At 39.3% G+C, this 481,914-nt stretch overlaps 34 protein-coding genes, 2 long non-coding RNA genes and 2 other non-coding genes across 87 annotated transcripts; 16 read left to right on the plus strand and 22 right to left on the minus strand.

Annotated features, from left to right (window-relative positions):
• The first annotated feature begins 31,943 nt into the window (after window positions 1-31,943).
• On the plus strand, window positions 31,944-48,185 carry tmem170b (transmembrane protein 170B). The gene is made up of 3 exons (XM_077548249.1): window positions 31,944-32,567; window positions 40,702-40,872; window positions 43,257-48,185. The coding sequence occupies exons 1-3, from the start codon at window positions 32,408-32,410 to the stop codon at window positions 43,385-43,387; spliced, it is 462 nt and encodes a 153-aa protein (XP_077404375.1). The 5' UTR covers window positions 31,944-32,407; the 3' UTR covers window positions 43,388-48,185.
• Window positions 48,186-55,320: 7,135 nt separating this feature from the next.
• On the plus strand, window positions 55,321-61,752 carry LOC144037647 (uncharacterized). Its single transcript, XR_013288980.1, has 6 exons — window positions 55,321-55,505; window positions 55,593-55,729; window positions 55,968-56,083; window positions 56,250-56,292; window positions 56,983-57,128; window positions 60,985-61,752. It is a non-coding gene; the product is annotated as an uncharacterized LOC144037647 (long non-coding RNA).
• A 1,497-nt stretch (window positions 61,753-63,249) lies between these two features.
• Window positions 63,250-123,668, plus strand: hivep1 (HIVEP zinc finger 1). 5 transcript variants are annotated; one of them, XM_077548438.1, is made up of 9 exons: window positions 63,250-63,274; window positions 68,931-69,068; window positions 109,242-109,295; window positions 111,179-116,829; window positions 116,912-117,045; window positions 117,647-117,822; window positions 119,018-119,119; window positions 119,531-120,036; window positions 122,112-123,668. In XM_077548438.1, exons 2-9 carry the CDS (start codon window positions 69,029-69,031, stop codon window positions 123,057-123,059), a joined length of 7,611 nt encoding a protein of 2,536 aa, XP_077404564.1. In that variant the 5' UTR covers window positions 63,250-63,274; window positions 68,931-69,028; the 3' UTR covers window positions 123,060-123,668. The 5 variants fall into 5 exon arrangements, with proteins under 5 accessions (XP_077404564.1, XP_077404561.1, XP_077404562.1 ...); XM_077548435.1 differs by lacking the exon at window positions 63,250-63,274 and adding an exon at window positions 66,904-67,103; XM_077548436.1 differs by lacking the exon at window positions 63,250-63,274 and adding an exon at window positions 67,110-67,415.
• Window positions 123,669-124,844: 1,176 nt separating this feature from the next.
• LOC144036942 (uncharacterized) lies at window positions 124,845-128,141 on the plus strand. Of its 8 annotated transcripts, XR_013288760.1 has the most exons (8): window positions 124,845-124,920; window positions 124,989-125,096; window positions 125,296-125,351; window positions 126,948-127,077; window positions 127,137-127,219; window positions 127,289-127,370; window positions 127,439-127,531; window positions 127,630-128,141. It is a non-coding gene; the product is annotated as an uncharacterized LOC144036942 (long non-coding RNA). The 8 variants fall into 8 exon arrangements; XR_013288758.1 differs by lacking the exon at window positions 124,845-124,920 and having other exon boundaries at window positions 124,927-125,096; window positions 127,436-127,531; XR_013288759.1 differs by lacking the exon at window positions 124,845-124,920 and having other exon boundaries at window positions 124,927-125,096; window positions 127,463-127,531.
• Window positions 128,142-130,253: 2,112 nt separating this feature from the next.
• LOC144036950 (uncharacterized) lies at window positions 130,254-135,489 on the minus strand. 3 transcript variants are annotated; one of them, XM_077547972.1, is made up of 10 exons: window positions 134,534-135,480; window positions 134,428-134,462; window positions 134,206-134,290; window positions 133,968-134,069; window positions 133,732-133,803; window positions 133,365-133,417; window positions 131,920-132,013; window positions 131,394-131,479; window positions 130,983-131,057; window positions 130,254-130,498 (listed from the first exon to the last, which is right to left on the minus strand). In XM_077547972.1, exons 3-7 carry the CDS (start codon window positions 134,241-134,243, stop codon window positions 131,964-131,966), a joined length of 315 nt encoding a protein of 104 aa, XP_077404098.1. In that variant the 5' UTR covers window positions 134,244-134,290; window positions 134,428-134,462; window positions 134,534-135,480; the 3' UTR covers window positions 130,254-130,498; window positions 130,983-131,057; window positions 131,394-131,479; window positions 131,920-131,963. The 3 variants fall into 3 exon arrangements, with proteins under 3 accessions (XP_077404098.1, XP_077404100.1, XP_077404099.1); XM_077547974.1 differs by lacking the exon at window positions 134,428-134,462 and having other exon boundaries at window positions 134,534-135,489; XM_077547973.1 differs by having other exon boundaries at window positions 134,428-135,485.
• Window positions 135,490-137,510: 2,021 nt separating this feature from the next.
• Window positions 137,511-140,356, plus strand: edn1 (endothelin 1). The gene is made up of 5 exons (XM_077547971.1): window positions 137,511-137,733; window positions 137,863-138,004; window positions 138,315-138,473; window positions 138,711-138,779; window positions 139,949-140,356. Exons 1-5 carry the CDS (start codon window positions 137,673-137,675, stop codon window positions 140,073-140,075), a joined length of 558 nt encoding a protein of 185 aa, XP_077404097.1. The 5' UTR covers window positions 137,511-137,672; the 3' UTR covers window positions 140,076-140,356.
• On the minus strand, window positions 139,497-263,917 carry myo1g (myosin IG). Of its 13 annotated transcripts, XM_077547956.1 has the most exons (39): window positions 263,779-263,917; window positions 251,790-252,171; window positions 238,587-238,717; window positions 230,700-230,726; window positions 230,481-230,592; window positions 230,272-230,354; window positions 228,505-229,649; window positions 226,557-226,765; window positions 226,382-226,475; window positions 225,945-226,110; window positions 224,887-224,940; window positions 224,656-224,751; window positions 224,470-224,586; window positions 224,188-224,394; window positions 223,974-224,119; window positions 223,767-223,881; window positions 223,490-223,660; window positions 223,036-223,106; window positions 218,950-219,024; window positions 218,698-218,830; window positions 216,624-216,790; window positions 216,204-216,411; window positions 215,299-215,522; window positions 215,073-215,217; window positions 211,250-211,354; window positions 210,561-210,674; window positions 208,914-209,071; window positions 192,407-193,572; window positions 192,186-192,267; window positions 187,255-187,452; window positions 186,742-186,856; window positions 185,222-185,367; window positions 182,177-182,382; window positions 175,461-175,616; window positions 168,703-168,756; window positions 167,990-168,181; window positions 165,814-165,986; window positions 148,956-149,141; window positions 139,497-140,193 (listed from the first exon to the last, which is right to left on the minus strand). In XM_077547956.1, the coding sequence occupies exons 7-28, from the start codon at window positions 228,753-228,755 to the stop codon at window positions 193,410-193,412; spliced, it is 3,189 nt and encodes a 1,062-aa protein (XP_077404082.1). In that variant the 5' UTR covers window positions 228,756-229,649; window positions 230,272-230,354; window positions 230,481-230,592; window positions 230,700-230,726; window positions 238,587-238,717; window positions 251,790-252,171; window positions 263,779-263,917; the 3' UTR covers window positions 139,497-140,193; window positions 148,956-149,141; window positions 165,814-165,986; window positions 167,990-168,181; window positions 168,703-168,756; window positions 175,461-175,616; window positions 182,177-182,382; window positions 185,222-185,367; window positions 186,742-186,856; window positions 187,255-187,452; window positions 192,186-192,267; window positions 192,407-193,409. The 13 variants fall into 13 exon arrangements, with proteins under 13 accessions (XP_077404082.1, XP_077404083.1, XP_077404080.1 ...); XM_077547957.1 differs by lacking the exon at window positions 230,481-230,592 and having other exon boundaries at window positions 251,800-252,171; XM_077547954.1 differs by lacking the exon at window positions 230,481-230,592.
• On the plus strand, window positions 177,892-187,170 carry LOC144036948 (cyclin-dependent kinase 5 activator 1). Of its 2 annotated transcripts, none has more exons than XM_077547970.1 (2): window positions 177,892-178,355; window positions 180,027-187,170. In XM_077547970.1, exon 2 carries the CDS (start codon window positions 180,071-180,073, stop codon window positions 181,055-181,057), a length of 987 nt encoding a protein of 328 aa, XP_077404096.1. In that variant the 5' UTR covers window positions 177,892-178,355; window positions 180,027-180,070; the 3' UTR covers window positions 181,058-187,170. The 2 variants fall into 2 exon arrangements, with proteins under 2 accessions (XP_077404096.1, XP_077404095.1); XM_077547969.1 differs by having other exon boundaries at window positions 180,033-187,170.
• LOC144037868 (small nucleolar RNA SNORA9) lies at window positions 230,079-230,213 on the minus strand. Its single transcript, XR_013289102.1, has one exon. It is a non-coding gene; the product is annotated as a small nucleolar RNA SNORA9 (small nucleolar RNA).
• On the minus strand, window positions 230,464-230,598 carry LOC144037867 (small nucleolar RNA SNORA9). Its single transcript, XR_013289101.1, has one exon. It is a non-coding gene; the product is annotated as a small nucleolar RNA SNORA9 (small nucleolar RNA).
• On the plus strand, window positions 256,638-269,163 carry LOC144036946 (serine/threonine-protein kinase Sgk1). 2 transcript variants are annotated; one of them, XM_077547967.1, is made up of 13 exons: window positions 256,638-256,796; window positions 263,848-263,923; window positions 264,567-264,642; window positions 264,720-264,760; window positions 264,839-264,896; window positions 264,975-265,058; window positions 265,209-265,340; window positions 265,423-265,535; window positions 265,649-265,772; window positions 265,861-265,956; window positions 266,038-266,193; window positions 266,278-266,367; window positions 267,507-269,163. In XM_077547967.1, exons 1-13 carry the CDS (start codon window positions 256,769-256,771, stop codon window positions 267,669-267,671), a joined length of 1,239 nt encoding a protein of 412 aa, XP_077404093.1. In that variant the 5' UTR covers window positions 256,638-256,768; the 3' UTR covers window positions 267,672-269,163. The 2 variants fall into 2 exon arrangements, with proteins under 2 accessions (XP_077404093.1, XP_077404090.1); XM_077547964.1 differs by lacking the exon at window positions 256,638-256,796 and adding an exon at window positions 262,877-263,100.
• Window positions 269,164-270,307: 1,144 nt separating this feature from the next.
• On the plus strand, window positions 270,308-280,177 carry eya3 (EYA transcriptional coactivator and phosphatase 3). Of its 2 annotated transcripts, XM_077547962.1 has the most exons (19): window positions 270,308-270,454; window positions 272,298-272,397; window positions 272,801-272,850; window positions 272,935-273,023; window positions 273,086-273,148; window positions 273,827-273,881; window positions 273,957-274,066; window positions 274,321-274,458; window positions 274,619-274,704; window positions 274,785-274,962; window positions 275,056-275,225; window positions 275,321-275,404; window positions 275,469-275,558; window positions 276,119-276,177; window positions 276,267-276,427; window positions 277,036-277,150; window positions 277,277-277,398; window positions 277,533-277,633; window positions 278,551-280,177. In XM_077547962.1, exons 2-19 carry the CDS (start codon window positions 272,374-272,376, stop codon window positions 278,629-278,631), a joined length of 1,776 nt encoding a protein of 591 aa, XP_077404088.1. In that variant the 5' UTR covers window positions 270,308-270,454; window positions 272,298-272,373; the 3' UTR covers window positions 278,632-280,177. The 2 variants fall into 2 exon arrangements, with proteins under 2 accessions (XP_077404088.1, XP_077404089.1); XM_077547963.1 differs by lacking the exon at window positions 274,321-274,458.
• LOC144036947 (XK-related protein 8-like) lies at window positions 280,030-285,253 on the minus strand. Its single transcript, XM_077547968.1, has 3 exons — window positions 284,898-285,253; window positions 283,540-283,733; window positions 280,030-282,551 (listed from the first exon to the last, which is right to left on the minus strand). Exons 1-3 carry the CDS (start codon window positions 285,194-285,196, stop codon window positions 281,791-281,793), a joined length of 1,254 nt encoding a protein of 417 aa, XP_077404094.1. The 5' UTR covers window positions 285,197-285,253; the 3' UTR covers window positions 280,030-281,790.
• A 2,561-nt stretch (window positions 285,254-287,814) lies between these two features.
• Window positions 287,815-293,329, minus strand: xkr8.3 (XK related 8, tandem duplicate 3). The gene is made up of 3 exons (XM_077548246.1): window positions 292,760-293,329; window positions 291,514-291,701; window positions 287,815-289,530 (listed from the first exon to the last, which is right to left on the minus strand). The coding sequence occupies exons 1-3, from the start codon at window positions 293,083-293,085 to the stop codon at window positions 288,830-288,832; spliced, it is 1,215 nt and encodes a 404-aa protein (XP_077404372.1). The 5' UTR covers window positions 293,086-293,329; the 3' UTR covers window positions 287,815-288,829.
• A 1,639-nt stretch (window positions 293,330-294,968) lies between these two features.
• srsf4 (serine and arginine rich splicing factor 4) lies at window positions 294,969-298,682 on the plus strand. The gene is made up of 6 exons (XM_077548247.1): window positions 294,969-295,189; window positions 295,594-295,763; window positions 297,174-297,283; window positions 297,357-297,571; window positions 297,661-297,738; window positions 297,892-298,682. The coding sequence occupies exons 1-6, from the start codon at window positions 295,083-295,085 to the stop codon at window positions 298,355-298,357; spliced, it is 1,146 nt and encodes a 381-aa protein (XP_077404373.1). The 5' UTR covers window positions 294,969-295,082; the 3' UTR covers window positions 298,358-298,682.
• Window positions 298,683-298,756: 74 nt separating this feature from the next.
• On the minus strand, window positions 298,757-304,089 carry msto1 (misato mitochondrial distribution and morphology regulator 1). Its single transcript, XM_077548245.1, has 14 exons — window positions 303,895-304,089; window positions 303,405-303,534; window positions 303,254-303,323; window positions 303,101-303,176; window positions 302,919-302,976; window positions 302,699-302,849; window positions 300,930-301,044; window positions 300,617-300,751; window positions 300,387-300,539; window positions 300,140-300,271; window positions 299,894-300,075; window positions 299,722-299,826; window positions 299,520-299,632; window positions 298,757-299,446 (listed from the first exon to the last, which is right to left on the minus strand). The coding sequence occupies exons 1-14, from the start codon at window positions 303,976-303,978 to the stop codon at window positions 299,184-299,186; spliced, it is 1,767 nt and encodes a 588-aa protein (XP_077404371.1). The 5' UTR covers window positions 303,979-304,089; the 3' UTR covers window positions 298,757-299,183.
• Window positions 304,090-304,698: 609 nt separating this feature from the next.
• apoea (apolipoprotein Ea) lies at window positions 304,699-306,419 on the minus strand. Of its 2 annotated transcripts, XM_077549035.1 has the most exons (5): window positions 306,412-306,419; window positions 306,275-306,337; window positions 306,052-306,193; window positions 305,692-305,979; window positions 304,699-305,005 (listed from the first exon to the last, which is right to left on the minus strand). In XM_077549035.1, the coding sequence occupies exons 2-5, from the start codon at window positions 306,315-306,317 to the stop codon at window positions 304,699-304,701; spliced, it is 780 nt and encodes a 259-aa protein (XP_077405161.1). In that variant the 5' UTR covers window positions 306,318-306,337; window positions 306,412-306,419. The 2 variants fall into 2 exon arrangements, with proteins under 2 accessions (XP_077405161.1, XP_077405160.1); XM_077549034.1 differs by having other exon boundaries at window positions 306,275-306,416.
• A 1,632-nt stretch (window positions 306,420-308,051) lies between these two features.
• On the minus strand, window positions 308,052-310,882 carry apoa4a (apolipoprotein A-IV a). The gene is made up of 3 exons (XM_077549069.1): window positions 310,636-310,882; window positions 309,826-309,976; window positions 308,052-308,622 (listed from the first exon to the last, which is right to left on the minus strand). Exons 1-3 carry the CDS (start codon window positions 310,715-310,717, stop codon window positions 308,052-308,054), a joined length of 804 nt encoding a protein of 267 aa, XP_077405195.1. The 5' UTR covers window positions 310,718-310,882.
• Window positions 310,883-311,591: 709 nt separating this feature from the next.
• tomm40l (translocase of outer mitochondrial membrane 40 homolog, like) lies at window positions 311,592-316,331 on the minus strand. The gene is made up of 10 exons (XM_077548506.1): window positions 316,255-316,331; window positions 315,517-315,731; window positions 315,382-315,449; window positions 315,171-315,263; window positions 314,888-314,989; window positions 314,702-314,807; window positions 314,509-314,631; window positions 312,802-312,878; window positions 312,621-312,723; window positions 311,592-312,541 (listed from the first exon to the last, which is right to left on the minus strand). The coding sequence occupies exons 2-10, from the start codon at window positions 315,728-315,730 to the stop codon at window positions 312,402-312,404; spliced, it is 1,026 nt and encodes a 341-aa protein (XP_077404632.1). The 5' UTR covers window position 315,731; window positions 316,255-316,331; the 3' UTR covers window positions 311,592-312,401.
• Window positions 316,332-316,879: 548 nt separating this feature from the next.
• LOC144037213 (putative ATP-dependent RNA helicase ddx6) lies at window positions 316,880-326,792 on the minus strand. The gene is made up of 13 exons (XM_077548505.1): window positions 326,634-326,792; window positions 325,128-326,157; window positions 324,944-325,048; window positions 324,070-324,199; window positions 323,832-323,978; window positions 322,812-322,906; window positions 322,585-322,707; window positions 321,306-321,434; window positions 321,036-321,152; window positions 320,832-320,895; window positions 320,647-320,748; window positions 320,271-320,508; window positions 316,880-319,815 (listed from the first exon to the last, which is right to left on the minus strand). The coding sequence occupies exons 2-12, from the start codon at window positions 325,368-325,370 to the stop codon at window positions 320,294-320,296; spliced, it is 1,470 nt and encodes a 489-aa protein (XP_077404631.1). The 5' UTR covers window positions 325,371-326,157; window positions 326,634-326,792; the 3' UTR covers window positions 316,880-319,815; window positions 320,271-320,293.
• Window positions 326,793-327,372: 580 nt separating this feature from the next.
• Window positions 327,373-335,547, minus strand: lipea (lipase, hormone-sensitive a). Of its 2 annotated transcripts, none has more exons than XM_077549536.1 (11): window positions 335,453-335,547; window positions 333,761-334,011; window positions 332,176-332,460; window positions 331,969-332,059; window positions 331,737-331,882; window positions 331,437-331,622; window positions 331,178-331,330; window positions 329,830-329,974; window positions 329,401-329,628; window positions 328,751-329,133; window positions 327,373-328,125 (listed from the first exon to the last, which is right to left on the minus strand). In XM_077549536.1, the coding sequence occupies exons 1-11, from the start codon at window positions 335,466-335,468 to the stop codon at window positions 327,895-327,897; spliced, it is 2,115 nt and encodes a 704-aa protein (XP_077405662.1). In that variant the 5' UTR covers window positions 335,469-335,547; the 3' UTR covers window positions 327,373-327,894. The 2 variants fall into 2 exon arrangements, with proteins under 2 accessions (XP_077405662.1, XP_077405663.1); XM_077549537.1 differs by lacking the exon at window positions 335,453-335,547 and adding an exon at window positions 335,146-335,161.
• Window positions 335,548-340,167: 4,620 nt separating this feature from the next.
• Window positions 340,168-355,205, plus strand: LOC144037633 (sodium/hydrogen exchanger 3-like). 3 transcript variants are annotated; one of them, XM_077549236.1, is made up of 16 exons: window positions 340,168-340,627; window positions 347,929-348,231; window positions 349,476-349,636; window positions 350,135-350,213; window positions 350,289-350,466; window positions 350,559-350,779; window positions 350,866-351,068; window positions 351,159-351,248; window positions 351,730-351,800; window positions 351,882-352,011; window positions 352,089-352,234; window positions 352,347-352,470; window positions 352,552-352,725; window positions 353,941-353,995; window positions 354,083-354,169; window positions 354,241-355,205. In XM_077549236.1, the coding sequence occupies exons 1-16, from the start codon at window positions 340,312-340,314 to the stop codon at window positions 354,552-354,554; spliced, it is 2,652 nt and encodes an 883-aa protein (XP_077405362.1). In that variant the 5' UTR covers window positions 340,168-340,311; the 3' UTR covers window positions 354,555-355,205. The 3 variants fall into 3 exon arrangements, with proteins under 3 accessions (XP_077405362.1, XP_077405363.1, XP_077405364.1); XM_077549237.1 differs by lacking the exon at window positions 340,168-340,627 and adding an exon at window positions 343,001-343,097; XM_077549238.1 differs by lacking the exon at window positions 340,168-340,627 and adding an exon at window positions 346,860-347,117.
• A 1,056-nt stretch (window positions 355,206-356,261) lies between these two features.
• Window positions 356,262-364,070, plus strand: LOC144036940 (sodium/hydrogen exchanger 3-like). Of its 4 annotated transcripts, none has more exons than XM_077547942.1 (16): window positions 356,262-356,723; window positions 356,909-357,211; window positions 357,628-357,788; window positions 358,323-358,398; window positions 358,503-358,680; window positions 359,630-359,853; window positions 359,947-360,149; window positions 360,224-360,313; window positions 360,397-360,467; window positions 360,541-360,670; window positions 361,715-361,848; window positions 361,982-362,105; window positions 362,451-362,621; window positions 362,939-362,975; window positions 363,043-363,129; window positions 363,353-364,070. In XM_077547942.1, the coding sequence occupies exons 1-16, from the start codon at window positions 356,492-356,494 to the stop codon at window positions 363,634-363,636; spliced, it is 2,505 nt and encodes an 834-aa protein (XP_077404068.1). In that variant the 5' UTR covers window positions 356,262-356,491; the 3' UTR covers window positions 363,637-364,070. The 4 variants fall into 4 exon arrangements, with proteins under 4 accessions (XP_077404068.1, XP_077404070.1, XP_077404069.1 ...); XM_077547944.1 differs by having other exon boundaries at window positions 361,985-362,105; XM_077547943.1 differs by having other exon boundaries at window positions 359,633-359,853.
• A 10-nt stretch (window positions 364,071-364,080) lies between these two features.
• Window positions 364,081-368,442, minus strand: olah (oleoyl-ACP hydrolase). Its single transcript, XM_077547946.1, has 7 exons — window positions 368,294-368,442; window positions 367,055-367,259; window positions 366,301-366,439; window positions 366,101-366,200; window positions 365,716-365,885; window positions 365,531-365,613; window positions 364,081-364,832 (listed from the first exon to the last, which is right to left on the minus strand). Exons 2-7 carry the CDS (start codon window positions 367,182-367,184, stop codon window positions 364,690-364,692), a joined length of 765 nt encoding a protein of 254 aa, XP_077404072.1. The 5' UTR covers window positions 367,185-367,259; window positions 368,294-368,442; the 3' UTR covers window positions 364,081-364,689.
• On the plus strand, window positions 368,338-379,754 carry ago3b (argonaute RISC catalytic component 3b). 5 transcript variants are annotated; one of them, XM_077547936.1, is made up of 19 exons: window positions 368,338-368,486; window positions 370,771-370,942; window positions 371,030-371,150; window positions 371,253-371,461; window positions 371,546-371,682; window positions 372,315-372,449; window positions 372,556-372,643; window positions 372,723-372,870; window positions 373,389-373,508; window positions 373,584-373,727; window positions 374,899-375,059; window positions 375,134-375,318; window positions 375,393-375,552; window positions 375,653-375,743; window positions 375,839-376,033; window positions 376,096-376,230; window positions 376,304-376,405; window positions 377,041-377,240; window positions 377,624-379,754. In XM_077547936.1, the coding sequence occupies exons 1-19, from the start codon at window positions 368,468-368,470 to the stop codon at window positions 377,730-377,732; spliced, it is 2,631 nt and encodes an 876-aa protein (XP_077404062.1). In that variant the 5' UTR covers window positions 368,338-368,467; the 3' UTR covers window positions 377,733-379,754. The 5 variants fall into 5 exon arrangements, with proteins under 5 accessions (XP_077404062.1, XP_077404066.1, XP_077404063.1 ...); XM_077547940.1 differs by having other exon boundaries at window positions 374,926-375,059; XM_077547937.1 differs by having other exon boundaries at window positions 373,584-373,706.
• Window positions 379,755-380,476: 722 nt separating this feature from the next.
• LOC144037270 (lamin-A-like) lies at window positions 380,477-412,380 on the plus strand. 3 transcript variants are annotated; one of them, XM_077548625.1, is made up of 15 exons: window positions 380,477-380,517; window positions 381,174-381,247; window positions 405,153-405,356; window positions 405,419-405,775; window positions 407,146-407,302; window positions 407,379-407,504; window positions 407,602-407,772; window positions 407,857-407,982; window positions 408,955-409,175; window positions 409,250-409,523; window positions 410,858-410,965; window positions 411,045-411,164; window positions 411,497-411,553; window positions 411,738-411,938; window positions 412,015-412,380. In XM_077548625.1, exons 4-15 carry the CDS (start codon window positions 405,438-405,440, stop codon window positions 412,048-412,050), a joined length of 1,935 nt encoding a protein of 644 aa, XP_077404751.1. In that variant the 5' UTR covers window positions 380,477-380,517; window positions 381,174-381,247; window positions 405,153-405,356; window positions 405,419-405,437; the 3' UTR covers window positions 412,051-412,380. The 3 variants fall into 3 exon arrangements, with proteins under 3 accessions (XP_077404751.1, XP_077404750.1, XP_077404752.1); XM_077548624.1 differs by lacking the exons at window positions 380,477-380,517; window positions 381,174-381,247 and adding an exon at window positions 403,481-403,574 and having other exon boundaries at window positions 404,650-405,356; XM_077548626.1 differs by lacking the exons at window positions 380,477-380,517; window positions 381,174-381,247 and adding an exon at window positions 403,481-403,574 and having other exon boundaries at window positions 404,650-405,356; window positions 411,741-411,938.
• On the minus strand, window positions 382,991-384,878 carry LOC144037562 (free fatty acid receptor 3-like). Its single transcript, XM_077549127.1, is given in 3 exon segments — window positions 382,991-383,724; window positions 383,727-383,883; window positions 384,861-384,878. Coding segments are annotated over 3 exon segments (909 nt in total).
• On the minus strand, window positions 388,041-389,072 carry LOC144037564 (free fatty acid receptor 3). Its single transcript, XM_077549129.1, has one exon. It carries the CDS (start codon window positions 389,040-389,042, stop codon window positions 388,041-388,043), a length of 1,002 nt encoding a protein of 333 aa, XP_077405255.1. The 5' UTR covers window positions 389,043-389,072.
• Window positions 390,297-396,585, minus strand: tekt2 (tektin 2 (testicular)). The gene is made up of 10 exons (XM_077548627.1): window positions 396,374-396,585; window positions 394,670-394,829; window positions 394,425-394,550; window positions 393,701-393,906; window positions 393,480-393,623; window positions 393,294-393,408; window positions 393,106-393,213; window positions 392,889-393,032; window positions 392,735-392,814; window positions 390,297-391,858 (listed from the first exon to the last, which is right to left on the minus strand). Exons 1-10 carry the CDS (start codon window positions 396,382-396,384, stop codon window positions 391,657-391,659), a joined length of 1,296 nt encoding a protein of 431 aa, XP_077404753.1. The 5' UTR covers window positions 396,385-396,585; the 3' UTR covers window positions 390,297-391,656.
• usf2 (upstream transcription factor 2, c-fos interacting) lies at window positions 396,744-403,443 on the minus strand. 2 transcript variants are annotated; one of them, XM_077548628.1, is made up of 11 exons: window positions 403,299-403,443; window positions 402,499-402,542; window positions 402,176-402,279; window positions 401,961-402,068; window positions 401,535-401,697; window positions 401,330-401,417; window positions 401,055-401,099; window positions 400,519-400,577; window positions 400,230-400,321; window positions 397,903-398,031; window positions 396,744-397,657 (listed from the first exon to the last, which is right to left on the minus strand). In XM_077548628.1, exons 1-11 carry the CDS (start codon window positions 403,334-403,336, stop codon window positions 397,568-397,570), a joined length of 960 nt encoding a protein of 319 aa, XP_077404754.1. In that variant the 5' UTR covers window positions 403,337-403,443; the 3' UTR covers window positions 396,744-397,567. The 2 variants fall into 2 exon arrangements, with proteins under 2 accessions (XP_077404754.1, XP_077404755.1); XM_077548629.1 differs by lacking the exon at window positions 401,055-401,099.
• A 196-nt stretch (window positions 412,381-412,576) lies between the features above and the next one.
• On the plus strand, window positions 412,577-415,134 carry naxe (NAD(P)HX epimerase). Of its 2 annotated transcripts, none has more exons than XM_077548053.1 (7): window positions 412,577-412,724; window positions 413,463-413,646; window positions 413,720-413,828; window positions 413,900-414,010; window positions 414,089-414,199; window positions 414,269-414,416; window positions 414,495-415,134. In XM_077548053.1, the coding sequence occupies exons 2-7, from the start codon at window positions 413,474-413,476 to the stop codon at window positions 414,692-414,694; spliced, it is 852 nt and encodes a 283-aa protein (XP_077404179.1). In that variant the 5' UTR covers window positions 412,577-412,724; window positions 413,463-413,473; the 3' UTR covers window positions 414,695-415,134. The 2 variants fall into 2 exon arrangements, with proteins under 2 accessions (XP_077404179.1, XP_077404181.1); XM_077548055.1 differs by having other exon boundaries at window positions 412,581-412,655.
• Window positions 414,891-419,261, minus strand: LOC144036992 (sodium channel regulatory subunit beta-1-like). The gene is made up of 6 exons (XM_077548057.1): window positions 417,771-419,261; window positions 417,512-417,678; window positions 416,326-416,563; window positions 416,075-416,216; window positions 415,423-415,497; window positions 414,891-415,282 (listed from the first exon to the last, which is right to left on the minus strand). The coding sequence occupies exons 1-5, from the start codon at window positions 417,817-417,819 to the stop codon at window positions 415,428-415,430; spliced, it is 666 nt and encodes a 221-aa protein (XP_077404183.1). The 5' UTR covers window positions 417,820-419,261; the 3' UTR covers window positions 414,891-415,282; window positions 415,423-415,427.
• A 294-nt stretch (window positions 419,262-419,555) lies between these two features.
• Window positions 419,556-424,261, minus strand: LOC144036991 (sodium channel regulatory subunit beta-1-like). Its single transcript, XM_077548056.1, has 6 exons — window positions 422,975-424,261; window positions 422,722-422,888; window positions 421,768-422,005; window positions 421,514-421,655; window positions 420,865-420,939; window positions 419,556-420,591 (listed from the first exon to the last, which is right to left on the minus strand). The coding sequence occupies exons 1-5, from the start codon at window positions 423,021-423,023 to the stop codon at window positions 420,870-420,872; spliced, it is 666 nt and encodes a 221-aa protein (XP_077404182.1). The 5' UTR covers window positions 423,024-424,261; the 3' UTR covers window positions 419,556-420,591; window positions 420,865-420,869.
• Window positions 419,871-430,109, plus strand: zbtb22a (zinc finger and BTB domain containing 22a). Of its 3 annotated transcripts, none has more exons than XM_077548052.1 (6): window positions 419,871-420,019; window positions 420,108-420,209; window positions 425,514-425,620; window positions 426,250-426,468; window positions 426,537-427,263; window positions 428,433-430,109. In XM_077548052.1, the coding sequence occupies exons 4-6, from the start codon at window positions 426,262-426,264 to the stop codon at window positions 429,479-429,481; spliced, it is 1,983 nt and encodes a 660-aa protein (XP_077404178.1). In that variant the 5' UTR covers window positions 419,871-420,019; window positions 420,108-420,209; window positions 425,514-425,620; window positions 426,250-426,261; the 3' UTR covers window positions 429,482-430,109. The 3 variants fall into 3 exon arrangements, with proteins under 3 accessions (XP_077404178.1, XP_077404176.1, XP_077404177.1); XM_077548050.1 differs by having other exon boundaries at window positions 419,877-420,019; window positions 426,329-426,468; XM_077548051.1 differs by lacking the exons at window positions 419,871-420,019; window positions 420,108-420,209 and having other exon boundaries at window positions 425,214-425,620.
• Window positions 430,110-431,187: 1,078 nt separating this feature from the next.
• On the minus strand, window positions 431,188-435,547 carry LOC144037783 (myelin basic protein-like). 4 transcript variants are annotated; one of them, XM_077549557.1, is made up of 7 exons: window positions 435,153-435,547; window positions 434,885-434,980; window positions 434,547-434,573; window positions 434,328-434,348; window positions 432,941-433,024; window positions 432,803-432,823; window positions 431,188-432,254 (listed from the first exon to the last, which is right to left on the minus strand). In XM_077549557.1, the coding sequence occupies exons 1-7, from the start codon at window positions 435,530-435,532 to the stop codon at window positions 432,086-432,088; spliced, it is 798 nt and encodes a 265-aa protein (XP_077405683.1). In that variant the 5' UTR covers window positions 435,533-435,547; the 3' UTR covers window positions 431,188-432,085. The 4 variants fall into 4 exon arrangements, with proteins under 4 accessions (XP_077405683.1, XP_077405684.1, XP_077405685.1 ...); XM_077549558.1 differs by lacking the exon at window positions 434,328-434,348; XM_077549559.1 differs by lacking the exon at window positions 432,803-432,823 and having other exon boundaries at window positions 435,153-435,374.
• Window positions 435,548-438,529: 2,982 nt separating this feature from the next.
• Window positions 438,530-444,765, minus strand: LOC144037547 (catenin beta-1-like). Its single transcript, XM_077549109.1, has 17 exons — window positions 444,516-444,765; window positions 443,535-443,584; window positions 442,851-443,060; window positions 442,523-442,773; window positions 442,218-442,456; window positions 441,944-442,145; window positions 441,662-441,806; window positions 441,443-441,546; window positions 441,236-441,370; window positions 440,936-441,139; window positions 440,695-440,853; window positions 440,426-440,545; window positions 440,184-440,334; window positions 439,989-440,110; window positions 439,858-439,918; window positions 439,535-439,730; window positions 438,530-439,428 (listed from the first exon to the last, which is right to left on the minus strand). The coding sequence occupies exons 2-16, from the start codon at window positions 443,545-443,547 to the stop codon at window positions 439,540-439,542; spliced, it is 2,307 nt and encodes a 768-aa protein (XP_077405235.1). The 5' UTR covers window positions 443,548-443,584; window positions 444,516-444,765; the 3' UTR covers window positions 438,530-439,428; window positions 439,535-439,539.
• A 429-nt stretch (window positions 444,766-445,194) lies between these two features.
• Window positions 445,195-452,664, minus strand: dync1li1 (dynein, cytoplasmic 1, light intermediate chain 1). Its single transcript, XM_077549112.1, is given in 14 exon segments — window positions 445,195-446,244; window positions 446,246-446,336; window positions 447,975-448,097; window positions 448,166-448,253; window positions 448,335-448,379; window positions 448,465-448,524; window positions 448,775-448,886; window positions 449,038-449,173; window positions 449,372-449,465; window positions 449,633-449,787; window positions 450,808-451,038; window positions 451,119-451,235; window positions 452,032-452,105; window positions 452,350-452,664. Coding segments are annotated over 14 exon segments (1,605 nt in total). The 5' UTR covers window positions 452,448-452,664; the 3' UTR covers window positions 445,195-446,063.
• A 1,262-nt stretch (window positions 452,665-453,926) lies between these two features.
• On the plus strand, window positions 453,927-481,394 carry cpne4b (copine IVb). Of its 2 annotated transcripts, XM_077549111.1 has the most exons (17): window positions 453,927-454,408; window positions 456,661-456,721; window positions 458,739-458,929; window positions 460,404-460,583; window positions 464,636-464,707; window positions 464,899-464,973; window positions 465,358-465,441; window positions 465,545-465,634; window positions 468,124-468,222; window positions 470,084-470,164; window positions 470,410-470,469; window positions 470,581-470,714; window positions 470,860-470,914; window positions 471,034-471,085; window positions 473,730-473,863; window positions 474,890-475,126; window positions 480,588-481,394. In XM_077549111.1, the coding sequence occupies exons 3-17, from the start codon at window positions 458,759-458,761 to the stop codon at window positions 480,717-480,719; spliced, it is 1,656 nt and encodes a 551-aa protein (XP_077405237.1). In that variant the 5' UTR covers window positions 453,927-454,408; window positions 456,661-456,721; window positions 458,739-458,758; the 3' UTR covers window positions 480,720-481,394. The 2 variants fall into 2 exon arrangements, with proteins under 2 accessions (XP_077405237.1, XP_077405236.1); XM_077549110.1 differs by lacking the exon at window positions 456,661-456,721.
• The last annotated feature ends 520 nt before the right edge of the window (window positions 481,395-481,914 follow it).

Below are 481,914 nucleotides of genomic sequence, written 5' to 3' on the forward strand. Positions count from 1 at the left end.
AAGTTACTTCATGTTAAAGATTAGACGGCTCTTAATATGAAAAGGAAATGCACCGAGCTGTCAACGTCTTACAAAAGCAATTATGCCATCTAGTGGCAGGAAAATGACCAGCACAAATCAACACACTCGTTTTTTTACAGTACAGTAAATATTTCTCATTTTAACTTAATTTTATGAATTGTTATGAAATTACTGTATCAATAACTAAAAGACGCAGCCATATCTCTATTAGGTTAACATTCCCCCCCCACCCACACTTTTATGTTAACAAGAATATGAAAACGTATTTTATTGTACATTTGGAACAGATATAAATTTGCGATTAATCGTGAGTTAACTATTGAAGTCAAAATTGTAATTGCTTGACACCCCTAAATTAATTTTATTATTTATATATATTTTTAATTAATTAGTAATCACAATTTTATTCCAAAATGTTGGAGTTGGAATGGGCCTATAAAAGGTACAGTACAGTACATTCATGTGCCTTTAAGAGGCAGGGTAGTGTGGGACGTCTTGACTGCAGGAGTGTTAGCTGTGGTAGACAGCAGGTATTACGTATGTTATTGTTGTTTTTGTGTTTTACTTTTCTTACCGGCTTCAATACATGGCTAAAAAATGTATAGTAGTATTTCATTGTACATTTTATTGTACGTTTAGAACAGATATAAAATTTGTGATTAATCGTGAGTTAATTATAGAAGTCATGCGATTCATTACGATTACATTTTTTAATCGCCTGACACCCCTAGTACTGGCAGATACTGGCAAGAACCCTCTAAAATCCAAATGTTTTTGCCAGGCTTTTGTGTGGCAGTTTCATGAGTTTTCGCTGACGTTTAGAACTTTATAGACCCTCAAAAACAGCATAATTTTTTTTGGTCAACAGCGCATCGCTTGTGACAAAATATAATGCTTCAATAACTTTTCATCTTAAATGGCTTAGGATGAAGCACCCAAAGTTAGAAGACGATTGGATACATTTTCTAGGAGGAGTTTGTTAAAATATGACCTCTGTAAAAGGTCAAAAATGGCGCCAAATTCCAAGGTAAAGTAAACATGTTGGACTTCCTGTTAGGTTTAGTTTATGACTCTAGAATACTTTTTACAGCTCTTGGCCTAATCTCTCTCTCTCTTTTCTGGCCTAATCTTAAGATATTGATTTTTATGACAAGTCAGATATGTGTGCAAAGTTTCATGAGTTTAGATCCCCAAAAATAGCATCATGTTACTCTGCAACAGCGCATAATCACGGCAACACTGTGCAACTAAATAAAAAGATTTCAATAGCCCTTCATTTTAACCATTCTTAAATGAAACACATGAAAAATGATGGGTGATGGGAACTGCACTAGAAATATTCTGTGCATCATGTCCTAACCGTTCCTTATATAAAGTTTTTGATTGATATTTCATGTAACAAAAAGCTCGGATCATAAAACCAATCCAAAATCTCCAAAATGCAAATAATATTTGACATTTTCCCAGGGCATGTAATTTGTGACAAATGCATCAAAGTAAAATGAATACAGACTTTGGGTAGTTGCAATTCAATGTTGTCATATTGCTATAAACAATGAATGCTATGAACTGCTTAGCAATTAAATTTTCTGACCACAAACTCTGATATAAACCAGATGAGCCGTAAATTGTCTCGTTTGTGACATTGGAAATAATACTTACTCGATGATTGGCCTACTTTTTGTTGTTGTTAAGATTTACATAGAAACATCTTATCCATTCAGTTTAAAAATTGATGTAATCTGCAAAGTCATATAGTGATGTCCTCTATTCCTCCATATAGTCCAAATCGTGCCAAAGACTAGTCTGTGTGTGTGTGTGTGTGTGATGCATCCAGCACATTTGGACTGCTAGTTTCTACTCGAGCTGTCCAAGGCACTGAAACAAAGCACAGAGAGAAAACATTGTGGTTTTGGCTTTGCTCCGCTGGTTATTTATGGTGAGTATCCATCCATCCTTTTGTGCTCTGTGGGCAGTGACGACGCGGGAGGGAATTCTTGGAAGGGAACGTTATAAATAACGCTGAAATTACCTCAAATGTTCGGTAAGCGGCAATGAAGACTGGCAGGGCCTTCGCACGGTGAAATAGAGCCTAAATATGAAAAAAAAAAAAAAAACACAAAGAAAACAAGCACATGAAAAAAAAATTGGTGCCAGGTCCCTGTGCCAAGTGACCTACTTTTAACGACTTCAAACTGCACTAACGTCAAGCCTCCCCTCCCCTGCCACCTATCCATCACTTTTCATTCTCATGCTGGTTTTACCCCCCTGTGGTCATACCTGCACATCTCAGTATAAATCCAAAGACAGTAAAAGCCAATAACTCAGAGAGCAAATACATGGAATTGAAAAAAAAACAAAACACTGGCTTTAACAGCTCCCTTTCTATTGAGAAGCCTTTTTGCCAAAATAGTGTGCATTTGTAGGGATTGTTGTCCACTAAGCCAGCATAACCTTTGTGGTTTCAGAAGAGAGAGCTCATAATGTATAGGCATCTTCAAATGGCAGACTGTGGTCTGGATCCGGACCAAGTCAAGTATGTACGTTTTTTTGTTAGCATTGTCACAAACTGTATACGCATCTATGGTTGCCTAGTTTTGATCATGTGACCATAATGAGCCAGACAAACCATTTCTTTACTGGAAGAGATTTGCAAGATTGATGCAATGGTATGGCTGGTTTATAAATTCATTCAAAAAGCAGAGTTTTTAAAAATGAATGGACAGACACATGCCACTGATTGTTTTTTATTTGTATTTTATTTTGAACGCTAGCTCAAAACTGTTAAGTGAACACGTAGTGTTGTAGTCTAGTCCACACCAACCGAGACCAAGACATTATCGAGATTCGTGACTAGAAAGTATCAAGACCGGGACAGGACCAAGACTTTTAGAAGACGAGCCCGAGACTGAACATATCAAAGAAAAATGACACACAAAAACATAACAAAATGACACCTTTTTTCATTACGTTATCAACAAAAACTAATTTTACTGTTATTTTTTAAATAGTACAATGAAACAAATCTCAAATTTGTATCAAGACTGGGACAAGACCAAGACTTTTGGAAGTCGAGACTAGACTAACATATCAATGAAAAATTACATAAAATGAAATTACATCTTTTTTTCATTACATTTTAAACAAAAAACAATTCCGCTGTTATTTTTTAAATAATACGGTGAAACAAATCTAAAATCTAAGCAAATTTGTATCAAGACTGGGACAAGACCTCAAGACCTTTGAAAGTCGAGACCGAAACAAGCCCAAGACTGAACATATCAAAGAAAAATTACACACAAAAAGAACAAAATGACATTTTTTTTTTATCATTACATTTTCAACAAAAAACAATTCTGCAATGTTATTTTTTATTAATAGTACAATGCAACAAATCTTAAATCTAAGCAAATTTGTTGTTTCATTTCTTCCACAAATTATGCAATCATACAACTGATAAATGTAATTTTACAAAGTAAAATTTGAAAGAAAAAGTCAGGAATAATGCTTAATGTTTTCTTTTCAGCAAGCTTCTGAAATAAAAAATAAAACACTTAAAATAATTTAATTTAACTCATTCACTGCCATGGATGACTATAGACGTCATTTGAACTATTTCTATTAGTTTAACATTTTTTCCACTTTTGTTAACAAGAGTAGGAAAACCTTGAATTTTTTTTATTGTACATTTAGAACAGATATAAAATTAGTGATTAATTGTGAGTTAACTAGTGAAGTAATGCGATTAATTATGATCACAAATTTTAATCGCCTGATGCCCCAAATTTTTAACAATGTTTTCCTTTTTTTCTTTTTATTTATTCATTGCCATTGACGTCTATAGACGTCAAAAATTCATTTGAACTATTTCTATTAGCTTAACATTGTTTTCCACTTTTGTTAACAAGAGTATGAAAACCTAGATTTTTTTTTTAATTGTACATTTGGAACAGATATAGAATTTGATTAATCGTAAATTAACTAGTGAAGTCATGCGATTAATCGCCTGTCGCCCCTAATTCTTAATAATCTTTTTTTTTAATGAATTCATGGGAGTGAATGAGTTAATTAAGTACTGGCCTCGGCAGCTCTTGATTAAAAATTCGCCCTATCTGAGACCGATGCGAGGAACAATTCCTTTGATTCTGAGACAAGACCAACAAGCTTGAAAAGTACTCTCTACGTCATGTCTTGTTCAGACAAATAAAGATTCAAAGGGAACCAAAAATGTCAAGTAAACCCCTGATTGACTTACGAGGATTTGTGTCCAATGACTTTTGTTGAAACGGCAGACCATTCCAACCCTTGTTTGGTTCTTTGCGTTCTTGTTGGTACACTGAAAATAGGTTTCTGTTTCTCTTCTGTTTCGGCTGAGATGAATCCAAGTGGGACGGAACAAGTGGTTTCTTAATGTACTCATAGCTGGGTGTAGTCTGGCCTGGCACTTTGCTCAACACAACAAATCCAATTGTGGCCGAGTCGCAGCGCCCTAATTGCGCTCCGGTCGTCGTTGTCAGAACACGAAGCTCCGCCAGGGATCTGTGGCTGAAAACTAAAACGAGCACTGGGCTTGCATCTGGATTTGGGGTTGGACATGGGTGAATAGGAGACACGGTGAGAAAAGGGACAAGTCTTTTTTTTCTTCTTAGGTGATCCATCCCAAAGCCTTGCTAAAATGTGTATGTCATCAGTTATCAGCAGTGTCAGTTTAACCAGCAGCAACGTTTCAGTTTTTACTTCCTGGTAGGCTGCAACGTCAGCACTTCCAAATATGGGCACGCTGGGAAGCGGTAATTTTGTGTTGCCGTGCGACTCTTTACCATTGAGCAAGTGCAGTGTGAAAAGGGCTTTACTCTCAACAGCTTCCTATAAGGCTCATAATATCCAGATTCCGTCTTTTAGTGTCCTTAGTGTCTCGTGTCATCCTGGTTATTCAGTTGGCTGTCAAACAGTAACATGCAAACCTAAAAAAATAAATAAATAAAAAAGCCCTCCATGTGTAACACTTTAAAGGGCCGGGAGCTAAATTTGGTTCCCTAAATTTGATGTTAAAATTGAACACAGTGGAACAATCAAATTCATTTTCGGTGGGAGCCATATTGCCATTACGGTTTCTTGCCCGTCACTACAGTGAAAACAATATAAAGGGAGCTTGTGTGAATGCACTTAAAAAAAACAAAACAGAAGAAGAAGCAAGCAAGGACCTCAAACGTCCGTTTTGTGACACACGTATGCGTCAAACCTGCCAACTTGTGGTCAGCACTTTCTGCTCTCCAACGTTTCTATCCCAGCGAAGTGTCAGGCCGCTGCCGCATATGCAGATGTTAGCTGCAGCTGTTCAGATTTATGCGCAGGGCTGCTCCAGTAACAGCTGTGCTTTCCGCACAGTCAAATCAAATGAATGTTTGTGCTCTTGAATTTGTTTCCTCAGCAAAGTTATTAACATGTGGAAGAAAAAAAAGAATCTAATTTGCAGTTTTATCACTCAATCACAATGCTATTGTAATCAGTTATCTTTAATTATCCATAATGAGATGCAACGTTTTTGTTCATTGTTCCTACATGGTTCATCAAATATTTATTGAAGCAACAATTATATACAATTATTAGATTAATTTAGATTAGGAATCACCTCCTTTTATTATGTTTGTGTTACAATACAAAAAAGTAAACAAAATCACACTCATGAATTTTTTTTGCCACCACTTGATAATAACACTTCAGTTTATATAAACTAAATAAAGGTTCTTTCTAGAATGTTCAGCAGGTATGTCCAAACTCCATTTTACAGCCATTTGCGTTTCGAGCAAGTAAACATTTGAAAAGCCAAAAGAGAAGACAGCAGATGAACATCCCATCATGCTTTAAACGACCATTTGTTTTGTCTGCTGAGCGCATTTGCAGGGAGGAATGTTTGGTGGTGTTTGTATTAGTTGTTGGCTTGAGAAGGGTTTGCTGTAAATCTTTTATTTCAAGTTGGAGACGCAGCAAAGGAACTGTACATAGATATACTGTACTATGTAGCAGTGGTGGGAGTTTGCCACATTTGAACCGAACTGCAACAGTCGAAACAAACTTTGGACAGTTTTCATAAACCATCCCACCCCTACTTTCGTTACTTAGCTGGACTTACATGTTGACGTTCACAGTTTTTATTGGTATCAAACCAGTCTTTGCATTGCTAGCTAAACTGGGATGCTAGCTTAACTGACTCGTTTGTAGGGACGAATGAAGTTAGATGTCACGTATTCATTCATCCGTGAATTCAAATTGAATGACATTTGGAGCTGCTTCCATCGCTGTTGATGTTAAAGTGCCCACGTCACACTAGCAAGTAGTTTACAGTTTAGTTTAAATTTGTATTTGATTTTGTTGTTAACTGTGTGATCACAATTTTACACGTGAAGCACTTTGTGAACCTTATGTCTGTGAATTCCGCTTTAATAAATGAAACTTACTTACTTACTTGCTCATGACGGATTTTATGCTGACAGCATCTGCAGCATGAAATAGATAAATATGAGAGCAGAACGTTTTTATTTATTGATTGACATTTAAATCTATTTATATATTTATTTCTAAAGTAATTTTTTAATATTTATTTTATTTGTTTATTTGTTTTTATTTTTATTTTTTATTTTGGGTTGTTTTTATTGCCACTTATATTTATTTTTGGGTTTAATTTTTGAATTATATTTTTGATATTTTTTTGTATTTTCACTTTTATTTATTTATTTAGCTATTTATTTATCTATTTTGGCAGTTTTGGTGCTCCACATGTAAGCGCTGAAGGTTCATAAATGTGCATTCAAGGGTTGTTTTTTGTTTAAAATCAGGAATGGCAACACAAATGGCATTAGATGTCATTATGAAAGCCACACAGACAGGTGAGCTATGTTATCATCACAGTTGAGCTAACTGACAGAAACCTTAAATAAGCCTCATGTTTGTTACGTGTTTAAATTGACAACAGAAAGAAATACACAATATGGAGACTGGTTTGAGACCATTAAAATTGATTGTGAATGAGGACTGTAATATAAATGCAGTGCTCTGACAAATGTTCCTCTATAGCACAATACAACTACCCTGCGTTTGCCCCACTGATTCCGAACACATTTTCCCTATTTATTTTCCTATTTATCTTCCTGGGGCGAAAGCACTTTCACGGGAGCTGGTCCCTGAACAGAGGGCAGGAATTAAAAAAAAGAAAAAAAGAGGTCACGTTACCACCTCTGGCTGCTGCAGGCGATCCAGCTCTACTTCTGACCTGATATAACCTGCCTGCCTGCATCAAGCTCTCCTGAGTCCCCCCCCCCCCCCCCCCCCTACTCGTCCCTCCCTTTCTCAGCTTCTGCTCCGATCCGCCCGCATCCAGCAACAACCACGTCCTTAGACCTCACTGCATGTCAATATAAACAAACCTACAGCGTTGAAAGCCTGGGGCAGGGGTGCTCAAGTTCGGTCCTGGAGAGCCCCTATCCAGCCTGGTTTCCATGTTCCCCTCCATTAACACACCTGATTCATGATCAGGATCGTTATCGGGCTTCTGGAAAGCTTGCTGATTAGCTGATCATTAGATTCAGCTGTGCTGCAGGAGGGAAACGTGGAATACAGGCTGGATAGGGGCTCTCGAGGACCAAACTTGAGCACCCCTGGCCCGGGGAATGCCGTTATACTCTTAGGAAGACAAAAGATGTTTGTTTGTGACCGTTAAAACACTTAATGAAGTAGCATCCAAAATTGCTAGCTGTTTAGGTTTGAATTTATTATTATTATTATTTATTCATACTCATCGAATCATACAGATTTCTTGCTCATATATGCCATACATACTGTCCCTTAGCCACATGTAGAAACTTTATTTTATTTTATCTTACGTTTTATTTCTCTGCATCATACTACACAATAAGTCCCGTGTCCTATTTCTTTTGTTTTTTTTGTTTGCGTAGGGTGAAGGCAGCTATATTTCATTCTGACAGCCCAATGGATGCGTGGTACAGTAATACCACCACACATACAATACAAACTTCTTTTTAGGGATTACACAGTACAGGATGTTGTTGATTCTAAACAATGGGGGTTAACCTTTCACTCTCCTGGTTCACTTTATCTAGTGAATGAACACACAAGCAATTTGAGCTCTTTTATTTACATGTCAATGACTCAATTGAGGAAATTCAGAGAGGAAAAACAGTTGGATTTTTTTTTTAGGGGGGGTGGGTGGGGTCACACAAAGGACTATTTAGCAGAAGAAATATGAGATACAATACTACGTAAAATAAGATACCGAGCTTGAGTTTTTAGTTACACGATTAATAACTCATATTTCTGGCTCAAAGTGTTTTGTCACAGTATATCACACACCCTCTGTTTGCTTGTCATTTGTCGTCAAGGATTTTGCTGAACATGTTCACAGACATTATATGTCCAGGCAAGTCATCGTCCGTCCGTCCGTCCGTCTTCTTCCGCTTATCCGGGGTCGGGTCGCGGGGGCAGCAGCTTTAGCAGGGAAGCCCAGACTTCCCTCTCCCCAGCCACTTCAGCCAGCTCATCCGACGGGACCCCAAGGCGTTCCCAGGACAGCCGAGAGACATAGTCTCTCCAGCGTGTCCTGGGTCGTCCCCGGGGCCTCCTGCCGGTAGGACATGCCCGGAACACCTCCCCAGGGAGGCGTCCAGGAGGCATCCGAACCAGATGCCCGAGCCACCTCAACTGGTTCCTCTCAACGTGGAGGAGCAGCGACTCGACGCTGAGTCCCTCTCGGATGACCGAGCTTCTCACCCTATCTCTAAGGGAGAGCCCGGCTACCCTGCGGAGGAAACTCATTTCGGCCGCTTGTATCCGGGATCTTGTTCTTTCGGTCACGACCCACAGCTCGTGACCATAGGTGAGGGTAGGAACGTAGATCGACCGGTAAATCGAGAGCTTCGCCTTTCGGCTCAGCTCCTTCTTCACCACAACGGACCGATACAGCGTCCGCATCACTGCAGACGCTGCACCGATCCGCCTGTCGATCTCCCGCTCTAACCTACCCTCACTCGTGAACAAGACCCCAAGATACTTGAACTCCTTCACTTGGGGCAGGACCTCCTCCCCGACCCGGAGAGGGCACTCCACCCTTTTCCGACTGAGGACCATGGTCTCGGATTTGGAGGTGCTGATCCTCATCCCAACCGCTTCACACTCGGCTGCGAACCGCTCCAGTGAGAGCTGGAGGTCACGGCTTGAAGAAGCCAACAGCACCACATCATCTGCAAAAAGCAGAGATGCAATGCTGAGGCCACCAAACCAGACCCCCTCAACGCCTCGGCTACGCCTAGAAATTCTGTCCATAAAAGTTATGAACAGAATCGGTGACAAAGGGCAACCTTGGCGGAGTCCAACCCTCACCGGAAACAAATTCGACTTACTGCCGGCAATGCGGACCAGACTCTGACATCGGTCGTACAGGGACCGAATGGCCCGTATCAGGGGGCTCGGTAACCCATACTCCCGAAGCACCCCCCACAGAACTCCCCGAGGTACACGGTCAAACGCCTTCTCCAAGTCCACAAAGCACATGTGGACTGGTTGGGCGAATTCCCACGCACCCTCGAGGATCCTGCTGAGGGTGTAGAGCTGGTCCACTGTTCCACGGCCGGGACGAAAACCACACTGCTCCTCCTGGATCCGAGATTCGACCTCCCGACGGACCCTCCTCTCCAGCACCCCTGAATAGACCTTACCTGGGAGGCTGAGGAGTGTGATCCCTCTAAAGTTGGAACACACCCTCCGGTCCCCCTTCTTAAAAAGGGGAACCACCACCCCGGTCTGCCAATCCAGAGGCACCGTCCCCGATGTCCACGCGATGCTGCAGAGACGTGTCAACCACGACAGCCCCACAACATCCAGAGCCTTCAGGAACTCCGGGCGGATCTCATCCACCCCCGAGGCCCTGCCACCGAGAAGCTTTCCAACCACCTCGGCGACTTCGACCACTGAGATAGGGGAGCCCACTTCAGAGTCCCCAGACCCTGCTTCCTCAAAGGAAGGCGTGTTGGTGGAATTGAGGAGGTCTTCGAAGTACTCTCCCCACCGGTTCACGACGTCCCGAGTCGAGGTCAACAGCACTCCGTCTCCACTATACACAGTGTTAACGGTGCACTGCTTTCCTCTCCTGAGACGCCGGATGGTGGACCAGAATTTCCTCGAAGCCGTCCGGAAGTCGTTTTCCATGGCCTCACCGAAGTCCACTCCAGGCAAGTCATGCACACTCTAAAAACAGTTGGGTCAAAAACAGTGTTTTTCTCGTTACAAACAAAAAAAATACTAACTAGTTAGAGTACTAGTTACTACTTAAACAAAAAATAATGCATTACTATTAAAAGTAACCCTAAAATAACTTTTTTTTTAAGAACATACACTGTTCCTTTATGCTCAACTAATGTAAATTAATGAGCGTATTTCTTTGTTGAAAAACTTGTCTTGAGCTCGCCTTGACTTTGTAAACAGGAAGTAGTACAGTACACAGCAGCCATCCATTCATTTTTTGATTCTGAACCGCTTATCATCACGAGTGTCGCACAATTAAATTATTAAATAAAATAATTGATCAAGTAACTAATGCACCGTATTGTAACTGTAACTGAGTTAATGTATTTAAAAAAGTAATGCGTTAGAGTATTAGTTATTGTAAAAAGTAAATAAGTTACAGTAACACGTTACTATTTTGTGAGGGCCTGTTAATTGTTGCTTCCACCTTTTAGTTACACAATAGACATAATGTTAAATTACGTTTGAAAGGCAAATTACAAAACCCCAAATGTGAACTTGTAGATGTCATTTGATTCAACCGCCTGTCTGCAAGTTGAGGCCAAAAATGTAAGACGTCCCTAAAAAAAATAAAAGTAGAACTGTTTCCCGTCTGCTTGGCACATCTCAGCGCATTAAATCCCAAGTTGCAAGCAAAAGAGAAGCGGGTCAAGGCAGCTGCTTCCGAACCAGACGATCCCCGTTAGCAAAGCGCTGCCAGACTGAATCTGAACCCCCCGCCCACCCCAACCCCCACCCTCCGGCTTGAAAACCTCAAACCCTTTTCCACTCCTGCCACAATTGAGTCGGACCTCTGATGTTTGAGCTCCAATGTCTTCTAAACCTGTTCTCCAACTTGTCACAGCGCTGAGGAAAAATCAATGAAATATTAGTCTGAGCTTCAACAGAGGAGCCGGTTGAGTGTTTGGAATCCCGCAGGGATTCATACTCACCCCCCTTGCAGTTGTTATGTCTCATTTCATCAAAACACCCAAACAGATGATGCTTTGTTTTTCCGACTGCCTTTTCACTTACTGATTCTTGTATTCCTTCTCCCATTGCGTTCCAATTACTTTTTTGGCCCATCATTGTGAAAATGATAATATTTCATTTTCAAGCCAGGCTTGAAATTAATGTCTTTTCAAGCACACAGAGACACTTCCTGCTTCCCTGCGTGCACACTGTAGCTGACTGACAGCAACCTGAGTGAAACATAATTAGACGGCCTCATACAACAATGCAACTAGAGTATAATTAGATGGTACGATAAAGCGGCGGCCTTCAAATCCTCATTTTTACCAACCTGATTCATTTTCATTAATTCATTGTCGGAAATGTCTTTGTGTATTTTGAAAACCCTTGTGCAAATACAATTTTATTTATTATTAACACATGAAACAAAGAGAAGTAGTCAAAGTTTAAAAGCTGGAAGGAAGCAGGAACTGTTTCACACCTTTGTTAAAAGATAAAAAGACTTTAAGTAAGCCATTATCAATCTTGTTAAAAATTAATCAGCCAGTCGTTTCAATATCATTGTGGATACACAAGAACTCTCGTTTTTGTTCCTGTTTTTCATTTTATTTTATTTTCAAGGCCTAGAGGTGTTTTTTATCCACATATTTACTGTAATTTTGACTTTACATTGCATTAGCATATGATGGTGATAGACTATGCTTGTGTTTACAAAAAACAGGTCGTTGTCATAGCAACAAGACTCCATCGGGAACCAAGGACTGCCTGTAATATACCTAATGTGATTGATGGAAACGTAACCCCTCAATGTCTATCTGGTTTGAGATGTGAATATTTGGCTAAAAAGAAGCAGTAACAAAGATCTGAATGCAATTTCCTCACAGGAAAGTTTGATTCATTAACACACGCAAATCAGTTTATTTTGACGCTGCCAGTCAGTAATGCTCTTTGAGTCATTGTGGTCATTGATGACTCATTTGGTCCTACATAAAGTCAAAATCAATGCGACGGATGGAAAGTATGAATTCAAACCCCAATATACTTTTTATTTTGTATATTCGGACTAGGATGGCACGCAGGCCGAACACTACTGATTTGGATCAGCATCATATAGTAGACCCTAAGATGGGGTCTTTGTTGTTTGAAAACGTTTGAAGATTATTTACTGTAAAACAGACTTATAAATTAAACATATTTAGACACCAAAATGTTCAACTCAACTTTATAATTTATTTTGACAAACGTTTGCTAACTTAATGCTAACACATAATGCAAAACACCATAGACTGGCTGACTGAAATTAGCATCGATGTCACAGGCTACATTAGCATGTAACCCGCATTTCTGTTGAAAATCCACAAAATTTAATGAGAGTCAATACAAAGATCTGTTGTAAATCTAAAAGCTTTTAATGCTCATTTTATATTAATACTGGAGCTTTTGAACCATGCAGATGCACCAGAAAAAAAGTTTCTTGTGAGTATAGACAGTAGCAGTTGCTATATAGCCTTTTGGCTAATGCTTGTTTTCAAATCAAGGTTACATGACGTTGGCATACTTGTGACACCTCTTCACCCGTTCAGGTCATTTTGTAAACAGAGAGTTTGTTTCGGGGTAAACCAGATGTTGACTGATGTGTTTTGTTTTTAAACCTGGTACATTTTAATCATCCACATGCTTAGCTGACCTCTACTTTACTTTTAAATTAATTACATTATAAGATGACTGCATCTTTAAAAACAAATGTAATTTTCCATGACTTTCTTCCTTTTTTTTTTCTGGCTACACAAAACACGCAGGCATTGTGCTGTGTTTTGGAGTTGTGAAACAAAACTTGCCAAGACTTGTTATGCAGCATCCTGCTGCCAATTGCAAAAATAACACCTCAGCATGGGGTCAAGCATAATTAATTGAGACCTGTCAAAATTGTTGCCCGTTCAATGTGAATTATTATTTTTACTTCCATTTTGCAATGTGAGTCTTTCCTATTTTCTCTTCTTCTCTTTTGTAAATTATAATGTTCTGTGTGTTGTTTCCTGAAGAACACATTCAAAGTAGGCCTAATAGCACCTTTTGATCTTTTTTTTTTTTTTTTTTTTTTTAATTTAATTTAATTTTTTTTATTATTTTTTTTTTTCCCTAGCACCTTTTGATCTAATTGCGATATGTTAGGGTCACCAACATGTTGGCCAAGGATCACGAGTAGCCCACTGGCCTGGTCTAAAAACAGCTCATCGTGGGACATTGTGATTTTATAGGAAATCTGTTTGCCACAATCAACATAATGTTTTTTGATGAGACCTACCATGAGAATTTGCGAATCATCTGTTAAAACAATACATTCTCTGATACCACACCAAAATGGACTGGTTTTGGATAGATCTAAAAATGATACAGAAAATATAACCGGGGGTGTGAAGAGTTTAACAAATGACACAAAGCAAGTGGATTAAAAAAAAGATGAGCTTCCGCCATGTTACCACCTCTTCAGGCTGGATTGAGGAGAGAGGGGTATCTGGTTTCCATGCAGTGTTTCATGCATGACAGAATATACTACAGTGTGTTGAGCCTCTGTGGGAAAGCAGAGAACAAAATGCAGGAACCTCACCCACAGTTGAATGCAACCTGAGAGGCCTCCACTTAAAGCACAACAGATATCAGGTATTCTCCCACCTTGTTAAAAAAGTCCTCAGGGACTAGTGTGGGGATACAATAAGTGAAGTGACATGGGACAGGGACGACTGTGAGCAACATGGCTTTATGTCTTTGTAATGAATCTCATTTGTAGCAGTTGACTTAAGTTTTAGTCAAATCCTTCTGCCCTTGCTGTGAACAGTAGCAGAGAAACCAGACAAACATATCAGAGTGTAGCCTACACTGGCCGGCATATCAAAGTTACCCTTTTCAGTTAAAATTAATTTACTTTAACCGTAAAGATCCCGCGCCGTAGCCTAGCTAACAGTGGAGCCTGGGATTTTGTTTTTTCTTTGGTTCACTTTTAAAGTGGAAGTCAACCTTAAACATTTATTGATGTCATGTGTGACCCAGATATTTTTGATTAATATTACATTGGTGGAATATGAGTTATGGAGCAAAATCCAGACGTTTTTATCCATCTCAGGGGGCGCCCATTTTGCCACTTGCTGTTGGTATCAACCAATCACAACTCAGCTTCAGAAAACAGGTGAGCTGTGATTGGTCGTTGCCTGAGACCTGAGCATTTCTGATGTCATCTTCAGTCGACAGCAAGTGGCAAAATGGCCACCCCCTGATATTGATAAAAACAGCTGGATTTTGCTTCATAACTCATATTCCACTAACGCAATATTAACCAGAATACCATATTTAGACTAGTGGGGCTGCATAGAGCATATTATTGTCCAAAAAAACGTTTTTTTGGGTTGACTTTCCCTTTAAATACATCCCTGTTTTGTTGTACTAGCCTGTAGTCTGTACTAGCTGGCGCTAAGCTAGTTTGTCTCTATGTTTTTTGCTAGGACAGCGTGAGAAGCTAACAGCAAGGTGTTATGCAGTCAAATATTCCCAATGTCATGACTGTAAGCCGCACGGATCTATATAATTAGCTGGTTAGCTGGACAAATATTCCTAAACACGTGCACACAACTATTTCTGACCGTCCGCTCAAATGTAGAACATCTGCATGCATAGGCTACGTAGCTTCAGCGCATGTGCAAACCTCACATGGAAGGGAAACGGGACATCTCATCTTAAATATCAACTCGTAACAAAATATCCCGTGACTCATTCTGACTAAAATGGGAAAATTCTGATTCGGCGTTCATTTTCAGTGGCCAATTAGCTACTCAATTTGAAAGACCGTCCATCCAACCAAACAAACATTTTCTATACCTATCTGAGCTGGTCACCAGGAAAGAACAATACAGTATCAGATTTGTTGAAAAAGCTTGTTGTGTGTGGCATTTGTAGACCCTTTTCATCATTTCTCAGTGAATATCAAATTAATCGTCATCCCTCCATCATGTTTTCTTTTTTTCATCTAAGAAACTCTGGGCGCTAATTAGCGAACCTCCAGGCTTCTCATTTTGTCATAGTTATTTTTTCTCGGACAGGTTGTAGCTGCGAAGACAAATTCCATGTGTGTTTACTTGGCCAATAAATCGGATTCTGATGACAAAAAGGCATATGCACTAGTTGTCTCTTTTCAAAATAGTGTTGCAAAATTTTGTGGACAATGTGCTCACCTTGAACAACATGTGGCGTCACTCATGAAAATATATGGCGTTCAATTGGACTAACTTTGCTGTGAAAATCACACCTCACTGCAGAATGTTTACCACCAAACACCTCATGCCCTGTCACCTTTGACCTATGCACTCAACACGTATCCCACAGCAGACCTCTGGGTATCATTCATCGAATGACTGACGGTACGACATGTTGTTGATGGTTCAACAAACATATGATTAGTCACGCCTGCCTCCAGTGTAGAATTCTATCAGCAAACGTAACATGCATCAGGCTGCGCTTTGCATTGTTGATGATAAGTAGGCAATAGCTGCCAATGGACTTTTCATTAAAATTCTGGTTAGTTATCATTTCTTCTTGTATCCGCTCTGGTATTGACAAGAGCGACAGCAGTCACCGCCATCTTAGTTGTGTGACTGCCACTTTCTGCTGCAGACATGACACATGTGCAGTTAATCACATGGCAAATACCGGCCAGAATTTCACAGATGATTTAATGTGTCTAGGCCCATTCATTCATCAGGGATTGGCACCGAGCGGGGTTGTGCTTGGAAGCAGGCTGAGGCTAAACAAGATGGTGTGTTAGAGAGAGGAATATTCACGGTCAGAGCACAGAGCAAAAGATGATTGCTCATCAACTCGAGCTCATCTTGGTGTTTTGTTTGATCCCAACTGTGCTTAATCCTGCATGAGCTAAACATCATCACCTTCAGTGCTTTCGGTGCGGCTGAACTGACGGAACAGTTGTTGACCATTAAGACCACCCACAGGGTTGTGTCATCACCAGGCCGGGAGAGGATCATCGCACTAAAAAAAAAAAGTAAACAAATAAATATGCAGACATTGATTTGTGACTGCAAGTTTCCGTTTAAAAAAATGTTCATTTGTTGTATCCAGCTTGTTGGCATGTAACATTTCCGACTGCTAACATTAGCAAATAATAGTTTTCAAAATTGAGTATGGCTTTGTCATGATCCTTTTTATGACTTGTGACTCCATTTCAGGACCCTTATTGGGTAACTTAAAGTAACAATGAACATTTTACAGCTTATTGTAAGAAAGTAGATAAATGTGACAGACAGTCAATAATTAAACATATTACATTTTAATTTTTAACATCGATAAAAATTAACAAGTACAATGCCTAAAATTTAATCAAAAATTATATACAAATATAATATAAAAATACAAACAACAACAATAATGTATATTACACATACTGTGGTTAAACCTGTCAGAGCAACACACACACTTTTTTAAAGACCATCAGAGTGACTACCTTTTAAAGGATCAATTTGTAATATTTGTTGTACACTCTAAAAAGAGAATTGTTGAATCAACTTAAGTTTAAAAAGAAAAAGGTTGACCAACGTAATTGAATGACAGTAATTTCTGGACTATATGCCGCTGCTTTTTTCACTTGCATTCGACCCTGCGGCTAATACAAAGGTGCGGCTTATCCATCAGATCACAAGGGGGGGCACACGATAAAGGAAGCGCAAGATCGTCAGGCAGAGCAAACCAAAGACCATTTGTGCCCTCATTATAGAAAAGAAAAGTAGTGGGAACCCGGTGCGGTAACATTAAAACACCTGCGGCTTACAGTCGGGTGCGGCTTATATGTGTAACAAACTCGAGTATTCCCCAAATTTAGCTAGCGCGGCTTATAGTCCAGAAATTACTGTACTTGAAATGGTAACACACAATTGAATTAAGTTGATATATTAAGTTTAATGAACTCAATTAATTAAATTGAATGACCTAATAATATTTAAATTTAATGACTTCATAAATAATTAAATTAATTAAATTTAATGACCTCAGAATTAATTGATCTTAATATATTAACTTGGATTAACATAATTCAATTGAATGTTACCACTTGAAGTAATTCAATTAAATTTGTTCAACAATTCTCTATTTAGAGTGTAGTAGTGGTAGTATCAAACCCGTATATTTTCACCAATGCAAAAAGATCTGCAGAAAAATAGCAAGACTTCCTGCCAAAATGAAAAGAAAAAATTAATTTAGCCAGAAACATGACGTACGTATTAGCTTAAGTAGGCCCCATTAAATAATGTCACAGGCCCCATTTAACCCCCGGGCTGTGAGTTTGACACCAATACTGTAGCCATGCGCCACCATAAAACCCCCAAATATGTGATAATCAGCACATCTTAATGACAGAACCAGCTTCCCCAACTTGATAAGAACTCACAGTATTGAATCCGGTGACCTCATTTCAGTCATCCTGCGAAGAGATGTATTGATAGTGTTAAGCTCCGCCAGGACTGCGGGACCAAGCAGGACAGGAAGCAAACGAGTCCCGGAGACCGAGCGTCTCCGTCTGACCTCAGCGACTGTCTGTAGCGCCACCTGAAAAAGCAAAAGCTGACCTGAGCCTGTCCAAACACCAGCAAACGTACATCTCTGTCATCAGCTCACAAATATTGACACACCCTGACACTTTTTCCTCCCACAATTACATCTATAGTGATAAAAAATATATAACATTCTATAATCATGGTAAAGAGCACAAACAACATTCTTTGTACTTTTATACTAATTATCATTGTAATTGTTTGTCATTGATTGATGAGGATGTAATTAATATTTTATCATTGATACCTGAATAACAGATTAATACATTTCTATACATATTAATCCTAAATAGCAGAATCCATTAAGTCATAATGAGTTTTTGGTAGTTATAAAGTAATTTACAAGTGAAGATTTTTGATAAATGGAATGTTTCATTTAAGTTTCTTAATTATGTTTTTAAAAATGAATTCTTTATTTCTAATGAATTAAAACAGAATCCCACATGTCCTGAATGGATTTAGAATACAACATATTGAATAAATTAATAGTTTAATGGACATATAGTTGTAATAACAGTCATTAAAGTAACCACTATGGAACTCAAATATATTATAATTTAGCCTCTTTAGATACCACACACCACCGAGAATAATGATGAGGAAGTTTTTTATAATTATAGTTACCGGTAATTCTTCCACTGTTCTCAAAATGCATAATGCCAATTATTGGTTTGAGGAAGTGTGTATGCTCTTCAGTTTCACGCCGCTCTGTAGGACAACCTTCATCTCAGGCTCCCAGTAGCCGGCAGTTTACTTTAGCAAAGACTTGTTAATGACTTGAACTTTCCTCTGAGAGTAAACAGTACTGTAATTCCTCCTGGGAGAAGCTCAACACACAAATGGTTTATTATTTCACATTCGCTTCCCTCCTTCCCTTGGCCAAATACAGACTATATTATTATTATTCTCCTTTCATGTTGATGGTCACAGTGCAAATAATTCCATATTTGGTTTCACAGATGGCAGGATTATAACATGCAAATGAGCTCACTCTAGGAAGATATGAAGGAAAAATATGTTTGTTGAGTGTTTTTTTTCTCTCTGTGTTGGTAATTATTTTGGTGAGACAGATGGAGCGAGCGGGGAAGAGTTCCAGAGTAAACTAATGAATATATGTATTACAACAAAACGGGATTTTTTTTTTGAGGATTTTCAGGAAAAAAATCTAATGACTACTGCTAGTACTGTTAATAATGATAATGATGGACACCGCATGCCTGTAAGGCAGGAGAACCTTGTGATTGTAATGGAAATTTTAATGCAGTGTATGTATTCATCATATATATATTCTTATTACAAACAGTGGATTTAAAAAGTCTACACACCCATGTTCTAATGTCAGTTTTTTGCGACAAAAAAACCCAACCAAGCTTAACTCATTTGCTCCCATAAACGTATAAAAACGTTCTATTTTAAATGTGTGCGTCCCAAAGACGTATTTATACGTTTTATGTTTGTCTCTTTTTAATGCTAGAGCATACAGAAGGCTTTGATGCAGCCTCTGAACTGAAACGGGACACTTGAATAATGGTAGTTATTACAAAAACGGCCAGCAGGTGGCAGCAGAGTATAAGAGATCAACCAGGGCCATATTTGAAACAAGCTGATTTCCGCACAGTTCTAAACAGATTTGTGAATAATGATGAAACTTAGCTATATTCTAATGCTAATTGCTGCAACATGGAAATATACTTTTTTTTCCTGATGAAAAAAGAGACTCTTATCTTTCTTTTGGTAGGCATGTTTTTATAGCAATAAAACACAATATTCTGTGGGCCTTGCAAAATAAGTCAAAATCCAGTAAAACAGCCGGGACCGAAGGGGGTTACTTCAGTGAAAATGACTGGGAGTGAATGAGTTAATCATTTCAAAACCTCATCCACCATTAATGTGTCAGGAAAAGTCTACCAGAACATCTGAACTCTAAATGATGACAGGTATGCGCTCATTCTCATTTAACATGAGTTTTAATGTGATTAAGAACAAATCCACATCAATACTTATAAGAGGGTGTACACACTTATTTGTACTTCCCCTCTTGAAAAATTTAACAGGGGTGTGTAGACTTCTTACACCTACTGTACGTTTTAACTGCTTTTCCAACCAACCATCCCTCCATTGTCCACTGCATGCCAAACATTAAAGCCCTTTTCACACTGCACTCAATGTAAAGGAGTCGCACGGCAATGCAAATTTACCGGCTTCCTTGAGCCCATATTTGGAAGTCATGACAACCTACCAGGACCTAAAAACTGAGATTTTTGCTGATAGTTAGACCAAGCCTCGACAAGATATTATCATTCATTGTTACAAATAAAAGCCCTGGCCACAATTAAAATGGCATCTAACTAACAAACTATTTTATTAATCTATATAAAAAAAAAATCTGATTTTTAAACATTTTTTATGTAGCCATAATCCACACTAGGCCTGCCGTGATTAGCGAGACACATTTGGACCTCTGGCGGCTTGGCTTTATGACATACACGCACCCATGCACAATTGATGATTGAAACAGGAAGTGACACGCTAATGACCGCAAAATGAAATCGAGTTGGAGCCTGCCTCAGGATAGCGAGGGGGGATGATGGACGTGCATGCAGCCGGCTTGGCGGTGACGCACATCACCTGCTCATTGCACGCGTAAACGGACGGACAGCTAATGAGGCCTGTTTCTAATCAACAAGACGGAAGGGATGGAGGGGACGCGACTGCTGCCTCGTCTGCTCGCTGGATCAATAAGATGAATAAATGAATCCACCATTCCTCTTCCAAAAAAAAACACAGCCTGCATCACATGCATGTTTGAGGCTTCGCTGCATGTTTATCTGATCACTTTTCCCGCTGCCAGGACCACAAGGGACTGGAGTGGCTTGCCGTGTCCACTTGAATTTTTCCAAGGGGCCTCACTGGTGGAAGTGCTGCGGCTTGGGAAGTAGGAGTGTCATGGAGCAAATGCGCTGCCTGGCCACTGAACCATGAGGATGGATTCTTGTGTGGATGGGAGGGACGGAGGACGACATTTATGATGGGAAGCCTGTAATTATGTGGGCATCTGCCAGATAGCTACTGCACTGGAGTTATATTCACCGTGAAGACTGCAATGCTCGGGTTTCCTTTTCATTTACGTCGACAAGTCGGAGGTGTTTATCATTCGTTATTATCCAATTTTAGTATTTTTCCAGACATTCTTTCAGGCCTGCGCCAAGGCGTATATACATGACATAAACAAACGGATCAAGGTACACTTCATCCTGTATTTTTTTAACACTCCATCTTTTTCAACAATTGTATGCAGGGGCGGTTCTAGCTTGAGTAGCATCTTGTGCTAGAGCCCCCCCCACACACACACACACACACCGTCCCAACTTCTATTATAATTTTACTTTTCCATCTAATTCAATGTTGTTTGAAGTGGAAAAAAAGAAAAACAAGCAGTCAATGCAAAATCTTGGCAAGAGGCTGATAAAAAAAGAGACACAATACTAATAAATATTACATGAGCAGTTATTGATGACTTCAAGTTGGAAACTCCATCCCCCCTTTAACTAATTTGCTCCCTAAAACATATAAATACATTATATTTTAAATATTACCATTCTACCAAAGACGCATTTATACGTGTTTTTTTTATTTCTTTATGCTAGATGCATACAGAAGGCTTTGATGCAGTCTCTGAACTGAAGAGAATGCATGAAGCAATGGTAGTTATTACAAAAAAACGGCCAGCAGGTGGTAGCAGAGTATAAGAGATCAATCAGGGCAATGTTGCAAAAAGCTCTTTCCCCCACTCTTTTAAACAGATCTGTGAATAATGATGTAACTTAGCTATATTCTAATGCTAATTTCTGCAAAACGGAAACTGCTAGAAATATACTTTTCTTTTCCTGATGAAAGAAGAGACTCTAATCTTTCTTTTGGTAGGTTCCATGTTTTTATAGTTGAAATAGACAAAACGGGACAAATCGGCAGGTGTACATAACATGGGATATAACTTGACAATTTACACATCACAAGGCTAATGCTGTTAAGCTAGCAACATTTAAGCAGCTAACTCCTGTTGAGACCTATTCACACTACTTCCGGTGCACTACTTAGCATACTGACGCTAACGTTACGATCGCAAGCTTTTCCTGCAAGCTTTTTTTTGTTGTTGTCGTTTAAACAAACTCTTTGTGACTATATTGTGCTTTTTTTACGTTTTATATTTGTACGGACAAGGTTTAATATAGTTATAGTGGTCTTGTTTCTAGTTATGTGTTATTTCTACTTTTGTTATTAAATTATTGCGTCTTGGTGACACCCTTGGCAACAAAGGTAGAGCAGTCACTCAATATAATATGATGGCCGACCAGCATGAAAAAACACAAACACACTTTGTTTGCTGATTTCAAAACAGATTCAGAAATTAATCATGTGCAGGCTCAGCCCGATGCCTGAACCACAAGGACACCACCCGGTTGTCCGGATTGCCCACTCCAGGCCTTCACTCTTTCACTTCCTAATCTTTCCTTTTCTTTCAATTTTGCGCACCAGGTGGTTTTGACCTTTTCCTCTCTATTTCTCATCATGTCCCATTGAACCCCCTCATCCATCATTTCTTCTCGCATCTCTTCCACAAAGGGTGTCTCCACAAGGTGGCGCAAATACAAAATGGCAATGATTCGCATGCCATGATGCCAAAAGTAAAGATTTAAATTCTGGCTCAGGCATCTATAGGTACTTTTAATAGATACAAAGGATCTGTTAGCGAGCAGCAGGTAATACAGCTGGAAGAGGCAGCCAACCTTACCAGGTCTCCCTTCCACCTCATTTAAAGCTTCACCGCCGAACTGTGACCCATCGAGTCGCTGGACCTTAAACCCGAGCGACTCGACCCACCGCGTGCATCCAAATAAAGGGCAAAGAGAGCATCTGTTGTGCATCTGATCGCTCATAAAATATTCAGGCCGTGTTCAAAGAGGAGCAGAAGCCACAATATTCATTGGAGGAAGTTATTTTTGACTGACGGCGGATGTGATTGGACAGTTTTGGCCACGGGGAATGTTGTGAAGCAGATTGCAAATGTTTGGTTCATTTTAATATGCATCACATTTAAATGATAGTTTGATGTCATTAATCATTTCAGTTACACATTTACAACAAAGCACCACCTGGATGGTCACTTTTCCTGTTGTCCCAAACGGTTTTTAATCATTAATAGCTCTTCTTCCCGCTTCATTCTTGCTTGAGCAAGATCTCATCTCACCTGAAATGAAAGTGTGCGCTGGCCCCACACTCCTGTTTTGATGAAACTGCCCAGGCATGAAAGTGAGGCCGATCAGAGGGTCTGTAAAGGCAATTGGCTCATTCGCAGGAATATTTCACTTGCCAGTGTAGCTGTTTAAATGCTCATAGTAAATCTAGATAACATTATATTGAATGGATGTCCATTTAATGGTTTGATTGAGTTCACCACAAATCAAGATGCTGTACATGTCTACTTGGCGCCAAGAAATACATTTTGATCACTTTCCATCGCACGAGCCGGGTTGTAATTCATCTCTGTATACACTCATCAACCACAAAATTAACCACCCTCTCAGCTAATGAGATCTCATTCTTGAGCTCATTTTTGATTGACAAATCATTTGGACCACCTCCAGAATGACATCACTGCTTGACTGGCAGCATGACTCACGCGATAATGAAAGTGAATTCAAACTGTTGCCTTATAGAACAAATATTTGCCCCAAAGTCAGATATTACACAAACTACGAACATTTCTACACTCCCATTGTGTACTGTATGTGTCATTTACGCCCAAAACTTTCATCCATTTTCCAGAAAGAGCACACAGGAAGTGTGAAGGAGGCGTTCACGGCCGGCTTCCCCTGTGACCTTATCAGCGACGACTGCATCAGGTCAGTGACTCCGTCTGTCACAGCCTAGCATCTGTCACATAATCAAGATAAACACCGGCTCGGCCTCGTGCCTGCCGTGGATTTTTTTCCACTCCCCAAAAATTATCTTATGATTTGAAGTTAGCCTAAAACATTTTTGAAGTATATACTTTTTGATTTCCCCCAAAAATTAAACCAAAAAAATTTGTGGAGAAAATGTTAGTGTGTACGTAATTTCCCACAACAGGAACAAGTTCACTCCCCTGGTGGCGCAATGTTTACAAGTTGCTAGTGTTTTACACTTTGAGTCCTGAGGATGCATTGCACTGACTGCCAAAAACGATCAACTATTTAGTTAATTTGTTACGCTCAGCTTCAAAAAAACAGGTGAGCTGTAGTTGGTCGTTACCTGAGCACTGGGCAACTGTGATGTCATCTTCAGTCGGCAGCAAGTGGCAAAATGGCCGCCTGCCGAGATGGATAAAAATGGGTGGATTTTGCTGCTTAACTCACATTCCACAAATGAAATATTCATCATAAAATTGTGTTTAGAGACAAGTTGGGGAGCATAGAAAATATTATTGTAAATAATATTTTTGGATTGATTCCCATTAGGCAGCAAAATCCATCTCATCTCAGAGGGCGGCCATTTTGCCACTTGCTGCTGAGTGAATATGATATCACAATTTCTCAGGTAATGACCAGTTGCGGCTCACCTGTTTTCTGAATGTCCAGGGTGTCCGGGCTCTCCCTAAGAGATAGGGTGAGAAGTTTGATAGTCCGGGAGGCACTCAGGTTCGAGCTGCTACTCATCTGCATTGAGAGGAGCCAGTTGAGGTGGCTCGAGCATCTGGTTCGGATGCCTCCTGGACGCCTCCCTGGAGAGGTGTTCTGGGCATGTCCCACCGGCGGGAGGCCCCGGGAACGACCCAGGACACGCTGGAGAGACTATGTCTCCCGGCTGGCCTGGGAACGCCTTGGGATCCTGTCGGAAGAGCTGGTCGAAGTGGCTGGGGAGAGGGAAGTCTGGGCTAAATGAGTTATTGCACTCAATGTTGTTCTTGAATGGTAATTTTAGCACATTTACCTATAAACTGTATAATCAAAAACTAAATATATTAAGACTAAGAGTATATCTGGTTAAGAAGTGTGTGGTCCTATTCTTCTCCAAAGAAAAAAATTATGGCCCCCTCCAGTTTAAGCTGCCCATCCCATATCTGCAGTATACTGTATGTCGAATTTTGAATGGGGCTATTGTGGTGACTAACTTCCCTGTAACTTACACCCCTAAAGTGATAAATATTGAATGTGCAAGGTACAAAAGCGATGAACGCGTGATAGTTCCAGACTCAGTGCGAATAGATCCTAGACACTGATAGGCCTGCTGGGACTGGATGGTTTGGATTGCTTACCAGAATCCTCCGAACGTGCCGGGAACTTTTTTGTGGAAAGTTTGGCTGTTGCTTTTAAGCTTTATCAGCATCACCTTCATACCGCCAGAATCTGTTTCTTTCCTTTCGCTCTGCTGCTCCAGACAAGTTGCAGCGACTCTGGGAGGGATGCAAGCCTCATGGGGAGGGTCAAGTTCTAATAATTGAAGATTCAGATTGTTGGACTGTTTCATGGTATGAATTTAGTGGCTACATCGAGAATCTACGGAACTTGTAGTATCAGTTTCAATATTCCTTGTTTCCCGCTGTCGCTCTTATTAGGTTGTACCTGCACTTGAAATGTGGATATATTGTTTCCATAACATTCATTAATCATAATAAAAACATCCTCAAGTTTTTCATGTTCTGTAATCATAACGGAACTTTTCTGTAATCATAACGTATTCTAAGAGCACACTAGCATATCAAAGTGTTATTCAAATTCATGCGAAGTAAAAAGGTCATCAAATAAAAAGTTAATTACAAAGAAAGTTACATTTTGTAGACCCCACCAGCAATGACTTACTCTTCGCCGTGAACAAATCTTAGCCCTGGGGTGACGTTTCCTTAATAAGAGACCAAATACGCCCCCTGGGAACATCATGAAGCAACTTGTCCTCTTTGTAGTGATTCACCACTAAATAGTTCTAACCAGAAGTCAAGAGGACCTGTCTTGCGTTGGAATTACGTTGCCTAAAGCAACACGGAGCTCAATCTGGTTTTCCCACAGTTCAAAAACGACATCAGCAATCACTCGACATGATTTTGGATGTAACCCTTCAAAGAGACAAGACCCCTGTAATCAGATAACGTTTGAGTCAATGGCAACCAAGTTCATTACATACCCCAAGTCTGACAAGCGTGGAGTTCCGAGGCATTGATTTAATCTGTTTGTGAGCAACATTACGCACAACTTAACCAATTTCTGTTGAAATTACCACGTAGGCTGATGGTGCAACGCTGGACAAAATTTCCATATAAGATTTTTGAATTTTTTATGGAGTCATACGGAAGAATAACCCCTGCACATATTCTTCGTCATACTGTCCATGAATGTAGGGGGCAATCTATCAAACCTGCACACTTTTACGCGTCATAGGAGGAACTTGTTCTCTCTTTTTGTCATTTGAGTCAGAATTCAATACAAATAGTCCCTATTCTGTCATGCTCCATTCTGACTAATAGGGAAAAAAAAGTCCCTAACTGTCTTCCTGTTTTCTTTTGTGTTTCAATCACAAAGACCACAAGACCATATTTTTTTTAAAAAAAAAATTTAATGTTATGGCTCCCTTGTGAAATCATCCTCCATGAGATAAGATTTGGTTAGACTTAATTGATGAAATGGTGGGGAAATTGGCTGGTTACGACTTCAAAAGACGGTGTATAATAATGAAAAATCTGCATTCTCAATAAGCCAAATGACAGCTAAAGTTACTTACAAAAATTAAGAACAGCAACATTGTATTACCCAAGAGAAGATACACAAGATGCCACGAATAACACGAAAATGCAAGTAGTTGACTAAAAAGGTTTGCTATGGTCTATAGATACCACAAGATGGTGCCTAAGTACTACTTGGAAAAGTAAAACTCCTCAACTCACTTCAACATAATTCCTTGGTACCAGAATGCCACAAAATGGCTAGGTGATTTCTGTCAGCGAATAATGTAGGTTAGATTTTTAAAAAAAGAAAAAAAAAGTTATTGAATTATTGCACAGAAGAATAACCTCCTCTGTGATTTTCCATGAAGCTTACCGGTACCTTGCACATAAACAAATGAACAAACAAACAAACAAACAAACTTGTTGTTATTTGAATTACAATGTGACCATTCCCTCTAGCCAAAAATGCTAATTGGTAGCCCTCTTGTCTCGTAAATGTTCTGCACGCTAGCTAGCATGCAAACAAAGGCAGACAAACAGCTAACACAATTTTGTTCACTTTTCGAACAGTTCACCATTGGCCTTCCACATTTTTGTCCGGTAGATCACTAAATTCTTGCGCCATGTTGTTTTTGTGAAAGACGTCAAGTACAGACACTGGAAAGTGGAATGAATACGCATTTGAAAGGTTGGATTGTGTCATGGGGTTGTTTTTGCCAAACCTGTGACGTCTGTCTGTTTTTCATGTGGAGGCAGTGAAAGATCAAACCCTCTTTTGTTCACCTGAAGTAACGTGTTCCACCGAATATGCGTTTGTGGTTCGTATTACGATTGTGACCACCTGCTTTTAGAAAGCTAGCGCAGGTGAGGCGCCGTTACACTCACAGCACCTTATTATCCTCGCAAAGGGGCTTTCCAGAGCATTGAGCTTTAAAAAGGACTGAGGTTAAGTTTTTTTTTTGTTTGTTTTGACAGAACATGGTAGTATATTCTGTTGTAAAATAGACTTATAAATAGCCATTTGTAGTAGCAGTAGCAGCAATAGCAGTAGCAGTAGTAGCATGGCTAACTGTTACCTAAACTAGTAATCAGAGGTGTACAAAGGACAAAAAGAAATGATTAACTTTTTTTTAACTTGAATTCAATTTCAATTTAATCCAATCAGAAGCGGGAAACTAGGCTCAAATCAGGCCCATTTTTTTATTACTATTTTTACTTTGCTATGTTAGCATAAAATGAATGGTCACTCTTTACTAGGCAGCCTTTATAACTGTGCCTCCCCAACAAAACAAAAGGTAAAAAAAACAAGACATCAACATGTCCTGGGAACTTCACGTCACTATAATAATCATAAGCATTTCAACAAGTGCCACTCTTGGTTTTGTATCCATATTTTTCATGTCACTTTTATGTCCATCACTGGCCAATTTAAACATGGTGGTCACAGTGTTTGTTTAGAGCAGTACAAATCCATCCCAATAAAATGTATTCTTTAGTCTGGCCTAGTGGAGTGTTGGCACGCAAGCACCAGTTTTCCTGCTCGGAATTTAATGTGTGGTTGAAAATAGAAACGTGAAGTAGTGGTGCTAATGGGCTGCCATGCTGAATTTGGAACAAAATGGTGGGAAACGTAAAGTGTAGAAATTGAAAAGTCTATCAGTCAGTCTTTGCCCATTGACAGACACTATTCCTATAACATGTAATTAGCAAATAGTAGCATTTAGCATTTCTAATTTTATGGAATACATACTGTATATAATAAATGTGATTCTTATGACCTATAACATTTACACATTAATGGCGTCGTAAGAAGGCTAGCAAGCTTCAAATTCTGTTGTATGCTGCAGTCTTTTGTAGTCTTTGTCTTCATCCGGTATGTTAGACCAAATATAGATAAAAAGACAAAAAAAAAGGCCGGAGCCGCTGGTTCATGATTGGACGTCTCAGTCTGGGGGCAAATTGTTTACACCTTGAGTCACCACTCAACCGGTTGGGTCCTGTTGAAGTACTCTTGACTTTGACAAAGATGTCAGCCAGATCAGGGGGCTTCTTCACTGGTTACTCACCTAGGTCAAGGCCATCTGCCTAGGGGTGGGAGGGGCGACAAAAGAGAGACAAAACACATGCTGGGAGACTGATTGGCAGGGGTAAAAAAACAGCAGGAGATGAAGGTTGAAGGGGGAAGCGTCTCAACTTACGGGTTCCGTTACATTGATGTAAAAGCACAATAGGCTCGATATAAAACCCCAGTGCATGAAAAGTTCAGAAGGTTGCATGTCAACACATAACCTTGAGCCCTACAGTGACGTCTCAAGATGCTGCCAAAACCCCCATCTGAAAAAAAATATATATATACAATGCCTCTTGTAAAAATGAGGAATCACAAATGACCTCACCTTTAAATGCAGACTGACATTAAATGTGACAAAGCCTCAAATGATAATATACAAAATTTGCAGGCACGTGCCTCCTTTTGTGAAATAGGAAATGAAATGGGGACTGATTACAGACAATGTGCAAACTGCAAACTGTTATTTTGTCCTGCTCGCTACAGTAGGTAACCAGGCAATGAAACGTGGGGAAAGTACGCCACCTGCTGCCCAATGCTCCATCAGCACTTCTTGATTTGTTATGCCAACTGGAATTTAATTTTAAAAGGGGAAACTTTACCTGACATTTACGACTGCTTATTCAGCAACCCTCATTGATTAGCTGTCTGACCTATTTCTATTTTTAACTTTATTTTATTATGCAGTCAGGAGCTCATTAAGTCTGCACGGCACTTGATGTATTAATTGCTTGTTTTCCTTGAGCTGAAAGAAATTCCGTGGGGGATATCAAAAAAGCTTAATTATATACAAAATAAACATCCATGCAGCACTTGTTTTTGCTACCAGGTTTTACGAGTTGAACTCAAATATTGTTCGCAAATCTGTCTAAATGTGTTAGTGAGCACTTTTACTTTGCCGAGATAATCTATGCATCAATTTTGGAAGTTGTTACTGTTATGCCATATGTTAGCCCAATAAGATGATTTCCAAAGTCATTCTATCTCACAATTATTGCAGTATTTGATCCATTTGATGATGATGTTCCATGTTGTTTCCTATATTTAAAGCCTTTTAAAACTCCTGACTGATACCTGAAAAATAAGATCTCTTTCATGCTGTGGAAGCTCTTCGTGGATAATGGATTGTGCTTTAATATGTGACTACCAAAACGTCAGGAAACGACGCCTAGAACATCCGAACTTCATTTGGGGTTTATCAGAGGCACTTTAAATGGTGGCAGGTTTGTGCAGCAGAAACCCATACATGAGTTTGAATGTGATTTTTATTCTGAAAACACATCTCTAGTTACAAGACGGTCGATCTGCAACCTGCTCTAAAATTACTTGTTACATACCTCTTTTTGTGAAGAAAAAAAAATGCTGATTACAGATGTTGTGCTATTAGGATTTCATTCTAATGACGTCATAGCCATAATTACTGCAGTAGGCTACCACGCTAATTACATGATAATGCCACGTCACAGCGTGACAAATCACAGCGTGATTGGTCAACTGCTGGTCAGATGATATATGAACGCCATCTTGCTACCCTGTTGAAGCCGAGTTGGCCAAACTCTCTCTATATACGGCTCTGTGCAACGTGAGGTGAAGCCGCCACCTGCTGGCCAATCCTCAACTCGTTCAGGTATAAAAACTGCTTGTTTTCAGCAACCATCATTGATTGGATGCGTGGCCAATTTCTAATGTAACCTTTACTTTATCATGCAGTCAGGACCTCATTAAATGTGTGCATTATTTGATGTGTTGTTAGCTTGTTTTGCTCGAGCTAAAAGAAAGTCCCTGGAGGACATTGAAAGAGCTCAATTATGCACTGAATAACTTCAAGGAATGATCGATGCAGTGAGAGGGTAGGTTGAATCTTAAGAAGGCAAATCTTTTGGAACAAAATTCAAAACCCATACTTCAAAACTGTCAAGCACACGTGCATACCTAGAAGTCTAACTAGAGCAATTAAATTAAATATTACGCAGACAAAAAAACAATTACAACTGACAACCACATCAACAACATTAAAATTCATTATTTAATGGTGCAGTGTTCAAATATTCTGACAACATTGGTCACTAATGTGAAGATTCATTTCTTGTAAGATGTTTTCCCCTTGACATCAAGTAGGACAAATATGCTCTGGTGAACAAATATGGTGAAGAAGTCGAGCTTCGATGGGAAACAAAGGTTGACATTTGCTTTGTAATCATTGCAGGCAATAAATCTTTGCTTTACACACAAACGTAATATTATGTACAGGGCAAAAAAAAAATGCTGGTTTTAGCTAAAATGTGGTACAGCCAGTGCTGTGCTACTGTGCCAACTGAATCTGCCTAGTGCCTTCAGAATCACTAGTGCTAGCCACTAGTTTAACTGAAACTATATTAGCCATCCTCTAATTGGTTGGCCAGAGTAAGCTAAGTTTGATATCTGCACACATTAATAAGCGTATACATTTACTAAGCAGTATCTATGGTATGATATTCATTTGTTCATTCTCTGAGCAACTTATGCATAGGCCTATAACAATTCCAAACATCCGGGCATTTCTGATATTTGTGAAAACAAACAGTGTATTATATTGCTTTTGCCTGTGACTAGCGTACAAACCAGGCAGACTGTTACCGTAGTCAAAAGACATTTCATCACATTTTGAAATTAAAATAATCCTTACGAATCAATTTACAACAATCTAAAGCCCAACGCTTTTCAGTGAGCGGAGAGCGTCCTTTCACCGAGTAAGACTGCCATTTTTACTTGTGATGTATCATTGGAATTGTCCATAATTTATTTCCTTTAAATGTATTATTGGCATTTAGTATTTTTGTCATTATTAGATCGATAATTATTGTGAAGTTGATCTGCCTCAGATCTTTCTTTACACGTGGCACAATTGCGTTCTGTTTATAGCATTTTGTGTAGGAGCCTTTTGATAGTGGTGGTATTACAGCCAAAACATTTCAGTCACTCGCTTTAACAATGCTTTCTTAAAATTATTATTAATTCTGAAAAACGGTTTCCACTTGACTTTAGAACCATGGAGAGCTCCCTCAAATTTATCCTCGTCATGGACAACGCCCCGGAAGTAGCCTCCTGCTTTTCCACTTCTTCATTCGCAACATAAAACGTAAAATAAACATTAGGATTCAAATGATGCGCGATGTACTTGAATAATCTTTGTTATTGATTATTTATTTATTATAAAAATAAAAATAAAAAATAAGCAGCAAAGAAAGTAAAAGTGCTATTTTCTGATTGGCTGAGTTTTCTAGTCAGGAGAGGTCGCGCCGGCCGGTTGTTACGCACACGCGTTAGCACGTTGCTTTGATTGATAGCTAGCTAAAATAAAGTCAAGCTAGTAAGTGACTTAAGTGTAACTACTAGAGTTACATTAATGACCTTTCTTCCGTTCTTTAGTTTGAAATATGTCAACGTAATATGCGTCTCTCTCTTTATTTATTTATTTAAAGAAGAAGAAAAACGGGGCGCCTGTCCCTTTAAGGGTTATGTAGCTGGGCTAGTCAATGTAGGACTAGCGACCGTGCGCGTTCCTGTCTGAGCTCCGGCTGCCATCCCCATCATGGCCTCGACACCGCCGCCGACTCCGCCGCAACCGAGGATGAAGCGACCAGCCAGCGGCCCTTCCCTTCCCGACGCGGAGACGGACGCGAAGCCGAAGCAGAGGCACCGGTAGAGGCGAGGCGAGCCGCGCCGGGGAGAGCCGCCTCACTCACAGCCAATGCCACCCCGGTCTCCCCCATGCCTTCGCTTAAAGCCAAGTACGGCTACTCGATAAAGAAGGGTACGAACCCGGGTGGTGTCAGAAACATGTCAACAAACAGGGATTATTCCGTTAATCTATCGGTGCAGCAAGTGCTGAGTCTTTGGGTGCAAGGGACGACGTTGCAGCACTTCACAGGTATGCAAAGGTGCCGTCCGTTATTCAGATGTGGACGCTGGAGTGTCACTCAAAGCGGAATAAAGCGTTGTAACGTGATATTTGTGCTCACATGCTGACCCACTACCACGCATTACTACCAGAGGGGAATGAATGACACCTCGAGTCAGGCAGCGGGATACATGAGAAATGTCATTGCTGGTTAATTTGTATTTTTGTGACGTGGGTGCACCCTTGTGTGAATTGAACGATGATGGATCCCTCCTTTGTCTAGCTTGCCATTAGCGAGAAGGATTTAAAAATCGATGCCTTTTTCAGTCGTCAGTGCTTTTGTGTGCTTTAATACAAATTCTGGTGTATTACTATCAAACAATGTCATGAGAAATTTCAAAACATAAAACTGGAAATGGTGAACATACTCTGGACAGTAGTAGGGATTAGAAAGTGTATTTATTTTTTAACTTTACCTGTACAAGTAGGTTTCATCAAATGTAATGAATTTCATATAAATCAAAATGAATATTTTTTCACTAAAGATTTACTAGCGATATACCGATTATCAGCACCGCTATTCAGCATTTTAGACTAACTTCGGCATCGACCTTGAAAAAACAAACAAAAAAACTATCCGACAGCTGTTAATAGATCATTTAAAACTATGTTAACTTGAAGGAACAATTAATTGAATTCTCAGTAAACTTTATAAGAGATGCTGCTGACCGTGGGAAGTCTATGCACCTTCTCTTTTTGTTTGAAATTAAAAAACTAAGATAACAAAATGAAAATAGAAAAAACATTATTTTGACATTTTGGAAAACTTTATTTACTGTAGAAAACATTTTTTTAAGACTCCTTGAACTTTTTGTTAACATTTTAAAAATATTGTCTAAGATAAAAAAACAAAAACTTCTGAAAAGTTGCTCAATAAATATATTTTTTAAAACGTTTTGACCAATTTAAGAGTTGTAGATTGTATTTTTTTATTATTTTTTTTGGCATCAATATTTCCCTTTTTAGTGAAGGTAAATATCAGCCTCATTGACTACTAATAATCGGTATCAGCCCTGAAAAAGTATTTAGTCTATCTTTAATATTTCCACTTTCAGGTTCACAACGGAACATTTTATGAGACTTTTATGGTTTAGGTTTTAAGAGGTCAAATCTGAAATCTGTATACAAACATACTTTACATTATTTTACATTACTTTCTACAGAACTTGTCCTCACAGGGGTTGTGCCTGAGCTCGAGCCAATCATAGCGGACGTATTTTGTATTTTCTGTTTTTCAATTAAACTAACATAACAAGAATGTTTTTCCAATTTGGGATTAAGGCGTAATATGTGTAACATGATATTTGTGCTCGCATGGTTACAGTCAAGCACATATGACTACTATAGGTAAATTAATGATTTCTCAAGTCACTGGGTTTCGTGACATGGGTGCGCACACTGTGTGAACTAAACGATGTGTATCTGCCTTTGTCTAGCTTGCCACCCGTGAGAATGAAAAATCGATTTCTTTGTGAAATCTGATACACGTTAATAGCCATGTAGTGGAAGAGTATTTATTTGTTCTTCCTGTCACTATATGTTGCTTAGACAAGCAGATACAATATGTAAAGTCAACTTAAATAGTTTACAGCACACTATTGTGCCATGACACATTGGTTGGGAATCACCAGATTTTACAATATGAAAACAAAACTGGGAAATGTACAGGTATTAGTTTGAGCATTTGCTTGCTTACAAATTGTATTCAGGAAATGAGGATTATTCTATCATAAACAATTCAGCAAACTTCTCTGAGCAGAAAATGAAAAGACAGAGTCACCGAACATGTAGTCATTTCCGATTGCGATTGAGCCGCTCGCTTTGCATCCTGCGTGTTGAGCAACGTGTCGGACACGAGCGAAAAAGAGGTAGTTGGTGGCGCTGAGTCAGCAGAAAGCTTGAGCGCATGCAGAGCCGCGTGGAAGCCGAGGCGCAGCGTAGAGAGCGGCAATGAGAAGGCTGTAGAATACTGCCACCCGATCTGCCGCCATGCCGAGCCAACCAGGTGAAAAATGACCTACTGAGACATGAAATGGGGTCACAGGGAGAATGCGTGTGCAGGAAAACGGCAGCAATGCACTCACTGGTACACCTGCGCAATGTAATAAGATCCAATACAAGAGATAGAGGCCTTTACTAAGATAACAGTTTTGTGTTGATAGCTTCTGACAGCTCTTCGAGTGGATGTCCTCATGTATTTGTGTACTTACTGATAAGTGGTATAACTATAGTCCACATCTTGAGTCACTTTGCTTTTTTATGTTATGTACTGTATAAATACACAATTGCTACTTTTGCACTTTTATTGAGCATCTTTTTACCTTAACTATGACTGGTATGAATAATCAACATAATCAAAGTCTTGCAAAAATATTGTTTGGTGTGATAGTATTCCTGTCTTTGGTTCAACCCATCCACCAAAATGATAGAATAAATAGCCGTTCTGGAATAAAATATGTAACACATCCAGAAAGGGTGTGGTGCTTATGCCTGATTCATTTTAGTTCAATAGTAGGAAAAAATTAATAATAAAATTGACCAAAACCACGTCTGTTACGGGAGGAATCCGTAATATGAGACGGGCAGAAAGTTACCATTTTTGGGTGCTTTCCTTGGAACTACTTTGAGGAAAGGGTCGTTCCATGCCATGTCACCCCAGGGTTTATTCTGTGTACAAAATTCAGAGGCGGCCACCTCCAGCCTGAGCTACTGATATTGCTCAACAGAGCACTCCAGCTGTGTTGATTGAGCTTGGCAGGAACGCATTTTAATTGCAGTCCATTATGGAGGTTTTATATCAACAGCAGACCGGAAAGACCAAAAAAGAAACTGATCATGGAGAAACCGTTGCGCACGCTCATTTCCTGGTTGCAAGGCAGAGGTGGCGCGCTCCAGCCATCGACAAAGTCATAAAAACACAGTATATACAATAAATATAATAGTGTTTTACAACAACGCTGAACTATATTTACAATTTAATTAGGGATGCACCGAAATGAAAATGTTTGTCTGAAACCGAAAACCGAAACGCCGGAAAAAAAATTGGGCCAGTTTTTTACTATCATTGCATTTCTTCTTTTCCTTTTGGCTTTTCCTATCAGGGGTCGCCACAGTGAATCAGTTGCCTCCATCTAACCCTGTCCTCTGCATCCTCTGCTCTCACACCAAATACCTTCATGTCCTCTTTAACTACATCCATAAACCTCCTCTTTGGTCTTCCTCTAGACCTCCTGCCTGGCATTTGGAAACTCATTATCTCTCCTCTGGACATGTCCAAACCCATCCATCCTTCCATTTTCTTAACCACTTGTCCTCACAAGGGTTGCAGGGGGCTGCTGGAGCCTATCCCAGCTGGCTTCGGGCAGTAGGCGGGGTACACCCTCAACTGGTTGTCAGCCAATTGCAACATGTCTAAACCATCTCAGTCTATCATTGCATTTATTATAATTAATTAAAATTATAATATTTATTTAGCACTGGCATAAAAAAAAGCACAATATAAATTGAAATGTGCCCACACCGCAGACATGTAGGCGGACACTCACTCCCGTGTTTGGTGTTTAATTCAAACAGACACTTGCTTGTAGCATTATTTTTGTGTGTGTGTGTGCTTGCGTTGTGTTGTACCACAACATCCTCTTTCGGCTATATCTTTTCGGCTTGAATGTTATTTCGGTGGCCGAAGATTCGGTGCATCACAAAATGTAATATGTACTAGTGGATGATTTTTTAAAAATGATTGTAGTTAAAAAATGGCAAAAATTAATGACAACTTTGTCTCAAATTTCTAGTCCCTGATCGTAAAATGGCTGCAGGAGGGCGGCCGATAATGGTATAGGTCACCGCCACGAGTATCGATACCTTAAAATAAGACTGGTATTGCCACCAATACCGATACCTGGTCTCGGTAGTCACCCATCATAGTCAGAGTGATACCACCTCTGCCTCAATTTTAACCAGGAAAAACCCTGCATCTGAAAAATTTAATCAAGCAGATCTTGATTTTAATAAAACTTTTTTTTTTTTATCAGGAGAGCTCAGTATTGTTCATTCGATTTGACATCATCATTGCTCTCCTTTTTAAAAAAAATAAAAAAAAAATAAAAAATAAATAAAAAAGTTTTTTTTTCTTTCTTTTTTCTTTTTTCTTTTTCTTTTTTTAAATATATATACATATATATACACATATACATATATATATATATATATATATATATATTTTTTTTTTTGTATGTGGGTGAGCATCGGCGTGTGCGTGCGTGCGTGTGTGTATTCATCAGTTCAAAGCCCATTAAAAAAAAAATCCCATACTAATAATATAATATAATAATAAATTGCCAAATGCAGAAACATCAATGTAAGTTATCACGATGTGATGGCTCTCGCTAACAGACAGAATTAAGTAACCAGAATTAGGTTAAAAAATTCTATATACGTAGACCATGTTTCTATAAATTTTGATATTTGGTTTTTATTTGAGGCAGATATTTTTTCCATTAAAATGTGATTTATGAGGAGGCTAGACCATTGGTCGATATTCAGAGTTTGTTTATTTTTCCAGTTAACAAGAATTGTTTTTTTTAGCGATAGTAAGTGCTACAAGTGTAGATTGAAATTGTTTATGTGGTAAGTCAGTTGTTGTTAGGTCCCCTAGCAAACACAAGTTTGGAGATAAAGGTATCCTACAGTCCAAAATAGCGGAAAGTTTTTCTAAGACATCCAGTCCAGAAATACATAACCGGAGTACATAACCATAAAGCATGAACATAAGTGTCTGTAGTGTTTTGTAAACATTGGAGACAAATGTCGGAGTCTGAGAGTCCCATTTTCTTCATCATATATTGAGTAATTTATGTTCTGTGAATAATTTTATATTGGATAAGTTGTAAATTTGTGTGTTTTGTCATTTTAAATGCGTTTTCACAAACTTGAATCCAAAAGTCAGATTCCGGTGCTATAGACAAGTCTGTCTCCCATTTCGAGATGGGTAAAGACATTTTATCAGTATATGAAAGTAACTTATATATTTTTGAAAGTTTTTTTTTTGTTGTCGGAGAAAGCTTGTTAATATCTTTAGCTAAAACAGGCGGTTGGAGCGTACCCCGAAGTGTTGGAATTTTTTTCTTTATCATATTTTTAACTTGTAGATAATGTAAAAAATTTCCGTTTTTTATATTGTATTTTTGGAGCAAGGATGTATATGATATAAACATATTATCTGAGAAGAGATGGTGGAGATGTGTAATTCCTTTCTGCTCCCACACACCTAAATAAAACGGTTGGTTGTTAAGTTGAAAGTCGGGGTTATGCCATAGGGGAGAAAGTCCACAGGGCTTCACTTGGGCTTTTGTCAATTCTAATGCCTTCCACCAGGCAGTCACAGTGGCGGAAATCATTGGGTTTTTAAAACAATTATGACGCTTAATCGATGTTGTAATAAAGAGTAAATCTCGAAGTCTGAGGTTATTACAATCCTTTTTAATAAAACTTGGTGTACTTGTTGATAGTTATGGCACAACACAAAATCTAAAATTTGAAGTCAATCGGAGCAGGTGTTTTGGAGCTACGGCCCACCGAATTTGACTATTTTGGGCTAAAAGGAGCGTGGCCGGCCACCTTCTTTCGAATCCTTGTAGCTCAAGAACTATTGTGTCAGTCTTAACAATACAGGTATTGTTGGAAAGGGAACCAACAAGGATTCCAAATAATATGCAACCATTGGGAAGATTGGTGCATATTTTAGTGACCTTTTGACATTTTTGACTACTATCAACAAGTACAGCAGGTTTCATGAAAATCAAAATCTGCTTGGTTATACCCACTGGGTGATTTGGCATGGAATGACCTGTGCCATGCAGAATAAGTATCAAGTAGAACATGAAAATTGGGACTTATAAACTTGTGTATGAGATAGTGTCCTTATTTTTCAAATATATTTTTTGGGTTTTAATTTAAGCCATTGTGAACTTGTTGACCGTCGAGGTACAAGCAGGTGCGTTTCATCCAATACAGTTTAAAATATATTTTACTTGGATACAATAGTAAATGCATTTTGCGTGAATAGTATATTTGAAACTGTGATTAATAATGCTGTACTTGACATTTAGGTAACGCCCATTTTATACACAGATACCACTTAATTGTCATATCAGAGCTATAATATTATCTGCCTCGCCTTTTATACAGATCCCAACCCATCATTTTATGTGCGACAATGTCAACAACATATGAAGCACTTGTCAGATGATTTCTTTCAAAGCAACTGGGCGGGGGGGGAGTGTGAAATTTCACACACCTGGATTACACACTCCAAAAGCAGAATATCTGCCCCATACACATCCTTGAAAAATAATTGACTTTGTGCTCATTAATTCACCTGAAACCTGTTAAAAATCCCATAGCCTTCACCTTAACCGGATACTTCAGAGTCGTGAAGTTGTCAGGAGACCAGAGGAAGGATCAAAGAACATACAGATGAAACAAAGTGAATTCCAGCAGCAACCAGACAAAGAATCTTTCGCCAACCCGAGAAACATCTACATTTCAACAAATTTGGGGGACCCCAAGAGACCAGAGGAAAGACTAAAGAAAGGAAGGAAGGATAGATGAAGCAGAGTGAGATCCACAAACACCAGAGTTTGCATTTCTCAAAGGGTGTATCCACCCATGGCTGGCCACGGGGAAGAGGCCAACAGCAGTCGAGGTGATTGTGGTCCTGCTCCGCCTATGGTTCCTCTCACTCTCAAAAAGAGCTCAGTGTAAATCCCGCCAGGCTTAATTGGGCGACAGATGCTCTGCCTGTGCAACCAGATCGAGTTGAGGGATCCCAATGGAGCATGACAGAATGTCTCTCTATGCATCTGATTTGTATTTGTATTTGTTCTCTCCGTCCCGTCTCGGACGTTGGCCTCCTCCCTGGCTGAGTGGTTGGCTTTAACAGCCACAGATTTAACAGCGCGTGCTGTCACACGGGACAAAAGAGCCACTGTGTATCTGTGCAGGCACATCTCTCGATCAATAAATAGACGCAAGCACTCAGGAAGTTAGGTTAAACGGATATAAAAAAAATTGCCCTTTGGGCTTGAGCTCTGGAACCCTAATTATTACCGTTGCTAATGCTTCTAAATTTAAATCTACTACTGCTTTTTTCCCCCTCTTTTTTTTTTTTACAGTGCAAAATGCTAATCATAAATCAAGAATGGCACAAAACAGCATTATTTTTTACAAGACCTCATTTTGTGCAATTTTTTTTCACAGAAATCAACTCACACAATATTTTAATTATATTGAGGTACTACGTTTGTCATACATATCATTTCAAATCCGCAAAGAAAAATATTAGGCAGTATAAAACTCAGTGTAAGTGCAACAAAGCTGCGTTTGCCTTCTAGTGGTGAATGGTGATATTACAACCCAGCAAAAGTGACACATTTATTTCAGAAGGCCTTTTAAAATTTGATGTGTTTTCTGTTTTGTTGACAGTGCATAGTGATCACAAAAATGCACTTTTTAACTTGTATTTTTTGTTTTTGCTTGACACTAACACTTTGAGATTTCTTTGAACATGTAAAGTGCATTACAAATGCAATTTATTCTTATTATGCAAATTATAGTCAATACATAGTTGCAGTTTGGCACTCGTAACTTAGTGTTTTTGTGTTGTTGTTTTTTCAATAATTTTGCAATATTTTCTTTTTTCCCCTGTGATTTTTTTAACCAATTTACAAAAACTGTATTTTCTAGCATTTTCTGGGGAATTTTCTGGGTTTGTAAAAAAGTAAACAAAAATCCCTCCACAATGTCATCTTTTTTGCGGGGGGAGTGAAAATGAATCAAAAAGCCACTCAGATTGTGGTCGGGTCCACCAGTTGCCCAACCAACCCTGTTCTCAAAAAACGAAACAAAACATGAATTTGCTCACTCAGCTGAAGTTTGATGAGACATCCCTCTGACTTCATGTAGTATTGCGAATCATCAGCAATGACTCAAATTTTGTTGACATTTTCCAGAAAATTTTGGCTGAGCTCATGGTAGTTCCATTTTGGCTATTGTACTTTTTGGACTCATGGCTAATCCTCCATGTTTTGTCTACCTCCCCTGCCAGAGATGTGGTACTGGGTGTTCCTCTGGTGTCTCTTCTCCTCACTGTTCGTCCACGGGGCGGTGGGGCTGCTCATGTTCGTCATGCTGCAGCGTCACAAGAGGGGTCGCCTCATCACCGTTGTGCTGGTCAGCGTGGGCTTCCTGGCCTCCCTCTCCGGAGGCGTCATCACCAGTAAGTTGTTGTTTCATGTATTGTTTTCTGTGCTTGTTCATCTTTTTTTGTTTTTTGTTTTTGTATGAGCTCAGCAGTGTTCAGCCTGGTGATGACAGCTTCGGGTATTTGCCTGCTTAGGTCAGCTACAGGTGGAGCTGACAAGGACAGAAGCAGCTGTTTGTGATTGTAATTGAGTTTTTAGACAGCCCAAGCCTTTTTTGTGTGTGGGTGATTTAAAGCTTTAGAATGAATAAATCCACGCTTTTAGCTCATTACACGATCTGAGTTAAATGAAATTGTTAATATGTAGTCTGACATGACCTTTTATACAATCTAACGACTTTTGTGGTGTTATTGGAGACTCTGAGACTCCAGAGCGCAGGACTTTGACCATAAATGGCACTTGGTAATGCAGCCATTTTGTCACTCAGGCAGCAATTCATCATCTGTCAAATGCCATTTTTTAGAGCTGGGTATTGATTTTAATTCCGTCAATCGATTCTATTTTGATTCTCAAGAGTTTTTTTATTCGATTCGAGTCATTTAATCCGATATTGATTAATTATAGAACATGAACTCATTCACTGCCATTGACGGCTATAGATGTCAAAAATTAATTTGAAGTATTTCTATTAGTTTCACATTTTTCCGCACTTTTGTTAACAAGAGTATGAATACCTAGAATTTGTTGTTATTGTATTAGAACAGATATAAAATTTGTGATTAATCGTGAGTTAACTAGTGCAGTCATGCAGTCTGTTCTAAATGTACAAAAAATAATAATTCGAACCTTTCATACTGTTGTTAACAAAAATGGAAAAAAATGTTAAACTAATAGAAATAGTTCAAATTAATTTTTGACGTCTATTGCTGTCAATGGCAGTGAATGAGTTAATTCTTCTCAAATATCAAGGGCACACTTAAATTTATGTAAACAGTAAATTTCAAGAAAACGGTAAGATACTAAAAAATGTGGCCTTTAGAATTCTATTTTCTCTTGAATTTATGTGAAAAAGAGATTAATAGATCAATCGATATCTGGCTCGAAAAGGAAAATGAATTTGATATCAATTATTCGATTATTATTTCTTTTAACCCAGCTGTAGACATTTTCTCAATTAGTATGTTGATGTGGCGCATTCAGTAGCCATCTCACATGACACATATACTCCCCATGTCAACGATTTAGCTGAGCAAGCTAGCACTTAAATTGACCTCATTAACACACTTTAATTTGACCATAAGTTTACTATCGTTGTCATAGTTTGTAATAGTATTGTAGTGCACGTCCACTGAAAAGTTACCATATTACGATATCTTTTATTTGCTATTCCCGTTCAGCTAAATCTAATAGTAGTTGTTCACCGATCGAATCACTCCCTGTCGCTGATTCAAGCTCGTCTCCTAAAATAGACAAGACAATATATTATTAATGTTTCGCAATAAGGAAGCGCTGACCATTGACTGTCTGCACCCTCACTTACCCTCGATGTGCACATACATACATTAAGCAGAACATCAAATAGAAAAAGTTCGCAAAGTAGAGGTTGCGTATGCATAACAGCAGGCTGGATCCCCCCTAAAGGTTCACCCTATTTCGGATGTTCTTTTCGTGATGAGTAGACGGCAGACAAATCTCCCAATTGCAACTTCTTGGCCAGAATTCCAGAAGGGACAACATATGTTTGGCACAAACACAACACACACTTTACAGTGAAGCATGGTGTTAGCAGCATTATGCTTCAGGGCTGTTTTTGTTCAGCTGAATTTGGGCATTAGTCGTCAAGCTGGAGGGCGTTATGAGCAGTCAGTTACAAATACCCGTCTGTAAACACAAAATCTTCAGGGTTCAGCAAGGAAGCAAAAAATGTCAGTAAAAAGCCTACTAAAACATCTGAACTTTATTTGGGGATCATTAGAAGTACTTTAAATGGTAGGTGTGTGCGGAATGTTAATTCTGAACACAGATATGAGGGTGTGCACACTTATGCAACCACATTATCACAATTATTTTTCGCTCCCCTTATGTTTTTTTTTTAATTGAGTTACATATTATGTGTCACACAATGAAAATATTTTGATATGTTTTACATCACCAAACCTGGAATTTGAACAGGGGTGTGTAGACTTTTATTTTTTTTTTATCCACTGTCTGTTCCCTTGAAGTGATTTTTAGGCAACAAAGTCATTGAGCTTGTATCAACAGGACCTCCAATCGTCAGAATTTCCAACAAACAATTGACTAAGGCGATTTTGCTCGAAAAGAAAAATTTATTTGATAGCGACTATTCTATTTTTTATTCTTAAACGCAGCGCTACAATTGACTAATCGGTTCTGATCACCGTCTGCCACTATCTGTGTTTAATTGGTCCGTGCTTGCGGCATCTCTTCTTGCCATCAGGCGCAGCGATAGCGGGCGTGTACCGCGTGGCAGGAAAGGACATGGCACCGCTGGAGGCGCTGCTTCTCGGTGTCGGCCAGACCAGCCTCTCCGTCGTCATAGCCTTCTCACGCATCCTGGCCACGCTATGAAATGAAGGTAATCCTCGAAGGACACAGACGTTAGGAATGGCAGCCAATCGGACACTCAAAATGGTGTCTGGACTTTTGGGACTGGGTCCAAAAGTCTCCAATCTGTTACTGCCACAAATTGCAAATTCAGAGGGAACTCAGTCGAGCGCAATGCAACGCCCGCCATCCTCATCTTCTGGACTGGAAGCCATTTTGAGGCTGTTTCCAGAGGTAACTTTTGTGCCAATCGTCTTCTCTGGGATGTCCCGCATGCCTTTAGGGGACACTGACCCTTGAAGGGTATTCCTATTTGGGATACATGGGAATTTTTTCAAGCATCAGAACTACTGTGGGTCTCTTTAGACTCTGCTTGAGAACAAAAGTTGAGCACCGATGACCCAAAAACTATCAGCTAACAGTATTAATAATCACACCAAGGTTGTTGGGTTTTTTTTGCCACAGTGCACAGATTGTCATTATCATTCCTTTTCCATACACAACTTCTATGCTGCATTATCCAATTGCAGCTATCAGGAAAGCAGAGATGGGAAAAGTACTGACATTCTCTACTTGAGTAAAAGTACAAGTACTTGAGTGAAGTGCAATTTCTGCAGAAATGCTGAAAGCTGAATGCTAAGCTGAATGCTTATGAAGAAAATTGAAAGATCAATTATGTGGAAAATGACAAAGTATGAATTGTAGTTGAAAGATAAATGAATAAAAAGAAGACTTGAACTGTAATCTGTTGAAGGTGGGATTGCTGCCCTAGAAGAATCTGTGGCATTGTATGCAATTGTAGTGAATGTTGAGGTATGAAGCTGAAAGCTTGCGTTGTTTTTGAATTTTGAATATACTGTAGAACAAAAAAAAACGTAATAATGACGAATGACATCAAAAGAAATGGATGTGAAATAATTTGACAATGATTAGTATTCAATATCGCATTTGTACTGCTTTTCAGCATTCACACAAAAACAACCTTTGTAAAAGTAAAAGTGCTCACTCAAATAATTACTCAAGTAAAAGTAAAAAAGTACAGGCTCAGGAAAGTACTAAGTACTGAGAAAAACTACTCAAGTACAGTAACAAAGTATTTGTACTTCTTTACTTCCCATCTGTGCAGAAAAGAGAGGTGTGAATTCAGCAAACATGAACAAGTGTCAGTGCCAAAAACTGCTTGACGATTGTCTGCTCTTCGTTTTCACAGTGCAGCCATTACTACGGGATTAATGCTCATTTCAATTATTTTTATTCTCAAGGTAAACTGTTAAGGTGACACAAATTGGATGAAATGGCTTTTGGCAGGATTTATTCGCATCCTCGAGCAATGGAAACAAAAAAGTTAGAAACTTTCTATGGCACGTCTCAAACTCTGGTCCTCGAAGGGCCAAAGTCCTGCATGTTTAAGATGTTTCTCTCCTCCAACACACCTGATTCAAATCATCAGCTCATCAGCAAACTGCATGAGCCTGATAATGATCCTGATCATTTGAATCAGGTGTGTTGGAGGAGGGAAACATATACAACAGGGGTCACAAATCCAGATCTAATGGGTCCCTATCCTGCATGTTTTAGATCAGGGGTGCCCAAGTCCGTTCCTCGCGAGCCCCTATTCAACCATGTATCCCTCCTCCAACACACTTGAATCAAATGATCAGCAAGCTTTGCAGAAGCCTGATAACGATCCAGATTTGACTTGAGCACCCATTTTAGATGTTCCCCTTCCTCCAACACACCTGATTCAGATGTTCAACTCATCAGCAAGGTTTTCAAAAGCCTGGTAATTTGAATCAGGTGTGATGGACGAGGTAAATATCTAAAACATGCAGGAATCCAGCCCTCGAGGACAGGAGTTTGACACCTGTGTTATGTGGGAATTAGTGGGAACCAACAATTTACAAAATTGAAGGTTGGTTAACAGAATATTTGCAGAATTCCACATCTTGGACATTTTTAATTTACCAGGCATTTTCTACCCCTTTACCACTCTGGATGCATTCATTTATTATTAAGTTTGACAGTCAGCTGCTAAAATTCAACCTGACTGAGAGTACCTAATTTGTTTGAGAGTCATAATTTTACGCTCCTTCTGCTGCTGTCCTCTCTAGTTTTTAGTGTCCTTTTAAAAACGTGTGCCCCTTAAGTTTGAAAGGTTTGATTTGTCAAATCCAAACAAGCTAGCTCATCACATGTGACTCCAGACCCATAGGGAGCAGTGTGATCCTACAGCACTGTCAAAGAAACAGGCTAACTTCCTTAGCATTAGCTGGAATGAGATAAAAAAAAAAATCCACATTTGAAGCCAAGCCAGCTGCACGGCTTCTTGCTGCGCTTCTTGACGAGAAAAAGTGGTTTCAAGGTAGATAACTCGACGCTAGCATTGTTCAGGCGATTTCAAATCGACTCTTTAAAGCGGAAGTCAACCTTAAAACATTTCTTAACAATAATATATTATATGTGACCCCACTAGTCTAAACATGACATTCTGATTAATATTACATTTGTGAAATCTATGAGTAATGAAGCGAAATCCAGCCTTTTTTTTTTTTTTTTAAATCCATTTCCGGCGGGCGGCCATTTTTGCTTTCGACTGAAGATGACATCACAGTCGCTCAGGGCTCAGGCAACGACCAATCACAGATCACCAGTTTTCTGAAGCTGAGCTGTGATTGGTTCTTACCTGAGACCTGAGCAACTGTTATATCATTATCACTCGACAGCAAGTGGCAAAATGGCCGCCTCCTGATTTTGCTGCTTAACTCGTATTCCACTAACACAATTTTAACCAAAATACTGTATTTAGACTAGTGGGGCTGCATAGAGCATATTAGTGATGGGAAAATGAAGCCTCATGAAGCACTTGTGATATTTTTTGACTCCTCTAGATGGCACTATTGGTTTAAAAAGGCAGTGGAAATGTAATACATTTTCATTGCACTAGCCTTTGTATTTGAACCAAGAGCACCATCTAGAGGAGTAAAAAAATAGTAAAAGTGCTTCATGAGGCTTCATGAGGCTTCATTTTCCCATCTCTAGAGCATATTATCCAGATTTTGGAGGGGTTGACTTCCCTTTTAACTTTGCCTTTTGCACTGAATTTACTCTTGCCTTGTTTTAGCGTGGTTTGACGATGCGACTGGGGCGTGGCACATTACAACGAAATGGGTTATAACATCCTTTTTTTTGGGACTGCTTGAAATACTTTCTTGAATGATTCTGTTTTAGCTCAAACAGGCGATACACCAGTTTTTGTCACTGGATTAAAAAAAAAATTATATATATATATATATATATATATATATATATATATATATATGGAAAGTTTTCTGGTTTTCTAATTAAGTGCATGCGGGCCCAAAATTCAAACAGCACATGGCGCCAAACCCAAAAGTAGGAAGTAGAAGGGTATTTATGCCAAAGTATCACTGATATACTAGCTTTATTTATCTTGTCTCAATTTAGTGATGTAACATTTTTTTTGAATGAGTTGCTGCTTCAAGATTGCTAGTAACATGCCATGACTGCTATGAATCGGTATTTTCAGGTTTTTGTGTGTGTGCCTTTCTCAAGGTAAACACCACATTTTCAGATACATGAGTTATGTAATTGACATGCTCACCTTCACTACCATTTTTGTACACAAGGGGGCATCAGCGCACTGAAAAAGAGCTGTGAAGCGTGGCGATGACAAATGATACATTTTCTCACTTATTGTTTGCCATGATTTAGAACTAGAATTGGAAAGCCACCCAAAATTCGCAATTCCCTCTTTTTCAGGGACCAATGTTGAGGGGTGTGTGCAAATTTTCTCATGATTATGATTTTTAAAGGTGCTGATGCTGTGTGTGTGATTACTACTAACAACAGTATACTTATATATATATATGCTGTGGTTTAGTCCTAAGAGGGTAATAGTGGTTTTAAAGGGTGCCCTAAAGCAATGTTTCTTAGCCTTTAATAAGTCAAGGGCAAGGCACATATTTTAGTACATTAGAAAAATCTCACTGTATACTACTACTACACAAATATGCCACAAAAAGTCTATTTACTGATATACTAATGATGATCTCGTTTTAGTGTGAACTTTTTAAATGCAAAGTTGCCATCTAGTGGCCACTACATGTCTCTGGCATAATAATAATAATAATCAATAATAATCAATGATGATAATGATAATGATTTTTGGACCAATTAACCCAACCAAATCAACTTGATGGTCTCTCGTGAGCACAGTGGTTGGGAAACATTGGAGGCTGCAGAGTTACATAACGTGTTTGTTTTTGTGGCAAAGGTGCGAGCCAAAGCTTTCATCCTGAGCTGGATGTAGAAGAGTGTGATGTTGACACATAGTTTTATGATAATAGCACACACATTGCATTCGCACTGTGCCATTAGCAAATAGCAGTTTTGAAACACAGTAGCAGTCGTGTGTTTGTGTGTACTGCAATATCTAAGGAGACACCCAGAAACAATAAATGGGCTGCCCGATGCCCATCTCTGTTATTCCCCTCTGTTTTACATCATGGTAGAAAATGCCACCCAGATGCCACATTAGCCCGTCCCCATGAGACGAGCACCCCTCATTGCCTGCCGTGATTGCATGTGCTAACGTGTGAATGGACTACGGACAACCTTAGCAAGAGATGATGTTGTCCAAAACCCAAAGTGTCACTTGTAGATAATGTATCATATGTTAATTTTTTTTTTTTTTAAGGTTTTGTACCAGCCAAACAGCTGATATTTATAACAATGGCTTATTTATGTACAAATTGTAAATACCAACTGTCAGTTGAAATAAAAATCTTTTTCGAATACAAAACAGTGTGGAGTGTTGTTTTATTTACCAGCCATACTCTCAAGTGTGCTATTATTAGTACTTTGGTGCCTTGGATGCACGTGACCGGTTTTGAGATTTTGGCACAATGCTTCAAGCTGTTTATTGCCTTTCACAACAGTTGAAGTTACCTGTCAAACCAAACAAAACAAAGTGTTGCGTATTGTTTATTTATAACCACACAGCTTTGACTCAAGGCGTCCATTTAACCAAATGCTAATTATTCTGCCTACATGTTACATTCTATTGTATCGTGTCATTACTCTATGTTTTGATTAAGTAAAGTGCAACATCAGAGTGCAAAGGCTTTGGTTTTATATATATTCTCTTCTAGTTCCATGATTGGGTCGATATGCCTCGGGAGCTTTTAACACGTTTAATATACGTAAATTAATTAAGCAAATTTGATTGATGCGTTCCATTAACGCAACCTCAGCATTGCAGTATATACAAAAGCAACTGAAGCACTCTGAGGCTTCCTCCAAGGTACGTTTAAAAAAAAGTTTCTTAGATGCTACAATCCACCCACTAAGTTAGATTGCTTTTTTTTAATGTAACTTTACATCAGAGGGTCATAAAAACAAATGCCCGCTGGTGCTATTAGTTGCTACAACACTCCAGTCTTCTTACTTTCTGAATCCTTCAACCTCTACTTGTCTTTCTTTGCCATCCATCCTTCCGACTGTCTCATTTAGATTTATCTAATCACATCCACTGTCTTTTTTTGGTCTGAAACCTTACATGTGATACTTGGTTTTCCTGTGCCACTTTCAAGTTTGTTTAGTGGTTTATTGTCAATGTGTATACATCATGTATTTCGTTTGGTTAACATTTGGGAAAATTCATTTCCACCCAGAATGTGCTTCGTTTCCGATACTTTCATTAGCCATGTGCAGGGCTGGACCGGCCATCTGGTATTCAGGGCAGATGCCTGGTGGGCCAGCGACTTTTTGGGTGCCAATGTGGTGCTGTTTATTTTCCGCCATTTTACCCCAAGAGACTAGTCCACAATTGAGAGGAAGCAGCACATCAATCAATTTACAATCGGGATGTTCGATATGTTTTAGACCGACACGATATGATACTCAAATCTTCAGTTCTTACCGATGCCAAGGGCCGTCACCATTAGTACTTATGATACATAAAATTTCCCCCAAAAACCCAATGACAGATAATAATAAAAAAAAAAAAAACTTTATATCCCAACTACAGCAAATTTCCTTAAAATTTAATACAATTAATGGCCATTATATTTTTTCAATTTGCTCATAAAAGTTATTTTGCATAGAGCACACAATAAAATTAATTATTTGTTTTTTGGAATAAATAAAATAAGCAAATAATCCAGTGGCCAGAAATAAAAAGTCCCAATCAAAATGTGTGGTTGTACAACTTCTTTTTAAAGAACACAAAATAGGGCTTCAAATAATTTTGTCATATCTACCATGTTAAGAATTCCCCAAACTGTTTAGTGTGTGATGTTTAATTATATCTTGTTTTGAAATCCATGCTTTTAATTTGGAAGGCTGCTCTGTATTTCCGTTTACTGTTTGACGTTCACCGTCCATTACAAATATAATGTAGTATGTATGAAAGCTATAATTACCGTCTGGGGCCGTAAACGGCACCGCTCTATTTTTAGCACCGCAGCTCAACGATGTCAACAATGCAATTAAGTACTCACTTACGTGAGCTAGAAGTGTTACCTCATAAGGAGACACACAGGAAACGAACGAGATGGAAAAAAACTTTTGCCCCCCCGTCCCCCCCCCCCCAGTCTTTCTGGGCCAAAAAAACATTTACACTCACATTCACATTTAATCTTCAGTTAATGTAACATGTTTTTGTAAAGTGGCAGGAAGGTGGTCAGCTCTTGGTTGGCGGCCCTGTGGCAGACGTGCAGAGCCGTGAACCCAACGACCCTCGACCCCATGGCATCTAATTTAGCTCTTCGTGCCCACCCGCCCCAAAGCAGACCATTTTTAGACAAAATGAAAAGTGGTGCTTTGTCTTTGTCGGGCGGGAGGAAATTGACTGTTTCCATTTGGTGGCATGAGACTTTTAAAAGTCCAATACGTGATCGGCATTGTAATGACAGACCGACTTGGCCTCCCCTTCCCCTCCCTAAACATTGTGATTGCACCCCAGACTCCATGGCTGAACTAAACACAATTCCCAACCACACACAATTGTTTTGTAACTTTTGACATTTTGTTGCTATTCCAGCAGCGGGGTGAGCTTTCTTAGACAGGATGTGATTTACCCCCCCCCCCCCTTTTTTTTTTTTTCTACGACACCCAAACCTTCCGCAATGCGACGCGATGACATTAGCACTGAGAAGCTGGCGAGGATTTGAATGAATGCGATGGAATTTAATCAGCACGGCTGAGGATTTATTAGAACAAAGGTCTCAAGTTGTTTTTTTGTTATTTTGGTCTTTAACCCGTGCGACTGGACGTCTGGCTTGCATTCAAACGATGCTGGCAGTAGTTTAATAATCAGCGAGTGAGAAAAGCTGAGCACAACTGATAAGGGGTCAATGGCCACTATATGAGGACAGGAAGTGTTTCAAAAGAGGCCTTGTTGCTTTGGTATTTATGATCTGCGTCCTTTAACTGACGTTAAATCACTTTCGTTTCAGAATTTTTTTGGTGTGTTTATGCAAACTAAACGTACCACTTTATTTTAGATCAATTAGTTTGTTTTTGTTGTGGGTACTATGTTTATTTGTGTGTGTGTGTGTGTGCGCGCGCGTGTGTGCACGTGCGTGTGTGTGTGTGCGCGTGCATGTGTGTGTGTGTCTGAAGAGTTTTTATTTGGTATGTGTGAGTAAGAGGATTTTTGTAGATTTTTTTTATTTTATGGGTATGATTTGTATTGGTGTGTCATATTTTGGGGTATGTGTGAGAATTTTTTGTGAGTGAGAGAAAACTTGTGTTTGTGAGTTTTTTTGTGAGAATGAGAGGATTTTTGTTGATTTTTTAAAATTTTGTGGGAATGATATGTATTGGTGTGTCATATTTTTTGGTATGTGTGAGAGTTTTATGTGAGAGAGCAAACTTGAGTGTGAGTTTTTTTGGGGTGAGAATGAGAGGATTTTGTATTTGTTTTGGGTACAATGTTTATCAGTGTGTTAAGAGTTTTTATTTGGTACGTGTTTTTTTTTTTGTAAGTGTGAGAGTTTAATGTGAGAGAAGTTGTGTTTTTGTGCTAGAGAACATGAGAAAAGATGTACACTATACTCCAAAGTTACAGTATGTGAAATAAGAAGACTTGAGTATCACTTGTTATCGAAGTAATACGTCTGTGACAAATAGAAATGTGACCAAATTAGATTTTAATTTGAGTTTTTTTTTGTCTTTTCATCTGACTAATAACAGTAGTTACCTTGTGTTGACACTTGTTTGACAGTTAAGAATGTTGAAATGTTACTGAAACCATTTTCTAAAGGTTTCACAATGGCCACACTTTGAACTCAGAACAGATGATTTTTATTTCCATTATGTCTCAGGGGGAAAATGTTTTGCAACCTGATCAAATTGGCGTTGAACCAGCGTCCTGCAACGGATTATGTTCCACCTTAGAGGCGCGCATTATTTTTTTTATAGCTTCAACACTTGGCTTTTACTTCTTAGAAACATATACCTGTACATTTTTTGGGGAAGCGGGAAATGAACAAACATTTCCATGAAATCCAAGAATTACCCCTTATGGAACCAACAGGTGGAAGTCACGGGCCTCATAGCCGCTTTGCATATTCAAATGATAATGTAAAGGAGCTACATTTGATAGTATCACCCCCTCTTACTGACCGCTGGGCCACTCGCTGCTATTGTCTTATTGTTTCCGCCGCAGGAAATACTCAAAAGTTTAGCGTGAGTGCAGACAAGAGGACTGCATGCCTGCTTTGTAAAAAAACACCCCTTCAACAATGACTGGAAGCGGGCCAAGTCTTTTGACCCAGCAGATCATTTCACATTATTGACCTTGCCTTTGTGCTCTGTGGTTTGACTCCAGTCGCTCAACATGGACAAGACAAACAGTCCACCAGGCCAATCTCCATCTGAGACCCGGCCCGCTGTCAGAGCAGCGCCGGCTGTCTGGATCTCACTCTGATCTCTGTGTCTGGGTTTACTTAGGGAGAAAACCTCCGTCCAGACCTCCTGGGATGGAATATCCTACACATTTTCCAGCAGTGACAACAAAACAATGAAATCGGAGTCGAGCCGGAGAAGGGCGATCAAATAAAGGCCAAACACGCATGACCTTGTTTTTCATTGCTCCAAATTTAGATCAGACAATTTTGGTCTTTTGAGGAGATTTTTCAGTGACCCGGTCATTGAACCTGGTGGATGAATGAAAAGTGGTTATAAAAAGTCTACACACCCTTTGTTCAATAGGGGTTCTTGTGTGCAATGTGAATCAGCCGGGTACAAAATTCTCACATGAACTCAAATACCCACCTGATATCAAATCACTTATTGTATTTTTAATATTGATGAATACTGACTTACCACATAAACAATTTCAATCTACACTTGTAGCCCTTACTATCGCAAAAAAAACAATTCTTGTTAACTGGAAAAATAAACAAACTCTGAATATCGACCAATGGTCTAACCTCCTCATGAATCACATTTTAATGGAAAAAATATCTGCCTCAAATAAAAAACAAATATCAAAATTGATAGAAACATGGTGTACGTATATACAATTTTTTAACCTAATTCTGGTTACTTAATTCTGTCTGTTAGCGAGAGCCACCACATCGTGATAACTTACATTGATGTTTCTGCATTTGGCAATTTATTATTATATTATATTATTAGTATGGGATTTTTTTTAATAGGTTTTAGGTGAACTAATGAATACACACACACTCGCACGCACGCACACACACACACGCACATACACATAATCACCCACAATCAAAAAAAAAAAAAAATATATATATATATATATATTAAAAAAAAAAAAGGAGAGCAATGATGACATGTCAAATCGAATGAACAATACTGAGCTCTCCAGAAAAAAATAAATAATAATAATAATAATAATATTGATGAATAAAGGCAAATAGTGGACTCAGGCCAAGTTTTGCAGCAGTTAACAAGCTATTTGCGTATCCTGGAGCGCAATCAGATCAGCTTCCCATGCTCATTTCTGCCTATCAAAATCTGGATCCTGCCGGGAAAAATAACCTCCATTGTTGTGTCACAACACCCCCCCATGCCTGTCCTCGCTGCACTAACAATGACAGATTCTGGCAGCCAAATAGGTTCCTCCTTCATCAATGACTAGCGAGTAACCAAGGACTATTGTCTTGAGCTGCAATCGCGTGCAAAGAGAGTGCAGGTGATAATAATAATAAAAAAAAGGATGAGACCGGAAGCAGACCTAAAAGGAGACCACCTGTCAATCGCAGAGTTGAAATTGAGACAGTCGCATTTATATCTACAGACAGGGATGTCGTCAGGGAATTGGAGCCCTTGAAAAAATATCACTTTGGTCCCTGTCAGTCATGAGTCACTGAGCCTTCAAATCGTCACCACTTTTCTACCCTTCACGACACCCGTACCTGCAAGTACCAAATAATCCAGTGGTGGACACGACAAGAAAAACAGACCTGACCTACATTTACAATCTAAATTCTTATTTGTTCCATGAAATTGTGTTTATTCATTACCAACAGTTTATTCTCTTCATTTCGTAGTGTTTCTTTTGGCTGCACTACTTCCAGTTTGTCAGCAGTTTATCCAATCAAATTTCAGCCTCTGTTGCCATGTCAATCTTTGTTTGTTTTTTCTTTGACATGTCCTTCATTTTAATAGTTCAGTAAAATAACAAATTAAAACAGACAAAAGAAACAGACATTCCAGTTCAGTTATATTGATTACAAAGATGACACATTAAAATAACTTTTGAGTAAATTAATTAATGCCATAAAATCTATTTTTTTAAACATTTTTTTCTTAAATAGTTAGAAGCCATACAGACATTAAAAACAATATCTCCATGATAAGCCGGTTAACGTTTAAACTAGAGCTGTCAAACGATTAAATTAATCAAATCGTAAAATTTTGATTAATCACGATTAATCGCTTAATCAAAAAAAGGCTTTTTTAATCCAAAAATGTTGCCCGCCACATTTGAAGAGCACCTGTTCTTTCAACATTTGACGTTATGAGGACGTCTTCAACATTTTTTGATCCACTGCACACTCATCCTCGTCTTTTTCTAATCAGTTAATTAAATACGTAATTTAAAATGGATTTTTTTTGTTTGTTTAGATAGTTTGACATGAACAAATATTCTGAATGTCATCGGCAAACATTTACTGCTTAAACACAACCTGTGCTACCTTTAACGTAGCCATCCGCTGTCAAGCTAAAGCATCATCTGCGGTCAAAATTAATAGTGCGATTAATCTGCGTTAATACATGATTAATGCGATAATTTTTTGTGATTAATTAGTTAATGCTTTAACTTTGGCAGCATTAGTTTAAACACACTCAATTTTGTCATTGGTTACAGCTCAGGTTTCCTTTAAGTATGACTATGCATTCACTTTTCTTTTTAAAAATTATTATTATTAAAAAATAATTTACAACATAACATATAAACTCGCGAAAAAACAACTAGGAGGTGTGGTAAGGAATTACAAAATTTTGCCTTATGTATATGAAATGAAAAAAGAAAAAGCGTAATATATGATTTTTCTTTATTTATATATTTTCAGTTTCAAAAACCAAAAAGGATATCCTTGGGCTCAATCGCTGTACATTGACTAGTCTAGTAGTATTATTGGAAATAAACTCTTTAAAACATCACTCCAAAATTGAGTCGAAACAGAGCAGTGACAAAATAAATGAATTATGGTTTCAGGTTCGAAACCACTGCCAAAATACACATATTTAATTAACCATCTGTGGGGACAGGGATTTTGCCACTTACTGTCGACTTAAAATGACATCACAGTTGCGTGGGCTCAGGGAACGACCAATCACAGCTCACCTGTTGTCTGAAGCTGAGCTGTGATTGGCTGGTACCTGAGCGACTGGGGTGTCATTTTCAGTCGACAGCAAGTAGCAAACTGGCTGCTCCCTTAGATAACGCAATATTAATGGCAATGCCGTTTTTAGACCATGGGGGCACATACAACATGTTGTAAAGGTTAATATTCGGTTTACTTTCACTTTTAGAGGTAAATGAAGTTGTTGAAGTCCCCACTAAAGCCCCATGTACCAGCCAAACATGTTTTGTTTTTGTACTGTGGAAAGAATTGTGAGCAACGCCAACCAGATGGTAGGATATCATTAACACAGCATTGTTGTGGACTATTGAAACTGAAGCGTTTTTTAATTTGTTGTTGTTCTCTCTAAAATCCACAAGAGGTCAGCATCTCCTCTCTAATCGAGGCCACTGGCAGTCCACCTCAAGCGGGGAAACCCCACAGCGATTCAGCCTCGAGCAAGTACAGGACAGAGACGCCATCACTCACTTTGACAGTCAATATCCTTTGCAAGCAGGTGATGATCTCCTCTAAATCGAGACATTAGTCACATATTCACCTGAGGCACTGAGGGTGTCACGGTCTGCTCTCATCTGGAGCTCCACAGCACTGTGACACAAACTGGATAATCCGGAGATAAAAGTGATGACTTGCTGCTGTTTAAATAGATTTTAGAGCTAAAAACATGCGTTTTTTTTGTGTGACCCCTTTCATATTTCAAACTTGCATTTTCTGAAATACTTTTTGTGTTTAAGGTCATGGTGGGATGACAGCTGATCACAAGGCATTTATCTGATCAGCGTTGTGAGAATTGATATCAGGCCGAGAGAATGAAGGAAGGAGGAACCGCTGCATATTGCACTCTTTCACGGTTGGTTGTTCAAAACATTACTTTACCCACAATTTAAAACTGTTCTGAGGTGTCCACACAGACCCTGGTGATCAAAAATGATAGCACACATTATATAGATCGTATTTCTTGTGTTGCTGTTTTTTTTTCTTTTTTTTTTCTTTCTTTTCTTGTGTTGCTGTTTTAGGGGTTGGCCCTCTCCGTTCGTCTTTCATACTTCTGGACCAATGGTCAGTCCGGCTTTAGCTGCCAAAGGACTTCATTCTGTGGAAGCGTGAAACTGCCAATGTTCAGTAAACATTTTGGACTGGCGAGTACAATTGAACGCAAGTTTATAAATTCGAATGTACTCGCAATTACATTCGAACATACTCATGACATGAGCACGTTTGAATGTATTTGTGTAGGCTAAATGCTACAAACATAGCATATTTTCCCATAGGAAAAATGCCAAACCTAAATCATGCACTGTCTTCAGACATAGGAATAATAAATCATAAAATATATGAATAAACAATGGTTTTGACTTCATTTTCAAACGTATTAGTATAATGTGGCCTAATATCCCTTGCGCATGCACAATACCTCGTGGCTTTGTGGGAAAATTTGCTATGTTTGTACCATTTAGCCTACAAGTACGTTTGAACGTACCCGCCAGTCAAAAATGTTCACATTGGCAATTCCACGCTTCCGTAACATTCACTAACAAATGTGTTGATGTACTTTTCAGTTCATTTCAATGTACGTATAAACAAAATCCCCTTCATGACACGGCCATTTTGTCTCACCACCTTGTCTACGTTATTGGATCCAAATTCCTTTTAATCGGGCTCATGATTTGTAATCTGCGGAAGCAACGCAACTATTTCTCAGTAATGCATCAAAACTTATTGGGTTATTTTTGACCCAACTGTTTTTAGAGTGCAGACCTGAGGAAAAAGAAGGAAAGTGGAGGAAAATGAGGACTACCTGATCTCGCTCTACAGGATGAGCGATTTGCTGCTACAATGGGAAACTCTAGCAGATGTGGACGGAAAAAGTGATGACAGTCATCTCTCACTGCCAGGTAATTAAATCTCTTGCAATGAATCTGTGAAGATGGCTGTTTCATGTCATATCACATACATGCTCATGTTTTGTATTGTAGCACAAGTGTTAATATAGAATATTCTAAATAATGTATACGAATGGCAGAGAAGTGTCCGTTTTATGGTTATTTTAACTCAGCATTTTATGAATGATTGTAGTTCTAATATGCTGTGCATCTTGGGTAAAAGATGCGGTCTGATGAGATCCGAAATTTGCTCGCAGTAAGAGCACAATCACAGATTTGTGCGTCAGGTACTACTAATTGCTATGATATAAATATACTCTCAATAACTAAAAGTACTGTGAATACCGAATGCTAGCACGCACGCTAACTTTTCAGTCTGTACTTGTCAAACTTTGGTAAAAACAGAGAAATGTCCTTTGTCTCTAGAATAAATTGCTTTCCCCTTAGTTCCCTTCCTGGTGAAACGAGGCTTCCATTTCCCTTTCAAGGGATGAAAGTACCACGATTCTGCGATAAGAATCTTCGATCTAAGTCACAGAGGGTGGCGCAGACGCATTTTAACATTGCAGCGATAAGGCTGGCCTTGTGTCAAAGCCCAGATAGCATCACGCCGCATGCAGCGAGTTGTCCACTACTTTAAAGTCACAGGTCCAAAAGATTTCCTCCTTTGTGCACTCTGCCGCGCTCTTATGTAATGTGTTTGTGTCAGTTGTAACTGTGAGGCGTCTGGGGCTTTCTTGATCCAGATGAGTTGTGATATAAAAAAAGCTTCTTGTTCATCAATAATGGATTCACAGTGAACACGTCAAAACCCGACATACTACACCAGAACAGTTATATAACGCTTGGATGTCAGGCTAAATGCTACGGAAAGGCACATTGGCCCTTTTTTTAAAACGGGGGGAGACAATGACGGCTCTCTCGAAGCACCCCACCCTCTGCAGACCTGGCGGCCCCCGATCTCGACGTCCCTGCCCTGACATTTTGATGGAGCACACAGAGGTCTGTGGCGGTAACAAGCCACCGCTGAGATGTCGCCGCTCATTTGAGCACGGCAGCCGTCCCGCCGCTTTCAGTGAACCAGGTGATGGATACGGGCACTTTCATCTCAGCCATTACTTTCAGTCTGCTGGCTGGCAATGGTGACCTTTCCTCAAATGTTGCTTTGGAAGTACGTAACGCTTAGCTAAGTTGGTGTGAGCAGGAATGTGACAATGATGGCTGGCAGAGTCCACAGGTTGCTGAGCACCGATTAACAGCACTTAAGGCAAGTGTAGTGTTATGTAATAAAACTTAATAGCGTGTTCCTTGCTAAATAGTGGTCGAATGTTTGAGCCCCAGCTACATCGCGGGTATTAAAGCTATTGTTTTAATAGGTTTTTACAACAATATCTTCATGCTAGCTTTAGACCGGACACATAATATCACATCACGCCACATCTCAATAGTAGGGGCATCTCCTCTTTCATCAAAAAATGCCGTGTCATTCTAGCGTTAGCTTAAATTAGCATGGCTTGTAACTTAAGTACGTTAGCGACAATTACTACCAGGTTCGGACCAGATCGGGTTTAAGCAGAGAAGTAGAGGGGCCTCACCTGCTCGGACAAAAAAAAAAAGTTCGGACATCGCTAGTTAATCTGGTGTTGCGTGGTTATGTTATTGGGTTAGCTGCTAAATGCTATCTTGGTTGACAGTTCAACAGCTGTTCACAAGACAATACACTTACCATATACTTTCTTGCTCAGAGTTTTTGGCTCAGTTCCGGCTGGCTGTTGTATACCACTCACACACCACAATTGTTACTCATGATGTCCCACTTAATATATGTTTTTTTTGTGTGTGTGTGACAATGCAACATGATTATGATGTGTGTAGGTTGTAGAGTACACTGAAAAACATGCACATAAAAAAATAGCAAGTTGTAAATAATAGAGTATTGACTTTTTGGTAGTTGAATGAATGCTAAATTTCAATATAAGTAAAAAAAAAAAAAATAAATAAATAATAATAAAATATGTATATATTTTTCCCCAAAATCACCCAAAAATCACTTTCAACTCATCTCACAGCACAGGACAATCACTCTGGATTATCTTTCCGAGACATCTTAGTCTAGACTTCTTGAACCCTTGATCAAAAGGGAAAATACTCACATTTGGGCTAAATGTCCGACTAAGTCTACTTTCACTCATTTATGATGACGCAGCTCATTTAAAAAATGATCACTTATTGCTGAACGAATATTACAGCAGGACAAAACCTTCCCATCTATTTCTCTGCTGTGCGTGGAGATCTTTGCCCTGATTTTGCACAAATTCTGCCCATGAACTCATTGATCAATGCATATATGGACGGCCTGTTATATAGTGTATATAAATTAGGCATCATCTAAAGTTGTAAAGCAACTTTTCACATCGGTGAAAGTCTTTTATGTTTTCTTCCCAGAGATAGGATGTGTGTGTGGGTGTCAAGATAGTGGGGTAAAAATAAAGAGCAAACAGAATGAGTCACCCTTCCCTCAATCCCAGTCTGGTTATAAATAAATCCACGTCGACACGCGCACATGCATACGCTTCCACACGCGTGGCTGACATTACATAAGCCTGCGTGGGAAGTGTGACGCGAGGCATGTATAATTCATGGATGTGGGGCTGAACTCAGGGGTAGGTCTTGTACCAAAGAGAGCCCCCGAATGCATCACTTATTTTTGGCGGGATTTCCATCACACTTCTGGAGAGTGTGATTTGAGTGTTAAATCAGTTAGGTGGAGTGGGGAAGTGTGAGGTGAGAGGTCGCTCCGAAACTTCGCAGCACTGAGTTGTTGGCAGATGACATGACGTGAGTGATGTTCTGACTTTAAAATTATTTCAAAGATGGGGTTACAAGCCCATCTTTGAAATATGGAATATGGATGAAGCAGCAAAATTCACCTTTAAAAAAAAAATCTATCTCAGGGGGCAGCCATTTTGCTATTTTCTGACATCACAGTTGCTCATCAGGTAACGACCAATCACGGCTCAACTATTGAGTGTCACATGACAAAACTCAGAAAACAGGTGAGACGTGATTGGTTGTTACCTTAACACTGCACTGAGCAACCGTGATGTTATTTTCAGTCGACAGCAATTGGCAAAATGGCCGCCCCCTGAGATGGATAAAAATGGGAATAAATCAGCAAAATGCACCCGTTTTCATCCATCTCATGGGGCAGACATTTTGCCACTTACTGTCGACTGAAAATCACATTGCAGTTATCAGGGCTCAAGTAACGACCAGTCACGGCTCACCTGGCTTCTGAGTTTGAACATGTGATCTTCGCAAGCTGAGCCGTGATTGGTTGTTACCTGAGCCATTGCGATGTCATTTTCGTCAACAACAAATGGCAAAAATGGCCTCACCATAAGATAAATAAATTGTGGATTTTTGTTGCTTTATTATTCCTATTCCACAAATGAAATAACTAATGGGGGCGCATAGAACAAATTATTTTATTGTAAATAACATTTTGAAATTGACTTTCACTTTAATGTATTAATGTTGGCAGAAGAAAATTTGCTGGCCAAGTAATAGTTATCAGTTGCAATGTATTTTTTTTTAATCTATAATGTGCTCAGAAATAAAAACAAAATAACTATCATGAAAGTGCTAAAGTTCCACTCTATGACTATTTTGCTAATTAAAGACACTTAGGAAAAGAGAGAATCTGGAGCAAGTCCATGGTCAGGTGCAATATATTCCTCTTTTGTCCACAGGGGGCGCAAAAGTCTTTAGAATTAATTTGCTGTGTATTGTGTGATGGTCATCGGCACAAATATTATGAATAATTCCACAAAGGTCTAAAACTGAGTTGTTTGTGTTTGGTTTGCAGCACACAAGAACGGTGAGCCATGCACACTGAGACATGCAACGGAATGCATTGCGCCCAGGAGGCTCCTTCTGCAGGCTGGCCTCAGGTCTCTCTCTTCTCTCAGCCTCGGGCTGTGCACTGCCATGATGTTCCCCAGAGCCTGAGCACATGGGGACAAGAGAAGGTTATTAAGTGCTGCATGTAACTCATAAATCAGCTGATGGATGAAGCAGCAGGGGAGCTGCTTCCGACTCCTCCTCTCCTCTCCTCTACTCCCCGACTAATACGGTATTTTTCCAACAAACCCAGTGGGTTTTTTTTCTCTCTCTCTCGCCCTCCCTCCTCCTATTTTCTTTTTCCAGTTGAAGGTCTTAAAGTAGAAACAATGCAGCTGATGGGATTTTTCCTTGTGTTTTTCCCCTTCCTGCAAATGTTTTCCAGGCTTTTAAAATGTAAACAAGCAAAAAGAGTTGTTCTTTTATGAAGGCATCGCTTTACATTAATTAATGGTCTGGGTTTAAACTCTCTGGATGCATCATTAGGTACACCCACAGAATCCAACACAAGAGCTATATTAAAAACTCTCACTGGCTAGTGGCTATATATTTCACTTTTTAAGTGTATTTTTTTTTAATTTATGAGAATAAAGCGTAATTGCACATCCACTACAGTAGGTGGCAGTGGCACGCTCGTTAGACAGTCTGCAAGGAGTTTTAGCTTTTCTTCTTTTTGGGGGTTGTATGGCAAACAAAAAACAAAAAAATTAAGAGCTAATTTAAACCTATGGGGAAAGAGTCACTACAGAAATAGCATTTCATCACATTGTGTTATGTTGACTTTTATACTAATTAATCAAATCTGAGTTGCTATTTTATTATCACTATGCATTTTTTAAACGCATCTCTCAGCTAGTTAAAACTCCAAAACATCAGGACCATCGCTGCACATTTGTCTTTTAGACACATTAAATGCAACATTTTTTCCCCAATAGAACTCAAATGATTTCCTTTTTGCTCCTTCCACTCATCTGAAAATGGCGTGCCAACAGGCTCTTGTCATATAAGCATTTTCCCTTATTAGCAAAGCCAGGCCTTCCCAAAAGCAGGAATTTTCCTCCCTGCGGTCACGTCACTGGAAATGTTGACACTAAACCAGGCTGCTCCCCCCCAAAAAAAATAAAAACACTCTCCTGCTTGAGGAGCAATTCCAGCCTCTTCTCCCTCGCCCTTCATCCCGTTCTGTGATGACGATGATAACGATGATGAGATATCATCAGTTTCATCTCACAAATGCATATGCAGCTTCATTCCTGAATGGCAGCAAAGTCTAAAAAATGTAAACTGTTGTGCATTGATTTTAGATTGTAAATGGACCCTATATGTTTGAATCTGAGTGTGAATGGTTCGTTTATTGCCTGGCAATTAGCTGGTGACCACCCGTGACCCTAATGAGGCCAAGTGCCATTGAAAAATGAATGGGTAGATGTGGGTCAACTGGGGACACTGACATAAAGCCAAAGGAATAGCTTTTTTTCCGAAAAGCATACTTTGAATGTCTGGAATGAACCACTTTGGTAAAATGGGATTACCTCAGCTCCATTTTTTCCGAGAAATACTGCATTTAAGGTTGGCATTGGGGAAAAAGTAATTTTCTTTGTGCTGGGTACTAGATTCTTCCACTTGGTGCAGTCAGTAAAGTGCTTCCATTTCTGTTCCGCTCATTCAACCCCAAATACCACATTGAGTACTGGACAATGGCTGAAGATGCTCTTAAGTGCAATAGGATCGAGTAGCTTCAGATGTTTCATTTGTCTACTTTGTTGAGACAGTTTTGACGTTCAACCAAGACCATCTCGTTGAAAGAAAAACATTTCTTGAGAGTTAACTATTTTTTAAATTAATCATAAATAAGAATTGGCTATATGGTGTATTGTGTAATTTTAAAGATCTATACATCCTAATACAGCATTTTTCCCCTTAAAATTACATGAAATTAATGGCAATTTTCCCTTCTTCGAATGTCTAGTTCCTGATTGTACAATGGCCACAAGAGGGTATCCAATACTGGTATCGGCCGCCGTTGCGAGTACCGATACCATGAAATAAGAGTTTATTTTCTATAAAGCTCCCCAGCCATGTAGAATGCACTGATGCCTGAGCGTCAATGTGTGTGCGTTTGAGGGGTTTGACACGAGGGAGGAGTCTCGAGCATTACCAAGGCAACAGCCTCAGTTATGTAACGTCATATGGTGTTGTGAAAACAAGGCATCCAGCAACGTGTTCCTCACAGCATGGATGAAAACGAAAAATTGGTAAGTTTCAGTGTTGCTCTTCTCGTTAGTTAGCACAATCATTTTTTATCTATACAAATTGCATGAAAAACAGTTGACGTAGCCTCACTAATCCACGATCATAATCAGAAATATCACCAGTGGTTAGGCTTTTTTTTATTACGGGGATTTGTGGCTGTTGAATACTGTCTTTGAGTGGTCACTTTCAATAAATATCTATTTCTGAGTTTAAAAAAAACAACCAAAAACGAATTATAATGAACATTACATACATGAAAATGATCACATTCCCTCCACACAAGAGGCTGTTTGTTGTGCTGGGCAGCTGCGCTTATGTTCTCTACGATATTATTAGCATGAGTGTCAGTCACTCACTGTGATGCAACAGAGAAAGTCCCCCGTCTTCACACTTAATATATTATTACATTGACAACAGGCTTAATCAAGTTTGTACGACGGCGTATTAGTACGTCAAAAAAAAAAAAAAATCAGTGTGGGGGCAATATTCCGAGAAAAAAAAACATTCAAATTTGCCACTTTATAAAGTCACACTTTATAAATTTGCAAGAAAAAAAAACTCGTACGAGAAATACACGTAGCGTACTACTCGAATGTTTGTTAAAATTTGTCCATTTTAGTTTCCAGAGTTATTATTTACACATTCATACATTTGAGGTATTTTTTTGTACAAATATTAAGTTGATGTGTCAAATCTGCTGCTTTCCGTCATTCACTTACATTTACCTAAAGTATGCTAGCTTCTGATTGGTTCGTGTTAGTCAGCTAAACAGGAAGGGATCAGGAAGTGTTGTTGCTCTAGCTGCCGTGTATGACGAGTAAAGTTTAAATTAAGAATGAATCCGTCTCCATCCTGCCTTTTCATTTTATAAACAGTGTCCTATTAACCACCAACGAATCCTCACATTAGACTATAGCTACACGACGTGTATTTGGCGCAAGTTTCGGATGTTTTTCTCACTTTATAAAGTGGCAAGTTTGCGAGTTTTTTTCTCTGAATATTGCCACTGCCCTCTAAAAAATATATATTTATACGTGGCCCTGATTTGCTGTCAAAAGTTTAGTAGTTTTTGAGTTAATAAAATATTTTTCAAGTTTGTACTGTACTGTACTGCAAGGAAAATATGTGAACCACCAGGCAAAAAAAGAAAGTGGCCTACCGAATATGCAATATGAATTCACATGTATAACGGAACATATGGTGTGCCACAGGGTTTAATTCTGGGGCCTCTGCTGTTTTGATTGTATGTGATGCCCTTGAATTCCATCTTAAGAAAACAGTGGCGGTTGTAGTATTTTTTTCCCTGCATATTGCACTCTTCTATCTTGCTTGCAGTGCTTTTCTTTCAGCACTGAACATGATAAATACATCTCCGTTATGATGTGGGCGTGCAGACAGCATGAAGGAGGGGGGATAAACCCCCCCCACATTTTCCATAACTGACAAACTCTGCAACAGCCGTTGTCGTATTAGATGATGATATTTGATCGTATTGGAGGTAGACCGAGTCATTGACGCCCCTCATTAGGACTTACATAATAAAATCAGCATCCATGTTTAGAACTCACAGTACAAAGACAACCTTGTTCCAATGCTTGGGGGAAGGAAAAAAAAAGTTTCTCCATTCAAATGAGCTATTTCAAGTCGACGTAGCCGAAGCAGGTGAGTCATAAAGTGCAAAGTGAGCCAGAAGTCCCACTCTGCAGTCTGCAGGAAGCCTGTAATGCGACAGTGGGTGGCTGTCACACAATCACTTATTAATGGTAATGCTTTACTGCAGTACTCTTGCTTTGCGTTTGTATTGCTCACACCTAGAGTATGAAAAATAACAATTAAAGTTTCAAAGTTTCTTTATTTTAATAACAGTGTCTAATAGTGTTACATGTAGCCCATCCGAAGTGTTTTTGATTTATAAATGCAAAACAGCCACTTTAGTAAGGATGTGTGTGTCTGCCTAAATGAAAGAATGGTGCCCGGGTTAAATCTTTTTACTATATATACACCCATTTCACAAGAGCCCATACTGTTCAGCAAAAAATAGCCTGACCTTTACAGTTCTGTGATGTGTCATAGCCAGGCCAACTCATGGTGGGCATAAAGCAAAGAATACGGGCAGAGGATGAAAATAAAAACATTACGTCATGACGCTGAAGGGGGCCGGCACGGTGATCCAGTGTTTAGTCCTGGACTGGACTCGCTTTCTATTTGGGGGGTTTGTGTGGATGAAATAGAGTTTGCATGTTAGCCCTGGCCTCCTATTGTCTGCTAGGAGTCTAATTAGGAGTCCAAGGTTATGGCGTGTCTTATATGAGGTCATGGTTAGGAGGTCTACAGTTTGAATCTTGACGTTCCAAAAACTTGCATTTTAGGATAGATCTCTAAATTGCTGATTGGTGTGAATGTTTGTCTATATGTGCCCTGTGACATGTTGGCAACCAGTCCAGGTTGTGTACCTCTTACCAGGATGGTATCTAGCTCACCTGTGACCTTAAAGCATGTATGTCACTGAGCAGTGAACCCTGAGGATGTACGCACGAAGCGAATATAGTTTTTGGGTCACGGTTAGTTTGAGGTTGCACACAGTTCTTCTTGCCACAAAGAAATTTGACGTGGCTGAACTTACTGATATATTTTCATAGGAGACAATAGTTTTGGAACCTGATCACCGGTATGCTTGCATAACATCATGGAGTACAATATAAGAGTTTTATCAAACCCAGTTTTGACTGACAGGGGTGTCACTCGTTTTCATTGCCAGCCACGTCATTGTTCCTCAGAGGCAGCGGGGCCGTTATGACTGTGAAAACCATACAAATATATTAATCTCATAAATGTACAACTATAGTTTGATTTATGTTTCCGTAAGAACGGATTTGGTGAAGAAAATGCTTGTAATATCTGATTAAAGTGAATAAAAATGCAATATTGGCACAGATTTTCTACCAAATTTAAATCTGCGCTACCTGGGTAGGTAGGTCACGTCTGTCTTGATACATAGATCACTTTTATCGATAGAGCACATTTATCCATAGGCAGCACATGTTTTGATAGAAAGCACATTTAGCAATAGATCTATCTATCTATCTATCTATCGATCTATCTGCTTTAAAATCCTAAGGATATCATACAAAGGCACAGACGTTGACTTAAAAAAAATCCATCCGAAATGCACTCGTTCGATGCCATGCCTTTAAATACGCAAAGCAAATGGCGGAAGCACACCTAAACAACTCGGGCGAACCAATGCTAATTTGTTTTCTTTCATCATAAAGCGCTATTATTCGACGCGAGTGCTTGTTGTACGAGCAAGTACAAACAGCTCCTTCGGGCAATCCAGGCAGAAAGGCCCGCTGTTGTGTCCCTGCTGCGGGTTAGTGCAAGGGAAAGCCCGGGCGGTGGTGGCGGAGGGGCACAACGTGACCTGACAACAAGGAACCTCCGGGAAAACCGTCAATCCTAAACTATGCGCCGAGGAGAGAGAGGATGAGGCTCCGTCAAGGGGGTGTACGTACAACGACATGTCACTGCTGCTCTATACTTTCACGAAATTCACGCGCTTTCATGGTTGATGTTTAATGTTTTATATGTCTTTTTCGCATTCAAGACGGATAAGAAACACGGGTGAGCATTAGGTTCGGTGAGTAAGTTCAAGTCACGGGCGCTGCGTCCATCGCAAACCTCCCGCTGGCTCTGGAGAACACCCCGTGGCTGGGAGGCGGAGACGGGACCCCCGGTGACGTCAGTGGGCCTGTCTGTTTCCTGCAATAGAAAGTGAGGGAGAAGGTGAAGGCAGGAATCCGGAGCTGAAGCACCTATTTCGTCTCTTTAAAGGTGCGTTATACCTATATTTGCTAAACAACAACTCGTGAGTATAAATAAACCAACTCGGGGCGCGCTTGTTTTGTTTTCATGCGTGTGTTTCCCCTAGTGTGAGACGCTTCCCCGGGTTGATTTTTATTTTTTACTCTGGGCCACTTTACCCTGAAAGCTGCTTTTATTCGTGGTCTCGTCATGCGTGACACCGACATAAAAGTTCACGTGGAAGCCAGGCTGTCCGCGGTGTCCCGGACGACACGACGGGTGGCGCGTGGTTGACCACTACGGCAACTTAACTCTTCATTGTGTTGTTTTCCCCTATTGTAGGTAAGGTCCTAGCTATTTTCCCTCATCTGCGTGCATGTGCTCGGCTGCCGATGCCGATGTTGAGCAAAATGTGCATGCGCACGGGGGGTTTGTTGTCTGAAGGGAAGTGTTCCATTTAGCTGTTGCAGAGACAGCGAGGGGTTTTCCCTGGCTCCTCCCTCTCTTGCAGGGCGTTCACGTGTTGCAACAAAATATGCGTTTTCCTCATGCATCGCCTTGGCTCGCCTCATCCCATGCCGGATTGAGCAAAAAAAGAAGAAAAAAAACTGTTCACAACTCTCTTTGAAACGTGGATCGTCTTCAAATTGACACGCACGCTCATCCATCGCAGTGCGCACATTTGCACATGCTTATTTTACATAATGGCTCTAATGGGACCACGGTTGTGCGTAGATATGCCTCATTAGTCAGGTGTTTTCCAACCAGAAGCGTTGGGGCATCGCAGGTTGCCGTGATGGTGTTTTTCTCGGGTTAACATCGGGGTGTTTCCTCAAACAACACGCACGGAGGAGAGAGAGAGAGAGAGAGAGAGAGAGAGAGAGAGAGAGAGAGAGAGAGAGAGAGAGAGGGTAAGACAGGCTCGCAGACAGACAGACTGACGCGTGCAAGTCTCTCCTCCGCCTCGTCAGCGTCGTCGAACCTGCTCTGGAGAATCCCAAGAGTGCATCCAGGTGAGAGGCTCGTCGTGTGGCATGCATGCTGGCGGCACTTGTAAATAAACGTGGATGTATGCAGGCAGATGATGCAGCCAACAGTGCTGTTCTCATGCGATGATGTCATTGCTCTAGCGCCACATGTAGCAAGTGTATAGAGAAAAAGCATCCACTTGTAGTAAGTGTTATGTAATAACGGCGGAGGGCAAACAAAGGATGGTGCAGGTGTTGATATGCCTCAGCCAGACTTGATAGGGATGATGCAAGGGAAAGAAAGCAGCAACATGCCATTTATTATTATTTTCAACAATGTGATCTCTAAAAAAAATTCTTGATCGTTCTTATGTAGGCATCATATTTTGCAGCTATAATGGGCCTAATGTACATTTTTACAGAACATTTTGTCTTACATCCATATATGTCCTAAATTTGAATTTGCACCAACCCTTACCCCTTTTATGTAACTTACTTTTCCAATGGTTTCAAGTTGTATTGCTTTTTTGTCCTGTGAACTTAAACGGGGCCACGCATGTGATGACGGTTGTCCTCTGTGTCACCCTGAGCATCCGTTGCTGGAGCACATAGAGCTTTTATTGTTCGCATCGTTCACCAGTGAAGAGCAGCAATCGCAGTCAGGCTTTTCCCCCTCGAAACTCAGTGGCAGGTTGCATCTGATGCAGATACGAGGTGGTATACTCGCACCACACAGGACCTCTGAGAGGCCGGTGCACCTGTTTGAGGATGAACCTCAATCAGCAGCTCTGTCCTAGATGAGCACACAGCTGCCCAATGACAGAATACAAGGCCAGCATAGTGTGGAGTTTCTGCGCAACTCATTCGGACTCGTGTGTTTTTGTTGTAGATGTATGCAGATGCCTCCGACACAGGTCACAGCTCCTCTCAAGGTCCGACAATAGCGCCCGGTTTTCCCAAGATGCACCTGTGAACTAAAGAGAAAAGATGCCGCGTACCAAGCAGAACAACCCCAAAAATCTGAAAGGTGAGTTTGCGCCATTGGGAATATCAAAAATGTTTAGTCTCTTCCTTGTGGAGCAGTCTACATGAAATCATCATACACTTAAAAGGGAAGTCCACCCCCAAATTATCTTTACAATAACATGTTCTTTGGCTCCACTACTATTATTAACTCATTCACTGCCATTGACGCCTATAAATGTCAAAAAATCATTTTAACTATTTCTTATTTTAACATTTTTTTCCACTTTTGTTAACAAGAGTATGAAAACCTAGATTTTTTTTTAATAATATTTTTTTTGGGGGGGGGGGTTGCTAAAAATTAGGGGCGTCAGGCGATTAAAATTTTTAATTGTAATTAATCGCATGAGTTCAATAGTTAACTCACAATTAATCACAAATTAAATGTACAATACATTTTTTCTAGGTTTTCATACTTTTGTTAACAGAAGTGGAAAAAAATGTTAAACTAATAGAAATAGTTTAAATGAATTGTTGACATCTATAGCCGTCAATGGCAGTGAATGAGTTAACATGGTATTTGATTAATATTGAGTTTGTGGAATATGAGTTAAGCAGCAAAATCCACCCGTTTTTATCTGTTTCGGGGAAGCTGCTTAATTCATATTCCACAACAGGAGAATCTACCTGCTTTTATCCTCTTAAGTGGGCGGCCATTTTGCCTCTTGATGTCGACTGAAAATGACATCACAGTTGCTCAGGGAATGACAAATCGCAGCTCAGTTTGTGCACGTCACATGACCAAACTCAGAAATGGGTGAGTCGTGATTGGTTGTTGCCTGAGCCCCGAGCAACTGTGTAGTGGCAAAATGGCCGCCTCCCTGAGCTGGATAGAAACGGGTGGATTTGGCTACTTTTCAAATTCCAAACGTATAGTAATCAGAATCCTGTGTTTAGGCTAGTGGGGCTACATGGAACATTTTTTTTTTTTTTTGTTGACTTCCCCTTTAAAATCATCTCTCTGTATTTGATATGTAACATGGAGTAGTTCTACACCTCTGTAAATAGTGAAAAAACTGACAGTGTCTGTCAAAAATTTATTTTGGGAAAAAAAGTCATATTTTTAGTACATGTGTAAGTGTGTCTGATGCTGGGCCATTATTGTAGTCATTTAACTAATTCAAACTCAAAAACGTATGAATACATTTTTTATATTTTGTCCTGCACTACCAAAAACATATTTATACGTTTTTTTTGTTGTTTTTTTTTATGCTAGAGCATATAGAAGGCTTTGATACAGCTTCTGATATGAAGAGGTGGCTTAAAGCAATGATAGTTATTACAAAAAAACGCCAGCAGGTGGCAGCAGAGTATAAAAGATCAGCTTGGGCCATGTTGCAATAAGCTCTTTTTCCAGTGTTTTCAACAGGTTTGTGAATAATGATGAAACTTAGCTATATTCTAATGCTAACTGCTGCAAAACGGAAACAGATACAAATATACTAATCTTTCTTTTGGTAGGTTCCAAGTTTTTACAGCAATAGAACATAGAGTATTCTGTGGACCTTAGAAAATAAGTCAAAATCCAGTAAAACAGCCGGAAGCGAAGGGGGTTGCTTCAGTGAAAATGGCTGGGAGTGAATGAGTCAAACGTGTTACTAAAACACTCAGCCATTTTTTAAAACTATTTGGTTCAACATTTAAGGGAAAGAGCTAATGAAAATGAATATTAATCACCTTGATAATATCCAATAACTTACTTTTTTAACTTGTGCACTTTTTAAAATTTATTGTAATCTCTCAAGAGGAAATTTAATACCCGCTCTGCTGTATACCAATTTTAAATGCGAACCGTGGATAAGCTTTTGACATAGTGGCATAGCATGGTGGACTCGTGGCTTGCACATCTGCCTCACAATTGGGAGTTTTGGGGTTTGATTCGAATTGCCCTTTGTGGAATTGTTCTCCTCTTGCTTGTTTGGGATTTTTTTTCTGGTAAACTGTCCCCTCAAATCCCCTTTTTTTTTTAAACAATTGATTGATTTGGGCCTTTTTCTTTGTTGTTTGGTTGCTGTGTTGTTTGACTCTCTGCCTCAGCATCTTTTTTTGCTTCTTGTCATACTTCACTTTAGTGCGCTATACCTTAATTAGATGTCACTGTCTTCAGATCCACACCCTTCTGGTTGTTATTGTTACGCAACAATGTATTCTGAATTTGAGTCTTATAATTCCATGCTACAGCCTGCAGCAGCATCAGCAGCATCATGCACGATAGATATGGCTGATGGAGCATATGGAAGCCTCAGCATCTCACCACCCATTGGCTGAAAGGGCTTGTGTGTTATGTTGTGAACTGACAGATTCACGTGTCAACAGACGTTTGCTGTTCACAGATCTGGGAGTTGGTAGCGTTGCATGCTCGGTGTGAAAGTATGCATCGTCGCCATTTTCAACAGTTGATCTGCAAGGCAAATTTCTCCGACGAGATGCCTCTGAGCACCTCTTGTTGATTTGTCATATAAACAGACTGTCAAACAATGGAAATTATTATATAATGTAGCGCTGCACAAGACAAAGGAATCAGCAGCCAACTTGTACTTGATGTTATTTTAATGTGCGCTTGTCCTGTGTTTCTAATGAGGGAGGCGGTGGCACTGCAGCTGCTGCAGTGTCTTGTATTTTTTGCATTTGGTGGTGATTCATCTGGACTGGCAAAGATGTTTGTTTGACGGTAATTTGAACAAGATGGAACCCCCACATTCAGAAACTGAAGAATGTTTTATACTTTTTTCCCACTTATTTTTTTGCAGTCGGGAAAAAAAAAATGTCAGCAAGTTTGAAGATGGAAATCCAACAATTCTGGGAACACCCTTGTTTACTTCCTCCCCATCTAATAGCGGAGACATTTCTTTCTGTCTTGTTACTTCTTTTTAATTTGCATCACAGGCTCCCATTTTCATCCATTCGAGGGCCTTACATTTATTAAGCAGGGAATGCTGATGCAGAGGCACGCTGTCACATCCATAAACTCATCTGTGGAAAATGTCTTTTCCTGGAAACTCTCAGAATCCTTCTCACACTCCTACGCTAGCCATCACATGATTCTGTCCCCATGTTTGAAAAATAAACTGACCTTTATTTCCACCAATATAACAATGAACACTAGAACGTCACCATACAAAAAGTCATTTTGAGGGAGCAGGTTGGCTGGTGTAAAACAACCACTGGCTTTCTCATCTGAAATCTACCTGGATTGTTTTTATTTCGACAAAAATGCAAAGACCTATTAATAATATGTCCAAGGCTCGACATAAGCTGTTTCACATCGCTGTTTGTGAGGAAACGTGCATTTTTTTTTGCCTCATCAAAACACATTGAATAGCAACAATGTGGAACATGGTTAGCGAGGAAGTTGACCTTTCTGACGAGTGTTTAGTTTATAGCTGTTGAAGTGTCAACCAAGATAGCAATTAGCAGCCGAAGTAATAACACAACCACCGAGCACCAGATTGTCTAATGATGTTCAGACTTTTTTTTTTCTTTCTCTTTGAGCAGAAGGAGGAGCCCTCCTTCTTCTCTGCTCAAAGCCAGTCCGCTCTAAACCTGGCTGTAATTGTTGCCAATGTACATAAGCTACAAGCCATGCTAATTACAAAGATAACCGAGGAATTACACGGTTAACACCGGAATTAAAGGAATTAAAATTAATTCAATGCCAAGGAGTTATTTATATGTTTTTTCAAAGTCCAGACATTTAGTCCCAGCCCAGGTACATATTTTTATTATTATTATTATTATTATTATTATTATTATTATTATTATTATTATTATTATTATTATTATTATTATTATTATTACTATTATGTGTAAAGTCATAACTTTTGGCTGGAACCACGTTAAAGCCATCCAAGCTTGCACAGCAAAATAAAGCAAATTGATAAATATCTATTTTAGACTGTTGAGAGAAAACTCAACAGTACTCGCTGAACTAAACCGGGAATCAATTACTGTACGGTATGCCCTTTGTCAGCCCTCGCAGGTGTGACCTAATAGTATAAATACAGTGTTCATAATATTAGTAATGTTACTTGTTTTAGCGATAGAGTACTCAGTTTTGAGGTTTTCATGAAAAAAAATGTTTTCAAAATTACAATATAGTTGATCTTGTTAAAGATAGAAAGTTGTTGCTTCCAGTCAAGAAAAAACAGTTTTCTGCTGATAAAACAATTGTTCATTTATTATATTGCTATATTTTTCAGGTCTTGGGATTAACCTGAAAATAAAATAGAATTAAATAAATAAATTGCTCCACAAAATTAGAAAATTGTGCCTTAAATTGAAGTAATTGATTCACAGAACTGCTTTTCAGAGAAACCAAAATAGAGACTTGATGTCCATATAAGGGCAAAAGAATACTAAAAAGAAAAAAAAGTGTCTCTTAAGGGAAGCAAAAATAAATAAAAAATACTCCCAACTTATTTTACAATGAAACCAACATGCAACTAAAAGTGACATGATTTGCTGATAAGTTGCAGCAGCTGTATTGTTCAGACCATATTTGTTGCACCCTTTTTCCGGGTATATATAAATCGCTGCCTCCCGTCGCGTCTCAGCAGCCACGACTTTCAGTATACTGATGATTCCTAGTTATAGGACAAGTCCTGCTGTGTTTGAGGGCTGCTAAGTTGTTTCATAAACCACAGGGGGTTGCAATCGCCCAGACCACATAAATTAAAGTTGCACTTGTATGAAAAGCAATCATCTTATGAAACTTCTTTCCTATTGGAACCAATCTGCTGCTGATCCGCATCACTGGCAAAGTTATGCAACAGCTGCTCTTTTCGTTTCATTAGACAATAACTTCTGGCTACTGTGTGTGTTGTTTTGAGTTGTTTAGAGCCACTGTAAACTGTAATCTTACAAGAAAACAGTCAGGAATATAAAGTAAATAGAAGCAATAAAAAGTTCTTCATTTGGGTAATAAATGTGTTTGATAGATGAGGCCCATTTTGCTGTGGTGATGTTTAAATCCCTTTTAAGATGATCTGGAAACGGTTTCTTACAGTTTGGGTAGAAACATGCACAAGTTGCCCGCCGAAGTCATTTATTTTCTGACTACTTTTGCTCTTATTTTTATTATTTAACAAATTCAAATCGAAAAAGTACATGGTGTAAAAACATATATTTCAATGCAGCATTTCACATTCTTTTGTTGACATATAGCAGGCCATTTGTCCTGCACAAGATTTACGTAGATCGTGCATTTTGAGTTACTGACCTGTGCACAGTTGGCAGATTGGATGGAACCTTGTGTCTGTTGTTTTTGATTAATCCTCTGGTTACTTCAGCAGAGCATTCCCGGGCTATATTTCTGACCGAATCATAATAAACGATCAGACACTGTAAACACCAGCATGGCGGGAATTGTCTACCGAGTTTGACTACTGTGCATTCTTAGGCTTGTTTTTCTTTCCTAAGGAAGGAAAATCGTAGTCACAGGCGACGAAGGAATCATTAACAATCAGCAGCGAGTTTAGAGATTCATTCAGGGAACAGCTGGACAATACAAAGATGTGCAGAGGGGAAATAGCAAGGGTTGTTTCACAATTGAATCTCTTCTTATGACTTATTGTTTCTGGTGTAGATACAGTATTCATTTATTTTGATGACAATGAAGGTATGCCTCAAATAGAGATTTTAGTGCTTTTTTTTGTGTGCAGAGTGAGTCATTCTAACACTGACTTTAGTGGGGGAAAAAAAGTTTTTTGTTTTTTTTTAAATTACGATTTCCTACCAAATTTGCATGTGAGCATTTAAAACAATTTTACAAGCCAATAAGCAGATGTAACAGAACACAATTTTCACAGCAGCTAAATGTTATTATCCATGTTCCCTCCGGTGTGTATTTTTCCTCTATGACGTACTTTGCGGGTAACAATGTAGAAATTTCGGAACTCCTGCAGCCCTCTCTCCCTTCTTGTGTTTACTTTTGTCAAACAGCTGGTCTCTAAGCAGCTCAAGCCAAACACCCAGTGGTTTCCCCCCTCAGCCAGACTATCTCTCTTTCTCTCTCTGTGGACATTAGCAGCAACACTTAGCTCATGGCTGGCAGGCAAATATTAAGTGGGTGAACACAACAAACATTCCCCAAAAAATCCCGTTTATTTAAAGAGACAAATTCTGCTAAATTACAACAACATTAGCATGCGTGGCTCTGAATATGTGCCGTGTGTTGCAACGCTCCAAGTTTTTTGACCTGTTGGGCAATGATTTCAACAGCTACAAAATATCATTATTGTGGATTTGTGATAGTAGTTTGCAGTGGATTAGAGTAGAAGTAAGTTCTACACAACTGCTAACTACAACCATAATTTTAGACCTGTTACATTATTTCTCTGAGAGTATCAAACAAAACTGTACAATATCAGCTTTGTAAAAAAAAAAAAAACACACACACAAAAACGTAGATGCACTTGTATAAAGGTCTTTCTGCAGATATGACTTTTTATTGTTTATTGTATTTTTTTTGAATTTTATTTTATTTTTTATTAAATGTTTTATTTTATTTTTTTGACCGCTGTTGGAAAAGAAGAAGTACTCTTTTAGTTTAATTATTATTTTTTCATTTTTTAATGAAGTCTTAATTTCTCATTTCAAAAGCCAAATAGAACCACTTAGAGCATGCCCCCAACATTTTTGCCCCAACATCCCCTTTGTTTGGGAGCACAGAGCGCTACCAGTGAGCTAAAATTCTGATCCGTTGTCACAGCTCAGCCCCTTATTTGAACGCTTATTTGGATGATGGGTTGACGTGCAATATTCTTCGCTATATGTTAGTTTATTATCAACTGCACTGCGTGATTTTGAAAGGGCCTTCCAATTACTATATTTGATTTGACAAATGTAGCAACGCGCGAGTACCGATACCAGGTATTGGGCCGATACAGGCCTTATTTCAAGGTGTCGGTACTCGCGAAGGTGTTTTACAATCAAGAAGTAAAAATTTGAAAAATAGAAAATTGCCATTATTATTATGCAATTTTAAGGATAATGCTGTATAAGTACTCAAGAAATTGAAGAAATAGCAAATAGATTGGTATTGAACATCCCTAGGCAAATGTATTTATTGGATTGCAAGCATTTCTTTTATTCACAATTTAACTTGTGCCTGCCTTCCAACTAAGAGCAGACAGTGTAGTTGACAAAGGATTCATGTAAAATTGGTTCGAGGTATGTGATTCTAAAAAGAGCAGACACCTCAGGTCACATTCTGACTTCATCCTGCGACCCAAATGTCGTTGAGGATGTGGTTCAGGTCAGCCTGGGTGGTCAGTCTTTTTCCGGAACTGCTGAAGAGGAGCAGTCATGAATGCTCTTTTCATTCTGGAAAGTCTAATTCTGGATCTGTCCCATCCTCGGTGGCTGTTGTCACAAAAGGTGGATTGAGACAGTACAAGTAGTGTAGTAGTCGACATTTTGACTTCCTTGATGCTGCTTTAACCTTCAAACATCAACTTTGTGGTGTTTTTCATTCGTCCAAGTGCCCTGAAAATGCATGCAGACTTTTCAGCAAGGCCATTGTTTATGGAACGAAATGTGCATTCCGCTTGTCGTATAAAAAGCTCCTCCAGCCCAACAGGGCTGCCCCCAGCTTTAGCAGGGAGCGTGCTCTCGTGATGAATGCCCAACAACTGCTGTGAAAGGGGCTCTTATTTAACTAGGCGGAAAATGTTCGCACTGTAAAGCCAAACGCACACAGACGCCGGAGAATATTTATGGAGATAAATTGTGTCTAACCTTACTAATCTGATAACGGTTAATGTAATCATGAATGCTTTCCGTAGGTGCAACAATATTGGGGGGAAAATGCAGATTTTGATCTATAAGGTTCTGGATCAGTAATTTTGCTGTTAATGATTAACTTTTTGCTGACCGTGGCTACATAGAAAGTTACATTAACTCCGGTGGACCTATGCGTGCTGCAGGAGAATTTGGTGCGCTCAGTAGTCGACTTTTGACTGTTGTGATCACGTGATTTCTTCATTATTATAATCCCTTCATAGTATGTCGAGAAAATGTGTGCAATGTATAACATAACATATGGAGTTCCACAGGGTTTAATTCTGGGGCCTTTGCTGTTTTTATCTCAAGAAAATATTGGTGGTTGTTTTCAAGTGCACTATAAATATAGAGTTGAGTTGAGTGATGGGAGTCGGCATTCTACTGCATGATTTGCAATGCCAAGTTGAAATTAAAGGAACACTTACTGTGAGAGCCAGATACCATGAAAAGGCTACTCTCCTTGTTCACCAGTAAACCCAATACCTATGTCTTGAATTAAAAAAAATAAAAAAAAAGTTATTATTTTGTAGTTCAATAAAGAGAGGTTTGGTGAATGTGCATTAGGGATGTAACGATAGCGGCAATATCGTGATATCGCGATATTAAAATTGCTACAATATCGTCGTCGTCATGTCACGATATTAAAAGTAGCGCATCCGTTAAATATGTGAGGTTATATTCCATTTGTGCAGTTCTAGCACCCTCTGGTGGTTAGTTTATTAGTGCAATTTGATTTTAATTAGGAATGTTTAGGCCACTTTATCACTCCTCTAAATCAGTCATACCAGCAAATATTTTTCAACAATGCCGTCAAAAACATTTGGCCCGCTTCAGCCAAACACAACATTGTGAACTACATAGACCATGATGCTTTGCGCCGCTGAGCCAATAGAAGCATATGACAACATGACCAATCCTACCTCCCCGTCACTGTTGTTATTATGTACACAAACACAATATTGTGCTCCCCCCCTCCCCCCAATATGAGCTTTTGTTAATTTTAATTTAATTAATTAATCTATTTACAATATCGTGAGTTTTTACATCATTATTGTGAGCTTTTTTTTGTATCGCCAAACTCCCCGCAATATGTGAGGTTCATATCGGGATAGTTATCGTGTCGTGATTTTTGGATATCGTTACATCCCTAATGTGCATAGGAAACTGGTAAGTTTCAGTACCTCCAACAAGGTTAAGAATCGCTTTTCTAACATAAAAATGGCCTGACAGTTTGGTGAGATAAGTGCCCTTTAACCCCTCTAAGAAGGTCAGCCAGGTTTTTCTCTGTCTCGTGCATTGACTCTGCCGTGTATCAAAGGCCACTGGGAAAGAGACAAACTTTAGACATTCAAGTAAGTAAACAAACATTTGGCTTATGTAAATGTCCTTAGCTAGCAGGGACGAGAAAGAGTTAACCGCCAGGCCTTGTTAAATGGATTTTTACATGTTGTGTCATGCTCAGGAAGCCAAACCAGTGTTTCCGTACGGGCCCTTCAAATTACAGTGTGTGAATGCAGCAAGATTCACACAAAGGGAAGTTCTCTCCCAGAGGCAGGAATAAATCTGGGTTTTAGCAACAGTAACTACAACAGACGGGCAGAAACTAGTTTGGGGAAGTCTGCGCCGAGCGGAGGTATAAAAGCTTTCACTTTGCCAGAGACGCAGAGCGAGGCTGGAATTTACACGGCCATACTTTGAGTACATGGTGGAAAAATGGAAGGCTGCTGCTCACTTTGCCATTCTGAAATGTGGGTTAATGTTTTCTCCTTCTTATTAATGGAACTGAAGCACTTTGCAGTCACTATTCAGTGCGCTACCTTTAAATGGCACATTGGCTCATAAACTTCAGACGCTTGAACATCATCCATTTTTGATGAAGGGAATTGTGGTTATTTCAGAACAGCTTTAGATCAAAAAAATCCGCCCCTTAGTCCCTCTTTTTGTGAATTAATTTTTGTGATTTGCAAATGGGAGTTACCCACGAGCCCTGAGGGTAACTTGGCGATGCAGGTGAATGAGAGCACCTCCCTCACACCTGGTGACATCTGGTTTCGAGGAAACTAATTAGTTCACTTTTCTTTCTGGCACATATTTCGAATCGCTGAACAAGTTGTCATTCCTTTTAGCTTGATCACTTAACTGTTTGTACGTACCAGTCACAACACTAGGCTATATTCAAAATATGTTCTTTTCAGAAGTTATTATTTTAGAGGTATGTGTATGTATTGATTTACTAATAGGTTATACTAATCAACTCTCTCTATGATCAATGATGTACAATCCTACACCACTGTAAACTATACCTACAAATATACAGTAAATACTTTTTCAATCTTAAAGGGATACTTGACTAATTGAGCCATTTTCAGCAATAAAAAGTTAGTATTTTGTCCAGAATGAATTTGATAACTACATTATTTTTTTTGTATACAATTAGTACCTTTAAAAACGAAATTTTCCACTTGCTGTCGACTGAAGATGACCACCTGTGCTGAGGAAGTAGGTAACGTCGGCCAATCATGGCTCACCTGTTTTCTGGGTTTGGTGATGTCATGTTCAGTCGACAGCAAGTGGAAAAAAATAGTTTTGAAAAGTATTAATTCTACATGATTAAATAAGGAAGTTATCAAATTCATTCCGGACAAAATATTAACTTTTTACAGCTGAAAAAAATTTGTGAAGTATCCCTTTAATTCCTCTTTGAAAGTGCATCTCAAAACTGTTTTTTTTTTAAATATAGGCAGATTTTTTAATGTACTGTTTTAAACGAGAGATATACCGATCGTTCGGTTCAATTATTTGTGCCGATATTCAGCATTTTGACTAATATCGGCATCTGCCTTAAAAAAAGAAAAGAAAAGAGGGCCGATACGATAGCAATTTAAAACTGTGGGAAAATATCTATTTAATTTTCATTTAACTTTATAAGAGATGCTGCTGACCCTGGAAACTCTGTCTGTTTTTAAAATTAAAACTAAGATAACTGAAACTTTAACATTTCAGATATTTTGAAAAGTTTCTTTACTGGAGAAAGTAATAGGGAGCTATTCATTTGTTTAACTTAGCATTTAATTTTTTAAGACCTGCTGATGATTTTAGGAGTTCTCTGAACTTTTTTTTTTAGAATTTTAAAACAAAGATGTCTATTGTCTAAGATTTAAAAGAAAAAAAAAAAGTTCAATAAACATATTCTCAAAGACATTTCACCAAAATTAAGAATTTGAGTTTGTACTTTTTTAAATGCTAATATTTTCCCTTTCCGAAAAAGTGAATATCGGTTATCGGCCTCCTTGACTACTAATAATCAGTATCAGCCCTGTAAAAAAAAAAAAAAAATTTATATATATATATAATATATATATAAATAAATTATATAATATAATATATATAATATATATAATATAAATATAAAAATATATATAATATATAATATTATATTATATATAATATAATATATAATATAATATATAATATATAAATATATATATATAAATATATAATATATATTAATATAAAATAATATATATATAATATATATATATATATAATATATATATCGGTCTGGCTCTACTTTAAAAAGCTATTTCCTTATATTCTGCCTATAAATAACAATGGTTAGCTCTTATTTATTCATCACTGCTCTGTGGTCAACCACTTATTTGAGATCGCTAATAATTCTGTTGAGTGTACCACATGATGCCTCAGATCAAACCACTAATGTCAAAATACCCTTTCATTATTATGTTTCATTGTGACGGTTAGTCACATGACCTACAATTTCTGTTAAATTGTGAATCCCTCACCATTTTCCAACGCCTGCTACGTTTCCTCTGCACAAACTACCGCGCATTTATTGTTATTAAACTCTGACTAATATCGACGCCAAACCACATTTCTGCTTGGGCACATAAGGTATTGCATATGTGATAAGTTGTGTGTTGTTGTCGATTTTGTTGCATTATTCAAGTAGAGTGAGTTTGTCCTCTCAGGCATGAATGTAGTGAGATGACCTGTCAGGTCAGTGTGTGCGTGCGCGCGCTTGTGTGTGTCCTTGGCTTCCTCGTGGGTGAGTAACAAAGCGCCGCAGCCCAGTCAGTCAAATTATTAGGCTTAAACTTTTCAAAGTGAAGCATTAGTGAAGGGCTCAAGGCGAGCCGAGTCAAATTGGAGCTAACGAACGGTGACCTTCTCATTCTCGTTAGTCTCGTATGCCCGAGTTTGCGCACGCACGCGCCTTCTCCCACCCCAGGTGAGCTGCTCCCGCCTGGCGAGCCACTTCCTGGAAACTCGGTTGAGCCGCATCGATGTTGGCAAGTCGGAAAGGTGAGCGCTGGCGTAGGAGTTGGGATGATGAGGGGAAAATCGAGTCGGGAGCCAAACAGGATTTGTCCGCGCTGACGTCAGCAAAGAGGCCGAGAGTTAGTGGAAGAAAATCTCCCCGCGGTGCGATGCCGGGACTGGATGTCGCATTATTTGGAGATGTGTGCATGACGCGTTGAGAGGGTGGAGGGCTCGAACACACTCGCGCTCATACTGTATGTCATCTCCAAAGAAATACTCTTATAAAAACTTTAGATTAACTTTTTAGATTGATGTTGCTGAATGCAGGTGGTCATTTTTTATGACTGAGGGGAAAATGTGAGGTGAGTTGAGGTAAAAAAAATAATAAAAAAAAAAGCAGTCAGGCTAGCGCCGGAAACCCTTAAAAGGGTGATTGTGTGGGGGCGCTTTTCTGTGTGTGTGTGTGTGTGTGCGTGTGTGTGTGTGTGTGTACCGAGCTGGCATTGCTTAATGGCTTGCACAAGCAAAGCCCAATGAAGGGGTTGCCAGGGAAACAGGAGCAGCATGAGTCTCGGGCTGCAGGTGCTGTTCCTTGTGTCCTACTGCTGGAACCTCCTACGAGTTGGGGGGGGGCGAGAGTGAGGGTTTTAAAAGACGAGTGAAGGGCATTGTGGGGAAAAAGTGCGACGAGATCAAATGATTTCCAGGGAAGTGTGGGAATATTGTAGCCGGAATGCAGCATGAAAATGTGGTGAATGTTTGAGGAGATGTGCACACAGAATTTTCATTTGATGATGCGTTGTGGTGCCAAAGCTAACTGTCAGAATTTCAGGCAACAAAACAACAATACCGTCGATTCAAGACACAGTGGCTGGCACAGAGCGGTGCAGTGAGGTCTGGGCTTTGACCCAGGCTGCTCTGTAACAATCGCTCAATGTGTCCATGTCAGTTTAGATCGGAGGGGAAAACCACCTTATTCCCGCTCTATCCTGGCAGTGGGAGTGACAAGATGTACATTCAGACATTCCCTACTTGGTTTACATGCCTTGATGGGAATCTCCTGTTTTCTGTATATGTTGATTTTCATGATACACAGCTAGAAATATTATAAATTAGACATTTGCAATTTCTGGAGAAATCGCGAGTGAAAGCTGAAATGCTGAGAGAAAAAATTTGGAAGCATGTGAAATGATAATGAATGAAATGGATGCTTTTTGTCAAATGTGTAAAATGTGTTTATGGAAATGAATGAGAATAAGCCTGTATCCCACTTAAGGGCGACGGTTTGTGTTATCGAATGTTGATTTCTCGTCAGGGTTCGTTCAAGTTTGCTGAACAATTTTTCTTGTCGCAAGGAACATGTTTCAAAGTTTACTTGTGACAAGAAAAACGATTTCAACACAACGCGATCATTTGGCGAACACTCGCAAATGCTCGCCCCTGAGTAAGATACAGACTTAAGGATTTGGAATATGCATGATGTGAATCTGATGTTTATGTCTGTTATGTTGAATGTCCCATTGGAAATGAATGGGGGATTTTTTGTTGAAAATGTAGAATTCTGAGAAAACTGTGAATTTTTGGAATGAGGAAATTAATACCCCCCATGATGATATTTTTTTAAATATGTTGAAATTGGAATTATGTGAATCGGTTGAATTATGTGGAAGAAGATGTATGTAAAAAAAAAAAAAAAAAGTAGGAGGAATAAAAACTGAATAATGTGTGTATGAAGGCTATTATTTTCCTGACTGGAGCGAGGTGCCCTTGAGGCTAACCTTTATAATGAATTTCAAATAGTGAGACATTAAACTTTCATGAAATTATAAATGTGAGCATGTCTGTCATCAGAAGACCTCGATTAGAAGAGGCGGGTGTTGTGCTACTAGATGTTTAGTGCAGGTGTGCAGACAAAGCAAACCGTTTGCTGAGTGCTGCCTTTAAGGTCAGGTTGTGGGCTGTATTTATCAACACTGAAACTTGCTATGTCTCTGTTGAGTATGATGTCTGGCATCATTCCTGCAAGCAGTAGCCAATCAGAGCCTGGGCGTGTGGTTTGTGCTACTTCAGAGTTACATGCAATGGGAGGTGATGAACTTTCAGGTCTTATGGGAAATGAAGCTGTTCCACATCAAGTAATTTTTTTTAAAAAATACAAAAAATGATTGTCAATTTGCTTTGGCAGAGGACAATTGTATAGTTTATCATATCACTTGGCTGCCTCTCTCAGGTGTTCATTTGATATCTTCCCACTCTTGAAATGCTTGGTGATCTATGGAGTGTGAAGGCGCTCAGTGGAGGCATCTTAAGAAGGTTATGCATTTAGGAGCACAACATGTAGTTTGAAATGATTACAGAAAATTGCAGTAAGGCTTTTTACACAGTGTGATGGGAGGAAAAGTGCACTGTTTTTGTTGATATGAAAACTATCGAGACAATAGCTGTTTATTGTGGTACCACTAACGTCACGTCTGCTATTTCCAGCAGCTGCAATTATAATGTTATGCTAAAATAACAGCTTGGTATTTGGTAAAACAATACATGGCGCTTCAATCCTGCTACAGCTGTTGTCTGATGAAATAAAATTGTCATTCTTTTAGAATCTGATAGCTTTGGGTTACCTGGAGGGAATTGGTTCAAATGTATTGGATTAACAACATGTAATCATGTTATGTCAAATAGCAGCTTCAAAATGTTTTGTCAGTCGCTAAGTGATTGTATAAAGCGTACAAATTGAATGGACTGCCGTCTGTGTCGGAGCTTGCCAAGAGGAAGGAATGAATAAAAGACAGAATGTCCAAACTTTGGAATCATTTCACACTTTGAAAAAAGAAGATAAAGCGAATTGCCTACAAAAAAATTGAGGTAACAAACACATCTACACTCGCTAACACAAGGTGTTGTTAGCTAATTTCATATAGCCTGCCACCGCTAGAACGTATTTTAATGGCCTCACACGGAGTTAAGGATAGACACAGCTGCTAGTGCACTTTCAATCGCTTTATTGAACTAATTGTAACAAGTTAAACACGTAATAAGCAAATTCATACATGAGCCGCTGCTGGCGCACAGTCAACACGCGGACTGGCTAATGGTTAGCCCACGAACAGCTAGCTGCTAACCTGTGCGCCAACAGCCAACTCTCCTCTATTATTTGCTGACTCCCACGTTGACTAGATCACCACTATGCCATTTCAAAAAATAAATAAATAAATCCAAAGAAAATAAGCTGACCATGGCAAGAAATCACCAGACATTTTTATTAACACTCAAACGATTCTACTACATTTTACTCTTTACAAATCAAGTCATGAATGTGCTCTGCTTTGTCACTTATTATCTGGATGTTCTTCACTGATATTCTCTGCGATATTGAACAATTTCCTTAGTTATTTAGAGCAGGATGTAGAATAATGGAGCTGAACTCTACACAGGGACTGTCTTTTAGGTACTGGCTGGTCTCTTATCAGAAAGCTCCATCTTAGGAAAAAAAAATGCACGAGGCCCCTGCATGTCCATTCACAAACTCTGCTGTGATTATTTCCTCTCTCTTTGTGTCGGCTCGCTGCCATCAGAAGGAAATCTGTTGTTTCGTCTGTGCGATCGGTGTGTTATTGACTGAGCGAGGAGGCGGAGGAGTGGGAGGTGGTGAATGTGTGTGTGCCTCCAAGGGTCGGTATTAGTGGAAATTCTGGAAAATGATCGGAGGGTTGGGGTTGTCCAGACCTAGCTGAATCTAACAGGTCGATAGTGGACCACCGAAAGCCCCCAAGAGCATATAAATTACCAGGATTGCAGAGTGGGGTCAGTGAGGTCGGGTCAATATTTTAAAGACGTACTCGCAGTAAACGCAGTCGCATTTAGAGCGGGGTCAAAAGTCGTCACCTTAGCCATTCAGGAGTGGCGACAGCCGTGATGGTAGCCAGTCAGGTGGGGTAACTTGATGCATTGTCTGATGAAGTCTTTACGATGGGAAACTTGTGCTCTTTCCCCTTTGCCTGGTATAGTGATCACACCATGCCAAAAGGTGGCAAATCCAGGTCCAGAAAGTAAAAACCCTGCCACGGTTTGGCTTTAGCCCCAGAGGTGCTAGCTAGCTAGCTCCTTAGCAGGTAACCGAGCACCCGGGGAGCTTGCTGGTGAGCTCGCTAGCTAGCACCTCTGGGGCTAAAGTGAAACCGTGGCAGGGTTTTTTACTTTCTGAACCTGGATTTGCCACCCCTTTCAATTTTCGTTTTAAAAACTTACTGTACAACTTTTGGCACCATGAAGTTGTTTTGTCATACACATACAGGAGACAGACCAATTGCAGTTCTCCACCATTTGCTTACCGTGTCAGATTCCTCTTTGTTGGATTCCTTGGCCAGTTACACTGCAGCTTTCACAATCACTATCAGATAGCGCTTTACCATAGCCAACCGACTTATTTCAAGTCATCTATCTGGCACGTTGGCTGATAGTAGAACCTGCAAATAAAGCACGCAGCGAGCAACACAGAGCTTCTGCAACCATGTGTAAAGAGAAATGCCTCCCACCTCTGTCAACAGCAAAGCAAAAAGAGTCCATGCGGGGGAACGGAAGGGGGTGGATGGCGGGGATGAAGGGGATGCGGCGTCCAAGGCGAATGCTGTCAGACAAAGGGGCTGTTTACACAAACATTGTTTTTAACTGAAAACCGGTAATACCTAATATCTTGCAAAGTGCGATTGAGGTTTGAAGGTAATGTAACTTATGCAAAAAAAACAGGAATACAAAACTAATTTTAAGAGTAAGTAGTGTTTTGCTCCCTGGGGAGGTGTTCCGGGCATGTCCTACCAGCGGGAGGCCCCGGGGACGACCCAGGACACGCTGGAGAGACTACGTCTCTCGGCTGGCCTGGGAACGCCTTGGGATCCTGTCGGAGGAGCTGGCTGAAGTGGCTGGGGAGAGGGAAGTCTGGGCTTCCCTGCTAAAGCTGCTGCCCCCGCGGAACGGAAGTAGTGTTTTATCGTTTTTTTCTTGCCCCCGAACCGTCAACCAAATTAACTCATTCCCTGCTGTTGACGGCTATACTGTAGACGTCAAAAATTCATTTGAACAATTTCTATTAGTTTAACATTTTTTTCCACTTTTGTTAACAAGAGTATGAAAACCTAAAATTTTTTTAATTGTACATTTAGAACAGATATAACATTTGTGATTAATCGTGAGTTAACTAGTGAAGTCATGCGATTAATTACGATTAAAAAAAATTAATCGCCTGCCTAATTTTTAATAATCTTTTCTTTTTTTTAAATCGCGTCAGGCGATTAATTTTTTTAATTGTAATTAATTGCATGATTTCAATAGTTAAGTCACGATTAAACACAAATTTTATATCTGTTCTAAATGTACAATATTTTTTTTCTAGGTTTTCATACTCTTGTTAACAAAAGTGGAAAAACTAATAGAAATAGTTCAAATGAATTTTTGACGTCTATAGCCGTCAATGGCAGTGAATGAGTCAACAGTAAGCGTTTTGACACCGTGGTACACAAAACCGACCAAAGAAAATGAAATCTTTAGAGAAATGTGTTGACTGAAGTAAAAAGTTAGAGGAGGAGGAGGAGGAGATGGTGGGGAAAATGGTAGGGGGTGGCAAAGTGGTGCCCGCCTGCTGGCAAGGCTTAGTCCAATTGCATAACATTGGTCTCTCCCTTTAGCTGCTGTCTCCATGGCAAGAGATGGTACGAACGAGGGGGAAAGGCTCTTGGGGATTGAAAGTTGCAATTTGTCCCGGAAGTAATGACTTCTGACACACACACTAAAAGTTGTTTGTAAATAGTAAACAACTCTTTCCATTTGAAAGGAATGGGCCCAGGATTACATGACATCATTACATGTCTACTTTACTACTTTATTTAACCAATAAAACGGATTGCTTTGGAAAAGGGACCTTCCCAGACGTATTGGAACAATTAAACCGAAGCGCTTATGCATGCTTCGACTTGATGATATTTGCTTAATTGTCAAGGTGTTTTTATTGCTCATTTTACTGTTGTCATATTGTTTATACTTCTTCTTTCAGACCAATACCAGTTCGAGTACTCAGCTCTTTATTTATTGATTTTAGTTATTTAATTATAATATATTTTTTTGTAAATTTAATGTATTTATTTATTGTATGCATACTGTGTGATTTATTTTTTTATATATAAAATTTTACATAAAATGTCAGTGACATAATTTTAAAGAAAGCCCCATATACGGTATTCCAATATAGCATTTTCACTAAAGTTAAAAGATGAGAAGAAAACTAGTCTGGGAGGCTTCCAAAAGGCTGACGACAACAATGAAGGAGCTGCAGGAGTTGCTGGCAAGTGCTGGAAATTTTGAACATGTGACAGCAATCTCCTGCCGTCTTCATCTGTCTGGCCTACGGGGTTCGGTTGTCAACATGGAAGCCTCGTCTTACAAATAAAAACACTTTAGCCTAACTATGTGTTACAAAAACATCCCTGGAATCTTACAAGCATGTTGGAAAATTTGAACGTGGGACTTTTGGCCTTCTTTTGATTTTTTTTTTTTCCCCTTGGCACAAGGTTGAGACACCTTGGCAATCATTGGCTGCAGGTGATCACGCTCGGTTGCTTGGCTGCAGGGAATGTGGTGTGTTATGTAGTCGACTTGTGGCTGTTGTGATGGTACGTCATCTGATTTCTTAATTATTGTAATCCCTTAATGCTAACTATGTCGAGCAAAAAAAGAAAGTGGTCGTGCGAATATGTGCAATATGAATTCACAAGTATAATGAAACATATGGCGTTCCACAGGGTTCAATTCTGGGGCCTCTGCAGTTTTCATTGTCTATGATTAAAGAAAAAAAAAAGGGGGTTCGGTGAATGCGCACAGGAAACTGATGGGGTTAAGAACCACTGTTGTAAGGTTAAATTTGATGGTGGAAAAAGTTGTGATTTATTTTTTTTTAATATGACATAATCCTTCCTTGCATTTAGTCAGCAGTGTGTTGACTTTTTTATCCACTGTAAATGTGCTGCTTCCAAACCTCACAGTCATAAAAAATGCTGTCCTGTGTTGATGTGGAGGCGGTCCGTTCCACCTCCTACTCTCTGTCTGACTCTTTAGATCATTTGTCTTTCACTTTCTTCCTCTAATTCTTTCTTGTATTAGTCCCAACGCGCTCATTGCGGTGGCCCCCGGCATTCAAGTGGGATCAATGCGCGGGGATAGATGAGTATTTATAGCCTGTGCGAGGGCGTGGGAGGTTGTGGGCAACAAGTAGGTTAGTGGCTAATCTGATGTTGACAGTGGGTGAGAGCCAGTTATTCATATAGCGAAATTAGATTTTATTTTTAGAACCTCCATCCTGCATCATCTGTTCTCAGATTGGGGAAGTCTGCACATCGGCAGGCAGGGCTTTCCCTCATTTTTGGGAAGTGATTTGAAAGAAGAAAAAAAAGGAAAAAGGGTCGAGGAGGCAGAAGAGGAGAGGAGAGTAGGAGGGGGGTGAGAAGGAACACAAAGGCAGACAGGGAGGAGAAAAGTGCGCTTGCTATCCTGACAGTAGGCAGAAGTGAGGAGTGAGATCTCAGCTCAGACGCACAGCTGCGTATTAGCGAGCGTTTGTCTCCCGTGGCAGACGGCATCCACGCCGCTCATCTCGCGACTCTGTCGTGGCATTTTTTCCTGAAGTTACTTTCGTTTGAACCGTTCTTGCCGGAAGAAATGTTGGAGATGATTGGTCCAGGAAGTGGTGAGGAATGTCAGGTGTTGACCCCGTGAGCACGTTGGACGCTGGGAGGCAAAGCCAGACAGCTGCCAGGCGCTCGCTCTCCAAGAGACGCCAGACTTCTTTGCTACGCGTCACACAGGCAAGCGACAACAGGTATCGCGGGGAACTTCTCGGTGTGTGTTTAGTCATCAGTTTGTCTTGTGTTCCGTTTTTCCAGCACGTTGTCGTTGTTATTTCTTTTTAAATAATGCACATTGTACTTTTTAATGATTGTTCAAAAATGTTGATTGAATGGTGATGAACTATCTACTATATTTTTAGTATTGATTAGTCAATAGATTTTTTTCCCCACCGAATAACCGGATAATCAAATCAAATTTATTTTGCATTAGTGTATTATAAATAGGGGTGTACCGATGAAACGTATTTACTTCCGATACTATACCGATATTGCAACGTAGAGTACTGTCCCATACCGTTATCGATCCAATATCAGCAGGAATGATACATGCTTTTATTGAATTTTGTTTTTGTTTTTTTTTATTAAATGTAGGAAGATATGGATTTTGGATGTAGACTGATACAGTTTTTTTTTGGGCTGATATCAGACCGGTATTTGATCTCAATATCCGGTTGGGACAACCCTAATTACAAAACATTTTTTTCGTGATAGTTTATTTACCAATTACTGTTTACTTGGTATTGTTTAATGAGTTTTTAAAAACTTGACAATTGAGCAACATTACTCGAGAGGGATTGATATACTTTTCAAAAATGGATTCAATTCCTGTTGCTGTTGTTGTTTTCCTACGTAAAAGCAAAAGTCTTATTGTTATTGAAACTAGGGTGACCAAATGTCCTCTTTTTCTCAGACGTGTCCACTTTTTTTTACATCCTGTCCGGATGTCTGTTTAGTATTTTAATTGAATTTTCTTTTTATAAACTAAAGAAAATGTCCGCTTTTCATTGCGTGGCAAATGGGAGGCGGAGTGCACCCGTTACCGCAACTTCTAGCCTGCGGACTGCTCTCAAGTCGATCGCTAGGGTTGTAGGCAGACAACTAAGGTGGGTTGCGTGTGCAAAACTTTAGCTCACTGGTAAAGATCAATACAGAGGGTGCGGGTTCAATCCTCACTCGCCCCATATAAAAAATAAAAATGAAGTCCGCAGAAGAGAAACAAGGTTGGGCTTACAGCAATGTGTCATTATTTATTCATTTGTCAAGTAAGTCTTCAAAAGAGTGCTTTTTGTTTTATTTTTGACCCATACAGAGGAGACCTACGTTCTGCATTTTATGGCATCTTTGAGTAAACTTTGAGTGTGATTGAAGTATTTCCAGGCCCAGCCGAGTGTCCTGTTTTTTGGAAATGAAAATAATGGTCACCCTAATTAAAACATTTCATGAATGACTACAGAAATCAAAGAATAATTACTGTTGAGAGGGTGAAATTGGAGGATTCATTAATTTGGTAATCGATTAGTTGTGTAGTAATCTATTACAGTAATTTCTGGCCTATAAGGCGCACCTGACTAAGCTGTGTTAGCTACATTTAGGGAATGCTTGAGTTTGTTACACACATAAGCCGCACCTGACTGTAAGCTGCAGGTGTTTTAATGTTACCGCACCGGGTTCCCGATACTTCCTTTTCCATAATGAGGGTGCAAATTGTCTCGCTCTCGTTCTATCTCTCCTCTTCTATTTGGGCTCACTTGGTTTGATTTGCTCTACCTGACGCTCCTGAGCTTTCTTTATATTGCGCCCCCTTGTGATCTGATGGATAAGCCGCACCTTTGTATAAGCCGCGGGGTCGAACGCAAGTGAAAAAAGTAGCGGCTTATTGTCCAGAAACGACTGTATTTTCGGTGCCTTTCCCACTCCATCATGTTGCAGCTTTTATGATTATTAGTTATTTTTATCAACATTTGTACTTATTCTTTAGATGTTTGTTTTCCACTTCAGTTCATCGGCGTCAAGTATTTGAAACCAAACGGAATCAAAAGTGTATCAGGAAATGTCAAAAGTTGATGAAGCGTTTTCTCTTCTTGAGAAAAGATGACATTCACCAGACAGGAAATGGCCCCTCCTTCCTCGTCCTTCCTCTTGCCTCATATCCCCCCCCCCCTGGTAGCAATAATGTCAGCCGTCGGGCTGACGGCTACAACCGCTCGCCAACCCGCCTCAGTCTCTGCGCCGTGTTCCCCGTCCCGGGCCAGGCAGATGCAGCTGACGTATGACGTGAGCGGGAGGACGGGATAAGCCCCGTGCACGGCGGCGGCTGGAGATGAGCTGTCGGCGTTATGCAACAGCTCGGCCCAGAGCTAGAGCAGATCCCAACTTAGACACTTGTGACTTCTTCCCTACTCCGTGAGCTCATCGCTTAGCATCTCCCTGCTGGGTGGCTTAATATAAGAATAGTTGTAGATGTACAGGGTTTCCCCGGGTTATTAAAAGTCATTAAATGTAGTGTTCCTGTCACCAATGTCCAACATGAAACACTAATGCTACCTAGGGGTAGAAAAATTACCCCAGCACAGATCTATGTTTCACAATTTTTTTCAACTGTAACTTCATGAGTTAATGTACTTAATATAAAAAAACACAAAATTGTATTTGGTAACCATATTTGTTCACTTTTATGTTATGTAACAAGGCTATGAAAAACTTGAAAAATATATATATGTACATTTTTGAACAGATATAACGCTTAATCACGAGTTTACTATGGATATCATGCAATTAATTACGATAAATGTCATTGACTGACAGCCCTAATATATAAACAGTATATGGATATATGCATATATCTATGTATATACGTGTGTGTTGTTTTCACTTTTGAAAAAATTATGTTACAATATTGCATTAATTGATTTCTTTGCTGACCGCTGCTGGTTGCTAAATTGGCACCATTAACTGACACTGTTATCGGATTCCCCCTAAATTATTCATTAATTAAAAGCCCTCATCGTGGTTGTGTCAAAATTGATTTTCTGAAAAAGAGCGGAGGAGTGGGAGGGAAATGAAGACAGCGAGGGAACGCCATGTCTCCCTCTGTTTGACGACGCCGTTGTGTAACGTTACCTCATGCCCACTGGCAACGGCAGAGTAGCTGCGGCAAGTGGCGCGAAGGTGGGCGGGAACTTCATCACTGAGGAAGATAAGCAAAGGTCAACATTGGCTTTTTAACAAAAAATGTTTTACTACCTCTGCCCTTAGTAGAATAACGCTCCCAAATCGATATATATACTGTATATGTATATATATATATATATATATATATATATATATATATATATATATATATATATATATATATAAATGAACTAGCAAAGCAGATGGAGCTTGTGTGATGGCATCCCCAGAGATGTAAACCAGTGGGGTTCTTTCAGGAAAACCTGGCGTGAGTCTACTGAGCCGCCTGCGGGTCTCTGTAGACATGATGACAGCAACACTGTCATGATACATAGGATAGACTGGAGGCGAGCCAGCTAACCATGTATGGCGATAACATTACTATCAGATGGGTTTTTAAAGGATGTTTGTCCATATGTTCAGAAAATATTTCCTCTCTAGTTCTATTTGATTTTAAGAGGAAAAAAATGGTGATGTAATGGTGATGTCATCGGGCTTGTTGAGCGTTGAAGCTATAATCGGTAACATTAACTTATGTTACAAAACCGATGGAGTTAATGCATAACAGAGGGGTGAAGTATGCTCAGAGCGTAGGATTTTCCAGTCGATTCAAGCCATACTAATTAATTTATACGAGGAATGAGCGGGTAGCGATAGCAGGTAGCGGTATCGGGCCAATATCGACCTTATTTCTTGGCATTGCGACTTGTGGGTGTTTTATGATCAAGAACTAAAAATGAGAAGAATAGAAAATTGCCATTCATTTGAGGTAATTTTAAGGAAAGATGCTATGTTGGGATGTATTGGTTATTCTTTCAAATTATCTGTCATAGTTTTTGGGGGGAGAGGGCTTATATAGGGCTGAAACGAATGATTATTTCAGTAATTGATTAATTTGTCGATTGATAAATGAAAAGGATTTTAAAATTTCCAGCCTTTAAAAAAACAAATTATGACTGAGTTACTGGTGACATGTTTTTTTTTTTTGGGGGGGGGGGGGGTATTTTATGTAAGGCCGCGACGATTATTTCAGTAAACTGTCGATTTATTTATTTGTTTCTTGATTAATCAATGAATCTGATTTTAAAAACTAACAATTTCCATCCTTGTTTTTTTAAAGCGGGATATTATAAACATTAATTAATTGATGCATTTACTGGTTTGGTCTGTAGCATGAGGAAAAGAGGCACACATGTAGAACATTGCTTTCCAAAGTAAAAGCAATTGTTTTATTTCGGTTCAAAACAATGATTATCAGTCCGCTTTTCATGCAGGACTACAGAAATCGGAGTATTTTACTGTTAAGGTTCAATCCCAATATATATATATATATATATATACAGTATATATCTATATATATATATACAGTATGTATATATATATATATATATATATATAAAATGCATCGGCTTTTCTATCTAATCAGATACTCATAGACGCTTTACAATGTAACGGATACATTATTCATGCTGTGGCTACTTAAGTACAACATCCTTAATTAATACTATTTTAAGTATTACACTTTGGACATTTCACAGTGATATCTAACTAATCAAATGAGGATATATGTTTGCTTCAAGCTGTTTTTTTTTTTAAGTCTCAAATGTCTTTTCAGCAGACCGAAGGAGAGGAAATAAAGGACATTTGCTTCATTGAAATCTTAGCGGGGTTTTGCTGTTGACGTGTGTAACACGTTTCCGTGCACCACACTTGTAGCCATCGTAACAACCTTGATTAACATCTTCGGTCTTCCCCCGAGGGCAAGTAGCAGGAGGCAACCAATGGACCCAAAGTTTGATGGTTGAGAGAGTCTCATTTTGTAATCTAAACACTGGAGAGGAGGAGTAGGAGGAGGAAGTGGGGCGGGGTGGTGGGCATGGAGGGCTGCGGAGGTGGTTTGGGGAGAAGCAGAAGCCAAAATACAGCAGATGAACCTGAGCAGGATCTGACGTCTGTTTTGTAACTTGATCAATGACCTGGCAACATTTAGATCCTTATTTCCTGCGTAGCCTCATTACCTTGTCTTATTCTCACCGCCTCTGAGCCTCATAAGCCCCCGATCTAATTAAGAGTTCTCTCGCTCTAGCCGAAATAGTCGCTTTCTTCCATTGCGTGGATGGCACTGCAATTAGATTCCCAGATCGGAGGTGTGTCTGTCAACCGGAGAATATCCTTGACCAAAAATGTGCTTGTTGGATTGTACCAGTACACGGTTACGTGACGGCTTCGGGATTATACATCTGCCAATGACAAATTACCATCATCAACTACTGGCCATGGGTTGCCAGGTTTCAAAATGCGCTTTGAGATTTTATTTCTCAATTAAGACTCAGGTCCAATAGACAAATGAGATGCATTAAGGGTTTTGCAACCATTTGAACATTTTGGTTTTGATGGATTGTTGATTAGTTATGCAAAAGCTCCAAAATTTAAGGCGACCATATTTTGATTTGAAAAAAAAGAGGACACTAGGCCTGGCCTCAAGATTAGGGCTGTCACTAATCGAATCCTTTAAAAATCGATTATTCTAGCCATTATTCCATTGAATAATTTTATTTATTGATTTATATAATCAACTAAGGTTAAGCATGAGTTGAATTGAGTGGACATCACTACTCGTTATTTATTATCTTCTGTACATATGCATTATTAAACACTATCAAAATTAGCCTGTGCTAAACCTTTAGCAATCTCGATTAGCATTAGTGCGCTAGTGACTACATTTAAGGTAAACAAACCACCATTTAGTTCACACATGCATCATTATACATGAGCTGAACTCAATAGATGTAACTATGAATAATTTGTCTTCTGTGAATAAGCATTAAAAACAAAAAATTTGCCCATGCTAAATAGTTAGCAATCGCGATTAGCATTAGCGTGCTTGTGATGACCATTTAAGGTAAACAAAGTTCGCACATACATCATTATATCAACATTACACACGTAATCGTGTCTTAAAAGTCGCTTACCGACGATGTTTTAGCAACATCCCATAAATAAACAAGTGGAGCTACTTGTTAGCTACAATTAGCTCCTTAGCTTCCTGTCCACAGCGTGTGTGTCTGCAAAAAAGGTCAGTGTAGAAACATGGACGGCAGCGCAAACATGGTTGCGGCGGATTTTCGAGGCAGACATTTTCACTCAACCTATTTTTAAAGTCGACTTGTCCAACTTTTTTCCCCCCGGCCCTGCTTGAGAGAGAGTAAACTTTGAGAATCATTTACTAAAGAAGTCAATAAATTTGTTCAGGAGCACAGCTTAAGACCCTTTTATTGTAAACTGAGTCACCGTTTGTTTGTAATTTCTATTTGCCAACAAAAACGTTGTGTTCTTGCTTTGACTAACGTAATTACAGAGCCAAATTTTGCTCCTGACATTTTTCCGCTAACACGGATTTCCTAGCAATGATGCAGCAAAACAGCCATGTTGTTTTGAAGCCGGCCTGAGAAAATGTTTCTCAACGTCTTCTGCGGGCTGCTTGTGAAAGCCGCACAATTTCACATAATGACTAATCTTAAAATAAAGCAAAGGCTTCTTCCTCTCTTTTTTTTGGATTTGCTCAGCATAGTTGTGGGAGTTCAAGCGTGGAGGTCACTGACTGACTTGAGCAACACCAGTTCACTAAAGTACTCAGATGGGTGGAAAGATCCCAGCAGTGGATCCAATTTGTTTCTGACAGGTTGTACTTGGCTACTAAACTTGACACGCAAAGCAAAAACCCGAAATATCGACCTTGTGCTTTACCTTTTAAAAGCTAATGGCGAGCCATTCCGAAATGACCTAATGGGCTTTTCCGTTGGTATTTTCAGTCAATCTTTCCACCCTGATTTGCATTTCCATTAGCAGTTTAGACACGGGAAGCCGTGCCAAGTTGTTTTCAGGACAGACCCTTCTGAAGTTGGGCCAAAGCACACTCGAAGAAGCTGCTGTGTCGTCTCGCCTACTTTGGGCTGCCCTCGCTGCTTTCCCTTTTTCTTCAAGCCACGATTTGTTGACAGAGAGAATTTTCAGTTAAAAACGCTCTAGTTCTACACCTCAGTGAAGGTGTACCTAATGAAGTGGCCACATATTTAATAGAGGCGTGGCAAAAAATCATTCTCAAATTCTCATTTACTTTACTACAATTCATAAAAGCGCTGTTCATGACATGTTGTGCATGACTTGACCACTAGGGGCAGTGTGGTTACATGCATTGAGATACACGCTTGTAGCCACATTAAAGAGTAGCATAGAACAAAAAAAGTGAGTAATGTTAATCCGCTTCTCTGTATAATTTTTTTTGTATGAATAGCCCTTCTTATGAGTACCGGTAGTAAAAGTGACACGAGTAGCGCGCTAATTAGCGTTAGTGAGTCAATGGCACTTTCTATTGCGCATTAGCCTTGAGCTAGCTACATTTGATAAACAAGCTAAACAAAGTGGGTTTGCATTTAACTGTGTGTAATTCTCTTTGTTCCGTGTGATTAGTTTTACAGTTAACCGGCAACATTGGACTCTTTTTGATGGATTTTTTGCTCTCTCCCAAAGTCTCATTCTGCCTTGCAAAGCAGACTGGAGTAGATCATGACAAAATCGTTTGGAATCGAAAATGGATTCTGAATTGAATTGCAGACCCAAAAATTAGAAACGAATCAAATCATGACATGGTAAAAGATTCCCACCCCTAATACATCTGACTTTTCAAGCCAGTGGTGGTAAAAAACAGTTTGGTCAAACGTAACCCAATTATGGATCAAAAGTGGACCGACCCACTATATGGGTCAATTTGACGCAACTTTCTTGGTTGTTTTATACAAAATGACCCAATTTTTTTGACCCAAGTAAAGGATCTGACCAATATTTATGAGTTGTTTTACATTAAAAGACCCATTTCTTGACTCCAAGTTGGATCAAATTGACCCAAGTAGAGGATCGGTCCATTTGGACCCATATTGTTTTTTTTTTTTTGGGGGGGGGGGCAACTGTTTTTAGAGCGTGTACAATTTGAATTCACATCTAGAGCGGAACGTATGGTGTTCCACAGGGTTCAATTCTGGGGCCTCTGCTGTTTTCTCTCTACCTATGTATTGAAATTGAACAAAAAAAAACATTTAATTTTTCAAGAAAAGAACGGTTTTGTGAATGTGCATAGGAAACTGGTGAGGTTAGAAGATTTTTCAAAGGAAGCAGAATCGGTTTTAGGTCTGACAAGAAGCATAAAAAGTGGGCACTTAACACCCAGAACTACTAAGTCAATCATAAAAAGGGAAGAGAAAAAACAGCAAGCCGTCCTCTTCTCTGTGAGTAAGCTGTTGGGCAACCAGCAGTTGGCAGGGAACATTAAGTCCCGCCCCCTTCAGGACAAACAAGACGAGAGGGAGACCAAGCGAAGGATCCCCTGGAGGGTGCCAAAGCCGGTTTAAGTGACGTCACCTGCCTTGCTATGCTCAAGCAGTCCCTCCTCCCTCATTCCAATCCCTCCCTCCCTCCCCTTTTTCACCTCACGCACCTCCTCCTCTCTTCCTGGGCCTTACAGGAATTCCCCTCCTCGTCACATTATATTGAGGAAACCGCTGGCAACGCCCCAAAACCGCGGCAGCGCTCCAGCTGATAGGGCGGAAACACAGCTGTGACTGTTTTGACAGAGAAGCATGTATGTTGCTGACTTTTCTTGGTCACGAACAAAAGGAGGCACTGATTGTTTATTTCCATGAAACGTGAATCGAGTACGCGGTAAGAAATGAACATTTTGTCCTGTTTGTAAAGCGCATACAGTTGGCCGTGTGTGGTGCGCAAGGTTAAATATACTGCACGTCGTCGCTTTTCTTCGGCTTTGATTCACTCTTCAATGTACAGGTGTCATGTCGTAGCGTTAGCTCGACTCACTCAAAGTCAAACGCTCGCTGTGGTGACACTTTTACCAGCGGCAAAGTGTTCAAGTTTGCTGCAGCCTTGCATGCTTTTAAATGAATGGGTTCACTTTTGCTCTTTTGAAGGATCCTGACAGTCATTGTAGTGCAGTCACTATCGAGTCGATTATTTAATGATCGGATCCATTTTTATTTTGCATTCATCTCTTACTTGTCAATTAATCTTGACAGCTTTAATTCACAGCTTGCGTAGGCATGGATAGGAACTGTAGTTTGCGCTGTTGATTACAGACAATTTTAATCCTTGTGTTTATATTTCCTTAATCTCTGTTTTAAAATGTTATTGTGCGTTTAATGCAACAGGGAGAGAGCATCAATTTGTTTCTGAATTGGAGTTTACCTGAAATCCAAATCAACAGAGGCAGACAAACTGACTGGCATTACCTAATGGTATTCCTTTAGACTATTAGGGAAAATAAATAAATAAGCAACACCATCAACATGAACGAAAAGCTAATCTTCTATAGAGTTGCAGCAATTAATCGATTATCAAATTAATCGATAATTATGTTGATAATGGATGAATCATTTAGATGTTTTTTTTTTTAATTTAAAATAGTTCAAATGCTCAGAATCAGAAAATATTCTCCGATACTCTAGAAGTGGAACAAATAATTAATTGACAACTAATCAATAATCAAATTAATCAATAATAAATTTTGATAGTGGATGAATCATTTTGATGTTGTTGTTGTTGTTGTTTTTTTAATTGTCCAAATGCTTAGAATGTCAGCTCCTCAACAGTCTATATTCTCCCATTTGTCATCAATTGCTTTAACTTTAGAAAACAATGATTAACATTTTTGCCTAATTTCCTCACATTATAGAATATTATAATATTAATCGAAAAATAATTGACACATGAATTAATTACTGAAATAATCGCTACATCTCCTGTATTTAGGAGTACATTGCAACTTGTACACTGCCATTGACGTCAAAAATGAAATATTAATACTACAGTATTTCTATTAGTTTGACTTTTTTTTACCTTTTGCTAACAAAAGTATGAAAACCTAGAATTGTTTTTATTGTACATTTAGAACAGATATAAAATTTGTGATTAATCGTGAGTTAACTAGTGAAGTCATGTGATTAATTACAATTAAAAAATGTAATTGTCTGATGCCCCTAGTTTTTAATCATCTTTTCTTTTCTTTTTAAATTATGGGGATCAGGCGATTAAATATTTTAATTGTAAAAAATCACATGACTTCACTAGTTAACTCACAATTAATCACACCCCAAAAAAAATCCTAGGTTTTCATACTTTTGTTAACAAAAGTGGAAAAAAATAGTTCAAAAGAATGTTTGACATCTATAGCTGTCAATGGCAGTGAATGAGTTAATGTACAATGTTTGAACTATTTCATGACAAATTCAATTGCGTGCTGGACGAGCTTTTAGTGACGATGCGAGACATTTTTCAAACCTGGTCCGACATGACAACACAGCCTCCCCCCATCCCTTGGCTTACGTACAAAGCTGACTGTACGTGCACAATTTGTTTTCACACTTCGACACACTGACACATGCTTCCTGTCAACGCAGCGCTCGGCGACACTCACTGAGCTCAGCGAAGGGGAATCGCCAATGTCTTGTGCTATTATGTGTCACTGAGCACAACCTAGAGGGAACTTGAGATTCTGACCGGATGGGGTTTGACGCACGGCTCCGTTTTAGGTTCATTTTCGAAAGTGTTGCAAAGGAGGAAGTAGTTGTTTGTGCACAGTTTCATCTCTTACCTAAAACCAAACACAAAAAGTAACTTTTCCGTTCATTTAGAGATGAATGCTGTGATGATGATCTCAATTGTCTCGTGTAGATTTTTATGTAACATTAGCAAATCCGTTAAGGTAGCTTGTGTTTCGGAGTCTTGCTCTGCTTGGTTGCGTCCATATTTTGATGTGTTAAATAGCTGTAGTCAAAAGGATACGAGAAGTTCTATTCAGCCGCGGTACTCTCTCCCCGCGCCATTAAGCTCTCTGTACACAAACGGGCATCTTCCCACCCGGTAGTTTTCTCGTTATATCAATTTTTCACAAGGGTGCCCACGCAGAACCCATAATCAGTGGCCGCCAGTCTGCTGCTCCTGCCACCTACAGCTTCCTGCGGGGGCAGCAGCACTGTACATACAGTGGATATAAAAAGTCTACACACCCCTGTTCAAAAGGCAGGTTTTTATGATGAAGAAAAAAGAAAAAAAAGACACCGAGATGAATCATTTCAAACCTTTTTTTTTCCCACTGTTGGTCTGTTACCCGGTAAGGAAAACATGTTTTATAAAGGGGAGTGAAAGCAAAAAAACTGAGAATGTGGTTGCGTAAGTGTGCACATCCTCTTATAAATGTGAACCTGGTTGTGTTCAAAACTAACCAATTATGTTCAAACTCAAACACACCTGCCACAATTTTAAGTGTTTCTGATGATAAAACGACTACTGTGTCCTGAAACCCGGGGCAGCATATACAATGAAAACAGCAGAGGCCCTGGAATTGAACCATGCGGAACACCATAAAATCCATCATACATGTTAATTCATATTGCACATAGTCGTCCAACCACCTTCTTTTTTTGCTCGACAATAGTTAGTGGCATTTGAGTCTGGTATGTGTCTTGACCTCCGCCGAACCCTTGGGTTGAATCAAACCAAGGTTAAGAGCCACCGATGTATAATATCTAGTGCTGTCACTATCAAATCTTTCTTAAATATATGAATGATTATAATGTATACACATTTTTTGTTAATCCACTAAGTTTGATTTTAAGTTTAATTGAGTGGATATAAGTACTCGTAATGTATTGTCTTCTCCACATATGCATTATTATCTGTGGTAGATGTTTAGCAATCACGATTAGCATTAGCGCGCTAGCAATTACCACTTAAGGTAAACAAACACTACTACTACATTACACATCTAATAGTGTCTTAAAAGTCATTTCATGTCAATAACTTCCTGTTGCTGTCTTCTTCTGGGCATGTTTAGTGAATGACTGCCCTCTACTGGTTAAGTGATGAACACCTAAAACCAAGTGGCAGGTTATATTTTGGAATAATTTACAGCCCAAGTGGTTTTTAGGAATCAGAACTTCCTTTTCTGTGTTTTGGGGAAGCAGAATGTGCTGTATTGTCTTTAATAAAAAAAACAAAAACAAACAAACACTAAGTGCTAAGTCAGTGAAAGTTTTTAAGCAAACAGATAACATCCGTCATTTGGCCACTAACAGAAGAAATAAAGATCAGATCACAGCTGCCATTGCAATACTGCTTGTGCCTGCAAAAAAAAAGTCAGTGTATAAAACATGGACGGCCCAAATATGGTTCCGGCAGAGCTTCGAGGCAAAAACCTTTAGTTGACCTATTTTTAAAGTCGACTTATCCGACTTGGTTAGTAATATCTAATATATAACTATATAATATATAACTTCTTACATAATGAAAAAGCTCCAGCCCAAAACTCATCCTTCAAATAATCCTACAGTGGCACTTTCAGTGGCCAACACACGACTTGATGAAGTCATCTCCAAAAAGATGACACACACACACACACACAGAGTCTTTTATGCCTTAATCGTCCCGTCACTCCTTTTGTGTCTCGTAGATTAGACAGAGCGAGTCATTTCCAGCTCCCAACCGAGATAATGTGAAAAATTCCAAGATCCGCCGACTGATGATGATGATGAACTGGAGCGTAATGGGACACTCCCGCTCTGGTCGGGGATTCCTTAGCTCGCCGTCATTGTCGTGGAGGGAGGAGAAGACTTCATCAGTCTTATGCTCCACTCTTGGATTGATTTACGACCCTTGCGAGTGTGGGGGAGTCGCTCTCTTTTTCTTTTATTACAGGCATGTCTGCGAAGATTAAGAATTTGTCTTTAGCTGAAGGAAACTGTTATGGCTACTTATTGCATGGGTCAGCAGCTGAGGGCTGCGAAAATGCCGGGTCTTTTCCACACGCTACAGGAAGAAACTAAGATACGATCAGCAGACTTCCTTTCAAGTTGGCAAAGAATTTTGTAACACTCGCACAACAGCAGGCTGGTGGAGTTTGTATTGTCGTAGAATGAATACAATCAACCTATATGGCCATTAATTAATGAATTTTTATTTATATATATATATATATATATATATACTGTGTATATATATATATATATATACTGTGTATATATATATATATATATATATATACTGTGTATATATATATATATATACTGTGTATATATATATATATATATATATATATACTGTATATATATACTGTATATATATATATATATATATACTGTATATATATATATATATGTATATATATATATACTGTATATATATATATATATATATATGTAAATAATTGTTTTAAATAAATACCTAAAAAATAACAAACATTTTTTTCCCACATAGAAAAGTATATAAAATATAAATAATATAAATATAGACTCAAATTAACCTGGGTTTGATTCAACCCAAGGGTTCGGTGAATCAGTCCCAAGGGTTCGGCGGAGGTCAAGACACACTCCCGACTCAAATGCCATTAACTGTTGTCGAGCAAAAAAATAAAAAATGGTCGTACGAAAATGTGCAATATGATTTCACACGTATAACAAAACTTAAAGGTGTTCCACAAGGTTCAATTCTAGGGCCCCTGCTGTTTTCACTGTATCTGCTGCCCCTGAGTTCCATTTTAAGAAAACAGTGGTTGTTTTAGTGCTCTATAGATTAGGGATAGATCAAATATTGGTCGGGCCGATTATCGGCGCCGATATTCAGCATTTTGACGAAACTCGGCCTTGGCTATTTTGAAGAATCATTTGGCCGATAATAGATCAGTTAATTTGAAATTTTCAGAGATGCTGCTGACCCCGGGTACTCTCAGCACCTTCTGTTTTAGTTTGAAATTATAATAATAGGATAAGTAAAAATGTAATACTTCAGATATGTAGTAATTTTGTAATACTTTATTTACTGTTGTATACAATTGTTCAAGTTTTTATTTAACTTTTGAAAACATGCTACTGGCCCTGGGAGATCCCGGAAATTTTTGTTAGATTTTTTAAAACAAAGATGTCTATTGAGTAAGATTTTTTTTGGACTCCAATATTTTAATATTTAAAATTCCCCAAAAATTAAGAGCTGGAGTTTTTAATTTGTCAAATTTTGATGCCAATCTTTTCCCTTTTAGTGAAAATGAAGATCGGTTATCGGCGTCCTTGACTAGCAATCGGTATCGTCCCTGAAAAAAATCATATTGGCCTATCTCTACTGCAAATCTAGCTGAGTGACGAACTCCATGTTTTGCAAGTCCAAGTTGAGCAATTCTTGCCATCGAGCAAAACTAAAGGCGCACCTGCAGAGGTGCATCTCAGACTCTTCCTGCCATGTCTGATTGTGTCGGCAAATGCCCTTGACTGTTCAAAGAATGCGGCGTCTGCGAGAGGAGCGTGTGCCGCATGTGTGTGTATTTTGCACAAAGCCGGCCGGGCGTGTGCAGAATGCTGGCGAAGGTGCTCGAGTTACATAATCCCCCTTCCGCGCCGTGACAAGGAAGAAAGGGGCAGCTGCCGGCTACCATCTCGTCATCTTCATGCTGCTTCTTTTCTCTTCCTCTGTAGAATTTGGATGCTCCGTCGGGTATCCTGTCCGGAGATCTCCTCCATCCTTATTTTTGAACCGCAACTTGTGTCGCACATCAACAATTGCCTTTCGCCTTTGACTCGTCCTTTACCTTTTGCGCACCGGCCATCTGCTCACAGTCTCTGTTTCAAGTGTACAGGCCGATATGCGGGTGTGGTGTTGCGCATGCTAATGATATCGCAAGCTCACAGATGCTGTTGTATCAAAACAACTACAGCGAGTATCTTTGATGCTAGCAGGGAAAGCAGCAGCTTGACGGAGAAAAGCCGGCGGTGCGGCGTGATACGAGTAAATATTGTGCATATGGAGTCTTTGCGCCGCCTTGAAAAGCTGCCACTATGTAGCTGATGGCGTCCATTTGGCGTGGCCAGGCCAACGGTGCAGGCAAAATTGTGTATCATAAGGGCCGGGAGACGGGGAGGCTTGTTGGACCCGGTGGTTAGTTGTTGGCCTGCGGGCTGAGGCGAGCAGTGCCAAGAGATGCAGTTGTGCTGCTAACAGGGTGAGGTGGACGTTTCCCCGTATTACCTCTGCCAAGGAGGTCATGTTGTCATTGTTGTTTTTTGTTGACACCATTACATAAAAACAACTACAAAAGACTTAAAACGTCGTAAGAGGGAGACTTTTCTTTATTTCTATCCAGAGGACTATGACTAAAATAATTAAAGCAACTGACTGTTTTTGCTGTATTGTATTCTTAACCTCTTCTTGATGGTTAAACTAATTAAAAGAGAAGTCAAGCCAAAATATATACATATATATTTTTATAATCTGTTCTATATGCCCTCACTAGTGTAATCATGATATTCTGAGTAATATTGTGTTTGCAAAATATGAGTTAAACAGCAACATCCAGCTCAGGGGACGGCCATTTTTTAACGACCAATAAGAGCTCACCTGTTTTCTGAAACTGGGCCGTGATTGGTTGTGATGTCATTTTCAGTTGACAGCAGGAGTAAAATAGCTGCCAACTTATGTTGCTACTTTTACTGAATTTGTTTTCCCCCTTAAAACACTACTATGGCTCTTTTCTAGACTATATCATCACAGTATTTTGACTCATAATAGGAATGTATCTTAAAATTGCCACAATATGGTCATATTATAAGCAGCGTATCTGTTAAAAAGGCGCCGTATTCCGTAGTTTAATTTTAATTAGGAATGTTTTGGCCACTGCAGCGATTGTCACTCCATTTAATCCGTCATACCAGCAAATATTTTTCAATACAGGTATTTCAAACAACTTTTCCATTCATATGACAGTGCCTGATTTGGATTTCCCGCCTACTCCACAAAGACAATCTTAATCAGAATACGGTGTTTCGACTAGCGGGGCTGTAAAGAAACATTTTCCGCTCCGATATATCTGCAGCCCCATCTAGCCGCAACCAAAATGTAGTAGATAACACCAGATAAACATTAGGATTCAAGCCTGCATCTGCATGAGGACCTCAGTCTTCTTTGGGGCGCTACTAATCCCATTTCCCCCTCATCCCAGTCAGCACAGCGCAGTCACGTAGGGGGGCGGCTGAGCGCGAGGTATTCAAGATGTGCTGTTGTCATGACAGCACCCAAAAAGGAGGCAGACTCCCTTGCTCGCAATCTTTTGCATCCGCCAGGCAACCAACCAACCTCTCTGGCCCACAACAGCCAAATCATCGCTGAGCTTTCATGATGCGTGATTCAAAACCTTCCACCTTAAGACGTCTATGATTTCTAGTGTAGTCAAGGCCAAATGTTCTTTACAATAAGTCCGATGCACCCCTGCTAGTCTAAACATGGCACTCTGATTAATATTGCGTTTGTGGAATATGAATTAAGCAGCCAAATCCACATGAATCTAAGCGGGCGGCCATTTTGTCACTTGGCGTCGGCTGAAAATGACATCACAGTTGCTCAGGTTTCAGGTTGCAACCACTACAATCACGGCTCAGCTTGTGAATGTCGCATGACCAAACTCAGAAAACAGGTGAGCCGTGATTGGTCGTAACCTGAGCAACTCTGATGTCATTTTTAGTCGACAGCAAGTCTCACCCCCCCCCCCCCCCGATGTATAAAAACAAATTGATTTTCCAGAGCCAGAAAAGTGTTTAATTGTGGTCTCTTGAGCTGTAAACATTAGATTTTACTGTATTGGCTCGTATAAAATGTTGTCATCTTAACCAAAGGATAGACCTTGTCATTCCCTGAACAGTTTTATTGTAATTGGGGCATGAGATTAGTCGCTTGTTCTCACCCTACCAAAAATTGTGGATGCTTTCCACTCCTTGCTCTGTTTTTCATTACAGGCAACCTACAAAACGAATGTCCTCCTTTTTTTTATCGTTTTCTTGTGGCTACATGCTTTGCAGACGGCAAGACAAACGTCCCAAAGCCCCTGTAGTGAAATATTTGACCATCATGACGACCACTCCAGCAAACCCAAGCGCAGATAATGAGGGAAACTTGAACCGTATAATCATTCCCTGCTGTCTTAATAACTTGGCCTGCGTGTGTGGAATATTTTGTCCTTATTAAGGGTGAGGGATGAAGGGACCGCAGCCTTGTCCCTTTCTACTCATTGTTTCCTGCATTGTGAGCATGACTTCATGGGTGTCGTTCGGCATGAGGGGTCTTGTTTGTGGTTAGTTATGTAAGGAGTGCAGTTTTGATTCACACACAAGCGCTAATGCCATGTTTTGCCAGTGTGGTCAAATAAGTAATAAGGCAAGCTGTAGTGTTTTCAACAAAGATGTTGGTGACACCAAGATAAACTACAAATGAAGACCCTGGAGTGTAGTTGCATCGTGTCTTCATAAGCATGTGGTGAAAATTGTAAATACAAAAATAAAGTCAATCGCTACACACACACTGTAACAGCAATACAAAAAAAACAACCAAAGTGCATCGATTACGTTACGATAATAAATCGACGAAAATAAGCATTAATATCCATGCTAGTAAGCATAAAGTATAACAAAATGAAACCAAGGGCATTTCTGCCTGATAATTCAAAGTGGATGGCACTGGATTAGCGTTTAGGCTCTGCTCCTGCGTTTTTCCTGTCGCGAAAGAGAGCGCCCGGAAGTACGTCATCGGAAACAGGAAGTGTGTTAAACGATAATATTTTTTCTTTAAACATAAAAAAAATGGTCAATTACCAACAATCCAAACAATTAACAAACCTTCGTTAATAACAGACATATTAGTAACATTATCATTTCAAGCAATGAACTTTTTATATGGAAAAGACCATGAAGGCAACAACACAAGCTGTTCAAACAATAAAGCGCCAAATCATCTAACCGCTATCCAAGAAAGGATTACGTTAGCATCGTTGTTTACTTGAGGAAACCTTGCAGCCTGCTAGCGATTAACCCGAGAGAAGATAAACTGCAGGACTCGCCGCTTTGCGGGAACACCAATGCGGTGGAGAGCGAATCCAAAATCTCCGTTGAACATACTAATATATTCTGTCTTTGATAGACACTCTCAACAAATGCGCTGCCCTCTGTTGCTGTATTTATGCTGGCAGGGAGCCTTTGTTTTGCTCCACAGCAGCTCTGGATGGGAACACATTATGTAATTTGTGGCGTGTGCCCGGGATAGAAGGAGCGCGGCGGAGAAGGGTGTGACTTGTAACACACACAATGACATAATCCACTGACCTCTTGCACCAGCCGCTCATGTCCTGCTCGGTGGATTCCCGGCATGGGATTACTGTGATTTTGGCAACCGCAGAAGAACATCCTTTTTCGCCCTCCAATAACATTTGTGCGGTCTCAAACGAAATTGCTGCAATTGGTCCTCGAGGACTTGTCTCGAACCATGATGTCATATATAAAGCAGAAAATCCGTGATGGATTTATTTTTCCATTCAGTTTCATGGTCATAGGAGGAAAGCGCATACTGTTTGCCTATTATTTGAATGAGTAGCATGGACATTGGTAAAATAGAGTATTAACATTCACGAGCTGAAATTTGCTTTGTTCCTGCAAAGAGACACCAATGACAACGTTTAGTAAATGTAACATTTAACCGGCCAATCGCAGGGCACGTGATTCTTAGGCTCCCACTAGTGGTATGCGGAAGTATTACTAAATAATAGGTTCAAACTGTGTATAATGTTACCGTGGCTTTTTGAGCCCAGTTCCGTTGTATTTAACCTTGCATTTGAGTTTATAGAATTGTTTTCAAGCATGTATTTAGGCACTATTTTTGTTAAAGTACAGTTATTGATTTGTTTGATTTATAAATCAATTTTGAACATGCACTGAAATAAGAATACACAGTAACTAGTGAAAAGTGGGGAAAATAAGAAAAAATAAACCCATAAGATTCACAAGAGTTCAGTCCGATTACGTTTCAACCCCCCCCCCCCCCCCTTCTTAAATATTAAGGACATGATTAAAAACTCCACAAACATAAAATTCCAAATAAAATTTAGCGGAGGCAGTAACTACTTAAATTATTTTGCTTATTAATGAAAATAACATGTGCAGGTAATCACTTCAGTGTTACACAAAAATTGACATCAGCAAGGATGAGATGAAAATATTTTCATAATTCAAATTCAACAATTGTAAATATAAATAAAAAAGATTCTGAATTGACTTAAAGTGCAATAAGTCAGGTCTTTCATAAATGTAAGAAAATACATTGTGTGAACAGTAAATTTCAAGTAAACAGTAAAAAAAAAAAAAGGGCCTTTAAAAATCTATTTTTCTATGAAATTATGGGGGAAAAAGATAGTAAAATAACCGATTCATTGTTTTATGAATTCATATTAGGCTGTAAAAGAAAATCAATTAGATATTGATTATTCAAATGTTTTATCAATTTATATCAGTGTTTAAGAATATTCATATCTCCCTATACATAAAACAAAACACAAAGTAATTTACAATACATTGTTGCATAATGCCATATTAATCTACCAATATGTAGTTATCCATAGTATTTTAATTTTCAATTCATACCCCAACAATATTTTCATTTTACTAACTAATAGTGTTTACTGTTTGTTAACTTTTAGTGTTAACGTCAACTGTGTTAGTGTTAACTGTGTTAGATGGGCTTTCATTAATAATACATACACTTTTTTTTTTCAACTGTGGTGCCAAGTCCTCTATAAATAAAAGTGAGTTTAGTTTTCAGAATAAAGCCTCTGCCTTGTTTTTGATGAAAACTACACACAAATACAGATATCGACAAACAACTTTTCACACTTCAATTCACACCTTTGGGCTATTTGTACCTTCAATTAAGCCAACATGCATGTTTTGGGATGTGGGAGGACACTGCAGTAGCTGGGGAAACCCCACGTAAGCATATTTGATTGAAACATGTTTCTAAATTCCAATTTCACGGGCTTTTAGTAGCCCACGTCCTGTCTCCGCCAGCTGCCTGTGAAAGTGAAGCGCACTCTGGTTCACCATCTGATTTTAGAGTTTGAAACGGCATCCTATACGTAACGCATATTCACATGATTTTCAAAATGGGCCGTATGGGCTGCATTACGCAAGCACGCTGCCTCAATGATGGCAGTAGTTTCCATTATGGAACGGTGCACTCTCCCGCCGGCTATGGAAGAATATCTGTTTTTCATTTAATCGGCCGTGTGGGAGGAATCCCCAGGAACGTTACTTTCATTCTGCCATCCATTCACAGTTGCGTACAGTATGTGGGCATATGCACGCCGGCGCTCTCCGTGTGCTGAAAATGTATCTTTTCTTGCCTTGCAGATAAAATCCAAGAGGCCCAGAAAGAGCTTAAAGAACCGACAAGCTCAAGGAAAGGTAAGAGAGATTTTTTTTTTTTAATTGTTATATCAAATAAATACACCCGCACTCTGTGTTATGTGTGTTTTTTTTGTTTTTTTTTCAAATGTCCCAGATTTAACTGGTGGATGTTACCTGACCAACTGTTGAGTCATAGTTCTCAGGAAAAAAAAATAAAAAAATCCAACTCACCAGCAGGTCATTAGAGCATTGATTGAATTATCGTTCTTAATGAGATTGAGAACAGCTCGTGCGGAGGAGTTAAATGGACAAGATGACAATAACGAGGTGTATTTTTGTCCCTGCGTGCCCGTCAAATGGTGACAACACTCCATTTTATGACATGCACTTTTGTGCATGACTTTTACAATAACCTGATTTAAAAACCTTGTATAGCCAGTCGGTTGACTCAGTCGCTTAGCATTGGGTGCATCAGTATTAAATCAACATGTATTTAGGCTGGCCTATTTTCAAAAGAAGAGGTTTTTTTTTTTGTATGCGATGCTTCAAAGGCTTAAGCTTTGCGTGGATAATGGATTAGCAAGGCCAGGGCGTTCCTCCGTCTAATTATGCCAAATACCCTGGAGGAGCCGTGACCTTGGGAAATACCTTTGCAAGGCGGGAAACTGTGACAGGTCACTCGCTATTAGGTTTATGTAACATATCCTGAGTCACTTTTTCAAAGCCAACAAGTGATGAAAAATGGTCCGCCATGAGGATTGGTACGGGTGTGCCTCTTGTCATCATTTCAACAAGAGAGGTCTATGCTGAAGGAGAATTAAGTGGGGCTTGAAAACAGCATTGGGACAGAAATGATGAAGTGAAGGTTTAAAATGCAGCTACAAGCTTTTTGACTTTGTGACTTTTAACATGAAATGTGAAACATGTGAGGATGTTCCCCTTTTTGTTTTTACATCAACTTTATAATTAACAGAAAATCATAAAATAAACTCCCATTGGACTCACTTTATGATGATGGCTGATTTTATGTTTTAATGAAAGGTTATGAATTATTGTGTGTCGTCCGTAATGTATAGCGTAGTAGTTCACTCGGCTGAGTTTCACTGAGCCAGTGTCTGATAGTGTGAATGTGATTGAGTGGAAACTACGGAAGCACGGAACCGACGCTGTGGACGAAACATTTTTGACTACCAATTACTTTTGAACATACTTGAAAATATGTTTAAATGTATTTGCTAAAAACTTAGCATTCCCCCATTGCTATGCCATTGTGTATTGACTTGCACATGCTAAAAGTAAAAAACAAACAAAAAATAGCATTAGGCCTTTATTGTGTGGTTTTTTTTTTATGATTTATGTTTGCGGTGCATGATTTGCATTTTGCATTTTTTCCCATAGTGCCACAGTGTTGTATTGACTAGATTTTTTTTTTAGCATTAGGCCTACATTATACCAATACATTCAAAAATTAAGTCAACATTATTTATTAGTATTTTTTAAGATTTATTATGTCTGCAGTGCATGATTTGCGTTTGTTTGTTTGTTTTTTAGCATTTCGACAACACAATACCAATACATTAAAAAACAAAGTAAATATTATTTATTAATAATTTTTAGGGTTTATTATGGCTGCAGTGCATGATTTCTTTTCAGAATTTTTCCCCTTAATGTGCAAGACAAAGGCTTTTAAGCATTTAGCCTACAAATACATTCAAATGGATTTGCAAATATGTTCAAACATACTTGCAAATATGTTGGAACGTACGTGCCAGTCAAAAATGTTTACTCTGCACTTCTGTAGTCTTGGTTGTAGTTTTAGTTTGCATAAAGGCTGGCCTATAGAAAATGTATAGATGAATGGAAAATTGTGTTTTATTTTGCCAAATGACCACAGATATTGAAAATGTGTTCCTTTAATATCGTTTCCTGTTCATCCCCAGGTATATCTGAAAGCAGTCGACAAAATGAAGATAACATCAAAGGCCTGAAGAGGAAGAAGGTTGTTGCAGAGAACAAGCAAAAGAAAATTCCAAAATCGCCAGTGAAGAAACCACCGCAGTTGAAAACTCCTGAAACTGTCGAAGAAGGAACCCCCAAAGAAAATACACCCGCTTCCGCCAGCCCTTCCCATAATCCTTCGACATCACTGAGTGAGAAAAGAGAGCCACAGGATGATCAACCTGTTGAACCATCCCCCGACAAAGGGGAATCGGTCACTGACCATGAAAGGCTAAAGCGAGAAGACAACAAATCAACGCCACCATCACACAGACCGACCAATGATGAGGAAGAGGGTTCTCTAAAAGCAGTACAACCCAAGGACGGTAAAACCCAAGACCGCAGCTTTGACAAGGATCCTTACCACACCAGTGCTCCCCTTGATGTCCTACTGAAGGCGATGGAGCCTGACATGCTTACGCTTACCGAGAGGAAGACCTTCCAAGTCGCAGCTGCTCCAAAACCGACTTGTACCCTTCAAGCTCAAGCCGCGGGCGAATTGTCAAACATGCCGGCTGTTAACATCGGTCTCCATACTCAAACGTCTCCTATGCCGACGTATTATATTGACAAACAGGGTCATTTCATTGGCATTGCTGCACCGTTGCAGGACAGCGTACAGGCATCTACACAGGGTGACCCTTTGCAGTCGTTATCGTTTGCGAATCAACATTTTATTCCCGTCGTATCTAATCCGGAGAAGTCGAGGCTTCACATGAGTTTTAATGCCGGACTGTCCACTATAACTCATGCGCCGGCTCCCTCGGGCTCAAGTGCTTTGCCAAAAAGCCAACCCCCAATTCTGCAAACCTGCCAGTCGCTCTCGGCAAGCGTGCCCAGCACCATTCAGGTCCCAGTTACACCTGGAAACAACCACGTTCAGATTACAACTGTGATGAATTTTGGGTCCGAGCAGGTTCCCAAGGAGCAAAAGCCCAAGAAGCCAGGAAAATATGTTTGTGAATACTGCAACCGGGCATGCGCAAAACCCAGTGTGCTGCTCAAGCATATCAGGTCTCACACGGGAGAAAGACCGTACCCCTGCGTAACTTGCGGATTTTCCTTCAAAACCAAGAGCAACTTGTACAAGCATAAGAAATCACACGCTCATGCCATAAAACTTGGTCTCATCGCACGCTCTGAATCGGGAGGTCCGCCGCTATCGCAAGATTCCGACAAAGCCCTCGGAACGCATTCAGAGGTGGAGGAGAGCGGAGACAGCGACGACGACGGAAGTACCGTCGACCTGGATCCGGACTCATCGCAAAGCAGCGCGGCAGCTTTGTCAGAGAATAGCACCCAGAGCGCCGGTACAACTCGAGCAAACTACGGAGAAATGGACTCGACGGCTGTTTTCGACTCAATGAAACCAGCTCTTGCTCAAAGAGGCCAGGAGCCCAAAGTGACAGCCATGCTACCAAAAGTTGTCGTGTACCCAGTTAATGTTTCACCCCTGAGGGCAGACAGCCCTCGAGTTACCGGCGCCGCACCCGAACAAGCTGCTTCGCAACGGCAACGAGAGTTTCCAAATGTTAATTTGAGAGCTAACGTCACGGTTTTGTCATCTCTGAAAGAGGTCGTCGGTACAAGTCCCTCACTTGATACCATGAGTGAAGATGAAGACCAACAGTCCAAGTCACCACTTTTAAGTGGGCACGGTCAGCTTCAGAGGCAACAAGCAACAGACTTTTCTCAACAGCAACAAGCTAAGTGTCTACTTAGCCCTCGTAGTTTGGGAAGTACGGATTCCGGCTACTTCTCTCGCTCTGAAAGTGCCGACCAAGCCATGAGTCCACCTAGTCCGTTTGTAAAGATAACGCCGCCGGCCGAAATTGACGTATCCAGAAAGGATAGTCCTAATGTCCCTCCTGTTATTTCTCCAGTCATGCATGTAGCAGCGGAGCAGAGGTCACAAGCAAAAGAGGGACAGATGCGCCCCCCGTTGGAGACAAAAGCCCTTTCTCTCGAAGAAAGAATCTCAAAGCTGATATCAGATAATGAGGCGGTGGTGGACAACAAGCAATTGGATAGTGTTAAACCCAGGCGGACATCTCTGTCCAGGAGAGGTAGCATAGACTCTCCGAAATCCTACATATTTAAAGATTCCTTTCAGTTTGACCTTAAACCAATCGGAAGAAGGTCAAGCTCGAGTTCGGACATCCCCAAGTCCCCGTTCACTCCCACAGACAAATCAAAGCCAGTTTTTCTTCTCTCCGTCCCTTCTCAATACCCCCCAATGGAATGTTTGCCGATAACGAGGAGTAACTCTATGCCTACTACGCCGGGGCACTCGGCTCATCCGCTCAATTTTCACCACCCGCCCCACCCTTTGCGAATTTGTCATTCATTCGATGAGAAAAGTTCAGTCGGCGATGATGTATTTTCATCCGCACCGTCGACCCCCAACCCGGCCATACATTCTCGGACCTTGGTCAGACAAGCCGCGGTGGAGGATTTTTCCACCGGCGACGGGCACAGACTTCCTACCGTTCGCTCTATGGACGACGCATACCACGGTGCAAATAATGGCACGGAGCACGTGCAAAGGAGTCGATCTTTTGAACACAGTCAAGAAAGACAAAGAAAACTTCATCAAAATAAAGGCACAATGTACGAGTGCGAAACATGTCGAAACCGGTACAGAAAGTTAGAGAACTTTGAAACGCACAAGAAATTTTACTGCTCAGAACTTCACGGGCCAAAGAACAAACCTCTTGCTGTTAAAGAAACAGATCAAGACGTGTTTCACGTCAACACGCAAACAAATTTAGTTCCTAGGTCCACATGTGGCCCCGGAATCACGGAACAACAGACATCATTCAGAAAGAGAAGGAAAATGAAAAGTGTCGGAGATGAGGACGATCAATCGCCAACTGACACGAACCCACCTTGTTCAGTGAGTTTTGATTCGTGCCAGTTGCCAGCAGCCTTCGGAAACCAAACTTTTCCCCGGCATACTGTAATGGTCGATACACAACCCAAAAACAACCAGCCAAAGCTACCTCAAATTCAACTCGTAGCACGGGGCGCAAGCGCTTCGGATTCAAGACTGTCGCCAATTCGAGAGACTCAGATCAGCAGCTCTGCTAAAACAGAAATGCAGAGGCAAAGCAGCGGTACTTCAGTCATCAGACACACCAACTCCCTCAGCAGACCAAGTTCATTTGAGACCGAATCTACGGATAGGAGTTCTCCGCTGGACAGTAGAGAAAAAGACCCCCCGAAATCCAAAGCCGATGTAACAGCAGCTGACATCTACCGTGAAAAGTTACCAAAGCAGACTACGCGAGCTGATTCCAGGAATCAAAGAATGGAGCAATGCGCCGACGGTACCGCGGCAGTCACCGGAGAAACTTCTACACCTGCCCAACAATGTCGTCTGGTTCGCCAAAATAACATCCAGGTTCCTGAAATTTTGGTCACCGAAGAGCCCGACAGAGAACACGAAACGCAGCCTTCCGAGCAGACGGAAAAGCCGACGGATCAATTCAGCTGGCCACAAAGAAGCGAGAGTTTGTCCAAGCTCCCGGCAGAGAAACTTCCACCAAAAAAGAAACGAATCCGCCTTGCCCAAATGGACCACTCGTCAGGCGAATCGAGCTTGGAGTCGAGCCTCTCGCGAAGCCTGAGCAGAGACAGTACTCTGTCGCACTGTTCCAGCATTTCAACATCTTTCGACAGAGAAGAACCGTCAAGATCAGAAAGTCCTTCAGGAGGCGAGTGCGTCAGCAGAATTCCAGAAGGTCAACCGAAAGTCTTCAGCACACTTGGCGTACCGGGAGCGATGAGGCGCGCGGCGTCCGAACAGATCACTTGTACTCAACCATCGGTGGAAATTTCGTGCGACTACCGTAGCAAGTCTTTTGACTGCGCCAACGCCTCGCCCAGAAGAGGTCAATCGCCAATCGGTCATCCGAAAAGTGGACCAAACACCCAAGGTGCCCAAGTTCCACTTATTGAACGGAGGCGGGGGCCACTAGTTCGCCAAATGTCTCTAAAGATCTGCCCGGATAATCAACAGTCTGTTCGGAAAGCTTCCATAAATCTTGACAAAGCTGCAATTACAAATATCAACCAAAACAGGTCCCAAATGCAAATAGTCAACAGATTTACTCCGGCCCAGCCTATCGTCATCCAGTCTGGAGAATTACCCCCACAAAGAAATGAACAAATGGTCCAAAGTATTCATCTGGGGAGCCCAACGCAGCAGCCTCAAGTCTATGGCCTTCCTCACCCATGGCATCAAACATCCAGAGTTCAATTATGCCAAAGGGTTCAACCCGTGAGCCAGATTGTTGTCGGATGTGATAATGCCCTAAACAAGCCAGCTGACATGGGAGACAGTAAAAGCCTTGTTCCCAAATACCAATTGCAATATCCTACTCAGAGGCCAAGTCCAACATTTCCAGACGTACTCCAAAATGTCTATCCCAATCAACCCGGTCATTATTCAGAAGTTGGGGAAAAGTCTGTTGTTTTGGCTGTTGAAAAGCAAAGAGACTCAAACATTCAGATCCGGTCAGGTGGTATTCCGTTGCCACAGATCCTGATAACCCATGAGCAGATGCACAACACTCCCTCAGTCTCCGGCAAAAGTCCTCATCCGACTCCTCATTTTGTAGATACTGAAACTCATACTTCAAAAAAGGATTGGACTCCAAGTGTCAGTCTTTATATTAAAACCAGCGAAAAGCCGTCATCTCTGGGTTCTTTACACTGCGCGCAGAAACTGGCATCGGTGACGCTTTGCCCGCAACAGGAGCCAATCGCTTCGAGTAAAAGAATGCTGTCACCCGCCAACAGCTTGGACATCTACATGGAAAAGCATCAGAAACGCGCCAAGGACGAAAACGGCGTGGCCTGCCTAACTGATGGCAGATCACTCAATTACCTGAATTCCACTTTGTCCGAAGTGACCAGGCAGAGGAAACTAACGCTCGTCAGGCAGGTGTGTACAACGGAACCGGTAGACAGTCCAATCGAGACAGAGTCCCCTCCTTCGCCTCATGTGAAAACAGACACCGAGAAGGATCTCGACGACGTCAAGCCAATGTCACCTGACGGCACCGGTCTGGAAAAAGACACAAGAACGGTTATTCCCAAAGAGACTCATCCCGTTCTAAATGCGACTTTGCCCGATCGGCAGGCTGCCTCCATGCCAGCCAGTCACTCCCCGAAGCCTCAAGCGAAAGTTGAAGAACACCGGTGGAATCCCGTCAAATCGCCCATAAGACCGCCAAGTTTCCACGGCGGTCACGTGAAACTGCCCACATCGGTTTCCGCGGCGAACATAAAAGACAGTCATCGGCTGTCTTTCCCCAGCCTGAAGACAACGACCACTTTCACGTGGTGCTTCTTGATGAGGAGGAAACCACTTCACACCCTGCAGACCGACCTGAAAACGTCAGCGTATGCCGTTTGGGCCGTCAACCCAAACAATCCAAACCCACTGGGCTTGCCCACAAAGGTGGTCATGTCTCTCCTCGACTCCAAACAGAGCTCAAAGAAAATCCTCTACACCTCGGCTATAAAAACGTCTGGAAAATCAGATATCTTGTCTTACTCTGGCAAGCTGAAAGATGTCATGCCAAGGGTAAGATTTTTTTTTTTTAACTACATTGTTTGGTTGGAACAAATAAATGTATAACAATAAAAACAACGCCATACCATTACAGGTGCCGGTGACCCAGAAGACCAGATCAGTGGAAAGCAGAAGTAAAGCGCAAACAGAAAGTCATTCCAGCAATGAGTCGGATAAGGAGCTGGTGCCAAAAACAGAGCCAAGACGGATCAAAATCTTTGATGGCGGGTAAGGTTTTGTGCTATTGTTCAACTGTACAGGGTCACTCACTCCATGCCAAATCTCCCAGTGGGTCTAACTAAACAGATTTAGATTTGAATAAAACTCGGTGTAGTTGTGGATAGTGATAGCACAACGCAAAATCTCCAAATTTAGGTCAATGTGAGCAAAAGATTGGGAGCTATGGCCCGCAGAATTTTGACATTTTGTGCAAAAAGCGACACGACTGCCTTCCTTTGAACCCTTATATCTCAGGAACTACTTGATCAATCTTGACAAAACATGTATTGTTGGAAAGAGAATTCAACAAGGATTGTAGTTCCGCAATCATTTAGAAGATTGGTGCATATGTATTGTTTTGACCTTGAAAGTGACCTTGTGGATCAAGATAGTAAATCAGTGGGGGGTATCCCCCAAACCCCTGCTCCGATTGACACCAAATTTTAGATGTAGTGTTCTGCCAACACTATGAACATGTTCACCAAGTTTCATAAATAAATAAAAAAAAACCGACCTCTTTTGGGGTGATTTTGCATGGAACAACCTTACAACATATTTGTCTTTGGAGGTCATGTTGCGATACATTTTATCTCATGTTGCAACCCCACAGATACAAATCAAATGAAGAGTATGTTTATGTACGTGGGCGAGGGCGCGGTAAATACATCTGTGAGGAATGTGGGATCCGCTGTAAGAAGCCCAGCATGTTGCGCAAGCACATTCGCACCCACTCTGATGTCCGGCCATATCACTGCATCCACTGCAACTTCTCCTTCAAGACCAAAGGTGAGAGCTTGAGTTTTTTTCCAGTCAAAATGTGTTATATGCAGTCAGGTTTTTAAAAATATGACATTATAATACTTATGATGTCTGGGCTGACATTATAGCATTACATATACAATACAGGTAAGGATTCAACTTAAGTCAACTGTGTGGTACTCTGCTGTTGTTCCATACGGAGGACCAAAAAAGCCCAAATAAATAAATAAAAGAGACATTTGAAAAGGATATAACAAATATAAATCAAAAATTAAATAACAAAAATATAAATGAGAATAATAGTAACTCTATATATAAAGGGGGAAAAACTTTCAAAATATAAATCTAAAAATAAATGTGTAAATATAAAGATAGTAATAATTAGGGGTGGGAATCTTTGAATGTGTCACGATTCATTTCCGATTTTTGAGTCTGATTCAGAATCGATTTTCGATTGAGAACGATTTTTGATTCAATCTATAGATGTGCAAGGAATTGTAATCTACTCCAGTCTGACCCGCTAATGCTAATTAGCGTGCTACTTGCGGCACTTTTATCACTCAAAAGAACGGCTCCACGCTGAAAAAAACAACAAAAAACTTTTATTGGAATAACTTGATTGTGACTTTTTCCTTCTACTCTCTAATGTGGCTACAACTTAGCATTGTATTAGACCGCATGGAACCACACTGCCCCTCAGTGGCCAAACCGGGTAAAACATGAACAGCGCTCCAAATAAAGGCGCTCCAAATAAAGGCAGACAAAGGCAAGGCAAAAAATAAAAATAAAAATATAAAATAATAAGAAAGAAAAAATAATTTAAATGAAATTGATTTTTAAAACATTTAAAATAGATTCTGAATCATACTAAATGATAAATGATATTTAAATTTCACTTATTATTTTCACTTTTCTTCATTTTTAATTTTGGCATTTTTGGTCCTCCGCACTTCCATTCATCCGTTCTCGTATTAAAAAACGAGGTTTCAGCCTCCCTTAAATAAAGATAGTGTGATTCACCATTCGTTATCAAACTCGCCCCCTTCCCACGCAACACTGCGGAACAGTACTTTGTCAGAACAACCCACGTTCATTTAAAAATGTCTTTATCAGTTACTCACCCTTTACATGCAGCTTGCCCAGAGATTGGCGCCTTACGTAAGTCTATCCTATCATACAGTTCAAGCGCTACCCACCCATAACACCTTTCTGCTCCTTGCAGGAAATCTCACCAAGCATATGAAGTCCAAGGCACACAGTAAGAAATGCATGGAGATGGGGGTGCCAAATGGACTCTCCGAAGATCAAGATGCAGAGGATTCAGGTATATTTTAAAAAACAACAACAAAAAAGTTGTCCGCGTGGTGCCGTGCTGCTTTGTCATTGAGCTTTGCCGCGGTCTAATTAGACATTCTAAAAGCGGCTTCATCCTCTGTTAACTCCAAGTGCATGTGGGCGGCAAGCACAACATTTACAAAGAGGAAATTGCTGCGTCTAATTTTAGAAGGAAAAAAAAGAGGAGACAAGCTGCCTGAAAGCATTCTATGGTCCCAGCCTCTTAGAGCATATTTGTTTTTCCACCTCTGCAAGTACTGGAGCTTAGAGGTGCGCGATGGTCCGAGGGGAGAACCCCACCGCCGCTGATTGATTCTCTTCCGAGCGCATTCCGCGAAAATAAACCAACGAGGGAATATCACCTGATTCAGTCTAACAAACATACTTTTTGGATCTACAGGAGACCGCAGTCAAGTGAGCAGCGCCGACCGCCAAGATTCAGACGGCGACGACTCGGACGGCGCCGACGAGGAAGAGAACGACGACAACGACGACGATGAAGAGGACAGCCAAGCCGAGTCCGGCCTGTCCACGAACCCTTCCGTGTCGGCCAGCCCGCAGCACATCCCCTCAAAAGAGACGGAAGTCCCTCCGAGCGCCCTCCTGGCGCAAATGTCAATCAGCTCCCTAGCGCAGCCGCCGCCTCCCGAACCCCACGCGTCAGACTCTGTCCTCATCATGAACCCTTTGCCGCTGAGTCAGCAGTACTCAATGTCTGGCTACTGCCCGAGCTCAACGCCCATTTGTAGCTCTCTGGTCGCCGCAACGGACTCCAATTTCTCCGACACGGAGTCAGTGCACATGATGAGTCCGGTATCGCCATGCAGGCAGATGTCCATCGACTATCCAGACTGCGATGGCCCACTAAGCCCCCCCGTGACAGGGACGGGCTTTAGACCATGCCAGGTGAGAGCCTTGTATCCAAATGGACTATCTAGAAACCCTTTCAACATGATATCATGCATACTTCCGGGCGGACTGCACCACAAGTCAAGAAAACCTTAAAAGCAATTAAATAATATATAGCATAAAATGACTTAAGCTAATGCTAAATGCTATCTCGGTTGACAAGCTCAACAGCTGTAAACAAGGCAATTATCGGAATTTTATTTTTTTCTTGTCCCACATTGAAAGAATGAAAACATGCCTGAGCTAGCATTAGCATTAGCCTGTAGGATTACATTTCCCATGATTCTTAGACAGAAAAGCAGGAAGTAGTTTGAGTTCTGGTATGACGAGACCCACCAGTGATTAGATGCGGAGGAAAACGTGAAAACAAATAGGAAGGGAACCAAACAGTGAAAATAATTATCTATGGACGTATCGTATGAATCACTCTGACAGCCACCGTATGTAACGTGCGCCAAATAATTGGCCATGGATGCATGGAACATTGGACAAAACAATAAGCAAGGGTTATATGGAGGACCAAAAAAAAGCTATGTAAAAAAATGAAATAATTAAAGTAAAAATTTAAATGGATATAAAAATATAAATCCAAAAATGAATAATAAAAAATACATTTAAATGGAAAATAGAAATGAAAACAAAAAAACATATAAAAAAATAAATATATATATATATATATATATATATATATATATAGATATATATAGATATATATACGTAAAAAATAAACATGTAAAAATAAATACAAACAAAAAATGAGACTTGAAAGCGAATATATAAATAGAAATAAATAATCAATCTAAATAAAAAGGCTTTGCGGTCCTATTTATTTATGTATTTAACGCTGCAGAAGCTAATTTCATACATACCTGAGAGAACATAATGCCTTTTACAAACCCCATGAGGAAGGATTTTTGTATTAAAGTAAATTGATAAAAATCTCAATATTTTGGTATAATCTATTGGCGCAAGCCCAACCGCAAGTTTTTGTCACCGTTTTTCAGTTCAAGGCAATGGTATGAATTCGCTTTACGCCACTGGAAGTCCCCTGGCGTCCATTATGCAAACATTATGAAAAGATTTGTGCCCTTACTTTGAATCAAATACATTGTAACCTCTTTTCCACCAAAGCACTTCCAGCTAGTTTTATTTTTCCATTGTGTGGTTTGGAATGGTAAACCCTGATCACGCTTCAGTTTCGACCACAAGGTGTGTAGGCGGGATGCCAATAGATACCTCAGCTATGTCAACAGAGTGACACAAACCCAAACAGCTTAGCGTCATTTCTTTCCACCATAATCTTGCCGTTTTCCACACTGCGTATCCCTTCGAGGCAACCACTACACTGCCGGTGGCGCTTCACTTGGAAGGATTTCACGGTGGTCAGTTTCAGAGATATCGAGAGAGGCCATGCGAAAATAAATCATTTTTATTCAATCTGTACTTTGGACATGTTCTCTTGTGCCTGTCAAGAAATAAGAGACTCATTAAACATCACTTTAAGGGTGGGGAAAAAGACGAGCTTCTCCAAATAAGAGGCCAAACAAGAAAAAAAAAATGAAATCGAAATCTGTTGCAATAATATGTCTGAAGGGGGGGGGGGATTAAATAAAAAAAAATAGTAAAAGAAAATCCTTAAATCATGCAATAATTTGCCCAAAAATAAAATAAAATAAAATAAATAGATGAACATAATTTAAACATGGCGTAATAATGTGTCTGAAAGGGAAAAAATAAGAAAAAGTATTTTTGTTTATATAATGTAAAATATGTTGGCATAATGTGTCTGAAAAAGGAAAAAGTAAATACAAAAGAAATCTGTTGAACTGAAATGTCCGGAAGGTTTAAAAAAAAAAAAAATACAAATCTGGTAAAAATATGGCTGAAAGAAAATAATTAAATAAATAAATAAACACATATAATCTTTTGTAATAAAATGCCAAAAAGGGAAAAATTTAAAAATAAATAAATTACACATATACACATATATTAAATAAATGTTATTTTATGTTTTGTGGGAACCACAAATCACAAATATTTTATATAATGTATTCTCTTTATTTTCTCAATAGGCTCCGTCTTCTGCCACTTATCCTTTGGTGAAAAGCGACTACGGCCTCCCAGTTGACCAAAGCACACAGACGTCCACTTCACAAAGTCCTTTGCACGCCCCCCTACAAGGTCTTTCCCAACCCCTGAGAACGGAGACCCAGACTCACCTGTTCAGTCACCTTCCTCTGCACTCCCAGCAACCTTTCCGCTCACCTTACAGTCTGGTTCCCGTCGGGGGCATCCAACTGGTGCCCGCCGGACTGGCGGCTTATTCCACCTTTGTGCCAATTCAGGCCGGCCCCGTTCAGCTCACCATCCCGGCCGTGAGCGTCATCCACAGAAACGCCAGCCCGCCGGCGGCCCCCAACTCTTCGCCCCGGCCGGATCACGCGCAGTCCCAGCCGCCCGTGATCCAGGAACCGATCGGCGGCGTGGTGCCCTGCTTCCCCGTAGGTCAAGCGCAGGGTCAGGCGGTGCAGCCGGTCGGTTTGGAGACACTCAGCCTAATGGGCCTGACCAACGCGGGGCTAGCGTCCAGCCAAGGCGTGGCCTTGCAGGTTTTGGCGGCGAGTCCCGCCCCCCAAAGCTGCGCCAGCACCCAGACGCACATGCCGGGCCTGCAGATAGTCAACATCGCCCTCCCCGCCATCATCCCCTCTCTAAGCCCAACCCGGAGTCCTCTACCACGGTCGCCCGACGCTCTCGGAGCGCAATCATCTCAAACGGGGCGTCCCCCTCCCGCACCCGCCTCTTTGCCAGCCAGCGCCATCGCAGGACTGAATTCAGGCATCACGCAGACTTTAGACAAGGTGGAAAGGGAGAAATCCTCACCAAGTCTGGCGCGCAGCGCGGCGTCCCCCAAGCGAGGTTCGGAGAGAGCAGCGCAAGCGCCCAGCTGGCAGAAAGTCATTGACGACTACAACGAGGTTTCCAGCGACGATGAAGACAGACTGGTTATCGCCACCTGAAAACAAACCCCCAGCCAAAAGCTCTCCTTTGTTGATTTTCTATGTCATTATAGTCACTTTAAGACTGAAAACACTTCTTCAGGGGTTTGCTTGTGTACAAATCACCCTTGAAAGTGCACAAGCTGACCTTCACATTGTACGTGCAATCATACGGCAATTATAATGATGACCAATCATTGTATTTTTTATTTTTGTCAGCTGCAGAAAAAGCTTTTGTACATGTTGTATAGACGATTGTGCCTTTATGGAGTTTCTTGTTTAGGAACGTGTACATAATCCCATATAAATCCAGTAGTTGCTTGTTTTTATGTATATACACACCGCACACCAAGTTAGAAGCGGCAAAACAATGGAGGATCTCACTTTTTTTCCCTTGATCATTTGTCATGCGTAAATTTTTTGAAATTATTGTCGTACTGGTATTATGTACATTTCTATGGATAATGAGGCGATGTTTATGTGTACAAATGTTGTGTTCAACTATTTATTATAATCCATCCAGTGCCCATTCTGACCTTTTGGTCCATCGGTATGTGCGTTATGGTAGCTTTACTTTGCTGTATCAATAATCTGAACTGTATGAGTAAAGATTTGTTTACAAACACTCAATCGGTTTGCCAGCGTGTACCTCGCATCTGGGACAAAGTCAGCCGGGATGGCCTCTGTCTCACCCGCGACCCTAATCAGGACAAGAGTAATATTCCAAGCTTGCAGTCAGCATTTCAGGTACGTCCTAACAACATCTCCACTATCCAGAAATACATAAATATGCTGAATAACTGTAGAATAATCACAAATTGCTGGAAAATCCTTCCTTTTGGAGAACGAGGTCTTAAAATACCCACAATAATGGCAGAAGCAAAGTCATTCAGCACAAACAACTGCACAATCCTAAATAGGCTCAGTAGCTAAACACAATGATTAGCATGTTACGCAAAACTGCATTTCCCCAATGTGCCACCAGTGTGATATTCATTGCTATTTATAAGTTATTGCACAACCCCGTGCTCCTCTCACCCAATAAAACACTTAATTTAGACTCTCCATTTGTTAATCCAATGAATGGCACTCGATGGAATCTGAAATTGTTTTTAGTTTTACTCCAGCCACTGTAGTCAAACACTACAGTGGCTGGAGTCGAGGTCGAGGGCTCTCCCGAGGACCGGGAGCAAGCATGGCAATGCGGACCGAATGAGGAAAATCTTGTCCTTGTGTCAAGCATCTTTGCAGTGATAAGCAAACGCCGAAGCCCATTCACAAGGTGAGTCATACATCTACTCGGAGGCCCCCGTCACACCAAGCCCCCCACCCCCACCCCCCAGCGCAGCCAAACGGCGAAGGGAAAGCGAACAGAGACATCTACAGGTCAATACTGGTACCGCTCAAGCTTTGCATTGAATTTGCATCAACTCATGAAGTCCCAAGTAAACATACGACTATGAGTGGCCAAGCACCCCCGTGCCGGCAAATCGTAGTTTTGCTGCTCAACTTAATTCCCGAACACGGTGCGTGTCTAAATTGGTCATTGCATATAAAGTTTTGGAAAAGGCATAAAAAAAAAGAATAACGACACGCTATGTAATGGAAGTTTCAAAATAGCAAACACCCAAATGCAATTCAAATTGATTCTCGTTAGTTGTCCAGCTGGAACGGCGCCCCCTCATAAAAAAAAACAACAATAAATACTATATAGAGACGTGAAGTGCAATCCACGACCATCATCAGTTCCTCTGTGATGTACTTTGGAAAAACAACATTTTTCCGCGGTAAGACCTCGCCAGACCACCGGGTGGCGCTAGTGCGCAAAGTAGATTAGCGTTTGAGCAGGCCAGGTGCGGCAAATCAAGACGGCGACTGTCAGGTGAGCACGCGAGCAAATGTTTGTCGTGCTGCACGTTGTCATGTCTTACTAGGATATTTTGCTTGCAGCAAGATTTGCACACCCGAGGGACACGCACGACAGCGCTTGAGGTCGAGGGAGGACTCAGTCATATTGCTCAACTCGATGGTTTTTTCCCCTCCCTTCTGCGGTTCAAGGTAATAATGGACACAAGTTAAAGTCATTTTTAGCAACTTGCCTTAGACTGAACGGCCATACTTCGCACACCCCGGCATCGGGACATGTTGAGTATGGCCATTCTTCAAAAAACAAGCAAGCACATGGCGTGCCTTACCAAATAGTTTTTCATAGGCGGTTTAATAATCTCCCATGTGTAATTTATTCTCCCATTTGAAGACTTGCAGGCAAGGCGGCGGAGCCGAGCGGCAGGCACCAGGAACCACCGGACGAGGGTAAACCGTTTCAAACATTTTGTTAAAGCTGTGTGTTTATCAAGGCCAACAACAAAAGGCTGCTAAAACAGGAACCAAACTCCTAGATAATTGCAAAGCAAGAATATCAACAGAATCCCCTCCCCAGCAATACGTCTCGTTGTGGACTGACCCAGCAGTTCCTGGAATAAGGGTTCAAATGAAGACCATGTATATTAGCAATGTGCCATTTACAGAGTAGAGAAATCACCAGAATTGTCCAATCCTGCCAAACTGGCCCCAACCCTTCCCCACAAACTGTCAAATAAAGAGATAAAAGCTGTAGCAGAGATGAACCTTACCATATTAACTCATCCACCACCACCGACGGCTGTAGACGGTCAAAAAGCAGCGCAACTATTTTTATTACGCTACGTCTTTTTTTCCCATTCTAGCCAACAAGAGAACGAAAACCCAGATTAGCTCAGTACGTTTAAAGCAGACACAAAATCTGCAATGAACCGCGAGTTAACCAGTGAAGTCATGTGAATAATTAAGACCACAAATTAGAATCGTTGGATGCCCCCACATTTTCAATAACCCCCCCCCCCCCCCCAAAAATAAAAATAGAGTAATATTTTTTAATGAAGGGTGTCGGGCGATCACATCATTTAAACGTAATCAACTACATTGGTTCACTAGGCAATTTACGATTAATCATAAATGTCATATCTGCCCTAACACACAAAGAAATTGAGTTAACAAAAGTGGGAGAAAACTTTAAACCAGAAAAATAATATTTTTAAACACTGAATACAATAGAACAAATCTGAATAAAATAATCAATTGCATTTTTAATAAAAAAATTTAAACGGTAAAGAGACTTTATGAACCCATCCACTGCCACTGACAGCTATAGACGGCCAAAAATCACTGCAACTATTTTTATTAGCGCAACATGTTTTTTCCATAGTAGCCAACAAGAGTATCAAAACCCAGATTAGTTTAGCACATTTAGAGCAGACACAAAACCCGCGATGAATTGTGAGCTAACCAGTGAAGCTATACGATTAATTAAGACCACAAAGTAGAATTGCCAGACACCCCCAAATCTCCAATAACCTCCACTAAAAAAAACAACAACAAACAAACAAAAAAAAAAAATCATTAGAATTCCCAACAATGCCATTTAAAAGAAATAAAAATGTTTAATTAGGGGTGTCGGGCGATTACAATTTCTAAACGTAATGAACCGCATGACTTCACTAGGCAACTCACGAATAATCATAAATTTCATATCTGCCCTAACACACAAAGAAATGTAAAGATTTTTATACTTGAGTTAACAAAAGTGGGAGAAAACTTTAAACCAGAAATAGCCCAAATGAATGAACAGATGTGTAGAATCAGCTGCTCTCAGGCACCCACTTGGTTTTTCACCAGGCCGAGCCTAAAATCAGCTTCTGATTGGCCAGCTCAAGTCAGCTGAGTGAGGGTCAGGAAGCGCTGTTATGACGAGCAAAGTTTAAGAAGAATTACGCCAGCACCCTGCCAACAAAGAAACCCCCACGCCGCATAGCCCCCCCCCCCCCCCTCATTGAACCATATACATGTGTTGTAATTTAACTTTTTGTGCAGCAGGCGGCAGTGGGCACCTGAACGTCGCTGGCAAGCCGCCAGCAAACGACCGGAGGTGTTTAGAAGACAGGTGCGCACAAGGCTTCACCCAATGCAGCGCAGGTGCGGCAAGATGGCGACCGCCAGCTAAGTGAGCAGGCCAGAAAATGTTTGTGGCACGTCCCAGTTTCCCATGATGACTTGTTGCAGGAGTGCAACATTTGAGCACAATGTCACAGTTGACTTCAGCTTGCCCCGCATGCACGGCGGAAGAGTCTGAGACAGAAGGCCAGGTAATACAAGTGTGTACACACACACAGGGCCTGGAATAGTCCCAAACCCTTTTTTCTTGCTCTTCCCAGTGCTGACTTCCCTCAACTTGCGGGAAGGGCGGAGACGCACCAGGAGCCACCAGCCCAGGGCAACAATGCGACATGGACACAGGTACTTGGGGTAATGAGGGGGTTGCAAACTGCCTTCTGATGGAGTGTTTTGTCATTCACACAAAGCAGTCCTGATGGCTTTCCTGGATGCAGATTGTGTCCACCTGTGTGTGAAATCTCCACCAACCCAAGACACACCTGGGAGTCTCCGTCTCTGCACAGGTTAGCCTTTATTAGATGTGATAGTGTGGTTGCGTAGACCCCCCCCAAAAATTGTTTTCAAATACATGTAACTAATGGAATGTGGTTATGTTTTGCAGGGTGGAAGAGCAACAATGGTGAGAAGCCTTGGTGCTGCAACCTATAGTATGTCAAATGTCTTTGGGTAGTACATTCTCCAAGTGGTGCTTTTGGTTGCAGCCTGTCATTTGCTAATAATGAATAAATGATCTATTTAGAAGCCAACAATAGCATCAAATACTACATCAAGCAGCCTGTAATAGTTATGTCGTGGTGGTGTATGAAGTCCACCTGGATAACTCATCAACTTTGTTTCCCACAAAAGGAACCAGCAGGCCATAACAATTGAAAGTTTTTGCAATAAATGTCAGTCTTCCACCTGCATAAGTATTTGTAGTTACTCCCATCAAATCATTTTTTGGAGATGTCTCAATTACAGGCTGGAAGAGCAGTAATGTGAAACTTTTCAAAGTTAGTTGCTAGTGTAGATTTTTTTACTGCAATGGCTAAGTGGAATTCCTTTTGAATGTATTGTTACATGTAACTTGGTTGAGTGCCCATAATAAAGTAAACATTGAAATGTATATCCAAACTTTTCAGCACATCTTTATTCAGAGTTGCACAATCATGTCAAATTGCATGCAAAGTAATACCATTTTGTACAGTGAAGATGTTAGCTGTGACAAATCACTTCAACTTTACTGGCCAGCTGAGAAACTCATCACGACTGTCTTCACTCCCCAAATGCGGCTGCTTTCCTGTGGTAGAAACAAATACAACGGCCATTAATCATTTGCAGAGTTACCCCTTGTCTTTAAACATTCATGACTCATTGTGCAATACCGACAGCTTTACTACACGCTCAGTCACGTCTAAGCTTACCTCTGCAGTCACTTTTCGCAGGTAAGAGAAGAGCTTTCGCTTGTCTGGACCAATCTGATGGGGCAATGCTGGAGGGTGTCTGACACCTGCACACAGCCCAAAACAAAAACATGTATTAGCCATCTAAAACTATAAAATGGATGCTAATAATTGTGAAATATCAGCCCATTGCGATGGATACTCCCTTGTGCAAATGCTAAAGTCAATATAGTGAATGTCATTAATCAGATATTTGACTCATTTAGCCACTTCAGGCAGTAATATTATTTCTTCCATTTACAATCCACATTTTGCCAACTGCAGAGGACATTGTACGTGGTGACCAAACCCAGACAACTAATGAGACCTGCAGTCAAGTGCAAAAATTTTTGGAAAAAAGAAAGTAATATTTGTACAGCTACGGCTGTTCTAAAGCGTTATATAACGATGACTTGGAAAAATAATGAAGTTATCTAATTTATTCCTGATTAAATGTCTAAATGAGTTAATTTTTGCTTTAACCATCTTTGCACCCCCCCCCCAATGTATGAAGCATGTACATTATCCAATGTGCAAGATAGTTAATGGGTACGTAGTGAAGACCTTGCCACCGTCTATCATTAATATTTGCAAAGACAGACAACATTAAACTATAGGAATTGCATTCAATTCAACCTTTATTGGACTGTAGTAACACAACAGCTCAAATATAATTTCCCTGAATTTTCAAGGAATTTCACAGCCACCACAAGTCCATCAGCATTATTTAACTATTTTTTTTTTTTTAAATAAAAGGGAATGAAGCCTCCTACCCGAGCAGTGAAGGTTCAGGCCCAGATGAAGCTCAGCGCTTTGCCACCTCACCTGGAGAAAAGCAGGTCCAATTATTTATCCGGTGTACACACATGATCAAACATTCTAATGACTAATATTAAAGACATAGGACAAGATACATTCTTATTATCAGTGTCTCACTGTTCTACAATTTTCTAAATGTATGAAACTAAATACATACAGTGAAGCCCAAAATGATTCATACCCCCGGCTATTTTCCATTTGAAGTTTCTGGTATTAAAGAGCTATTCTTACCTGGATTGGACAGAACATGGGTGTGTCTCCCAGAAGATATGTTGTACAAGATCACTGTGGACATGCATATTTCTCAGCTTGATTGCTTTTTAACTAAAAAGTTGTGGCGTAAATTATTCATACCTGTGGCAAACTGTCTAATTCTATAAAAAATAAAAAAAAAAATAAGTTTTTACCATTTCCAAAATGTTCTAAAGCATCCTTTTAAGGAAAAGCTGTTGAAGTCTATTCGAGGTAAAATACAGAAACTGTCTGGACACACTGAGGGCCTGCTTTTGTGCAATGTGGCTGCTCACAAAAGAACGATAAACCCAAGTCCAATTATTTTCTAATTCCGCAACTTCGGTGCTTAAACTGCAAGACATTCTGCACTAAGAACAATTTCAAAGGAAATGGCTGAAAGCCAAATGTCACACCTTTGCTGGCCAAGGGGCGTTAGTAAGCCAGGTGAAAAACTAGTCAAGGATCCAATTGGTCAAGGTGGCCTCTGCTGAGGTCTCAAGGCAGACGGTCCAACTGACAGCACACTGCTGGTTCCATGCTCACTGACCAGATAAGACAACTTCTCCAGAAAAAGCACTCAAAATAACACTTGGCCTTCACCAATTGTCATCTTGATCAATTTTAGGATCAGATGCAACAGGACATTTTTTGGCCACCATTATGTGTCCTGTATTTGGCAATGAAAAAATAAAAAATAAAAAAAGGGGAGGGGCAGCCTTCAACCGGGAAAAACACCATAGCCACTGTCAAATATGGGAGTGGGATTTTTATTTGTGCCCCTGGCCCAAGGTAACTAATCACAGTTAAACAAAGAATAAATGATACTCAATATTTCACAACAAAATAAACAGTAGGCAGTCTGTGGTGAAATTTGGTCTTGGGTTTCAGCGTGACAAAATCCCAAAACGCAGCCAACGTGGTTTAGAAATTGTTCACGAATGGAAATCTTAACATTTTGCAGTGGTCTACACATTCCAGACAAGTTCGGTGGAGAATCTGTGGAGAGAACGAAAGATCAGGGTCATGACAACAAAACATTGCAACTTTAAAAAGACGGAGCTCATCACTAAAGACTAATTATCCGAGATATGCTAAAAGCTCTTCAGCAACTATTAGGATGTTTTATTTGCTGTAACGATATGCATGTAAGCCGATTGAAAAAGCCTCTAACTCAATTCAGCTTGCTCGTTCTTTTGGCATCTTCTCGCCAAGATAATGGTTTGCTCAGAAAAATTAGGAAGTGGCGGTAAGGCTTGCGTAGTGTGCGTGCTTCTAAATGCATGGCTTTCAGCTGCATTCTATGCTATAGCAACATCTAGCGGTCACTTGCTACACTGTGCCTTTACAAGTTGCTAAGAGATGACAATCGCATTCATTCGCTCCTGGCTTGCTACGAGCATCATATTGCATTCTGGGTACCTGAACAAATTATTACTATTACTACATTTTAAAGATTCAAAGAAGCTAAAATTGAACTCACGGTTTTTAGATTTATCGTAGAGCCCTGGGAGCTGGAAAGTGGCTGGCAGGGTAGGAAGATTAGTTTGGTGCTGATCTGCAACATATCACAGGAACCAATTACAGTAGTAGTAACAGATCACAGCAACAAAATAAAACCTATTCCTCATTTACTCCGCAACTAGGCAGCAGTCCAACTAGCAAAGAGTTAGCTGGTTGCTAGGCTAGCGAGCTCAGCTAGGTTAGCCTAGCCAAGCTCCATTCCCCATGTGGCGATGGGTGGAAAGGCACCGCTGACCAACTGGCAAAACAGGCCAGCCGCAAGAGGAGAGAGGCCAGTCGCCTCTCCTCTTGTCAGCGATGCCTTTCCACCCGTCAACACAGGGAATGGAAGGAAGGTTTTATTTATTTTTGTCGTGTGAACTAGTGTTACCTGGTCTCATGTTTCAGCCGGCTCATCCGTAAGGTAAAACTAAACGCAGATTAGTTTGGTGCTGGTTCTTGATCGACCCATTTGCCCTGCAAAATAGATTACAGGAAACAAATTACAGTAGTAGTAACACAAGATCACAGCAACAAAATAAAACCCCATTTACTCTGCAACTAGGCGGCAGTCTAGCTAGCCAGGAGGCTAGCTAGCTGGTTAACATGCTAGCTTAGCTATCTTAGCCATGCTAGCCTAGCAGGCTTAGCTTAGCAAGCTAGCTAGCCTAGCAAGCTAGCTAGCCAAACTAGCTTAGCAGGCTAACTAGCAAAGCTAGCTTAGCTCCATTCCCCGTGTGCCGACGGGTGGAAAGGCACCGCTGACCGACTGGCAAACAAGCCAGCCGCAAAAAAAAAAAACGCGACTGGCCTGCTTGCCAGCCGGCCAGCGATGCCTTTCCACCCGTCAACACAGGGAATGGAGTCAGGACTAATGTAGGAAAGGAAGTTTGTTTTGTCGTGTGAACTTGTGCTACCTGGTCTCGTGTCTCATCTGGGGTTCATCATCCACAATGTAAAACTAAATCCAGATTTGTTTGGTGGCGGTCCCTTCTTGAGCCACCATCTGCCCTGCAACACAGATCACAGGAACAAAATCTCACTTTTTTTTTATAATTACACAGACAACATACTTTAGAAGAGTGCCAAATTTCACACATCTTTTTTATTTTATAAAAAAAAAAAGCCACTGTATCATATTCTACACTACATACACAAGTAACTGAAATTAAGATTAACTAATCAAATGCGTTTGTTAAAAGGGTAAATTTTTGCACTAATTATTAAATACAATTGGCAAATGTTGCTGTGCTTTCTGTGTTTAAAAAAACAACAACCGTTTAAATATTCTCCCTAAAATATACTAATCAGGTACGGTATATGCATGAATTACAGTTGTGTTCTAAATTATTCAACCCCTCTGCAGTTAAGTGTTTTAGCAGGTTTAACACTTTTTTTTTTTATCTGACCAAATAACTCGTCAAATACACCAATGCAACTTAAAATGCACTATACCAAGAAATGTCCTTAGTGATTTCCTCAAACAAAATTAGTCAAACCCTTAAAAATTTACTTGTTACAGCTGTTTTTAATCAGGTGTTGAGAACACTGAACTTTGGTGGTCAAAAAATTATGCTAATGTAAATGAAATAATTGCATACTTTTGTCAGGAAATCAAATGCAACATTTATTGGTAGGTTACAAAAAACATGGCTGTAATTTAGGTTGCATTGGGTCAATTTACAAGTCCTTGTTTGATCAGATTAGAAACAATTATAATTTTTTACTTGCTAAAACACGTCACTGCAATGTGTACATTTGTCTAACCATTGTTTAGGAATTTATCATACAGGTATAGCTCATTGATGAGATTAGCTGTATGTTTATTAAGTGGCTTTTTTTAATGTATGTTCACAAGCATGCAATGTGATGGCTTGACAAGTGACTCTTACTGTATATCTATGCTTTTTAAAAAAAAAATTATAATAATTTGGACTAGTCATTTTATACAAATAAACTACTCATAAGAGGTAGGACGACATACGTTCTTGTACTTCTTGCTACTCCTTTTGAACACGTAAACAGGACTTTACAACTATGACATCTATTCAACTTGTAATGTGTTTATATGTTCAACATAGCATTCAATCAAGTACAATAGTGACAGATTCTAAAAATACCAACTAAACATTCTACTTTTGAAATGTTATATACACGCCATATTACTGCTTTGGGCTGAATACTTAACACGTCCCAATCTTGGGATGTGCCGAGTATGGCCTATAGCCAAAAACTAATCGACTAATGACCTCTGGGTTTTATTTCTACACCATACTTTTAAAAATGTAATTATTGTGCGCATACTTTTACTTATCTTTTCATCCCCCCGCCCCTCAAAAAAACTTGTATACGCACTCATTACCTTGGTCCAGAATCCTCTTGGCACCGCTCACCAAATCTGGTAACTCCACAAACCTGAAACACACGCGCACACAAAAAAAAAGGGTGGGGGTGTGGGGTAGTTGTTTCTCAAATAATACGCTGCACACTTTCCATTGCCATTCTCACCCGAGAACAAGCCACTCTAGATCCAGCCAACTCAACTATAAACCATCAAGCCATTTAGGCCTCAACCAGCAGCTCTCTGAACCCTTTTTAAACCTGCCCTCATTTCAATTCAACCTTTCTAGCGTAGCACACACTTGGCATCCAGAACCAAAGTCAACCAAAGGCACACACCAGAGATCAACACTCTGCCCCCTTCTGTTGACACGCTCCCCACACCGTACTTTTGTGTGTCGCTTGATCCTTGACTTGTGGAACTGTTCTTTTGCCTCATCCCATTTGGCTCCTCTTCCAGCCTGCAAAACGCAAATGCAAGATTAATAGTGTGCCGCAGCTTCATTTTTATATTTCACTCTAATTGTACTCATTACACAAAGCAATATAATGTTCACAAGTTTAAAAAAAAAAAAAAGGAAAATGAATGAATGGTAAGATGAAAGAAACATGACAACTGCAATACCTCCGATTTGAGGGAAAACGACATTTCTGACCCCGGCAGCAGATCCGTGTCATTTCATCAAATGCCTCCCACCTGACCATCTCAGCATGTCCTGTAAAAATTCTAGGAAAAAAATACTACATTAGATCTTTTGTCAATATTTTTCTCATGACAAATCATTGAATATAGGGTACTTTAGATGTTTCTTCTAATTATACTCTGAAAAGCCATTTTAAACAGCAATATCTGGAGGACTCACCTGGAGCCTTCGAATTTTCTACTGCATCTGTTACTCATAGCCTCCAGACATGGAACGTCATTGCAGTGATGTAGTTAAATATAACCTAGAACGGAAGGTACAGCATTAAAAAAAAAAACACACACCAAAAACATTTGAAATACCGAAGAGAGAATGAAACTAATAACACTATAAATCTAGCAAACGCCAAACGGAGTAAATTGTGACGTGCTGTGCTCAAACCTCAAACGCCGTCGTGTGCCTCAAGTGCGAAAATCCTGCAATAAACATAATATCGTCGTGGAAAAACGACAACAAAACACAAACAAACATTTGCTGGTGTACTCACTTAGCTGACTGTCGCCATTTCGCCGCACCTGTGAACTGCACTTAATGAGTGCCCTTGTGCACACCTGTCTCACATATAACCTGCAGGGCTGACCACCAAACGTCAATCAAAGCCAACCTTCTTCTTCTGCTTGTTGAATGGTGCTTTGCACACTAGCGCCACCTGGTCATGATGACTGATTTGGTTTACCACGGAAATGGTTGCTTTTCAAAGTGAATCACAGGAACGAAAGGCCTTGGATTTTGGATTGCATTACTCTGCATGGAGCTCCTCTGCTATTTTTTATGCAACGCAGCGTTCTCGGCCGCTCCACATTTTCACCTTGCTCAGTCGGGTATGGCTGCTTAGATCATGGGCAAATATCATATTCTTTTTGCTACGTGGAAACACTTTAAACTCTCCTTTTAAGGATTTATTGCTGATACTAAATTGTTGTTTTTTTGTATACAATATATGATGTGCAAGAATCCCCAATTTAGTTTATTTTTATATTCTTTTTTTGTGTGTGCGCGTTGTTGCCATGTTCAGGCGTTGCACCCTCTACAAGTGTATGTTTATAGAAATGTTTAATAAAGTGGAGGGAAAAAATCCTGAAGACCAAATCGTCTTTATCCACCACGCTGTCGCCATCTCCTGGTCAGTATGAGAAATGCTGTCTGTAATCCAAAACAAATTAACAAGCTTTTTTTTCTTTCGTTTGCGCCTCGTGCGCTATCCCATTTTCGTTTTAGAAATAAACATTGAGAATTAAACTGTTAAATTAGTGTTTTCCTTACTCGTTCCAGACAACGAACCGGAAAATCAAGCTGTATTTTTTTGGTTTTGTTGCTCTTTTTATCTTATAACGGACCTCGAATGAGTCGTTTTGCTATTTTTAATATCTGTTTCCAAACGTAATATAAATTGACCAAAAGAGAACAGACCCGAACACACACGGAAGTCCACGTCAGGATTCTCTCGTCAACTATCATCGCGATGACAACTTTTCATCTCGTCATTTTGACTTTTCATTTGTTGTTTTTTCATGCTAGGCGACCCTAATACGCCATCGTAAGAATCAGTAGAGTTGGCAGATGTAATAAGCAGTGTAATTCTTTTTTTAAATTAGTTTAATTTTAAATACAGTATAATGTTTTAGCAATATGAATGGACTGTTTCCTTAACCAATCAAAAACCAGCCCCTTAGTAACGTCAACATTTTTCCCGATTTCTGATTGGTTGGTTTTAACAAGCCAACTAGCAGAAATGCATCTATACATCTGATAATGATCATCAGCATCTCTGCTGAGCAATAGTATAATGTATTTTTTGATATGTTTGTTTTTTTGGGTACGTTTTTAGATATAAATTCTCAACTGCTCCCAGTTTTGTACATGGCACACTTGTGTGCTGTTATATGTGTTTTTGTTTAGTATTGTTGATTTGATTTTTATAATAGCGATGTGGTGTGGATTAAGTTGGGTAAACACTACTAAACGCCCAGATACCAAATGCACAGCCATCCACCGTCACCTATACAGTATATCATAAATGGCACATCTAAGTTGAATAATAAAGTCAAAAATCCCAGCCTAGCCTTCCTGTTCCTTATGCTAATGAGTGTTTTGGATTCCCCAATGTACCCCCTGTACATTTGTTCATAAACTCTGAGTAGTAGATAGCGATACCTTCAGTTGTATTGGCCCTACTGAGTTTCTATCCTCTCTCCGCTTCACAAGGGCTTGTTATTCACCCTGTCGCACCTCTATTATAGATGTAGCCAAGGAACATTAATAAAGGAAAGGACTAAGAGGAATTTCTGTTAGTCCTCATTAAAATGAATAGGCCTCACTGTCCCAATGCTTTAGTTTGATAGAGCAGCTCCTACCAGTGCCATAAACTATTCCACTATCCAGTGGAAACTGAACGCCAACCTCTGATTAGAGGCCCCGAATCTTCACCCTGTCAAGATACTTGACACACAACTTTCCCCATTGTGAGCGCATCCACATAAACTGTATACACACAAGCCAGGTCAATTTTCCACTCTTACCATCTCGTATTTCCTCCACGTGTGGGTTGGGTAAATACATTACGCCTCTCCATTCTATTTCTGTCTTCTCTTTGCAACGGCTGGTGAGGTCATTTGTTAGATTCACAGGCACGCTGATAAGTAAATGGCTCGTCACAGAAGTAGTTACCACAGATATATTTATGTATGTCGCGCAAGACTTTTTGGAACTTTTTCTATGAGGGGTGAAATTACACTGAAAAGAAAAGGGTTGTCGTGTGCCGCAGCAATTTTGACCCTGGGAAAAAAATTGTGTTAATTGTACCATGTAGATTGTACCATGAGTGATAGAAACAACACTAGAAAATCTTTTCCTTTTTTTTTTCCACTTCTAAGAACATGGATTTTCAAATCTTATGCTATAGTCAGCCATACTGAAATTGGATGAATAAATAAATACACTTTTTCATACTCATTCAGTATTAGTAATATAAGTAAAAGGGGAAACAAGGTATTGAGTTCCTTATTAGGCTGTAGCTGTGCTATTTTAGTTAGTTAATTGGCACATTGAAAAAAATGTTAATGCTCCAAATAACTCACTGCATTTGTCATTAAAAAATATTTAATAAGAAAATTTTAAAAAGTCTTCCCCCCATAAATGAGTGACGCATAGTTATTTATTATTATTACTTACTTACTTACTTACTAAATATGTTTACATTACAAAAGTCTAAAGTCCCGTTGTACGGACTAACAAGTGCAGGCACTTTACTGCCACCTAGTGGCGCATTAGTGCAAGCGGCCCCTGGAGGCGTCTCGCAGGAATGTCAAGTCGCAGTAATTTCTCCCTCCGCCTTCTTTATCAGTTCACAGACAACATTTGTCTGGGTGGAAGCCAGAGGACACAACTCTGCGGAGGAGGAGGAGGAGGAGGAGGAGGAGGAGGAGGAGGAGGAGGAGGTGTTGAAGTCCTATAAAAACTGAGAGTGAACATGTGGGGCCACATTCACGAGCAGCAACAAAAACGTGTGTTCAGCTCTTAGGACGCTCACACATATTGATGCAAAGGACCGGCACTCGTTAATAATTTTCGGACCTTTGCTTTCACTTGGAATATCATCTTTTAAACGTCTTCTTTCATCTGAAGTGATGGATATTTACATTTTACTTTCCGTCTTGTCCGTGATGCACTCCTGGATTTTAAGCACAGGTAAGAAACATAAATGAAACTTCTTTATTTTTTAATTTCTGCTAAATGGTGTGATATTTAAAAAAAATATACATATATACATATATATAAAACTACTTGTTTCAATAATGTATTTATTTGTAATTCCAGCGTTCTCTGCGCCTGTTGAAGCGTCACCAACCGTCTCCCAAGTGCGCCACGTGCGCAAAAAGCGCTGCTCGTGCGCCACTTTCTTGGACAAGGAGTGCGTCTATTTCTGCCACTTGGACATCATATGGGTCAACACGCCTGAGTAAGTGTCTCCGTTTAAAGAAAAATACCCCCCAAAAAGTAGAACGACTAATATATATACATATCTAGGATGGAAAATGAAGAGATCTGTTTTTTCTGATTTTGCTATATTGGAAAAAGTTTGAGTAAAAATTCTAAATAGCACAATTACTTGCAGAAAATAAATAAATGATCTACATACACAATACAGTACAGTATACACATTTCTCCAAAAAGGATACAATGAGTCCCCAACCTTGAATTCAAGTCAAGGTGATGACTGCCGTGTGTTACCTTGATCTAAACTCTCTCTCAATTGTCCTTTCTTTCAGGCGCGTCGTCTCTTATGGCTTGGGCAATGCCCCCAGGAAAAGGCGTTCGGTGCCAGTCGCCACGGCAACCCAGACCAGTGGCTTCCGGTGCCAGTGCCTGCATCAGGGAGACCTCACCTGCACTGACTTCTGCCAGAGGCTGGACAACAGCAACCTCAGGTGGGTGATTAGCATCTGATAGGACAACTTGTTAACATCATACCTGACCGCATATGGTATCATAACCTGTATTTAGCTGTGTAACGAATGCCTGTATTTACTGTAAGCATGCAGTAAATTGGTGGAAAAATCCCATAAACATGTACTGGCACGTTTCATTTTGTGTTTGAGTGCTTAAATGCTCTTAAATAGGGGATATAATTGTAAGTCATCATGTCTTGTTCTTGTTGCTTGCAGGGATGAAACATCAGCAAACAGTGAAATCTTTTCTGATGAGGGTCTCAAGATGGGGACTGACATGAGCAGGTGAGGGAAAATAAAACTCCAAATTTATCTCATGTTTTAGTATTAGGCAAGCAGACTAACCGACTCGAGACTCTGGACAAGTAATGAATCATCTCTTTTAGTTGGTAAAAGTAAAAAAAATACATATATATATATATATATACACACATTATACAGGTATAAAAATCCTGAAATATAGGCCTACTCTAAGTAAAAAAACAAACAAATTTTAAATATTTTTTGCTGTCAGTCAGACTTTTTTTTTTTTTTACAGTGCAGCTGCGCCAACTTAAATGGAAATGTTCTACTTTTTAGTTTAAATTAACTTTAACTTCCAAGAGCCCTCACTGTACACTGGCCAACGGCAGGACCCAGGGTAGTTTTTTTTTCTTGGCCTATGGTAAAAAAAAATCCTAAATTGGATGTTGGAAGAAAAAAAATTGTAACAAGCATATTTTCACACATAGAAAAGTATATAAAATAATAATTGAAAACCAATATATATATATATATATATATATATATATATATATATATATATATAAAAATATACAATAACATAAATACATTTGTAAATGAATACCTAAAAAATAACAAACATATTTTCCCCACATAGAAATAGTTTATTAAATATAAATAATATAAAATATAAATATATAAAAATATTTACAGTATAAATAAAAATACTTTGCTATGCCCCATAAGAAAGTTAAATAAAAAAAGAATATTTCTACCAGCAGTTATTCCCAACCTTTATTGAGCCAATGCACATAAATGTCACTAAAGTCGATACACATGTCACTTATTCATTTAGTCTTATCACTATAAGTGACTAGCATAGAGAGATGAACAAGGATACATGAAGAATTTTCTGACCAATTAGGTGAAATTTGATGATTTTCTGCTACTCTCTTGCTCTCATGTAGCCACTGACTTCAATATTAATAAACACAATTTATAGCAAGCACATTGTTATTTGTTATTGATTTTGTGACAGCAAAAATGAGGCAATTATTCCTTAAAGTTCGTGTCTGCTCATAATGGGACAATAACGATTCCCGCGTCTTCTTTTCGACATTTGGCATTTTAGGTCCTACGTGACTAACAGCTCACCCGTCCTCCTGTTTCAAAAACATTTTCCGTAAGCTGACTGTCTGACGTCTAATTGCTGTCTCCGTCTTTGTGTGCAGAATGAACAATCAGAGAAGGGCGCCGCCTCACTTGCTCAGAGCCGTGACCAAAACGCAGCAGCTTCTCAAGAAGTGGGCGCCACGCCACAGGGTGAGAACGCGGCGGGCTGAGAGGACGACCCCCTAAAGATGACTTTGGAAAGGTTTCATAACCTTCAGTGTAGCGCGCAGTACCTCAGGGATGCTACGTGGAGCCCTTATAAGACCGACGACCACCTCGATGCTGGCGACGTGACCACCTACATCTTGATTGCATCCCAAGCAGGGAGAGGAAACACAGACAAGGAGATGAGATCCAAAGAGATACGTTGAAGACAATAACTTTTTTTTTTTTTTTTACAGTTTAACTACTTCATCATCACGTGTGCACTTCAGAACATTTAGTAGCATTTCAATACTTTTTTTTTTTACATCAAACACCCACTGCCATCTATGGATTGTTATAATTCCAAAAAACTTGGATGCCTACAGTTTGTAGTCTGGATTACGCCATTCTGGCTGAACCACTTGCTGTCTCTGTAGCTCATGGGAATTATAATTTAATGGTTCTCTCAAAAAAAAAAAGTATTTTGTTCCTTACATGTTGTCATATTTATTAACATATTTTTCCTTTATTCGACAGCCATATTGGTTATGCATTAAGTTTGTCATTTCTATGAAATGTTTTGATTTCAAGATGCCAAATTCTGGCTAATTATTTTAATAAATTTGTACGTTTATTTAAAATATGAGTCAAGTCGTGTTTGTTTTATAATCATTTTATCAATACAATACAGCAACAGAAATGTGCAAGTACCGTAAACTGATAACTGTTAGACAAAACTGTGCAATACTTCCATTTTTTTAATTGCATAAATTAGATCCCATTCATATTTTAATTGCAAACTATTGTGATATTGAAAAAAAAAATCCTTAAGGGCATACATACTACACTGACAGGGATTTTATGGTCTCCAAATAAACGAAAGACAATCAAATGATGTTGTTGACCATCAAGCCACTTTCAGATATCATGTTGACACTTGCCTTATTAAACTTGTAAACATGGAACCTTTGCACTGCTACTGAATCAAAACAAGACCTAACCTAACGTGCTGCAGCCTGCAATCTTTGACACGGACTTCTTAATGAACTTCTGTCCCCATCGAAATGCAATCGTCGACACGGGGGCAATATACAATTGCCTGGTATATTTATTAAATTAAAAGTGATAAATGTCAAAGTGCAGCCCTGGGAAGAAAGTTTGGACAGCCTTGATCTACCCCAAGAGACTCGATTCTGCCCCAAATGATTAACTTTCTCACCTCTCTGACTTTTGCATCAACCACCTGCTGAGACGTGACTCATCAAAACATGAGTCACACTTACGGTATTCTGCTTTCTCTGTCTGGCTACGAGAATCCCGGGTCCGATGATGACGGCAGATAAGCGCAATTGGCAGCCGCGGTGCTCCAATCGCCCTTTAAACACATTCTTGCATCTTTTATTTCCCCTGAATGAATCTCAACCTCCTCCTTGCACTTTGACAGTTCTATTGGATTCCATTTGCGTGCACGATTAAGCAATTTCGCAATCAGTTGCTGACACTCATTTGATCGCTTTGATTTCTCCGTGTTGGGAATTGACTGCTTCGCTTTCTGTTTACATCTTTTTTTATAATATGTAATCATCTGCAGAGGTTGGAAATAAATAATAAACCTGTTTTGACAGTCAAAAGTGCAGATATCTAATTCTCTAAAATGCTAGAAATTTATTTAAAGATAGATTGGACAATTTCATTGAAAAACACAATCTGGAGAACTAATAGACCCCCCCCCCCCCCACACACACACACACACAAATTGTATGTATTGCATGTGGGAAATAAAAGCCAATTAACTACAACCATATTATTCAGTTATTTGAGCTAGCTGCAAAGAAACAGGCAACTGTTTTTTGCTAATAAATCTGAGATCAGAGACATTATATGTGGAGTACCACAGGGGTCAATCTTAGGTCCAGAATTATTTATATTATACATCAATGACATATGTAGAGTATCAAAGGTGTTTTGATATCACATAGGCATGTATTTAAATGAGTTATTTTGAGAATCATGTCTCTCGCTGATACACATTGCACACAAGCCGCATATATTTGAACTGGGGTGTGTAGACTTTTTATTAACTTTGTAGCTTCCAGTCTCCTCCTTTGTTTACATTTAGTAATGTTTTCTTAATTGTGTAAATAATTTCAGTGACGAGTGCATTTTTTTATGTCCTGTTTTGTAAGTATTTCTATTTTGTTACTTCCAATGTTGAAAAAACAACCCCCCCAAAAGTGGATTAATTAATTAATTTAATTTAATTAATTAACATTACTGAAATGCTATTTTGCCAGTATTCTTTACGTTTGAGGACGGCACCATCTGTTGCATCAGTCCTCCAGATTCGCTCTTATTTGCGTGCAGTGTGGTGAATGTCATACAAGTTGCTCTTGGGTTGACTTCAAAGGGCGGTGCGACTAAATTCGCTCCCATCACTCATCGCTAAATTGTTTGAACTGGCAGCAGGCAGCAACCCAGTGCAAATTGGTGGAAAACTTTTAACTCTGCAGGCCGTGTGGCAAACGTATTCTAATTAGACGTGCTGTGCCTGGGGCTGCTAGCAATAAATATTGTTACTGTTTCTGTGTGTAAAGGCCAATTACATCAACGGCACTAATGGCAAAGTATCCGGATAAACCCGGTTCTTGTTTGCAAAACAGTCGTAGACATGTCTGAAGCAGAGTCAGTCAGGATGGGAAGTTATATAAGAGAAATTATTTATTTTATGAGCCATTTAAACAGTAAAATAAAATATGTAATTCATGACAATTTTGAACACTCGGACCTGCGTTATAAATCCAGTCTTAGAATCACTTTTATCACCCGTACACTACTGATGTAATGTAAAATTAACGTTATTAAAGCATAATATAAATATTTTTATATATATATTTTCGCCATTGTGGGTGTGAACACAGCCAAAGCAGATCCTTTAGATCACCCTTGGCGACTGTTATGTCTTGGAATGAGGCTTAGTAAATACAGTAATAACAGGGACAGCCCTATCATTGTTAGTGAAAAAATGCTAGTAAAGACAGGTAGTAAAATAATTACATGGAGTCCGCAGTTTATGACAGCGCAAGAACACGTTCTTCACACGTGACATGGCGGACAGTTTTTCCTAGAAGCGTAGAAATGCTTTCCGTAGAAATATTTACTGTAATTGTGATTTGACTGCTGTGTTAGCATAGCTTAGCGATAGCATATTTCAACTTGTGTAAAAGTGGGAGCTTTTAAAAATAAATGACTTATCTTTTATTTGGAGCATTTTGAAAGGCTTGAATGTTATCACTTGGAGTATAAATGCAACTTTCAGGGCATTTAAACAAGCTCTCACATAAAAATACTATTAGCATTTTTATGGCATAATAATTCAGACTGTTAAAACTGTTAGTCGCTTTGGTCTTCATCCTTCATTTCCTAGAAAGAAGACAATCTATGCTACACTTTTTTTGTATTCATGTTTGTCTGCAGTTTCTGAAGTTTCTTTCAAAGTATATACTGTACACTAAACAGTTTAACATTATGTAGCACTAGTAACCCTTGATGATTGGGTAGTTTCCCATCGTCGTAAGCTACACACGTTAGCGAGCCTAAAGTAACTTGAAAATTCGTCATTAAAAAAATCCACACTGGGACTGATTATTTCACCAACGCTACAATAATTTCTCGTCACCTTACGTTACCCTTAAATACATTGTTTACGGATTATTTCCGGTAGCATGCGGCAAGAGTCTCCTTAACTTTCACTTAAGCCCATGCTAGCTTTAATAGCTAGCTAGACATGACATAAAAAACAATTAGTGTTTTATGATATATAATTAAACTACTAAAATAATTATTTGTTTTCATTTTTACAAAATTATAATTCACTGAAGTGTACCTGTACTGTACGAAAGTCTCCTTGTAATGCAAGAATCAAATAAAGTAACATGTTATCCTTTTGACATTATCATCGTTCTATTTAAAACACAATTACATGGCCTTTAATCCATGAGTCAGCTTTGCTCTAAAAAAGCTTTCAGCCCTGCGAGAGACTCGCCGCACCAACATCCCTCCTTGCGTAACACACTTGCACTCCACGTGCACGCGAGCCAGGGCCGGCGAGGCGGCGACACAACACAATGGCAGTCGCCCTCTGAACTATTCACTTCAATGCAAGCGACTCCCCAGGGACGCTAGCTTTTGACACAAGTCATTAGTCTATTGAATAGCGTGCGAGCTAGCATAATAGCTGCGAGGAATCTCCACCGCTCGGCAGGAATTCTGCAGCTACAATAGAATGGGAACATCGGGGCGGGGCGGATGGGCCTCGGCTTCTGACGAGCACGCCTCGTTCTCCATTCCGCACACATCAATACACTACTCACAAAAAGTGAGTGATATGGAGCTTTTGGTGTGAACTTTCTGCCAGTGTGACATCACGTGGCAACAAATAATGATGGGAATGCGAACGGGCGTCTGTCGGCGCCCCGCCTGCCCATAATCCCCGCGTGCCAACAACCGAGTGTCTCCCTACCTGCAAAACATGACAGGAATATCCCCTCGCATACTTGAACGGATGCTGTACTGACAGACGCGAGCGAATGCGAGACGCTTCACATCTGCTCAACTTGGCCTGACTAAGAAGCGAGTAAGAAGGAGTGAAGGAGCTTTCACCTGTTGGCTCATATGAATGAGGGAACGTGTGTTGGGAATGCTTGGAATGGTACACATTATTTCATGAACCCTTTGCCCAAATTTAGTTCAGAAATGCCAGAAATGATAAATAAACTTTCTCCACAGAGCCTACATGTATACATTTGAGGCGCATTACATAGTTAGTTTATACATTTGGACCAGACTTGTTGACTTCAAGCTGTTCCCCCCTCTGGGGCATGTTCATTGGAACAATATGCATTCATTCCGCAGCTTTACATTACATTTGTAAGAAAGCTTTCACAATGGAATGCATCATGTTCAACATTTAAATGAAAAGCTATTAACTGATGTTTGACCTTGTTTCAAGTTATACCTCTGTTAGTAGCATTTTTGTGCTGTTTTTTTTAAATTATTATTATTAATAATTAAAACCGGAAAAAATGGCCGACTGTTTATCTAAGTGTCAGCCGAAGTTCATATTTGTTATAAATGCTATACATTCAGACATACATTCATGAATAAAGTTTAGAACTAGAGAATGCTCTCTCCCCAGAAGAAAAAAAAAAAAGAACTAGAGAATGCTATTTCTGAGAAATTGAGTGTGAAGACTCAGAAAGTGAATGAAAAATTGTGGAAAACATCGAATGATTGTGCAATCATATTCAATGACTTGGAATGAGCGGAACAGTTTAAAATTTGAATCGTTGAAATTGGTCAAAAAATGCTGATATTAGAGGAGAAAAATAAAATAAATCAATTTTGTTGGCTTTTCTTTAGATTTTTTTTTTGGGGGGGGGGTAGTGGTAGCTTCAAGATTAACAGTTTAAAGTTGGGATAGTTTTAATCTATAAATTACAGGAGAACAAAATAAAAATCTTTATTGTTTGCTTTTTGCTTTTTTTTTGGGGGGGGGGGTTGTTGTTGGTATAAGATGAACAGTTTAGAGTTGGAATGGTTTGAATCGGTCAAAAAATGTGGAGATTAAAAAATTTTTTACATAACATCCTGGTACTGGGACATGTTGAGTATGGCCATTCAGCCAAAAACAAATCAACATCTGACCGGGATGGAACGAAAGGATTAGCAAGACTAGCAAACAAAGTAGACTCTCCAATCAAATAAGCAAATGACACTCTACAATTAGTTTCTGATGCTTCTGCTGTGTGGATTCTGTACCAAGCGACCGACAAGATCTGAGATGAACGCTGATTTGTCACTGTGGAGGATTCTGCATCAAATGTGGGTGGCCTGACTCAGTGGGTAGAGTGGCTGTCTTGCAACCCTGAGGTTGTGGGTTTGATCACTTGATGAATCCCCTCATCCGCACCTGTCTCCAATTGACCTGACATCCACCAATCAAAGTCAACATTTTCTTTTTGTTGTTGCGTTTTGCACACTAGCGCCACCCGGTGGCCTGTCATGATGACTGCTTTGGCTTCTTTTTATTTTTACTTTCCTTACTTTCCTTCTAATTTCCATTGAGTTGAACAGGTTATAGGTCAGATTAGTGGTGGACAAAAGTTTTAATTTATCTTGGTCAAATTGTCTCTTTTATGTCACAAAAACCTGACTTTTCAACACGGATTTGTGGACTTTTTGTATCCACGGTACCGTTAGTGATGCATATGTTTTAATGATTATAATTGCTCCAAATATTCAAGGGAATGAGCAAAGTGTTACGCATAGTCTTGCTATTCCAACTATTGACTTTGTCGCCGGGTTATTTAAAAAATGTTACATTGCTTGGTATGTCTCATTGCAAAAATAAAGTCTTGGGATGAAAATGGCCATTTGGGCCTTTGCACCTAATAAATCTAGCGTATTGTCACACTATCAGACTAAATATTAAGACAAGCGTTCAAACCTTGGGGTTCTCGGGGCAAAATGAATGAGGACACGGTCTTAAAAGTGGCACGCAGTTACAGTATGCATCAAGAGCCGTTCGAGTGCTTTTTGCTCTGCTCTCTTTTGTCGACTGTTTGTTTACATTGCCAGCGATGCTTTTTCTGTCTTTCTCTTTTATACTGTATATACACATATCTCTCGTGAAGGACGCACAAAGGTAAATATTGATGGACACCACAGGTGTGTGTAAAGCATTTTAAAGTGATGGAAAATGATTTTGTGTCAGTCACTGTTGAAAGGGAAAACGGTTGTGAAGCTGGGTAAGCTGCTCTCTTGCTTGTAAGACTGTATTTGAAAAAACAAAGCAACAACATTAAAATGTAACAATGTGGATTTCATAACAGAAAATGTCTACTCTGGTGTCAACTCATCCTCACACAGCATCAAGTGTACGTGTGTGTGTGTGCGTGTGCGTGCGCGTGCGCGTGCGTGTGTGTGAGCGTGGGCTATGTGTTGTTGTTTTGATAGGAAGGCTGCCAACTGATAAACGTGTGTTGGATTCATTGTGTCAGGTCTTTTCATACGCCATCAGGGTTCTCTGTGGCACAAGCCTGTCATTGTGTGCGGAAATGCCTCCACGATTGTTCATGTTGGGGCCTGGAAATTTACATTCTTCACTACTGTCAACATGGGGGTAACAAAAAAACAGTGGTTTAAACGCTGCTTGATATTATGTTATCTTATTAAATCATCTTTTAATCTGTTTCAAGTAGTGACTGCTAAAACTAGACCAGGGGTCTGCAACCTGCGGCTCTGGAGCCACACGTGGCTCTTCAGTCCCTCTCCTGTGGCTCCCTGTGGATCGCTAAAAAATTAGAAGAAATTATTTTTTGTACATTTTTATTTAAAGCAACACTAAAGAACTTTCAGTTTACGTTGATTATGGCGGCGCCATATGGACAAAAGCAGTAATGTTATACCTGAAGGAAGACCTCATTTCCCATGAGGGCAAGTTCCTAAGTGCTACTTTGAATTTTTAGATTAAATATTCTTTAAATTAATTAATTAATTAGATTTAAAATACAAAACAAATAATTAAAGATTTTTAAAAAAGTCAAACTTTGTAAATTAGCAAAACAGAGAGACAAAAGGTAGATAAAAAACTTTTTTTTAAATGCCCAAAAAGTGACCATAAAAGAAAGGAAGAGGAGATCAGAAAATTATCATATAATGTACACAAAATTGCTAAATGGAAAAAAAGGCAGAAAAATTATTTTTTTAAATGCAGGAAAGAAAATGTTCAAAAAGTCACGATAAATTGTCCAAAAACCAAAGAAGAAATGCAGAAGTTTACCATACAATATCTTTTGATTTGCCAAAAAGGTCAGAACATTCTTTTTAAAAATAATACAGAAAAGTAAATGTTCAAAAATGTTACTATAAAATGTCTAATAACAAAAGAAGGAATCGCCCAAACAATTATGTACACGAAATGTACACAAAATTGCCTAAAATGTTAGAAAATTGATAGCAAAAAAGGCAGAATGTTTAAATGTTTAAAAAAAATAGCCATAAAAAAAATCCCAAAACAGAAGATTAAAGGTAGAAGAAAATGAATCTCAAAGTATTGGATGCTGCATATTTTCAGTTAAGTTAGCTCTTATACAGCTCATTTTAGCTCAGCAAATTAGACTTAAACACAAACACACAGTTTTGTTCAGCACAATGTTCAAATGTTATGTGGCTCCAGACAGATTTTTTTGGGTCATTTATTTGCCCTAAAATGGCTCTTTTGACAGTAAAGGTTGCTGACCCCTTAACTAGACCAATCAGATTACATAAGACTGATATTTAGGCTTGTCATTACTGTGGTCATTTATCTATTTTTATGATGGATCAATGCAGTTCAGTAGCAGGTCAGAGATTTACAGTAATCCCTTACAGTAATAAGGGTGCGAAAATTATATCGGAAGTGTCCTTGAACACCCATGAAGTAGGTTATGTGACATGAAACGCTACAAACAAATTTGACGTGGCTTTTCAACACGCCACCTGAACTGAACCTGAGCATGTAAATATGTTGGCATGAAAGGGTTTTAAAAAAGAAGAGAGGAAAAAAAAGGAGCAAAGTAGCAGGGAGCTGGTTAGAGGGCACAAATATTTGATCCAGGCGTTAACAGCCTACACTACGCCACTGCATGCAGGGACACGTTGTTGAGTATGGTTCCTTCTCTAATTAAAGGCTGCACAAACACTTATCATTTTACATAATGGGATTTCAAAAGTCAAACTAGACCTTGATAAAGGAAATAGTAAATGACATCAAAATAGACGTGGTTGATGTGCGACGGGTGACCGCGAGCGGTGCTTCCTGTTGTGTCGCTGATAAGATTACGGTATTAGTCATTGTCATTTGCTCTGTTGATGGAACATTACCTTTTCTTTTCTTGGTCTTTTTGCCGCACATTCCACACATATTTCCATTCAGACCCATTTCCTTATGGCGGGCGTCTGTCGCCACAGAGCCCCCCTGCATGCCCCCACGCAATGCTGATTAGCATGTGGAAAATGTGAACAGTGACGATTGTAGTCTGAGGTCCCGTCGCGTCATTAGGGATTCGCCTCCATGCGTGGGGAGAAGACAAAAAGAGTTAGATGTTGGAAGTTAACACATCTATTAGAAACTCTATTAGAACATCTATAAACACTAAGTTCTGTCCTTCACCTGGTACTGTACACCTGCATGATCTTCCCCCCCTCCCAAGCTGTTCTGTTTGACAATATAATTGTGTAATGATTAAGTGGAAAATAAAAAAGAATCTTGTAAATGTGACACACCACACAGAACAGAGAAAAGTTTCGTTAACAACCCTGTTAAATTCGAATGATTAAAAATAATTAATTTAAAGTTCTTTTAATGCCACCATTTTTTTTATGTGCGATTAATGACCGCCCCCTCACTTGGAAAGCCTGTACTCGGTTAATTCCAGTCACAACACAGCATACACGTCCACGTCAAAATTTAGCAGTATTAATAATTGTGGAGACTGGGGTCAAGTTGTAGCTTACAATTTTAAAAATGTGCAGATAAAAGTTTCTTCATGTTAAAGATTAGATAGCTCTTAATATGAAAAGAAAAATGCAGAGCTGTAACCAAAGTCTTACAAATGCAATTATGGCATCTAGTGGCATTAAAAATTAAGTTAAATTACACTCATTTTTTACAGTACAGTACAACTTTTTAATTTTAACTCAATTTTATGAATTACTATGAAATTACTGTATCAATAACTAAAAGATGCAGCCATATTTCTATTAAGTCAACATTTCCCCCACGTTTACATAATTATGAAAACTTAAGAGAAAAAAATTATTGTACATTATATTGTAACTATTGAAGTCATGCGATTAATTACGATTACAACATTTTAATCGCCTGATGCCACTAATGTATTTATTTTTAAATCGGCAAGTGCACTAAATGTGTGAAACTATGTCATTTATGCATAACGTTATGCGTAATGCGAGTGCAGTGTAAAAGGGTGTAGACATCGCTATATGTTCGAGATGCTAAAAATCATCAGCCTAAAGCTTCCAGTGGCTGGAATATAATGCAACATGTTATTGAGGAGCTTTTCCACACAACGAGGCGCTAGAAAACGGCCAAAGTGTAGATTGAACATTGCAATTGCCCTGATGTGAATGAAGGTGCTTAAGTTCTCACATAGTGGGGGACCCCAAGTGCGTGTTCAAACCCAGAATCTCTTTTTATCCTAAATGAGACTTAAACAGTATTTTTGCTGATAAACGCCATTTGGAGCAGTGAATGCATTCTTGTTTCAAAATGTTTAGTTGTGTGTCTCAAGGCTGAAAATTGTCCAACTAGAAATCTTGCACGTTGGCATGTCATAACAAGCAATGACTACTACTTCCAGATAAACCTGCACACACACACACACACGCACACACACACACACACACACACAGAAGTTTACGCGTCATGTTATCACCCCATCTTATCCGATCAGTCAGCTATTTTACTGTGCCCGAGACGGCGTACGTTGCAACTCTGCTACTCCGCTAATGTCGCTTTGCCCTGTCCCCTCTGGCTCGCTGCTTGGCTGCTATCTCCGGCAAACATAACAAGATTGCGAGCACCTGCTGCATACAGGAGGGAGAAACAAAAGTGCAACTCTGTCAACTGTTAGTGATTCAGCTGACAATACACCGTCACACACGTGTAACCCAAACAAGGGTCACCCAAAGTGAACCTTGAACGACTTATTTTACAGTACGTCACAAAATAGTTTCTCCTATAGCAGTTGGTGGGTTATGTAACATTGGTTGCATACTGGGTGCAATTAAAGTACATTTAAGGAGTTATTTTTGCACACTATAATTGCAATACATTCCCTGTTATTTTCTCTTTTTTTTTTTTAAATGCTTTGTAATAACGGCATTTATTTGCCATGGTATCACAAAATGTTTTTATTTGTTGTTTTTAATGGTTCTATATGGCAGGATGGGGTGGGGGGAACCCCTACACTGTCTGTGACACGTGAATATTTCAAGCTACAACCTGACTATCATCATCACGTGCAGTAGTGCACATGTAGCTAAAACACTTTTGAACGTCAAACATAAATCATGTCTTTTTAATTTACATTACCAGCAGGTTAATGGTGCGGAACACGCAACATGACAAAAACATGTTTTATGTTGGGTGCACTTTACAACATATGTGGCATGTTATGCTAATCACATCATAAGCTAGCAGACTTTCAAAGGCCAGCTTCCATATTTTGGTGCTTAAATATGTTCAATAAATATATTTAACTCTCTTTTGTTTTTGTATGGGTCAGTTTTAACATCTGAAAGTGACAAACAAAAAGCTTGAAGCAAGCACATTTTGCCACTTATTGAATGGAATTGAGTGAATCAACAAGTTGTCTTCTTTTCGTTCCAACGAGGCTAGGCTACGCTAGGCTAGGTTAAGAAGGCGCGCACACGTCAAGAATCATGTGCACGCAAGGTACACTTAAGGCCCAGGTGCACACATCAGTTGGTTGCCATTGGCGCTTGAGTTAATGTTATGCTAATCACATCAAATGTGTTAGCATTAAGATAGCAGTAGGCCAGTTTATATGGTTTGGTTGAACATTTTGGTACAGGTATTTAAACATGTTCAATACGTATATTTAATTCCGGACAAAACATCTTGAAGCAAGCACATTTTGCCACGTAGCTGGAGAACTGCGAGTCTTCTTTATGCTATAGAGGCTAGGCTAGGTTAGGCTAGGATAGGCAGGCGCATGCGTAATGAATCTTAAGCGCACGCAACATATTTAAGGCACAGGTGCACAAATCAGTTGGTTGTCATTGGAGCTCACGTTTATTTTATGCTAATCACATGTTAGCGTCACGCTAGCAGACTTTCGTAGGCCAGTTTATACGGCTTGTTTTAATATTTTCAAAAAGCATATTTAATTAGCTTTTATGTGGGGTTCTTTTCCCCAGCAAACATAATCTGAGTGACAAAACCAGCTCGAAGCAAGCACATTTTGCCACATATGTGGAGAACTGCGAGTCTTCTTTATGCTATAGAGCAGAGGTGGGCATCGAGGGCCGCAGTCCTGCAGGTTTTGCGTGTTGCCCTTCTCCAACACAGCTGATATATGATCAGCTCATCAGCAAGCTCTGCATAAGCCTGATAACGATCCTGTTGATTGGAATCAGCTTGTGTTGGAAGTGAGAAACCTACAAAACCTGCAGGACTCCGGCCCTCGAGGACCGAGATTGCCCACCTCTGCTATAGAGGCTAGGCTAGGTTAGGCTAGGCTAGGCTAGGCAGGGGCATGCGTAAAGAATCTTAAGCGCACGCAACATATTTAAGGCACAGGTGCACAAATCAGTTGGTTGTCATTGGAGCTCATGTTTATTTTATGCTAATCACATGTTAGCGTCACGCTAGCAGACTTTCGTAGGCCAGTTTATACGGCTTGTTTTAATATTTTCAAAAAGCATATTTAATTAGCTTTTATGTGGGGTTCTTTTCCCCAGCAAACATAATCTGAGTGACAAAACCAGCTCGAAGCAAGCACATTTTGCCACGTATGTGGAGAACTGCGCAAGTCTGAAGTTATAGGATAGTCTTTTTTGACAGCGCGAGTCAGGTGCCTAGCAATATTTCAAGAAGAGTGTTTTAATGAGTTCAACTGCGTTTTAATGGGTTTCAATGTGTTTAACGCATTGGGCAAAGGTACACAGGAAGCACACGCGTTTCAAACAGTTTCAGTATCTAACCGGGCTTTTCTAACCACTTAGGCCTCTGATGACTTTCACCCTCCATTTGTTCGACACTGCCGAAAATTATGGCTAGTGGGAAACTTCCCATGACGTCAGCAGATGTGCTTGAAAAAAAAAGAAAAAAGTGAAGATGCCAAGAGTCGCGTGCCGGCCTTTGTGGTTCTTATCTGCCGTGGTCTCTGACGTACGCATCAATCCTCTACGCACGCTGAGCTCAGCATCTGACAGCTGCATCATGCACAAGCTTCTACTGTACCACCTGCACACGCGCAGATGTTACAGTAACTCTTTGCAGGTGTGACCCCAACTCCAGTATGCTCTTTGACATGACGCGGGATGCTGATATTGGAATTAGAAGGGGCTATCGTTATGTTGTCTCAAATAGAAAAACAACATAAGCATCATGCTTGTTTGGGCGCAGTCTGAGAATTAAATATTTGATGTGCACTGGATCGCGCTAACATTATTCCCTTTGGCGGAGATATGAATTGAGACTGTTTACTCGTCGGCTTGTAAACACTGAGCGCCATGTTCCATAATAATGAAGTGTTTCTATGGTTCTAGCATACACAAATCATTCATATAATCTGCTTTAAGAAAAATACTTACCATTTCTATAGTAAATGTTGTACTGTTGTTAAATCGTGCTGGCTGAATAGAGGAAGAAGTGAAGGGAAAAAAAATTGACTGCTATGCTTACTGCTAAGAGCATGCTTTAAGTTTCCATTCACTGACTGAATTTTATTGATTCTATTGATTTAATATTAGAGGTGTCAGGCGATTATTTTTTTAAAATCATAATTAATCGCATGACTTCAATAGTTAACTCACGATTAGTCACACATTTTATGTCGGTTCCATATGAACAATAAAATGTATAAAAAAATATATTTTTCAGAATTTTTAATAGAGGCAGTAGCATGCATTCTTTGTTATTTTTTAGGTGTCAGGTGATTAAAAATTGTAATCATAATTAATCACATGACTCCAATAGTTTACTCACGATTAATCGCAAATATGTTTTAAATGTACAATTAAATGTACAATAAAATATTTTCTTTTTAAAGTTTTCATACTCTTATTAACATAAAAGTGTATAGAAATAAATGTTAAGCTAATAGAAATATGGCTGCATCTTTTAGTCATTGATACAGTAATTTCATAATAATTCATAAAAATTAGCTAAAATTAAATAGATGTACTGTACGGTAAAAACCGAGTGTGATATTGATTTGTGTTGAGGTCGTATTTCTGCATAATTGCATTTGCAACACAGCTCAGTGCATTTTTTTTCATAAGAGCTATCTAATCTTTAACATGAAGTAACTTGTGAAATTCTGCACATTTTTTAAATTAGAGGTGTTAAATGAACCTTAAATGAACTCAAAATTAACACATTTAGACACCCCTACTTAATATATCAATCTAACAATTTTATAAACTGATCTAATACTTTTGATAGTCGTTCAGGCAAAGGCTTTCAAAGTTAAAAGTATTAGTATCCAACATTGACTTTTGTTTATTATTTTTTGCATTCTTTAAGCATGAAAGAGGGTTGCAAGAGAATGGAGGGAATTAAATGGCCCCGTGACACATTTATCAAAGCGTCGCTCAGTATTTATTTAGCCCAGCGCATCCTGCCCATTGCTCCCGATTGCTGGTGTTGTATCCTTTACATTCTGCCGCGTGACCCAAGTCAGGGCTTTTTATCTGGTTAGCAAAACACTAACATGCATTCTGCTGTATTGCAGACATCCCAGCCGATTCATGTAAATATCCCCCTTGTGCTCATTTGCCACAAAGGCACAGATAGGACGCTGGCTTTGTGTGTGTGTGTGTGAGGCCAAAGGTCACATCACTTTCCACACGCTCCTAGTCTCGTTGACCCTTTTATCTTCCTGAGGAACTGCGCTGTGAGGATGACAGCAACATGACTGAACAGCAGCTTTTTTTTCTCTTTTTTTTTTTTTACCGGAGGGGCCAAAAACATGTCGTGATTTATCTTGGCAGCTTGTTTGTTATTCTTAACAAGACATTAGGTGACCGTGGAGAGGGCAATGTTCCTCTTTAGCGGAAACGTACTTCCAGTTGCTGGAATGCGGTTGGCGTAGTTAATGTGAGGTGATCTCCATTTTTTATTTTTTTATACAAGTACATGAATCTTGTAGAAAGGCTAACAAAGGGACAATGAATAAGTCTTATTCTAATTCCACAGAACAGTGAGAGTGCCCCTATGTTATGTATGGTAAGCAGTTCCCTGGTAGCACGTGCTGGAAGACTCAAAATCCACGATTTCCATCTGGACATTTGCTATCTTCAATTTTCTAACACACTTATCCGCATTCTTCATCTGGACCTGATGTCTGTGTCAACTGCCTGGTGTCTCCCTTTTCTTTTTACATGGCCTCCATCCAGAAGTGAGCTTTGGAAAGGCATTGGTAACTAAGCATGAGATATTTGAAAAGTGTGTTGGTGTCACCTCCAGTTGGCGGAAGGTGCCCGACACGCTCTTAATTCTTGACCCGTCCATCACGCAACCCCTGGGCGACATGTTCAGAGATCAAAGTTGGCCACAAAGGTCGTAGGGTTCAGCCAAATCCAGCAAAGACGCTTCTGAAACAACACAAATGATCTTGCACACTGGTCGCACTATGTAAAATTCTTCCTTATGGAGTTTTTATGAGGCTAACGGCATGCACAGTGTCTCGTCTGACAATGAGATCATCCATTCATCTCAAATATGAGGAAACAGCTCATTGGCTTTTCTGTCACGCTAATCCCAAAGCCAGTGGCCTGCGCACATACAACTCAAAACACTCAACTGCTCCATTAGCTCTGTGCCGCAAGCGTCGACAGACAACTAATCCCTAAAGCTCAATGCAGGTATAGTCGGTAAACTGACTTTGTGTTTTGAGCAAAATAAAAGCATTCATTGAGTTCGGCTCGGACTGATCAAGATGGGTGCCAGGCCCCACTTTCAAATCTGAAAATCTTCTGAGGCTCAATAAAACTTCTACACATGAGGCTCATCAGTATTCGCTAATATCAAGCTATCAAAATGAGAATAAGTCTATGTGAGCATAAGAATGCTAATTAATAATTGGTACAATTTATCTGTTCTGAATTCAAATGTAAACACACAATTTTATCAATCAACAATAATAACTAGAGCTCCAAGCTGCTATAAAGTAGGGGGTGCTACAGACCCCTTTTTTTTTTGTACTCGTGTATGGCTACTTTCAAATAGCAGATTTTTCGTTCAATATTAAATGAGACCATTTACATACTATACATATAGCAGCCTCACAAATATAATGTGTATATATATATATTTTGCCTAATAGCACATAGTATATCAAAATGCTCCTAACTTTTGATCTGAAAGGGCTGATAATGATAACATAGCATTTACACTACCCATTCTTTTGTCATAACCTGCCTACAATATCAATTCTTTGACACTTTTACTCGACTAACATTGCTAAAATATGTGCATGTGTGTGGCTTTTGCCTCTTGCAGGCTGATTTGCGCAACAGCATACATCTGTCTGTCTGTTGTCTGTGATTGATGGCGACTGTTTATGACGCCAACAAAGGCAACTCGTAAAATTCTGTTACGACATGTTTAATCATTTTATAATAAGTGTGTGTGGGGGGAGGGGACTGAGGTTCTGGGTTCAAATATCGGCTCTGGCCTTCTAGTGTGAAGTTTGCATGTTCTTCCAATGCTTCCTAACACATTCCAAAAATATAAATATTTTTTGAGATGTAATGAAATAGATAGCTAGAATACGAGTGATCCATTACGCCTCAATTGTGAACCATTACTATTTTTTTCTTTTACATTACAGCTAAGTATATTTGCCACTGTACTGTCTCAGCTTTGTTCGGACAGTCAGCTAATCTCATCTTCAACATCACGACTCTGAAGACGTTGCTCTGGTCCACAGGTAATGACGAAGAAAAGGGTGAAAATGTAATAACAGTATGAGGCGGTATCACTTTTCACTTACAAAGTAGATATTAACATAAAAAGACTTTAAATGTACAGATTATACGAATTACTTATTCACGAAAGGACTAAACAAACATGACTTCAACCTAATGACACTAGGCTAACGCAATTAGCGAGTGCTAGCATAAAGTTAAACGCTTATATAAACGTTGCCAACTAAACAGCTTTTCAAATAATAATGCCACAGAAATGTGGATAAAGAACAATACTAAGTTATACATACCCACGATGCTACCATAGGCATTAGATGTATGTGGATTGTGCTGGATTGGACTGTTTCTCACACTGACGAGCTAGCTCCTAAACTTTCTGTTTCCATGATGCAATTTCTGGTTTGATGACGTCACTTCCTGTTGCAAACGTTTTTTTTTTTTTTACAATGAAATCAAGAGTTATGTCGTAAAATAATATTTTTAACTATTTATAGAATTATTAATGTTATTTTAATCTACCTTAATTGAAAATACTTTAACTTTAAACCACAAACAGAACAGTTACAGTCAAGAGTGTGAATCTCTGTGTGGAATTTGCATGTTCTCGCTGTGCTTACGTCAAATGACAAATATCAACATGAAACACCAAACAGAGGCTTAAGAAAAATCATGTTGCAACTGGTGTTGTACACAGGGAAGATCAGTATCACTTTTGAAAGTAGGCCAAAAGTTGAGACGTTTGATGTCCACTTCTACTTTCTGAGAAAACAAACGTAAGAATGGAAAAGACAGGATTGTTGCTCTGTAATGAAATGAAAGTTGAATAAGAGGTCAGAAATGAAGTAGTAAACAGGATAGAACTGGACCCTTGCAGCTTGTGGGGTCTGTCCAGCGCAGGAGGCACCTGGTATCATTCATTCAGCACCAAACCAGTGAACAGAATTCTTCGCCTCATACTGCTGTATTCCACTTCACTCGTCTCTGCAGGTGATGGACCTCCCAGAATTCCGAGGGAGGGGGGGGGGGGGATCCATGAAATGTGGTTTTAGATGACTGACTCAGGTGACAAATGAGAATGGAATTGCCCATCTTGAGTACTGAACACATTTTTATTATTAGTTCAACTTCCCGTCACAGGTGGCATGTTGGACACGGCTGTGATTGACTCGTACAAGTGACTGCATCGCTAACTGCAGTTTAATGTTTCACAGACAAGCCGGGAGGGCTCCGGTGGAAGCACACAATGACATAACTAGAGTTGCGTGCTATCTGGGCCGCCGTAGTCTCCTTTGGGAAGATTACTCGTACAGTAAGTATGCTCGCAGGCACCTGTGATGAATTGTAAAACAGTAAATTCCTCTCATGAATGTTCCCTAGATCCCCCAAGTTCAGACACCAACGGTCACATCGGTCTTTGTTCTCCATCCACCACACAAGAAGATTTTCTTTCAGAAAGCTGATGATCTTTAGGCACTGTGATTTCATATATGACACCATATCAATGTCTCAATGCATAAGGAGTTGATTGTGAAATGAGCAGCTCAGTTTGGCGCTTCTCCAAAAATGCTACTGGCTTATCTGTATAATAAAAAGATGGGAGTGGATTGGATATCAATCTATGCCTGGTTCTTATTTCATTAAGCCATAAGATTGTTCTTGTATCTCATATTGCATAGCATATTATTGCTGCGTACTAGATTGTAAAGATTGAACAATAAGGGTTCCAGGATTGACCCCTGTGGAACTCCACAGGTCACAGCCATTTGGTTAGAGAGTTATTTTCAACAATTTTGTCTAGTACTTGAACAAGATGACCGAGAATGTCTATTTAGACGTGGTGGTTTAGTGGCACAGAACATGTGATTGTAGATCAAGAGGCCCCTGGTTTGAATCAAAGTGCCCCATGGCATGTACTGTATTTGTTGGTGATGGTAGCTTTGGGACAATAAGGGTCAAAGACTGCTTTAAACTAGGGGTGTCGGGCGATTTTTAATCGGAATTAATCGCATGACTTCTAAAGTTTACTCACGTTTAATTGCTGTTCTAAATGTATGAAACGTACATTAAAAATCTTTTTTTATACTCTTGTTAACATAAATGTGGGGGACATGTTAAACTAATAGAAATATGGCTGCATCTTTTAGTCATTGATACAGTAATTTCATAATAATGCATATAATTGAGTTAAAATTACAAAGATGCACTGTACAGTAAAAAAAAACAAGTGTGATATTTGTTTGTGTTGAGGTAATTTTCTGCCACTAGATGGCATTATTGCATTTGTAAAACGTTGGTAATAGCTCAGTCCATTTTTCTTTTCGTATTAAGAGCTATTTTTTAACAGGAAGTAACTTAAAGCTCATTTTAAAATGGTAAAATACAACTTGACCCCAGTCTCCACAATTAAATGCATTTTTATTAAATGTATTACTCCTAAACATTGACGTGGATGTGTCTGCTGCGTTGCGACTGGAATTCGCCCACTAAAGGCTTTCCTTGCGGTCATTAATCCCGCGTTAAAGAAATTAGTGCCGTTAAAGGAACTTTAAATCAACTCAAAATGATCGCACTCATTTTGACACCCCGATTGTGTAAAGTCTGGATTTAAGAAGGGATATTAGGGAAAATTTACTTTTTAATTGCTTTACACAAATATTCAAGTCTCAGGGAGTGATGAGCTAATTTACATATTAACTCAGTTTCTCCACCCATGACTTGGCAGCTAGGCTGGGCAAAGTTCCAGAGATACTTTCAAAAGACAGCAACTACACAACACTGTAAGCAGAGCTGCACAGAGTTGTGCTGGATGCGCAGATTAACTTCAAACTCAAATTCGCAAATCTCTCACTTTTACTACTAGAGTTTGTGTACTTGTTTGTCCAGCTCAGGAATTCGTGTGATGTTGGGGGCTCATGCGACATTTCTGAGCCGCCAGGTCATTGCTTGTTTAGGATCAGCACTCCTGTGTGTGCGTGTAACTGCAGGACGCCGCTGCTCGGTGTCAGGGTGAGACCAGAGAGGCACCACCTGGAAGTACTTCTCCACAGGTTAAAGGTCAATGCCTTTGGACCTGACTGACAACGTCTGTACGCCAACAAAGTGTAATCAGAGAAAAGTTTGGGTTCAAAGGAACAAAAGGAAAACATAACACTGCCTTGCCCTGTCATGTCATTTTTCTCAATTCTTTTAATTTACTTGTTTACTGGGGGGGGGGGGGGCTCTATACGATATATCTTATTTGTCAATTATTCTGGGTTCAAATATAATATGGAACGGTTTACAGCCCATATTTTAAAATGAGTTTGATCATTCAGCCCTGACATATTTCCAAGAAGCCACTCTTTCCTTCCGTGATTTCCAAAATCTCACTAAATTCCCAAACATGGCTGATAAACCAGCCGATGTCAACGTGTAAAGTCTTTCTACTTGAAAGAGGTCAAGACGCTTTTCAAGCCTAAATCAAGAAGACCCGAGCATCAACACGTCTTTAAGAACGCAAGTCCTGATTGAACCAAGGTCAGCCAAGCAGCATGGCAGCTATTTAGTCTATTCGGCCTCATAACATCCACGGGGGGCTCTCCGGCTTCATGTCTGCGCTTATCAAGGCATGCCAGACATTCTCCTCCACGCGTGTTTGTGTGCGATTGAAAGTGGCGCGCTTGTGTGCGTGGAAATGTTTGTGTGTGCATGCTCCAACCTGAGCGCAGACGTGAGCATAAACATGTGAATTCAACTCCTCGAAATTCCAAACACTTGTAGTGCCCGCGAAGCAAAACAACGGGATGGTTTCCTGTTTTGTTCTCGGGCCCTTTTGAAAGAAGAGACTCCCCTCTTTCCAGCGTCCACCTAAACACACCCACCTCCTTGGAAAGTTGAAAGAAGCTGAAAAACGCTTCCCAAATAATCATTAAGTAGTTTTCCATTTTAGATTAGACACTCACAGCTTTTGTTTCTTATCTTTGGTTTCAATGAGCAACTTAGCTAAATTCCAATAACATGCAGCATTGCTTCCTGTTGTTCACTCCAAAACTTTCCAAAGAGCAAGTGGTGCTGAAATGAGACTGGAAGTGTACACGGGAAGTGTTTTGTAATATTTCTACTATTTCATGTATTTTAAATCTGTTGTTATCTTTTGTTGTGCAGCAGTTTCCCAAAATCATATTTGGTTCTTTGTATATCACTAATAAGCTATTAGACCAGATGTCTGCAACTTGCGGATCTGGAGCCACATGTGGCTCTTTAGTCCCTCTTCTGTGGCTCCCTGAGGATCTCGAAAAAAAAAATGGGCAGAATTTTTTATTTGTATTTTTTAGATAAAATATTCTTTAAATTGAATGAAAAAAATGGATAGCAAAATATTAAAAAAATATATATATATCAAGGATCCATATTTTTAATTTGTCAGAAAAAGATAGACGAAAGGTAGATGAAAACGTTTTTTCAATACCTAAAAATTGCCAAAAGGTGACCATAAAATGTCCAAAGAAGAAAAGGAAAAGCAGAATATTTGCATTAAAAATGTCCATTAGATTGCCAAAAAATGCCATTCAAATGAATGAAAAAGGCAGAAAACAAAATGTTCAAAAAATCATCATAAAATGTCCAAAAACAAAAAGAAATCCCAGAAATTACCATAAAATGGCCCCAAAATGTCAGAAAATTTATAGCAAAAAAAAGGCAGAAAAAAATGTCCAAAAGTGAAGAGAGCCAGAAAAATACCATGTGTCCATAAATTGCCAAATAAATGTCAAACATTTGACAGAAAGGCAGAGAAAAAACAGCAAATGTATTTATTTTTTTAATTCCAAAAGAAAATGAAGCTCTACGAATTGGATGCTGCATATTTTTGTGTTGTGGTGCAGCACTAATTAGCTATTGGGCCCTCAGTATATTACACTAATACTAACACTGTTTCGTTCATCGCAATGTTCAAATGTTTTGCAGCTCCGGACAAATTTTGGGTTATTTATTTGGCTCTTTTGCCAGGAAAGATTGCTGACCCCTGAAATGGACTCTAAAATGAATGGGTGTGATTTTTGACTCTTTAAATTGGTTTTACAAAGTTAGCCAATATTAAACACTTCTCAATATGGGGCAGTGAAAATATACACCGCTGTAATATGCAACCATTATAATACTGTACCATTTTATTGATGTTGATTAGTTAATTTGTTTGCAAAGTCAACGTAACTCAGTTCTGTGTAACTTCATAGAAGCATGTCACGCGAGCCAAGGACAAAGCCAACAAATTCCGGTGTCGATCCAGATAAAGGTACGCATTGATGATTTGTTTCCAACCGCTATGACGTAAATGGAAGATTAGAATAAGAATAAGGAAGGCGCCTGCTATAACATAAAACTGTAATTTTATGAGTGTTATAGTTCACTAGGGCAGATTTGACTTATAACAGGTAATGTATTAGGGCTCTCATTAGGCTGTGGTTGGTTTGTGCATTTCGCAATCGCTTCTAGTTCAACAACAGGAACATTTCTTGATCGATTTCATGAAAACGTTAACATTTCCAGTAACAGCTCAGAACATGAACCTGACATTTTTGAGGAATCTTCACCGTAAATAAACCGAAGAGAGGAGGTGAGCCAAGCAGGGAGGGAGGCAGACGACATTATGGCAACAGCTGATTGTTCTCAGAGTCAAAACAACACACGCTCAAGCCGCTGTGGAATGGCATTGTAATAACAAACAATCCTTATTTTTTGCCATCGGGGCTTGTACAATCTGAATTGCCAGCCAGTGGAAAAGGCAGGAGTGAGGCGGCAGCCGGCATAGGCCGCGCATAAGAGCCGGAGCGCGGAGGGACCGCAATAACAGGAACCGCACAGTGGCCCCTGCAGCACAGCAGATAAGAACTCGTCTCAATGTGGAACCAAAGGGTCGTAAGTTGCCTCATAAAAATACCGGTAATGAATAAACCTAATAATAACCGACCAATGTAAACTCACATGTCTAATGGAGTCTCTAAACTCAACACGTACTGTTATTTCCCAAGTGTGTATCAAACTGCTGCCCCTTTACAGTAAACGAGTCATTAAAGGGGAAGTTCTACGCAGCCCCGCTACTCTAAATGCGATTGTGGTTAATATTGCGTTTGCCATTTGCTGTCGAGTGAAAATGACATCACACAGTTGCTCAAGACTCAGGTAACAACCAATCACAGCTCCGATTCAGAAAACAGGTGAGCGGTGATTGGTCGTTGCCTGAGCCCTGAGCACCTGTGATGTCATCTTCAGTCGACAGCGGCAAAATGGCCGCCCCCTGACATGGATTCAAAACGGCTGGATTTTGCTGCATAACTCATATTACACAAATATAATATTAATCATAATCTCATGTTTAAAATAGTGAGGTCACATATAACATATTATTGTCAAGAAATGTTTACGGTTGACCCCTGCATAAACTTACTTATTTTGTTCCACAACACACAAGCGCATTATAACACTCGCCGCTCTTGCTAATTGACAACGATTTTGCCCTTTTCAAAGTCTTCACACAGCTTTGATGTCATGGAAAACATATGACAACAACTCCTGGAATGCAATCTCATGTTAAATCCTTTGACGTGAACGCCCTCACACACACACACACGCAAGAAACGGGTCTTACGAATGTAAAGGAAATTGCGCACAACTGTGGGTCCACTTGTAATTATAGCCAACCATCTTTCGAGCCTCTGCGTGGAAAATATTGTGAGAAAAATAAAAAAATATATCTCTGTCAAACATCCATTGCGTTGCGTAATTAAAGAAGCTTTGTTGTTTATCATAATGCACGCTGGTATGCTCCGCTGTTGCTGGCGCAAGTCCAACAGCACTGAAAAGCAAAATGAATCTTCTCAAACATGCTTGTGGTTTTCACAAACTTGCACTCTAAGGACTTTTAATCATCACAAACGTAGATGAATTGTTTTCAATGCTGATAAAAGCTTTTACATAATAAGCCGACTAGTGACTGAAGCGCTGACAAAAAACAATTAACAAATATAATACGGCGACCAATTAGATTGCTGTAAAGTTCATTTGAATAATGATTTCAGTTCAATTCAGTCCATATTGTAAAGAACACACAACGTGACCATCCAACAGCTCAAAGAGCTTTTTTTTTAAATCCTTAAGACCATAAAATCACTCTGCCGTGTCATTTGAGGGAATTCGATCTCTGTGAACTTTGATGCCCCGAGGACTTTGCTTTATGAGCCAAAGCAACATTCCCACCACTCCTTTACGAGGAGTTCCCCAGCAATCACAACAACAAACCTGTTCCGTGGAACTCACTAAAAGGAGCAGGGCTGTCTCTGAAGAGAAAATAAATCGTAAAAATGAAAACCCTGTATAAATAGCGCGTTGACTAAGAAAATACAAAGTTCTTACGAAGCAAACAACGTCATGTTAAGTATTTTCCTCGGTAGATTGAATTCCAACACGCACGTGCTCTCCTTTTAGCCAATCAAAGTGACTACGACGGTTGCTATGGACACAACCAAGCACACTCGCTAACGTGTTGCAGGTGATTCGCCAACTTCCTGGTCCTCCAGTTTTCACTTCCTCCAAACGCTTAATTGGATATTGTATAACTCAGATGGCAAAAAGTAGTTTGGCTGTTTAATGAGAAACTTCGCATTAAACTAGACAAAGTGCAATTTCTGCAGAAATTGTGTGGGAATGCTAAGATTTGAATGCATGTGCTTAGGAAGTCAATTGAAAGATACATTATGTGACAATTACAAATGTTTACTTGTAGTTAAATGAAAAAATAATAAAAAGAAAACTTGAACTGCAATCTGTCTAACGTAGGATATGATCATTTCAGAGAAATTATAATCCATTTCCTGATATGAGAGCCAGTTGGTATCGGACCGGTCCAAGCGGGTTTTGAACCCAGGTTCTCCGTGGAGGGAGACAATTGCTCTAAGCACTGACCTTACTTGCTGAAAGCTAACATGCATGTAATCATTTCAGTGAAATTATAATACATTTCCTGATCTGTTGGTATCGAACCATCGAATGCACTAAAATGTGGTCCAAGCGGGGTTTGAACCCAGGTTCTCCACCATGGATATATTGGCAATGTGCAGTCGGAGGTGGGATTCAAACCTGCAACCTACTGGTTACTGGACAATGGACTTTACCAACTGCGAGATTGAGCAGTAACAGGCACCTGGCAATGATGATCAGTTCGGTATGCATGGAAGTGGGTGTGGAAAGTAGTACTTAGAAAAAGTTCAATGTCAGTCCCATAGAAAATGAATGGGGAAAAGTTGATATCAGTTGAATCGAAAAATATATACCCCGGGAGGCGTGAATTTTTGAAGCAAGTTAATATTATGTGGGAGTTGTTTGACGGCAAAAAAAAAAGTGTGGAGAATAAAAATCACAATAACAAAAGCATTCTCACATATGATAATTAAAGCTTAAAATATTAGATCACTTTTTAGTGGTTATAAATGATACGTCTTGATGCTTTTCATATTAATGATGTATTTGTAACGTTACACAAAAAATGTTACATAACGACATTTACTGACAAATGTACTGACTTGGAGACAAATCCGGGACTGTTTTGTTGAATGCAATGCTGGTATTCTTGCAAGAGACCAATTAAGTGAAATTGGATCGTTTCCCGCGGCACACCTGACGATCTCTCACGGCACACTACTGTCACGGCACAGTGCTTAACCAATCACTGCATCATATATATCTAATACAAGAATGGTTTGAGTACTAAGTGAATTTTTCTTACCTTATTTTCTACTTATACCGCAACAAACTGAAACCATTACAAAACTATTTAAAAACTCAAATGAGTTCAAGCTTCTTCTTCTTTTTTTTCTTTTTTTTTTTTTAACTTTGTGCAAAGAATCTCCTAATAGTTTACCTCGGTTGTTTTGGCTGAGTTCACTTCTCAGGATGAGGGCAATTGCAGTAGTCATAAAAATAAATGCACTGTCGGTGTCGATCTGAAGGTAATAGTGCTATTATGTGTTTTGTCAACAAGCCAGGCAACCAAGGCAACACGCTTTACCGGCTCCTGTGCAGCATCTGCAGCTACCGACTTCTGAGCATCTGGAACCAGCAGTTGTGACGTTTTCAGCGATGACGTGGGGTGAAAAATGCCATTCTTCAGGATATGATGGTGGCACGTTGAGCTTTTGTTAATCATTATCTTGGTCTGGGAAATAAATACTCCTCTTGGCCCTGCAGAGAAATACATTCACAGTTGAGGTATGTTTAAGTAGAAGTTCATATGGTACACATTATTGGATTAGATTAGATTATTAGATTGTGGTTTGCTTGTTGTAAAACCTCAAATCTCAGTTCAAGACCTGCAAGCATGCGAGCGTGATGTGACGTTGTAAACGGCTTGAATTACATGTCTGGATTAATAGAGGCAATGGCATGCATTTTATTTTATTTTTGGGTTTAAATTAAAAAAATAATCGTAATTAATCGCAAGACTTCAATAGTTAACTCACGATTAATCGCAAATACGTCTTTTATATCTGTTGTAAATGTACAACAAAATGTACAATAAAATATATTTTTTAAGTTTTCATACATAAAACATTAACATTAACATTAACGTTAACATAAAAGGGGGGGGATAAAATAAAAGAAATATGGCTGCATCTTTTAGTCACTGATACAGTAATTTCATAATTCATAAAAATTTGTTGAAATTTTAAAAGATGTATTGTACTGTAATAAACGAGTGTGATATTGATTTGTGTTGGTCATTTTTCTGGCACTAGATGGCATACTTGCATTTGTAAAACGTTGCATTATTCTTTTCATATTAAGAGCTATCTAATCTTTAACATCAAGTAACAGTTTTAAATTTGTATTTTACAATTTTCAAAGTTGACCCCAGTCTCCACAAATATATGCATTGTTATTAAATTTATTGCTGTCTGCGTCTGCTGCGTTGCGACTGGAATTCAGCCAGTACTGGCTTTCCAGGTGAGGGACGGTCATTAAACGCATGTTAAAAATATGTTTTTTTAATTAACAAACAATTTAACGCACTAATTTATTATTATTATTATTATTATCTATTATTTTTATTATTATTTAAAAATTTTATATACATTAGCCCTGCAATTGGCTCATGACCTACCCATATGTGCCCCTCGCCCATAATGAGGACAAATGCTATAGATAATGGATGGAGACGTTATATTAATATTACTTGAGTGACTGTAATTATTAATCAAGTACCATAAATTACCATAGATTACTATGAACAGATAATATTCATTTGTGTAAAAAATCATGAGCACACCCACAATGGCACAGACATCCTAGTCCAATATTGTATACATTTGATCTTATTGAAGTACGAACAAAATTAGTTGTTGAAAATAAATCTCTCTAGCTAAATGTCTATGACCTGTGGGGTTCCCCAGGGGTAAATCCTGGGCCCCTTATTGTTCAATCTTTACATGCTTCCATTTGGGCGGCTAGTACGCAGCAATAATATGCTCTCATTTGGCCAGCTAGCTAGTTGTGCTACCACAACAATGCCGATTTTGCTGGGAAAGCTCCCACCCCATGACATCATAATTTTGTTCACACGAAGAAGGACTGACAGCCGCTGACACGAAGCAGCATTCCCGTACACGATGCCCCGCAGTGGAAGGCATTTGGAAGATCACAGCATATTTAAGTGACGTTTGATGCGCTTTGAAGAGCAAAGAGCGAAGAAGCAAGACACCTACGGAAAGTTTTGTTGATCACTATCAAAGTACTGACCAACGTTTATAGCCTAAATTCGAATATTTGTTCCATGAATTTGGGAAAATGGATGGACGGCCATTTGTGTTGCAGCTTTGTAAAACTGTTGACAATTGTTTGGGGTTGGTCACATGGGGGTTAGCTGGATAATAATCGGCATCCGGCGTGACATCTGATATCCAAAGGCTGTGAAATCTAACAAGAATGACAAAATAGGGGATTGGTCACATAGAAACCAAACACCCTCATCTTTAAATGTGCGTATTTTTCCACTGAATAACTGATTCACGTCCAAGGAATGTTCGGTCAGAGATGCAATGCGATTGAGTAAACTATTCATTTTTTCATGTCCCACTTAGGTGAAGGATGTCACATTCCCAAATAAGGGTCTGGGCATTCCTGCTAACCTCCATGTTTACTGGTTTTGGCAAATGAGTCAACCGCGGCAGGGGGTGAGGCAGTATCACCTTTTGGATGCATGATGTCATCGTCGGGCACCATCTCGTTTGTCCATCTTGGTACATTCTGAGTGGTTACTGATCCGCATTCCATGAGACTTTGCAACATTCCTCCTTTTCTTCCAACCATCCATTTTCTGTAGCACTTGTCCTTATTGGGGTCACAGGTGAGCTGATTACCTTGGACTGGTCAATCGCAGCCTCAAATTAATACATCAGTTGAATTAGTGCACTTGCTCAACCACTATTAAAATCACACAACTAAACCCCTCAACTCTCTCCCTCTGATTGATTTCCTGCACAATCATCAGACTAAACAAACAAAACAGAAATTTCATCCAAAATTCATTGACTTGATTCTCGTAACAAAACTGAATTTTTACGAACATTCCACCAAATCAGCACCGTTTGTTTTGTTGTAACTCGAAATAAATGTCATTTTCTAATCTTTAAATCTGATCTGACACTAAAGTGAACTCATAATCTATTGGATCAGATCAGGCAACTTTGTCATTGTTTTATTGTACTGAAACTCCTCTTTGGAGATTTTTGAGACTCATTGCATTTGTGCTAGTAGCATGTTAGCATTGCGCACTTGACAATATGTATTTTAAAGATAAACAAATAATACAAAATAAAGATAACAGGACTGTGTCAAGATTTTAACCTACCAGTTAAAGTTAAAGTATCATTAAATATACAAAAAAGAAGATTAAACTTACTTCCCATGGCCTGCAGGGATCTTCATGATGCAACTTCATGTGTAACCATGTGACCTGTGGAACAATAAATACAAAGGTAATTTTTATTTAAGTGTGAATTTAAACTAATTATTTTCTAAAGAAAACAGACTTAAAGTATAATTATCTCGATATTTTATTACATTTATTTTTATTTTTTTCCTTTTCAGTCATTCGCATCTTTCCTGGAAATCAGTTAAATATATGTGTATAATTCCGCTAACTAGCAACCAAACAAAACAGACTTACTTGTCAAAAGTAATAAAGTCCTCCAACCATTTAAAGACACATGTTACAACCTGCTCAACATTTCATTAAACAGCTCTTCTTTCAGTTTGTATTTGTACTGCTTTATGGCCTCTTATGAGTCCTGCTTCAGATTTTGCACAAAAGAAAACCTGCTTGAACAATGCGGAGTGGAAGCCAGGATTACTCTGCGGAAGCTGCCAACAAACAAACAAGACGTTAAAATGTGAAAATGACCCAACGTCTCAAAAACAGGAGGCAGCTGGACGTTTCAATAAGTGTGCGACAACACATTAGAATGCAAGCACAGCTACCGTAGGATGTTTTTGCACGAATCGCGCACACATTAGCTAATTGATCCCCACGTAATCTCTCTTTGTGTCTCCTGCCAGGTCTTTGCACTCCGTGCCAGCATTACCGGTTTGTGCGCACGGCAAGTTACAGTGTGTTCATGTCACCGTGGCAACGAGGCCGATTTGAGCCAGCGCCATTGGCAGGAAGTGCTGCGTGGACAACAGGATGTGCCCTGGCTCCGCTGTCGAGGGTCGAAGAATTCTAGGAAGTTATTGTACTTGGTGGAATGGGCTCAAGAATGCTAGATGTCTGTCTTTTTTTTTTTTCTTCCTTTTTTCGGCCCGAGTCATATCACGTTGGAGGCGACGGGCTTTGATGATAATGTGACCCTGTTCGATGCATGCGAGGCTGTTTGTGCTCACCCACTTCCACATTCCCCTTGACAGTATGAAAATGCCATTGATGGAAGAAAAAAACAGCCTCAGCACATTCAGTCCACAGACACAAACATGAGGTCACGTCCGCAGCAAGGATATGTGGACACAACAGATGGAAACGGAAATAGATTTATAATTTATATAGGCATGAGTGAGTCCTATAATGTTTCATTTTATTATTATTCTATTTTTATTATTAATATTTGTTGCATTAATGTTTTTTTGTTTTTTGTTTTTTTTTTACAAATGTGGGTTAATTACATTGAATTTATTAAGTTGATTTATTTTAAATAATTACATGAACAAATATTTGTACAGTATAATAAACAGTTTTACATAATTATACAGTATAATTATACAGACGCCCTCACAAAAAGATTATACTGTACTTTTCTAGGGATGCCACAGGAGGGCAATAAAGAGCTAATTTGTTTTAAATGAGGCTCCTCAACTCATTTCAACATTTCCCTAGTACCAGTTAGGACCAGTTTTGTTTTGTTTTTGTTTTTTGGGGAAAGGGCATTTAATCAACCAATCACTTAATTGATTGTGTTTAATAATAATAATAATAAATACTGTTGGACACTATCAAAATGGCCCATTCATCCTTTGATTTCTCTTTATGCACCTCGAAGGAAAACTTTTGGACAGTTGGACACCCCTGCTTCCTAGTAAGTTGACCTAAAATCATCTTTCATTACATTAATTAAACAAACACAATTTTATTAATTAACTTTTACTACCGCAAAACTATTTGTTCTAAGTCAAACAGAAAATGTGTTAGTTTAATTAATTATGCACCAAAGATTGAGCATCTCTGTCCTCAATTCCCCTAATGCAAACCATATCGACAAAATTTTAAAAATTATGTTTTTTTTTAAATTAAATAAAAATAAAATTATAAAAATAAAAACAAAAGTAGTTATAATAATTATAATAATTTGTATGTTGACAAAAATTTATAGCGGGAACGTTTTGCTTCTCAGACAGTTTCCATTTGTCATACATATTTTACAGTTATCATTACTGTTGCTCCTTTTAGGGATGTAACGATATTCAAACATCACGACCCGATATTATCATGATGTGAAGATCACGATACAATAATTATCACGATATTGTGGGGAGGCTGACGATAAAAAAAGGTCACAATTTTGTAAAAAAATTAGCGCATACGAACAACCCCCACCCCCCACCCTCCCAGAATATCGTGCTTTTGTACATTAAAACAATGCATACAAACAACATTTAATATTGAGGCACTTACTTGCTAATGCACGCACACATCGAGTTCCCCCACATATTAACTCGGTTCACAAGCATATTACTTTTCCCTTCATCTAACCATTAGCGTGGATTTTAAACATAAAAGGGCCAAAACATGCCTTTTGAAAATTAAATTGCACAAATGGAAATCAACCTGACTTTTTTTTTTAACAGATGTGATGCTTTTAATATCGTGACATGACGACAACGATATATTGTGGCAGTTTTAATATCGCGATATCACGATATTGCCGTTATCGTTACATCCCTATTGCTTAGATTTACAATCGATGAAGCGGTAACATGCTCAGTGCACACACACGGACCATTGCCCCGAGCTCTTAATCTGCCCTCGTCTCTCCAGTCTGTGCCTCTATTCACACTTTTCCTGCAGACACTTGATGCATCCGGTGGCCTGACATTCTTTACTCGGGCTGTCTTTTTGCTCAGCGGTCCACTAATTGTCCGCCTGCCCCCCCCAGCAGCCCCGCCAGTGTCCTGCATGTTTCCTCCGTGACAGGCCTTCTCCCTGACGCGTGGATGGAGCTGTCTTCCCGAGGGTCAGGGAGCAGCGGGGTCATAGGTTAACACCACGGGCGGCGCTTTAACAACAAATAAGTTGTCCCCAAAGCAGGGGCTGAAAGGATTCTCTCTCTGGAACTATAAATCCCATCACACCCTATAAACATCTAATGTTGTGTTTTGTTACTTTAACAGCATCCATTAGCCCAAGCTAAGGTTGTTTATATGTCATCTTTATGGGTATAAATCATGCCTGGAAGTTTCTACTCAGTGCAGACAGTAAAATGCAAGCAATGAGGTGAAACGTATTGAGCTAATGGGGGTGAGGATCAGTAGGCTGATCCCCGGGCCGGATCAAATGTTTGCCGTGTGTTGACAGCTATATTCTGCCTGTGGGATCAGGATGTGTGTTTGTGTGACTAAAGGTGTAGAGAACACCCACTGATGATATGTTCTTCAATGGGGGGGTTAACAGGTTTGACCCTGTCACCCCCCACAACCCCCAAGTCAAAGAGAGAGGCTGTGTTTGAATGTCCACCGTTATCCCGTTATAGATTAAGTACACCAATACTCAAAGTTTTATAAAAGCTACAACTAAGTTAAATTTGGAAGTTGGTGTAACTTTGTATGCTTTTATGAGTCATTTGTCATAATTTTGATGTATCTTTTGAGTATGCAAAACTTATTAGTAGTAACTCAAGAACATTTTGCTATTTCGTGATTAAATCTTGTTTCTATTTTGTCAAACAAGGCAATATTTACGAAAAAATTAATGTATACAGCACATACTAAAAATACAACTTAATGTCAAAGTGCTTTAGTAGATAAGTAATCACCCCCCCAAAAAAAAAAAGAATAAATAAAGTAAATAAATCACTACTGGTCTAGCAATAGTAGACTACTAGCTGAATTTCTTTCATTCTGATTCGTCGCATATCACGTGACCACCACGGCACATACGGTACTCGTCATGAGTCATGACACACCGGCGCATTAAAATGCCAGAATATTTATTGTAAATAAAAAAAACAACAACATTTATTTTAAACTGTGTTTTATTTATTTTGTTGTATATATTTTAAATCAAGTCATCTCTCGCCGGTCGCTTCCGCCATTTTGTTTTCTTACTTTTATGCATTTTGTAGTCCATGTTATTAATCTAACCTGTTGAGTGAGCATCCATCGACCATCTACTTTTCCAAGTGCATTGTGGGTAATTTTGAGTGCGGTAAATACAGGTACACCACAAAAATAAACATATTGTTAAATTGTTCCACACTCTAATAATACAAATTATTGGCCACTAGATGACACAATTGCTCATTTTAAAATTAGTTTAAAGCAAAATTATATTTAAAAAAATAAACAAATTGGAGTTTATTTGAGTTCATTGTATCATTTACATAATCATCAACAATATTATACACTGTACCTGCCACTTTGGACCAATTCTATAAATATCCTTGTAGCATACTTGGACTACATTCACATAATGACATGCAACATCAGATTTAAGGGTATTCTTCTTGAATGCATGCTCTTTGTATTTGCTTTCACCTTGATGATTTGTTTAAATTATTAATAGGAGTGTATGTGAATAGTGCAGCTGTAACAATTTAATTTAATTTCCCTCATCTGCGGTATCTATGACATTATACATTAAATGTTATGGACAATGCATGTTTAAATGCAATCCGGAAGCAGTAAATGGAGTAGCAAAAATGCATCTAGGATATTGTTTCAAAATATTTAAAGGGCATATTTGCATGCTACTGCCTTAGCAGCTCACCTGAATATGTTCAGAATTCGGTAAAGCATTCGCATACCAGCCATGTTTTTAGGCTTATTGTATGTCAAAACTAAGTAAAATTAAAATTTAAAAAAAGTTTCTGATGCACATGTAGAACCAACAGCGACCAAAAAGCATAGCAACCCTCATGAGCTTCACCACATGCATTGAGCGTCCTCTACTGGAGAGTACTTGAACTGTACCTCGCAACAATGCAATGACTTTAGATTCCACTAGAGGGCAGTATTGCTGCATGAATGATGAAACAAACCAGACAAGGAGCGTTTTGGCTCATTCAAAAATAAACTGATGGGCCATGTTGTACCTGGGCTCCATTAGAGATTAACTCGACGTAACTCAATTAACTCCATCTCTTAATAGCCCCACCATCGTGATCGTGTCATAATGGAAAGCATCATAACTATACAAAAATTAAAATTTAACCAAAAATGTGATCAGTTCAGAATCTATACTTATCTAATACATGACAACTTATAATAATATATCATACACAGCGGTGGTGCTGATAGTATTAGCGTGTGCAGATCGCAACAGACATGTTTGCTCATAGAAACCTTGGCTTGCTCCGAACAACCAATCAGAGGACAGAAAAATGCAGACATCGTTTTAGTCTAGCAGCTAGCTAGCCATTTTTAAATCTGGTTAAAAAGACAATTAGTGATTCCTTGCGCCATCAGGTTGTGAACTAGTAATTCATTCATAATTTAAAAAAAAAAAAAAGACTATTTATGTCAAGTGTGCAAAACATTTTTTGTAGCCTATCGCATAAATGTGTGTGTGTGTGTGTGTGTGTGTGTGTGTGTGTGTGTGTATATTTATATATAAAATCGTAAATCTAGTAATCACTAATTATTTTTAGATGGCTGTAGTCTCACTTTACAAGAAGCTGTCATGCTTCGCCGCCTGCAGTTGGTCGTCACTGTTTTTTTAAACTAGCTTCTACCGCTAGCCACGTTTGTTAGCTGCTTTGGCTAAATCCGGCTTGCTCTCTGGGCTTCATACCGGCTCCAAGTCGCCTTCGCTTGCCGAGATGCTCGAGGTAGGCTTGCTGAGTGTGGTCTCTCTGAGCCACCATAGTGTGCGTGCTACGGTGCATGCATTTCAGCTGCATTGTATGCTTATAGCGACATCTAGTGGTCACTTTTCACACAGGGCCCCATTGTAAATATTGTTGGGAAACGAATTTCATGGTACAAATATGAAAATGTTGATTGTAAATGTAGGTCAGGCTGCCCACCACTTCCAAGAATAATACTACGATACTTTGAATTCATGTGGTAGGGCCCAAAGTGATGTTTTTTTTTTTTTTCAAAAAAAGTGTAATTTGTCATAATTTAATATTGCTTTGTTTGTCAAACAAACATGATCATTGTGTATTTACAAACTGTGGAATTTTATTTATTTATTTATTTCATGTGCCTGATCTGTGAACTCGAATGTGAAACTGGGGCAAACAGCAACTCCGTCTTGTTGATTTCCCCCCTCACTCCTGAACAGGAATGACAATTGTCCCAAGTTCACGAACATCACGCGGCACAGACACACTCAGTTACTGTTTTTTATCGAGTCATCACCACGGCCTAGAAATGTTTAGCACACAAATATGACTTTCTTATTGATCTTAAGTTCATGATTGACTGTGGTTCTTCGTCCTCACTAGTACGTGACATTAAAGAACTTCTAATGGAATATAAACCCAGCAGGGCTCTGAAGTCTGCAGACTCGGCTCAATTAGTGGAGCCTAGAATTCAAAGTAAACATGGTGAAGCAGCAGCTGGATGTTATGCTGCACACACACAGATTAAATTGCCAACAGATGTGAAGTCAGTCAAATGTTGTACTTTTAAATGTGCTGTATAAATAAAGCTGTCTTCTCTTGCTTAGTACGAAAATTCAGCATACTAGTTGAACAACTGCGCAATGTGTGACATATTTCCACACTGCACTTGTACTATTAGTAATATCATATACTAGTTCATGTCTATCACTTTACTAGTAGCACACAGATGTCAACTAGTGCACTTGTTTTGATAGCCAATTGCTTGAATTTCGCTGCTTTTCACACATCTTAAAAAGGAGATTAGAGGGACAGATGAGTCTGGCAGGGCAGACATGTCACTTTGTGAACCCGCCTGACTTCCCCAACCTCAATTTATTCTCCTCACCTTGAAGCCCCCGGGTCTCCATCCCTTCCACTCCTTCTGATCTTCTGGCTTTGATGCGTCCTTGTGATGCTGAATCATTTTCGTGTCTTTTTTTTTTCTTTCTCTGGCTTTCTTTGTTCCGGGAACTGAGGATGACTTCATGTTCATGTTCTGCCTCTGTAAATAAAACAGAAAAACGGAAAGGGAAGAAAAATGAACAGGACATTTTGTTTGAGAGCTGAAAGCTTCAAATGCTGTTAAGTGTTCACTTGAGGGAGACAGTTTTGGCGTACTCACAAATGTGTTTACAATGAAGATAATGTGCATGTAGGTAGTAGGTAAGTAGAAAGTAGAACACTGGACATCATGCTTGTGTGCTTCTGTGACATGATTGCAGACATAAAATGACGCAAAGCTGATTGATGGATTCCACTCACCATATTAGTATTTTAATGGTTGTAATGTAGAGCAAGGAACTAGGAACTCATTAAAAAATGAAATGGTCAAAACAATATTTGGCAAAGAAAATATACATTTTGAATTTTTATGTTGGACGAAATTACACTGCCATCTAAATAACATACTCATCCACATTTCTGGTCTGTTATCATTAAACATTTAATTGGTAATTAGATGACAAAAAGCATCACGAGACTTTACTCGTTTGGCTCGTGCATGAGTGCGTGCGTGTATCCTTCTTTAGTGGATAACAACAGTTCTTTTCATGGCAGTCAGTGTATCCGGGTCAGCTGGGCAGGAGATGTCGAGTCCTGCAGCTGTGTGTGTGCGCGTGTGTGTAGCTAGAGAAAGTACAAATCGAGTAATGTGATGCATTGGGCTTGTGTACTACTGCTGATTTGACTTCACACAGGCTTAAACGTTTGCAATCTATAAAGTATAAGAAAAGAACAAACAACACTGATGATTCGGCTGTTTTGAATAATAAATGTTTTCGCCCCACTTTGATTCTGTTTTGAGTTTTTGTCTATTTCGCAGCAGACCTGTCAACTTAACATCCAATAGTTGTCTGTAAAATCTGTTTACGTTGCTTTTTGGCTGCCCACATACTCTTCTTATCACCGCTTCCCCATCACGACTTGATTGCTGTGTTTTTTTTTCTTGAGCTTCCTACAGTTCTGCCTCCCCCTGGGAAAACAAGATGCAAGGTTTTATTGCCCCCCTTCCCATCTCATGCGGTTCTCATACAACTGCGCTACTGTCAAGAGGAATGAACTGATTACTAAAAAATGTTTAATTTTAGCTTCAGAATCTAATCTGTAGTTGTTTTTGAAAATACTGTAAATTGTTATGTTTAAAGGTGGACGCTTTGATACAGTACTGGATAACATTAGAGTGTGCACGTGTTGTGACTGTTAGTCGCAAGGCCATTCTGAAATGATATTAATCTTAAATTCACATCATCTAACCACTTAAGACAAAACTGAGAAAGTTGGTTTGTTGATACTTTGTTTTCCTCATGACACATCTGCTCCTTTTTCACCTGACAATTCGTAGCAGCAACTCGACCTACAGTATAACACAGACTTATCAGAAGACTATTATGTAATATTATCTGAACTACAAAAGGATTAGTTGCCAGCATGTATTTGCAATTAGTTAGCAAATAGTTATTGATACATGCAACAGTGCATGTGTACATACAAAATTATGTACCTAATATTGTAGCTGGTTAGTGTATGTCTTAATATCAGTTTCACATATTCCATCTTACATCACTAAACATTATTTCATTTCTTGAATGTCTATTCTAATTACTTATGAATGATACAATTTAAAAAAATAAGAATTTGAATAGAAAAGAGAGCTTCGTCCCCATCTAGTGGTCCATTTTAGTTATCGCAATGTTTCAATGGGCGACGTTATCATCGACGTATCCGCCATTTTGTAGGAGGCGGTCGACAACGCAAGATGTGTTCTTTCACGATGTTTCTTAAAGTTGTTGACTAAATTGAAATATGGTGAAGCATTTCTATGTTAGGCGGTGCAACAATACCTACCGCAATCGCGAAAGGAGAAAAGTTGGCAATGGTCTGCGTTTCATTCACACACAAAATAACTTAAGGCAGCCATCTTGCTTTTAACCCTTGACCCTAGCAAGGAGTGCACACCTGTACTTAGTAAAATAAAAACGACCACAATATGATCATTTAAGTCTTCAACAACACGAGACAACTACAACAAAGAAGGTACAACTTCAATTAAATGTTTTTATTTCAAATATAATTTTCGTTTTGTAACGCATTGGTTGTGTCTACAATCTAGTGTATTAAGAGGTAGTCCGAGTACAGGTGCCAAATGGACGGTAGCCATTGGGAAACACCAAATTAGAGTTTATGGGTTTGACCGTGCGTGCGCTGCAGCTGACTGACCTCAGTACAGTTTGGTCTGTGGTATGAGTCGGGGGGCGGGGCTACGAGCCGCTGTGTGTGCCCACTGGCTGCGAGGAGCGGACTAATATGCCCGAGAGCTCGCACAGTAGGTCCGTCTGCCAGGAGCGGGGCTAGTGGGACCCTCACCGCTCCGTTTGGGGATGCCGATCTGGAGGAAGCGAATTTTTACTGATCGAATGAGACACGCGTGAAAGCAGCAGACACTGTGGAGGTCTTCAAACATGGAGACGCTTACGGAAAGACATTTCATCGCAATATTTCCACGCGTGTATCTCGGGTGGCTTTAAGGCGCACAGAGAGGAGGATGACAACCGCATCCCGTCCGCATGGCCAAGGCGCTGTTGCATCTGTGAAGAGCGGCTCAAAGCTTCAACAAGAGTGACTTTGGTGCCTGTCCTCTGTGTGCCGGGGTGGGAGAAAAAAAACACTCTTCATTAACTATAGTGCGTTTGCATCTGCGCGGACTGCGACACAACTGGCTTTGTGTAGTCTACGATACTCGCAGGTGAGCATCTTTGAATTGTTGGTTGAGGAGTGGAACTGATTATTTTTGTTGTAAACTGTTTTGATTTGATTGATTTGTGGCAAGCCAATATAAACTTGTCGTACATTTTAGAGAGAGCTAGAGAGAGCCAGACTGATAATTTACTAATGAGCTATATTATCTTCTAATGCAGTGTGCTCATTTGACGAGAGGTAATGTCACAATAGTACCAATACTATATTATACTCTACTAAATATCACTATTCTACCTTCTAGGCTGTACATGAGATGATACCATAACTACTTACTATAAGCTCGTCATATGACAATAATATACAGCAAAAAAAAAAATTATATTAGGGGATTCAATACCACTTTTTCCAGACCAATAGTAGTACAAGTACTTAATTTGTGAATGGACACCGATACTACTGTACTAATACTTTTTATACATAAGATTTCCCCCCAAAAAACATATGGGAAAAAAAAGACATACTTTAAAAAAATATATCCCAATATAGTATTTTTTACTTAAAATGGCTTGAAATTAATGGCAATTTTCTGTTCTGCTCATTTCTAATTTGTAGTTCCTGATCGTAAAACTTCTACAATCGGCTTTGAAATCAATACCTGGAAATAAGGCCAGTTATCATCCTGATACTGATACATGGTATTGGTAGTCACCCATCCCTAATTGATATAATGTTGGAACTTGTGACCAAATGTGTGTGAGAGAGAGAGAGAGAGAGAGAGAGAGAGAGAGAGAGAGAGAGAGAGAGAGAGAGAGAGAGAGGGAGGGAGGGGGGTTGGGGGGGTTCATGATAGAATATTTGATTTTTAATTTTATTTTATGATAGAGTTTAACAGTAGGGATGTAACAATATCCAAACATCACGATACGATATCACAATATGAAGCTCACGATACTATAATTATCACGATATTGTGGGGAGGTTGGCGAAAAATGTCACAATATTGTAAAAAAATTAGATCATACTAAAAAAACAAAACACAATATTGTGCTTTTGTACATAATAGCAATGCATATAAACAACCTACAATCTCTAATAACACTTAATATTGAGGCTAATGAGTTGAGTTCCTCCACATATTGACTGGCTTCGCAAGCATATTACGTTTCCCTTTATCTGACCATTAGCGTGGATTTTAAACATAGAAGGGCCAAAACATGCCTTGTGAAAATTAAACGGCACTAAAAAAACTACCCACCGGAGGGTGCTACAACTGCACAAATGGAATTAAACCTGACTTTTTCAAACAGATGTGCTGCTATTGATATCGTGACATGATGACGACGATATTGTGGCAGTTTTAAATTACTATTGCGATATCACGATATTGCCGTTATCATTATATCCCTATTTAACAGTACATATCAAAGCTCCGTCAACAAGCGCCTCCAGTTGTGCACAGTCTAGTGTTAATCAACACTAAAGGCCAGAAAATTTTCCAAATTCTTAACACTCCGTTGACAGTGACAATTGTTATGCCTGATATTATCTCAACAAATACAACACAATACTGAATATCCCAAGATTTCGTCTGTGTCTTATCAGCATCTTTGAAACGGACGACAAGTGCTGAAATGCATTGTTGTCGATTTTCTTGCTTTGAGTGCCTTAAATATTGCAGAAACTGTGCTCACATTCTGATTTTGTTTTTTTTTTGGAGTTGCAGTTTTCCGGTCATTCATTGAAGACATCCTCATCCTCATCATGGGGACGGTACTGTCCCTGTCACCCGGCCCACGCAAGCCGGGCTACTACGAAAACCGACCCGGCTCGTTAAGCCATTACCCGAGCCTGAGCAGCCGATCCCTCAACAGTCAGAAAGAGCGCGGCTTGAAGAGAGGCCAGTCCATCTTCCTGCCGGTGCTCACGTGGAAACGACTGGTGGCCTCCACCAAGAAGAAAGGCAACTCCAAGAAAGGCCCCAACGGTCCCGTTGGCCTCGTTGACCCGCTCAACAACAACAACAACATCAACATTTACCAAAAGGATCCCGTGCTGCATCTCAACTACGAGAATGTGAGGAAGTCTCTGTCGTGTGCCAACTTGACCAGCTACGAGGTCCCGGCGGGACTGGGCCTGGGGCTGGGGTACGGCCTGGGACTGGGTCAGGGGTACGGCTGCGTGAAACCGCAGCAGCTTTCCTCGGTGAAGAAAGCTCCGCAGGGGACGCTGAGCACGTCCCCGAAGCGCGTCATCGTCCAGGCGTCCACCAGCGAGCTGCTGCGCTGCTTGGGCGAGTTCCTGTGCTGTCGCTGCTACCGCCTCAAGCACCTGTCGCCGTCCGACCCCGTTCTGTGGCTGAGGGCCGTGGATCGCTCGCTCCTGCTGCAGGGCTGGCAGGACCAGGCCTTCGTCACGCCCGCCAACGTGGTCTTCGTCTACATGCTGTGTCGAGACGTGGTGGACGGCGACCTGGTGGCGTCGGAGCACGAGTTGCAGGCCATCCTGCTCACGTGCCTCTATTTGTCCTACTCCTACATGGGCAACGAGATTTCCTATCCGCTCAAGCCGTTCCTGGTGGAGGCGGGGAAAGATGCGTTCTGGGACCGATGCCTCGCCATCATCAACGCCACCAGCGGCAAGATGCTGCGGATCAACGCCGACCCGCACTTTTTCACGCAAGTGTTCGCAGAGCTGAAAAGCGAAGGGGGGTGCGTTCCGCAAGATTATAGTCGGGTTCTGGATCGGTGAGAGGAGTTTCGAACGCACCCTCTCGGGTTTTTTCGGACAAACACATCTGCTGCCATATGTATTTATTTCATTATGACATCTTTTATGTTGGTTGCCAATTCATGGATAGACATTGGAAATTTAGATCGAAATGTTCAGGGCTGAACGATTATGAAAAATAATCTGATTGCGATTTTTCCCACCCGGATATTGTGATTCAATACACGATAATTTTTCAAGATACTCTTCAGATTTTTTTTTTTTCAAACAACCAAGCAATAAATTAATCTGTATTAAAATAGACAATATGAGATTCGTTATACACATTTTTGGGGTTTTATAGTTGAGACTTGCACTAAAATACAAGTAAATGAGCATAACAATGGCATGCATTTATTTAAATTAGGGATGTTGAATACCACTTTTTTGGACCAATGCCACTAGTACGCTTGACACATAAAATGTTTACCCCCAAAAAAACAATGACAAATAATTTTAAAGGAAGACTTATAGATCCCAATATTAGGTATGGGTGAGTAACGATACCAGGTATCGGTATCAGACTGATACACTGACTTATTTTAAGGTATCAAAATTAGAAATTAGACAAATAGAAAAATCCGCATTCATTTTATGCTATATGAATAATGCTACATTGGGATATTATCGCTGCTATGTGAAAAACACTTATGTCCCTTTTCCCCCCATTTTTTTTTTTTAATTTTTAAGTTTTTGTGATTCTGCATTCAGTTTCATCCCAAAAACATTTAAAAAAAATAATGGACAAGTGTTTTCCCATCTAGCAGCGATGATATGTAGGTCTTTCTTTAAAATGATCGGTCATTGTTTTATTGGGGGGAAATTTTATGTATGAAAAGTAGTAGTGGTATTGGTGCTTGGTATCGGTATTTTTCTTAAAATTGCATGAAATTAATGGCAATTTTCGATTCTTCAAATTTCTAATTTCTAGTTTTTATATATATATATATACACACACATACACATTTGAACATAGTTAAATTGTTCAGCCCTTAAAAACAAAAACAAAAAAAAACATTTAAGTTGCACAACTTCCTCGCCCCGCTTTTGCTGAATCAACCACGGGCGGCTAATAATTGGAGTCCCATTTGTGTTGCTTACCCATAAAATCTGCTTGCGTTTACTTGAATTCAGGAGCCATTTGCTCCACCTGTCCCTCCAAACCTCGCGCAGCATGTGTCGCCGGGCTCCAGTTGTCTCAGCTGCCTCTCGGGATCCCTCAGCATCTTCTCTTTGAATGTGATCAATCAGCACGCGCGGCTCAGACTGGAGGACGCCGATCTCTCTGGATTTCCGGTGGTCGTAACCTAAAGATCCAAGCAGATTGGATTGACATTTTCATCAGCCTGAATCATAAAATGTGGCACAGATAGTTTCATAGGACTACAGTTGGATATTGTGGGAGAAATGGACCCAGACTGAAGGAAACAGCTGCATGTCGGCGCCGCGCGAGTGTGCGTTCAGGCTTTTGTGGGTCACCTGGCCTGAGGGGACAGTTGCCTATTTTTACTCGCATCAAATTTACCAGCGAGCTTTTCAGTGTTCTCGTGGTCGTAGTAGTGTCATGGCCGCATGTGTGACCGAGTTTCGCCGTGGCCAGCCGCCAGGGTCATCAGCTGTTTAGCCCGTCCAGTGCTCCCCTGCTTCTTGTTGACAGGCCGCCGCAGCCCGCGTATTAATTAGATTAGCCGATTACGACAGCCCCGCCCCCGTCCCTCAAGACCTCTGCCCCTTCTTGCCCACTCAATAACCCCCGCCGAGCCCGGCTGCTAATCCAGGCCGTGCTGGACGGCGAGCTTTTAAATGCCCCGTCATGTGATCTTGACTGGGAATAAAAGCGTGACACACGCGCACCGTTCCCCGAATTTGGCTCAGCGTGTAATGAGCGCATTCTCATCCGTCATCCACAGGCTTCTTAAAACTGCGAGTTCATTAGTCTGAATGTGAATTATTCCCTGGGATGAACCGTTGGCACTTGTGCTCTACTGACTTTAATCCTTAATGTGCATATTAAACACGGCCGTGCTGCACTGGTATATCATTTAGATGGCTCCTTTTCAGTGTTATTTGAAACTTTAAATACATTACAAATATGCTAATATATATAATTTGTACTTTGCAAAAATATTGGGCCACCTATAAAATGTCAACTGTCAATACAAGTGGGGAAAAAATCATTTAGAAGAGAGCCATATAATGTATAAACACAAATACACTACAAACTGTAGAATATGATATACATATTTTTCCAGAATATTACATTACTATAAAATGGAGGAAAAAAAGATCTATAAAAAATGATCATGTACAGTATCCCTCACGAAGGTGATATGCAAATATGTTCGAACATACTTGGAAATACTTTGTTACTAAGTATGCATATGAACAAGTCAATACCCCGTGGCATTATGGGAAAAAAAAAAGAAAGAAATCATACACTGCTGACATATTAAATCATAAAAACTACAAATAAACAATGTTTAATTACGTCATTTTCAAACATATTGTTATAATGTAGGCCAGGTGTTTAAAAAAAAAAACTTTTTAGCATTTAGCCTACAAGTACATTTGCGCATTCTTGCAAATATGCATATCATTATTATATAAATATTATATTATTATAAGATATAAATTATTATACAAATATGTTTGAATATATTTAAATAAGTTTGAACGTATTTGCCAGTCAAAAATGTTTACGCCAGTCCATATTCATGCTCTGACTAAAATAGTGAGAGACACTTTTATTCAGATCGTACTAAAAGATTTTTTAAAAAATATATATTTTTACAGAATCCTATTGATGGTTAAAACACTACGTGCTGACAGAGCTAGGCGGTGACCTACTATTTATGCACAATACTGTTTTCCACTCAGACATTGCCGCTCCCCCAAAGTCATATGACAAGATACAACATTTGACCTTAACACACATAACCAAACATTGTGGCGCACGTCCCCTCAGTGGGTAATCCAGCACTAATCCTCCGGCCCAATCAGATAGAGAGGGAGCGAGGGATGACGAGATGAGGGGGGGCGGGGGGTTGGAATACAGTTCGGAATCCACTGAGATTTTGATGTCACACTAGCGCTGCAGTTTTTGACCCCCGGCTCAGCCTTCAAATCCTCGTCTAACAAAGTGAAGGCCGCATCGGCCCAAAACTGCCTATTCCGAGCCCCGCTGGAGTCGAGAGCGCCCGCCCGCCCGCCTCTGCGCACGCCCGAGGGGGCTCGCATGAGTCACACCAGTCAAGCAGATACGAGTGAATGCGTGATTCACAAGCAGAAAGAGAGGCGCCTTTTCTCGGCCTTCGAATGGCAGCCATTTTGGGCTCATTGTTGCTTCTGCACCCCCTCGCTTGCGCGGTTTTGACAAGGACACTTGTGTGTCGCCTCGCACACACTCAGCTGTTCATTAGATGTGACGCCCCAACCCCGCCAGCTATCGTCAGGACGAGGAAGGGCAGAATTGTTGGCACGAGGTCTGTCATATTTGTTTTTATTTAATGAGCGCGTAGGACAAACTTAAAAGGTTATATCGCCACTTTTCAAGGAAATCAGAGCATGACATGCAGTGTGACTTCTTTAATTATCCTAATTGACTTCACTAGCTTGTTCTTAGGTGCAGGATGTGATTCGTTAGTGAGCCACGCTAACATCCTTTTTTGGAGCCAGCAGAAGTGGCAAATCCAAGTCTAGAAAGTAAAAACCCTACCACAGTTTGGCTTTAGCCCCAGGTGCTAGCTAGCGAGCACCCTAGCTAGCTCCCCGTGTGGTCAGTTACCTGCTAGGGGCAAAAGCCAAACTGTGACAAGGTTTTTACTTTCTGGACCTGGGTTTGCCAACACAAAAGAATACAGGAATCGGTACTCTTGTGGCCGTTTTCGATCAGGAACTAGAAATTAGAATAGAAAATTGCTGTTAATGTCATGCAATTTTAAGGAAAATTCGATATGCTATATCTTCAATATGATCTGTCATTGCTTCTTTTGTGGGTTGGATTTTTTTTGTATCAAAACTCCTAGTGGTATCAGTACTTAGTATCGGTTTATACTCAAGACTACTTGTACTGGTATCGCTCTAGGGGTTAAGTGTTATCAAACATCCCTGATTTGAACAAAATGGCAACTGTCCCCTCTTTAGTACCTCTGTCCAATCAGTACCCGAGCTGGATCCTGCAGCTGCTCCTCCAATCGTTCCTCGGAGCGGAGCGGCTTCCAAGCCAATTAACTGGCATCGCAGCTGGAGCTCTAATTCACTTCATCCAATCAAAGGCCTCCTTTGAGATCTACCTGTGGGACAGCAAGCACACGATGCCTGTGGTATCTCTGTGGCATCATGACAACTTTATGGTTGCTTGGAACTGAAATTTGTGTCTGTGGAGACGACTTGAGATACAGAGACCAAAACAAAACAAAAAAACAATAGCAATGAAGACTCTCTCGTGCACATACAGTACAGTTAAAACCCAAAGTGGGTCATTCCATGGCCAACTGCAATGTTAAAGTGCATAATATTCTGGCTGGCAATTAACATCAGTCAGTGTTATAAGACTGTAAATTGTGTTAGAGGTATTCATAAAGTATTTGGCTTTGTCATATTTTTCCTTTTATTTTGAAAAAAATTGGACTTGGATTTTGATGGGGCAGAAAATGATCAATAATAAAAATCCTATTCGCCAATAAAACCATTTCAACTTAAATAGTAGAGCTAGGATATCAATAATAATGGTCACAAAACTGGTCACAATTGGTTTTCTAATGGAGGAAATTTCTACTTTAAACTGAAGGTGTTATAAGGAAAATATTCTGTCTTACTCTTCACTCGTGTTTAGGAACTAGCTGCTAACTGTAGCTAACAGTTTCTCCAATAAAGACCAGGAAGCCTCTTGCTGTTTTGGCAATTTACTGGATGAAACTGGAAAACGGTAACATACAGAACATTACAATAATGTTATGTAAAGTTTGAAACAATATAGATTTGCATCATTTACTAAAATTAGCTGCAAACCCAACAAAATCGTTTTTAGCCGTTACCGTAATGCTAGTTTACATGGGCGCTACCATGGAAATGCTATGCTAACTAGCGCCTAGTAACTTGCGTCACAATGGAACTAGTTCCTAAAACACTAGTGAAGACAGAATAGAAAATATAAATAAGTGTTGAGTTGCCACAGCTCTGTGAGTTGTGTTAAATTATTGGATGGTGCTGCTGCAGGTTAGCATGATCGCCTTAACATGGTGACTGATGTAAATATGATGTGTGTTAAAAAAAATACAATAAAAATATCAAGTTCGAAGAGAAAAAAAAATAGGATAAAGTAATAGTGTTGTGTCGTAGAACGCATGCTGGCTGGTAGTTTAGAAATGTACTGTATTTTTTATTACCTGTTCATGTTTTGCTTTTTATACATAATGAATTCTTGTTTTAATAGTTTGTTGGTCATTTAAAAAAAAAAAAACGTTTTTAATAAGCATATTGTCAACATCCATTCTGACTTTTAAGTGGCAACATGCTTTGAAACACTGGAAACAAAAAGATTTGACACTTATTTGTTAGAGCTCATAAAATAGAAAAGTATGTGATTTCTTCTGGCAAAATTATTACTTTTAACAACCTCACATGACTTGAAATTGAGGTTTTTATCATTGTTTTATGTTGCAAACCTCTCTGGCCCCCGTTAGCAAATTGATCAATGGATTTTCCCATCAATGCAGCAGATGGTGACACAAAGATGGCCATTGTACTCGGTGGTGTTTGTCTCAGGCAGCTCCAGGCAGCCTGCGTACACACAGATTGTTTCACAGTTTCGTTTATGGCGGCACATGGGGCAACAGTGGGCAGATATAATATAATATAATATAACTCAAATTTCAAATCTCCCCTTCCAGCCGAGTCGCTCTGGGTTCCCATGGTTACCTTTCTCTAACACAAAGCAGCACATTAACTTGAATGAACTTTCATAAAGTCACTAAAAGTGTGTCACTCTAATAGCAACAAGAAAACTTGAAGACAAAACATGCATTTGTTTTTCTTTTTCATGATGACAATGTTTACTATGTGGATTATTTAATAAAGTATGGAGCTGAAATACACATCTGCTGTCATTATTACTTTATTGCATCTACAACTACCTTTTCTACAATTCATGTGAGACATAAAATAGCTTGAAGGCCCACCTCACAATGTCCCGGGGTGCAGATGGCCTTTTAGCTTCCTGTGAGGAGGGCTGTGCTCCATCTGAGGCTGTCTGTGGAGTCAATCCACCCCCATGCTGCAACCACAGGTGGAAGTGTTGCCTGGCTCGCAAGTGCCGCGGAGGTGTGTGCGCAGCTTCCAAGCGTGAGGGAACCCTGCAGAGCTCAGAGGCCATTTACCTGACATGAAAAAAGGGACACCAGTGGAGCAGTGTGGTTTTATGAGCCCATTTAGCACTATAGTGAGCAGAGGGGTGCCTGCAACACTGTCCGCCTATCTTCATATTTCACATTTAACCATATTTGCAGTTGTGTGCTGGTGTCTTTCGCACAATAGTCTAACATGCTTTGAGAAACGGTCTCCAATTATGCTCATTAGTGGTTGGCACGTGTAGATTGAAAGTATACACATATCTTCTTAATCTGCTGCTGTTTAGCAAAATCTATTAAGTATTAAAGGTATTATTTGATTACTATATTAAATGTAATCTTTGCGTGTTCGAAATAATTGAAAAATGAGATCTGATGAAGAAGCTTCTTTTGCAAAAGATTTATTTTAGGAGCTCCTAAAAGACACAAGACATGCTTACATTCAAAGGTGATGTTAAGCCTCGAGTGTGTCAATATGAAAACACACAGTCGCTTTATAGATGAAAAAAGCATACTCCTCCTCTGAGGCTGGACAAAGGGTTAGTAATTATAATAGACAGACAAGTGATTTACTGACATGTTTACTCCAGTTCCGTCCAAAGCCGGAAATATATGATTAGACAGGTACTACCATGCGACCTAGACTTCCTCAGACCCACAGTGTTATCACCATGAGAACTTGAGAACATGCCTCCCATGTGCATTCCTATCTCACCAGCTGGAAGGGAGTGAAAAGTGTTATTCATTACAATACAGTTAATATGTCCAATATATTTCGCACAAACATTATCACAATTATATGGCATCTATATACTATAAGTAGATTCATAAACAGTAAAAATATGCATAGAAAATGTTAAATGTCTGCAGTATTTATTTAAAAAATAAAAAAAAGAGTTTGAAAAGTATTTTCACATCGTTGTGAGAATGTGACACATCAGCCATTTTGTGTCCACTTACTAAGCAACAATTAGGCAGGCTATTCAGCAACAAAAAAGCAACTCGACAATAGTCAAATTGTTCAAATTGGTATCCTACTTTACATTATACTTTGTAGTAGCACTTTGCTGGCTGACATTAGCAGCTAATGGCTAGCAGCTAGCACATAAGTAGTGTAACCAGCCACCTGGCTAGCAGCTAGCCGCTAATGGTTAGCCGCTCGTACCTAGCTAGCCTAACAAGCCAACTAGCTGCCAGATATCTGCTCATCGCTAATACCTTCCAGTACTAGCATGTAGCTGCCAAACCAGCCACCTAGCAAGCTGATGGGTGTGAGCTAGGCACTTTAAAGACCGAGGCCAGTGCAATGAAAATATTTCCACTGCATCCGACTTTAAACCAAGAGGAGTAAAAATAAAAAATAAATAGCAAGTGCTTCATGTAGCTTCATCCGTTCACACATCACCAGTAAAAACAGTCAGGTTTGCCTTAAACAGCACCCCTTAGCTAACTCTTGCTAGGAAAGCTATATGGACATGAACAACGCCCTGCCAACAGTTAGAGAAACCTTGGAAATGGAAATAATTTAAAGTTTATATACCGGTATGTGTGGTGTCTGCATCGTATACAATAACACAAATGACACAAATGAACACCTCTGTGCTGCCCCTGGTCTGAAAAAAAAGAGAAAAAAGCTTACTCGGCAAAACGCAATAGATCTGCCAGGTGTTTGCTGATATCGGGAAATTATTATGGAAGTGACATTAATAATTAGTTTGCGGTGGTCAACATGCTGAGAGGGCAGCGAGGGATGACGCCATATGGGCCGTGGATGGACATAAGGTCAGTGGCGAAGGAGGGGCCGACCCACTCGGAGGCCAGAGAGGTGAGGCAGACGAGGCCGAGATGCTTTGATGAAAAATTAAATAAAGGGCAGACAGGATGAAGAGGTCTGCCGCAGATGGCTGCCACCCTATTTGACTTCAGTGCAGCTTTTTTTGTGTCCTCCAAGGGCACAAATCACCCGGCTCTGCCTCCTTGTGTCACAACTTTTGGTGCTTCTGTTCTGAGGCTGCTTTCAGAGGCCTCGGTTGCTCTTCACTGACTTTTACGAGCCCGCTGGGATCACGCAATGTTGCAAACGATGCTTCCTAGAAAAGGATTATGGGCGGCAAGTGGTTTGGATCTGGTAGCCAGATGTACTGTTCAAAGTCGGCCATGCCTGTTTATGTCTCAACATTTGAATTCAACAACAGCCAAGTTCACCTTTTATGTCTCTCTTGTCTAATGTAACAAACCTCCATTTGTTTTGTCCATGGAACCGGTTCCGCCAATTCAACCGCAAGAATATATTCATTGGTCACACATGGTGGTAAACAATTAAAAAAAGTGTTTCGCATGAATTTGAGTTTGAGGAAAATGTCATTAGTTTGTTAAAATTGAAAAGAAAGTTGTTGGGAGTCTACTTCTGTTATTTGTTACCACCAACTATATCGAAATTATTGACTTATGAAAACAAGTCAGGGCCCATTGTTTGAAAACTAATACGAATCCACAACAAGAACATTTGTGAGGGAACAAGAGATCTTAGTGAAGAAGCTCCGTACCAATTAGCCCCCATTTGATGATTTAATTAGTGAAGGGGAATCTGACATATTAAGTTGATAAAACTAATTGGAGTGGGGGAATGAACATTCTGACGTCATAATGGTCATATCATGTGCTTTGAAATAATCCGATTACAATTACCGTAAACAAAAGATGCTTTATTTTTCTAATTTATTAAAATGGTGACGTGAATTTTAGTAATTTTACGTCTACAGCAGGAATTCATGGAAAAGTTTATTAGAACTATATATATATATATAAAAAAAATGTGGCGGCAGGGTTATAATAGTTTGGGGTTTTTAATAATTTTTCTTTCATTTTTACTTTTGTTTGTTAGTTTTAGTTGGTATTTAAAGCTGTTTTTTTGTTGTTATTTTTATTTTATTTTTAAATGCTTTGGTTTAGATTAGTTTATTAGTTTTCTGATACAGTATATTTAGGGAGCGTAATATGGGGAGGAAAGTCACTAAATATTGTGTTAATAAAGTAAATGAAAATGTGTTTTCAATTTTAGATACAGCTATTTTGTTAGTTTTCATTAATAATAAAAAATAATAATAATATAATAATAATAATATAACAAATATTTAAAATACAAGAAAATATAATATAAATAATGCAAACAATATAGTTAAAAAATAGTTAACAATACAAATGTGTACAGATGGCCAGGTTAACTTGGTAGTTAGACCAGCTCGTCATAAAACCACACCTTCTAATTCCTCAAATATTAATTATACATTGAAATAATGACATTACAACCCTTTGGTATCTCAAATATGTCCAGATTAGTAAACATCCAGGCTGTTGGCATGTTGTTTTAGAGGGAGCCAAGCGAATAGCAATCTGCCCCTCATGTTACTGTAATCTCTAACATGTGACTTCCCCTCGGTTCTGATAATGGAGAGATGCAGGAAAAACCTGCTGGGCTCTCCGAAGCAGTGGTGGGTCTGCCCTGAGAGGATTTAGGGGCAAAAAAAAACACAGCTCTGGGACACATATTATTCTAAATCCTCTCCAACTCATTACAAAATCCTAGCTGCGCGGCTCTTAATCCCGAAAGAGAAGCAGAGCAGGTGCCAGCCCCTCTGTAATGGAATTGCATGGCGCTTTAAGAGATTGCGTCAACAATCAGCCAGGCCTGATCAATTAGATTAGAGCTAGACGACTCGCATTTGTATAAAGTGACAAGGCAAAGAAGCGTCCATTCAACCATTTCTTTTGCCACTTGTCTTCATTAAGCGCAACTAGAGTCTGTCACGGCGGATTTCAAAGTTCAGATAAAGAAAAATAAACTATTCCAAGGGCCAGATTGTACGCAATGTCAGTGGATGTGTTGCACGTAATTACTGAAATTGCACTAGGATTCCAAATAGCGGAAAATAAATTTCATGTTTACTCACGCTAACAAGATCGGGCACTGTTGGCAATAGGTGTAAAAGTGGTGATGTAATATAGAACTTTTGGAACAGCATCACAAGTGCAAAAATAAAGTCTGAAGTGATGGAATTGGAAGTGTTAGTGGACGCCAACAACCACATAAAGTTGAACTCATCCCGGAGGGCACATCTTGCGTAACATTGAGCTCAAAACATAAGTACAGAAGCATCTGGGAGAGAGCAGCACCAGCAAATGAAAACTAAAATATGGCATGACTCCTTCTTGTGACTGGCTCCAAACGAAACCTCATTCAGAAGCTACGTAACTGTTTTGCCGCAATAGACAATATGTGCATTCCAATTTTTGCCTCCGGCAAAATGTTTACAAAAGCAGAAAAAGACAAATGCAAATTCAGCCATCTTATGTTTGATCAATCACAATTCGTAGGCGAAATTAAACAAGCAAAATGACGTGTGCGCTGCCATTTTGCGGATTTGTCAAACCTGGATGATTGCAGTTGTTCATTTTGGGAGAGATTTTGAAGAATACGTCAATAATTTCCTGTTTTCCAGACTTTAACATTTCAACATGGGGTACACTTTCTCGCGGGCCATTACGGCTTCCCTTAGGGCCGCATTTGGCCCCCGGGGCCTTGAGTTTGATACCTCAAAGCTTTATTGAAAATGAATGGATGGAGAATAATCGTCTCCTTATTGCATTTGCAGAAGTTGAGAATCCATCAAGGTTAGAATTTGCTGCTGGTATATTAAAATTCGATGGCATTGGTGAAGGTGTGCCGTTGCACATTTGATTCTATACAAGGAAGTAAAACTCACCATTAAACACAGAGACGTTCCTCCACGTAATGTGACAGGATCTCTGTGAGGAATCTGATGTGAAGCTGAGTGGCAACTGCTGCTGTGAACGGGAGGAGAGAACGAAAATGGTCAAAAAACCATCAGCATATAACGCTTATTAATCATGAATGGAAGGGATTTGCTTGAATAAACACATCATTCGTTAATCATATATTTTGCATTAATGATTAAGGGATTACATCACAACAACAATCCGGTGCTTCATAAATGGGATGCGCTGAGCTCCAGTGGAATCTGATTGGCGGTGCTTCACGGAAGAACAGATGAGCTGTCCGTCAAAATATGAACCTGTGGGGGAGCAACTTACACATTATGGTGAATTGATTGGCAAACGCAACCTGCAGGCTGCTTTCGTGTCCTGCTGACAAGAAGAGACGTCTTAACTTCCCCTCAAGTCGTTCACACATTCATGCCATCGAAAAGACATTGAGGTCACGTGCGCCGACACACTCAAGTCACACAGACGTGAGGACCGTTAGTCTCTCAAGGTGTGAATTGATGTTAAAAGTGTGTGGGAAAGGATGTCAGGAGGGTTTTGCGCAATGCTGATAAGTGGGTAAGAGTCCAATTAAGCCCCTTCTGGCGTTAGTAGGCATGAATACACCCCAGACTGTCAAGAACGCCTCACTGGCCTCAGTAAATCACAATTGCAAACTGACAAAATTCATTTGACTTTTACGCTTGCGTGACATGTTGATAGCAAGGATTCCTGCGCCAAAACGTCTGCAACAATTCTGATCTAATCCTGAGGACACCAAAGGGACAAGACAGGAAATAACTCTAGCGTCATTTGGTCCCGTTTTTTTTTTTTGCAGCCGGCGAGCGAGATTGCATGTTTTCAACGGACGCTTTGGATTAAAGATAAATCCAACTGTTTTTCCTCCCGCCTAAACACCAGGATATTGTTTGTAACTGAGAAGATTGCATACAGGAAAGCACAAAACATGACGTCAGTGCATTTCAGAAAAACAAATATTTGTTTAGATGCAATGGAGAATTATTTATTACTGAACATCCTAACACACAACAGCTGAAATAATTTATTCCCTTAAACGTGACACTTATTTATGTTACCAAGAAGCATTCACAGTTCCAATAGTTTCTAAAAAAATCTTTGCGGCCATAAAAAAAAAAAAAATTGTAAAAATCTTTGAAAGCTTCTGATTGGCCGAAGTGACTGCCTCACTTGGCCGGGACCAGTAGAATGAAACCATCTTTACTCTTCTTGAAATCAGGGTTAGCTTGGCCCTCTTTGGTTTCCACGGTAACAGTCTTTGGCTTGCCGCGCATGTGTAGCCGGATGCTGGACGGGCACACCTTCACAGCTAACGCTGTTTTTCTTACACTGAAACACAAAAGACATTAATGTTATTCAACTTCTGCCCCTGGAAAGTCACCAGATTTCATGAGAATTATTATTATTATGTCTTCTTTTTTGGGGGGAGGGGGGATTTTATGTATCAAAGCACTAGTGGTAATGTAGTATTTGGTAATGTATCAGTGACTACACAAGTCAGAAAAAAGTGATATTGAACATTCTTATTTGATACGGCATTTTAGCACAAATCGAAAATTGGAAATCAAATCTATACTGATATCCACTCACTAAATTTCCTCATAAGACTTTTGATGAATGGATTTTCAAATTTATACAAAGAGGAAGGAAAGCTTGTAGGGTCTTGTAATAAATAATGCCTCATATATCTATCTATATATATATATTTTTTTTTTTTTGGGGTGGTGTACTTAATGGCGTGGCCAGTAATTAGATTAGCACAACGTAAAGACTGGCATGTTATTTGAGGAGCATCCAATGTTAATATATTGATTTATCGCCAACATTCTATTTTCTGCTCATCAGACAGCTGGCCTTGTCTTAACAGTCAGCTAAAGATGATCCAGGAAACACCAGCTTCCTCTTGGCCTTCGGGCACAGTCCCACCCACTCCTGTGGCAGACACAAGCTGGCACAACACATAAAAAAAAACTCAGCCTCAATAGCATCCCTATCCAAAAGAATTCTCTACTGTATCCCTCAACATCCCAGTGAAGGCCTGCCGGACTCACAGTGCACGCTTGCTGTGCTTATTATTAGGCTTGTATGTCATGAAATGTTCCTTTTTCCAACAGTGGCCGCACTTCATTTGAACCCGAGTCGAAAAGTCTCTGAAGTAGATGCCGACCAGCTATTTGTGGACACTTTTGAATGTTGCTAATGTGACTGATGAAACAGGATTGGCTCATGGAAACAGGCCAGATTGGCAATTGAGCCCCTTTCTCCTGAGAAAAGCTTAGACGGAAGCTGCAATTTTGAAAAGGTAAATTATGATTAAAAGACTGGAAGATTACATAATATTTACTTGCTATGGAATAGTTTTGGCCATGAGTGCACCAGTTGAGTACATATTGACAGCAAAAGAGCAAAAGGGAATGGAGAAATTTCACTAAAAACGAACAATTGACAGCAAAAGGGAAAGAATGAACAAAATTAACTTATCTTTAGGTTGACATTGATTTGTAAGATAAGTAGTTCCTGGTGAGACTGATTTTCTGTGAAATTGTTCTGTCCCGTTTTTATTTTATTTTAAAAATAACGACGTACTTATCATGCTCAAAGATGTATCATATAAAATATACCTCTAGTTGTCACTTTCTGTAGGCATAAAAAGCAAGATTACAGTAGATGGCATTCAGTAATTCTCAACAAAAAGTAGGCTTCCGGTTTTGTTCTTCTTCTTTCAATTTGACTCCGACTCAAACTAAATCCGCGTGCTGGCATCTAGCGGTTGAGAATGGAAGAGCACCCAAGACAAACAAAAGTTAGACCAAAGCAGCTATTGGCTGTACGAAAAAAAAATCTTCTGAAATACACTCAGGCAATACAAATCTAAAAAAAAAAAAAAATGTATTCATATAAAAATATAAACAACAATACACATACTAAAGACTAATTGCAAAATCCATGTAATTATACACTCAGGCAATACAAAAAAAATGTATTCATATAAAAATATAAACAACAACACACATACTAAAGACTAATTTCAAAATCCATGTAATTATTTGGCACTGTGGAAAAGGATATGTGTAAAAATAGCCCAATGACATTGGACTGCATTTGTCAAAGCGATGTCACCATTCAGTCTCAGTCACACAAACAGGTGTTGCCTTACATTCTACGTTCTTCCGTTGACCCCTCAACAACGTCAAACTCCACCGACCGAACCCCCAAAAACCAACTGTCCTACGTTGCACCCACACATGCTCACACTGGGTGACCTCAGCAGGAGTTTCCTGTTGGGTCGTCCGAGAGCCAATAAGAGCCTAAATACAGCTTCCACTTTTAGATCCTCCATGTTTTTCGCAGCAAAACCTCCCCCTTGTGATTGGTCACGTCATGCGTAATTCCTTGTTAGAAGTGCGTAAACACCAACGACAAGTCAAACTGTTTGCTTAGTGTGAACGCCGCAGTTGGTCGGTCTGACGTACACGTTTACACATTTAACTGTAGGTGTTGGGAATGGTGCTGAAAATAATAACTCAATTCTATCCGTGAAGAAGCATCCTCGGCTCATGTGAGGAGCCGAGAGGCAGTTCACGCGCAAAACACCCAATTGGCAGCTCATCAAATGTAATTCATTGAGAACTCATGTGCTACAATGTGACTGTTGTGTTTGAGAGGCACTGAATCATAGTTAACGAGCATTCGAAACAACTCCTTGGAAAATTATCGGAGGCCCCCCGAGTAAATCAAATGCATTTCATATACAGTAAATATAATTTCAAGCGTATTCGCTCATTCACTTTAACTGGATTCTTTGCTTGGATTGATTCTGTCATTATTTATTTTCTGTGCACTCTTTTTACTCAAATTGTATATACTGTGTATTGTCGATGTTTATCTACAGTTTACTGTGTTCTAAAATTTTGATTTTTATTATTATTAATCATTCACTCCCAGTCATTTTCACTGAAGCAACCCCCTTCGCTCCCGGCTGATTTACTGTATTTTGGATGTTTTTGCAAGGCCCACAGAATATTCGGTTCTATTGCGATAAAAACAAAAGAAAGATGAGAGTATCTTCTTTCATCAGAAAAAAAGTATATTTCTATCTGTTTCTGTTTCACAGCAATTAGCTTGAGAATATAGCTAAGTGTCATAATTATTCACAAATCTGTTTAAAACAGTGTTTCTGTTTAAAAAAAAAAACAGCTTGTTGATCTCTTATACTCTGCTGCCACCTGCTGGCCGTTACCATAGCTTCAAACATTCACTTCAGTTCAGAGGCTGCATCAAAGCCTTGTGTATGCGCTAGCATAAATAAAAATAATAATAAACAAACAGAAAAAACGTATAAATACCTCTTTGGGAGCATGGTAATATTTAAAATAGAACATATTTATACATTTTTGGGAACAAATAAATTAAGCACTAATACTAATCCTTTCATATTTCTTACCTGACATTGAGATGTCCTTTACAGCTACTTAATTCAGTTTAAGGCCTTACAAAAACACATATGTATAGAAAAGTTCTTGCATAATGCATTTTTTTTTTAATTTGACAGCATTTTTGGCTGGTCCAACGAAAAAACATATTTCCGATATTTTTTTCTCCTCAAGTTTTGGATAAAATGCAAAAAATGAAAATCATGAGATCGGTAAAATCTCAAATTTAGGGAGACTATATAAAACAGTTTTTATTATATTATATTTTTATTACATTATTCTATATATAATAATATATTATATCGTTTGATTATTATTAGAGCTGTCATACGATTACATTTTTAAGCAGATTAATCACATCTTTTAAATTTTGATTATTCATGATTAATCGCTTAATAAAAAAGGCTTTTTTTAAACATTTTTTTTCCCACCAAATTTGAAGAGCACCATTTATGTGTTAATTCTTTTGACATTTAATGTTATGAGGACGTCTTCAACATTTTTTTGGATCCACTGTACACCCTTACTTGCATAATTTAAAATGAAAAAAAAAATGACCCCGATATTTTTGACATGAACAAATATTCTAAATGTGATACGCAAACATTTATTAAATGCTTTACTTTAATGCATGTAAAATTAATAGTGTAATTATAGTGCGTTGATTCATGATTAATGCGCAAATTTTTTGGTGATTCATTAATCAGTTAACGCTTTAACTTTGACAGCACTAATTATTATTTTATTATTTATTATATTTATTTTTTAATACATTAAAATGCATAAAATTAAATGTTTTTAAATATATATATTTTTACTTTTAATCCTGCATTTAATAAATAGCTAAAAAGTGCATTGGGGATTGTGGCTCTCCTTTCCCACAGCGAGGGCATTAAAGGAAGTGTACTGTAAAATGTACTGTACATGCTTTGCACCGAACCGAGTCTGAAGAGTTGCTCTAAGGATTATGTATAAAAACATGACCTGCACTGAGCCGAACAGTCCACATTCAGCAGCTGAATAATTTATCGCCCCGTAGACAGCATTGAAGACAGATTTGGGGTGCAGGAAGAGCTCCCGCCGCCCCGAGCCCCCGGACCTCCTGCTGCCACCGGCTCCGCCCCTTCATCTCAGCTTCCCGTCTCCATCCTTCTCCCCGTCACTGCCTCTGAGATGCTAATGCTAATGCAAGGTGAATCTGTGCCTCTGGTGCCTTCATTATGGAGGGAGGAATCACTCGCTGTTTTATTAGCGTCCGGGCTGCGTATGTGTGGCAAAGCGTAGCCAGCGAGCATGATGCGGTTATTAATGCCGTCTGCCCGATTATGGCACAACCGGATCAACATCGAGCTTCATGCAGAGTCGCTCCCAGGGAATAATATGCTGATAAAATCAAAGTGATAAACCTTTCTTTTTTTTCCTTTTCATCCACCCACTCAAATATTTTTTTTTCTAAGGAGAGCTCAGTATTGTTCATTCGATTTGACATCATCATTGCTCTCCTTTTTTAAAAAAAAAATAAAATAATTTTTTTTCTCTTTTTTTTATTATTTTTTTTATTTTTAATATATATACATATATATATATATATATATATATATACACATATATATATATATATATATATACATATATATATATATATATATATATATATATATACACATATATATATATATATATATATATATATTTTTTTTTTTGTATGTGGGTGAGTATGTGTATGTGCGTGTGTGTGTGCGTGCGTCCACTCAAATTAATGGCCTTCGAGAGAGGCAAAAGGAAAGGGGTTTGTTTTGAGTTCTCAACTCAAAACGCAGCCATTACTAGCTAAACGCCTGGCAACAAAAGTGAGTACACCCCATAAGTGAAAGTGCCCCATGTGCCTTTTCTTCAGTGTTTAATTGTGGGAATGTTGAAAGCATTCAACATTGATAGCTTTCAGCATCAGATGACACTTTTCGATATAAATACGCCATAAGCCATGATTTTGAACAAGACAAGTTTGGTCAGGGGTTAGACTAATGGGTTCAAACCCCGCCTGGACAACTTAAGTACAAATGCAATATTGAATACTAATCATTGTCAAATTATTTCACATACATTACTTTTGAAGTCATTATTAAGTTTTGTTTCTAGATCATTGGTTTGAGCAATTGCCTGCCACAGCGAAAGACCTGGGTTCAAACCCCGCTTTGACGACTCTTCAGCTAGTGCAGACCGTTAAACAGGAAGGCGATGGTTCGAATCCCACCTTAGACAGATTGCAGTTCAAGTGTTCTTTTTATTCATTTATCTTTCAACTACAATTAATACTTTGTCATTTTCACATAATTGACCTTTTCATGTACTTCATAAGCATTCAGCATTCCCACGCAATTTCTACAGAAATTGCACTCAGTCTAGTTATAATAAAAAATCTGCAGTAGGGGTAATTTTTTCAATCATCATTAATTGCATGACTTCAATAATTTCCTCACGATGAATCGCAAATTAATCACACATTTTATAACTGTTCTAAATGTACAATAAAATAAAATGTATATTTTTTCCTCCCCACTTTTTCATACTCTTGTAAACATAAAAGTAGAGAAATATGTTAACCTTTTAGTTCATTGATACAATAATTTCATAGTAATTCATAGTTATTTGAAGTTCAAGTTAAAAAGATGTGCTGTAAAAAAAACGGATTGAGGGTGAGACATCGATTTGTGTGGAGTACATCTTTCTGCCAGTAGATGGCATACGCGATTCATGTTGGACATTGATGACAGCACAGTGCAAAAATCAAGTGGTGCAAAACACGAGTGACGTTAAAGGAACTTTAAAATAACTCGATATCAACATCCCTAATCTGAAGAAATGTGAGGTGTGCTCACTTTTGTTGTATATTGTTCACAGGTGTCTGAATGAGCCGAATGAGCAAGAGACACGCTTTTCGTGTCACAGCCTGTCAGATTAATAAGCGGACCTTCTGACTTTTCCTCTTAACGATCCCTCTGACAACATCACACAAACCGAAGACAGTTCTAGAACATTCTGACAGAATGCTCCAGTGCGACGGGTCAGAAGGTCGGGTCTCATCATCGCGCCACCTTTTTCCTCGACTCCATCAATCCTTCTGTCAACTTGTGCTGCTGATGCCCTCCTGCCCTCTTTTTTTCCCACCCCAAACTTTATGCTTCATTCAGTGTCACCCTTCTTGAGGTGTAATTGGGTCCCGGGAGGAGGAAGTGTCATAAAACTGACAGCGCGAAGCAGGTCAGGCCTTGAAGCGTCACAACAAAAGAGCCCAAACAAAAAGTGGATACTTTCCTTTGATTCGGTTGAAAACAAAATTTAAAAAAAATTATTTCTTTTATAGTCATTTTTCTGAGCAGTTAGAAGCCCACTTGGCAATAAAAGGCTGAAATGCAATCAATTTAAATGGATGGTTTTAATCCCACTAAACCATCGCCAGGGCAACGGCAGCATTTACGTCCACAGGAGAACCGGACTATTCGAGCGACCCGACGAGCATTGGCGTCATCGCACGCATTATCGGCAACTTCTTCAATTATAATAAGCGCCGCTGCTGTCAGAAACAGTTGGGTTATTTCAACCGGTTGACCTCCCCCCCCACCACCACTTGAGTCTTCTCAGGGGGCATTCTGGGAAAAAATAATACAAAATGAGTCATGCGTTATCAACAGTGGAGCAAACTGCGACCGCTGACGTGTTTGATTCATTTTCATTTTCATGCTCTGAATGCTTAACAGTTCCGTGAATAACATCAAGCGTGATGTGTTCCTTGTGGCTGATAAATTGTGAAGACTCAAATCGAACAGGACGTTTTAGGAGCCCGCTTTGGATGACACCAAATTGAAGAGAGGGCAGCACGGTGGTGAGTAGTCAGCAAGTTTTGCAGAATTTCATTCTTTCAAAATGAAGTTTTTGCAGGCTGAAGTGTCAACATTTGAGGCAGACGTGACAGCACTGAGTTAAATAAATGAGGTAAATGTGTCATGTGACTGCCTGGCTCAATTTGATTGGTGGAATGGAGTCTAATGGCGGTAGTGGTAAGATTAGCTTAATGTAATGGAGTAAAAAGTAGTGTTTGGTAACAGAAATACTCAAGTAATAGTAAAAAGTATCTGTCAATAGAACTAATCTGGTAAGTAGCTTACAATTGATGTAAAAAGTTACTTAACTCATTCACTGCCATTGACGGCCATAGACGTCAAAAATTCATTTGAACTATTTTTATTCGTTTAACATTTTTTCCCACTTTTATTAACAAGAGTATGAAAACCTAGAATTTTTTTATTGCACATTTAGAACAGATATAAAATTTGTTATTAATCGTGAGTTAACTAGTGAAGTCATGCGATTAATTACAATTTAAAAAATTTGTCACCTGACGCCAATAATTTTTAATAATCTTTTTTTTAAATTGTGAGTTAACTAGTGAAGTCATGCGATTAATTACAACTTAAAAAATTTGTCACCTGACGCCAATAATTTTTAATAATCTTTTTTTTTTAATTGTGAGTTAACTAGTGAAGTCATGCGATTAATTACAATTAAAAAATGTAATTACCTGACGCCCCTAATTTTTAATAATCTTTTCTTGATTTTTTTTTAAAGATTAAAAATAAGAAAAGATTATTAAAAATGAGGGGCATCAGGCAATTAAAATGCGCACGATTTTATATCTTTTCTAAATATATATATATTTTTTTAAATCTAGGTTTTCATACTCTTGTTAACAAAGTGGGGAAAAAAAGGTAATTTATAGAAATAGTTCAAATGAATTTTTGACGTCTATATCCGTCAATGGCAGTGAATGAGTTAAGTAATTGTAATTGAGTAAATGTAGTGCATTACTACCCATCTCTGTTCACATGCGTGAAATGTTAGTCAATCTGTTCCCAATAAGTTAAAAGCTTACCCTGCTTATTGCTGAAAGTCAAACCACGACGCTAATGAGGAAAAGCACTACACGAATATTTATGGACACCATTGAGGTATTCAAAACATAAAGACTGACATTTAGGCTACATCTAAACTAGTTTGTTTTGATCCACTTTATGTGCTCGTGTGTTCACTTTCTGTGCGGGACTGCTGCCAGTTGGGTCAGCCTTCACTTGGTCAACACGTCATCGTTGTACCAGTTTGTTTGTTTGTCCTGCTTTGGTCTGAGGTCGATTTAGATTTGGTGCATGACTGCTGCTCAAATGCACAAAGAGCTTCTTTCAAATAGAAATTGTTTTGAAGTCAGTAGCCAAAAAGGCTTCAAGATGTCTGGGACACTATTTTATTGAAGAATTTTCACTTTTATTCCACTACATTTATTAACTAAAATGTAGATTTTACTCCAATTTTATTGGTTAAGTATTATGTGAATCCCTAGTTACAATTAGAGCTGTGGTTCTTATTAACCACGTTTCCTATGCGTATTCACTAAACTTTTTTGAAAAATATATAATTTTTTCCCTCAAATTTAATAGGTATCGGGTTTGCTGGTGAACAAAATGAACAAGGGGAACTAGCCTATTCTCCATTTGAGCTATCAAAATGAATCGATAAGAAATCGATTATCAAATTAATCGACAACCATTTTAACTCATTCACTGCCATTGATGGCTATAGATGTCAAAAATGCATTTTAACAATTTCTATTAATTTACAATTTTTTCCCACTTTTGTTAACAAGAGTATGAAAACATAAAATTGTTTTGATTGTATTAGAACAGATATAAAATTTGTGATTAATCGTGAGTTAACTAGTGAAGTCATGCGATTAATCACGATTAAAAATGGTAATCGCCTGACGCCCCTAATTTTTAATTATCTTTTCTTTAAAAAAAAAAAAAAAAGATTTTTTTTTTTTAAATAAAAGATTATAAAAAATGAGGGGTTTCAGGTGATTACATTTTTCAATCGTAATTAATCGCATGACTTCACTAGTTAACTGACGTTTAATCACAAATGTTATATCTGTTCTAAATGTACAAAAAAAATCTAGGTTTTCATCCTCTTGTTAACAAAAGTGGAAAAAAATGTTAAACTAATAGAAATAGTTACAATGAATTTATGACGTCTATAGCCGTCAATGGCAGTGAATGAGTTAATAATCGAGTAATCGTTTTGAGCCAAAGAAGATTGATTATCTTCTGTGTTTAATCAAAATAAGATATCTACAAACATCTGTTTTTACTTTGGAAAACAATGACCAAACCGGTAAAACATCAATCCCCTTTTTTTAAATCACTATATAAATATGAAATACCATCTAAACACCAATCACTGGTTAATAAATGGTTTTGTAATACACTTTAATGTAAAAGTAGAACAAATTCGATTAATCGATTGAACAATCGATAGATGAATCGATTCTAGAAAATATTCTATATTGACAGCACTATTCTCCATGTATTTTAAGGGAGTAAAGTGAGGAAGCTCATTCGCTCAATGCAGCTGTGTCCAAACTATGGCCCGGGAGCCATTTGTGGCCCGCCAACCATTTTTTAAAGGCCCGTGTAGCATATAATAAAAACTATATTTATAGCCTACAGTTGATGGAGACTGCCACTACTAGTATTTAATTCATTTCATATTCTGTAGAGCTTTTCTATATATGAACTATTTACAAGTAAAATTGGAACATTTATGTTCCTATCGCTGTGGTGAATAACTGGTAAGCAAAATTCTTTCGAATTGTGAACCTATTACATTAATTAATTAACTGCTTTAAAAATGGTCTTGTTTTGCTTCGGAATATAAAGATGGGATTTGGCTGCTGTTTGGTACAGGGGTGACTCTAATCGAATGGGATAAAGGGCCGGGCCACCCCTAATATTTCGATTTTTTTTTTGCCTCATCTCATTTTACGATATCTTTTTTTCAAAGTAACTGTAATATATACAATATAAAATTGCTTGACTGATTTTGGTGTATTTAATAAATGAAATTTGTGGCCCTCAGAGGAAAAAGTTTAGACATCCCTGGCTCAGTAGGAAAGATCCAGCCTCGCTCAATGTTTCATTTTGTGCTGCGGCGGCCACAGATGCCGGCACCACATGACCCACCAGGTTGACGGGAGCCGAGCAAGAAATAGGTCAGTGTCTCCACACTATTTACTTCCACCTGGGTTAAAAGCCGTTGCTATAGTTACTCGCCATATGATCCAAACCGCATTACCCCTGATCCTAATCCAAATCAAAAGTTGGAACCAGCAGAAGATATCGAGGGCGATTAAAAGTGGGATTCCGGGGGCGATCTAAGCGATGAGAGGGCAGAACCCCAGCAGCCTCTGAAGTTGGGCCAGACAGACGAACACATCGAGGACAACCACTGAGGGAGAAAAAGCAGAGGAGGAGGCGGGGGGGGGGAGCAGAAACAGACGACGCTATTTCAGGACTAGGATAACGCCACTCACGGCCGAAAAAGTTCATTGGAAACGGCCGCGTTTTGCTCACGTCCGCTTCTAAGTGACTGCACATGAGCTGCGGGTCGGCCAACGAGGTCAGACATCAACAAGTCGGCCAGAGACCAAAGCTAAAGTTAAACCACATTACGGGACTGCTCGCATATGCTCAGAGGTACGATCCTGCGTCTCAGCGCCACAGCAAAGGGAGGGAGGGGTGACCCAGAAGACGGTGATGAATTTAAACCCATCAAGGCTCTTTCCATATTCATAAATGATAATTCAGAAAATGAGAGACGTAGCTCGGGGAAAGAAAGACTACGAGACACTCCACTGCAGAGTTGCAAATCGGCACGCCGGAAAAGTTGACGTGATGACTAAAATCCCCGAATCACCTTTTAAAACAACGAACCCGAGCTTGTCTACTAGGCTGGGACAGATCATACCCTAAATCCCGCCTTGAGCCCACTCGTACTCCCCCCAGCTGTCCCAGCAGATGGTCCACAAGTTCGACCCACTACGCTCCCCCCCATCAACACAATACACACCACTTCTTTGCAAGTATACAGACCAACACAGATATTAGTCACACTGCAAAAAATACAATCCTAAGTAAGATATCATTTCTTAAATTGAACCTAAATTGGCTTATTTTGAATTGACGAGCCAAAAAACGGTATCGGAACAACACTAATTTTAAGAAAGTAGTTCTATTTATTACAGCTTGAAAAATTACTTGTTTTTAGTCTGAAAATACTATTTTCAAGACCGCAGTGGTTGATATGGGGCTAGTATTATTTTCTTATTTTTCAAAATCTTACAGGTCAATTTGAGTAAAAATCTTTTATTCTGTTGGCACATAATTTTGCTTATTTGAATAAAATAATTTTCTTATTTTACCATATTTTTTTTCTTAAATTTTCTACAGTCCATTTTGCAGTGCATGCTCTAAACGGAAAAAGTACTTACAATTGGTTGTACTCTAAAATGTATTACTTTTCTGCCTTTTACATTTAAATTGATAATATTTCTTTCTGGCTTCAATGCAAATCAAGAAGATAAACTTCTTGACAAGGAACACTTTATTTATTTATTTATATTAACATGCCCCTGTTTAGATTTTTTTTTTTTTAGGTCAAAAGAGTTGGGTCAAAAGTAACCCAATTATGGATCAAAAATGGACCGATCCACGTTATGGTTTTTAAATTTGACCCAACTTTTTGGGTTGTTTTACACTAAAAGACCCATTTCTTGACTCAAAGTTGGGTCAAACTGACCCAAGTAGATGATCGGTCCATTTTTGACCCATAGTTGGGCTACTCTTACTTCCAATTCCCTCTGGGTGTCATCTTCTGAAAAGAAAAAAAACTGGGATGGGCAACAATCTGAGAAGCTCCTACATTATTAATTTTTTTTACGACAACCCCCCGCCCCAAAAAGAAAAGTATTATGCACATACACACATTTTGTCCATATTTAACTCATTCATTCGCAGCCATTTTCACTGAAGAAACCCCCTTCGCTCCCGGCTGTTTTACTGGATTATGACTGATTTTGCAAGGCCCACAGAATATTGTGTTCTACTGCTACGAAAACATGGAAAGATTTGAGTCTCTTCTTTCATCAGGAAAAGAAAAGTATATTTGTATCTGTTTCCGTCATTATTCACAAAACTGTTGAAAACACTGGCAAAAAGAGTTTGTTGTAACATGGCCCCTGGCTGATCTCTTATACTCTGCTGCCAACTGCTGGACGTTTTTTGTAATAACTACCATTGCTTTAAGCGACCTCTTCGGGTCAGAAGCCGCATCGAAGCCTTCTGTATGTCCTAGCATTAAAAAAAAAAAAGTGAAGGACAAAGTATTAAAAAAAAACGTATTTATACGTTTCTGGCTTGAACGAGTTAAAATAGTATTTTTGTCATACATAAGTTAGGATGTGCATGGCATCAAAGTTCCCCACCCCTGCCATAAAAGATAGCTGGATCTTTTGAAGGTGTTTAATTTTTGTGGAAATCCTGTCAAAATGTACCCTATGGTTAAATTTAGTATGGAATGTACCTAGAGCAGAAGCGCTATTTCTAATAGTGCGCTGACATTCTGGGCCGCGGTGATAAGAGAATGGAGGTGATGGGAAGAGAAAGCCAGAGACAGACAGAAAGAGGTGATAGGATGCGCGCTGTGGGGGCACGTACAGGGAAGATTGACAGACGACGTGAGGGGGGAACGCGTTTCGCGGAGGGAACATGACGCACTTTGAAATCACATTTTAGCATGTGCTTAAAATCATGTCGTCGCTGACCCAGTTTTAAACGCAGTCAACAGCATAAACTTATATATTTTATCCAGTTCATATTAGAGAAAGAGAACCCCCCCCCCCCCCTTTAGGCCATTCCCCAAAATCCCAATGACATGCATGTGACTTGCATATTCCAATATGTCATTTCCTGAGAGAGGCGAGCGCAGGAGTGTGTCATTCTTTTACGCCGCCAACTCTCCCCTGACTTTGTTTCATAAGTTTCCTTTTGCTGAGCAGCCACATGAAGGGTCACAACCTTTCTTCATTCACCCCAGATGGTGCCACAAAGGCAAAAGAGATGGAGTGTGGGGGAGGGGGGGGGTGTCACGTACTCCCAATGGGTGCCTCCGCAGCACCGCAAAGAGCAACGCAGCTGTCGCGTTGATCGCAAGCGAACAAAAACACACAATCATCTCAAACTAATAAAAGTGCCGGGCCTCGCAAACTGCCCTCCAGACAAAAAAAAAAAAAAAAAAGACATAAAAAGTCAAATAACATGGACACGGGGGAGTCTGTATCGTTTATGTTGCGATGATAACGGCGTGCGAGCGGTTCTCTCGCCGGCGCTGGAGGCCAAGCAATCAAACGCACGCTGCATTATTTCGAAGCGCTAACAGCGTGCGCGGTGTGAAAACATGCAGGGCGCATCTTCCACATGAATGTGGGTCGCCTTGTAATCACATCTATAAACAACATTCACATTTCCAGCGATGGATGTGATGAACGTCAGCGGTAATTCACAACAGGTGCGCACACACGGACTATGACACCATGACGGTGATGAATGCCAAGAATATGATTTGTGACATTAATAGACTTTTTTTTTTTTTTATTGGTTGAGAGGCCTTTGAATGGTTAGAGAGGAAACTATTTGAGTAAAAGGTTCACAATGTATCATCAGTCGGTGTTGCTTCAAAAATCTTTTTAAATAAAAGCAACTTTTTCAATTCAATTCAACAACTGCATGTGCACATGAGGTTAATTAGAATGAAATACTTTATTTAAGGAGAGGAGCGTCCTTGGATTATCTCCTATAGGTGTCAAACTCCGGTGCTGGAGGGCCGTAGTCCTGCAGGTTTTGGATGTTTCCGTTCTCCAACACAGCTGATAAATGATCAGCTCATCAGCAAGCTCTGCATAAGCCTGATAATGATCCTGCTGATTGGAATCAGCTTGTGTTGGAAGAGGGAAACCGCCAAAACCTGCTATAGGGTTTACTCTATCTCAGATGACTTTAGGTGAAAGGCGGACTAAAGTTTTTTGAAGTCTCATCTTAAGACCCACTTTTAATGTATTTCTTTTTTTTCTTATACTTGTATTTTTTATTGACTGTTTTTTTGTGTTTTTTTTTTTTTTATAAAATTACAAATGTATTTCTTTCTTTTTTTATTTTACTTATATTTTAGTATTTTATTGACTTTATTTATAGTTGGTTTTCCTCGATTAAATTTGTACGATAGTGTGTGGATCTTAATGTGCAGCACTTTGGAAACACATAAAATTAAAATGTGCTATAGAAATAAAGTGGATTGGATTGGTCAACAATTCCCACTCAAATTCATACCATCACTGAGTGGATATTGAAAGTAAAGCGAGTGAATATAGTAGTGAATAGATATGATCAGTGGGTCATTAAAAAAATCAGAATAACATTTTAGATAAATTAAAACGCTAATTGAAGTAAATGCAGTCCAGGATGTGCCCCCCCCCCCACCCACCACCACCATTTGTCTAAAAATACAAAATATATTCGGGATGTTCACACGTTTTTCAAGTCTACAAATATATCCACGATTTTTCACGTGCTTTTCAGATCCACAAATCTATCTATGATTTTCACATTTTTGAGATCTATAAATAACAACCAAAATTGTCACATTTTTCTGATCCACAAATACAGCATATCCATGGTCCAGATCCACAAATCAGATTCAGATCTACAAATACATCCGCAAACGTTACGCAGCTTCAAGATATTCACATACACAGATTCCAAACATTCCCGCGGGGAAAGGCCACGTGCATTTTTGAAACCTGTGTGTGTTAACATCTTGAAACTAAATAAATGCAAGTGATCCGCAAACGCACATTCAGCATATTGTCAAGCAGACTTGAATATTTACAAATTATAACTCATGATAAATGCAAAGCTGCCTGAATGGTAACAATCAATCCATAATAGAAAACGGATGGACGGATTATTCGTACTTAACATTGTATGCTTCAGTGAACAGATGGTGCTACTCAGATGCTAACTTCTTTTAACACACCAAGCCATTTCCCCATATGTATAATGGTGATTGCAAATACTGAATGAATATGTCTCTAGGCACTAATAAAGCTGTCTTATTACATAAATGTCCGTTCAAATGACCTCAGTACAATGAGCCACCTAATCCATTTATTTATTCGTCCCATTTAGGGCCCCTCATTCTTTTTTTTTTTCTTTGTTCATTCGGTAATTTTACCGATTTGACATGTCATCATCATTGCTCTTTTTTTTTTCCATTCATTCAAAAAGTATCACTGACCGTGTGAAGTGGTCCGCCAATGTTCCCACCAGCTCGCCCACGCGGTCCTGGTTGGGACAGAGTTCCCCACATTGAAGACACAGTAGAACGTCGTCCTGTGAGGATATGTGCAGCGCCACCATCTGGTCAACGCCGCTAGTCACGCTCAGTCCTGTTAGCTGTGAATATAAACATATAGTCGTGGTTTGACTGGATTTTCATTGCCCGCCGCAGCTAATAAACATCTTATGAAGCCTTGTGAACTTTTCATGAACTGTTTCCATAAGCAATTTTTCCCAATAATGGGGTCAGCTGTGAAGAGATTGATGTTCCTGCCCTGTCAAACCTTTAAATTATTTACTACTTCTTGTTAACTACCCGGCACTGCTTGGTTGCTGCTTCTCTCAGCATTTTAATTGCTCACATGCACCACAAGCAAGATTGACACAGATTCAAATCTATGGGTTTAAAAAATGCCAAGGATTATTACATTATTTTTATTTTATTTATTTATTTTTCTGGACTTTTTTTAATTTAATTTAACCGATTTGACATGTCATCATCATTGCTCTCTCTTTTTTATTTATTTATAAATTTAAAAAAAAAAGATTATTACATTATATGGCATAGTATATGGTCGGGATGAGAATAATGTGATGGATAAAATCAACAGAATATACTGAGAAAAATATTGCCTACGCTTTGAGGACGCTATTGGTGGCTTCGAGCAAGCCACATTCATTTGCAGTCTGTACGCAGAGGAGGGAGCATCTCCAAAAGTTCCCAGTAAAACTACAAAAAGTCGCTAGCTTTGTTGTCATCACTTAAAAAAAAAATAGTAGTTGCTAAATATAGCAACACTGAGGAATCACTCCAGGTCCTAGCTCTGCCCCGGTCGTCAAGGTAACAAAAGCAGGACTGCATTTGCCTGACACAAAAACAGTGGATGCAAACTGTGCTATAATTATTAATCACTTGTGTATTTTGACCAAAGAAAATCCGATTTTTGGAATTGTGGAGTGAAAAAAATGTCTCTTGACTCAAACAACTGTCAACAATCTGTTGTTATCAACAACATCCACATTTCCTGCATGTCCAGCATGTAGTGGTTTTCGAGGGCAAGATAGAGAGAGCAAGATAAAGTGCTGAAAACATGCCAGAGGTTAAACAGCATCATTAGGCAGCAGCAGCAGCACTAGAGCGGCTAAAGATAGCCGCCATTAGACATCGCTGCTCATACTGAGGGTTAGGAGTCGTATCCCGGTCAGACACTAAGAGAATAAACGACTTGAAGAAAAGTAGACCGCTGCTCTGTCATGCCGGAAAGTCATCGCGATGTCTGACAGGAATATAAAGGGCTCGTGTCAAAGGTCAAGGTCAAAACATGGTGATGTGAATGAGTCGGACGGTTTTCAGTCTATTTGTCAGTGCATAAAGATGGCACAGTTGATTTACAAATTTAATGAATGGATCTTATTGTTTTCTACCCTGATACAGTTATTTATAAAAAAAAATTGTGATGTGCTGTTGATAGCAGGTGTGCTTACTCATTTGAACCAAGAAGCAAATTTATCTTCCTTTGCCACTTCCAATATGGCAACTCAGTACTCAAATCAGTGTCTATATATACTGTATATATATCACACATTGTGGAATGTTCATACTTACAGTGTCCAAGGGAGTTTTCTTTAGAACTTTGTACTGTTTCTTTGGCTCTAATTTGTAGAAGCACTTGTCCGTGACCAGCAAACCACGGTCGGTGCTTTTGTTGAACCTATTCACCTAAAGGAAGAGCACACACGCAAGGGTTATAGACCACAATTTGAGATTTTTTTAGTATCACTTCCCAGCTATCAGATGTTCAAGAATCAGATCATTTAACAAAAAAATGGAAAATGCACAAAACAAATCTTGTGAATATAATAATTTCAAGCAGCACCTCGATTTACGGTGGCTGCGCTCTCCATTGTCCTTGATACGGAAAATGCGGCCGTTATCATCCACTGGGAGATGATAAGAGCAAATTCAGCAAAATAATAAGCAGGGCTTCAGCTGACTGCACTTGCTGCTATGACTTTCAGGGTGTGTTTGATTGTTCTTCCTTCTCTTTTTATGCTATTGTTTTGGAGAGTTGAGAATATGAAATGTGCAAAATGTTGTGTTCTAACATAAACATGCTGCTAATGCACTCCAATCTACATCTAAATAGGTTATACCATACTTCACTGTGTGCATAGTCATTTGTTTTTGTTTTTTTACTAGAGAAAGAAACATACTTTTCTTTTTTCCCCTGCATTGACAGTAAAAAAAAAAAAAAAATCTTTGAATCATTTGCATGCATTTCCCATGTGATTCACCTTCCTACAGAAGCCCGAGAAGAGGACTTGACTGTACTCGTCTTTGTTCCGCAGCTCCCGGGAGAAGCGAGCGAAGCCGGAACTGGATTGAGGGCAGTCTCGCACCTGCACAAATCAAAGACTTGTATTATTGTGAGAAAGCAGCTGATGCTAGTGCACGGACCGTACAGGTTTTCATTTCAATAGCTGCTTGTGGGACGCGTATATGACATGCAGTCTAAATTAAAGTGCTGTTAAATTGTCCTATTCAGAGTGGCTTTCATAACCGCAAACATCAGCAGCTGACACCCCCCCCCCCCCCGATGATGCTCATGCAGCCGGGTTGGTAATTCTGGCGAGAGTCTTTAGATAGTAATGGGGGATTTTATTACCTCTATCACTGCAGTGTGGTTATTGTCAGCCAATTATATTATTTTTTTAGATGATACAATTGTCATTCTGTTGGGTTTGGAGAGTTGATGCTACACGATAGCAACACGACACTTTATTCGATGCAGTGAGGTGCCAAATAGGCACACAAAAAAAAAACATTCACATCTTATACTCATCAAAAAAATTCTCATTGAAACAAACAAACAAAAAACTCTCACATTCACACAAAAACTCTCACACGAAAACTTCTCGCACAGTATTAAAATCTCACACTCACACAAAAAACACTCCCGCTTACACAAAACCATCACACGCAACCCAAAAACTCAAGCACAACAAAATAAACACACATAAAATGCTCTCGCACACAAAAAAGAACCAAGTTGCACCAAAAAACAACAATCAACCAAAAAATAACTAATTTACACAAAAAACTCACACATAATCACACCAAAAGAAAGAAAGAAAGAAGCCTCAGTGACACTGCCCCCCCCCCACCCCAAAAAAAACTCATTCAAAAAAAATTATCTTACATACGTTTAAAAAAAAAAAAACGTCACACACAAAAAAATCACAGTCCAGGAAACTCACACACTAAAACTCATACTCACCAAACATCACAAATAATCACACCTAAAAAATGCTCGCAACTGTAAAAAACTCATGCCAAAAAAATTTCATACCAAGAATCCTCTCACACTTCCAAGCACAAAAAAACTTTTCACATAAACAAAACAAAAAAAAGCATTGCCACATAAAAAAGTCACAAAAACACCTCTCACGTGCACACCCAACAACAAAACTTATTTTTCTCTTAAGTCAAAATTGTCTGTGTGAGAGTCAAATATTTTGTGCGAAAAGAAGCTCAAAACAGAAATAAGAAGTCTCCAATGCTAATTGGCTCTGGCGTGCAATAATTCCTTTTTGGGTTTTTTGTTTTAGCTGTATCAAAAAATGAATCGCCAATTTTGAGTTGTAGTTTGCAGCGCAGTTCAACTGCACTGTATAAAACCTTATTTATTTATTTTAAATCTTTTGTAGTTTTGGATAATAGACATACCTAGTATTGGCAGGCAAATTTTCTGCCCAATTTCGGAAAAAAATCCGAAAAATATATAATGTATTACAGGTACATCAATACACAACAACAGACAACTGCAAACATGAGACAAAAAGCCCTTGATGAATAAATTATGCCTGCTTGACATCAGCAAAATAGTTGAAAACAAGATTTTGGAAAGTCTGCCCTTTAAACACAAAAAAAAAAAAAACCTTGAGTCTTTCCACAATAATAATCCACTTATATCAGGAGAATTATTTGTCCTACTGAATGCAATCAACTGCTTGTGACTCAGAACTTTTGCCCTACTTCTTAGTTTTCCTCTCTGTGTACTAGTTCTGTCACCAGGCATACACTGTATGACACGCATTATGTAGGTCTTTGTAGAATTAAGTCCAATCACGTGAAGACGGCGGCCTAAACGAGACTTTGGAGTCACGAGCCGTCACAAACACATGGGAGGAGTGACTCAGGATTGTGCTCACGCTCCCTGAAGGCGTCTCGGGAAAAGCCAGTGGCCGGCAAACAAGCTCAGATTAGTTACTAAAAGAACAGAGTGGGGGATTCATTTTAGGGGGGGGGGGGGGGGCACCGTGCTCACAAGTGCCTCAGTCACATTGTTTGCTTGATAGTTGTCACATGTGCTCCATGTACATTCATAACAGATTATTGCCGAGTCTAACAACACAACAAGACATTTAAGGTTGCATTTAGCATGCAAAGCTCACGTGCAAAAAAAATAAAAAATAAAAAGTGTGAACATTAGGAAATAAAAGGCAATTGATTTTCACAGTCTCTATTTTTAAAGTCACATGGATGTGAGCAGGATACAGTAAAAAGGATTGTGGTGTGGGGATTTTTTTTTTTTTTAAACATTTCAAGAAAACTGTGATCCAAGAGCAGTGATTCTCAAAATGTGCTACGCGTAGCATTAGTGGTACACAGGCTCCCTCTAGTGGTACGTAAAAGAATCATTGCAGAAGTAAGTACAGTTCAGTTGTATTTAATCTTTGAGATACATTTGCAGTGAAGTCAAGTTTCATTTTTCTTTATAATAATATCTTCTATGTACCCCTGGTACTCCAAACACAGCATTATGGTTAATTTTATGTTTGTGGAATTACGAATCAAGCCGCAAAATGCATTTGTTTTTTATCCATCTCAGGGGGCGGCCATTTTGTCACTTGCTGTCAAACGAAAATGACAGCACAGGTAACGATCATGACTCACCTGTATGGTCGTGTGACACTCGCCAGGTGAGCCCTAAGGCACTGTGACGTAATTTTCGGTCGATAGCAAGTGGCAAAATGGCCGCTCCCTGAGATGGATTTTGCTACTTCATTCATATCCTACAAACACAGTATTGTCATACTTGTGTTGAGACTATTGGGGCCACACAAAATATATTGTTGTAAATACATTTTTGGACTTGACTTCCCTTTAATGGGGTTGTTAGATGCAATCCAGTTCAAATGAATCATTTCAGGACTATATGGCTTGCAGTAATATTAAACGTACTTTTTAGTGATTAAAAAAAGTCTTGTTTTTTACGGACACTGAGGCCTACTAGAGTACTGTCTTTCAATATTGGTCATCAGAACACTACATGGAGAGTTTTTTGTTTTTTTTAAGGAGAAGTCAACCTTAAACATTACTTGACAATGTTATCTGTGACCTCACTAGTCTAAACATGACATTCTGATTAACTCATTCACTGCCATTGACGGCGAAAGACGTCCAAAATTCATTTGACCTATTTCTATTAGTTTAACATATTTTTTCCACTTTTGTTAACAAGAGTGTGAAAACCTAGATTTTTTTTTTTTAGGTTTTTATACTCTTATTAACAAAAGTGTAAAACTAATAGAAATAGTTAAAAAATAAGTTTTGACGTCTATAGCCGTCAATGGCTTTGTGAAATTTGAGTTATGCAACAAAACCCAGCCGTTTTTATCCATCTCAGGGGGCAGCCATTTTGCCACTTGCTGTCGACTGAAGATGACATCACAGTTGCTCAGGGCTCAGGCAACGGCCAATCACAGCTCACCTGTTTTCTGAAGCTGAGCAGTGATTGGTTGTTACCTGAAATCTGAGCAACTGTGATGTCATCTTCAGTCGACAGCAAGTGGCAAAATGGCCGCCTTAACTCATATTCCACTAACGCAATAATAACCAGAATACCGTATTAAGACTAAGTGGGGCTGCATAGAATGTATTATTGTCAAGAATTTTTGGGGGAGTTGACTTTCCATTTAAGGGGGTACTGGATTGGTGAAGTGAGGCTAAATCCAAAATTCTAATGTTTTAACTCTGCAAACTTTCTTAGTTGCACCTTTTGTTTTTCCTCAAGAAAACCAGCTGACTAGGCATGCTTGAGTGTGTGATCCTTACATTGGCCAGATAGTCTCTCTCCCAGGCTCTACTGCAGCCCCAGTCTTTTCTCTCCCCGCCAAGATTAGTCAGAGCGGCGACTTTGGCTCGAATCTCAAGCATGTCTGACGGCGGGATTTTCTTCACCATCTGTCTTGCCCACCACCTGAAAACAAGATAAATTGGTGCTGATTTTGAAATAGCCCAATTCAGACAGTAAAGAGAAAGGCCCTTCCAGCGTTCTGACCTGCGATGCAGCATGACTGTGATGGCGTGAAACTGGTTGAGGGTGGCAGGTGGACTCGGCCACTCAACGCTCTTTCCATAGTCGGCCATGTTCCTCACATTGGCGAACCGCTGCTCCACTTCCCGGAAGTGGGCCTTGACCTTGTAACGCTTAAAGCAGCCCATGATGGTGTAAATGGCCCTCATCCGCCGGCACCTCATACGAGCAAGAGCGCCCCGCCATACCTACGTGAATTTTTAAACACGAGAGACAGTTAGTGCCTCGCTGAGCTTTGTGGCATGTGAGCCGTGTGCTCCAAATCCGGAACAAGACTTCTCTGTAGACTCATCCAACTAGGTCATTAGCGAAAGAAAGGAGATGGTAATTTCATTGTAAGTAATTGACTTTTATGTAACTGCGTTCCGCATCTCATTAATTATCCCCATTACTGCTATAGAGAAATAGGATTCAAGCAGGCAGATACATTTCATCTAAACATGACTCCTGCACAGGTTCCACTTTAAAAAGCCAAATTACTACTTTGTAGTGGACGATAAATAGGGATGTCTGGAACATATAATAAAATCAGGCATTAAATGGACGGTCAGACCAATACAGTTTAACTTAAAACATACAGAAAGTTCTGACAGTCAAGCATTTATATGACGCAAATGCAACCAGGGGCGGAGCTACACGGTGGCCAGGGGTGGCCATGGCCAACCCATGTCACTCTTTGGCCACCCCATACCTAAGGGATTTTTATAGATAATTATTATTAATGTTATTAATTTATTTTTTATTGTTTTATATCATTTTTATTTTAGGTATTTTTTATTTATTAAATTAGATTTTATTTATTTATTATAAAATCACAATGGCCACCCCAATGAAATTTTTCTGGCTACGCTCATGAATGCTACGAATACCTTTTGTAAGAAAAGCACCAGGATGGGGATGAGGGCGGCTCGCTCCTGTTCCAACGTGAAGAGAGATCGAGGCGTTCGCACGAAAAGCTTGGTGTGGCCGTACGCCACGTCGTCCTGGAAACCGTGCTGTTTGACGATGGCCTCCACCGCCTCCCGGTCGGAATCCATCAGGTGGTTGGGCCAAGTGTACTCGCAAGTCATTTTATACCTGAGGGAAAGTGACATTGTTCGGGAACCTTTATTATTATTGCTTGCGATTGTTTAAAAATACATGGGAAGAGGACCATGAAAAATAATTGCATATTAAATTGCAGTCACAAAATTGAGACAAAACCCTTGCAATTATTTTTTTTCCAAAAGTGTTCAGCCCTACCTAGCATAGATATGAGTCACTCTTGCATCATCCTGCATCTCTCTTACCTCTGTAAGAAGCGAGCGTAGGGCTGCCTGTAGGCAAAACCCGCCCTGCGAACCATGACGTTCTCTAGGAGGCCCAGGTAGGCCACCTGATGTTGGCAGCGAGCATCATCAAACAGCAACGGGGACTTCAACTCATTTGGTTTTATGCATCTCACGTAGTATGGCTCCTGCAGACAAAGGCGGCTGCTTAGTTGTTTACGGTTCAATTATATCGGTCGTGAAATATCAGTCATGTTAAGTCAACTTAATGCGTCATTAAACGCACAGAACGGAAGGAGGCAGTTTCAATCAGTATGCGACTCTTTCTCTTTAGAATTTTGACTAATTAATTATTTTATTGTAGGCTACAGAAAGAAATGATGAAGTGGCATGCTTGTCATAGTTTGACATTGTTACTTAACAACATATTTGTTCTCTGCTGACTGGCTGTTCAGAATAATGTAATTTTGCTGCCTAATAGTGGGGAGTCCGCTCACAGCAGGTATTAAAGAAAAAATAAATAAAATAATAATAATAATTCTACAAATAGACATAAGGCTATCTGTAATTACCGGTTATTATAATTTACACACTATAATGTAAAATATATAATATAATTTTAACTCTGTTGCTAACCAAAACAGCAGCACCACAAACTTAGGTTAAAGCATTTATTCATTTTTGCTCCATAATTATTTCCTACATTTATTAGATTTTTAATTTTTTAGTACATATTTCATTTTCATTTCAACCATTTATTTCATTCATTTGTAAAACATAAAACAATATTCTTCATTGTTGAATGAAAAGGAGCAGAAAGAAGACAAGCCATGCCACGATTGATAATATTCAAACCACACCATCATTTTTTGATCTACTATTCCTTTTATTTTATTGTGCAAATGTACATACAGTATTTACTGACAGTTTTTTTTCTTTATTTGATTACTTTCTTATTAGAGTTATTTTGTGTGATTTGATTCGATTGTCTTGTCAATCACCTCTGAAGCAATTTGACAAATGCACTTTCCAAATGAAGTGCGATTGATGGACACTGATTGTTAACTGTGATTGACAGACATGTGTAAACGTGACCTCTGGAAATGCAAAGCAGCTGAAGCTAACATATCGGTTTATTAAAAGCCTGTTTTAAGTGCGGTGGAGTAGCAGACGAATGCCTTCACATCAACACGGCTCTCCAAGGGACGCAATGACTCGTTATGGAGTAGCTATGCTCCCTCTATGTAGAAACAAAGTGGGCACTCAACAGTGAAATCAGTGATGCTATTGCATGGTTAAGCCATGTTTCATTTAAATTCTACAGTTTCTATTCTTTTTTTTTTTAAGGGTGGATTGATGGTACGACGACTGCTTGTTGGCTTCGCTCCCATTTCTTAACCCTGGAGAACTCACAGGGTCAAATTTGGCCCCTATAAATTCTGCTACTCAAATAACAAAGACCTTTTTTTTTGTTTTACAAATTTAACTTCACAAGTCCAGAGTGCCACTTCTGACCCCTGCATGGGGGCATCTAGTGGATGAATACTGCACTTACATGAGCCAGAGTGGTGGTGACAAGATGGCTAAAATGCAACAAATAAAACAAAAAAATTATATTGTTCAATGTAGCTGTGTATTTGATTGATTAGTTTCTTAAATTTTAAATAGTTTACTGACAGTTTTTGTTATTCAGATTTTTCGAAATGATACCCCTTAAATCCCAAAGGGTCAAATTTCGCCCTAATCCTAAATTAGGGAATAAATTGAAAAAACATATATTTTGGTGTTCAGTGAACTTATAGCAGTCATTTAATGTATAATTCATAATTTTCCAAAGAAGAAAAGGGTTCTTGGGTTCTCCAGGGTTAAAGGTCATATATGGATAACCTGACTTGCTTATATTCTCATATTTGGGTCTCTGGAGTGTCTGCCCATCCATCAAGTGTGAAATTAAACAACCAAGTCATTTTTTGTGACCTGGCTATATGTCAGTATTGAAGAAAGCCAATTAGCATACAACAGCTAAGGAAAAACAGAAAAACTAAAGTGAGGCATGTATTTTTTACAGTGTGGGAGGAAACTGTAGTAGTACTACCTTGCATGCCAGTTTATCCACTAACGCCACAATGGAGTTTTTGAAGAGGGTGGCTGCTGTAAGCGGTCTCTTGGTGACCTCTGTGATGCCGAGTTGACCATCAGGCCACATCTCCTTCATCACTGGGTTGGAGCTTCGAAAAAAAGGGTGATAAAAAGTTGTTCAAATAGGAGAGCTGAGGCCTGATATACTAACAGGGTCAAGAGGAATCTTGGCCCAGTTACTGAAGAGCCGCGATTGCGTTTTTGGCACCTGTTGTACATGAGGCGCTTGAAATCTTGGAAAAGCAGATCTCGGTTTTTGTCCAAAAAGCCCTCGACGGAATATCTGTAATAGGCAGTGAGGGAGAGAGGGAGCGTTAGAAGGACTTCATGGCTAAAAGTAGTTCAGATGGATGTGGGTGGTAGAGCTAAAGAGTATTTAGACAAGAAACAAGATGATAAAATTAAAAGAAGTGAGACAGAGTAACACAGATTACACATAAAGTCACATCATTACCTAGTGAGGGATTTCACTCTTTGGTGCCAACTGACTCAAGAGGATTACAGCAAACGCTGCTGTGCAAATTTACAAAAAAGGAGTACAACTCACGCTTGGAGTGGCACACAAAAAAAAAAGAGCGAACCATCTACAATTTAATCCTTCTGCTCCCTGCGAAATGTTTGGGTGTCTTTCTGAGTATCAGAGGTCACGATGTCACTACATAACACACGTTACATAAAATGTTCATCTGCAGGGAAAAGCCAGCTGTAGTGAATGCGAAGTTTGCTTCTCTCATTAACAACTCTGAAGTGAGAACGCTCTGTAATGCAAATGATGAAAAAAATAAACAAACATCGGCAGCAGCTGCATACCTCCCACACACAATAAAGGTTTGTTTCAACCAAGCTGTTCAGTCCACATTTGAAGGCGTATCTATTGCAAACAGTCTCAAGTTATACAACCTGAAATTCTCAATTCATAGATTCATCTTATGTGGAACTTATCCTCAGCTATCTGCTGAAAAACTCACCATTTCACAGTTTTTGGACTCTTTCTGGAATGCCCTAAAGGGTCAAGATGCAACAAGAACAACGTGTAATTGCACATCTATTCCACTAGGTGGCAAATCTTAACTTCAGCATATTGATGCACTTCAAATCTTCTCTGATAGACTAAAAAATACGTGTTAATAGAGTTATTATTTCTTCTTCTTCTTCTTTTGTTTTCTTTATTAAGAAGGATGCAATATTATGCAGATCTGTACATACTTTTTTATAGACAAATGATACTATATATAACCGTGGCGAAGAGTTGGGGGGCACGAAATATTTTCCGCTTCCTAATCACCACATGAAGAAGCAAAAAAAGAGCATGAATCCTAACTGTCTCAACTATTTTAATTTAAAATAAATAAATAAATAAATAAAGTTATGCCAACATGGAATCTTTTTATATGGCTACAAGTCAAGCAAAACAAATTAAGTGATTTTACAGAATATCAGTTTTGACAAAATAAGAGGGCGTGAACAAATTTACTATTTTAATAAATCAGTTAAATAACCTGTAATTAATAAAATAAAATGTCAGAAATTCAACTTAGTGCTGTTACAAAAAAACAACAAAGATTTTCTTAAATAGTCAATGAATCAATTTTGCACAGTGCCACATTATGACGATTTATTAAAAAAAAAATAATATATCATTTATAATAAATCAACTAATGTTAAAAACACAAGTTAAAATATAATAATATTGTCTTGCTCTATTAAGCAATAGGAATTACTGTAAGTACTGAGTCTAATAATAAAATAGGAATTCTCTTTAAGTGGATGGATGTTTAAGTCATTCAATTACAATTACTGTGTGTAAAATGTTCAATGTATGATATTCAGTAATGTAAATGCTTGGACCACACTGTTAAATAGGGCGGAGCTTTACACTGGCTGGTCAAATCGTGAATCACCAGTTCTGTGTCTGCACGGAATTTTATGAATGCTATGGGACCAAAACTAAACACTACACATTGTGACTACAGCCTGGTAATTAAATAAAAAGCGTGCAGCTTATCTAGTCATTTGTGTGGCATATTTAGTGTGCGGCTGTGCCATCTGGCCTAAACTCCCCGTGGTGGAAATGCACCATTTATTTATAATGTGAAACTGAACTGAACTTGGTGGCAATGTGGCATAAGAATATGCAAACATGACATCATCTTAGTAAAAATGTCTTTACTTTGCAGTTACTTTGAAAAGGTTATGGGGGGACAGATTTCCTGTTTGCTTTCCAACGAGCGTATAGAGGAGAAGAAGCAGTCAAAACACATAAGAACAAGTCGTGGCATTCACTTGAAAGGACAGGTAGACTGTAGAGGACATGCAGAGATAAGGTCAGATGCTCTCCGGAGATGAGATGACGGCTTAAGCTAAGGAAAGTGAAGGTCAAGGTCGCGACAAAGCGAGGAGGAGCATGAGAGGATGAGAATCAGCCGACGTGAGATTTTATTCAACATGAGAAATTGTACTTGAGATATAAGGTTAATTTGCTGGCATCACAAAACACTTGTGTCTCAAATCAGTGTTTCCCATTCAAATGAATGGAAATGTCATTAATCCGTTCCACTCTTCCCCTTCCTAAATTAAAGAGTTGTATTTACGCTGCATTAATTGAATGGCGATTGTGCTGCTTTTTCTGGCGTTCCCAAGGGCAGTACAAGTCAGACAGACAGCTATACTGTTCAGTGAGACGACTCAACACTTCTCTTAGCTCGTCAGTACGGCACCAATATTAGCTGTTCTACGCAGAGGATAAAGACTATATGACTGTGAGTACTGTCATAATGCATCTCTGCACCATTTATGGTGTTTCTTAAAAGGGAAGTCAAGTTTTTAAAAAATGTTTTTTTGTTTATTTACACATTCTTGAAGAAAAAAAATATACCGGTATATTAAAGCAAAAATATATCATGTGAATGTGAGGTATAAACGCATTACAATAATATGTTCTGTGCAGCCCCACTAGTCTAAACGTGGTACTTAAAATTGATTAATATTGCGTTTGTGGGAAATGAATTAAACAAATCCACCTGTTTTGATCCATCTGGGGGGGCGGCCATTTTGCAAAAGGGATGTCATTTTCCACAAACACTATATTAATCAGAGTGCTGTGTTTACACTAGTGAAGGCGCATAGAACATATTATGGTAAAGAAATGTTTGACTTGATTTCTCCTTTAAAGCATTAAAGCACTGAAACACAAATGCTATTCAGTGTTAGCATTCAGCTAGCAGGCGGAAAAGCTAACTTAGCTATGCAGTTGTTATAAGTGCACAAGGTGTAACGTTTTTATTTTAAAGGAGGAGCAAAGGATTCGTCAGGTAAACGTTGAGGTATTGCAGAGGGAATAAAAGAGGTTGATTGAAAATAAAGTGAAGTAGGTCAAAGCTTGTTTGTGTTTAGAGGAAGCTGGGGTGGATGGGTATTTTTTTTTTTCCAAGGGTGGTGGGAGGTATATTTAGACAGAGTAAAGCTTGACACAGGTGAGATGAGATGAGATGAGATGGAGGTTGAGCAGCACCAGCTCGGAGGAGTGACATCTCATGGGGAGTGACCTGGACTTGGCCCTGACACTTCCCATTCGTGGCCGACGGAGACAGAGATCCATCACACGCGCGCACACGCATGCACAAACGCACACTCATACACACTCCATTTTGCCATAATTATGCTACAATCTGTAATTTACTCAGATTGTCTGCACGAAAATATATAATAAAGCTACATTAGTGTTCCTTGATTACTGCTATTGTTCACAAGCTATTGTCACACCGGTCGTCTCCTTCACTCCCCATCCCCGTTCTCATCCTCCCCCTTCCTGATGTGCTCACTAGATATATTAATGTCCTTCCCCTCTCAAGATTGAGGGCAGTCCACGTGAGCAGTGTGAATCCTCTGAAACCAAATCCACGGTCGCACTGACGGCCAAAGGCCCCATCTGGCCTCGGTGACATTTAGCATCAGTGAACCCATTAAAGAAGTGGAGCAGTGAAAGATAGGGAGGGAGATCTGTGGTCATTGTGAATTGTACATTTAGATACGGTCAGTGCTCCATTTAGTAAATGGACACAGCTGGAAAGAAGTGTCGCCTTTAATTGATGCGAAAATGCTGTTTTTAGTCTCTTTTTCTTTCAAACTGTGCACAAACAGTAATAACACCACTGAAATGGTTCTGCTGCAAATGTCCTAAACCGACCTCTTAATAGGATCATATGGATTATGCTCCTGAACTCTTTGCCTCTTTTTTTTCAGCCCGGGCCCAAAACACAAGACCATTACACACACTTCGAAATGGGCAACTCACGTGACGTCTCCAGCATAATGGCGGATTCGGAAGTGCTTCTGGAAGTCCATGGTTTTGTCAGTAGGGGCGAGCTACAAATGTAAAGGCGAAGTGTTAGTTATAAGATGATGGTAGTCAAATACAATTTATTCACCCAATGTAAAACATCTAAAGGTTGAGGCAGATCATGTTTGTTTTTTTCTTAGTCCAAATTGAAAGCAGAAGAGTAGAGAAACTCTGCTCTCTAGTGGCAGAAACTCAAACTGCGTTTATGTGGACTGATGTGTTGTCCAGGATTGTACTTAATTTTAACTGCAATTAAAAAAAAACTATAATAAAAATACTAAACTATTATCACTCTGGTTTAATATTTGTTACGATCCAAGCCCCCCCTCCCCCCCAAAAAAAAATGGAGGAGGAGGAATAAAAGAAGAAGAAAAAAAGGGATCCCAACCATTTCAGGTAATGTTCTCACCTTTCTGGAGGTGTAGTGAGGATGTTGCGCCAGTTTGATGTCCATGCTGTCAAGGCACACGGTGTCTGTGACTTTCCCAACAGTGAGACAAGCTTCATCCAAAATGGAGATGATCCCTTTGTGCTGCTGCTCCACCAGATCTACGATGATTTGGTTGTTGAAGTAGTCAATCTGTGCACCAATAGGAATAATGAAGTATTGCATCATCAGTAACAGTACATAAAAAGACATTGTCGGTGTAATTCCACACTATAAATGTTGATTTTATTTTGCTTACATGTTGCCACTGGATACCCTCTCGATTATATTCGGCTTGTTCCTGCTGAAGAATCAGCTCGATGAAAAGTTGCTGAAGCTTTTCGTTGCAGTAGTTGATGCAAAATTGCTCGAAACTGGCCAAAAAAATAAAACAATAAAATAAAAACATCCCAGGAACATCAACATCAGTTATCATTTTCTATTGGGAGAGCTGAAATACTCCAACCTGTTGTTTTCAAATATCTCAAATCCATAAATATCCAGCACACCAATGACTGTATTTTTCCCATGAAGCACTGGGTTGTAGTCTTTGACCTCAATGACGTCATTTATGCGGCCTACAATCCACCCAAAAAGTCTCTCATAGAGAGCCTGCATTGAGAAAGTGGCAGGTTAATTGAAGGGGACAGCAAATAGCATGAGAGATAATTATGACGCACTTTGCTAAAAGCATCCCGCCCAAAGCAGGCTTCCTCCTCCGTGTGGCCCTTCTCAATGACCTCGCCGCCCCCGGTGGCCACAGTGCGGTACAGCAAGGTCTTGATGGCACTGTCGGCGTCCGTGCCGATCAACTCTGCGATGTGCTTCATGGCTTCAAAGTCCAAAATTTCAACACTCTCACCATCACTCCCAAACTGGACATTACCCTAAAGCAACACAGCGGTTCAAATAGCATTCCATTGAACTAATGTTACGGCAAATACTGTTCACCAGAAACGTACAAGATGCAAGATGGAAGCGAGAATTTGATGAATGGACTGAATTTCTGTTTTAGAGAAGCCAATCACTTCCAATGCATGAACGACAGCTTTGTGGCTTGAGTGATCATTGTTGCAGGTCTACGGAAAGAGAAATACAAAAAGTTAATACATATAACAGTGACAAAATGACAAATGGAAGAAACTCACAGTGGCTGCCGCTCCTTCTTTAGTGTACACATAAACACTTGGATCTTTTTGTAGGTGAAACAAGGCTATAGTTTCATTCGATTCTCCTTGTAAAAGCTGTGAAAGCACAACGAACCAAACGAAATCTGAATCCGTTCATACACTGTTAATGGGATTCATTACATTTGCTTCAATTTGAACAGCTGAGTTAACATGAATCGTTAGCAAGCGACAGTGCAGATGAGACTTTACCTGGTAAAATGAATGGAAGTTCCTCTCCCCTTGTTGCTGATGAACCACCCTGGACTTGTGTAGTTAATCCAAAAAGAGGAGAGGAAAAAAACACATATTAATGTTTACAACAGATGTGGAAAATAGTTACTAGCTAGCTTCAGCTAAAACAAAAAAAGAAGTAGTTTCTAGCTAGCTGGAGCTAGCTAGTAACTATTTTCCACATCATAGACCGATTATCGGCCAGGACAATTATCAGTGCCCATATTTGGTAACTACCGTTTGGACTACCGTAAAATCAGCATCTGCCTTTTTTTTTCTTTTTCTTTTTTAAATCTGACAGTAGATAAATCTGGTATCTCTCTGTGCGGCGAATGTTTGCAAATTTAGTGAATTTTGGGTTTTCGTCACAGTTCGCAAAAGGTTGCGAAGCTCTTCACAGAAAGTTTTTATTTGCCAATTTTTTTTTTTTTTTTTTTTTAAACATGTGCCAACAATTTTTCACTCTTTGCGAACATCTTTTAAAACATTTTACAAACTGACGAAAAACTAAAATTTGCTATGTTCGCAAGCATTCGTCTCTCAGAGAGATGCCAGCTTAAGAGACCAATTTCAAACTGGGTTAATTTCATGGCACTTTTTTTTTTATGTACGTATTTATTAAAATTTTATAAGCAATGCTGCTGACGCTGGAGACTCCCTGTACTTTTTTGCTTTTGTTAAAATTAAAATAAGTTAACATTTCAGTTATGTTAAAATTTAGGAAAACGTTATTTACTATAGAAAAGTATTTACTTTTTTGTTTGAATTTTAAACCAAAGATTTCCCTTTTCCGTATATTTAAATGAAAAGAAAAACCATAAACATGTTGAAAATGTGAAAAGTTCTTTTAACAAACTTATTAAATTGAATTTCAACAAAGTTGACTAAAGTGACCCAGAAAAGGGAAACAGGTGAATCAGTAATACTGTCTATTTAGTTCTAACTCTTCCAAGAAACCCCATGAAACATTCATGTGGTTCACAAGAAACAAAACATCATTAGCATAAATGCCTAAGCAAAACTATACTTGCTCTCACCTTCTCCAGCAAGTAGTTGTTGATGTGCCCCCCCATGGGATCGCCATTGAAATTGAAGTTGATGTCCATGTACTTGCCGAAGCGGCTGGAGTTGTCGTTCCGATTCGTCTTGGCGTTCCCGAAAGCCTCCAGAACACAGTTGGACTTGAGCAGCACGTTTTTCACGCTGATTGATTCCAAGGGGGGGCATAAACCAAGGGAAGGTCAGTGAATGGAGACATCAAGAATGTTTTGAATGTGAATTCAATAAATGGGGGCTAATTAATGACTCTTCCAAGAGTGTGAATTTCTATTACTTGAAGGCAATCAAACATGACAGCATCGGAAGGCAGGAAGTAAGATGAGAGGGTCACACTAATTTTGAAGATAACTGATACTGTTACGTTTTAATTTATTTATATTTGATTTTTTTTTTAAACAAGCCGATCTCTACTTACCTTTCGACGTCCGCCCTCTGACTTGGGTTTGTGATGGCTGCAATGTACTGCATGATGTATTTACTAGCCTCGGTTTTCCCTGCACCACTTTCACCTAAACGGCACAAATATTTTCCCAATACTTGAAACTGCACTCTTCAGTAAGACGAGCTCACTTATTTACAACGGAACCAACCTGATATGACGATGCAAGTGTCTTTGGCTCGTCTTTTCATGGCCTTGTAGGCGGCGTCGGACACTGCGTAGAGGTGAGGCGGGTTTTCGTACAGCTCGCGACCACGGTATGCGCCGATTGCGTCTTTCCCGTAGATGTCCATCTGTTTGTATGGGTTCACGGAGACGACCACGTCTCCGATGTAGGTGTAGATTCGACCCTTTTCAAACCTGTCCATCAAAACCTTGCATTATGATTTATTATGTCTCTGTGTATAGAGACGTAGGTATTGTTAGAAGACTATCTTTGTCTTCCGCGTGTTCGTTGTTGTTCGGGTAGAGAGAATGTTGATTTTCTGAATACAGACCGGAGATCGGTGAACAGGTCCTTCGAAGGATTTACTTTACAGAATATTCTGGACACAAGCAAGTTTACAGACAAATGGCTGCAGTTCCTCTCGTCTCCTACTCACATCATTCTTATACTATCTTGAAACCCCCCCCAGGAAACAGCCCCAAGTCTTGAGTTCAATACACATGATGACAGCCGGAAGAAAACAGCCCCCAGCCCTGACTGGCCCATTGATGTGGAAACAGATGAGGCCCCCTCCCCAGACCTCATTCAATACACTCACCAAGCTCTACTGAGGAAATTAAAACAGTTATGACTAAATCTAAACAGTTATAACTAAATCTGAGCAGAAGACCCTCAACAGTATAATACAAAAATGTGCCCCCTTGTCGTATCCCATTATTTTATTTTATTTTATAAATTGCTAAAGTTCTGTTTCTATACTTTTGTTCAACAGTCCCTCTTTGTATGTAAAGCTACAGAATGCTAATAGCTGTAGCCTGAGGGCTATTACAGGTAGTTTGTGCTCATTTCCCCCACGTCATTTGAATCCTGGCAGGGAGAGGTTGAACGCAACAGTCATGCAGAGCTGCCAGGAAATGGCACAACTGTGAGTAGTCACTGAAAGCAGGAAATGAAACTTCTCAAAGTCTTGTTAGATCTATTGGCGGGTTAGTTGAGTTGAAAAGGGTGAAAGGGCAGTGATCGTTGCCATTTTACTGGTGTTTTTAATCTTGAATTGTTGCTGTCTGGGATGAGAGTGTCGTACCTCCAGTTAGAAAAATGGATTGCTTCTTTTGCATTTACATCCTTTTGCATTTGTTAAGTTTTTTTTAAAGTTAAAAGATTCTAGTTTGAAGATTATTTTGAACCATGGGAATGTTTTAAGTGACATTTGTATTTGCCTTGTATTTTCTGTTAATTTACTGAAGTACTAGCAGTGAATGTTTTAGTGTTAAAAAAAAAAGTTAAGTATTCTTTTTTTTTTTTAAATAAAATGACAAACACTTGGAGGGGGGGGGGGGCAACAGACCCTTGAATTGCTTCTGATGGGGGGAAAAACAACTTTGTTACCTTTCGCTTTCACCCCCCAAAAAAAAATAAATAAATGTACTCTATTCAGTGACAGAAAATGAAAACAAAATGTAACCTGACCATGGTTAAATATTGATGGGATCTCGTTCACACTATTTGCTTGATATAGTTGACCCTAAAAATGATGGTTAGTTTTAAACAATGTAATCAAAAGAGAAATGCTTTTTTAAACATTCAAACATGATCTTAAAACACACTAAACGAGATCGGGCGTTATCAGGGTAGTATGGCCGTAAGCCCACACGCACGCACATACATATACTCACCCACATACAAAATTAAAAAAAATAAATAAAATAGAGAGCAATGATGATGACATGTCAAATCGGTAAAATTACCGAATGAACAATACTGAGCTCTCCAGAAAAAAACTAAAAGAAAAATAAAAGAAAAGAAAAAAGCTAAAAAGAAAAAGAAAACACACTGAACATGTAAAAGTTATTATTTCATCCATTAACAGCGCAATGGAAAATGTCAAATTCGTAGCTACCAGCTTCCTCTTCCTCAGTGTGAAAGCACTTACCTCAACTTGAGATTCTCCATAAACTGATCCATGGTCACCTCATCCAGAAGCACAAAGTCTGACTTCCCAAACTCGAGGCCCTCCATCTCTGCCATCCTTTTGCTCAGATTCAGCAAATAAGAGCAGAAGACAGACGGACGTATAGGGAACAGAAAGTGACGGGAGGAAAAAAAGAGAAGTATGGCTGACTTTAGAGTAGACGGTGAGTGATGGAGGCGTGGTTGCGCTTTACTTGTGCCGAGCAGCAGCATGTCATCCTGTCAAAAACACAACTGTGTGAGTATAAATAGTGGGTTGCTATCTTTGAAGATGAACACAACTTCTGCATCCTCCTCTACGCTTTCTCTCTTTCACCCCAATTGAGAGCAGTTAGTGCCTTAACTGGTGCAAGATGGTTTCTTAACATCCGTACAAAGAAACTCATTGACTTTTTATGAAAGAGTTGAAAGTAGTTTAAATAATAAGAGACAGACAAACGCACTCGAGTGGCGCTTTCCTCAGAACTGTGACCAAGCGAGTCTTGGCAGGAAACCTGTCCAAAATTAGCAAGCTTACAAAAAAATAACAACATCTTACAGCATACCAAACAGAATTAACACAAACTCTATATGCCTACAGTGGATTAAAAAAAAAAAAAAAAGTCAACACACCCCTGTTCAAATGGCATTTTTTATTCATTTCAAAACTTTTTCCACCTTTAATGTGACTAATAACCTGTACAAATCAAGTAGAAAAATAATCTTTTAGAGAGAGCAAGTAAACACATGGATAATAGTTACACAAGTGTGCACAGCTCAATCATCATAATTCATGGTTAATTATTTATATTCAAGAGACATTATCACTTACCGAACAGCTGATTCTACATCCTGGTTTGAACAAGAGTGGGGGAAAATTGAGGAAAAGTTTGCACTACAAAACAAACCACGCGTTAGTTTAAAATAAAACACCTTTTAATTAAAAGTCTCTTTCACAACTTCACACAAATTATGTACTGTAACCTCCTTAGAATTTAAATATTTACAAATTGTTGATCAGTTTTATTAACCGTGGTAACAGTTAAGCTTCTTGACAACTTGCACCGACGACCGCTTGCCATCCAAGCAACAAAGCTATTTGATGTGCTGGCCCTTTTACACCCTTTTCTGAAAATAGAAAAAAAAAACAGTGGGGTGGGGGAGTCCGGAAAAAAACTGTGTAAATATAATTAATGTGTATATGCAGTAAAAATGCATTATTTTTTTATTTTCAAACCTGTTAAGAAATACATGAGTAAGATTATACAAAGCAGACTTTGCTTGAACTTACGTACGTGCCTGTAGTTAGCATTTATCTAGTAAATAAAAATAAAATAAATAAAGTAACTACATTCTTGAAAGCAAGCTATGGAATGTTGCTGATTCACTACTTTGCACCTGCCACTAGAGGGCACAATAGGACATTACTAATATCCATTAAGGACTCGATTAAGATTGTGTCTTCACAATGAGAATGGTTTCCATTTTATTGACTTATGCAGTACTATAACTAATCTATTGTCACAAACTGAAGAAGGAAGTTGTCAGGGAATAAAACTATGTAGGAGGTTTACCTATAACCCCGCTATGGTATCTTCATAGCGGGGCCTCAAACAGCCCCACATCATTCTAGCAGACTTTTAAGGAAAGAACAGAACCAATGCAGATTCAGTCTCAAAAGAAGGTCTGCGGCAATAATTTCGTTAAGATAAAAAACAACACAATACTTCATGTCTTGGCAAATACCAACCTGAATTTTGTACATTTTGGCCAAGTTCGACACAAGTTCCACAGCTCAGTTTGGAGGTGCAAACATGGCAAGCCTTGTAAATCCTGGAAAATTATTGTACTTTATTAAATCAGGTGAACATTAATGTGAACGTTAGTCTGACAGTGCAGTATTCAGGCACAACTTTAAACAGGTTAGTTAGTACTGTGTAGTGCTTGTTGGAGGTTTACCTATAACCCTGCTATGTAGTTCCACAGCAGGGCCTCAAACAGCCTCCACATCTCTCTAGCAGACTTTTAAGTTAAGAACAGAACCAATGCAGATTCAGTCTTGATGCAAGGTCTGCAGACATTTTTTTAAATGAAAAAAACCCCGCAATTTCAACACCGGTAGTAACTTAAACAAACCACACGATACTGCAATGCATTCATACAAGGAAAGTGTCTTACCATTCCATGTTGTCGTCTGCTTCATATCTGTCAGAGTGGAACAATATACAACAACACAAATAGTTAGAAAAATTGAAAAGTCATAGCCATGTTTTTAGATGTCAGCAAGACCCGTACAAATAAACAACAAAAACTATCTATAACAACAACAATACAACCACAACTCACACGCCTTAATTTAGTTAGTACTTATGAAAGTAATAGAACCTAAAAGATTAAATAATTTAAGAAAGATGACACTGGATTCGTAAACAAAACGTGTCCTCGCTGTTGTGTATGGTGAACGAAGTGAACGTTCGGATTAGCCGGATGTGACGTATGACAATGTATGATAATTGTTCTGCCACCAGGGGGCAGTAAAACAACACGGATGGGTCGTAAATTGTTCTGCTCGATTTACGACAGGATTGCGTACCCAAATTGGAACACTATTGCTTACATAGTATTAGATCACATAGGTACAGGAAATATTTGTCTGGGGAAAAAACACTTCTAGAGAATTAATTCAAAACAACAAATAAAAAACAGTAAGAATGGCGGTAACTGAACGCGACTACATATTCATACTTAAACTCAAAATGTCGTCCTGTACAGTACAATGAGGAAGATATTTGGAAAATTTCCACAATACAATAAATGTAAACCCTAAATGAAGTAAGCAACCAAATGCAATCTTTTTTCTTTTTCTTTTTTTATACATGAAGCAATGGTCAGGGTCAGCAAGGTGCTTTCAGTTGGCCTTGGCACAATCTGAGGCACTGACCTACTTTTTCCACCTAAATTCTACTATTTGTTCCATAAAATCGTATTACTTTGTTCCCAACAACCTATTCTCTTCATTTTTGCAGTGTTTGCTCACAAAGCAAAGTGTAAATCCGCATGAAATCAAAGAAGTCTTGAGCTATGGAATTTTCATCGTCTTGAATGATGTCAGAATTATATTTTGTATGATGCTATCGAGAAGATTTACGTAGCTTGATTATTATCTGTGTGACCAAAGGTTGAAATGCTACTGTTTTCAAAAAACACAAATTATATTATGTAGGTAGGCCGTGGTGGACAATTCCTATGTAGGAGTGCTTTCATAATGCAATGGGCAGCCGCTGCTGGTGGGAGTTGGCAGCTGTGGAGCGCCCTCCTCGCCAATACTCGTGGTCCGTGACTCACACTGTATTGTTGAGCCACAATAAAGGCCATAGAGAAGCAGACAGCATTGTTTCCCAACAGCGACAATAACTACTTGTTCAGCTGACATTCATTGCATTTTAGAATAACATCCGAAATTGACAACCCACGTCTGTTTGCATAAAACAAGTAACCAAAGGTCATCAAGCGGGCGTGATGTTCTCAGTACTCGCGTGACAAATACGGTATGTCCTGAGAACATGTCATTATTCATTCAACGAGTCATGACAGGTATTTACTGTAAGGGCCTCAAAATACAATAACTCACTGAGTTTGCTTCGTTCTCTGTCACATTCCACCAAAGCGAAGACTTAAGAATGAGTTATGCAATTTGATGTAAATCATTTGCAGTAGTCGGCACTGCATGTGGAAAATGCCTTGATGTAAATACATGCAAGTAGACGTGTGAAGTCAGCTGCTAAAAGGTTCCACTTGTGATTTCTAAACTAGAAAGATGGGCCATGCATGGCATCCACAATTTTAAATAAATATATATATTTTTTTAAACTACAACATGTGTATCTCTACAATAAAAGACCAGATTTTTAAGATAACTGGCCTTTGGTTCAGATTTCAGGGATAATGAGCACATAATCCTTTTCACCTGATCCCTGCCCATAAGAATGAGGTGGAAAATTCCTCCACCTTCAAGTTGTGTGCACGAAGCCTCAAAATATTTATGATCATCTCGTCCAGCTTCACACAACTTTATCAGTTCAGTATCATCTTTAACTCATTCACTGCTATTGACAGCTATAGTCGTCAAAAAATCATTTCAACTATTTATATTTGTTTAGCATTGCTTTTCCATTTTTGTTAACAAGAGTATGAAAACCTAGATTTTTTTTGGTACATTTAGAACAGATATTTGTGATTAATCGTGAGTTAAGTAGTGAAGTCATGCGATTAATTACGATTACAAATTTTAATCACCTGATGCTCCTAAATATTAATAATCTTTTCTTTAAAAAAAAAAAATATATATATATTTATATTTATTTTTTTATTTTTAATATTCATTTTTTTTAAAAGAAAAGATTATTAAAAATTAGGGGCGTCAGGCGATCAAATTTTTTAATCGTAATTAATTGCATGACTTCACTAGTTAACTCACGATTAATCACACATTTTATATCTGTTCTAATACAAAAAACAAATTCTAGGTTTTCATACTCTTAACAAAAGTGGAAAAAAAATTTAACTAATAGAAATAGTTCAAATGAATTTTTGACGTCTATAGTTGTCAATGGCAGTGAATGAGTTCATGTTTGTTAGGCAAACGCATAATATTGACAAGAACATTTTGGACCCTTAAAGTAGAGGAAAATGCACCTGATGGCTCTGCTCAATGACCACAACATTAGGTACACCACAATATTATGCGATCCAACGCAAGCAGCATAAAAATATGCATTACTGTTCATTTCCTGTGCAGTACTGCAAACTAAAACCGCAGGGGCGGCACGTGCATCTACAATTTCAATTAACAGGATGGATCCTAATGCTAAGATGTTTCCAGAAGATGATTTCCCCAGCAAGCTTAGTGAGTCAGCTTCTTAATTCGGCACAGCGCAGGATGTTCTCGGTCTCAGACTGCTCATATCGTGCAGTCAAATCTCATTCCAATTTGTCCTTACGAACCATGTGGCACCATGGAGGAGTTTTCGATTTTTTTTTTTTATCATTAACTTAAAATGTATTATCATACAGTTTGGCTTGTCATGTGACAGGTGTAGGATAGTGATATCTAAGGGAGGCTAATTCGACTTTTTGGGAACTTCACATTACAGAGTCATCAACTTTAAATAACCTTTACTCTCAGTATTACTCAGCAAAATGTTCTACTTTGACTTTTACATGCTTCGTTGGGATTTCCCAATCTAAAGTCCTGGAATTTTTTCTTTACCCGTATTTTTTTTTGGGGGGGGGGGGGGGGGGTGGGGGGGTTGGACAACTCCTTCAGGAAATGTTTTGTTCTTATGCAAACAAAATGGAACATGCTGCGCTATAAAGTAATAAAAGCGCTTTTATGATGAACTATCAGACTAATCAAACATCTTTCACAAACGCTCACAGATTGCTTTATATTCACGTTTGACGGCTTTTTCCACTTTGGCCTGCATTTAGTGTTTAAAAGAAGAAAATCTGAGATTCAGTGTTGCTGCGGTTGGTTTTTTTCCACCTCGTGTGCAAGCGAAATTGATTTGGAACATTGTGACATTTGTCTCAATGCAGGTCACACGGAACATTGCAGGCACAAGTACGAGTATGTGGAAAGATCCTGAGGTCACAGCAAGCTCTTATCTACATACAAAAAACTCAATTAATGAGTTACATCATCTGCTCCCATACTGATAAACCAAAGCAATACTTTCATTTGTCTATTTTAAGTGTCACGATATTGAAACTAAACCAAGTTAGGACTAAATTAAATATTTCAAAAATAATACGTGACGCAATTTTTCATGTAGGGTTTGGTTGTCCAACTGAGCTAATTGTATGTAATCTTTCACAAAATGCATTATGAATTTATTTATTTTTTATTATTTTTTACACACTCACGCGCACGCCTCACACACACACGCACATACTCACCCACATACAAAATAAAAAAAAAAATTTAAAAAATAAATAAAATTTAATTAAATAAAAAAAAATAATAATAATAATAATTTTGTTTAAAAAAAAGAGAGAGCAATGATGATGACATGTCAAATCGGTAAAATTACCGAATGAACAATACTGAGCTCTCCAGAAAAATAAAAATAAAAATACAAATAAAAAATTCAAATGTATTATGAATTTAAACTGTAAGAGAAAGAGCAGGAGCAATAAAAGGGGAAAAACCTTTACTGTTCCAATGACTGCAAATCTATTAGACAGGCAGTAATTATGAGGTAGATATGAGGAGGCAGGAGGGTCACGTAACATGGGGGAGGGTCCGGGACAGAACATGCTGATCTCCAGCCGTGGTCATAATTGGTCGTCTGTTTCCCGGCCTACCTGTGGGTGTTGTTGGGACTTTGGCCACTGTGTAACCACTCGATCTCCTGCTATGAATAAAGCCATTTGGGCTTTAATACTGCCCATATCTACGCAGGGGCTCGACTGGGAAAATCAATTAATTGTAGTTAATGGTCAGAGAGAGAGAATTTTCCACTGATGGATTTAATCCTTTTACAGTATACGCATTGTAGTGGCAGCTGTGGGGTGAGAGGGTTCTCGTGCGTTCTTTCGCCAAGTAGCCACATTGAAATGCTCTAGATTGGCAGTTTGCTAACCTTTAACGTCAAGTACCGCCTAATAAATTATTTAGCGCTCCAAGTACTTTTTCAAAAATATAAAGAGTATATTATTTTAATATTGTTGGAAACTTCCATTACATTATGCACGTTTTGAGCTTTGACACTGCATTTTTTTTTTTTTTTTTACTGTGATATGAACACAATATTCTGATTAATATTGCATTTGTGGAATAAGAACAAAGCAGTAAAATCCACCGATTGTAATCGATTTCAAGGGGCGGCCATTTTGCCACTTGTTGTCAACTGAAAATGACACCACAGTTGCTCAGGGCTCAGGTAACAACCAATCACGGCTCACCTGTTCTTGGAAGCTGAGCTATGATTGGTCGTTACGTGAGGCCTGAGCAACTGTGATGTCATTTTCAGTCAGCAGCAAGTGACAAAATGGCCGCCCCCTGAGATGGGTAAAAAATGGCTGGATTTTGTTGCTTAACTCCTATTCCACAAACGCAATATTAATATACAACATATTATTGTAAAGAAACTTTATGGGTTTACTTCCTTTACAAATATAGTAAAATTGTATTGATTTGAGTCAGAATCCCCCCCCAATTTTTTTATTAATACATTAAAGTATTGGAGAATTTTGAGCATGGTTAAATTGACCATATTAATCAGTGGTCAATATAACCACAAGAATAGTTTTAAAAGTAATTTCCTCACGTTGTGAGTTCAATGGTCTGCGATCTGCAACCAAATAAAATGCATTTCTACATGTCACTACAGACTAATCATCCTATAATGGTAAAGATATATATATCAAATATTATGCAACATAATCTAATAAAATGACCCAGATCTGAGAAAAGAATATTTTCATCTGAGGACACATCCTCATTCAATACATTACAATTCAATTGACTAATCTAACTAGCTGAAAATGTGATTATCTGACATGTTTCCTCATCAGTGAACTTGGTGATTAGAGGGCTAATTTTGAAGAGACGACCAAAGCTGCACTAAGATGCCTTTAAGTCTATTATCCGAAGCCTAAATCACATGGAATTAACTTTTAAGTCTAACTGAGCTTAAACACTCCTGAACATTCTTCCCAGTTACGGTTCTATAGTTGAAAGGAAATTCACCGTTTGTTCTACTGTTTGAGCCGTTGATGGAGTAATTAATTTTATTATTTAGTTGGTAAATCATTTCTAGTTGAATACGTTTTGTAGAAACTTTATTTGAACGTACGCCGCCATTGTTACTTACGTCGCAACGCATTATTGAGAGAGAGTGAGTGTTCTTGCAGTGCAAATCAAAACAATCGACATGTTAAATGATTACTTCTGTCATATTATATGAAAACCAAAAATATTTGTAAAATATTTATTTTTTAATATTTAATAGAGAAAGACTTTTTTCGTGTTTTTTGCGTTACATTTAAGTGAGAAATTGTGTTTTGAAAGAAACCCCGACTGTAAGGACAAGTTGGCTCTATATTATTTATTTGGTTGTTAATAACATAACTATGAGATTCATTTCTCAAAAATCTTTTCCAGTTTAATACATTTTGTAGAAACTTTATTTGGACGTACGCCGCCATTGTTATTTATAATAAAGAAAGCAAGGTAAGCCTCGTAGCGTTCCTAAAGAAACAACATGCGATTGGGAGAGTCACCCTCCCCCACCCCGACGCATTCAAGAGTTTTGATCGTCCCTTTAGGAACGCTACGGAGGCTTACCTTGCTTTCTGTATTGACGTTTCACATTGCTCGGCAGAGAGCCAGCCGCCATTCTACGTCGCTACGCACTGAAATGCGTTGCGACGTAAATAACAATGGCGGCGTACGTCCAAATAAAGTTTCTACAAAATATATTAAATTGGAAATTCTTTTTGAGAAATGAAATGGGTTTCTTTTAAAACACAATTTCTCAGGTAAATGTAACGGAAAAAACATGGATAAAGTCTTTCTCTATTAAATATTAAAAAATAAATATTTTACAAATATTTTTGGTTTTGATATAATATTACAGAAGTATTCATTTAACATGTCGATTGTTTTGATTTGCACTGCAAGAACACTCAAAAATATTTCATTGACAGTGATGCAAGAGCTCAAAAACAAGGTGTCGTCTCTTGGGGAACTTGGCTCCCTCGGGGGTTCTCTCAACAGCGGACGAGTAACAAAAGCGAATAACACCAGATGTCCGAAGTTATCGCCGGCGAAGATCTGCTATAATTAGACCTCAAACATAGTTGTAAGCGGCCAAGTTCAATATAGCAAGTGTGCGGGGAGTGATTTGTGACATAGGAATTCTACCTTTAGGCACGTCACTGATTGCTCCGTGCGCACACCTGACGCATTTGTCCTGACTAAATAAGTCTCCGCCAGTTACATTTTTGTCTGTTAAGAATGCTCTCCAGAAAAAAAAAAAAAAAAAAAGAATGATCAAATCTGAAAATGTTGGAGGCTCCGCCCCCCCCTGCTACACCAAATGTATTACTTCTGAGGGGTCAAGGACATTTAAATCCCGCTGCACAAGTGAAACCTAATAAATGACTTTCAACAGGATGTGGATAGAATAAATCCTGATCTGAGAATACACCAGTGCTGTGCTGCCATACATCCTTCTTTCATTCATCCTCTTGCTCTTTCATTCATGAAGTCAGATTAAGCAGACTGTTAAATCCCACCTGCGCTTGCGTCATCGCTCCCCTGCTACACTTTATCTGCTGTTTAAGCTCCGTGGTGAAGAGGATTGTTTTTTTTTTTCTCGTAAATGATGGTTTTGTTGGAGAATTACTGCACAGAATCATGCACTGACACTAAAGTAATCCCAATTGCGCACACAAAGACGCATAATCCATTGTTTTGCCCCCCATCTGATGAGAGTCAGAATATTGATATCGACAAAATGGCTGGGCCACACCTTAATATTCCGAAAATGCGCACATTATTTCTGAACCTTGACACCTCGATGTTTTATGTTGAATATCACTGAGTATTCCCAAGGGGGGGGGGGGGGGGGGGTCAGTCTCATTATATAACTGTCTTGCAGGATGTTAGCATAAGTCGTCTCATGTGGCCTGCTCAGGAATGCATGTGGATAAAGTCTTGAGTACAAAATGCAAGTGTGCAGAGAATTCACACTGACTGCTGACGCACACCATGCATGTCAGCAGCTTGGTAAATACACACACATCGCTTTTTAAGTCATATGATTGTGGAACGTGAGGTGGTCCAGACCAGCAATCACTCTCCGCGAGTCTCATGATTCAGCTCAGAGCATCCACTCTGGTGATCAAATTAGCGAACGTGATCGTGAAGGCACGTGTAGCTCGGTGTTTTTGATTTAAGATATTGTTGTTCTTTTTTAATGGCCCTTTTCTTGTATGCTGTTAGTCTTTGTTCTTCTATGCACTGGCTTGAAAATTGGTTCTTGAGACATTGCTCACCTTTTGTAGATTTTCCTAACTAAAAGGTTGAGGTTAGGAATTTGTGCATGTCGGTCAAGTTCATCCACACCAGGGATCTGCAACTTGAAGCTCTGGAGCCACATGTGTCTCCTGTGGTTCCCTGTGGATCTCTAAATAAAAAGAAAAGAAAAAAAGAAAAGAAAGAGATGAAATAGTCTTTAAATGAATTAATGGTTTAGATAAAAAATGAAAAAGAAAATATCTTAAAAAGACAGACAAAAAATTACTTAAAATGTAAAAAAAAAGGAAGAGGAAACGTAGAAAATTACCATAAAATGTCCCACAAAAATTGCCAAAATATCTGAAAAATGATAGCAAAAGGTAGAAAAAAAGTGTTTAAAAAAATGGACATAAAATATATATTTTTAAAGGAATAAAAGAGGCAGAAAAGTACCACAATGTGTCCATGAAGTTGCAAAAATGTCCAAAGAATTTAATTAAAAAGGCAGACAAAATGTTCAAAGTAGCCATAAAATATCCTAAAAGAAAAAAATAATTACCATGAAATGTCCACAAAATTGCCAAAAGTATCAGAAAATTTATAGCAAAAAAGGCAGGAAAGGGAAAAAAAAAAAAAGCAAAGAAGATAAAATTGTCTTTAAATGAATTAATAATTTAGATTTTTTTTTTTAAATTGGAAATATTCAAAAAAGAGAGACAAAAGGTAGCTGACAAAGTTTTAAAAATTTCTTAAAATGTCCAAAAAGGAAGAAGAAATGTAGAAAATTACCATAAAATGTCACCAAAAAAATGCCAAAATCAGATTTTGAGATGTTATTTAAAAGCCTATTTACAGGTCAGGTCATCTTTCACACTAACAAGTAACACCCTTTTATTTTCCAGAGAGAGCAGAGAGTGCAATATGCAACCGATGGTAGCACTCCAACTTGAAAGGCTCTGCAGCAACATAAGGTGAAAGCTGAGGTCTGATCTTCATGCTTTGATCAGCCAACTGCTTAAATCAACCAGCTGTTTGCTGTGGAGTCACGAGCTCAGGCTGTATGCCAACTTCCTTCATTTCTTGAACGCTCATGAAGGTCATTAGGAAGAAAAAAATTTGTGTATAAAAATATAGCGATGTCCAAATAGTCTACAAACTTGCCTCTAGCAACATTTTTGGACTATCTATGAAAAGCCATTTGAAGATTGGTTCGATATCCCATGAGTGCATTGAAATGTCCCTCTACACTCACACATTACATCTACTACTAAAGCACTACCAGTTCATTTTATGTCACCATTAGCGCTAGTTGCATTACAAACTCTTCTAAATCCCATTAGATTTTCACCCAAAATACATTCATGCATTTTTTTTTAATGTCCTGTATGCTGAGTGTTTTTTTTCCAGCTCTCACACTGTGCCCCCCTCCCTCCAAATATAGAAGCATAGTTTGTTTACCATAGCTGCTTTTTTCCCCTTCCCTGTTTAGAAATTGGGGCACTGCCTGGCGACCCGTCAGTCCTCTCACTCCTGTCCTCCTCCTGTCATGTGCCACTGTCTCCAATAAAATTTATTGTGCATTGCATTCCCAAAATCGATTTCCGTCTACAACTCAAACCATGCCAGTGATATATCCTTTTTTGTTTTGAAAAATGATGATTCATTTTGCTGCGGTGTGCGAGCACAGGCTGTGTAAATCCTCCAGCTGGAGTAAGATTAGAGTGGAGTCACTTATCGAGTTCAAGTCAGGATTCCAACTTGCCAAGCATTTATTAAAAGAGGATTAGGCCTCTGTTGTTGAGAGGGCATGCTTTAGGTTCACTTTGACACATATATGGGAGTAACCTAGTTGGCATAACTAGTATTTTAAAGCTATTAACATGCATGCATGTTCTCCAACCGGCAGTTACAAAAGTAATGCGTCAACTCGGTGACACCCTGCTCTTACTTTCGAAACACTGAGAGGTAAGTTAATTGACACTGTGAACGAGCAAATATTTACTGCATGAGCACGCATGTGCTAATAATCAGGTCACAAGAAGTAAACAAAGCGAAGTTACATTCTCATACAGATGCATCAGTAATTATTCTGTGGTTGAAAACATTGCCACATGCACTGCAGTGACCTATTTCCACCTGTGTCTATGAAACAGAGAAAAGAAAAGCTGTTCTCCACGGGAAAGACACAGTGGAAAATTCCTCCTCCGTTGGCCAAACAAACAGCGTGGGTGCTCACAAGACGCCTGGACAAACTTGGCATTGTTTGGAATGAGAGGTGCCTTTTTCTCAGGAATCCCTGAGCTACGAGAAAGCAGAAGGGCTTGTAAAAACCAGTCAGCGCAACAATAGCCACGCTAGTCATCTAAGCCAGCATTTTGCCTTGTTTTTAATGGTTCTTCAGAAGTAACGTCTTAAGTTTATGAACCTTGTGCATGGCAAGTTTATGACTGATATGTATTAAACTGGTGAGCCTTCTACCATGAGGTTTCACATTTGACCTACAACGGACAAAGTATGACATGATATGATAAATTTTATGCTTCAACTTTGGGGTTAACTTAAAAAAAAAGAACTATTAAGTTAGATTTGCCATTCCAATAAACATATTAAGTGTATTTGGAGCAGCATTTTGTCAAAATATCCCAGTAATATATTATTTTCACTGTGCAGTACACAAAAACAGCAGTGAGACTCATTTTGCAGGGGATGGTTTGAAATTGAGCCCCCTCATGAGTGGAACATCAGAAATGTATTAATGTTGAGTTTAAATGGCCTAACAGCTTTAAATTTCAAATTAAATTAAATTAAAATTTGTAATTAAACGTATTTATTTACTTATTTATCTAATGATTTATTTATTTATATTAAAATTGAATACAATTTGTAATTAAACGTATTTATTTACTTATTTATCTAATTATTTATTTATTTATATTCATAAAAAATAAAATAAAATTAAAATAAAATTTTATTTCACAAAACAACTGGAAAAATAATCTTACTCAGTTCAGTTCAACGTTTACTAACCAGGTCAAAATGTAATTAAATGTATTTATTTATTTATTGTATGTAGTGATTTACTTTACTGTACTTGATTTACTAAACTAATTTTTTTTTAAATTTAATTACAATTTTATTTCACAAGACAACTGGAAAAAAGAATCTTAGTCAAGTTCAACATTTATTAATCAGGTCAAAATGTAATTAAATGTATTTATTTATTTATTTTTATTAACATTTTATTCAAATTTTATTTCACAAGACAACTGGAAAAATATTCTTCCGTAATTACGCAGCGTCTGTAATGTAAGATTTTATAAAAAAAATTATTTCACAACACAATTGTAAAAATATTCTTACTCAGTCAAGTTCAACATTTACTAATCAGGTCAAAATAGACATTTTTCATAGTGCAAGTTAAGTATTAAAACATTCAGATTGAACAAGCTTCATTTCAATTTTAAGGCGTAAAGGCTTGCCTGTGACCTCGGTTAAAAGAACCGGTAACATAATTTGCATGTATTTTGCAAGAATGCCTTTGTTGATTCTATTCGCACACCCAAGCTTCAAGACGTACTTCATCACCTTCCTGACTATTTTTATTATGTGAAGCCCCAAAACCTTTGCCATTGCCAAATGTTTAGTGATTGGGTCTTCAAGCGACCTGTTGCGAATTTTGCCGAACTCTGATGTCACAATCTGGCCAATTTACATAATAATACTGGATTTTCCACCCATGTCTCGCCTGGCCATAAAATGAGCAATTATGAAGCCATGCGAAAAAACACCGAAACATCAAATATCAGTAAGACACCTAAGAATTGTTTTAAAAGGTGAAAAAAAAAATTGCCTGCACACACAATATATAACCTATACGATTTTACCGACAGAATAATGCTATCGATCTAGATTGTTGACATGCGTCATTGTTGACACTCCCAAGTTGTCGGCTTTTAAATGACTCTGTTGACCTTGTGGCGGAATGCTCATGACTTCCTGCTAACATCACCAAATGTAAACCAGTTATGGCGTGACATGCATTTATTTTTATCGATAAATGACCGTGGTCAGTGAAACGGGGCACAAGCACTTAGCTAAAATGTACTAATGGAAATCATGCCAGAGCACTTGACCCGTTATATTGCTTACAAATAATTCAATTACTTGGCTGAAGCTGTTACATAAGAAGTCAACTGTACACTGAAACTGGGGTTGTATAACATGGACATGAGGTGATATTTAACCATGAGGGTGCCTGTGGTCAAGCTTGTCCCGCGTTGCACTCCAGCTGAGCCACCTTTGATTTATTTATTTTTTTTGCTCGATTAAAAAATGCAAATCTAACAATGTCCCCAATCAGATGTTTATGAATAGCTCACATGATCTATCCACTAAATAGACAACTTGCACATAATTTCAAAACTTTCCGTTCAATCTTCACGTCATCATGCTCCGCTCGTCATCAACAGAGGATTTCGGAAGTGATAGCAAAATGTTGCTTATTATCGTATCGTCCGTCCTGCCAGTGAATCAGATTTGGCGCCCGTCGAGCAGACAATCTGGTCCCACATCACCTCCCACGAGCTGCCACGCATCACAAATGATGACTTCTTTTGGGTGTTTCTGCTCAAACTGAAGATAAGGAAGTAAACTCATTCCAAGGGGATTGACAATAATTAGATTTAATGACGTGGCTTTAAATTGTGCAAGTGTACTTTATGGCAAAAGTACTTTTCATAACCATCCCTTTTTGCACTACTAATGTTACATTTTGTGAGAGAAGCCCAGTTCCACATGAGGTAAGTAATTACGTACCAAGTATTTTTGGGCTAGTTTTATATACAGGGCACAATTAAATTACCTCCATTATCTCTGACCCAATCTGAACTTTGAGAAAAGAAGCAATGCATTAAGATAAATTATCTCATTTGCTGCCATTGACGGTTAGAAACGTAAAAAAAAAATCATTGTAACTATTTATATTAACTTTTTTTTCTACTTTTGTTAACTAGAGTATGAAAACCTAGATTTTTTTTAATTGTACATTTAGAACAGATATAAAATGTGTGATTAATCGTGAGTTAACTATTGAAGTCATGCGATTAATAAGAATTTTAAAAAAAAATTGGCAAATTTTTAATTGTAATTAATCGCATGATTTCACTAGTTAACTCACGATTAATCACAAATTTTATATATATTCTAAATGTAAAATATATATTTTTTTCTAGGTTTTCATACTCTTAACAGAAGTGGGGGGGGAAATGTTGAACTAATAGAAATAGCTCAAATTAATTTTTGACGTTTATAGCCGTCAATGGCAGTGAATGAGTTAATAAGGTGGATATTTTAAAAAATAAACAAGATAATTCATTTCAAAACGTTTTTCTCCATTAATGTGTATCTTGTACAACTCAATTGATTAAAAAAAAAAAACTCCAATAATGTGGTTGCACAAGTGTGCACACCCTCTCATCCTCTTCACTGGGATGTGTTCAAAATTCATCAAAAACATTCAAATTCATGATAAATTAAAGTGAGAGAGCACTTGCCACCATTTAAAATGCTCCTGATTAAATCCAAATACATTTGAGCTGTTCTAGTAGGCTTTTCCTGACATTTCGAGGTCTTCTGCTAATACTGACTGCTATTTTGAACTGTTCATCATTCCTGCAACCTTTTTCTAAATTCACACTAAATAAATACAGCCCAAAAGCTTGATGCTGCCACCACAATGCATCACTGTACAGTAGGTATGATGTTCTTTTGTGTTTGCATCAGGCAGACATTTTGGAATAATGGCCAAAAAGTTCTACCTTGGTTTCAATGGAATGTAAATTTCATGATATGAAAATCAACTTCTTCTCTTACCCTGTTTTGACACCCGGCGTAGAAAGTAATTAGAACAATCAAGAAAACCACACAAGTGATGTTAAATGTTAATTTTAGAATATGCTTCGGGACGCTTAGGGCTGAACCACGGGCCCCAAATGGCCCCCAGGCACCACTGTTTTGGCCTGATCTTTTTTTCTGTATAATACAGATTCCACCAGTCTATTCAGTTCAATGTGGACTTAATCAAAAGTAAAAGTGTCAGCTGGAGATATTTGCAGGCACAAATTTAAATTTGCAGGACCAATTCACATCCTTCTTACAACCTTCCACTGTACTTTCAGTCATGCTCCAGTAACATTAACCCCAATAATGACTTTGTGCAAGAGAATAGTTCACTTCTTATACAACCCCATCTACATTAAGAAAAGAATGAGCTGAACGTAAGCCAAGGGTCTCTGACATAAAAGTAGAACCTCCCTTGTGGTTGTGAGGAGTTCAAATTCTTCACTGAGTGCAGCACCTCAGGCAAGCTGACAAGAGTATCCTCAATCAAGTACGTACGCAGCCATGCATTAACACGTTTCAAAGAAACTGCAGGGCTTTCATTTGTCACAAGATTTTCGGTTCTCCGAGCAGACATTTTAGTTTATGTAAGAGCTCCAGCAATCAGACTGAACTCTTGTTAACAAAAGTGGGTAAAAATGTTAAACTAATAGAAATAGTTCAAATGAATTTTTGACGTCTATAGCCGTCAATGGCAGTGAATGAGTTAAAGTTGGTTGTGAACACTCCCGCAGTGTAAAACTACCAACATCGGGACTAACCTGTCACCGCATGGAGTTGCGTTGCGCACCGCCCAAGATTTACATGGTGTAAGTATGACACGTAGTGCAGTCTAACCTACAGTTTGCGCCGTTGTGAGCATGAACACAGATGACAGTCTATATGCGTAGCTGGAAAATTATATAAAGATTTTTAATCACATTTGCAATAATAGCACAATAAAATGCTTCTGTCTGTTTACTTCTCCTGATGTTGACCTGTTTTTTTATGTGCAAATAGCGTAATAATGGATCTTGGCTCGGAGTCTTGTCCAAATGAGCATCAGTCATACAGTATTTGTTGACATTACTGTTAGCAAAGTCAACTTTTGTTTAAACATCTTACCTGAACTTTTCCTGGATGAAGAACATGAAAAGTTTTTTTTTGTAGTAAATACAACTCATGGATCTTCCTGCACATGCTGGATTTGTTGAACCTCATGAGACACGCTGTGCGCTTTCACGTGCACTCACAAGACTAACTGACTTTGTTTCATGAGGCAGGAATGCAGGAGGTCAGAGACGCTGATAAGGTCACCTACAGGCGCCTTTTTTCCTCTCAAATGAATGATGCGGGAAGTGCTTTACTCGGCGGGATTGTCCTCACACTATCCCCAAGACTCCAAGAGCATTCAAACGTTACAAAATGTTCCATTCTAACATGATGACAGGATTACAACAAAGGACTACATGACTTTCCTTAGGGACTTGAGGGACGGAATTGTTGCGACGTTAAGAAGCTATTGCAGTCAAAAATGGTGGATATTGGGGCTGGTTTCCTTCCTGAGCAAGACACTTAACTCTCCAACTGCATGCATGTGATTTGATTAGCAATGCGTGTACTTCTAAATATGAGAATGCAAATTTCACGTCTCTGTAAAATGAAAAGAAATACAGTACATCTTACTTCTGTGACCTGGTAAATTGCATGGTGCTTCGTCTAGTACAGGGGTCAGCAACCTTTCTTATCAAAAGAGACATTTTAGGCCAAATAACCCCAAAAAAAAGTTTGGAGCCACAAAACCTTTGAACATTGTAATAAACAAAATAATCTAATCTACTGAGGGCCCAAGAGTTAATTTAGAGGTGCACCAGAACAGAAAACATCTAATATTTTTAGATTCATTTTCTTCTACCTTATGTCTTATTTTTTATTTTTTTAAATAATTTATCAGACTTAATTTTTCATGCGTTTTTAAACTTCTATGCCTTTCTGTCGAATTTCTGACATTTTTTAGCAATTTTATGTACATGTGGTAATTTTCTACCTCTTTTCTTCCTTTTTAGACATTTTATGGCTGTTTTTGACTTTTTTTCTTTTTACTTTTTTGTATTAATTTTCTGACATTTTTTGGGCAATTTTGAGGACATTTTATGGTCATTTTGGGGATTTCTTTTGTTTTTGGACATTTTATACCAGAAGTTACTTTTTGAAAGTTTTTTTTTTGCCTTTTTAAAAATGTTATTTCTGACTTTTTGTTGCCATTTTGTGTACATTACATGGTAATTTTAACTTTTTTCATCTCCCTTTCGTTAGTTTTTTTGACAGAACTTACAAATTTGGACTGACTTTTTAAAAAATATTTAAATATTCATGTTTTTATCTAAATTGTTACTTAATTCAAAGAATATTTAATGTAAAAATTTCAAATAAATATGTAAAACTATATATATATATTTTTTACCAATTGTAAAGAAGAAGGACTAGAGAGCCACATGTGGCTCCAGCGCCGCAAGTTGCAGACCCCTGGTCTAGTATCATTCTTATACCTACACAACTAAATGAGCCATGAAAATAAATTGCTATCTAAATCTTAAAGTCTCCAGTGGCTAAAACATATCTCACCAGGTCATTGTTGGCCCTTTTTTCCACACTGTGACAATGAGGCGCTCTCAAGGCGTGCAAGGCCCTGACTGTCACATCGGACTTAAAAAAAAAAAGCATCATTCTTATGCTTTTCTTTACGTGACATGCACACACTCACAGCCAACAACGAGGCACTCTAAAGCAGCCACACCAATGGATTATCTGAAGTAGGGGTAGGTATAGCAAGGAAGGTCACTAGATGGGCAATCATCGACATTAACAATAATCTAGTGAAATGAAAATCTAGTAAAACATTACTGTACATATATATATATATATTTTTTTTTTTATATATACAAACATTGCCAGCAGACACGAAAGACCTTAAAATCAAACCCTAAAGAGCTGTAAATCGCCTAACCCAGAAGTCCCAGAATACTTCCCTCCCTGGTTTTGAGATACAAGCCTCCTTTTGCATTTTTTGCTTTGACTTGTGAGGAAAATTATTAAATATGAGTGGCGCTTTATGTTGGGAAAAACTCAAGTCACTTCACTACAATCAGTAGTTTGACAGATAGTGGGCAATTGCCGCTGCCATTTGAAGTTCACTGTCAAACTAATCATAAAATAAAGCCAATTACACATTGAGTATTTCAAACAACCATATAACTTTGTCCTTAAGTATGCTAGCTTCATTCTTACACATACCAGGGCATGCCATAGCCAGGCTAATGAATTGCTATGTGGTGCTGTTGGAATCCTTTAAGCAACAGATATTTGAACACAGAACAGCACAGACAATATAGCAATACTTATAGACACATATTCTTTATCCTCTGCAAAGAATGACTAATATTACTGCATCTTGTCGTACAGTTGTTTTGCGTCACCAGAAAGAGCTACAATGAATTCATCATGCTGGACTGTTTAATTTTTTACATTCTTAATTATTAGTAAGTTATTAGTATGTTTTAGTAAGTACAGTATTACAGAGTACTATTTAAAATAAAAACTCGGGTGCATCTGGGTACGAGGCTATAAACTTATCTGCACAGTCATGGAGTTAAAAACAGGCAATTCTCCCGCAGCGGCTGCACCTGCAGCTCTGAGCTGGACCCTCCCCCCACCACACCCCCACCCCTACAGGCTTCTTTCTCATTTCTGGTCGTTACATAATCGACTTCTCCATCAAACCAGTTAAACCAGGAAAGCTAGACAAAATTCATGACCTTCAAAATGTTTCACTTTTAGCCTTTGTAAACAAGTCATGCCTAGTAAAAGCTTCTTTTTTTATGCAAATGATGAGCTGTATAACCAAGTACTTGCATAGACCACAGTTTATATGGGTATTAAAAAAAATCCCCATCTTTATTTATTCCTGTCACTTGTATAAGCCATTGCAAGGTCTGTATGTTTTTAATTTCTCTCTCTTGTACACAAACACACATTCTGAATGTTGCCATCAGAACAGCACCTACTCCTCTTTTCTCATGTACACAACACGTCATGGCTGACAGTCTCGTTAATTAATCATCGTGCGCTTGGCTCAGGATGATGTAATACTCGTCCTCTATCTCACTTCAGCTCACTAATGCCCAAAGACAGTGATGTCATATCATAGCCCTGTCCAGAGGATATAGAACTGTACGTATTGTGGATTAAAACTCTCCGCGTTTGTAGGACTAGGTCAAGTTTAACTCATTCACTGCAAAAAGATTATTAAAAATTGGGGGCAAGAGGCGATCATTTTTTTAAAATTGTAATTAATCGCATGACTTCACAAGTTAACTCACGATTAATCACAAATTCTATATGTGTTATAAAAGTACCAAATAAATTAAAAAATTCTAGGTTTTCATACTCTTGTTAACAAAAGTGGGGGGGGGAAATAAACTAATAGAAATAGTTAAAATGAATTTTGACGTTTATAGCCGTCAATGGCAGTGAATGAATTAAAAAAACATAATTAAAAATTCGTCAGGCGATTAAAGTTTTTAATCGTAATTAATCTCATGACTTCACTAGTTAACTCGCGATTAATCACAAATTTCATATCTGTTCTAAATGTACAATAAAAAAAAATCCTAGGTTTTAAGCAAACCGAACAATTTGCTCAGCAATCAGCTGGGTGTGAGGAGGTCACCTAAAATGAATTTGAATAGAAAAAGAAACATCTTACTGAGAAAAAAAAATGCATAGCAATGTAAAAGTATCCATCAAAATCTCCTTTCGGCTGATTTTTTGGCCTTTTATATGCGCTGAGTTTTGCTCAATGTGCACATTATACCCAGAAGACCTCCCCCCCTCCCCACAGTAATGCTTCCATTAGGTAAGATTAGTGGTTGTATAACTTTTCAGGCACCAACCCTTCGGATGATACATGTTAATGAGATATTTAAACTCACACACACACACAAGACCTCCTTGAGTGTGCGCTTTACCCCTTGGCTTATACAATAAGCTTTCATCAAGATTAGGCAGATGGTGATATTACATAAAATGGTGACTTTTATTAGCGATGACCTTTGTGATCATCGGGGTGATGCAACGCCAGTCATTTCTTACAATTAGTACATTTCTGTGAATGACGCGGGCATGCGTGGGCTATTTTAGTGCAATACATTTTCCATCCTGCTCTGTCCTTGGGGGCAGACTGGCCGGATACCCTACAATAGTCCACCCTAAGTGCGCGCCCTCATTATTGTCAGAAAGGAAGTGACCCCATTTGTACAACTGATCTAAATGCTTTGGTTTCTGTCCTCCCTCACTACATTCAGCATTAACCATCACCTTCTAGGGTGATGTCGGCACTTGTCGAAATCAACTGACAAAAGCCCTGAACAGACTATTAGAGTGTTATTTCAACTACGAGAACACTACTCTTAAAGAATAAACACGGTGGCCAATTCCGTTATATTCACTGTCGACTTTAAATATAAGACATCAAAAGATGAATGCGAGACAAGCCGATTAAGATTTCAGTTTTCATTCATTCACTTCTGGATCGGATCTTAAGGTTTGTATCATTTGGAACGAAACACAGCAGACAGCGGTTAATCCTAAAATAGATTTAAGTGAACTTTACAACTGTATCAAGGCTGTGACTCATTGACATCATCAGACTTTTGTGTTCTCCTTTTGTGATGATTTGTCAAGCTTTGGACCGGGTCAGGGCGGGCCGCGCAGTTGAAAGAATAACTTTTTTTTTTTACTGTACTTCCGCTAAATTGATTAGCCAGGACTTAAAAATATTTTATTTTGTTAAGTGACCGGATTCTCTCTGTTTACGACGGACTCTTGACGCATGTCAAGATGCTAATTATCTCAGTCGCGTAGCGCTGATGCTAATCGTCAAGTTAGCAAAATTAATCAAAAACAGACAAATATGGAAAGTTTCCGGTCCAAACTGGTCTGTGGTGGAAAAAAGGTTGGGGACCACTGCTCTATAGGGTTTAAGTCTTGAGAATGAATTTTATCACCTAAAAAATTCCACTTGTTGCCTTTGGTCAAACGGTTTGGATGCATCTTTCTTTTAAATGGCAAACAAAATGCATTTTGTAGGCTTAATTTTGCAGCTGCTATCATGTGTTGCAACTAGGTGTGTCAGGCGATGAATTTTTTTTATCGTAATTAATCGCATGACTTCAATAGTTAACTCACGATTAATCGCAAATTTGATCTGTTGTAAATGTACAATAAAATATTTTTTCCTAAGTTTTCATACTCTTGTTAACATAAAAGTGGGGCAAAAAATGTTAAACTAATACAAATATAGCTGCATGTTTTAAATTATATTTTATAATAATTCATAAAATTTAGTTAAAATTAAAAATATGTACTGTACAGTAAAAAAAAGTGTGATATTGATTTGTGTTGGTCATTTTTCAAGTGCATTTTATTTTCATATTAAGAGCTATCCAATCTTTAACATGAAGGAACTTGTGAAATTCTGCACATTTTTTAAATTGTAAAATACAACTTGACCCCAGTCTCTACAAATATATGCATTTTTATTAAATTTATTACTCCTAAACTTTGACTTGGATGCGTCTGCTGCGTTGTGACTGGAATACAGGCTTTCCAAGTAAGGTCATTACTCACGCATAAAAAAAAAAAAACAACTAGTGGCATTAAAGAAACTTTCAATTTGCTCAAAATGAACGCACTAATTTTGACACCCCTAGTTACAACAATTAGTGAGCCCATCTCAGAAGTCATTTAAGCCCAAAACATTACCGCCACTGGGTTTCACAGATGAACTTGCATTTTGGGGGGGAAATAAGCAGATACTTTCTTTTTCCTACCCTAAATTTTTCGCTTTAAAATTTCAGGATTTATTAAGAAACCTCCTCCCAGTAGTATCATGTACTGATTCTATTTTTAAGCTAGTAAATGATAAACCCCTCCAAGTCTAATGGGCAACTATTCAAATTCATCCTTGTAAAAAAGTACGGAAAGGCATTAAGCAAAAAAAAAAAATATATATATATATATATATATATATATATATATATATATATATATATATATATATATATATATATATATATATATATAAAGGGCATTTCTTCATGGAAAACACTTTTCGTCATGACACCACCGAAAGGCAGCTGTCAAAATTCCACGGGAACAAATATCTCCGACTTTGACGGCCGCACACCTGACGCATCTATATCCATCTTGACTGGCTTGCTAATCAGGTTAAAGATAGCTGCTGGCGAGCTGGGGATGTTCGCTTGGTGACACGCTGTACAGACGGCATGAACTCAATCCCTCACCTCCACTTGCCTGCTCGCTCCTGCGCAACACAGACGCAGTCTTTGTCCCTCCTTAACACCCCAGTGGTCTCGGAAGGATTACTTGGTTGAAGACCATAGAGAGGGAGGAGACACGTGAACACATATTAGGTGGAGGTACACTTTTGCAGTTTGCGGGTCAGAGTCGAGCGCAAGGTATTTTCAGTATGCTGTTAGAAATAAAAAGGAACTCAGTCTCTCCTTTGGTCTCTTGAGGTCTCCCTGATTTGTTGGAATTTAGATGTTTCTGGGGTTGGTGAAGGACTCTGGTTGGTGGCCCGGTGGGTGGTGTCTGGTTGGTGCTGGATTTCACTTTCCTTTCTTTGGTCCTTCCTCTGGTCTCCTGATGGCCTCACGACTCTGGCTGGAAGTGTTCGGTTTAGGTGAACGGTATGGGATTTTTTAATAGGTTTTAAGTGAACTAATGCATACACACTCACACGCACACACATACAAAAATATATATATAATTAAAAAAATAATAATAATAAAAAAGAGAGAGCAATGATGATGACATGTCAAATCGGTAAAATTACCGAATGAACAATACTGAGCTCTCCAGAAAAAAAAATAATTGTTTACTTTTTTTCATATATATTATTTTAACTCATCCTCTCTGAGAGTAACAGCTTATGTTTTGTAAACTTTGTAGAAGGGCAAAATAAAAGATGAGATCGTGTATATTTTTCTGACTTTTGTTTCTATCTTTTTTAACGGTGACTACTGCATTCCATTTCAGGCCAAGGAAGGAACACATTCAGTTTTGATGATCTGATTAAAGGTGTTGACGGATGAATGCATTTCATTTACGGTGGTAGCGATGGAAAAATCCAATCCCCAAAACAAAAAGGGCTCTGCCTGTCTGTACATGCTGTCCACCACAAACAAGAAAGTCTACTAACTAGCAGATGGATGGAAAAACAAATATGACAGTGGGCGTTGACGCAGGTCATTATGTAATTGCTGAAACAAGAAAACGAAGACTTTTGGACAGAATTTAATGTTTGAATGCCAAGAAATTAATGATTATGATACTGGCATCAATTCACGTTAACCCAAAACTCTCACCTCGTGCTGCATTCATGACGTAGTCATTTCATTGTGAAAATAATGCAATTTCCATACAGTCAACTAAAACATAAGCGGCTATAATCGAAATATAACCACGGCTGATTGTGTATAATGCTCAAGAATGACGTTAAAAGGTTGCCAGCGACAAAGTCACGCCTGATGCAAAACTAGCCTCCGCTTCTATGCTCCCAGATGACCCTAATTTAAATGACATGGAAATCTGTTCTGTCCTGGCGTGCCTTGACGATGAAGTGAGCAAACAAACACAGTGATTAAATACAGAATATAAAATAACACAGGGTCAATAAGTGTTACTGCCTTTCTTTATTTTTACCTCCAAGGATGAGTTTCAAAAACTTTGCATCTGAAATAGCAGCTTTCCTTTATTTGATTTAAAAGACACAGGATTCCCAAGTACTCGTTCTTTGTCCACTTACGGTACATTTGTTGGTCAATGGCGCATAAAATCGAGTCACTCTGAGGTGGGGGTTTATCAGCAGGACGGGAAATTATGCATCACATCGATTCATTTTCTATGCAAGTCAAATGAGTATATAAATATGTAGTGATGGAAGTGATGTCAGTATTAATGAAAGAAAAGAAAAAAAAACCTGAACGCACAAACTGCAAGTTCAATAGCTACAAAGGATATGACCAACTAAATTTTTTTCCCCTTTACACTTCCTGTAGATGAATAAAATAGACTGCTGCAATCTGTCTGGAAGAAAATATCATACTGCACATGTAATATTGCAGGCACCTTTGTCGATCATTGAACCGGTTATTGTGTGCCATTTTAATGACATCCAACACTTCCAAGCTCCCAAAGGAGGTCAAACGCAATTCTCCGTGACCTATTAAGAACTCGTTTGCCGTAACCTGGCCAATAAACGGCTGTTATATTGTTATATTCATTAAACTCTGCAAAGAGCCACAGCGGGCCGCTGGTCCGGTCTCCTCGGCAACACTGGGACAAAAATCAGGGCTTCACAATAAAAGCATGCCGGCATGATAACCGTTTCACCACACGATTTGGCCGCATTCAAACTACTGTGGGCTTGTTGACTCTAAGGGCGATTGTTAAATAAGCCATCATGTGACCCAAAATAAATGTGGTAAAACAATGTTATTGTACTACATACTTTTATTTTGAAGGTCTGGCTTTTGACAAGGTGATTTCCACAAATGTTGCAGAGCTGGTCATAAAAGGTTGCTTGGGATATGCCCTGTCGTCTGTTGAACTCTTTCTACATAACTTACCAGATATTCGGAGGGCTAAATCGTTTTTTTTTTTGTATGGAAAAAAACAGTGCTGTCAAAGATAAAGCATTAACTCATTGATTAATCACACAAAAAAAGATTGCATTAATCATGTATTAACACCGATTAATCCCATTGATTTTGACTGTAGATTATGCTTTAGCTTGACATCGGATGGTTACGTTAAAGATTGTGTTTGAGCAAATAACATTACTAAATGCATTTTACCCCCTAGGCAGTATTGTGACCCGTTTTGGGCCGTTTGATGGTTCTGACCGAGCCATTTCAAAATAAAATACTGCCCCCGGGTTTTAATATATGTTTGCGTATGACATTCAGAATATCTGTTCATAACAAACTATTTGGGTCTTTTTTCTTTTCTTTTTTTTAACTATGCAAGTAATTAACTGATTCGAAAAAGAGAGGATGAGAGTGTGCAATGGATCAAAAAATGTTGAAGACGCCCTCAATAACATTAAATGTTGAAAGAATCAACATAACAGGTGCTCTTCAAATAAAAGTATTTTTGATTAAACGATTAATTGAAATTAATCAAAATTCTAAGATGTGATTAATCTGAATTAAAAAAAATAATCATTTGACAACTCTAAAAAAATAAACATTTGACTAAAAAAATGGTTAAAAATTGAATCTGAGAACATAAAACTTCTTCCTTCAACTAGACCAGGGGTGTCCAAACTGTGGCCCGGGGGCCATTTGTGGCCCGCCATCCATTTTTAAGCGGCCCGCAGCATATACTAATATCGACATTTGCTACTAATACATTTGCTTTATAAACTGTGGAGTTTTTCTAAATTAACTAATGACCTATTTACAATTAACAAAGTAACATTTCTCTTTCTGACACTGTGGTAAATAAAGATAATTAAATTTAACAAGCCAAAATGGTTTCCTCCACTTTTTGCTCTGTGCCAAGGTCCAAATTGTAAAAATTTCACACGAATGATTCACAACTAAGTGCTTTAAAAATGGTCATCTTATGAAAGCTTGCACCTGTTTTTGGTTCTATCTACTATTTTCTGGTGGGTTACAGGGTCTCGACCACCCCAAAATCTTGTAAAATCCTAAACTATTTGTCTTATAGAAAGCTGTTCAGATGGCAGTTTAACTCATTCACTGCCATTGATGGCTATAGATGTCAAAAATTCATTTAAACTATTTTTATTAGTAAAACATTTTTTCCTACTTTTGTTAACAAGAGTTTGAAAACCTAGATTATTTTTTTATTGTATTAGAACAGATATAAAAATTGGGATTAATCGTGAGTTAACTAGTGAAGTCATGCGATTAATTACGATTTACAAATTTTTTAAAATAATCTTTTCTTTAAAAAAAAATATATATATATTACATTTTTTTCGTAAATTAGGGGCATCTGGCGATTAAAATTTGTAATCGTAATTAATCGCATGACTTCACTAGTTAACTCACAATTAATCACAAATTTTACATCTGTTCTAAATGTACCAAAAACAAATGATTATTTTTAGGTTTTCATACTCTTGTTAACAAAAATGGAAAAAAAAAGTTAAATAGAAATAGTTCAAATGAATTTTTGACATCAATAGCAGCGAATAAATTAAAATAAAATACAAAAAAAACACTAATATATAAACAACATGCAATTTTCTTGATTGACTGTTTTTAGTGTGTTTGATAAAGCGAAACTGAAAAAACAACAACAAAGTGTTCCTTGCATCTTTTGGGTTTTTTTTTTGTGTGGCCTTGGTCACCCCTGAACTCGACATTATTGTCAGCCTTTTGGTAATAATAGAGTTAGATGCTAGTTTCCAAGTCACAGTCATACATTTAGCTCAACAAGAAGAGACATTTGCCACATTATGTAATATGCGATTAGTTGAGCTCTGTTTATTTCAAGTCACTTACTCTGCCAATTATTCATCCTCCCTCAGCTTCGTATTCGTTCAAATTAAGGTCTGTGTTGCTGCTTTGTGCCATCTGCTTCCATCGACAAACCTTTTTTTCCATGTTGATTTAACGTCAACTACACCCAGCATTCAGACTTGTCCTCACTTGTTGTGATTGCCCCTGCAGCCCCGGGGCAATCCGCTTGCCACACTGGCAAACTGAATCATTCGGTCTAAAAAAAACGACTCGGAGGGATTGAATATGTCGGAGCCAAAAGATGCTGATGAGCTGTGAGCAATTACAGGTGCGCAACTGTGGCCAATTAAAAGCTTACAGTCCATTCCCTTGTCTTCCTCCTATGGCTTTCCTTGTTATGGAGGCCAGAGTCCCCCTGCGGGATGTCCACACTCGTGGGAGCCGTAACCAGACACCTGCGTTTTGTTTTGTTCCAGGTCGGAGGATTTTGGATGAGTGAGGGGTGTGTAGACAAGGTGCGTCACAGATCTTTGGTTTCAGCTATTGTCTAAGCGGTACCAATAAATAAAGAGGGTGGCGCATTGAGCAAAGTTGTTTGCCTTTAAATCGAGGACTTTTCCACTGCAGCGGGAGCTATTGAAAGGAAGAGGGAGATATAGAGGGAGGTGTGCGTGCATGCACAGGCTGCGGTCACAGATATCTGGATGCTCTGCTGCGGATAAATATTCTACCACTGCAGATTCACCGTAAGAGCTGGAAAAGAGATGAAGACGGGCAAGAAATCCATTATAGGTAGGTACACTTTTGATTCACCATTTGGGTAATTAGATTGGCAGCCTTAAAGCGGCAGATGCGTGACTTTTAGTTATTTTATTTTTTAGCCCAGTCATGTTTACCCTGTCTGGGAATCAGTGCTTTATCTCTGCTGAAGCAATTTGGGAGACCTGCGCAGCAGCAAATGGTGGATTTAAAGCCTTGCCAAGTCTGCCTCTGTCAGCTGGCAAATTATCTTGTTCGTTTTGCGTCGCCATCTCATTTGATAACACCAGGCCTTGAAAACATAAGGATGATTTTTGGTGTTTAGTTACAGAGTGCTGGCATCATTCCCGTGATGATGTCATCATTCACCTTGCAACAAGTGGCTGCACAAGCAAGTATATGACCAGGAAATGACAAGCTACTGCAGCTGCTGAATAGCTCAAATTATATTCGAATTGCAAATTTGATGACAAATAACAGATTACTTTGATTGGCAGCATGGTGAGCTGGTGTCTCAAGTTTGCTCATCGTGACCTCCTGTGAGGAGTTTGCATGTTCGACCTGCGATCGCGTGATTTTTCTGCAGCTATTCTACTTCCCAAAAGAGGAATAGAAGAGGAGACTGTTGTGGACCAGGAAGTAGCAACGATTAGTAAGGATGAAGCGAGAAGGGCATTGAAGAGGTAGAAGAGTGGAAAGGCACGGATCCTAAAAAAGACAGGAGGCGGAGCTGGAGGTGGCAGAGATGAAGATGCTGAGGTTCTCTTTAGGAGTGACCAGGATGGATAGAATCAGGAATGAGTACATCAGAGAGGCCAGACTGAGATGGTTTGGACATTTCCAGAGGAGAGATAATGAGTATATTGGCAGAAGGATGCTGCGTTTCCAAATGCCAGGCAGGAGGTCTAGAGGAAGACCAAAGAGGAGGTTTACGGATGTAATTAAAGAGGACATGAAGGTAGTTGGTGTGAGAGCAGAGGATGCAGAGGACAGGGTTAGATGGGGGCAACTGATTGGCTGTGGCGATCCCTGAAGGGAAAAGCCGAAAAGAAAAGAAGATTCTACTTTCCAAAAACATACATCTATTGTTGCCGTTTTATGATCAGAACCTAGAAATTTGAATAGAAAATAGACATTCATTTTATGCAATTTTAAGGAAATGCGGGGGGGGTGGGGGGGGTCTTTGTATCAAAAGTACTAGTGGTATCAGTACTTGGTGTCGGTGACTAATCAAGAGTTGATTACACTGGAGCTGAATGAGAATTTTTTTTTCTTATGATTTTTTTAATATTCTATTATATATTTCATATTTTTTTTTCAATTATTTATAGTTTTTTTTATTATTATTATTTTATTTTTTATTATTATATTATAAATTTTATCATCTCATTGTATTATTACCAAAAAAAATATTACTAATTTTGAAATCAGAAGTCAAGCATCGTTTACCAAGTTACTGCAAAATTCTTGCAAAATCTCAATGTTGTTATTTATTACACGTGACAATTTGAAATTTTGATACAGATTTTATTAAGATGACACACATGATTTGTCTTTGTGGGCCACACAAATGATGCGACGAGCAGGATCTGGCCCCCGGGCCTTGAGTTTGACACCGGCGGTTTAAAGTGGTTACATAGGAATGACAATTTTAGCCGCCATTTTAGAAAAGGTAGACTTTACTTTAACATATATGTAACAGTATCTTGTAAATGGCCTCCAAATCTATGATGGTGGCTGGCAAGATCGTTAATTTTTTTTTTTTTTGCTGTTTATCCACATATCCTGTCAGAGGTTGCCATCTGTGATAAAATGATGCAATGCATGTCTGATCAAATCAATTAAACGAGATAAAACATTTTCCACATTTGTTATCTATCTCCATGGAAATATGGAACTGAAAGTATTTCCTACTCTGGAATTCAGAAGGGAAGACAGTTTGATTCCAGTCACAGAGCTGGATTGCCACCTCTAGCTTGTATCTCTCAAATATGTGCAAAAAAAAAAAGGCAGAATTTTAGCAGGCGAGTTCAGTACATCGCTGTCGTGACTGCGTGGGCGTGAAACGGAGGAGCGCGATGGCTTCTGCGCCGACCAAACAGACTATTAAATTACCAACATGGTCATTAGCCAGCAGCCCTTCTGCTCAGCATGCAGTTGGGTTTGCCTGTGTGACTCATTCCTCTACCTTCTGCTCGTAAACACAACACTGGGAATGAATACAGCACGCACAATGTGGATGATTTAAAAAAAAATAAATAAATTGTTTTCAAGTTGTGCTCTCCTATTTCTAAACAGATTGCATAATTCCTATAATGTTATAGCGGCAACAAATGTTTTGTTGTGTCCACAACGGTGCCAAATTGCAAGGGCGTGAAAGTGACAGTAGCACCATAGTAACGCACACAAAAACAAGCAAGGAGTGCAACTAATTCCAATTAGTCAAACATCACCATCACTCAGAACAGAACAAGATAAGAAAGGCCCGTTGTCAGAGTTCAAGGGCTTTTACTGGATTTGGAAGCGGGGGGGGGGGGTACGGGAAGTGATAGTGATAGCCTGACTATCACGCATTAGTCACGAGACTGAACAGGATAGCAAGAAAACAGAACCAATTTTGTGAAAGTGACATGTGACATTTGACAGCACGAGAGCAGGAGAGATATTTAGCAAGATGCGCTCTCCTCCGAAAGTATTGGAACAGCAATTGCTTTATTTGGCTGCAGATTGAAAACATTGATGAACAGGAGACAAACGATCAATACTTTCTTTTTCACATCTGTATTTGATATAAAACTAATTATTTTACTACCATGATGACGATGTGTTACAATAATGGAGATTAGCGCGTCCGTTCCAGAAGAAACTATGCTAGCCCAAACCATGATATTAGGTCTGGCAATCTGGTTTACATGTTGGTGAAGTGTAAATGTAGCCAGCACAGGTTAACCAACTCAGTGTAGACAGTCGTCCCTTTTTATTGTTTGAGTTGTCCATCAGGCACATATTTGATGTTTAATGCAATATTGTATTTCAAAATATTTAACTCATTCACTGCCATTGACGGCGATAGACGTCAAAAATTCATTTGAACTGTTTCTATTAGTTTAACATTTTTTCCCACTTTTGTTAACAAGAGTATGAAAACCTAGAATTTTTTTTTTGTACATTTAGAACAGATCTAAAATTTGTGATTAATCGTGAGTTAACTAGTGAAGTCATATGATTAATTACAAAAAAATGTAATCGCCTGACGCCCCAAATTTCAAATAATCTTTTCTTCTTATTCTTCTTCTTTTAAGTAATTTAAAAAAAAATAAAAAAATAAATTATTTAAAATGAGGGGCAACAGGCGATTACATTTTTTAATCATAATTAATCGCATGACTTCACCAGTTAACTCATGATTAATCACAAATTTGATATCTGTTCTAAATGTGCAATAATCCCCCCCCCCCCTAGGTTTTCATACTCTTGTTAACAAAAGTGGAGGAAAAAAATGTTAAACTAATACAAATAGTTGAAATGAATTTTTGACGTATATAGCCGTCAATGGCAGTGAATGTGTTAAACGTGTTTAGAAATTATATATTTTTATTGTTATAATTAATGCTAGCAAGGCAATCTTGCAACATACAATTTCATTGTACAGGGTGTTTCATAAGTTTACAAAAAAACTCTTATCTTAGGAACTGGCATGGGTAGCAAAATAAAATCGTCAAGTTTTTCTGCTGCTGTGGTCTTGCCAGGTCATTGCTATGTCACAATCAAGGCTTTTACTTTTGATGTAAAACGTGGTTTTCACCGATTCCATTGCTATTTATTGTAGTGATAATGCTGTTCACTGGAAAGAAGAAGGCGGTTTTCTGTCAGTTTGATAAGAATGTGTCGTGGACACGTGTTCAATGCAGATATTGGAGAGAATTTTCTATCCATAATTTCTGTCTTTGGTAAGAAATGGTTTACAGTTTCCATGTACAGTATGTACTACACAACGACTTTAATACAACACTGTGCTGATCTGATCCAGATGCAAATATCTTGAAATGTTTATCTTGTCTCTTATTAATCAGTTGAGACTATGTTCTACTATAGAAATGTGCTCTATTAGCACACAATCAGAATACAGTACATGTTGAGTTTTCAGGTCAAATACTTTACGCTTGGGAACAAGGCTTGGCTCTGTATTACCAAAACTTTTCAGTTCAACTCATTCATACCACAATTTCAATCGGGGTAAAGTGACAAGGTGCTCCTCACAGTATTCACATTCCTTTTCTTTGTTCAATTCATTGGCAAGGCACATTGTGTGCCGTTGCCATGACGCCCCATTGGCACTGCTAACACTAGCTAACACACCACACCCTGCTGCTGACGTTATCCGTCGATGATAAACACCAGCGTGAATTTTCTAAATCCGCTGTAATTCTCCTTTGAAAACATCGAAAGGATCCTTATTCGATCACATCGGGGCTAACAATACAAATGACAGCGTTCCATGTGAATAATTAAAAGGAATGAGGTGAGAAAGCCTAGAAGAGGTTTGGTGTCATCATATCCCATCTGACGCGTTTTGGTTTTTGTGTGGAAAGAGAGCTGAGTGTTTGTTCAGGAAGATTGCCTTTCAGCATCACTGCACCTGCAAGTGTCTTTTTGTAGGCCAGAAAGTGCACTTCCTCTTTCCATTACACAAGTAAAATTAGCTTCATGCAATCTCACTTCCGTTTATGAATACATGACTGTCACATTCAAAACAAAGAAAAACCACAAGCGATTCTCTCCACTGACAGATGAATGAAACTAACAGAAACTAGCAGGTTTTTGTACAGGTATGTTTTAAATACTCGCATCCCAAGAAAAACCCCATGACTCACTGGCTAGTTTGTTATGCAGATCAGTCATTCCCCTCAAGCTCAGGATAGCGATTTGCATAATGGCACACTTATGTAACTTACAAGGTTAGTGGACCACATCCACAACAGATGGACCGATCGTTACCGCAGCTTAGAGTAGCAATGGCGTCATGTCTCATTTCTCTGAATTTATATAATTCCGCTTGCCTGGCAAAGTCACCTTGACCTCATGGTGAGGAGAAGGGAGATGCAGAGTTGCGAAATGAGATGCACAGACGCATACATTACATTCATACAAGATATTGTTTGGTGGCTCTTTACAGTAAATGCAATGGCCCTTATGCACGGCAATGTATTAGACATTTCCTTTGGAAAGGTCAGATGGCAAAACAGTTTCCGCTGTCAATATCCGACATGCCACTGGGATGCTATCTGACTGAAAAATAACCTCTTGTGTTGAATGTGTAATATAAACCTTAGGTTGCGTAATAGATATAAACAACTTGTCACTGTAGTCGCAGGTACTTTTTGAGGTTGAAATAGCACAAAGAATTTCTTCTTTACAAATATGAGGAAATAGCTTCTTTGGCTAACAATACGGTGTGTCACTATGCTTAGCGTCAACTCAGTATGCTAGCTAGCTAGCTAGCCAGCCAGAAAGACAGCTAAATAGCTAGATGGACCGACAGCTAGATAGCTAGCTGGACAGACAGCTATCCAGCTAGATTGCTAGCTAGCTAGCTAGACAGACACCCAGCTAGATAGTTAGCTAGATTGCTAGCTAGCTAGATAGACAGACATCCAGCTAGATAGCCGGACAGACAGACATCCAGCTAGATAGCTAGCCAGCCAGACCGACCGACCGCTGGACAGACAGACCGACCGCTAGAAAGACCGACAGCTAAATAGCTAGATGGACCGACAACTAGCTAGCTAGACAGATATCCAGCTAGATAGCTAGACAGACAAACAGATTTTGTGTGAATTATCATTGCGCAGCAAGTGCTCCCCACACGCTGTCGCACCACAGATTCAAATTTGTTTGCACTTGCAGTCTCCCATTGAAGAGAAATGAGGAGGAAGAGATCCTCACACTCCCACATTTTCCACCGCCTCTGCAGTGAGGTCGTCATCAACCACCTCCTGCAAGCGAAGGGGTGCAGCGGAATCCCGTGACGTCACGCCCCCGCCGGTTGTCACGGCGACGGTCGTGACGTGAGTGGGCGTCGCTAACGGTGCCACGTGGTTTATATAAATACAGTGGCTGTCCCAGCGCGTCGGCATTCGGCAAGTTAGAGCGGATCCGGGACGTGTGATTGGAACAAAGCAACACGGCCATACCTGATTTTGAGATTATCACTGAGGAAATATTGTTTCTTTTTGTTTTTGGTATTGTTTAAGTCGGCATTTCAACATGGCTGTGACTGAAGCGGGATGCGACCTCACGTACTGCAAAATGAGGGGAATTGTTTCTGTTCTCACCGGTGAGCAACCAAAATATTCTAATCACCCGTCATTTGACCTATTTTTATTCATTTTGGTGTCTTATTTCAGCCTAGGTATTCAAGTTGCCTAAATATTAATTCGTCGTTCTCCTCTTACCTGTCAGGATAACGTGTTCTGTATTGTGTTTCGGTGTTGTATTTTACGCGTAATTACGCGTTGCACTTTTGAAATTTACACCTTTTGAATAATATATGTCCGCACTCTCTCAAGTTTAAAAGTTTTTTTTTTTTTTTGCTGTTCACCACCGATGACTGAATGGGTGACCCAATAGGTTGCGTAACGAATAAGCCCGCAGTATTAAGAGTTCCATGCTATGCAATGGCGCAAATCTGTCCTATAAAAGGATTTTTGGAGCTCGCACACAACGGATTATTGCACTCTCAGAGTTTTCTCCTGTTTCACTCGAATAAAACCCCTTTTGTTTACTACATTGGGTACACTTGCAAAATCAAAGCTGCATCATGCTGTTTTTTTTAATTCAAATTTAATTTGATGCGTTTTAATTTTTGTTTATGCCTTTCATCGTTCCTTTTAAATCATTTAACTCACCTGCATAAACAACAGAACCACTGTATAGTTTTTAAAACAAATCCCTTTATCATATCTCATTTTGTAAAGGCAGCATTTTCAATATGGATTTCATGGTGTGTGTGTACCTCATGATGGGACCAGTGAGTCCGTTTGCTCTCTGCTAACGTCATCGGCTCCTTTGCTTCCATTTTCAGCTTTCATCAAGGAGAGAAAAATGGGGCTGAATGACTTCATCCAGAAGCTGGTGTCGACCCCTCATATCTGCCAACAGTGAGTACACAACATTTCACCATAAAACAAACTGTTCTGTTTGAATAGAAACGAAAATTAGGCGCAAGAGGCATTTTTGGCACCATCGGAGCTTTTGTAGTTATTTCGGACCACTTGCCCATTTGGATCAGCGGCCAATCTAATCTGCCACCTGATCTTGGTAGGACATTCTGTGAAAGGCTTAATCTGGGTCCAAGAAGCCAGGGTAAGAATAGGCCTTTTATGATGAGCCTGGAACAACCTGCCCACTGTTTAATCACCTGTACAGAAAATCCCTGGTGTCCACTAGATAAACCAATTATCAAATTAAAACATAACATGACTTGTACAATCGCAGTTGCCTATATTAGTGGGCGGGCCTCGAGATTTGGGTCTTATTGTACAAAATGCCAAAGGGCCGTTTCTGTGTCCTTTAAAGGCTCTGAAAGGGCAACTGGCGGAGCTCCCTTGTCATGGGTCAGACGCTTAAGCTTTTGCTCAGACGGGTTAACTCTGAATCGCCTGTCGTAAACTTGACCTGTCTAGATGCATCAGGCGGTTCGTTCACTCCACAGCGAGGCGAGGGAGTGCATTCGCCAATTCAAGAATGCCGTTCAAATATGTGTTTTCAGTTCATTGAATCCATCTCATCTTTTTTTTCCAGTGTTGAAGTCAACAACTTCCTGAAGATTGATGAGAATCAGAACGAGGAGGTTGAAAACGATCTTGCTGAAAGAAAGGTAAGCAGAGAAGGATGACCCACTCTCCCCTTTGTCAGTATCGGAATATAATGATGTTTCTCGTTCTTGTCTTCCAGATGTTCCTAAATTCGCAAAGTTCACTTGTTGAGGACACTCAGTAAGTACCTGCATTGATGACGTTTGCTAAAATGACAATTCTCTGCAAAATCCTCATTGCGTGTCCATGTCTCTACAGAATCAAACCCTGTGATTTTGACTACCTCAAGATCATCGGCAGAGGCAGCTTTGGAAAGGTAATTTCCTTTTGTGATGCCTTTTCTTTGATTATTTTCCCTTGGTAGTGATACTAATGTGCATTTGCTCCGATAAAGGTTCTGCTAGCACGACACAAGGAGTCAACGAAATATTATGCTGTCAAAGTGCTCCAGAAAAAAATTATACTTAAGAAGAAAGAGGTACAATACATTTTCCAAATGTTTCATGCAGCAACATAATTGTTTTGTAATAACAAATTAATTGTAGTAATAATATAGTAATAACATAGTAATAACACAGTAATAAATTCCACCATAATGATAATAATGTTTTCCCCCCCTCCCTTGCAGCAAAAGCATATCATGGCTGAACGCAGTGTTCTCATGAAGAACATCAAGCATCCCTTCCTGGTGGGGCTGCATTACTCCTTCCAGACGACTGACAAGCTTTACTTTGTACTTGACTACGTTAATGGTGGCGAGGTATGGAATTCCTCACGTGATCTTGAAAGAAACCACAGAAACATGCATTTGTCATAGAAGTTAACAGCTTTTGTCCTTTCAGCTCTTCTACCATCTCCAGAGAGAAAGGATCTTCTTGGAACCCCGGGCCAGATTTTACACTGCTGAAATTGCAAGTGCACTGGGCTACCTCCACTCACTGCACATTGTGTACAGGTAACCATACAATTAAATAAACAACAGCGCTCTCTAGTGGACATTTGGAAGAAAGCATTTTCAGTGTGGCGCATATTAGCTGAGAATCATTCGTTCCCGTTTTTTCCTCGCAGGGACCTTAAACCTGAGAACATCTTGATAGACTCCCAAGGCCACATTGTCCTAACGGACTTTGGTCTCTGCAAAGAGGGAGTTGAAGCTAATGGCACAACAACAACATTCTGTGGGACACCTGAGGTATGAGCCAAGTCCATAGTTATACTCTACTGACCTGTGAACACACAAATGACAAATAAAAATGACTCTTGTGTTTTAATCTTCACAGTATTTGGCTCCAGAGGTTCTCCAGAAGCAGGCCTACGACCGCACAGTTGACTGGTGGTGTCTTGGATCTGTGCTCTATGAAATGCTCTATGGACTTGTAAGTTGAAAGTGTATCCAAGTTCTTATTCATGTGTGAAATGGAACTAAATGTGTATTTTTTTACTTGTGTATTGTGCAGCCTCCCTTCTACAGTCGCAACACAGCTGAGATGTACAACAACATCCTACACAAGGTTCCTGTACTCAAACCCAACGTGTCAAACTCGGGAAGAGAGCTGCTTGAGGGGCTCCTCCAGAAGGATCGTACCAAGAGGCTGGGGGTGAAGGATGATTTTGTAAGTACTCAAAACTGAATTCAAATAGCATTGATGTGGAACACGCTAAAGACACACGGAATAAAAGTATTTGCTTCTCTTTAGCTCGAACTGAAGTACCATTCATTCTTCTCGCCAATCAACTGGGACGACCTAATGGCCAAGAAGATCACTCCACCCTTTATCCCCTCTGTGGTAGGTTCAAGTTAACTGAAGATTTCAAGTTGGGATGGGCATAGCGACTGATTTAAATTATAGTTTGCCACTGCATCATACTGAGTGATGATTGTAATACTGGCATATGATTTTACTTAAAAGCTATATGCGCTCTACAAACAATTGGGTCAAAAATGGACCAATCCTCTATATGGGTCAATTAGATTTTCTGGGGTTTTTTTGCCCCCAAAAAAAGAAGGTAATTTTGTATAAAACAACCTAAAAAGTTAGTTCAGCTCCTCTAGTTGGGTCAAATTGACCCACCTTTGAGTCATAAATTGGTTAATTTTGTATAAAACAACCCAGAAAGTTGGGTCAGATTGACCCAACTTTTGGTCAAAAATTGGGTCATTTTCTATAAAACAACTTGAGTCAATTCGACCCAACTTTCTGGGATGTTTTGCACACACAAAAAAAGGTAATTCTGTATATAACCCATAAAGTTGGGTCAGATCCAAGACTTGTGTTAATTTGACTCAACTTTGGGTTAAAAATAATATACTTCTACTTGGTAAAAGATTGGGCCATTTTGTGCTACTACTTTTCTACTTGACCCTGCTTTCTGGGTTGTTTTGCAAAAAATAAAAATAAAATAATAATAAAAAATTAACGGGGGGGATTTTGTAAATTTTATAAAACAACCCAGGACGTTGGGTCAGATCTTCTACTTGGGTCAATTTTAATCCAACTTTGGGCAAAAAAAAAATGGGGCCATTTTGTGCTACTACTTTTCTACTTGACCCTACTTTCTGGGTCCTTTTGCAAAAAAATAAAATAAAATAATAAAAGCAACAAAAATAACAATAATGATGATTTTTTGGGGGGGTAAAATAAATTTTGTATAAAACAACCCAGAAAGTTGGGTTAGATCCTCTTCATGGTTCAATTTGACCCAACACTTTGGATTTAAAAAAAAAAAAAGAGGGCCATTCTGTATAAAACAACCTAGAAAAGTTGGGTCAAATTGAACCATGAAGTGGATCAGTCCATTTTTGATCCATAATTGGATTACTTTTGACCCAACTGTTTTTAAGAGTGTGAGATGGTTGTTTGTTATGTTTCAATACACCGACAAACTATAAATATCAATAACATTTCCATCCCTCTTGATTTTTCAGAGTGGCCCCACAGACCTCCGCCACTTCGACCCCGAGTTCACCCACCAGCCCGTGTCCTCCTCCCTGTGCAATGACACCTTCAGTGTGACCAGCAGTATCAAAGAAGCAGCGGGGGCATTCCCAGGATTTTCCTACGGGCCACCGGCAGAACATTTCTTTTTGTGAATATCAGTATCATGGATGGATATTCTCTCCCAGAAACTCTAGATTGAGCTTTGACAGCGGGACCACATGGAGCCAGCCTGCATGTCGGGACGGGACCTACTGAGGGTCAGATCTTGAAAGATCTTTTTACATGACTCATGTAGTGAGATGAACTCATGTTACATCACTGGCCCTACACTTCTGCCTCTAGCATCTAAAAGAAACTAAGTGTGCCAAGAGTAGTGATGCACTTCAGGATCATCCGACATCACCCTCCAGTGACGGGAAGTCACAGCTCCTGATGTGACGAAAAGAAGTGCCTGATGCAATTGGGACGGCGGCGCCTGCAAGAGTCACCTTTTTCCAATACTATTCCACTTGACTTTTGACAGGGGGGCACGCTAGCCGTTCAGGGTGATGCCTTCATCCCATGTTTGCAGATAATGTATGTTCGAAATGAAATGGTCACCAAGTTCATTATGCAATTTTATTTCATGTTTAATGCTCTATTGCACGTATGGAAACATGGGTCAAGAAAAGACATCTATCTGTATGCTTCTAATTCATATCTTTACTTTGGACCAAATCCCTATTTTAAATATGTACATTTTAAATTCTATTTATGTTTCCATAAACACAAGAGATTCACTGTTTACCCTTTGTTATATGCAGAATATACAGTAAGTTAACATTTCCCAGTGTGTACTGTGTATATATAAATATATATATTTATCCATAGATTTAATGAAACATATTTATTGAATGGCAATATATCTCCCCAATTCCTATATTTACAAGCAGAGACTTTTGTAGTCATATATCTATGTTATTTTATTGATCTGGAACATGTGATTCAACCAGCAATAACAAGTCTAAACAATATATATCAATTTTCACAAAACACTCCAAACTATATTAAAGACGTCTTTGTATTTATGGATCGTTCAGAGAGAAACTGTGAATGTTTTGTGCCTGTCCAGGGCGGCCTGACCCATGTATACTGTGTGTATGGTACATATCTCTTTTCCATGACCTGTTGTTCCCTCCAGTAGAGATCTTGATTTATATAAGTGCTTCATTAACTTGACTAAGAACAATAGAATGGAGCAGGCTTCGGCATTAGCCACAAGCCTTTTGCTTAATAGGGTTCTTAAAGTGCAATAAAATTCCATTGGCTTTGATGGAGGATTTATCGATGGGTCTTGCAACAGAATGGGAATAGTAATGTACAAAGTTGTGTTACATTATTGGAAATGGATGATTTTCTGCTCGCGCATATTCAAAACTGATGCATGCAAGCGGTGTGTTTTAAAGCCTGCTGAAAAAAAAGCACTGCACAGTTCTACATCATTTTCTTCCTTATTTGGAAGTTGTACTTTTCTCTTTTGTATTTCACTGTGTATTTATTTTTCTTGCCATTGTTACTGTATGATGAAAGTAATTTACATGATCTACTTAAATATTGAAATTTTATGTCAGAAATTCCAAATAAAATCTCTTACCTGAAAAGCCATTGTTGTCACTGTGACATATCCATCCATCTCTTTCCAGTATAATTCTTATCCCTATTAACAAAAAATGAGCAATAGTTACATAAGATTCTTAAACATTTATCATACATGCCACAATTTTCCACAACTTCTGATATCATATTCAATTTGTTCTTAACAATAACTACAAGTTTGAAGGCAGCTATACCTTTAAGGAAACAAGGTCACAACATTTTGCTTCTTCCGAAGGGAAATTCAAATAGTGTAGTTTCCCCCCCCCCCCCCCCCTTCCTTATAGAGCAGTGTTTCCCAAACAAGTACAATCTAAAAACACAATTACCTGTTCTAGTACCACCGAAATGACCAACATTAATAGACAGTAACGTAAAGAGGTCAAGTGTGCATTTAAAAAACAACAACAATAAAAACAAGGGGTTCCTAAAAATATATATATATATATATAAATATATATAAATAATTTATTATAAACCACTATAACATTAAGCATAGTTTGAACATTAACAATACGCTTAAATATAGGAAAAGAAAAACTGTACTTAATGATTCAATTGCAATATATTGCACATTAAATTGAATAAAGTTTTTTATACATATAATTTTGAACATGCGTAGAAATAAGAGTACTGTATAATACACTAACTTGTTTAAAAAAAAACAAAAAAAAAAACAGTAAACCGGTTAGAAATAATCAATACAACATAGGGTTTACCTGCTTGCATGTTCAAAAAGAAATAGGAGAAAGTATACACTTATCCATTCCTACCCCCATATATTTATTTCATTATTACTTAAATACAGTATTTCAAATAAAAAGTTATATGCAAACGTATACTGTACTTAAATTACAGTAAATACAACTAAACAGTACTTGTACATGAAAAGTAGGGGGAAAAAACACTACTGCCCTGGATTGTTTTTTCAATTGTCGTATGCTTAGCAAGGAAGCTTCATTCTAATACGTTTCATTGTATTACATATTTACCGTTTTAATCCAGTGGTAATTAACCTGAATTTTTTGTGAGATTAAAAAAAAAAAGTAAACTATGTGTATTGGTTTTGTAACGGAAACAATGAAGGTTAATAAAGAATGACCGAGTGAACAAACATTTCCACACTTGTCGACAAGGCACCGGGGGACACTGAACATGCGAAACGACATTGTGCGCATGCGCAGATAGCGCAGCAACGCCAACTTCCTGCAAAATAGTGCTCCCTATCAACAGACAAAGCTTTACACTTTGGATTCAAATGGAGATGCTTAAATGTTAGCGTTGTGATTTCCCACCTTCAATGGTAAGACGGGTTTACTGATTGTAGTGCCACTGTAATGCGCTGTTATGTTTCTAATCAACTTGGCATTTTTTGCTGCGGCAGCAGGAGTGAGATGCTTTGCACGCTGCCATTTCAGTGCCCGCTCCTATGGCGGCCGAACCCGACTAATATCTGGAGCAGAAAACTTTTATGCCCGTGCCAAACTCATGACCTCATTGCCAGTATGACTATCGTATCGCTCACTAACTAATATAAATGTGACATTTAAGAAAAAGGCGTCCGTTTTTGCTATTTGTATAACTTTACTAAGCGCGTGCATAAATAGCTAACATACGTAGCGCAACGCGCTCTAAATATTAGCAATGCTAGCTGTTCATAACGTTCGATAATTGGTAAACAAACTGATCATTATAGTTTGTTGTTGCTGTTACTTACCTACGCCAAATGCAGTATAAATTTTTCAGGAATTAGTCTGGTGCCGCTTCACCTTCATAGACCACTCTCTCCTCGGCTGGTTTATTTGCTGGTTCTTGCTAATCTAACGGTGGTTGGCTATTTACAGACGGAATGGGGATTGAAATGCTTGCTCCTTTCAAGGTTTCTTCGACTTGCAAAATGGCAAAGCGATGTTTGAGAGATGGGGGTGGTGCAGATGGGGTCCAAATGCACCAGCAGCAAAACAACTACTAGTAAATTGGGTCAGGACGCTATTTAAAAGGCTTGTCCTCTGCTACTTGCTACGTTCAAATTGTGCAGTTTTGCTTATGCAAAAGGATTTGGGGGAAATGGGGAACAACACTCTAAAAATGTCAGCAAATAACGTAACTTTTGTTGTTGTTTTGTTTCATTATGAATAAAGCATGTAATATAATGTGGAGGGAGATCTGGGGGGGAAATATTACGTTTATGCTGGGTTACATTGTTTCAGTTAACGACGTTTTTTGTCATAAAAAAGCAATAATAATAGGGATAAGAATACTTTTTCTTATATCATACATAGAACTGATAAATGTATAGGCTCAAAAAAGTTTTGTCCTTGACAATAGGCCAAAAACAAAAGAGCATCTAGTGGAGAGTTAAAAAAAACAAAACACTCTTTTGTTAAATTATTGGCTATGGAGTTGTCGCTATAATTTTTGAATCCAATATTTAAGTACAGCTCAGTAAAAGATGCTATGCGTTTAGTACCGCTAGAAAAGCATGCGGCGGTGATCCGAGCATCTCAAAAGTGTGTACATTTCGATGGCCTTCTTTTCCTCCAGGTGTTATGAGTTCACTTATATAAATCTTGTATAAGCTGACATATGCATCTCATTGGACCCAACCCCTGGAGATGGCACACTTTTGATCCGGAACGTGCCGTGTCATTTGCCTCACGCGTCGGCGTGGTGTTGAATTTGCCGTCTGACCTATTTTCAGCTTCTGCGTCCACATTATGTCAGATACACGTTCCATGTCCCCTACTTTGACGGGAAAGGCCAGTTAAGCGAGCCGAGCGATGAAACAAGGTTAGATCTTATCCCCCCGGGGCATCATTTGCACCGGCGGCGTCCACCTGAGCGAGAATGTTTTCATTTGACGCCAGTGAGGTCACATGTAAGGCGGCACGCTTGCCTAATCCCTCGCTAAGCACGAGAGTGGCGGGCAGTCAAGCGACGTCAGTCACACCTGCCTCACCTGTAGGTCTCGTGCAGGATATGCGACCCAGACGCCCCACTTCCTGGGCTCCCCGTTGGGGGCGGTGCATCCATGTGTGTTTACGTGACAAGAGGAGGGGAGGGTTTTGTATTGGGGGGGGGGAAACTACATAAAGGCATCACTTCAGTCCACTTTTCAATTGTCTACTCTGTGACTGTCGAAGCAGGGTCCGCACAGAATCCCCAGGTCCAGAGAGTAGGCTGTGACGGCGCGCTGTCTTGTCGGGTCGCTCTGCCGCAGAGATGGATGACTCGCAGGAGCTGCCGGTAAGTGTGCCCGCAAGAGGGTGGGGGCATTTCACATTAATGACTAATGATTTGAAATTGGGCGGCCTTGTACTCTCTCACCGTTTTCTGTCATTTCTCAAGAAACTCTTCTTTCAATCCAAATTTGTTTGCTTCTTGTTCCTGAAAGCATCCTGTGAGCTTTTAGTGCTGGAATGAGTGTTGGAACGAATTACCTTCTTGTTCATTGATGCATTTTCATCAAATTCAGTTTATTTATTTATTTATTTATTTTTTACTCCTTCCAAATGTTTGGTGGGTGTTGCATGCTAAATAGGAAATACCACAAATAGCAAAACTCGAATCATATTTTTCTTAATTAATGGATAATAATTTTAGGTTGAGCTGCTTCCTAAACTGAAATAATATTTGGTTTTGGGCACAGGCGAAGAAAGCCAAACTTGACGTAGACACCGGACTAGAGAAACAGCAAAGGTATGGAGGGGGCAGACGCAAGGCAACATGGCTCATTTATGAAAACCCTGTCAACTAAAACCCATCATCTCGATGTACTTGTAGTAATTTGGGAGAGGACGTAAACTCTAATCTAGCTCCATCGGCGCAGGGAAGCTCTTACTCTGCCCTGTCCATCTCCCAACTTGGCACGCGTGAGTAGAAAATGTGGAGAAAGCGGCGAATTGGCACAAATGTAACTTGCTTGTGATTACAGGGGATCGGGAGTCTGATGGAGAGATAGGAGGAGCGACCCAGCTCAACTCGTATGCACACTCTGGTATGAACGCACAAACATAGCATGAGTCCATTCACTATTAGAACTTAAAATTCTACCAAACCACTGAGGCACAAATATCAACACATGTACTCACTGGCTCCACCTTTTGGCAGTTGTGAAAAGGAGGTAGTCTAATCCAGCCATTTACTCACAATTTATTTTCTTTCTTTTTTAAAGAAAGCGAGAAAAATTGTAATCTCATAAATTCCTTTTATTATTATTTTTATAGCCTTACTTAATAGACTCACTTAATGTCAAATTTTGTTGTAGCCTGAATTTCCTTTCCAACAGTTAAGGCCAACAAGATCCACGATCAACTCGAAGGATAATATGCCAACATGCTCCCACAGATTTGTTTGACTTTTAGATGACTTCAGTCTTCATGCCACTTTCTTCCCATGGGTCCATCTCCTGCGTTTTATTTAGTTAGCTGTGATTGTGCATGTTGTGTGCTCAAATCTAAATATTTACAAACTGTTGTCATAAATGACACAAAACTAGCCTGCACACATGGACGACAGTTTCCCTATCAAAGTTTTTTTTCTAGCCAGCACACCTGTTCCAATCAACTGCATGAACACTTTAATGTGCGCTGGCTTGAACACACTTAGCCACTAGGTGGCACAATTTCTCACTTTAAGCATACATGCCAAATTGATGGTTGTTTTGTCTCAACAGCCACAGACACAACAGCCGCGTCTGAATACACCCAACAGGTCTATGAAGGAAGCAAGTGAGTTTGCAACCTGAAATAAATGGCAATTTGTTGCCACGTTTGCACTTGTGTACTAATTGCCTTTCTTTGTAGCCCTGTGGTGACATCATACCCCAGCCCGGTGACCTTCCCCCCACTGACTCAGTCAGCTGTGTATTCAGCTTTTCCGCAGACGGGTCAAACGTACGGCCTCCCACCATTTGGTTAGTCTTTTTTTTTTTCTTCTTCTTTTCTAACGGTCTGCTCACTAAAAACACAGCATCGCACCTTTGTCACTTCGCTTCAGTAGCCTCACTCTGCTTCTGCACTGTGGAATCGATTTGCTTTTGGGTTTTCCCGCTCCCAACACACAAAGCCCACAGCTTGACGGGAGGATTTTGGAACTCCTCGCCGTCCCCATTAACCCCCTTGCCGCCTCTTTCCTCCTTTTGCTTTTATTGCTGTCTGTCATCTTTAGGTGCTATGTGGCCAGGCATAAAAACAGAGACAGGTCTGCCAGAGGCGCCCTCTGGTGGCCAGCCTGGGTTTCTCAGCTTCAGCACCACATATACCTCAAGCCAGCCAAGCCAGCTGCACTACTCATACCCCAGCCAAGGCAAGCTGCAGCATCACTTGCTCAGGACAATGCTGTCACACTCGGCACATTTTCTAGAGGAGAGTGTGCATTTTCAGCATTCTCCTATGATGAGATAGCCCATGTGTTTTTTTTTGGGTTCTGCTCGCCTTGATTGACGTATGTGTGCCTTCCTCTCAAGGCTCAAGTTTCACAACATCCAGTGTGTACTCCAACATCCCATCAGCTACAGCTGCTACCACGGCATCCACCACCGTAGCTCTCCAAGTAAGCGGTTGAATATTTGTACGAGTATGACAAAAGGCGTTCCTGAAGTGACAGATCACCTTTGCGTTGGACTCCCTCAGGAATTTAGTGGCTACAACTCTCTGGGACAGAGTCAGTTTTCGCAGTATTACAACCTGCCTTCCAGTTACGCGCCCGCCGGCCCGCCCAGCAGTGACGACCACGGAGCCGCCGTGGGAGGGGCCGTGTACTCGGCCGTTAAGTCCGAAGAGGCCGCCTCAGCCGGACTACCTCCCAGAGGTGGCTTTTCAATCTTGTACTGCAAATCACGCTTGAATACAGGAAGTTAGGTTATTTATTTTGTCTTCTTTTTCCCTTTGTTTCTCTCTTAAGACGCGTCCCCACCAGAGAATCTCCCAGCAGGGGCGTCTCTGCCTACTAGCGTGTCTCACCCTGCTGGAGCCAGAGACCAAGATGAGGTCGGACGCAGGAATTCAATGGGAAAAGCTAAAGGAAAGGCAAAAAAGGGTGACAGCTCCCCTTCTACTGAATCCGACCTGGAGGTAATCATGCCGATAATGCATTGCATTTACTTAATAAGCATTTTGTTTTAGAATCCATTGAGGTCAATAATCATTGCTTGCTTTGTTTTTTTTAGCGCATCTTTCTGTGGGATCTGGATGAGACCATTATTATATTCCACTCACTGCTCACAGGCTCCTTTGCGCAAAAGTTTGGCAAGGTATGTAAACAATGAATACAAATAGCTAAGAAGATTTCTGAGCTCTGTTACTGTCCGGCATTAGGACCCAGCAACCATGCTGAACTTGGGCTTGCAGATGGAGGAGTTTATCTTCGAGTTGGCCGACAACCACCTGTTCTTCAACGACCTAGAGGTACGATTTCTTCTCTTAACTCATTCACTCCCAGCCATTTCCACTGAAGTAACCCCCTTCGCTCCCGGCTGTTTTTTGATTGATTTTGCAAGGCCCGCAGAATATTGTGTTCTATTGCTATAAAAAACATGGAACCTACCAAAAGAACGATAAGAGTCTTTTCTTTCATCAGCAAAATAGTATATTTATCTCTGTTTCCGTTTTGCAGCAATTAGCATTAGAATATGAGTTTTATCATTATTCACAAATCTGTTTCAGTTGGGGTTTTTTTGCAACATGGCCCTGGTGGATCTCTTATACTCTGCTACCACCTGCTGGCCGTTTTTGTAATAACTACCATTGCTTCAACCATTCTCTTCAGTTCAGAGGATGCATCAAAGCTTTCTGTATACTCTAGTCTAGCATTAAAAAAACAACATTAAGGAGCATGGTAATATTTAAAATAGAACGGATTTATACGTTTTGGGGAGTAAAAGAGTTAAGTATCTTAAACTTTAAATAATTCTGAAATGGATTTTATAATGCGATTTGTAACAACAAGGTCTACTTTCTGCTTTCAGGAATGTGACCAAGTCCATGTTGAGGATGTTGCCTCCGACGACAACGGGCAGGACCTTAGGTGCCCCCCCATCTAAACCGCCAAAATAACATTTTGATTATTTGGATGGCTTTTGTATAATTTGAGCTACTTTGTCTCCTGTTTCTTAGTAATTACAATTTCTTGGCGGATGGGTTCAACGGCCCCAGCGGCGGAGGATCCGCTGGAGCCACGACGGGCGTCCAGGGAGGTGTGGAGTGGATGCGCAAACTGGCTTTTCGCTACCGCCGCCTAAAAGAGATTTACAACAACTACAAGGGAAATGTGGGAGGTGAGTAAGATGTTGACATCCACCCTTTTTTTTTCTTTTTTTTTCCTGAGGTAAATTTCATTTCATTGATAATGGTCTTAAAAAGTCTTACACTTTATTTAGTGAATACTTCAGAAACAGCAGATGGCGCACATGTGCCTAATTCAGTGAGCATATTTAAAGGGGAAGTCAGGTCCAATTTTTTTTATAATTAAGTAGTTAAAACCACCTGTTTTTATCGATCTCAGGGGGCGGCTATTTTGCCCACTTACTGTTGACTGAAAAGTGACAAAATGGTCGCCCCTTCCCCGAGATAGATAAAAACGTGTACGTTTTGCCGCCTAATTCATATTCCACAAACACAATATTAATCAGACCCAAAGAACATTATTGTAAATAACATTTTTTTGACTTCACCTCCCCTTAAACAGTTAAAGTCTTCTCTTACAGTTGCAAATAGCTCCATTAGTCAGACTTTGTACATCAAACATGTTTCAGCCAAGATAAACAAAAAAAAGTGTTTGTTTTTAACTGTTTGTTTGCTTATAGCTCTCCTACATGAGACAACTTCCAACTGCCAGAACTTCATAAAAAAATACTTGATGTATTGTGGTCTTTAAAAAATGCAGGCTTATTGAGTCCCGGGAAGCGGGAGCTTCTTTTACGGCTTCAGTCCGATATCGAGAACGTGACGGACTCCTGGCTCGGCACAGCGCTCAAGTCTCTGCTACTCATCCAGTCAAGGTCTGCTTTTAACAACATTTAAAGTTCTACCTAAAAAAAATATATATCAAAAAATGAAATCCAAACTCACGGCAGTTAGCAGGAATTACTGTAAATAATCAAGTTAAGTGTTTGCTTGACCAACAGGGGGAAGTGTGTTAACGTCTTGGTCACCACCACCCAGCTGGTCCCAGCGCTGGCTAAGGTTCTTCTGTATGGCCTGGGAGACGTCTTCCCCATAGAGAACATCTACAGCGCCACAAAAATAGGTACAGCCGGTTACGGGCCTTTTGTCGATGACTGTACCATGCGTTAGTCAGAGATCACATGGAAAGTTCATGTGTGAGGAGCCGCGAGTGTCACGCACACGTTTAATGTGATATTCTGCACACTTGACTTGCAGGAAAAGAAAGTTGCTTCGAGAGGATCGTCTCTCGCTTTGGGAAGAAAGTGACTTACGTCGTCATAGGCGACGGGCGCGATGAAGAGTTTGCAGCGAAACAGGTGCGCGCGACGTTGAAACTCTCATTTTGACCTCGTAAAAGTAGAATGACAATTCTGAAGTCTCCCTCACTTCCCACCACATAAAGCAAAAAAAGAATTTGTCTAGTGAAAGGTCGATATCTTAATGCTAACGTAAAATGTCATTGGCATGCTAATGGCAATTAGCATAGATGTTATGATCATTCTAAAACTGCTACTTCAACAGAAATAGAGCAACATAGCATATGAAAATACTCCGGCTTCTTTTCTCTGCTCTGTGGGACCAACAAATTAGTTAAGTTGGGGACCGTCTCTGCCTCTTCTTAATTGAGGCACGTTGTGATACCCTGTAGGTTCACACCTAAACCCATTAAAAATGATTGCTTAAAAATCTGAGATAATGCCAGTGCAGACGATGAACCAGATTAACTATTTTACTCCCAGCCATTTTTACTGAAGCAACCCCCTTCGCTCCCAGCTGTTTTTGCTGGATTTGGACTGATTTTGCAAGGTCTACAGAATATTCTGTTCTATTGCTATAAAAACATGGAACCTACCAAAAGAAAGATTAGAGTCTCTTCTTTCATCAGGAAAAAAAAATACTTTTCTATCTGTTTCCGTTTTTCAGCAATTAGCATAAGAATATAGCTAAATTTCATCATTATTCACAAAAACTGGCCGAAAGATGCCAAACATGGCCTTGGTTGATCTCTTATACTCTGCTGCCACCTGCTGGCCGTTTTGTGTAATAACTAGGTCAGAGGCTGCATCAAAGCATAACAAAAAATAAAATTTTAGGGGACCATAGCAATATTTAAAATAAAATGTTTTTATACATTTTCGGGAGCAAATGAATTAATTAAACATCTAAACAAACAGAAGAATACAAATTTGAATGAAATGGAAGTCTGACTCAATGGTTTTGTGGCCCCACGTAGCACAACATGCCTTTCTGGCGGATCTCCGCTCATGGCGACCTGGTGTCCCTGCACCAAGCGCTGGAACTGGACTTCTTGTAAACAAGGCGGCGGCTGTGGGGGGGGAAAAAAAACGGAGCAGCCGCTTATCGTTTCCGGACGGACACTTCTCAAGAATCTTCTGCGCCTCCAACGCTGCTCGCGCGTATTTACAGACAGCTGCGGGGCTGGCTGACCGAACTGAGGTGGAGCCGACTTGTTTGGAACAGACCGGGCGACCAGTCGGCTGCTTTCAATGTCCTCGCGCCCAAGCACTCCCTATTCTTTGGCAGCTAATCTCGCCACAGCTACATTTTGTACTCATTCGGACGCAGAAGGGACGACGACGACGACGTTGTTGTTTGATCTCTTTCTAATTAGAACCTCTCCCTCCTGATTTCAAATTACCAAAGGGCCTTTTTGCTTTATGTGCATAGTTGTTAGTTTGCATTCAAAATGTTGAATCCAACATTTATTTCTGGGCTGGTTTGCACTCATTTCGACGACATCCATCAAGTACAGCGAACGGCGGAAAATCATAATTGACCACTCCCAAAATGATTACAAATGCCATGAAAGCATTTTCGGAATGAAATTCCTCAACTGACTTCGACGTAGTTCAGGAGTTTCCCAAGTGCAAATATGCAGATCATCTGTTTGCCTCGCTGTAGCCGAGAACTATCCAGTGCTTCATTCGTGCAATTGAATGTCAAACCAAATGTTCACCAAAAAATGAAATGAATTGAATCCAGAAGTTGAGCAATTTTACAGGCCAATCGCTTGATACGAGTTCAGTGAATTTGGACTTTTGGTCAAAAGTAGACGAGCGCGGCATGATGTCGTCATGCAAACTTCAAACGGTACAAATGAGACGGCAACTGTGCAATACGTCGTTCCATTGCTCATTAACGTTAGTTTCAAACTAAAGTCAACTTTGTGTCCACACGACTTGATGACTGAATAATTCTGAGCCTGAAGGTTTCGTCTTTACTCACTCGCAGCTTTTGGACCGTTAAGAATGTGTATTTGTGTGCATTTGTTTGTGTGTGTTTTTTTCTTTCTTCATTTTTCATATTTATATTGTGCCTTTAACCATCTGTATACATAATCTCAAAGGGAAACGTGCTTTTGTTTAGTCCTCGTAACAATGTATTGTTATCTCAAGTGTTGTTTTTAATGCTGTTTTGGTTCATGTGAATTCAGAACATTTTTGGAAATTCTTTCAAATTGTCATTTTTCTCTCCGTTTAGATGTCAGCAACCTTTTGTTTTAAGTGTACTCCAGAAGAAAAAAAAGATTTCACCGATCCTGTGTGCTCTGTATTGCTGTTGGAATAGAATCATTTACCATTTATTAGTTGCTGTGATGACATACTAGCTTGGAGACAATCAATAAGTAATACATGGTATTACTGGCTCAAATTACTAAAAGTGATCACAAAAAAGCAAGTTGGACAAAGCATTTGTATGGTTTTTGTTCACTTTATGTACAATTGACAAAATGCCGTTACCACTTCTGATACATGAAACAATTCTGATTGTTCTGCATGCCATGTCTGTTTTCAAGTAAACAATGGGGATGCAATGTTAAAAGTATAATAGTATTCAAAGTGTGTGTGTGTGTGTTTTTTGTTTTGTTTTTTTAATCTGCCTTCGATTTTTTGTATCATCTCATGGTCAGAACTCGGGTGTCTTTTCGACCACTCTAGCTATTTAGGACTTCAACCCATCTCTGTCAGGATTTCCTGTTTATCTGATAAAGTCAGTACATTGTAAATATGCTGACCGGTGTCTTTGCCTATTTTCTTTTTATTTATTTACAATAGAAAAATATAAATTAATCGTATTAATTATATTCATAAATAATGCAATTGTGTTCAACGTACTGTATTTGAATAGTCATTTTTTATATACTAGGGTATATTTAAGGCACACATGCTGTTGCATTGTTTAAATGGCAACCAATTTAGTGCTTATGATTCTCATAAGGGTTCTACTCTGGTAGTTTTATTTTCAGACTGCCTGCTCTCATTTTAGTACAGTGTCGTAAAACGCGTGGACTTTTGGCAGAAGATCTCCAGTATTGATTATGGAGGATAATAATTAATAGGGGTGGGAATCTTTGAATGTCTCACAATTCTATTCGCTTCAGATTTTTGGGTGTGCGATTCGATTCAGAATCGATTTTCGATTAAGAACGATTATTTATTTTTTTTTAATAATTTGATTGACATTGATTTTTGCTTCAATCTATAGATGTGCACGGAATTGTAATGATCTACTCCAGTCTGACTCGCTAATGCTAATTAGCGCGCTACTCACGGCACTTTTATCACTCAAAAGAACGGCTCCACGCTGAAAAAAAAACATACTTTCATTGGAATAACTTGATTGTGACTTTTTCCTTCTACTCTCTAATGTGGCTACAACTTAACTCATTCACTGCCATTGACGGTTATAAACGTCAAAAATCATTTCAACTATTTCTATTAGTTTAACATTTTATTTCTACTTTTGTTAACAAGAATATGAAAACCTAGATTTTTTTTATTGTAAATTTAGAACAGATATAAAATTTGTTAACTATTGAAGTCATGCGATTAATTACGATTAAAGTTTGTAATCGCCTAACGCCCCAAATTTTTAATAATTATCTTGTCGGGCGATTACATTTTTTAATTGTAATTAATTGCATGACTTCACTAGTTAACTCACGATTAATCACAGATTTCATATCTGTTCTAAATGTACAATAAAAAAAATCTAGGTTTTCATACTCTTGTTAACAAAAGTGAAATAAAATGTTAAACTAATAGAAATAGTTAAAATGATTTTTGATGTTTATAACCGTCAATGGCAGTGAATGAGTTAACAGTGTATTAGATCGCGTGGAACCACACTGCCCCTCAGTGGCCAAACCGGGTACAACATGAACAGCGCTCCAAATAAAAGCACACGCAGGCAAAGCCAAAACAGTATTAATTAATAAGTAGTAATTTAAGTAAAATCGATTTTGGGACATTTAAAATCGATTCTGAATCGTACTAAATGAGAATCGATTTTTTGGCACACCCCTAATAATTAACAATGACACTTGTAACAGTTTGTCCTATGTACAAATAATACTAAAATCCTATCTGCCCTCATTGAGATTGCAGAACTGCTCCCTCGTGACATACAGTACATGTGTATAGGTCATCCATGCGCACGTCAAGTGCTTGTGTCATGAATAGAAATTCTCCGCCAGCTTCCTCATTCTTTTATTGCAAAGTCTGGTGTCGACTTGTGACGCGGCGCCGTCCACGACATCTTCTCCAGTGTAACTCCGATCACTAATGTGAGGAACGTCGCCCTCCGCCGCCACCGAGAACATGGCCGCCTTCTCGGGAGGGCCCGCGGCATCTCCTTTCAGCTCCTTTTTAGAAAGGTTCGGATGAAAGCGCTTGTAATAGATTATTTTGAGTACGAGGCCAAAGATGTAAAGTGCAACCACGCTGACGGCGATGAGGCAGGCGTAAACGAGGGGGATTTTAAAAGACGGGGGCTTCGTGTGCATCCTCCAGCACCACAAGCCGCACATGACGGAAATATCCAGCAGGATGAAGCTGTGATACAACGTCGCCTTGTATCTAGTCCTCTCATCCACCACGTTGAACCAGTTAAAATACCAAATGAGGCCCACGGTGGCCTGGTAGAGCAACTCGCCACCCGGGCTGTCCATTAACTCCGTCTTGCAGCGCCAGGCGGCGAAGAAGAGGAGCATCCAGCAGCAAATGAAGTGGGTGAAGATGAAGCAGGGTAGGACGGAGGCGAAGAGGGCGATGGCGACCAGCCGGGTGAAGATGAGAATAAAGTTCCAGGTGAAGAAGATGAGCGACGAGAGGACGGGTTGTTGTTCTTTGTCGGGCAGGAAGGAGCGGAGGGAGCGATGGTACGTGGTCACGCAGAAGGCGACGGCTGAAGCCGAGCCCAAGGCCTTCAACACTGAGGATGACGTCACATTAGACAGCTATGTGCTACATATTCACGGCTCACCATTCACGAATTTCGGAAGTTGTCACAAGAGGGCGCCGAAGCTCTTGTGTTAACACAAGCTACATCTCACTTGACAACTAGCAGCATTTCAATTAAATTGTTTAATAAGAGACTTCAAGCTATTTAATTCCGCTCCCAGTTGAAGTTTACTGTCAAACCAAACAGAAAACCAAGAAAATATAACTTTGTGTATTTAAAAAAAACTCAACAAATGACTTTAGCTCTTGGCTAGCTTGATGCTAACGCTAATTAGCATCTATGTTGTCGTGCTTAACCAAGAGTTTCCCAACTTTTATTGAGTTAAGGCACATATTTATTTTTTTACGCAGGGCACGCTATATTCGCACACAAAAAAATCACAAACGTTGAAATATATTATCCCCTTCTGTTACTTAGTGGAAGAGCATTTGATTGTTTTGCCTGTAACTACATGAGGTTTGCACAGATGGATGAATAAAAAACATTTTAAATTTTGGGGTCAAAATAATTGACATTCGATCATTTCCCGCGGCACACCTGATGATCTTTCACGGCACAAACAGTGCAGCAACAACAGTTGCAAAATTGTATACATACAATATAACAGTACTCACAGGTAAATATTATTTATACTAGTGCTGTACTGTACTAAGAGCTCAGAGGTGTTGAGATGTCTCAATGAAGCTTTATTATGAGTCCCACTACTATGAGTTCTAGGCAAGACATGCCCTACTGCGACAGGCTGGAACGGTTTAATGGCATTTCCATTCATTTCAATGACAAAAGCTCATTTGAGATACAAACCAATTTTTTTTTTTTGCTCAGGCCAAAACCATGTCTAACATAAAAACATTGCTTTGATGCCAAGGACTATGTTAAAATGAGAGGGGGAGTTGCATTTAGCCTTGTCTAATTGAATGATCGCACCCTTGACAACTCCTACATGCATGAGTTTTACCTGTCAGAGTATCCAGCTGGCCCTGCTGCAGCATGATGGTGAGCATGAGGACCAGTTGCGGCGCGCTCTCTGAAAAAGCCTCGAAGAGCCGCAGCATGCTCAGGTCGTGAGTCAGGTACACGGCAGAGCCTACTGGATCTCGGGTCTTGGTAATAATGCAGCTGCAGGATGTGACCTCCACAACGGCGGCGTGCCTGAGACAGAACAATATGGACACTCAAATACACACATTACTGTGAAGAAAAGAGATTCATGAATTGATTATGATTCCGTTACTGATTTGGATCGTACCATGTTAGAGGATAAGCAAACGTGGATCATTGTTTTCCAAAGTTAAAGCACGTTTGCAAATGTCTTATTTTGATCCCACGCGATCTGTTATCTTTAATGGAAGACAACAGACATTGGAGAACTGCAAGGTCTCGAAATGATTAATCAATTATCAAAATAATTTGATCATCAGTTGTCAATGAATCTTTACACCTTTAGTTGTTTTCATTTTGGAAATAGGTACTGTATTTTTCTTTAATTTATTTGACCAGTTTAACTCATTCACTGCCATTGACGGCTATTGACGTCAAAAATTTATTTGAACTATTTTTATTAGATTAACATTTTTTCCACTTTTGTTAACAAGAGTATAAAAACCTAGAATTGTTTTATTAAACATTTAGAACAGATATAAAAATTATGATTAATCGTGAGTTAACTATTGAAGTCATGCGATTAATTACAATTAAAAAATGTAACCGCCTGAGGCGATTTAAAAAAAAGAAGAGATTATTAAAAATTAGGAGCGTCAGGTGATTCTTTTTTTTTTATCGCAATTAATTGCATGACTTCACGAGTTAACTCACAATTAATCACTAATTTTATATCTGTTCTAAATGTACAATAAAAAAATCTAGGTTTTCATACTCTTGTTAACAAAAGCCGAAAAACATGTTAAACTAATAAAAATTGTTCAAATTAATTTTTGACGTCTGCAATTGTCAATGGCACTAAATGAGTTAAGAATCTGACCTGGCATCCACGGTAATCACGGCCTGCCACATTTGCCCCATGGCCCCGAACATCAAAACTATGAGGCAGGCGCGCACACTATTAGCTCACTCTGGCTGCGAGACAATAAGAAAATTCCAAGGTATTACGTAACTGCAACCTGCTGAAGCCCCCTATCAGAAAGTGAAGTGTTGGTTGACAGACTCGACACAATTCCTATCATTTCATTTTGCTTCACTTTCCTGTAAGTCGTAATGTTTGCATGAACTGGAACGTGCAAAGAACAAACAATCTGTCCAAATAAAAATACACCACCACTCACATGTTTAAAGTAGCGGTAGACTTTCTATACGAACCTGAAGTAAACTCCCAACTGTAAAAAGTGAACGGCCTTCAGCTGCGTCCGACTGAGACATTTCTCCACCTTTGTCACCACCCGCTCAAAGTCATCATAAGTATACCAGAGCCAGCTGTAGGTTTGAACAAGCACGGACGAGCCCAGCAGGACAAATATCAGTATGCCGAGATAGACATATTCCTCGTCCTGGTAGAGGGACACAGCAGTCCCCGTGTCTAACCCAATGTCCAACAATAGAAATGCCAGGCCTACATAAGTGAGGAAACAATCCACCTTGGAGAACTTGAACACGCTCATGGTTCCACTTTGGACTGCTAGATGCTGGTAGAGCTGTTCCGACGGCAGACGGCACTCTCTCAATCACCTACTTGACCAGAAAGGAGCTTCTAGTTAGGCACTCCTCCTTCATAAGAACCCTGCCCTCAAGGGCTACTCTTAAAGGCATATTGTCCACACACACACACACACACACACACACACACACAAACCTCATGGGATAACTGTCTATTCTGTTACTTTCAGTTTCATACTTCATTCACAAAAGTTGCCGTTTTTAAACTATAACAGTACTATCGGGCTTCTTCAACCTATATGAACTTCATCGGGGCAATGCCAAAATTCCAATAAGAAAAATAACGCTCTAAAACATTGTACTTTATAAAAACATACATTTGTATTCAAATATCCATTGCTTGAAGGCAGGGGCAGATTTAATAAATGTGCGGCCACAGGCAAAGGTAGGCATGGGGGTCTTTGGAATGAGAAAACAATACACAAAGCAACAGGTCATTTAAATAAATAAATATATATATATATATATATATATATATATATATATATACACATACTGCACTCTACTCCACTACTGTACATTAAGTTGCTGGTTACATATTTCAAACACTATCTTTGAGTCTTTTAAAAAGCGCTATACAAATAACATATATTATTATTATTATTATTAACATCAATCCATCCATTTTCTTAACCGCGTGTCCTCACAAGGGTCGCGGGGGGACTGGAGCCTATCCCAGCTGGCTTCGCAGTATTATTATTATTATTATTGTTGTTATTATTATTATTATTATATGCCCCCAAAATGATGATTTAGTGCTTAAAGTGAAAGAGTATGCCTTTCTTTTATTAGAGTGATGGTATGGTGGAGTTTTTTTAAGCAAAAACTGAAAACAAAAAGTCTTCTTGGGCCAGTTTGGAAAAATGCATCATGACAAGACTAAAAACAGGCTGCAACTCACAGGATAGACTAGTGATGCTACAAATATATAAAAATTGCTTAAACTGTAAAAACAGTACATAATCGGGGTTGTGCAATTAATCGAAATTCAATTACAATTTCAAATATTACACTCCACAATTACAAAATCAGTATAATCATAAGGAAAAAAACGTATTAATACTCATTTTGAGTTGTTTAAATGTATACATTTACACCCTTTTTAATTTTAAAATAACTAATTTAATCATTTTTGTGTAGTCCAAAGGTAACTTGAATAATTTGTGTTTTAAAGAATTTTTTTGTCTTAATATTTTTTACATTCTCTTGTTTCATACTAAAAAAAGAAAAATGTTATCGTCCTAATCGTGATTTCAATTATTACCAAAATAATCCCTTTGTGATTAATATTTTCTTCATAATCGAGCAGCCCTAACATGAATTCACTTAAAATGAGCTCTGCCTAAACATGTACACTAGCATTAAATGACATACATTTAAGCCAATATTAATACAAAGCTATAATACTGATGAATAATTTTAAGTTAATGCAGTTAATTTTATTGTTAATCTTTTCTAGTGTTCCAAATGCACAAGTTTGTACATTAAGGACTAAAAACACATATACGCTTTCCCAAATTCAATGGGATGAATTAAAAAAAACTCAGAAATGCAGAGGAAATATAACCAGCTGGAAAGTTTTGATACAATGATACTCACTAGTTGTATTTCACTTTCTTCTGTTGCTGTCCTATTCCGCGCTGTTTTTGTATTGCAACGACTTCCTATACTTTGTGCACATGCGCATTAAGATGAATCGATCCAATGTGGTGAAAACTGAGGGGGTTATGCGGGGTTGGGCAAGACACGATATGAGAAGCATTCTGCTGGCATTCTAAGCGAAAGGGTTTTAATAAAAATATATAATTAATGTGCGCAAATAAGTAAAAACTCTATTAACCGACCAGGAATTTTATGGGGCCCCTTCAAGTTGAAGTGTTATATAACACCACAATATTGACGCTATTCTTGGCCCATCTGTGGTGTTTCCATTGTTTACTAGCATGGGGTAGATGCCACGGACTTCCTGGTATTACACATCAGCGCCGTTTCCGGCCACTGCTGGCCGCGTTCCAACACTCGCAAGCCCACCCCGGAGGGCGTCTCGGCTATCTGAAACGCTTCGAACACTGACAGACACTACACACTCGCAACCTCGCACCCCGTCGACGGGAACGCGCAACCGAGGGGCACTAAGGCGGAAGCGCAAGTACTGGGACGCGGCCCACGCGTCGCAAACCAGAAACGGAAACAAAGTCCCGCCTCCTCCGTGGCATATAGTCCATTAAACTAATCTGGCAACGTTTGAGTATAAATCAAGTAAGGACTCAATGGCCTGTTGAAATCTTGCAACACGTATTTTAAAAATGTTCAGAGCAAATGTTACTTGTGAAATACCTTACACACTGCTGATTTTTACAACTTTAATGTCACAATTCTAGAGGTTTTATTTTGAGAATTTATAAAAGTTATGGCAGTGAGTCCCAACAGGGTGCTGTGGCACACTAGCATAGCAAAAAAAAAAAAAAAAAAACTAATTATTTATTTACATTTTTTTTCATGTTTGATTGTACTCGAGATTGTATACAGTATTTTGTTTGTATTTGAAATAAAGAGAAAGGGGTAGACTTTTTTATTTTTATTTTTTTATCTATCTGTGTCATTGTTGTAAATGCAATAAACCAGTGTATCCACCTTTGGCCATTCATACATCACAACAGAATGAGTTATGGCTTTAGTGACATGTTTGTCAGGTGGCCTCTCGTGAGGTAAACAGTTGCTTGCTGTGGCTCAATAGCTGTTGGGAACCACCTAAATTTTGAATCTTATGAACCAGTGATGGTTTATTGGGATTTTTGTTTCACTTTGAAATGAGGTTTACACTCAACAATGGCATTTCCCGTAAACGTTGCTGAGAAGGAAGCTGCCCAACCCATCACTTCCTTCCATGCTACTACAGACATTGTTGAATTCGACCGCAGGTGATAAAAAAAAAAAAAAACAAGTGACGCTTGTGGCCGGAAAACATTTATGATATAAATTCACCCAATTAAATAATAAAAAAAACAGCTTACATGTTGGATACAAAATATACTTTTTTTTAAGTAAAATTCATTGACACTTAATTATAATCCATGTTGCCATGGAGGACAATTAGCAGCAATTCTCATCAATCGTAAACATGTTGAAAAAGTTTTAAAAATTAGCTTGCAAAATGTCCCTCCTGTAATTTACTCCAGTAAATTTGCCACATGCGGTGACGTGACTTGCTAAAGGGCATCTTTTTTTTTTTTTTATGTGCCATATTTCTAACTTCATATGGCTATAATCACAAAGATAAGACTGATTGGACATTCCATTAAGTACACCTGCACAACTGACAACTGTTTCCATCTGTCTTTCACAAAGTCAACAGTGCTCACGTTTGATTGACATTGTATGAGAGGTATTCATGAACATAATGTTTCATTTGTAGTTTGTTATATTGTGCATGGTTGGATCGCACAGCCTAATGTTGGCCCGTGAGTGTCTGCGGTCTCAAGAACAGGCACAAAAACCGGCTAAAAAGATAACAAGCCTCATCAGGAGATGAGTCAGCTCTCATTTATTTATTTTTTCCCTCTCTCTCTCCAACATTTCTACTGGCTTGAGTAAAAGAGTGCCGCATTGTGTGCCATCCTTTTGTTGAGCAGCTGGGAGGGAAGCGCCCCGTCCTGGGTGGGAAATTCTCGGAAGGATACTTCTGCGTCAGGCAAGTCGTCGGGCAGTCCTGGTTCTCTGAGCGGGGGCCTCCACAATTTGGGGTGAAAACAACAATAGTAGATGCATTTGAAGAGCAGTCCCAGCAGGTAGGTAAGAGGTAGCGTGATGAGCAGCGCCATTGCGTACGGTTGGGAGGTCACGGGGTCTCGGTAGCACCACCAAGTGGCCAGGAGGATTCCTCCGTCGGTAGTGATGAAGGTATGGTAGATGATACTTCTGCTTCGAGTCCGACCCTCGGCGACGTTAAACCAGCTGAAGTACCAAATGAGCCCCACGGTGGCCCGGTAGAGCCACTCGCCACCGACGCTGTCCATAAAGTCGGTCCTCTGTCGCCAAGCCCATACGATCAAGCTGGACCAAACGATCAGGAAATGGGCGGCAATGTAGGCGGGCAGGACAGAAGCGAAGAGGGCGAGGGCAGCGACGCGAGGGGAGATGAGCAGCAGGTTCCACAGGAAGTAGACCAACGACGAGCCCCAGCCCTGCTTGGCTTTGTCTGGCAGGAAGGAGCGCAGGCAGCGGTGGTAGTCCACCACCATCCAGGCTATGGACGTGGTTGAGGCCACGATGCTGACGACTGCAAACAGATGTTCCACCATCAGTGTGGCAAACCGCCTTCACGTGAGACGAGTATCAGCTAGCACAGGGGTCAGCACAGTTTACTGTCAAAACAGCCATTTTAGGCCCAATCAATAAGAAAAAATCGGTCACATTTGAACATTCACTTTCTTCTGCCTTTTTTAGTTTTTCATACATTTTTAGACTTTTCTGACTTTTTGTCAAATTTCTGACATTTTTGGACATATGTACTAATTTTCTGCCTCTCAAAGATGAGGGAATAACACCACGGAGCCTCTAAACAGGATATTTAAGCAAGGTTTGACAGCTTTTGAGGAAGGCGGCAGTGGATGCCGTAACTGGTAAAGGTAAACAAAAACCTTTTTAGTCTTTAAAAAGAAAAACAGTGACTTTAAGAATTACAAGATAAACATTTTTAACCAATTTTCTGCCTTTTTTTTTGACAATTTATGTTTTTTTTCTGCCTTTTTTTCCTATCAATTTTCTGATATTTTGGGCAATTTTGTGGACATTTTATAGTAATTTTCGGGATTTATTTTTGTTTTGGGACATTTTATAGTTACTTTTTGAACGTTGTCTTTTCTGCCTTTTTGAAAATGAATTTTCTGACTTTTTTTTGGCAATTCTAAAAAAAAATTGGTAATTTTCTGCTTTCTGTTGGTTTTAGACATTTTATGGTTACTTCTTTTCTGCCTTCATTCTCATTATTATTAAATTATCTGACATTTTTGGCAATTTCATGGACATTTTATGGTAATTTTCTGCATTTACACTTCCTTTTTGGAGATTTTTAGGTAATTAAAAAAACTTTTACATCTATCTTTTGTCTCTTTTTCTGACAACTTAAAAATTTAGACTGAATTTTTTTGAATATTTGATTATTCTTTTTTTAAATCTAACTCATTAATTCAGTTAAAGACTATTTGATCTAAAAAATAAAAATAAATATGTAAGAAAAAATATTAATTTCTAATGTTTTTTGGTTGTTTTTTAAGATACATTGGGAGCCTCTCTGAATTGTTTTGAATATTTGCTTATTCTTTTTTTTAAATCTAACTCATGAATTCATTTAAAGACTATTTTATCTAAAAAACAAAAATAAATATGTAAGATTTTTTTTTAATTTCTAATGTTTTTTTAAGATACATAGGGAGCCTCTGATTTTTTTTTTTATATTTGATTCTTCTTCTCTCTTTTTTTATCCAACTCATGAATTCATTTAGACTATTTTATCTAAAAAATAAAAATAAATATGTAAGAAAAAATATTAATTTCTATTTTTTTTGTTTTTTTAAGATACATAGGGAGCCTGTGAATTTTTTTTTAAATATTTGATTATTCTTTTTCTTTTTTTAAATCTAACTCATAAATTAATTTAAAGACTATTTTATCTAAAAAAATAAAAATGTAAGAAAAAATATTAATTTCTAATGGGTTTTTTTAAGATACATAGGGAGCCTCTGAATTTTTTTAAAAATATTTGATTATTCTTTTCTTTTTTTATCTAACTCATGAACTAATTTAAAGACTATTTTATCTAAAAAAATAGAAATGTAAGAAAAAATATTAATTTCTAATGTTTTTTTTTTAAAGATACATAGGGAGCCTCTGATTTTTTTAAAAATATTTGATGATTATTTTCTTTTTTTATCTAACTCATGAATTAATTTAAAGACTATTTTATCTAAAAAATAAAAACAAATATGTAAGAAAACATATTAATTTATAATGTTTTTTGTTTTTGTTTTTTTAAGCTACATAGGGAGCCACAGGAGAGGGACGAAAGAGCCACATGTGGCTCCAGAGCCATAGGTTGCAAACTCCTCAGCTATAGCATAATAGTCTAAAGAACACTATTGTTCAAACTAACATGACATCACACAGGTCGTCTGAAGAAGCAATTCTCCTATTAGTGGAACCAGCTGTACCAATACATGTGCTTGTTTTGTGTACATTAGCCCTTATATATAAGACAACTCACACTGGACGGTCCTGGCTTTGTTGGTGCGCAGCACCACATAGATCATGAGCGTGAGCTGCGGCGCGCTCTCGCAGAACGTTTCGATGAGCCGCAGCATGCTGAGGTCGTGGGTCAGGTAGACGGCGTATTCGGAGCCTTCCTCTTTCCGCCACCATACCCGAAAGCCTTGTCTGATGGCTGAGATATGCCTGCGTGAGGGGAATGCATGACAGAAGAGTTGTTGAGTGACGTGCAGAGACTCGCGCTGTGGATGTAAACACCTCAACGAAGGAGAACAGATATGGAATGTGACAGCGTGCTGCACCGACGTATTATTTGTCGCCGCCACACCTGAACTTGACGTTTATGGTCATGGCACTTGTCAATTGTAATTATACGTGTGCGCGATGGAGCCGTGGCGACTGATGGGCTAGACAGTTTTTGTGTACAGTACATGGATGAAAGCACCCAAAAAATGTCCTCGAGTGTCTAAGCGTGTAAAATAGACCATTTTTAACCAAGTGATAAGATTTTTTTATAGCAATATTAACACACAAATAAATGTTTTTACCTGTGTTGTGCCAGCCGAGAATGCTTCAGGTGTTCAAAATTGTTAAAAACAATAAAATAAACATAAAAGGTTGGGGGGGGGGGTTTTTAGTTAACAATGGCTCATATAGCATTTTTTGTCACCCAGTTCAGCATTAGCACAGGTAGTAAAAAAAAGATGAGGCAACATTAGCTAACTTGAATAAAAGCATGCAACATTTATAGTGACTATTTTCTTCTTCTTCTGGTTTTATTGAAATTAAGATTAACCAAATAGCATAATGGCCAAACAAGGAAAATCACAACATAGTAATGGGAAAATAAAGCTTCACGAAGGACTTGTCATATTTATTTATTTTTTACTCCTTTAGATGGTGCTCTTAGTTTAAAGATAAATGGCATTGCTTAATTCTAATAATAATAATAATTAAAAAGTGCTTCATAAAGTTCATTTTCCCTTCACTATGCAATTGCCTCAATTTGCAAATGATCATAATTCCTGCCATTTTTAATAAGCACATTGATACTTTAAATATTAATATATATTAAATAAATAATATTGTTTGTATCTAAATATTGAATATTAAAGTACAGCACAGGGGCATAGCAGATTCGCGGATTTGTAAAATATTTATATTAAATAAATATATATATCTAGTTTTCTTTTCCACATGAAGGAAGCATTTTTTCTTAACAATATTTGCGCACACGTGTTTACCTGCATAGGAAACCCAGCTGCAGCACATGCAACAGGCAGGTGAGCTTGACTCTGTCCACAAAGAGCACCGCTTCGGCTCCGATCTCACTTCGGAAGCCGGGCAGCTGGCGGTCATATTTCAACCAGAACCAGCTGAACATTTGGACTACGGAGGACGAAAGGATCATGAGGGCGACCAGTGCCCCGAACCACAAAAAGTCACCATGGCAGTAAAACTCGACGGCGACCCACAAGTCGGAGCCCCAGTCGACCAAGAAAGTACACACGCCGATGACGGAGAAGACGAAATCAATCCAGGAGTATTTTGAAAAAGTCCCGCGCTCCATAACAACTTAGCCCGAGTTAGCCGGCTAGCTGCGCTGTTAGCTAACATTCGGCTGCCGACTCGTACCGTTATTTGTCTCCAAATGAGACCTCACTTTGATTTCAACCCATGGAGTACATTTCATTAAATCTCACAAGTGGACACTGGAATTGGATCATTTCGCCACCCCGACAAACGCAACATTTTTATTTAAAAGTATATCACGCTAAAGTTCTAAACAACTACCCAACAGACAGATTGTTGGCAAAAACAATCCTCTCGGCTTTAATTTAAGCCCCGCCCATAACGGGCATTATCTCACGCGATAGGTCGCAACATCCGGCAAGGAAAGGGTGTTTGTTTAACTTTTGGTGTGATAACTTTTGGGGGAAAATATTTTGTTTGTTGTTTTCAAATTAATATACAAAGTACAAAAAAAAAATGCTATCCCAGGGTTATTAATATAAAACTTATTAAAAGTATTTTAATATTATTGAAACTAAGCCAGTAAAGCCATTATAACAATATTCACAGAACACTACACAGTGTGTTTACACATAGGAAAATTAATAATAGTAAAAACTAATTAAATGTTTTTAACAGACAGTTCTAAAGGATTAAATGCAATGTATGTATGTATGGATTACAATAGACAAACTCGCAAGTCGGCACCCGAAGTCAGACTCACATATTTTATTTATATTATGTGTTCTATAAGCATTTTGTTACAGCTGTGGTTGTTGGTAGCACATTAAAAAATATTAATATAATATTAAATTAGTTATTCATATTAATAATTAAAATATGTTTTTTTAATTCAAATTAGCCCTTGCTCTGCGAATCAGTAAATTTTAGCTATGTACTTTTTCTTTTTTTTTTTGCATCTAACCTTACATCAATGTCATTTTACCCTATATATATATTAGGGGTGTCAAAATTAGTGCGTTAATTTAAAGTTCCTTTAACGGCACTATTTTTATTTATTTTTTTTTTTTTACATGCGATTAACGGCTACCCCTTATCTGGAAAGCCTGTACTGGGGGAATTCCAGTCTCAACGCAGCAGACAGGTCCATGTCAAAATTTAGCAGTAATAAATTGAATAATGATGCATATATTTGTGGAGACTGTGGTCAAGTTGTATTTTACCATTTTAAAAATGTGCAAGTTTTTAATATGAAAAGAAAATGCACTGAGCTGTCACCAACGTCTTACAAATGCAATTATGCCATCTAGTGGAAGAAAACTGACCTAAACACTCGTTTTTTACAGTACAGGACATATTTTTAATTTTAACTCAATTTTATTAATTATTATGAAATTATTGTATCAATGACTAAAAGATGCAGCCATATCTCTATTAGTTAAACTTTTTTTCCTTTCAATTTTACATTACAAGTATGAAAAGTTAGGGGTTTTTTTTATTGTACATTTAGAACAGATATAAAATTTGGGATTAATTGTGAGTTAACTATTGAATCATGCGATTAATTATGATTATATATATATATATATACATAATTTTTGTAATCATAAAATATATATATATATATAGAGAGGGAGAGAGATTCCCAACAACGGTGGAATTTTAACTGTTGTACAGGTTAGGTTAGGGTCATAAATTTTGGGTTGACTAAACTCACCTCACATTATGTTGTTGGGTGCTTGGACAGTGACTGGTAGCTTCTTGACTTTCTGTCAGAAGTGGAGAACCACACAGATACTTAAGTACAAAAAGAGTAGCAAAAGTAGGACTCGTGTACATATACAGGTAAAAGTTTTGTTGTACATACAGCACTGTGAATGTACCAGATAAAACAGTTCCGTGCCTTTTCAAAGGGTGGCGATGGTAAAACTGATAGTCTTTTCCATAACCGCTGGAAAGCCCCGAAGAAGAAAATAAACCACGCCCCGTCGTCGACCCATTGTGCAGATAAAGCTGCGTCGTTTCTCTTCCCGCATTCTTGTTGACCCGTCTGGGTCTTTTTTTGTCGAATTTAGAGCTTCATAATTCGACAAAATGTCCAGGGTGTATATCGGAAGACTGAGCTATCGGGCCAGGGAAAAGGATGTCGAGAGGTTTTTCAAGAGCTACGGGAAGATACTGGAAGTCGATCTAAAAAACGGGTAACGTTTCGGCCCTCTTCTCGATGATACTGCTAGAATGCTAATGTCGACTAGCATAAGCTAACGTGGTGGTATGGGCCTGTTCGTCGATGCAGGCCCTACTGATCGGAATGTATTTTTTGATATTAAAGCAGCAAACGCTTCAGTGTTGATTGCGCTTTAATATGCATTGTTACACGCACTTTCTTTTTCTAATATAATGTTGACTAGTTTGCTACGTGCGCTAGCTAACGCTAGACGTGGCAATGTCACGATGTGAGCGTGTGCGAATGTGCATTTTGTGTAATTCGAATTCATACCTTTCCAGACCATTATTCGCAGTCTCGTAGTCTTCCATGATTAGTAATTAATTTGAGAAATTATAATCTGTTTTATCATTGTAACGAAACAATCGTTCTTTCCAGGTATGGGTTCGTTGAATTTGATGACCCGCGCGACGCCGACGATGCGGTGTACGACCTAAACGGGAAGGAGCTGTGCGGGGAGCGTGTGATTGTAGAGCACACCAAAGGCCCCCGTCGTGATGGAGGCTACAGTGGCGGGGGCGGCGGTGGTGGTGGAGGGGGAGGAAGGAGTAAGTTCACCTACAAAATGTTGCCTTTTCACAATATAAATATTATTATAATTCACTCTTGATTTACTTTGGTGCTAAAATGTTGTCCTTGGTGGCTTGTGTGTACTGCATTCACTTAATATTGGTTGTGTGAGCATTTTGAACGATTGACCTCCCCCACTAAATTCACTTTGGTTCAGTCCTGTTACTAATGTGGTCACCTGGAATGTTTTTAAGCTTTTTTTCATTATGATTAACAATTCCCTTCTCCCCAAATACGGTCGACGTGATGTCTAACCGGTGGCCAAATTTCCGTTGTTACTTCCTTTTACACTTCTACATAAGCACTTACAAATATAGACACTCTAGCAACCGATCATTGTGCATTGCTGCGCAACTCTTTAAGATTTAGTGAGTGCAGTATGAAAAGGGGTTAAATCACATACGTGAGCATGTATGAACCAATTTTCCCGTGTTCAGCAGATACTTACAAAAAGCGCACACCCCGCCTCATTGTATTCTATATTCATGATTGTTTTTGATGGCCCCCTTTGAAAGAGGTGTGTCCTAGTTTTTGCTATTGGAAATTTCTAAGCGGTCGATGGGTTTGCAAATTGACCCATTTAATGAAAATTGAGTGCAGTGTACCCGAGCCACCAATCAGTAGTGAAATTAAACCATGTAGCAATTTACAAAAAGTAGCTACAAAAGGAAAACAATTTTCATTTGGTAATTCTGAATTTAATATTGTTCAGTATGTTGTGAATGCTGTTTTTATTCAATTTTTTTTACATTCTATTAAAGTTGATTGTCAATTTTAAAGGTAAAGCTTTAACAAAGAACCTCAATGTTTCAATTGAAAGAGTCCTTTGCTGACTGCCCGCCCTATTGCTGGCCATGGTGTCCCCCCTTTCCAAGAGTGTGGTTTGACCATTCTGGGCCCCTGGGCAGACCAAAAAAGGGAGCCATTGTGAATGAAGACCGCTATTGCCATTAGGCCCAGCCCAGGCCGGGTGGTGAGGATGCCATGGGGGTTAGGAACAGATGTGGGTTCAGCCTAAAAAAAGAACATTTACTCTAACAGTCAGTTGTTGTTTTTTAGGCTAGCTTAGAACATTTTGTTCATCGGAACTTCTTCAGTTGTGTGTAATTTTAAATATTTTACAGTAAATCCTATGATTTGATGATTTATTGTTTTTTGTTACTGTAGCTTAACTTGACGATATTGATAAATATACATAGATTTTTCTTTCTTTCTTTTTTTAAGTGATTTATGAGCTTAAAATTTTCCAGTATTTTCTTTCTTAATTAATTATTATTTTCAGAGTGGCTTTAAGTTATTTGTAGAGTAGTTTGGAGTTCAGAATAATACGTACATTTCCGTTGCTGCGCGGTCCTCATTTTGTTGCTCTATCCTTGTTACCTTGAAAGGTGGTTACGGAGGACGTTGGGGCAGAGACCGCTATGGTCCACCTATTAGGACGGACTATCGGCTCATTGTTGAAAATCTGTCCAGCCGTTGTAGCTGGCAGGACTTAAAGGTACGTTTCATCATTTGAATATAATACACGTGTATTGTCACCGCCATCTGAAATGTACTTTTTCATTCTTAAGGATTACATGAGGCAAGCGGGGGAGGTGACTTACGCCGACACGCACAAGGGCCGAAAGAATGAAGGCGTGATTGAGTTCAGGCTCTACGCTGACATGAAGCGGGCTCTGGAAAAGCTGGATGGCACAGAGGTCAACGGCAGAAAGATCCGTCTCATCGAAGACCGCCCCGGAGCCAAACGCCGCCGCTCCTATTCCCGCAGCAGAAGCCGTTCCAGGTACGAAACAGGAAAATAAAATGCAATTACATGACTTTTTAAAATGGTTCCATCCTAGTGTACTGTATTAACACCTGTTGCCAATCCAGGTCCCGCTCCAGGAGCCGCAGGTCCCGCAAGAGCCGCAGCCGCAGTGAAAGCAGCAGCCGAAGCCGCTCCCGCTCCAGGTGAGACATCCACCAGGACAGCACTGTTGCTAAACTGTTTCATTCCATTTTCTGTACTTTGTACTGATTGAAGAGGGAATGGATTGAAATCAATACAAAGACACATTGTACATTCCTAATTTAGTATTTAATCATGTGGCCTTCTCCCCGCAGGCCTGCTTCCCGCTCCCGCAGTCACTCCGACAGCAAGAAGAGCAAAGGAAAAAACAAGAAGGAAGATGAGCGCAGCAACGGAGACCAGAAGGACAAAGACCAGAGCAGGAGCCGCAGCCCCAAGAGCAAAAAGGGCAAGAAAGAGTCCAAGAAGAGCAAGGACGATTCGAGGTCCAGGTCCCGATCCAGGTCTCGCTCCCGTTCCGTCTCCAGGAAGTCTGTATCAAAGGGGCGTGACCCTCCCAAGAGCGACGACGAGGCAGGCGAGCGGGAGCGGGGTTCTCGTTCCTGCTCCCCAGCCGACTCCAAATCCAGAGCCAGATCCAAATCAAAGTCCAAGTCTAAATCCAAGTCCCGCTCCCCTACGCCAGTCAAAGAGCGCTCTCGTTCCGCTTCCCGTTCGGTGTCTCGCTCCAAATCCCGCTCTAAATCCCGTTCGCAGTCGCGCTCTCGTTCCCGCTCATAGTTGTTTTTTGAACTGTTTGTCGCCACCCAATTTCCCATTTTTGATAAGTAGCTGTACGACCCAAACGCTTGCTCTTGATGTCATATGCACATCTGCTATTTCATTTGCTTTAACATTTTTCTCCTTTTAATGTAGACAGAAAAATTGAGTTTTTTTGTTGAAATAGTCTGTGATTTTCAAGTTTTATAATTTGGTGGTATATTTTTTCCCCCCTTGTCCTCAAAGATAAATGCTAAATGTGTACCGTTGTGCTTGATTGGAATACATGTTTCACCTTTTGTGAAAGCTCTTTAATGTTTTATTTCGAATAAATAAAAAAAAGGCCTCTTGACTGTTTTGATTTATGGTCTCAGAAGTTTCCATGCTTGTTTGAAAATGACTACTGCTTAAAATACAATCTCATAGCTAGTCATGTTTAATATGAAGTTGGGTGACTTCTCATCTGTAATCACACTCAAAAATATTTACATTGAAATATGTTTTACATATGGCACGCAATATTACACATTTGTCTAATAGTACTGGGCCACTGAACTTTTTTTTTTTCCTTCTCTTACAGTATCTCATGAATGAAAAACTAAAACTGCAGGTTGATGATGGAATTGACATGATCCAAACCCCACTATTTGCAGTACTTAATATTGGCAGAGACCAAAATGCTTGCAAAAAAGATTTTCCACATGGAATTCATTATCTTAATGCCAAGCCCCAAAAGTGTCAGCTTGTAAACGTTTACCAACAACTAACTGCCCTAAGCAGTTTTTATTCCCACCTTAACATGTCTTGATACCGCAGAGGGAGTGTAAGCAAGTCCATCCAACACACATCAGTCGTCGTCCTCCTCAGAAGACGACCGCGCCGCTCCGCCGCTCTCATCCCGGTATTGCCGAGCCAAAAAGCGCAACTGCTCCAGTGCGTCACCGTAGTCCGCCATTTCGGGACCTTGCGAAAGAAAGCTGGGGGCCACGCGGCGGATGTCGAAAGCGCTGACGCTGCGATGCAACTCCGACAGCCATGGTTCCAGCGCGGGACCCGACTGGATGGAAGTGATGACTGGTACTGAGGAGATGACGGGCGGGGCGGCCATTGCTATGAAGAGCAGATCATTTAGCATAGAAAATGACTCCATATGTTTTGAAGTGGAGCATCTTATGAAACTCACAACTGGTTGGAAGCATGTTGCAATTCTGTAGACCTCGATCGGTGAGAGCTTGGCTGAATATCTGAGGGAAAGGTGAGGTCACTTTGCTGGGACTGGATACCAGCTGCAGAGCCCTGAATGGGAAATTACATTTCAACACCAAATATATACCAAGAGTAGAGCTGCATACTTATTTTTTTTAAGTTAAAGTTTTAGGCCTTACAGAGGAGCTGTCGGATAGAAAGATGAGATATAAGACGCCAGGATGTCTTCCCCACTGTGGAGGTTGTGAAGAATAGATGGCGCTTCTGTCCCTGGAGCAACAGAACTGATCAGAAAGAAAAATTAATATTTCAAGATTTTCTCCACAAACTTCAAAACGCAACTAAATGTACCTGGTGAGTCTTTGGTCTTCCAAGCCTTTGAGTGTCACCCACTGGCCATAGCACCGACCGTCGACTGCCTCGCCACATGTTGACAGTGGTTTCCATGGCAACGAGTCACAGGCGCTCAGGGCGTCGGGGAGCGAGGTGCCGTGCGCTATTGGAAACGGGAGGGCACCGTAAGCAGCCACCACCTGTAATTAAATATCAAGCTCAACATAGAGAAAACGTACAAACAAAAACAATAACAATCAAAACCTTTCTCCCCGACGTTGACAGCGAGTCTGCCAGCTGCCACATTGGGATGCAATTACTCCTCAGCCTGTACGGCACAGTGAGCGCATCCAGAGCGAGAGCCAGGACGGCGCCGGAGTGGTACCAAAGTGACGGCTACAACACATAAACAAACATTTATGGTGCAGTGAAAAAATGTAATTGTAATCCACTTCATTCTGAATTTTCACCCAAAAGTCTTTCTACAAGTAGTAAAACAAACAAAACATACGTCATAGTTCAGATAAGGGAAGCTTATGGGCGATGACGGTCGTAAACCCAGTCCCCCTCGCAGCGTCAGCGGACAGAAGAAGGAGCTGTGATTGGCCATGTGGACCATCCCTAACGCACAGTTCAACAGATGGTAAAGGTTCTTCATTGGAGTCTGCTTGGACAGAGAAAAAAAAAACTGTCAACATCTGGACTAAACAATTACCATTGAGAAAGCGGAGTCAAACTCACTGAATTTGGGTGACTGACGGGGGCCGTCCCGTAGGTGAGGATGCCTCGACCACCGTAAGCATCGTGTAGCATTTCGGTGACCTTTGAGCCAAGACCGGCAAAGCCATCTGTGAGGTCACACAGCACCTGGAAACCCTAAAATGGAGATGTCGTCGCAGGAAGTTCATCAAGCTCTTGTCACTCTTTAAATGAAAATCAATATAATAAATAAAATAATAATAATAAATCATAACAACTGAATAGGAATTAGAGAGTATTTAAAAAAAAATCTGTAAAAATGTTAAAATCATGTGATGATGTTTTAAGAGCGTACCTGGAAGTAGTCACACTCCTCAACAAAGAAATGAAGTTTGTCATCCAGATCATCCAGCACTGCCCCCTGCAGCAGTGCTTCCCCCTGCCCAAAAGCCTCTAGACGGTCAGCCTCTCTGCTCATTAAAAAAAAAAAGGGGGGGGGGGTCATGTTTCCATCCAAAGGTTTCGAAATTTTAATGCTCATTTTGTGAAAAATGCGCAAAACGGACATGCGACTTATGCCCGTTTACATCCGCTCTTCTTTTGCGAATATGCGCCGTGGGAATGTTGTTTTTGACGGACTGAACGGAAGTAGTTTGTCTTGTTGGCTTCCCTCCCGCATGTGAGTGAAGTGTTCCGTTACATTGAGAGCTGATGTTAATAAAGCCATCTAAAATTGCCTCAATGTTTTGTTTTTCTTTAATCAATTATATAAAAAAAAATGTTTTTCTTCGTCTCCCCAAACATATCTTACTTTATCATCCGCCATTTATTGTGACTACAAATGCGCGTGTGACGTAGTATCGGTCAAAATGTGTGACGTATATCCGGTCTTGTAGTCGCTTATTCGCAAAACCTGTTTCCATCGCCAAAATGCGCATTTTCCTTTTTTCAAAAACCACCCCCTCCAAGCGTAAAAACTTTTTTTGCGAAATTTGGGGCCTTTTTTCGAATTTCTGCCATTTCCATTCAGTTTCTTTTTCGCAATTCTTGAAAATTCTAATAAAAATTGGTGGATGGAAACTCTTAGATATTATTAACATTTAAATTCTTTATTTCATATATTAACTCTTTGACTGCCAAAAACATTTAATAATGTTTAGTAAAATCCAAATGAGGGCTGCCAAAGACGTTAAAAGACGTTAACTAGGTTTTTTTTTTGGTGGGGGGGGGGACGGGTGGAGGAAAGCCTTGGCCAGCTGTGCTGAAAGTATCAAGCAGCTCGAGTTAGTATAATGACTATTTTTGGGCACTAGATGGCAGCGATGACTCTCTTTGGACAAGATCGGGTAAGGCGTCAGTAGAAGACGTGAGGCGGAGCTAGAGTGTTGAGGGGAGAATGTTTCCATAGTCCAAACACAAAATTTTCTGTGGACCTTGAAAGATCAGTCAAAATGCTTAAATTAGCTGGCACCCACAGCATCCCTTTTCTGAAAACGGCTGGCAGTCAAAGAGTTAACCATTGTTATACATTATTAACATTTTAATTCTTTATATTAACCATGTAAAAATGTTTTGTAGATGTGAGGTAGTGTTGAACTCAGTATAATTTGACCTTAAGCTGGAACATATTGTTTGGTCTAAAAAATTCCTTCTCAGTGTTCTGTGCGAAAACACACATTTGGTCCTTGAGAACAGAATCAGTCTCGAACACACACCCCTGACCCTGACTCTGTTTTCGCCATCGCTCATGGAAAAAGTACCCAGAGAGTATGTTTTGTCTACAAATGAAAGAGAGGCAGTCTGTTTAACTATAAGAAGTCATTTTACACGCGGAAGAGACACATTCGGCACTCTGAAATTCCACCTGTTATGTGATGTTTGGAGTCTGTCACGATGTCCAGAGATCTCTGTTTTTTTTTATTAAATCATTTTTGCAAAGGTGTTTTTTCTTACATTAAATCTGTCTTCAAATTTTTGGAACACGCAAAGAGGACAAATAATTTTATTCCTCTTCAAAACCCACCTAATGACAGCACATAATATCCCTCCTTTTTTCCTGTTGACAAACCTGCCGCTCAGCTAAAGCTCAAAAGTTAAAAAAAAAAATCTTAATTTTTAACTCACCCATCATGGTTGTACTGGTGGATAACTGAGATGGTTCGAGGGTGCAAGTGAATGCGTAGAAAGTCAGACCAGACTTTGACGCTGCCCTCCAGCCTGTAATTCTTCTGGATTCGAGCAAGCTGACTGTTGACAGTATTGACGCTTTGAGAACCTGTGAGGCGGGTGAATAGTTCAAGGAAAGAAATGCGTAATGAGTTTGCGTTGATTAGATTTTACTTACGTTCGAATTGAGATCGGGAGCTGGATGAAAAATCTGCCTTGGTCAGTATGTCCCCTCGCTGAGTACAAAAGAGCATGGTCGATGTGCGTATTGCATGTTTAGACTGACATTATAACCTCAAGCACTGTTGTCATGTTTAATTGTTTAAATATTAGCTTGTTGTTTTCACTACAAATACTCACATCCAACTTGTCCAGGTCTTCAAGAAAGGAGTTTTTTGCAGGGGGGCTTTCTTCATGTATCATCAGGCTACCATCCCTGTTATGTGGAGTATATTTCACATTCAAATTTACTGCGTCGGTGTAAACACTGCCACACTGTTACTCTATATTTACCAGGAAAGAGCAGACGTTTCTTTGCCAGAATCATACAGACTTCCCTCTTGCCGTAGAGTTTGCAGACTTCCTTTATGACAAAATATATTATGTGATATATATGGCTTCTTATACAGTCACACCAGAACAAACAATAAGTTTACGGTGTTACCTTTGAGGTCCATTGCAATGAGGCGTGGAGTGTAGGTGATGCTACCACCAAGAGTTTGGCCTTCACGAAACATGACATCACTCTGGATCTCTCCAGGTGGCATCTCTGGGTCGTATGGCAGTGATGCATCCTACAAACAAAATGGCTTCATCACTTATATTATTAGAATACAAAGTCGACATCAAATATAGTTATGACTATTGATTACTTAAAGGGTTAGATTACCATCACCAATAATATAACATGTGATTTCACTATGTTTTTGGAACAAACCTCACACTTCCAAGCAATTATTGACTAGTTTAAAACTTTACAATCAACACACTTCCCTCTCTACATTCCTGCTTTTCCTTCGAGATCAAGCTTCGCTGGTCTGATAAAATAAAACCATGACACTTACCTTAAGAAACTTTACGCTTTGGGAGCCTTTTGTTAACACATGCAAAGCTAACATTGAGCTAGCTAAGTTAGCCGGCACCGTGTTCCTCACCTGTAAATTCCACCAATGAGTGCCCACAAAGTTGGAATAATGTCCCAGCTGAAGCGTGATGACCTCCCTACAAATGGTACTCATTCTGACGGAAAGCGAATATTATGTTAAAATAAGAAACGTTTTAATTTTAGGAATGAGTGTCATGGTTGGAAATGACAACACAAAATGGGGACAACCTACAGCAGTGTGAACGATTTCTGATTGGCCGAGCAAGAACTCAAAGAAAGCTCATTGGATACTGAAATGACATAAAATGGTAGTTCGGTTACACGGTGCCATCGGCTCACATGTGGACGGTGCTCCTTCAAAATAAAATTGTGTGCTCTTTGCGATATTGAAAACCCGACTTTCATAACTGACTGTTGTTTATAAATAAAAGACTCGTTTTGAATTATATGTGGAAATATATCGTCACAAACTGTGTGTATTGCACTGAATGAAAATTCCGGTTCTTTGACATGTGAATATATTTAGGATAATAATTTTGAAAAGTTAAATTATACAACGTTCAACTTTTCAATGTTTGTTTTGTTACTGATAAATTATCAGTGTTTGAAATGAAATAAATTAAAGCATTCAGTGTGTAACCGTTATTAGAAATATTTCAATAGCAAAGTCATCATATATTATCAATAATAGTTTTCCCCAGGCATTACTGTTATTGAATTAGCTTTATTCCACCAGGTTAATAAATAAATTTCCAATTCATTTTGTATGAGTGAGTTTCTTTATTAGTAAACACCACCATCGTCATTTTACATCTGTAGGGTGGTAGACAGACATATCATTTAGATGCATGGTTTACAAATTGTCACTGAACATGGAGACATAAGGCTGAAACCATGTGCTAAGATCCTCCATCTTCTCCTGCAGGGTGTCATACAGGTCCTGTGAGGTCTTCTCATAGCGCTTGGTGATGTCATTTGCTGTGGTCTGAATCGTGTCCTTCATGCTCTCCACCTGGGACTTCAGCAGGCCATTCAGGGTGGTGATCTTTGCCTGGGTGTTGTCTCGCACCTGAGCAAAATAAGGATCCAGACGCCTCTTCAAGTCCTCGATGTTGTCTGAGGTGCGGGACTGGAGTTTCTCCAAATAGGTGGCAACTTGCCTGAAAGGAGAACGCCACTTTAGACTCTGTGTCATCCGGTTAATTGCTTTTATGGTTTCCTACTATCTTATCTTTCAATTTCACACCATAAACATGATACACTTGGTCATATTGCCAGACTAGTGATGAAAGTGGTAATAACAAAAAATTGGGACTAGGATATATTTTGTTTCATTTTTAACTAAAGGATACTTTCTATAAGGGTTCAAACAGGAACAATAATGTGAGAAAAACAACTCCATGGCGTCATGTTCATGATTTAAGAAGGAGGAATTTAGGAATTATGAATAGTTGAAACAGAAGTCAGCGTTAGCACAAAACCCAAACAAAAAACATGTTAGCAAAAGACTATTAGAACAGCTATAATTTGTTTTTGGGCTAATCAGAAGCATTTAATATGAGTTTGAATGCGGTTGGTTAATTCTGAACACATCCAGCATCCCACTTATAAGAGGGTGTGTACACTTTTGCAACCAAATTGCTTCATTGTTTATTTTTACCTTTTAGACCGATTTAAAAAAAAAAAAGATTTATCTTGGTTTCATTTTTTTTTATATCACAAAAACCTAACATTTGAACTGGGGTGTGTAGACTTTTTAAAATCCACTGTACTTTCAGTTTATCATGAGTGTAAACCTAAACTCTCTGGCTGAACAATATGATGTGATATTAATGTCAACACTAACTTTTTGATCTCCATGACGTCCTTGTTGAGGCGCTTCTTCATCTTGCGGGTGTAGGTGGTGACCCTGAGTCTGACGTCATCCGAGTTCTGCTCCACCATGGTCCGCAGCTCCTGGCGGTACTGCTCCATCTGCTCCCGGGCCTCGATCCCACGCTCGCGGACCCTCTCGACCATCCCCTGCAGGTCTTTGCCCATACGTTCGGCGGCTTCCCGAGTGTACGGGGCCAGCTTGTCCTCCAGGTCTGCTCTGTATGTGCCCAGCTCGGCCATGCTGTCTTGGATCAGGGTTCTGAGGGGAGAGAATTTGGACTTTGGACAAAGGTGATAAACAGAACGTGGTACTGTTTCTAGTCAAACTCACTCTAGTTCTCTGCTGATCTGGGAGCTCTTGATATCCCTCACTATCTCGTCAGCTTTCGTATTGAACGCTGTGAAATAGTTTTGAAAATATTCCTCCCAGGTCATCACCGGGTCATCCTGGAAGAAACTCTTGCCCTGGCAGCCTGGTTCAAACACAGCAAAGGATTTGAGCCAGAATTTCTTATGTTTGAATTGAACTAACATGATTTGACGAAAGAACTCACCTGAGATGACCGCTAGGGTGACAATTACCACGAAGACCCTCATGATGTGAACAGAACCGGCAGCTGAAATGATACACATATACTTAAAATATCAGATTCCTACATAAAAAGTAATAGGATCCAGTCGAAAAGCTTACCAAGTAGTTGCAGGTGACGACTAGACCGACTGAGCTCCTCGCTCTGTATTTATACAGATTAGCCGGCGGTGATGTTATGCAGTAAACGTCACGAGCGTTCGAAGTTCCCATCATGAAGTGTGTTGTCAACTTTTATTGCTGTGCGTGTTGTTTTGGCGCCACGTTGCACTCTGACGTACAGTACACATGGAGTCACGGGTCAAAATTTGGAACCTGAAATATTTGATCTGAGATCTTGACTGTTTGTTGTCAGGATCTTTACAATAAGTATTATTAGTAAAATGTGTAAACATTTTACTAATATTGTACTATTCCACAAATAACAATAAGGATATTGTTACATTGATAAAAGGATATTTCATGGAGCTTTATCTGATGCTTCAGGTGGTATATTTTTACCAATTAATATGAAACCAGTAATATTTCTCCACTGGTGACACTTTAATACTGTTTCAATAGTTTTATTTGTATTTACTAATATTTTTTTAAGAACTATTCTTAGGTGGCTTAATTATTTGATAATAATGTGTAATTTTTATATCACCACATTTTTATTGTTACCAATGTTGTTGCATTGTTTATCTAAGTTTGTTTTTTTTACTTATAATTATGTTATTCTAAATTTTGAGTTTTGTATTTACATCTGAGACAGGGAAAAAGATAATTGACCAATTTTTGAGATATTGCCTGCTTTGTGACAATACTGAGCAAAGTATCCTAACTTAGTTTTCTAAGATTTTACACGATTATTTTCCTAGCCTAATTGTAATATTATTTTCATTATCATTACATTTCTTCTGATTGACTTTGAGAATTGTACTGCCAGCAATGTCCTTTGTTTTGCGTTAAATCTCACCACATTGTTCCACTTTTGCGATGTCAAAGTATCACAGATTTTAAAGTCCTAGCCGACATATCTCATTTTATATAGCTGATTTTTGCTAGATCAAAATGGGACTATTTGTCACTTAAAAAAAAAAAAACGGTGTCAATGTGTGACTGGTTTACAGTCTATGGTCAAATGAAGATTGTTAGCTAAATGAATATAGCTAGCCTAGCATTAGTTAGAACAAACTGGATAGACACCACCGATTACTTTCAATTGCTTTATTTAACAAATGTTAAGTAAACCAACACGCAATAAGCACATTCATTCACAAGCTGCTGATGGCCACAATTTACACCAAGTAATGTGAACACACAGATTGGCTAAAGATTAGACATTTAGCAGCTAGCGTTAGCGTAAAACATGAAACAACAGCCAACCAACATCTAAAAGGCCAATATATATATATATATATATATATATATATATATATATTTATGAATGTATGGTTGCTACTTAGCAGATTTTCATTTATCACAAGTTCTTGAAGTCATCTGTAATAAATGAGGCTGCCGTGTAGTTTCTTTCCAAAAGTGCTCCACTTGGAGGTTGATTTGGAACTTGAAGGTTCACCAATTTCATCACAGTGATTGATAAGTTTCATTAGCACAATAAGGACAACAAAAATACCGTTAAATTGCTTTATTGTTTTTTGCAGTGGGCAACAGGCAAACATGAACAGAAAACAGGCTCAAATCCAGATGAAAACGAGGTAGAATATTGCACTTTTCATGAGTCCAGCTCTTGTGACCTTTTACTGTGTGGCCTTAGTGAAGGACTCCCATAGAGCAGCCAGCTGCTCCTTCAGGTTCTGGGTGTCGATGTTGAGCTTGGCCCTCAGCTCGTCCCCGTAAGGAAGCAGCTTCTCTTGGATCTCCTGGGTCTTCTCTGTTAGCTGGCTGTGAAACCTCTGCACCAGCGGCATCATGTTCTTCTGGAACTCATCCATGCTATTCTCCATCTTCATCCTAAGTTCCTCAGTGTAAGGAATCATCTGGGTATGCAGCTGGTCCACGTTCCTGTCCAGATGGCTCTTCAGCTCCTGGCTTTTCCTCAGCAGGACGGCCGTGAGCGCTTCCGTGTCCATGGTCTCGGCGTAAGATGACACCTCTTTCTTCAGCTCCTCCACCTGCTCCTGGACGTGAGTCACCAGCTCGTCGGCGTACGGCTGCAGGTGGGCTCTCGTGGCTGACAGATCCTTCTCCAGGCGGATCTTCAGCTGCTCGGCCTGCTCGAAGAAGCGCGATGTGAAGTCCTGGGTCACGTGGCTGCGGAGAACATCTGTGAACCTGTTGATGGCGGCGGTGCTCCCAGAAATCAGGGTGCTAAATGTAGAGACAGACATCATCTAGCCATCATCTTCATCCAACATACTTTCCACACATACAGTATACGTAAATACTAGGTGTCAAAATGAGTGTGTTCATTTTGAGTTAAAGTTCCTTTAATGCCACTCATTTAATGACCACCCCTTAAAGCCTGCACTGGGAGAATTCCAGGCGCAACGCAGTAGACACAAAATTTAGCTGTAGTAATTTGAATGATAATGCATATATTTGTGGAGACTGGGGTGAAGTTGTATTTTACAATTTTAAAAGTGTGCAGAATTTCACAAATTACTTAAATGTTAAAGATGAGATAGCTCTTAACTCATTCACTGCCATTGACGGCTATAGACGTCAAAAATTTATTTGAACTATTTCTATTAGTTTAATATTTTCCCCACTTTTGTTAACAAGTGTATGAAAACCTAGAATGTTTTTATTGTATTAGAACAGATATAAAATTTGTGATTAATTGTGAAGTTATGCGATTAATTACGATTAAAAAATGTATTCACCTGACGCCCCTAATTTTTAATAATCGTTTCTTTAAAAAAATTTAAAAAAAAAGATAAAAAATATTTTATTTATTTTTCTTAAAGAATTTTTTTTTTTAAATTAGGGGCATTAGGCTTTTAAAAAAAAATCGTAATTAATCATATGACTTCACTCGTGAACTCACGATTAATCACAAATTTTATATCTGCTCTTAACGTTAAAAAAATAATTTTAGTTTTCATACTCTTGTTAACAAAAGTGGGGGGGAAAATGTTAAACTAATAGAAATAGTTCAAATGAATTTATGACGTCGCTAGCCGTCAATGGCAGTGAATGAGTTAATATGAAATGAAAATGCAATGAACTGTCACTGTCTTACAAAAACAATTGTGCCATCTAGTGGTAAAAAAAGACCTCTTTTATGTTATGAAAACTTAGGGGGGAAAAATATTTAATGTAGATTTAGAACAGAAATTAATTTGCAATTAATCGCGAGTTAACTATTGAAGTCATGCAATTAATTACAATTACAAATTTTAATCGCCTGACACCCCTAATACATATGCATACATCTACTGATTTTTTAAAAATCAACTGTTTACTTCAACTGCCCCCCCACCCCCTCAACAACAACAGACTATCAATGGCTCTTGAGAGCCCCCTAGTGGCCTCAGGTTTCGTTCACTTGACTATTTCTGGATTTCTTACTTGACTTCCTTTCCAAGATCAGACTGTCTGATCAGCGCCAGTGAGTCTCCAGCTGTCGATGTTGCCTTGGCAACATAGTCCCAAAAGGCGTCTCTGACCGTGTCGATATGCGGCTTGGGCTGGCTCTGCTGCGCGACTTTGGCATCGCAACCTGGAGACAGAAAGGTTCACTTCATCCATTTTTCGCCACCACTTATGTTTAGGATCACTGGGAGTTCACTACACAAAAGATACGGTTGAGTTGGGTTTAATTTTTTCAACTCATTCACTGCCATTGACGGCTATAGACGTCAAAAATTAATTTGAACTATTTCTGTTAATTGAAAATGTTTTCCCACTTTTGTTAACAAGCGTATGAAAACCTATAATTTTTTATTATTATTGTACATTTAGAACAAATATAAAATTTGTGATTAATCATGAGTTAACTAGTTAAGTCATGCAATTAATTATGATTAAATTTAATCGCCTGACGCTCCTAATTTTTAATAATCTTTTCTTTTTTCCCCTTTAAAAAAAAAAAAAAGATTATTAAAAATTAGGGGTGTAATTTTTTTCCATAATTAATCGCATGACTTCACTAGTTAACTCACAATTAATCACAAATTTGATATCTGTTCTAAATGTACACGTTTTTTTCTAGGTTTTCATACTCTTGTTAACAAAAGTGGGGAAAAATAATAAAACTAATAGAAAAAGTTCAAATGAATTTTTGACATCTATAGCCGTCGATGGCAGTGAATGAGTTAAGTTCAACAGTTGCATTGAACCTTCTGAATTTTTTTGTGCCAAAGTAGAACCTCGACTTACCAGCAAAAACAGCCAGAACGAAAACCAGAAGGAGCTTCATGACTAACACTGCAGATGAGAAAGCAGATGGATTTTGAGTCATTTTAAAACCAAAATCAACCAAAACTTATTTTTTTTATCTGTATGAGTTCCTTACCTCAGTGGATGAGCTGCAGTTTGTGAGAGATGCTCAATATTGTGAGTCCTTCTGCAGCGTGCATGCTTGGAGTTTATATGGAGGCAGCAAAGGAGTAAAGTCCAGCTCAGAATGCTCGGTTGTCACTTAGGGTTGCGATGTGGCGCAACTGAAGAGCTTTGATACAATCACTCTGCTCTGAAGACCCTCTCAGACTTGAGGTCAAATATGAACAATTGATAGAAGATGCAAAATTGCTATGTTTGAATTTAGAACACATTTCAAACTGAAGTGTTGCTGCATGAAATACATTTGAGCGTAATTAATGACTAAGTGGAGCAAAAAAATTATAATAGAGAAAAATCACAAAATTCAGATTTTTAAAAATATATATTATTTTAACCTTTTTTAAATGCAGTTGGAAAAATACACATTTCATAATTGAGTAGTGTGTGCTATATTTTAAATTATTATATATTTTTTACTGGCTTGTATAATCTACTAAGATTCTATTTTTGCTTTTTGAGAGACATTTGGTATACCACAAATGGCAACGAGGAAATCGTATCCTGACAAGATAAAGGTCACTCCATCACATGTAAACAGTGATGAGTTGTGACATCATTGACAACACGTCAATGGATGAGATAACAAGTCAGCTACTATTTCACTGTCGCTACAAATGAATGCATCATTTCTTCAGTGCAATCGATATCAGTGGGCGGAGTAAATGTATATGGTGACAGCGTAATTTAACTTTAGGTGAGTGAACTATTTCTTACTATTACTTTTCTTTGTCTAATCACTTTTCATGGCTAAATAAAGCAAACAAGAGAAGCCATTATTATTTCGTTGTTTTTTTTTACAAAATTTATTTATTTTTTCTCCACGGGTTCCAAGAGGTATCATACAGTTAACATATGCTACTCTACATGCATACAACATAAAACAAAACTAAATGATTAAGAAAACTGTCGTGAACAAAAACGACATTATCATTCATTTCAGTAAAAAAAAAAAAAAAAAACTTAATGAACTTAGAGATAAATAAATTATTTCCGAAACGTGTCAATTTATACAATGAACATGAAAACGGCTTGATGGTCTGTTAAAACATGAGGTTCATCAACATTAACTCATTTACTGCCATTGACGGCTATAAACGTCAAAAATTAATTTTAACTTTTTCTATCAGTTTAACATTTTTTCCCACTTTTGTTAACAAGAGTATGAAAAAATGATTGTACATTTAGACCAGATATAAAATATTGAAGTCATGCGATCAATTAAAAAAAAAAAAATGATGCCCTAAATTTCTTTCTAATAATCTTTTCTTTTTTTGAAAAAAAAGATTATTTAAAAAAAGAAAACATTATTATAAATTAGGTCGTCAGGCGATTACATTTTTTAATTGTAATTACATGACTTCAATAGTTAGCTCACGATTAATCACAAATTTTATAACTGTTCTAAATGTACAATAAAAACTTTTTTCTAGGTTTTCATACTCTTGTTAAAAGTGGAAAAAAAAAAGTTAAACTAAAAGAAATAGTTCAAATGAATTTTGCACGTCTAAAGCCGTCAATGGCAGTGAATGAGTTAAAGTGATAAATTGTTGCCTGCGAGGTCACTTAACGTGCAGCCGTTGTGTTTAACCGATCGTAACACCAAAACCGCACTGGAACTTGTTCTTGTTATGGTTGAGGAAGGAGCAGAGCACCAAGGAGAGAGGCAGGGGCAGCAACTTCTTTTCTAGAGTTGCACCGACCACCCAGTTACTGTCTACTGAACCTGGGAGAAGGCAATCATACGGTGTTTTCGTTAACGTTTGTACGCACATACATAACGCGGCTAAGAAAGCGTACTGTACCTTTAAACTGTAAATTAGCTTTGGGCACATCTAGCTGGTAGCCGAACGACACGCTGGTATCTTGCATGCGAGTGCTCGCCTCAAACTCCACGCCGACCTGCAACTGCACAATATCTGACGGTCAGCGCATCGTGAGGCGGACAGCGTGAATGGAATACAAACATACAGGAGGCTTACTAACGTGCTCATTAGCTTTGTGGTAGTAGGTGGCGTGAGCGCCCGCCGATCCCAGCGTTAGCGTAGCGATGTAGTTGGTGCCTGAGTTCAAAAGTTCATTAATGTGAGTGTGTGGCAAGGTTATTACTGTATAGTTCATGAAAAATAAGGAAATATCTTAAACGATCAAATTGAAGAAAACATTTTTTTTGGGGGCAAATACCGATACCATCGGGCTGATAATAGGCCTTATTTTAAGGTATTGGTAGTCGCGAGAACTAGAAATTAGAAACATAGAAAATTCCCATTAATCTCATGCAATTTGAAGGCAAAATGCTATATTGGGATTATCTGTCATTGTTTTTCGGGGGAAATTTTATGTATCAAAAATACTGGTGGTATCGGTTGTTGGTATCGGTGACTACTCAGGAGTTGAGTGTTAGTACTTTATCTGTCCGGAAAAAAAAGGTGGTATCGAATATTCCTAATTTTCATATATGAGCCTTTAGGTTGATTTTAAATTTATTTACTTCAGTATTTCTGTACAGCCATAAAGAAGAAAATTGATTAATCTTGTAGGAATTGTAATTTACCTTATACTATACTTTGTGACTTTTATTTATTTATTTATGTTACATTCCACAAATATGCCATATATATATTTTAAAAACTAATACTAAAATTAAAAAATGAAAATGAAAATAAAAATAGTAAAATAGGGCTGTGCAATTAACCAAAATTCAATTATAATTTATATTTTTACACTCAACAATTACAAAATCAGCATAACCTTTAAAAAAATTATTAATGCTAATTTTTGAGTTGTTTAAATTTATACATTTGCACTTTTTAAAATTTTACAATAATTTAATACATTTTGTTTCATCCAAAAGAAACTTGCATAATTATAGTCTTTCAAAATGTTTTATTTGTCTTAACATTTTTTACGTTTAAACATTTTCTTGTACCAAAAAAATAAATGATCGTTCTACTGCACAGTGCACAAGCTGCACTCCAACTTCAAGTTTTTGCCAAGATAAATAAATTATTATAAATAGATACTATTTATAAATTCTGTTTGGTCCAAAAGTAACTTGCATAATTATAGTGTTTCTATTTTTTAGTTGGTCTTAATATTTTTAAATGCTTAAACATTTTCTTGTTTTGTACCCCAAAAAATTATCGTTTGAATAATCGTGATTTCAATTATTGCCAAACTAATTGTGATTATTTTTTCCAGAACCGAGCAACCCTAAAATAAAATAAAATACAAATGAAAACAATCAACCACCCCAAAAAACTCATCAAAACAGAAAAAAAAAAAAGGCAAAATAAAAGACTAGCAGGAAAAATCCAAAACTATTATAATCCTGGTCTATGTACCACAGTATAATGTGGTTAACCTTTAATAACCTTTAATTTTTATTTTATGTGTCAGTTGTACAGTACTGTAATTATCAACTGGGAGGGACTGATAACTTGAAGCATGCTTTGTCTCTTTTTTTCTCCTTTTTTTTTTTATTGCAGAGGCTACAATAAGGAGTATCTGCATTTTTTTATTCAAAGATGTTTATAAGACAAGCTCAAGTCTGTTTAAAGCATATAGGAGGGGTATGTATGTATACTGTATATATATATATATATATATATATTTTTTTTTTCACTATGATAAAATTGGTTCACCATACAATAAAAATGCCACATGTCCTGGCCCCAGTTACCATGACCTCACCTGTGTACCTGCCAACCAATGACATCACAGCACCCTCCTCTGACGGCCTGCGATGGTACACCAGCTCCCCTCCCAGAGCCAGCGCAGGCGTGAGGGCCTGGAGGTAGTGCGTTATGACGATACCTGTCAGGTGAGCCAATACGTTAAAATGATTGAATATGGAGCATAAAAGTGAGAAAGGTAGGTGACCTACCAGAGCCAATGAGGACATCAGGGTTGCCAAGAGTAATCGTTGCAGTAAAATCCTTGCCTCTGAACTCTGCATCGCCTTGCCAGTTTACAAACTTGTGTTGCTGTGTCTGGAAAATAGCGAAATAATTGAAACTTTAATCACAGCTTACTATTTTTCCCAGGCCGTTTATGACATGATAAAATGTACCTGGAAGGCCATTTTGGATCGTACGCTGTTGCTGATCTGGTGGATGACTTGAGCATTAAGGCTGCCAAGGCTGTCCATGTCACCCACCATGACTGGAAAAAACTGAGTACATCCATTTCACGGTTTGTATAGTTTTTGAAAAGTCGGTCTAAATTCAAATGTGTTTGTACACTGTTAAGACCATGCCAAAGCAACAGGTGGTGCTATAATACTAGCCATTTTTGAGACTCCTGAAAAGGTGCTATAATAAATAAAAAATATATATATTTAAATGTGGCCATACCTCTGCTGGACTGGTCTGCTTCAGTCCAACATATGTGGCACCGAACCTGTAGCTGGAATCCCCCAAAGTGCTCAACAACACGGTGTGGTTCACCTGAATTTTTACAAAATAACTGTGATTCTGGTTTCCTTTTATTCAGAACGTATAAATGATTGATGAAAACGTTTCCAACTGGCAGCGTATAGTAAACATAAAAACCAAGTCAACTAACCTGGAAGTAGTTACTAAGGCCCTTATTGACGACGAGCCTGACGCCTTCCATCTGCATCGGGAAGACCTCTAGGCAGGGTGTACTGTGATTTAGTGGGGGGTTCACTGTATATTATTTGACGATCATCTTATTTACCTTTGCACTTGCGATGACACTCGTCAAATGTGCCCGGATTAGGCAGAGGGTTCGTCACTTCCTGCGGCTGCACTGAGGTCAGCCCGGTCGAGGGTGACACTGGAGACACCGAGGGCATTCCAAAGCCTGGTGGCACCGTCAAGCCGGGACCAGGCACACCTGCGGAGGATGGTGGCGGCGGGTTGGGGGAGCCAGCGGCTAATACACTCCCCATTCTGCAAGGTCAGGAGGAGAGAGAAGGTCAAGTGCCATCATGTTAGTTTATATTTGAGTCAACACATACAAAATTAACATCTCTCAGAATTAACATCTCGTGGGCGATCAATAATAGTTCTACATAACACTGGCATAGATAGATGAACAAATTAGGTACATTATTTGTAGTGTACTGATTACATAAAATGGTAAATTGACACTTAACTTGATATAGTACTGCCTAACACGGGAGAAATGTGCCAATTTGGTTGGATAAAAGTATGCCAAACAAGAGTAAACAAAACTGTGTTTAATACATATTTGCCACATGTAATAATCACTTTGCTAAACATGCCAATAGAATGGGCAGCTAAGCTAAGCTAGCTCATCTACATCAACCGCTATACACGCTATCAAATGTTTGCGAGCCATTCAGAGCTTTGGAGGCTTAATTAAGGTTTTTTTTTCTTCTTCCTGGAAACCACTGTTTTAAAACATAACAGTTGGAAAACTCAACAGAATGAATGAACGAAAGGTACTCACGTTGTAATGTCAGAGGACGCTGCGACCGGAAGTAAAAATCCAGTTGTGCCGATTTGATTGGATGAAAAGTAAAGTTCCTCAAACGGGATTGGTGGGCATACTCACGTTGTCTCACGCTTGTGAGGTCACCTCAAACACATCATTGGTTGAATTAACACAGGAGTAGACAAGGGGCGGAACAGTACATTAAATTTAGAAACGTCATTGTCTTTTTTTTCCTGGAGGGACTAACACACCTTACCTATTTATATACACACTTTGAATTTATTCTAGTTCAGTTTTATACGTGCACCATTATTAGCACAAACGCTAGGGACATTTCTCAAATAAAATACTGCATTTGTAAACAAACGGGAGCTAAAGGTTAGTTGACTAACGCTAGCAAAAGCACGTCAAGGTCAAACGTCTTCAGATTATCGCAAAACAGTAAACAGCCTCCTTCCTCAACATTATCACCCCAAACAGGGTAATAATGAGGTTTGTGTTGCAATCACAACTAATGTGAATTATCAGTTACACAATTTTAGACACGAAAAACACTTTTACGTATTTTAAGCCAATTGCTCTTTAAAGCTTAACAATACATTGAAACAAATCAGTAAATAAAACCACAAAGTAAACAACGGACAGTAAATTTCAGTTGAGTTTATTGAATTTCACAACTCCTGCATGTAGTTCCAAATTACAACAGTAGAGGACAGAGTGAGAAACACCATTTGCTGAATTCTCCAGTGTTCCTCAAGAGGAAATAATGGGACAAAACATTAATATGTCGGGGAAACTTTAGAGAAATTCCAATAGTTTTGCTGTTTCAAATACATTTACGACAAGAAAACAAAGGAACCATGATAAGGGACAAATTTTCAAAACACAAATTAAAATTTTAGTCCTTTAAACTTGCATTCTTTAAATGGTTTTACTTGATGTTGCTGAGTGACAACCAAGACGTTTGTCCATGGTCCAACGAACAAAAAAATAATGACCCTGAATTTAGCACTATGACAACTAATGGGATTTTTAAAAAGACTTCACGCAAGTAGGTTATCAACAGCAAATTTTATCTGCTGGGAAATTCAAAATCGTGTTGCCACACTCCTCCATATCGTGTTGTAATATTCACAACAACCAAATCAAAGCCAATTATGCATCCACATTGCAGGGAATTCAGTAGTACATCTAAAGTTTTACTGAATTGAGATCAAACTGCCTGAAGCTTTTAGTTTTTTAGTGCTTCAGTCAAAGAAAAGAACCCCCCCCCCCACTCACTGAATTTAATCATTTAAATTTACCACCAATTACCTAATTGAGACCCAAACAGCATTTCCAAATTGTAATTTGATGCCTGTTTTTTTTTTAATAGTTAGTTACCCTTTACCAAACAGGCTGTGAAAGTCAGCACACCTGACCCAAGGAGTCAAGGTGCATGCACACATACACAAAAGAAAAGTATTTTCAGATGACTAAGCAAATATAACAGTCAACATTCATAACATTCAATTTGACGTCCATTGTGACCCAGCACAAGCTGCATTCATGATATAGCATTTTTTAAATTAACACATTTATTAAAGCCAATGTTCCACCTAAGTGGGTGGTGGGTGGGTGGGTGGGGTGTCAAATGGAAAACGGTTTGAATGAATACATCAAGCAATGCCGATTTTGGGTCACAATGGATGACATGGAATGAAAACAGATAAGGAAAGATAACATTCACCATTAAGAGTTGGAAAGTAGGAGGTAACACACCTGGCAAATGTAAACACCACTCATTCACATTTAAGACGTGTATCACCAACAAAAATATCTGCACATGAAAAAGGAAAAAAAGGACAACATACATTTACATGCAGCATCAAACCATCAAAACTGACTTTTTCAATTTTATTTTAAAGCAAAAATTGTAACCAAGCAAGTGCGAAACTCAAATGTTTAGTCAAGTTGGGTTGAGGCTGCATGCAAATGCTGCCATTCCACATTCGATCGCTCACTCGCTCACTTTTGGTTTTGCTTCAGTGTAAATCCTGAAAATGTGTTTTAACAAAAACTGAAGAAATAAAAACCTTATCTTCCCAATAACCCAAACCCAAAGTACTGTATTTTTATTTTGGGGGTAATTGTAAACAATTTACAACTTAAGTATCTATCATGAAAATCAACTTAAATGCTTTCCATAAATCTATGACCAGTAATTTCACTTTCTGTTGATAATGAAAAAACATGAGCGTCTGATCTATTGTGTACTGGAAACCCACCCAAACCCAGTGCTTATGTCATATCATGACTCAAACCAGAAAAGAACAAAAACTTAAATTTAAATCAAAATAAAAAAAGTAGAAACTATGTTAGCTTGTTAAAAAAATAAAATAAAATCTTGGTTAGGGGAGGACACAAAATAAGCCGCAGCTGCCTCTTTAAAGATGCTACAATTTTGCTTTCCAATCCAAAAACCCTCCCGCCCCAAACTCAAGGAAATGGTTCTCCTCATCAAAATGGAATTTGCTGCAAAAGAAACAAGAAATTGATGCAGCTGCACAAAGCAAACTGAAACCGGGGCTGGTAAAAGATGGAGCAGAACCAAAAAAAAAAAAAAAAGCAGCTTTGAACTGCTACAGCAGCAACACAAAATGGTGTCCAAAAATATGCTCAAGCTCTTGGCGGTCATCCACTAGACAGCAGAGTTGGCATATACATTCACCAGTTTCAATTTGTCTTCAGATCAGCGGAAATACTAATCAATCAATTCCATCCTCAGTGTCCATATTGCAAGCAAAAAGCAGAGAAATTGGAAATTTGAAGTCATGAGTTGCACCAATAGCCATAATTATCCTTTAGGTTGCAATTGTGTAATTTATGAGCCGAGTAACAACTTGAAACATTCTGCTTTGAACCACTCTTGATGTTTTGATTTAGGTTTTAAACGTGTATTATTTTTGTTTCTAACCGTGTAAGATTATCCAGACAAGCGCAACGAGTACAAACTAACAGCATAAGGCCGCTATGAAAGTGAAACTGTTGCAGGCAGACATCCATGAATCATTCTGCATGTATTCCTAATTTCTGAACGGAGATAAACAGTCACGCACTACTGAGTAAAGCTGCCGTTTTTATTGCAACGTTCACATCAAACAAAAAGGTTGCTATCAATGATGCATTAGGGAGTTTTGACGTACCTCGCGTAAAAGTAGTCGTCTCTTTTTGCTTGCATAATGGGTTTTGAAGTCAATGGGTTATCATGTTAGCACGACACGCTATGTAAGGAACAATATGCGTGGCAGGAAGTAAGGCACTTAAGTGGCAACAGTGTACGCAACGATGGCTGGTGTTTTGACGCGAGAGAGTCCGACCGCCCTTTCAGCTGACAATTTCCAGGGACGACCGGTTCAAAACAAAATTTCATTTTGCATGATGCCCTCCAATCATTTTTAGGGCAAAAAAAATGGAGTAATAAGATCAAATGCAGGACACAAGGACCAGTATGGGGTTTTGATGCAAGTAACGATTATATTTTCTGCGTCTGCTGTGAAAATGAGATGTTGAAGAGGTGCCTGAAGCCTGTGTGTCCTGCATGGAAGACAAAGTTTTATTACATGACAAAAAGAAGACTCAAACTAAGTTAAAGGGGAAGTCAACCGTAAACACTTCTTGACAATGTTTTAAGTGACCTCACTAGTCTAAAGATGACATTCTGATTAATATTGCATTTGTGGAGTGAGTTATGAAGCAAAATCCAGCCGTTTTTATCCATCTCGGGGGGGGGGGGGGGGTGTCGCATTTTGCCACTTGCTGTCGACTTATGACATCACAGCTCACCTGTTTTCTGAAGCAGAGCTGTGATTGGTTGTTCCCTCAGACCTGCGCAACTGTGATGTCATTTTCACTCGACAGCAATGACAGATATTGATAAAAACTGCAGGATTTTGCTGCTCAACTCACATTCCACTAAACTAATATTGTTGTCGAGAATTTTTTTTTTTTGGGGGGGAGGGTGACTTCCCCTTTAAAACTCAGCTACTTACGTGTTAACATGCTGTCGCCCGCTTTAGGTGCTGTCCTGCTGATGTCCTGATCTTTCTTGGACTTCCTCCACCTCACAGTCGCCGCTGGAGCAGTGGAACTCTGCCACGTAGAGACTCTTGTCGATGCTGCCGGGAATGGGTTTGATGTCGGTTACCAGTTGGTCTTCGATGGTCTTAAGGTTGAAGCGGTCTTCGGATGTGATCAGGTTGATGGCTAAACCAAAATGACCGAACCTCCCTGAGAACACACATTACCTTTCATCAAGTACACTTAATACAATGAATGTGACATTTTCAGTGAATTGGGGGCGTCCTAAAGGCACTTTATGGCGATATTGACTGAGGATTAGACTTCACGGGGTAGCGATCAAGATACCTGATCTTCCAATACGATGGAGGTACGTTTCTGCATTCCTCGGAAAATCAAAGTTGATGACCACATTGACAGCCTGAATGTCGATACCCCGGGTGAAGAGATCTTTTGGACGGCAGTAACAGTTACGCAATAGAAATGTACAGACTGGTGTTGAAAAATCCTTGAGGGGAGAATTCAAAACTTACCGGTGCAGACCAGGTTCCTGCACAGTCCATTTCTGAAGTCGTGGAACACACGGTTTCTATATTCCTGGAAACAAGTAATACACATTGTTATCTTGTGTCTTTAAGCCTCTTGCACAATCAAGTGAGACATTACAGACAGTGCAGTAATTAAAGGATCTAAAAAAAATATATAAAAAAATCAACATTAGACTTAATTGTGCCAACCTGCATCATCTTAGCGTGGATATAGAAGCATGAGTAGCCCAGCTGCGTGATCTTCTTAGCTAAGAGCTCCACCCTCTGCGTGGAGTTGCAGAAGATGATCGACTGGTTGATCTGAAGCTGCACAGGACAGAAAAATCAAACATTTTGCTAATATACAGGGTAGGCCAACAATTGCATAGAAACCGGAAACTATGATCCATTTTAATCACAGTCTGTGAGTAGTTGAGGAAGCCACAGGATGTTCAAAACTGTCCATTTAGTGTTACTCACCCTGGAGAAGAGTGTGTTGAGGCAGTGCACTTTCTGTCTCTCAGTGACGTAGGCGTAATACTGAGTAATGCCCTTCAGAGTCAGCTCCTCCATCAGGTTGATCTCATAAGGTTTCTGCAGGTGCTTGGCCTACAGCAAGCACACAGATGTTGGCGTTGAAAAAAAAAAAAAACATATGGGAAACAATGAATTTAATTACCATAATAAATTGTAGCTTTTTTGTGTGTGACTGAGGGTACGGAAGCGTATTGAACTCACTTGAAAAAGAAATAAACTTTTTCTGACATATTTTTGGGAAGTGCTTAGTTTCTTTGCTTCTTTTTTTTTTTTAATTCTGTTTTTCAGAATTTTTTTCATGTTTTAATTCATATTTTTTTCTGTCATAAAAAAAAAAATCCGAAAAATTAGGGAGGGGGGAGAGAATATTCAGAAAAACAGGAGGAAAAATGACTCCGAAAAACAGAAAGAAAATATTCAAAAACATTATTTTTCGGACAATTTTTTTTTTGGGGGGGGGGGGGGGGGGCTCTGGCTGGCTTTGTTTTTTGTGCATTTATATATTATTTTTGTGAATTTTTTTTCTGTTTCACAGCATATATTTTTTTCTGTCATAAAAAAATATTCTGAAAAACGGGGGGAAAATATTCCAAAAAACAGGAGAAATAATTACTCAGAAAAACAGAGCACGAGCTTCTGTTTTTCTGAATAATTTTTTGGGGACCTCTAAATTCCAAGTGACTGTTTGCAGACTCGCTAATGGCGGACACATTCCCACGTACCTCCAACGTGCCTTGAAGTATAACACTTACTGGCTCGGTTAAGGTAAGTATGCGAATGTCAATCGATCGGCATGATGTTTAGTAAACTAACAGTTGCATGCGGGAAAAGTGTCCGCCGTTAGCGAGTCTGCAACAAGTCACTTGGAGTCCAGAAGTAAAAAATAAAAAATTAACTATTCCGAAAAACAGAAGCTAATGCTCTGTTATTCAGAGTATGTTTGTCTGAGTAATTATCCCTCCTGTTTTTCCTGAATACCCCCCCCCCTTTTTCTGAAATTGACATACAAAAATACAGTTTGCTGCATTAAGACTGCAGCAGACTGACTAACCAAACTAATAAGCCTGTATCGCAGTGCAGCATAGCCTTTAAAGCACATACAACACCAAACAAGACCATGCACAGAGAATGAACAGCTTGGTTTGCAGAGTGAAACAATTAGTGCCAACTGGCCCAGAGCCATCAGGCTGGCTTAGCGGTGGCGCAACTGATGAAGACTCACCATGAATTTTTGCACACTGATTGGGAAGGTTGCAGAGTAGAGCAGGATTTGCCTGTTCCTGGCCAGGAAGCTAATAATATCCTCGATGAGCACCACAAAGTCCTGAGACAGCAGTTTGTCAGCCTGAGAGGGGAGAAACAAAACAAACAAGATTTTAAGTAGCACAATGAAATTTGGAAGCAGTTAGAGGAAATGAGCTTGTGTTTTGTTTAATTCAATGTGCTTACTTCATCCATCACCATCATCTGGACTCTATCCACTTTTGCCACTCCTTTCTTTATCAAATCCAGAATCCGACCAGGTGTAGCAATGACTACATGCACTAATTAGGAAAGTGAAAGAGAAATGGCTTGAGTACAAAAAAATAATAACAATCATAAAAAATATATTGTGAATAGTCTTAACACATATCTGATTGGCTGGATCGGACGATATTTTGCATTTAATAAATGTCATTATTTGCTGATCGATTGATTAGATTATTGATTGGATTTGCGAAAGAAGACATTACAGCAAAGTGCAAACAATCTCATGAACTCTGGGGATTTTCCATGCTGCCAAGTGTATGTGTTGGGCCGGAAGCAAGACTATTTTTAGCTGTGTCATGTGAGCAGAAAGCCTTGGGGGAAAGTCTGAAAAACATTTTATTCATATAAAAAAAATACAAGTGTATATATATATATAAAATCATCTCTTTAATTAAAAACACAAATTGTGATAGTTGCCGTAATCATATCAAAATACCTTTTATCACTAGGCGGAGGTTCCTGCTACACACATTCAGCCATTTCCAGATGCAAGCAGCAGTTAAGCATTCTATTTGACTAACATTAGGTGCTGAATCTGATGCACAAAATTCTTGCTGAACGAGGAGACGAGCTATACTGCGGTCACACCAAACATCAGTTGAGCTATGATCGCTACGCGATTACATTTATGTCAGTGCAGTTTGTGTAGATAGGGGCGAAACTGTGCCGGAGCCAAACGACTTTGAGAATATGCTTAGTATGTCACACAGACGGCATACAGACACGGCATCCTGTGCAGGTAGAATAGTGAGAAAAAAAAAAAGTATGACTAAATAGTCATAGGGGTCTTTACCGGGACTTGTACAACCAATCACATTCAAACTAGGAACCAATCATATTCTAACTAGGATGGATGCAGATAGTTCAAATTCCCTGCGATAGCGTGGTATTTGTCATCCAAGCAGGCAAACAAATGGGGACAAGCAAATGATAACTCACCAGTCTCATCAAGGCGCATGATGTCATCTCGTAGGTTGGTTCCCCCCGTGGTGGCCATGACTTTGACTCCTCCCAGGTGTTTGCTGATCTGAATGCAGATCTGGCTCACCTGCAGTGCCAACTCTCGAGTTGGAACTACTACCATTGCTAAGTGGTAAAAATGAGAGTATATATATTGAACAATTTAAAAAACAAACAAAAAAAAACAAGGGAGGCAGGGGAACTATTTTAATCTTACCTTGTATATAGTCCTTTTTAAGGTCTATCTTTTCCAGCAATGGGATGAGATAGGCTCCACTTTTTCCTGTTCCATTCTTTGCCCGAGCCAAAATATCCCTTCCAGACAGGGCAATGGGAATACTCTCCTCCTACAAGGAATTAAACGTTTAAAGGTGTCAACCCTAAAATTATCTTTACAATAATATGTTGCATGCGTCCCTACTAGTCTAAACAATGCGTTTTGAGTAATACTGTGTTGAATATGAGTTAACCACTAAAATCTACCCTTTTTTATCCATGTCAGGGGGCAGCCATTTTGCCACGGCTGAAAATTACATCACAGTTGCTCAGGGCTCAGATCAACCAATCGCAGCTGAGCTTCAGAAAACAGCTGAGCTTCAGAAAACAGCTGAGCCGTGATTGGTCGTTACTTCAGCCCTGAACAACTGTGAATTTAAGTCGACTCGACCGCATGTAGCAAAATGGCCACCCCCAAGATGGATACAAACAGGTGGATTTTGCTGCTTAACTCATAGTCCACAAACGCAAGATTGTTTAGAATATAGTGTCAAGAGTAGTGTGGCTTAATAGAACATATTGTAAATAAAATATTTGGGGTTGACTTCCCTTTTAAGTCATCCTAAGAAGTGATATTATGAATTCACAATTTCTCACTGACCAAGCCATGAATTGATATAATTTAAGACAATTGCAGTATGAACAAGCCAGTTGTATGTATCATGTAATACCGGCTCATGTCGTTGAATCTACTGAAAATAGTTAATTTATTTTAATGAAATATCAAGCCCTCGCTGAAAGATGAGATTCTAAAATAGCTACTAAAGTCAACCCATTACAAACGAGTCTATCCCAATAAAAGTGTATAATCATACCTGCACAGGAGATGGCTTCTCCCAACCCATCTCAAAAATGCCCATCAAAAGTTCTCTTTTGAGACAGTAATCCTCAAATTCATTCCCCTTCGTAGCCGTCACGTCCTAGGAAATACAAAACGGAATGTTGAAGAGAACACGCTTTTTAAGTTTACATAAAGGAGATGGAAGACATTTCACTCACAGAGGTTTTAACCCTGGTGTCTTTAGGAGGAAGCTTGAGGCTCTTTTTCCAGTCGTCTCCAAACTTAATGCCCCCTCCTTCTTGAGAGGCAGCACCTGCTTTCTGGGAGGCACCCAACACTTTTCCTTGAGTTGAGGGTCCTGGTTGGACTGAAGCTGGTTTAGTCTGTCCTCTGAGTTGCCCATTCTGCTTGTTCAGTCCCATGGCAAGTGGGCCAACATTTTCTGTTCTGGCTGTAGCCATTTTTTTTTCTTTGCTTGTAATTCAGGTGTTCCTTCAAGCTTATATTTTTGCCTCTTAGGTTTTTCTTACTAAAATTAACTTCAAAATGTAAAAAAAAAAAAGAAAAAAGAAAAAGATTAATAAATCATTAACAAACAATATTTTCTTTAAAGTCCACGCCTTAATAAGCAATCAACCAATGATATTTACATATACACACACGTACGTTTTGTCCCCTTTAACAAGAGTGACCGACGTACAAGAAATGCAAAAAAAAAAAAACAACAAAAAAAAATTTTTTGTACACAACTCTTCAAAATGAAGAGATATTTGCATTAATTTACTTGCTCACAATATAGAAAAATTATATGTGAACAAGTATTAAATGTGGCTCAAGTCCTGAAATAGAACTAAGGCAATCTTTGTACTTGGGGGATAATTTCTTCAATATAATCTTTGTTCAATAGATTTGTTTTTACACTGGACAATGTTTTCTGCCTCCTTTTCAGTCCACAGAGTTTACTTGATGTCCTTGGCGGAAACAAGATGTCCAAGTCTGTACAAGTCTATCCCCAAAATCATATGAGATTATTTCCACCGGTTAGTTGTCACATGAATATGAGGGGATCTAGTCCAAAGCAAAAAAGCTTTCAACCCCTTCTAATCCACAGTGCGTGTTTGTGTACTGGCCCCAGCTGGTTTCTGCGTGGACACCACACGTCTGAAGGTCCAAGTGCCACTGGTGGGAGTGTGACCGTGATCAAGGGGCTTCCCAATCAAAGTCAGCCAACCAACTCAAATGCGTCACCTGAAAGATGTCCAAACAGAAGGTTTCGGAATATGCAAAGGACATTAATTTGCCCGGAAATCATATTTAGCTTCCAACTTAGTTTAGGTGAAGAAATGTTTTAAGCATCGATAAAGTATTGTTTGTGTTAATTAAACTAATTTTCATTACAAGCAGGAACGATGGTGTTAACGCAGTTAATGCGACTATTGCTTAGGACAGGTTAAACTTCAAGCTAACCAGTGCGTATGTTCTTTAAACTAATGAATTTGAGATTTTAAACGCAGATTTTATGGCGTGCGTGTCAAATCAAATATTGCCATTTTACGTTGTTTGTTTTGTGGTAGATATTGCGTAGACAATTCGCTTTAGCAAACGCAATAATATATCTCGGTAGTCACCTAATTTCGCACAGCGCTAAAGTTAGCTCCGAGCTAACCAGCTAGCAACAACTGCTATTTTTGAAGGAAATGGCTTATAAACAACACAACACTTACCTGGTTCGCTGTTATTTTAAAATAGACACTGGATTATGCGTTGCTCCCAATCAACTATTTAATCAACATTTTCAATAACTGAATTATACTTCAAATAAATCGCGTCCATTGTTTTTTCCTTTAAATCAACATGGTCGCCTTCTTCTTCGTCTTCTCTTCCTCGTCGTCTTGCTCTTGCTTCTGTTTATCGTATCGGACGGCGGATGACGACGCTCCTGACACCTGCTGTCAAAGCAGAATACTGCAACATGAAGAGTGTTGGGGAAGTAAAAGTTTAGCAAATTTTAAATGCAAACTGTACAGTGTACACAAAAATAAACGCGCACGGTTAATCTATCTTTCATTGTTCTGTTAAAATACTGCCATTCAGTCTTGTTTTGTTTTTTAAAATCATTTTAGCAACCGATGATGCAACCTAGTGGCAATCAGAGAAAAAGTTTGCAAAAACTACTACAAATGAATGTAAAATATTGTGTCTCATGTTAAGGCATCAATCATTTCGGTCTCTTGAATTTGAAACACATCAGTGTGAATTGTGTGAAATTGCCACAGGGGCCACAATTTGATATCCTCTGCTTAGCTGTTTACAAAAAAATACAAAATACAGGGTGTCCAAAAAGTGACTGCACACTTCCCTTTTTCCCCGAAACAAGGTTGAAAACCTTCATTATACACTGAAAGAGCTGCAGAGAAGTCCTTTGTAAATGTAAAGACTCGCATGAGTACACATAAGACCCAATAATGTTGCATTATTGATTTAATAAGGCTTTAAATATTACATTGTAATAAATATTAAGAAATATTTACAGTATAACTCCACTGCTGAGCAACACATTGTGATTTCCACAATATTGTTGACATATTACAAAACGAAATTATGAATCTGTAAACTGTTTTGTGTGTAAGTAAACCATTAATACAAGAATATTTGGAATGTTCCTACGTATTATAGTACTGTACATACAGAAATTAAAAAGGCACTAACACTCCATCAACTGCAACTTTTGTGCAACACCAAACCCCACCTGCATTTCTCATACATAAACATTGGGAAAACACAACACATTTTGTTGTCATTGTTTATCTTAAAACCAACAAGAAAAAATATATATTTAAATGAAATTATCAGTGACTCTGACAGAAGAAACTTTTGGGCATGAATTAGAATTTCACTGTCCCAAAGAATTGTATTCTTTTCATTTCTCCCTTATGAAAAGACATTTTCAAAAGAACAAAATCCCATCGATGAATCACCGTGCGATTAATCTCTTCTAGCTTCGAGACAGTTCTGTGTGTTTCCTTGCAGAAAAATCTCCCTTATTTTCTCCAAGCAGATTTCTGCAGCAGCCTCCGTCTCCTTGGAGAGCTGCGACAGGCTGAGGAAGCCGTGCGGAAGGTCCTCCACCACTGTCAGGCTTACAGGCTGGCCCATGTCCCGCAGCTTCTTGGCGAACATCACAGAGTCGTCTAGTAAAACATCCAGAGCAGAGGCCTGTAAGGGAATATGCACAGGTCAGGAAACAAAATGAAGCCAACTTTCGGAGTTAACAAAGTCTCAATTAAAAATACTCTTTTATAGGAGGTTTCTCTTTGCCCTTTCCCCCTGAAGTGTAGCCTTTTTGTGCCAAATTTGATATTTTTTATTTTAAATCTACTTCAGTTGTCTGCTGGTATGGAGGACCAAAAACGCCAAAAATAATAAATAAATAAAAACATATATAAAAATAGAATTCAAAAAATTATATAAATGAAAATAAAAACAACCACGACACATCCCCCCTCATTTGAATGACATTTCATACCCCATTTCATGTTGGACAGCATCTGCAGCATGAAATAAATATAAGGGCAAAGTGTTTTTATTGATATATATTTTTTTATTTCCACATTTATTTTTATATTTATTTTTGGAAACTCGTTTATTATTTTTGTATTTATTTTTACGTTTAATGATTTAATTGTGATTATTTTTTGTATTCCATTTATATAATTTTAATTATATTTTTACAGCCGTTTTTATTTCCACTTTTATTTATTTATTTAATTAATTTTATTTTGGCATTTTTGGTCCTCCATATATACTAGTAATGCTGTACTGTTCAAGTTTTGTATCTCACCACAAAGTGAACAGGCGGCAGGCCTCGTAGAAGGTTGTCAGGCGCAAGCAGCGGTGACGCAAAAGGGTTCCTGATGATCGGGCAATTGGTCGGCTGAACCACTGCAAGGCATTCGGAGCGCAGGGGTCCAAAGCCATCTGGGTAATCCACGTAACATTGGGAGTGTGGCGGTGAGGCATTCCTGTGTGTGTCCGTGCTTGTGGATTCTCCGGGTCTCGATGTACTTGAGTGGGCTCCGCTTGTGGGCCACATAGGTTGCAGAAAGGATTGGATCCAGCCGGTGGCTCCCTGAGTGAGCTCACTAAGCAGTGCGGTTGTGTCTCTGCCCAGAGCTCTTAGACTGCTGCCTCCCACAGCGGGCTGTACAGTCTGTGAGTCCAAACCTAGGAGTACACAAGTGGTAGGATGTGAAGAAAAAAAAAAACAAGCAACAAATAATTCATCATATATTTCACAAAAGTGAAACTAAACATTCTAAAATTACCCTCAGCCTACCATGGGACACGATGGGTAAAATTGTATAACTAATGTCGTCCTCATGTCCACATTACCCAGTTTGCACACAAATACATTGTCTATTTTGCTCATTAAAGTCCTCTCAGGTTAAATGATGTGTGAAAGAACATGCGTCTAATGCCGCACGGACCTACCCGCATAAGCATTGAGGCACTTTGCAAGAACACCTAAAGGTAACAGCGGGTCAATGAGCGTGAGCAAACGGGAGGGCGAGGCGTCCGTGGTGAGCAAGGTGGCGGGGTAGGCCGCCATGATGCCGTCAGGGACTCGGATGCCGCACGTCATGGCCTTCATGGACACGGTAACGCAGAGGTTGCCCCCAGCGCTGTCCCCTGCCAGACAGACACGCTCTGCTGTCGAACCTGGGACACAAACACAAGGAGTTATATAATTAAAGGACATTTGAATTACATTTAATACATTACTTTTGAGCTCTTAAGGGACATTCTATTTTTACTCTAAAACAGTCATATTCATTCTATGGAAGAACTTGAACAGAGCGAGGTCTTCTTAGATCCAACTATAAAAAACTAGCAATGAATTAAAGAATATTTCTCACTAACCAAGCAGATGGCAGTTTTTCAAGGCCCAGCAGTAAGCGTAGAAACATTCCTCAAGAGCTCTAGGAAAAGGTGCTTCAGGTGATAGAGAGTAGTCAACAGAAAGAACGGGAACGTTCAACCGCTTCGACCAGCTCCGCAGATAATGCTGATATAAAAGAAGATATGAAATGTTTTTAGACCTATGGAGCACTTCGGAATCATGCACACTAAAAACAGTTGGGTCAAAAGTAACCCAATTATGGATCAAAAATGGACCGATACACTTTATGGGTCAGTTTGACCCAATTTTCTCAATTGTTTTATTCAAAATGACCCAATTTTTGACGCAAAGTTGAGTGAAATTAACCCAAGTAGAGGATCTAACCCAACTTTATAAACAAAATAATCCTCTTTTTTTGTGTGTGCAAAACCCAGAAAGTTGGTTGAAATTGACTCAAGTAAGGGATCTGACTGAACTTTGTGGAAATTTTATACAAAATGACCCATGTACAGGATCTGACCCAAATTTATGGGTTGTTTCATACAAAACTACTCAAAAAAATTTACCCAAAGTTGGGTAAAATTAACCAGAGTAGAGGACAATATTCTGTGTTGTTTTATACAAAATTAACTTTTTTTTTGTTGTTTGTACAAATAAACCCAGAAAGTTGAGTCAAAATGACCCAAGTAGAGGAACTAACCCAACTTTCTTATTGGTTGTTATATACAAAATGATTGATCAACCCAGAAAGTTGGGTCAAATTGACCCAAGTAGAGGATCTGACCCATCTTTCTGAGTTGTTTTATACAAAATGACCCAATTTTTTACCCAAAGGTGGGTCAAACTGACCCAAGTAGACAGTCTGACCACATTTTCTGGGTTGTTTTATACAAAATGACCCTAGTCTTGACTCAAAGTTGGGTCAAATTGAACAAAGTAGTGGGTCTGCCCATATTTGACTCGTAAATAAATGGAGTCATTTTGTATAAAACAACCCAGAAAGTTGGGTCAAATTGACCCAAGTAGAGGATCTGACCCATCTTTCTGAGTTGTTTTATACAAAATGACCCAATTTTTTACCCAAAGGTGGGTCAAATTGACCCAAGTAGTGGATCTGCCCATATTTGACTCATAAATGGAGTCATTTTGTATAAAACAACCCAGAAAGTTGGGTCAAATTGACCCAAGTAGAGGATCTGACCCATCTTTCTGGGTTGTTTTATACAAAACGACCCAAGTTTTGACTCAAAGTTGGGTCAAATTGACCCAAGTAGTGGATCTGCCAATATTTGACCCATAATTAGGTTATTTTTGACCCAACTGTTTTTAGAGTATGGCAGGGAATAAATTAAATCATGACCGACGTACCTCATGTGATCTGGACGTCTGGGCCACAAAGCCTCCTCCATGGAAGTGAATGAGCAACCACGGGGATAGCGGTTGCTTCTGCACCCACGGGAGATTGGAAGCAGAGACAGAGGGCGGATCGCCGCGAGAAAAAGACAAGAGCTCCTCACTGTCCTGCAAAATAAGACAATTGAGCTCCGGTATGGGAAGCACAGTATGGATTTGGGGGGGGACTCAGCAAACAGGCATACATTCAGTTTCCATCCATGCCATTATTCACCTGTCCTTGTCGAATCTCATGGGAGATCAAACGCAAGTGGACTGGCCCGGGACCCCAGTGGGCCAGCGGAGGTGACACGGTAGCAGACAGATTTGGGTCCGAAGACAAGGGGAGGCGGAACGGAACAGGAGGTATCGTTAGTGTGAGGTTCAACTGGACGGGGTAGGAAGCTATTCTACTGAAGCCCTGAGGAGAGAACAACATGAAAACAGGAAATACATTTACACTCTCAATTGAACTTCAGGTAAGAAACAAGAACAATACTAGGAACAATAATGATTAACATTTGACCCTGCCTACTGTTAAAAGCTCAGACTCTGTGATGTTCCAGAAGGACTTCCAAAATTGCATGTCCAGGTTCTGAGTAATCCGTTCGAATTCTGCACCGCGCAACTCTGGATCAATGACGTATTTTCCTGAAGTGAGGAGAGACAGCGCTGCTAAACCTGGCAAGACAAAGAAAGAATGAAATTAAAACATCTCAAATGGACCATCATATATAAATGTACCACAGGTCAGCATAACGACTCACCCAATCCAGACTGCTGTTTACCATAAGTCTCACCGTATGAGATCATGCTTATGACAATAGTCTGGAGGAACGGACGAAGACTCGGTGAGAACTGTCCAAGGAAACAACGGAAGAGTTTTGCTTCAAATACGGAAAACGTGTGACCTAAACCTTCTTAAAATTCATTCCGTAATTATCTGTAACATCTTCACAGAATCAGTTTCAGACCTGAAAGCCTAGACAGCGGCCATAGAAACAGGCTTTATGCAAGGAGCTGTACTCCTGCACAAATCTGCGGCTCAGGTCCAGGTCCTGCAGGGAGTACAGTTGGCCAAAATCGTTGTCGTTGATCAGCCGCTTGGCGAGGTAGAGCAGCGCCCGCAGTTGGCAAAGGGCGCTGCAGTAGGCCTCCATTTCGGAGGCATTGTGGTCCGCTCTGAAGAAGGCACTGGTGTGATTTGAGGCAATGTAGCGAGCCTTGTGTAAGAGGTGCAAAACACACGACTGCAACACCTGAAAGTTGCGCACACACACAAAAAAAGGAATATGATCAGAAGTGTTGTGGTTTTAGCGGGTGAAAAGCAACTGAGACTTTTGTCAATGTTGTTTTATTTTGTTAAAATGGAATTCAACCCCCCCAAAAATATATATATATTTTTTTTTTTTAATGTTATATGCAGCCCCACTAGTCTAAATACGGTATTCTGGTTAATATTGTATTAGTGCAATATGAGTTAGGCAGCAAAATCCAGCAGTTTTTTTTAATCAATATTAAAAGGCAGCCATTTTGTCATTTGCTATTGAGTGAAAATGACATCACAGTTGCTCAGGTCTCTGGTAACAACCAATCACAGCTCAGCTTCAGAAAACAGGTGAGCTGTCCATGTCAGGGGGAAACCATTTTGCCACTTGCTGATGAGTTAGGCAGCAAAATCCAGCAGTTTTTTTAATCAATATTAGAAGGCAGACATTTTGTCATTTGCTGTTGAGTGAAAATGACATCACGTCTCTGGTAACAACCAATCACATTTCAGCTTCAGAAAACAGGTGAGCTGTGATTGGTTGTTGCCTGAGCCCTGAGCAACTGTGATGTCGTCTTCAGTCCAGAGCAAGTGGCAAAATGGCCGCCCCCTGAGATGGATAAAAACGGCTGGATTTTGCTTCATAACTCTTATTCCACAAATGCAATAGTAATCAGAATGTCATGTTTAGACTAGTGAGGTCACATATATGTAACAAATTATTGTCAAGAAATGTTTAAGGTTGACTTCCTCTTTAATGTTGTTAAATTAAACATTAGAAATTATATGAAAAGACTGTTTGAAGGGCATTAGCTAGCTCATCTGTACGGTCAAAATAAAAATAAAAACACATCTAGCAGAGAGACCTGGAGGCTCAAAGGCGCGCAACGACCAACAACCTAATTTATTATTTTTATTTTACAATATCTTGTAATACGTCTAAACACGGCATTCTGATTAATATTGCATTTGTGGAATACGAGTTAAGCAGCAAAATCCACCCATATGTATCCATCTCAGGGGGCGGCCATTTTGCCAATTGCTGCCGACTGAAAGTTGTTCAGGCTCAGGTAACGAACGACCTGTTTCCGGAGTTTGGTCATGTGACATTCGCAAGCCGAGTCGTGATTGGTCGTCACCTGAGCTAAAACTGATGTTATTTTCAGTCGACAGAAAATTGTATCAGCGATGACTGGGTTTTTTGTTGACAATTTTGTTTAGAAAACAATATGTTGTCCACATATGATATACAGTACAGTAAATGAAAGGAAAAAAGACACTTATTTCCATACCTTGATCAAGGTGCGATACCCATTTCCAGGTGTTTGTGCGTCAAAGTCATAATGGTGGTAGACGGCAGTAAAGCTGGTGGCCAAAGGCTCAATAGCTCGAGCATGTTCCTGAATCTTTCTCATGCACATCACAAAGCGCTGGCTCACAGGGCCAAAGGCAAGATCAGCGGAACGGTCAGAAAAAGCAGCAATATTTTCTTCACACGTGGCTTCCAAGGCTGAAAACACAACCTTGAAATCCATGTCGGAGGCTGGGGATCAAACAGAGACAAGAGGACCTAATTAAACTTTAACCTCGTTTATATGTCTTTCTAGCTTCAAGTTACGTCATGTGATTATTGTGTTCATCTTGAAGAAGACGGACTGTAAACCTTTGGGTAAACACGCAAGACTTTAATGATCTTTTTTTCTGCAACAAATGTTGCTTCTCGGCTTGTTATCTTGCAAAGCTGGAGGACGGCACTTTGGACCCAAGACGGGCTAGGATGACACTTATTTTAGATGTTTTGTGTCTGACAATCCTAACAAACAAACATTTGAAATGTTTAGAATTTTGGAGCTTTAGTCAAAAAATAATGTGACCCTTTACATTTGAATGGGATTTTGGAAACTTTGCAATTTAGCAAAGTATTTAATCCATAAAAAACAATGGATGGCAATTGCATCAAACAGTTAGATATTGCAGTATAAAATACAGTAACAATTTTATTTGATTAAACAAATGCTGTTTTAGTGCCTTGCTCATAATAGTGACTGATGTTAGGCGGAACAAAAAATTCTAAGCTTTTTGACAAATAAAATTAATTACATTAATTTATTCTTTTTTTTTTTATAGTTTTGTCATGTTTGCAACTTAATTTCAATAAATATATTCTTGAAAAAATAAATTATTAAGTATGAGGCATAGCTGGAGTAGCATAATGCTTATGGTAAGTGTGTAGTAGTATATCAAGAACATCGATGAAACAAAGTGTTGTAATATATTAAAAAAATACATAATATTTAAAATATAACCGAATATTATATCATGTATACGTTTTTTAAAGGTACTCGTGAGTTTACAAGCACTGGGGAGAGGTATGATGGGTTCATTGATAATTTTCTAGAGTAAATCATTTTATTGATTATGTATTGTAAACACTGAAAGGAGAAACAAACAAAACACAAGGATAACAACTTTGCTATAAACCTACGACCAAATCTTCCAAACACATTTGACTAATTAAATAAATAAAATATTGTCACCAATGTAAGCAATTCGAAGATTTGATTTTTGCTCGTCTAATTCTTGTTCTACCTGTTGGATCTTTCCAGCAAAACGTCCTTTGACCCCAAACAGTTATTATTGTTCACTGTCACAGCCTGATAACACTTTCCGCTCTCACCTGATTGCGTGTCAACCACATGAGCTTGAAGCATTACAGGCAGCGTTTTCAGTCGATTGCTTTCTCTCGAAAACGCACTCACAAGTTCTCGAACCTGTTTAAGAATGTTTTCACGACCCGATGAGCAAAACGCGTTGCTTGGAGCGAAAACTTTGACGGCCGGTCGGCCGGATCAACAAGTTGCTTCATAACGAAAGCACGTAAAACAGCGTGAAAAGTGAACCCCATTACGTCTGTCTTAAGGCGATTCATTTTCTAGCCAGCTATGGAGGTAAAAATGAGCTGATATTTGGTTTGGCAGACTTACCGACGGCGACAGGCATCCTCGTTTCTTCCTCAATGGGGCGTCGTGACTCGTGAGCGACAGCCCACCCAGGGAATTCTGGGTAACGTCATGTGAGCGGCCTCTTAGCTAGCATAACAAACCGCAAACCAACTGTCGCCTAGTAATTATTAGGATCGCCTTCAAAACACACCACGCTAAATTATTAGCATCAAATAATTCTAATTACGTAGATATTATACAATATTATTATTTAAAAATAATAATACCAATAATTATTATTAATAATATATATTATATGCATGTGAATTGTATTTAATAATAATAACAATAAATACCAAATGCAATTTTATTGTTATTATTACATATAATATTGAGTACTATACAATGCTGTATATTGCTTTTAAATATCATAATTATTATACTTTGTGATAATAATTCGTATACAGTAATATTAAATATAATACCCAATACAATATATTATATATTGGCGACTTCCTAAAATAATCACCGAAGTAATTTTTTCAGGAAACACAAAAAATGCATCAATTTGTATCACGAGAAGATGATTTAGGCAAAAATAAAAATAAAAATTGCAAAATAGTCGGTGCTTCCCGTCGAGCATATGAATGCGTTATCCTTTGTATACAGTATCCACTTTCATGCCTGCTCATTCAAATAAGATCTAACACAAAAGCTGTACTGTATACTAAATTCTGCCTTCAGAAATATGATTATGCTCACTTTAAAAATAGCACTGTATGAGAGATATTCATTTAACACTGTGGGTGTGGCGACCTCTCATCATATGAATTGCTTTTTTAATTATTTAGACTAAAGAAAATGTTTCAATAACTAGTGCAAAGTAAAGAAAAGAGGAAAAGATAAACATGTTTACTGCAAAAAGGTCATGACATCCTTTATGGAATACAAAACTGTTGTCGTTTTCTACTATCATACAACCCAGTGGATGATCTATAAATAAAGTAGCAGAGGCATCCCAATGATATATTTTAACTTCACCCAAATGACTGCCGATTCAGTATGAATAAAAAGATTAAGTCTGAAGATTATATTTAATGGCGTGCATTTCAAAGGTCACCTTAGTCAGCTTATGTTGCTTCAACGTGACAATTACTGAAACTGTCAACTTGTAAACACTGGCCTCCATTTCGACTGGTCCCCATGCAGGTGGCAGCCCGTCCAGCAAACGCTACTCTGGAATTTGACACTGTAAACTAAATAAGGGACACCTTTCCTCATCTGATACATGAAGGAATGGAGGAAATTCCTTTTTTATTTATACTACCAAGTTCAACTGCTACTGATTCATCATGTTTAACGATTAACAATAATTACAGTTATAATGATTGGTCTGGAAGGGCTAAATGATTCTGGGCATTGTTTTATCAAAGAAAATGTAATAATGGAGGTTTCCTGGGCATACAGTAAATCAATTACAGATACAGGAAATAGGACTTCAGGACGTTGGGAAAGTCCTGCTATATTCCTTGGATTGCAGTATTTGACCGTGGCTACGGTTTTGTCGGCCCAGTGACTCAGCTTTTTTCATGTAAATTTTGTCTCACGACAAGTAGTGTCAATTGAATACTTTATTTGAGTATTTTTCTTTAGAAGAAAAGCTAGCTTCCGCTTGCTACTTTTACAGAAACTAAATTTACGTGAATAAATCTATATTTCCCTCAGACATACACTCATACGTCTGCCTAAAAATCTTATAATTTCAGGTTACAATATCTCCTCTCACAATTTATAAATGGCTGTCTAGGTCTTGCTTTTGGGTGAAATGCCCTTTTAGGACTCAATAAAGTAATCTGAATCTGGATTTGAGATTTTTGTCTATTTTACATTTATTAGTGGTTATCAGTTATTCAGTATTTGAGTAGTTTACTTACTCTTCTTCAAGTAATTATTTGTCCGACTACTCTTTAATTTTACCCAAATCATATTACTGTATTCTTAAGTACGCTTACTTGAGTACAATTTTTGACGATTATTATTATTATTCAGTATTATTAAGATATCAGATTAATAAATTTTTGTCTTTGAAATTAAGAAAATCTTTTATCTGGATGAGTCAATCTCTGAGTATGTTTTTACATAATTAAGTTTCTAGATGAGTCTCAAAACTGCTCTGAATTTCCCATGCGTTGACTTTTAACTCATTCACTGCCATTGACGCCTATGTACGTCAAAAATTCATTTGAACTATTTCTTTTAGTTTGACATTTTTTTCCCACTTTTGTTAACAAGAGTATGCAAACCTAGAATTATATATATATATATATATATATATATATAAAATATAAAAATTGTGATTAATTGTGAGTTAACTAGTGAAGTCATGCGATTAATTACAATTACAAATTTTAATTACCTGACGCCCCTAATTCTTAATAAAAAATAAATAAATCATGAGCTAACTAGTAAAGAATTAATTACAATCAAAAATTGGATCACCTGACGCTCCTAATATTTAATAATCTTTTTTCTTTTCTTTTTTTTTATTTTAAGAAAAAAATATCTTTTAAGATAATCTTTTTCTTTTAAAAAATCAGGCGATTAAAATTTGTTATCGTAATTAATCGCACTAGTTCACTAGTTAACTCACATTTTATATCTGTTCTAAATAAACAATAAAAAAAATCTAGGTTTCCATACGCTTGTTAACGAAAGTGGAAACAAATGTTAAACTAATAAAAAATAGTTCAAATGAATTTTTGACGTATATAGGCGTCAATGGCAGTGAATGAGTTAATGCCAAAACTCAACTTGATCTGTTCTGACCAATATGTTACAAGCTGAGGCTTTACCTCCAAGGTTAAAACAACCGCCTGATTACCTCTGACCCCAGACGCACATTTTTCTCTGCCCGTCTTAGGATAGGTTAGCAATCAATACATCGAGTTTACTAATAAACTGTCAACAGAGGTGCCGTGCTAACAGCTTCCTTTGAAGCGTTTTTTTGCAAGCCAGTATAATGAAACAGAACACCTGCATGGAACTGAGTGTGAAATGTCTTTCACTTCACTTTAACATAAGTTTGACTGTCTGAATGGGCGTAACAGGGCAAAACTTTGTTTTGGTTGAGCAGGAAGAGGTACTTTGTAAATAGTAGTACAATTTATACGACAGGATTTCACCATACTGTATGTACTTATCACTTACTAAATCACTGCACGTGCATGTCACCAGGAAACAAATTCAAACATTGACGATAAGCGCCATCCTTTGTGGGGGTTTTCTGTGTTTGATTTGTCTTTTGGAGCATTGCAGTAAAATATTGAATTTTTGGAACAATGTGAGTGCATCATATCTAATACGCTTTAAAGTGTACAAGCCTCCAATCATATTGCACCACAAAGATTTTTTTTTTTTTATTGGAGATGAACACAGGCGATTAATTTTTTATTTATTTATTTTTTAAAAAAAATATTAAATTAAATTGAAAATTTTAATCGCAATTAATCACATGGCTTCAATAGTTAACTCACGATTAATCACAAATTTTATGTATGTTCTAAATGTACAATCAAATGTTTTTTTTTTCTGTTTTCATACTCTTGTTAACATAAAAGTTGGAAAAAATGTTAAACGAATAGCAATATGGCTGCATCTTTTAGTCATTGATACAGTAATTTCAAAAGAATTCCTAAAATTGAGGTTAAAAAAAAAAGTACTGTACTGTAAAAAACGAGTGTGATATTAATTTGTGTTGAGGTCATATATCTGCCACTAGATGGCATTATTGCATCTGTAAGACAGCTCAGTGCATTTTTCTTTTCATATTAAGAGCTAGCTAATCTTTAACATGAACTAACTTGTAAAATTCTGCACATTTTTAAAATGGTAAAATACTAACTTGACTCCAGTCTTTACACATATATGCATTATTATTAAATGTATTACTGCAAAATTTTTACGTGTCTGCTGCATTGCGACTGGAATTCCCCCAGTACAGGCTTTCCAAGTAAGGGGCGATTCTCGGGCCTTGTCCAGGAAGAAATTCCTTACAAAATCTCGTTAAAAGGAAATGCTACATTTATTAACAAGTTCATACATATTGTAAAATGACAACAAGAAACTCACTGCATCATAGCCTCTCAAACGGAACCCCACCAAATCGAATCCCGCTTTACAACTTCCTCTTTCTATAAACTAATCGTGTGTAAATGTCTCATTAAGATTTTATCATTATTATTTTTTATCTCTAAGCTGTTAAACACCACTGCTCTCAGAGTAAATCAAAACATATTGCATATAAAATGAGAAGTCAAATGACACACGGGTTTTATGTAGAATAAAAAGTGACCTCATGTTGCACACTGTAGATTTCTCTAACAAACAGAATTTCATTTTCAAATTTTTGGAGCTTTTGTTTTTACAAATTAAAGTGCAACAAATCTAATAAGAGACACACAAAAAAAAAAGTCAACTCAGACATGTAGGCAACTTCAAGGTTCAGTTTAAAATAGCAGTTGAAGTTATATAGTAACTTAAAAAACTATAAAATGAAGTAAACGAGGCATATAAACCATCTATGGCAATAAAGGAGTGATGAGGGCACTGAATCTTCTATTGAACAAAGTGGACGAACAAGCTGAGCCAGGAAGAAAGGAGGAGGAGACAGACAAGCATCAAAGATGGGCAGAGCCTCACCTGTTCAAAAAGAAAGAAAAAAGCTGTATCCTTGACCGACTGCTGAGACGCAAGGGACGGCCAGTGCGCTCATGACAGATAAAGATGTGGACATATGCTTGAGAGCAAAGTGAAAGACAACTGAACGTCAAGGAGGAGACCAACAGAGAAAAGCTGTGCTTCAGTTTGAGACTTGGTTCGAGTCCGAAACAATTAAAAACAGCATGGCAACCGTGCGGCGGATAACACTTTTACTTTGCATGTTATTGACGGTTTCTCAAGGACTGCCAAGCGTGACCCGCTCGGAACACAATGGACATGAGACCGAACCAAGCGGTGATCACGGAACAACAGCAAACCCACACACGGGGACGGACTCGGGTCATGATGTGACGGGAGACGGTCATGATCACGGTGAGGGTGGTGGTCACGGGGGTGGGCCCATCACTACTCTACCGATTGTGTCTTGGAAGTGGAGCCATGTCTCGGTCCCATACTTGGTGACTCTGTGGATTCTGGTCTCCTGGATCTGCAAAATCAGTGAGTCAGTTTAAATGTTGATTGAATGAGAAAATAATGAGGGGAACACACTGATGGGAACATTTTGAAAGCAGAAAGAGATACTGTACAGGAGTTGTATTATCTACCATTATTGTACATAAGCAAACTTTTCAGGTATTCTGTACTTTACTTGAGCCCTTTTTTTTCTTTTTCTACTTCATTACGTTTGCACTCTGCAGATGATAATCAACTAGAGGTGCAACTAATTGATTATCAAATTAATCGATGATTATTTTCAATAATCGGTTAATCATTTAAAAATGTGCAAATGCTTCTCAACACTAAATATTCTCCAATTTCAAAATAAAACATTTGCTTTTACTTTGGAAAACAAATTTTTTGCCAGTTTTCTGACATGTCACAGACATGATAATTATTTACAAATATGTATGCTTCTTAAAGCTGTAAAAATTAATCGATTAATCGATAAGTAATCGATTTTCAAATTAATCGACAACTATTTTAATAATCGAGTAATTGTTTGAGACATTTTTAACTTAAAAATGTGCAAATATCAACAGTAATTCTGTAGTCAACATCTTCTTTTTCTTACTTTGAAAAACAATGATCGAACCAGTAACATGGTAAAGCATCAATCCACATCCATTTATTTTTTTTAAATCACTATACGTATATGACGTATGAAATAAACACCAATCATTGGTTAATAAAGAGTCATCATAGGGGGAAAATGCTTTTGTAATACACTTTAATGCAAAAATAAAATATTCTGATTAGTCGATTAATCGATTGAATAATCGATAGATTAATTGATTCTAAAAAATATTGGATAGTGACAGCACTAATGTTTGTACATCAATTGGAAATAATGTCCTGTTTTGGAATAAAGAAATTGTTTAACCAACAAAAATAACTGTAGCTAAAAACTAAAAGACAACAAAATTAAAACAGTTAAAAGCTAAAACAAAACAGAATAAAAGGCTACAACAAAGCTAAAAGACAATTTGATAAAAGGAACTGGGAACTAAGAAATTAAATTAACTTGGTTAAAAAGATCATTTAAATGCCAAACTAACACTCTGAAGATTAAAGTGAATACAATTTTAGAAACAAACAAAACATTCATACACTTTCTGGTTTGTGTCAAGTTCTGATTTGTGAACGTTGACAGATTTGTTCGCTGTTCAGTGCAGGGGTTGATCTAGTCTAGTCGGATACTGGGCCGAGGCCACCCCAAAATGTTGAAAATCCTTATCTTCTACACAAAGTTATTTAGCAGTTACAACAATACATCATTTCTATTGATTGTTTTCATTTACTGCCATGAATTCATTTAAAAAAAAGATGATTAAAAATTAGGGGCAAGAGGCGATGAACATTTTTAATCGTAATTAATCGCATGACTTCACTAGTTAACTCGCGATTAATCACAAATTTTACATCTGTTCTAAATGTACAATAAAAAAATTCTAGGTTTTCATACTATTGTTAACAAAAATGTACTAATAGAAATAGTTAAATTAATTATTGACGTTTATACCCGTCAATGGCAGTCAATGAGTTAATAAATTGCATCTTTCCATTTATCTGCATCAAGCCTTCAAATGAAAACATTTGCTTAAGGGGAATGTTTGTTTAGAGAGGAATGTTGCGTCCTGCGAGTCTAAAGTCAAGGTAAAAGAATGCTAAAAGGAAATGCAATCAACATGAAAGAAACATGATCATTAGTGACCATATTTGATGATTGGCGCAGACTCAAATAAGGATCTGGGTGTGTACTGTGGACCGGGGAGATTTTGGGGAATTTGTTTGTTTGGTGTTCCTTCATGATCTATGGTCCAAGAACCTGTGAAAGGCTGCTTGAACCTTGGGATCAGAGTCATTCTTTTTCCTGTATACACAACAAGGACAGCATTGTGGACACTGTAAATGGTCGCATGTGTTTGTGTATGCTTCATGATCCATAAATAAGGGAATGTGATCTTCCTTGTCGAATATGATGAAGGATTTGCGGCGGGTCAATTAAGGCAATGTTATTCTGTTTGTCGAAAGATAAAATGGGTCGGCGTGGAATTGTAACAAAATGCAACATACTGAGTTGTTTTGGGTGTAGATAGTATCGTTGGCGGTACATCGGAGCAAGGTGACGATAAATCGGGTGCATGTTTTATTACAGATTAATACGCACTGTGGATCTTGATTTGGCTGTTTTATCTTGAAAGAATTTGAAACTAGCATATATGATCAAGTATGACCAATGTACTGTAAAAACAAACATTACGCACACACCCTCACTGTTGACTTTATCTCATTGGGTTGAAATCCGGACAATGACACCAATTTTTTCCCAGATCTTGTTTCCTGCTTGAGGATTTTACAATGCTTGCTTTCTTTGGATCTTCACATTGCACTCGAGTCATGTTAGGTTGTGATGACGCGACAACGGCTGACACAAATTCACGTAGAAGAAGAGTGATGCTGTTTTCCGGTTAGTATGTGATAAGGCGATGTGTTATCTTTGTCATAGATTATTTTTGTTTTGAGTAGACATCAAGCCTCTTGAATTATGTTCTACTAACCCATTAGCCCATTGATTACTTTTCTTCTATTGCAGATATTGCCAAAACTCCAAATGATTATTTTGTTGAGTTTATTTCTGTTTTCTAGGCTTAAATTATTTCGCTATATCAGCAATTACATTTACAACCCACTTCTACTGCACAGCGTATCATTAACTCATTGACTGCCATTGACGGCTAAAAACGTCAAAAATTCATTTGAACTATTTCTATTTCACTTTTGTTAACAAGAGTATGAAAACCTAGACTTTTTTATTGTACATTTAGAACAGATATCAAATTTGTGATTAATCGTGAGTTAACTAGTGAAATTCACGCAATTAAATACGATTTAAAAAAAATTATCGCCTGTCGCCCCTAATTTTTAATAATCTTTTCTTTTTTTTGTTAAATCATTGACTGCCATTGACGGCTATAAACGTCAAAAAAAAAAATCCTTCTCAGAAGAAGATCAAAAATTCATTTTGACTATTTCTATTAGTTTAACACCCCCCCCCCCCTATTTTGTTAACAAGAGTAAAAAAAAAAAACTAGAATTGTTTTTATTGTAAATTTAGAACAGATATAAAATTTGTGATTAATCATGAGTTAACTAGTAAAGTCATGCGATTAATTATGATTAAAATTTTAATCGCCTGTTGCCCCTAATTTTTAATAATCTTTTTTTTTTTAATGAATTTATGGCTGTGAATGAGTTACTGGCAACTTAAATTGCAATTCCTAGCACACTTCACCTACACAATCAAACACTTTTACTTTTAGTGTGCCCAAGCCCTTTTTATACCGTCTACCATACACAGCTGCGGCCATTTTAAAATCTGACCTAGCTAAAGGCCAGCCATTTACAGGAAGATATACGACCTCATTATTCGCCACCAAAATTGACATGCACATCTCTAACTTAGGCCCACATCAATCTCTTAAAATAGCAATATGATTGGCTCAATAGTTTGGATTTTATGGACATTAAAGCAACACTAAGGAACTTTCAGTTTATGTTGATTATGGTGGCACCATATGGACAAAAGAGATCATGTTATGCATGAAGGAAGACTACATTTCCCATAAGGACAAGCGCATTGCATGGTTTTTGAGCTCATGCCAGTCAAATTGACTTCCGTCTTTGTAAGGAATTGGTAAAGGAGGAAGTGACGTATGCCATAAAGCAGTCAGCACATTCGTAGTTTTTTTTGGGTGTGGCAGTGTTCCTACCATCCTCCTCAAAGTTGTTTAGTGCCAGTAAAAATGATACAGACTCCCTCGGGCCACGGCAAAGGTACCATTCAAGATGTTTTATCAGGAGAGTTACGGAAATATTTTATTAAGGTTGAAAAGTTCCTTCGTTTAAGCGTTTATCATCTGCGGTCAAAATTTCTGTGATTAATATACAGTACGTTAATAGTTGATTAATGTGATATTTTTTGTGTGATTAATCAATGAGTTAATGCTTTAATAATAATAATAATATTTAGAAAAAAATGTAAAAAAAATCCTAATTATTTGATGTTAATTTTTTTTTTAATAATGCCTAGCAACGAGTTACTTTTGTTATGAAGTAATTAAATTACTAACTATAACTAATTACTTTCATAAAGTTACGTCCTCAACACTGCTCATTAGTTGATAAGGTTGATGCTTGAGAAAACAGCATACAGTTCATTGGTCAAGCGTAACTAATGTTGCAATTTAAAAACGATAAGCACTTTTTAATAATTATGATGCCGTGCAATTCTACATTACAGCCACAACAATAGGTACACCTCTCTCACATTTGCAGGTCCAATGCAATTTTACCTCAATAATAGAATGTGTTAGTTAACATGAATCTATATTATGTCATATGGCATAAGGGTCGTAACTGGAGTTGCACACCTGCGTGAGAGCTCATGTGTCAAACTATCAAACCTTTCTAACAAGGCTTTTGTGCCTTGTCCTGCTCAAACAGGACGGAACAGTTGGCCAAATAAAAACCCCAGTCACGACTTGATAGAACCGGTGCTTTGGGAATGAATACACTATGAACCCATATAATTTGTTAAGAAAAATGCAAAAGGCAGATTATGCAGTGTTGGCTGATATGCATTACGTAAAATCTGTACATGGACAGAGACTGCCAAGCTTCTTTTCCAATAAAGTATGTAGTAAAAGAACAATGCAGCGGCATTTGTGTGTGTGTCTGTTTTACTTTCAGCCCATAAACCTCTTCAAAGTTTTTTTTTTTTAAACCGCCGAACAGGTCACAGAGGTCACAGTTTCATTTGGCTCATGTTCAGATTACGTGTACTTACTGTACTAAATGAATGCTATTAAAGGCAACTCAAAATATTTATTTGCAATATCATGTTGTATGCAGTCCCACGTGATGATCTGATTTATCTTGCATTTGAGGATTTTTGTCCATGTTAGGGGGGGCGGCCATTTTGCCACTTGCCGTTGATTGAAAATTACATCGCAGGTGACGACCGATCACGGCTCACCTTTTTTTCTGAGTTTGGTCATGTGACCTTAGCAAGGTTTTCTAAGTTTGGTTATGTGACCTTCGCAAGGTGAGCCGTGATTGGTCATTACCTGAGTCCTTGAGCAACTGTCATGTCATTATCAGTCGACAGCAAGTGACAAAATGGCCGCCCCCGGAGATGGATACAAATGGGGGGATTTTACAGCTTTATTTATATTCCAGAAATGCAATATTAATCAGAATGCCATGTTTAGACTAGTCTAGACTAGACTAGTTTAGACTCCTTTTAATGGTATGTGAAATAATTATAAAATTAAATACATTAAAGTGGACAACAACAACATTTAAAGCATGAAATAGAAACAAATATGTTAGCGGGGCCGACCCAACGGGTTTTTTTTTGTATGTAAGCCCTTGGAAGAAAAACATTTGGACACCCTTGGCTAAATGGCAAAGCTAACCTGTTATTTTTCAGCTGAACTTGTCAACAAAGTGTAATTCTATTAACTTTTTAAACAAAACAAAACAAAACAACCTGGCTACCCAGTTCAGATTAGTTGCAGGCACAATATAAACTCAAATATTGCAATTTCCCGCCTATTCTTTTTGGATCTTAAGTTTTTCTTCTAATTAGCACTTTTTTTTTGCCACATTAAATCAAGGGAAAGCTTTAACTAAAGATTATGCAACAGCGGTGTCAATAATTACTCTGCCCAAAGCTGCAAGGTGAAGCAGTAGAAATGTAGCCAAACACGTCCAGAGCCGGTAACACTTTACTTATCACTTAATCCTCCACTATGAGAGGGGCATGGTAAACGTTGACCCATGTGTAAATGTGATATATGAGAATGGAAATGGGTGGTGGTGGGGTTGGACACCTTTTCTGGACATCCGTTACACTCCATTTGATTCAACTCTCAACCTTGATCTTAGAGGAGATGCTGAACATATAAAAAGGCCAAGTCTTAGTGTTCTGCCCAGTTTGTTGCCTGACAGGAAGAAGAGGGGATCAAAAGCCACATAGAGATAGAAGAATGACAACTCGGAGCCGGTAGGAGACAGCGTCATGACAATTTAAAGAAAACAAAAGAGTAAGAAGCAGAAGAACTACATCTGATCAAGAAAAAAGGGAAAACAAGTGTGACAGACTGTCAAACTCATCATCTTCAGCACAGGACTTTTTTTTTTTCTTTAGAGAGACTTTCCTTTTCTCACTTTTGATATTTTCCTGTCCAAATGGAACCACGTGGACGTGTGCACATTTGGCTCCTAGGGTTAATACTGTTGATTTGTTTCATCCCCGGAGTCACGGTGGAGAATGGGGACCATCACATTTCCGGATCCAACGCAAGCGATCATGGGCACGCTTCCAGCATCACCGGGATTCCCATCGTGTCTTTTAAGTGGCATCATGTGGAGACCCCTTATCTGATTGCGTTATGGGTCGTGGTTGCTTTTTTGTCAAAACTGGGTATGTAAGCAAGCAACATTTCAATCAGTAATCTTTTTTTTTTTTTTTCCTTTTTTCTGGTATCAGAAATCTTGACTGGACAGAAAAGAACAGGGGAAGATCCTTTATTTTTTTTCATGTAAATGAACGTTCTTTAGTCAAAAAAACAAAAACAATAAAAGGCTGTTTTCATCTCACTTAATGTTATTTTTTATTTATTTTTTGTCAAACTATCCTTGCTGAATCCAACAATTTCATTTTAATTGAAAAAATAATAAATAAAATCTCAAGTATGTTAGGATCGGCAAGTTAGCAAGGCAGTTGCTAGCATTGGCAATTAGAAACTGTTAAATTAATTGGAAAAAAAAAAAGTTAGCTCTTGCATTACCTTCAACAACTCCCAATGAATGCAACCCCACAACACAAATCATCCCCACTGACATAAATCAACATTGTGAAATGTGTCTTTTTTATTGGTTCACTGGGCTTGATTATTAAGCCATAAAGTCAAGCGACCTTAACCAAATGTCTGTTTAGTTATGCAAAGATATTTCGGGGCATTCATATACACAGCCACGATGGTTAATGATATGCCAAGGACAAAATGTTCAACAGTTGATCATTTGCAAATTTTGCAACCACATTCGAGTTTTAAGTTTACGCTGGGTCAAAATTTTTGTCTGGCAGCAAAAGACAATGCTCTAAAATAAAAAAGTGGATTTGAGATGAGATTTCAATTTTCCAACTTTTACCATCTCGCTCACATAATTTGTCAAGAATTATTTCCTTTTAACTTCCTTTCTAATTCTCATATTTATTTATGTTTCAACAGTAATTGAGTCCAACCATCACGTGACAAACATAATCCCAGAGAGCGCCCTGCTCATTTGCTTCGGCTTCATCCTCGGCGGCATGATCTGGGGTGCGGATAAGGTGCAGACCTTCAAGTTGACCCCGACCGTCTTCTTCTTCTACCTGCTGCCTCAAATCATCCTGGATGCGGGCTACTTCATGCCAAACAAGCTGTTCTTCAGCAACATGGGGACCATCTTGGTCTACGCCATTATTGGGACCTGCTGGAACGCCGCTAGCGTGGGGCTCTCGCTGTGGGGCTGTCACAAAGGAGGAGCCATGGGTAAGAAGGGAATCTGAATTGAATTTAGTGGCTAAGTATGTTCAAGTTGTGGAGTTAGGAACTACACTCTTAGAATTTTCTTGGTGAAAAGTAACCCAAATTGGTTGAAATGCCTAACCCAACGTTGGATTTAAAAGGTACTCAGCCAATGTTGGGTTCTTGGGTGCAATGGGTTGAGGATTTGATCTGTTGTTCCAACAAGGGTTATAAATTACCCATACTTATGCATTAAAGCTGCCAAGAATTTGGTAGCCAGGTTATCAGTATAGCTGTGGTTAAAAATAACACACATTTTATTTCCAACTTTCCGTTCTGGCAGTTTTTACACCAGGTCCCACGCAACCCACCCAAAGATCCAAAATCCCAGCCCACTCAAATCCAATCTTCAACCCAGCATACTGAAAGGTTAAAAATAAATAACCCAGCATTGGGTAAAATAAACCTAATCTGCTCAAAACAAACAACTGTTTGCAGGTTGTTTTGTGGTTTATTCGTTTGACTCACCTTTTTGGGTTAATTAAATAACCCAGTTGAATTTGGTCAAAAATGAATTGACACAACTTTTTGAGTTATTTAATCCAAAACGTTGGTTCATATTAAATAACTGAAATGAACTGGGTCTTTTTTAAAAAAAAAAAAATTTAAGCTATTTAACCCATTAAATTGGGTGAAATTAAATTAATAGGCCACAAAGCAATCCAATTTTTGCATTGTTTTGTGGGTTATTCATTTGACCCAACTTAATGGGTTAATTGAATAACCCAAAAAGTTGAATTGGTCCCTTTTTGACCCAATTTCTGTTATTTGTGTTCCAACTGTTTTAAGCGTGAAATGAATTATAGTCTCCCCCATTATTTGCAGGGGATAAGGACTGGGCTAAACCCACAAATAGGATACAAATATTGATGCCCATTGAAATGCATTGCGGAGGAAATTTTTTTAATTAAAACCCAAAAATTAATTCTGCCTAACCGCGAGTGTCTTCAGTTAACCTAACATGTTTTTGGAATGTGGACGGAAGACGTAGTATCAACACAACACAACACACAGGTAGTTAGAAAGTTCACAATGTATATTACATATACAAAACATAATTTACATATACTGTATACGCAGATCAAAGTTCCAGCTTTAGTCTAATGAATAACTCAAAACTGAGCGTAAGCACTGATTAAAGTCCAACTGAAATTAAAACCACTGTTTTGTAACAGCAAAGTTACAATCGGTCTTCTGACCTTTCGCAGGTGACCTTGACATCGGCCTGCTGCAGTATCTTCTATTCGGCAGCCTGATTGCTGCTGTGGACCCGGTAGCTGTCCTCGCTGTGTTTGAACAGGTCCATGTCAATGAGGTCCTCTTCATCCTGGTGTTTGGAGAGTCACTCCTCAACGATGGCGTGACAGTGGTTCGTATGCGCCATTCTAGCATGATCGCTGTTAAATGTTTCTGAACAAGACAATATTACTAATTGTGGAGGAAAAATTTATTTCCGTCGACTTCTATATGCGCATGAATCCATGAAATCGTAGCGTTTTGGCCTGCGAGCACACATGAGATCATGAACTCAATGAACCATTCCAATGTGGATCACGTTTGTGTCGCAGCAGAATTTGCCCTCAATAAAATCATAAAGGAACTCATTTCAGACACCATCTCCTCTCATAATTCTGAATCGTTAATCCTAACGTGTTTGTATCATTGAACTGTGCGCTTAAGGATTTTGTACACCCATCAAGTGTAATTCTACTATTAGCCTACTCCTGAAAAATGTGGTGTGCCACAAGGCTCTATGCTTATTCCCTTGTGCTTGCTTGGCCAGATAATTCATCCTGTAGTCTCGTATCTTTATCTCATGATTTCCCTCAACAAACAAAAAAATAATCATTCTCCCTCTCTACTTTAGGTGCTCTTCAATGTATTTGATTCCTTTGTCTCCCTGGGAGGATCCCAAATTGATGCGGTGGAGATAATCAAAGGAATAAGTAAGGAGTCCTCATAAAATGGCATGCGAGAATAACGGTCGATATTTGAAACAAATATTCTGCCATTGTTTCCAGTTTCCTTCTTTGTGGTGGCATTCGGCGGCTCCCTACTTGGGATGGTGTTCGGTTTGCTGCTCTCTCTTCTGACCAGATGCACCAAAAATGTTCAGATCATAGAGGCGGGCTTCATCTTTGTGTTGGGGTACCTCTCCTACCTCACTGCTGAGATGCTCTCCCTTTCTGCCATTCTTGCGTAAGTGCTCTTCAGAGGACGTTCTCAGATTTTGGGAAGTTCCGAATCCAATCCAGGTTTTAAGTCAATCCGTTGTCCTTTTCTCTCTGTAGAATTGTCTTCTGTGGCGTCAGCTGCCAAAAGTACATAAACGCAAACATGGATGAGAGGTCCGTCACCACGGTCAAATACGTCATGAAGGTGATCGCCAATGGGTCGGAAACCATCATTTTCGTTTTCCTCGGGATTTCTGCCGTTGATAAGACGTTGTGGGTGTGGAACACGGGCTTTGTCCTCCTCACGCTCCTCTTCATCTTCGTGTATCGCTTCATCGGTAAGATTTTTGTCAGGTGTTTTTTTTTTTTAAAGTGAAATTGATCAATGTCATTGTGATAGCTCAAGAGTCCCTATTTCCAACAGGTGTTTTTTTCCTAACCTGGATCATGAACAAATTCCGGCTGGTGCGGTTGGAAGTCATCGATCAAATTATTATGAGCTACGGTGGCCTGCGAGGGGCGGTCGCCTACGGCCTGGCAGTCATGCTGGATGGGAACAAGATTAAGGAGAAGAATTTAATGGTCTCCACGACTCTGATTGTTGTTTATTTCACTGTCATCCTACAGGTAATAATTACCTGTTTTATGTCTCTAAAAAGACTTTTGCTAAAGTTACTGATTTCATTTTAACTCTCATTTTATATCTTTGGGTTGCAGGGAGTAACTATGAAACCTCTTGTCACTTGGCTCAAAGTAAAGAGAGCTGCAGTGTGTGACGTCTCCCTTATTGAAAAAGTGCAGAACAAGGTGAATTTAAAAAGAAAATCTGTTAACACCTCAGTTGACAAGAATATGTTACATGTGACCTCACTAGTCTAAACGTGACATTCTGATTAATATTACATTTGTGGAATATGAGTTATGAAGCAAAATCTCGGGGGGCGGCCATTTTGATACTTGCTGTCGACTGAAGATGACATCACAGTAGCTCAGGTCTCAGGTAACAACCAATCACAGCTCAGCTTCAGAAAAGAGGTCAGCTGTGATTGGTTTGTTGACTGAGCCGTGAGCAACTGTGATGTCATTTTCACTCGACAGTAAGAGGCAAAATGGGCACCTTCTGATATTGATATTGATAAAAATTGCAGGATTTTGACTCATATTTCACTAACGCAATATTAACCAAAATACCGTATTTAGAGTAGTGGGATTGCATAGAACATATTATTGTAAAAAAAAAAAATTGGGGGGAGTTGACTTTTTAAAAAAAAAAAAAATCTGTTTTCAGGTCTTCGATCACATGCTCGTAGCCATCGAAGATATATCTGGGCAAATTGGACACAACTACATGAGAGACAAGTATGACAACGCTTTCATTAGGATTTGACATTTTAATGACTTGAAAGAAGCTACAAATGAATGTTTTTGCTTTCTGTGAAGATGGAGTCATTTTGAGGAGAAATGGATGTCAGGAATTTTCATGAAGCCATCCGCAAGGAAGAATCGTGACTATGTCTTCAAAGTTTTCCATCAGCTGAACCTAAAGGATGCTATGAGTTATGTGGCTGAGGTAGGTAGCGTCTAATTGTTGTTGTTGTATATTCACCACATGAAACATTCAAAAGAATGATTATGATGTTTGTGCAGGGTGAACGCAGGGGTTCTCTGGAATTCATCCGCAACGAATCGGCGTTTGTTGACTTCAAGAAGAATTATGGTGACAAATTTTCAGATGTGATGCCAGACATCATGGCTGACATGGCAGAAGATCGTGGTACAATGTCCTCCATGGGGTGAGCGGAACTTTCTAATAGACTGGGAATGTCAAATCTCCAACTATAGCAATCAATCAAAACCAAACGTGGAACGTAATAGGACATAAATAATATGGCTTTACCTTTTTAGACGAGACCCTGTGCCATCAGTGAGCTTGGAAATGCATGAGCAGACCATAAAAGGTGTGAGAGAAGCAGAGGACATCAACAGTCACCATCTGCTGCAGCAACACTTGTACAAAGGCAGGAAACAGGTAGCATGTTATACAGATCGAGCTTTCAAATGGAGAATGAACTTCGGGCTGAGTGACTAACATCCATTCTCAAAATTCTAGCACCGGCACAGGTACAGCCGTAGTCATTTTGAGGTCAACAAAGATGAAAATGAAGTGCAGGAGATCTTCCAGAGGACCATGAGAAGTCGTTTGGAGTCGTTCAAGTCAGCCAAGATGGGTGTTGCCCCGCCAAAGACAATAAGCAAGCACCAAAAGAAAGACCAGCAACAAAAGGTCAAACACTCATTCAGTTCTGGGTAGATCTTTACTATTGGCTATATAGGCTACCAGGCGTCTGCAACCTGCGGCTCTGGAGCCACTCTTTAGTACCTCTCCTGTGGATCTCTAAAAAATGTACATAAATTATTTTTTACATATTTATTTGTAAAAAAAAAATTGATAAAATATTCTTTAAATGAATTAATAATTTAGATTCAAAAAAATTATAATTTTTTTTTTAATGTCAGTCGTAGATGGTAGATGAGAAGTTTTAAAAAAAATACCTAAAAATGTCTAAAAAGGGACGATAAAATGTCCAAGAAAGAGGAAAAGAACTTTGCTATATAATGTACACAAAAAAAGTCAGAAAATAATTTTTTTGAAAGGCAGAAAAATTTTTTTTTTAAAAACTTTATAAAATGTCCAAAACAAAAGAAAAAATCCCGAAAATGTACATATAAAGTACACAAAATTGCCCCCAAAAGTCATTACATTGTTTAAAAAAAAAGGCAGAAAAGAAAACATTTTAAAAAGTAACTATAAAATGTTCAAAAACAAAAGAAGAAATCCCATAAATTAACATATAATGTACACAAATTGCCAAAAGGTCAGAAAATGTATTTGTTTAAAAAAAAAAAAAGACAGAAAAGAAAGCGTTTAAAAACTAAATATAAAAAGTCCACAAAGAAAATAAATCCCTAATTTTACCATCAAATTGCCCAAAAAAAGTCTGAATATTGATAGCAAAAGGCAGGAAATATGACAAAAAATAACTATAAAATTTACAAAAAAAGAAAGAAGAGAGGCAGAACATTACCATATGTCCATAAAATTGCCAAAAAATGTCAGATATTTGACAGAAAGGCAGAAAGATCTCTAACAAAAAAAAAAAAGCATCAAAAACTGAGTCTGAAAATAAATATATAAATAATAATCCAAACAGAAGATAAAAGATAAATGAATCTCAAAGTATTGGATACTGCATATTTTCAGTTATGTTGCAGATCTAATTAACTTTTGGGCCCTCAATACATCAAACTAACACTAACACGCTGTTTTGTTCATCACAATGCTCAAAGGTTTTGTGGCTAATGGCAGATTTTTCAAATGGCACATTTGACCTCTGAACTCGAGTAACAGACTGCTGGGAATAAATAAAGACAATTTAGACCAGCAGCAGTCCTTGCTAACCTGGCTCAAAGCGGACTGTATATTTTTCCTATATTGCAGATGTCATCCAAAAAATCAACAGATAAAAGTAAAAGCTACCATTCTGGTGATGAAGGTATGTATCACTGCTCTACACAACAAAAACTATACAGCTAACATCATACGTATTTCCCCGTGACATTTACAACAACTGTTGTTCTAGATTTTGAGTTCTCCGAAGGAGACAGCGCGTCTGGCTACGAAGCATCAGGAGACTCACTCCCCATGAGGCTCACCTACAGAGTGGGAGGTAAAATGAATCCATCAACTTGTTTATTCATTTCCAGATTTGTAATCATAAAACATTTTCTCATTCTCCAGCTGGAATCGAGAATCCGGCCTTCATGCCCGAGCTGGACTCTATGGCGCCCATGCAGATCCCACCGTGGTTAGCGGAGGCCGAGCTCGATAGCAGCATGGTGGCCCCCTCGCAGAGGGCCCAAGTGAGGCTGCCGTGGACGCCCAGCAACCTGCGACGTCTCGCCCCGCTACGTATCAGTACTCGTTCCACAGACTCCTTTATGGAAGCGGACGCACCTGCCGCACAAGAGAGGGATGAAGACGACTTTCATATCCCATTAACACCTCCGCCGCCGCCGCCGCCGCCTTCCGACAGACACGAAGATCACATGTAGCCGCCCGTTTCATCTCCTTTAACTTGGCTGCCAAAGACACAGAACGTTACCTCAGACTTTGCACTGTCTCCTCTAGAAATATTTTCAAGGAAACGTGTTTTTTTTTTTTTTGGTTGCTGTGAGACTGGTTAAACACAACCCCTGTAATAACCTTTGTACTCTTAACACTTTGACCCTTGTAGTTCCATCTTCGCCATTTCCTAAACACGCTTGGGAGATGCATGCATGCACACTGGGAGGTTATTCACCTACCATGTTGAACTTTATGGTATACATATTAGGTACATATTGCACAAAGGGCAACTTAACCAAATTGTAGACATTTTTCAAAGTATGTAATATGTACAGCTTTTTATGTGATGTGAAGGTTACAGTGTAGCATTAAATAGATCTTTATCTCAATTGTCTTTCAACGCACCAGCCCTTGAGATAAAAGATGATTAGCTAAACAAACTAGCTGCCTTAATGATGAAGACATGTATTTATTTACAAATTGAAGTTTTTTTTATCCATACAGAAAAATAATCTAAAATATCTTAATTATAGTTAGTAGGTGTTATTTAGTTTCTATTACAAATTATTTGACCAATTAAAATATTGGACTGTTTTAAGATGGATGTAGATTTTTTAAATTAAAAAGAGAAAAAGAAATTTGGAGTTGATTTTTTTCCCCCTCGTCACACATCCATTTCCTCGACAACTTGATGATGAAGTAAGTAAGGTTAAATTTTGACAAACAGCAAACTACTGTTACTGTGAAGGTAAGGGGGTAAGCTATATGTTTCAGGCTATCAAAGTGAAAGACATTTGTACCGTGAAAAGTACAATCAAAACTATAAATATTGTATTTTCATCTATCTATTCCAGCTACAAATATTATTCCACTAGGTGGCAGAAGGCGTACCCACCTGTTGCCATTCCTTCTATTGAGTAGCTACTGTAATAGCTTAAAAGACCCACGGTTCACAATATGTGAACTTGTGACTAAATTGAGACAAAAGTATGTTACATTATTTCAGCATTTATACTTTTGGTGACATGTGTGATTGGCCGTGCGATGTGAACATTTTCCAATGTAAGATAACGCACCATGGTTCAAACATGTTGGGAAAAATTGGTCAAGTGTACACTAACAACCACGTAGGGCTAATTGTTGATTAACATCAAGTTGTTTATGCGATATTTTTGAGAGCACTATTCCTGGGAAAGACCGCCATACCACGAAAAGTACGCTCAGGTCGTTACTGTGTTGTGAAAGTTGATACACCTATGGATGGGTCGCGAATAGGGTAGTTTCCGACAGTTTGGACGGGCAGTGAGGTGCCTCATTATTTCGCTAACGTTACAATATGTAAATAAAGTTTATTATTATTATTATTATTATTATTATTATTATTATTATTATTATTATTATTATTATTATTATCAACACATTTAAAAAAAATAAAATAAAATTACCACTAAGGGGAGCCAGAGGACACATATTACCAGTCGACGCCTGTGGTACCAAACGATAACTTTCGTTTCTGAAGTTACTTATCGCGAACGATTCTCGAGGAACCTAAAACGCATTTGACTTTAAATAAATAAATTTAAAAAAACTCTCATTCGTTTAACCGTGAGTTTTTATGCAGATCATTCCAATAATAAATTTTCAGACTTACGTGACGTCACGACACGATTACGTCAACACACGAACATTAAAGAGCCTTTCTGCGTTTAAAGGGCATACGCGATTCCTCTCTCTTGGACTTTTCGCATTCAATTCCCTGACTATAAGACATATAAAACAGATAGGTGGAGTAAAGATGAAAACGAGAGGAGGTTTAAGCAAGGGTAATAAGGAAGAACTTGGCAGAAGCCAAAGAAAGTTTTAATTTGCTGTCTGACTCCATAGTGGCTTTCTTTTTCTTTCCTCCCTGGATTGAACTGATCAAATGCAACCATGTGGATTTGCATACATTTGGCTCCTCTGCTCAGTGTTGCTTATTTTTGTGGTCCTTGGGTCCCCAATCGTGACTGAGAATGAGACAGTAAAGGATCAAAATTCCAGTACCCAAGAAAATGGTAACGACAGCAGGATAGCCATTGTGTCTTTTAGGTGGGAACATGTTGAGGGCCCTTATGTAGTTGCACTAGGTGTACTGGTGGCATTTTTGTCTAAACTAGGTAAGTAAAACTTCAGTAATATTTGAATTTCATTTTAAAAAATTAGTGCGTGATAGGCTTTTTCTCTACCCTATCAGAAAAACTGACATTTATTTAGAAATATCTAATATTGTGTCCATGAAATTGTATTCACTTCAACAGGAAAAAGAAAATGCTCTGAAATGAAAATCTGTGTTTCTCCACAGTGATCGAGTCGAACCATCATGTGACAAACATAATCCCAGAGAGCGCCCTGCTCATTTGTTTCGGCTTCGTCCTGGGTTTCATTATCTGGGGTGCTGACAAAGTGGAACTGTTCAGGTTGACGCCGACCGTGTTCTTCTTATACCTGCTTCCTCAAATCGTCCTGGATGCAGGCTACTTTATGCCAAACAAGCTGTTCTTCAGAAACATTGGAACCATTCTGGTCTACGCTGTCATCGGGACCTTGTGGAATACTGTCAGTTTGGGGTTCACCCTGTGGGGCTGTCAGAAGGGAGGAGCCATGGGTAAGATGTTAGTAGGTTTACAGCTAGTTATGAATGAAACATGCAGAGCTGCTTTGAAGATCTGCAGCTATCAAATATTCATCAAATCGATGATTGTATTAATGATTCCATCGGTGAATCGAAAACAAATATTTGGCTTCAAAGTTTTTAAAAGTTTCCAACCCAACTAAATTGAGAGCTTTGGCTTTTGCCTCAGCTTCTTCTTCGCCATGACAGATCACTGCAGACGCTGCTCCTATGATCATTGGGACACACAAACCCCTCCACCACGATAAGGTGATGGCTGATGGAGGGGACATCACTAAGTATGTCATTCAATTTAATTTCAAATCAACATGTCTCTCTCTCTCTCTCTCTCTCTCTCTCTCTCTCTCTATCTCTCTCTCTGTCTCTCTCTCCTGCCTTTTGCTTTGCAGGTAAATTGGACATGGACTTGCTACATTATCTTTTGTTCAGCTCTGTGATTGCCGCTGTGGACCCGGTGGCTGTTTTTTCTGTTTTTGAAGAGGTCCACGTCAATGAGGTTCTTTTCATTCTGGTGTTTGGAGAGTCGCTAGTCAACGACGGCGTGACAGTGGTGAGTTTGTTAACGGTGCTTCAATAGTTATCTTCGAATTCAACAAAATAACATTTGTAAAGTAACATAATTCTCAAGATTGAGGAGGATGCAAAAATGTTCTTCCACCCGTTGGCATCCATCTCCGGGGGCGGCCATTTTGTCATTTGCTGTCAACTGAAAATGACATCATAGTTGCTCAGGACTCATTTAACAAGCAATCACACCTCACCTGTTTGCTGAGTTTGCTCATGTGTTGGCAAGCTGAGCCGTGATTGGTTGTTACCTGAGCCCTGAGCAACTGTGATGTAATTTTCAGTTGATGGCAAAGTGGCAAAATGGCCGCCCCCTGAGATGGATGAAAACAGGTGGATTTTGTTGCTTAATTCATATTCCACAAGTGCAATATTAATCAGAAGAGAGGCAGCATAGAACTTATTATTGTTAAGAAAATGTTTGGGTTGACTTGACTTGCCTTTTAAATGTACAGTAAACATATTTAGCATGTAATGAAAATCATATCCATTGCTTGTCGTGCTGTGCTGTTTATTGCAGATGCTCTTCAATACGATTGAGGCATTTATTCCCCAGACCAAACCTGTTGATTTTTTGGATATACTCAGCGCAATAGGTAAGCCGTGAAAATCTGAATGCATGAGTGATTCCCAGGAACAAAACATACTTCCACATGAAACAATGCACGCCTGTGTGTGATTTTTTTTTTCTTGTGTCCAGTTTCCTTTTTTTTGGTGGCAGTTGGTGGATCCCTCCTTGGTCTACTGTTTGGTTTGATGCTCTCTCTTCTGACCAGATACACGAGAAGCATCCAGATCATTGAGCCAGGCTTCATCTTTGTGGTGGGGTACCTCTCATACCTCACTGCTGAGATGCTCTCCCTTTCTGCCATCCTTTCGTGAGTCCTCACGTCTGTTAATTAAACATGTCGCTTCTATTATCTATCAATATACACTATCATGATGGCTTATTATTGTATTTTTTTTTTCAACTAGTGCTGTCAAACGATTACAATTTTGTAAGTTATCGCACAACTTAATGTAATTAATCGTGATTAATTGTGATTGACTCATTTACTCCCAGCCATTTTCACTGAAGCAATCCCCTTCAGTCCCGGCTGTTTTACTGGATTTTGACTGATTTTGCAAGGCCCACGGAATATTGTGTTCTATTGCTATAAAAACACGGAACCTACCAAAAGATTAGAGTCTCTTCTTTCATCAGGATGAAAGTGTATTTCTATCTGTTTCTGTTTTGCAACAATTAGCATTAGAGTATTGCTAAGTTTCATCATTATTCACTAATCTATTTAGAACTGTGAGTAAATTAGCTTTTTTTCCAACATGGCCCTGGTTGATCTCTTTTGCATTGCTGCTATCTGCTGGCCGTTTATGTAATAACTACCATTTCTTCGACTGCTCTTTGCAGTTGAGAGGCTGCATCAAAGCCTTCTGTATGCTCTAGCATAAAAAACGTATAAATACGTCTTTTGGGACACTTAAAACATTTAAAATGCAAATTAGTTTACCACGATTGATGGTGATTAATCGCAATTAATTTTTAGCTTGTAACTTAAGTAAAATCTTGGAATTAAAATAATCAAATAGAAAGTATATTTAGAATCAAAGACTATTCTGATCATTTTCTTTTATACTTGAATAGAATCCTTCCCCTGTAAAATACAACTCAAACAAAACAATCAAAATGGACTCAGCTTTACAGGCCGTCCATTTTCTCATAGAAACAATTCTCAGAACTCGCTTACAGGTTTAGTTCCATATGATTTTGGGCAACAATCATAAATCAAGCATTTATTTGCTTCTCTCCCTGTGTTTTTTTTATCACTGGAGGACTATCTGTTGTGGCGTGTCCTGCAAAAAGTACATCAATGCAAACATGGATGAGAGGTCCGTCACCACAGTCAGATACGCCATGAAGGTGCTCGCCAATGGGTCGGAAACCATCATATTTGTTTTCCTGGGAATCGCAGCCGTCGATAAGACGTTATGGGTGTGGAACACCGGCTTAGTCATCCTCACACTGATCTGCATCGTTGTTTATCGCTTCATTGGTGAGATTTGGTCAGGTTTGAAAGTAAACACGATGCAATGTGATAGCATTTTTTTTCGCCAGACACTCAATTTGTGTTTGCTGTATACAACAGGAGTCTTTTTCCTAACTTGGATCATGAACAAATTCCGGCTGATCCAATTGGAGGTCATCGATCAAATTATTATGAGCTACGGTGGCCTGCGAGGGGCGGTCGCCTACGGCCTGGCAGTCATGCTGGATGGGAACAAGATTAAGGAGAAGAATTTAATGGTCTCCACGACTCTGATTGTTGTTTATTTCACTGTCATCCTTCAGGTAGGTTATGATTTGTTGAGAGGATCTTTAGATTAGTCGACGTGGCTCGGAAAATTTAAATTTGATGGTTGCAGGGACTGACATTGAAACCTCTTGTCACTTGGCTGAAAGTTAAGAGAGCTTCAGACACCGAGCACACGCTCATAGAAACAGTGCAGAATAAGGTGAAGTTAAAAAATCAAATGTTTCACATTTACAGTCTCTGAACAGTTAACCTTGGACTAACTAACCTGTCTTCTTCAAACAGGTCTTCGAACACATGCTGGTTGCAATTGAAGATATAGCTGGACAATTTGGTCACAACTACATGATGGACAAGTATGTGAAATAATTGTTCAAAATTGAAACTGCATGACGTTGAATGGAGCTGAAACATTTACTTGCGGTGCAGGTGGAATCATTTTGAAGAGAAGTGGGTGTCGCCGATTTTGATGAAGCCATCGGCAAGGAAGAATCAGGACTACGTCTTCAAAGTTTTTCATCGGCTCAACCTCAAGGATGCTATAAGCTATGTAACTGAGGTGGGTGCACTAGTAGTCACGGTTCAACAGTCAATTCACCAATTCGCTAATTTTGTTTAGGAATCTTTGCTATTATTTGTCGGAAACCCCACCGAGTCGTGACTTTGAAGCTTGATTTTTTTTTCATGGGAAAATACTGTCGACAGTAAGTTTATAAAGGGGAAGTTGAAAGTAAAAAAATTCTTTACAATAATATGGTCTGTGTGGCCCTGCTAGACTAATAAGGCATTCAGATTAATATTGCTTTTTTAGAGTATGAATTAAGCAGTTAAATTCACCCATTTTTATCCATCTGAGGGGGTAGCCATTTTGCGACTGAAAATGACATCACAGTTGCTCGGCGCTCAGGTGACGACCAATCAGGGCTCACCTTGCGAACGTTACATGTCCAAACTGAGAAAACAGGTGAGCCATGATTAGTTGTCACCAGAGCAACTTTGATGTCATTTTCAGTCTACCACTAATGGCAAAATGGCCGCCCCCTGAGACATAAAAATGGATGGATTTTCATGCTCAATTAATTTTCCACAAACGCAATATTAATTAGAATCATCGCCGTATTTAGACTAGTAAAGGTGCATAAAAGATGCATTGTAAAGATTTGTAAAGAAAAAAAAAAATTGGACTTGACTTTCCCTTTAAATATTTAAAATGCTATTTTCCAGGCTATTTCCAGGTATAATGATAGCATAATTGCTTAAGTAATTTGTATTCTTATTTTTTCAAACAAGAAAACTAAATTCAACAGACCAGAAGTCGCTTCGATTAAATATTTGTGGATTATGAAACAGGCAAAAAGGGGTTTGGGGGGAGTGGGGGGCTTGCCGGGGTAGCAATTGGAGGCAGGTGAAAAAAAGTCACTTTTATGCTATGAGGCCAAAAATACAGTAAATGTAATTTTAGTGCCAATTTGGGTGACCAGAGAATTTCACTATTCAGTCAGGCTCATGTCAAAAAACTAGACTGATGGAAAGAAAACAAAGTAAGCAATGATCATTCACTGATAAAAAAAAAAGAAAAAGTGTTTCCTTATTTTGGATGCAGGGCGAACGCAACGGCTCTTTGGGACTGATTCGAAATCAATCTGGAGTTATTGAACTAGAGAAAAGGTTTGCGCAAAAATCCTCTGACATCATGGCTAACATGGGAAACGATCTTGGTGCAGTGTCTACTTTGGGGTGAGTTCAAACTTTCAGCTATAATTATACTAAGACAAGAGTTTAGTTTTTTTTTAACTACCTTTCCGAAGATAATGCTGTTGTGATTGACATTGTGATAGTTACTAACATGTATGTTAACATTTTACCTAAGTAGAAGAGAACCTTGGCCTTCGGTGAGCTTGGACATGCATGAGCAGTCACTGAAGGGTGCGAAGCAAAAAGAAGACATCAGCCACCACCTGCTGCAACAACACTTGTACAAAGGCAGGAAACAGGTACAGTCATTGCTTGTGTCGAAATTCACAAGGCTTCGAATTTGTCGGCTGCGTGACGTCACCCCCGCCGCGACTCGACAGCACGCACGGATTTATGACTGATTTACAGATGAATGGATTGTCGAACAACGCGCTACCGACAAGCAGTGTTGACAATCCATTCATATGTCAGTCCGGGCGTGCTGTCGAGTCGCGTCGGGAGTGACGTCATGCAGCCGACAAATTCGGCTTTCGGAGGACCCAGCCTGAGCCAGCCTTGAGAATTTGGACACGGGCATTGAGTTGAGCGCGAGAATAAGATGTCGCTCTCGTTAATTCCTCCTTCCTGCACATTTTCTGTCGCAGCATCGACATAGATACAGCAGGAGCTATATCGAGGTCAACAAAGACAAAAAAGAGGCGCAGGAGATATTCCAGAGGACTATGAGAAACCGTTTGGAGTCTTTTAAGTCTACAAAGATGGGTCTTGCTGCAAAGGCGTTGGCAAAGTACCCCAAAAAACTCCACGAACATAAGGTCAAGCTTGATGATGCCTTTCACAAACACCTGACATTGCCTTTGTGGTGTATTCAGTTGAATACAAGTTGAAAAAGATTTCAAAATCATTGTATATTCTGTTTTTATTTACATTTTACACAACGTCTCAACTTAACGAGGTAAAGTCTAAACAACTTCTTCCGTTGTAGTCACTTTGCAATGGTTTGTGCTGACATTTTGTTAAACTCAAACGTAAACAATATTTTGGAAACAAAAAAACATAAATACATTCTAATTGGGCCATGGACATCATAAATCCTGGACTTGTATTTAATAACTAACTCTCTCTCTTGCAGATGTCAAGTGGAAAACTTTACCGATATGGCAACGAAGGTAAGAAAATAAGCAACTAATGTGATATATACATTACAATATGACACTCATCACATTTATTTTCTAGAGCCTGATATAGTGGAGGAGGACAGCACCTCCAGCTATGAGGCATCGGATGATTCACTCACAATGAAAGTCCTCCGGAAAGCGGAAGGTAAATTTTTTTTTTTAAAAATCTATCTATCAGTTTTTTTATTGTGACCCACCTGAGCAATAATCAATCTGTCAAATCAGCATCTTGATATGTCACACCTGTGAGGTGGATGGATTATGCAATCTCTACAAAATGCTCACTAATTTTAGATTTATGAACAATATTTGGGAGGAACAGTATCCGTACCTCTAATGACCCCCCCCCCCCCCCCCCACCCATTTAGCTGAAAATGAGAAACCAACCTTCACGTTGGAAAGGGAGTCGGCAGAATCAACACTGACCCCGCCGTGGTTGTCGGGGACGGAGGCTGATAGCAACGCGGCAGCGCCCTCGGAGAGAGCTCGGGAAAGATTGCCCTGCACGCCCAGCAGCATGCGCCGCCGGTCACCCTCCACAGACTCCGTCATGCAGGCTGATGCACCAGATGTACCAGATGTGGAAGACAGTAGCAATGAAGAGCTCGCGCCATCAGTAACGCCGCCGCCGTCATCACCACCTTTGGACTGATGATGATGATCAGCAGCAGGGCTTGACATGGACTTTTTTTCACCAGCCACAGTGCCGAGAGTGGTTTCTCAGAGTTATTAGCCAGTTCATTTTGTTAGCCACAATTTTGTGGTTGGGGTTCTGCACAAACTTCCACATTCGGTAAAGCAAACTACATGCAGTGAAGTTATTTTCCTTTCTGGCTGGTTCAGTGATCTGAGTGTGGTACCACTTGAGGTGGACACGGATCACAATAAATGCACTTGGACAACAAATGTGTGGCTTTTACTCCTTAACTTCAGTTTGTTTCTTATTCTCTCTCTGGGCATATGTTTGAACAGTTGTACTGTTTTGTTTTTTTACTCCACTTCTCCAAATCACATCAACTGAACTTGGAAGACATTAATTATTCTGATGTGTTTGAATACTACAATTAAAAACAACGTAAAATTCAACCAGCCAAAGTGATGATTGTGGGTTTTTATTTGAGAAAAGGGTGACGGACGTACCCCCCCCAAAAAATCATACAAATTTAAAAAAAAAAATCAAAGTTTCAGAAATTGATTGCAGTGATTTTTTTTTTAAAGACAACTGTTGGACCACAAAAATTAAGTTGCTTAATTTACATTGGTCAATCTCTCGCTTTTGTCAGTTTCAAGTTATTTAGTGATCATTGTGGGTTTTTCTTTCATTAACAGAGGTTTACCAACATTTGGACAAATGTTGTTGGTGCATATCGTATATACAGTACTAGAGATGGACTGCGCTACCACTTTTTTCAGACCGATACCAGTACAAGTACTTAAGTCTAAGTAGTTACATGCAAATACCAATACCACTACTTCTTTTGATACATAAAAATTTCCCATTAAAAAAAAGACAGCTCGTTTGAAATAAAGACCAATATAAAAATTTTCCTTAAAATTAATGGCAATTTTCTATTCTAATTTCTAGCTCCTGATGGTAAAACGACCACAAGAGGGCAGCCGCCGTCACGCGTACCAATACCTTAAAATAAGGCCTGGTATCGGTACTCACACATCCCCTAATATATACACATTAAAACATATTTCTTCACAGATAGTCCATTCCTGACGTTTCTAGATGTTTCGTAACATGGTCTAATATTATTTTTTCATTTCCAGGATCCTTAAGGTAGAAATGAGAACCATCAAGCATCCTGATGACAAAATCTCCTGTTGTGATGTCTTTCCATGCTGTTGACAAGTAATGCAATTAGATGCATGCAAACTGATAACAGCAAATACATGCAAGAAGACTAGATTTAATTGTAAAGTTAGTGGTGTATAGAAAAATAATAGATTCTCAACACCTATGCAAGCTGTAAACACTGCTGAATTTTTCGTTTATTAACTCATTCACTGCCATTGACAGGTATAGACTATAGAAAATTATTTTTAACTATTTCTATTAGTTTAAATTCCCTCCCCCATTTTTGTTAACAAGAGTATGAAAACCTACATTTTTTTGTGTACATTTAGAACAGACATGCAATTTGTGATCAATCGTGAGTTAACTAGTGAAGTCATGCGATTAATTGCGATTACAAATTTTAATCGCCTAATTTTTAATCTTTTCTTTAAAAAAAAATTATATACATTTTTTGTTTAATTTGTAATAATCTTCCTTTTTTTTTTTTAAAGAAAAGATTATTAAAATTTAGGGGCGTCAGACGATTACAATTTTTTATCTTAATTAATCGCATGACTTCACTAGTTAACTCACGATTAATCCCAAATTTTATATCTGTTCTAATACAATAAAAAATTCTAGGTTTTCATACTCTTGTTAATAAAAGTGGGAAAAATGTTAAACTAATAGAAATAGTTCAAATGAATTTTTGACGTCTATAGCCGTCAATGGCAGTGAATGAGTTAATTATCAGAGCACTGACCTTGTAAATCATGAGGAATATCATCTTTCCCATCAAAGCATGAGACTGGGCAGGTGAGGAATGGACTTAAAGGCTTGTTACACCTGTAGCAAAACAAGTAAAATACAGTTGTTGTTATAAGCAAGCACAGTATATTAATTTTTGATAAATGTTTTTTTTCCCCGGTAACAGAGTTGTGAGCTCACTTGTAGTTCTCAACAACATGGAGGTCAGCCTTAAGCGCAGGAAGGAACAGTTTAAGAACTTCTGGGTTGGCCAGGAGCTCAGGCGGAGTTCCTCCGATGGAAATTAGCCACATGAGAAAGTCATCATCTGATAAGTCACTTCTCTTTGGGGCTTGGATGCGAGTGTCAGACTATAAAGATACAATGACAAGACAAAATGATCTGACATGGAGTTATTAAAAAACACACACACACCACAAAACGACTGCAGAGTTTCTTATGATTTAAATCTAATCAATATTTTATAATTCCCATTTGATCCCTCAAGGGGAAATCCAACTTAACATTCTGCTCTGCTATTTTTCACAGTGCAAACAAAATGAAAACAATTCGCATTGTCTCTTACATAAGGTGCAGATGCACCAGAAAGGAAAACGTGAATTGGCTCAATGTTGTGGAGTTTCTTCAGAGCATCTGCAACAGCGTAGCTTGTATAAGCACCAAAACTAAGACAAATCAAAAGGGTAAACATTAACAACGTGGTATGAGTATAAATGTATTTAAAGTAAGAAGAAACATACAGTATATGTTGTTTTGTTCTCATACCTGTGGCCAAAAAAGGCAAATGGCTTCTCTTTGAGCACTGGCAATAACAAATGAAGAACTTCATCCACAATCTGCTGCATGTTCTCGAAGAAAGGTTCTTTAGCCCGACTTTCCCGTCCTGGAAGTTTGACAGCAAACACTGAAAGTAAAAGAATAACTATAATTTAGCCAGAGGTATCAAAAATACTGTACTGATTATACTCCTTACTTTCTACAATGGGTGGCAAAGCAGGAGAAGACCAGAAGAAATTTGATCTCATCTATCACTTTCTTATTCTCCACAAGTAACACATTGCTGAAATACTGTAATAACCAAATGTTGTAACGCATAAAGATAATTTAGTTACAACAGTTAATGTCAAGGTCATCTTGGTATAGATTGCTTCGTTTTGGTCCGGAAAATACATGTGCTTCTGCTGTTGATCAGTGGGGCGGATCAATTCTAGAGCAATCCTTGACTTTTTGATTTATCACCAGGCTGTTTTAATAGTATAGATAATTAATATAAAACTATGTGTAATTGCGTCACATATACAGTGTTATCTACTCTGATATATTGATTTGAGGGGGCAAATAAATTAACGGGGAATAATGTCAAAAGTGACCATTGGGTCCTGGAACCTTGGAAGATAAAGTTTGGACATCCTGATTTACAGAATCAATAAGTATACCGCAAAACAGACAATCACAATATTATTCAAAACAGACTAATTATTCATATTGAACACTGTCAATGCTGACATTATGTGATTACCTTCTATGGAGCTGTTAAGGATGCTCCCCCAGCGTGCATAATGTATGGAGCCTCCACCTGCCCAGGGGAAGCAGATCAACCTGACAACAGCATCTGGCCTTTTCTTGAAACAATTGATCAATTTTTCCATCTTGGATTTGTACAACTAGTATGACTCACAAACTGATAAGTGTCTGTGTTGGCTCAGAATGCAAGGAAGCTGACTCTACGATGAAAACAAAACAATATAGCGGTTACAAAAGTAGACGTAAAAGTAAGTTGCACAGCAAATCTTCAGCTATTACATTTCCGGGATTTATTCTTCTACGATTGTTTTTACTGCTGTCGTTTTGACAGGTAGACATCTTATGGTGGGGGGTGAGAATGTCAACACCGAATAGTCTTGCAGCCGTCAAGTTCAAGTCACTAAAAAAGCAAAATACTACGTGGATCGATGCTCACTGAAGGTGTAAAGTGGCGAGGTATAAAATTATAGGTGATTTAATTCTAAATTCGAAACACAAAAGTTGGGAGGAAGTGACGTTCTTTCCTACAGTTGGTATTTCCTGACGGGGTTCCCTAGGTGGCAGCGGGAGCCTGACTTTTTGTCAAGTTAGGCCTATACACGCCATAGAAAAACCGGAAACAGTAGTCTTTTATTTTGTAATGGATGCTTAATAACCTCTTTTAATCATTTAAAACTGCGATATTAATGTAAAATTGTTTTGGATTTTAGTTTTAAAGTATAATATATTTATCAATATCTAAAAGTGTTACTCAGGGACAGGAATACGATAAAACAGTCAGACAGAAAGTAATATTTTTGAAGGGCTATTTCGGAAGTAATTTGCCACTGTTTGACACATTGACCGCAGGGTAGACGAGGGCGGCGGGCGCCGCATATACATTTCATACACTGGACTGGCTGTCGAGGCAGATTTCGGGGTAGGCAAACCTTGAAATCGTCTAATATATAAAAACACATTTCGCGCAAAGTAAAAGGAAGACTGAATCAAATATTAGGTAAATATACATACGAGTCTGTCGTGTTGTCACTCGGTCGTTAATGACGATGGCTAAAGCTAACTAATGTTACCGCAGTTTGTTGTTAGCGGCTAACACTCAGCCAGCCATATCGAGCGAACTCCCTTTCCTCCGCTTGTGCACATTTGAAAATATTGTCATTCTCTCCTTTCAGCTTGAGCTGTAAGAAATTCTAAAGAGGTAAGCGGGGAGGTTTGTGCCACTCTGTTGGCTTACTTTGGGAAAGGCAGCAGAGAGAAGTACCGGCCAAGTGAACCCTCCTCCCCAGCGGCCCGGTTCCACATCAGCTGGAGCAACCGGGAGGCAGCGTTCGGACCTTCCGTGGACGACGTTCTCTAAACAGCTCGGGTCGTCTCTGGGTGCCGGGTCATCCGGGGAGAGAACTCATGAATGGAAAGCGGAACAACAGGTGGGTTGTCTTGCCTAGCGGTCGATCGTAGCTATTAACAGCCCTATTATGGTGTTCTGGTCTGGTTTTCTTGCTTATAAATTTTTCAGGCGAACATCACTAGGTCTAAAAGCAAAATTGTTTGTATATGACCACAGTTGCACTTGTTTTTATTTTTATTTTTAACGGAGTGTCTAAATAAAAATAAAAATCTAAAAACACAACAAAATACATGTTAATACTGCACAGTAGGGCTGAATAATTGATCAAATGCAAATCAACATTGTTCGAATGCAAAGACTGCCTTTTTTAGGGGGGGGGGGCTCGTTTTTATATTATGTATAGTTATTTTTTTAAGTTCAGCACTTAAGAAGTGCAGTCCACATGTTTACATATTGATTTATGAACATGATAAAGTCACATATTTGTTTGCATTGTTATTGTACTATGACTTTATGACTTGCTGACTTATGTCTGTGCCACACTCGTTTGGTAGAATTTTGCAATTTTGTAAGTTTAAAAACTCAAATTGAAGTGGATATGCGGTCTTTCATGCTAACTCATGGTTTATTTGCCTTTATTTGAGCAGAACGATAACCTAAAAGTGCAAAGCATTTATGTATAATAAATCTGATGTTGCTTATTATAAATAGACATGGGCCGATAATAAATTTAGACGGTATGATTACTGTGAGTGAAAATATCGCGGATTCACGGTATTAAATTTACATCCCTGACTTAACTTTTTTTGGGGGGATGGGGGGGATATTGAATAAAAATAGCATTCCCCGGAACATGTTCAGTTCCCCCCCCCCCCCCCTTTTTTTTCTTATTTAGAAAAATTGTTTACACAAAATATGGACTATTTGGTACATTGAGAAATGTGCACCATGTTAAGTTTAAATAGATAAATGTTAACAATCTTTTGTTTTAATTCCAAATGAGACACACTGGTGAGCTTTTTTTTTTTTTTTAGAACAGACTTGTGGGCTACTCATATTTTCCTTAGGGCTAACTAGTATACGCTGGCGCACATGGGAAAATGCACATCAATCAAAAGGCATACGTGACTGACACTATACAGTATCTCGTTCATCTAACCTTCCTTCATCCCGGTCCCCCATCCTCCTCCATGTCTGTTACCCATTCTCCTCTTTTCTAGGTGAGGAGAAAAATAAATAAATAATTGCAAGCGGTTCAATTCAAAGAGGTGGCTCGTTTACTCATCCCTGCAGGCAGCCAATCATATTGTGCCATGCTTACAAGTCCCCTCAAAAATGAAAAGAGGCGCTCATTACCGGAGAGAGTCAATTTATCATAACATATATGGCTTGTCTTCCCGACTGTAGTTAACTTGGGGCCTCTTTATATTGCCATCACAAACTGCAATATCAACTCGTCAGGGGCCGATATTACATTCTGAAGGTATCGCTCTGTAGTGATAAATAAAGTTTTCTGAATCTGAATATATGGGCCCTCGGGCCTCTGGCGTGTGCTGTGATGTTCCTCCCATGACATCATCGCTATATCGCTTGCCGTCTTTCATTTTGCAAAGCTCAGTAGTCCACAATTTTGTACAAACTGCTCATGCTTGGGCAAGCAGAGTTATGATAGTTAATATATTACTCAATAGCCATGCCAATGTTTGACTCCCAGCATTCACACAACAGCAGCCAACAAGCATGTATTCCAATTGTGTGAGTAAATGAGTGAGCGAAAGAGAGAGCCTAAACCAGTTTATCTACGTCGTTTGTCGAAGGCAGGTGTTGTGAAACCGTCAGGTGGGCCTGAGAGCCTGACTCACTTTGACAGCTTTGTATGTGTTACTTTTTAGCTACTGCCATAGCAACCCAAACTATTGAATAATGGTCACTTAGCTGCTTCCTGCATTGATTACACAGCAGCTGAGCATGTCAGGTCGTTAGTCAATTTACATTGTTGCTATGGGGCATAGTTGGTGAGTCTCAGCTTTGTGTGTTATTGATGTTGTTTGCAACAGTTCTGGACAGATATTGAGCTACATTATCTTTGCTCTGGTTTTTCATAGCATGGGAGACAAAGCGATGCTAAATTAGAGTATTACAATCCGGGGGTGTCGCATCACAATTGTTTTCATCTTGGGCCACATAGTTGACCTCAGCGGGCATGCGATGTTAAAGTACATAAAAAGGCTTGACTGACCAGAAAAAAAATTTATTTCTTTTTTTACCCTTGGCATGGTTGAAATATTATATTATATTATATTATATTATATTATAAACCATATTGTTTTCATATCTCTCCTGTCTGTTTGGTGTGGTTCTAGGAGCCGCCAGTGCCCAAGCCCTTTTTTCATTGCCACAGCGACCCGGCTATGGCACCGTTGGGAAGCCCATCAAGCTTCTTGCAAACTGTTTCCAGGTTGATATCCCCAAGATCGATGTCTACCTCTACGAGGTCGATATCAAACCTGACAAGTGCCCTCGTCGGGTCAACAGGTAACAGAAGAGCCATTATCAAAATTAATCTTTGAACCCTTTGTCGCCAAATATGAATCAATCCATTACTGTGCTTTGTTTCCATAGGGAGGTGGTGGACTCCATGGTTAAGCATTTTAAGGTGACCATCTTTGGTGACAATCTTCCGGTTTATGATGGGAAAAGAAGCCTCTACACCGCTAACCCGCTTCCTGTTGCCACTGGTGGGGTAAGAGTAGCCATTGCTGTCCATAGCTTCAATTCTTTGTAATTCGTCATTTTGCCAATTCACGGGGATGAATCCCGATAGGTAACAAAGCGTCTTTCTCAGGTTGATTTGGACGTCACCCTCCCGGGCGAAGGTGGCAAGGACCGCCCATTTAAGGTCACGGTGAGGTTTGTGTCATTGGTCAGCTGGCATCTTCTGCATGAGGTTCTAATGGGACGTGGCGTAGCTGAACCACTGGACCTCGAGAAACCCGTCAGCACCAACCCAGTTCATGCTGTTGATGTCGTTCTTCGTCACCTGCCCTCCATGAAGTCAGATACTTTTCATCTGACATTTTTTCTTACCATTTCCAGCCCTGTTTTATTTCTAACAATGACTCTCTTCATGGCGACCAGGTACACGCCTGTCGGACGATCCTTCTTCTCTTCGCCAGAGGGTTACGACCACCCGCTTGGTGGAGGAAGAGAGGTTTGGTTTGGCTTTCATCAGTCGGTGCGGCCGGCGATGTGGAAGATGATGCTCAATATTGATGGTGAGATAGCGCAACATTCTGACAGTGCTGCCTTTTTCACCCAATTTTTTTTCAACCTTTAGTAAAGTGAACTTTTAGATAACTTGTGACTGTGAAATTTACAATGAGATCAAATGCTGCCTTTTCCCTCTTTGAACTCACCATGGCATGTTGAGAATGTCCTGGTTTAGTCTACAAGGATTCATTTGTTGATATTTTGGGGCTTTCCGCAATCTACTGGGAATTGACGCTCTTTTTTTTTTTTTTTTTTTTTTGTTCAAGTTATCTTATTTCACGCGAGTCAGTGTACATGGGGTAATTTCAAGCCAGAGACTGACTCATCATAAGAGGACTGTCTGATTGTTAAATACAGTAAAATAAAAAAAATAAAAAAGTTACAGTATGTTGGCCACCGCTATTGATTATCAAGGACCCGGGTAGGTTGACATGGCAGCCCATTGAGGCTGAAATCTGATTTGACAGGAAAACCTAGCATATACCACAAGCAGTGAAGTTGCAAGAAATGCTATTAAATGAAGAAATTGTGACTAGCCCGTTATAGAACAATGTTTGTTCAACATTTCTTTAAATAGACACTCCTATCTGGGTTCACCGTACAATAAAACGTACTCTGCCCTTGTCGTTTATTTCAGTGTCAGCCACGGCTTTTTATAAAGCGCAGCCGGTCATCCAGTTCATGTGTGAAGTCCTGGACATCCACAACATTGATGAGCAGCCTCGCCCACTCACCGATTCCCACAGGGTCAAATTCACCAAAGAAATCAAAGGTGCTGAACCTTTTCCAGTAATGTCAACCTGTTATTAGCATTTGCCGTGATTGTTTGTTTTGTTGTTGTTGTTTTTTTTCATATACTGTTTCACTGTTATTTCCAGGTCTAAAAGTAGAAGTGACACACTGTGGAACCATGCGTAGAAAGTATCGAGTTTGCAATGTAACACGGCGCCCCGCAAGCCTCCAAACGTATGATTTTAATTTGAAAACATATAACAAATTGTTGGTTGACCAAACCTGACATCTAACCAGTCCTTGAAATCCTCAGTTTTCCTTTGCAACTGGAAAATGGTCAGACAGTGGAACGCACAGTGGCACAATACTTCCGAGAGAAATACAGCCTGCATCTCAAGTATCCCCACCTGCCTTGCCTGCAGGTGGGCCAAGAACAGAAACACACCTACCTGCCGCTCGAGGTAACTAACTATCACACGCTCCCTCAATACCATAGGGTAGTGATTAACTAAATTGGTCGCGGAGCCATTTTGGGCGGGTTGCGGACGGGTGATAAAAAATTTGCAGGGCCTCCTCAGGTTACAACCGTACAGACTTATGATATTTCATTGTTACAGATGTCAGTGATAAGAATATAATTTATATTTGCAATTGTCAGGTTCATCATCAGTTTCTTAATGAGGTGCTTTGAATGGCACTTTGAACATGGAGCCAAAACTGATGTAGTTGAAATATGATACACATACATACATTTTTAACATTAATTATTATTTTTTGCCAGTAATTGTTCTTAACGTCTTTTAAAGTGAGTCGCCACTTGGCTACAATAGGAATATAGGGGCTCCCGTGTGACAACAGTTGAGAACCAAAGCTATAGAGTTTGTTAATTTATTAAATTGTCCACCAATGATTTTGAAAAACAAATGGGAAAAAAATGATATAATATATATAAATAAATATATTTTCTTTTTTTCCCCAGGTTTGCAACGTTGTTGCTGGTCAGCGCTGCATTAAAAAGCTGACAGATAACCAAACATCCACCATGATAAAAGCAACAGCCCGTTCTGCCCCAGACAGACAGGAGGAAATTAGCCGACTGGTAAATATCCCCCACAGATTTACCGCTAACCCTTTTGGGACTTGTTGACTTGACTCAACTTTTCTCTCCTCGTAGGTGCGAAGCGCTAATTACGATGCCGACCCATTTGTCCAAGAGTTCCAGTTCCACATCCGTGATGAGATGGCTCAGGTGACCGGCCGCGTCCTGCCGGCCCCCATGCTGCAATATGGCGGCAGGGTGAGCTCCGAACCCTATATGGTACTTACCACACATCAGTTGCATGCCTTTCTTTCACGGCACATTTTAGACTAACAATCTGGACTACTCATCTGAAAAAAAATGCATCTATTCTTTTGAGCACGCGTGCTATTTTGAATGAGCAGTTTCATTTTGATTTTCTTTCTTTCAAGATACGTTTCCATAATTTACCTTTCACCGACTGCTATGTCCGGGGTCTGCAACCTGTGGCTCTGCAGCTACATGTGGCTCTTTAGTCTCTTTCCTGTGGATCTCTATAAAAAAAAAAAAAAAAAAAGAAAGAAAGAAATTGGTAGAAATTATTATTTTTTTACATATTTATATCCCCCTTTTTTTTTTACATATAAATAACAAATATTTAGATAAAAATTAATTAAAATTTCCCCTAAATATCACAGTCCAAATTTTTAAGTTGAAAAAGTATCTAAAAATGTCCAAAAAGTGACCATTAAAGCATAAATTTACCATAAAATGCCCATGAAATTGCCCCCCCAAAAAAGTCAGAGAATAATTTTTTTTTTTTTAAGGAAGAAAATAAAATGTTAAAAAAGTAACCTAAAATGTTCCAAAACAAAAAAGAAAGGCATTTTACAATAAAATATTTTGGAATTGCCCAAAAAAAGGCAGAAAATAAAATAGCTATAAAATGTCCAATGACAAAAGTAGAAATCCAGAAAATTACAATAAAGTGTACTCAAAAATGTCAGTACATTTCTGGCAAAAAAGGCAGAAAAAATGTCAAACAATAGCCATAAAATGTCCAAAAAAGGAAGAAAAAGAGAGGCAGAAAATGACCATAAAATGTCTTTAAAATTGCCAATAATGTCAGAAATTAAACAGAAAGTCAGAAAAGTGTAAAAATGTATGAAAAGTTACCAAAATATAAATAAATAAATCCAAAAACGGAAGAGGAAAGGTGAAGAAAATGAATGTCAAAGTATTGGATGCTGCATATTTTGTGTTGTGGTTCAGCTCTAATTAGCTCATGGGCCCTCAGTACACGAGAGACTAACACAATGTTCTTTCATCACAATCTCCAAATGTTTTTCATACAGATTTTTGGTTATTTATTTGACCTAAAATGGCTCTTTTGACATGACCCCATCATCATCATCCCTCTGTTGCATGAATCTTGCGCCCCTGTATGCATCTGTGTGCTTGTCCGCTCCAGCAGATCAACCCTGCACTGTCGTTGCAGAACCGCACAGTGGCCACACCCAGTCACGGGGTGTGGGACATGAGGGGGAAGCAGTTCCACACCGGAGTGGAGATCAAGATATGGGCCATTGCTTGTTTCGCTACCCAGAGGCAGTGTCGTGAGGAGATGCTAAAGTGAGTTGGGTTGGTTGCTATTAGCCACCTATAGACTTGTATTATGTGCCATAAAATGTTTGTTTTGTCTTTAGGGGCTTTACCGATCAGCTGCGGAAAATCTCAAAAGATGCCGGTATGCCCATTCAGGGTCAGCCCTGTTTCTGTAAATATGCCCAAGGCGCCGACAGTGTGGAGCCCATGTTCAGACACCTGAAGAACACGTATCTTGGACTGCAGCTAATCATCGTAATCCTCCCTGGGAAAACACCCGTCTATGGTATAAAAACGACCACTTCTGCGCTTATTGTAATGGCTCAAATACTAATGAAATATCATATTTGTCATTCACAGCTGAGGTCAAGCGGGTTGGAGACACTCTCCTCGGCATGGCCACGCAGTGTGTCCAAGTGAAGAACGTAGTCAAGACCTCACCCCAGACATTGTCCAACCTCTGCCTCAAGATCAACGTCAAACTCGGAGGCATCAACAACATCCTGGTACCTCACCAACGGTAACGATATCATAACTTACCCTGTTTACATGACCATAAAAAAAAAATAAGACAACTGGAAATAATCCGATTTTTTTAATAATCGTCCAAATCCACCCAGACCCTCAGTCTTCCAGCAGCCAATCATATTCCTCGGCGCCGACGTCACTCATCCTCCAGCAGGAGATGGGAAGAAGCCATCAATTGCGGCGGTGTGGCAACAATACATTCGACACAAAGACATTTTACGATCCACTTTTTTTCCACGCGGTAAAATGAAGCACAATTCAATACATTTTCTCTTCAGGTTGTCGGCAGCATGGACGCTCACCCCAGCAGGTACTGTGCTACTGTGCGAGTCCAGAGGCCCAGACAGGAGGTCATCCAAGACTTGGCCTCCATGGTGCGAGAGCTCTTGATCCAGTTCTACAAATCGACACGCTACAAGCCAACAAGAATTATCTTTTACAGGGACGGGGTGTCTGAGGGCCAGTTTAGACAGGTAAACAACTTTCTTCACAACAGACTCATTGACACCACTCACCACAAACATTTTCTGCGTAGGTGCTATATTATGAGCTACTGGCTATCAGAGAGGCATGCATCAGTCTGGAGAAGGAATACCAGCCAGGAATTACCTACATTGTTGTACAAAAACGACATCACACGCGCCTCTTCTGTGCAGATCGCAATGAGCGGGTGAGTATTATTTTTTTTAACTCGTAACACAGGATCAGAATTGAGAAACTGATGATTTCTGATTTGCTGGCAGGTTGGAAGAAGCGGAAACATTCCTGCTGGCACAACAGTGGACACTGACATCACCCATCCTCACGAGTTTGACTTTTACCTCTGCAGTCACGCCGGAATCCAGGTAAGCTTGTCAGGCCAACGGGAGCAAAGTGAAATTGGGCTTTGTTTTGACAATAAGGATATGCAACAGACGCTGGCCGAAGTCAAACTTGAACGTCTTTCTATGATTTCAGACTCCTTTCAGTTGAGGTGCTTCTTATTTATGAGGGGTTGTCACGTCACATCGTTCAGGATTACACATTTGAATAACATTTGATGACGCATTTCATGCTGACAGCGACTATATTGATTGATATTTAAATCTATTAATATATTTATTTTTGTATTTATTTCCACATTTACTTTTATTTTTTGAATCTTGTTTATTTTATTTTTGCATTTATTTATTTATATATATATAAATTTAATTGTTTTTATTTCCATTTATATTTATTTTTGTATTTAATTTTATTTTTATATCCGTTTTTTTTATTTTCACTTTTTCATAATTTATTTATTTTTAATGTTGGCATATTTGGTTCTCTATAATATTCACTCCTGAAATGCTCTCACACAAATTACTGCCTCTAGATGGCAGCAGAGCACCCCATGAGCTCCTCAGCCTCATATCAGCTCCTAAGCGGCAAAGTGAAGCACTTTTTCTCCATTTGCATTAACTTGCGCCTTTTTGTTCCTCTCTTCCCCCATCATCATTAGGGCACAAGCAGGCCGTCCCACTACCACGTGCTGTGGGACGACAACTGTTTCACTGCCGACGAGTTCCAGCTGCTCACCTACCAGCTGTGCCACACATACGTCCGGTGCACGCGCTCCGTCTCCATCCCGGCACCCGCCTACTATGCCCACCTGGTGGCCTTCCGCGCACGCTACCACCTGGTGGACAACGAACACGACAGGTAAAGATTAAATTCTTCGATTTAAAAAAAAAAGAAATGTGTTCATGGTAAAGAATTAATCACGCGGGCCAGATGTGGACTTCCATGTCACTTTATGTGGTCCCTGCTAAAGTTTGCAAACAATCCCTTGACTTTTTTTTCAAAACGCATCCATTATAAACATCTTAGTAATCAAATATTTGATGGCAACAAGTATGGTGTTTTTTTTTGTTTGAGTATTTGGATGTATGAGAGCGAAAATTGTCATTTTTGGCTCGTATGCCACCTGATAGCATCGACTACTAACCAGCATTGCATCTGCCTTCTCTGCGCAATTTCAATTCACTGATAACGGACTCCATCTTTTTTTCTTTTTTTTTGGACTCCGTTGTTGTTGCCTCAAGTGCGGAGGGCAGCCACATCTCAGGGCAGAGTAACGGCAGGGATCCTCTGGCGCTGGCCAAGGCCGTTCAGATCCACCACGACACGCTGAGGACCATGTACTTCGCGTGAACACGCCAAGAGACGAGCCGCCCGGATGCGAGTGGAAGCGCCTGCGTCTCCTCCGCTGATGTTTCAGGGTTGAGGATTCTCCTTTTTTTTTAAAAAAAATGCTCGTTTAGGGTCTCAGCTCAGATTTCACAGGAGCTCATTATGCGTTTGTACGTTGAAGACAGTAGGGAAACCCAAAGCGCCTGGTTCATTTTCATGTTCATTTAAGACCCCTTTAGGACTTATGAGTCCTGGTTTATCGTGTTAACGGTTTTACATAGTTCTTGTGTGTTTTAAACGGCAAGTTGCCAGTCTGTCGGGTGACGGTTATTGAAAGATGACTTGCAGCCATCCCATGATGCCTTACTGTGAAGTGCATAAACGTAGACTGTTATTTCTGTTGTAGGTCATCAGCTGGTGTGATGTAGAGCACTCACAAAAGTTTAGGATATTCATCCGTTTCACCCCAAAGCTGAATGTCCCTAACTTTTATTTCCTTTTAAACAAAAATCCACACTTACTTGCAGAATTAGGGCAAAGATGTCTGTCGGGCTTACCTCTGGGTGTCCTTCAGTGCAATAAGGTTCTGTGATGAGTGATTATTATTATTTTTGTCTTCAGAAAGTTTGTTTGGGGTCATGTAGCGGGATGCAAAGCATATAGCGTGTGAAGGGATGCTACTGAAGTGCCTGATGGGATTAGCGTGTGCAATGTTTGCGTGGAATACGTTTTGTGATAAGCATGTCGGTTTGAAACGTTCTTTTAGCCTCACAGCAGAACCACCACAGTCACCGGAATTCAACTTTAGTTGCTGCTAGTTAAAGAATGATGTAGTATTTTCTTGAAAATGCATATGTTAATACAGAGGGACTTGAAAATTATATATTCACTGCACTTAAGGGTCATTTGCCTGCATTTAAAGCATCTTTAGTCATGCAAATAATTCCCCATTTCACATGAATGGAGTGCCCTGATGAGACGTGACCACTCGTTGAGTTTACTTGAAGTAAAAAATAAATAAATAAAAAGCCTTTTAATCTTCAAGAGTTTGGGCTTAACTGGACATTTGCATTTTTCCGCACACAAGTCCAAAGATTTGAGGCATATTTATATTTTGTGTAACAGAGTAATCACAGTTTTTTTTTTTGGGGGGGGGGGGGTATTATTTTAAGTAAGTGTTCAGTCTGAGAATCAGTTCATGCAAAGCACTGAGACCCGCAAAGTGCGATCTGCAGTGAAACATTTCCATATTCTGGTCGAAGGTTCGTCCTCTGTGCCTTTTTGTGATGGTGCTGAAGAAGAAAAAAAGAAGCAGCAGAAAATCAAAGAGCTATCCTCTCCATGTAATCATTACAATACTGTAGGGTGTTTTTGTACTTTGTGTGCCTCTGTCATATGCCAAGAACAAACATAAAAAAAAAATATATATATATATATATATATATATATATACATATATATATATATATATATATATATGCAGAATTGATCTATTTTGGAGCTGACAGGACCAAAAGATGTGACGGGGGAAGTGTTCAGTGGATGGACAATGTCAATCACAACCCACATGCGGAGCTGCAGCCCTTGTGATAAATGTAGTTCAACACAAACCTCATTTATTAGACGTTATACTGTATTCCCAAGTTTACTTCCTGTTTGATGTGCACGTTGTTTGGACAGCAATAATAATATAATAAAGCAGCCGTCAAGTGTCTGAATCCACTTTCTTTTTTTGATTTTATTTTATTTTTTTAAACGATGTGAATTCGAGACGTTTACAGTCATAAATCTTGTCTCCCAGGAAAAACGAATACGATACCCGTTGGCTGCATATCACACCGATTTGACAATGTTCCCGTTTTGCTGTTTTTGCTGATATTTACGCTAGTCAAGACGGTTTTGTCTTAAAACTCGCCTGGTCCTAATTTAAGCCTTTTAGTTAGTTTTCATATTTAATTTTTGTAATATTGTCCTTGTTCAAAACAAGAGTGTTTTTTTGGTGGTGATAACTTGCTAAATGCAATTAAAATGTGCTCTTACGAATGGCCCAGTCCTTGTTTGTTTTCTTCAAACCTGGCATCTTGCATTACACTTACTTGCTATAAATGAAATGATGACCAATTATGTGGGTTGCTATTCATCACACATAAAGGATAATATAATACACATGCTGTTAATTTATTACTGTAATTGACTAAACAGTCTCATGGTGTACACATTAGACCTCTATCTGCAGTTGGGTCCATCCACACAGTTCTCTCTCCCTCTCCCCCTCCCTCTCTCGCACTCTCTTTCTCTCGGCACCATCATAATGGATTTGAAATGGAAAGATGTGCTCTAACGGCAGACTTTCAGCTTTAATATAAGCATATTTACATCCAAATTAGGTGAATAGTTAAACAGTTTATATACGTCTCCCACTTTTTAGGGGACAAATTAACAATCACAAATCAAACTTTAACTATTTAATCATTGGTTATGCTCTACCAGGACTCTACTACATGGGTCTCATACAGTTTTGTCCAATCCCAAGGTCTCACGCTTAATTTATCATGCAAAGAAAAAAAGTGCCTGTAGCCCAGATGGGAAACAAAAATAATAATTTCCAATTTTTAATTAAAAGAGTTAAATTTTTGGGTGTAGCCTGGATGGTAAAACTCATATTTCCAATTAAAATTAAAATTAATTATGTGTCATATTTAAATGAAACGTGGCTTGTGTCATGTGGTCACGTGCGTGAGCATTGCACTGAAATGCGGAAGTGGTGTGACAGCACCGGGAAGGAAAAAGTTTGCAACAGGTTACAGTATGTTGTTTTGCTTACATTACGACCAAAGGGTCTGAAACTTAGTGAAACGGAGCCAAGTATGCAATTAAATTAAATAATTGACGAGTTGTGTTAACATAGCTTAAGCTTTCCCTTCCATTGTTTGAATGGGTTAGCTTAATCGCTAATGTAGCCTATAGGCTAGTTAGCGGCCCATACATTTGAATGTTTTAGCCTAGCCAAGCGGCTATCTGGCTATTCGGTGTGGTTAGTATGATCCTACTCAAATAGGTGGGGGGGCGCGTTAAGTTGAGTGGAACTTTTTATGAGTAGAATGAGGTATAATTGCACTTCCACTACAGTAGGTGGCAGTGGCCCTCGTCAGAGTTTGCAAGGAGTATTAGCTGAGCTCCTAAAAGGGGTACTGTTCTTCTTTTTTTTTTTTTTTTTTTTAAATAAACAAATGATACTATTTATAGTTGCAGCAAAATAGTTGGGGGTGGGGGGGGGGGGGGAGTCATGAAAAATTAAGAGGCACTGGGTTAGTAGCGTGCGTCACGCATTATTTCTCTGAATATGATCGATCAAGTGAAATACAATTATTGCAATCAAACAATTAAACTGATAATTATAATGTAGGTTGTGTTATTTATTTAGTATTTTTCTAATTATTAATGGGACCTGTTTCTATGCAGGCCAGATCTGATGGCAAGCTATGAGAATAGTCTGGTCCTGAAGCTCGGAGACCTTCACTGCTGTGGTCGTGCTGGTAGGAGGTTTATTTATTTAAATTTTTTATTTTTCTGGCCGGCACACTGACATTAAGACAGACTCACATACATAAACTAGCAACAAAAGAGAACACCACAAGTATTTGAACTGTAACACATTTAATAACCCAGGTAGTCTTTTGACCCAAAAATATATTGATCACATATGAGGTAAAAATAATTATGATTAAATTAAAACAGCAGCATTTTCTTATCTTAATTCTATTCATAATTAATATCAACAAATCAATACAGCTGTCATCTCAATGACAAATATACATTTTAAAGTCACACATTGTACCAATACTTAGTGTACGGCCGTAAAGATATTTTATATGTATACGGCACCCACAAAGGAGGGTGAAATTTTTTAATTAAAGCCAGGAAATGGTTATCCATAGTGTGTTCTCTCACATCACTTTATAACTTCATGACGCTGATGAGTGATGAGTAATGTTTGTATGTACACACCACACGGCCAGTGCTTATGAATTGAATTTAGATTAGCAATAGTAAACATTGCAGTATCTGCTTCCTCTTTCAAACAGCCCCCTTATTGTTTATTGCTTCCCCCCTTATGAAACACTGTCTGATTAAACTCTCAAGCAGGCAGCAGATGTGTTGGGTGGACACTTACGTGTGTACGTGTTTGCATGTCCTCCCTGTACTTGGTGACTCTAAATTGTCCATAGGCGGGAATATCAACGGCTGTTGTCCATATATGCTCGAAGGAAGAGCTCATAATCCAAAGCATATTTCACAATGTGTTAAACATGGTGGAGGCGTTATGACACATACAAACAAATACAGCAAAATAGCTTCACAGTGCTGATGGATAATATTTGCCCAAAAAAATCGATGACACTTTTTGAAAACAAATTGAATATTCGTCAATGGTCATCTGATGTCAACCCAATAGAGCATGCTGCTGATCAAGTACAAAATGCAGTTGTATTTACAATTATAGTATATAAGTACTGTATTAAGTATATAACTTCAAGAATGATATAAGCCCTTGATAATGGAGATCATGTGCATAAAATGGTGTCCTTGCTGGAAAAAGAAAACCAGAGGGTCTTTTAATGGTACTTATAGCTGTACTATTGTATTAGTTATATAATTTAGAATGCATTGTATTAATGACAGAATTGCATGCAATTATCAAATACATACAAAATATTCAGGTGAAATTTCAGGTTTAACCAAAAATGTCCCCTGACCTTTAAAAGTGAACTTAATGTTGTGATTCACTAAACTTTATAATGCACATGTGTAGATGTTTCAAAACTTTTGAAATGATCTAGTGTATTTTAGGTTCATTTTGAAATTGCACCATAGGCTGAATATATATATATATATATATATATATATATATATATATATATATATATATATATTTTTTTTTTTTTGTGTGTGTGTGTGTAATAGCTTTGGATTTTTCATTGTAGTTAATTTTTATTTTGTTTTGACTTTATTTAAAAATAACAAAAACAGTTTTATTAGTTTTTAGAGTGAAGTCATTCCAAAGCAGTGTTCCTTGCAATATGGTCTATGCAGTGCCATTAATATTTGGCTAAATACTGCATTTGTGGTATGTGAGTTAAGCAACAACACCCCCCCCCCCCCCCGCCCCTAGTTGGAGGCATTTCATTAGTTTTCATGAACTATAATGAACTTAGTGAGTAATGTACAGTACATAACACAAGACATTGCAAGCACTTCCTTGGCTGATGTTTTTGTCCTCAGTGGTGCGAGGAGGAAGTCCACCCGCACCTCAGGATGTGTAGCTTTGCCGCGACATTCCTAATGCAATGTTTTAGCATACTCCTAACTGCGGCCGACGAGAAGTAGAAGATAAACGGATCCAGGCAGGCGTTGAGGGTGCTCGAGAGCAGCGCCACGGTCCTCCAATGCTCGCTCTCCTGACGCGCGAAGCCCACCACGTGGGAGGCGTTGTAAGGCCCGAAGCAGACTGCAAACACCACCAGGGTGCCGAGGGCCAGCCCGATGGCCCGCAGCCTCCGCCGCCTGCTGATGTTAGGGAGACGTGAGAGGATGAGGATGAAGTTCACGTAGCAGAAGCAGCAGATGACGAAAGGGACGCAGAAAAGGACGAAGAAGAGCTCCAGGCGGACCGGCAGCAGGATTTTGAGCTCGTCTCCGGTGAAATTCAAGTAGCAGGTGGACGGCGGCTTGGCCAGGTGGTTTTCCCATTGAACGTACGGCATGATGTAGACGATGCTGAGGTTCAAAGAGGTCACCACCCAGAAGAGCACGCAGGCCGCCACGGCGTAGCGGGGCCTGCGGCACAGGGCGTACCTGAGCGGGTAGGCCACGCCCAGGTAGCGCTCCACACCTACGGCGGTGAGCAGCAGGGTGCTGTTATAGATGGTGACGTAGAAGACGAAGCCGGTGAAAGGACAAAGCGGGAAGGGCAGCTCCCAGACCATTTTGTCCGAGGCCTCCTTCATTTTGAGATGGTGAGGTTGAGGAGGAGGACGTCGATGGGCGCCGCCCGGGTGCGCACCTTGCGGCAGAAGGTGCAGAATGCCAGGATGTTGGCCGGCACCCCCATCAGGAAGGTGAAGATGTAGACAGATAGCAGAAGGTGGAGCATTCCACTCCCTGACACACACTGGAGAAGGCAAAATGGTCATTATTGAGCTCATGTCAGTTTCTCACTTCAGGTACACTCCATCTAATCACATATTCATTTGTATTGCATTACATTAATAGTTGTAAAAATACACAATGTTAATTAAATGCAAATAACAAGAAAACATCTCAGCTTCTCTCATCAGTACGGCATAATCATTCATCGCAAAGGATAAAGAATATATGACTGAGTACTATTGTCTTTGTACATCTTGTTTTGCCATTTGTGTGCTATCAATTTGTAGAACCGCAATGTAGATGTTAATTATTACCATCAGCATTGAGCTATTGGACTGTTCTGTTTAGGAGTGAATTTATTCAACTGGGACTGGCAACTTTTTTTTAATGCTTTTTCAGTATTTGTTCAGAATTATTATTATTATTATTATTATTATTATTAGCCAAAGTGCTGTTAATTGGGAAGTGAGTTGAGATTACCGCTTCCATACGGCGCTCGTTTGAATTTTTGCTCTGAAGTCAAAGCAAATAATTGTCTGAGTGATTGCTCATATCTTGGATAACCTATAAATGGAGTCACTCGAATCTCAAGGCAATCACTGTAATGTAAAATAATACCATTTAATGTAATACTACCTCTCACCTCTTTTAACAGCATCTGAAACTATGCAGAGAAAATGTATAATTGAAGTATAGCCTACATAATTAGCTCTTTTCAAAAATGAAATTAATCCACCAAAATCATTTTTTTTTTTAAATGAGAGACTTGCAACATTTTTAACAGAATGCCATTAGCAATAAATAATTTCCCAAGAAATTGCAGATAAGTGAGGATGGATTTGACCAGTCCATTTAAAAATGAATACAAAAGAGGTTCATAATAAAACGATATATTAAGATCTCTTTTCCAAAGTGCTATAAATGCAATGAAATTATTAGAGATTTTAATTAATGCCATGTATTATTAATAATATAACTAACACATTGAATTATGCCTACCTCACCACCATCAAACATGATGCCTCAGTCTCTCCATCACAGCATGACTGTTGTTCCTCTTTCACACATCGTAAGAAGTATATCACGTTCAGTATCTGCTATCTGACCTTCACCGGCGGAAATTTAATAAGCTTTTGGACACAATATTTGTCGCCCGCACTCTTCAAACATGAACACCCCGCAACTGCTCGTAATCTCACATTGTTACCTGGGAATTAATCACTCAGAGTGTCAAAGGTCTCGGAAGAGAAAGAGTGGCCAGGATGATGTGTCATTGAAATCTGATAAGTTGGATGACGGTGTTTTTATTTTGCTTCAGTGTCCACCAAGTGTTATATGCGTATAGTAAATTGAAAGAAAAAAAAAATAATAAGGTCATCATGAGTCAATAAATCGGCGGAAGTGCAGTTTGACGAAGGTAATGTTTATATCAATGACAGGATGATTTAATGAGCACTGAATGACATATTTGTCTCAGTCATTATTACATCATTGCTCTAAGTGGAAGTCAACCCCCCCCAAAATGTTATTATAATATGATGTATGCGCCCACACTACTACACTAGTCTAAACACAGCATTCTTATTAATATTGCATTTGTGGAATAACAACACATATAACTCAAATTATCTTTCCCCATTGAAAAGAATGTCAATTCCATTAATCCGTTCCAGCCTTCCCCACCAAAAAACAACACAAGTTTTTGTAATGTGTTTTTAATAAGGAAAATAGCACTCTATATTGTAAAAACATACAGTAATAACAGTTGGTGTGTGTGACTTGGCCACCAGGGAGCAGTAAAATACAGGCATGCACCCACAAAGAAGAGGTTCACAATTGTAAATGACAAAGTAAGCTGCAATACTGGGAGTTGTTCTTAGCAAAGGATAAAGAATATATGCCTGCAGTATTGTTAAATTGTCTGTCTATATTTGTTAACAAATTTGCCGCATAGATGCTACGTTTCAAATTATGTTTTAGCATTAAGCTAGCAGACTTTAAGGCAAAGTTATGTGCTTGTTTTGAATACAAATGCGTAATTCTTTTGGTTTTACACATAGGAATTGCTCATTTCTTATTGTGAAGTGAGTTGTGTTCTCTGCCACCAGACAGTGCTCTCAAATTTTTGCTCTTGTTGACATTTAACATTTTCAATTTATATTTTTACTGTTTTTGAATTTAGTTATAGGTATATAGATGTGATATAACTATGTGTAGTTAAATGAATAACAATGTGATAATGATTTTGTGAACTACATTTGAAGTTCTTACTCCCCACCATCTCTTGAGATAAGAATGTGTATGTTTTAAAAGTTGTCAAAGTCTCATGTCATTAGTCATTTGGTCGTAAAAACTGAAGGTCCAAGGTCAAAGCCTGTCTACATCATTTCTCCGAAGCTGGTGGAGAGCTGAGATGGACATGTCAGTATCTTGTGCCTGCTTATTTTCAACACTATCTCTGCAAATGTAAGAGGCGGAGAGAACCTTTTCTACTAGTATAAAGATACTGGGTGTTTCCATATTCTACACACTGGGAGCTTAACATCACTTTTCGAATGAAGCTTTTTTCCTGTGTCTTAAGAGCTCTTAACTCTTTGACTGCCAGACGTTTTCAGAAACGGGATCTCGCCAGTGCCAGACGATTTAAGCATTTTGACTGATCTTTCAAGGTCCACAGAAAATGTTGTGTTTGGACTATGGAAACACACATACTACCAAATGAAAGATTGAACTCTCATCTTTCATCAGAAAAAAAAGTTTGTTTCTACCTTATTCCGTTCTTCAGTAATCAACAATAGAAAATGGTTAGTTTCACCGAAATGCTCTGTTTTGAAACAAAAAACGTTCATGCACTCTAGTGAATTCTACACTTCTTTTTGTCCATGAATGATGCCAGAAACACCTAAACAGTGCTTTACTTCTGTAAAACGCTTTCACCAACAATGAAAAAGTGTTTTTAGTTTGCAAAATCCGTTTATTTCCATTCAACAGTGTAACAATTTGACAAAACAATTTCGCAAACTATTTACAAATGTGTGCAACTGTGGTACTATTTACAATTATGTGGATGTTTCAAATACAGTTTTTCTTTTTGTAACGCTCTCCTGCGTGCAAGGAGACGCAGCAGGGTTTGCACAACATATTACTTTCACTTTCCATTGTCCGTTTCGCGTGCAGACGGACTTTTTTTCCGGGGAATAGCAAGTAGTAGACTGTACACACTCCTCCGATGAATATGCATTGGACTCGGGGCACTCTTCGTCGTCCGATTGAACGTCCGCCTGAGCGTTGTCGGTTGTGCTCCGCGTTTTCCGGTGTCAGCATCGCTAGCCCGTGAACCCTTATAACGTCGTCTTAGCCGCCGCGTCAACGCTTCCAACTTCGCCGTCAACCTCGGAGTCACCATCATCATCATCGATGATGATCATCGTCATCAATGTGCTCTTTAGCGTTGAAAATTCCCAACTGTGAGCTGCTTGCAACATTGTCCGCTTCCTCCTCCATCTAGCTCCGCCTAACGTATTCTACTGCCGTGTCAATGCTTCCAACCACGAAGTCACCATCATCATCATCATCGATGATGATCATCGTCGTCATCAATGTGCTCTTTATTGTTGGTCGATGCTTTTCGTCTTTGAAAAAAACGGCTCTAGCGTGAGCTGCTTGCAACCGCCATTATGGCTTCTTCAGCCATTGTCCCCTCAACACTCTAGCCCCGCCTCACGTCTTCTGCTGACGCCCACCCAATCTTGTCCCTCTAGGGGCCAAAAATAGTCATTAGACTCACTAGACCTGCTTGAAACTTTCAGCACAGCTCCGCAAGGCTTCCCTGCACCCGTTTCAAAAAAAAAAATTTAAAAAATGGGTGGACGTCTTTTAACATCTTTGGCGCTCCTCCGTAGGTTTTTGCAGAACGTCATTTAACGTCTTTGGCAGTAAAAGAGTTAATAAATCCTTGCAAAGGAAACTTCTTCATGAGGTCTCAATTCTGATTTATTTGAACACGCAAAAGATTACACTTAATAAAGTAATCAAATAAAGCCTTCACTCTCAAGTCAAAGCAAAACAACTCCGAGAAGAACGACGGCTTGTATCTTGAAAATATTGTAAGTTTGGTCACTTGTATCTCAAGTGTCCACTGAGTGAGCCCGTGTGCATTCTAATAATGAGATAGTCACCTCATTCCTGACTCAGTTTAGACCCGCCCGCCGCGGCTTGGCTCCCCTCGGTGATCGTAGCTGGCGACCTGACATTAGCCGCAGTGTTTGGAGTGGTGCAATGATGGCGAAACCCTTCAGTACGACTGAACCTGCTTTGCCCTCCACAAATTCTTCCCACCATCCCCCTCGACGTGACCGGCGACAGCATCAACATGACGACGGGCTCCAGGAAAACGTTACAGGAGCTCGTCAGCATGGCGTACGTTCTCCACGCGACGTTTTCCCCCGTCACAAAGCCCACCACGTGCGAGGCGTTGTAGGGAGCGTAGCACACCACGAACACAGCCAGCGTGGACAGCGCCACGGCGAGGACCCGCCTTTTCCCCACGGGCCGTAAGTTGGATTGCCACACCAGGGTGACGCAGCGAAGCGTGCAGAAGGACGACACGATCAGAGGCAGGAGGAAGAGAACGGCGGCCATTTCGAGGCGGAGGGGTAGCAGCACGGCTAGTTGGGAGGCATTGAAATGGTCGTAGCACGCCAAAGCGTCGTCTTTGACCGAGACGAAGTTGGCGCCGCCTTCTGCCACGAGGCCGACGCCGAGGTGAAGCAGCACAAAGGCCCACAGGGCTGCGCTGATGACGCACGAGATCCTCGCCCGGCGGTAGCGTTTATAGACGAGAGGGAAGGCGATGCTGAGGTAGCGTCCCATCGTCACCGCCGTGATGAACAGACAGCTTCCGTAGAGCGACGAGAAGAGGAAGAAGCTATAAGCGGGGCACACGGGAGCCGGCAGCCGCCAGTCTTGAAGCAAGGTCTCCAAAGCCTTGACGGGCAACCAGGCCACCAGAACCAGATTGGCCAGGCAGAGGTTGAGGGCGTAGACGACGTTGGGCGTGGCGCCGTGCTTGCGGGCTTTGCGGACGTACACGGACAGAACCAACAGATTGGCGGGAAGGCCCAGCAAGAAAGTGAAGGAATAGACGAAGATAGCCACGCAGTCTTTGACGGCCACGTGCATCTCGGAGACGCTTGGGACGACACCACAGAGACGAACTGGAAATCCTGCAAAAATGTGCCATCTGTTAGCTATTAGCTACTTGAGTTGCATTCGATGTCTCAAAAATCCAGTCCCCATTTAGGAAAAGGAGGCTGTCGTTCATTGAGCGACCGTTCTGACTGAGGTACCGGCAACGAAGGCAGCGAGGCATGTTGTCGTACGCCACATCAAGGGCGCGAGATACCGATCAGAAGATGCGCGCACTCATGCAGCAATATCGGGCATTTAGCAGGCACCAGGCTGTCATAATTGCCCTCTCAGTGGAGGGAAAAGCATCTGGACCTGTAAGTGAAATGATTCAGAATAATTGAGGGTTGCGTACGGTCATCTCTGTCAGGTCGAGGTGGATTAAATGATGTGGAGGGCTAAAGGGGGCAAGTGGTGGGAAGTAGTGGAATAGAAATACTTTTTGTATTGCAAAAAGTCACAAATACCCCGAAAAGTGTGTTCTAAGATTTGTTTCAAAGATATCTACTGAAAACGTGCAAAGACTGAGAACTGTGAAGTGAATAAAGTACCTGGCGGGTCCAGATTTTCATGCCAGCACTCACTTGAAAATGCGCCTGGAGGAGAAACAATTTGATAAAAGGTTGACCTATACCTATCAGACCATGTCTAAATGTTGGCGCAAGGTAGACCGCTAAGTGTGAGTTGATCGTTGAATAGGCAGACAGAGACTAAGCTAGACAGACGTGTGGTGGATGCCAGATTGATTATCATTGATCTAATTACTCTTACTATCATTATCATCATTAGATTTTTGTTGTGAGCATTCTTATAGTGGTGAAATTAGCACGTTTAACCCACTTGTGGCATTCACGCTGTAGTGAAAAAAGAGTCCATGGTGGTAAATTCTTCTCACCGTTGTAAGTCTCCGGATTTTTTTTTGTGTGTGTGTGGGCATCCCACCCCCAAATTCACAAAACATTTAGTTTCAATTTCCATAGACTTTAAGCACAGATTATTTTTGTCATTGTTTTTTTTTTTAAACAAATGTCTGCACTTGTACTGCAGTACAGAGTGAGTACTATAGTGAATGTGATGAGAGGGGGAAGCTAGGCCAGTCTTTGAGATAGAAAATGACTTGTTTGTAAGCATGAAGGAGCATCTCATGGTTTTATGGTTGTGAGTAAATGGGTGTGTTTGTGTGACAGAGGCGTGGGTGTGTCGCACAAAAAGCTTGCGCTGAAATAAATGGAGCAGAAAAAGTGCAGATTTGTTGTGGAAGCATTTTATTGGAGCATAAAGGCAGATACCAAGCAATGTTTTTCACCTTCCTTGTGGTTGTTCAAAACTTTTACTAGTCTGTTGACCCAAAATTGAAAATAAATGTTGATGCTATTATAGAATAATTGATTGTATTATAGGCGAAATACCATCAGAAGCGGATATGAACCCAATTGTATTTAATTTTGGAAGACATGTATTTCCAAAGACCACCTAACATCTTGATTAACTAAATATTCTTCAACTGAAAGCAATTAACAAACGTGTTAGCTCAGTTGGGAGGACGATAAATTTACAAATTATATTATTCGAATACTTTTCATAAATTCTTATTGTTCTTGGTAACTTAGTAGCAATTTCTTTTTGTTCACAGAAAGACTCGTACCATGAACCACCGAATCAAAACCCAATAAACAGACTTACCATCTCAATGATGCATTGCAATGGCATTCAGCAGGGAAGTGTTTTGGGTCCCCCACTGTTTTTAACGTTTGCTGTATTATATTGTAGCTAAAGCGAATGACATTAAAAAAAAAAAAAGCAAACATATTGAGACATTTTTATAGGAATATCTATCACAAGAGTATAGTCTTGTTATTTTATTTTAGTATCTGGAAAGCTGTGACAGTGATAATAAGTAATAATACACAAGTTCACTCGCCTGCCACATCATGATGTCAATATTATAAAATTAATTGAAAACATATTTCACAGTTTCTGCTTTTAAAGACATTATTGCTCAGTTTTGCCAGAGGTCTTCATTTACAATATTTTGCAGTTTGAGTGTTGAACTGCATCATACTAAAGACTCGTTCAAATATTATGACCCTGTCATAGCTAAACACAACCACGATGCAAGTTACAACCTTTTAATGCCTATCCTGTGTGAGTTTATGTAAAGCGTATGCTTATATAGCTGCCTAGAACTAATATATGTGGGAGTCAGGATTCACATTATTCTCTTCATGCTGCAAACAGCGTCAGATGGTCAAACATTATGACGGAGCCAAACAAAGCCATTAAAGATAACGCCGTATAAAACTAATGACTTTAACACAAACGTGAGCCTTGTAAGCACACACTCAGATACCAGAAAAATCTTGATAACAGGCCTAGAGACAAGCCATGGTTTAAAAACGATTTCTATAAACATTTAGATGAAACACTTCAGTCAACACTTTAGCATGCCACACTTTAAGTAGTCTCAAGTCAAGTCCAGTGGGGAAAAAAGTCCTATAAAATGTCAACAGCTTTACAGAATTGATGTGTTTAATATTTCCAGAATATCTTTAAACATTAAATATTTGCAGATTATTGTAATTCAAGTGAGAAAAAGAACAAAATCTTATCAGGCTTCAAGATTCATGGTGCTCCTCCCGCTCGAGCTGGTGAGCTGGAGCAGTGGTACCAAAGTGTCGTCGCCGTATAATATCGGGATGATGCGGTTGCGGATGGTGATGCAACGTTCCTCCAGGGACAAAGCGCCATGTTTCCTGGCGTGATCCTGCATCAGTTGGTTGTGATGATGCTTCAGTCTCTGTAACGAGTACCTGAAAGAGGATAGCACAAGCATTGACCTAACAGATTCAACTTTAATGTGTATTCCATAAAGTTATTTTATTCCCAACAGTCCTTTTTTTTGGAAAGTCGGATTTCAGCCTCTTTGTGTTGCCAAATTTCAATCAAGAACTTAAAAAAATTCCGTCCAAGACAATGGTGGTATCAAAAATATTAGTACAATTGAGTGTGGGGTACCCCAGGGATCCATCTTGGGCCCTTTATTGTTTTAATGACTTGCCGATGTCTTGCAATAATCTTCCTTTATTATTTGCTGATGACATGTATCATTGATTTTAATCTCAATTCATGAATTACTGTAATATTGTTTGGGCTGCAACCTAGTCAACATACTGTACTGAGTAAACTATTGTCAACCTAAAAGCGATTTTTGGGAGCAATTTTTTTGTCTAGCCACACATGATTCTTCACCTCTTTTTAGAAAATATTTAATACTACCCATTCATAAACTCAATTACTTCCATTCCTGCTTGTTTATGCACGAGCGTGTCTATTATAAGTTATCCTGTTACCTTTCAGTTTTTTTGCCTTTTCATCTGATTTTCATTTGTATCCAACTAGGCATGGTTGCAATTTTCATTTTCGCTGTTGTTGGATATTTTGCCATCAGTTTAATATTACATTTAGAGTCCGCAAACTTTAAAACGACTTGGATATATCTTAGATCCATATCCTCTTATACATCTTTTATTCTAATCCTAATTTTTCATATTTATCTTATTTTTCCCCTTCACTGCCATTGTAATGAAATCTCAACTCTGCATTTATGCACTTGTTATAATGGGGTTTTTTTTGCACTGTTTTTAAATTGTGCATGAGTTCCATGTTATAACACATGCAGAACTCACTGAGCTTCAGCTAGCTTCGCCTTCAGAATGGCAATTGTAGCCTGCAGCTGATTGACTTCGTCAACAAGGCAACGTTGTGCCTAGAAACAGGAAGGAAAGACGGGAGTCAGACAAACAATGAATGTTTGTTTATTGAGACGTCCTTTATGCCCACCTCATCTCTGCAGAGGTCCATGCCAGGTCGGCAGGTTCTGTTCTCCAGTCTGGTGTGAGCCAGCTTCAGCGGGGCCGTCTTTGCCTTCAGATCCGCATCCAACTTGAATATGTCGTTCTCCATGTCTGCCATCTCGTCTTCGGTCTACAAAGAAGGCAGCACATTTTTCCAAACAATCTACCGTAACGTCGATGTTGCGTAAATGCAGGAAGCTCACATTTTTCAGTTGCCACTCAAGCTCACGACAAGCCTGTTGCTCTTCATGATTGCGCTTACGCAGCGCAAACTCCGTGGCTCTCTGCTGCTTCTTCAACTCATTTTGCAGCTAGAGGAATCGAGGACAGGAAAACGTTGGAGACTCAAATGTGTACATTTAGTGGAGGTTCGTGGTCTCATCACACGTACGGTGACTCTGGTGAGACTCATGTCCTCCCTCATCTTCTCGGACATTTCCATTGCTTCATGAGCACGAGCCAAATTCAACTTGGTGAACTGGATCCACTCGTGTGGCGTGCATGAGCTAAAGTTAATGATAAGGAATATTTTGACCAGTACATGATGCAATGAATGAATGGATAGATGGATGTTTACCCTGCAGGTATTCGAGTCGGGTCCGGCTTCAGGGAGATCTCAGATGACGTTATTGTAAGTTCCAGACATGTATTGTCGATATCCAGCGTTTCCACCTTGTTCTGAAGGTCAGCAGTCAGCTGCTGTCGAATTTTCTGCAAAATACTGGAAATGAAAGACACAATGTTAATTAGTGCTGCTCCATTGACTGAAACCTCAAGTCGGTGTGCTGATATTCTTACCAGAGCTGTTCAAAGGCCTGGTCTATGTGCTGCTGCAGGCTTTGCTGCGCTTTTTCGATGACGTGCACCTCTTTTTTTAACTCCTTTTCAACGGGGTCGTTGACCAGTTCAAATCCTTGACGTCCCTCCCTCAGGGTCAGGCTCTCCATGGTGACCTCGTGGGGAACAACTGTGGCAGCCAATGTCTCCTCGGTCCGGGTTTTAGACTTTCACAACACACAATCAAGCTGTGGTTACCGTGGACATTGATACTGTATATAAGATGAACAATTTCGGGCCTAGCATTGAGCCCTGGGGGATGCCGCAAGTAGTGTTTAGTGTTTGATTGAATTTGTGATTTACTTGAATTAATCTAGTAATGCCATTGGTGTAGTTCGCTTTGACCTTAAGGAATATTGACTAGTGAGAGTTTCTCTAGAATTTTTGAGAATTGAGGATAAGTAATGAGACAGTGGTGTATGTTACAATATTTTTTGTAGCTTGGTCTAAGGAGTGCCTGCCCACACATAAAGCGTGACATTCATCAACCAAGTAAATCTTTGGTTGTCTGCCTATTTCTGTCAAATTGCCTTTTAAATTCCACACATCCAATCTGTCTATTAGCAGCTGGTAGACTCCATAGGTCAGTGGCCGTGAGTTCAATTCTCACCGGGGCCTATGAAGCAGTCGATGAAATCAGATTAGAATTATTGTAATATTCGTTCATCCTTCTAGGGGAGATTACCAGTGTCAGTGCTTCAATCTCGTCATCGACTTTCTTTGCACAGGTTACGAGCAGATCCTTACATCTTGAAACCTCCCAGACCCGATCCCTTAACATGCGCGAGGTGTCGCTTTCATCCCAGTTTGTCTGTAGGGTAATAACACAGGACAACAAGGGTGTGATAGTGACCTAAATTTAGTAAATAAATAAAACATAATTTGAGTAAAGTGCATTTTGAGCTAATGGCGTCGTCAACAAGGACCCACCTTACAACTGGTTTCATTGCGGAGTGACCTGCTCTCTTGGCGGATTACATTGGAAAAATGTCGCTCGAGCTCCGCAGTGGCAGACAGCTGCTCATTGTTGTTGCACCACTCTGGCACACCGTAGTGCACCAAGGGCTTCTCAGGATGTTTGGTCATTATACTGAGTCAATGATATGAAAAGAGATTTGTCATCTGGGATGCCCGAAGGACTCAGAAAAATACACATGCAAGCATGAGGAGAACATGTTGACTCCACACAGGAAGGTTGGAGTTGAGAATGGAATCTGAGAACTGAGTTGGTGGACGTGCAAATCATTAGGGCATCGTGTTGCCAAGACAAAGATGACAAAATGTTTTTCAAAAATCTTATTCCTGATGATGATTTATGGCGGTGATTTCACAGAGATAAGTGCTTGGGTTACATTACGCCTGTCTTAATATACCATGAATGAAGATGCAGGCCTTCAATAATTAATGATGATTAATTATTTAATTGAATTTAAGCACTACATTTTTACCATCCAGCTGTTATACATGACAACTTTATGTTCTTCAGTCTCAATAAGGCTTCGATAAGTAAAATCATTTTATTACAATTTACAGGTGTACAGTATATCCACCTATTGCCATTCATGTAACAGAATAGGTTTGTGTTCAATTAAGCCAGGGAAGATTTCACTCTCAAGTGGTGAGTAAATTGAGGTGATATCATTTTAGTATATTTAATATACTTAAGTTAATATATGTCAGAAATATGACAGAAAACGAAAAATATATATTTCTGTATTCGTCTGTAACTATGTTTTAATTATGTGTATTTTTAATTAAACTTCTATATAAGTATTTACTTCAGCGCATTTTTAACCAAACTTTAATAAATATATAGGTTTAGGCCCTTGGCTTAGACCATGCCAAAACATTGCATGTATTTTTCTCATAAAACAAGATGATTTTTTCATAAACGACAATCTATTCCCATAAATTTGCCCGAGCCGCTGCACTTTCCACAAGGTGACTTCATCATACGTCTCAGTGTGCGAAAACAGCAACGTGAGTTCCCCTGCTTGAGACGGGTTGCTGACTCCAAATTTTGGCAGTAATTTCCTGTATCAATGGAATTTAAATTAATTAAAATTAATTAATCCCTAGTCTCGGAGTCTAGTCTAGAGTCGGTCTAGTCTCTTCAACTGTACTGTGTGACGAATCTGCACATCTCGGTCGCAAATTGGTATCATTGTTCAGTTTGGTATAACAAATTTACAAACAACATACCGGTAAATGTTTCAAATCCATTTTTATACAGTTGTTTGATCACGTGATAAAACATTTAGTTATGTGTTTAAAACGGAATTTAAAGTAGAAATGTTAACTTTAACACAAACTTGACGTTCAAAATTACACATGGGGTGTCCGAAAATGGAAACACACATTTGATTACACACAAAAGCTGTAATGTTTTTCTCTGTAAGTATTCATTAAAACGGAGGATTATCTTTAGTCAGGTTCGTAACACAACTTGCATTGAATTTAACGGTGCATAGTTTGCTCACGTTGTACTATTACATAAATATAAGCACATGAAAGCCATATTCGCAAATATCACCAAAACTGGTGGTTTATCTTACAAGTTTCTTTCACGTTTGTGCCATTTAAACGGGCTTAAAATCAACACAATGCATGTTTTCTCTTAAAAATGTGACTCACACTCGTTCCATGATGGCCGGCTAGTTGGCGCGTGCTGGTTGTTGTTGCACTGTTTCCACAGCAACCGCTCGATTCGTCTCTAAGCAACAAGGCGATACAATACTGAACTGAAAAACGTCACTCGTAATGCGTGCAAAGTAACAGCACGTTGACTTGGGACATTTGAGATGTCATAAATAAAAAACGTAAAAAAAATAATAATTGTGGCATTAAATCTCTTGATTGTTTGGGTTGGTTTGTAATACACAACATTGTTAAAAGCATCCGTTCTTTTATTGTAGCATCACAATTTGCCGGGCTCGAAGTCATCATTCCATGCTGTTCACACAAAATGGCCATGATCACTCACATCCCAAATATTACCAGTTCATTCATGCTCATGGTTTTATTGCCTTCTATTAGCCGCAAAAGGTCCCAAACATTGCTGCGTATTTGATTAGTTGGGGAGCAAAGTAGACAAAAACGTCCATGAGGCCAAACAGAGGCAGGTCTCTAAATGAGCCCTCACATTCATTAACCTCAGTGACAGAAATAAAACTATGCCTATAATCTATGCCCAATAAATCTGATCACGATGCAAATTTCTATGTGTCCATTGCACGAGGAGACAAAACAAGTAAATTCAAAAAATAAATCTATATGTAAAATCTGGGAACCAGATGCCAGTGCACTACCCCAATTACCTGAGCTAGGTTCACACCTTGTTTAGGTCTTGCGCTAAAATAAAACCCAACACCAACAGAACTGCTTTACCGATTAACTGCCCGAAAGGAATATTTAAATGTGCTCACTTTGAACAAAGTTCATAAATTAAAAGGACAAAAAAAAAGGTGAGTGGTACTTCCTATTACATTTGGTAGCTTCAAAAACAAAATACACCAAGAAGGGTGAGAAGTTGGGAGGCGTGGCAGGATTATAAATTACAGTAAAATAAAGCTTTGTGCAAGTGTGGTGGTGCGCTGAGGCCGTTCTCCTTGAAGCAGGGGTGAAGGGTTCATGGGCTACTCAGTAAATGTCAGCCGTTGACCAGCAGCATATGGAGGGAGACATTGTCTGTCAGTGGTCCTTCAGCAGGCCGCTGGCCCACTTTCTGTTCAATGGGATCCAGATGGAAGTAGTCACCCGTGGTTATTCCTTTCCTGGTATTGTTCAGGTGACGCATATTTGCGACCCGAAGGATGTCCCATCCGCTTATCACTGGGTAGAGGAGTCTCCATTGAGTTCTATGCCGTGCTGTTGTAGCTGTGCTCGGAGCAGTGCGTTGTCGCTCTTTAGTTCCTCAAGCTGGAAACATCGAGAGAGAGAGAGAGAGATGAGGACAATCGCCAATATCAGATCTTTTTTTATTTATTTACTTCAGGCAAGCATGAATGGGAAAGGACAAAACTGTTGATTCTAAAAGTAATAACTAAAAACTAAATGTAAATTAACCAATGAAAATAAGCGGTTGTGCAAATTCGGAGGAATTCAGCTCCAAAGTGTTGAAAACGTCTAATTCATACACAAGTATTGACATGATTATTGTTCACCTGTTGTCTAAGCAGTCCATTGTCCAGCTCAACTCGCTCCACTTCTTTGTAGCTCTCCTGCAATCGCTGGTTATTCTGACGTAGCTCTCGGATGTAATCGCAGGCTTTGGACAGGATGCCTCCTTTACTCTGGGGAGAGAGAAAAAAAAGATGACATGAGTATCATATTGAGGGGTGTCAAAATTTGTGTGTTAATTTTGAGTTAGTTTAAAGTTCCTTTAATGCCACAAATTTTTTAAATGCACAATCAATGGCAAAAATTCGTTTTAACTATTTGTATTAGTTTAACATTTTTTTTCCACTTTTGCTAACAAAAGTATTTTTAATAAATATTCTTTTAAATTAGGGGCGTTAGGCGATTATTTTTTTAAATCGCATGACTTCAATCGTTGACTCACGATTAATCAAAAAATGAAAAAAATTCTGGGTTTTCATAAAAAATGAAAAGATATTTTTTTAAACTAATAGAAATACTTAACATGCATTTTTGACGTCTATAGTCGTCAATGGCATTGAATGAGTTAATGACCGCCCCTTACTTGGAAAGCCTGTACTGGGGGGATTTCAGTCACAATGCAGCACACACGGCCACATCAAAATTTAGCAGTAATAAATTTAATAATAATGCATATATATGTGGAGACTGGGGTCAAGTTGTATTTTACAATTCAAAAAATTTGCAAAATTTAAAAAGTTACCTAATCTTAAGAATAGATGGCTTTTAACTCTTTCACTGCCATTGACGTTTATAGACGTCAAGTAAAAACCTACGGAGCACTGCCAATGACGTCTAAAGACGTCATCCAAATTTTTTTTTATTTTTATTTTTTGAAACGGGTGCGGGCAAGGCTTCCGGAGCTGTGGTGAAAGTTTCCAGCCAGTCTGTTGTGCCTAATGACTATTTTTGGCCCCTAGAGGGCAGCGATGACTCTCTTTTGACAAGATCGGGTGGGCGTCAGTAGAGGCGGAGCTAGAGCGTCGAGCAGGAGATGAGAATGGAAGACAAAGGAAAAATGGCGGCCGGTCGCGAGGAGCTCACGCCCGAGACGTTTTTTTTCAAAGACCAAAAGCATCGCTGAAAAAGATGATCATCATCGATGATGAAGATGAGGGTGGTGACTCCGTGGTTGAGAAGCATTGACGCGGCAGTAGAAGACGTTAGATGGAGCTAGATGGAGGAGGGAACGGGCAATGGCGAGCGTTTGCAAGCAGCTCTACACTTACAAGACGAGAGGCATCGACCAACGCTAAAATAGTACATTGATGACGACAATGATCATCATCGATGATGATGAAGGTGAATCCGAGCTTGACGGCGAAATTGGAACCGCTGACGCGGCGGCTATGACGGTGTCGTAACGCGGAGCACAACCGAGCACGCACATGCGGAAGTTCGATCGGACGACGGAGAGTGCCCCGAGTCCAATGCATATTCATCGGAGGAAGTGTGTACAGTCTGCTACTTGCTTTTTATTCCCCGGAAAAAAAGGCCGTCAAGAAAGTGTAACGTTTGCACGCAAAACGGACCAATGCGAAAGTGAAAGTAAACTGTTGTGCAAGTCCTGGCGTCTCCTTGCACGCAGGAGAGCGTTACAAAAGGAAAAACTGTATTTGAAACATCCACATAATTGTAATTAGTACCACAGTTGCACACATTTGTAAATAGTTTGCGAAATTGTTTTGTCAAATTGTTACACTGTTGAATGGAAATAAACGTATTTTGCAATCAAAAAACACTTTTTCATTGTTGGTGAAAGCGTTTTACAGAAGTAAAGCAATATTTAGGTGTTTGTGGCATCATTCACGGACAAAAAGAAGTGTACAATTCACTAGAGTGCATGAAATAACATCGTTTCACAAAAAGCTCTTTTTCTCCGTTTTTTGTTTCAAAACAGAGAATTTCGGTGAAACTAACCATTTTCTATTGTTGATTACTGAAGAACGGAATAAGGTAGAAACAAACTTTTTTTTCTGATGAAAGATGAGAGTCCAATCTTTCATTTGGTAGGATGTGTGTTTCCATAGTCCAAACACAACATTTTCTGTGGACCTTGAAAGATCAGTCAAAATGCTTAAATCGGCTGGCACTGGCGACAACCCGTTTTTGAAAACGTCTGGCAGTCAAAGAGTTAAGAGAAAAAAATTATTGTACATTTAGAACAGATACAATTTGCAATTAATCATGAGTTCACTATTGAAGTCATGCGATTAATTACGATTCTAAAATGTAATCGGTCGAAACTAAAGCAAAACTTATATACAATGTGCTGTTGAAAACAAACTCTAGGGTGTGACTGATGTGGGTTTTTTATAGTGTCAAAACTTACAGCACCAGTTCTATTGTCTATGTTGCAGTCCGGGATGATTTTTGAAAGCGTGACAATCCAGTTGTTAATCTTGTCTCTTCTTCTTCTCTCCACTGAAAGAGAAGAGGAAAATGTTACTATATAGGGGGAAAAAAACTGAAAACACACATTCACAACAACTTGATCAATCGAAAGCATTTAAGAGTGATTATCGTTACAGTTTTGCTGTGAATGGGAACATTTAATTCACAAGCGATTATTACATTAAATGCTACAACACAAGAATTAGCAGCATATTAATAAACTATACCCTCATTGTGTTGTGCTCTTCTTCTTTCATCCCTCGGTGCCCGTGGACCATCTACCTTCCTGTAAGGACACACATTGTTGTGAGTCCAATTTTATCCCAAGAAAAAATAACAGCTAATTTGTAGTCAACTTAATGAGACCCTTTCTATGATCAGTGATGCTCGTTTTAGTTGAAAGATTTTCTTGCCCTTACATCAATCAGGCAAATCGATTACATTTTGGTAGCCTTCATAATATTTTCAAAATATCAGTCTCTCCTTTTTTGTTGAAAATATACTATTTTACATTCATGCCAAGAAGTAAAAAAAAAGAAAAAAGACCCTTTTATCGAGGATGACTGACAAAGCAGGATTTTAAATAAAACGGCAGGGTAAACCGAAAAACGTTTACTCTATGCACTTGAGGGACAAAGAAACACAACACACCTCACAGCATATGATTACACTATTGTGTTGATCTGTAAACGAAGGGAGTGACAATGGGGGGGCAAGGGCGGGGGGGTTGCAGCATTGGTTCGAATGTGAAAGTTCTCCTCACCAGGTTGTGCTGCCTTGCTGCAACATCTCGCTTTCACCAACGTCTCTGGGGATGGCAGGTAAGTAGGACACAGTGTGGTTTGATCATTTAGTAGGATGGATACTGTTCTACTGTTGTTGTTGTACCCATGTTTGGGGAAAAAAAATTTAGCGAACAAAAAAAACCTCCTGGGGAGTTTGATAGAAATCATTTGAAAATGAGGATTCAGAGTGGACGAGGGAGTTGAGTGATTTTTCCCCAAAAAAAAAAAGTTTAAGGAGACATTGTGTACTCACGCTGGGTACGTGTGTGCGCGCGGTGCAATGGTCCGTTGGGTTGCCGACTGCAGCACATCAGGAGGGGTCATCATAACGTAGAACTGACCTGGATACAAACAAAATGGTTCATATGCAGGGTTTCACGCCGTGCTTTTTATAAGCCCCGGGACGCTTTCAAATCAAAAAATGAAGGCCATTGTAAAGTGTAACTGTATAAATTCACCTGCCCCCTGTGTGATTGTGGGTTCAGAGGTGGTTTGCAGCGACACGGCTGTGGCTGTCCCGTCGCTGACGGCAGCGGCGGGAAAATAGGCAAAACGCGTCTCTCCTCCCACCGTCTCCCCGACAGGACTTCCCCCGTTACTGAAAGGGTTCTGGATTACAGCCTGGATGGTAAAAGAGAGAGAGGAATAAATCCAAACTTGAAGTAACATTCAGTGCCAATTTTTCCATTTGCTCTCTTCGGGCGTTTTTAATTTAGGTGACTAGTTATATTAAAAATAAATTATTGCGCTAAACTAAAATATAGTCAGGAGCACCTAACGCTGTAACAAACTGTGAGTGCAAACAATGCTAACAACTTTAGTGACATTAAATATACAAACCACAAAAACATTCACAGTAATATTTGTTTTCGTTGTTCACACACCTGAGGCGCTCCTGCAAATGCTGCAGTAGAGACGACGCTAACGGCCCCGGTGGCGTCAGAGGACGTGTCAACGTTATCGTCCGTCACCTGAACAACACGATACATCACCTGGAGAGAGAGAGAGCAGAAACACATATGCCATGTTGATTGAAGCCATTAATAGAAAACACACACACACACAATTGAACTATGTAAGGTTAGCCTATTGTGTTTACCTGCCCACCACTGTTCTCTGTGCGGAACTGGTACTGGACATTGTGGTCAGGGAACGCAGCCTGTGGGACAGCAGAAATAGTCCCAGCTGACTGATCCTCTACTTCTGCAAATGCAATACATGTCCATATATGTCATCTATGCATGCCATGTCACAACATCATTTTAAGAGACTGGTCGTATATATACTAGACCAGTCTTCATAAAGATATTAAAATGAAAAACAAATTCTGGTCATCTAGCTCATTAGAGGTGCGGTTTAGGGGATGTAATTTTAGTTGTGCTTAGAAAAATTGAAAGTGGAAACTGGAAATAAAGCTCATACCTTCCTGTAACTGTTCAATGTCGTCGGATTCCTGTTTGTCGTGACTGCAAAAAAAAGTAAAGAAAAGACGAATATATATATAATTTTCTCCAAAGAATAAGCTAAACCTCGAAACTAGCATCACAAGCTACAAAATATGTTGAGCCAGGCTGGTTGCGGGGAAATAGCGCCACCCGGTGGTCACATGTGCAAACTATATGTTAAGACAAAAATATAGTACAGCACCGTAATGTACTGTAGTAGTAGTAGTACAGTCAAATTTAGTCAAATAAAACGATGTAACTTAAAACGTAAAAACGGAATGCCAGGAATACAGTGGCTAACTACATCCAAACGTTGAGGTCATAGGATGTAGTTCGAGCCGGTAGATCTTCTTGAAATGACCTTAATACCTCAAAAACTATGCAAGTTCTGGCCTGATAAAGTAGTTCTAATCCCTCAAGACGTGCACACGGCAATTTTTTAACACACTGCTGCTAAAATAGAAACACAAGCCACGCTCAAGTTGTTGCCTCACTTGTGTAGTAGTCTTGCAGTAGCCGTAATGTTGTACATTCGCTAAATGCAAAAGAATAAAAACAAAATAAAAATTTCTCGGCTGTACAAATGCAACAATACAGCCGGGCTGAAGCAACAAATAGTCGTCAAACAACTCCAAAACCAAGCGATTAAAAGTAAGCGTGCGAAACAGCTTAAATATATAAAGCAGAGCATTTGTAAAGAGTCTAAACTATGGCGGCCTTGCTCGGACGAAGCCTCATGGGCCGACCGAGAGAAACGGCCGACGGGCCGAGCCTTACCTCGCCGAGCTGTCCACACTCTGCTCCAGCATATCCATGTAGGCTCGGTCGGCGTGGGAACGAGCGACGGAAACAACGCGGATCCGCCGTTGGAGGCTGTGATCACGGGGACAAACACACGGGTCATGTGAGGCAGACAGGCCAGGACACGTGAGGAGCCGAGCGGCCACGGGAGCTAAAATGGTGGCTTCCGCTTCGTCTCCGCTACTGCTTGTGTGTGCGCCTGCTTGCGCCAAAAGCTACGAATGGGGCTCTCGCTTGAGTGAGGCTTAGATGGTACCTAAAACTTATTTTCTGCCCTTAATAGTTTTTAAAGTCAATATTGTTTTTATTTATTTATTTGTACATATATATATATATTTTTTTTTTCTTCTAAAACGATTCTTTTTTTTTGCGACGCCGTGCCACTGATTGGCGCCACAAAGTTGCCTTATGTGCAAGATAAAATAAGGAGTGGAGTCTTTTATTTTATTTTTTAACATTTACCTCTTTTTTTTATGTGTGAAATTATTTCCACGCTATTATCTAATTTGTTTTGTGACTCCTAAACTTCCAGTTTTGTATTTTATTTTGTCTCCAAGTAACGCGTGTTGGTTGATTTCGTTTAAGTCCCATTTAGTCCAATGTTTATGTACTTACTAGTAGGGGTAGTAGAACTACTAGAGTACTTGTACTTAAAAGGGGTTTGTCCACGTGATCACTGTGATCCAATCCGGGTTTTCTCTCTGACAGCAAGACAACATGACATAAGCACTGCCATTCCATGACGTCACCATTTGAAGTCTAGCACAGAAAATAACTGTACAGTAAGATGTTTGCTGTTACAGTAACCCAAAAAATAACAAATTTGAATATTTAATTAAATTTGTCATTCTTTTCCAAATCCTCTCCCAGATTTGTGTCTTTTTTTCTGGAATTAAAATCCATATTGAACAATCTAAAATTAATCAACAGTAAGAAAAGAAATAAGATGTTGAATCTCTTAATTATGTTTTTTTTGTCTATGAATCTTCAGTTGTATAATATCCAGAGAGATTTCTCTACTTATTGTCATTCAAATGAACAAAGATGTTAGACATTTCTGCAAGAAATGTTTCTAATTGTTGTAGTGTTTTTTTCTGATTAAAAAAAAAAAGTTAAGAAAAAAAACTACAGTATTTCATTTTCGCATTTTGAGCCCTGATCCAAATCTTATTAAACATAATCGGAAGGAGCTGAAACATGGCATCTGAAGCCAACAACTACAATTTTGTTCACGCGTATATGTGCGATTAATTAAGTGACGCAAGCATGTGTAGTGCCAAATACTTCACTCGTTGCAGCTCTGCTTAACTTTGTCATTCTGTTTCAGGCTTCAAGGTGGCAGATCTTCACCCTGTGTTGCTGCCTAGCCATAAGTGGAGAAACTCAGTGTGACAGGCGGATATTATGTAATTCAGGTTGTCTTCTTCACAGACGCATTTCACTCAATAGGTGGAAAACAAACAATGTACTTAGTTGTTTAATTTCACACTTGGTGGCCAAGCCCTCCAAAGACCCACTATTGGATTATGAATGCCGCTTAATGGAGTTATTTCTGTGCAGGCATCTTGGGTTTAGTTCCCACTGAATGCGTTTTGGGGAAGATTGTTTGAAATGAAAAAAACGTGTAATTTAATGTTTGCAATCTAAATCAAAGGTCTACTGATTTGCACCTTGAACGCCAACAACCTCAGCCAACTGGTGCCAGATATTCCAATTTTAACCGTCAGTATCGTTCCTTAGATGCAATAATCCTCAGAAGTTGGTCTAGGGTATGTTAACATAGAACTCCAATCACGAGAAATAGCTACAGAGGGTGACTCATTTGTTCAGACCGCAGAGCAGAGAGAGAGATGGAGGGGAACAACCACCTCGAGGGACTGCCAAAATTTTGAGGCCAACCTCTCTCCTCTTCACCCCTCCCATTTCATTCTTTCCTATGGGCACTTGGATATATTTGTACAGTAGACACGTAGCAACAGGCTGAACAGTGCTGGTGATCACAAAAGGACCAAAGGAGTTGAGCCATTCAAAGAGGTAAGTTTTTTTGTTTGTTTACAAAGGAGCCTGTGTTTAACTTTGTGTACTTTGCTAAATAGACGGAAGCAAGCTTGAGATATGGCAACACCAAAAAACACCCCTCGAGGCGCGAGCACACCGCTCTCCCCCAACCGCATCACGCGCCTCCAGGAGAAAGAGGACCTCTGCAACCTCAACGATCGCCTGGCCGTTTACATCGACAAGGTCCGCTCCTTGGAGGTGGAGAACGCCGGCCTGCGCCTGCGCATCACCGAGTCCGAGACTGAGGTGTCGCGGGAGCTGACGGGCCTGAAGGCCGCGTACGAGACGGAGCTGGCGGACGCCCGTAAGACCCTGGACTCGGTGGCCAAGGAGCGCGCGCGTCTGCAGCTGGAGGTGGGCAAGCTGAGAGAGGAATACAAGGAGCTGAAAGCGAGGTAGGGTCCTCATCAAAATGAGGCCAAGCTTCCATCAATGCTTAAGACTATTAATAACTGATGTACATTTTGCTGACATAACAATTGCTTTACTACTGGGGCCACACCCCAAGGCATACCCTCTTTATGACTAATTGCAGCTCAACATGGGACTTCCATTCAGACATCCCATAGTCACACATCAAGGGCTTGATGACTAACTTCTTCCCTCCCCCCACCCCCTTCCCTCCCTCCCCATCCTCCAGAGTAATGACACACTCGCGATACGTGGCAGCGGTTAGAGGGCTCCGCTTCTTTTACTCTTCCATAAATATTGGCTTGATGGTTCCAGTGTTTGTGAGAGTCAGGCTGTTGCCATGGCAGCACCGCAACCAAACACCAAAAGCTGCGGTTTGTGGCTAGACGCAGAAGCCATGTGCCAGAGTGGAAACATAAAAGTATATCCCCATTTTTTTTCCAACTCAGAAAAAAAAAATCGTACTCAAAATAGCACATTTGACTGCGTAGAGGAAATGATTGTCGTTCCCACTTCATGCTAAGGTTTCCATGTCGTCCACCCTATTGTTCATTCATCCATTTTCCGTACTGCCTTTCCTATGGTTGGTCACGTGGAATTAGAGCCTCCCTGCTGACTACTAAAGGTGGACTATTGACAATTCCGAACGTTCGGGCATTTCTGATATTTCCGCAATGCAACACAGTGCAAATGCTTCCTTTACATAAACAAACGGCATATTGCCTTTGCTTGTGACCAGTACACAAACCAGGCAGATTGTTATCGTATTCAATTCATCACATTTCAAAAGCAAAATTATCCTCACCAATCAAATTACAAATATCCAAACTATACTGCTTTTCAATGGACCGAGAGCATCAATTCACAGAGTAGCTAAGACCGCCATTTTGACTTGTGACATAAGTGCGGAATTGTCGTTACACTGGACTGATATCCAGAGGCAGAGGTGGTAAATCCAGGTCCAGAACTGTAAAACCCTATCAAGTCATGTAGAAATAAAAGCTACTAGTAGTTGGTAGTAGTAGTAGCTAGCTAGCTAGCTAGCTAGCTAACTTTATCTCTGCTAGCTAGCTAGCCAGCTAACTGGCAGCTACCAGATAGCTAGCTATCTACTACCACTTCTACTAGTTAGCTAGCTAGCCAGCTACCTACTACTAAAACTACTACTACTACAACTAGCTAGCTGTGAGTTGAAGCATCTGTAGCTAAAACCAAACTGCAGCAGGGTTTTCACTTTATGGACTTGGATTTGCCACCTCTGACAGAGATCACATCCACATTCACACTTAAACATTATCCTGTTTCCGTCTATTGATATCACTCAGTGAGTTCATTTGTCTATCTGTCATTTCAGGAACACAAAAAAAGAATCGGATTTGGCCGGAGCGCTTCAGAGGCTCAAAGACTTGGAGGCCTTGCTGAACTCCAAGGATGCGTCTTTGACTACCGCATTAGGAGAAAAGCGTAGCCTTGAGACAGAAAATAGGGACTTAAAGACGCAGGTTGCCAAGGTAAATTAAAAGGGAAATTACTGTAGCCTATATATGTAACTACGATTTTGAAGTTGTTGTTCCGATGTGCTATTAGCTCGACACCAGCCTGGGAGATGCCAGAAAGCAGCTTCAGGATGAGATGCTGAGGAGAGTGGATGGCGAGAATCGCATTCAGACCATCAAAGAAGAGCTGGAGTTCCAGAAGAACCTCCATTCTGAGGTCAGACCCTGTTATGATGGTCACTATCGCTTGTTTAATGAAAATAAAGCCGCTGTCTGTGTGAGAAAGTCATTCTCATGTAACACTTCCCACACAGGAGCTGCGCGAGGTCAAGCGACGCCACGAGTCTCGCATGGTCGAAATGGACAACGGCCACCAGCAAGACTTTGAAAGCAAGCTGGCCGATGCCTTAATGGAGATGCGAAGCCAGCATGAGCTTCAAGTTAAACTCTACAAGGAGGAGATGGAGAAGACCTACAACTCCAAGGTAAACATTCGCTTGCTGGGAAATATTGCAAAAACTGTCTTATGTACCTTCTACTATGTTGTCTGTCCTTTTTTTTGTGTGCAGCTGGATGGCGCACGCCAGTCAGCGGACCGGAGCAGCCATCTGGTGGGCGCAGCGCACGAGGAGCTGCAGCAGACGCGAGTCCGCCTGGAGTCCATGTCGGCTCAGTTAAGCCAGCTGCAGAAACAGGTGAACGAGATGTCAGATTTCATATTATAGCAATTTAATTTAAGAAATAATTGAGTCTGCCAGGGACCTTCAGAATTTAGTGGTGCTGGCTGGCGTAACAAACAAAATTAGTAATCGGTCAGTTTTTTTTCAACCAATCAGATTTCAAATTCAAATGTTTATTTGTATTTATTTAAGTTTATTTGTATTTATTTAATTATTTATTACAAATTTGTTTGTATTTTTTAAGATAAAATATTTTTCAAATGAATTAATAAATTATATTTTAAAAAAAATAATAGAATATTTTAAAAAGTCAGTAAAAAAAATTTTAAATAATGAATATCTAAAAATGTCCAAAAAGTAAGAGGAAAAGACCTTGAAATTGCCAAAAATGTCGAAGAATTTATTAAAAAAAAAAAAGGCAGAAAATAAAATGTTCAAAAAAATAAACTAAAATGTCCAAAAACAAACGAATAGCAGAAAATTACAATAAAATAGTTTTGGAATTGTCAAAAAAGCAGAAAGAAAATGTTTAATAAGTAACTATAAAATGTCCAAAAACAAAAAATATATATATCCCAAAAATTACCATAAAGGGTCCACAAAATTACCAAAAATGTGAGAAAATTTCTGGGAAAAAAGGCAGAAAAAATGTACAACGAAAAACAAGAAAGGCAGAAAATGACTATGATATGTCTATAAAATTACCAATAATGTCAATAATGTAAAAAAAATCAGAAAAGTCTAAAAATGCATGAAAAGTTACCAAAATGAATAAATAAATCCATAAATGGAAGAGGAGTAGAAGAAAATGAATGTCAAAGTATTGGATGCTGCATATTTTTGTGTTGTGATGCAGCTCTAATTAGCCCTCAGTCCATTAGACTAAGACTAACACAATGTTTCCTTCATCACAATCTTCAAATGTCTTGCGGCTCCATACAGTTTTTGCTCATGTATTTTGACTTCAAACGACCGTTTCGAATCTAGCTTGCAGCCCGTGACGCAAAGGTGAAGGACCTGGAGGAGGCTCTTTCACGAGAGCGGGACACCATGCGTCGCCTCCTGGGAGACAAAGACCGAGAAATGGCCGAGATCAGGCAGAGGATGCAGCAGCAGCTGGATGAATATCAGGAGCTAATGGATGTCAAGCTAGCTCTAGATATGGAGATAAGTGCCTACAGGAAGCTGCTTGAGGGCGAAGAGGAGAGGTTTGTCTACAGATCACACTATACTGAAACTTTTACAAAAGAATAGCCACTGAGCTCTTCACGTTTGTCTACAGGCTGCGTCTCTCTCCAAGTCCACCACCGACGAGGATGGCGGGAAGTCGCTCCTCCACCACGTCGGCCCATTCCCGATCCTTCAACTGCAGCGCTCAGCACTCCTCCGCCAAGAGGAGGCGTCCCAACGACACGGACAGCGAGGCCTCAAGCTTCGCCGGAGGCGCTGTGGCTCGTACCCGCATCACCCAGCAGGCCTCCGCCAGCGGGCGTGTCACCGTGGATGAGGTGGACCAGGAAGGCAAATATGTCCGACTCAGCAATAAAGCAGATGAGGTTAGTGTGTGTGTGTCACAGTGGAACATCTGGGCAGCGATGCAAAATAACGTTTTACTGTAAAAAAGCTGAATGTCATGAGTTGGTTCCTCAACGCTTGAGTTACTTTTTTTTTTTTTAATACTGGTCAAATGTACTCAAAACTCTCCTTGCGAAATTTACTTCGAATTTCTGAATGAAAAAACTGAACTATTTTTTTTCAAGTAAATATTACTCTTTTTTTTTTTCTTCTTTTTTTACAGTGAAAATGTACACATTTCCCGGTTATGTAATCAAATTATGTAGGGGTAGGAATCTTTGAATGTCTCACGATTGGATTCGATTCCGATTTTTTGGGTCTGCGATTCGATTCAGAATCGATTTTCGGTCAAGAACCATTTTTGCTTCAAAATGATTTGATTGACAATGATTTTTGTTATATATATTTTGTAATGATCTACTCCAGTCTGACTCGCTAATGCTACTCGCGGCACTTTCATCACTCAAAAGAACGGCTCCACACTGCAAAAAACAACTTTTATTCGGATAACTTGATCGTGACTTTTTCCTTCTACTACAACTTAACAGTGTATTAGACCGCGTGGAACCACACTGCCCCTCAGTGACCAAACCGGGTACAACATGAACAGCGCTCCAAATAAAGGCACACACAAACAAAGGCAAGACAGTATAAAATAATTCAAATAAAAACGATTTTGGGACATTTAAAATCCATTCTGAATCGTACTAAATGAGAATCGATTTTTTTGGGCACACCCCTAAAATTATGGTTACTCGTCAAAATCACTAAATGTTTCTTTGCAACATGTATTCACTTCAACTTGAAGGTAACATCAGGATTTCAGAAACGAAAATTGGGTTTGTTGTATGCTCTAAAAAAACATGGAGGTGAAGTCTGTCTTTTTAAAATTCAGTTATTATTTATATAATTAAAAAATACAATTAAACCAGGGGTGCTGAAGTTCGGTCCACGAGAGCCCCTATCCAGTCTGTTTTCTATGTTTCTCTCCACTAACACACCTGATTCATGATCAGGATCGTTATCAGGCTTCTGCAAAGCTTGCTGATTAGCTGATCATTAGATTCAGCTGTGCTGCAGGAGGGAAACACGGACCGAGGACCGAACTCGAGCACCCCTGAAGTAGACCATATGTTAAGTGAAATCCATAAAAGACACCTTTTTTTTTTTAAATAAAAATAATTTTGGTCATCATTGTTTTTGCTCAATCAATATTAATTTAATGGCTTACTCTATTTCATGCCGTCTCATCCTCATCTCATTTCAAATGTTAAACTGGACTCTTAATAAAACACCTCCAACATTGCTGCTTTAGGATCAGAATTTGGGGAACTGGCAGGTGAAGCGCCAGGTTGGATCTTCTGCGGCGATTGCGTTCAAGTTTCCCGCAAAGTTCACCTTGAAGGCCGGCCAGAGAGTCACGGTGAGTGACGACCTTTTCGGGCACAGCGACACGGCACGAGGTGCCTAATGCTTCTCTCTGACCTTTACATGGTGACCAGATCTGGGCGGCTGGTGCTGGGCGAAACCAAAGTCCTCCCTCTGACCTGGTCTGGAAGACACAGGCCAACTGGGGCACCGGAGACCAGTTCCAGACCACTTTGATCAGCGCTAATGGAGAGGTAGAGCTCATCTTAACTCATTCACTGCCATAGACGTTAAAAATGAATTTGAACTATTTTTATTAGTTTCACATTTGTTTCCACTTTTGTTAACAAGAGTATGAAAACCTAGATTTTTTTTAATTGTAATTTAGAACAGATACAAAATTCGCCTGATGCCCCTAATTAAAATAAAAGATTATAAAAAATTAGGGGCGTCAGACGATTAAAATTTTAATGATAGAAATAGTTCAAATGAATTTTTGACGTCTATAGCCGTCAATGGCAGTGAATGAGTAAATCGACCATACTTCTTGCAAACATCAATATCTATCTTTTGACTTTTCTTACAGGAAATGGCGATGAGGAAAGTCACTCGCACACATTTGGAAGATGATGATGATGACATGGTAACATTATAAAGAACCCAAATCATCATGGCTGAAGTTACAAAAAGTCATTCATGCACACACAAAGAACACTTGATTTTCAATAAAGAAAATATAAAACCACCCCCCCCCAAAAAATGCATGTTTGTTGAGCCATTTGCATCGTCAAAACCGAGTCCGAGTCCGAGTGTGTTGTTTTCCGCAGCAGGTGGCTCACAGCACCTGTGGGGACAGCGAGTACAATCTGCGTAGTCGTACGGTTCTATGCGGCTCCTGCGGCCTCCCCTCGGACAAGCCCAACAGCTGCAGCTCCGTGTCTTCGGCCACTCGCTCATTCCGCTCCGGCGGCATCTCAGACGGTTTGCTGCCCCATTCCTACGTGGTCAGTCGGAGCGCACCTCGCAAGGTGAGACCAGTAAAAGAAAGAAAAAGTAGCAATGGTGCACCGCTGCTGCTATTAACGAGGTTTTGTTTGTTTTCAGAGTGGAATCCGAATTGAGAGCTGCCCAATAATGTGAGGCTCTGGATCTTTCGTCTTCATTTTCCATACCGATTCATTTATATTGTTAGGGTGCTTTTATATGATTTTCTACATATAGTCTGCAAATTATTTACGCGTATGTACATAGGCATGCTTATGGAAATCAGTTAGCCACAAGACTAACTGATTTCCATGCCAAATATGAACTATAGTTTCATATAGACAACCTAATATCATTATTAGGAATGCATCCCCCCCCCCCCCCCCCAAAAAAAGTAGACACTTTTGTACTATTCACATCATGATGAACTTTATAAATGTATCTTTATTTTACAGCAATTTTTAATAAAATCTACTACGTCCTCCATTTGTGAAGTTTTTTTTGGGTGTATATAAATGTGTGGAAAAAATGTATACACTGTATAAATATTTCAGGCAAGTAAATTCTCAAGTACCACTTTGAATTCTTGACGGTTTCTCACAGCTTTCAACAACTTGACTTTTATATTGAATTCTGAGCGAGTTTATGAATATGAACTTTTATTTTGAAACGTAAGCACTGTTTTCGTTCCGTTTCCTCAAACACGGAAGTAAGTCAGTTCCACGGGCTGCTTATACCGAGCACCTTTCAGCGTGTTATTTGTAAGTTGTGTTATTGCATGGACTTTAATAAAAATCGTACATGCTAAACGGAAAATCGGCGTACATTTGGTGAGTGTCATGAATCTTAATCTCTGGTTGTCGTTGAAGGTTTACTCGTAGTAAGTTTGAGCTATTTTTAGAAAGTGCACACCCTCTTGACTATAAAAATCGGTGTTTGTGCCTGTTTTCTACGTCTCCCGATTCCAACGCAGGTGAGGATCGTAACCTGGCTTCTCCAGAGTTTCTTGATGATTTGTCATTGGAATAACCTGCGTTGGGAATAGGGAGACATGGAAATCAGACTTAATAGTGTGCCCCGAGGACCAGGGTTGAGAAACCGTGATATAAATTCGTAAGCCGAAACTTGTTTAACAACATATTAACAATATCTGTAAGAGTACAGCGTGAAATTAATGTCGTAAATGTATTTATATATTGTTGTTGTTGCTGCCGTAAATTAGCCCCGTTTTTGGCATTTGTCACAAGGCAACAAAAAAACAAATCAAACAAACCAAATAGTTTCTCTCCTTTTTTCTTTTTAAATTGCTTTACAGAGTGCTCGTGCTAAGAAAGGTATAACAAACAAAAAAGAGCTAAATTAGCTAATGAAAACAACACCGCTCTTCCTGAACAATCTACTTAAGTAGGCCTATAGTAACAAACTGACATTTGCTACTAAGGCTCTGACGCATTGAAGGATAGTTACTATTTGTTTCTGGGAAATGAAGTTTGGTGATATGATAGTAGTCAGTCATGACTACAAATCACATGATGAGGATGCATCACATTTGTCGTTTACTATTGCAGTGACCATCTGAATGCTGAGCGTGCGGGCTCTTTTTGGCATCGGCTTCCTGGTGACCTCACGGGCCGCGGCAGTCTTTGCTCAAACGGGGAAATGCCCGCTGTCACCTTCGGCTAACAACCACCAGAAGGACTGTTACAGCAGCAGACCGGCTTCCGTCATGGCCCACGGCATCAAATATCTTGGGTGTGTTTCATAGAGTGAATTTAAAACAACATTCTCTGTTGTTGTTTTTTACTTATTTATAGTTGTTCTGCAGACAAGAGGAAGCTCAGCGCATTGATGAGGAGCTCTTCAGTGAGTACGGCTTCAGTGTGGACCAGCTGATGGAGCTGGCAGGGCTCAGTTGTGCTACCGCCATTACAAGGGTGAAACAATGTACTTTTCATTCCAGAGTGATAGTAATGTGAATGTAAGAGTCCAATTTTTTTAAATGAAGGCGTATCCATTGAGTTGCTTGGTCAAGCCCAAACCCACAGTGCTGGTGATTTGTGGACCGGGTAACAATGGAGGCGATGGCCTGGTCTGTGCTAGACATCTTAAACTATTTGTAAGTGTCCCATGTTCATTTTTCTACGGAAGCCATTTTTGCGTAAGTTTCCCACGTGACTTCTTCGTCTTCTCTCAGGGTTACGAGCCCTCCATTTTGTACCCGAAGAGGCCCAACAAACCCCTGTTTCAGGGTTTGACTACGCAGTGCCAGAAAATGGAGATTCCTTTTCTTACGGAGATGCCTGAGGTTTGCCTCAACATAAGTCGAATTGTATTGTATAAAAATTTGATTAAATAAAAAAAAATGTTTTGTTAGGCTCCTCTGATTGATGAGGCCTTCAACCTGGTGGTTGACGCCATCTTCGGGTTCAGCTTTAAGGGGGCTGTGCGAGAGCCTTTTGCTTCCATCATTGATGTCCTGAAGAAGACCACCGTCCCCATCGCCAGTATCGACATCCCCTCAGGTTCGTCCTTATTTTTCACTTTGATATCATCCTAAATTAAACACTATCGGCAGTAGTGATCAGATTGTTTCTTTTAAGGTTGGGATGTGGAGCAAGGGAGTGTTGACGGATTGCAGCCCGACACGCTCATCTCTCTGACGGCTCCCAAAAATTCCGCCACGCTTTTCAAGGGACGCCATCACTTCCTGGGAGGCCGCTTCGTGCCGCCCGCTCTGGAGAGGAAGTACCAGCTCAATTTGCCCCGCTACCCCGAAACTGACAGTGTGTTAAAATTATAAAATGAGTTGGTTGCTATCTTTAAATCTGTTTTCCTTTTCCTGGTTACCATCAACCTTCCGAAATGATTCATGTAGCTTCAGCTGTTTCAACATAAAATGAAACTTCAATACAAGTCGCCATTGTTTTCACTTTTGTAGAATTAATCACAGAAAGGTGCAACTTTCTAAATATTTAGCGCACACAAACGACAACAAATTTGGACTTTTCTGCTTTTTTATTAGTACATTGAACGTGTCACTGAATGTACCAGCAATTCAATTGTAAAGACAATCTAACCACATTCTGTTTTATAAATAACATAACATACATGTTTTTTTTTAATCAGACATCAGGAAGTGTTGAGTTAGTAAAAAGCTTCTTGTACATTCAAACTCAACAGTCCCACAGGCAGTGTTGCGCATGTCATACAAATATACAGAATGTCAACATAATACTTTAACTGTGAGTACAGTGTATGCTTTCAACATTGTGGCTAATTAATGCGTAATGGACTTAGAGATGAGGATGCAGTCTGTTCCCCTCCCCAAGTTGCTTTCATGCAGTTTGCGGGGCGTACAAGAGACACGAGTTCGGCCCAAAAGAGAAGCCTGGAGGTAAATAAAAAAATTGCGTATTAGATCCCATGACACAGTCAAATGACTGCTAGATGCAAACTTAATACATAACAAAGTTTGTTTGAAATAAACGCAAAATTAATGACATTGTAATTGGATTGTTTTGAACATACCTTGGCTATTCTCCAACTTGCACATCTGCACAGTTATCTTTACTTTCCGAGGCTATCGCTAAATATTCAGCATTCCTGGAAGAAAAAAAGAAGCTAGTTAGCACAATGCTAACATTTTTAAAAAACATCTTGACTTGTGATATTTAAAGTGAAAGTCAAACATTTTCTTTACAATATGTTGGATGTGCCCCCACTAGTCTAAACATGGCATTCGGATTAATATTGTGTTTGTAGAATATGAATTAGGCAACTGAATCCACCTGCTTTTATCCATCTCAGCAGGCGGCCATTTTGCCACTCGCTATCGACTGAAAACGACATCACAGCTGCTCAGGTAACGACCAATCACAGCTCAGCTTGAGAAAAGAGGTGAGCCGCGATTGGTGAGCACTGAGCAACTATGATGCCATTTTCAGTCAACAGTAAGTGGCAAAATGGCCGCCCCCTGAGATGGATAAAAGCAAGTGGATTTAGCTGGCTAATTCATATTCCACAAACAGAATATGAATCAGAATAGTATGTTATGACTAGTGTGGCTGCATAGAATAATATATTATTACAAAATCGATTTTTTTTTTAAATATGACTTCCCCTTTTGAACAACTATATAAATACCATATTTTCATATCTACGTAATGTGAAGTAGACATACGCGGCTTCTCTTAACGCTTCCTCTCCGGCAGCTGCTATTTTCCTGTAGCAGTAAATCATCTCGATGAGGAGCCACACCTGCAGGCCGATGATGGACACGTACATCATGACTTCAGAAACGATGGAGGCTGTACCTCTGGTGGCTGCGTACACGGAACACAAGGAATGTGACGTCACATGAATGCTGGACGCAACCTGACAAAGCTCTTTCTAGGTAGTAACAAGTAAGTATAACTGTGAATCGTGTTGTACCTTTCGCCACTACTTTTAGGTGGACCTCTCTTTTGATAATGGTGGTGTTCTCGTAATTGTCGTAGGTGAGGATGCGGTTGAAGAAGCAGCGATATATGCCTGAGTCGTTGAAGGTGACGTTGAGAATATATATGGACGCATCCTGGATGTCGTTGCTCCTCTTGCTCCCGTTCCAATCCAGACGTTCCATGAAGTGTTCGCTTTCAATAATTGGGCCAAATTCATTGTAAGTGTAGATCTGATGGCACAGTGACATTAAGGCAGGTCATGACTCCAAATCAGTACTTTGGTGTCTATGTGTTTTATTGAGCTCATTTTTGTTTTATAATTTCATATCATTGTATAGTCTTAATGTTTTGGGTCTTTTTGTAGCAATTCTTCCAATTTATTTTAAAATGTGTTTTAATGTAAAGTCCAAATCAAATTGACTCAACATGTTAAAAAAAAAAACCCTGTTAAGTGAATTAGGATTTGTTTCCAAATACATTATACAAGTTTGAAGAAAATTTCTAGAAATGTGCAGACTGAAAACTATTACTATTTAGTACTCAATTGTGGAGATACTGTATAGCGTTAAACTTAATTTTTTTTTTTTTTTTTTTTACCCTATCAGTTTCCAGATTTTTAGGGAATGGCTAAAACAGTGTCAATTGATTCGAAGTCTGGCATGAGTTGTTCGTAACCCACAAAATAAGAACCTTTGTTTGCTTGACGTTATGTTAGCTAGCTAGCTATGCGTACAAACCGAAAATGTGTCTTCCCTACAATTTTGAAGCATCTATTCATGTATTTGGTCATGTTTGTGATTATTCAAATCTAGCAGGGTTGTTGTTTCCAAATTTTACAAGACATACAGTAATTACTTTCCCTTAAGAATTTGAGCACCTTTGTTTGCTTGACGTTATGTTAGCTAACTAGCTATGCATACAAAAACGGAAAATGCGTCTTCCCTACAATTTTGAAGCATCTTTTTACGTATTTGGTAATGTTTGTGTTATTCAAATTTAGCAGGGTTGTTTTTTTCAAAATTTAAAAGACATACAGTCATTATTTTCCCATTACAAAGACTTTCCACACTATCTTGATATTTTATCGACTGGATAAACTGTTTTAACGCAATAGAAAATGTTGTAATGACTGCTTTGGATCAACAACACTCACTGGATTTCTAATGAGATCTTATCACCTGCACAAATTCGACTTCTCCTCTGGCCTTGAAGTACCACGCAACAGTGGCAGTAGCTTTGACTTCGCTCCTCATCTTGCAGGAGATGCAGCCCAGTTTGAAGCCGTTTCCGGCCACCGCCTCTGTGTTGGAGTCGACCTCCGCACACGCCCCATCACACTGGCGCACTGTTTGCAGCACAAGGATACACATCCATTACATCTACATTAAGGTTGTTTAACGCCTTACGACACATTGTAAAGACAGAAGGGGAACTTACCAAACAATGTGCAGGAGAGGAAAATGAGCAGAATGTGAATTGCTGTCATGTCACAGACTGACTGCCTCAAAAAAGTACTTCTACGCGCTTAATCTACTTTTAATTTTACTTTATTTTCCGAAGAGTTATTAATCAATATTAATAATGCTTTAGTCGTAGGAATGCTGCAGATTTTAAAAGCTTTAGGTCATCAAAGCTCAACCTAGGATCATTAATAAATCAACTAGCAGCTATGCATGCATTGTAATGTGCAAAACAAGCGTCTGTAATACCCTAGAATGTGCGTATAGTATTCCAATAATAGAACTGTTAACTTATTTGGCTCAAATCAAGTTTCTAGTGGATAATAGTATTCATTACCAAAAAATGATTGCTGCTAGCAAACGATTTTAACTGTGCTTAAATGTAAAAATTCAATTGCTCGGCTCCCTCTGTTTATTTTTATTTTTTTTATAATAAAAAATAAAAATAACTGAAGCAATTCATGTGAGGACTCACAGTGTTCCCCTTCAGATTATATTATCTTTTCACTGTGGTTTTTAAAATGAGATGCGCATAGACATCGTTCCACCTGCCTGGGAATACGTGCATTTATCTCTAATGGTGTCGAATAACAGACATTATACATGAATCGGGTTTTCTAACGTGCCTAACATGCCACCAGCTGAGTCTACATTAAACGTACATGCAAGCGTGTATGCTAATAATGTGGAAAATCAATTAATAAATCGGTAAACGAACCCAAATAATAAATGTAAGATATTTAATCTTTATTTGATCGCCTACTGTCGTCAATTTAGAGGCCTCCTTCGGAAGAAAATGTGGTCCTCTCCCCCACGATGGCAGCGACTTGTGGAAAACGTGGAATTTGTGCTCTCTAATGACTCCTTTGTGTATCAAAAGAACCTTTAGACGTAAATTGCGAGGGATGCGCCCTGTGCTCCGTGGACGGTGTTTTTGCTGCGCCACAGCAGCACGTCTGCCTCTCACTTCACAGGATGCCACTGATGCAGTGCGGTAAAACGGTCTATACACTTGACACCGGGTATTCCAATTCTCCTTTACTAATTTGCTTAGATATATTAAAATGGTGTTGTTATTTGTTTATTTTGGGTATAAACCATTCCACATAAAGAAATACATATTCATTGCACAGAAATGCAGCGCTTTAGATGTACTGTCTCTTTAAAAAAAAAAAATCTCCATTTGGGCGGGGTGACCCAATGGTTGCCTCCTGTCAATCACGGTGTTACCACCCAAAAACATCAATATAACTAACAGCGCTTTGATAAAATGTTAACATCCGTTTATTTGTTTAGAAGAAAAAGAAGAATTAATTCCCCCTTCTCTGCTAAAAGCAAATGACTATATTTGAGAGACTGTGGTGCTCTTTAGTCAGACAGTTGGCATTAGCATAAACAAAACACATTAACAACAACGGTCTCTCCAAAACCGGAAGTAAATCATTTCTAGGGGCAATGTGTCAAACTCAAGGAAAGCTTGCCACAAGTTCTGCTGGACTTCTACTCAAAAGTAGCCATAAAAATGATAGCCTTCAACTTTCAGCAGCCTTAAACAGCTCTTTAGATGAACCCGAAGCAGTAACAAAAAATTGCAATGTGCTTAACTGTGATTGTTGGAGTACTGTTATACACCCTTATCGATTATACATTTATGTATTTTCTTCCATAGATTATTGTGAGCACCTCTGTGTTGGTGCCTTTTAATTAAAAAAAAAAAAAAAAACAGCCATTCATCCATGTTGCATTGAAAAAGGGAACCCTCTTCTGCCCACATTAGGTGAGTGTCACTAATCTTTATTAATCTCCGGATTTAAAGTTTTGACTCATGCTAATTGTTAGCAGTTCACAGAAAGTGCTGTTGTGATAATTCGCAATTAGCTTGTTCAAGAAAGGGTGGATTGTAATTTTGCTTGACAGAGATTCACAAAATATGAAAATACCTTGAGTATGTTTCACAGAGAACACTTAAAGAAACTTTCTCCATGCAGTTTATGACTGACTTGTAGTTGTTTTTCAGACTGGAGGAGGTCCAGCACATCGAAGAGGAGTATAGCGTAGACCAGCTGATAGAGCCGCAGGTGTAGTAGAGCCATCAAAGGGGAACCAGAGTGTCCTGTCCTGTTTGTTCTTCAATGAAGATGTGTCCACTGAGCTGCTTGGTGAAGTCCAAACCCACAGTGCTGGTGATATGTTGACCAGGATGGCAATGGAGGCGACAGTCTATTTGTAAGTGTCCTGCGCTTGTGTGTTTTGTGGGAGCCTTCTTTCCAACCGCAAAGGATGCATTCCTCATGACTTCTTTATATTCTCTCAGAGTTACAAGCCCTACATTTTGTACCCAAAGAGGTACTGTTCCGGGGTTGGACCACCCAGTGCCCGAGAATGGAGACCCCCCTTTCTTACTGAGATGCCTGAGGTTTGTCACAGCTTTATCAGTTCAAATTACTATATATATATATTACATCAAGGAGTCCTGCAGGCTCCCACAATTTTGCGCATTAGCTTATATAAATATAAAGTATGTCTACATAGTATTTTGTGTATGACTTTAAAACAATGGCTCATTAATGCATAATGTGTTTGTCATACAAGTGCATCTTTGCTTGTGTGCGTTGCAAACTATTTTTTTACAGTGCTGGTTCCATGCTCTTTCTGTGCTTCATATTTGAGGTCTTTATCAAAGAAAGGAAACGATCAAATAGAAGACTTGAGATGACGATGGAGTCTTTTCTCCTCCGTTAGGTGTTTTCATGCAGTCAGGGTGTATAGGAGAGAAGTTTGTGGTCCATAATGAATGCCTGAAAATAGAAACAGAATGTGTTTTATGCTTTTCCTTCTTTTTTTTTAATCATTTAATATGTTCCAATTCAAATGCTACAATACAATATATACTTATTTTTTTATTTTTTTAATCATTCCAATTCAATTTGGTTCACCTGAGTTTGTCAGGCATGACGGTTTGACAGTAGATTTTAGGTGATGCATGATGATGAACTTTATGTCAATAAGCATCCACTGGTCAACAAAGAAACCTCCAGAAGTCACAATAATTCTGATTATTTTGAACATACCTTGGTTATTCTCCAACCTGCGCCCCTGCGCAGTTGTCTTTACTTTCTGAAGCTATTGCTAAATATTCCGCATTCCTGGAAGGAAACAGAAAAAAATACACAAGTTTTGCTACACAATACTAATATGGCTGTTTTGCACAATAAAAAACAGTATAATGTGTTAGCAAAAAAAAAACGGTCAGCTTATTTCTGCCAAATTTGAACCAAAATCAAACTAACTTTTTGTGTATCTAGGTATAAGGCCCCACATAGCCTACAGCAGAGGTGGGCAATCTCGGTCCTCGAGGGCCGGAGTCCTGCAGGTTTTGTAGGTTTCTCACTTCCAACACAAGCTGATTCCAATCAACAGGATCGTTATCAGGCTTATGCAGAGCTTGCTGATGAGCTGATCATATATCAGCTGTGTTGGAGAAGGGCAACACGCAAAACCTGCAGGACTGCGGCCCTCGATGCCCACCTCTGGCCTACAGGATACTGCACTGTATATATTTTTTTTTTGAAGATTCCAACAAACAGAGGAAAAGGGCCATAACAAAAGCTGTCATTCCAAATAAGGAGTTTTCAGCTTTGGCAGAGGTCTCATGATAAAATGACATCCAAGGTAGCATTTGCTGATTTTCTAACCCTCTAATGAATATAGTATACATACGCGGCTTCTCTTAACGCTTCCTCCCCGGCCGCTGCTATTTTCCTGTAGCAGTATATCATCTCGATGAGGAGCCACACCTGCAGGCCGATGATTGACACGTACATCATGACTTCAGACACGATGGAGGCTGTACCTCTGGTGGCTGCGCGCAGAGATGCAAGAAAGATGACATCACACAAATGCCAAAGAGACAACCTAACAGACAAGCATCCCAAACTGAGATGATAGGAAAAATGCACAGTTGAGCGCAATACCTTTTTCCACCACAGTGAGGTAAACCACTTTGCTGACAACGGTGGTGTACTCGTAGTTTTCGTAGGCGAGGATGCGGTTAAAGAAGCAACGATATGTGCCCGAATCATTGAGGGTGACGTTGAGAATATATATGGACGCATCTTGGATGTCGTTGCTCCTCTTGCTCCCGTTCCAATCCAGGCGTTCTATGAAGTGTTCGTTTTCAATAGAGGGGCCCATTTCTCCATACGTGTAAATCTGATGACATAGAAAGATTACATTTCTAATCCATTATTGGCTCAAACCAGGATTTTAACCCTGGAGAACCCACGGGGTCAAATTTGGCCCCTATAAATTCTGCTACTCAAATAACACCTTTTTTTTTGTTTTGTTTTACAAATTTAACTTCAAAAGTTCAGAGTGCCACTTCTGACCCCTGCATGGGGCCATCTAGTGGATGAATATTGCACTTACATGAGCCAGAGTGGTGGTGACAAGATGGCTGGGAACATGCTGTTTTTTGGAGCTGGAAATCAATCCAAACAAAACCATCTTCTCAGAGCAAACCAACAGATGGCTAAATTGTGTTGTTTTTGTTAATCTATTTCATATCATGTTACAGAATGCAGAGTATGTTTTATATATATATATATATATATATATATATATATATATATATATATATATATATATAAATTAGCAACTCTGAGCTAGTTAAAAAAAAAGGTTAAAATTGAAAAAACATATATTTTGGTGTTCAGTGAATTTATAGCAGTCATTTAATGTATAATTCATAATTTTCCAAAGAAGAAAAGGATTCTTGGGTTCTCCAGGGTTAAAGATGCTGAGGACAGCGCACAAGGTCAACACTGCTGTGTGTCAGAGATATTGACATCAAGCACTATCAAATATCCGGCTGCATGCATGCACGTCTCTCTGAATACACATCCCAACAATGACAGGCGTTCCCTCACCTGCACAAAGTCAACCTCTCCTTTGGCCTTGAAGTACCATTCAACAGTGGCGGTCGCTTTGACCTCACTCCTCCTCTTGCAGGAGATGCAGGTTAATTTGAAGCCTCGACCCACCACCGCCTCTGTGTCCGAGTCCGGCTCTGCGCACGCCCCATTGCACTGGTGCACTGTTTGCATATTACAACCATAGACAGCAATTCATTGCGGTTGTTTAAGGCGTGATGACAAAATATGAAGCAAGTGAGAAACTCACCAAACAATGTGCCGGAGAGGAAAAGGAGAAGAATGTGAATAGGAGTCATGTCCCAGACTTGTTTGTAGCTTTATATTAGAGCAAAGGGCCTCAAAAAGTTCCTTTTACACGCCTAATCTACTTATTGGATGTTTCGCTTAGACGTTATTGATAAGAATACTTCAGATTTTAAGAAAGGTAGTTATTAACAAAGTGCATTCTAGCAGCTACTCATGCATTGTATTGTGCAAAAATCTCCACCTACAGGCTGTAATGCGCGGTGGCCGATTGGCCATGGAGGGCGTAGCGGGACAGCAAAAAAAACTAACAAAAACAAAAAAAAATCTACAGGTTCACTTTTATTAAAAAAGAAACAAAAAAAAGGGGCTAAGAGTGGGCTAGGCGCCCCCGCGTGTTACAATTATCGTGCCTCTCCGGCGTCAAAAACATTCACTGCCCCAAAAACGAAAACGAACATGTCCACAAAAAGAGACGCCACCCCGTGGCGCGGTGCCACACTGCGGATTGTTACAAGGCCTCTTAAGAGAATATACACAAAATATACACTTGTATGCTTCTTTGGCTCAAGTCAACAGTTTCTTTGCTGATTATTGCGACAAATTATTGCTTAAGACGATAATAGCTATGCGAAAGTTTGCTTTCATTTACAAAAAAAAAAAAAGCACGTGTAGCATTCCAAATCATGTGACGACTCACAGTGTCCTCCGGTATTTCACCTTGAGATTCTATTACCTTTTCCCTGAGGTCGACAGACATTAAAGTATTTGTATATGGGCAACATGCCGCCAACTGAATATGCATTACATGCAAGTGCAAATAATACTTGGCACCCAGCCGGTATACACGAGTTAAAATAATCTAAATATATTCCTCAAATCTCATCGCCTACTAACGTCAGTTTAAAAGTCTCCTCCGGGGCAAAATGTGACGTCGTCCTCCACGATGGAAAACGTGGAATTTCAGATATGTAAAGAGCCCTCGCACCTAAGAAAGAATCCCCGGCCGTGCTGGCATTGCAGATCAGCCTGAAGGCACGCAACCAAATCCATCACCGACCAGAGGGGGGAAAAAAACCAGCAGATACGTCCTTGGTGCGATCACAGTACCTTATGCTGCGCCACAGCAGCAGCTCTGCCTCTGAGTTGATGCTGCAGATGTACTGCGGTAAAATGACCGATGCACGTCAGTGACAGCAGCTGCTATAATGCGTGTATTCCACCCACTCGTTTTTTTTATTCGACTCGATTAATTTAAAACGCCTACTTTCTCTCTTTTTTTTTTTTGCCTAGGATTTATTCAATGTCATAGCAAGTAATTATGCTCGTAATAGAAACTGTGCTGGGATATTAAGGTGTACTGGCCCTTTAAGTACTTTCTGGCTGGACGAGGTGACCCAATCTCCTGTCGTTCTCTGTCATGTGTCTTTTTTTTTTTTTATGACCAACAAAACAATTGAAAATAACCCCAGCATTAATTGAAAAAGCCTATACGAACTCATGTTTGCATATACTGTAATTTAGGGGTCTCAACTGGGGGCCACTGGAGATAAAGTCTGCGTGTGTGTAGGCCACATAAAAAGGCCTTAAGAGTATTTAAAAATAGATCACTAATCCAAACTTCTCAGTCTTTATTATTAATTAATTAATTGATTAACGTGAACAAGATATGCTTTAGCATGTCTAGTTGAGTAATGACGTTTGATTTTCTTGAGCACCTCAACTTTGTGCATTCAACAACAACAAAAAACAAATATTATGTCTCCTGTTTTTCTTGAAATTAGCTGTTCTCAGCACCAAGCTGTCACGAGCCTGAGCTATGGGCGCCTATTAAAAGTCATTAAAAAACAACAACAACAGCAAACGCCCAGGCACAGCAAAAAAAAAAGAAAAAGAAAAAAAAGTAACCAACATCAAATACAGGGGCCGCAAAATATCATCCTGTGGGCCACAAATGGCCCCCACGCCACTGGTTTTAAATCCCTGCTGTAATTTGTTCATGACCATAGCAAGACCCATCTTAATCTGTGACTAATCTCGTATTTGCAATAATAATTAGTAATAAATAATTCATCTACTAATCTGTGACTCTCGTCTGTCATATAGTGACCATTTAAAAACACTCGACAACGACCGCACATGAATTAAAAAGTCTTCTATATAATTTTGTAAATAATTTATTGTAATATTTTATATTTATTTATATGTTCATTACATAAAATATTAAATACTGTATTAAAATGTACTGTCACTTTAAAGTTTCACGCAGGACTAGATGACCCAATGGCACCATCTCCTGTCAGTCTTTAAATGTCGTATTATGTTGGGCCTTTTATTGTCACCAAAACAATTTAGAACATTACACGCCTTATAAATTGGCTCTCGTGGAAGAAAATTGGATTAAAAAATGTTAACCTTTACCAATGACGTTGGAGAATGTGGCGTTCTTTAGCCATTCGATTAGCAACAGCTGTGCACTAGCGTCGTTAACGCCAGGGGAACTGTTGTTAACCCTTGCTTGCTTTTATTTTTTTATGCAACAGCAAAGAATACATTTTAGACGCTACACCCTTGGATGAGAAGTCTTTTGGACATGCCAGAAGACGCGACGCATTCCAAATAAAAAGCGCAGCGGAATTATTTCGCACAGGTAAGTGAAAATAACTGCTAGCTAACTAGCGTCATAGCCACTTACTAGCGCCGTGCTAATTAATAGAACTCGTACGTCACGGCACATGCTATTTGATACCAAATAAATGCGTTGTGCTGATAGAATTATGCTTTTTTTTTTTTTTATGATGACGAACAGTGACGACCATGCTACAGTGTTTTACGTAATCTACAGTTATCACCATGTGCTAACTGGCAAGATGCTAAGTGTTTACACTTACACACACCTAAGAGATGCGTTTCCCCCCCTATTCGTGTTTCACTTAAATGTGAACATTTCTCGACTGGTGACTCTATTGAGAGGTTCATGACGCAAAAGTGGGAGAGGTGAGAAAGTAAAAATTGATAGGGGGGTCCTCGTTTTACGACAGTACAGACATACAACGCTAGTAGGTTACGCAGAGGCGTAACAATTGATGAGTTATTTTTTTAGGAAGCCACTAATGTACTGTAGCGATGGTGAAGCCAGCATGCTTGTAAATAATTGTATTTGGTTCATTAAGTTGCTCTTTATTAAGTGTGTTTGTGATAGGTGGTGAAATAGGAGAGGAACAGCTAAGGAACAAGAATCTGATTAACATACATCTCACCTTATGCTTCTCCAAATAGTATCGCCTGACTATGGATCAGAGTTCCAGCGCTTCTACTGTTCCCGCAGCTTTGACTGTGCAGGTATGTTTCCCATCAGTGCGTGCTGCTGTTCTGGACAACCTGAATCACCAGCGAGAGGAAGGCCGGCTGTGTGACCTCTCTATCCACGTACAAGGCAAAGTCTTCAAGGCCCACCGCTGTGTGCTCGCCGCATCCTCGCCTTACTTCCATGACCAGGTACGGCCGATCCATAAATATTGTGAGATTTGCATTGTCATTGTGTAATATATTTTGTTGGTCCTTAGGTGTTATTGAAGAATGTGACGACAGTTTCACTCCCATCAGTCATGGACCCAGTGGCGTTTGAGAGCGTGCTCAGTTCTGCGTACACAGGCCAGCTGAGCATCGTTCACGATGACATCGTCAACTACGTCACCGTGGCCAGTTTTCTCCAGATGTGGCACATCGTGGACAAATGCACCGAGATCCTAAAAAGACCCCGGCCCTCGGTAGAAGTATCCCCGCCGGATGCCTCGGCAGTTCATGCCGGCAGCGCATCCAGGCAGCAGTCGCCGAGCAGCACTGACTGTTTGTATCTAGAGAGAGAGGGGAGAAGGAAAGAGGCCAAACCTGACGCCTTGCCTCCTTTAGCGACTTGGAGGCGACCACAGCAGTTTTCAAGGTGGGGGAGCTCACGGCCCTCGTCAGTGCAGCACTTGGCCGACTCCCAACTGGATGCCCTCCCATATGTAGAGAGCAATTACACCTGCTGCCAAGAGACATGTGACGGTAAAAGTGGCCATTTCGGCCACAGTAGTCCCAGTGCGGAGGTATTGAAGCAGAAACTCCGGTGTCGTCCTCGAGGAGCTCTGCACAGTGTTGACAGGCAGAACGAAAAGGACACTGACTGTGAGGGCGATGAAACATCACAGAAGAAGAAAAATGACAAACGACAGCTGGAGGCTGATGAAGGCATCGGAGAAGATGCGGCGGCGGAGAAGAAGGAAGGATTTGTACAAACGGGCCATTGTGGTAAGATTAAGCACACAAATAGCACATTTTCTTTTCTTTTCTTTTTTAAAGATGCATCTTTAAAAGACAAATTCTAATATTAGAATTAAGTCTGTTGTCAAATCTGACAAACATAATGTACCATCTTATTTTATTACTTTACTATACTTTATTCTCCTTTTTAACAACCTTGTAATTTAATTATTATTATTATTTAATTAAAACTAGGGCTAGGGTTTCATATTAAGGTTACAAACTAGGGCTAGGGTTCAAAATTAGGGTTTTAAACTAGGGCTAGGGTTTGAAATTAGGGTTTTAAATTAGGGCTAGGGTTACAAACTAGGGCTAGGGTTTCAAATTAGGGTTTCAAACTAGGGCTAGGGTTTCAAATTAGGGTTTCATACTAGGGCTAGGGTCTCAAATTAGGGTTTCAAACAAGGGCTAGGGTTTAAAATAAGGGTTTCGAAGTAGGGCTAGGGTTCAAAATTAGGGTTTCAAACTAGGGCTAGGGTTTCAAATTAGGGTTTCAAATTAGGGTTTCAAATTAGGGTTTCAAACTAGGGCTAGGGTTTCAAATTAGGGTTTCGAAGTAGGGCTAGGGTTAAAAATTAGGGTTTCAAACTAGGGCTAGGGTCTCAAATTAGGGTTTTAAGATAGGGTTTGGTTTCAAATTAGGGTTACAAACTAGGGCAGAGGTGGGCAATCTCGGTCCTCGAGGGCCGGAGTCCTGCAGGTTTTGTAGGTTTCTCACTTCCAACACAAGCTGATTCCAATCAACAGGATCGTTATCAGGCTTATGCAGAGCTTGCTGATGAGCTGATCATATATCAGCTGTGTTGGAGAAGGGCAACACGCAAAACCTGCAGGACTGCGGTCCTCGATGCCCACCTCTGAACTAGGGCTAGGGTTTCAAATTAGGGTTTTAAGATAGGGCTAGGGTTTCAAATTAGGGTTTCATACTAGGGCTAGGGTTTCAAATTAGGGTTACAAACTAGGGCTAGGATTTCAAATTAGGGTTTTAAGATAGGGCTAGGGTCTCAAATTAGGGTTTTAAGATAGGGCTAGGGTTTCAAATTAGGGTTTCATACTAGGGCTAGGGTTTCAAATTAGGGTTACAAACTAGGGCTAGGGTTTCAAATTAGGGTTACAAACAAGGGCTAGGGTTTCAAATTGGTTCTTCTTTTCTCCAGGAGACTTGCAGCCCATGTTAGTAGAGAACGAAGAGTCAAGACGATCCACGGTCAAGGTGAGTTTGTTGGACCTACGAGATAAAGCGCAAATGTTGTCCAGTGTCCTGCCTTGCCATAAAGCCGAAAGCCCTTTGGGAGAACCCTGTGCTGTTTTGGCTCGAGTGCAGTGGCAAGCAGGTCCCTGGTCTCAACATGAGTCCAGACCGCTGGAGGGGGAGGTGGTTGGTAAAGCTCAAGAGGGTTTTCAATGCCTCACAGAAGGAAAATTTAACTCTGAGACATATGATGAGATCGAAGACGGGACGGGTCAGGTTTCCCAGAGGCCTCTGGTGCCGGCCTCGCCCGACTTCACCATGGCTGCCTCGCAGGGAAGCTGGCCCTCCGCCAGCATGGTGCACAGCGGCTCATCGTTAACCCTCTCCACCGCTCGGCATTTGCCCCCCTCTTCCGCCAATCTTCCGCCACCCCCGTCCCCTCCGACCCCGTCCTCGTCATCTTCGGTGACCATGGCCAGCGCCCCCTACTCGGGCAAAGTCCACTTCTGCCATTGCGGCAAAGCCTTCACGCTGAAGAGCATGCGCGACCGCCACGTGAAGATGCAGCACCTCAACCTGCGGCCGTTCGGCTGCCCCGTCTGCACCAAGTCCTTCAAGATGAAACATCACCTCACCAAGCACCTGAAGACCCACGGGGGGCTGCGGCCTTACGAGTGCAGCGTTTGCGGGAAGAAGGTCATCTGGAGAGACAGCTTCCTGAGGCACCAGGCCAGGTGCGAGAGGATCGCTTCCTGCGATAACAACGCGAGCTCGGCTCGGGCCGACGTGAACGACGGATACGGTTACGCTTTTGACGGCGCGGACGCCTTCCTGTCAATGGGCGGACAAGTGAAAGTGGAGGAGGTGGATTTCCAAGGGGAAATGGAGGATGGTATGCGCGGACTGCTGGGAAGTGTGTCCGGGATTGTGGACGATCTCCGAACTCAACATTTGGACGCTGGTGGTCATGTTTACAAAGAGGAAGCAGCAGAGAGCTTTAGTGAAACAAAGTAGTAGTATTAAACTATATAAATGATATAAAAAGAAAATGTCCTAGTTGATTTGACATGGATTGACCCGTAAGCACAACTCATTAGCAGCGATTTTGAAGCGGCTTTTGGGCATTTTAATGTCTTTCATTTTGGGATAAACACTTTGGATCGTGAAGGGATTGATGCGCTTTCAGTATATTTATAACAAGCACTGTTGTTACTGGTATGATCCTTCATTGTTTTAAATCTGTATTTGCACACACATTATTTGCCTTCCACTTGCAGTGAAACATAAAAATAGACAAATGTGATACAATACAAATAGAAACATGTTTTCTGTCCTATACGGTTTTGCACTATGTGAAGGAAAACTGATGTACTGTATAGTTAGTGTTTTAATTTTAAATGTACTTATTGAAAATGGTGATTGTTAACCATTATTCACACGCCTGAAGCATTCATTAAAATGTTCACTCAATGGACACTTCATTAGGTACACCTTGTAGTACTCTAGTGGCCTCTCGATAGCTTGTGCCTAATGTTGTGGCCGTTCAGTGTATGAAAGAATGCTCATTATCTTTACAGTATTTTCTTTTATTCCTTGTGTAATTATACTTTACTGTGCCTTTGCATTAAAATTGTCAATGTAACGTCTTGTGTGTGAATGCGTGTCTTTTAATACTTCTTGTTTGACCTTGCTGACAACACGGCAACTGTATGTTATCTTCATAGTTTACTATTATATGTTGAGTTAATCCAGACATACTGAGTTCAAGTACGATTATTTTCTGAATTTTTTATATTTTAATTAATATTGTATTTACAGTTTAAGGAGTGACGAGAAATTGTAAAAAAATATATATATATTTGTTGAGATATTTAAAGTATGGCAAACATTTTTCAGTATTTTGAGAAGGCGGAATTTGTTTTATATTTTTTGTGATAAGAAAAAATAATACTCTATTTTAATTTATAATAATATAAGAGTAATTAATGACAATGGATTGTGAAGAATTAAAACAGCTTTTGTTACTTTTGTTGTTTCAGTTAAGTGGACATTATGCTGCTGTTCCTGGTGTGTGCGCCTTGGCCATCTGGGGTCATTACACAGTCTAAAAACAGTTTGGTCAAAAAGGGACCAACACAACTTTTTTGGGTTATTCAATTTAGCCAAAAACTTGGGTCAAAAAAATAACACACAAAACAACCCATATAATTGGGTTGCTTTGTGTGTTCTTTAAAAAACAACAACATATAATTGGATTGCTTTGTGGGTTATTAATTTAATGTGACCCAACTTTTTGGGTTAAATAATTCAAAAATGTTTTGTGTTAAATAACCGAAAAAGTTGGGTCGCGTTGTTTTTTGTTTTTTTTTTCAATTCAATTGGGTTATTAAATTAATTAACCCACAAAGCAACCCACATTTTTGATCCAACTTTTTGGGTTAAATAACTCAAACAAATGTGTTAAAAATTCGGTCGGTTCATTATCAACCCAATTCAATTGGGTTATTCAATTTACCCAATTGGGTTATTTTTACCTAAGTATTTTTTAGAGCGTACATATAAATTTTCAGATCCTTAGTAAGCAGTACGAGTTATGTTTGCGTATGTTGCTCATCCATTTGTTTGAATATTTGAATATCCATTGTTTAAAGGGTTGCCGCATCGCAACGCCTCAATAGATTTCCCCTCTATGTGTTAGCATTAAGATAGCAGACTGAGGCCAAATTTTGTGGGTTTTATTGTGAAGTGAGTTGAGTTCATTCCTGCAGATTGAAACATGTGCAGTAATACTAAAATGACAGTATTACTGTATAAACAAGTTGTAAGACTTATGAACATTTAATGTAATAATGCAATTTAATACATATTATCAAAGAGAAAACTTAAGTTGTGTTTATATTTCAATTAGGCTGCACGTTCAAGCCTTCGTAAATGGCTAAATCAAAAAAGTGTTAATTTATACAAATACACAAACACTTCTCTTTGGCGTTGACTTATTAAAATAAGCACATAGAACATCTTAGAAGTGGTAACAATATTCACAAAAAAGACTTAAGTCAACAAATTACGTCCTCCCTGATCACTGAACTCAAAACATGTTTTGTTCAACCTAAAAGCTTTCAGCCACTTGCAAACGGACCATCGGATCAACAAACCTCTTTCTGTTTTCCGCAAACCACACAAAACGTTACGTCATCAAATATAACGAACTAACAGTGTGCGTACCAACAATTTGTGAAGCTGGGATTAGTGTGCAACAGTGCAATTCAAAAGGGCATGTTCACTAGATGTACTTACTTCTGACATGTACTGTACATGATTAATCATTGAGGTGTAACAGTTAAAATTCTTACATTTTGACGAGAAACACTTTTTGTGTGTGTTTTTTTTGGGTGAGGCACACAAAAGTTCATACAAAAAAGAAAGCCTGACATCACAAGACAGATATAGAAAACCATCTACAAACATTAGCACCATCAGACTATGATAATCAACAGGGACATTTATTTTTTTTTTACAGTCATATGTATACTCAAAGCTTGACCAGACTTGAACAGCTAAATAAGGACTTGGACGAGACCGTCTCCATCCGTGGAGAGTGGATACAGAAATCCCGTGTTAGTGTGTTAACACGCAATGGTTGTTTGGTTGTGAGTCTGCCGCGTCCCGATGTGTTGCTCCCCCGCCGTGTTGTTCCATCTGCTTTGATTTGTTGCTTTTGGCCTCAGAGGAGAGCTCAGAAGATGGTGCTCCAGCGTTTGGGGGGTGGACGGGACTTGGTGTCTCCCTGGGGACAGGAAGGCGTCAAACTTACTATATCACCAAAGATTGGTTGCTAAGAACCAACTAGGGGTGGTTTAAAGACCCTGTAAAGTGAATTAAGAGATTATCCTAAAACGTTGGCTATCTGTGGTTAGCGAAGCCTGTTAGCTTGCTAAATAGCGTTCTAGCTAGCTTGCGAGCTAACAGGTGCCTAGTCTGATTTTTTATTGATTTTGGAGCTTACAGTATTTTTTTTTTAAGCATTCATATTTGACAGGGTTGTTAACACTCTTTTCTGTGGCGTGTCAATTTTCGGAGATTTATTTTCACTTTTCAGGGACTTTGAATTTCCAGTCAAACGCATGCTGAGAGCCATGAAATTAAGATGTGATTGTCATAATTGTTCACATTTAGTGGTATTCATCCAAATGGAGCAAAAATAAGTTGGTGACATTATACATTAGGATGTTTGATTGATGAATGTGTAAAAAAAGGAAAAAAAAGTTAATTATGATGACATGATGCTGCGCCTTGCCAACCTAAATGAGGGATCGTTAGCTATGTGCTACTCACTGATTTCGGATGAGAGCGTCACTGGTGTAAACACAGATCGGAAAGCTTTAATGAGGTTCTCCACTTTTAAAGATATTAATATTGAATGTTGAAAGGGGATAAAAAGAGGATTGTCAGGGGTGGTTGAGTGTCGCTTACCAGGTTGAAGAGTCTGGACAATGTGCTTTGCTCCCTGCGTCGTCTGACTGGTGACTTTGTGCTCTCTGCACGTGGCGACGAAGCCTAGAAAAACATGTGGCGTGAGCTCAGCCTACAATCAGCTTTCACCTAATTCCTCCACAAAATTGATGTTTTTTTTGGGAGTGAGCCGAAACTGTCTACATTCATGTGTAATGTGTAAAAATCCCAAATGACAGCTCAGGTCAGGACTCTCTGTGAGGAAGTAAAATGATGTGAGAATAGCGGATGATGAAAATTGTATGATGAAACAACAGCAACCTACAAGAAAGAAAATGAATGGCAAGTGTCTGCCTGACGTGGCTGAAGTGAAGGAAGGGAGTCAGTGTCACATCACAAGTACAAGCAAACATCTGACACGTGAGAAGAAGCAAAGAGGATGCGGATTGGTTGGACGCGTCCTCTAAAGTGAGAGAGAGGTGCGAGTTTATCGAGGGGAGAAGACGACAAGATGTAGGCCAGCCGACCCTAAAAGCAAATGTTTACCGGTTGTGATGCATAAAGTCACCCAGAAGCAGAGTGTCACTCTGAGTTGGAAGCAAACAAGGGGAAATTGAAATTGGAACACAACCTTAAATAGGGCAAAACTTTGTTAGTTTTCCTGGTGAGTCAATAAAAATATGTGCTGGAAATCACATCTCCACAAATTTACATTGTTTTAATCTGAACTATGGGGGATTTATTTTTAGAGTGGGCTTGTTATTATTATTATTTTTTAAATTCTTCGTTTTAGTTATTGGTTTTAGTATTAGTTTTATATGAGCATTTGTAGAGTGTAAGATTTTTTTTTTTAAAGGGTCATTGATGCAATGAGTATTTATGTTCTTAATATAATTGTAGTTAGTTTCAGTTAGTTTTAAAAACGTAAATTGTATTTTGTACTAGTTATCTTAGAAAGGAAACACTTGTCTTTATTTTATGTTTGCAAAAACTTTATTTTTTAATTTCATTTGAATGTACAGTCAGTGTAACCATTTGTCTATATTTTACTGCCCCCTGGTGGCTAAAGACCAGACACACACATACAGAAGGAGCAGCACAATGTGTACTGAACTGAAGCAAAAAATAAATAAATGGCAAAAACTATTTAATTTCTTTACATTTTATTTAATCATTATTGTTTTGTTTTAAATGAAAATATTATCGAGTAATATTTTTTCTTCTTTCTGAGATGTGGTCAAGTAGAAAATAAATGAAGTCGTCGGGAGGAAAGCGGTTTAGTGGCCAAAAGAGAATGGATGTTAGCAACATTGTGCAAACAAAGCATGCATTTAAAAAACATAAACATTGCACTCGCACGCGCACGCAAACAAAAGTTAATTTCAAAAAGTGACTTTGTTTGACATACCAAGCCAAAGACTTCCCTCCACTGCAAAAAGAAAACAGTGTTTTGAGGACATGATTATTTGTGACAGTTCTCTCTGTGATGTTGGCAATCCATTCGCTTGGATTAGTTTTAAAACAAAGCATGCAGCATGTTCCCCTTTTTGGTGGCCTGAAAAGGTAAAGCTAACAAAATGCTGTGAATCAAAGATTATCAATTAAACACAACTCATTTTTGACGTACCTTTGATTTAGGACGAGGCGAGGAAACCTGAGGAGACCACAAAGAAGAGAGTAACAATGAAATGTGAGGATTTAAGTAGAGTAAATCATGATTTTACATGAATACAATATGGTGTTCCTCAGGGATGACTTGTTTGACCACTAAGATTTATTTTACTGTGAAATATTATTTATAAATTATATTATTCGCTTTATACTGTTGGCATATTATTTTTCATCATGACCAACTCCATAATTTTAAAAAGTTTTTCAAAAATGTTTTTATTTCACAGGTTAACACATTTAAGACTTTTTTTCCCTCATCTTGTGCATTTGATCCTTTATAAGAAATAAACCTACAATGTTGCGGAAGAACTGGACCACAGCATTTTCATTGGTCCTGCGGCGGGCAGAGGACTGCTGGGGCGATGCGGCCAGGTGACCCCGGAATGACCCCTAAGAAGGACAGAAATTATCATGCGTGATAAAAAGCAAGAATCTTTATGCATAACATCCAAAACATAACATGACAATATGAGAGGAAAATATACTTGACTATACAGTTAATGAGATTTCAGGAAATAGCTGTCTTAAATGATGGGTGGGAAAAAAATGCATTGCTGCCCACCTTGCTCCTTTTCTTTTTGTCCCCTCCAAAGATCTTGCTAAAAGAATCCATGAGTCCCGGGTTCTTCTTCTTCCTGCCAAGCCCTGAGGTGCTCGCCGTAGCCATGCAAGTTGCGCTGAGCCCGGGTGGGATTGGTCCTCTTCAAAGCTCTCGGTAAACCTCTGTAAGGTCCAAAGGCTTCGGCGCTCTGCTTGTTTGTTTGCTGATCTTCTGATGCTCTTGAAGGTGTTGCCCGACCAGTCCAGTTGCACCATGGGACATTGGACATCGGGGAGGGTGAGGTCCATCACTGGCGTGGGTCCAAGCATTCTTTGGTGCAACAGTGGCTGTGTCAGTCGCTGCCGCCCTCCGTATGGGTCGGGCCATTGTTCCTCTTCCATCTGCCTTAGGTCGTCCTCTGGATCAACAGGGAATATCTAATCGGCCTCAGTTGTCTTAATAGTCAACTGGACTGGGTTTGCATAAGTAAAGTGACTATTTTGGAGATAGTAAAATCGTTTTAGCCTGACGTCAACAATATTATAAATACATACAGTACGTTCTGTATACACATCGAACCATATGATTCATCCTACCCAATCAGTAATCAGCCGGTTATAATGGCGTAACACTCTAAAAACAGTTGGGTAAAAAAAAATAAAAATCGGTCAAAAACAGACCGACCCAACTTTTGGAGTTAATCCACAAAGCAACCTAATGTTCTTGCTTGTTTTGTGGGTTATTTGTTTGACCCAACTTTTTGGGTTAATTGAATAACCCAACTGAATTTGGTCAAAAATGAACCAACCCAACTTTTTGAGGTATTTAATCTAAAATGCTGGGTCAAATTAAATAATAACCAACAAAAGAACACAATTTGTTGTTTTGTTTTGTGGGGCAGTCATTTGACCCAACCTTTTGGGTAAATTGAATTGGGTCAAAAATGAACCGACCCAACTTTTTGAGTTATTTAACACAAAAAGTTGGGTCAAATTAAATTAATAACCCACAAAGCAACCCAATTTTTGTTTAGTGGGTTATTCATTTGGCCCAACCTTTTGGGTAAATTGAATAACCCAATTGAATTGGGTCAAAAATGAACTGACCCAACTTTTCGAGTTATTTAACCCAAAAAGTTTGGTCAGATTAAATTATTAACCTACAAAACAACCCAATTTTAGTTTTTGGGGTCATTCATTTGACCCAACTTTTTGCGTAAATTGAATAACCCAATTGAATTGGGTCAAAAATTAACCATTTAACCCAAAATGTTGGATAAAATTAAATTAATAACCCACAAAGCAACCCACTTTTTGTTGTGTGGGTTATTCATTTGGTTGGCCCCTGTTTTTAGAGTGTTACAATGGCATGCAAATACATAAATGTTTTAGTTTCTAAATCTCATGCTGTTTGCTGTGGTGCTGTTGGTTTGCAAGTCTTTTGGCTACAGCATCTGGCAGACAAAGCCGGTTCTGTTATGGCCCAGAGTGACACCCAAGCAGCATCAGAATATTAATATTTCCGAACAGATGACTTTTTGTTTTTGATGAGGCCTCTTTGGGAAATGTCTCTTTGAGTTAAGATACATGTGGTGGTCGATAAATATTACACTTGCACATCTACAGCTGTGGTGGGCAATTATTCTTTTTTTTATATGCGTATATTTTATTTATTAAGATAGTCTACATAACTTCAGTGCTTTGTGTGTTTGCTTGTATTTAATTGATTTTAAAAAAGTACATGAGTATCTTGGAAAGCAATCACATGTTGATTGCCGAAAAATCGAGATTTGAGAAATTCTCTTCAAATAGTTGGCGACTGTGTTTCCAATCCAAACAGTAAAAACGGGGTTAGCCATGTTAGTTCACTCATGTCACACAGTACACAGAACTCCTTGTGTCTGTCCCACTGGCCTGACAGAGGCAGGGCGCAGGAATGCCCGGAGTGGGTTGACCACATATTGGTCGCGTATACAACAGAGACTCGGATTTGTTCCCGGGGCGGGAAGGTGGAGGAGGGAGGAGCGTCGGGTGGAGGGGACAATGCTGTCCTTGCAAGAGAGCTGTGGGACATACACACGGCAGATATCTTTGAATCCCGGCAGGAATGTGGATCTCCACCGAGACACCCACCCAGGCAGGCAGCTGAATATCTGACACTGGGGAGGGAGAAAAGAATTCCTTCTTGTTCCTACAGGATACCAAAACATAGGACACTTTGGTGTATTTTACAATTATAGTGGAATAATTTACAACATAGACATAACATATGTCTGGCAGCGTTATAACGCTTTAAAAATTCGGACGATTGTAGTGAAAAATGGTCGTCTGCCTCCACACAATAAAGGAAACCATCTGCTTTGATATTATCGCCACATTCAACAAATGATAGTATTGTACTTGAGCCCTCTCTGCCAAACGTCCATGGAATCACTTGAGTTTTGGAGCACAGATCCAATACATGATCGGTGAAGTCTCCACGCAGTTAAAGACGTGGACTCTTTATTCATAAAGATGAAAAGAAAGTGGCCATTGTGATGCGAGAAGGCATTGTTTCATTCAAGGCAGGAAGCACGGAGATGGTGACATCAGCTACTGGGCATCATTGCCATGCTGTCATCTGTACGCGCTACACAGGTTCAGAAGAGGTCGGCCGGGGTGACTGCAATGCAGAGAGGCTTGAATACGATTCTCAAACATGGCCATTCAATGGCATCACGCAATTATAATGCATAGTCGATATAGTTTCCAAAAATGGCAGCACCAAAGGCGTTGCAATCCATGGCCTACATAAACTTTTATTACTGTGAAGTGCAGGTTCCCCATTTGCACAGCAGGGGGCAGCACACTTAGAAAAACTAGAACAAATATTTTGATATTGTGTACATTTAATACCTTATATTAAATCAAGGACAGAATTATTGCTCTATTAAACGGTATTATATAATATGAATCCGGGTTATTCTACCATTTTAGATGCTTGGAATTTGACAGCCACATACCGCCACCTACTGGCTCAATAAGGGACTTACATCACCGAGCTTTTGACAAGTTGGTCTACTGCACCATTGAAAATACATTTATGACCTTACACTATATTGTGTCAGTTATTAAACAAGTATCCATCATTTAGCACTTATTCTTGTTAGGGTCATGACTCATGAGTGAGCTGGAGCCAAGCACAGCTGACAAAAGTGGGGTACACCTTTGTACTGCTCACCAGTCATTTAAAAAAATATATAAATCAGGATAAATTCATACATTTGGCTGTTATATTTCATCTGCCTTTGTTCCTCCTTACAAAGACAATTTATTTGCAGTTTGGAACAATCCAGTCCTGTTTAAAAAGCTAAGATCAGCAGCAGTACTCGCCTACTTGAAATAAGGACAGAGACAAAATGAAATAAAATGACTTTATTGTTCAGCCGTGTCACAACCTCGTCTCCAAAAGAAACACAGCAGGACTCTCAACTGGTTCGTCAACCAACTTTTCTATCTCACACCCAATGATAGCATACAAAATAGTAACCTACCAGTGAATGTATATAAAACACTTTTCTCTAGATTTATCCCCAACAAATACCGCAATTTGACCAACATTTGATCTCTTTAGAACATGTGACACTGAAATTTTATGCTTAAAGAAGCACATATTAAGAATGCATCATCTTCCATTTTTTGATTATAAAAAAAAAAAACCTACACAATGTTACGCTTTAAGTCAGAGTACAACTGATTATTAGTGTTCTACACATTCGGCCATAACAAAAAAAAAGAAACATTGTATAATATCACTATAACTTAACACTACATGTAATATACGTTTGTTTAAAAAAAAAAATACAGATGATTAGCATTGAAGACAAAATTAAGATGGCTAGAGTGAAGGCAAGCTGGGTCAGTACCATGACAAGAGAATGAGTTATACAAAAAAAAAATAGAAATAAAAAAAGAATACAAAAAAGTAGAACTGAAAAAGGATAATACAGGCAAGGCTATAACATGTGTCACCAACTTTTAAGATCCAATCATGTGCACTCAACCCAACAGGTAACCTGCCCCGAGACCTCCATCTTGTGATGTCACATCGCTCCCGGAATCTCCCAACCCCGCCCCCTTGCCCACCCCCCTTTTCAACTTGCTATAACATTCCCATGGCAGCCATCTTTGTTTTCCGGTGTCAGGCACTTTCCACGACCCCTTCCTATACCTTCACAACTTTACACAGCCAATCAAAACGCTGCTTCAGACAATACAGGTTACAGGCCAATCACAACGCAGGCTCCATCAGAAGACAACTGAAAAAGAGCACAGGACAACATTCCAACATTGAAATCGGTTTCAATGCTACAATTGGCTACGCGGTGGAGGGTAACGTTGCGGGGCGGAAGAAGTCGCTCTCACCAATCCTACAGGTCGGTGTCGAACCAGGCCAGCTGGTTGCTGTCCATCAGGTCCTGGCTGTGACCGAGGTCTGGAAGGGGATCGGTGTGGTGGCCCAGGTCGGGCAGAGCGTCTGCGTGGTAGTCGGCCCCCTCCATCATGGGGTCCAGCAGGGTGTCTTGACCGTAGCCTGCGGGGTAGGCCCGGTAAGCTCCGTCTGCAAATGGGGCGGTGACACAAAAACAAAAATCAGTTCAATTCTGAATTGTGTTTTGACTTTTTGTCTCGGCTGCGTAACTAATATTTGGACTCAAAGCAAAAATACTGTGGAAGAGAGCACTTACCATCCTGCCTGTAAGCCAGAGGGTCTCCCTGAGCCCCCATATCCAGTCCAAGATCTCCAGTCTGAAAAATGAAGACAATATTTACATGACCACATCAATATGAATATGAAGTTTACAGATCTTGTATGCACCTCATTCCAGGCCAGAGGTTCAGTTCTGAACAAAGAGCTGGTCAGCTCCACTGAGAGACGTTTCTTGTAGTCCTGGGGCTTGTCTTCGGACATGCGGAACAGTACAGCTGCCGCGTATGTGGCTTCAGGAAAGAAGGAGGAGTTACACAAGTGACAGCCGGACCCAAACGAAGGTTGTTTGCAAAATCCACTTACCGACGCCTTCGTTGCGAGAGTGCAGCAGCTCCGTGAGCGGCGCGGTGGCTCCCTCGGCTTCGATGGCCTCGGCGGCCTCCTTGTCCTGAGCCAGCTCGCACAGCACGCCGGCAGCCACGCGCTGGATGTTCTCCACTGGAGAATACAGCAGCTGGACGAGAGCACAACAGAGTCACACACAGCAGGTTAGTGTGCAACCCTCGACAACTCTGACGCCTTGTGGGTTTTGACTTTGAATTCACCTGGACAAAGAGTGGAATGGTGTTGAGTCCTCTGATGACAATTCTGTTGTGGACGTCCCGTGCCAGGATGTGCAGCGCTCCTGTGCAGCCTTCCACTATTTCTTCCATACGCACTCCTTCCTGTAGATGAAGTCAATTAATTGAAATGAGTCAGGACAACTGTAATTAATTTGTATTTTCGAGGGAGGGGGGATAATTAAATTTTCATTTTAAGGTCGCCTATCCCCAGTATGCACTAAACAATGCTTTTAGAAGGTCTGCTTCCTCACCACAAACTGCTGCTGGTTGCCTCCCATGCTGGTGCGCCTCTGGGTGTCCTGGTGAGCCCTGACGAGCAACTGGACCAGGCGTGGAATGGCCCCCTGCTCCCGAAGAGCGCTGTGGTTGGCCGGGCAAAGGGCCAGGTTGCGGATCAGCCCGACTGTAGCCTGGTGAGCAGGAACACATTTGAATGTGAAGTCAAACTTGGGGAGAAGTTGGCAGTTGTCAGCAAGCGAGAATGTAGAAGACCTTGATGAGGGGCCAGTGAGACGGCGGGTGCAGCAGCTTGACAACCACGGGCAGGCCGTAATGAAGGCGCACGGCGTTCTGTGCCATCTCCGCATCCTGGTGGCGGGAGGTGAGGTGGCGCAGGGCGCAGACGGCTGGCTCGGTGATGTCCTCTCGGTCTCCCGCCCTGAGGACTGTCCTCACGAGGGCCTCAATGCCTCCAACCTGATAAGAGACGACACCATTTGGTCGCAGAGGTCAGTTGAGAAACTCTTGACTTCAAATGAAATAAATGAGCACCAAAAAAAAAAAGTCTTATACCTGGCAGACCATGAGTTTGTTACTGTAATTGTTGCAGGTCAGGTTGGAGAGGATGCCGGCGGCGCAGGTCACTACGTTGATGTCATCACTTCCCAGCAGCTGGACCAGGGTCCCCAGTAGACCCTCCATTCCCTCCTACAAGACGCAGAGTCACATTTTGTCATTCCTATGACTCATTTTGATGCGGAAAACTGATGTGTACTGTACCTGCTTTGTGGCAGCATCTGAAAGGTTCCTCAGAGTCCAAAGGCAGTTCTGGACCAAACGTTGGCTGGGGTCAGTCAGATGGAGTCCCAAGGCCTGCATGCCACCTACACACAGAAAGCAAAAAAAAAACTAACATTATACACCATACTACTAATACTGTATAACTTGCTTTTCTATTTGGTTCTTTTTGCAGATTTTCCACCTGTAAGACAAACTTACCAGCTTCAACTATTGCAGGTTTGTTGCTGGAGCAAACAGAGAGGACCTTGAGCACTCTGCTTGTAGTCCACAACAGTTTCTCATAAGTGAAGGTCCTCATGATGTTGACCAAGGCTTGGGGACCCCCACTAGCCAGAATAATCAACTGCAACAAAAGATGTACATTTAAGTGATGGGAAACTACTTCGACATCCTGTCAAAACTTGACGTACTTTCCAAATATCAGTCGGCATTTGTACACAAACTAATCGAGTCCAGAAAGAAAAAAAATGTCCACAAGACCTTGCTTTCCTGGTTGCCATAAGCGAGAATCTGCAGGCAGTCTGTTGTGATGGCGAGGAACTTGACGTTGGTGTTGGACAGCAGAGCCACCATCTTCTGCAGTCCTCCAGCGAGGCGGACGGCCATTTTGGCTCCTTCCTGGTGCAGCAGCAGGTTGTGGAGCGTGGTGATGGCGTAGAACAACACGCTGTCCACGGGTGAGCTGCGATTACAAAATATGACACATAAGACTTGCTCTACTTAGGTATCATGATTCCAACCATGATTTACTGACCCCAGCATCTTGACGAGGGCGGGGATCCCTCCGGACTTGAAGATGGCAAGGAGCCCCTCTCGGTGGTGGGAAAGGTTGTGCAGGGTTCCGGCGGAGCAGCGGGCAGTTTCCACGTCACCGGTATTCTGCATTGCTCGAACCACGGCGGAAACCATCTGCGGCGAACGCATCAGCGCGTGGCGAGAGGCCTCCTTCTTTGACAGCTGATGCACCATGACGGCTGCCTTGTTCACCACAACCTGCAAGAAAGAAAATAGTCAGTAAGCTGTCGTCGTGGTTGCGTAGCGATTTGCGCATCAGCTTACCTGGTCCTCATCGTTGAGCAGTTTGGTCAGCTCGGGGATGGCCCGAGTGGCCAGCTCAGCATCATCTTGGTAGTTAATGAGGTTGACCACGGCGTGCTTCAGCATCTGCGAAGGCTCCGCCAAACGCTGCACCGCAGTGGGATGGGCGGCGTCGAGCTGCGTGGGCGGAATCTGGATGCCTTCCTCCAAGGTTTCGGGGAACATGGCCGCACGCACCCGCTGGGCACGGGTCATGGCATAGCCTTCCATGTCTCATGGTAAGAAAACATCATCACGACAAAATAATGGCGACAACCTATTGGGATGATGTTTGTGATGCAAAAAGTACCTGTTGTCTCAGGAGTGAAGGGCGGATTGAACTCCCAGTCGTACAAAGTGGGATCGTCCTCCTCAACGTCAGGGTTTCCTTTGCCGCTCAAAGACGGCGCGGTGGTGGTGACTCCAGACTGAATGCCTGAGTCCAGGTAAGACTGCTGCTGCCACTGGCTGACTGCAGCCTTGCTGTCTCCCATCGCCATGTCCAACTCCATCAAATCAGCTAAAGGAAAGAAGAAAATGGAGTCTTCTTTAGCATCAGTCACATTAAACAACAAGTATATGAAGAAAACTAGAATGCAATTAAATCTGTTACCGTTTGCACAAAAGACTGTACCAACTCAAACCAAGGTAGAATACATGCCAAACCATGACTTCTGACCCTTTAATAATAACATTTTTGTGGTTTCGCCGAGGTCCCCTGAAGGGAAGCATAGCTATGATGCTCCCTTGCTCAAAAGCTGTGTCGTAGATAATATAGTGTCATGTTATGATTACTTGGCACAATGGAGAGAAAAAAAAACAGTGAAACTGAATGCAAAATTTTAAGTTTTTTTTTTAACTGCATTTTATTTAACAAAAACACTTTCATCACAATTGGTACTTGGTATCCGCGAGTATTCCGAGTGCTCTACATAGTTGGTGGTGTCGGTTCATCCCTAAAAAGTATCAAGACATTGTGTTTTTCAAAACTTACACTGGGTAGCCATTGTTCTCGCCTGCCCTCGGCCTGCTCAGCAGCTAGGTCTGGGTTGAAAAAGTAAAAAGGGAAAAAAAAGGCAGTCACACAAAGGAAATACAAACAACCATTCCTTCAACACTGCGTTCTACTTAGCTACGTTACACCCGATCGCAGCGTTTCTCGGTTGCAAAGCAAACTGCCCTTTGCACCAATTTACCTGCGCCAGGTCCCCCCTCACTTCAAATGCCTGTTTTGCTCGCTAAAGTATCTGGGAGGGGGGAAATGCCGAGTCTCCACCTCCGACCGAGAAAGCAAAGCGATGGGTATTTCCAGGCCCGAACTAGCACAATTCACCATTGAGCGGCAAAGCACTTCAAAGGCATATTTCTCCCCCTCCCCCGTACCACGGCCAAGTTCCGACCTAGCAGCCTGCCTGTGGGTTTCCGATGAGAAACTACCACCTCCGCCCCGCTTTTGCTTCCATGACTCCTCCTAGTTGTGGTGGGGACAACTACACACGTAACAGACTACCTAAACAAACCTCAACAACGGAGTTAAACAGCGGGCAATTAAACGTGCGAATGTTTTTGATTGCCATTAACGGCGTTACGGTAATCTTCGTTAGCTTCCTCGGCTAACCGCTAGTAGGATAACTAGCAAACGTAAACAAACACAACTGGGAGCTTTAGTGTCAAATATTAAAAGTGGTCACTTGTAGTAACACTAAAAGGGAGTGTCACTACTATAAATCGAGTCTAGTATTGCAAATGCGATTTTCAAACAGGGATTATTGTCAGTTTTCGTATCTTAGCTAGCCAGGACGTCTGAAAAGTAGATCCGGCCGCCACCATACTAAACCTGCCGTGCTGCCAGCCAAAAATCAGAAAACCTCACCGGAGCCCCCTCCCTTGCCAAAGATGATTTTCTCCCACAAACGGCAAAGTGACGCGGTGTAAATAACATACATACGAATCATACTAAGCAAAATATCCATACCAGAATCCAATGGCACCTCCGTTGTTCCTGTTTGGGGGAAAAAAATTCTCCTTTAGCTTGGGTGAAAATTTGAAGGGCTGCTAAGTGAATCAGTCGAGCAAGTCCGAACCACACCCGCTCTTCCTCCGCCGAAGATATTGCTTCCGCTTGCACGATCGAGCAACAAGATGGCGTGAGGAAAATGTAAGTATTCTGCCGCAATCGGAAAAATAGTGCGCCGTTAAAGTTGACTTAAAATCATTATCAAATTCGGTGGTACTTTTTGCTATTAAAAAAAAAAGTTTCAAAGGCGTAGTCTCTGACAAAAGACGTGTTTGCTGGAGCGGTTGAGGAGGGCGGGGCATACTCATTAGAACGGAATGTGACTCATTAGTGACATAATTAAGAAAGTCTATGTCATTAACAGGACAGTATATGAACTTGGTTGTCAAGTTGTCATACTACCATCAACAGTGCTGCAAAATACAAGTGGAAGATTATCCAGTTAGAAACTCAACTTTCCATATTTGTAAATATAGTTGTCAACTGTATAAAATTCTCGAAAATATGTGGGCATTGGTGTCTTGTGCAAGAGTCAATGACCACAAGGATGATTTAGTTTGACCTGAAATAGCAAGTTTCTCTTCCTTTTATTTAAATTAACATTTATGAAGCATTATTGAATAACAAAGAACACCCATTTAATGTCTCCGAATAAATACCTTTATTTAACTGCGTAACAGATCTGATTATACAAACGGCAACACAGAGCTCTGAAATAACAGGACCGATCAGCAAGACAATGACTGTACATTCTTGATGTGACCCCCGATCATGGTTTGACAACCGCTGACCACCCACCACTCTGCCTATGGAGTCACTGGTGTGTCATTCTGTACATATAAAGCTCACCCGCCTTTTGCAGTTCCTGTGATAGTATCGTGAAGGGAGTTTGGTCAAATGTCAATGTATGCTCCATGCTAGACTGAATGAAGTCTTTTTTTTTCGTTCTGTGGTGTAGTGTATTTCAATGAGTGTAGTGTAGAGCATAGTCATGTTTTTGGTTTGTAAATAGAACTCCTTCAACATACAAATAGGTTGCACTTATGTCCTTCATTTTCCCTTCCACTCACTCATATACATACACACATTCACACGCGGGTATCTTTATCCCTTCTTAAAAAAACAAAACAAAAACAAAAAAACTTTATTTCAGGCAATGATTTTGTCCTCACTGGCTTCCTCTGCCTAAATCACTGGCCACACAACCCTATTATCTAAGTGCAGTTTCTATCATAAAAAACACTAACCAAACCATCACAATTAATGGATGGATAACACCTTCACTATCAGTCTTGCAATGAATATTTTCAAACATCATTCCAGCCTACAGTCACGTTGGTCCCCATACCCAAGTAACCATTTTTGCATTTACAGTGACACATTCTCCCCCCCTGTGTAACAGCCAAGTACGAAGGTTGGAAGGGTGGGGGTGGTTTTCGGAAGAGGGTATGGAGAGAGGAGACAAGTCTCCATGCGGAGTGTGAACGATAACGGGTAGAAAAAAAACTAGATGTCCACAATTTCTTTTTCCCTTCTTCCCTCTTTTTTTCCCTTGCATATCCATGTGTCAGAGCAGAGGGAGGGAGGGCAAAAGAGGCGGGGTTGGGTGATTTGAGGTGGAGGAGAGAAGTCGAGCAGGGTGATCGAAGTGTGTTGGTCTTCATGTGTCTTGACCGTCGGTGGCGGGGGTCTCGTTGGCATTAGGCAAGTCCAAGTCCGTCTCTCGGTTGGATATGCGGTCGAGCTCCGCCTGTACGTCACTCAGGCCCAGTTTGGAGCCTGCAACCGTCGCAGTGAAACACAAGTTGTTAGATTTGCAATGGAGAAGAGTCACCTCGTCATTCTTTGAAGCATGCAGAATCACATTCAGCCAGTGCAATAATTAACAAAACATGTCCAAGTCATTGAGCTGCAGGGGGTACATTTACACATGTTTACATTAGGGCTGGATGCAATATATGCAACAATAATACTGCAAAAATGATGTTAATTTTTTTTTGTAAATTTGAAAAGTAGCATATTTTTTAAAACACAACAAAGTTACACATTGGAATTTGTATTAAAAAAATTTTAACACCCTTTTACTCTTAAAATTAGTATTGGCTCCAAATATTGTTTATCAGCCTACTTGACTACTAATAATCGATATTGATCCTGAAAATCCATATCAGACTATCAATAACCAAAATTGCCTCTGACCGCAACTAATTAAAAGGGAAGTCAATCTTAAACATTTCTTAACAATAATGTGTTATATGTGATCTCACTAGTCTAAACATGACATTCTGATTAATATTACATGTGTGGAATATGAGTTTTGATGCAAAATGCAGCCATTTTTTTTAATCCATCTCAGTGGGCAGCCATTTTGCCACTTGCTGTCGACTGAAGATGACATCACAGTTGCTCAGGGCTCAGATGACAGCCAATCACAGCGCACCTGTTTTCTGAAGCTGAGCTGTGATTGGTTGTTACCTTAGACCTGAGTTTTTATCAATATCAGAAGGCGGCCATTTTGCCAGTTGCTGTCGAGTGAAAATAAGCGGCAAAGCTGATGGATTTTGCTGCTTAACTCATATTCTACTAACACAATATTGACCAGAATATCGTATTTAGACTAGAGGGACTGCATAGAGCGTATCATTGTCTAGACACACACACACACACACACACACACACACACACACACACACACTAGATTGCTATTTTTTTTTTTTAAAGTATTTTAACATCTCATTATTTCCACAAGACTACCATTTGAAAGTAGATACTTCAGTGTCCATGTTGGCCAGCCATAATTGGAATCATGTGCAACGTGCGTGGCACAAGTAAATATACAACAAATGCAATGCAACATGCCCTAAAACAATAAAATATGTTGCTTACCATGTTGCCCAGAGCTAACCTCTTTTTTTTTTTTTTTATACAATATGCTTAAGCTCCAAGTTCTTAGTTTATGCAAATACTGCTCACAAAATGGGTGCAGTTGTGGTTGGATCCTTCATGCTTGGATGGTGATAAAAGATTCAGCAAGGAGACGGGATTATAAGAAAATAACATATATATATGTACGAGCAACAATTGTTGGAGAGTGTCTTGCTCACACACACCTTATCGGGGCCAACATCCTCTGACTGGGGCACGCACATACACACGTTGTGAGTGATGTTAACAGTGAGATTGGACAGCAAAGACGAGGAATGTGGTTAAACAAAAAGGAGGGGACACTTCACGATTCTACTCTGTGACAGATACAAGGACAGAAATGTGATGATGGTGCAAAATATTAGGGATCGGAAGAGAGGAGTGAAAATGAGTCATGGCTTCGGATTTTGGGAGGACTGGATGCTCGCTTATTTGGATCAAATAAGATAAAAGGTCACAGAAACCACAAACTGCAGGTGCGCGGATGCTCACCTGATTTGCGTACGGTCCCTGGAGTGTTGTTCCCGCCCCCTGGCGATCCGGCTCCTCCCGTCCCTGCTTTCTTTGTCAGTAGACTGTTGAAGAAGTTGGCCAAGACCCCCTCACTGGTTTGACCTGCACCAAAACGGGGGATTAGCCAGAGTAAAAACAAACCGTTTCATGCTGGTGGCGCATTTGTCTACCTGACTGTGGCATGGCGTTGGCCACGTTGGCGGCGGCTGAACGGTTGCTCGTCCGCGGTGAACCTGTGGGTGCTCTGGTTGCCGTGTCCTATGAATATAATCAGTTTCGCTCTAAGTCATGGACTTTTTGTGGGTCAGATCCATGCCAGGAAAAAAAAAAAACTCTTACCACTGGTCGCCCTACAGTAACTGCAGGCTGTTTGGCGAGCAGAGACTACAAAAAAATGTACAATATAAATTACGATAATGTTAGCATATTTACTAAAACAAAACAATTACAAAATTAAATGTTTGCTTACCTGCAATTTTACCAGAAACACTTGGTCATCTTCCGCCTGAATCTCCTTTTCATGGACAATCTGATGAGACGTAGACAAAATTGTTTTAAAATATTTCTTAAAAAAAACAAAACATCTGAGGACACTGTAATAAATCTATAAATTATACAGGTTCATAAAAAAAAATATAGGATGAAAGTTCAATATATTTTGTAACTCATTTCATCTATTGTAAAAGCAGACTATTCAATCAGACGTCACTTTTCAAACCTTGAAAATTCATTTCAAGCACCTGTGGGATCCCACACCCCCCAAAAATTATTTTGCTGACCTTTCTGACTGGTGGTTTGACGATCAAATCCTCAAAGCCGTCATCTGTCTTTATTGTCTGGAAGTTCTCGTGAAGTATTGCAATCTTCTTTTCATTGTCCCAACCTGAGGGACTGAGAGAGGGAGGGTTAAAAAAAAAAACATTTGCGTTATTTCTTCATTATTACATAAAAACTCGTCACACGTACAGCAAGTAAGCGAGAGATATAACCTCAAGCAATCAATACGTGTGGATATGGATGATATAACGGTACACGCACTTACATGAAGACTGCATCTCTTTCCACCACTTGTGCAGGGCAGTGGAATGGAAAGCCGTAAAGTCTGTGGACCAGATATTTATACAGCACATCGAGGTTCTTCATTTCTTTCACTGATGTATAAATAAGAGACGCTCCATCTGTCACTTCTGTCAAGGTTGTTTTACTTTTTTTTTTTTTTTTTTTTTAACATGGCTTAAGAATTTTGTGTCAGGCAAACTACCTTTCTGGAAATATATATATATTTTTTTACATTACATTTTAATGAAATTATAATCATATTCAAATTGACAGCATTTTGGGGGAAAAAGGAACAGCGTTGAAGTCATTAAGGATACACTGTAGACAGAACTGTCTGATGTGCGACTGGATAAAGTCCAGGTGTTCGTCTCTGTAGTCGTGCTCCTTCTCCAAAGTGCTGATGGCGTCACACTGCGAGGACAGACGGGTCGGTGTCAGATGGAGGGCAACGGGTGACAAATCAGCACTGAGATGCAAGATGTATTTATTGCAACTCTCACAACAGGATTACATAACCAAACTCTGGTCCACACTGTATGTAATTATGAACTACATTTATAGACAGTGAGCGTACGTACCTTAGTGCAGACCACTACCATAGGAATTCCCAGGTTGTTCGTGAGTGTGTTGTCTCCTAATGGCAGCAGCACGCTCTCCTCGTCATCAGCTCGCCTCTGCGGGGTTCCGTCATCCCCGCTACCTGGCTCCGTGTATTCCTGAAACTGTTTTACAACTACACACAAGACATCCTCCACGTAATTAACTCATTCAATGCCATTGACGGCTATAGATGTCAAAAATTCATTTGAACTATTTCTATAACATTTTTTCCCCCACTTTTGTTAACAAGAGTATAGAACCTAGGAAAAAATATTGTATATTTAGAACAGATACAGAATTAAGAACTAGTGAAGTCATGCAATTAATTACGAAAAATTTTAATTGCCTAACTCCCCTAATTTTTAATAGTCTTTTCTTCTTAAAAAAAAAAAATAATTGTAATTTTTTAATAATCTTTTTTTTTAAAAAGAAAAGATTATTAAAACTCAGGCGATCATTTAAAATAATAATAATAATTAATCGCATTATTTCACTAGTTAACTTCACTAGTTAAATATTTTTTATCTGTTCTAAATGTACAGTAATAAAAAAATTCTAGGTTTTCATACTCTTGTTAACAAAAGTGGGGAAAAAATGTTAAACTAATAGAAATAGTTCAAATGAATTTCTGACGTCTATAGCCGTCAATGGCAGGGAATGAGTTAAAGGGGAAGTCAAACCCCCAAAATTATTCTTGACAATAATATGTTCTATGCAGCCCCACTAGATATTCTGGTTAATATTGTGTTAATTAAGCAGCAAAATCCAGCCGTTTTTATCCATCTCAGGGGGCGGCCATTTTGCCGCTTGCTGTCGAGTGAAAATAACATCACAGCTACTCAGGTCTCAGGTAACAACCAACCACAGCTCAGTTGCAGAAAAAAAACAGGTGAGCTGTGATTGGTCGTTGCCTGAGCACTGAGCAACTGTGATGTCATCTTCAGTTGACAGCAAGTGACAAAATGTCCGCCCCCGAGACGGATAAAAATAGCTGGATTTTGCGGCATAGCTCATATTCCACAAATGTAATATTAATCAGAATGTCATGTTTAGACTAGTGAGGTAACGTATAACATATTATTGTCAAAAAATGTTTATGGTTGACTTTATCTTTAAAATATGAATAAATGTATTGTATTTTCAGTTGACTCACGTCTGTGCTCGAGCTCCCGCAGCGTTTCCGGAGGGACCCGTAGTTTGTCGACGTGTTCCCTCGCGACCGCGGCCCACTTTTGGAGCGAGTCCAGCGCGTTCCACGGCCGCGACATGTCAACCGTTATCAGCAGTAGCGTGTTGCTGATGGCATCTACCGGTACGGCTACCCCCTGTAGACCTTTGTGGTACAAGTCTCCGTCTAACACCCATGCGTTACACCTCGTGTGGTCTAAACAAAAACATCAAAATTAGACAACAATACATTTTGAGGTATTAAATTAAGCTGCAAAAAGAAATAGTGCAAGGTACCGTCAATGTCGTCATCATGGACACTGATGTAGAGGTATTCTAGACCTCGCCCTTTCATGTACTCTTCGACTCCTTGTAGCTTGGCAACCAAGGTGGTTTTCCCCGAGCCGACTTCCCCTAAACACACAAAATGCACACTTTTGTTTAGGCATAGTAAAAACTTTCTGTTGTATATTTTGAGTTTTCAAATCATATGTATACAGGGTTGGTAGAAAGTAAAAAAATTGTTTTTGTATCACTAAAGTCATTAAAATAACATTGTTTTTAAAGAGGAAATCAATCCAAAAATGTTCTTTACAATATGTTGTATGTGCAGTTCTGACTTCAGAGTGCTGTACTGTAGCTTTTATAATAAGATTCTTACACTCTTGAAAAGCCCATAAGGACATCAAGTACCATTCTTTAAATATGTGCAAACACTCCTAAGCTTCATTTTGTGCATCTGTATTGGCTTCAAAGCCAATTTTATTGTTGTTGTGTTGACAAGGCTGCATCAATTCCTCACTGTGCTTGCTATAACCACCCATGCAGCATTGATGTTTTGATTGAGATTAAACTTCACTACCAGGGTGGCCTGTGTGCCACGATGCACGTCAATAAACTGGCTGATGATTATCCAAGGAAACGGATTAGCCCTGCATGAGCGTAGAAAAGCAACCGCAGGGCGTTTGTTTTGTTTATTTTCAAGCTTCGCATCCTCTGCCTCAGCATCACCTCTCTTGTTGCCACTAGCGTGCTACAATGACTTGCAGTGTACTGCAAGACTATCACCCACGCTCAGGAAATGCACCCGTCTCTGTGTGCAAACCTCAACAGCTCATCACCTCAGAGGAAGCTAACGTCGATTCTCGATGCATCGGTACTTGTATGCATTCTAGTTTTTTGATTGCATTTGCACATATACTATACCCACCCATAACCAGGACATTTTTCCCGGATGGTAGTTTTGATCTTGAATGGGTTGACACTTCGCTCAGGATAGTCGACCTGAAGACACAAGACGCCGATTATGCCACAACGATTCATTATTCATTCATGAGACTGAACGACAGGCTAAGTAAGGTTAGCTCGTTGCACTGTCACCAGCCTCCTTTCTGGTACTGATGCTAGCTAGCCTCGTTAGCAGGCGGCTAGCTGTCAAAGCAAGCTCCTCGCCGGAAGAATTGCGCTTCAACGCCTCGAAGCACCCCCGCTATCGATGACCTGCATTTCAAAGGAAGCTCACACGCACCATAAATTCTGCCCGTCATCTTCCTCCGTGTTCTCCAGCGTGGTCTTCGATCCAGTTAAGGTGGAGGATAATAATGCACTCCTCCCAGTAGTCGCCATCTTCGCAGGGTTGTCAACGGAGAAGAGTGCCCGGATGTGCCATTAGCTTAATGTTAGCCTGGTACACTGGCTGCACTGCACGGTGGGGTCGGGGCGTGGTCGTACCGCACAAAGATGGGGGCTCGCTCACTCCAAAATACGATATGACCTCATCCTCAGAGTGACAAATCTGACCCAACACACACTATCACATTCTACAACAGTGGTGTCCCGAATGCATGTATTTGTGCGTGCTTTTTAGAAATCTTTTTTTTTGTGGGCTGGTGTCCATGTGGCCTCATATAACGCTTAAAACCCAAATCGTTTGATCATATAAAGCCCATTACGCATTATAAGCTTCTTTGAAACCTTTTATTATGTTTAGACGGCATGATAAATTCTAGGGCAAACAAAATATACAAACACACAATCATCACAAAATTAGGCAAACTTGCAGTACATGCATTAAAACGCAATTATATTGGGTGCCCATAAAGTATATTTATAAGTATGAGCTATGTTGTATTTTAAGTAAAAACGGGAATGGTGAGCCAACAGGGCCAACTGGGTTTTCCTGGCCTACACATTCAGAAGCACTGAACAATTTACAACCTAAATTGAGTAAATTCTAATATTTGTTCCATGAAATTATATCCACAACAGTTCATTCTCCTAATTGAGTAGAATTTCTCTTGGACTAGATTTTCAAATAATCAACATCATCAGCATTTTTTTCATCTTCTCATTTCATAGCAAGCCAAACTTGACAAGCAAAACACGTCTATGTAGTAACTGCACAGATTGATAAATACCTTCCCTTCTAAAAAATAAATTCCACCAGGAACCACTAGGATTCCCGTTCTGTCTCTTGTTGGTCATTATTTTTAGGGGTGTGCCAAAAAAAAAAGTGATCCTCATAAGAATCACAATTGTCATTTACTATAATTCAGAATCAATATAAAATATCCCCAAATCGATTTTATTTTAATTATTTGACACTGTCTTGTTTATGTGTGCCTTTATTGGGAGCGCTTTTATAACTACACAATTTGGCCACTTGGTGGCAGTGTGGTTTCGCGTGTTCTGATATACTGCTAAATTGTAGCTACATTAGCATGTTACAGTACAAGAAAAAAAAAGTTGTTGTTTTTTTAGGAGCATAGGAAGTGCCTATGCCGGTGACTGTGAGTAATGGTAACACGTTTCTCTCGTTATACATTCCTGAAGCGTTTTTAAATGAAAAGCCGGTCTTTTGAGTGGGGAGAAAAGTGCCGAGAGTAGAGTGCTAATTAGCGTTAGCGAGTCATCGGCGCTTTCCATTGTGCGTTAGCCTTGAGCTAGCTGTGTCATTCAAAAGTAAACAAAATGAGAGATCCTATGAAACTATATAGCTGCCTTAATTCTGTTTTAATACATCCCCAGAAAACTCATCTTGCTGCTGCAGGGTCTTTTTCTATGGACCACCAACTCGTCTCAGGTGTGCGGTCAACGCTTATTATAAAACCGCTGAAGCGCATCCGAGCCAATCAAATTGGAAAACCAGGGGGAAAAAAAAACAACGCTATCCCCCATGTAGCCACTAGATGACGCTGGTAGACTGCGCTGCATGTCGAGCGAGGGTCCCTGGATGCTGCGCGCTCCCCGCGGCCCCCCCGGTGGAGTCAGCGGATTACAAACTCCGGTTAAGTGGCGCGCCGCCCCCCCCTCCTTCCATTTTTCATCCAGAGTGAACCCAGGGAAAGGAGCGCGTCCTGGCCGCGCTTGCCCGCTGGGAATTTGAATGCGGCTCTAATACTTGCTTGTCAGCGGCATCCTTCCTCAGCTCTGCAGTGTTGAGGGTGACTGAAATCCTAAAAGACAAAAGAGTGTGAGAGGAGGAGGGAGATGGGTCCGGAGACGGCGAGATAGGCGCCCGTGATTGTCACGTCAACAGTGGGGAAGTTCTTTGGCTTGCTCGGATCTTCTCTCCAAGTCTCAGTGGGGTGAGTTTAGTGTGTGTGTTTAACTGTCTCTACATTGTGCATGAAAAGTGTGGTGCATGCTTTGCAAAATATTTGCAGTGTATGTACATTTTGGCTCCATGTGGTGTAGTTGGATAAGAATTCCTCCATGTTTAGTAGGCCTGCATATTAAAAGCTCATTCCAAAGGCAAAACATATGCAATCAGAAATCTGTTGCTGGAATTTGAAGACAAGGGAAGCCGTGTAATCTTTATTCTCTGCTTCTTGTTTCTTCCTTCTCTCATCTTCTTTCACCCCCTCTTGCCCTCACGCCTGTAATCCCCTCTCTTCCTCCCTCACCTCTAACCACTGTGTCCTGATACCCATCCTATAAATCAATTTTGGGTGTCTTGTCAGTCAGCTGAACATAATTCTGTCTCCTGTGTCATGACTATTAACCTGCCTAGAGTTGCTTGACACGCTGCCTCTTTAGTAGAGCCTTCTGAAAGGCGATGCCACTGCACCTTGTCTGCTAATCAATAAGGGCAATAGCAGTGGGCTTGATTCTTCCTGTGACTGAATCATTAATGTCACATCTGTCACAGTCGCACGTGCGCCGGCGAAGGTGAATGTGCATACACAGGCACAGTCAAGGTAGAGATTGATTGTCACAGTGTGGAGAGAACAACAAATGGAGCATTGAACACATATTACACATCAACGCTGATTCCTGTCTAAAGTACACACCAATTTCAGAGCAAAAGTTTTTTTTTTCTAGAAGAGATGAGTGACAAACTTAAGCCTCTGGTGTCACAGCCAACCTACAATAGCATTTTATGTGGTAGACTAAGGCAAATAAAATGAGGCTGTGTCGGTTTTTTCCCCATTTTGGTGGAAAATCTGTACTGAAAATTGTGTACCCACTTTAACAGATATGGCAATTTTTTTTCCTAATCAAACAGCTTCATAATAGGGATGGGCAAGTATCAATAGCACTTATCTGTACCGGCCTTTTTTGAAGGTATCGGTACTTTCAACAGAGGCTGATGCCGGTAAGAACTAAAACTTAAAAATCAGATGAAAAGACAATTGCAAATTCACTTCATGCAATTTAAGGAAAATGCTATATTATGATAGTTCCTTTAAAAAAAAGAAAGAAAAGTTTTTTTTTTACTAGTATCGGTCTTTAAAAAATCCCTACTTCTTAATTTAACAAAATGTTTTTATTCTGCCGTGCAATTATAAGTTAACCACTAGAAATTAAATAAACACAACTAAAATACAGTAAAACTGCATACTCTTTGAAGATGTCTGCCAGATGCTAATTTTTAGGAATGGCAAGGGTTAGCGATACTGCCACCTAGTGGAAGTGGAATTTATAATGTGTTTGTCAGCAGGTAGCATCATTTACCAGGGCTGGACCGGCCATCTGGCGTACAGGACAGATGCCCGGTGGCCGATGCAGTGCTTTTTAATTATTATTTTCCTACATTTTACCCCAAGGCCCACAATTTAGAGGGACCAGTCCGTTAATCCAGTTTGAATTTAGATATCAAACTGAACCATCATCAATAAACATCAGCGGCAGAACTACATGTTAGGCAGGAGTCAGGCTGGGCCGGTGGCCTAAGTCAAAATGTCAGGGCCAATTTTTTTTTTTGTGCCAGCCCAGCCCTGGTCATTACGCATTGGTTGGTAGAGCTAATTGATTGTTAATGGATTGTCAGCTAACCCTGACCTAAGCAGCTAGCCTCCTCCCACATTCCAAAAAGACGCGCACTAGGTTCATTGAAAACTCTAAATTGTCCACAGTTGTGAATGTAAGATTGAATGTTTGTCCTCGGGCTGTGATTGATTGTCGACTATTCAAGGGTGTACACAAACTGTCTCCACCACCCTTGGGAATTTTCCTAAATGTTGTTGACAATCCCTGTTAGCTTCCTACACTATCGTTATCATCTGCTCTCAGATGGAATGGACAGGGACCGACAGAAACAAACACTTCCAATGTAGCACCATGCAAAATGCACAAATAAGAACAGAGCACAGCACAGCACGTCAGTTCTATGTCGCGCATCTGTCCTGTGCTTCTGTCCGTAAGTACACAGCTCATTCAGCTCCACTTCGCTAAAAATAATCAGCACTAACCAACACACACACACACAAGAAACATGAATTATGGAGGACAGGGGGGAGCGAGATCCAGGTCAGAGTCAGACCCAGTTCCAGGAGCTTAAATCCCGAAGGAGGATACTACCAGACCACTGCATTAATATTCACTTTGTACCATCTAGCACATCTGCAGACCTGTGGTTATCCTGAGGGGTGAGACTAACTGGCTGGAGGCTAGCAGAGGTTTGTACATTATGGAGCCACAGAAAGGATCCGTGCATTTTGATTTCCTTCATACATGCCATGCAGTGTCTTCAGTCGCAATAAATTCATTGTTGGGTTTAACGGATGTCAAATGGTAGCGCATTCAAATTTATTAGAGTAATTAGAGGACGTTTATTGATGTTGATGCAATGCCTTTTTAAAAGGGATTTTTAAATTTAGATGGTAGGTTACAGACCGTTTTACAAACAGTACAACAAACTTTTACACTAAAGTAAAAAAAAAAAAAAAAAAACTCGCTGAGTAACTTCATCATGACTAACGTTAATTTACAATAGAGGGCCCAAGTAATCATCAAAAAACAGACAGTTTTTCTTTGCTTAAATGATAATATTTATATTAACATATACTGTATATTATTTATATAAATATGATCATAAACCAATATAACAATATTATCACTGTGCTTAAATATAAGTAAATGAAAAACAATAGTTGCATAATGATTCAAAAAATGTCTTGCACATAAAAGTTAAATAAAAAAATATACCTAAATAAATATTTTACAAACCACAGTTCTCAAAGATGAGAGGCAAATGTGCTTAAAAAAAAGGGTAACTCGCCGCACTTTAAGAAGCACTGCAGTACCAGAATAGAATGACAGAAAAGTGGTTCATCTGACAGATAAAATGGAGGTGAGTAACAATCTGTTCTTGTTAAAGGTGCTTCAGTCATCCACCCGTTACCATCTCTAATTAACACGTTGTCATTTCAACACTTCATCGCTCGGCTTCAAATAAGTATATATAAGCCCTGTATTTATTACAGCAGTGCTTTTTAAACATTTTACACCAAATACCACTACAAAAAAAAAAAACATTTGGCTCTCAAAGTACCACCAAAAGACAAACATTAAAATACAGTAGTGTGAAAATGAATGCATGGGTTTTATTCCTAAAAAAACATTATGTGTGAACATCAACACTGAAGGAAAACACAATAATGAATTGTACATAAGTTAAATACAAATCCTACCTAAATAAATGTTTGAAAACAAACTGCTTTACTTAGACACATTAACAAGTGTAGTTGATTAAAAAAACAAATGTTTAAGCTAATGTACAGTAGTAACATTACGGACGGTTTGAGCATGTAATTCAGTTATTCTTTCACGTACCACTAGAGGGAGCACACATACCACGAGTTGTCCTTTTTCTACATGTGGAAAACCACTGATGTATATAAAGTCACTAAATTCATTTAAAAAAATGTTTTTGAACATGTAATTCAGTGATTCTTTCACGTACCTCTAGAGGGCGCACATGCACCACTAGTGGTCCTTGTACTACATATCGAAAACCACCGATGTAGAATATTTCACCAAAGTCAGTATAACGCGAACATTTTTTGTAAATATTTTGTGTATATTTTTATGGGACTACACAGAAGAAAATTGTTATTTATTTATTTTTATCATTTTTGAAATTAATTATTTAATTAATTATTTATTTATTCGTTCATTTTATAATATTATATTTATATATAATATTTATATGTTAAAAACACACCGCCATTAATGTCTAAACTGCTGGCAAAAAAAAAACAAACGTGCACCCTTATGTGAAACTGTCCAAATTAGAGCCAATTCCAGTTTTCCCCTCCCCGTGCCAGCTATCTATCTATCTATCTATCTATCTATCTATCTATCTATCTATCTATCCATCATCTATCTATCTATCTATCTATCTATCTATCTATCTATCTATCTATCTATCTATCTATCTATCTATCTATCCATCCATCCATCCATCCATCCATCCATCCATCCATCCATCCATCCATCCATCCATCCATCCATCCATCTATCTATCTATCTATCTATCTATCTATCTATCTATCTATCTATCTATCTATCTATCTATCTATCTATCTATCTATCTATCTCCATCCATCCATCCATGTATCTGGAGATGCATCTGTCTCATGCTAGAATTCCACTGACACATATGTTATTCTCTCTCGCCCTTTCTCTTTGTAGCGCGTGATTGGGCATTCGCGATGAGTAATATCTACGAGTCTGCAGAGGCCACGCTGGGCTTCATCAGCTCTCCGTGCCTAACCAAAGTGGAGCTGAGAGTGGCCTGTCGGGGAATCTCCGACCGAGACGCCCTCTCCAAACCTGACCCTTGCGTGGTTCTGAAGATGCAGTCTCACGGCCAGTGGTTTGAGGTAGAGTACATTGATGGGGAGAGAGGGACATTGAGGGTGGATAATGTTCAGGGTAATGTATAGGGGGACTGTGGATATAACAGATGGGTTACATGCATTTTTATGGGAGAGAAGCCGGAGGGGAAAAATCGGATGTTGGGCAAAATGATCCTAGGGAAAGACAGACACATGCTTAAAATATGTGCGCCCTGCGCGTCGCCCCTTTACATCTGTAATCTGTAGCAGGCAAGAACGGGATATACACAAAGTGAAGCACACTTAATACTCATGCATGAAGCCTGCTTGGATGACCTTCACTTGCTGCCAATGTGTGTGTGTGTGTATAAGACAGCATACACAAGAGTTAACAAAAGCCCACCAGCCTCACCAGACTGATTTATGTTTCTGCCCCTTTCTTCCTTAGGGAGAGGCGGACGTAATAACAATTATATTATTCTCTGTGTAGTCAAACTGCTAGTTGATAAGTCGGCACAATGTAGTGCTATCTAATTGTATTTGTAACGGCTTCGGTGCTGAGAAGTCGGCGGATTCACAATCAATGCACACCAGCAGTGTGCTGGATATTTAATGACATCCTGTCTTTTGTACAGTTCTGAGGACCACAAAAAAAAAAAAAAAAACATTAAAAGTGCACCGCAATAAAAATGGAACAGTTGCAATCTCTGAATTGTACCTTTAGGGGTACAATGGATTGTTGTGCACTGTTAAAGTCCAATTATTAGATCTATGGGTTACATTCATGTAGACTTTACATTCCGGGTTAGAAATAGAATTAAGATTTATAATGCTTTTTTTGGTTATTTTCTTGTCTGCACTGCACCAAAAAGCTTAAATCTAAAAGAGACAGTAAAGGAAAAACAAGTATGGCCGCACCCTGATCAGCTTTTAGAAAAGCTGAAAGAAAAGAAAATGAATGACAACATTGCTGTGAATCAAAATAAGCTTGATATGGCTGATTAATCATGTCAGTCAGTATTGTGTTTGCTGCCTCCAAGTGGCCAAATATCAGTGGAGATATGGATGCAAATGGGAAAATATAGAATCATGTGGAATGATGTTGAATGATATGAAATGAAATGTTACAGAATGATTATGTGAAATTGAAATGAATGAGGTTTTTTTTGTGTGTGGGATGTGCACATTTTTGGGATGTTGAAAATTGTTACCAAGCTGAATTAAATGTGATGATTTTTATTTTTATTTTAATTGGGGATGATGTCAATCTGTTTAGTTCAATGTGTCATTGGGAATGAATGGTCATTTTTTTGGGCAGAAAATATTGAATGTTGGCAAAACTGTTAATTTTAGAATGAGAAAAGTAATAGCCTGCAAGGTGCAGATTTTTGGAATATGTTGAAATTCGAATGATGTAAATCGGATGAATTATGTGGAAGTAGATGCATGTCAAAAAATAACCATTCTTTAATAATTCTAAAACTCGGACAACTGTGGTTTTTTGCATGTGTGTTGGAAGGTGGACCGGACGGAGGTGATCCGGAGTAGTAGCAGTCCAGTCTTCTCCAAGATCTTTCTGGTGGATTTCTACTTTGAAGAGGTGCAAAGGCTGCGTTTTGAACTTCACGACATCAGCTCGGGCAACAATGGCCTCCGTGATGCGGACTTCCTCGGGGCCATGGAGTGCACCTTGGGACAGGTCGGTGTCACGATGATGTAAATGTGTGTATCAATTGAGCAAGTGTGTGTAGATCAACACCGTATAAAAAAAATAAAAATGTGCATAGCTATTCAGTACTCTTTTCTTCAGGCAAAATGGCTCCAAAAAGAGAGTTGACTGACCTTAAAGTCTTTCAATGAGATGTGAAACGCTTGAAATTGTGAATAGAATGGGTTGTGATCACAGAACTATCAAACATAGGTCAGGGTTGAAAGAAAGTACAAGTACAAGATGTTCAGCGCTTTGGGACTTAGACCATTTAAAACCACCTTTGAACAATACACATTAGTTAAAATGATTTTTCTAATGTTTTATGGAGTGATGAAATGAATTAAACTCTTTGACAGAGTCAATGGCAGATTCAGTAATGGGCACAAAGTTCAACATTGATTCAGATGCCAGCAAATTGGAGATGGGATTTTGCTATGGGCTAGCTCAGATATAGGCAAACCCCGGCCCGCGGGCCAAATACGGCCCGTTATGCGTTTCAATCCGGCCCGCCGAACTTATCCAATAAGGCTAGAAAAAAATTCAAAATCTTTTTTTTATTTTTTATTTTTTATTTTTCCCCCCGGTCAGTGGGTGAGTGGTTAAAGTGTCCGCCCTGAGACTGGGAGGTCGTGGGTTCAATTGCCGGCTGGGTCATACCAAAGACTATAAAAATGGGACCGCTTGACACTCAGCATGTCAAAAATGGGTGGGCCAATGGAAAAAAATTCTTTAACTTTACGCCTTGAATTGAAATTTATTAATAATAGATGCAGTCACCCGGTTTGACAGATCACAGTGTATGTGCTATTATAATCTATTTACATTTCTCCTCCCACTTTGCCAAATAGTGTGTAAATGCCGCATCTTGCATATTCATTGAGGCAAACGTACCACCTGGATTAGGGCTATTTTATAATAATCATAATAATAATAATAATACATTTCATTTAAAAACAGCACATTTCAGAACACCCAAGGTCACTTTACAAAGCATAAAAACACAGCAAAAGTTGAGCTAAAACAATAAAAATGAAGCTATTGGAAAAGCTGTTTTAAATATGTGGATTTTGCACATTTGAAAAACGCAGTCCTAAGTGCACATAATAAGTAAATTGGGTTGTACATTTATCTGTGTGTTTTTACTGTGCCATGAGGTCCAAATGCTCCTGGTCCGGCCCATCTGTCAAAATTTCAAACCCATTGTGGCCCGCAAGTCAAAAAGTTTGCCCACCCCTGGGCTAGCTGGTATCATAAAAAAATGAGCTAGTTGGACCTTGTCTGGTTGACGGAGGAATGAAAATAAACTCCCAGAACTACTGGCAGTTTTTAGAGGACAACTTTCTTCAAGCAATGGTCCAGCAACAATGACTGCATCTTAAAAATAAAAATGAAAAATATGAAACTGTATTAAGCTTGATCACATTGTATTAACTAAATTCCCGCTACGATGCAGAATGCACTACTAGAACGAGAGATTTGGAATTCAGTCCATTGAGTTTTTTAAGCGTGTATCACACAATTGCGTCCTATTATTGCGAGCGATAGGAAGGCAAAAGAGCTGCAGTGCATGGAATCCCAATGGGATGTTTTTTCGCCTGAAGTCAGCTACTGTCGCTAACATTATGGGATATTCGTCCTTGAGCTCTGACTTGCGGCACTCGGCTATTTACAGCTAATCTCGTTCAGGAACGTGCGCTATAATGCAGTATGTGGATATGCTAACTTACTTCCTTTATCATATTCAATGGGGTAATAAGAGTGAATATACTATAAGGGGATTCGGTGCTTTGCTCAAGGACACGTTAGTTGGCAAGTAAACTGGCATCTTACCATGCAGTCTTGTTTCAATTTATAGTGTGATGGTCTCCTTCTTTATGATAGTGCAATCAATATTTAAATATATGCTTTATTTCGGAGTTTCCCCTCATTAAACAAGGCCAATTAGAGGGAAAATAGGCATCGCGCTCATTAAAAAGACCGATGATCTACGCTGATCCTCAGGAAATGCCAACTAAGCAGCTTAAATTCCGTTTTTGCCACAAACAAAAGAGAAGAAAACTATCAAATGTGTGTTTGCAGATGACCTGGCCCAGCACTAAGCTGGGAGATTTACAATAGCGAACGGGCACTTGGATTACAGACACATGAGAAGAGGATTTTTTTTTTTAAGTGTTAGCCAGAGGTTTACTGAAATTGGATAACATAAAGCCAACAGCATTTTTCAATACAAGTCTTATAAAGGGGTTTTGTTTGATTAGAGTCACATACTGGCTTTATGTTGCTGCAGCGTAAAAACACCAGAGGCGCTGATCTGCTTGGAAAAGCTCTGAGAACATTTGTGTCTCAACCTAGTTGCATTGTTTATTTTTGCAGTACTTTTGAATGCATTGTCGAAAATTGTTATAGGAAAAATGCCGATTCACTTCTCCTTAAAATTTGCATCTTTTAAATCTGGGCTGCAATTCTGACACACGCACTATGGGTGTAATATTTGACACCGTCTACAATAACTGTAATAATTAATTAAACTGAATATATTAACACTTGTAAAATCAATACATTTTATTCCAAATATAAAGATTCAATTATGAACAACTTTCCTTGCAGTATATTACTTTTTTTGGGCTTAAGGTGACAAATGAAGGTAACCTAATGTGTTTGGTTTAAACCTTTTTCCAAGAACTACGAGAAGGACTGCAATAGAAAGTAATGGTCAACTTTTTTTCCCTTGTACGTAGAAACGTTTTATTAAAGGATTTATTATTGTCCTTGTCAGTGTACGCCTTTGGCCTCCACCAAATAACCTCGGTTGATTTGTAACCGCTGAAGTGGAACGAGATGCTGGGGTTGACTGAATTGTTAAATACAAACATGCTCCTTGGATATATGGTGCTTTGAGATACAAGTGGAATTCATTTTATGGCCACACGTGTCACTCAAAAGACTCATATGTTAAAGGGGAAGTCAACCTTAAACATTTCTTGACAATAATATGTTATGTGACATCACTATTCTAAACATGAAATTCTGATTAATATTGTGGAATATGAGTTAAGCAGCAAAATCGAACATTTTTTAAAATCAATATCAGAAGGCGGCCATTTTGCCACTTGCTGTCGAGTGAAAATGACATCATAGTGGCTCGGGGTCTTAGGTAACCAATCATAGCTCAAGCTTCAGAAAACAGGTGAGCTGCAATTGGTTGTTGCCTGAGCCCTGAGCCACTGTGATGTCATCTTCAGTCCACAGCAAGTGGCAAAATGGCCGCCCCGAGTTGGAGAAAAATGGCTGGATTTTGCTTCATAACTTATATCCCACCAACACAATATGAACCAGAATACAGTATTTAGACTAGTGGGACGGCATAGAACATATTATTGTCAAGAATTTTTGGGAGGGTTGACTTGACCGCTTATTTCTCAGTAAAATAAATAGAAATGAATAAGTGACTTATTAGAGCCACCCAAAAAAACAACGAAAAAAATGTAATCTGTCTTTTTTTATAAGAAAAATAGCATTCTATTATATAAGATTATTTCTTTAATTTTACAACATTTTTACTTCAATTCAGTGGACATTGCGCTGCTGCTTGGCCACATGGGGGCAGTAGTATAACACAGACATAGAGAAACACACGAAGAAGAGTTTCATTACTGACTCGAAAAAGGACATGAATGTTTTTTGTCATTATGTTAAAGCTGCCTGTACGACTTGATGGATAGAATGTTGTGAAAATGGTTGTTAGGGAAAATGACTCCTCTCTGCCCCTATCTTGGGCCTTTTATTTACTTTTTAATTATTTTTTTCTTAACTATCACGCCGTGTACAAAACTAGCCGAAGCTTGTATGAACACACAGAGGCTCTTATAGTGTCGTCGCTGGTTATTTAACTCCGGATAGCAAGAAAAGTTAATAAGAAGGAATTGGACGCTCTCTAATTTCATGTCATGGGAGGTTTTGTTTGAGATGCGGCGTCAATAAAGGCATTGCTGTCATCCCCCATCAAAATATTCTCCTCTCTTTCCATGTATCGCTTTCAGATCGTCTCACAAAGGAAGCTCAACAAAGCGCTCCTCAAACAGGGAAATACTGCTGGAAAGTCTTCCATAATGGTAGGACACTGTTTCAAACCAACTCAACACGCTTACTCACATCACATCTCGCATTCAGGAAACTGGATGTCAATTAATGTGATAATGTTGCACGTTCGGTGCGATCAGTGGCTCATTTCCATCTCATTTTCTCTCATCTCATCTTCCTTCCTCTCTGTCACCTCTCCTCGCTCTCTCACTTGACTCAAAAGGTGACGGCGGAGGAGCTGTCTGGTAACGACGACTACGTGGAACTCTCCTTCAGCGCTCGTAAGCTGGACGACAAGGTTCGTGTGGAGAGTTGAGGGTTTGAGGAGTCGGGTGTGTTTCATCTGAGGTGGCTGGGGCGAGATGGCTTTTCCTTTTGCAATACATGGAACGTGAATGTGGAATGAAAGGAGGGCCCGCTGAGATATCCGGGCACCCCAAATAACCCCTGCTATCTCAGGCACAAAGATAACTATATTAATTTTCAGCCTTCCCGTGCGTGCACACAGGCACAGTCATGAATGACTAATCCAAACAGGTTGTGCCTTAGGGGAGCCGTGGAAGTAACCAAAGGGAGAGGTGGACAATTTAGAGTGAGACACTGGGAAGAAATAATGATTCTTTTTAGAGTGTGAATGATTTATGGTGATGCCTTATACAGTAGATTTATTTCCCCTCTGAAGGACTTCTTCAGCAAGTCGGATCCATTCCTGGAGATTTTTAGAATAAATGATGACGGCAGTGAGTCTCTTGTACACCGGACAGAGGTAATTACTTGCTCACATATGGAGTTAATGACTTCATCTCTTGTGAACATTACGAGTCTTGTTTGTGTGTTGTTGTTGTTGGGCTTTTTTTGTATCCGTTCAGACGGTAATGAACAACTTGAGCCCTGTTTGGAAATCCTTCAAAGTTTCCTTGAACACACTCTGCAGCGGAGACCAGGAAAGGGAGCTCAAGGTGAGTGCGCAGTTGTTATTATTTATAGCAGGTCTTTAAAATTACCAACATCATTTTATTTATTCTGTTTTATAAGGTTTTGCACAAAATAAAACATTTTAATTAGTAGCACCATTTATGTCACAATGAAAGCATTTCCTTCTGGGCACAAAATGCAAATGTGCTTATGAAGTTATAAAATAGCCTGCTAACTTGGAAATGGATGGACTAATGTGGCACTCCACTTTTTTTAATAACTTTAATTTGATCTCTTACTGTTTGAATGTACTAGTATGTGGATTGTTGAAAAGTCCTTATTTGTGAAAAAAAGTAAGAGTACGTTACTTTAAGGCCTTTTCACACTGCATTTAGCGAGGCGCAGCGTGTCGTCTCAAACCCATTCATTGTGTATGTGGCAAGGGGCGGGGACCACGGAATGGAGTCCTGCTAGGCGGCAAGGCGACTTGAATTGGAAAATGCTCATTTAGAGAATGGCGACGTCGTGACGACAGAGGAGCTGGCCGAATGATTTTGTGTTTGGCGGACTTATTTACAAGTAATGGCGTGATTATTCTATCCAAGTTCCCACCATTAGGCAGCACTTCCAAATATGGGCATGCTACAAACCAGTAATTTCGTGACTCCTTCACGCAACAGCAAGTGCAGTGTGAAATGGGTTTTAGAGTAATATGACTTAAGAAGAAGTAAAAAAGTAATCTTGCAAATATTTCTTTTATATAATATAATTTTTACTCAAGTAATTTTGAGTAAAAAGTGAAAAAAAATGGACAAATAGACAAAAATATAAAATAGGACTTTGCAAATTCAAATATTGCACAACAATATAACTTCAAATAACATAACATAAACTACCACAATAAATGGTCTTCAGGTAGGGATTATTAATTATTTAATTAGATGTGATTGCATTGTATTGAACTTTGACAGCTGCCACCAACATCTGTTTCATTGCGATGCTGTGGTTGACCTGCTCTTGTATATTTCTCAAGTTCTCAGTGGAGTTCTTGTAGGCTGAAATGCTGACATTTTAAGCAGACAGCGATGACAGTTTTATAGATACGCTACTGTTATAAATAATATAAAATATAAATAAATATAATAAATAAAAAATAATAAATATATAATAAATAATACACATTATGTTTACATAAATTACATTTATTTATAAATATATTAATATAAATATAATAAATATATATTTTTTAATGAATATAAACAAATATAATATATAATATAATAAATGTAAAGATGTCTGCCATGTTTCACGTACTGTAAATAAGTCACCACCAAGCCATGGGTTGATTTAAGGTCATGTTTGCAATTTCATAGTGTCATCGTGTTATTTAAAGAACAGCAGAGGTGTGAAGGATCTCAAATCGCTAAACTTTCACCTTTGCTTGCCAAGATAGATTTGTGTAAATGAGTGTGAGAGAGCGGAGCCCCGCACATCGACTTCGAACGGTATCCTTTTCATGAATAAACATGAGCTTGGTCATTAAATATTCAGAGGCGTCTTAACTCTGCATGGATCCTGACAGCAGGAGGAAAGGGCTAACGCACACACATACACGCCATCGGCGACGGTTTCCTGGGCTACCTGTTTGAGGCGTCGGCGCTACGGTGAGAAATGGCAGGGGCGCAGATTTCCATCTCGCGGGGCTCTTAACTGACCAATGCGTAAATTCAGCGCCGTTATCTTAGTGCGTGTGTTTTTACATCTCGACGTAACCTCTCCATTTTTATTCAGTGAACGAAACGAGGCTTTGTTTTTGTTTTGTTTTTTTCCCTCCAAAGCCTCTTATGTCACTGAAGTGGAAACGAGGCTGCACAGTCAACACACACACACACACACAAATTACCGCCAAGTACCCAGTCACGAACGCAATCCCCCAAACATCACACTTTGGCCTTGGCCACTTTCCAGTTAAAGTGGGAGATGGGGAAATAAGAGGATTACCAGTGGTTGATGTTTCCAATCAAGCTTTGTTGAATTGGTTGTGATTAGTTGTTAGGGTAACCTCATCCTCAAAGGTCGCGCCGTTCTTCAACTGAATGACAATCCAAAGCATCTCTGTGTGTTCGCGTCTCACCATTGACTGCATCCTATTGGTTTTTCAACCAACCTCAGACAGCCTTACAATCGTTGCCTTTAGCCGCTTTAAAATGAACGAACGGTGTATTTTTGCTACGCTCGCTGTTGCCCGCTGACTCTCGCATTTTCTTGAGGATTGCAACCATTTGTCTTGTTCAGCGGCTCCTCTGGGAGCTCACATAAGACACACACACAAACATTACACAGCACACACGCCAAAAAACACAGTGTCTCTTAGGCCACATCCCTCTCAGCATCCTCAGATTAATATTTCACCGCTCCATTGCCCCCCCACCAACACCTCGTTATCAATCATTCAACATGGCATTTCCCGCGCGCGCTTGTGTGTATTTGTTCAGGTGATGCCACAGCTGCGCTCGCTCTGTCTCTTTTTCAGTGCACCGTTTGGGACTGGGACTCTAATGGAAAGCATGATTTTATTGGGGAGTTTCAGACCACGTTTAAGGAGATGAGGGCAGAGCAGGAGGGCAAGCAGGTGAGAAAATAAATGCACTTACAAACCGGCGCGGAAAAGCAGCTTCACACTATGAAACCATTTCCCGCAGGAGAAAGAAGACGCATGCAATCAACCATGTTGGCAATTTTCCATCAAATCATGTTGCTTGTTCAAAAAAGTTGTGAGGTGAGATGTAATCGAAACAGGCAAGCAACGCGAATCGTGCTCACCAAATAGTTACAATAAGAGTTTGATTAAAAACTTTGTCGACTGCTGCTTAACACGAATGAGTCAATATTTGTTCTTTTGTATTGTTTGAGAAGCAACTTCAGGAGCATCCCAAATAAGATGTCAGCATATACACTATGCTGCTCCCCAGCCTGTTTGTCCTTTCCGGCATGAAGGATGTCTTTGTTTACCCATAATGCCACAGGGCACTGACACAATCACATATCATCACCAATCCAGGCTGCTGAACTTTGCTCAGACAGCAATCTGTGTGCGACTTGTTCCTTCATAGGGTGAAGGACAACCATGCGCGTGACTTAATGAATAAATAAATAAATATATAAATAAAACGTTTTTCAGACCGTCTCACATCAATTCAGGGCCATAGAAGTTGTTCAAGGATTTTTCTGATTGTAATTTATCAAAATTTTCTAAAATATTCCACTTTAAAAAAACGTTTCAATTCATTGACATAATGAGTAAAAAATATTTCACCTTGTTGATTTCTTAGTGACTACTGTCCTAAACTTTCGGAAACTTTGAGTATTCATCATCAAATTTCCCAACGATGTTTCAAGTAGAGCCCAATCTGACACAGATATTGGATGACAAAAAAAAGCTGACATATTTATTTAAATATACATACACCGGAAATATACAGTGCGGTAGCTCCTCAGGGATGAGCAACTTTAATGCTGGAAGGGCCACAATTTTTCATCAGTGCTGCTAGGGGGCCACAAAGGACCATGCATTCCTAACCAGATGTATGACAAAAAAAAAATGCTGTTTTAGATATAGACAAAATACGTGCATACATGCTCTTAATATATAAAATTTTTGATCATATATGCATATCTAAAAGATTCACTATCCCAAAAACAAAGGGATTGAAGCATTTTTTTTGTAGTGCAAAGGGCTCTTTTGCATAAAAATTACCACTCAAGGGTGGCACAAAACTGCTGAACTAGAAACTTAACAGTGTGAGAACAAATTTTGAACATTTTTCCCACAAAAGTCAACTCAAAACTAATTTTAATACTGTTCAAATACTATGTTTGTCCTGCTTATCATTCCAAATCCACCAAAAAATGATTAGGCTTATTCACATTGTGGTATAGGACAGTCTAAGACCCATTTTGAGGGCAACTAAGTAATATCTGCCATCTAGTGGTGATTGGTTATATTCCTACGTAACAATCGACTCGCGGATTTGCATATGCACAGATCTTTCTTCATATTTTTGATTTTTTTCCCCTAGGTTTTTCCAGGATTTGTCCATTTCCCCCCGCTTTTGTGAGAAACATAAATTTAATTTTTATCAGCGTTTTTTGAAGAATATTTTTGATGTTTTTTTTTTAATATATATATATATATATATATATATATATATAGATAAAGTTTTCTCTTTTTTGAGAATTAAGCAAGGGGCCACTGAGAGTTTGGTCAGCTGTAGATGAACATAAATGAATAGAGAGCCTAAACTAAAATGGCCTGCCGATTTCATTGGTCGGGCTGCAGTTGCAAGTATCAATATCAATAATATGCCTTTTATGACTTTAAATATTCATATCTGTATTGACTTCATACTATATTTTACACTTTTATTTTAAGTATAGCAGTCTTTTTTGTTGTACAATATGAATGTTTATTGATTGTATTTGGCCCGATTCAGTGGGAGTGCATCAACCCAAAATACCAGATGAAAAAGAAGAATTACAGAAACTCCGGGGTCATCTTTCTCAACCACTGTAAGGTAAAGTATAAGCCCCTGTGCCTTCTATTAACATCATATTACCATAATAACTTTATTCGGGAATTTATGCTGTAACACTATTAATGTTACAAACCATGACATTAAAATAAAAGATGGAATATTTTTAGCTCTTCTCTATCCAACAAATGCATGAGTTCTGCTTGGTGACATCTTTCCTCTGCTTTCTCCATAATAACCAAGAGTTCCTTTTTTTTTTTTCTCCTAAAACATATTTCCCATGACAGATCATCAAAATGTATTCGTTCTTGGATTATATCATGGGAGGCTGTCAAATCCAGTTCACAGTAAGTTCCATCAAGTTTAATCTTCACCAAATGGAAAGTGGTCTGCCTTTGCCCACTCGTGCTGTGGGAGTGCTTTATATGTGTGTGTGTGTGTGTGTGTGTGTGTCCCAGGTGGCAATAGACTTCACGGCATCCAATGGGGATCCTCGAAACAGCTGCTCCCTCCATTACATCCACCCCTACCAACCCAATGAGTATCTCAAAGCTTTAGTGGCCGTAGGGGAGATCTGCCAAGACTATGACAGGTAGAGCGAGCGCTCCAACCGTCACCATTCACCTCATTTGCAGAGACGCACACACACACACACACACACACAAAATCATTAATTCTTACCCCTTTCATCTTATTTTCTCTTTCTTGTCTCTTCAATGAATCACGGCGCTCTCCAGCGATAAAATGTTCCCAGCTTTTGGTTTTGGAGCTTTAATACCGCCTGACTTCAAGGTAGGTGTTGCGTGTTTGTGTGTGTAGCAAGGTTTTGTTCCAGATGAAAGGCAAGATCGTGTGTAGCTGTACATTGTGTGACGTAGCAGTAAGGCCCTATTTTCTTTGCCCGCATGAAGGTGTCGCATGATTTCGCCGTGAACTTTGATGAAGACAATCCGGAATGTGCCGGTGAGATGTTCAAACACACGCAGCCGTACTTGCTTTTTCTCAACTCATTCACATTCATGCATCACAGGATGGAAATAGTTCTACAGTGTCACTTTCTTCCGAGAGTCAGGCCAATTTTTCTCCTCCTGTATCGCACACACACGCCCAACTGGTAGATTTGTCACTACGCTGCAAAAAGTATTTCAGGCTATGGGACACAGAGAAAAATAACACTAATCTGTATGTGTGAAATGGGCTTCTGTTCTCTGCACATTTCTGCTTTCTTGCTGTGAGCTCAGATGTGCCAACTTTGGTTTGTGTGTATTATGTCACGATAAAAAAAATAAAAATGTCCCGTCAGCTTGCAGAAGAACGTGATTGTTGTGGCAAATACTTGCGGCCTCAAACTCTGCTTCTGCTGCTGTTGGAGCAGATGTTATTGTCTCGTTTGAAAAACTCTGCATTAGAGGTCCTGCCATGTCACAGTAGACGCTTTTCAGTGCAGGTTGGTGACACAGTGTCCCCCTCAGCGGGCCTTTCTTGTGGAGTACCCCAAGGGTCGATTCTAAGCCTTTTACTTTTTTCACTGTATCAGTTGTAATTGATCTTTTACCTTTTATTTTTTCCAAGTGATGTTTAGTCTAGTCTAGTCACTCACCCGTGTCTCCCTGTGGATCTGGGAATTAGTAGAATTATTTGTTTTCATAATTATGTTTTTTATTTAATAATTAATTAATTTAAAGAATATTTAAAATAAAAATGAATAATTAAATATTCAAACAATGTTAGAGTCCATTTTTTTTTAAGTTGTCAGAAAAGAGATTAAAAGTAGAGGAAAAACTTAAAATAAATAAATAAAATCAAATAAAATGTCCAAAAAGGAAGTGGAAAAGCAAAAAATTAACAATAAATGTACATGAAATTACATTTAAAAAAGGCATAAAAGCAAACATTATTTATAATTGTGTTTTTATTTAATAATTAATTCATTTAAAGAATATTTAAAATAAAAATGAATAATTAAATATTCAAACAATGTTAGAGTCCAATTTTTTTTAAGTTGTCAGAAAAAGAGATTAAAAGTAGAGGAAAAACTTAAAATAAATAAATAAAATCAAATAAAATGTCCAAAAAGGAAGTGGAAAAGCAAAAAATTAACATTAAATGTACATGAAATTACATTTAAAAAAGGCATAAAAGCAAACATTATTTATAATTGTGTTTTTATTTAATAATTAATTCATTTAAAGAATATTTAAAATAAAAATGAATAATTAAATATTCAAACAATGTTAGAGTCCAATTTTTTTTAAGTTGTCAGAAAAAGAGATTAAAAGTAGAGGAAAAACTTAAAATAAATAAATAAAATCAAATAAAATGTCCAAAAAGGAAGTGGAAAAGCAAAAAATTAACATTAAATGTACATGAAATTACATTTAAAAAAGGCATAAAAGCAAACATTATTTATAATTGTGTTTTTATTTAATAATTAATTCATTTAAAGAATATTTAAAATAAAAATGAATAATTAAATATTCAAACAATGTTAGAGTCCAAATTTTTTTAAGTTGTCAGAAAAAGAGATTAAAAGTAGAGGAAAAACGTAAAATAAATAAATAAAATCAAATAAAATGTCCAAAAAGGAAGTGGAAAAGCAAAAAATTAACATTAAATGTACATGAAATTACATTTAAAAAAGGCATAAAAGCAAACATTATTTATAATTGTGTTTTTATTTAATAATTAATTCATTTAAAGAATATTTAAAATAAAAATGAATAATTAAATATTCAAACAATGTTAGAGTCCAATTTTTTTAAGTTGTCAGAAAAAGAGATTAAAAGTAGAGGAAAAACTTAAAATAAATAAATCAAATCAAATAAAATGTCCAAAAAGGAAGTGGAAAAGCAAAAAATTAACAATAAATGTACATGAAATTACATTTAAAAAAAAGGCATAAAAGCAAACATTCAAAAAGTAACCATAAAATGTTCCCAAAAAAAGAACAAAAAAATCCCGAAAATTACCATAAAATGTCCACAAAATTGCCAGAAATGTCAGAAAATGTATAGCAAAAAAAGCACACAAAAAATAGCAATAGAATGTCCAAAAAAGGACAAAGAGAGGCAGAACATTACCATATACAGTATGTCCTTAAAATTATCAAAGATGTCAGAAAGTTGACAGAAAGGCAGAAAAATTTATAAACGCATTAAAAATTACTGACAGATTTTTTATTTATTTGGCCTAAATGGCTCTTTTGATAGTAGAGGTCGCTGATTCCTGGACTAGATGTTAAAATCACTCGCTCTTCTTCTGGTTCCAAAAACAAAAAGAAAGTTCAGAGGTGATCAGGCCCTTTCAGTGGTTGCACTAAGACTAGAACAATCTCCCGCTGAACATCAGACAGGCCAATTCACTTCCTGTTTTGAAGTCACTGCTAAAAGTGAGTTGTTCTCACTGGCGTTGAACCCATCTTGAGAGTTGACTTTGTTACTGTTTTTTGTTTAGCTTTCTGTGCGTTTTTCCTGTTTCATTATTGTATTGTTTTTATTAGTTTTAATTGTTGTTGCCTATTTTGGGCCTTTTTCTTTTGTTTTTGTACAGTGCTTTAAAAATAAAGTTGGCTTGGATATCAGTTTAATATATGGTATGTGTGTTGCAGGAATCCAAGGTGTAGTTGAAGCCTACCAGAATTGCCTTCCCAAGATTCAGCTATACGGGCCAACCAATATAGCCCCAATCATCCAGAAAGTAGCCTCGTCCGCCTCCGAGGAGATGCACACCAAAGAGGCCATGGTGAGAGAGAGAGAGAGAGAGAGAGAGAGAGAGAGAAAAAATAATACAATATGGTTTCTTTCCTTTTCATATGCTCCATATTCATCGTGGCAAAAGAATAATGTGTGACAACCAGAGGAGAGGATATATAAGAATGTATTACAAGCGGGAATTAACGGATTTATTTCAATCCAAATTTTAAAGTGCATGGGTCTCTGCCTTTATATTGATCCAGAATAAGAATGAGTTTGATTTAAATTTGACTGACAAGAGCGCACTATAAACCCTTTATAGAATTATTTTCCAACTTTAGTTGAATAGGACCCCTACGCACCTCACTACATGGCAGGTCGAACCGTGTCAATGACAATAATGGAAAAAGTTGAAAGAAAAGTTATATTTTGATATCAGTTTAAAAAATATAGACAATGGTGCTTTGAGATGTGAGTTTAATTGATTCCGTAATGACAATCGTTGTGGTAACACAAAACACTTTACAGACCCTTTCCAAAAAAATTGAATATCATGGAAAAGTTGATTAATTTCCATAATTCAATTTAAAAAAGCTTTGTAGATTATAGATCCAATGCCCATAATTTCAACAATTTAAAGTATTATTTTTTCATTATTATTTTTATTACATGAAAATGAAAAGTGGTTGCGAACGTCACCAAACCAAAACCAGGAATTAGGTGAGCCGTGATTGGCTGTTTACTGAGCCCTGAGCAGCTGTGATGTTGACAGCAAGTGGCAAAATGGCCGCCCCCTGAGATGGATACAATTTTGACTAGTGGGGGCACGTAGAACATATTATTATAAAGGAAATGTTTTGACTTGTCTTCCCCTTTAATATAATATAGGTAAAGCACAGACCAGAGAACTCAATTTGAAAATAATTGTATCTCGTTATTTATTTTTTACCCTTGATGATGCAAGTGGAGGTGTCATGTCCCCCTGTCTAATGCTTACTACTTTTTTTTTAACATGCCTCCACATCCTCCCCTTTCTCAACCTCAAAATGTCTCCCCTCTTGTGTCCCTACCATAGGAATATTTCATCCTCCTCATTCTGACAGATGGCGTCATCACCGACATGGCCGACACGCGCGAGGCCATCGTGCACGCCTCCCACCTACCAATGTCCGTCATCATCGTCGGCGTGGGCAACGCCGACTTCACGGACATGCAGATTTTGGACGGCGACGACGGCATCCTGCGTTCTCCCAAGGGCGAGCCCGTCCTCCGAGACATCGTGCAGTTCGTCCCCTTTAAGGATTTCAAGCATGTGGGTGGCTATGGCAAGCGAGATGGATGACATGTAGCAAGTACAAGTCTGCAATGTCTTTCTAAGGAGAGATGTGGCAACAGTATAAATGCAGCATATGTTATTGGCTACACATCTGTTTACCATTTGAACAAACTTTATTTTATTTAATAGCAAGATTAGAGAAAAAATGTATTCACTGTCTATACCAGGGGTCTGCAACCTGCGGCTCTGGAGCCATATGTGGCTCTTTAATACTTCTCCTTATGGCTCCTTATGAATCTCTAAAAAAGTTAGTAGAAGTTATTATTATATTTTTATTTTTTAGACAAAATATTATTTAAATTAATTACTTACTGATTTCGATTTTTTTAATGAATAATGAAATATTCCAAAATAATGTCAAGAGTCCAAATTTTTAAGTTATCAGAAGAAACAGGGACGAAATGTAAATGAAAAAGTAAAAAATAAAAAAATAAACTAAAATGTCCAAAAAGTGACCATAAAAAAGACAAGAAAAAGCAGAAAATTACCATAAAATGTCCATGAAATTACCGCTACAGCTACAGCGGTAGATAATGGATGGATGGGATGTCCATGAAATTGCCAAAAATGTCAGACATTTTTATTTAAAAAAAGGCAGAAAATAACATTTACAAAAAAACTATAATATGTCCTAAAACAAAAGAAGGAATCCTGAAAATTACCTTGAAATGTCCACAAAATTGCAAAAAAGTCAGAAAATGTATTTAAGAAAATTCAGGAAAGAAAATGTTTCAAAAAGTAACAATAAAATGTCCAAAAACAAAAGAAGAAATCCTGAAATTTACCATAAAATGTCCACAAAATTGCCAAAAATGTCAGAAATTGGTAGCAAAAAAAGGCAGACTTTTTTTTTTTTAAATGGCCATAAAATGTCCAAAAAGGAAAGATGAGAGGAAGGACGTACCGTGTCCATAAAATTGTCAAAATGTTAGAAATTTGGGGAAAAAAAGAGGCAGAAAATCTAAAAATGTATGAAAAACGAAGCATAAAAATAATAATAAACTGAAGACGAAAGGTAGAAAAAATGAATCTCAAAGTATTAGATGCTGCATATTTTTCTATTATGGTTTAGCTCTAATTGGCTCACTAACTAACACACATCACAATGTTCAAATGTTTTGCTGCTCCCGACAGATTTTTTTTTTTGGTGGGGGGGGCCCTAAAATGGCTCTTTTGACAGGAAAGGTTGCCGATCCCTGGTCTATAACATAAATAATCAACTGTGAAGAAATCACCTTCCCCTTATTTACGACAACTTCCCCCTAAACTCTCAGCAAGCAGAGCTACAACATATGATGGCCAAATGTGGTTAGTGGGCGCAATAATAAGCACATCAGTGATCTGTCTGTGTGTAATTGTGTGAAAGCGTGTGCGCACGAGTGTACACAGTGGCATTGATTTAGTCAGGCTTTGACAGGGCCTGTTTGCCCGGATTTGTTACGCTAAGTTTGCTCTGTGGCAGGTTGAGAAATCAACCAATTACGCTCCAACCAAACAGAAAGTGTGTGTTCTGTTGTTTGCGCGCGGCCGGATGGCAACTCAATAAAAGTGGGTGTAGGAAGATATGAACCTGAACATATTGATAAAAAGGATGTGCAGGTAGTCGAAGTAAACAGTCAGTGCGGAGGCGAAGGCGTGGTTGGTTGGAGCGTGGGCGTTTTGGCGGGGGAGTGGGTCAACAGGAGAGTGGAGCTAATGACAAAAGGGACCAAGGGAGTGTGTGACAGAGGTGGAGAGGTGATTTTCTGCTCTGTCGTTTCTTTTCAGAGGGGATTAAGAGGAGCGAGCAAGTGTGTGACAGGCAGAGTTGGACGTATCAGGTAGGAAGGAGCGCAGCACCGATGGGGTGGGGAGGGGGGGGGGAAATTAGAGGAAGAGGAGGCCAGCCGACTTTGATGGCGCATTGTCTCGGGGAATTATGTTGAGATAGACAGAAAGTGACTGACTTGGAGGAGGTTGTGTGTGTGTGTGTGTGTGTGCAGGCTGTAAAGTTAAACGTGTTGAAAAGTTCGGCCTTTACGAGCTGACATTCGGTTGTGCTATTTTCACCACTCACCCAGCACTCAACTTTATTCCTTTTAACTGTCAAACTGTACAGAAAACAAAAGAAAATTACGCACTGTGTCTTAAAACTGCAGCATAGCTTTGCCTTAATCTCTACTAGCTTAATGCTAGCCCATAATGGGAAACACAATAGACAGGCTAATCAGTGTTTTATCCAGCCATACGGCAACTTCTATACTGTCTAAAATGGCGACAAGCTTCAGCTTTTTCAGCCCGCCCAAATGCAATCTACAACCCAATTTGCTGGGTCAAAAATAATTAACCCAACCTTTGCGTAAAAGAAACCCTAGGTTACGAGAACAGCTCAGCATTTTTGGGTGTGTGTGTAAGAAGCTGAGACTTGCTCCATTTGCATGTCCAGAGCCTTTTGTGAAACATGATAAATGTACATGGTAACCACACTCATAGCTCAAAACATATATGTCAAATCATCTTTCCCCATTGAAACTAATGAAAATGACATGAATCGGTTCCAGCCTAAAATAATAATAATAATAAAGTGGTCATGTTGTAAATAAATACAACACATTTTTGCTTCAATTTAATCTACAGTACTTTGGGCTGCTCCTTCTGGTGTACAGACCTTGGCCACATGGGGGCAGCATATGCAGAGCTATATAGAGAAAGAGTTTGGCCAACTTGGTTTCAAGCAGGGTAACAAGATGGCTGTGATTGGTCAACTCCTGGTCACATGTCAAATGGACACCATCTTGTTACCCTGCTGAAAACCGAGTTGGCCAATCTCTTTCTCTTTATAGCTCTGCATATGCTGCCCCCATGTGGCCAAGGTCTGCACACCAGAAGGAGCATCCCAAAGTACTGTAGATTAAATTGAAGCAAAAATGTGTTGTATTTATTTACAACATGACCACTTTATTATTATTATTATTTTAGGCTGGAACCGATTCATGTCATTTTCATTAGTTTCAATGGGGAAAGATGATTTGACATATATGTTTTGAGCTATGAGTGTGGTTACCATGTACATTTATCATGTTTCACAAATTCCTCTTCACAATAAGCATACCCTTATCCGACTTCAATCTTTTGGAACGAATTTGAAACTTTCCACTGGAATAAACAATAATGGAATAGAAATGTGATCAACTGTATTATAGTCCCTTCAGGGAACTTGAATGAAAACAAATAAAACATCTTCATTTTGGTCGTAACAAAGAACAGATGTTATGCAAATTCAGTGAAGTTTCTACCCTGCACTGGGCATCCCTCAGTCTCCAACGCACAGCACACAATTGACTGCAGGGCTATTGATTCTATTCAACATAGATCTGCCTTTGTTAATGAAGAAGATAACTTATTTAAAGCATTCTTCATTACTGATGTGTCATTCGCTGGTCTGACTCCTGGTATCATGGGATTGGCTGGTGACCAGTCCAGGGTGCGCTCAGCCCTTTGCCCCCAAAAAACGGCTAGCTCCAAGTCACCTCCAAGCGTTGTTCACAAAATAAAACAAAAAGGGGTGGAAAATATGTTTCATTGAAATTGGCAGATGTGGAATATCGTCAAAATTACTCACGCTATACTTCCCATGGCGGTAGAATAGTTATTAGCACATCACAGTCAGTTCAAGTGCTTTAAATGTGAGTCTGTCACGTAGCGTCGGCGTATAATCTTGCTGTCTGCTCACATTCTCCTTCTTATTCGCTCGAATCCCCGTGTGGCCGGTCCTTTTTGAAGTGAAAGAAAAAGTAAGACATAAGTGCAGAGTCTTAAGTTTTGTATGAATTTGCAGGCATATTTTACAAGTTTGAGTTCAAATTCCTAATTTTATGGCCTATATGGAATTCAACTGTGTTGGCAAAATATAACAAGAGGTGCTTAAATAGATGTACAGGATAATGATAGAGAATATAGAAGAAACTTATTGTTATGAAATAAAAAAAACACAGGGTGACAAATGACAGGAATAAAAACAGAAATGCTAAATTAGCTCATGATACAAGAAAAAATATAGTTTAATTATTTTTCTAACACAATTTTTTGCATCACTTTTGCTATGAATCATTCTTCTAGCTGACAACACCAAACAATACTCTTAAAGAGCAAGTCAACCCAAAAATAATAATCATTACAATAATATGCGCTCCCACTAAACGCTCTAAATGCAGCATTCTGATTGATATTGCGTTTGCGGAATATAATTAAGCAGTAAAATTCACCTGGGTGTGTCAGGCGATTACAATTTTTAATCATAATTAATCGCAGGATTTCAATAGTTAACTCATGATGAATCGCTAATTTTATATCTGTTCTAAATATATATTTTTTTAATTTTCGCACTCTTGTAAACATAACAGTGGAAAAAATGTTAAATAGAAATATGGCTGCATCTTTTAGTCATTGATAAAGTGATTTTATATTCATTCATAAAATTTAATTAAAAGTGTGATATTTGTTTGTGTTGAGGTCATTTTTTCTGCCACTAGATGGCATAATTGCATATGTAAAACATTGGTGACTGCTCAGTGCATTTTTCTTTTCATATTAAGACCTATCTCATCTTTAACATGAAGTAACTTGTGAAATTCTGCACATTTTTTTAAATTGTAAAATACAACTTGACCCCAGTCTCCACAAATATATGCATTATTCTTATATTTATTGCTGACAAATTTTGACGTGGACGAGTCTGCTGTTTTGCGACTGGAATTCACCCAGTACAGGCTTTCCAAGTAAGGGGTGGTCATTAAAAAAAAAAAAAAGAGTGGCATTAAAGGAACTTTTTCAAAATGAACGCACTATTTTTGACACCCCTAGTTTTTATCCATCTCAGGGGGCGCCCATTTTGCCACATGCTGTCGAGTGAAAACGATATCACAGTTGCTCAGGGAACAACCAATCACGACTCGCCTGTTTTCTGAAGCTGAGCCGTGATTGGTCGTTAACTGAGACCTGAGCAACTTTGATGTCATTTTCAGTCAACATGAAACGGAGATGTTAAAAAAACAGGTATACATATTCCACAAATAACATATTAATCAGAATGTTGCACATACAACATATATATTGTTAAGAAAATCTTTGGGTTAACTTCTTTAAATAAAGCAATGAATCTGTTGTGGCCGTTCCTCCAGGTTTCTACTGTCCTTATTTTTTTCAGTCCTCACTTCCCTTTTCGTAAAGTGGTCCCCTCTCGCATGCCAACCAAGCCCCAGAGGACCACATGTTTGAAGTTTTCGGGTTCCCCCGTACAAGCTTGTCTGATCACGTCAATCTCACTGTTGCTCAGCCTATGACAGCATCAGGCCCAACAGTGAATTCCAGCCTGCGAGAGTCACGCATGGCTAGTGATGCAGAAGTCTTCTATTCAGTTTTCTCCTCTCTCTCTCTCTGTCTGTCTCTTTATTGGCAGGCGTCCCCAGCTGCCCTGGCAAAAAGTGTTCTGGCAGAAGTCCCCAACCAGGTGGTGGATTACTACAACGCTAAAGGCATCAAACCCAAGTGCATGTCGGACTATGAGTCAACAAGGACCTTCAGTCCCTGACGATGATGGACTTGCTTTATACACGTTTACAATAAAATACAAATGTGCATTGCTTAACCCCCCCCCACACACACACACATTCATGTAAATATGTAGACATTTGTCTAGCTCAGAGAAATAGCTTGTTCTGGTGTACTAATTTGAACCCCCATCAATGACTATTGCATGTTTGGCCATGATGGCTTTACCTGGGAATTCATAACTTGCATATCTTACAGATGTTTATAGAAATAAGTCTACTGAACCAGCATGCAGACCTCAGCCAACCCAAAGAAATGACTCCATACCTTATTTATATAACGAGCAAGAAGCGCATAGATCACGCAAATGTGATGAATGTATTCTGAGAAACTAGCATTGCACTTTGTATTTATATGAATATTAATTTCCCTGTTAGTGTTTTGCATAAATGCATGCATAATTCTGCTAGCAAATCCCTCGTAGAGGCTTGCTGGTTATGAAATAAAGTATCTGTCATTTCAAAGATGGGCTGTTTTTTTTTTCTACAGAATTGTTTTCGGGGCATAACTGAATAATTGTAATAATTTCCTAAAAACCTTCCTAAATTGTAAAGAGTTTTGCAGGGATAGATGTGCGTTGTAGACACTGATCTGTGAACTGTTATTTCCCTGTAAACTGCATGTTGATTATAATAAAGGCATTTTGTTTTTCTCATTTGGTGTAGTTTTCAAGAGTGTGTGTTTAAAGTGGAAAATCGATCCCAACTGTGAGGGCAATTGAAAAAAAATGAAGCAGATGAATACACAAGGAGAGGCTGGGGGGCGCAGATGTCTCATACTGGAGAATTTAATGAACTCTGCTGAGGAGGGTTTAGCAATGCGATGGGAATTGCCCAAGTTACAGAAGCACTGACTTGAGCCATAATTACATAATTCCCATAATAGTAATGTGGACATTTTGTTAAATTCTTGATTGAGTAATTATGCAATAGATTTTTTTTTTTTTTAATCTCCATTCATCAAAATCGCAAGTTGACCCAGAGGACAAGAAGGCAAAGCAGGTAGTGCAGTTTGTTTGGTTTTGATTGTCTCAACCCCTTTGGCTCCATGTCTCTAAGTGTGCTGAATGTAATGACAATTTGCATAATATGCAAACCTCCAGTGAGCCACTGAGGATAGGACTCGTACCCAAGTTGTCAGTGCCACAGCTGCACAGACTTTGGATACACAAATAG

This window comes from Vanacampus margaritifer, chromosome 17, assembly GCF_051991255.1.
Source record: "Vanacampus margaritifer isolate UIUO_Vmar chromosome 17, RoL_Vmar_1.0, whole genome shotgun sequence".
In the NCBI taxonomy this organism is placed as follows: domain Eukaryota; kingdom Metazoa; phylum Chordata; class Actinopteri; order Syngnathiformes; family Syngnathidae; genus Vanacampus; species Vanacampus margaritifer.

What these genes read in the sequence shown, in the direction of transcription:
- tmem170b (XM_077548249.1), top strand. Translation starts at nt 32,408, where the DNA reads ATGCCTTCGCTTAAAGCCAAGTACGGCTACTCGATAAAGAAGGGTACG. An exon ending in GACGTTGCAGCACTTCACAG is followed by an intron (nt 32,568 to 40,701) that starts GTATGCAAAGGT and finishes CTCCCCTGCCAG; the next exon opens with AGATGTGGTACTGGGTGTTC. An exon ending in CTCCGGAGGCGTCATCACCA is followed by an intron (nt 40,873 to 43,256) that starts GTAAGTTGTTGT and finishes TCTTGCCATCAG; the next exon opens with GCGCAGCGATAGCGGGCGTG.
- hivep1 (XM_077548434.1), top strand. Translation starts at nt 88,867, where the DNA reads ATGTCAGGTGTTGACCCCGTGAGCACGTTGGACGCTGGGAGGCAAAGC. An exon ending in GTATCGCGGGGAACTTCTCG is followed by an intron (nt 89,012 to 109,241) that starts GTGTGTGTTTAG and finishes CTTGCCTTGCAG; the next exon opens with ATAAAATCCAAGAGGCCCAG. An exon ending in TCAAGATGCAGAGGATTCAG is followed by an intron (nt 119,120 to 119,530) that starts GTATATTTTAAA and finishes TTGGATCTACAG; the next exon opens with GAGACCGCAGTCAAGTGAGC.
- LOC144036950 (XM_077547974.1), bottom strand. Translation starts at nt 134,243, where the DNA reads ATGAGTAACAGATGCAGTAGAAAATTCGAAGGCTCCAG. An exon ending in AGAAAATTCGAAGGCTCCAG is followed by an intron (nt 134,070 to 134,205) that starts GTGAGTCCTCCA and finishes TTTTTTTCCTAG; the next exon opens with AATTTTTACAGGACATGCTG. An exon ending in CAAGAGGATTCTGGACCAAG is followed by an intron (nt 132,014 to 133,364) that starts GTAATGAGTGCG and finishes TCTGTGTTGCAG; the next exon opens with GGCAGATGGTGGCTCAAGAA.
- edn1 (XM_077547971.1), top strand. Translation starts at nt 137,673, where the DNA reads ATGGATATTTACATTTTACTTTCCGTCTTGTCCGTGATGCACTCCTGG. An exon ending in CTCCTGGATTTTAAGCACAG is followed by an intron (nt 137,734 to 137,862) that starts GTAAGAAACATA and finishes TTGTAATTCCAG; the next exon opens with CGTTCTCTGCGCCTGTTGAA. An exon ending in ATATGGGTCAACACGCCTGA is followed by an intron (nt 138,005 to 138,314) that starts GTAAGTGTCTCC and finishes CCTTTCTTTCAG; the next exon opens with GCGCGTCGTCTCTTATGGCT.
- LOC144036948 (XM_077547970.1), top strand. Translation starts at nt 180,071, where the DNA reads ATGGGGACGGTACTGTCCCTGTCACCCGGCCCACGCAAGCCGGGCTAC.
- myo1g (XM_077547957.1), bottom strand. Translation starts at nt 228,755, where the DNA reads ATGCTGCTGCTCGGCACAAGTAAAGCGCAACCACGCCTCCATCACTCA. An exon ending in ACAACTACTTGCTGGAGAAG is followed by an intron (nt 224,941 to 225,944) that starts GTGAGAGCAAGT and finishes TAACTACACAAG; the next exon opens with TCCAGGGTGGTTCATCAGCA. An exon ending in AGAGAGACTATCTGGCCAAT is followed by an intron (nt 211,355 to 215,072) that starts GTAAGGATCACA and finishes TGATTTGTGCAG; the next exon opens with GTGCGAGACTGCCCTCAATC.
- LOC144036946 (XM_077547964.1), top strand. Translation starts at nt 263,031, where the DNA reads ATGGCTGTGACTGAAGCGGGATGCGACCTCACGTACTGCAAAATGAGG. An exon ending in ACTACGTTAATGGTGGCGAG is followed by an intron (nt 265,341 to 265,422) that starts GTATGGAATTCC and finishes TTGTCCTTTCAG; the next exon opens with CTCTTCTACCATCTCCAGAG. An exon ending in TCACTGCACATTGTGTACAG is followed by an intron (nt 265,536 to 265,648) that starts GTAACCATACAA and finishes TTTTCCTCGCAG; the next exon opens with GGACCTTAAACCTGAGAACA.
- eya3 (XM_077547962.1), top strand. Translation starts at nt 272,374, where the DNA reads ATGGATGACTCGCAGGAGCTGCCG. An exon ending in TGTTCTTCAACGACCTAGAG is followed by an intron (nt 275,559 to 276,118) that starts GTACGATTTCTT and finishes TTCTGCTTTCAG; the next exon opens with GAATGTGACCAAGTCCATGT. An exon ending in CTGCTACTCATCCAGTCAAG is followed by an intron (nt 277,151 to 277,276) that starts GTCTGCTTTTAA and finishes CTTGACCAACAG; the next exon opens with GGGGAAGTGTGTTAACGTCT.
- LOC144036947 (XM_077547968.1), bottom strand. Translation starts at nt 285,196, where the DNA reads ATGAGCGTGTTCAAGTTCTCCAAGGTGGATTGTTTCCTCACTTATGTA. An exon ending in CAGTTGGGAGTTTACTTCAG is followed by an intron (nt 283,734 to 284,897) that starts GTTCGTATAGAA and finishes GTTCTGTCTCAG; the next exon opens with GCACGCCGCCGTTGTGGAGG. An exon ending in CCAGCTGGATACTCTGACAG is followed by an intron (nt 282,552 to 283,539) that starts GTAAAACTCATG and finishes CGTCATCCTCAG; the next exon opens with TGTTGAAGGCCTTGGGCTCG.
- xkr8.3 (XM_077548246.1), bottom strand. Translation starts at nt 293,085, where the DNA reads ATGGAGCGCGGGACTTTTTCAAAATACTCCTGGATTGATTTCGTCTTC. An exon ending in CAGCTGGGTTTCCTATGCAG is followed by an intron (nt 291,702 to 292,759) that starts GTAAACACGTGT and finishes CCCCTCACGCAG; the next exon opens with GCATATCTCAGCCATCAGAC. An exon ending in CAAAGCCAGGACCGTCCAGT is followed by an intron (nt 289,531 to 291,513) that starts GTGAGTTGTCTT and finishes ATCTGTTTGCAG; the next exon opens with TCGTCAGCATCGTGGCCTCA.
- srsf4 (XM_077548247.1), top strand. Translation starts at nt 295,083, where the DNA reads ATGTCCAGGGTGTATATCGGAAGACTGAGCTATCGGGCCAGGGAAAAG. An exon ending in GAAGTCGATCTAAAAAACGG is followed by an intron (nt 295,190 to 295,593) that starts GTAACGTTTCGG and finishes CGTTCTTTCCAG; the next exon opens with GTATGGGTTCGTTGAATTTG. An exon ending in TGGTGGAGGGGGAGGAAGGA is followed by an intron (nt 295,764 to 297,173) that starts GTAAGTTCACCT and finishes TTACCTTGAAAG; the next exon opens with GTGGTTACGGAGGACGTTGG.
- msto1 (XM_077548245.1), bottom strand. Translation starts at nt 303,978, where the DNA reads ATGAGTACCATTTGTAGGGAGGTCATCACGCTTCAGCTGGGACATTAT. An exon ending in CTCCCGATCTCAATTCGAAC is followed by an intron (nt 302,850 to 302,918) that starts GTAAGTAAAATC and finishes CCCGCCTCACAG; the next exon opens with GTTCTCAAAGCGTCAATACT. An exon ending in CCGTCAGTCACCCAAATTCA is followed by an intron (nt 300,540 to 300,616) that starts GTGAGTTTGACT and finishes CTGTCCAAGCAG; the next exon opens with ACTCCAATGAAGAACCTTTA.
- apoea (XM_077549034.1), bottom strand. Translation starts at nt 306,353, where the DNA reads ATGTGTATCATTTCAGCTGCCGGTTCTGTTCACATCATGAGGGTCTTC. An exon ending in CAGATCAGCAGAGAACTAGA is followed by an intron (nt 305,980 to 306,051) that starts GTGAGTTTGACT and finishes CTCTCCCCTCAG; the next exon opens with AACCCTGATCCAAGACAGCA. An exon ending in GACGTCATGGAGATCAAAAA is followed by an intron (nt 305,006 to 305,691) that starts GTTAGTGTTGAC and finishes TTCTCCTTTCAG; the next exon opens with GCAAGTTGCCACCTATTTGG.
- apoa4a (XM_077549069.1), bottom strand. Translation starts at nt 310,717, where the DNA reads ATGACTCAAAATCCATCTGCTTTCTCATCTGCAGTGTTAGTCATGAAG. An exon ending in CGTTCTGGCTGTTTTTGCTG is followed by an intron (nt 309,977 to 310,635) that starts GTAAGTCGAGGT and finishes TTCTGTCTCCAG; the next exon opens with GTTGCGATGCCAAAGTCGCG. An exon ending in GATCTTGGAAAGGAAGTCAA is followed by an intron (nt 308,623 to 309,825) that starts GTAAGAAATCCA and finishes CTCTACATTTAG; the next exon opens with CACCCTGATTTCTGGGAGCA.
- tomm40l (XM_077548506.1), bottom strand. Translation starts at nt 315,730, where the DNA reads ATGGGGAGTGTATTAGCCGCTGGCTCCCCCAACCCGCCGCCACCATCC. An exon ending in TGATGTCCTCATTGGCTCTG is followed by an intron (nt 314,632 to 314,701) that starts GTAGGTCACCTA and finishes CTCACCTGACAG; the next exon opens with GTATCGTCATAACGCACTAC. An exon ending in ACCACAAAGCTAATGAGCAC is followed by an intron (nt 312,724 to 312,801) that starts GTTAGTAAGCCT and finishes GATATTGTGCAG; the next exon opens with TTGCAGGTCGGCGTGGAGTT.
- LOC144037213 (XM_077548505.1), bottom strand. Translation starts at nt 325,370, where the DNA reads ATGGCTACAGCCAGAACAGAAAATGTTGGCCCACTTGCCATGGGACTG. An exon ending in TAAAAAGGACTATATACAAG is followed by an intron (nt 323,979 to 324,069) that starts GTAAGATTAAAA and finishes TTTACCACTTAG; the next exon opens with CAATGGTAGTAGTTCCAACT. An exon ending in TCAGTGTGCAAAAATTCATG is followed by an intron (nt 321,435 to 322,584) that starts GTGAGTCTTCAT and finishes TGCTTGCTGTAG; the next exon opens with GCCAAGCACCTGCAGAAACC.
- lipea (XM_077549536.1), bottom strand. An exon ending in CAGAGTCTGAGCTTTTAACA is followed by an intron (nt 331,623 to 331,736) that starts GTAGGCAGGGTC and finishes TTCTCTCCTCAG; the next exon opens with GGCTTCAGTAGAATAGCTTC. An exon ending in ATGAGATTCGACAAGGACAG is followed by an intron (nt 331,331 to 331,436) that starts GTGAATAATGGC and finishes CTTATTTTGCAG; the next exon opens with GACAGTGAGGAGCTCTTGTC.
- LOC144037633 (XM_077549236.1), top strand. Translation starts at nt 340,312, where the DNA reads ATGGCAACCGTGCGGCGGATAACACTTTTACTTTGCATGTTATTGACG. An exon ending in ATTTCACTGTCATCCTACAG is followed by an intron (nt 351,069 to 351,158) that starts GTAATAATTACC and finishes TTTGGGTTGCAG; the next exon opens with GGAGTAACTATGAAACCTCT. An exon ending in CACAACTACATGAGAGACAA is followed by an intron (nt 351,801 to 351,881) that starts GTATGACAACGC and finishes CTTTCTGTGAAG; the next exon opens with ATGGAGTCATTTTGAGGAGA.
- LOC144036940 (XM_077547942.1), top strand. Translation starts at nt 356,492, where the DNA reads ATGCAACCATGTGGATTTGCATACATTTGGCTCCTCTGCTCAGTGTTG. An exon ending in GGATATACTCAGCGCAATAG is followed by an intron (nt 358,399 to 358,502) that starts GTAAGCCGTGAA and finishes TCTTGTGTCCAG; the next exon opens with TTTCCTTTTTTTTGGTGGCA. An exon ending in TAGAAACAGTGCAGAATAAG is followed by an intron (nt 360,314 to 360,396) that starts GTGAAGTTAAAA and finishes TTCTTCAAACAG; the next exon opens with GTCTTCGAACACATGCTGGT.
- olah (XM_077547946.1), bottom strand. Translation starts at nt 367,184, where the DNA reads ATGGAAAAATTGATCAATTGTTTCAAGAAAAGGCCAGATGCTGTTGTC. An exon ending in TTTGCCTTTTTTGGCCACAG is followed by an intron (nt 366,201 to 366,300) that starts GTATGAGAACAA and finishes GATTTGTCTTAG; the next exon opens with TTTTGGTGCTTATACAAGCT. An exon ending in CTGGTGCATCTGCACCTTAT is followed by an intron (nt 365,886 to 366,100) that starts GTAAGAGACAAT and finishes GTATCTTTATAG; the next exon opens with TCTGACACTCGCATCCAAGC.
- ago3b (XM_077547936.1), top strand. An exon ending in AGGAGGAAATTAGCCGACTG is followed by an intron (nt 373,509 to 373,583) that starts GTAAATATCCCC and finishes CTCTCCTCGTAG; the next exon opens with GTGCGAAGCGCTAATTACGA. An exon ending in AGAAGCCATCAATTGCGGCG is followed by an intron (nt 375,744 to 375,838) that starts GTGTGGCAACAA and finishes TTTTCTCTTCAG; the next exon opens with GTTGTCGGCAGCATGGACGC.
- LOC144037564 (XM_077549129.1), bottom strand. Translation starts at nt 389,042, where the DNA reads ATGCACGTGGCCGTCAAAGACTGCGTGGCTATCTTCGTCTATTCCTTC.
- tekt2 (XM_077548627.1), bottom strand. An exon ending in CCGACTCGAATACCTGCAGG is followed by an intron (nt 393,409 to 393,479) that starts GTAAACATCCAT and finishes CATTAACTTTAG; the next exon opens with CTCATGCACGCCACACGAGT. An exon ending in TTGAGTGGCAACTGAAAAAT is followed by an intron (nt 393,033 to 393,105) that starts GTGAGCTTCCTG and finishes CCTTCTTTGTAG; the next exon opens with ACCGAAGACGAGATGGCAGA.
- usf2 (XM_077548628.1), bottom strand. Translation starts at nt 403,336, where the DNA reads ATGGATATGCTGGAGCAGAGTGTGGACAGCTCGGCGAG. An exon ending in CATTTGCAGGAGCGCCTCAG is followed by an intron (nt 401,698 to 401,960) that starts GTGTGTGAACAA and finishes TTTACCATCCAG; the next exon opens with GCTGTAATCCAGAACCCTTT. An exon ending in TAGACAATAGAACTGGTGCT is followed by an intron (nt 398,032 to 400,229) that starts GTAAGTTTTGAC and finishes CTCTCTCCCCAG; the next exon opens with AGTAAAGGAGGCATCCTGTC.
- LOC144037270 (XM_077548625.1), top strand. Translation starts at nt 405,438, where the DNA reads ATGGCAACACCAAAAAACACCCCTCGAGGCGCGAGCACACCGCTCTCC. An exon ending in TGATCAGCGCTAATGGAGAG is followed by an intron (nt 411,165 to 411,496) that starts GTAGAGCTCATC and finishes CTTTTCTTACAG; the next exon opens with GAAATGGCGATGAGGAAAGT. An exon ending in AAGATGATGATGATGACATG is followed by an intron (nt 411,554 to 411,737) that starts GTAACATTATAA and finishes TGTTTTCCGCAG; the next exon opens with CAGGTGGCTCACAGCACCTG.
- naxe (XM_077548053.1), top strand. Translation starts at nt 413,474, where the DNA reads ATGCTGAGCGTGCGGGCTCTTTTTGGCATCGGCTTCCTGGTGACCTCA. An exon ending in CACGGCATCAAATATCTTGG is followed by an intron (nt 413,647 to 413,719) that starts GTGTGTTTCATA and finishes GTTGTTCTGCAG; the next exon opens with ACAAGAGGAAGCTCAGCGCA. An exon ending in CTAGACATCTTAAACTATTT is followed by an intron (nt 414,011 to 414,088) that starts GTAAGTGTCCCA and finishes GTCTTCTCTCAG; the next exon opens with GGTTACGAGCCCTCCATTTT.
- LOC144036992 (XM_077548057.1), bottom strand. Translation starts at nt 417,819, where the DNA reads ATGACAGCAATTCACATTCTGCTCATTTTCCTCTCCTGCACATTGTTT. An exon ending in CCTAAAAGTAGTGGCGAAAG is followed by an intron (nt 416,217 to 416,325) that starts GTACAACACGAT and finishes CCGTGTACGCAG; the next exon opens with CCACCAGAGGTACAGCCTCC. An exon ending in GAAGCGTTAAGAGAAGCCGC is followed by an intron (nt 415,498 to 416,074) that starts GTATGTCTACTT and finishes TTTTTCTTCCAG; the next exon opens with GAATGCTGAATATTTAGCGA.
- zbtb22a (XM_077548050.1), top strand. Translation starts at nt 419,982, where the DNA reads ATGTTGACCAGGATGGCAATGGAGGCGACAGTCTATTT. An exon ending in ATGGAGGCGACAGTCTATTT is followed by an intron (nt 420,020 to 420,107) that starts GTAAGTGTCCTG and finishes ATATTCTCTCAG; the next exon opens with AGTTACAAGCCCTACATTTT. An exon ending in TGTACAAACGGGCCATTGTG is followed by an intron (nt 427,264 to 428,432) that starts GTAAGATTAAGC and finishes TCTTTTCTCCAG; the next exon opens with GAGACTTGCAGCCCATGTTA.
- LOC144036991 (XM_077548056.1), bottom strand. Translation starts at nt 423,023, where the DNA reads ATGACTCCTATTCACATTCTTCTCCTTTTCCTCTCCGGCACATTGTTT. An exon ending in CCTCTCCGGCACATTGTTTG is followed by an intron (nt 422,889 to 422,974) that starts GTGAGTTTCTCA and finishes ATATGCAAACAG; the next exon opens with TGCACCAGTGCAATGGGGCG. An exon ending in CCTCACTGTGGTGGAAAAAG is followed by an intron (nt 421,656 to 421,767) that starts GTATTGCGCTCA and finishes CTCTGCGCGCAG; the next exon opens with CCACCAGAGGTACAGCCTCC.
- LOC144037783 (XM_077549557.1), bottom strand. Translation starts at nt 435,532, where the DNA reads ATGGAAGAGGAACAATGGCCCGACCCATACGGAGGGCGGCAGCGACTG. An exon ending in GGAGGGAAGTCTTTGGCTTG is followed by an intron (nt 433,025 to 434,327) that starts GTATGTCAAACA and finishes ATGTTTTTCTAG; the next exon opens with GCTTCGTCGCCACGTGCAGA. An exon ending in TGTCCAGACTCTTCAACCTG is followed by an intron (nt 432,824 to 432,940) that starts GTAAGCGACACT and finishes TGTTTACACCAG; the next exon opens with TGACGCTCTCATCCGAAATC.
- LOC144037547 (XM_077549109.1), bottom strand. An exon ending in CTTCACTCCTGAGACAACAG is followed by an intron (nt 442,774 to 442,850) that starts GTACTTTTTGCA and finishes TCTTACCATGAG; the next exon opens with ACATGGAAGGCTATGCCATG. An exon ending in AACCTCTGGCCTGGAATGAG is followed by an intron (nt 439,919 to 439,988) that starts GTGCATACAAGA and finishes TTCATTTTTCAG; the next exon opens with ACTGGAGATCTTGGACTGGA.
- cpne4b (XM_077549111.1), top strand. Translation starts at nt 458,759, where the DNA reads ATGAGTAATATCTACGAGTCTGCAGAGGCCACGCTGGGCTTCATCAGC. An exon ending in ATCTGCCAAGACTATGACAG is followed by an intron (nt 470,715 to 470,859) that starts GTAGAGCGAGCG and finishes GGCGCTCTCCAG; the next exon opens with CGATAAAATGTTCCCAGCTT. An exon ending in TGCACACCAAAGAGGCCATG is followed by an intron (nt 473,864 to 474,889) that starts GTGAGAGAGAGA and finishes TCCCTACCATAG; the next exon opens with GAATATTTCATCCTCCTCAT.